The 576,716-nt window shown below is 46.8% G+C and overlaps 1 protein-coding gene and 2 pseudogenes across 1 annotated transcript; 1 reads left to right on the top strand and 2 right to left on the bottom strand.

Annotated features, from left to right (window-relative positions):
• Window positions 1-224,739: 224,739 nt before the first annotated feature.
• On the bottom strand, window positions 224,740-513,867 carry LOC146187378 (uncharacterized; annotated as a pseudogene).
• LOC146187380 (uncharacterized) lies at window positions 263,531-293,904 on the bottom strand (annotated as a pseudogene).
• LOC146187379 (uncharacterized) lies at window positions 335,542-336,327 on the top strand. Its single transcript, XM_084607652.1, has one exon. The coding sequence runs from the start codon at window positions 335,695-335,697 to the stop codon at window positions 336,268-336,270; it is 576 nt and encodes a 191-aa protein (XP_084463778.1). The 5' UTR covers window positions 335,542-335,694; the 3' UTR covers window positions 336,271-336,327.
• Window positions 513,868-576,716: the final 62,849 nt, after the last annotated feature.

Genomic DNA, 576,716 nt, shown 5'->3' with positions numbered 1-576,716 from the left:
TAGTGACATTTGCCAGTCACCCAAACTTCGGTGTAATGTGGCGTGTCTTCAGGGTCTCGAATGTTTGGCAGTGTCGAATAACGTCGGTGACTGAAATCAAGTTGTCTTTGGCAATGAGGAAGTGGTAGACGTCTTCCGCAATGCCCTTGAGCAGGTGGCCTACCCTGTCTTCCTCGGTCATCCGACTGTCGACGGTCTTGCATAATTTCAGCACTGCCTCGATGTACGTGGTGCAAGTCTCGCCTGCTGTCTAGGCTCTCTGCGAAAGTGTCTGCTCAGGCCTGCCTCCTCTTTGCAGTTAGATCGCCAAAACATTCTTTGATAGCTTCCACAAAGCCCTCCCAAGTGGTCAGAGAGTCTTCGTGGTTATCGTACCACATCAAGGTGGTCTGCGTTAGGAAGAATACCACATTCGCTAGTCTCGCCACCAAATCCCAGCGGTTGCAGCGGCTCACACGTTCAAAGTGAGTGAGCCACTGATCAACATCTTGCTAAGCTTTACCGGCAAAAGAAGGAGGCTCTCGAAGCGGTAGCGTCGCATTTGAGGCAGTGGGTGGTACATCACCAGAGTGGGACAGAATACTTCGCGTTGATGTTCGAGACTGCTCAGTTGTCTGCTGTATTCTAAGAGGAATGGGAGGAAGACCAGCGAGGTGACGCCTCCATCAGACACCAGCGGCTGAGGATGCGTCGTGAGGGTATTCTTACCTAGCACCTCCACCAAGTTGTTACGACGGGGGTTTGACGTCGGAGCGCTGCACAGGTATAGGAGGCAGAGAACTCAGCTGGTGAACGGCTGCGAGTCCGGCACGGACACGAGAGTCTCCTCGTCTTTCTCAACTTCCTTTTTCATTTCTTCATCTGTGTGTTTTCCTCTTCTTCAGGTTTGCTACAATATATATATATATATATATATATATATATATATATATATATATATATATATATATATATATATATATATATATATATATATATATATATATATATATATATATATATATATATATATTTATTTATTTATTTATATATATATATTGTAAGATGGGGGTTTATTGATCAGATCAGCAGGACTCGATCAGCAGCGAGTACAGCAATAGCGAACACCGTCAGGTCCAACACGCGCAGCGATCGTGATGCCACTGCCTAGAATGTTGCTCGTGTACTTCTTCCTCTTCAAAATTACCCGCGGAACGAAGAGGAGACATCCTGGCGACTTACGGCGTGAGCAAGACGGCAGGGTTGTAATAGGGTTTAAGGCGCTGGACGTGAACTATCTCGCGTCCGCGCCGGCGGAGATCATAAGACGGCATAAGAGGTTCCACCACATAATTACCGGAGAGGTGCGCTCCAGAACTCTGTATGGGCCATGATATTTAGCAAGAAATTTTGAAGACAATCCAGGAGCATTGGAAGGTATCCACAGCCACACAAGAGCGCCAGACGAGAAGTTCGGTGTCGCGTGTTGGTTGTCATGGTTGGATTTATGGCGGTATTGGGTGTTAGCCGTGAATGCGCGGGCAATTTGTCGACAGTCTTCCGCATGCTGGGCTGCTTGAGACGCAGGAGTATGCTCTGATATGTCTGGCTGATACGGGAGTATGGTGCCGATTGTAGCAGAGGGGTGACGGCCGTAGAGGAGAAAAAAAGGAGAGAATCCAGTAGTAGACTGCGTTACGGTATTGTAAGCGTAAGTGACATACGGTAGGACGAGGTCCCAATTTGAGTGGTTGGAGGAGACGTACATAGAGAGCATGTCGCCAAGGGTACGATTGAAACGCTCAGTGAGGCCATTAGTCTGGGGATGATAGGCGGATGTTGCTCTATGAATAATATTGCACTTGGTGAGCAAGGCTTTCACAACGTCACTCAAGAAAACGCGTCCTCTGTCGCTGAGCAGCTCTCGAGGTGCGCCGTGGCGAAGAACAAATCGCTGCAAAATGAAGGAAGCTACTTCTGACGCTGTGGCAGGTGGAAGTGCGGCGGTTTCTGCATACCTCGTCAGATGATCAACGGCTACAATAGCCGAGCGGTTGCCGGCAGCAGGGTAGGGAAGCGGCCCATACAAATCAATGCCGACGCCGTCGAAAGGGCGTAGTGGGTTGGGTAACAGTAGCAACTCTCCAGCGGAAAGTTGACGAGATAGGTGAGGCATGAGCGAACGTACTTGAGTACGAAGGTGTACATGCCCCGCCAGTAATAACGCAGCAGGAGACGAGTGTATGTCTTGAAGACACCCGAGTGACCGGATTGCGGGTCAGCGTGGAAATAGTCACAGATTTGCGAACGTAGCTGCCGGGGAATAACTAGCAACCACTTGCGGCCATCTGCGCAGTAGTTGCGGCGTCAGAGGAGGTTATCACGAATGACGAAGTGGGAAGCATGGCGGCGGAGAGCACGCGATGCAGAAGCAGCTGTAGGATTGGAGATAAAATCTAGGAGAGAATTTATCCAAGGATCTTGCCGCTGTGCTGACGGCATGTCATTGATGTGAAGCGATGGCGGGGAAACGTCGGAACAGGAAAGGCTCCCGACCTCAGGTGTAAGGGGGCAGCGGGAAAGTGCATCGGCGTCGTGATGCTTGCGGCGGGAGCGGTAAACAACGCGGACATCATATTCCTGAAGGCGAAGAGCCCATCTTGCCAGTCTTCCGGACGGGTCTTTCAGTGAGGAAATCCACCAAAGCGCATGGTGGTCCGTCACTACGTCAAAAGGGCGGCCATAGAGGTAAGGGCGGAATTTAGTAAGAGCCCAAATAATCGCTAAGCACTCTTTTTCAGTGACACAGTAATTGGATTCAGCCTTCGTGAGTGTACGGCTAGCATAGGCGACCACGTATTCAGTATAACCTGATTTGCGCTGAGCGAGCAGAGCGCCGAGACCAATTCCACTGGCGTCCGCGTGGACCTCAGTAGGCGCTGTGGGATCGAAGTGACGTAGGACAGGCGGTGCCGTGAGGATCCGGCGTAAAGTATTGAAGGCGTCGTCGTACGTTGGCGACCACGACGAAAGGTCGGAACTGCCTGACAGAAGATCTGCCAAGGAAGCAGCAATTGAAGCAAAATTTCTAATAAGCGGCGAAAGTAAGAGCACAGCTCGAGGAAGCTACGTAGATCTTTGATGGATGTCGGTTTTGGAAAGGCTGCTGCGGCACGAAGTTTGGCAGGATCTGGAGATACACCTTCTTTGGAGACAACGCCCTATTGCAAAAACCAGTGCCACTGAGTGCCAGCGCCCCAGCGCCATACCTGATTATGGTCCCAGTATGATGCTGGAAACTGGGCGCACTGGGACGCGGCATACTGGGACGCTCCGCACTGGCGGCACTGATCGCCCGGTGAAAAAAAGGCATGGGATAAAAATTAAAAAGTAACGAAACAAGTTAGGTACATAAAACAACAACAAAAAAAAATCACTGCACCAAGCGCGCCTCGAACTCAGCTCCTAGGCACATATCAATCACTAGCCCAGCGCGCTAACTACTCGGCCACGCCGAGTTTTTTTTTTTTTTCTATTTATTGCCGACTTTGACATTTGAAAGTGAAATCAGAAATACAGTGCATAAAACGCGTAAGCCAGGCTTCGGCAGACACGGATTAAATTTCTCTCAGCGACACCAAAACATCAAGCAAGGTAATCCATTCTGGTGGATCAGGAAGTGCTCGGTAACACTGTCTTAGTGAAACGACACTTTCAACAAAATGCTCGCGAACAGGACGCACAACAAAATCAAGATGTTCAAATTGCATCCTCGTTTTCCATACTGAGTGCAGGCCCAGAAGCATAATCAAATTATATGGTATCTCCTGTGATGTTTCTATCGGCAAGAACCTTATTCCATATGGATCGAGTGGTAACTGTTTCTTAAGCGTGCGCTGTAAAACATCCCAGTGAAATATTGGGTCCCAGCAGTCCAGAAAAACATGCTCTATTGTTTCAGGTTTTTTGCATAAAAAACAATTGGTAGTCCAGGGTACGAAGATGCCTTTGCTATGAAGCCATGTCTTAACTGGTAGCGTGTTAGTGTGCAATTTAAAGAAAAAAGTTTGGCTGAAGATATTCCACGCCGAGAACTGGAAGTTTTTGAAACATTTCTGCATTTTATGTCATACCCCACATTTATAAGGTTGGGACTTCATGTTTCGCAGTCTACAGGCCCATTGCTGCCACTCTAACAATTGCAACTTCTTGATCATTTTAGCTTGCTGTCTGCTCTCACGACTTGCAACTAATGTTCTGGGTGCCTGTGCGCGCTATTTTGTGCACTGGAAGCATTTTAACATGTGGAGTTTGACATCGCTGGCAAATTTACCAACGCCGGCTCTTGGGTGGTGCTCTGCTACCGTGGGCGTAATTTTCGCTGAACACGCAGCTTTAGTACAAGCCTTCAAGGAAAAAAGTGCGACCAAGCTTCAATACCGGCAAGCGCCGCAGCGATGACCCTAACCTTATTTGTATGTAAACATTGCGGGAAGCGTTGTGATGACCGAGGGCTCGGCTGCTTGATACGCAGAGTAAGAAGGAGCGCAAAATATCGAGAAACACGCCAAATATTATGTATTACAAGCTCTGTATGTTGTTGCTTTTTCTCTCATGGGCCCATCGCTCGGTAAACTACTCTCTTCCTGGTTTTAGGTTTTCTTTCTGCTGTTTATATTGGGCCGTGGTGCAGGCTACGCTCGCCTGCGATTGAGCCCGCATTGAACATCGCCAGTGTGTCATGAGATCAAGGCGCGGCGGTCGTTGTCTCTCTCGAAACGCTCGAAACGCCCTATGGAAACATGGAAACTCTAGAAAAAAGATACTGCCTTTCTTTTATTAAAAATACGCAACAACTTCGCAGCAAAAAGCGCTTGCTTGAACCATATTTTTAATATGCCCCCCGATGGTCGATTGAAAGTACGCTGTTGTCCGGTTGGCCCCTGACTCCGGCTGACGCCGCAGGCAGCACCGGCTATACTGGGGCACTGGGACCAGTGCGGCTCCAGCGCACATACAGCGCGTCTCCCAGTGCATCGCGGATGCCAGCGACACACCCAGCGTCAAAAGGCTAATCCCAGCGTTTTTCTTCTATCGCATCAGTGCAGCCAGTGTCTTCCCGTTACTACTCCAGTGAATATCGCAGACCTCCAGCGTGCCAAGCAGATCCAGTGCAAAACCAGCGCAAAAATCTTGCTGGTTTCGCACTGGAGACGCCGGTTTTTGCAATAGGGCATGGCCTAGAATGGTGAACTGGCGGGCGGCAAAACGATATTTTTTCAAATTCAGCTGCAGTCCGGCATCAGATAGGCAGGTCAAAACGTGCTTCAGACAGTGGAGGTGTGTGTCAAAGTCAGGAGAAAAGGCAATGTCGTCGAGGTAGCAGAGGCACGTCTTCCACTTTAAGCCACGCAAAATAGTGTCCATCATCCGCTAAAATGTTACCGGAGCATTACAAAGGACAAACGGCATAACTGTAAATTGGTATAAGCCGTCGAGAGTTACAAAGGTAGTTTTGGGGCGATCAGCCGCTTCCAGGGGAACTTGCCAGTAGCCGGAACGTAAATCTAGGGAAGAAAAGAGCTCGGCGCCTTGCTAACAATCGAGAGCGTCGTCGATGCGTGGGAGAGGGTAGACGTCCTTTCGCGTAATCTTATTCAGGCGGCATTAATCCACACAGAAGCAGATAGCACCATCTTACCATCTTTCTTTTTTTACGAGGTCAACAGGTGACGCCCAAGGCCTGCTTGAGGGCTGAATCACGTCATTCTGAATCATTAGGTCGACTTTCTCTTTGATAGGCTGGCGTTCAGTTGCAGACGCACGATAGGGGTGTTGTCGCAGTGGTGCGTGGGTGCCGGTGTCGATGCGATGAGTGGCTGTAGCAGCTTGACCCAAACAACTTTGATAAGAGTCGAAGGAGGAGCGAAATTGATGTAGTAGGTTCAGAAGCTGAGGGCGCTGCGCTGTAGGAAGATCGGCATCGATGGAGCGGAGGAACAAGTCTCTAGAGGGAGGAGCGGGCGCAGGTGAAGGGGGGCTGAGCGCAGTCACGGCATAGTGCGACGCGTCGTCAGGTTCCTGAGAGATCAGAAGAGATGCGATTGGCTGGATACTGCGGATACATTCATCATGGCGCAAAGCAGTAGGGGATTTAAATGGGTTGGAGACCCATAACATGGAAAGGCCAGCCAAAATAGCGAGCACAGCGTAGGGCAATGGAAGACACTTGCGGTGCAGGAAAGTATAGGCTGGTGTGAAGAGAACGGTGTCATCGCTAACAGAGGCACAAGCGACACGAACAAGCACAAAAGAGCAGGAAGGAAGGTCAATATCTTCGGTGACGAGGGCTTTAGCACAGGAATTTTGTGGATCAACGTCTGGTAGGCATCGGGCAAAGTCGAGAATCCCACTTCAGCTCGAGCATGATCGATAATAGCAGCGTGACGCGACAGAAAATCCCAGCCTAAAATAACAGGGTGTGAGCAACTTGGTAGCACGATGAACTCAATGGTATAAAGGCAATTCTGGATAACTATTCGAGCGGTGCACGCTGCTAAGGGCTTGATATGGTGAGCGCTGGCCGTTCGCAGCGAAAGTCCCGCAATTGGCGTCTTCACTTTCTTTAAAGAGCTACATAGTTTTGTGTCCATAACCGAAATCGCAGCACCATGCAGTGTCAAATAGAGCCATTACAGCAACGCCCTCGACTAAAACTTCAATAAATTTGGCCGGCGACAGATGAGGATTTTCAAAAGTTCGACGGAGTCGCAGTTCTCGCCTCAGGAACTGCGGCCTCCAGTTTTCCTCACATGAAGCGTTCTCTCGACGTCGCATCGGAGAGATAGAGCGGCGTCGCGGCGACGGTGAAAGGCGGTCGGTCATGGCTGAGCGGTCTGGGGAGAAATGACGGCTGGCTGGAGGCTCAGTAGGCGCAGAATGCTGAGGCCTCGAAGACCAGTACCCAGAACCATGAGTAGGTAGTGCCGACACTGGGAGACAGTTTCGACAATAACGAGAAATATGTCCAGCCAGTCCGCAAGTATAACAAATTGGGCGGTTATCTGTCGTGCGCCAGGTATTGCGCGGTCTTGGGGCCAGTCGAATAAACTGCGCAGGTCCTCGAGCAGGCCCAGGAGGCGGCTGAACGTAGGCAGTTTGCGGCGGAGCATACGTAGGTGGTGGTCGGGCAGCAACAGCCGCATATGTCAACGGTGCTGCGACAGGCATAGATTGAGGGGCTGGAGGAAGAGATTAAGCTACTTCTTCCTGAATAATCTGGCGCAAACTGGGAGCTAGGTTTGAGGAAGGCTCTTCATGGCAGGACATAAGGGAGAGCTATCGAGCAACTTCTTCCCGAATGAAGCTCTTGATTTGTGGCAGGAGCGCAGAATGTTCAGCTGCATCTGTCAGGCCAGCAAGCGACTCAGAGTGCATGGTGTTCGCCCGAGTTATGGCCCTTCGTTTGCGCAGTTCATCATAACTTTGACAGAGTGTGACCACTTCTGCGACAGTGCGGATATCTCGAGTATTCAGCATCTGAAAGGCATCGTCATCAATGCCTTGCCGAATATACTTAATCTTGTCGGCCTCTGACATCTGTCCGTGCTCGCGCTAGCACAAGTCGACGACGTCCTCTATATAACTTGTGAAAATCTCACCAACCTGCTGAGACCGCGCACGCAAGCGCTGTTCAGCGTGGAGTTTCCTCACGGCCGAACGGCTGAAACATTCAGCGAAGCTAGCTTTGAACACGGACCGTGATGAATGTCCGCTTCATGGTGGCGAAAACATAGATTTGCTACGCCGGTAAGATAGAGTATCACGTCGCTTAACTTCGTTTCCGCGTCCCATTTGTTAGAAGCGCTCACTCACTCATACATGTGAGCCAGTCCTCGACGTCATGGTCGTCAGTGCCGCTGAAGATGGCGGGGTCTCGCTGGCGGAGGGAGCCGAGGCAGATAATAGCCGAACCAACTTGTACGGCTTGGTGGTTAACGTCCTCAGGCATCGCAGGAGGTGGTAATGTGCGGCTTCGGAGTTCCAAGGGCGAGAGGATAGATCTTAACCGGCAGCTCCACCAAATGTAAGATGGGGGTTTATTGATCAGATCAGCTGCACTCGATCAGCAGGACTGGGCAGATCAGCGGCGAGCACAGCAACAGCGAACACCGTCAGGTACAACACGCGCAGCGATCACGATGCCACTGCCTAGAATGTTCCTCGTGTACTTCTTCCTCTTCACAATACATATATATATATATATATATATATATATATATATATATATATATATATATATATATATATATATATATATATATATATATATATATATATATATATATATATATATTGTCAGGCATGCGAACAGAAGACAACAAGGAAGTGCAAAAAGAGGCTTTGCGGAATAGAAGTGGCAGAAGAGGAAACTCACTATATCTTGGTTAGCACAGGTTGGTGCAGTGGCACCGTCGGAACAGGAATCACGCCGAACATAGGACTGTTCGGCTAGCTAACCCTGCTAACTTATTAGGGCACCGCTAAGAGCAGAAGGCGTGAATTGGCTATGTATTGGGAGGCTAGTCCTCTTTTTCTGTTTTCCCCTGCGCATTTGCGCTTTTCACCGTGTTGATAACGCTCGCAGAGAGATTGTAGCTGTAAAATGATGTCTACGCAGTCTCCCGGCCAGGGGCGCTCCCCCTGGTCGGCTTTCATTACGCCTCACGATCTACATCTGGAAGCGTTCCAAAGATCTGGCGTTCCAAACATTCCTGTGGCGCTGGTGCCCAAGGATGGCGGATTTATTAAAATGAATAACCCTGGGACTGTTCGAGCTGCTCTCCAGGCAGCCTCTTCCCTGTATGACTCGATCACTGAAGTGAGGCACTTTGGGCGTGGCGGGATACTGTGCCGATCTCCAGACCTCAATTGCGTGAAGGATCTGCTTAAATGCAATTCATTTGGATCGCTTCAGGTGAGCCGCTTTATCCCTACTCATCTTGTATGCACAAAAGGATTGGTCCGAGGAGTAGACTCTTCTTTAACTCCAGCTGAGACTCTCGACCTTCTTTCGGCGGCTGGTGTGGTAGAGGTGTATCGTTGCAGCCGGGAGGTTAATAATACGCGGGTACCAACAGAGTCGGTGATTGCCACATTTGCGGGAACTTCATGCCCGTCAGAGATAAAAGCATGGCCATTGATCTTCCGTGTGGAGCCTCTTGAATCTAGGCCACTGCAGTGCACTAATTTCTGGCGATATGGTTACAGTGCTCGTGTTTGCTAGTCCTCCGTGCGGTGTTCCAAATGTGGCGATGGTCATCGTCATCATGTTCACAACAAAACGACAAATGCTGCCTTTGCGGTGGAGCCCACGCTGCAAACTCTTTGGAGTGTCCATCTCGAAAGCAGGAGCTGCAAATTCTAGAAGTAATGGATAGAAACGCTGTTCGCGTCGTGACGCTGTAACAGAAGTTAAGGAGCGATTACACGGTTATGCAGGTGTGTCAGCCCGATCGGGCGTGTCTCTGGATTCATCAATCTCAAAGGCGATAATGACTGCAGTGGAAGCATCAATGACTAAAATGGTCGACCGAATAGTTGCTACTGTCACAGAGTGTTTTTCTAACGTTCTGGCAGTTAAGCTAACGCAAGCCCTGCAATCAGGAACAGCCCCTTTCATAGCAAACATGCCCTCTGAAAGCTCTCAACTGCTTGAAAGCACTACTGTTGCTTCGCCTCACAGGGCTGCTCCTCCAGATGACGATGGAAACATTAATGACGCAGAGATGGTGGAGTCAGATGTAAGAATTCTAAAACGGTGTGGGTCTCCCATGTCCAACCATTCTTCTCTGCGGTCCCAACCAAAATCAAAGAAACATCAGCATACATCAAAGCCAAAGGATAATATTTTGGGGCAGGCAGTTGCGGCTGCCCAGATTTCGCAATCATAGGGGCACTAAGAGTTATCCAGTGGAACTGTCGTTCAATTCTAACAGCTTCAACAGATTTAGTTTACATTTCTTCTCAATATAATCCACACATAATTAATTTGCAAGAAACTTGGCTAACAGCCGAAAAGCATTTCTATTTTCAAAATTATCATTCATTCCGACAAGATCGCCAATCAAAAGAAGGAGGTTTAATTATATTTATCTGTACAAAATTCTGTCACAGAGCTAAGATTTCTTTCCAGCTATCTTCTATAGATTGTGAGTTATTGGCCCTAGACTTTGAAATTCCAGGGCACTGCCCGTTTTCCTTAGTGAATGCTTATTTCCCTAGCGGTGTACAAGATACAAAACCTCTAGATCTGCTATTAGGTAATTGTCGAAACTCAGCTCTTCTGGCTGGTGATTTTAATTCGCATCATGTAACATGGGGCTAAAAGACAGTTGTGGCAAGCGTCTTTGGGATTGGATAACAAATATTTTTTCCTGTAGAAATTCGGGTTCGGCCACTTTCATAAGAAAACACAGTCAATCTGTGTTAGATTTAACTTTTACCTCTCCCGGTCTTTTCGTTAATAATTGGTCGACACTTGATTGTGGCACCTCTAGTGACCACATACCGATTGCGTTTGAGTTTATTCGCCCTGTAACTCCAGCGAATTCTCAGTTGGAGTCATTTATCAAGTATAATAACTTTCAGTTAACGTTACGCTCTAATCTTGAATCATTGACTAACACGGATGAAGAACAAAAATCAAAACGCTTATGCTCGGTGATTGAGGATTGCCGTAAGAAGTCTGAGATCTTGGTACGGAGCTCAAAGGGGAATACTTCAGCTGTTTGGGGGAATGCTGATTGCTCCCGAGATTACAGACGTAGAAAGGCGGCATGGAAAAGCTTCTCCAAAACCAGTGCCCGTAAAACTGGCAGGATTACAAGTTCATTGCAGCTACTTTTAAAAGTACAGTTGCAAAAGCGATCGACAAATATGATGCTAAGCATTTTGATTTCCTCTCTAAATCTGGCAATCGAACTGCTCTTTTTGGTTTTTTACGCTTGCAGAAAAAGATTCCGCAAGCACAAAGTCTACATTCCTTTATTTTTGCTCCCCATAAAGCAATAGACACAATTAACACAATTGCCAAAGGACTGGAGAAGCGCTTCTCGTCTGCACTTCCTTCGGGCTCGATATCTGTAATGCCAATGGAACCTGTTAATTATAATCCTCAAATTTCCGTTTCTGAGCTTTCTCCTATAGTTATGAGATTACCAGCCGCTGCTCCCGGTCCTGATAAAGTAACTTAAAAAATATTAAACCTTCTTTTTGACGAGTCACCTGAGACGTTATTAGAGCTAGTAAGTTATTCCATCAAACATGATTGGATACACCCTGAATGGAAACTTGCCAAAATAGTTCCTTTACTTAAGAATAAAGCCGGTGCCTTGTCTATTGATAATATTAGACCAATTGCATTAACATCAAACATTGTAAAATTAATTGAAAGAGTCATACTTATACGTGTGTCGGAATTCATGAATAAAGAAAATATCCTCAGCCCTTGCCAAATTGGTTTCCGTCAAAAGTGTTCCATCCGGATTGCGCATGCTAATCTCGAGAGTCGAGTTCTTTTAGCTCGGCGCCAAAAAATGCACGCTGCATTGATAACGCTAGATATAGCCAAGGCCTATGATAGCGTTGAGCATAGCATTCTATTGAAAAATTAAAATCTCTTCAGTTTCCACATTATTTAGTAGCCTGGATATCTGAATTCCTCCAAAACCGAGAGTTTTACTGTGCATTAAATGGCGTTCATTCTGGCAGATATAAGCAAGCCAGGGGAGTGCCGCAAGGAGCCGTCCTTTCACCAGTCCTCTTCAACATACTACTCAGCTCAATACCAGTTAATCATGACGTTCGCACTTACGTATATGCGGATGATATTGCGTTTTCTGCAACTGCATCCGATATTCAATCCCTTTATCTCCACTTGCAAACGTACATAAACTCTATTGAGAATTGGTTGTGTGGCTTGCGTCTCACATTAAATGTGAACAAAAGCGCAGTCCTCGTATTCAATATAAAAGATTCTGTAAGTCTGTCTGTCATGTATCAGCAGCAAATAATACCACAGGTTAAATCATTATAGTATTCAGGGGTCACTTATGATGGTAATCTTTCATGGCAGCCCCACATTAACCATATTGCTACGAAAGCGGCTCGGGCCGTGGGCATGTTGCGCCGAATTAGTCGTCCCATCTGGGATGCGGAGAGATGTCCTTTTAATGATTTATGTTATGTATGTGCGTCCAATTTTACACTTCGGTTCAGTCTTGTTTTCTGGATCAGCAGCTTATAAAATTCGACCGCTTGTTCTCTTGGAGCGAGAAGCGCTTCGGTTGCGTCTTGGACTTCCAAAATATGTTGCCAACAATGTGCTCTACCTTGAAGCCCCGATTCCACCCTTGATATATAGATTACAAATTCTAACCGTTCACGCGTACTTAAGGATATATGAATCAGAGTTTCACTGATCTATGTCTATTTTTTGCTGTCAACCGACCTCTTTTTTGGTGTCCATTGGCCTAAATTTCACACCCCTCAGGTTGTTACGGTCAAAAATTTGCTGGACCCTCTAAATGTTTCCCTTCCTAGTATTCTACCCATACAAAGCATCGGTTCATCTATTGAAATTGTCTTTGACGACATATTCCCGAATAATGCTAAAAAGTTATCATCCGTTATTCTAAACAGATTATTAGAAGATCCTTTAAGAAGCCTTTCTGCTAGTTTAGTTGTAGCTACTGACGCATCTCAAAGTAATGAAAAGGCGGGTGTGGATATATATTGTCCACATTTAGACTGGTCTTTTTCTGTCCCGCTTCCGGACTTCACCCCAATTTTTGAAGCGGAGTTTCTGGCGGTAATACTCGCTTTACCGAAATTAGATTCCTCTTTTTCTAAAGCGGCTGTAATTTCCGACTCTCTATCCGTGTGTTCATCTCTCTCTTCGTCGGTGGATTCTGCAATAGTAAAAACCTTTGTCTCCCTGATCCCTAAACATTTGAAAATTGTACATATGGTCTGGGTAACAGGCCACAGCATTGTGACTTTAAATGAATATGCTGACAATTTGGCAAAAGAGTCCCTTAAGGACCCCGTACTATCTATCCTTCCCGCGACCGCGTACATCACCGCAGCGAGGTTTCGAAGAAACGTTCTAATAAATATGAAAAATGGACATCTTTTAAGATCTGATGACTACCTGCATCTAAATTATTCTTGGAATAGAAAATTATGTCATTCACGGCAACTTGAGATTTCACTAACAAGGCTGCGATGCCGTATCCCACCTTTACATTTCTATCTTTACAGGTCTGGTTTGGCACTGTCTCCCGTCTGCGCATTTTGCGGTGAACAAGAAACATTAGATCACTTTTTATTGTTTTGCCGCCGCTTTACTACGTTAAGAAAACAGTTGATAGAAAGGCCATTGCAACAGCTTGACCTTAGTTTAGGTAGCCTGGCATTGTTATCATTTGGCTCCACCATCTTTGGGCACAGTCACAGGTCTGTTTTTACCGCCATGCAAAATGTTTTACTGGACTCAAATCGTTTGCCTTGCTAAATATTTAAACATCACTTGTTCTACAATTGTAGTGTCAATCTCCCGTGAGTGTTACCAACTTTCATTTTATATTTCACTTATTTCCCATTTTGTTTCCTTTCCTCTACCCCTCAAATCATTTTTTTATTAATCAAGTATATTAAAAAAAACATAATTGCTACCCAATTCTTGGCCGATCCCCCTCGGTGGGTATGTGCCATAAGTTATTTGGACAGCAACAACAACAACAACAACTAAGTGGCAGAACCACTTTGTAAATAAACCTTAACAGTGTGGTGGAAGGTGCTGCAAAGATCACCACGGATTCTTCTCTACCTCGTTCGAGCCGACGACTCGCTGGGCTCCCCCCTTTGACACCCACAATGATCCAAGACGGCGATGCACAGCAGCCAGGTCCAGCGGCACCCGCGTGGCAGCATTACCGTGATCCGCGTACCTTTTCTGACAAGGCTTGCGAAGACGTAGACGACTGGCTCACCAATTACCAGCGGGTGAGCAAGTACAATCGCTGGGATGCCACTGTAATGCTGGCAAATGTTGTTTTTTTTTCTTGGATTCCACAGCCCTGACATGGTTTGAGAACTATGAAGCATCCTTAACGAGCTGGGATCGTTTTGAAGAGGAGATTCGAAATTGTTTCGGGGATACCACGGCAAAACGGAAATGCGCTGAGCAGGCTTTATTCCAGCGAGCCCAAGGGCCTGGTGAAACATGCACAATATACTTAGAAGAGGTCTTAAAACTCTGCAAAGCGGTGAATTCGAACATGTCTGATGAAGACAGAGTTGGCCACCTCTTAAAGGGCATCGCGGTGGACGTATATAACTTTTTAATTACAAAAGAAAGCTTAGATTCTCCCACGGCCGTCATCAAGCACTGTAGTACGTTCGAAACTTTAAAGCTTCGTCGCATAACCCCGAAATTCGGCCGTCTCCCTAACGTGACCACTGTTGCAAGCGTGGATTCTCACGAGCATTCACATGAGCCTCCGCATTTGGCCGATATGATTCGCCAAATTGTCCGTGATGAGCTCTTCCACCATCAAGATGTAAACCGCAGTGCAATCCCCTGTGATAGCTGCTCCCTGCAAGCTGCTCCCATGCAGCGCTCTTCTTGGCGTTCTACCGCTCCTCCTCCCGTCCGTGACCACCGAAACGACTCATATGGCCCTGCTCCCCTAGCTCGTACCCACTACAGGGCGCCACCTCCTCCGCAACAACCCTAGCGGCTGGACTTTGCTGATCGCTTCGATCCTGTTACTGAGGACTATTATTTGGACCGTGCTCGTGAGCCACCCGTCTATTACCGCTGTGGTATGCTTGGCCACATATCCAGATTCTGCCGCCGCCGAAACCCGGCACCACGCTACCAGCACCAATGGTGGAATCGCCGTTCTACCGTGAGTCCAGACGTCCGTGACCCGACCTATCCCCCTCCTTCGGGCTCCTACCGCTACGTACCACCACGCAACGACTTACCAGTTTCGGATCGTAGCCTGACTCCTCCTGCCCGCCGCTCCCGACAATCGCCTTCTTCCCACCGTTCTTCTCCGCCTCCGGGAAATTAGCGTGTGCGGCCGATGGAGGTGCGGTCGCCATGTCATCGATATTGCCAACTCCTCTACCGGTCGTTATGCTGAAGAACCGCTTGGAAGTATTAGTGGATGGTGTTTGTGTTATGGCCTTAGTGGATACAGGTGTTACAGTTTCCGTGATGAGCTTAGATTTTAAGAACCGTCCCGGCCGCAAATTTATGTTTGGCTGGGATAGAACTGTCATATTTCGAGGTGTCGAGAAATGGACAGATTGAACATTGATATCTTGGGTATCAGCGAGCTCAAGTGGACCGGAATGGGAGAATTTAACTCCGGCGACCATTATGTCTTTTATTGTGGGCACGAATCCAAGAGAAGGAATGGGGTCGCTCTCATAGTAAACAAAAGAATGGGCAAAGCAGTGCTAGGGTACAACCCCAAAAACGACCGAATGATTTCACTTCGGATCCAAGGTCACCCTTTCAACATAACAGTTATCCAAGTCTATGCACCGACCACAGCTGCTGAAGAAGCTGACGTTGAGAGATTTTATGCGGACCTACAATGCCTTTTAGACCGCACCCCATCATCAGACGTCGTTTTTCTCATAGGAGACTGGAATGCTAAGGTCGGGAGTGAAGAAATATCCGGAATTACAGGCAAGTTCGGTCTTGGTGAGCCAAATGAAGCTGGGCAGAGGCTAGTAGAGTTCTGTCAAGAAAACAACCTGACCATAGCGAATACTCATTTTCAACAGCACAAGAGGCGCCTGTACACATGGATTTCACCGAACGGTCTGTACAGGAATCAGATCGATTATATTATTTGCCGGCAGAGATTGAGAAGCGCTATAGAAGCAGTAAAAACAAGGCCTGGGGCCGATTGTGGCACCGATCATCAGCTTCTTGTTGCCAAAATTAAGCTTCGATTGAGGAAAACGCATAAAACTAGAAGGCCTTTCAGGTATGATCTGGATCAGATTCCATTAGAATATGCTGTGGAAGTGAGGAATCGATTTCAAGAATTAGATCTAGAAGACAAAGAGCCCGAAGAGATGTGGACTGATGTTCGTGATATAATACAAGAAGTTGCTACTAAGGTAGTTCCAAAGCAAAAGAAATGTAAAAAAAGCAAACTGGTTATCTGAAGCGGTTTGAAAATAGCTGAGGAAAGGAGGATGGCAAAAGGTATGGGGGAAAGAGAAAGATACAAGGTTCTCAATGCGGATTTTCAGAAAATAGCAAGGAGAGATAAGAATGCCTTCCTGAACATACAGTGTCAAGCAGTTGAGGACAACAGGCAATTAAGGAACACAAGAGCTCTGTATAAGACAATCAAAGATATCAAAGGAAGCTTCTGTGCTAAGCTGGGCGTGATAAAGGACAAACGAGGCAAGGACCTCACTGAAGCCTCAGAGATAAAGAAGAGGTGGCAGGAATATACAGAAGAACTGTACAAGAAGGACCCGGATGTGCAAACCCAACATAGGACGGTTGTGATTACTGATCTCGAGCCGGGCATCCTGAAGAGTGAAGTTTAATGGGCCTTAGCCAGCCTTGCTAAGAACAAAGCTAGCGGAATTGATGGTATTCCAGCCGAGTTGCTTCAAAACCTCAACCACGACGCTGTGAACACACTGCATACATTATGTCAAAAGATTTGGACAACCCTGCAGTGGCCACAGGATTGGAGGAGGTCAGTTTACATCCCCATTCCAAAGAAAGGCAGCGCCAAAGATTGTTCCAACTACCGCACGATCGCGCTTATTTCGCATGCTGGCAAGGTGATGTTAAAAATCCTGCAAGGTAGGCTGCAGCAGTATGTGGATCGGGAGCTTCCGGACGTGCAAGCTGGGTTTCGCAAGGGCAGAGGAACTAGAGACCAAATTGCCAACCTTCGCTGGATCATGGAAAAAGCAAGAGAGTTCCAGAAACCCATTTACTTCTGCTTTATTGATTATGCGAAAGCGTTTGACTGCGTAGATCACAGCAGATTGTGGCAAGCTCTCCAAGAGATGGGAGTTCCAATTCACCTCATCTGTCTCCTCAGGAACCTTTATGAAGGGCAAGAGGCCACAGTCAGAACTGGGCATGGACTTACTGATTGGTTTCCGATTGAGAATGGGGTGAGGCAAGGCTGCATACTGTCGCCCTGCCTATTTAGCCTATATGCAGAGTGCATCATGAGGAAGGCCGGTCTGGACAAGTATTCAGCTGGAGGGATTGTTGGGAAACGTGTCAACAACCTCATATATGCGGATGATACCACTTTAATGGCAGAAAGTGAAGTGGAACTAAAGAGACTTCTGATGCGCGTACAAGAAGAGAGTGAGAAGTTTGGGCTTAAACTGAACATTAAAAAGACGAAGATCATGGCGTCTTGCCCTATCAAGTCCTGGAGCATCAATGGACAAGAAGTGGAAGCTGTGACAGATTTTCTGTTCTTGGGCGCCAAGATTACCTCGGAAGGAGACTGCAGCCATGAAATTAGGAGACGCCTGCTTCTGGGAAAGAGAGCAATGGTTAGCCTTGACCGCCTAGTAAAGAGCAGAGACATTAGTCTGCCAACCAAGATCCGTATAACCTGTGCTATGGTCTTTCCAGTTGTGATGTATGGATGCGAGAGTTGGACTGTGAAAAAGGCTGACCGCCGAAGAATTGACGCGTTTGAATTGTGGTGCTGGCGAAGACTCTTAAGAGTTCCTTGGACTGCCAGAAGATCAAATCAGTCGATATTGTCGACCATAAACCCTGACTGTTCATTGGAGGGTCAAATTCTAAAGTTAAAGCTCAGCTACTTTGGTCATCTGATGAGAAGAGAGGAGTCGCTGGAGAAAGATTTGATGTTGGGAAAGGTTGAGGGTCGCCGGAGAAGGGGTAGGCAGCGAACGCGATGGTTAGATGGCATTCTCGAGGCATTGCAGATGAAGCTATGTGATGTTAAGAAGATAGTGAGAGACCGGAAAGCGTGGCGTGACAAGGTCCGTAGGGTCTCGAAGAGTCGGACACGACTGAACGCCTGAACTGAAGTGAGGGGAAGAATCGTTGCTTCCGCTTGGTATTTGTTATGTAAATGTAGCGATGGCTGGACACGAGTTTAGAACTGAATATACGCTGCTCCGTCGCTATACGCACGACGTTATTCTAGGAGGAGTTGACTTTTTACAGCAGTGTGGCGCAACTCTCGACTTCAACAGTGGCGAGATATCAATAAGCCCCAGCCTTCGATCGGCCCTCATAGAAGAACCGCCGCGGGCGGTCCAAGTGTTTTCTGTCTTCGAGGATACCGTCGTTCCGGCGATCTCCGCCATCTTTGTCCCAGTTGTGTCTTCGGGTGCGGTTCCCAATGTCTTCGACGCTCTGGTGGAACCCGCTTCCCTTTCCGGTGCCAAAAAGAGTGTGTTGGTGCTCCGCAGCTTTGTTCGAGTGAACCAGGACCATGCCACGCTTTGAACTGTCAACCATACCAATGAACCTGCCGTATTGCCGCGTGTTTTGAAACTCGCCGACTTTGAAGAACGCCTTTCTATGCACATCGCCGCGTTCAGTGACGGCGTTGCTCGTTCAACTAGACGTCCCGATCATGCTGATTCCCAGTTTCAGTCTGTGATAAATGAATCGCTACCCACCAACGACCGCCGAATATTGAATGAGGTTCTTATGAAACATGCGGACGTGTTCGACTTTGCTCGAGATCAGCCACCACCAATTCCGCCTTCCCGCACCCATCACATGATCGACACTGAATCTGCACACCCGATTAGACAGACACCATACCGTGCTTCACCTTCAGAACGTAAGATAATTGACGAACAGGTCCGTGATATGATGCAGAGAGGAATCATTCAGGAATCAGCTGGCCCATGGGCCGCCCCTGTGATTCTCGTGAAAAAGAAAGATGGCACCTGGCGATTTTGTGTCGACTATCACCGCCTCAATACTGTCACCAAGAAGGATGTTCGACAGCTCCCGCGTGTTGATGATGCCATTGACAGCCTCCATTCAGCTTCCTACATTTCATCTGTTGATTTACGGTCCGGATAATGGCAGATACCGATGCATCCGAGAGACAAGGAGAAGACGGCATTCGTGTCTTGCGATGGGTTATATGAATTTAACGTGATGCCTTTCGGCATATGCAACGCTCCGGCTACCTTTGAGAGATTTATGGACAGTTTTTTGCTTGGACTGAAGTGGCAAATTTGCATGTGTTACCTAGATGACATAGTCAATTTTGGGAGGACCTTCACCGAGCATAAACGCCGTTTAGCTGTGGTCCTTAACAGCATGGAGAAAGCGAGTCTCGTGCTAAACTCTTAGAAGTTCCGCTTCGGTGAACGCCAGATCGTTGTGCTTGGGTATTTGGTTGACAAAGACGGTGTTAGGCCTGACCCACAGAAGATTGAAGTTGTCAGCTGCGTCAAAGAGCCCAAGTCTGTGAAAGAACTCAGGAACTTCCTGGGACTTTGCTCTTACTTTCGATGCTTCATCCCTAAGTTTGCTGACGTAGCCCCTCACATGCCTCTTGCAGAAAGATATTCCTTTCAAATGGACTCCTGATTGTGATTCTACCTTTCGCTAGCTCGTTTCTTCTTACGTCACGGCCCATACTGCGTCATTTCAGCACGACAGCTCCCACTGAACTCCATACTGACGCAAGTGGCATCGGCGTGGTCGCTGTGCTTATACAACGGCATGACGGAAACCAACACGTCGTCGCTTACGCAAGTCGCACCCTTAGCAAGTCTGAACGCAACTATACCGTAACGGAGCAAGAGTGCCTTGCCGTCGGTTTTGGCGTACAACGGTTTCGCTCGTACCTTTATGGACGTTCCTTTACAGTCATCTCCGATCATCATTCGCTTTGCTGGCTGGTGAATCTATGCGACCCCTGTGGTCGGTTGGCCCGCTGGGCATTACGCCTTCAGGAGTTCAACTTTACAGTGTCGTACAAAAGTGGCCGCCAACACGCTGACGCTGACTGCCTCTCGCGGCTGCCTCTCGCAACTACCCTCTGCGATGACAACTTTAACGACTGTCTTACCGCCATTTCCGTACAATTTTCGGTTCTTGCCACTTTCCAGCGAGAACAACGAAAAGATCAAGACTTGGTATCACTTTTTGAAAAAGCTCGTGATCCGGCATCTGTGAACCCTTTCTGCATTCACGATGGCTTTCTGTATCGAAAAAATTACTCGTCTGGCGGTGCACGGTTTCTGCTAGTCGTTGCGGCTAGCCTCTACTCCTCTGTTCTACACTTCTACACGATGACGTTACAGCTGGGCACTTGGGGTTTGCCAAGACCCTTACGCGCATTAAGGAACGTTTATACTGGCCAAATATGCGTAGAACGACTCAGCGTTACGTGAACTCCTGCGTGCAGTGCCAGCGGTTCAAGCTCCCCACGACTTCTCCGCCGGGGACTCACATCCGGTGACACCACCGACCACACCATATGAGCAAGTGGGTGTTGATCTCATAGGCCCGTTTCCCCGCTCGTCCAAAGGCAATCGCTTGGGTCATCGTGTGCGTTGATTATCTCACGCGTTACTGTAAAACTGCTGCCATCCCTTCCGCAACCGCCGCTGACGTCTCGTTCTTTCTTCTTCACGCTGTCGTCCTCCGTCATGGGCCTCGTTGTGTAATGATCAGTGACCGAGGCCGCCAGTTTACGGCAGATGTTGTGGAGCAGCTTCTGCGCCAATTGCGTCACTCTACGCCGTACCAACCCCAGACAAATGACCTCGTCGAACGTAACAACCGGAAGCTGACGAACATGCTTGCGATGTATGTTGACTCGCGGCACAATAAGTATGATGGCGTGCTTCCTTTCATTACTTACGCCTATAACACCTCGAAGCATGAGACAACTTCATATAGTCCATTTTTCCTCCTCTACGCCCGTCAGCCTCGACGCTCTCTTGGCACCATTTTGCCGTTCTCTCTCGACACCGAGCCGTCTGTTTCGAGCAGTCTCTGCCGCGCTGAAGAGGCTCGTCGGGTCGCCCGATTACGCACTCTGGCCTCGCCGGACCGCACTAAGCAGCGCTACGATCGTCGGCATCAGGATGTCTCCTACCTTTCCGGCTACTTAGTGTGGCTCTGGACAGCTCTCCGCAAGCGTGGTTTGTCCCAGAAGGTGTTGTCGCACTACACAGGCCCGTTTATTGTGCTCAAACGCATCAATGAATTGAACTACGTCGTGTCTCGCCAATGTTCCCAAGGTCGCCCCTCTCGGTAAACACAGGTAGTTCATGTCGCAAGAATGAAGCGCTGCCACTCTCGCTCGGGACTCTGACTGACAGCCCAGGGGCTTCGTCTGCGAAGGGGGATATGTCAGGCATGCGAAACAGAAGAGAACAAGGAAGTGCAAATAGATGCTTTCCTGAATAGAAGTGGTAGAAGAGGAAACTCACTATAATTAGCACATCAGTTTAAGTGGCAGAACCACTTTGTAAATAAACCTTAACGACATATATATATATATATATATATATATATATATATACATATATATATATATATAAATATATATATATATATATTTATATATATATATATTGAGAAAGATCGGTCTCCGATCGAAACGTCGTGTCTAATAAAATGTTTCTTTAAATGAAGCGTACCCTTCGCTCTATTATTTTTAAGCGGCCAAGTACGTTAAATGTTCTCGCATCCTATCATCATCATCATCATCATCATCAGCCTGATTATACCCACTGCAGGGCGAAGGCCTCTCCCATATTTCTCCACTTAACCCGGTTCTGTGCTAGCTGCATCCACTTGACCCCTGCGAACTTCTTAATCTCATCCGCCCACCTAACTTTCTGCCGCCCCCTGCTACGCTTTCCTTCCCTTGGAATCCAGTTTGTTACCCTCAGCGACCATCGGTTATCCTCTTTTCGCCCTACATGTCCTGCCCATGTCCATTTCTTCTTCTTAATTTCCACTAGAATGTCAGTAACTTGAGTTATTTCTCTGACCCACTCTGCACGCTTTCTATCTCTTAATGTTACCCCTACCATTTTTCGTTCCATAGCCCTCTGGGTTGTCCTCAACTTAAGTAGAACTCTCTTGGTTAGCCTCCACGTTTCAGCCCCATAGGTGAGTACAGGCAAGATGCAACTGTTGTATACTTTCCTCTTGAGCGATACCGGTAAGCTGCTAGTCATAATCTGCGAGTGCTTGCCAAATGCGCACCATCCCAATCTTATTCTTCTTGTTATTTCCTTTTCATGGTCCGGATCTGCGGTTACTACCTGTCCCAGGTAGACATATTCGCCTACTACTTCCAGTACTTCGCTACCTAATGTAAACTGCTGTTCCTTCCCGAGGCTGTTGAACATTACCTTAGTCTTCTGCATATTGATTTTCAAGCCTACCTTTCTACTTTTTCTGTCTAGGTCATCAATCATTATTTGCAGTTCATCCCCCGAGTTGCTTAGCAAGGCAATGTCATCAGCAAATCGCAGATTACTGAGGTATTCTCCATCTACCCTTATCCCTAACTGCTCCCATTCCAAGTCTCTGAATACTTCCTCTAAACAAGCTGTGAATAGTACTGGGGAGATTGTGTCTCCTTGCCTAACACCTTTCTTTATGGGAATTTTGTTACTTTCTTTATGCAGAACTATGGTTGCTGTGCAGCCACTATATATATCTTCCAGCACTTTCACGTACGGCTCGTCTACCCCCTGATTTCGCAATGCCTGCATCACCGCCGAGGTTTCAACTGAGTCAAATGCTTTTTCGTAATCAATGAATGCTATGTATAAGGGCTGGTTATATTCCGAGCATTTTTCTATCACCTGGTTGATGGTATGGATATGATCGATAGTAGAGTACCGTTTCCGAAACCCTGCTTGATCCTTTGATTGATTGCAGTCTAAGGTTGTTCTGATTTCGCACCAAGAAAATGCGGGTGGCGTGAAGATTCTGAAGACCCGGAAAGAGGGGGCAAGTAGTTTAGCAAAAAAGGAGATAGCAGGGGAGAAGAAAAGCAAGAGGGGGGGGGTGTAATGGGGGAAAATGAACAGAACACTTTCGGTATGGTCTCAGACGACGGCGCCGGCTGCGTCTCTTCGAGAAGGCAGTTAACTAAATGCAGGTGCACATGGCTAAGGTTATCTTCACAGTGAATCGGTTACTTGAAATGCTTCGATAGGTTAGTGACCCCGAAGGACCGAAAGGATTCCAGGATGTTCATTTATGCCGCAATCCACTGTATTAAATTTATGAATAAAATACGACTCACGTTGTTCACGCTCACGATTAGTTCTGAAGTTGCTTTGTAGTAGAGTAACTTTTAGTTTATTGAATTCATGACCTGTTTGTTTAGTGTGCTTGGATAGGGGAAGGTTAGGTAGTGAATTAGTGTGTGCCTGGTGGTTATTGAATCTTATTCTCAAGGCAATGTGTGTATCGTGTAGATAAGCGATGCGAGCCTGCGTGCAGCATCATCGGCGCATGCTCGCCACTTGTGTGCCCTTTCCCGGAGCCTGCATAAAACGAGCGCTGATAAACGCTGAGGCGGCTTTCGTTTGCTCGGAACTGGTCTCGGCGGTTACTTGGACGACACAACGAACGATACATGGTGTCAGAAGTGGTTGGAAGCCACGGCCACGAAGCTCATTCACGGTAAAGAAGCATGGAACTTGTCATGCCACCGGAGCCGCTGCACTTCATCGGAGAGATCAGTAAGCAATGAAAACTTTTCAAACAAAAGTTTGAATTTTTCTTGGCTGCTTCCGAGCCCAGCAATCAACCTCGAAAGGATGCCGCGAAGGTTGCTTTACTGCTAAGTGTGGCAGGCGACGAAGCACTGGAAATTTACAACTTCACCTTCAGTGACGAAGAGAGCCGGGAAAGTTACGCGACTGTGATCGCCAAGTTCGACACCTACTGCGAAGAGCAGCTAAATGAAGTGCATGAGCGCTACCTGTTTCGGCACCACGTACAAGCTCAAGGTGAGCCCGTAGAACAGTTTGTCAGAGAACTTAGGAAGATGTCTCGCTCCTGCAACTTTGGAACTATGGCAGAGTCGCTCATACGTGACCAGATAGTTTTTGGAACGAATGATGATAAAGTAAGACAAAAGCTGCTGCAGGATAAGAAGTGGACCTTGGCTAAAGCGGAAGAAATATGCAGGGCTGCGGAAATGACTGCCGTTCAAAACGAAATCTGGTCTCGAGAACACAGACAGATTCATGCTGTCAAACGACGGGAGCAGCAGCAGCAGCTGCGTGATGAACAGCCCGCAACGTTCAAGTGCCGCAGGTGTGGGCGTACACATGGTCCGCGAAGCTGTCCTGCTTTTGGCAAAACTTGCAGGAAATGCCAAGGGCAGAACCATTTTGCTGCACGTTGCAAGGTTTATCGAGAAGTTCGGGAAGTCAAGAGCGTCGACGACAGCGATGCTGAATTTGACATCCATGACGTATCTGTCAACAGCGTTGGAAGAGCGCATGACCGTGACTGGATGGTCCAGGCTCAAGTTGCGGACACGACACTAACCTTGAAAGTTGACACGGGATCGCAAGCCAACCTCTTGCCATTCTCAATCTACAAAAAGCTGCAGCCGCGAATACTCCTGACTAGAAGCAACTGTATCCTACGAGCTTACAATGGAGGAGTCATCAAGCACAATGGCGTCATAACTACCACGGTGACTGTCGGAAGAAAGAAGGCCGAGATTTATTTTTTTGTCGTGAAGAGGGAACGACAGGCCATACTTGGACTGCGATCGAGCGAACTACTTGAACTGTTCTCGCGCACCGTAAAGTGCGCGAGAACAGGAGAACGGAGTAAGCAGCAGCGAGGAAGTTGTTCAGCAATTTCGACAGCTTTTTTCGGGGACTGGATGTATTCAGCGACCATACCGCATGGTTCTTCGAGAGGACGCTGTCCCTGTCGTCCAGACAGCCCGCCGGGTGCCCCTTTCTTTGCGTGAGCCTCTGCGCGAAGAACTTGCCCGCATGGTCAAGGCCCGCATTATAGCCAAGCAAGACCAGCCGACAGACTGGGTAAGTCCTGTGGTTTTTGTCAGAAAAAAGGACTGCAAACTAAGATTATGCATGGATCCGAGGAAAATTAACGACAGTCTAAAACGCGAGCACTACGAGATGCCGCGTAGAAAAGATATTGAATCTGAACTAGCTGGAACACGCATTTTTACCCGCCTTGAAGCCAACTCTGGGTTTCACTAAATACCGTTGCATGATGAAACGTCAAGTATATGTACGTTCGCAACTCCCTTCGGCCGTTACCGCTTCTTGAGGCTACCCTTCGGTATAGCCTCCGCCCCAGAAGTGTTTCAAAAAGCTCTTAGTGAAATCTTCGAGACACTGCCTGGAGTGCGAGTGTACGTTGATGACGTCATCGTGTGGGGTGTCACAAGGGAAGAGCACGACGAGAGGTTACGAGCGGTACTAGAAGCGGCACAGAAAGCTGGCTTGAGATTTAATTCACACAAATGCAGCATTGGCGTGCTGGAAATTTTTTTTCTTGGTGACGTTATTGCGGAAGACGGCATACGCCCAAATCCTGCCTTGGTCAGATCTCTGCTAAATATGCCGCCACCGGCGACAAGCAAGTAGTGCAGCGCATGCTCGGTGTTGTAAACTACTTGTCGAAGTTCCTGCCATCAATTACAGAGCGAACGACGTTGCTTCGCGACTTGATAAAGAAGGATCGGGTCTTTGAGTGGACGGAAAACCATGCTAAAGAATGGAAATTGATCTGTGATAGTCTGAGCAAAGATCCTGTGCTGGCGATCTTCGATCCTAAAAGGATCACGAAGATAACATCCGATGCTTCGCAAAATGGAATAGGCTCGGCTCTCTGGCAGCGTTACGAGGGTTTGTGGAAGCCCATTGCTTATGCATCACGGGTTCTAACCGAATCGGAGTGGAGATACTCTCAGATAGAAAAAGAGGCTATGGCTGTCGTCTTCGGGTGCGAAAAGTTTCATCATTTTGTGTACGGACGCAACGTTATCCTCGAGACAGATCACCGTCCTTTAATAGCAATATTTGAAAAGCCGATTGGAGAAATGCCGCCCAGACTGCAGCGATTTTTTATTCGTTTGCTTAGATACCACTACAAGCTCCAATTTGTTCCAGGGAAATGCTTGGTGGTCGCAGACATGCTGTCTCGTGCATCCGTGGAAGACCCAGAGAAAGAAAGCACCGACGACGACATGGAAGTTCATGCTGTAAGTGTTCTTTCATCACTCGTCAGCGAGGCAACGTTGAAGCGTTTGGCAGAAGAAACTAGCAAGGACGATTACTTGAGTCAAGTCATTCATTGTTTGGCAAACAATCGTCCAGTCCAGGGAACACTGAAGCCCTTTGAAAGCGAACTAGTCGTCGTGAGTGGCGTGTTGCTTAAGGGATGCAAGGCTATTATACCGTCAACCATGCGCCCTGAGCTACTTCGAAGAATTCATGAAGGCCACTTGGGGATAAATAAATGCAAATCACGAGCGCGTAAGTTGATGTTTTGGCCTGGTATTAATGCGGACATTGAAGCCCTCATCAAGAGATGCGCAGTGTGTCAGAAGTACGCCTACCGACAACAGAGTGAACCAATTTTGTACCGCCCAGTGCCTGAACATGCCTGGTACCGAGTGGGTGTCGATATTTTTCAGTGGGCTGGAAAATCGTACCTTTGCGTTTTTGATGCGCTATCCAACTTTCCAGAGGTAGAACTGCTATGCAACACAACGACGGCCACAGTTGTGAATAAACTCAGCGCAGTGTTCGCGCGGTATGGATTGCCTATTGAAGTCTGCACGGACATTGGTCCGCCGTTTTCGAGTCACGAGTTTGCATTGTTTGCGAAGAAGTACGATTTCAAACACATAACTTCCAGCCCGCGGTTTCCCCGCTCAAACGGTCTCGCGGAAAAAGGCGTCCAAATTGTAAAGAGAATTTTGAAGAAGACATCTGAGGTGAACGATGACTATTGGCTTGGATTGCTCACTTACAGGAGCAGTCCGCTAGAAGACGGTCAGTCGCCTGGAAAGTTACTTCAGGGTAGACAACATCGGACACCTCTCCCCGACTTCAGCGAAGCTCCAAGCAAATCTGTAAGGAAACATAAACAATGCCGACCCCCAAGACGTAGTCTTCCACCGCTACAGAAAGGACAGGTTGTCAGAGTACGCGGAGACTGTTGGTCTCCGAAAGCCAAGGTTCTTAATGCACAGGCTCCGCCAAGGTCCTACCAGGTTGCCACCGAAGACGGTAGAGTATTGCGACGCAACCGACAGCACCTCATGGCGACGGCTGAGTCTTTCAGCATGTTGCGCAGCGATGACGACATGCCAGATGACAGCCAAGAGAACGGACCCTCCTACCAGGTCCAACCAAACGATGACAACTGGCCCATCACTGCACCCTCCCCACCGACACAAGCACCAAGAAGGTCCCAGCGCGAGAGAAGGCAGCCACAGCGGTTGGGATATGGTGACAACTTTATGCAGGTTCCGTGAGGAAACTTTGAACCTCCAGAACTGTGTTCTGTTGTGTGAACTGAACTGTGAGTGTGATTGTTTTCTGTCACAATTTCAAATTGGTTTAGATTGTTCTTTTTCTGTGCAAGCAAAGGAAGATGTATCGTGTAGGTAAGCGATGCGAGCTTGCGTGCAGCATCATCGGCGCATGCTCGCCACTTGTGTGCCCTTTCCCGGAGCCATTTGTATCGTGTAGATAAGCGATGCGAGCCTGCGTGCAGCATCATCGGCGCAAGCTCGCCACTTGTGTGCCCTTTCCCGAAACCTGTATAAAACGAGCGCTAATAAACGCTGAGGCGGCTTTCGTTTGCTCGGAACTGGTCTCGGTTACTTGGACGACGCAACGAACGATACAGTGTGGGTTTGACCTATGTATTGCATCTGGCAGTGGCCACATTCCAGTAGGTATACAACGTTGCCCGAGTCGCAGTTAAGGTTTTCTTTAATGTCATGTTTGAAAGTTGAATGTGTGCTGTTAGCCTGTTTTGTTCTCTGCATGTGTTTGCACAACTGGCATCGACGTTTTCCACAAGTTAGGCAACCTGCGGCAGGTGGTTTGTTTACTTTAGTGTGAACTACGTAATTTTGTATATTTTGTGACCGTCTGTAGGTTACGCGTGGATAATTTGGGAACATTTTGGAAAGTCGGTCTCTCTGCTCAATATTATTAAAGTGCTTCTTCAAAATTTTATTGATGTTCATAAAGAAAACAACCCAGGTAGACCAATAATTTCCGGCATCGACACACTCATGGAACCCATCTCCGCTTACATAGACTCACTAATCAAACACATACCCCTCACTCACCCGTCCTACATACGCGATACTAGCCACTTTCTCGAAGCGTTAAGAAAAGAAAATTTCCCCGAAGGCGCGCTACTTCCACACGATATTCCACATGATGATGGCATGCAGGCCCTAGTCACAGCCTACGAAAAATACAGCAGCAAAGATTCCCCAAGCCCGAGAGATATCATGACACCCACCAAGTTAGTATTGGAACTAAACTCATTCGAATTTAGTAATAGCTATTACCTCCAAACGAGCGGCACGGCCATGGGAACTAAAATGGCACCAAATTACGCCAATATATTTATGCATCATATCGAGTCAAATGTCCTTTCCTCAAATTCATTTAAACCGGCCTTTTACAAGCGATTCCTTGACTACAGTTTCATGATAGGGACAGACACAGAAGACAACCTAAACCAGTTTATTGCAGCTTTCAACAACGCCTATCCAACTATATTTTTCACACACACCTACTCCGCTCACCAAATTTGGACCTCACGATCCAAGTAGAAAGGGTCACACCACTCACTAGCGTCTACAAAAACCCACTGACAGACAACAATACCTTCATTTTAAGAGCTGCCATCCATGACACTGCAAAACATCTGTCCCCTACTCCCAAGCCCTTAGATTTAAGCGCATTTGCTTATGCCCTGAGGACTTTGCGGAAAACGCCAGCCGTCTGCGGGCGGTCCTTAAGAACCAATACTATCCGGCTCCAATCATTAACGGCGCTATTAATAAGGTTACCAAACTAAGTCGTGAGAATATTGTCCGGAAGCGTCAAACTGCACGTCCCAACCCTTACCCCTCAAACCTGATTCTAACTTTCACAAATAACGCCCCTAACAGCAACAAAAATTTGAAGAAGCACTTTAATAATATTGAGCAGAGTGACCGACTGTCTAAAATGTTCCCGAATCCTCCACGCGTAACCTACAGGCGGTCACAAAATATACAAAATTACGTAGTTCACACTAAAGTAAACAAACCACCTCCCGCAGGTTGCCTAACTTGTGGAAAACGTCCATGCCAGTTGTGCAATCACATGCAGACAACAAAACAGGCTAACAGCACACATTCAACTTTCAAACATGACATTAAAGAAAACCTTAACTGCGACTCGGGCAACGTTGTATACCTACTGGAATGTGGCCACTGCCAGATGCAATACATAGGTGAAACCCACACTCCCTTGAGAATAAGATTCAATAACCACCACGCACACACCAAGTCACTACCTAACCTTCCCCTATCCAAGCACACTAATCAAAGAGGTCATGAATTCAATAAGGTAAAAGTTACTCTACTACAAAGCAACTTCTGAACTAATCGTGAGCGTGATCAACGTGAGTCGTGTTTTATTCATAAATTTAATACAGGGGACTGCGGCATAAATGAACATCCGGGAATCCTTTCGGCCCTTCGGGGTCACTAACCTATCGGAGCATTCCAAGTAACCGATTCACTGTGAAGATAACCCTAGCCCTGTGCACCTGCATTTAGATAAGTACCTTCTCGAAGAGCCACAGCCGGCGCCGTCGTCTGAGACCATACCGAGAGTGTTCTGTTAATTTTCTCTCCATTTAACCCCCCCCCCCCCCTCTTGCTTTTCTTCTCCCCTGCCATCTGCTTTTTTTGCTAATCTACTTGCCCCCTCTTTCCGGGCCTTCAGAATCTTCACGCCCCCCGCATTTTCTTGGTTTGGCTGCCCGCCCGTACTCATGTTTTCTCCTCTCTTTCCTAGCATTCAACAGATCCCCCATAGCCGTCTTTCTTCTCCTCCTCCTCCTTTTTTTTTTAGTAATCCTTCTTTGCTGTGTCTGTACAATTTGCAAACCTTTAAAACTGAAACGCAAGCAATGTAACCACAGTCTTGAAAAAGACCGGACCCCGGTCGAAACGTCGTCGAAGAATAAATGAAGGGTTACTGATCTTCGCTATTTGTATATATATATATATATATATATATATATATATATATATATATATATATATATATATATATATATATATATATATATATATATATTGTAGTGAACTCTGTGAAGATATTATGAAGACGAGGATGTACTAGGCGAGGATATCACAAAGACGAGGAGAAGAACGACGAAGTGTCGCTGCGCTGCTCGAGCTCGCTTGTGGAGGCCTAGACTGGATGTGCTCTTGTGTGGTTCTCTGTGCAACTTGGAGAGGGCTCTTATCCCTGTTAAAGAACAGTAAACACCCCCTTTCAATATATATATATATATATAAATATATATATATATATATATATATATATACATATATATATTTTGTTTTGCATTTTGAATTACAAACTTCTATCATTTAAACCATGGTATATATAATCGTCACGGTACTGACGAGTGAGTCTGGTAACCGGCCATGTCACATGTCAACTGCAACTTGCCTCTGCAAATGCTGTGTGTGTCCTCTCGTTCTCAGTCCCTCGTCTTGTGTGCGCTACAGCTTGGAAGTTGCCAGAGGCATTCTCTAGAGTAACGCACAAATATTATCGAAATGGAACCGTGAATGCTAATGATGGCGCCGTAAACGAATGGAACCAAATGCGAGCGGTCTGTGTTCTCTTTTCACCTCAAGGAATGTCATGATCGTCAAGAGCGTGTCTGCGCCCCTTTACAAGTCACAGCACCCATAGCCTTCCCCTACCTTTCCTTTTGCCTGCTGCATCCACATTCACTCAAGAATTATTTAAATAACATTCGTCTGCTCAACACTCTCCGGCCTACGCTACGGTTATCTTTTGTTGTTGTTTTTTTTTTTGGAATCTAGTAAGCCATTTTAGAGACGAGCGATGGCCTCGCTCGAGAAGTAACTTCTACCATGCCCGTTTATCCTTTTAATTAGATTGCCGATGAACATATTTTGGCTTTTTCCTATTAACCGTGGTGATTTCTTCTCAGCTGGTTAAACTACTCCAAACTGTCTTTCCATTGCTGTGCATGCAGACTACTGCTCAAGTCGAACTCTTTACGTTACTGTGAGTATATTATCTCGCATTTGAGTACTGCTCAGGCATATCAGTTATACACATTTATTTTTATTTTAATTCAATGCTCCTGCGAAATTAGCGCTTATAAAGCAATATTCCGGCAATTATACCTTTAGTTCGTTATCCGGTTGATCACTACTTGTCATACGTAGATGTATTTACTTGGCATTTCCAGCAACTGATTGCACATTGTGAAATGCTCTTTCGAGCCAAGTAGAACTAAAGGAAGAAGATGGTTTACACGGTATGAAGAAGCACTGAAGAAGGGTAAAGGGGGTATGCCTCAGTTCTCAGGTCGAGCCAACGTTTCGACAAGTGGACTTGCCTTCGCCTGGGCAAAGCGACCATCAGTGGCAGGGGTTTAAATACGCTTTTGCTTCCGAAGAAGAAAAGATGGGGAAGGGAAAGTGGGCGAGAAGAAAGTAGGTGAAGGAGAGGATGGGTGAGAAGAAAGTAGGTCATGGAGTGAACAAAAAAAAATTCTTCAGTATGTATTTCTTAGCCTGGAACCAGGGATCCTGTGGCCTGCAGAAGAAGTAAAAGCGGCAGTACCAAAAAAAAAAACTACAATACTTTGGTGCAGATACACCTTATAAAGGGACAGGGTTTACAAAGGGCTCTGATAAGGAATACATCCAGGGGAGACAATTCTTAAAGCTTTCAGCAAATATATGAAGGGGGGGGGGGGGAGAGTACAAACCGCGCAGTGACCCACGACTGACATGCAAGAAATAGAAATAAAGTTAGAGCACGAACTCAAGCAACAAGTGATAAGAAGGAAATGTGTTTGGAGAAACATCTAAAGCTTATGCTATTGCGGAAGGGAATAGAGTGTACATGCGTTGTAAATAAACTGTACAATTACCGCTATATGGAATTGTTTTCCCGAATAGTTATGGTGCAGAGAGAACATGCTTAAGGGATTCTAACGTTTCATTAGATATATTTATTCCTGCTGCTTCTAACGTTCTATGCTTATGAATTAGATATGTCCATTAAGCCTTAATGGCCATCGGTAGACACAGGCAAAACCCTCCCGAGAGCAGTTTCCCAGCATTTCAATCAGAAAGACCATTAGTTCGAAGAAATTAAATTATATATTCTCTAGTCAGGCTTTAAATCTGCAAGTAAATATTCACTGAATGCGCTTCAGGAGTCGCACAATTTTGTCGAAGCACCAGGAAATTATTTTCGGCTGGGCATACCCCAGTGATTATTTTGCGCTTGTGCCAGCGCACAAAGCAAGCATAAGTAACAGCCTTCTTTGTCTTCGTTTCTTGCGAAAGCACGATAGACACGCTGTCAATTTGGTGAGCAAACTTCAGGTTTAACAGAAAGTGCACCTTTAAAGATCTCTCTTTCACTAACATTCATGGCCCTAAAGCACTTCTAAATGTATTTCATAACTCAAGAGGAATTCATATTTCAGGAGCAATTTACATTATTCCCTAGAAAAATCTTGACCTGGATTTAGCAATGATAACGATAGTGCCTCTTCTAGGATATCACCTCAGCTTTGGTTTCGTAAATCCTGAAGAGCATTTCTCCGCCTTTAAGAATATAAAGTGATAGTGTCAGAAGCTTCCATCTGCTCCTTTTCTTACTCGTTCATATTCCCTTAGAAGCTCTTTTTTTTTTCGGCTTAATAAATAAACCCTTAATCTGCTTCTCGCCTGCTCCTACTGACTAGCTTACAACTGTTACGTGACCCCATAGTGGGAAATGCTTCGGCACAGGTCAAACAGCATATCTAAGTTATCTCTAGGCAGGTGCCTGAGTGATCCATGAGGAGAAAATCTTTCTCGGGACCGAGATATCCCGGTAGGATGAAACTTTATTGCCACTCTAAATCTGAAAGCAGCAGTCCTACTTCGAAGCTCCACATTTTACTTCAAAGTAATGGCTTCACACAACCTATCGAGTAAACAGTGCCTGCACATATATGCGAATTTGTCATCAGTGAGTGAGGGCTCTTAAAATAAAGTGCCATTTACTCTGATATTTAGGATCACCAAGATGGGAAAGAGGAACAAGTAAGAAAAACAACAAAGACTCTTGATGCCCAGATAAGTACTGGAGGGCTGCTTGTGGGAGAGCTAAACAGTACAACGTTAAACATTGGGTTCATATGTAATTTTTCATACCGCATGTAACTTGCAGTAGGGGCTTTTTGTCCTTAGCGCTAGTTATCGTGCTGACACTCCTTTTATGTGCTGCACGAGCGCATTAATTCAATAACCAAGGGGTATGACATTGTGGCTGTATGAACCTGCTGCGAACATCTAAATGCGTCGTCAGCGCCACGTGTGCCCGCCTCCGCTCTGTTCGTCATCGCCAAGCTTCACGGCAGCCCCTGCTTGCAGCTTTCCTTTCGTTCTTCTTTTTCTTTGGCTTGGTATAAAAACCCAAGCTACACAATAAACCCAGTACTTTCTGCCCCAGCCATCAGTCTCGTTGGGCTCTAACGGGTTCGCCGCCGCCGACCCGTTGGCAGGCGAACGCCGGCCGCTGGCGTTTGCAAGAGTGGCGACGAGGATTCCCTTAACACAAGGGTCTGTCGATAGTATGCAGGCCTCGGACCTTCCTGCAGCCGGGGGCCACCACCTGCCTGAGTTCGACGACGTGAAAGATAAGTGGCAATCGTACCTCGTCAAAGTTGAAGCCTATTTCGAAGCTAGCCAAGTAACTGACGATGCCAAGAAAAGAGCCTTGCTAGTCGCCGCGCTTGGGTCAAGAACCATTGATATTCTTTGCGGACAAGTCGCCCCACAGAAGCCAAACTCTTTGAGCTATCAGTCAGTAGTAGACGAGTTAAGCAAGTACTACGACCCTATGCCGAACGAGATTTCCGAAAGCTTCAAGTTCTTTCACCGGCAACAGCACGAAGGGGAGTCAGTACAAGATTTTATTGTCGAAATACGACGAATTGCTCAGAACTGCAACTTTGCAACAATGCTCGACAGGATGTTGAGAGACCGCATCGTATGTGGCGTCCGTTCGAAGAACTTGCAAAAACAATTGCTAGCAAAAAAAAGATCTTACCTTAGCTGAAGCGACAGCACTTGCGATAGCATCCGAGCATGCAGAGCTTGATTCGCAGAAGATAAGCCACGAAGAAGCCTCCTCTGACTTGCTAGCATTAAAGATGCCGCGGCGTTAGCGCGCGAAGCGGAACGGCGTGACACACATTCGAACACCGCCGTATCACCCACAAAGCAATGGTTTGGCTGAACGCGCTGTACGAACCATTAAAGATGGACTTAAAAGGTGCTCAGAAGGGGATATAACGAAGGCCCTGGGAAGCATGACAGGTCCACCAGTGCACCTGCAGGTCAAGCCACAAGCACAGCCGAAGTTCTGCAAGGCAAGAAAAGTACCTTACGCTCTACGCGATAAAGTTTCAGAGGAATTGGACAGGCTTGTGGCAGCTGGCATAATATCACCGGTCACTCACGCAGAATGGGCCACACCTATTGTACCAGTTCTCAACAAAGATGGGCGAGTGCGCATATGTGGAGATTTTAAGGTTACGCTGAACTTAGTGTGTGAAATGGAACAGTACCCGCTGCCAGTTATAGATGATATTTTTGCTCAGTTGGGAGGAGGGCAGCGATTCAGCGTATTGGACTTGAGGGATGCCTACAATCAGATTGAGCTAGACGAAGAATCCCGCCAGTTGGCCGTAATCAACACCCACAAAGGGTTGTTTTGTTTCAATCGCTTGCCTTTTGGAATTGCTTCTGCACCGGCCATATTCCAGAGGCGTATCGAAACTGTTATGCAAGGCTTGCCCGGGGTACAAGCATACCTCGAGGACGTTCTGATTGCGGAAAACCACGATGGCGACAGCAATCACCTCAGGGCGGTTCTTCAGCGCTTTCGTGAGCATCGCATCAAGCTGCGTGCTGACAAGTGTCGATTTCACGAGACGTCTGTCACTTATCTCGGTCACCGTATTGATGCGGACGGACTGCATCCGACTGAAAAAGCTGTTGATGCCATCAACTCAGCCCCCTCCCCCCAAAATGTGAGCGAGCTGCGCTCGTTTCTGGGCATGGTAACGTTCTGCAACAAGTTTTTGCCTGACATAGCTACGTTGCTAGCCCCCCTGTACCGGTTGCTCGAAAAGGGTGTTAAGTGGGTGTGGAGTTCTAAGGAAGAAGATGCATTTTCCTTAGCGAAGGAGGCGCTGTCCACGGCCCCGGTGCTCACGCACTTCGACCCGAAACAAGAGCTATTTTTAGAATGCGATGCATCACCCTATGGTGTTGGGGCCACGCTTTCCCATCGCATAGATGGCGAACATCGTCCGATCGGATTTCGCTAGCGCTCGTTAAACGCCGCTGAAAGGAATTATTCTCACATTGAGCGGGAGGCCCTGGCTTTAGTGTTCGGTGTGCAGCGTTTTCGAGACTATCTACTTGGGCGGGAGTTCACGCTCATTACAGACCATAAGCCCTTGTTGGGTCTCCTAAAGCATGACAGGCAAACGTCCGTCATGGCAGCTGCTCGAATACAGAGATGGGCCATTCTGCTTGGCGCATACAAGTATAAGTTACAGTACAAGCCTGGTAAGCACATGTTCGTCGCGGATGCCTTAAGCCGCCTACCGCTACCATCTCAGTAGGTTCCCGAGGATTCGGAGGACGAGGCAGAGTACGTGTTGACCTTGGACGCCTGGGACCAGCCTGCCGTGCCCCTAAAGGAGTTGCAAGTGCTCACGCAAGCAGACGCAGTGCTCTCGAAGGTCTGTAGGTGTGTCTTGGAGGGTTGGCCGAGGCACTTGGTTATGGAAGGGAGGGAGATGGCGGAATACTCGAAAAGGCGACACGAGCTGTCCGTTAGTCAGAACCTGCTCTACTGGGGCCACCGTGTTGTGATTCCGGTAGCAGCCAGAGGAAGATTTTTGAAGTTATTACACGCAGCACACCAAGGGGCTTCTTTCATGAAGACCGTTGCGCGGTCTACTTTCTGGTGGCCCAGTCTCGACACAGATATTAAACGGGTGGCTGCTGGGTGTCAAACCTGCGTTCAAGCGCTTCTAATGCCGCCTACCCACGCACCTGTTAGCTGGCCAGAGACGCAGGAAAGATGGTCGCGGTTGCACATTGATTTTGCGGGACCTATTCAAAACAAGATGATCCTGGTCATCGTAGACTCGCATAGCAAGTGGATTGAGGCCATACCCCTATCCAACGCCACTTCCTGCACCACAGTCAAGGCCCTCCGGACAATTTTCAGTCAGTTTGGTCTACCCCGCACAGTTGTCTCTGACAATGGGACGCCTTTTATCGGTTGGGAATTTGCCCAATTTATGGAGCGGAACGGCGTGACACAGATTCGAACACCGAAGTATCACCCACAAAGCAATGGTTTGGCTGAACGCGCTGTACGAACCATTAAAGATGGACTTAAAAGGTGCTCAGAAGGGGATATAACGAAGGCCCTGGCAAGAATATTGTGCAGCTATAGAAGCACGCCGCTACCCTCAGGGCGCTCGCCATCCGAAATGTTGCTCGGGTACAGATTGCGCACGAGACTAGATATGTGCTTCCCGCCCAGGTGCAAGACAGTCGACCAGGCCCAGTCACGGGAAGACGCCGGCTGGAGCTTTGCCCCAGGAGATCCGGTATACATCCGCAACTATAGCAGCGGTGAGAAATGGACGCCGGGCAAGGTCAAGGAAACCACGGGCTTGCGTGTCGTGAAAGTGGAGACAGACAACGGGGTTGTTCACCGTCACATGGACCAGCTCCGCAGAAGAAGCACCGATGCACCCCTGCTTCAACTCCCCCTGCTTGCCCTGGAGTACCTGCGGATCACTCAGACGTGGAGCTGGAGAGAACGGAGGCTCCCACAGCCATCGACATCGAGGGTCCGGTGCTGCGGCGGTCAACACGTGTCAGGAGGCCCGTAGTAAGATATGGATTCCAAGAAAAGGGGGATGCTGCGAACTGCTAAATGCGTCGTCAGCGCCACGTGTGCCCGCCTCCGCTCTGTTCGTCATCACCAAGCGTCACGGCAGCCTCTGCTTGCAGCTTTCCTTTCGTTCTTCTTTTTCTTTGGCTTGGTATAAAAACCCAAGCCACACAATAAACCCAGTTCTTTCTGCCCCAGCCATCAGTCTCGTTGGGCTCTAACGGGTTCGCCGCCGCCGACCCGTTGGCAGGCGAACGCCGGCCGCTGGCGTTTGCAACAGAACCCAAGTTCGAAATGCATTTAAGGCATCTCCTGAAGACCAGCTTCTTACAAAGAGCACGACTGTGCCGGCAAAGCTCACATTCTCTTTGTCGTTTTCGGCCGCCGGAGCAATAGCTAAAGCTGCATCACCATTCCACCGGTAGAAGAGGTCAGTTATGCATGTGTTAAATGCGAGGGCGACTAGGTAAAACCAAAATTGGCGACCTGCCCTAGAACAAAACGTCTACAATAATGGCGATCACAGCTTAGATTCTTTTGGGAAATTATATTTACTCCAATTTCAAAATCGTGTCAACCAATGGCCAGCGGCGGGTGAAATTATTAACCCCGGTTTCAACTGCTGTTATTACGACAAAAAAAAAGATATGTATCAAAAGCCTATTCAAAAGCCTTCTCTGTGGTATAAGCCTATAAGCGATGGCTACTACTGCTGGGATTAACAGAGTGAAAAGGTAATTTTAATAAAGCATTTCAATGAACAAAGTCTGAAGCTACATTTATGTTGACCAGAGAACCAAAGGTGTTCCGATACTTACCAGTAAAAACACAGAGCGTTGAACAAAGAAATACCATTAGAAACAAAGGGCGAGTTAACGTCATAAATAAAGTTTTAATAGAATCTCACGTAAACAAGTGCCGATTTACTCGTGGAAATCAGTAAAACTTAAGGAGCTCCTGTCCACAACTTCAATATTCGTGCTCCGCAAAAAAGTGATCCTCTAGGTGTCCTGTCTGTGCTCACATTTTCTCATTCAGCGGAGCTTCTGGTGAGTAAAGTGGTGAGGAAACGTACGATGAACTGTCACCAACTAGCCCAACAAAACGTTCTTTCGATTAAAGTGGATTTGTAACATCGTTCCTCATTCGATTAAAACATGTCACGCTCGTAGAATAAAATACGTGCAGACACTATTTTGACGCGAGCTGCCACTTAGTGTAATCATTTAGATCCACCTCTCAAAATCAATTTTGTCGCCCGCATGTTACTTGGAGAAGCTAAATGTGCATCCACGTTTTTCTTTTTCGTTCGTATTGTTTGTCTTATTCAAACTCTACTACATATTGTCTCCTTGTTATTAGAACACGTACCCAGCCCCCCCCCCCCCCCCCACACACACACATGCAGGAGAAAATTTATTTTTTTTCCTTATCTAATTTTTTGACATGATCGTTCTTGTACTTTTGTTCACCGATAGGTCGAATGATTAGCGAATGCGCTCTCCAGAAGCCCAACGAGTGCAAAGAGGAGAACCGAGATAAAGGAATGGATCGCTACTACTATGACAGCATAAAGAGAGCTTGCCTGAAATATGTTTTGTGTGGCGGTGCCGGAGAAGAGGGTAAAGTCAATTCTTTTCCCTCACAAACATCCTGCTTAATGACATGCAGGTAAGTAAATGCCTACGGAATGAGCTCTGATTAAATCCGTCATGTGCATTTTTTTATATTCTTTTTCATCTATAGCTTGACATAACTTTGATTTTGAACATTAGCCTCGTTGCGTATGAGGAACTGATAGTTGTGCTTCGTGCTTATGCACTTCGAATTTTTTGGCAATCTTGAATAGAATTCCGTGTGTTTTTGTAAAAAGAGTGGGTATTTGCAAACATTAACTCAAAGGACGCCCTATAGAAAAATATCCTACCTAAATGAAAGGAGATTGCGGACCAATGGGGCACTCCATAATATTACGTCATTATGATTTTCGATATAACTTAAAGGAACAGGATAGACAAAATTTCAGAAAAAAAATCTATTGTTTACATTTCCGTTATTCCAAACACATATTCTATCCTTTACGTAATCCGGCTGTTCATTTACACGCACGCGTGATATTTACTCCGAAATCTACATTTTTCGAAACCTAGGCGACAACCAGCCATGTCGCCCCTTTGGCACCTGCCTCTCCTTACGTTAAAAAAATCATTTCAGTGCCTATTTAGTTCACGTTTAGCGGTATGGTTGTAACTGGTCCAATCAGAGTGAAAAGCTAGCTAGCATATTTTGTTTAGCTAAACAACTGTATTTAGACGCAGCCGGATTTCTCGCGACTCGCGGTATTTTGCTCGTGTTTCGGCGTCTTTTTTGTGGCCAACTTACATTTTTTATTTTGAAACTGGGTACTTAGCTTTCAAAAAAATATTAAGGCAAAGACCTGGTTAGAAGACGACGCTTCCAAGGCAACCGTCATAAATGAACGACGCCAAATATCCGCAACACAATCCAGCGCAGAACGCCGCGGTCGCCGCGCACGGCTGTATCGAAGATTGCACGCTAGGTGAGGTGCATGGAGACCATGATGGAAAATGTTGGTCGCCGAAAGCTGTTTGTGTAAAGCTTGCGGTGAGGATTTGCAGCTGGTTGAACACAATGCACAACAAGGGGTGGCTGGCACGTTCTCCCAACAATGGGTTAAGGGGCTCTCAGTGCACCGGTTAGCGACATCCAAACGGAAAAACATCGAGTAACGTCGCTCAAGCTGACATTTGAGGTCATTTGGAATTTATTCAGGGTGATTCATAGTCCACTCGTTATGTGAAGCTGACCGACTGCGACAATAGTTCGTGCAGACTGCTACTAAGGTAGGTCCGGATAGCAAATCAGCTAGCACAAAAAAGAAGCATTGATAATGGAGGTTCCTAACAAGCTAGTGGCTATTGAATACTTTTATCAGTATGTATTTCTATAGGCCTTTATTTTATTAAAGCTATTTCCCCCCTTCAAAGGCATTTATCTCAAAATTTTGCTGCATTTAACCCTTTTTTATGACGTTATCGGAGCAAGAGGGATAGTAATTTAGAGCCATTGAGTAAGCACTAAAAAGAGTCTCATCATCATCATCATCATCATCAGCCTGATTATACCCACTGCAGGGCGAAGGCCTCTCCCATATTTCTCCACTTAACCCGGTTCTGTGCCAGCTGCATCCACTTGACCCCTGCGAACTTCTTAATCTCATCCGCCCACCTAACTTTCTGCTTCCCCCTGCTACGCGTTCCTTCCCTTGGAATCCAGTTTGTTACCCTAAGCGACCATCGGTTATCCTCTCTTCGCACTACGTGTCCTGCCCATGCCCATTTCTTCTTCTTAATTTCCACTAGAATGTCAGTAACTTGAGTTATTTCTCTGACCCACTCTGCACGCTTTCTATCTCTTAATGTTACCCCTACCATTTTTCGTTCCATAGCCCTCTGGGCTGTCCTCAACTTAAGTAGAACTCTCTTAGTTAGCCTCCACGTTGCAGCCCCATAGGTGAGTACAGGCAAGATGCAACTGTTGTATACTTTCCTCTTGAGCGATACCGGTAAGCTGCTAGCCACATTCTGCGAGTGCTTGCCAAATGCGCTCCATCCCAATCTTATTCTTCTTGTTATTTCCTTCTCATGGTCCGGATCTGCGGTTACTACCTGTCCTAAGTAGACATACTCGCCTACTACTTCCAGTATTTCACTACCTATTGTAAACTGATGTTCCTTCCCGAGGCTGTTGAACATTACCTTAGTCTTCTGCATATTGATTTTCAAGCCTACCTTTCTACTGTTTCTATCTAGGTCATCAATCATTATTTGCAGTTCATCCCGCGAGTTGCTTAGCAAGGCAATGTCATCAGCAAATCGCAGATTACTTAGATATTCTCCATCTACCCTTATCCATAACTGCTCCCATTCCAAGTCTCTGAATACTTCCTCTAAACAAGCTGTGAATAGTACTGGGGAGATTGTGTCTCCTTGCCTAACACCTTTCTTTATGGGAATTTTGTTGCTTTCTTTGTGTAGAACTATGTTTGCTGTGCAGCCACTATATATATCTTCCAGCACTTTCACGTACGGCTCGTCTACCCCCTGATTTCGCAATGCCTGAATCACCGCCGAGCTTTCAACTGAGTCAAATGCTTTTTCGTAATCAATGAATGCTATGTATAAGGGCTGGTTATATTCCGAGCATTTTTCTATCACCTGATTGATGGTATGGATATGATTGATAGTAGAGTACCGTTTCCGAAACCCTGCTTGATCCTTTGCTTGATTGCAGTCTAAGGTTGTCCTGATTCTATTAGCGATTACCTTAGTAAATACCTTATACGTAACAGACAGTAAGCTGATTGGTCTGTAATTTTTAAGGTCCTTAGAGTCCCCTTTCTTGTGAATGAGGATAATGTTTGCATTCTTCCATGCTTCTGGTACCGTCGATGACACCAGGCACTGCGTATACAGGGTGGCCAGTTTTTCTAGCACGATATCCCCCCCCGTCCTTCAGCAAATCTGTAGTTATCTGATCCTCTCCAGCTGATTTCCCCCTTTTCATAGTTTCTAGTGCTTTCTTGACCTCGTCCTTCGTTAGTGGTGGAACGTCTGACTGTTTTTCCCTACCGCCAATCTCATTACGGTCCTGACTACTTTGGCTACTGTAGAGATCTGTATAGAACTCCTCGGCTACTTCGACTGTCTTGTCCATATTAGTGATGATGTTGCCCGCCTTGTCCCTTATTGCATACATCTGGTTTTTGCCTATGCCCAATTTCTTCTTGACCGCTTTAAGGCTTCCCCCGATCTTTACAGCATGCTCAATTTTCTCCATGTTATACTTCCTTATACCGGCCACCTTGCGCTTATTGATTAGCTTTGATATCTCGACCAATTCGATCTGGTCTGTTGGGTTGGAAGCTTTCATACTCTGCCGTTTCTTAATCAAATCTTTCGTCTCCTTAGACAGCTTACCGATATCCTCTCTAACTATCCTACCGCCTACTTCTACCGCGCACTCAGTAATGATATCTCTGAAATTATTGTTCATTGCCTCTAGGGTAATGTCGCCATCCTCAGTTAGAGCTGAATACCTATTCTTTAGCGAGATCCTGAACTCTTCTGCCCTCCCCCTCACCGCTAATTCGTTGATGGGTTTCTTTCTTACTAATCTAATGCGTTCCTTCTTCAGATTTAGGCTAATTCGGGACCTCACCATCCTGTGGTCACTACATCGAACTTTCCCGATTACCTCTACATCCTGCACAATGGCGGGGGTTGAACACATTATGAAGTCGATTTCATTTTTAGTCTCTCCGTTAGGACTTTTCCATGTCCATTTCCGGTTCTTCCGTTTGCTGAAGAAGGTATTCATGATTCGTAAGTTATTGCGCTCTGCAAACTCAACTAGTAACTCCCCCCGGCTATTCCTAGAACCAATGCCATAGTCACCTACTGCCTTGTCTCCTGCCTGTTTTTTCCCTACCTTGGCTACTGAACCACAAATATACCACAAAAAAGAGTCTACTGAACCACAAATATAAACATTTAGTTTCGATTTACAGTTAATTTACAGCAGATTTTGGCTTTAAAATTTGGCAGTCCTAGTAAAAAAAGCAAACAAAAAATTTGATATCCATGAAACAGGAATCCTGGTTCAGTATCACTACTTCACATGGCTGATTATAATGATACTAAGATCTAACCCCAGCAGGCCATCAGAAAAAGGGTCACAAACATAGGCTAAAATACAGGGGAGGAAGAGGTCCTACCATGTACCATTGATTTCGAACCTATTTTCGAAGGCCACTGTTGAAATTCTGCATACCCTTCGCGCCAGAGAAGTGACACGCGCAGTGTCCTAGAAGGGACAATGTAGGCTGCAGTACGGGGCTTCCTGTAATGCACTTGTGCTCGGCAAAACAAAAAAACAAGACTGTAGCTGTGATGCCTTTCGAACTCGTTGCTGATGCGTTTTTAAGTCCGTATCCCATTACATATGGGAACTGACGATTTGCATAGGCTAGCCTCATAACTGCTGAAGCTGTTTTTGATCGCCATTAGAAATATTCAAGGATTTTGTAAGTGACAATAAAATAAATAAAAACTCTTAAAATTCTCATGATAAGCTCCATAACACCCCGGCCCTCAGTAACCAGTGGCTGCGGAACAACTGACCACGGCGGCGGTCATACCTGTGACGCAGAAGGGGGTGCTAAGAACTTCTGCTCCGCTGGACAGGCCGCCATTGGAAACTGACCCTGGCAACGTTTAACGTTAGAACCCTAGCTAGTGAAGCTAGTTTAGCAGTGCACTTAGAGTAACTAGAGGGTATGAAATGGGATGTCATAGCGCTTAGTGAGGTTAGGAGGCCGAATGAGGCATATACTGTACTGAAGGATGGGCATGTACTGTATTGTCGAGGCTTACCAGAGACGCAACAACTAGGAGTAGGTTTCCTTGACAATAAGTATATAGCGGGTAATTAGATGAATTCTATAGTAGTAATGAGAGGGTGGCAGTCATCGTAATTAGGCTTAATGAGCGGTATAAACTGAAGGTTGTACAGGCATATGCACCTACATGTAGTTATGATGACCAGGCAGTTGAAAGCTTCTACGAAGATGTAAAATCGGCAATGCGAAAAGTAAAGACGCAGTATACTGTACTAATAGGCGACTTCAATGCCAAGGTAGGGAAAGAGCAGGCAGGAGACCAGGCAGTAGATGACTATGGCATTGGTTCTAGGAATAGGAGGGGGGAGTTACTAGTTGAGTTTGCAGAGCGCAATAACTTAAGAATCATGAATACCTGCTTCAACAAACGGAACAACCGAAAATGGACATGGAAACGTCCTAACGGGGAGACTAAAAATTAATTAACTTCATAATGTGTGGAACCCCCGCCATTGTGCAAGGTGTAGAGGTAATCGGGAAAATGCGATGCAGTGACCACAGGATGGCGAGGTCCCGAATTAGCCTAAATCTGAAGAAGGAACACAACAGATTAGTAAGAAAGAAACCCATCAACGAATTAGCGGTGAGGGTGAGGGCAGAAGAATTCAGGATCTCACTACAGAATAGTAATTCAGCTCTAACCGAGGATGGCGACATTACCCTAAAAGCAATGAACAATAATTTCATAGATATCATTACTGAGTGTGCGGTAGAAGTAGGCGGTAGCATAGTTAGAGAGGATAGCGGTAAGCTGTCCAAGGAGACGAAAGATTTGATTAAGAAACGCCAAAGGATGAAAGATTCCAATCCAACAGACCAGATCGAATCGTCCGAGATATCAAAGCTAATCAATAAGCGCAAGGTGGCCGATATAAGAAAGTATACCATGGAGAAAATTGAGCATGCTGTAAAAAACGGGGCAAAACCTTAAAGCGGTAAAGAAGAAATTGAGCATAGGCAAAAACCAGATGCATGCGATAAGGGACAAGGCGGGCAACGTCATCACGATTATGGACAAGATAGTCAAAGTAGCCGAGGAGTTCTATACAGATCTCTACAGTAGCTAAAGTAGACAGCACCGTAACCAGATTAGCGGCAGGGTAAAACAGTCAGACGTTCCACCAGTGACGAAGGACAAGGCCGAGAAGGCATTGGAAACTACAAAAAGGGAGAAATCAGTTGGAGAGGATCAGGTAACTACAGATTTGCTAAAGCACGGGGGGGATATCGTGCTAGAAAAACTGGCCACCCTGTATACGCAGTGCTTGGTGTCATCGACGGTACCGGAACCATGGAAGAATGCAAACGTTATCCTCATTCATAAGGAAGGGGACTCTAAGGACCTTAAAAATTCCAGACCAATCAGCCTAATGTCTGTTACGAGTAAGGTATTTACTAAGATAATCGCTAATAGAATCAGAACAACTTCAGACTGCAATCAAGCAAAGAATCAAGCAGGTTTTGGCAACGGTACTCTACTATCGATCATATCCATAACATCAATCAGGTGATAGAAAAATGCTGGGAATATAACCAGCCCTTATACATAGCATTTATTTATTACGAAAAAGCATTTGACTCAGTTGAAATATCGGCGGTGATGCCGGCATTGCGAAATCATGGGTTAGACGAGCCGTACGTGAAAGTGCTGGAAGATATATATAGTGGCTGCACAGCAACCATAGTTCTGCATAAAGAAAGTAACAAAATTCCCATAAAGAGGTGTTGGGCAAGGAGACACAATCTCCCCAGTGCTATTCACAGCTTGCTTAGAGGAAGTATTCAGAGACTTGTAATGGAAGCAGTTAGGGATAAGGGTAGATGAAGAATACCTCAGTAATTTGCGATTTGCTGATGACATTGACTTGATAAGCAACTCGGGGGATGAATTGCAAATGATGATTGATGACCTAGACAGGAAACGTAGAAAGGTAGGCTTGAAAAGCAATATGCAGAACACTAAGGTAATGTTCAACAGCCTCTGGAAGGAACAGCAGTTTACATTAGGTAGCGAAGTATTGGAAGTAGTAGGCGAATATGTCTTCTTAGGACAGGTAGTAACCGCAGATCCGGACCATGAAAAGGAAATAACAAGAAGAATAGGATTAGGATGGAGCGCATTTGGCAAGCACTCGCAGATTATGACTAGCAGCTTACCGGTATCGCTCAAGGGGAAAGTATACAACAGTTGCATCTTACCTGTACTCGCCTATGGCGCTGAAACGTGGAGGCTAACAAAGAGAGTTCTACTTAAGTTGAGGACAACCCAGAGGGCTATGGAACAAAAAATGGTAGGGGTAACATCAAGAGATAGGAAGCGTGCAGAGTGGGTCAGAGAAATAACTCAAGTTACCGACATTCTAGTGGAAATGAAGAAGAAGAAATGGGCATGGGCAGGACACGTAGTGCGAAGAGAGGATAACCGATGGTCGCTTAGGGTAACAAACTGGATTCCAAGGGAAGGAACGCGTAGCAGGGGGCAGCAGAAAGATAGGTGGGCGGATGAGGTCAAGACGTTCGCAGGGGTCAAGTGGATGCAGCTAGCACAGAACCGGGTTAAGTGGAGAAATATGGGAGAGGCCTTTGCCCTTTAGTGGGTATAGTCAGGCTGATGATGATTATGATGATGATGCTGGACTGCCCTTAAAACTGTGTTTGCTCCCTCACCGATCGAAGGCTTCTGCAATTTGCAACATAATGTTGCAAATGTGCGTTTTAGATAATGCCCGCCTATCATAGTCCCCAAGAGTTTGTAGCTTAGTCAAAGCGGCATCGATTCCGTGGCACCGCGATGAGGTCAGGCTAAAATCACTGGAAACTGCTGATCTTTGTTTTCTTCCACAGGTCGCGTGCCCATTCATCATCATAATCATCAGCCGGGCTATACCCACTGCCAGAAGAAGACCTCTCCCATTTTTCTTCAATTAACCCGGTCTTGTGATGATTACACTCACTTGAACCTGCGAACCTCCTAACCTCACCCACCCAACTAATTTTCTGCCATCCCCTGCTATGTTTTTCCTCCCTGGGAGATCAATTTGTTACCCTTAGAGACTACCGGTTATCCACTCTTCGCACTACAAGCCGTGCAGAGGCTTACATATATCAAGGGTGCTTTTTCCGTATTACCAGGCAAACCTGCAGCGTTCGAAGGAAGCGCGAAGCCGATGTAGAGCCTCGAACACATGAAGGAAAGAGGACGAGTTCCTCGAAAGTTGCGCACTGACGCCACTCTGCAGAAAATAGGCGCGCTCATAAATTGTGAGACCGCGATTCCAGAGCAGGCCGGATGGATCTGATGAGGCTTAGCGCTGACCATAACAGGTGAAAGGAGGAAAACGGCTGGCAAGCGTCAGTCGACGACACAGGCACATGCTTACTGTTCTCCTTCCTCTTCGGACCTACCATGTATTCAAGTCCGTAATATGGACCTTATTGTTTTCCTCAAAAAATAACGCAGTTCTTTCTCTGACATGTCATATAATATTGTGACATATATGCCCTGCATCGCAGGACATAAACGAAGACAACGATCAGAAGGAGTGACACAGAAGACGACAAAGTGGCAGCAACGTTCAGTACTAGAAGGTTAACGCTGCTGTGATTCTGTGCTTTGTGTACTGCGTCATCCTGGACTAACCTTCGGGCACTAACCTTGCCACGTAACAATATCGAAACTGTAGTTTAACGTTATCCCACGTATTAGTGCTGGAACCCTAGACCGTCAGTTTCTTGTGAGCTTTTCATCATTGCGTGTGAGCTGGTGACAGATGGTACCTGCTACCCCTCGGGATGTAAAATCCTCAAAGAAGAAAAAGGTGAAGTAAACGAGAACCATGATTAAGGGTAAGCTTAAAGTGGAGGAGAGAGCGTTGCGTGCACAGTATACGGTCTTGATAAAAGAGGTGGCAACAGCAGTTCAGAGGTGGGATGCCAGCACCGACAGTCACGACTTTGCTCTACCAGATGGAGTGCAACAACGAACTGCTTCGAATCAGCGACTAGCTAGAAGATTCTCTTCCAATGTTCTCGTTCGAATGGGAGTACATCGAGGCCATCCACTACGACGACAGAACGATACATGCCACTGGACAGCTGAAAGCAAGAATAGTTGCAGTTGAGGCCACAGCATTATCGCCTGAAGTGGTCTGCACACAAGCGACACCATAAACACCCCACGAACTGAGATCAAGCTCAAAAGCTGTAACTGGACACTTTTAACGGTTAGCTGTCCAACTGGCAACCATTTTGAGAACGTTGCTGTGCTATCCCGCACAAGTTTCAGTTTCATTTACTATATCTGTGGTGCCATCATCACCAGCACTATTCGCTCTCTTCTCCCGAGAAACGCGTTCACAGTCTGCGTTGCAAAGTCTACCCTGAGCTGCCGTCTGCACCGAATAACTAAAAACTAGCGCTGCGACGATGGACACGAGAGAAGAAAAAGAGAAAAGCATTGAGCGACAGTGGTCAGTTAGCGCTTCACCCTTTTTCTTCTCTCGTGTCCTTATGTCCGCCGTTGCAGCGCTGCTTTTCTTTATTTATCAATATGCACCAAGTCGATCAGTTTTCTGTTCTTTTGCGATTCTGCTTCCGTCTGCGCCGGTTTGTTCCCTACGTCCGGATACCAGGCACCACATAATGGCGACGAGGACTCCAGCTTAGGTTTTCTTCCGAGAGCTGTACTTTTGAAATCTTGTGAGGCGGATCGTTACCGTCACCCCCACTGTTCCTGCCTACGCCTTGCGAATCTTCAGTACCTTGGCAACAGTGGAAGGTCATCTTCCTTAGCTTCTTGCAGGAGGTTGGAAGCGACGAGCTACAGCCCAAGCTTCACAAGCCAATACTTGTGAACTCCCTTGGAGCCGAAGGCCAGCATGCGTACCACAGACAATTAGCACCGCAGATCCATGGGCAAGTATCAAGTGAAGTACTGATGAAGACCTCTTCAATGCTGCTCTCGGACGCTGGATGCTCACTTCGCGACAGCAACAAACGACCTGGTAGAACATTACCGGTTCCGTTAGCGCAAAAAAATGCCCGGCGGGAACTTTCAAGCTTACGTACACGGTCTTCCAGAACTTTCCGCCATGTGCAATTTCGGAAATGCAACTGATAGCACGATCCGTGGCCAACTGTTGAGGGAACAATTTCACAAAAGATACGAATGCGCTTCCTTTACGAGGGATCCTCTCTCACTATTTAACAGGCAGTGGACATTGTAAAGCAGATCGATGAAACAGAAAGGCAATTAGAAGAATTCGCCCTCAGCGCTTTGTGAACCACGTTTGTAAACCAAAAAGGGAATCATTCAACCCCACGCTGGTACCTGCTACAGTAGTGGTTCGGCTTCGAATCTCGCAAATTATTCTGCATGTCCAGGAAAATCTAGGAACTGCCTCAAAAATGGAAAAATTGAACATTTGCAAGCGTCTCTAAGTCAAGGAAAAACTACTAAAAGAAGAGCGCTCTGCCAGAAAGCTGAAAAACCCAACGACACTACAATATTAAATGTCAACAATCAGGGTGGCCCATCGAAAGAAATTTGTGTCACAGTCACAATAGGCCAACCTCAGTTTTCTCTCATTAATAACACTGATGCTACACTTTCTTGCTGAGCGAAGCACATTACCGCAGGTTCTTCTCGGTTGTCTATTCATTGTGCTCGCCTGCTGGCAACCTCCTCAGCTACTCCAGAGAAGAAATAAACATCATCGGATGCTTTTTGGCCGACGTGACTAATGGCGAAGCCATTGCCGGTGTGCATTTCCACATCACAGCCGAAGGCATGGCTCTGCCGGGGCTCGATGCCATACACAACCTGGGCATAAAGATCATAGGCTCAACTTTGACCTGCAGGAGCGTCACGCACGCAAGCGCCTCATCGGCTAGTTCAGTCATTCAGATGTTCAACCTAGATTTTAATGTAATCGTCACCACAGATGCTCCTTAAAAGAGTATGGGTGCTGTGCTTCAGAAACGCGAGTGCGAAGAAATGAACACTGTTGCATTTGCATTGCGAACCTTTACCGCTGAAGAACAACAATATTCCGTGGGTGAACGAGAGGCTTTGGCATGTCTGTTTGTAAGCTAACATTGACATTTCGACCTTTAAGAAAAATATTTGTGTTGCGCACAACCTATCAGGCTTCGACTGCCTTGTCACCTGCGAAGTCCCTACACGGCACGGAATGCCCTCTGGGAGCGAAGTATACTTCACGGCTGTGCTGGAACCAGTTCGCGAGAGGGTCCAAGCTAAGCAGTACACGCATCAGTATATACCGGGTGTCCCAGCTAACTTGAACCAAGGGGTACAAAATAATATATTTGAGGTAGGTCAGTGAAACCAATTGCATACAACTGTCAGACTCCTTGATCACTACAGACAATTTTTTGTTTTGCAATTACTTAATTAGCTAATTATGTTAATATTTCTAATTTATTAAGTATCGACTTTAGACCAAAAATGTGAATTGGAAAGTTGTAGAGCACCTTCAGAAACCTCCATTTCACTAATTGCGACAAAGAAAGTCTCACGTGTATCCTTCCTTCGGGGCTCAGAAGAAAGCCCGCGAAATACAAATAATACCACGTGACTAGCGCATTTGTGCGCCGCGATTGTGGTGCTCTCAGTCGTGGTTTGAGCGAATGAAATTAGCTGCGGCCATGTCTTCTTGGCCCCGTTAAAGCGGCAGGCCGATATGCCTGCGATGGCTTCTTCGCCCGCGTCAGACAGCCGGCCCACGTGACGGTGAATTAGCAGCGAGAGCGGCGAGCCGACACTACCGACATTCTATCAAGGCCTCCTTCTCTCCCATCAGAGAACGTCACGACAAACGGATGAGCGATAAGGTATCAGCCACTAAATATGAGCATACAGGCTTGGGTAAAGGGGCGAGATGACATCATGTGACTCGACTAAAATTAGCGCTGCACCTTCATTTGCCGGTTCTTTATCGCCATCCGCCTGTTGTGATGTAGGCTGCTGCGGTGCGCAGGCCTGGCCAAAATCGCGGTGGCGACGGGCGAGCTTGAGCTCGCTCGAAATATCGCCAACATTTCTGCCTGCCGCTGCAACGGCACCATCGGGTCACGGCCGCCGCTGATTTTGTTCGCTCAAACCACGACTGAGAGCACCACAATCGCGGCGCACTAATGCGCTAGTCACGTGGTATTATTTGTATTTCGCGGGCTTTCTTCTGAGCTCGGAAAAAAAGATACACGTGAGACTTTATCACAATTAATGGAATGGGGGTTTTGAAGGTGCTCTACAACTTTCCAATTCACATTTTTGGTCTAAAGTCGATACTTAATAAATTAGAAAAATTAACATAATTAGCTAATTAAGTAATTGCAAAACAAAAAATTGCCTGTAGTGCGCAAACAGGCTGGCAGTTGTATGCAATTGGTTTCACTGACCTACCTCAAATATATTATTTTGTAACCCTTGGTTCAAGTTAGCTGGGACACCCGGTATATAAGACACGCGTTGCTAGAGCCCAACAGTTTTAAAACGGTGATCTCTTTCGGATAGGAACTCCACTGCTGAAGAAAAGCTGTCGCTTTCAGACACAGGTGCATTTCAAGTAATCAGAAAGATATGCCAGACATATTTACTCCAAAGTGACGGTCACATCTGGAATGCATATAAATTAGCTCACGTACCAGAAAAAATAGCTCTGACTATATGCCGCTTTGGCCACTATCTCCAAACAATAAGCTAACTACATTGAGAGATCGCGCAGAACCGCGCACTATGTGAAACAACGACATCTGAACTGCATTTTACTTCTCCAATGGTAAAAGCAAGTTCAGCTCCTCCACAAAGCAACCACGCAGGACACGCGCTGCGTCGAAATGCAAGAGAACGTCGCCTACCTGACAGACTTCAATCCTGACTTTACTCTTTTAGTTCTGGTGCATACTGTACGTTTGTTTCGTATTTTTCAAAGTAGGAGGTAATGTTTTATCCTGCAGAAATTTAAGTTTCGTTTTCTATACAGCCCATGCTAACATCATCACCACCTTTTCCGCATCTCTCGAACACACACGCTCCCACTGTATATTTCAAATAAACAGTCCATCTATAGCTGCCGCCTCCGCCGGTTCGTTCCCTCTGTCCGTATACCGGATACAACAGTTACCAGAGCGCTTCGCATGAAAAAGGTGATCCATGTTCGTTATTCCATGACGTTGGGGAGAACTTTTGAAACAACAACATGAATTTTAATTCTCCAAACTGCACTCACTATGGACACTGTTCGGAGAGCGTCTCCATGAACTATGCTCCGCACTGCTCCGTAAACACTGAGTGTCTCTTACACTTGAAGGGAGCACGCGTACGAGCGTCTCTCTCTCTCGCCACCCGCCGACCACACAACACAACACTCGCGCACACAGCCGTACCCTGCGGGGAAGAATGGGCGATTCCAGTGTAATACGTCCCTCCCCCGGAGTCAGTGGAATGGCCCAGATGTCGTGCCGTGAAGACCGCGGAGGCGGCACCCGGAATATTCAACAATCCACTTCTAGCTATAACACGGTCACTGCTTTCAAAGCAGCATTGCGTCGGATGCAGGCGCTTATCGAAGCAAAGCGATAAATGCACAGTGGGAGCGGAGGTGATGATGATGATAACAACTTTATTTTTCCACCAGATAAGGAGGCCCCCGATTCCCGCCCCCGGCACGCAGGCCTAAGGGACGAAAGCAGAGACCTCCGCGATCAGAAGCAGGCAAAGAGGTCTTGGCTCTTCGCGGCTTCCTCCGCCAGGCGGACGGCTTGTAGCTGTGGAGCAGGGACCTCGCTCCGCAGCAGGGCTTCCCAGGCTTCTCTAAAATTTATATTTGTTTGAGCTCCTGGGGAGCTAGTACATTCCAAGATTATATTGTCGAGGGTCCCTCTCTCACCACAGTGCTTGCATTTATCGTTTCTCCTATCGTCCATTTGGACATAGTATGCCCAGACGGGGTTTACAAAGCTCCCAGCTTGCAGGCGCCGCCATGCAACTGCCTCTCTATTGTTTAGACTTTTATCCAGTGGTGGCACCAGTCTCCTGCTTAACCTGTAATTTTGAAGAATCTCCGTATAATTTTGCAGACGCTCGCCCATGTTCCGGCAATCGGGTGGCTCCACAGTTGCCCGGAAGTAGAGAGCTCGGGCTAACTCGTGGGCACCTTCGTGGCCAAGAACGAACGTGTGTGCAGGGGTCCAAATTAGTCGTCTAGTCGTGTTTAGTCGTCTACTGACCAGAATTCTTGCCGCTTCCGGCGAGACCCTACCCTTTCCAAAATTCCAAATAGCCGTTTTGCTATCGCTGATTATGAAATTGGCTTGCGTTCCGACGCAAGCGAGCGCTATTGCAACTTCTTCAGCCGTTTCGGCGTTGCGGCTTCTAATGGTTGCGGCTGATACCAGGGCACCTCGGCCGTCGACCACCGAGGCGACCGCCGCCCCCGTTTTTCCACTTGCCGCCTCCACGTACGCAACCGACTTGCTGTTCATCGAATCGAAGCGTCTGATTAGTGCTTCTGCTATCTTCTCCCTCCTATCTGTGTTGAATATGGGATGCATGTTACAAGAGAGGGGGTAATGATTAGATTTTCTCGGCAGTCCTGTAGGATACTTGATTTTTCTCGTAGTCCCCTATCTGTCTGCAGGCCTACCATTTCGAGTATAGTTCTGCCCGTGGTCGTTCGACTTAATCTTTCCAGCTGCGGAACTCTGACAGCCTCCGCTATTTCGTCCCATCTATTGTGCACTCCCATAGAAAGGAGCTTCTCTGTGGATGTGGTAATTGGTAAGTCCAGGGCCTTCTTTATGCACCGTCGAATGAGAGAGTCTAACCTCTTCTTCTCCTCCGACCTGATATTTAAGAACGGCGTGGTATAGCTCACGCGACTTATTACGTAAGCTTGGATGAGTTTATGCAAGCATCTTTCCTTCAGGCCTCATCCTTTAACCGCGATTCTTCTAAATATTCCAACGGCTTGTGTGGCGAATCCCTCTAGCTTTCTGATTGTTCCATCATTATCTCCATTTTCCTAAATGAATAGTCCTAAGATTCTGATTTGATCTACCTTTGAAACTGGTTTTCCTTCTACTTTAATATCAAATTCCCAGCTGCGCTTGCATCGGAGTGACTTTGGGTTATAGACGAATAATTCTGATTTTTGCGGCGAGCATGATAGACCCCTACTGGCAGCGTAGTCTACGACAGTGTCCGCCGCCGCCTGCAGGCGTTCCTCAATGCTCGAATCACTACCCTGGTTAACCCAGAGATTGATGTCAGCGGAGGTGATGCTTTGCATGACATGCCGCCTAGCTTTATGGAATGGCCGGATCGGACGTAATGATGCTTTGAAAGCAGTCGCCGTGTTATAGCTAGAAGTGGATCACCCTGAACATAAGGGTGTCTTGAGAACGGTGCTATCTGGACTCGCCTAGACAGCTATCAAGGAACATCCGGCTGCAGTAACATGCTATAGCAGTTAAGTAGATATAATCCCAAGAAGGCTTGGAGACAAGAGCAAAATTGAGAAGGAATACCTCTCAAGGTTAAATACATTACCAGCTGTTTTGTCAAGTGATGCACGGGGACTCCGTTGCCTACATGACTACGTACAAGCTCACGTTAGTGGATTGAAAGGAATAGAAGTTAACCCCTCACCATTCTCTGCAACGATGACTGAGATAATTTATTCGGCTGTGCCGAGAGTGCTAGTTATCGAATTTGGTCGCCATGACAATTGGGCAGCAAGGAAAATGGCCGAGCTTGAGTCGACCACTGGAGCGCAGTGGTCGATTGCTCTGCTCCAACGATCGAAAAAAATGAGGAAAGGTTTAAAGAGGTACTCAAATTTCTCCTGTTTGAAACATAAAGTAGAGAGATGCGCGGGAGGCGCCAATTTTATGCATGAAAGTCACAAGCCCAAGCGCAGCGCCCAAGACGGCTTGAAAAGCATGTTCGGCAATCCTTCCCAACGGCAGGTTCCGCGGTGCTGGAAGTTAATTTCCCAATTGCCGAAAAATTTTTCTTTGGTCAATCTCAAGAGATTAATATCGAGGGCTGCCTGTCAGCCCTCTCCACCGAAGAAAGAACGAACAGATAGCTAAGTGAAGCCTTTTCCGGTGCAGATAAGTGAGCTCAGTTAGCGGAATAGGGTGAAAAAGACTTCCAACTGAACACATTTGGCTACGCTAACGCAGGCGCTCAAAAATCAGTTTTCGAGCTTCGTCTACAGGGACAATACGACCAAAACACTTGGCGCTGGCCTAACTCGGCTACGCCGGATCTACGTAGTAATAGCTACTTTCCTCTGGGTTCAGCATGTTGTCGAACGTTTTGTTGAGCCTATATTGATTATCCATGGAGATACATCAGTCGTTACACATCATTTTTTTATTTCAGGCATAGGAACAAAGACGGGCAGTGATCAGTATAGTAACACGTGGCCGTAAGATCTCATAAATTGCACATGGTAACCGGTGCCAAGTCCTTTGTGCCAGCCTTTCACACACATTGCTATCGCTCAATGACGCCTACGTCCCACTCATCTGCATCCGCGGGGATGCCACAAAAATGGTATTCTAATACATTTAGAAAACTGTCAAATAAAAGGGAACGCCCTTTTTGTGATGCAATGAACTCTGAACCATCTGTTAAATGGGACAAGTACTTCGAGGGGATTCGCCAATACACTACGTTATTTCGGTCATCCAAACAAACATTTTTAGCAACGATCTCCTAGAGATATTGCGAGCTAACCACAAGACATTTAGAATTTTACTAATACCCAATACAAACAGCTTCTACAATATATCCTTAAAAAAACAAAATGTCACACATGTCCCTCTTTCTGAGTGTTCTGACGCATTAAATTCATACTTCACCTCTACTTTTACTCTCGATCCAGCAGAAAACAGCTTTACTTTACCGCTCAGGAATTTTACTTCAATGCCGCCTGTTACCATTTCATCGAAGGTAATATCAAGACTCATAAATCCCGACTTTTTTACACCTAACTTCATTAGCGACGTATTGGACAAAGTTACAGAACATTACTGTGAAGTTGCAGGTTTGAGTATTCAATCAATATAATTATTACATAATTGAGCCTCAAGAGTCCCCAGGCGGGACATTACATGAGGGGTAGGTGTATGAACGCGGTTAACAATTTATGCTAACCCTTATATCTGATTACAAAGATTGCGTAGCTTCTTCGACAGCAGTCTTGAAGTGAAAATAATCACTGATTAGCGCAAGGCTGCTGAAGCTCCTCTCAGTTTTGAGCTGTGTTTAGAAAAAAAACAACATGTGGACTGAGTAAGGACAGGCAGGATGCGGGATGACGCTGTCAGAAATGGCATGTGCGATGAATTCGGCGTACTATTTGATTGAACTGGCTGTCACAGGGTGAACAATGAAACTGCCCGTGATAAAGGCAGAAACATCAGTTTCGTTTAAGAAAAGCAAGAGAAATAAGTTGTAGATGACATTTTAAGGCCCATATGCCAGAGTTCCGTGAGCAGATTGAAAGGTCGAGTAGCGCAGTTCTGAGCAGACTTCAAGAGATGAAATAAGGTTAGACTGGTACGGTTCAAAGATTGGGCTAGGTTACCATGTGTTCGTAATTTATTAGCATTAAGAGAGAGGGTGCCATGAGCAGGTTAGGAAAAAGGTAGCCTATTGTTCAATTAGATGAATTTATTATGCGGCTAACGTGCTGCGACCATGACAAATCCATGGTAAGGCTAGTGCTAAGGGTTCCAGAACAATAAATAAAGAAATGTTGCTGTCATGATTCTATAAGTAGGCGGAGTATAAAAACCGCCTGCAATTTGCTTCCGCTGACGGCTTCTCACCGTCTCATTCGCATGTTCTTAGATGAGCACCTCAAGGCACTCTTTTTGGCTCCTTGCTCCTTATACGTCAAGAACCGTGTTGAAAAAATGGCAGTGTGAATGATTTCATGGTGTTCTTTCCAGGTGTTCTGGTGTTCATGTGTGTTTGGTTTCAACGTATGCACCTGTTGGGCTTTAGTATCTTACGTCTGGCCTCATGGGACGTGTCCTTCTTAAAGATATTAGAATATTGCCTTTTTTATAAAAGTTGTACAGTTCCAATATGCGCTTCGTCTTGGGTGTCCAGTTTTTTTCTTATCGTTAGGAATTTATCGCGCCAAAGGGAGCATGTACAGCGGATTGGGCCCAGTTCTCGCTCGCTTTGATGAATCAGAATGGCAGTAGGTACTGCTGCAATTTGTGGGGTCCTGCAGCCACTTTTATTGTTTCAAACCGCACGCGCTTTTTCCTGCTTGTATTGGTGTTTGCCCGGACAGCCTGAGTGCTCATGATCGAGCTGGCAGTCGTAGGGGCGGAATGTTATCGGCGGAAAAACGAAGGTAGATACGCACTTAGAAAGCAAAGCTTGTGATTTTTGCCCGGCGGAAGGCCAGCGAGGGGCCTCCAGCGAGCGTCAAGGGCCAGCGGAATGTGCGCGGACGACGGTACGAAGACCAGCGAAGAGAAGACGAAAGCAGTGCCTGCAGGAGTGGCTTAGGCGTATTTGCGTGAGTTGCTCCACGCGAGGGGCAACGTCTCATGTGCCGCCGTTAGCGCGTTGGCCCTACCGCTCGCCATTTCCGTACCGCAGTGTGTTTTGTCTCGCCGCGGTAAGCCCTACTTTATCCCAGGTGTTCTATTGTCGCGCGCCTCAACAGCATGTTTCCAGCGCTGTAGCACCCAATGTTTTTTTCTTTTCATTGAATGCATTTTGTTTATCAGGAATAAATCGGTGTTTTTAAAATAAACTGGGTTTGTCACACGTCTGAGGAGCCCTACGCTCGCGGACCCATTTTCTGAAGGTGAGGCCTTTAAATAAACTCCTTTTTGCTGTGATACCTCTGGTTTGGTTTTCTTTGGTTTATGGGTTTTAACGCCCCAAAGCGACTCAGGCTATGAGAGGCATCGTAATGTAGGGCTCCGGAATTTTCGACTACCTGGGGTTCTTTAACGTGCACTTTGCCTTGAAGACTTTGCCACAAGGCATAAGTTGAGAAAGGGGGAATGGGATGCAGGAGATAGAAAGTTAAAAGAAGGAGTGAAGTCCAGTTGCGCTTATGTATTCGAGAAGGTTGGCAGTATGGCGATTGTCCATTGTCCATTGTCCATTTCTCATAATCACTATCGAGATTCCACCGCAGGCCCACCTTCATGATTATCCGTTGCCTAATGGGAGTCGTTGATGGACACGCCCACAACAAGTGATGCACATCGCAGACGTCAGGTGAAGTGTCACAGTGAGGGCACCTGTCAGTCACTGGTAGATCTTTTTCCCGTCATCGATGTCGAACAGATGGGGTCAGAGCCTCCCCTGCCCGGATCCGGCGCACTGTCACCTCCTCCTGCCAAGTAAGGCTACGGGGGAGAGGGTGCGAACACGGAGGAATGAGAGCGCGTGTTCGCTGGCGCAGAACTTGCGAATCGGAAACGTGGGACAGGAACGGACCTGGGGGAAGAGGGGAAGGTGGTGGATCGCCTGATGTTTTCATATGCGTCATAACATCTGCTTGAATATTACGTGGATCGCGAGCATGGCCGCGAATCCAGTGTATGCGCACAGGAAATGGGTACTTTGAACAGAGCAAATGTATGGACTGTTATTTGGAATGTGCGTCGAGCGGCCTTAAGCTGTTTAAGGGCAGTGATAGAGTCTGTGTAAAGATGAACTGCATTGAATGTAGGAACTGGTGGAAGGGAATATATGGAATTGTAAATTGATTAAAGTTCCAGTGCCAGAGGGGTGCACGTATCTGCGGTATATGTCACGTGAGTGTTGAGATGCGGATGAGAGGGACTATACACAGAAGTAACTTCTCGCTCTGCAGTATGTGATGCATCGGTATATAATACGCACCCTTCAGGCAGATGTGCGGATGATACCGACGGGGAAGCAGTGGGGCGATTGTCCGTGAGCTGGCAGTACGACCATGGAGGTAGTGTCATTAAATGATGTAGTTGTAAAGACTGCTTGCGAGCTCTGTTTGCCATCCGCTGATCAACGAGTTCAGTGAGCGTATTTATCTGGGCATACTCCTGAAGTACTGGTATGGGTGTTAGGCGGGGAAGATATGTTATTGCACGCATAGCCTCATGATTGATGGCCTCAAGGGAGTCCCACTGTCTGCGGGTGAGACGTAGAAACTGTGCCTGGTAGATTATACGCTGCTGGAGGACAGAGCGACAAAGCTGGTGGGCCGTGTGAGCACGCGCGCCGCCAGAGCGCATAGCTATGCGACGAATGAGACCTAGAGTAGCGTGAGTGGTCTTACGGATGGCTGTCGGCCACGGCGTGCCAGTCCCAGAAGAATGAAGAAGAAGGCCAAGAATGCGAACGGTTTATACCTTAGGAATTGGGGTATTATCTATCATAAAATTTATCGTGGGAGCTTTCCGTATGCCAGCTTTATTTCCTATGCGAATGAACCAGGATGTTGTATTCGAAAGAGTTAGGCCCGAAGGAGGGAGGCAAATGTCAATACATCCAGCGCATGCTGGAGGGCCGCCTAATAGACAGACGTATCTGGGTGACAGCACCATAAGGTTATCTCATCGGCATACGCAAGCACGCGCATAGAAGGGATGGCCTCTAGGGCTCGAACAAGTGGAATGAAGGCCACATTAAATAATGTAGGGGTGAGAACGGAGCCCTAGGGCATTCCTCTGTTTGAGGGGAAGTAACCAAAGGGCTTTCCATGGACACGCACACTGAATGTTCTATTTGTTAGAAAGGCGTGGATGGCGAGGAGAAACCTGTGAGGAAGACCAAGAGTGTTTAGGGCGGCAAGCACTGCTGAGTGAAGGATGTTATCATATGCCTATGTTATATCTCTAGCGATCACAGTTCTAACAAGATCACTGTGCGGAGAGTGGTGAAGCACGTCAGCAGCCAAAGTAGCAAGACCGTCCTCCGTTCCTATTTGCGGGCGGAAGCCAATTTGGGATTTTGGATAGTAATCATGGGATTCCAACCACCACGATAAGCGAGTGGCGAGAATGTTTTCGTAAAGCTTGCAGATTGTTGGCGTCAGGGAAATTGGACGAAGGGCCGAGAGTGATACTGGAGGATGACCTGACTTCTGTATTGGAATAACAATAGAATGCTTCCACTCGTCCGGCATTGCACTAGAATGCCACACGTCATTGAATGCATCAAGCAGGGCCTGCAAAGCAGTCCCTTCCAAGTTGCGGAATAAGGAGTTAGGTATGCCGTCGTGCCCGGGAGCAGAGTTAAATTTGAGGCGTTCAATGGAGGTCAGCAGCTCTGCCATGGTTAGGTCAGAAGTAATCGCATCGGGGGGTTCGATAACCTGTAAGCAAGGTGGAGAAGTTGAGGTGGAATCATAGTGGGGAAAAAACTGTCTGACCGCCTGTTTTGCAGATGTGTCCTCATCTGCATTCATCGCAAGACGAATGCTCTCTGTGTAATCAGAAACTTGAGAAGAGCGCTCCATGGCGTGAAACACTCTCCAAAGTTGTCGATTACTCTGCTTGGAGGACAGGCGCTCACACCATGAAGCCCAACGTTGCCTTCCCAGACGCTTTTCATACTGCCTCGCACGCGCGGTAGCCCGGTGCAGAGCGGGGATAGCCGATGGGTCATCGGGGTTACGAGCGGCATAATGATCTGCCTGGCGACGCAGAGCCCAAAGATTCAGGAGGTGGATGTCCGGGTTTGGCTCGTCTTCATTTACAGTGGTGGTAATCGTGTGGGACGCAAGAACAGCAGAGAGAGTGGACAATACTGATGCTGGGGTGAAATCAGATAAGCGATTGTCTGCGCGTACAGAGTCCCATGATGTTATTCGTACGCTACGGCGTATTTTACGTATCCGCGCAGGAGTGACAGAGATAAAGATAGGACTGTGATCACTACCCCAGGTATCTGGTTCAACAGCCCAACGAGGGCTACCAGGGCCTAACCACCAAGTCAAGTCAGGTGAATAAGGCCCACCTCGTGGACGGATAGATGTATCCGGGTGGTTTAAAAGATGAAAAGAATTATCTGAAAAGCTTCCCTGGATGTGTGCACCCCTGGGAGAATCCGATGGGTATAACCCCACGAGGTATGTGCGCCGTTGAAGTTTTCACTGACTAGAATAGAGATACCCGAGTAGGTATAACGCAGAAAACGAACCCATCCAAGATTAGGAGTTGCGGAACCAGGACGGCCATAAAAGGAAACTAGTATAAGTGGCGTGCGTACAGGCTCAACTAGGAGTGCTACCACCTCTTGGCTTGTGTTACACCACCGTGAAAGGTCGATCGGTGTGTGGGGAACTGAAGTGTGAATATAAATTGCAGATTTACCTGGGCTGAGGGAAGAGGTGATACAACGGCGATCAGGAATAGAAGGTGAATGGTAAGCGCAGAATCCTGAAAGGCGAGGAAGGGAGTTATGCTGTTGAAGTAAGAAGGCCCACGCCTTTATCTTTTTGTCGCGAAGACGGATGTTCACTTCAGAGGCCTTATTCGCAAAGCCTCGACAATTCCACTGCACCACCAGAGACAGTGCATTATCCATTGCAAGGCCGAAGAGCTTCTACGATGAGGGAGGTCACCTGCTCCATAAGGGCTAATATTTTATCCCCTGTTGGGGTATTCGGGGCTAACGTGTTGTCTGCACGTGATTGTGGTTCGATACTTATTGGAGGTGATTCATCTAAAATCTTATCACGAGGGGGTGAGAGCGACGCTGTTCTCGGAGCTGGGTGAGTTCGTCTAGACGTTGGCGAGCTTCTGCAATGGCATTGTCTAAAACAGCATCTTCATCTGCAGCATCCACATGTGATTGGTGCACTGGCCGTTTTGATGTACCATTTGATCCACAAGAGTGAGTCGCTTGTGCGTATGAACCATGCTGAGAAGACGTATGATGAGCACGTGGGTCAAGTAAAGAAAGTGCAGGGAAGTCGGTTTCATCACATGTAAGAGCAGCGAAGCGATTACTTGTAGGAATATCTGCTTTTCCAGGCGGCTTGTGCGACTGCCTCGTTCGCTTCTTCTTTGGACAAGCGGGGAAGCGCATGTCTAGGTCCGCCGATTTGTATAGGGCACAAAGCGCTAATGGTTCATTCATGGCGGCCACAGCTGCCGGATTAGGGCAGGTGTTTTGCATGTGCCCTTCTTTATGGCAGTGATAACAAAATATAGGACGAGGTCGGAAGGGCTGTGGTTTGATAATCGTACCATAATAGGTTTGGTACTCAGGCAAAGTCAACGGGCCTTGCAGGGTGAGTAGGTATGAACCCCGGCGCCCCAGAGGCCGTGCTTGCAACACTGCGTTAGTTGAACAGCGAATGTTTGCTCACACCTCCTCAGAAGAACTTGTATCAACATGGTAAACGACGCAGCGGAGGGTGTCAGGGCCAGAGGCGAAATATATTTGCACTGGGACATGCTCATTCGCATCCAGGGGAATTTGAGTAACTGCACACATTTTCTGAGCGTCCACCAATGATGGGAAGTTCACCGTAATGGTGTTCGATGGGCGATGGACGACAAATCCACAGTAGTTAGTAGAACCTAGAACTTGGTCAATTGTGGCTGGGACACACCGGGGAGGGATAGTCGTTATATCAAAGTGCAATGTAGGCTTGATGGTGACGCGGAACGAGTTAGCAGCAAGTGGAAGCGAGGCTCGGCTAACTGGCGGCATCTGTGGTGGTGTCAGGGGCTGACACGCTGTAGTTGGCCTTGGAAGGGAAGACTGAATTGGTGTGACGGGCACAGTTCTTTGAGAGAGGGTTACAGGCACAGAGGCGGCGGAGCAATCCATGGGACAAGCCGAAGTCGTTCCATCCAAAGACCAAGTAGACTGGGGACATGTAGGCGTTGATGATTGTGTGGACGTGGATGCTGCGCCAGGTTGTAACACAGCGGAAATCCGCACAGCAGTCGTCGGCGGAGCAGAATCCATGCAGGCGCGTAGCCCAGCCTCGCTCAGCAACGCCGAGCTAAGCCTAGCCTGCGCCTGAGGGATCCGGGTGGACTTTCTTACTTGAGAAAGGGCCCACTGAGGTGGAAATCGCTCCACAGGGGCGTCTTCGTCATTCGTTCTCACAGAGGGCACTGTCCTACCCACACAAAACAACAGTAAATAGGCGAAACAAGATAAAAACACAGAGCTCTAAGCGGACACGTACAACTCAGGCGCTTCTTCGCATTAGCTGCGGGTGACCGAGCGTTCTTCTTCTTTGCTCTAACGTGCACTTACACCGCACAGCACACGGGCGCCTAGCTTTTCGTCTCGATCGAAAAACAGCCGCCGAGGCGAGAGTGCGATCCCGCGTCGGTACCCTTTTATATATCTAACGTTTCCTGGGCTCAAGCTTCAATGCCATATGTTAGAGAATAATGCTTTAGTTTGCTGCCCCTACATTGTTTTGCAAATGAGAAATGTGCAATACATGTTTAAAGAGACGATGTGAGACAACATTTGGAAGGAGGGGTGGCTTCGATGATTTTTATCGTTTTGTATCGTGGCTATTTTCGAATGCATGCTCTTGCTACGCGTTTTTTTCTCATGCGACGCAGAATGTGAGCCTGTAGAAAAATGCATTACAAATTTCATATAGTGGTCAGTGAAACTGGTACACTTTTATTTCACTTATATCGGGGAATATAAGAGGTATAAAATGTTGCGAACAGACAATGACCGTAATCTACCATCTCGAATTTGCGTATAAAGCACAAAAAGGAGGGGAATATGGTCCCATGAGCCAGACAACGGAAGTTGTCACACATACAATTATTCCTTCTAGTTTAAAGAGATCAGCCGATTGTTTCATTCGTTTCCTTAGCAGCTCGTTTTTTTTTTTAACTCAGACATTTAATTTGACTTTCAGAGGCTTTCCAATCCAGCCGGAAGTGATTGATGCATACAGTAAGTTTCTTCTCAAGCTCTTCTATTGAAATGTGAGAATTTTGTTAATGGCCATTAAATGCAACAGAACACCAGCTGACTGCATTTTTCTAAAGCATGAACAATTCTTATAAAGAAGAGTTTCAGGGCGACTGTTACCATATGATTCAAATATATTGTGTCTTCTCCTTTCAGATAATGGAGATATGATACCATAAAGTCGTACGTGATAGTAACTGCGGAAATACCAGAATCGGGCTCACCTTCACTGGCAAATGGTTCGCAATTCGAGACAAAATATCACCAAATAAAGGAGAGTTTACCTAATCCACGGAACGCCTTACTTGAGGAAATTTCTACAACAGTGGCGGCGGCCAAACAAATATTGTATTACAGTGATTTCAGTATTATCATAAGTTAGTTACAGGAAATAGAGATATTGACTCTCCCCGGGATGCGTTACCAAGAGACAGATCTAAAGCCAATCAAACACAATCCGAACAACAAGTGAAGAAAAAGCAGTTATTTTTGATAGCTTTAATGCCTTAAAGAAATTGCGTAATCAGTAGCCACATTAATCACAACCCGAATTACTATCATTGCCAAATATACGATCCACAGTCTATAAAAGAAACCAATACTGAATCTAGTGGGTGGAACATGGCGAAAAGACGAAACACAAGAACAGACGCACAACAGACGAGCACTGACTCGCAACTAATTTTTTATTAGGAAGAGAGCAGATTCTTATACAAAAAATGTGTCACATGATGCTACAAAGAACGAAACCCTTGACCAGGCAAAATTCAAGAGAGATCTTCTTCCTTCAACAGCCACGTGGAAAACCTTATCAAACAAGACCAAACATACAAGCCCCCTCCTCCCCAAAGGCCCGTTTTACAAATTATAAATGATCACCAAACATTATCCAGAAAAGAGACCTCTTTTTCGATAAGCACCAATGAAGGCTGGCTGACACACTGCGACTGCTTCTTGCTGATGTAATATGCCTCGGTAATTTTTCTCTTAGTTTTGTCCCTATGGCGAAACAAAATCTTTGTTTTTGAAACCAAGGGACGACAACTTTTGTTATTCTGCTTTCCTTCTTTCCCACAAGCCCTACAAGGATCTTTCAAGTGAGAATATCGTGTGTCCGACAGCGAATTGAAGTGTTCACGCAGACGAATATTTATGCACCGAATCGTTTGACCTATGTATACCTTATTGCATGACAGTGGAATTTCGTACACGACTGAATCTAGTTATGAGTATTTGGCTATGATGCTTTACTGACCTTGCGTAATGTCTAGTCACATTATTCATAGCCTGTATCTACGCCATAGCCAAGAATCCAATCGAGAATTCACATAACAAGACAATACTGGGTTCAGTTATGATTTAATTCGTTATAATACTTGCATAATAACGATTCATAGACTTAAGCATTTTTATTTATGAAGCATAATAAATCGATAACGAACTCATTGTCTTAACTGAAACCGCTAACACTCGTCTGTCAAGAAATCGTTACGAACACCAGCTAAATCCTTGCAATTCTACAGTCATCAGCATCATCGTCATCATCATTATCATCAGCCGGACTATACCCACTGCAGGGCGAAGGCCTCTCCCATATTCCTCCAATTAACCCGGTCCTGTGCTAGCTGCATCGACCTCACCCTTGTGATCTTCGTAACCTCATCCGCCCACCTAACTTCTACGCTTTCCGTCCCTTGGAATCCCGTTTGTTACCCTAAGCGATAATTTTCCGCCGTTTATCCTCTCTTCGCACTACATATTTTGCCCTGCCCATTTCTTCTTCATTTCCACTAGAATTTCCATAACTTGAGTTATTTCTCTGACCCACTCTGCACGCTTCCTATCTCTTAACGCTACCAGCACCATTTTCCATAGCCCTTTGCGTTGTCCTAGACCTAAGTAGAACCCTATTTGTTAGCCTTCACGTTTCAGTCCCATATGTGAGTAAGATGTAAGATGCAACTGCTATATACTTTCCTTTTGAGCGGCACCGGTAAGCTGCTCGTCCGTCAGCGAGTTCTTGCCAAACGAACTCCGTCCCAGTCTTATTCTCCTTGTTATTTCCCTTTCATCGTCCGGATCTGTGGTTACTACCTGTCCTACGTAGACATATTTGCCTACTTGGCTACCTAGCGCGAACTGCTGTTCCTTACCGAGGCTGTTAAACGGTAGCTTAGTCTTCTGCATATTGATTTCAAGCTTACCTTTCTGCTTTTGCTGTCAAAGTCCTCAATCATTATTTGCAGTTCACCCCCGGAGTTATATAGCAATGCAGTGATCAGCGAATCGCACATTACTGAGGTATTCTCCCTCTACCCTTATCTCTAACTGCTCCCATTCCAGGCCTCTGAAGTCTTCTTCTAAGCAAGCTTTGAATAGTACTATGGAGATTGTGTCTATTGCCTAACACTTTCCTTATAGGAATCTGTTAATTTTTTTATGCAGGACTATAGGTTTCTGTGCAGCCACTATATATCTTGCCGTACACTATTCGAATCTGTATTTGTTACAGCCGCTAGCACGCGGCCTTATCAGTGTGATTGTAGCGCACAGATCCATTTTGTACTTTTTGTTTCTTCATGCTCATTGTCACGAGACGCAGCTTTGTCAGTTTCTTTGTCGCGAAAGACGCACCGAGACTGTGTCGAAGATTGCGGCCACTCGCGTATATTTCTGCAATGTTCTAAGCTGCGCTAGTTACTGTTTTAGGCTCTATCTAGATGTTTCTGTCCAACCTTCAAGTTGAGCGTTGACAGGTACGACGGGTATTTTTATTTCGAGAGCTGACGAGCACGTTTGCTGTTCTAGCTGAGGCCGATTCGTTGAGTTCTTTTGCGGGCGCAAGTCAGCCCTAATGAAGTGTTGCATTTTAGTGCGACACCAGTGTCTTCGTTTGCGGCTACCGGGCTTGTCAACAATACGTGACATCTGGTGAAGGTGCTGCCCTTGAGATACGGGCTACCTCCTCACGCGAAGACATACATAGTTCCTGTCGCCCTGGGCTACTAACGTACAGGTCACCGAACCAGCCGCCAACTTCAATTGCTCCAGCACAAACACGGTCTGCTGTCGGACCTCGTTCGACCCCGGGAGAAGACTCAGCGTCGATAATAGCTCCGTCTACTGTACGGGTCATAATCCAGCCGCCCCGACCTCATCATCCCATTTTCAGCGGCACCGGAGGAGGATATCCTGAGGACTGGCTAGACTATTACGAACGAGTTATCTCATTCAATAATTAGAATGACGTCTTGAAGCTTCAAAAGCGCATTATTTGCTCTTGATGGACTAGCGCGGATGTGGATGAAAGCCACCAGTCGTAGCTAACGAGGTGGGGTAATTTCACAAAGGAATAGTTGAAACAGTTCGCGAGCGTGGTAAGGAAAGAGGGAGCAGAACTGCTTTTCAGTCCAATGCCAGGCTCTCCAACCATTCCCTCCTCCTTTACGTCTAGGAAATGGGCGCCTCTTCTGCCGCGCTAGCCCAAGCATGACGCGAGACGAGAAAATGGAACTGTTAATGAGAGGTGTGAAGGAATCGCTTTTTACAGACATTGCTCGGAATCCGCCAACAACAGTGGATGAATTCAAAAAACAAGCGTCCTCCATCGAGAGGACTATTGAGGCCCGCACGTGCTAATACGATGGGTCACCTACAATCGGAGACAGCCGGCGAGACCCTATCCGCGAGGTCACTCGGGAAGAACTGCTCGGCTTCTTCAATCATCCCAACAAGCAGAGGAAGCGACACTTGCGGGCGTCATCCGCGAAGAGGTTCAGCGAGCACTGGGCGTTCCTCAATTAGGCAATGACTCCAACGCAGTAGCCCACTAAGATTAACTACGCAACTGCGCTAAGCCACCCTACACTGTCACGAGCCCTCCAAGCGCGCCTCGGCGCGAGCAAGGTCCACCCGAACGCCGCAATTTGGATTCCGCCCGCCAAATTTACGAACTACACTCGAGCGACAGGAAACGCGATGCCTAGAAGACCTCTAACATTCGGCCACTCTGCTTCCATTGTGGTGAGGCTGGACACGTCTTCTGTCACTTTCCATACAGGGGCATCGGGCTGCTTGGTTTCGCCATCGACGCCTCTCCCCCCCATCCTGGCGACCGACCACAGGAAATAGACGACTTCTTGAGGAAAGGAGAGCACGCGTTGACAAGTCGTCTGTCAAACTCCCATCGCCGTTCAGGCTCCGCTTTACGTCGCCGGTCCAGAGCTACGTGCGAGGGACATCCCCAAGACAGCGTAGGAGAAACTAAACACAGCAACGTTTGGAGGTGAGGTTGCTATACGGCGAAATAAAGAAGATGCCCGCCGACGACGACGAGTAACGCCGCTACTGCTATTACGCCGACGCCCCTTATAAAATAGCCCTCGACGATCATGCGCCCAGACTTCAAAGTTACAGCGCCGCCACACACGATGGCAACATCGGTCACAGCACGATCAGACTCCTAGATGACGCTGCCACTCAATCAAGTGACAACGGTGTGCCCCGGACACAACCTCAGCACACGGCGAAGTAGATATCGTAACCCGAAGTCAACATGCAAGACGAGGACACGAAAAAGTAACCTCGCAGTTACTGCCGATGGTCGCATGGTTGCCGTCTTAGTCGCCACCGGAGCCGACTATTGTGTCGTCAGTGGAGCGTTCTCCGCTCAGCTCAAGAAAGTGAAGAACACTTAGATAGCCCGCTAATCCGCACTGCTGGTGGTAACCTTATTACGCCGCCCGTGCGATGCACCGCAAGAGTGACAGTGAATGGGCGCACTTGTCCTATCAGCTTCGTGGTCCTACAGAACTGCTCGATAGACGTTATCCTGAGTATGGAGTTTCTCACTGAGCATCGCGCGATTATCGATGTTCGATCAATGCTCATCAATCTTTCGACGAACAACGTCATACCTATTACGGTGACTTCGACACAATCTATCGCTCTAACCGTCCTCGACGAAGAATTGGCCATGCCGCCGCGATCAAGCGGGCACTTTGTGTAGATAGCGCAGACATCGATGGCTTCGACGAAGGAAACGTCCAGTTTCTCTTGGGACAAGGAATCGCAAGAGGCATGGCAAATTTCCTGGCAGGATAAGTTCAAGTGCTGGGGAATAACTTCGCCGAAGAATACCGGCACCTTATCAAAAGGACGACGATGGCTTTCCTCGACGCGCTAGCAGACACCCGAGATATCTTCGCCTTACTCGACCAGCCCGCACTCAACGCAACCACTCAATAAAATGCGCCCACTTTCGACGTCAACACAGCATTACCCCGGTGCAGACAAGACCAGATTTGCACTCTTTTTAAAAGCTACAGCTAGTGCTTTACGTCAGCGTCGAAGGTGCGACCAACTCCATTGGCAAAGCATCGCACTATAACGGACGGAAACTACCGACCTCTGCGCCAAAGCCCCTACTGGGTATCGTCGAGAGAACGCCAAGCCATCCGCGAGTAAATCGATGAAATGCTTTGTGAAGACGAACCCAGCCGTCAAAGAGCCCGTGGGCTTCTAGCACCAGTCGCTTTGGTGAAGAACAAAGACGCGATACTGCGTTTCTGTGTGAATAATGCCGCTCGAATAGCATAACGAAGGAGGATGTCAACCCTCTCCCTCGTATAGATGACACACTGGACTGGCTCTGCAACACAAGGGACTTCTTGTAGATGGACTTAAAGAGCGGCTAATGGCGAATTGAGGTCGACGAAAGAAACTGCGAAAAGGCCGCTTTCGTCACACCAGACATCGTCTTCGAGTTCAAGATAATGCCATTCAAACTCTGCTCCGTACTCCACGACGTTCCAGCGAGTAAAGGATACAGTACGGCTGGCCTGAAATGATATATTTGTCTGGTGTACTACGACGACGCTGTTGTCTCCTTTTCGACCTTGGAAGAACACCTAAAGAGACTTCGCACAGTGTTCGACGCAATCAAGTCGTCAGGTCAAACACTAAAAGCAGAGAAGTGTCACTTCGATTACGAGGAGCTGTTGTTCCTGGGAAACATCGTGAGCAAGGACGGTGCTCGTCCAGACCCAAACAAAACAGATGTGATCGCGCGGTTTTCCCAGCCAGGTGATAAGAAACCTGTGCGCCGATTCCTTGGACTGTGCGCGCATTACCGACCATTCGTCCGGAACTTTTACACGCTTCGCCAAACCTTAGACGCTGCTTAAAAAGGCAGACGTACCGTTTGAGTGTGAATCACCGCAAGCAGAGGCCTTCGAGGAACTCAAACGCTGATTACAGTCCCCACATGTCCTTGTTCATTTTGATGAAAACGCCAAGACTGAAATTCCTTCATCCCTGTGTGCAGTAGCGTTTCGCCCTAACCGCACCACTGACGCGGCGAAGCTCGTGAGAGACATGAATAACGGCAACCGTTTCTTCTGCATATTGTAAAAGAAGGCTGGGTCGAGACGGCGAGGTCGTGACGGCAAGGACAGTGAAGCCTTGTCTAGCATTTTAAACCGATCACGAACCCAGGCGCGCGCCGGAGCCGGCGCCGCGGGACTATGATGATGGTATGTACAAATGAAAGAAGAAGATCATGGCATGTACAAATGAAAGAAGGTCCACAGAAGGCTCACACAATCTGCCCGGGGGGTCGGAAGCGGCCAGCCTGGCCGCTCCTAATTAATCGATGTACCGCGGCGCACAAGCGGTTTCAAGCAAGAAACATGAACAATTTCAGTTCCACGGTGGCGTCGATCGGCTGGGGGATCAACAGGCGTGACTTTGTAGTTAACTGGAGAAGTTTGGCTGATGATCTCGTAGGGACCAAGGTAGCGGTGGTGGAATTTGTCACTAAGGCCAGGGGTGCACAGTGGTGTATAAAGCAGTACTTCGTCACCGGGACGATAACAGACCACGCGATGCGTAGAATCGTAGCGACTCTTGCGGTCTTCCTGGCACGCTGCTGTGTTGACGCGAGCAAGATGACGGCATCTAGCCACACGAGATAAGAACTGGGTAGGTACTGATGTGGAGTAGTCGGGCGTAGAGAAGAAGGAAGCGTCGAGAATTGTAGCGGGAGGACGGCCATAAACGAGGAAAAATGGAGAATAACCGGTAGTCCGCTGTACTGCTGTTTTATAGGCGAAAGTGACGAATGGTAGAATAGTGTCCCAATTTCGATGATCCGGTGTGATGTACATGTATATCATATGGGATGGAGTGCGATTAAATCGCTCTGTCAGACCGTTAGTCTGGGGATGGTAGCTTGAGGTTGTTTTATGAAGGGCGGATGACGCGTGAAGAACTTCGGCAACGACTGCCGATAAGAAGGCCATCCCGCGGTCACTTAGGAGCACCCGAGGAGCGCCATGACGCAATGCAATTGATCGCAAAAAGAAATTTGCTACTTCTTGAGCGGAACTGTTCGGTACAGGTGCTGTCTCAGCGTAGCGTGTAAGGTGGTCGACAGGTGTTATAATCCAATGGTTACCCCCATCGGAGAGAGGTAGGGGACCATATAAGTCGATGCCGACTACGTCGAATGGCGTTGCGGGACAAGGAACAGGTTGTAGAAGGCCAGCGGGCGAAGACGTCGGCCGTTTGCGACGTTGGCACAGAGGGCAGGATACGACATATTTGGCAACGCAGGAAGATAGGCCAGGCCAAAAGCATCGTTTTTTCACGCGGTCGTAGGTTTTGTCAACACCAAGGTGACCTGCAGTAGCGTCATCGTGGAGAGCCGCCGGTATACGTGGGCGAAGCACACGCCGCACGACTGGGATCCAGCGAGTTCCATCAGGGCAGTACACGAAGCGGAGTAGGATGCCATCTTTGAGCTTAAAATTGCGAAGTTGTCGGCGAAGCCGAGCATTGGGTGGGTCGGAAGCGCCAATAAGGCGGTCGATGATAGGTCGGCAGTGGGCATCGGCTAATTGCTGTGAGCGGAGGGCGTGTTTGTTCTCAGAGCCGTCAAATGAAACTGTTGTGATATACGTCGGGGTAAGAGATGGTCGGCTGTGGTCATAGGTGGAAATGCATTCGGAAGAAAAACAGCAAGCCGATTCCGATAGTGGACAGCGAGAAAGTACGTCGGCGTCTTGGTGTTGGCGACCCGATCTATAAGTGACATCGAAATTGTATTCTTGCAGGCGTAGAATCCAACGGCCAAGTCGGCCTGTCAAATTTTTGAGCTAAGACAACCAGCAAAGAGCATGGTGGTCGGTCACAACTGTGAAATGCCGACCATATAGGTAAGGGCGAAATTTTTGAACAGCCCAGACGACGGCAAGGCACTCCTGCTCGGTAATGGTGTAGTTTTTCTCACCTGGAGTCATAGTCCGACTGGCGAAGGCAATCACTTTCTCGCGCGAAGTTGCATCGCGCTGCAGGAGTACAGCCAGAAGATGGAGACCACTGGCATCAGTGTGCAGGATGGTTGAAGCGCTGTCACTGGAGTGGCCAAGAACCGGGTCTGATGTGAGGGCGTGCTTCAGATTATTAAAAGCGGCTTCGCACTGTTCAGTCCACGCGAAAGGGCTGCGTGCTTTAAGTAGCTTATGAAGTGGAGCAGCAATACTTGCAAAATGCCTTATAAAACGCCGGAAATAAGATGCCAGGCCGAGAAAACTGCGCAATTCTGTAATCCGTTGCGGACGAGCAAAGTTCAAGACCGCGATGATTTTTTTCAGGGTCTGGACGAATGCCGTCATGGCTGCCTAGATGTCCCAATGTTTTAATTTCCTTCTGTGCAAAGTGGCACTTCTTGGTGTTGAGCTGAAGGCCCGCTGAAGCGAGACACGTGAGGACCTCATTCAGGCGCGTTAGAGGGTCCTTAAAAGTTGACGAAAAGATGACAATGTTATCCAAGTAACATAAACAGGTTCTCCATTTTAGGCCACGAAACACAGTATCGATCATTCTTTCAAAGGTCGCTGGTGCGTTACAAAGTCCGAAAGGCATAACATTAAATTCGTAAAGGCCATCGGGAGTTGAGAAAGCAGTTTTTTCTTTATCGTCCTCGGGCATAGGTATTTGCCAATAACCTGAGCGGAGGTCCAAATTCGAGAAATATTCGGCGCCTTGGAGAGAGTCAAGGGCGTCATCAATTCTTGGCATTGGGTATACATCTTTGGGGGTAATTTTGTTGAGTGCCCGGTAATCAACACAAAAGCGTACCGAGCCGTAATTTTTTTTTAACTAACACTACTGGGCAGGACCATGGGCTTGTCGAGGGACGAATAATATTGCGATGGAGCATGTCATTTACATTTTCTTCAATTACTTTTCGTTCAGAGAGGGAAACCCGATAAGGCCGTCGGCGAACGATAGAGTTACCTTCAGTAATGATGCGATGGTGCGCAACACTAGTCCGTCCCAGTGGTGGGGAAGTGGCATCAAAAATGGCTTGGTGGTGTCGAAGCAATGTCAGCAGTTCTTGGCGTTGGTTAGGCGTGAGGTTAGGATTAATAGTCTTTGTGAGAAGAGAAAGAGTCGTCTGGCGAAACACGGCGCTGAGGCAGAGGGGCGGTGAGCACCATCAAGGACAAAGGTTGAACATCCACCATGCAGGGGAGAGAAGTTCCTTTTGGGAGCACGAGGGATTCACGTGAAGTGTTAGTGGCCGCTACTGTCGCTGAGCCGTTGCAGAACTTCACAAGACTAGACGGGAAGGCGATACCGCGTGCAAGATGACGATAAGATGGTGCGATGAGTACGTCCCCGTCAGTGATGTGGTCAGAAACAGCGGTAAGAAGTTTTTCGCACTGAGGAGGTAAAACAGTATTAGCGGCGGCAACGAGGGGATGATGTCTTTCAGAAACTTCAGATGAAACATCGCTGTCTGTCATATGGATAACACGGTCGCCACAAGAAATTAACGCTGAAGCGGTTCACAGAAAATCTCATCCTAAAATCATCAGATGCGCACATGGTGAGAGCACAGCAAACTGCACATGATGGCGGACGCCGTCAATAACAGTTCGTACGGTGCACTTTGCTAAAGGGCGCAAAGGGACCTCATTGGCTCCACGGAGTTCAGGCCCATCATGTGGTGTCGTCACTTTTCGCAAACGGTAGCACAAATCAGCGTGAATGACAGAAATTGCAGCTTCTGTATCAATCAATGCTTCGACCGGTAATCCTTCAGCGAAAACAGAAATCACATTATACGGGCGATTTGGAGGACTTTTGGTTAGTTCGCAGAGTGCAGTTTCACCTCCGGAAACTGCAACGCTTAGTTTTCCGGATGGCGGACAGGGAGAGTTTTTGCGGGTTGGAGAGGGGAAACTGAGCGGCGGTATGGGGATAGGGACCGACGTCGGGATGAATGGGTTACACGAGGCTAAGACGAGGATTCTGGAGGTAGGGATGATCTTCTTGGTGGGCTTGGAATAAACCGGCGTTCATAACATGACGTTGAAGGGATGTCACTTTCAACGGTATCGTAACCACGGCGCTCGTTCTGGAGGCGGCGACGACAGACGAGGGATATATGTCCTCTAATGCCACAGTAATAGCAAATTGGTCGGGAGGGGCGCCAAGGTGCGTAATAGGGTGGTGCAGGTTGAGCCGTCGCTATTGCATTGACGTGATTGTAGGTTGGTGCCGGTCGAGACGGGGGAACTAAAGGAGGGGGGATGCTGCGACGTGCGCGTAAGTCGGTACTGAGCGGGGTGCCGGAGGGCCAGATGTCATAGGTTCGGTGATTGTTGCCAGCTCTTCTTTGATGATGCTGCGGAGACCGGCGTCATTAGATGCTGCGGAAGAGTGATCGCACCCGTGTCGACAGACAGGCTTGAGGGCCTGGAGCTCCTCGCGGATGATGGCTCGAATAAGTGCCCGCAGGTCGAGATCAGCATAGGTCGGGCCAGTAGCGTTGGCGGGCTGCAATCGGGAGGACTGCAGCTGGTCAATGCGTTGGCAGGTCGTAATAATGGAATCAATAGTTGAATGATTCTGAGCAACTAAGATGTTATACGCCGTAGAATTGATTCCTTTGAAGACGTGGTGTACTCGTTCAGGTTCCCTCATGGTGGGACTAATACGCCGGCAGAGTGTAAGTATGGTCTCTATGTAAGACGCATATGACTCATCAGGACCTTGAAGGCGTGAAGCGTGTTTGGTCTTCGCGATCTCAGTCCGAACTGCCGGGTCGGCGAAGTACTGTCGGAACTGCTGTTTGAAGGTGGTCCAGTTAGTTGTGTGGGGCTCGCGGTTGATGAACTAAGTCCTGGCGACCTCAATAAGGTAGAAAGAGATGTTGAGAAATTTCAGAGCATCGTCCCACCGGTTGTAGGCACTGCAGCGTTCGTAGGTGTCCAGCCAGTCATCGACGTCTTCATCGCGACGACCAGCGAACAGCGGTGGGTCGCGCTGTCGTGTGGGCACAGTCGGAGGGGTGGTGCAGCCGAGGTAGAGGGTCCAGCCTGTTCGTGGGTACTGTCGGTAGACATAGCGATGGTGGCAGTTGCTAAACGGCGACCGGAACGTAGCTCCAGCGAAAGGCAGGGCCCAAGGCAGCAAGCGGATCAAATTTCACCTCCACCACTTGTAAAAGAAGGCTAGGTCCTGACGGCGAGGTCGTGACGGCAAGGACAGCGAAGCCTTGTCTAGCGTTTTAATCCGATCACGAACCCAGGCGCACGCCGGAGCCGGCGCCGCGGGACGATGATGATGGTATGTACAAATGAAAGAAGAAGATCATGGCATGTACAAATGAAAGAAGGTCCACAGAAGGCTCACAATATTTCATAGGGAGTTAGAAAGTGCACTAGAGGGGATGTCAGGGTGATAATGCTGATAACCACGCAGAATGCGGAACACAGCAAAGGCCGGAAACATTAGTCAATGAGATCTCTATTTTGTTGTAAACCCGGATAGCAATTCATTAAGTTGTGGTGAAACATTACGAAGTGGGAAACAATATCTGTCTTTAGCAAAATCGCAAATCTGCGTCGTGGTCCTGAAAAAAAAGAGAAAAAATAAAGTTAGAATTTATTGATTTGCGTGTCCTCAGGGCCGTTCGCCTTAGAGGGGAGTTGTTGCAAGCATACAAGGCAGCGCAAAAAGAAATGGAATGAGGTAAGTATTCTCAAAAATGTTAAGTATATATGCCTACATATACAATGTTAGCTATGTCGATGTTGAAACACAGAGACAAAATCAAACTCAACAACAAAACAAAAGGAATGAGAGCAGCAAAATCGAATTGTTGCAGATGTGTCTGCTCGTATTGTATTAGCTATGACGTTCTTGAACAGCTAGCTGTCGTTAGTCGTTACGGTCGGTGCAGGAAGGTAATTCCACTCTTCTGCTGTACGAGGTAAAAACTACTGATAGAAATCATTAGTTCTGAAATATGGACGCCGACTTGACAGGTATAATCTCAGCGAGATGACAGCTGAGGCGGCTGAGAGATAAATTCACTACGCAAATGATGGTGATGAACACTTTTATAGAAACGATCGATGCAAAACTTTTTACGATCTGAAAGTAGGAATGGTACATTTTTGCCTAATGTTACAGAAGATACGCTGGCAGGTCTGTTATGGTTAGAAAAAATAATGTGGCCTGAATCATTTGGAGACAGTTCTGTTGAATGATTTACGTTTCCGTTACCAGTGTCCATTGTTGACGCACCGTATTTCTGTTTCGCAGATTAGCTTTTCATACAACGGCAGTTTGAGGGCTGAAGGCGCTTCAGAGAAATTACCGGGGATATAAGAGAGCATATGATTAGCATGTATAATTATATACGTGACAAAAAGTTTTCAATAAGTAGTACAATAGGTCTACAATAGCAGTTTATAATAAGTAGTAAAGCACTCAAACTGATTGGCGAATATCCTACTTAGGACAAAGTATTACCCGTTGATCTGGACCATCGAATATTTAGGTCTATAAGATTGGGACGGAGCGCATTTGGTAAACACTCACAGATTATGACTAGCAACTTACCGATATCACTAAATTGGAAAGCGAATAACACTTGCATTTTACCAATACTAACCTAGGGAGCTTAAACATGGATGCCAACGAGAAGGGGACTACTTAATTTGAGAACAACGCAGAGCGCTATGTAACGAAACATGGTAGTTGTAACGGTAAGAGATTGAGAGTGTACAGAGCAGGACAGAGAAATAACTCTCGAGTTAATGACATTATTGTGGAAATCAAGAAGCAGTAGGCATGAGCAGGGCATGTAGGGGAAGAGAGGATTAGCGATGGCCGCTTAAGGTACCAATTAATGTGGAATACATCCTAACAGGGAACCAACGCGCAAGGGAGACAAAACGACACGAGGAGAGGCTTGTCTCCCTCGTGCATTTTTTTTTTTTGTCGGGCTGTATTTTCACAATAACATGCACCAACTAGCTGAGATTCAGATCATCCTGTAGGGTAACAAATTGGATTTCGATGGAAGAAAAGCGTAGCAGAGGGCGGCAGAACGTTATGCGGGCGGATGCGATTAAGAAGTTCGCAGGCGTCAAGTGAAAGCATTTAACAGAGGACTGGGTTAATTGGAGGAATATGAAAGAGGCTTTTACTCTGCAGCAGCTATATTTCGGCTGATGGATGATGTGACAAATAGAAACGAAGTGAGAAGTGAGCAATGCGCCCACCAATGTAGGAAATCAACGACTTACAAGGTGACATGACATAAGAAACAAGGAGGAACATTATTGGATGTTTTGGATACACGAAGCGATCTGCATTTGTAAATATTAACTCTGTAGAATGGTGAAAAAATGCGTGTTCAAACTGCATTTTTTATTTTTTACTTTTGTGCATACAAAAAGGGTAAGACAATATTTGGCTTCATTCAAAATGTTTATTCTATTAGCTTGAAGGCCTCGCCTTTAAAAAAACGGGTCTGCAAGCTATGGTCTCGTCCGACGAGTGATAAATCCAGTCTTTTAAAAACACCGGTTTATTCCGGTAAAAGAAAAAAAAAACAAAACAAAGAAACATACGGCGCTACTGCGCTGAGAGCAGACTGTTCATGCGCGCGACAATAGAACGCTAATGGAAAGTGGGAAGAATATCAGAGCTTTACCGCGGCGCAACAAAACACTGCGAAGCGAGTAAAACGAGCAATACGGCCAAAACACTAACGGCGGCACAAGAAACATTGCTCCTCGCATGTCAGCAACTCACACGAATACGCCTATAGGCTGTTCCTGCAGGCACTGCTTCTATCTTCGTGTCGGCGATCTTCTTTCAGTCGTCCGTGCACACCCTGCTGGCCCATGACGCTCGCCGGCTGCCCCACGCCGGCCTCTCTGCCGCAGCTACTCATTACTACCTTCCGCAGAGATGCGTGGTCATGATCTCGCAGTCATTTATCCTGCATTGTTATATCTTTGAGCAGTATATGCTTACTGACGTGAAAAGGACGTGAACGCAGCGCACAATTTTGCGAACATGGATTGATTTCAAATATCTGCTGCTGGCTATATAGGCTGGCTGGTGAGGGGGCTGCAAGGGATGACAGGGACGTCTGTAGATAATCGAGATGTTGATGCTGATGATGATGGGGAACTTTGTGCGTCCGCCTTGAGCGATACGGACCGTCGAAGGCACATGAACCTGACGGCTTCTTTGAGCTTCACTTGCGCACTCCTGTGAAATGACAGAAGGCAGTCAGAAAAACAGTTACATTGCTGCAATCACTAATGCCAAGAGTCCCTCGATGTGCTGTTGATTATACAGGCAGGCTGCACGGGATCCCTATGAAAAGCCTATTTGCGATTTTAATAGGTCCTTTATAAAATAATATGGGAGTATATGTACGAGCCGATATGGGACATGAAGGACCCGCAAATTATCATACAGGGCAGGTGGGAGGAAGTACAGGATATGGAGATAGGTCCTGCGCACTCCCATTTATCATCATCATCATCATTAGCCTGACTATGCCCACTGCAGGGCGAAGGCATCCCCCATATTTCTGCAGTAAACCCGGTTCTGTGATAGCTGCATCAACTTGACCCCTGCGAACTTCTTAACCTCCTCCGCCCACCTAACTTCTACGCTTTCCTTCTTGGAATCCAGTTTGTTACTCTAAGCGACCATCGGGTATCCTCTCGTCACACTACATGTCCTGCCCATGCCCATTTCTTCATCCTAATTTCCGCTAGGATGTCAGTAATTTGAGTTATTTCTCAGACCCACTCTGCACGCTTCCTATCTCTTAATGTTACCCCTACCATTCTTCGTTCCATAGCCCTCTGGGTTGTCCTCAACTTAAGCAGAACCCTCTTGGTTAGCCTCCACGTTTCAGGCCCATAGATGAGTACAGGTAAGAGGCAACTGTTGTATACTTTCCTCTTGAGCGATACCGGTAAGCTGCTAGTCATAATCTGCGAGTGCTTGCCAAGTGCGCTCCATCCCAATCTTATTCTTCTTGTTATTTCCTTTTCATAGTCCGGATATGCGGCTACTACCTGTCCTAAGTAGACATATTCGCCTACTACTACCACTACTTCGCTACCTAATATAAACTGCTGTTCTTTCTTGAGGCTGTTGAACATTCCCTTAGTCTTCTGCACGTTGATTTTCAAGCCTACCTTTCTATTTTTCCTGTCTAAGTCATCAATCATTATTTGCAATTCATCCCCCGAGTTGCTTAGCAGGGCTATGTCATCAGCAAATCGCAGATTACTGAGGTATTCTCCATCTACCCTTATCCCTAGCTGCTTCGCTCCCATTATAAGTCTCTGAATACTTCCTCTAAGCAAGCTGTGAATACTACTGGGGAGATTGTGTCTCCTTGCATAACACCTTTCTTTATGGAAATTTTGTTACTTTCTTTATGCAGAACTATGGTTGCTGTGCAGCCACTATATATATCTTCCAGCACTTTCACGTACGGCTCTTCTACCCCCTGATTTCGCAATGCCTGCTTCACCGCAGAGGTTTCAACTCAGTCAAATGCTTTTTCGTAATCAATGAATGCTATGTATAAGGGCTGGTTATATATTCTGAGCATTTTTCCATCCCCTGGGTGATGGTATGGATATTATCGAGAATAACATACCGTCTCCGAAAACATGCTTGATCCTTTGCTTGATTGCAGTCTAAGGTATTCCTGATTCTATTAGCGATTACCTTAGTAAATACCTTATTCGTAACAGACAGTAAGCTGTTTGGTCTGTAATTTTTAAGGTCCTTAGAGTCCCCTTCCTTATGAATGAGGATAACGTTTGCATTCTTCCATAGTTCCGGCAAGGTCGATGACACCAGGCACTGCGTATACATGCAGGCCGGTTTTTCTAGCCCGATATCCCCTCCGTCTTTCAACAAATCTGTAGTTATCTGATCGTCTCCAGCCGATTTCCCCCTTTTCATAGTTTGTAATGCTTTCTTAACCTCGTCCTTCGTCACTGGTGGAAAGTCTGACTGTTTTTGACTAAAGTCAATCTCATTACGGTCCTGACTACTTTGGCTACTGTAGAGATCTGTATAGAACTCCTCGGCTACTTTGACTATCTTCTTGATATTCGTGATGACGTTACCCGCCTTGTCCCTTATTGCATACATCTGGTTTTTGCCCATGCCCAATTTCTTCTTTACCACTTTAAGGCTTCCCCCGTTCTTTACAGCATGCTCAATTTTATCTATGTTGTACTTCCTTATATCGTCCACCTTGCGCTTATTGATTAGCTTTCATATCTCGGCTAATTCTGTCTGGTCTGTTGGATTAGAAGCTTTCATACTCTGACGTTTCTTAATCAAATCTTTCGTCTCCTTAGACAGCTTACCATTATTCTCTCTAACTATCCTACCGCCTACTTCTACAGAGCACTCAGTAATGATATCTCTGAAATTGTTGTTCATTGATTCTAGGTTAATGTCCTCGTCCTCGCTTAGAGCTGAATATCTATTCTGTAGCGAGATCCTGAACTCTTCTGCCCTCCCCCTCACTGCTAATTCGTTGATGGAATTCTTTCTTACTAATCTGTTGCGTTCCTTCGTCAGATTTAGGCTAATTCGGGGCCTCACCAACCTGTGGTCACTGCATCGCACTTTCCCGATTACCTCTACATCTTGCATAATGGCAGGGGTTGAACAGAGTATGAAGTCAATTTCATTTTTAGTCTCCCCGTTAGAACTTTTTCATGTCCATTTCCGGTTCTTCCGTTTGCTGAAGAAGGTATTTATGATTCCTAAAATATTGAGCTCTGCAAACTCAACTAGTAACTCCCCCCTGCTATTCCTAGAACCAATGCCATAGTCACCTACTGCCTGGTCTCCTGCCTGCTTTTTCCCTACCTTGGCATTGAAGTCACCCATTAGTACAGTATACTGCGTCTTTACTTTTCGCATTGCCGATTCTACATCTTCGTAGAAGCTTTCAACTGCCTGGTCATCATAACTACATGTAGGTGCATAGGCCTGTACAACCTTCCGTTTATACCGCTTATTAAGCCTAATTACGATGCCTGCCACCTTCCCGTTAATACTAAAGAATTCATCTATATTATCCGCTATGTACTTATTGACAAGGAAACCTACTCCTAGTTGTCGCCTGTGCGGTAAGCCTCGATAACACAGTACATGCCCATCCTTCAGTACAATATATGCCTCATTCGACCTCCTAACCTCACTAAGCCCTATGACATCCCATTTCATACCCTCTAGTTCCTCAAACAGCTCTCCAGTTAGAGGCTCCTATAACTCCTACATATTGCATATAGGATACGTTTTAGGAGACAAAGGAGGTTGAATATGTCCTGTCTCACACATGCGGGTCCTAAGTACCAGATTACAAGAGCTAGATGTGCTCCCATATCACCGCATATAGGATATTTTGTACATGTTCCCACACATACGTCCGCAGGCAAATCTTTATATACACGATTTCGTAGCTAAATTAGATGATTAAAAATGACAGTAAAAAAAAAACGATTTTGAGATAGATTCTAGTGGATACCATTAGATGTCCTAGTATAGTATATAGACAAGTCAGCGAATACATTCGTATAATTAATTGTGTATATGCGCGCGCACTACAGTCGTACAAAAATATGCGGCTAATAAACACTGGGAATTTCATGGGGATCGCGTACGTTGCAGTATATCATACTTACGTGCACCGCTCGCTCTCACGCACGCTCGCACTTTGATAATTTCCTTAATTGTCCGATCGATCGAGTGCATCTATACAGACCGTCGACGGCACGTGCCAGCGGTGCAACACCATGTCGCGGGTGGTATGGTATATCTGATGGATCGCCGCGGCGAATTTCTAAGCATGAATCAAACAGCTATAGCGAGCCTGCAATAGTCGGCTTGCGCCACCAGCGACACCCGCGCCACCAACGGAGGCGCCGCCAATCACGTAGGCGCTCCATCGGGCGTCGGCCCCATTCTAGCCCGTCTTTCAACCGTTTAACCGGGCTATGCTAGCAACGTTGCAATCCTCCTAAGCCCGGTTAACACTGCGCAAACATTTGGTCGACTCTGTCTAGCAACAGCGTGTTCGCGTAATTTAAGCTACCCTGTCACACTGCTTCAACACGAACTGTCCGGAAGCACGTCTTTGTCGCCCGGCTACACAGAACTGAAATATCTGCAAGAACGTTTGGCGCACTCTTTGTCACACCGAAGAAATAACTTTGGCGACGCTCCTCTGCTGCCTCGATCTCTAGCGTAGCTGCGGGTGACACGGAAGTCCGGCAAACTGCTGTTTGCGAGTACGAAAACTAATAAACAAACGTTCAATATCACAGTTAATTGCATGCTGGGGTGGTGTCTTGTCGCCGGGATTTTAGCTCGGCCAGCGAACGAGCCAAACACTGCTAGCTGGCACTGTTTGCATTTAGTTTTCGGTGTCCAAATCTGTCACATTGATGTAACACGCCGGCAACACCATGTTTCACAGCTGCTTGTGCAGTTTGAGAAGCTGTTTGGAAACAAGTGTCTTGGGAAACAAGTCCCCGGCTTGACGCGCTGACTTGTGCGCGGACCTATTGTGGATGTTCACAGCTAGTTTCGGCCACGGAAAAGATGCTGCTTGCTGGAAAACCATCGTTTGTTCTGTGCCTTAAAAGCGGACGCTTCTCGCATACTGGAGGGAATATTTTAGGGACTGTCGCGACAGAAATAATTGCGAACCACGCGGCACCTATGGTTTCCGCCTTTTGAATTTCGTATCATCACGATTGTGATAATGTTCCAGCAAAAATAAAGTCGTCTGTTACACATCGTAGACGAACCTAGCTTAATCTTATTACTACTTATGCACAGGAACGGCGAGAAGAAATTTCAATAATTGGGGGGAAAGACTAAATGTTCTTTGAAAATTTTTATTTTAACTCCCTTGAATAGCCTTCCAGTCACGCTATTCCCTCCTTTTTTCCTTTCAACTAAACGTTTTCATCATCATCCTCCAACATTCAAAAAATGCTTAAAACGCCCTCTCAAAACACGAGTACAGTGCCAGCTTGAGGGGCCGCCAAAGACGAAAATAGTAAAAGATGTGTATGTTACCATCAATTTATTTCAACAGGTCAAGAACTTTGAACGAATTAAATGTCACGATTGAAATCGGAGAAAACTATGCGGCGGATACAAATTGTCTATAGTTATTAATATAAGGCCCGATATTTGCTTAGTATAGGTCCAGGATTTGTTTTCGTTTATGCGGTCTATAGAGTCCCAAGCGACTCTGCTATGAGCGCCTTAATGCAGGGCGCCGGGCAATTTCGACCACCTGGGCTACTGTTAACTTGCACTCGTATTGTACAGCATACCAGCGTTTTGCCTCGATGGAAATGCGGCCGCCGCGGCTGGTATTTAATCCGGATTCAGCAGCCGAGCCACTGCGGCGGGGCACATCACGCATTTCATACGCACTGTTTTGCCCATGCTTTGACGCAGCGACAATTCCTCATTTTTAAGAATGGACAGCAAAACATACGCGTTAACAATTCATATTGAATGAGGAGCGCTAAGTGGACATCTCAAAGGCAACAAGTCCAATAGCGGCAAACCCAGGGCGCGTCTTTTATGCGCCCGCGTCAATCAACCGCCATCGCAAAAACAGTTAAAAATCGAGGTAAACGAAATTACAGCCAAAACGTTGGCGGCACCTATCAAACATGTACTGTTTCTCACAACTTGCTTCGAACACACTTACAATTAGTTCGGCCGTCAGTGCGAAATAAACATTTGTTACGCCATGAGGCGTTGCAAACTAGCGCTGAGCTGCGTTGCGCGTTATTTATTTCGGCAAGGCGCAGTCCTAACTGGAATTGATGATCTCCACCTACGAACCTTGAAACGTTTGAAATAGTGGACTGTGACATATAATCGACCGCCTCTTTCAAACTTGTGAGAAACAAAATGTGTTGTCTGATTGACACTATAAGCAATTATCTTCATGCTTAGTTTTTCTTTTTAATTCGGTTGCGTCGATTTTAATTCACAGGCAGCAGTTCACTTTCTTGACTCGTAGCACTGTGATGATCCCATTTTGCATTCTTTTTTTTTTGTACTCAAGCTTGCCATAAGGCATATTATAGAAACTCGTGTAAATAGTTTTGCGTGAGGAACCGGAGGAGGCTCCCGCTCTTAGCGTTGTCGGTGAGCCTTTTAGAAAAGTCATCTTCCCTTGTTGTGGTTAGTCCAACTTCGCGCAGAATCTGTGTCCTTGATGCCCTTGACCCTGCACATGTCCATAGCAGGTTGCGAACATCCACTTCTGCAGCTAGTGTGGAACCCTTCGGGCATGTAGTTGGTCCGATGTCTACTTGAGATTCCCATCGGCACGTTACCAACGGGGTGAGGGCCACCCCAGCTCTTATCCTTCTAAGGAAAACCTCCTCCAATCCCAAGCTATGAGGGAGGGGGAATGAGGGCACGTGTACTTTTCCTTGAATTGGATGCTAAGATGCGAACAGCAGAGCGGGCATCACCATTTTGCATTCGTCTTGTGCAAAAGCTTCAGCGCAGGGCTGTGCAGACTCACGCTTGGCGATAGTTCGCGACTGCTGCTGCCTTCGAAGCATCGGTACCTGTGCTCAATTTTCTCCATCTGAACCTTAGTCATGAGTGATTACACAATTTTGGTTACGCCACCGGGACCTCAACTACACAAGCGAGTGCACCACTAGCAGTTGCCCAATTGGAAACCACTTTCGGGTACAAAAGACGGTCCAAAAAGCACACGCCATGGAACGGCAGCAAAGCAATGCCAGTGCGCGTGAGCCTTCAGACAGCGCGACCTGTTTTGTGAAACTGCATTGCAGGGTGCCCATGTGGACCGGTGAAGGAGGGCACGGATTTCAACTAGATCGCTGCTGCGCGTCTAGGACACATTGCCGGTGGACGCGTATATACATATGCAATGCGGTTGCGACGGACCGTACAACTAGCCCGTCTCACGAGGCTCCCTGCATGGCCTCGCGCCGTTGGATCACCGGCCGCCCTGCAGTGAAGGCAGCGGGCTTCGATCGAGATACACATATCTCAAGCGAGTCGATCGACGCTTTGTTGTCTCGGAACAAACAGGTATTTTTTATTAATATTATTATTTATTATTTTAACATACTGTTGGCCACCTCTTGGCACCGTTACAGGAGTGGATTTATAGACAACAAAGATGAACGTGAACAACACAATAATGCAAAAGGGAACAATCAGGTTTATTTAAAAAAAAAAAAAAACGAGGCATCAGCATTCATATGCGGAAACATCGAGTGAAAAACCGAAAATGGAAGATAGCCAACTCTGGCCTTAAAAGCATGCATTCAGACACTCCTCAAAGTATACCTTAATACAATCATTCACTTGGTACATGATCGAGTGAGAAAAAACATTCGACCATACAGGCTGTGGATGGTCAACAAGTCTGGCTTGATGACAGAACTGATGAGGCTTCAAGCTCCATGAATTTTTCTAATGAATACCGCGCAGTTACAGATTTATGTAATGCGTTCTATTCCTTTACTGCTCGGGGAAAGAAAGAAAAATAATATGTGTTGTTAGCACTCGTAAACTCATGATTGTGACGTGTTTTTCTAGAACGGTTAAAACTAATGTAAGTAGCAGGATCGATGTTGAATGCGTTATGAATTAATTGATACAAAAACTTGAGTCTGAGTGTTACGAGACTTGATAATGCGCCTATGCCTGCGCGGGAAAGCAGCTCCGTGGGAGAGTCAGTGCGCCGGTATCTGTGGTAGATAAAGCGAACCGCTTTTCGTTGAACTGATTCGAGCATGTGTACATCTTTTTGCATACACAGACACCAGACGACGTTTGCATATTCCAAGATTGGACGAATAAGGACCTTATACGCGAGTAACTTGGTATCTAAGGTTGCAAAGTGCAAGGCGCGTTCAAGGAAATATAAACTACTCATGGCTTTTTTGGTAATGTTTTGTACTTGTGGGTTGGAGCTGAGATCATCAGAAATAATTACGCCAAGGTATTTCTTTTCAGTTACTGTTTTAAGAGCGATTTCATAATCTTAAACTCCCGAGTGCAACCAAGTCTCAGTGAGCACACGTTTATCTGGATTCAAGGCGAAAAGCATAGCTTCCAAGTGGTCGATTTTATTTAGGAGGCTGCGTGCGTTTATATTTAACAGGGTTATCGGCGGCTGCGTGTTCTTTTTGATGAATTGCTCACGTTTTCGATTTCTATCCACTTGCTTTTTCTCACTTTTTTCTATTTCAACCATGTCGTAAAGTTACTCATCCCATTCGAAAAGCTGACCATTGATGCTTACTTTATCGTACGTTAAGAAGACCTTCTCCTTTCTGTCGCGGTTTGTCTTTGTTTTGTCCCACTGTTTCTTTCTAATTTCCCTGAGAGAACGTCAGAAATCATCACTGATAGAGCATCCTTTATTCTTTCGTTTTGAGCAGCATTTGAATATCTTCGCCTTATCACGATAGTCCAAAAGTTTGAGAATGACTGGCCTGTTGGTTGTTACTTTTTTTCTTCTCCCAAGGCGATGAATTCTTTTGGATACCTCCGACTTAAATTTGAAGTTTATCTTGAAAGATGCTTTCAGTTACAGCCACACGGAGACTTTCAGCGGATTCATCCACTTGTTCTTCCAGCCCATAGATGATGACGTTCAACCTACGACTTCTATTTTCGAGTTCGTCTATCTTTTTGCCAGAAAGGACACGGTGTGTTCAAGTGCAGCTGTTTTTTCATTGCTATCGGTGACTTATTTCTCAAGCATACCGATCCCTTCCAACTTTTTACCAATTGCATCAAGCTTTTGGTTAGCCGCCGCTCTACCTTTCTTTATTTCCTGGATATCTTTTGCAATAGCTTTTAGTGGTTCTGATACATAATCGGGGCCCGGATGTGGTTCAACGTCACCGCTAAGAAGTAACAGAGTTTGAAAGAGAGCACGCACCGTGTACACAAGATCGAACAAGGGCCGTGGGTACGCAAGCAGGAGCAGACAAATATTGTTACTACGATAACCTTTTCCATAGCGTTTTCTCACCTGTAGAAGGCAGAGAAAAGGGTTGATCTGCATCGTGGCACCGCTGTCGCACCCACTGATTGATGAACCGATGCAGGTTGCATTTATAGCGTGGCAGTATGGCGTCGACCATGATCCTATTTCTGTTTCCGAAGTTGATAGCGTACCTCCCGATGGCACCGAAATGCTGATCTCAAGCAGCTGGGCTATATTATTTTGGTCACCAGTTGTCGATCCGAAGATAGGCGGCAGAAGCTCCAGTTCCAGGGTAGAAGTGTGCACTCTTGGTCCCGCTGGCACAAGCAGCAAACAGAGCGAAACCTGTAAAAGGCAAAGAAAAGGGTTGGTCTGCATCGTGCCACCGCTGCCGCGCCCACATTCTTGCACGAACATCCTCCTGCACGAACCTAAACTCGAGAGTTAAGACATATGGCTTTTAATATATGTATGGCAATAAAAATAATCAATCCTAGTAAATATGCCTGAAATATGCTCATTGTTGTGAAATATAGTTGTTGCCATCGAGCGCCCTAAACATAGTACGACCCTTCTTGCGGAGCTTCGCGGCAGCACGACCGGAACAGGTGTCTGTCTGTACAATTTTCTGGCATCTCATTTTTGCCAAATAAATAGGCGATAAGCTAGTACAACTCCATCGGAAACATCTCAGTTGGGTCGACATTTGAATGCCGTGTGAACAACATTGCTACTACTGCATATTATAACCACTGATGTCAAATAATAGTAGCTTGCGGCAAAAAAAAATACTATTGTCGTGAGTGATGCATCTCGCGAAGCTCTTCAAAATATTCACTTGACTTAAAATTGGAATAAGACTGCTGTAGTTTTCATTTATAGTGCTAATTAGTTTTAGGGCAGCCTGCAGATGCCACGCAATGTTTTTTTTTTTATTATTTACAAATACTGCAACCCATTTAGGCCCAAGCACGAGCGGCACAATAAAAACTAGCCACCGGCGACCTGAAACACATTGCCCAAAGCCCAAAAAACATGTATGCTTATTTGCAAATTTATTTCTTTACTTTTCAATATTCCAAAGGTGCTATCCACCTATGTTACATGTAGTGAAGTCAGTGAATGTCATATACAATATGCACTAGTAACAGGTCTGCAAGTAAATATACTTGGTGATTGAGAAATATGACATCAGAAAAATGTTTTGTTTCATATAAAATTTCAGGTTTTATATTGCGCACAATATACACTGCAAAACATATGTACCCAAAGAAAAATTTCTATTTTGAACAATGTCACGCAATACGGTTAAAACTATGGGCAATGACAACACGTTGGCAGGCACAAAACAACTGGTCTATAGACCTTTGCAACGAGGGCCCTCTGGTAGTCTCTATAATGCTCGCTGGTATGTTGTGCGCGCCTGACGTCAGTACGGTGGAAGCGGCATTGGAACCTGTTCGCAACAGCCCACAGAGGCGGGATTTTGACCTCCTCCACGTCCGATGAAAAAATCTATAGGGTACATTGCTTAAATTGATAAACATTTTATACATGCAGCAATAGTAACGCCCACTTCTGCGTATATAGTGTCATCGTTAAAAAGACACATGCAAACTGTACCCATTCTAGGCAAGCATAAAACTTGCATAAAGATAATGAATACGAGGAGAATGGTAAACGAATAACATAAGCAAAGAAAAATTATTTCCGACCTTTTTTATTCACATGAAAACAACACAATAATATGATGGCTTTTAGTGTCACAAACCCCCGCCATTACGGTCAACAGAGGCGCGGGATCCCCTTCACGGTATACCGCCATACCTCTATCAGGCTTGAGGACACAGCTAAAGGTTATGCTGGTCAACCCGTGAAGTACATGTATTGGTGTGTCATTGAGGAATAAGTTTAAGAAAGTCACTTTTTGTTTACAAACAATGAGATATATATAACCAGTATTCCAAACTGCACTGCATATTAATCAAAATCAAATGCCAGGACAGGAAGTGATAAAAGATTACTCGGTAAATAACAAGAGTAAAAACTGATAATGAACAAACACTGCGATAAAAGGAGACTAAGAAAACAAACCAAGCATTCTAAATAAAGTAAGTAGGGGCAAGAGTTACACAGCGTAAAATACTAAGCCAGATCAAGGTTTAAACAGAGGCAAAATCAATGATAAATTAACCGACATTCTGTGACAAAAAAGTAATTCTCATGGCTTTCTTGTTCCATCGTAGTCGCAGAGTTAATCGGTAGTGGCGGCCTTACAAGATAAAGAGAAACGCTGAGTTGATCGCAGGGTCGGTGAAAAAACAAGACATTTTCTCAGAGCGAGCGGCCGCGAGAGTGGGCCGACAGACCACATCTCACCACAGCGTACTGCCTCGGGCATGCTGAAGTCTGCCTTTTTATGCTCTTGGCTGGTTGCGCTGCGGTCCATCGTCAAGGACGGGCGCTGGCCGATCGCTGCCCCGGAGAATCATATGGAAGCATGCCCGAATGAGCGGAGAGATCCTGTAACTTCCGCTCTATATGTGAGACAGCTTGAGACATACAGGTAACCACAACGCTGGCTATCAGATACAAAACAGAGTAAATAGTAATGTGAGTGTTTACACACTTGATTTTATTTTTTAAATATCCATCATAACAAAAATGCGATTACCGAATGTGAAAGTCCTGAAAGAAGTTGAAAGGGAAAAAAAAGTCTTCCGATAGTATCAATTCGTCTCCGCATCACATATATGCACCTCATGCATGCATCATTACTCTACAATCAGGTGCAAATGTTCTAGTATAGTAAACTATCATCCAGGTCTGTACTAATAGCATGTTGGGTAAAAACAAAATACGAATAAGTCTCCTTGGCAGAAAATTGCAACTTTTCCTTTCCAAGCACTCCATTTCAACAACTAGCAGTCATACAAGAAAATATCCAAGACAAGCGAACAACTTCCCACACTTTTTCATTGTTCAGGCTCGAGGTGGGGCAATATTAAGGATATGTTGAAGATACTGAGGACTCTGGCCAGTATCTTGGACAGCCAATGGTCGAAAGTTAGTGTCTTGATTGGAAAAAGCCACAATTTTGTTGGCCACAGCGAAGCTTTAGTCACTGAAGACAAAGGGAGAAACAAAACCTTCAATTCTTATCGCAGATAGGCAACTGAATCTTTGAAATCCACAAAACGGCTCAGTGCCGTTCAACCCCATTTGAACTGGAGCAGATCTACTGCTCTCTGCTGATGAATGAAATGAAAATACAATGTTTAGCAATGTCAGGAACACTGAGTGCAAGGAAAGAATACATAAAAAAAACATTTAAAAATATGCAGTGGAATTCTCCAACATTGCCTTCAGCCACTATCTCAGAACACATCAAGAAACGTTTCTATGTGATTTATCAATTAAAATTCACCATCTTTGAATTCGAACGCTGCACAGTTCTGTTTGCTGGGTCGATATTTTGTCACTATGAAAAATAGTTCCATGGTAAAAAAAGCCTGAAATGGTCCTGTATATGGACACCACCGAGCAATGGCTCTAGGCAGGCAGCCTCTTGTGGGGAAAGAGAGGGCACTCGTTTTGGCACACCAAATATACATGTACCATTGACATGCCGATAATTTTGTGCATCTAAGTGGCAGAGAAACCTCATGCACATATATTTCACTTTTGTTGGCATGAGCATCACTGTAATCAGCAGGCTGAGTTCCTGTGAAAGAAACTACTCTTTCGAGAATTTGCTTTGGAACACCTTTAGGCGCATTCACAAGCTTTACAATCTGGTCATTGCCAAGCTCGAATGTAAATGCAAAATGCGCCCAAAGAGGGCCACAGTTACGTGCTGCTTGTGCCAAGTGTAAGATATGATGCAAATTGAAGGTGATGCAGCCTTGCCCATAAAGGACAGCAGCACGCCGAACAAATCTTCCGAGAAGTTGTTCTGAACAGAGATTCCATGCAGTGTGAATGCGCACAATACGTGATGCGCTAGCTCAACAGGACCATAATATTGTCTCTACACACGACACAAAACATGGTTTTACGCATTTCATCCAAAATGGATAGTTAGAGACAAAATTATCAAAGAGACAGTACCGAAGAAAGAGATTAAAGTGTCATCAACACTTTTTATTGACGCAATTTCCTTTGCATATATTTCAAGGGTTGTGGTGCAACATAGTATGTCAAAGTTAACAGCTCGAGGTCTGTGTTACAGTCATATAGTTGTTCATAAGAAGTTAATAACAGATAAAAAGCTCTCACCTGCACGATGAGTTTGCTCCAGTGAGAACCTTTCTTGTAGCAAATGAAAATTGCTTCTGAAAGCAGCCCGAAGTGTCGAAGGTACCTCTCAGGGAGAACAAAGCGACAACAAGGAATACACTAAAAGAGGAGTCAGTGTCTCCATTCATGAACCTTCCAATTACACCTCTCCCTAAGATTGCGCAGCAGAACAGTTATGTGATGAGGTGGACGTATCTTCAGTAGGCGCTTTTTAAGGTCCTCGAGCAAGCTTGGACGTCTTGCATATTGCCACCTGGTGTTCTCAGGTGACGCCTGGAAGAAAAGGACGCTGAAGTGGGATTCGAGCGCGGTCGGCGGAGTGCTGCTTGTTGATAAAGCCTCGCCTGCCTTTTGCGTCAAGTGTACACCTGCTGTCCGTGAAATATTTAGGTGTCGGCGCTGAGTAACGATCCCAGTATATGTCCCGCACATCTCCGCATGCCCAGAACTCAACTCCTGTGCAGTAGACACCCCTTTGCACCCTGCTAGCCGGAGGAAGAATCAAGGCCTACCCCCTGAGCACGGGCCGTTGGAGTTCAGCACCGCAGCCGCCCCTCGGCCTGCCATGCAAGCTCTAGGTTACTACACCTTGCAGAACCCACGCGTGCCTCAGGCCTTCCATGGTAGTCAGACTGAAGACATCCAAGACTGGTAGATACTTGGGCTTGTTCGTACATGTCCAAGACTGGCTCATCCAGTTTAAACGGGTCGCCTCAGTTAATCAATGGGAAGACGCCACCAAGCTTAAAAACGTCTTCTACAGCCTGGAAGATGGCGTTCGTACTTGGTACGAAAACCGAGAAGGTGCCCTAACAGCATGGAGGGAGTTCTGTCGACGCATCCTCGAGACGTATACCAGAGCTGATCGGCGAGAACGCGCAGAAAGGGCTCTACAGTCTCGTATACAGATGCCGAATGAGAATGTGACCGCGTATGTGGAGGACTTGCCCCGGGTCTTCCGACGATCCGACCCCGCCATACCCGAAGATAAAAAAGTGCGCCACCTCATGCGCAGCGTTAAAGAACAACTGTTCGCTTGTCTCGTGCGTAGTCCACTGAGCAAGGTCGCCGGGTTTCTGCAGAAGCTGTCTGTGAAGAACCTTTGTGAGAGAAACTGAGGAAAGACGAAGAAGAACAAAACCACGCTTGGAGAAAAGAAGAAATAAGAGGAGAACGTGGAGGGTGGCTTGAGGAGTGTGAGGCACGATGGGAAGAGAACAGGCGAGCAGTGGAGCCGATCGGTTGCCCACGGAGCTCGGAACGGTGCGTGTTTGGCCAGGCCTGACCTGGGGATTCAAACCTGGGGCCTACCTGCCGCGTCCTGTCCTGGTACTCTTGCTGTCCCAGGTGATCGGACCAGGGAGTACTACAGCTTCAGCTCATCGCCGCTCATCGCGGGTAGCCACAGTTCAGGTAGTCACAAAGGCCGCAGTAAGCCCAGCGGAAGGTTAGGCCACTGGACGCGGACCAGTGGAAGAACAGGGCCGTAGGTTGCCGTTCCACGGCCGATGAGTCAGGTCTCCCTGACGTATCTGAGTCCAGCACGGCGCCGAATGCTCGTGCCAGTGAAGAGCTGCCGTTACAGCCGCAGTGATAAGCTGAAGCTGTAGTACTCCCTAGTCCGATCACCTGGGACAGCAAGACAACCAGGGGCAGGCAGGCCCTAGGTCCGGATCTCTGGCTCAGGCCTGGCAGAACACGCACCGCTGCGAGCTCCGTGGACAACCGATCGGCTCCTCTGCTCGCCTGTTCTCTTCCCCTCGAGCCTCGCGCTCCTCGAGCCACCCTCCACGTTCTTCTCTTCTTTCTTCTTTTCTCCAAACGTGGTTTTGTTCTTCTTCTTCATCTTTCCTCAGTTTCTCTCATAAAAGTTCTCGCATAGGCTCTTCACACTGTCACAATAGAGCGGATGCTCCAGCAGCGGTCTACCACCTACATCAGGCCGGTACGCATCGCTTCGATTGCGGAGCCGCTTTCGGCCTTCGGGCCCATGGAGAATCTACGCGACATCATTGGCTCAGTTTTACGCGAAGAGCTCCAGACGCTTTTCGGTGCTCCGCAGCCGATGGTCGGCTCTATAGCTGGCATTGTCCGTGAAGAGCTTCAAGCATTGTGGCCTTCGGTATCGTCTTCTGATCCACCACATTTTCCCACAGAGTACCATCGTCCAAAGTATGCAAATATGTTGCGGCGTCCTGCGCCTACTACGACATCATTACAGCCGCCTAAGCTCACTCTATTCCGCACAAACTGAGCCGTGCTTCGACAGCCGACGAAGGTATGCCTGACCTCCTGCTGTGTTTCTGCGTCCTGAAATGGCGATAAAACCTCTAGACTTAAACTCTATCTCTCTCCACTATGATCCGAACAGTCTTACGTGTTTTCACTTAAATATACAGTCGGCACGAAATAAAGAAGATCAATTAACTGCTCTACTAAACACTTTCAGATTTCAGTTTGACGTCATAATGCTAACCGAAACATGGTTTACATCTGTTTGTGACGTCATGAAGGATGCAGAATATAGCACATTCTTTTTAAACCGAGCGACCAAACGTGGTGGTGGTGTCCTTATGCATGTAAAATAGTCACTTCAATGTGAATTGCTTGAAGAATTTTCTTTTATAACGCCAAGTACAGAGTGCCTTGCTGTGATATGTCAAAAATATCTGTTTGTAGTGATGTATCGTCCTCCTGAGGGCAATGTGTCAAATTTTCTCTCTCTCATCGATAAGATACTAAATTATGTAAACGAAAATAAGCTCGTGCTTATACTCCGAGGTGATCTGAATATTGACCTGTTAAATTTATCTACACTACAACACAATTTTGAAACACTCCTGGACTCGCATGGCTTCAACAACCTAATTAAATCTGCTACACGTGTAACACCAAACAGTAGTACTTTGATAGACCTGTTTATAACCAACCAAGCCATACAAGATACTACTGCCGGCGTTCTCGTCTCACATATCAGTGATCACATGCCAATTTTTTTATTTAGTCGATCGACCCCTAGAAAGAGGGTAAAGAAACCGGACGTTTGCCAGAAAATGCAGAATATAAACGACAACACATTGGAAAAATTTCGCACTATTATCTCGGAAACAAACTGGGATGCCTAATGAAGCATATAATACTTTTTTGTCACTATTTTTAAAGTCTTACCTATCATCATTCATTTTAGTCCCTAAGCAAAAGACTAGCAAATCAAAGAAACCGTGGATAACGAAAGAATGCCTTAAGATGATAAAAAGGAAAGATAAATTGTTCAAAAAGTTCATAACCACACGAGACACAAATGACTGGAAGATTTTTAAACGCCATAGAAACAAAACCAATGCTGTGATACGGAATAAGAAGCGAGAATACCTTTTTAATCTTTTTCAGCCAGAGTACAACTCTAAACCGGATGTTTTGTGGAAAAATATAAACAAGATTTTAAACCGTTCTCTTACAGATCACAGCGTTTCCGAATTAACATTAAATGCCTCTCTGGTATCTGGTGTTGAGTTGGCGGAAGCTTTCAATCATCATTTTGTCAACATAGTTTCGAGTTCACATCATTCTGAGGCAATAAATGGAATTAACAGAAACAGCGATAGTTTGTACTTCGGGCCGACAGATGAGAGTGAGATTCATGCAGAATTCATTTCTATGAATAATAGTACGGTTTGCGATATTGATGACATACAAATCAAGCCGGTTATATACGTTTTAGATTTGATCTTACCGCAGCTTTTGTTTATATATAACTTGGTCCTTTCAACAGGAACCTTTCCTCGGAAAATGCAGGCATCAAAGGTAATAGTGCTGTTTAAAGGAGGCGATAAAAATAACTTGTCAAACTACCGTCCAATATCTATTCTACCAGTTTTTTCTAAGCCTTTAGAAAAATTAATACAAACTAGAATTACTGCATTTGCTGATAAATGTTGTCTTATTACTCCCGCACAATATGGTTTTCGTAAAGGCAGATCTACTGAACTAGCTCTATTAACACAAAAAGAATTCATTCTACGAAGCTTTGAAAACAAAGAGTTAGTCGCTGGTATTTACATTGATTACTGCAAAGCATTTGATCGTTTAAATCATAGGACATTGCTCAAAAAGTTAGAAGTATACGGAATCCGAGGTGTGCCCCTAGACTTAATACGCTCATATCTGGAGCATCGTACACAAAGTGTTAGAATAGGCGAAAATCTTTCTTCCTCAAAGAGTGTTACTATGGGCGTGCCTCAAGGGAGCATCCTGGGGCCCCTCTTATTTAATTTTTATGTCAATGATATTGTAAACATTAGTGCAAGGCCAGAGTATATAATATATGCGGATGACACAACACTCTTATTTCGAAGCAATGACTACAACGAGCTTGTAAATGACATAAATGAATCGTTGAATCATTTGAGCACATGGAGCAAACTTAATTAATTAGAAATAAATGTAACCAAAACAAAAGCAATGTTATTTTCCGTAAGACAGTCATCGTTGCCAATAATGTCTCTAAATAATAGTATAATTTTTGGCCATGCTCCTATTGAAATCGTTGACGAAGTAAAAACACTCGGTGTTTATTTTCACAAAAATATGTGCTGGGATAGGCACGTAAATGAAACAATTTCACGCCTGTCAAAAGTAGTGGGTATATTAGCAAAATTCCATTTCATTCTACCGGCCAAAATTAAGCTTCATATATACAATTCATTGTTCTTGTCTCAACTAAACTACTGTTTCCTTGTATGGGGTAAAACTACACAAACAAATTTAAATCGATTATATGTACTTCAGAAAAAGGCGGTCCGCCATACAGCTGGAGCAGACTACTACACTCATACCATACCGCTTTTCAAGAACTTTAGAATAATGCCAGTGACCCATCTCTATTCATACAACTTAGCCGTTCGCTACAAACAGCACATTGCTACCTCTGAATCTGCAGTACTTTCCATCGCCAATTTAAGAGCACTTGCACGAACATACCCTTCACGTTCTACAGATACTTGGATTGTGCCTTTTGCGAGAACAACATTTGGCCAGCAAATGCTCGCATATCTTTTGCCCTCTCTCTTAAATTATCTTCTCCAAAGTAAAGTTGATATTGAAAAGGTTAATAAGAGAACAATACATTTATTTTTTATGTCACAGATGTAAATATGATTTGCTGTTTTCTTTCATTCTTTTGTATTTTCTGGATTTCATGCTGCAATTATTTTGATGGTATTCATTGGCCCTGTTGATATTTCATGTTGTGCAGTTATATTAAGCTTTTCCGCAGACTTAATTATGTGGAAAAGGAAGATGTTTGTAACTCTTGTTTAAAACTACAATCTGAATTTTGGATGCACCGATATTGTAATTACTAACCCCTCGCTGTTGCCATGTATTGGGGCCCGAGCGCCGTCAAGTGAATTAACGTTCACTTTTTGTCTCGGGTCCCTCATTTGTTTTTGAAATGAAAATAAACTTCAAACTTCAACGACCACCCCAGAGGAAGGTGGACCTGTGGCACGCCCCAAGTCGCCAGCGCCTGTGCTACAATTGCGAGGAACGAGACCATATGTTTATCAGTGCCCCTATGGACAACCTGGGAGTGCACGGATCCCCCATCGACATGCGTCGCCATCCATTAAGCCAACGACCCCGTGAGATTGAGAACTACTTAGCCTAGCAGTGCATGGCTCCAACTTTCCAGCAACAGTCAAGGTCCACGCCCCCATGCCGACCATCGCCGCAGCTGAGATCCTCCTCGATGGCGCAGCGACGATCACCAAGTCCTCGTTAGGAAAACTAAAGACAGCAACCTCCGGAGGCGAGGCCGCTTGCAATTAACATGACGGAGACTTTCAGACAACTAGACCTCTGAGCGACCAAGATTTTGCGGCACCAACGACAGTTCCGACGCTTGAAGATCAATTCTCGCTGGACATACCCGTGGTTATCGACGACTAAGTTAGCGCATTGGTGGACACTGGCGCTGATTTTTCGATTTTAATTGGGAAGCTAGCGGCGCTTGTTAGAAAAGTGATGACTCCATGGTCTGGCACGCAGATTCGCACCGCTGGTGGACGTGTAGTAACTCCGATTGGCCTGTGCACGGCAAGAGTTCGAATTCGCGGATCCACGTTCGTTGTCAGCTGCCTCGTTATACCTAACTGCTCCCGTGACTGTATCCTTGGCATAGATTTTCTCCGAGAGTGTAGAGCTATTATCGACCTCCGGAAGCGTACAGTGACATTTTCGAATGCAAAAGCTGCTTATACTGACACCGATATTCGCCAACGCCGTGCAGCCCTTCGAATTGCCGCCGAGAGCGTTTGGATTCCGCAATACTCTAGTGTTTTTGTGGCTGTTATTTGCGACGCACTGCGTGACGTGCCTGTGGTCGCGGAAAGCAACCAGTCTCTTTTGCTCACCCACGGCATCTGTACAGCGCGCAGCCCCATTCACCTCCCCGACGGCCGGTCTGAGCTCCTGGCGACTAACTTCACCAACGAACCCCGGAATCATTTTCCTGCTGCTGCCATCACATTCGCCGACTCTTTAGCGGATATTTTTGAATGTTTTACTTTTGGAGCAGTTAGCACTTCGCACAAAGCCCTTGACTGTCTTGACATTAGGCCGACCTCTTGGAAACACAGAAGCGTGACATACGTGCCCTACTACTAGAGTACAGTGCTTGTTTCGCGTCCTCATCGAAAGGATGGCAAACGTCTCTTGTTAAGAGCCGAATCATTACTCCTGACGACGCCCGTCCTGTCCGCCAGCAGTCGTACCGTATCTCAACGACGGAAGGTTAAACGATTCAGACAGAGGTTCAGGAGATGCTTTGTGGTGGCGTTATACAACTGCCCAACAGCCCGTGGTCGTCCTCAGTCGTGCTGTTGAAGCAAAAAGGATAGAACCTCGGCTTCTGTGTTGGTTATCGAAAGTTGAACGACATCACAAAAAGACGTCTACCCGCTGCCCCGTATCGACGATTCACTCGACAAGCTTCGTCGCGCCCAGTACGTCTCCTCAATTGACTTGAAGAGCGGATACTGGCAGATTGAGCGGGACCTCGAAAAAACTGCTTTCGTCACCCCAGATGACTGTACGAGTTTGAAGTGCTGCCGTTCGGCCTATGTTCAGCGCCGGCTATTTTTCATCGAATGATGGACACGGTTCTCGCTGGCCTGAGATGGAAGATTTGTTTAGTTTATCTCGACGACGTTGTAGTGTCCTCTGAAACACTTGGCGAACACCTTGAACACCTCCACGCAGTATTAGACACTCTCCGATGAGCTGACCTGACGCTCAAGCCCGAGAAGTGCCACTTCGGCTACAAAGAGTTGACGTTTCTCAGTAATCTCGTGAGCGCCGCTAGCGTGAGGCCAGACCCCGGCAGGACTTCTGCTGTCATCAAATTTCCCGTCCCCGCAACCAAGAGACGTTTTAAACGCTTCATGGGCCTCTGCGCGCACTACCGCCGCTTCAAAGCCGATTTTTTCAAGTTTACCGCCCTCCTGATTCGCCTCACGTGCAATGATACACATACAGTTCGTGTGGGACGCCGAGCAAAAAGAGGCTTTTGCGAAGCTGCGCAGGCGACTGAAAACAACCCCTGTTCCAGCGCACATTCATGAAGACGCTGACAACGAAGTCCACACCGACGCCAGCAATATCGGCCTCGGCGCTGTACTCGTTCAACACTAAGTTGGCGTTGAAAAGGTCATCGCGTTTGAAAGCCGCACGCTCTCCCGCGCTGACACAAATTATTCCACTACGGAAAAGGAATGCCTGCGGTTGTGTGGGCAGTCATGAAATTTAGGCCTCACCTCTATAAGGAACCTGCACTGCCCAGGTGGCGCGATTAAAATTAAACACCAAGCGTCCCCTGGTGCCAAATTAGCAAGCGTATAGTAGGACGGAGCACGCCGCTCGACGGGCCGTGACAGCGCCCATCGGCGGATTGTGAGCTGTCCACTTCGTGCATAATGAGTTTATCGCAGATTTCATGTTCTGAAGACCTTGAAGTTTCCTTTTTAATTGACTTAAAGGTGCAACCTGACCTCTTCAGCTGTCTTCTAACTTGGCTATGAGCCGCGCATCATTGCATTATTGAAGCTATATGTTCAATTTAAGGACATAGTTTTCAGCGCAAAGGCACGCGGCCAAAGGAAAGAAGAAGGAAGACTATATGGACGAACACAGCGCTGACTCACAACTGTTTATTTTTCGACGCACACAAGAGTTATATACAACCAGACGCGCAGGCGCATACCGTGCCAGAGAAAAGATTTCTCTTTTCCTTTTTGTTTATCTTTCATAGCGATTATATCCAGCAGGCGTTTCTTGAATATTATCGAACGCTGTTACAAAGCAAGACGTGGAAGTAAACGCATTCAAAGGAAAGTTTCTGGGCGCTTTACCGTGATTGGATGATGAGCAGAAAGATAGGCTGGAGCTGTGAATAACCGCGTCGGAGGTCGAGCTTGCCATAGAAAAATTGAACCCGCGAAAATCTCCCGGCCCCGACGGGTTAAGCGCGGCGTTCTACAAAGCATATAAACATGAAATAGTGCCGGTACTGACAGCCGTGTACAACGAGTGCTACAAAGTAAATGCATTGCCCCCGTCTTATGACACATCCCACACAGTGTTGATTCCTAAATACAATGAAGCAGATAAGTTACAACAGGTTACAGCATATCGCCCTATCGCACTCACGAATATAGACTACAAAGTTTTTATGAAAATTCTAGCCCGTAGACTACAGTCAGTAATTCAACAGTTAGTTGGACCACACCAGACGTGTGGGATCAAGGGTCGATCCATTGTTTCCAATGTGCATAAAGTGAGGAGTGTGCTTGAGTGCTGTCATCACACAAACAGTTGTGTAGCCATCCTTCAGTTGGATCTGGAGAAAGCATTTGATTGTGTCTCACATGAAATCCTGTTCTGCATACTCGACCATGTGAATGTAGGGTCCGTCATTCGCGAGGGAGTGGCCATGGCGTACCGGAGCTGCACAACAAGTTTGATTGTAAATAAGAGTTTGGGGGGCCCCATAAACGTGCAGCGATCGGTGCGCCAGGGTTGTCCCCTCAGCCATCTGCTATTCTGAATTTACATCGAGACACTGTGTTTAAATATCATAGAAAACGACAAAATTCGTGGCTTCCAATTGCAAGCTGCAGAGGTTAAGCTGCTAGCATATGCGGACGATCTGGCTGTATTCGCAGTGAATCGCGAAGGGTTAATCGAGGCCGTGTCGTCTGTAAAAGAATTCACAAAGGTTTCCTGCAGTAAAGTTAGTTGGTCAAAGTCCCTGGGCTTTGGCACGGAGAATGGCCAACGACGCCCGAGAAGTTCGCAAACATGTCCTGGGTGACAACACCAGTAAAGTACTTGGGAGTCCCTCTAGACAGTTATCGCGATAGCGAATCGTACAGGAGGGCACAGACTCAAGCCATGCGGGAAAAGGTGGAGGGGTGGAAAGGGCAACAATTGTCAGTTTTCGCCAGGGCCACAGTGTGCAATATGGTTTTTATGTCGAAGCTGTGGTACGTGATGCAAGTGTTGCATTGTGCAAGGATGAACGTACAGAGACTGCACCGGATATTTGCCATTTTTGTGTGGGCAGCAGAACGGTAACAATGCAGCCGGACCAGTTTGTATAGGCGGGTGAAGGACGGTGGACTGGGTTTGGGGCATTTATTTCTACGACAGATTGTCACCAGATTTCTTTTGTTCGCGATGTAAAAGATCCATTTTTGCGTACTGTGTGCCAATTAAGGCTCGGAAATGCACTGCCGGACTTTGTTGTCTCGACCGAAAGTGTATCGGGACGCATTTTCGGTTATTTTAGAGAAGTTGTCGCTAGTGTGCGATTCCTGTCTGTTCTATTTTCTTATGAGTATTTATCTGGTGTTAGCAGGAAGAAGCTGTACAAGGATTTGTGTGACGTAGTTCTTCCCATACCAATGTACAGGGCCTTATACAGTGGAGGACCAGGACGCGACGTACTTAAGCGGGTGAAGCAGGTGCCGTCAAATGCAAAAACTTTTTTCTTTAAGTTACACACGGAAACACTGCCAGTAAAGAAGTTATTGGAAGGGAAAAGTTTATTTTTACCTTGGGGTTCGCATTGCTTAATTTTTAAACAGCCAGAAACTATAGACCACGTTTTCCTACATTGTTGGGAAGGGGTATACTTTGGGATATTTTACAAGGGACTTTAAAATAGGAATTTTCATTAGACTCGCATGGTATTAGGTACTTGCCAGTAGAGAATGAGGATCGGGTGTCATTTGACCTTATGCTAATGGCCCTCCACTGTGTTTGGCGCTCGAGAATGGCAGGTACCATTGCGATCCTGACGCACGGCCAGCACGGATATATTTTCAGGAAGGCATTAATAGATATATTAAAATTCAGAATCTTGCTCCTGAAGCTCCCGCGTGGCTCGGAAGATTGGAGCCATTAGTGACCCTAAGAGAATTTTAGCATGACGACGCCACAACCCACCTGGCTGATTGTTGTATTAACGAATGCTCATTGTGCCCTGTAAGTGGTTTTGTGTATTGTGCCGAAGTCAGGCAATAAAGAAAACAAAAATGTCGATGTAGCTCAGTTGGAAGAGCACTGGACGCGACATTCAGAGGTCGTGAGTTCGACTACCACTATCGGCGCGTGTTTTTTTTTTCTTCCGCATCGCATGTAATAATTTTATCCCGACAATCACCATAAGACTAATTCTTGTCAAACACCAACAACAAAATCATAAAACAAATCCCCGACGTTTGATTTCGACTCGTAGACTGTCACCTCCTTAGACTATATATATATATAGCGTAAGTAAACAGACGTACTTGGTTGCTAGAGGTTACATACAAGTGAAAAATTGCTTCATACTGTTTCCAAGTTTATTTGGAGTCGACGTTTCGGCAGGAGCCCTGAAACGTCGACTCCAAATAAACTTGGAAACAGTATGAAGCAATTTTTCGCTTGTATATATATATTGTCACGTAGTGGTGACGAGGTCGACGACACAAATGAAGGGTCGATGATTGCACTAAAGAAACTCTTTATTTGGGCTGACTTGCGCCCACAAAAGAACTAAGCAACTCGGCGGCGGCGATAGAAACAAACGCGCTCGTCGATCGTCGAACAAAGAATGCTCGCCACACTCGTCAACGCTCAATTTAAAGGCTGCACAGAACAATCTAGATAACGTCGCAAACAGCTACCAGCACGGACTGGAACATTGTGGAAAGACACACGAGTGGCCGGAATCTTCGAGACAGATCTCGGTGCATCTTGCGCTACAACGAAACTGACAAAGATGTGACTCGCGACATCGAGCATTAACAAACAAAAATTACGGAACTGATCCGCGATCCAGAATCAGAGTGATAAGCCTGTATGCCGGCGGCTGTTGAAAAACAACACAGTTTCGAAGGTTCCGTGGCAATATATATATATATATATATATATATATATATATATATATATATATATATATATATATATATATATATATATATATATATATATATATATATATATATATATATATATATATTGTAAAAGACATATATCACACGTGAAAAAGAGAAAGAAGAGGAAATCACAGACGTCGCGCGCCGAAGACGACGAAGCTCGAGTTGTGGCTGTGAACGCTGGCCTTCCGTAGCTGCTTCGAAAGATAGATATATCGCTGTGCGAACCATCTAAACCGTTTCATTGCACTTGGTGGAGGTGTCGGCAGTTCCCAACCTCTGTCCGCAGTCGCACCTTGCCCGGCTCTACCATCATGACAGACGCCACGACCCAGTATGGCCCGCTTGTTCCCAACGCTCTCATCTGTTTGGGACCAGTGCGGCAGCGCGACCCACCCATATTCACCGGCACGGAGGACACCAACGTCGAGGACTGGCTAACTTTATACAAGCGTGTCAGTGCTTACAATAAGTGGGATAACAAGGTTAAGCTCACCATCGCCATCTTCTATTTACGTGATGTCGCCAGCTTCTGGTTCCGAAATCACGAAGCCGATATTTCAACCTGGGCAGCACTCAAAACTAGTCTCACGGAGAGTTTCGGCCACCCTGCCGTTCGGAAACTCCGCACCGAACAACGGTTGGGTTCTCGCGTCAAAAAGGAAGGCGAACATTTCACTGGCTACATTGAGAATGTTGCCGACCTGTATAAACGTCTTGATCTATATATGACTGAAGCCCAGAAGATCAAGCATGTACTCAAATGAATTGGACGCATTCCGCATGCTCGCCGCCGAATCGCCCCAAACCGCTTCTGACGTCATTTTTTGTGTCAGAGCTATGACGAAAGTATACAACAGTTGCATCTTGCCTGTACTCACCTATGGGGCTGAAACGTGGAGGCTAACCAAGAGAGTTCTACTTAAGTTGAGGACAACCCAGAGGGCTATGGAACGAAAAATGGTAGGGGTACAACATTAAGAGATAGAAAGCGTGCAGAATGGGTCAGAGAAATAACTCAAGTTACCGACATTCTAGTGGAAATTAAGAAGAAATGGACATGGGCAGGACATGTAGTGCGAAGAGAGGATAACCGATGGTCGCTGAGGGTAACAAACTGGATTCCAAGGGAAGGAATCCAGCAGGGGGCGGCAGAAAGTTAGGTGGGCGGATGAGATTAATAAGTTCGCAGGGGTCAAGTGGACGCAGCTAGCACAGAACCGGGTTAAGTGGAGAAATATGGGAGAGGCCTTCGCCCTGCAGTGGGTATAATCAGGCTGATGATGATGATGATGATTATGATATGACGAGCTTTGCGAACAGCGTCTCATGACGCGCCGTGCCATTTCCTCGGATGAAACACTATCGACACTGGATCCTCCTGTTGCTCCTGAGGATCACCAGGCGCTTCTCCAACAAATAAAACACTTTGTGTGCAGGAAACGGTGGCTGGACAGTTGTCTCTGGTTACCTGAGGGCCCGATTCTTCATCTCTGTCGCCTCCTCTCCAGCTTGTCATCCAGGAACAAGTTGCCGAGATCCTGCCAGATACCAACCCACCCCCTATGGTGGCTGCTCCGCTGGCGTGCGCCGAAATTGCAAGCCACCCACCGCCCGAAACGCCAACGTACGCTCCCTCCCCCAAACCACACCTTCAGTCGCCAGCAGCCCGTGCATCCAGTGCCACCTACACAGCCTGCTTGGCCTCGGTCCTCGCAATCCGAATCCGTGGCGCACACAAGATAACCGCCAGATATGCTATGTCTGCGGTGTAGCTGACCATGTGGTACGGTGGTGCCGTGCGCGTAGATCCCGTTTTTAGGTCTACGGGCGCGCTCCAGCCTACGACGTACCTTTTTCCGAAGCTGAGTCCGTTGTCGTCCGCCTTCGCGTCACTCTTCGACACGTTCCGACTCCTATGCCCACCGGTCGCCATCTCCCCTCCGTTGGTCCCGCTCTCCTATGACCCGCCGATCACCACCCCTTCAGCCGGAAAACTAGGCGCCGCAGCTCCGGAGGCAAGAACTGCGCCCTCAGTACCTGTGTCAAGCCCTGTAAACATTATTGAGGTTTTCGTTGAAGGCGTTGCTGTTGATGCGCTTGTTGACACTGGTGCTGCTGCGTCCTTAATTAGTTGCAAACTGTGCCGCAAACTTAGAAAAGTGACGACGCTGATAATCGTCATTTCATTGCGAACCGCGAGCGACGAAAAGATTCTTAATTATTTTATTTACATGATATTGCAGACCTCTTTGGTCCAAGCAGGATGGGCAAAATCCGTGTTAAGAAGAAATAACAAAGAAAAGGAGAAATTTTTGCGTGTCATGCACAGATACACTTCTACAAATAACCTGGAAGCATGAATTGGTACAGATGGCCATTTTTATTATGTCGCTATCAAGAAAAAAAAACAATAACTTTCTCAGAGGTCAAAAACATTGCAAACAACCGGACAAAAACTCCCTCAGTGGTCAAAAACATTGCCAATGGCTTCCCTGAATTTTTCACAAGTGACAACCTCCCCAGGCAGTACATTCCAGTCCTCGATAGTTCGCGGGAAAAAGGAGAATTTGTTAATGTTGGTTCTGGCGAAATGGAGAGTTAAGCTATAATTGTGTGTGTGTGTGTCTTTCTTTTCGAGTGAGGGATGGTCTGACATAAAGTGTTGCCAATATTCCGAGCTTTCCATGAATTAAGGAGTGTAAAAATTCTAATGTTGCTATCTTTAGTCGGGTACAGAGCTGTTTTATTTTGTTCGTTTCCATCAGGAAAGATGGAGAGTCAGAATTTCGGTATTTGTTATAGATGAAGCGCGCGGCCCGCCTTTGAACTTTTTCTACCAGCGCGATGTCTTTTTTCGTGTGAGGGTATCACACCACGACAGCGTACTCGAGTTTTGGCCGAATAATAGATTCATAAGCTAATTTTTTTACGTTACTTAGTGCACCTTTCAACTTGTGCCTTAAAAAACCCAGATTTTTCATTGCAAATGAAGTTATATGGGAAATGTGATCACTCCATGTTAGCTGGTCGTTAATTATTACGCCTAAATAATTGTATTTATTTACTTTAGTCACATGTATATTATGTATGTATGTATGTATGTATGTATGTATGTATGTATGTATGTATGTATGTATGTATGTATGCATGCATGCATGCATGCATGCATGCATGCATGTATGTATGTATGTATGTATGTATGTATGTATGTATGTATGTATGTATGTATGTATGTACGTATGTATGTATGTATATATATATATATATATATATATATATATATATATATATATATATATATGTGTGTATGTATGTATATGTATGTATGCATGTATATATGTGTACATGTATATACATGCATGTATACATGTACACCCTACATGTATGTCACATGTAGGGTGTAGACAAAGTCCAGAGGCATCTTCTTTCTCGTAATGCGCATAAATACAGTTTTCTCAAGGTTCAGTGACATTCCCAATTGGTTACACCAACACGCAACATCATTTAAAGCTGTATTAAGCAGGGTTTGATCTGAACCAGAGCGAATTTCTTTAAATAGCATACATTCATCAGCAAAAAGAATAATTTTAACATTTGCATCAGTAAAAGAGACCAAAAAGTGTGTCCATGGTACAGGGTGGCTCGCGCCCGTAAAGGAGAAAGAATGGAGAGAATCCAGTAGTGGTCTGTGCCGCGGTGTTATATGCGTAAGTAACAAACGGTAGAACTTGGTCCCAATTGGAATGGTCGGTGTTCACGTACATAGCCAGCATGTCACCGAGAGTGCGGTTGAAACGTTCTGTCAGTCCATTCGTCTGAGGGTAGTACGAGGTAGCGGGGCGGTGTATGATGCGGCATTCTTTCAGGAGAGCCTCAAGAGCGTCTGATAAGAAAACGCGTCCGCGGTCACTGAGCAGTTCGCGAGGGGCACCATGGCGAAGAACCAGGTTTTTCAGAATAAAGGCAGCCACGTCGTGTGCGTAAGCAGAGGGCAGTGATGATGTCTCAGTGTAGCGGGTCAGATGATCCACTGCCACGATAATCCAGTGGTTGCCAGCTGAAGTGGTAGGAAGGGGACCGTATAGATCTATGCCGACACGATCAAACGGACGGGCAGGACAGGGCAACGGCTGCAATGAAGCAGGAGACTTGAGAGGAGTTTTTCGGCGTTTGCAAGACTGGCAAGAGCGGACAAAATGGTGGACAAAGCGGTACATTCCACGCCAGAAGAAGCGTAGACGCAAGCGCGTGTAGGTTTTCAACACTCCGCCGTGGGCGCACTGGGGATCAGTATGGAAAGCAGCACAAATTTCGGCGCGGAGATGACGGGGGATGACTAAAAGCCACTTCCTTCCGTCGTGAAGATAATTGCGGCGATAGAGCAGCCCGTCACGAATTGAAAAATGGTGAGCTTGGCGGGCAAGCGCCCTAGACAAACGACCTGGAGAGTGACTTGAAAGAAAGTCCAGAAGTGTAGATATCCACGGGTCGCGCCGCTGTTCCGTGGCCATGTCGATAGTGGCAAGCGAAGACAAATCGTAGGCGCAGATCTCATCAGACAGCGAAGAGGGAGGCAGCGGTGAGCGCGAAAGAGCGTCCGCGTCAGTATGCTTGAGGTCTGAGCGATATATGACACGAATGTCATACTCTTGGAGGCGAAGAGCCCAGCGAGCAAGGCGGCCGGATGGGTCCTTGGGGGACGCCAGCCAGCACAGAGCGTGATGATCAGTGACCACATAAAATGGTCGGCCGTAGACATACGGACGGAATTTGCCGATGGCCCAAATGATGGCCAAGCATTCTCTTTCCGTAACAGAATAATTTGACTCTGCCTTGGTCAAGGTGCGGCTTGCGTACGCCACCACATAGTCTCGGATACCGGGTTTGCGTTGGGTGAGAACGGCGCCTATCCCAATACCGCTAGCGTCAGTGTGAATCTCAGTTGGCGAATTCGGGTCGAAGTGGCGGAGGATGGGAGGCGAAACCAAAAGACGGCGTAAGGTGTTGAAGGCGTCATCACAAGCAGGTGTCCATGCTGATAGGTCGGAGCTGCCGGAGAGGAGCTGGATGAGAGGAGCAATAATAGAGGCGAAATTTAAGATGAAGCGGCGAAAGTAGGAGCACAGGCCGATGAAACTTCGTAGTTGCTTCAGTGATTTTGGGCGTGGGAATTCGGCAACTGCACGAAGTTTGGTGGGATCGGGAAGAATGCCATCCTTAGAAACGACATGACCTAGAATAGTTAGTCGGCGAGCAACAAAGCGGCACTTCTTCAGATTCAGTTGGAGGCCGGCGGTAGCGAGACAAGTGAGAACGTCCTTCAGTCGGAGCAGGTGGGATTGAAAATCGGTAGAAAAGACTACGATATCATCGAGATAGCAAAGACAGGTTCGCCACTTGAATCCACGAAGCACAGTGTCCATGATGCGTTCAAATGTGGCCGGGGCGTTGCAAAGCCCAAAGGGCATGACGTTGAATTCATATAATCCATCTGGTGTGATGAAGGCAGTTTTAGAGCGGTCAGCGTCATCCATTGGCACCTGCCAGTAGCCAGATCGTAAATCCAACGAGGAGAAAAACTCGGCGCCCTGCAAGCAGTCCAGTGCGTCATCGATGCGTGGCAGAGGATAGACGTCCTTGCGCGTGATCTTGTTGAGCCGGCGGTAGTCGACACAAAACCGGCAGGAGCCATCTTTATTAGGTACCAACACAACTGGAGACGCCCAGGGACTGTGGGATGGCCGAATGACACCACGACGGAGCATGTCGTCCACATGATCAGCAATTACTTGGCGCTCCGAAGCCGACACACGATAGGCGCGCTGGCGCAAAGGTGCGGTTTTGCCGGTGTCGATGGTGTGCTCTACGACAGACGTGCGCCCCAAGTCAGTTTGAGGAAGGTCGAATGAAGAAGCGAAGTTCTGCAAGAGGGCGACAAGTTGATCACGTTGCACAAGTGGAAGATCAGCATCAATAGCATGTTGGAAAACGTCGGAGGGCGTCGAAGCGGTCGCAACATCGTTAGAGCACAGACTAACGTCGAAGGAGGGGGTTGAGTCAGCAAGAGTGGTGATATGACCGGGATCAAGCTCTTCAAGACGTCCAATGCATTCGCCACGGAGCAGGACTGCTGGGCAAGAAAATGGGTTCGAGGCGTAAAGTGCACTCTTGCCGTCTTGAATTTCGAGAACTGCGAACGGAAAAAGGAGGCAGGGATGACGGGAGGCGGCTTCGGAAGGTGTAAAAATCGCAGTCAAAGGAGTTACCCACTCACAAGACAGTGGTACGAGGGCAGCAGAGAACGGAGGAATGTCGGTGTCATGGGCGACGAGAAGTTTTGCAGTGCGGGGAGGGGTATCACAGAATGGGCATCACAGAGTGGGGCGAAGGCAATTTGCGCACGAGCACAGTCAATAACGGCTTGATGAGTCGATAGAAAATCGTATCCGAGGATGATATCATGCGAGCAGTTCGCCAGAACAATAAACTCGATGGGGTACAAGCCGTCTTGAATGAGCACACGGGCTGTGCAAGATGCGGAGGGGTGAATGTGCTGTGATGAGGCGGTGCGGAGCGAAAAGTCGGAAATCGGAGTGGTCACTTTGCGAATTCGACGGCAGAGCGCTTCACTGATGACAGAGACGGCTGCACCGGTATCGACGAGAGCTAGAACTGTGGCACCTTCTACAGAAACTTTGATAACATTAGTGGGACGACACGGAGGACTTGAGGAATTCGAAACAAGCGCAGTTCTTGCCCCCGGAACTGGAGACTGTTAGTTTCCCTCAACGGTGCTGGTAGGACGTCGCAGCATTGGAGAAAGCGATCGGCGCCGAGGAGAATGTGATCGACGAGTGGCATAGGTTTGGCGATCTTGTGAGACAAATTGAGAACCGGGCGGAATCATTTGCGAGCGTGAGTCGGTATCGTACGGGTAAAGTCGAATGTCAGGCTGTGAAGGTTGGAGGCGCTGGCGACGAAGGCGTGCAACATGGCCCAGCCGACCGCAGGCATAGCAAATCGGAAGGTTGTCCGTAGTACGCCAAGGTTTCATAGGATGTGGGCGGAACCTTGAGGGGGGGGCTTGGAACGAAGGCTCAGCATGCGGCGGTGAACGGTAGGCAGGGACCTGCACATAGGAGCCAGACGTGGGCGAAGGTGGTGGCCTAGCCGTTACTCGGGCATACGTGAGAGGTGCCGTCACAGGCGGCAGCACGGGGTTGGACGGCAAGACATCAGCGACATGTTCTTGCACGACACGGCGTATAGTAGGGGCCAAAGATGGAGCCAGTTCAGGAACGAGGCGGCCCGAGTCTTGAAAATGGGGAAGGAGTGAGATTTGGCGTGCGACCTCTTCACGAATAAAATCTTTGATCTGTTGATTCAGCGGGCTCCCTTCAGAAGTTGGCGGACCACCCAGGGCTAATGCGGATACGCCTTCGTCGCACACACTGGAGCGGCGCCTAGAAGCGCGCCGCTTGCGGAGCTCGTCGTAGCTCTGGCAAAGCTTCACGAGTTCACTAACGTTGGTGGGATCTTTCGCTACCAGCATCTGGAAGGCGTCCTCAGAAATACCCTCGAGGATGTAGCGGATTTTGGTCGCTTCCGGCATGGCCGGGTCGACTCGTTTGCAGAGATCAACGACGTCTTCTATGTAGCTGGTAAAGGTCTCATCAGCGCGCTGAACACGATCGTGCAAACGTTATTCGGCACGAAGCTTACGCACTGCCGGGCGGCCGAACACTTCCGCGAAATTCTTTTTAAATGTCGACCAAGATGACAGGTCAGCCTCATGGTTGCGAAACCAGAGGTTCGCCACGTCCGTCAGATAGAATATGACGTTACTGAGCTTGTATGAGTCATCCCACTTGTTGTAGCTGCTTACTCTTTCATACGATGACAGCCAGTCGTCGACATCTTGGTCGGCCGTGCCACTGAAGAGGCAAGGGTCACGCTGGCGCACGACGCCAGAACACATGATCGTGGGTGGAACGGCCGGCAGCGTAGAAGTGGACTCGTCTTGCATGGCGGTTGTAGAGAGTAGTGTACGGCTTCGCAGTTCCAGTTTGGATGTGATCGTACCCAGCACCTCCACCAATTGTAATAAGGCGTTTATTGACGCTCAGATGGAGAGCTGTGAGGAGAGGACCTTGCAACGGCGAGCCCAGCGTACTTCTTCTTTGTCTTCGTCGCACAACGCACTGGTGCATGTCGATGGCTGAAGCGCTGAATATCACAGTACAATATAAATGAAAAACAATAAAGGACCCAACACACTCCCTTGCGGAACACCAGAGGTAACATCAAGTGGGGGGGGGGGACAGAATCCGTCAATCTCCACATACTGTGTTCTCTTTTTTAAGTAAGCAGAAATCCAGTTGATAAGTTGTGCAGGCACTCCAATTGTATTAAACTTCAGAAGTAATTTATTATGCGGAACCTTATCGAAAGCCTCGGATTTATCCAGTATTTCGCTAAAGGTTTGAATGGCTGTAATTAATTGCGTGACAGTTGAAAATTTCTTTCTGAAGCCATGCTGGCATGAACTAAGAGCTGAATTTGAACTTAGAATCTCCGTTATATTATTCCCTACTACATGCTCGATGAGCTTGCAGGAATTGGAAGTTAACGAGATTGGATGGTAGTTCTCCACCAATGAGCGGTCTCCGTTTTTGTGAATAGGTACAACTCTGGCCGTGAGCCAGTCAGGGGGTAATGAAACAGACAACAATGATTCATGAAATATTTTCACAAGGAAATGAGCTAGAGATTCTGCATAACGCCTTAAAAATTGATTGGGTATACCATCAGGGCCAGAAGAACTCTTAGGATCGAGTCTAAGGAGCATCTCCACAACCCCCTCATAAGAGCACAACGCAACATTTTCGCTTGAAGAATCACATAAATTGCTCACATTAAAATTTTCATGACAGTTAGTGGAAAACACAGATTGGAAATAAGAATTAAAATGTACCGCCATTTCTTCTGGAAATGTGATGGCATTGCCATGCACAACTATTTGCTGGATAGGCTCCCTGCGGTCCCGGATGTGGTTCCAAAATTTTCTTGGAGTTTTTTTTTATGAACTGTGGGAGGCTCTCAGTAAAGTAACGCTGCCTGGCAGACCGGATGCTAGCTGATAATTCTTGCTTCAGTGTTTCTAAGGTACCAGATTTTGGAGACTTATTTCTTTTAGGCGCTTAATTTTTCTTTTTAAATGGATAATATGTCGGCTGATCCAAGGATTTATCTTCTTCAAGCGTACCTTTTTGTCTGGGATTAAACTGACAATGCAATGCTGACAGTGTTCCTTAAATTTTGCCCACATTTCTGAAACATGCTTTGCTGAGAACTTTTCGAACGCTAGTTCTAAGTAATCGAGCGTTGACTCATCCCTTGCATTTGAATAGTATTTTATGATTTTGTGTTTGATTGCTTTCTTTTGACGATTTTTCGACAGAGGGAAAGATCCAACAATTATCTTATGGTCAGATATTCCTTCGTGCACTGTAGTGGAGGAATTAGAAAAAGAATTATTTATGAACACGAGGTCTAGAATAGAGCTGGAAGAACCGTGTACCCTAGTTCGTTCCATGACGACCTGTTTTAGATTATGGGCCAACATTATATCACAAAGAACGTCCGAGTCATGTGTGGATCTAAAATTTTCATTGCGCCAATCAATGCCAGAGATATTGAAGTCACCTGCAATGATTATGTTTTTCTTTCCAAACAAATGAAGATGGTCGTGCAGCTTGCGCAGATAACCAGTATCAGAATTCGGAGGCCTATATAATGCGCCTAGACTAAAAGTGTGGTAATGGTAGCAGAAACAGGCCTTCATGGTTTTCAATCTGGTCTAGAAGTGTAGCCAAAATGTTCCGTTTCAGTAATACTGCGACACCTCCCCCACGTGAGCCTCCATTACGTCTGAAAACCGAGTATGAAGGAGGAAAGATGCAGCCATCACTAATATTATGGTGTAACCAGGTCTCAGTTATGACGGCCACCTGCGGACTGTGCTTAAGTAAAGCTATTTCAAGTGCCTCAGTTTTATTAACTATGCTCTGGGCATTTGTATTTAGAATGATGAACTGAGAAGGACGGTGACATTCCGAGGTAATGCGTCAGTCTGAGGCCTCAGAGCCCGGTGGAGGACGTGAATAAAGCTGAATCCGTTCGCTTGTAGCATCATTCCATATGTAAGTCTTATTATCAACTGTCAGTTTGTCCTCTACGAGCTTCACTTTGCGACCATTTTTTCGCTCTGTTTTGATAGATTCTCATAGTAGCTTACGTTTTCTTAAGGTTTCTTTAAAATAGTCATTCGTGATGAAATATTTTTGACACCTTTAATTTGCTCATGTTTGCAAATACAGTTTGCTTCTCTACGTAGTCCTGGCAATAAAGAATTATCGGGCGATCTTTATCGCTCTTTTTTCCAAGCCTGTGCATACGAGCTACAGAGGGTGTTTGCACACCCAACTTTTCCTGAAATATATCGATGAAAACTTTATCTTTGAGGCTTTTTTAATTTTCATTTTCCTCTTCAGGAATTTCATGCACAATCAGATTGGAGCGACGGCTACGGTCTTCGATATCAGTAACCTTCCTCTGTTGCATGCCAAATGACTGGTGGATGGATTTCACATGCTGTTCGATAGGCGTTATCCGGTCTATACTGATTGCGGAATTGGTGACACTCTGTTCAACTCGTTCGAGTCTGGCAGACAAGAGCTAAGGGATATGTTCAGTTTATTTTTGACATTTTTTAGATCGCACAGATCGTTTTGGATTTGAATTTGCGTTTCTTTGATTTTATCGAACATGTCTTGAACGTTGGGACCCGGATTGGTTTCGATGTCTCCACTCAGAAGGAGTTTGCATACGAAAAAGCGCTCATACGCCATGGAAACACAACGCTTTGGGCACGGTAGGACCAATAACATCGGATCGTCACTACGACAAGAATAGCAACCAACCTGCACAAACAAGAGAGGTGGCATGCTCAGAGCCAGGTCCTTGGGCTGTCCGCCGTGCCCAGTGAAGGCGAAGCGGTGAAGCTCTTCCTTTATAGTTGCAGCAGATGGTGACGTCACACCCCAACCAACGTGGTCGGCAGGGGGATAGCTGAGTCTTGGTGCGTCATGTTCACAGGCAGAGAGGATAGTTGATAGCGGCGGCAATGGTTCTCTGCTGCATGCATCGAAGTTTATGCCGGCGAAACCGAAGAACAGGGCCTGTACAAACAAGAGAGGTGGCATGTTCAGACTCAGGTCCTTGCGCGGTCCGCCGTGCCCAGCCACTTGCTGCGTGCACCGTACGGCTCATCATACAAAGTCTCTCCTACGTTATTGAATTCATCGTTCTCGCTCACTCTTATGAAATCATCCTCGGATGGGACGGTTTGTCTAAGCGTCATGCCATCATCGACTGCGCACATGCTCACATTGATTTGTTTGCGCTTTGTGATAGTCTCGTAAACACAATCCCTGCCCCAGCTGCGCCCATTTTCGCTGCCGACGACATCACTGTCCCTGCTTACTCTTGTGTACTTGTGCCTCTGAAATGTGGCGCCATCAATGACGCTACGGTAATGAACACACCGTCCGTTCGTTGTGCTCATCGAAAATATGTGCTGTTCCCGCTAAACATTTCTGGTAGTATTAGCGTCCTGTACGTTGCCAACCCGTTGCCTTTTCCAATGACGTTTTTCGAGGAGAATTTTTGGCACTGTCGATATTATTGACCTCGCCGACGCTTCTAGTGTTATTGCAGACCCTACAGTGCATCACATTGCCGCCTTCACTCCTCCCACTGGAGTCACCGACTCGACCACATCTGATATTTTCGACCGTTCTTCGACGCACCGTTGCCGCCTATCCAATTCGACCAGTCTGTTGCCTTGCTTCAACGATTCAGCGCCTCCGTCGACTCTCACCATACTTCGTTGGGACGTACAACCGCGGTTCGCCATCATATCGACACCGGCCTCCACGCACCACTTCGCCAGCGCCCCTACCGAGTCTCAGCCGCTGAACGCCGCGTCATCGATGACCAAGTGAGTGACATGCTCGAGCGCAGAGGGATCCAGCCTCCTCACAGCCCGTGGGCTTCACCCGTCGTTCTAGTAAAGAAAAAGGACTTCTCCATTCGGTTCTGCGTTGACTACCGTCGGCTCAAAAAGATCACTCGGAAGGACATTTATCCCCTCCCACGCATCGACGACGGCCTTGACTGTTTGCAGGGAGCTGAATACTTTTCTTCGCTGGACCTCCGCTCTGGCTATTGGCAGGTGCCAGTGGCTGAAGCCGAATGCCAGAAAACCGCATTCGTAACTCCGGACGATCTATATGAATTTAATGTCATACCTTTTGGTTTGTGCAGTGCTCCAGACACATTTGAGCGCATGATGGACAACATCCTACGCGGGCTGAAGTGGCACCTACCTGCTACCTAGACGACGTTGTCATCTTCTCCAAGTACTTTTCATCTCATCTTCTTCGCCTCGAGAGTGTTCTCCGATGCCTGAGCGACGCAGGAATGCAGCTAAACCTGAAGCAGTGTCCATTTGGGGCTCGACAGCTAGTGTTACTCGGCCACGTCGTGTCCAAGGACGGAGTCCTGCCGGACCCTGCCAAACTTCGTGCAGTGGCGGACTTTCCCAGGCCCACCTCACTGAGAGAACTGCGCAGCTTTGTAGGTTTTTGCTCGTATTTCCACCGCTTCGTCAGAACTTTTGCCGAAATTATTGCCCCCATGACGAAACCTTCTTGCTGGAAGCCCTGACCTCTCCGCCCGGTCATCTGAATCTGATGAAGCTTTTACTACGCTCTGCCGACTTCTGACATCCCCACCGATACTACGCCACTTCGACCCCTGCGCTCCTACCGAGCTACACACGGACGCCAGCGGCATCGGCATCGGCGCCGTTCTCGCTCAGCCAAACCTGGTTTCCCTGAGTACGTCGTAGCTTACGCCAGTTGGGCCCTGCACAAAGCATACACCAAATATACAGTAACAGAAAAAGAATTTCTAGCGATTGTTTGGGCCATAACGCAGTTTCGTCCTTATTTGCAAGGTCGGCCATTCGATGTCATCACCGATCACCATGCTCTGTGCTGGCTGTCGACCCTCAAAAATCCATTCAGCCGCCTCGCCCGCTGGCCTCTCCTATTTACAAGACTAAAATTCGTGTCCTTTATCGCTCTGGTCGTAAGCACTCCGACGCAGACGCCTTTTCACGCTCCACTGTTACCTCTGACCCTGAACCACATGTCACCGGCCTCACTTCTTTCACTCTTGAAAGCATAGCTATGACATCAGCAGCGCAAAGATCTCCGGATTGTTTCGCTCATGAACGTTCTGGCCAACCAATCACAGTGCCACCTTTTTCGAGCTCTACGACGTCAAGCCCATCAATTTACTATCCGTGACAACATCCTACCGCAGAAACTACCTCCCTGATGGCCGAAAATGGCTACTCGTTATGCCGCGACATCTCCGATCAGTCATTTGCGTGAGCTATCACGATGATCCACAGTGCGCCCATGCTGGATTCCTGAAAACATATACTTGCCTACGTCATCATTACTACTGGCAGGGCTTATATCATTTTATTCGCCAGTACGTCCGCTCTTGTATCAACTGTATCAACTGTCAGCGTCGCAAGAACCCACCACGCCGTCTAGCTCCCCTGCAGCCTCTCCAGTGTTCACATCAGCCATTTGCAAGTGTTGGAATTGCTCTTACGGGCCTCTTCCCTGCTCTTCCGCCGGCAACAGGTGGATCATTGTTGCCGTCGACCACCTCACCAGATATGCTGAAACTGCCGCCTTACAAGCTGCAACTGCTCGTGAAGTCACTGGTTTCATCCCTGAGAACCTTATCCTGCATCACGGTGCGCCACAGGAATTGCTTAGTGACCGTGGTCGCGTATTTTTGTCTGATGTCGTAGAAGCCCTTCTTCAGGCGTGTAGTGTTGTTCATCGTACGACGTTTGCCTACCATCCCCAGACAAATGGAATGGTCGAGCGATTTAATTGGACCCTTGGAGACATGATGGCTATGTATGTTTCATCCACCCACTCAAATTGGGACCGTGTGTTACCATTCATAACCTCCGCCTACAATTCTGATACGCAAACGACTACCGGTTTATCGCCTTATTTCCTCCTGTACGGCCGCGAACCTTCGTGAACAATGGACACGATCCTATCCTACCTTCCCGACGCCTCCGAATTGACACCCATTTCTCAAGCCGCTGCCAATGCCGACAAGTGCCGTCAGATAGCATGTCAAACCACAGCTCGAAATCAGTCCTATCAGAAAAACAACCACGCCGGATCCTGATGTCTGCCGCCTGCTTATCGTCCAGACTCGTTGGTGTGGCTATGGGTTGTCTCTTCTACTTCAGGCCAATTTCCCAGATTTCTGAGTCGATACCAGGGACCCTATTGCTTGCTTAAGCACACTTCTCCGGTTAATTACATTATGGAGCCGCTCAAGCCGTCAACAGATCACCGCCGAAGAGGGCCTGAAATTGTCCACCTTGACCGCCTCAAACCGTACCATCACCCTGCCATCGTGACCTCCACTTAATCCGCTAGGATCGCGTCGTCTGTTCACATGGAAGTATTGTAAGATATGCATGACCGGTAGAAAGGAGTAAGAAGAGAAAATCAGTGACGCCGTGCGCCGAAGACGATAAAGAAGTGAAGACGACAAAGAGGACGAAGCTCGAGTTGTCGCTGTGAACGCTGGCCTTCGTAACTACTGCGTAAGATAAATAGATTGCTGTGTGAACCATCTAAACTGCTTTTTTACAATATATAATGGAGCCTGGAAAACGAGCATCGTAGGCATGCCGACATTTTCAATAGCTGCATATTGGTCCTACATCTATATTTAGCACACCCATTTGTTAGTTCAGGCAGCCTTTTGGTCGAATGCCCATAATGTTACGACATTTGTACCAATTTTTCCTGATCGTCAGCCGGTATTGGTCTAATGCTGTTGTGCTGCTTGGGGACTGCCAACATTTCATATGCGTAAATATAACCTGCAAATATTTTCGCTCATTACGATCATACCACCAACATGCTAGAATACCTTGCAATACAATGATCAACATTACCAGGTTATTTAGCTACACTGCTAGCGACCGTTGGTCAACATTGTCTCCTTAGCCTGCCAACACCTCAGGTATTTTGACACGCACTTGTTGACAACACTGTTCCGTTGGATAAGATATTACTTTTCAGAACGAGACCTTCTTCTAGGATACCTGGTGTTCCAATTTAGCCTTTGTAGCCTACATAAAAAATAAGCAGCCCCGTGAACCTGATCGTGCGCGTAGAGTATGCAACCAGGCATACACAAACTGCAGGTATAATTATCGTCTGCTTTACCTGATAGCGGTTCATGAACATCCAGGCAACATTAGCTACCCGGCGTTGTTATATTATAAAACTAGAGGCAGTCGCATCTCTGGGCTACTCCATTCAGTTGCATTCTCAGTGCACGTGCGGTTTTCGAGACGCACGCCCCGAACGTTACCAGTATATTTATGTGAGTACGCACGCTAGAGAGCGAGAGTGCAAGAAAAACATCTTTAACGCCGTTAGCTTTAGATCTAAACGTTTCTTCCACCTCGCCATTCAAAAGCGAATGGCAATGACTTGTCGTGTATGCCATCGGCACATGGAGTGTCGTGAAACATCTTGTGGCAGCTGAAGCCGTTAAGGCGGCCGTCTTGACAAGCATGAATACAAGAACCGAAACTGAAAATTTAGAGCGGAATCTCTGGAAGCACACGGGCTCTGAAAGGGTTCTACAATTTGTAGGTGTCTAGAAATGTGACCGTCTCCAAGTGTACGAACTAATAAATTAAAAGGCTAAATATTTTATTACTACATCATATTTGAATACGGGGTTGACAGCAGTGTAAAGAAGACGAGCTTGGTGCTCGGGCCGCGTGATCGTCGCCTGTACGCGCATGTCTAGCTGATCGGTGACTGCTGCTACGCCTTCTTTATTTCCTAACTTCAGTTCAGTTCTAGAAATAGACCTAGACCTTACATTTGGTGCCGGTGCCGGTTAGAATCGATTCTTTCGCCCTGCATCTCCGCAGCTATACGTTACCACCTTCTGCGACGCTTCTAAGACGCCAACCACCAAGCCGCACAAGATGGATCGGCCATCATTTCTCCTGGCTTTCTCCGCCAGCGAGACCCCGGCATCTTCATCGGCACTGACGACCATGACGTTGAGGATTGGCTCACATCCTATAAGCAGTTAAGCGCTTATAACAAATGCGACGCGAAAACCAGGAAACCAAACTAAACAACATGATTTTCTATCTCACCGGCATTGCAAATCTATGGTTTCGGAGGTATGAAGCGGACATTCCATCATGGTCTGTGTTCAAAGCCACCATCTCTGATGACTTCAGCTGTCCGGCTGTGACAAAAACTGCGCACTGAACATGCACTTGCATCTGCGGTCTCAGTAGGTTGTCGAAATTTTACCTTATATCTAGGGCGTCGTCGACTAGTGCAAGCGAGTGAACGCACAGATGTCAGAGGCCGACAAGGTCAAGCCCATTCTGCAAAGGATCGATGACGATGGCTGTCAGATGGTGGTAGCGTGAGACCTCCGTACATGTTTTTGCACTATGCCAAAGGTTTGAGGAAATGCGCAAGCAAAGAGCCCTGACTCGCACGAACACCATGCACGTTGTGTCGATTGCTGCCGTGGCAGATGCAGGTGAACATACTGCGCTGCTGCCGCAAATCAAGAGATTCATTTGGGAAGAAGTTGCTCGACAGCTCTAACTTTTCTCCCACATGAAGTGTGTTCATCACGCCTAGCTCTAGTCTGTACTAAAGTCCCTTGATAAAATGAAAGTAGCGACTCTCTGTGAACTTTGCCGCCGCCCCGTACTCCCTCACAGATCCTCCTCTCTCAACCCTCCCATCGGCGCTCTTCTCAACGGTGATTGGCTACGCGGGCCGTCGCCGGGAAAAGCGCGCAAAAGATTCGCTCTTTTTGCTTTCATTTTTAGCCGGTGCCATTTTTTAGGCAGCCGCCGTTGCTAGGAGCGAGCTCCCTATCATTTCGCGCTTGCACTGCGCGCTATTCGCGCTGTTTTAGTGCAGCGCTATGCCGAGTTGCTGCGTATTTAATTGCACAAGCTGTCGTGAAAAAGGGTTCATTCTTTTCGCAATTCCGAGCGCAAAGAAGGACATCATTCTAATAAAAAAGTGGTTCAACAACATCGGCCGCAAGAACTTCACCCCGACGAAGCCTTGTCACCTCTGATACCTCTGCGACGTACTGTGCATTTGTTCCAAGCGACATGAAACTGCTTGCAAGCGCATCACAAAGCTGGCAATCTCACTTAATTCACTGATCATTTTGCGCCGTTATGCGCGTTATTGTTTTGACTTCGTGATTCCGCTCAACGTGCTATATAATAGCGACTGCTGATGCATACAATGCGCATACAATAGCCGCTTTAATTTCTGAACTAAAGGTCTCGCTTTTCAACGCTAACGCGCGCAATGAGGAAGATTGTTAATTGATTAATAGGCTTATGTTGCAGGAGCGTGTACAGCACCCTTCCGCAGAACTCGTCCACAGAGTGTATATATATCCGCACATCAAAATTTTGGCCCCTTAGACCCTCGAAATTAGACCTTGTCCTAATCGAGAGAACATTGGTGTCCACTCTAATTTGAATATCGCGAATTTACTGGTTACGTCCATATTTCGGGGGGCCTCCATCAGAACGTATCCCCAGGAACTCCCTAAATTTGGTGACCAACCCCATTTGCGCATGGCGAATTCAGTGGTTACCTTCAAACCTAGGTGGGCCGTTGCCACAATTTAGCTCTCTGGACCCCCGAAGTTTGACATCGTCCGAATTTGACCAAATTGGTATCCAACCTAATTTGCGTATGGCGAATTGAATGGTGACCTCCAAATCTGGGTGGCATTTTCCCAAAATTAGCTCTCTGGACCCCCGAAATTTGACCTGGTTTGAATTTGACAAAAATTGGTGTCCGACCTATTTGAGTAGGGAGAATTCAGTGGTAATCTCCAAATTTAGGAGGGCCACCCCCGGAATTTGGCCCTCTGAATCCCTCCAAATTTGACCTGGTCCGAGTCTGACCGGAAATCGGTGTCTATAACCAAATTTGAGTATGACCAACTCAGTCTTGACGTCCAGATTTAGGTGGGCCTCCTTAATTATGTGCCTAGTTAACGGGCGTCATGTCCATTTTCGTAGCGTAGAGCAGCCGTCGACCGTGGACCCGAGAGGTCTAGTGTGTCAAAGAAGACAATGCTGTTTGGTCTTCAGTTGTTATAGGAGTATTTTGTACCTGCGTACCCTGTCGCAGTTATCGACACAAGGCATGTACTTCTTCCACATTTTGCCACTAGAAGAGGTGAAAGTGTTCTAGGTCACATTTCTTCAGTCAAAGCAAAAGAAAAAGAAATATTGGTCATATTAAAATTAGGGTTGACACCAACGTGGATGAACTTCCGAAAAGGTCAAGTATCGGTGGTGAACGGGGCCAAGTTTTGGGGTACGGACGACACTACCCTCAAACGACGGGAAATCGGTGCCCTGATCTTGGCTCTCGGTTTCGGCTCGACGTCACTACAAGGCCGCCAACCGCAGGAGCTAGATCCGTTTCATGCTCAACAGAAAAAAGTTCATATTCGATCGTTTTCAAGCAGCCGAGAAAAATCTTAACTACGAAAACAATTAAGCAGCTGCATATGCACTGCGCTGTATCAAACTCAGCCTCAACCTTATTGAAAAATTTTAGGGTGACCATCAAAGCAAATGTTCCAGCCTGTTGCTAGCAACCATCGCATTTCTGAAACTCCGCTCGTTAACAACTGCATACACTTTACTTCCGGTAAATTAGTTTGAGGTGAATCTACATTTAACTGAGCATCGATATGCTGAGAATATTCAGGAATGTTCAAATATATAGTAAATATTATGCTTAATATATTATGACGTGTTGAGACACACGGTATTGAAAAGTCAAAAGGAAGGTGAAGTGTATACAGCAAGCGGTTTTTGTTTATGCCACAACTGCTCGTAATTTGCACTTTCATTGCGCGTACGAGAGGCTTATTTATGTGGCTCGTGGTACAGTGAAGCGAGTCGCATGTCTTACTCGTGTCTTTATTCGATAACAGAGCTATAGAAAAAGCGCGAACTTAAGAGCGCGCGCGCGTGCCAGCCAATAGGCTTCCAAAGCACTGTCGAGCGGCGCTGCTGCTCCTGACAGGGAGCGCCATCTCTGACAGAAAAATAGAAACTGGGAATATGCGCCGCCGCACCACCTAGGCATCCCGTGCAAGTTTTCTCCTTTCGCTCGCTCGCTACTGCGCACGTGAGGACGTCTCGCGCTGCTTTGTCGCGCGGACAGGAAAGCACACACTGGACGCCGACGGCTCAGCTCGCTGCCTTCACGGCGTGCGCCGTGCGCTTTCTCTTTCACGAGCACGCGCCCCCACAGGCGCACCGCGACATGCCACCTGTATTCCGTCTTGATTGGGCAACCTGACGCATATATTCATGAAGGATACTTAATTATAGGCGGGAAACTTTTTATTCACGTCTGCACTGTAGAGCAGACAACAGACGGGGATGAGTAAATATTGATTGTGAATGCGTCCCACGTTAGCAAAAACGTAGGAAGTGCATCTCGAGGCAAGTCTGCTATGTAATTATATGGTAGTATATAATATGTTTGAAAACTGCTAAAGTATCATCAGTACTGTGAAATAAAGTTGCCCGCTCGTTGACCATCGTTTTGGCCTGTAGCATGCGATCTATATACGAATTTTTATTATTATTACGACGTTACCAAATGAAATCTTGCAGTAGAAGAATAAGTACATAGTACGAAGGAGGTTTTTCTTCAAAGACAAGAACGCTAGCAATCTCATAACCACATGCGTGCTCCGTGCGCTTCACGCGACATAACCGGCGCGCTGGCTCGGAAGGCAGATGAAATCCAAGCTTGTACTACATAGTGTTTTATTTCGGTTCTTAATAAATGGTTGTGGCTTCCTTTATGATATTTGGTTTGCACTCACGAACCCTGTGACGCGAAGGGGGTGCTCCGTGCGAGTAATCTCAGTCGAGGCGTAGCTAGGATCCTTTTTGTACGGCACTTCCGACATATCATCGTTATTAGTAATAATAATATTAATAAGAAGAATCGGTTCTCTTATTGGCCAATTTGTGAAAATCTGTAAAAGCGTCTCAGTAAGGCATGTTTTCCAACGCTGCCATCACCCCCGAAAAAAAAAAGGCCTCGTTCCTAGATATTTTCTTGGTTAATCTAAAAATGAAAAGGCAGCTGTACACACTAAGGGCACATTCACACATCATTCTCGATCACAGACGTCGCATCTGTTGATTTGGTTGCTTTCAGAGCACTGAAAAAGCAGGGAGAGAGCACAGAAAATCGCCAAGACTAAACACGCGGGGAGCGAAGAGCAGGATAATCTTCCATCCTCTTCACTTTTTATGCATGGTGTTAAACCCTTGTACTTTTTTTATGCCTCTCCAAGCCGTCTTTGTCAACTGTCAACATTTCTGAGTTTACGAAGAAAGGGGAAATTGGCTCTTTTTGTTTCCACAAAGAACGCAAGACTTCTCAGAACGCTGTCATGCGGTTGGAAAACAGGTCTTGCGGACAGGCTTCCAAAGGAATCTGCAAAGTTTCACACGTTAGCCTCGTCTTTTGGTGCTTCGTCTACTATTGTGGTTTCCCATGACACTATGCTACTTAGTAAATCCGTTTCGCATCAGCGGAAGCGTTTTTGTATCGCCAAATAACCGCCAGGCGCAAAGCGATCGCCGCGCGTGCACAGGAAGCTAGCGGAGCGTCTGCTCCGGCGAAGCCCCATCGTTTCACATTTCGGCACCACGCCAGGAATGCGGCGCTGCCGTCGCGCGGCAAAACTTGAGCTTGGCTTCCCTATTTCCCGGACGGCGAAGGAGCGCTGCCCTAAAAAGCGTGCCGTGTGCAGCGCGCGCAGCCGGCGGGAGAGGATATTAGAGGAGGAAAGCGCCAGAGTTGAGGAGAGTGTCGCTACTTTCAAATTATCGAGGGGCTTTAGTCTGTCCCAGATTATTCAAGAACAGGTAGCTGAAGCTCTTCCTTCAGGCCCTAAACCCATGCCTGTCGCGGCCCCGTTGGTTGACATGCAGGCGTTGCTGCTTGACCATGCATGCTCCGCCCCGACTACTTGCCTACGTTCAGTCTTCGGGCTCTGCTAGAGAACCTGCACTGTTTATTCGACCTCTACACAACTGGCAAACTCCTCACACGACTGACAATCGTCCGATCTGCCTTCTGCTGCTTTCCAGGTGATGTGTGGAACACGCGTCGACGCTTGAGCATCCCTCGTCCATCTTTCAAAGATTCCGACTACAGGAACCAGCACCAGTACTCTCCTCCTGTTCAGACAACCAAAAGCCATCCACCGTCTCCTGAGCACATCGTCGCTTGTCGCTGTTTACCTTCGCCCCGTTGGCGTTTCATTTCTCCGCTGCCACGACGTTCCTCGGCAACTCAACAGGAAGACTAGGTGCCGCATTTCTAGAGGCAAGAACTGCGCGGTTGCCAGACTTTAAAAGGGCTCGGCCATCTGCAGCACAATTAATTGAAGCTTAGGTAGAGGGTGTTTCGGTGATCTGCTTGTCGACACCGGTGTTCGGGCTCTGAGATGGATGCAGTGCTTTGCCGCTCTTTGAGAAAAGTGAAGACGCCCCTGTCTGATAGAATTGCGAGAGCACAGTTCACTCAGCCTTTAGCTGAATGTACTGCTCGAGTACTCATGCAGGACATTTTTTGTACGATCGAACTCATCATTTCGCCATCATGTTCACATGCGATCATCCTTTGCTGGGATTTCCTATCGCTTCACAATGCGGTCAGAGATAGTGCCAGGGCTTAACTAGCGCTCTCCACGCTGCCCAATCTCGTGCCGGACGCTGAGCTTTTTGATGGCTCTGTTTCAGCTAATGTTCTTGTCGCCGACAGTACTAAAGTTCGCGGGTGCTCATCTGTGACTGTGTCTCTCCTGTGATTGTTCGCGCTGAAAGTGTAATCTTCACACCATCCATTTTTTTCACCGCCATTTTCTGTCTTTGCCTTATGCCCTGCTCATCATATCCACCAGTCTCACCTCATTATGGGTCTCAAACCCGTTTTCAAGCCCCTTAAATTTTCACCGAGGCCATTGCGTCAATATCATGCAGCTTTTCAGTTCTGTTATCAACAACGGCAGTACCGGGTGATCACCTGCACTCGACGTGAAGGCGGTCAGCCCACTTACTCCGACACCCGCTACGCTGTTGTTAAAGCTCTTCGCTCTATTGATGCCTCACATGCTTCAGCTCAGCTAAACCAGCTTCTTGCGCTACTTGAAGAGTTCGGTATATCATTCTATTGACACTAACCTGTTTCGGGACGCACGTACTGTCCAACACCCCATTGACACCGGAGCCATGCTCCTATGCGTCAGTGTCCATATCGCGCTTCCGCCACCAAACGCCATGTTATTGAAGAACAGGTGGACAAAATTTTCCAAAGTGATGTTATTCAGCCCTCCAGTTGTCCTTGGGCATAACGGGTAGTTTTGAATCGGTTACAGTCCTATAACAGATCCCGGGAAAAGAGGTTTACCCTCTGGCCCGCATTGATGACACTCTGGACTGCCTCCAAGATGTGGAGCTCTTTCCGTCATTCGATTCCGCTCTGGTTATTGGCAGGTCCCGATGGCAGCTGAAGCTCGGGTCAAAACCGCGTTTGTGATCACAGAAGGCCTTTCTGAGTATAATGTCGTGCCTTTCGGCCTATGGAATGCTCCGGCCATATTCGAGTAAATGATGGACACAGTTCTGTGTGGCCATGTGAAAAACGTGCCTGTGATATTTGGACGATATCGTAATCTCTTCGCGCAATTTGAAAACGCATCTAAGGTGCCTGAAGCACGTTTTACATGCCTTACAAATGCCAATCTGAAGCTGAACTTAAAAAAAATGCAGTTCTGCTGCCTGTCAGCCCACAATTTTCGGTCACGGTAATTGTTTCGGAAGATGGTGTGCGACCTAATTCCGTTGAACTTCGTGCGTGACAGTATCTCAAGCCCTCCTACAATAAGAACTAGGAAGTTTCTTAGCGCTTTGCTGTTATTTTAGGCTGTTAATTCGCAATTTCGCATCAATTGCTGCCCGTTTGACTCCGCTGCTGTGGGGCATTAACGTCCCCACCTATCAGGAGTCTCTAAACAACCTTGAAGTAAAGTGCATGAGCAGTTTGAAACGCGTGTACGCTGTAGGTGCGTTTTAAAAATTAGGAATGGGCAAAGTGTAAGATGAGTGATCAGAATACAGTGCAAATGCCGTGAGGCGACGTTCAAGGAGACAGGGGACGTTATTGGCTCAAATTTGAGGTCCCGACGAATATATGTGCCCACTAATGGGGCACAATCGCTCTCATGACCTGCATGCAGGGCACGGTAGAGCGGAATACCTTTAGGAGCACGCGATTCTTGAAAGACATTGAAAACTACGGGCGAGATTGCAACGAGCTGTGTAATCGACATCGATGTACTTAGGGCGCCAAGGTTTGTTTTTAGCGGCAGAAAAGTGTGCAGCAATCGCATTTACAGAGAAATGTCTCAGCCGCTACCCGAATAATCTTTATGGAGTCGTAATACTAGACAGCCATGATGTTGTGTATTACATTAAAAAATTAGTTGGGTTGCACTTATTCAAGCTAGCTCAATGACATACCAAGTAGTATGTCTAGTGGGAGCATACATGCATCCTAATTTCCTAGTTTAGTTAATGTTTAATGAAAAACAGCATAACAACAGATGTAAAATGAATTAAGAGAAGCACAGTACATTTTTAGTGAGTACTTAAATTTCCTTGTTCCTATCTGTGTTGTTTCTCCTTTGAAATGGATGTCACCCAACTTTCTATCGACTGTAACAGGGTCAAGTAGTGCATGTTCACAATTATTCCAGCGAGATCAGATACAGACTTGAACTTTCAAATATCATGCAGTTCCAGAAATAATGTTACGAAGTTCATATAAAGCCCTCGCTAGCTTCCTTCTTGGAGTGTTTCAAAGACAGGATCAAGATTGCAATGCCGCACAGTGCATAGGATGGAGGGCTCAGCCGCAATATGCGAAATGTACTTTTGCACATTGTAAACAAACAAGCACATAACACCGTGGTGACGTAGCATCTATGCCATAGCCTCCTTCCTGTTTCTTAGGAGTGTGCATGTTGGGATGTGAAGAATTTATGCGAGATGGCAGAACGAGCGATGAAGTCTGCTTCTCTGTTGTGTGCGGGACGTTCATGGTGGAACCAGGAAGCAGAAGAGGGAGTTGAAATATATCTGAATTATGGCATTACCTACTCATCAGGTAAATAAGTGAATGTAATGCAAAGCTAGGAGCTTGATTAAAAAGGGGCCTATACCGGGCTACGGTAGCTTCATGGGAAGGGCTCGGTACACTTTCATGTGGTCTTGTATTTCCTGACGTCACTGACCGCACTTTAGAACAGAACTTCTTTTAGCCACCTTTGTGCATTTGCACGCCATGCCAGGCAGGAAAAGTTTTCATTTCAGCTCTGTTCATTGGGAAAAAGGAAAACAAATTGACGAGATACATAGATGTCACATATTTGCTACATCATCGATGTGCCGCATGTTCACTCGTTCGCAACCTGCAAAAGTACCCTCCCCATAGATGTCACGTATATGCTACATCATCGATGTGCCGCATGTTCACTAGTTCACAACCTGCAAAAGTACCCTCCCCATACATGACCTCACTTGATTAAGGATGTGGTAAAGCTCACAATGCGTCAACAAATATGGCCTTTGCTTGACGAGTCTTTAGAGGCCATGGCTCATGCATACCTTGCACACCGCTCATCTCGGGCGTGGTGTTAAATATTCACAGTTGCTTCAGGTAGCAAAAGGGCAGTTCTTGCTGTTTTATTTTGCAAAAACATTTGAGCAAGTCACTAAGATGCACAAGGACATTTGAATCTGTTGGGATGAAATATAAGTTGCATAGCCTTAATTTGTACCTAACTTGCCATGGTATTGTTTCCTGATGATAGGACGAAACAAAAAAAATCTGCATACGTACTTTGAACTTTGACAGCATGACAGCAGCTTTATTTAGCACAACATTTTACAGCCAACCCATTCTGAGAAGAACATCCACGGCTGCCACATATTAGTTCATAATATTAGCAATCACCTAGCAACAAGAGGTGATGTCATTGCACTTCTTTTTCAGCGACAATCAAAAGATGAAACAAGACAGTCAGTGATTGAGGAACCCCCTCTACAAGGAGCGGAAATTCTTCATGTTCGAGGGTTGCTTGCGGCAGCTTCGTCAGACTTGCGCAATGTGCGGGCAAAAAAGAACTCGTCACTTCAGCATACTAGGAAGCCTTCTTACTGTGAAGGGAACATGCTCACTGCAGCATTCTTTTCTCTAGAAAAGCCAACCACTAGTTGCAGGAAAGACATCAGGAAACGTCCTCCTCGCTGCAGGTATTTTGTTCTCTGGCTGCGGTGTAGATTCAATTTCTTGGTTCCTGCAATCCATCAGGGTGCAAGGCAATACAGAGAGGACATACCACAACTACTAATGGGCATACTTGCTACCTGCCATAAATGAGGTTTGACGATAAGGATGTCTCTCATACAACACAGAAGTCAAAGTATGTATTAGTTTCATAACTAGATGTTGCATCCTTTCATAATAAAAACTTGAAGCTACAATGAAACATATAAAACATATACAATGCAACATATATGCAACAGCAGTGGCATTGCAGTGCAATGCACCTGCTGTGGCACATGTCTCTCTCTTTTGGCTGTGTGTTTAGGTGACCAGCTGCATGCTCTAGTACTGAAGAAATCATTTTTGCAACCTATTTTTTCAGTAAATGTGCTGTGAGAAAAGTGAAAGGCAATGCCACACCTTAAAACTAAAGGGCTCCTCAAATGCTACTTGCGGTAATATTCTAATGCAAGAAATTTATGAGGTAGTCTTTGTAAGTTGTCGATTCAAATTGAAAAGGTTTGTGTGGAGCCTACCCTTTACAAATAAATTTTAAAAAAGTGCTCCTTGCAACACTCGCAACCGACATAGGCAGCACATCCTTACTTTCAAGCCTTGCCAATGATATCAGTTGGACCTCTAATTTACTTACAGTACATCATCTGAGAGATAACTGGCAGCCAGTGCTGCGGTCATGTCTGCCATATCTTCACTGCTTGAACTCCGATTATTCCCAGCTTCCCACAGTATGTGCCCTTTTTTCTTCACTGGTCTGCCCGCACTTCTTCCTCTTCTTCTGGTACATCGCAACTAGTTGCACGAAGGAAATACTTGCACAACTGACTACAGGAATATCACCGTGGCCACAGCACGGCAATAAAGAAAAGCTTCTTCAACCATAGTTAAACAGTTCACTAGCTAGCTTCGCAACCACCATAGTGCAGCCAGCCTTAAAAGAAATCGGTCTTGGAGGTTATTGCTACAGAATGATACATGTAGCCAATAAGTGGCTGTAGAAAATGGTATTGGGGGGTTACACATCAGATAAGCTGTGCTTCTTTGCAAACTGGAAAGCCCTCAAATTTATCTCCTCGGCTGGAACTTGGCCTCCTCGCCTTGAAAGAAAGCTTTATTGCACTTGTTAAACAGAAAAAGGACATTTCGTTGCATAGCAGGTCATTCAGGTGGCACAGGACGTGCCTAGCTTGGACCGAAAGACACATACAAACGCTCGCATACCGATGATAACACAATATGATCAGGTCAATCTGGAAGATTAAAGGTGAGCCAACGAGACTGATCACTCACTTTACTACCACAATACAGACAGCCAGAAATGAAAAAGAGGTTTCAGACAAACACTGCAGAGTTATCTTAAAAAAATATTTTCAGTTTAAAGAAGCTCGTTATATCAGCTCTAAAATACCACTAGAAACATCCCCACAATTCATGACTGAAGGCGCGCCTGAATATATGCAACAGACCCCACCATTCACAATTGCCAGCAAAAGACATCCCCACTACTAGCATGCCACATGTCCAATTAGCTAGGTCTCCTGCACATCATATGAAACCAAGCAGAACTTGGCAAAGCAATCCCTAAAATACATGAGGCACTCCTCAAACCGTGATGCATGCTTCAATTCATGGTGAAAACTGCAGTACTTCTAAAGGAAACTGCACATCAACAATATGCAACGAATGGCACAAGCCTTAAAAAGGATACTGCCACACCTACAAAACAAAGGGGAAGCAGAAACTGATGTCAGAGAACCAGTTCGACGACCAATATCTTGAGTTTAGGTTATTGTAGCCATTTCCAACAGACTTAACGGCATCCGGCTTTGCATGTGCCTGAAGCAAGTCAACAAAGCGGTTCGAAGAATGATACACAATGCCAATGTTTCAAGCAACAAAAGGATCCAGTTCAGTGGTATCATCAGCAGGAACTTTGAAGAAGCTTCCTGGGGCATAACCTTTAGCAGATGCTGTGAACGAAGGCTGAAATGTTTGTGAGAGTACTTCAAGCAAAGCAAAAGCAGGGAAGTGCTCAAGTACTGAGAAGAAACAAGCAATGTTTTAGAAAATGTCACGGCATATAACAAGGATATCGAACAGACCAAAACTGCAGGAAAGGTATAAATATGCTCTATCATGACGAAATAAGAATGAACTACTGTGTATTTGCTGCCAAAATATGCATACAGATGAAAATGACAGAACAAATAGAGATGAGAAAGCCCCAGAAAAGGTCAATGAGCTGCAACGATTTATGGGATTCGCCAACTTTCAGAAAAACTCGTGGCACAGCATGCATCTTAGATAGTCCACTGCTAAAACTGCATCTCCCCCCCCCCCCCCCAAGGAAATTCCCAAGCACACTCAATTCTGATTAGGTGAAGTAATGTGAAAGCCCTGAGAAATATGTCCTGCTGGCTGGTGGATAGGCGTGACATTTCACAAGCAAACCTTAGCCGCACTCGGCCAGATACCGTATGTGCGAGCCATATTTACCCAGGTTAAATGAAGGAGTGGCGCAGATGGAAATTCGTGAGGATGATGTTCGTCGCCCAGCTGAGCAGTTGGAAGTTGATGAAGAAAATGACGTTTACTGCACAGCACGAGGGTGTGTTGTAGACTGTGTTGCTCGCACCGCAGACGGCGAACGCCTCAGCCCACTGAACCGGAGCAGAAGCAAGTGGGGACCACGCCTTGGCATGTAGGCCGCTGGAACCGTCGAAGCCGACAGCCCACACACCCACTTAGATAGTCGAAACGTGACATCCTTCCCTTCTATAAGTGTTTCCTTTTTTCTCTTCTCCTAGCAAATTTTATCATGGTCTCTTCGTAATGCTGTAAATTCTTCTTTTACATTTTTTCTTGGCGGTGCTCAGTTCTATATTGCCACTCTTTTTCCCGTGACGATCCAGCAGGAAGAAGCGACTATGAAAAGAAGTTACAAAGCAGGTCACATGTGGATAGAAAATCGACTGGAAAAACAAGAAACATATTCACTGATCTCAAAAAACCAACAAAACAAGCGAAGCTATCGAATGGTCAGGCCCCAGGCTCTAGAAATTATAAAGAGAACAAGTGAAAAGCATTAACAGTACCCAATGAATGAATTATGAAAGAAGCTTCTCGTTCTATAAAACGCCAGAGGGATAAATACTAGACGAGGTAATGACAAGGTCTCCCTGCCCGACCAAGTGATTCCTTTCAGACAGGTGCTATAGAGAGAAGCAATGGCTACCGTAGCTGGCAGAATTCGTGTACATCCCCTGGTGAAAGGAAAGCGGGATAGTGCACAGTAAATATAGCTGATAACCAAGGAAGAGGAGATTATGTCCAGGCATAACAGCTCGCGTTAGCCGAGGCATCTAAAGTGAGGCTTCCAGAGCATTAGCACTACTCCTCCCATGCACAAACCTCAAAGTGAATGCAATGCTGACATTGAACTTTCATGCTGTGCAGCAAACATTGCCGCCTTTATAGCTCAGGCACGAGAGCACTATGCTATTCCCACAGCCTATCACACCTTGTTGTAACACTGCAACACCCTCTTGCACTGTACACTAAAAATCATTGAGTCCATCAATTTCTAACTGAATGATATTTTCGTGCGCTAGAGTGAACATCACCTTCAAGTGCCATCTGCAGCGCTCCTTCATTAAACCTAGGGAAATACGCCATACGCATACATCCACTTGCTAAAGACCGCTGCAACCGTACCAGACAGTCTGCCGAGACCTTCGAACAATGATAGAGAAGCCAGGCTAGCCCGTTGCGAAAACGTGCTTAGCAAGAGTGCGAAAGAGCCAAGATCGAAGCGGCATCAGCGACTGCAGCCGATGGCTAACGCTCGTGAAATTTGGTTCAAGGACGGTTGAACCTCCACAACTTTTTGAAAATTGCATTACTGCCCCCACACTTTCGAGAACGCAGAACGCTGTGCCAGGTTTACGGCTGCGCAAAGCGTAGAAAGCAGATAAGTCGCTGTGCTATCCTGCGGCTGCCTTGTGTACTCCAGAGTGATGGTCTCTCCAGGCCGGTGTGGCTTTATGGCCATGCCACGTGATGTCAGTGCCCTTTCACGAATTGCGCAAGCGCGGCTTGCGGCATATCCGAGGGGCTCGTAGTCGCATCCCGGCTGAATGGGCGATGCACTGGTCGTCGGCGCCGATGATCAATTCGTCGCAAACCTGGCCGAAGGCGGCTGCGCAAAGCGTAGAACGCAGATACGTCGCTGTGCTATCCTGCTGCTGCCTTATCTGCTCCAGAGTGATCAGCCGCCTCCGGCCAGGTTTACGACGAGTTAGAAGAGTTACGCGGATCAACAAGCAGAGGACAAGTCGCTCGAGCCTTCTTTTTCCCAAATTGGCAAGAAGCTCACCTGCCGGGACACACAGCGCAAGATGAAATTCCGGCGGGAAGATGGGCTATTGTACAGAAGCTACACAGAGAAAACTGGGCAGGTTCTACATCAGCTGGTTGTCCCAAAATGCCACCGCGAAGTGGTATTAAAACCCGCACGCGACAGAATAATGGCCGAGCGATTCGGGCGCTCAAAACACCAAGGACCGGCTATTAGAAGAATTTTTCTGGCCGGGCATCACCGCCGAATTGAAAAGATTTCTTGCTTCATGTGACATGTTCCAGCGAACAATCCCGAGGGGCCGGGTACACCTTGCGCCGCTAGGGAAGATGCCACTAATTGGAACCCCCCCTTCAAAGGAGTGGCCATAGACACCGTTGTTCCAATTCAGCCCCCTTCCAAGGACGGCAGTCAGTATATTCTGACCCTAACGGATTATGCAACCCGATACCCAGACGCCGTAGCGCTGCCGAGCGTGGAAACTGAGAGAGTCACTGAGGCACTGGTAGAAATGTTCTCTCGATTTGTTGTCCCTTACAAAGTTCTAAGCGACCGGGGCAGCAATTTCACTTCCGACTTGATGAAGGAGGTGGCCAGGCTTCTCTCGATACGTCAGCTTCACACGACGTCGTACTACCCGGTGGCGAACGGGATAGTCGAGAAATTAAACGGCATCTGAAATTAATGTTGAAGAGATTGTGCGCCGAAAAGACTAGAGATTGGGACAGCTACCTAGCGCCGTTGCTCTTCGCATACAGGGAAGTGCCGCAAGCAAGTCTCGGTTTTTCACCCTTTGAGTTGCTGTATGGACGACAAGTGAGAGGACCCCTGGCGATTTTGAAGGAGTTATGGACTAACCGCCAGCTCGACGAGAAGGCGAAGACAATGTATCAACATGTGGAATCGTCTAGAAGAAACTAGTAAGCTAGCGCATGAGGAGCTCGCAAAGGCCGGAGCACGCTACGCGAAAATGTACAACCCAAAAACCAAAGGAAGGATGTTCGATTATGGAGATAAGGTCCTGATTGTGCTACCTACCGACAACAACAAGCTACTACTTCAGTGTAAGGGGCCCTTCGAGATCAAGGAAAAGAAAGGTGAGGCAGGCTACGTAATCGAGACAGCAGAAGGGAGAAAGATGTTTCACGCCAACCTGCCTAAAAGATGCGAGGAGCGAGAAAGGCAGCCTAGAGAAAGGGTATGCCACGCGGTCTGCGGCATCACTGAATCGGACAGCGATGGGGCTATTCCTTTTCCGGCTTGTCAGAAGACAGAAGGCGAACAAGACGTGAAGCTTTCTGATAGCTTGATGGTGGATGAATGACAGCAGCGTCGAGGTGTAATTCAGAACACGCTCGCATTTTCTACGACGTTCCGGGAAAGACGAACTGGGCTGAATGTTGGTTAGAGCTCACCCCCAGCATTCCGGTGCCCGTAAAGCAATATCCCCTTCCATTAGCGACGAGATAAGGTGTCGAACTAGAGGTATAGCAGATGGAAAAACTCGCAATAATCGAGAAATTGCAGTCACCTTGCAATTCTCGCCATTTTGGTGAAGAAACCGGACGGCACGAACCGCTTTGCATCGATTTCCGGCGCCTGAACGACGTCTGAGTCGCCGATTCGGAATCCATGCGCAGAGCTGACGGGGTCCTCGCTACAGCCGGAGAGAATAAATACTTCTCTAAGGTGGACTTTGTCCAAGGATATTGGCAAATCCCGTTGACCAAACAGCCCAAGCCCAACACTGCGTTTTCAACAACTGCGGAACTTTTAATATTTTGTTCTGTGCCATTTGGCATAAAGACATCACCGGCAGTATTTTCCAAGTTAATGCAGAGAGTTGTGAAAGGAATTCAGGGCGTGCAGCACTATTATGACGATGTCCTGGTTGCCAGTACTACGTGGGGAGAGCATCTCTCTTCGCTACGACAGCTGTTTGCAAAGATCCAAGCAGCCGGTCTGACAGTGCGACCCAGCAAATGCGAGTTCGGGATGGAGACCTTCGAGTTCCTCGGGCCTCGCATCGGTAGAGGTGAACTGGCGTCACTTGGGAAAACGCTGGGGAAGATTCAGGCGGCACCAACCCCTCCAACAAAGCATCAGATACGAGCATTCCTCGATTTGAGGGGCTATTACCGCGACTTCATTCCAGACTATGCTCGATTAAGCGATCCCCTCACCCAGCTCACGATAAAGGGTGAGAGCAACGTCCTAAAGCGGAGCCCGGTCCACTATGAAGGCTTTGGAACTCAAGCGGCGAATTTCTACCCCTCCCATACTACGACTCCCAGACTTTTCCAAGCAGTTCGTGCTGCACACAGATACCTCTGACACCAGCCTCGGTGCGGTGCTAATGCAGGAGCATTGAGGGATGCTTCACCCAGTGGCTTACGCTAGTAGAAAATTGCTTTCCAGGGAAGCAGCATACAGCACAATCGATGGAGAGTACTTGGCATTGGTTTGGGGGGTTCAGAAGTTTTCCAGCGTCCTGAACAGGGTGCCCTCCCTTGTCCAAACGAACCACCAACCGCTGAGCTACATGGAATGGGCCAAGCAACTAAACAGCAGGGTCCTGCGCTGGAACTTGCTATTCCAAGAGTATCATTTCAGAATCGATCATATAAAGGGCAAGAAAACGTGGGAGCCGATTATCTTAGCAGGTTAGAGATTATTTCCCATGATATTCACTGTATTGACATTCAAATGTTGTATCATACGTGTAGGTTGACTTATGTGCTAGTTTTACATAACGGTCATGTTCATACCGCAAGCTTACTTGTGTATAGTATAGGCCCGTGCGCCACCTTCTGTGTGTCTAGAATATTATGCGATAATATTCCAAAATGGGGGGCCGTATCACAGAATAGGCGGCATCCATTAATTTGCCCATGTTGCATTTATGCACACGCTGAATTGTTCTGTAAACCCGATATGTTCACGGGACCTGTATATGTGACCACCGGTCCGGCGTGCAAGAACGCGTACGTCCACGTTGCCTTGCCTCGAAACAGTACAGCTTTCCCTTTGTTAGCTCCAACTATCTGCATGCTCGAGCAGAAGAGTACGTGCTGCCTGTGTCGTACTTTCCCAACTCAAAGTCATCCCTACTACCTAAAAAGTATAGCGCTTCCTTTATATATCCGTATATTCTTTTTCCCTGGCAATGGGACGCCCAGAAGAACCGAAGTCAGGGCGTACGTGACCGTTGTTTTCGTTGTGCGTTATTTTTTTCAAACCTAAGATAGCGGCCATGCAGTGAAAAGTGTAGTGTGTCTACGTGAGCTTTCCTCTGTGAGTGAACTACTTTGTGCGCTCTAAGTGTGTGTTTTGTTTCGGGCTGCGACCCTGCGCACAAGGCATCGTCGACAAGGGTGTAAAAAGGAGCCGCCGAGGTCCCAAAGTCAGTCCGCCCAGTTGGCTCACGGAGAAGGAAACCCGAGCTGCCGCGTACTCCCGGTGGGTACCTGAGCGCCGCCGCCGGCACCGCATCCTCAGCCAGCAAGCTGCACTGGAAGGACCGTCGCCTTCGAGTGTCGCCCGTCTGCGTCGTGCCAGTGATGGACTGCCGCCGCGTTTTGTGGTATGTGCGAAACTGCTCTGAGAGACAGAGAGAAAAAACTTTATTTGTCAGCGATTGCTATTTGCCTTGGGCTGCATTCAGCTACTCCAGGTGGCCGGCAGTCCAAGTCTGTCACGGCCTCTTGCGCTTCGTGAACAAGCGATAGGATATGAAGCGCTGCTGCTTGAAAATATTACGCATTACAGCAAATGGATCACATTGGATTGGTAAAACGTTTATTTGGGCCTGCAGTAGAACGCGCGCTAGCGCACGCGCGCTCCGGATGGGGCCTACGTCGTTCTCTGGGCACCGGCCGCGCGGTCTGGGTCCACGCTCGTCGTGGCCGGCTCGCTCGTTCCCTACCGGGCCAGCGCCTTGATGCCCTGCTGGTCGTGTCTGGGGAAAAGGGCATCCTGGCGGTTGAGCCGATGCCGAGTGTTTGGACCTTTAAGGCCCCTCGGTGGAGGCAACACACCACTTTGGCCCACGCTTCCCATAGACGGCACCTCCGGGCTGACCCACCCGGGGGAAACCGGCAGTCGCCTTTTCCTATCCTCCCCTTCATCTTTCACGTTCCTATCTTCTATCCTACAACTCTCCTGTCCTCTCTCTCCTTGGTTTCTCCTTACTTCCAGGCGGCGAGGGTTAACCTTGTGTAGCTGACTACCCAGAGTTACGCCATATTAGGTTATAGTTACGGTGTACAGCTGACGTGGACAGGACTTGCCTGCCAATTCCTGCCCCGTCCCCTCGTTAGGCTACATGGTGGGTGGCTGGCGCCGCGGCCGAACATCATACATTATTTATGGCTTTTTCCTCCAAACAAACTAATCACCTTTCCAAAAAATGGCGGACCGATGTATAAGCCCAGTTCTTTTCAGCGAAGCATGAAACTTTCCCTAAATACCATGTGATCCACAGTGAAAGCCCCACCAAACAAGCTCGGCTAATATCCCCTTTTGCAGTATCTAGGTCTCTCACAACCATACTGGGCCCAGGATACAAAGTTAGTAAACTGGCTAGCGGGGATCTCCAGCTTGAGCTGCAAAGCCAACTCCAGCACAGCAACCTTCAGCAACTTGCTACATTTGGGGATATCCCAATAACAGTCAGTGCTTACAGATCCTTGAACACAGTCCAAGGCGTGATATCAGAGAATGACTTCCTGTCACTCACCGAAGAAGAACTGCTAGAAGGTCTTTCCTAGCAAAATGTAATCGGTGTACACAGGATCAAAATCCGGAAGAACAACCAAGAAATACCAACAAAGCACATAGTTCTGACTTTCAACTGTAGGAAACTCCCTGAATCCATTGAAGTCGGTTGCATCAAAGTAGACATCCGGCCCTACATCCCAAACCCTAGACGTTGTTTCAACTGCCAAAGATTCGGTCATGGCTCCCAGAGCTGCCGTGGCCGACAAACATGGGCAAAATGTGCCTCACATGAACATAAATCTGACGAGTGTGAAGCTGCGCCACACTGCGCGAACTGTGCAGGTGAACACGCCGCATACACACGGTCATGTCCTTCTTGGAAGAAGGAAAAGGACATCATTACCATAAAAGTCAAGGAAAACATAACGTTTAAAGAGGCATGACAGCGATATCTTGTTAAACAGGGCACTTTTTTGTTCACAGCCAAACAGAACTATTCCAATGTGGTTGAGCATGGGGGCAGCACACCACAACAGGATTTGGTCTGCGCCGAGGGTAAGCCTCAGGCAGGGCCATCCCTGCCCCAGGCAGAAGCAGCGAAAGCTGCCCTGCCATCGCAGAAACAGGGCACACTGGCCCCAGAGCCAGCAGCCCAAAAGGCTTTTCCCCCCAGAAGGGAAGCCTGCAACCAACACTCCTAACTCTCCCCAAACGTCCAAAGCCCCTGAGGCAATGGACACAACCCCTTCCTCGTCCACGCTGCAGCGGCGGCATAACTCTCTGGAAATAAAACGGAGAGAAAAAACTCGTATAACAGGACCAGAAAAACCTGAAACCTAAATTCAGGTACATTAAAAAAATGGCTTTCCTCATACACTGGAACTGCCGAGGTCTCATAAACAACTACAACGATATAAAAGACGTTTTACATTCATTTTCTCCTGTAGCCCTTTGCCTGCAGGAAACTAACTTAGGACCACACCAAAACATTTTAAAAGGACACGACGTCTTTCGCTGCGACCGAAAAGAAGCGAATAGGGCATCTGGAGGTGTCGCTATAGTAGTGTAGAATGGAGTAGCTACACGTGAAATTAGCCTCAAAACCAAGCTCAAAGCTGTTGCTGTCTCTATCATTCATTATAAATTAATAACTATATGCTCACTGTATCTCTAACCGCACCTAATTGTAACCCTTCATGATCTGGAAGAGCTTTTAGAACAACTGCCAGAACCATATCTCGTTGTTGGAGATTTTAATGCGCACTCCACTTTTTGGAGAAGCGATCATACAGACACTAGAGGTCGTATATTAGAGGATTTTATACTGTGCAATGATGTCTGCCTGCTAAATACAGGAAAGCATACATACTGCTACGCAAGCACGGGGAATATCAGCGTTTTAGATTTATCATTTAGCTCCCCATCAATTTTTACTGATTTTAAATGGGGCGTCTTTGACAAACCTCTAGAAAGTCATCATTTGCCTGTCATTATCAGCCTAACACCCTCACCCTCCATCAGTCTAAACAAACCCAAGCGGTGGAAGCTGCAGCTTGCGAACTGGGCTCTATTCCAGTCTGAAGCCAGCCTGGAAAAGGTCTTTTCCGAAAACCTGAGTGTTGACGAGGTAAATGAAAAATTTACAGCCTGCATCATTGACGCAGCACTTGTAGCTATACCACAGTTTTCAGGAGTGGTACTGAAAAATCGCAAATTGTGGTATTATCAGGAGTGCAGAGGTGCAAAGAAGAAACAAAACAAAGCTTGGGGAACCTTTCGCAGGTACCCTACAAACGAAAACCTTGTAAAATTCAAACAGGCGAAAGCTAGGGCACGGTACATAGTCCCCGTACACAGTCCCCTTTCTAACATCTCCTGGTACCCAAACAAACTTACAGGAACAGGTAGATATTCAAGGCGAGCATTTTTCTGCAATTTCAAGCTCAAGACACTACCCAAAATTTTTCATAACATACAAAAACAAGGCCGAAAAACAAAAACTGCCAACAAGTGGAAGTACAAATGAAGCATATAACAAGTTAATAACACTACAGGAAATAAACACGGTTCTATCTGCCGGCAAGAAGACTGCACCTGGCCCAGATCAAATTCACTATCAGATGCTTGCACATCTTTCTACACCTGCTTTAGAAGCACTTCTGAAATTTATCAACAAAGTATGGGTATCCGGGAGTATTCCTGAGGACTGGAAAAAAGCTGTTATTGTGCCTTTCCTGAAACCAGGAAAGCCACCAACGACCCATGGCAGTTATAGACCCATAGCTCTCACAAGTTGCCTTGCAAAGTCTTTTGAAAGTGTTCTTAATACCAATTAGCCTTTGTCCTTCATTCCCGAGAACTTCTAGGCATACACCAATGTGGGTTCAAAACAGGATGTTCTACCACGGACCATCTAGTCCACCTTGAAAACACTGTTCGTGAAGCATTTATTCACAAACAGCACTGTCTTGCCGTCTTTGATATGGAAAAGGCGTATGACACTACATGGAGATTTGGCATCCTCCGTGACCTAGCAAATTTAGGCATACGTGTTAGGATGTTAAACTGTCTAAAGGACTTCTTGTCAAATCGCTCATTCCGTGTGCGCTTGGGCTCAACCTTTTCAAAGAACGTTGTACAGGAGAATGGCGTACCACAGAGATGCGTCTTAGGCACAACTTTCTTTATAGTAAAAATGAATTCTATAAGCACAGTTATCCCGAAATTCATAATGTATTCAGCCTATGTTGACGATCTACAGATTGCATACACATCCTCTAACGTATCTACATGTGAGAGACAGGTGCAGTTGACCATAAATAAACTAGCAGCATGGGCAGACACAAACGGATTTCAGTTTTCTCCTCACAAAACAGTGGCTGTTCTATTCTCTCTCAAACGAGGCTTACAAACAGATTCTACACTACACCTGAACAAAACGAAATTACCGGTGAAAAACGAACACAAATTTCTAGGCGTAACTTTTGAAAAAAACTCACCTTTTTTCCTCACATAAATGTCCTGAAGAAAAAGGCTTGCAAATATCTAAACATACCAAAAGTTCTATCCCGTAAACACTGGGGCGCTGACAGGACATGCCGTAAACACATTTAGAGACCTGTCGTACGCTCCTCTTTAGACTATGGCTGCATAGTGTATAGGTCAGCTAGACCATCATATTTAAAAAAAAGACCCGGTACATAACACAGGACTTCGACTCTCATGTGGAGCATACCGAACTTCTCCTATATCCAGTCTGCTTGTGGAAACAAATGAACCACCTCTTGAAATCAGAAGAACTTCGCTTACATGTGCCTATATATTTAAAATCAAATCTCTGCCAAAGCATATCTGCTATTCCCTAGTAACTAAATGCCCTTCTAGAGCACTATTCACCAACAAACCCAATGCAATGAGACCACTGCTCCTAAGATTTGAGCAAAAGTGTGAAGAGGTTGGGCTACCGGATTGTTTACCTACTATTGCCAAAAGCCCTAACCCTCTGCCTCCTTGGTATCTGGTCCCTGCAGTTTGCGACCTCTCTCTTACATAGTTCCAAAAAACAATACCACCACAAGTGCACATCATACAAGAATTCCTTCAGCTGAAAGAAAAATACAGTAGCTTCAGGCTTTTACACGGATGGCTCGAAACCAAATCATTCCCTACTGAAAAATCCTGAATAAAATTCGTACAGGAAATCGTATACAGGTTTACTGTACAGGATCTGGGATACAGGATTGGGGGCTATTTCAGCAAATTCCTGTACTGCCTGGGAAGTCCGGAATGAAACCGCGCGGAGCTATGATACCGGAACGGCCTGTATGGTTGATGGCCCTCGTTTCCGGAAAGAAACGCGTCGCTAGAGTGGAAAAAGCATGCGACAATATAAAATAAAACGACCACATTTAAAGTAATAAATAAAATAAAAAATAATACTACCGAATGTGGAATCGAACCTCGGTCCTTAAGGTCTTCAGACAGGCACCTTAACCACTACTCTACGGCAGTTTTTTTTTTCCTTTATTGCATGGAAACACTTCCGTAAAAAGGAACAACTCCACTTAAACATGTCCATGTCTAAAGTTACCGGGCTGCTTAATACGAGCCCGTCATATCCCCAGCCCGACAATGCACAACCATCAGAACATCAAAAGTCTGGGAGACATACACATGCTTCTAGATACGGCATCCAGTTTGGAGGTTCTTCACGTGCAGCATATACACTTCTCACCAAAGCACACTGCTCCCGAAACACGGATTTGGACGATCTTGGTGGCTCTGCATGCCTGTCGATCATGCGGCTTTTCCAAAGGCTGAACAGTCCCATCAACACAAATAGATCGTAAGGCACGACAGAGTTTTTGTCAGGAGGCAAAAATCTAATTGTATAAGGCGGAATTTCAATGTCCTTTTTAAGAGCTCTTTGTAGTATGTCCCAAAAGAACATAGCATCACGGCACAGAATAAAGCAATGATCAATTGTCTCAGGCAAGTTACAGAGACGACAGTTTACCGACCATAAAGAAAATAATAAAAGAAAACCTCAGGAGAAGTATTATTTACACAGATTCCCTAAGTATAGTCACAGCCCTTCACACAAGAAACGCAGTTATACCAATACTGGGAAACATCATACACAGCATAGCAAAACTTACAGATGAAAGACGAAGCATAAAAATTTGCTAGGTACCTAGTCATGTAGGAATCGAAGGTAATGAAAAAGCAGATATGTGCGCTGCCAAAGCTCGAGACAAAAAAATAAAAGAAGTGCAGATACGATCTCAAGACTGCACGAAATTGGTACAAAGTAAACAGATACAAAAATGGCAGTCCACTTGGAACACTGAAACAAATAGCAAACTACACCTCATAAAGCCTGGAATAGAAGAGTGGAAATCGAACACTCACCTTGAACGTTCCAAAGAAGTGGCTCTATGCCGTCTTCGCATAGGACACACATTTAACATATAGCTTCATTTTAACTAAACAAGATAAGCCCCTGTGTGATTCATGCGGACACAAGCTAACAATCACCCACATTTTAATCTCATGCAGACAACTTGAACAACTAAGAAAAAAAACATTTTACGCAGTTTTACAAACAACACATTCCTCTTTATCCAGCGTTGCTTTTAGGTGAAAATGCGCTCGTTGATTTGCCCTGTGTTTTCAGGTTTTTAATAGAAGCAAACGTTCTAAACAGAATGTAAGTTTAAATTACATAAATAAAACACTCTTAACCTTGAAGTTGGCGCATGATAGCCAAAGCTGCTTATGCACCACTAAACCCAACACAGCATTAACAACAACTTGGGGCAAGGTGCTCCGTTCGATCCCTAAGTACGGCGCAGCAAGACCAACTGGAGTTTCGACGTAGTCGCCGCATTGCTGGACTGCCACCGCTTCCAACCATCATGGACCACACCGAGTCTAACCGTGCCAACTGCGTCGCTGCAAGCCAGGGTGGTGACAGGTCTGCCCCCTCCAGCTCTGCTATTCCCTGCCAGCCTTACCAGGAACCACGACCGTTTGCAGGAGAAGAAGGTGAGGACGTTGAGAAGTGGCTACTTCATTATGAACGAGTTAATCGGTACAACTGGTGGGACACTATCACCATGCTCACAATTGTCGTTTTCTTTCTAACTCACACGGCTATGACCTGGTTCGAGAATAACGAAGACAATTTGACAACTTGGGAACGGTTTGCCACCGAGATAAAACAGCGTTTTGGTGACTCTGTACCGAGCAAAAAGCGGGCTGAGCAGATCCTTGCTCGAAGTGCTCAATTGCCGGATGACACTTGTACCACTTGTACAGAAGAGATCCTCAGATTGTGCAAATGTGTGAATTCCAACATGCCCGAAGAAGACAGAGTCGGCCACATTTTGAAGGGCATCGCGGCTGACGTGTACAACTTTTTAATCGCCAAAGACACCCTTGAAACCGTCTCCGATGTTATTAAAAACATACGCGCTTTTCAACATTTCAAAACGCGTCGTATTGCGCCAAAATTAGGGCGGCTGGTCAGCGTGCCTACCGTGGCCAGCATTGATGACCATGCGTAACTAGATCTTCCGTCGACGATCCGGCAAATCGTGCGGGAAGAACTCCTGCCGCTCTGCCCACTTCCGCTGCACGAATCTGCTGAGGTCTCTGTCCAGAGGGTATCCAGACGGCCGGCTTCACCCCCACAATCGATTACAGTGCACCCTTTCGCTCAAGCTCCTGAAGTTGCAGCTTCTATTGACTACCCTCCTATGCATTTCACCAACCGGAATGCGCCGATGCCTGACGCCTCAAGGTATGATGTCGCCTCGAGTGCACATAGATCTTCCATTCGATCTACCAGGATTCCTGAGCAGTATGAGCATTCAGCCAGACCTACGACGCGCCCAGCTGTTTCTTGCTTTTATCCACAACAGTATTTTCTACCTTCCCCGCCGATATGCTACCGCTGCGGCGTCGAAGGTCACATCGCCAGGTACTGCCGCAGTAGGTTCCCACCTCGCTATAACCGTCCGACGCCTCCAACAGTACCCAACAATCGGCAATACAGTCCCATTTTTCAGCAATCAAATACTCAGCGTGTGTATTACCGCAACATCCATAACGAGAATCTCCGCGACCACTCCCCTGCATCTGATAGAAGTGTTACTCCTCCACTCGCCTTCCGTGCGCGTCGTTCTCCATCACCGCGGCGGCGCTCCATGTCGCCTCAGCAGGAAAACTAACCAGCGCGACCAATGGGGGTGAGGCCGCTGGAAATGTCCTGTGCGCCAACATCCCTCCAACTATAATGCTCAAAAACATAATTCGTGTGTTCATTGATGGTGTGTTTACATTAGCTTTGGTGGATACGGGTGCGACTGTTTCTGTGATATGAGTAATCAGTTTAGGCGCTTGTTGGGACGCAAAGTGATGTTTGAATATGACCGTGCTTCAACGTTTTGTGGTGTGAGTGGAGAGGCGTTGCGGCCACTGGGTGTGTGTAGTGCGCAAGTGTCTGTGGGTGGTGCAATTTTTGAAGCCGATTTCGTAGTCTTACCCCACACCTCCACCAAGTTGGTATGGTGAAAAAGCAAAGGGGGTGTTTATTTACAGCGATATGGCAATGGGATCAGGGATAAGGTGAAGCCTACTAGCAATCAGGCACAAACGCTTTCTCCTTTTCTTCTCCAAGGCCAGCACAGTTCTTCCTCGTCAGTGGCGTGACAATATATAACAGTGCTTCTTTCACCCTGAGCCTGTTGGCTAAAGTCCTTTAAATTTAATACTTTCGGAATATGCCCTCGAGCACGTACTACAAAACACACAAAGTCTAAATACGAAGTCCTGAAGAAAACAAAAGCTTACGAATGCATTGGTCACAACACGTGGTTTATCTTTTTCTGTTAGTCTGTTACGAAGCAATATCATTCTTTCTCAATTCCTGCCTTTCGATCTTCTATGGGAATTTCAGTCTGTAAACGGAGCCAGCATTGCCATTATCTGTCGCATGAAAAAACTGCAGTGTCGAAGACCAACACAAATTTCAATGCCTTACAGATTGTTCATGGCCTGTCTATGGATTGCATATCGGAGTGTCTGTAAGGTGCCTTTCCGTCTGTCCATAAATTACCTTGCGGGCTACCGTGAACTTTCATTGAGAGTCCGTCGGCTCTCAAAAACTTCTTCGGAGATGATAATGCGGCGGAACGATGTTGTCCAAGTGGGATGTAACAAAAGGGATTCCCCCACGAGTAAGTGGCAACTTTTGGGCATGTCATTTGGGATTTGGTACAGGTATGACTTCCAAGCAATGGCTACTATAGATATTAGGGCAGGTTAAATATATGTGTCGTACTGTTCTTCACTGAGATAGAGAAGAACGAGCTCAAAGCGATTTTAGCTTCACCAGCGGGTTTGTTCGAAGCTGAGTGTCTTATATTCCTCGAACCTCGATACAAATGAAGCTGACATGGTACTTCAGACTTTGCCGGTACTCAGTTACCTGTGTGGGAACATGTGTATGTTGAACAGAGGAACAATGGACGGTCTTTTTGCGTCAGATATGCGTCAGATAACCAGCTGTTAGCGTCGTTGCTCGAGGTTACTTGGTAGTTTTGAAAGCGTGTAGGGACACTACATTGCGTTTTCCAAGTGCTTTCTGCATATTTTTGAAATCTCTTTATTGTCAGCCTAACTTACAAAGATCCACTGCCAATTTTCACTATTCTTAAGCAATTACTTAGACAGGCCGCTCACGTGCCTTCCGAAAAATACGTCTAGATTTCTTTCCAAATTGCCAGCGATGGCTTCAAGACCAACGGTTTAGTTGATGATCTAGACCAATTACTCTATACAGCCCGTCTTAGCATTCGTCTCTTGCATTGTGAAATTTGACTATTGCGTATAGTTACTGCGAAGGCACGCGATCAGTTTCAAATTTCTTCCTCTGGGCGCATGTAACGTAAAGAAGCTTTTAAACCTCTGCCCACTTCGTGTAGCAAACACATCAGTGAAAAGTTAGGAGACAAATCACTATTTTTGGGAATCAAAATAAAAAATCACTGTGTATATTGTCACGATATTGGCGACTAGGGCTAGATTATCAGAGCCGGTGCAGGTGGAATTACACGGTCCAAGCTTTAGGTACGTCTTACTAGTCCGGAGCCGATTCACTTCGTCCTTTTTCCCCGAGCGCCACTTCAACGTCTTTCGCTCCGAGCGCCCCCTGGCAATATATCCGAGCATCCGAGCAAATAAAAGTGCAGTGTGTCTCTATAGATTTAGGGGCCAGAACAAGGAGACTGTCATAGCAAGAGCAGAAGCCCACATCAAGTCCTTGATTGAAATGTCAGGTTTTGTGATTCCATCGTTGATGCGGGCGCCAACGAACGCCTCCTAGCTTCCTTCACCACCTTATTTCCTGCGTCATTGAATTCGTGTGAAAACTCTTTCTCCGCTTTAAGAGAATGTTTTAGCACAAACACGAGTGCACGCACGTACATGAGCGTACAAACAATCAAACAATGAAAAGAAGTAATGCTGGGTTTCATGGATGATGTTCTGCGATACCACCCTAGTGAAAAATCCCGTATCGCGACAAACGGGTTTGAAACGCTCCTGTATTATCCCGTATAAATTTTATACCGGTATGACCAGGCCCTGTTGGGTTTGCACATCCGGGTGCTTCTTGTACAGTTCTGCGTGTTCTCGCCACCTCTTTTTTATTTCTGACGCTTCAGTGAGGTCCCTTCCTAGTTTGTCCTTTATCACGCCCATCTTTGCACAGAAGCTTCCTTTGACATCTTTGATTGTCTTATACAGAGCTCTTGTGTTCCTCAGTTGGCTGTTTTCCTCAACTGCTTGGCACTGTGTGTTCAGGAAGGCTTTCATATCTCTCCTTGCTATTCTCTGAAAATCCGCATTGAGAACCTTGTATCTTTCTCTTTCACCCATATATTTTCCCATCCTCCTTTCCCCAGCAATTTGCAAGGCCTATTCAGACAACCAATGTGCTTTCTTGCATTTCTTTCTCTTTAGAACTGCCTTTGTAGCAACTTCTTGTATTATATCACGAACATCAGCCCACAAGTCCTCAGGCTCTCGCTCTTCTAGATCTAATTCTTGAAATCAGTTCCTCACTTCCACAGCATATTGTGATGGAATTTGATCTAGATCATGCGTGGAAAGCCTTCTAGGTTTCGGCGTTTTCCTCAAATGAAGCTTAAATGTGGCAACAAGAAGCTGATGATCGGTGCCACATTCGGCCCCAGGCCTTGAGTTTACAGCTTGTATAGCGCTTCTCCATCTCTTCCGGCAGATGATATAATCAATCTGATTCCTGTACACACCATCCGGTGAAGTCCATGTGTACAGGAGCCTCTTGTGCTGCTGAAAATGAGTATTCGCTAGGGCCAGGCTGTTTTCTTGACGAACCTCTACTAGCCTCTGCCCAGCTTCATTTGGCTCGCCAAGACCGAATTTGCCTGTAATTCCGCATATTTGTTCACTGCCCACCTTACCATTCCAGTCTCCTATGAGAAAAAGGATGTCGGATGATGGAGTGCGGTATAAAAGGCATTGCAGGTCCGCATAAAATCTCAACGTCAGCTTCTTCAGCATTAGTGGTTGGTGCATAGAATTCGATAACTGTTGGAAGGGTGACCTTGGATCCGAAGTGAAATCATTCGGTCGTTTTTGGGGCTGTACCCTAGCACTGCTTTGCCTATTCTTCTGTTTACTATGAGAGCGACCCCATTCCTTCTCCTGGATTCGTGCCCACAATAAGAGACATAATGGTCGCCGGAATTGAAATCTCCCATTCCGGTCCACTTGAGCTCACTAATACCCAATCTACCCATGTTCAATCTGTCCGTTTCTCGCTTGACGACATCCAGTTTACCTTTCGTCATAGATCTTACATTCCATGTTGCTATGTGATAAATCTCCTTGCAACATCGCTTTTTCTGGTCGCTTAATTCCCGACACGTCCACAGCTGAGCGTTGTTTTGGCTTTAGCCCAGCCGCTTCATTTGTCCTGGAGCTACTAGGAATCGGCCTTTGTTCCTCCCCAGTAACATGTGGGACGCCTTCCAACCGGGTTATGTTTACTTTTCGCTCCTTTATTTTGGAATAGTTAGGCAGATTTCGAGCAAGACCATCAGTCTCAACTTTATCTAACAGAAATAATGTGTGTCGTTATACGTTTTCCTTGCATTTAGTACGCGCAGGAGGTTCACAAAACGATTTTAGTTTGATACTTCGTACAGTTTGCAACCTCTCGGTTTCTTCTACCGTTTCCGTTCGTGCCGCCAGGTCCATGTTGGTGTAACTTAATTCTCCTCGCACCCTCGGCTTCCTCCTCTTCTCGCATTTCTTACACTTCGCGCTCGCTCACCTGAAGCCTCCTTCGCCCTTTCAATTTTCCTTACTCACCTCCTTTCCTTCGGTCGGCCGGCTTGGTTGCATAATAGTTTTTTCCAAACTGCATAAACTATATGCCGCTATCATCAACCTATGTGACTTTCTGGCTTCAAGATTTGCGTTTTTAATCACAATGAGAGCATTTTTTATTTTACGGTGATCGTATTTCGTGGTTGCATGGAGTGTGAAGTTTCATTTCTATTGTGCTGCTTTTGTTATGGAATTTGCTTTTGCTCTCGAAGAATCGTTTAGCTACGTATTTTTTTTCAATAAGGCTTCCAATAAGGCACAATTGTACACGTGCTAAGTGGGCCGATGTGGTTCAAATCATCCAGTTTTCATTATTTCTCTGGTCATATTTCAACATAAATCTTTGACCGCATTACTTGTTTTTTGTAGTGTCTTCAGTAGTGACGACTAGAATAAATGGATATTTGCTACTGATGCCTCAGCATTCACGTAGAGGTGGACAGCTTGAATTATGTGGCCAAAAAGTGTACCGGATGTTGCTATTACAGATTTTGGTTGTTACCAGACGTTTGCTTTTTTTCTTTTGCTTAAATGTGCATATGACGCAGTTTTAATAGCCTTAACCGCATGTTTACCTGCATTGCTCATTACAGTGCGCATATTGCAAGCAATTTTGCTACTTACTGTTATTAAAAATTTCCACTGCATGAATAAAACGCCATACTTGTACAAGGTTTGAGTCATCTGATGTGACACTCCTTCGACTAAATATATTGAGACTGTTGTATATGAGGTGTTACATGGTTTTCTTGGTTGGTTGGTAAATTCCTATGCAGGTCCCCCTTGGTGTGGTCTTCGTGGAAAAGACCACACTAGATCGGTTACGTACGGACTGAAAAGGAACAGCGGAAATTTTCTAGGGGCATGATGCTGGCAATATTCACCTAACAACTCAGAGGAAAGTCCCTCTACGGCAAGTGAAGCAGCCTGAATAAAGATGCAACATGCAAGGAAGCTCTCGACCCTGTTCGGGTAAATGATATGACCGGTAAGCATGGCACTGTAGCAAATTCAGCAAGTGAGCAGTAAATGGCATCTAAGTGACACTGATTTAATTAATTGCCTCTTCTCTATTTTCAGGTTACACTTGTGGCAATTTGAACACCGCAGTTGTGCACAAAATGAGCAGCCTGTCATCAATGGTTTCATGCAAAATTAAATAAAATGTGCAGTTTTGACTTCAGCGCCAAGTGGTGATCTGAAATTCGAATTACTTTAAAGACTTCTGGGGTAATTCCAGTTTCAGTGGCCATAACATTCTACCACACTAGGGTGCGCACTGGAATCTCTAGGAACATTAGAAACACATCAAACAATACACATTATGATGACATAGCCAATCATGCATTAAGAGTTGAAAAAAAGTTCAAGACAGTGCATCAAAAACACGGTGGCCAACTTTCTTATGAAACTCATCAAGAATGCATCAAGAACATGTATAGAAAAGTTAATGTGCATGATGAGAAATGTAATCAACATTAAATCACAAACTCATTAGGCTTTTTTGTAAGGGCTACCTTCTTGCTTGCACTTTCGCTTTGAAGGTGGCAGATCTTCAGTTGCAGATATGAAGATGCACCGCAAGATCGTACAAGCTGCAGCGACTGTTGCACATGCAAAAGCAAAACACGATGCGTGTATGTACTTGCTAACGCACACATCCACGGCGTCATATCTTCTAGGTATTTGCGAAACAGCGCGTACTCCACATATACAGAAAAGTTGTAACATATATGTATTGTTTCATGCTTATTTAGCGTGAAGGCATGTTCTGACGTGGTCATCCTGGTTGAGCTTCACGATAAATCCGAATTGTGTTGAGAAGCGGAAATACTCTGTCCCGTATCAGTTTCATTTATATGGGTTTGTCCGGTTTTTGCTAAACAGGACACGCCCTGTGCTTTATATGAGCTCAATACCGGACTGGTCCGCCCTGTTTCATATCCATACCACACTGGGAAGTCATGTATAGGATGCATACTGGAAATGGTCTGCCCTATATTAACTCTATACCGGCTGGATCGTCCGGATTGAGATTCATGCCGGACATTACCTGTTCGATACAAACCCGTTTAAGCCTCATACAGCACTGGTCTGCCCTTTTCGTATCCACACCGGACTGAGATGTCATGTAAAAGGTGCATACTGGAAATGGTCTGCCCTGTATTAACGCTATACCGGACTGGACCGTCCGGATTGAGATTCATACGAAACATGACCTGTCCAATATAAACCCGTTTAGGCTTCATACAGGACTGGTCACACCGGTACGAAATTTATACGGGATAATGCAGGACCGGTTCAAACTCGTTTGTCGCGATACGGGATTCTTCACTAGGGTGGTGTGTGGGGGCTTGGATGCCAGGGCACTGGCATCAGCAGCATCTCCTCCAGAGGATATCCGCTGTCACCTGCAGAAAAAAAATTTCTATTTCTCTGCATTTTTTGCCAAGCAGCATTTACCGAGAAGGTGCTCTCCCTCTGAGAGATCCGTGGTTACTCGTTGCCTCAGGGTTGAATATCGCCAGATAAAAGAGTCGTGGGTTGAGCCCGACCTTCATGGGTCAATTTGCTTGGATGTGTGCACATGCATCGCACACCTGTTTCGATACCAAAAGAAGCAAAAGCTTAAAATAACTACCAGTATAATTGCAATGCACCATGAGCTCTGTAGCAACTGTCATAGCCATGATGACCAATCCAAATATTTCAACATTTCTTCATGTTGGGCATTAAAACTTATATGAAAGATTTGATCAAAATACCTAGAAAGCACTTATTCACAGAATAATGCAGACCATAACGGTGTATGCAGAAGGGGGTACAGCCATTTTGCTAAATAGAATGTACCTTAGAATCGATTGGGTTATTAAATTAGGAATAAAGTTACCCAATAAGACATATTATTACAAATAATGTTGCAAAACAAAGTGAATGTATAAGTATGCATGCCATAAACAAAGCTATTTGAACAAAGAAGTACAGCACGGCCCTCACAATTAATCATAGTTTGTAATGATGGTATGTAAGCTGTCACTATTTATATTGCAGAACGGATGGTTAATTTTGAGATACCGAGCTGTGTCAGTGCACTGACAGCTTCCCTTTAACGTGCATAAAATACCAGCGCCCACATGCATTCCGGGTTATATCAATAACATTACTGTGCGGTAAGCAGGAAGTCACACTAATTTTGAGCCGCTTTATGTTCATCATCATTTATTGAGGCTTCAGGTCCCTGAACAAGTTATTACATGAGGGGGAAGGGAAGCACAAAATTATGTTCATGGTCATAAACTGTTATAAAATAAATAATACCAAAAAATGCATGTTAACGTTAGACATTATCAGGTGACCGTAACAAGTGAACAATAAAAAAGGGGATGGGAGGGGGTCATGTGTTGCCACAAATTCGGCCAAATCTTGCATGCGTCAGGTACAATGTAAATAATGCACTTACCACCATTGTATTACGGGCGTAGTACCCTTTTCTTGTCATAAAAGCCTGCGTCTCGTCGGGGCTCAGATTCTTGGGCGACTGATGGCGATCATCGTTCCATCGACGCACCCGACGACCCCGGGGATGCGACCACGTTCTAAAAACTCTGCCTTGGCGCGCGCCTTCTCTTTGGCAGTCGATGAAAACGACACACAGTTTTTCTCCGTGCCGACACGAACGATTGGTTGAGCGATGGCCAAAATCGTTCGGCTCACAGACGACTGCGGGAGCCGTTAGTTGCCTCGCTACCGACTGCTGCCTGGAAGACTCCGGTAGAGAAGAACCGCAGAGCGCAGAGTACTTTCCCCTCTGTTGTGAGCGCGCTTTTACTCGTTGGGGCAAGGTAGGGTTTTAGCTTTTCGCATAGCCGGCGTACAAGCCCCTTCGACAGTCTCAAGTGCCTTCTTAAGACATCATCAGGCATGCGGGAAGGATCGTCTTGTGCGCGCGACCGCCGAAGCCGCCGATCACATTCGCTGAGCACTGCGAACAACAGCGGGACGACGGGGGGGCACGTACGGCATTATTCTCGCGCTGAAGCGAACGCCACTTACCGAGTTCCACACACAGCGGCCGAGCGCGTTCGCTTTCATTTGATTGACATGTCTCGTCACGTCAATCTAGTATGGTGCACTTACCGCATCTAGTATGGTGCACTTACCTCATCTGTTATTCCAGGTTACCCTTATACTGAACGTGGCTGTTGCAGCGCCTGTCACGGTCTTCCCGAGAGCCTGTGCCTTGCCGGCGACAAGCCAACCCGAGTATTGGACGCAAGGGACAAGTTTGACCGTCGATTACTGGAAACTACGCGTACGCACAGCGACTATAAGCGACGACGAAAGGAGATATAACCAGCAGCCAAACGCCGCCCCTGCGGGGCACGACACCGCATCTAGCATGATGCACTTACCTCATCTGCTATTCCAGGTTACCCTTATACTCAAGGTGGCTGTTGCAGTGCCTGTCACGGTCTCCCCGAGAGCCTGTGCCTTGCCGGCGACAAGCCAACCCGAGTATTGGACGCAAGGGACAAGTTTGACCGTCGATCACTACCTGCTCTGGCAACTACGTGTACGCACAGCCACTATCAGCGACGACGAAAGGGGATATAAGCAGCAGCCAAACGTCGCCCCTGCGGGGCACGACACCGCATCTAGTATGGTGCACTTACCTCATCTGTTATTCCAGGTTAGTTACCTAAACGATGGCCGTTGTGTTAGAACCAGCAATCGTTGTTTCTTCGCGGTGCCGTGCCCAGGCGTTTGGTTGGTTTTGATGGGATTGCTTGATAGCAGAGCAGCTCGTTGTATTTGTAACGTCCTTTTGATCCTCTGTGGCGATGTGGATACAAACCCAGGTCCTAACAGCGAAAATGGTGATATACTCAAGCACTGGCGGGCGTCGGTTGATGTCGAGCTGAAGCAACTGTCTGACCGAATTCGCGCGGTTGAAGTAGACCTTGCCGAATCCAAGACAAAGGAAACCACGTCAGAGTATGCGCCCGGCCTTAACACCCTAGGTACCATTGGCACGCAGCTTCGCAAAATTGAGTCGAGATGCGAAGACGCCGAAAACAGGCTAAGGAGAACGAATCTGCTTTTCTTTGGCGTGGCGGACGGTGTGGAAAATCAGTTTCCTCCCCCTTCGCCGCGACCGACCACCACCACCACCCCAACGAGCTTCATGGCAGCGCCGGTTGGGAGGGGTGGTAAATACCTCTCCTTGGGGGAAGGAGACCAGCGATGGGTGCGCCACCAAGACGTCTACGCGGGTTCCCGCGAGAAGACGAGAGAGAGCTTCTGGATCCAGCCGGCAACGAGAGCGGTTGTCTCCAGCCGCCTCTCCCGACAAATGCCGGGGGATAGCGGGCACGGAGTACGCTGTGCACACGGGAGGACCCGTCGTGCACGACCGCCAATCTTCTGGTTCCCAACGGCGAAGCGACCGGTAAATACCGCACGCTCTCGCCGCCTCCCGCGGCAAACGCCGTGGTATGGCTTCGTCCGAAGAATGCGGCGCGCACGGGAGATCCCGTCCGCCATATTCACAGCGCGTTCAAATGTCCGCCGCCGAAATCGCACCCCCATTCCCCAGCCGGTGAGTCAAAAGTCCTTCTTATGTAGCCTTGCCCTTCCAAAGAAAACCTTGTTGATGTATAGCTAGCCGGCATGTTCTGTATTATTTGCAAGTGCAATAAATAGCATTCGAGTATTAACTATGTGTCTTCCCCATCCTTTGTCCCCTTTATTCCCCTCCGCGGGTCGCTAGCGAGGACGCTGCACCTGCGGAGGAGCTGGGCGGAAGACCGTTCCCCCTCATACCCCCACAATGAGGCCCAACGTGGGGCTCTCGTGCAGAAGCACTTGAGTTAGTTACCCCTCCCTAGGAACAAAGGACAATAGTCAGTTCGCGGCCTGGAGTGCCTGCCCGGACATTTAACATTAGGCCTGAACCGACATCACTATGCTAGCAAGGGTAATATGCTTTCTTGATGGCGAGGTGAGAGGAGTTGCAGCAAGAACAAATGGTCGTGCATGTGTGTATGTGTGTGTGTGGAGCATTTTTATTTGTGTGTCTGTGTGTGTGTGTGCGTGTGTGTGTGTGTGCGTGTGTGTGTTGTGTGTGTGTGTGTGTGTGTGTGTGTGTGTGTGTGTGTGTGTGTGTGTGTGTGTGTGTGGTACAGCCACGAGGTCCGTACATGGAGCACGAGACCGAGCCGTCTACGGAGAACAGCACGCCGGAAGCGAGTGAGTGCCTCAGCCGGGACGGTGGCCCTACTTTTCTTGTATATAGTTGTAACTTGTAAATATTTCCTCTTCTGTCTCTTTGGCTCTGGGAGCCAGGGGCTGCAATCGGCTGACTGGTATTGCAGCCGTGATTGCCGGAAAGCACCGGGGCGCTCCGACACCGCTGGACGCGGTGGGCGCCGTTCGCTCAGAAGTTGCCTTTGGATAGCAGCGAGCGAGTAGGGTCACCCTGGGTTCATTGGCGGAGATGCACATCCTCGCGGCGCTGCGTTCTAGCTCTTGTCCTTAGCGCTAGAGCGAATAGGCTTAAGGCTCTTTTTGGGAGCTGCCATGTCGCACGCCGGAGGACAGTCTAACCGTGGCATACAGCATGCGCAAATGCGTTTTGCTTGTTTTATATTAACCTCGCTGTAGCCGAACATCTCGCTGAACTAGAGACAGCTAACTTCGTTCAAATGAACTTGGTATTTTTGGGCTGAGAAGGCGAATCGGGAATTTTGTGGAACAAGATTATTATGCCGGCAAACGAACCGCGGATGCCCGTGCTTCGTTCGGATTAACGGAACGCAGTGCGGTGCTGGATAAAATTGTTTGGCACTCGCATTGGCCCACATTTTACCAAATGGTCATTTTGCTCAATATATTCAACCTTTTTGGAGATCCGGAGGGTTGTGCAGATATCAAGTGAAGCCGCCTGGACCTGCTGCCATTCTTTACGTTCGTGCCTGCTGCCCTGAATCACCGAAGCTCGGAGTCTCACGGAACCAGTCCGGCTTGACGGGAGAGGAGGCCAACCCCTACCTGCCAACAAAGGCGCGCCAGCGGGAACAACACCCTCCCGTCACGCTGGCTTCTGGGACCTGCCGATGGACCGCGGGGGCCCCTTCACCTTGCTGCTCGTCGGATGACACCAACGCTTCGATCGCCCTGCTAAGCCTGGTGTTTACCTCGCGGATGGCGTCCAAGGAGCAGCTCTCGACAACAATAGGTGAACATTTAAGGAGGGGGGGATGTGGAAAACCAGTTTCCTCCCCCTTCGCCGCGATCGATCACCACCACCCCAACGAGCTTCATGGCAGCGCTGGTTGGGAGGGGAGGTAAATACCTCCCCTTGGGGGAAGGAGACCAGCGATGGGTGCGCCACCAAGACGTCTACGCGGGTTCCCGCGAGAAGACGAGAGAGAGCTTCTGGATCCGGCCGGCAACGAGAGTGGTTGTCTCCCGCCCCCTCTCCCGGCAAATGCCGGGGGATAGCGGGCACGGAGTACGCTGCGCACACGGGAGGACCTGTCGTGCACGACCGCCAATCTTCTGGTTCCCAACGGCGAAGCGACCGGTAAATACCGCACGCTCTCGCCGCCTCCCGCGGCAAACGCCGTGGTATGGCTTCGTCCGAAGAATGCGGCGCGCACGGGAGATCCCGGCCGCCATATTCACGGCGCGTTCAAATGTCCGGCGCCGAAATCGCACCCCCATTCCCCAGCCGGTGAGTCAAAAGTCCTTCTTATGTAGCCTTGCCCTTCCAAGGAAAACCTTGTTGATGTATAGCTAGCCGGCATGTTTTGTATTATTTGCAAGTGCAATAAATAGCGTTCGAGTATTAACTATGTGTCTTCCCCATCCTTTGTCCCCTTTGTTCCCCTCCGCGGGTCGCTAGCGAGGACGCTGCACCTGCGGAGGAGCGGGGCGGAAGACCGTTCCCCCTCATACCCCCACAAAGCTCCAGCAAAGCTCCATCAAAGCCCGACAGGAAGACTCGTATTGTCGTGAGATGGTCGCCAGTCTGCGTGAAGAGACGGACCAATCGACACCGCTGGTCGAAGAGCGCCCAGAATCCGCGGAGAACGCGGTAGGCGCAAGCTCTAGTGCAGCTGGTATTGCTGCGAGTGAGCTGGAGAGCTTCCTGTTGGACGCTGATGGAGCTTTGCTGAAATACGTGCCTGGCAAAGAAGACTCAAACGAGTGCTTTAAAGCCGTCATCCCCGGCCAACTGAGGCATGCTGCTTTGCAGCACTATCACGACGCAGACGGTCACGGAAGCGCACCAAAGACATGGAAGAAACTATGTCGGCTCGCTACCTGGCCAGGAATGAAGGCTGATGTATGTAAATACGTACGGACCTGCAACGTCTGCCAAGAAAGGAAGCCTTGAGGTGGAAAACCGCCTGGCCTTGTCCAACCGATCGTGAGCACAAAGCCATGGGAAACTGTGGCGTGCGATCTGATCGGACCGCTGCCGCGCAGCAAAAGAGGGCACAAATTTGTGTTAGTGGTGACATGTCACTTCAGCGGAATCGCTGAACTCTATCCGCTGCGAAACGCCACAACGAAGGAAATCCTGACGAAGCTTTCAGGATTGTTCTGTCGATAGACGGGTTTCCGGAGAGGCTGATCACTGAGAACGCCTCGTATTTCACGGCGAAAGTTTTTCGTGATACGTGTGCCGCCATGGGCGTACGGCAGCAGCGAACGACGTGTTATCATCCGCAGTCAAATGTGACCGAACGCCGCAATCGCGATGTGAAGCCACTACTCGGGGCATACGCCCGGATGCACAACGACTGGGATGAGCACCTCGACGCGATCACCTTTGCACTGCGAACAAGCGCGAATCGCTCCACAGGTTTCACGCCTGACTTCCTTATGTTCGGGAGGGAACTAAATACGCCAACTGACACCATTTTGACCAAAAGGCAGGATGCTTCGTCAGACGAAACGGCAATAGCCGACTATGCGCGGCGCATGCGTGATCGTTTGCAAAAAGCAGTAAGCGAGGCCAGCCAAAATCGCGCTAAAGCAAGGGCTAGCCAGAAGGCTGCCGATGATCGCGCGCATCGGAACGTGGAATTTCAAGTGGGAGACTTCGTTCTAAAGCGTAGCCATGTGCAGAGCGATGCGAGCACGTGGTTCGGAGCTGGTCTTGCGCCTAAATGAATTGGGCCGTTCATAGTTGCTAAGAAGCTCTCGCAGTTGAACCACAGGCTGAAAGATCCGAACACGGGTCGACTCGGCAAGCCGATCCACGTCGGGGAGCTAAAGCAGTACTTCCAACGGGAAGTGGCTGGCAGGGCGGCAGCGCCGATTTCGCGAAGACGCGGGAAAAGGTCAGTGCCCCCACCTACCCCAAAGACTCGCCCATACAACACCGGCTCTAGGCGAAAACGACCTTGACGGGGTGACTGGCCTGACAACAACACATCGACCGCTCAGACGAGCGGTCGAGGAAGCAACCGGTTGTGAGGAAGCGAGCTGGCTACGGGAGGGTCCTATCTCGCAGTACTGTCCGTATGTCCCCTCGTGCCAAACAAAGGGGGGGGGAAGGAAAGGAAAAGCGGATGGCGGCGAAGACGCTACCAAGCTGTTCCCCCCTTTCCATCTGCTGCTGTAGGGACCGGGCCAAAGGGCAGGTAACTATTGGTTAGAGGCGTCAAGGGAAACCAATCGGAATCCCGTATTTGTTTCCCAGAGGGCGCGGCAGGGCGGTTCGAAGTCACTCGGAGCAATTCATTCGGCCGCCACGCCAGTCGGATCCGAAATGCCGTCAGAAACACCACGCCGCTCGGGCCAGGATTTGAGACCGGACGGAGCCCGCCTGGTCAGGGCTGACGGAGAGACCAGCTTGATGCAGCAGTACCGGCATCTCCGTCGGCCACCAGGACGCTGCCGAGAACCAGGGCGCCGGCGGCCACAGCTGCGACTGGGGTCGCAGCAAGAGCAGCAGCAGCGGGGCCTTCGTCGGCTGAGGCCGCAGCAACTGGGCCCGCAGCATCGGGGCCCACGGCCGAAGCAACCGCAGCGGATGCAGCAGTGCGACCCGCGGCCGCAGTGGCCGCAGCAACAGTGGCCGCAGCAGCAGCAGCCCCTGCAACAGGAGCGGCCGCGGTCTCCGCGACGGACTCCAGCGGCGGCGGCTGAAACGTGGCAACGGCAATTCCGGTCCGTGGCCACCTGGACAAGCCAGGAGGGGGCCGAGCCGCCGCGACCATACGTAAGCGTGGCGGCCTGGGCAAACCAACTACAGGTGGCGGCGGACCTCGCCCTGGATCGGGTGCCGCGAGTCTTCCGCGGCCGCACACTCCGGGAAAGCTGGGCGGCGCACCCGACTTCGGGGACGGCCCCCGATCCAGGGGCCGTCTACTGCGGCACGTGCGGCGTGCTGCTGGTGAATGAGGAAGTGCACAGGGCATCGGCTGTCCAGCGGGACTTCGCGGACCGCTGCGAGGCGAGGCAGGAGGCAGAGGCGGTACGAGCCAGGATGGCTCGCGACCCGGAGTTCGCCGCCCTCATACTCCGGGTGGACGTTCCATTTTACCATTTTATTCGTCCCCTCGAACTGAGAAGAAAAAAAAAACAAAAAAATTGAGGGGGAGCCCGGACCAGCAAAAGCTTTGCCAGGCTTAAACCAATTAAAAATAAATAAAAACGAGCAGCAGCTCGAGATAAAAAAAAAACGCTTTTTAAAAGCGATAGAAGGTATTAAAAAAAACAACAAAAAGAACAAACAAACGAGGTCCATGTCGAAAGGTGGTCCACGCTGATTTAAGAAGAATAAAAGGAAAACCCCAGAAGGTAGCATCCAGACCTGCAAATGAAACAAAACCAGAACCAGAAAAGAAGAGAACAGCAGCAAAACCAGAACCCGGAGTCCCTCCCGCCTCGCCTCGAGCCCACGGAGGACCGACTCGTCATCGACGAGGATGGGATGGCCCCGGAAATTGACCTGCTGGGGGGTTTTTAAAGGGAGGCGAGCCCGGACCCCCCCCCCCCCCGGCCCTCTCATCTGGAAGTAGGCGGCAAGGAAGTCGTTGCCAGCCTATCGTCGCCTGAATTCAGGTGACGTTCGGTCTTTAGGGAGGAGGAGTGTAGCGATCGTGGAGAACCACGCATCCCTCCGAAGCGCCGCGCGCTGCGGAGGATGAAGGGGACAAAAGTATTCCTTCTCTTCCGGGGTTGAGTAACCCAAACGGGTTGCTCGATAGTGCCGCGTTTCCCTCTTGCCTCGCCGGGCGCAGGAGCGCACCGCTAGGTGTCGCAGACGCGACGCTCATTGGCCGAAAAAGGACAAAGGGCAAGATGCGCCGAGATCGGCGGGAACCGGCTACCGCCGGAGGGAGACGACAGCGAGCCGCGACAACGGAAGGACGCAAGGTAAATACCTCCCCGCTATACTTCTTTGTTGTCGCCATCTTGCCCTTCGAAGTGTCAGGCCCCATCCAAAAAGATAGGGTCTCCAGCAAGACCTTCACCAGCGTTCTTTTTGGGAAAACCCAATAAACATCTGGTTCCGGGCAAAGTCCTGTTCTGTGTTGTGTCGTACTTCGCATTACCACTTTGCGGCCGTGAGAACGGCTGCCCGTGGTGTGTGATCGCGGGAGCTCGGTGTTTGCGGCCTAGACCTCAGAAGAGGCTCGACGGCTGAAACTTGGTCAACTGCAGAAAGCAAAGTAATTGAGCTTTGCCGCGATAAACTTGGAATAAATCACGAGCCAACACAAATTCAACGAGCACACCGTCTAGGGCAGTTCCACGCTGGCAAATGCCGCCCAATCATCGTTAAATTTACCTTCTTTAAGGATAAATGATAAGAAGTTTCAGGACACCGATTATGCTGTACGTGAGGATTTTTCGTTTCATACACGGCTAGCCAGGAAAAAACTGCTAGATTTCGCGAAGTCCAAAAAAACCGCCTACAAGTTAAGTGTTGATAAACTTCGCATGGGTGATTTAGTCTACATTTATGACACTGATGTTAACCAAGTACCCGAAGTTTCAAGATAGCCACGACGTAAAACCAATTGAGTCATCAATACCCCAGTCCAGCCAACTAGCAATATCATTCCATGTCCGCCGCTCCATTTGTCATTCACCAACATACGTAACCTTTTCCCTAAACGCACTGAACTATGTTCATATCTCGATAATAGCAACTGCGACGTACTGCTTTTAACAGAGACTTGGTTGCGCCCTGACGTTAGTAACGCAGAAGTTCTGCCAGATAGCAATAAATTTCAAATTTACCGTAAAGATAGGACGAACAAAAAATGTGGTGGAGTATTAATCGCAGTTAAAGATAACATTCAGTCTTTTCTTATCGATATCCCTAGTGCAGTAGAAATCGTATGGGTAGCAATACAATCCCGCTTTGGTAACTCTATTTTGGGCGTCTGCTACAGACCTCCGGACAGTCCCCCTAAGTTTTTGCCCGACCTTCATGACAATATCATTGCTATTAGAAATAAGTTTCCTAAGTCTGACATCTTTTTGTTTGGAGATTTTAATTACCCTGACATTGATTGGTGTAACTTATCTTGTAATTCCTCTGCTTCCAATGAATTCGTACAACTTACACTTGACTTTTCTTTTGTCCAGTTGGTAGACCATCCTACACGAGAAGCTAATATTTTAGACCTTATCTTAACTTCTTCTCCGCACAGATCAGGCACATTACTTTTGATGAAGGATTCAGCGATCATAAACTTCTACAGTTATCACTTAATGCTCCTTTTTTTTTCACGTCGCGCTCAACCTAAACAAATCCTAAATTATCACAAGGCTGACTTCAACGCTATAAATCTGGGTCTGGAATGTTTCTCTGAACAGTTTTTTCGCGATTTTTCCTCCCGGTCTGTTAACAAAAACTGGTCTTTGTACAAGGAAAAAATGACAGAACTCGTGCGCAAATACATTCCTCTAATAATTTTTCGGGCTAACGTGTCTAAACCTTGGTTTAACAAATCACTTCGTACATGAAAAAACAAGAAGAAACGCCTTTTTAAATCAGCGAAGCGACTTTGCACGCAGTATTCGAAAACACAATATAAGTTATGTGAAGCATCATACTGTCATGCCGTCCGTAAGGCGAAGCGCAAATTTCTGTCACATTATCTTCAATCGCTCATGAAAAATAATCCAGCCAAATTTTGGAAAACCATCTCCCCCCCATCACGCACGTGTGACAATATTTCATTACTGGATGCAACCGGATGTCCCATTCCTCAGGACAGCTGTGCACCAGTTTTTAATGATTTTTTCACATCTGTTTTCACTAACGAAGACTATTCCAACTTACCTAGCCTACAAGAAACCGATTTCCCTTTCAAAAGTGGAATAGACATCACTATAGAAGGCATTGCTTCTCTAATCAAAAGTCTCAAAATATCTACTTCTTCAGGATTAGACGGAATAAATACCAAAATTCTAAAACACACTGTAGATGCCTCTAGCCTCATCCTCTGTCATACTTTCAAACAGTCATTAGAAACTGGCGAAATTCCGCATGACTGGAAGATTGGTCAAATAATAACCGTGTATAAATCTGGTAACAAACTCTCTGTCAGTAACTAGCGCCCCATATCGCTAACAAGTGTACCATGCAAATTACTAGAACACATCATTGCATCTAACGTTGACTTCCACCTGGAGCAAAACGGTTTCTTCTTCCCACACCAACACGGTTTCAGCAAAGGGTTCTCCTGTGACACACAATTAATAGAATTTACTACTGACCTCTTTAAGAACATGGACGAAAATTGCCAGACTGACCGCATATTCATAGATTTCTCTCGTGCATTTGACCGCGTCGCCCACTGTCGCCTCATAGCTAAATTGTCATTGCTTAATTTAGACAACCTAACACTCTCTTGGATTAGAAACTTTATGTCATTTCGCAAGCAGTTCACTGTTTATAATAACTTTTCATCACCCCTTAGCGACGTCACATCTGGCGTTCCTCAAGGTAGCGTCCTCGGTCCTTTATTATTTTTAATATACATTAATGACCTCCCATCTCACATAAGATCCTCAGTTCGACTGTTCGCTGATGACTGCATAATTTATCGTAAAATCCGTTTTCTCACTGATCATGTCATCCTTCAGCAGGACCTGGAGTACGTAACTTACTGGTGCAGATCATGGCAAATGACACTTAACACGGAAAAATGCAAAATAATGACAGTCAGTCGGAAGCATTCCCTCTCAACCTACGATTATTCACTCAACAGGATTTCACTAACCCGCACATCTTCTTATAAATATCTCGGCGTTCATCTTACCGAAAATCCTTCATGGGCGACGCATATTGAAAATATAACCGCCAAAGCATCGCGCACGCTCGGCTATCTAAAACGAAATCTACATAGCGCACCTATTTCTACTCGCAAGCTCGCATTTATAACTTTCGTTCGTCCTCAACTAGAATATGCATCAGTCATATGGTCACCACATCAAAAGTATCTAATCAAATCCCTAGAAGCTATTCAAAACCGTGCAGCATGTTTTATTTCCCATGATTACAGCCGCCATACCAGCGTGACTAACATCAAGTTGTCCTTATCACTCACAAGTTTACAATCACGTCGGGATATCGCGCTTATCTGCTTGCTACATAATCTAATCTACAGTCACCATGCATCAACAGTGCCACTTACTAGACCGACTTGCACCTCCCACCGCCTGAATAATACTATAAGTTTTCAACGTCTATTCGGCCGAACACATGCATTTAACTTCTCTGCCTTGTCAAGGGCTATAAAGGGTTGGAATGGTCTTCCCGAACGCATCGCTAACATATCTGACCTACTAAAATTCAAAAACAAATTGAGTACCTTTTTGCAGCCAGAATAACTTTTTTATATTGCGTTCACTGTGTACAGGTTCATTTTGTCCAATGCCGCTAACTATTGTATAATGTCATAATCCTCGGTTTATTACTTCCCATGCATGCTGTACTACTTATTTGTAGTTCCAGTCCTGTATTACTGTTAACTTTTGTATTTTAAACTATGTACCATTGTTTCTTTTGATACACTGTAACCCCTACCCCTCACACAATGTTCCTTGTTTGGAACCTGTGAGGTATTTGTATAAATAAATAAATAAATAAATAAATAAAATGAAACCTGTGGTCCTGCCTTTGTGAAATGACGTCACCGCCAGAGGTGGTGACACACGGCCAATGGAGCAAGGCGCCGAGAGAGAAAGCGAACGCGTTCCAAAGCGAACTCTCGTGAATTCGGCCCCAGTACCAGCGCATTCAGACAAAAAAGAAAGACGTTTACCCTCTCACAAGAATTCATGTCCTCGTTGGTGTAATGGGTACGAAGCCCGACTGCCGTGGCCATGGATGCGGGATCAAATCCCGACCGCAGCGGTTACATTTGGATGGAGGCGAAAAGCAAAGCCCCCGTGCGCTGTACAACGTCATTTCACGTTAAAGGACCCCAGGTGGTCTACATTTCTGGACACATCTAGAATGTCGTCTCTTATAGTCGGAGTCACCTTGATATATTAAACCCCATAAACCAAACGAAGACGTCCTCGAGTGCATGCATGGTGCTAGTTGCGATCTTCCACTGACATGCGCTCCTGCCAGTGGCAAACTGGAGTAGGTGAACGGGGATAAACTTTATATTAGCCTTGACTGTATAAATAAAATCAATATTGCACCTGGCTCTGAATAGCCTCTCGTGATTATTATGATACACGCATGGGCGTTGGAATGTAGGCTTCGGATTTGCGTCAGCCATAATTCTGTCTGGCTGCTGGAGTGGCCCAACCTCCGAAATCGTTGAACATAATCCAAAAAATCGTTCAGAGCTATGAGAGTGGCCGTCGCTGAACAATTGACAAATTTGGAACAATGTCTACTGTAAATAGAATGTCGATTGCATAGAATTCTGCTAGAGTAGAGATGTCCGCTGGATCAATAAAGTCGGAGAAATGCTCTGTGGCCATCCCTTTCGCAACGTCCTGAAACTCGTTCCCGAAGTTCTTACTCAAGAATGTCCACAACCGTCGAGCATTCGAACAAGTCCTGTTGCTGCGCAAACTCCTTCCCAAGAAGCAGGCTCTTGTTCCTCTTTGCTATTAAAGTCGTGATCGCATAGTAACTCGCTTTATACCGAGACCATGTTGCGCCGCGGAACAAAGGTCACGTCGGCAATTAATATTTAAGTGGATTTAATGAACCGCCGGCGTCGGATATAGCAGTCGCTTGGCGCGGCGAAAACGTCAGGCATGAAGTTTGCAAATTAAGTATCACTCTGTAATTTTGAGAAGTCCAAGCCGCGTATATTTTCTCACGAACAATGAGAAAGAACAACAATGTCGCCAACGTAAACAAATCCCTCAGTTAAACACTCAGACAGCTTCTGCCTGCACAGTTTGTGAGGTGCTACCCAGCCTTGTGAATCTGAGGCCCAGCCCATTCGATTAAAACTTTCTTATGGTACTTGGCTAAGCCACTGCTCGCAACTGAAATGGTCCGCTCCCATATCGAATGTCGTGATATGTCCGAAGCTGCACACTCAGGTTTGACATTACGTTGCTTCTTACTTATAGGGGCCATTGGTAGGAAGCATGTTGGAGAATGTTCTAGAGTTTCTTCTTTAGCTACCTTTGCTCCGCAGGTGCTGGTTATAGTTTTCCCGACGGTTCGGATAGCGGGAACTCAGTGAGTGGTGTGGCAATTTATACAGGGACATGGACTCGAGGAACGGAGCGGGAAAACGCAATCAAGCGCGACTTGAAGTGTGACACGTCTGAGCAATCCGCGTGCCCCGAAGTGTACTCCTCAATTTAGCGTGGTCGCTCACCACTGCGAGGATACGGTGAACACGGATGGAAGCCAAGAAATGAGGCGCGGCGGTATGGACAGAACCACAACATTTGATCGGCCTCACTACAGACGTAACAAAAGGGCCGGTGGTTACGAGCACGCCAGCCGTCGGACCTTCAAAGTCCTGTCTTCGCTAGAATAGGTAGACGGTGTGGGCTAGGATGAAACTTAGAGTTGTCTGGGAGATTCGTATTCAATATGATCTTTTCTTCGATGTAGCAGAGTGGTTTTCATTCTTGGAGAATCGTACTCGTAAGGCTGCTGAAGCAATGACGCGTACGTCGGCGCTTGGTGGCGGTGGCTGCACAGCAGGCGCAACTGGCTCAGAGGCGACTAGTCTAACTTCCTCTTGAATGACTTCCACGAATCCTAATGCCCACAAATTAGCGACATTCATTGAAGACTGCTGAAAATCCTGAACACATGTCACAGTATTTCGTAGGTGTCATCGAAACGGTAAATCCTTGTCTTTGTACGAAATGGCACACAATACTCCGCGAAAGCTTATACAGCTCGTTCTGCTAAAATACCATCGTCGTACTGGAATTTTATAAGGTGTCAAAAATTACGTGGTCTCTTGAATGTCGTTTAAGAGGAGAATGCCGAAAGCCTACCCTTCATGTCCTATCATTTGACTCTCGTCGTTTGCCTATTATCGGGGTTCGTTCCAGTGATACATATAATTATCATTGATTTACAGGAAAGGAAAGGCATAATATCGGTCCCACTTTCTCCATCAAGTGTGTTTAGACGGTACGCCATAGCTCCTGTAGCTCGGAGCTCCTTCACAAGCGTGTAATTGTGGCATTGCAGATGGCTGCAACACTAGACAAGAAGTAATCTTGTGGCATCTCGCGAAATATGGCAGATCTCGCGCACAGATCTCACGCACAAATCTCGGGCACAACTCTCGCGCGAGAGATTACGTTCCATGAGCCCAGAATGGCTTTTCACCTTAATAAACGTAGGCATGTGATTTCGTATAAAATGACGATACCCTGCGTTAGCCAGAACCGTTATTCACTTAACCAAAATAATAACATAGTTATTGTTGGCGATTAAATAATAAATCAGGAGGCGTTGTAGCAAGTAGGTTTCAATTTGAATCATTCATTATCCTCTCTCCCTTTTAAGCGGCGTCCTATTAGCCAGGGGAACAGCCGCTCAGCGCGGCGCGCCCATCGCGGCGAGGCCGTCAGTATTTCGTCCGTACAGGGCTTGTTCTTTCTGTAACGTGGTCGCTATGGTTTTCTTTTTTTTTTTTTTTTTTGACCAAAATAAAACATACCAGGTGTTGTGTCTTTTGACGGTCACGTTTTGGCTGGGCCGAATGTTGAGCTAAGAACGAGTCCTCCATGCCTAAGTTTGGATCGCCCAGATGTGATGCATGGAGAGTGGACGGCAATATTCGCGCTTGGCTACAGTGTAAAGTCCGAGGAGCGCGATTTTGCGGTTAACGAAGGTGTCCCTTCGTCGACAAAGGCGACACCTGTCTAAGTGGTGCGGTACACATATTGTTCAGTGTGTGCAGTCCGCTGTCCATCAGCGTCCCGAAACGTCGCACAGCCTAGCTTGCCTGAAGGAGGTATCGCGGTCTGCTCTGCGGTTGGGCTTCTGTGGCTGTGTTTACAAGCTGTAAGCAGTTGTCATTAGAGAGGGAATGAAAAAACCGCTAATGTGGTTTGACGAACCTCATCGCGTTTGCAGTCAGTGGAGCTTGAGAATGATTCGACTTCGTACGTTTTTTTTTTTCGCTTTATCCGAGACCACTAAGACGCGCTGTGGTCTCCCCCATCACGACACAGAGTTTTTCGTGTCGACCCAGGTGCTATACAAATTTTGCGTCGTTATCGAAAGTGTTGCGGTCTCCCTGACCGGGAGTCATACGAGTGGTGCAAGACCCGGAACTGTGAGTGCCTACCGTTTCTGGTGCCGGCATTTACACCACTTAGATGACTCGTGGTTTGGGGAGACAGCGACACTTTCGATAACGATGCAAACTGGGAATACGGACCTGGAGCCAGGCACGTGGATCGTGCTCTCAAGTAGCAGTGAGAGGGACAGAGCGAAACACAGTGCTACCATATACTTGTTGTAAATAATCTGCAAATATGAAGCCTGTATACCCAGTACCCGATAAGGGCCTTTTGTCTTTCCTGGAAGACTCCCAGCGGCGCAGTACTTCGGCCAAGAAAGAAGGGAGAACGTCCCGGTCGTACTTGGCAGAGTACGCCTACTCATTACTTTCATAATTGCATTTTAATCTTTCTTCACTCAAAATACCTTACATGTCCCAGCTCCAAGCGTAGAGTAAAATATAATATCAAAGTAATAATATAAAATTCAAACAATGAAAAGTGAAATGCATATCAAATTTTGCAACATTGCAGTCGGCGCGAGTTATGGATCTCCAGCTAATCGAAGATTACCCTACCTCTGTAAACGTTGAGAGCGTTAACCCGTGAGTAGGGAGTTGGCAGGAAACACTTTAATTACTAATATCACGTGCTCAATGAAATGTTATCCTCAGCGCACCGAACACGTATACAGCACATAAAACATTTTCCTCATATATATCATTCTATTGAAATGTGAATTTAATAGTTGGTTGGAACGTCTAGCGCTGGCAGTAATTCGGGCACAGCAGGATCGAATTACCAGCCGCAGGGCACAGCTTCAGCGCGAGCGAGATGGGCGCCGGAGCCAAGCGATGGTGGTTGCGATGCCGCAGTGTTTCTTTTCTTTGTCTTCTTTACACTATACATTACCTTGTAACTCTGTCTCTGATAGTTTGAAATGTTTTTGTGGCTCCCGAATATTTTGGATAACGAATGCTCATCTTGAGTTGCATAAGGAAAACCTTTGCGTCATAAAAACCTAAAGTGCTCCCGTTTAATTAGGCCCTTTTATAATCATTCAAAAGTATTCCCGTAACCTAACTACCGTGATAAAAGAAGCCAAACGTAGGTCCTATCAAGCTGAAGTTGTCAAAAAGGAAATTCAGAAGCAGAAAAATTGGACACTTGTCAAACAGCTCTTAAGCCTCCAGTTGGCAGCCCTAGTACTAACATCAGTTCCGGCAGTGACACCTTCTCTCAGACCGCTGATATTGCTAGCACCTTTAGCTTATACCTTTTTTTAAAACAGCTCTGCACATCGATCCCATTTGCCTCATGCCACGCTTTGTTCTCGTTCCTGCTACCTGCGCTCGATATCTCCTAAAGAAATCTGTCTCGTGCTAATGTCTAAGAAATATTGCAGTCCTGGGTTGGGAAAACGTTCTACCTTGAAGGTTAAACGGGTTGCTGCAGCAGTTGATCATATCCTTGTACATAAAATATTTACTTCATCTAACAGGTGGTAGTATTCTTGATTCACCCCGCCGGGGTGGCGCAGTGGTTACAGCGCTCGACTGCTGTTTCCAAGGATGCGGGATCGAATCCCGGCCTCGTCGGCCGCTTTTCGGTGGAGGCGAAAAGCAAGGCGCCCGTGTGCTGTGCGATGTCAGTGCACGTTGAAGAACCCCAGGTGGTACCCATTTCCGCAGTCCTCGACTACGGCGTCTCTCATAGCCTGAGTCGCTTTGGGACGTTAAAACCCCACAAACCAGTATTCTTGATTCACTGTAGTCAGGTCAATATTACCGCTGTTTAAATAAAGGGACCAAATTGTAGCGAATATGTATGGTCTGATAGCTGTAATTTCATTATTTAGCAAAGTATTTTACTAATTCACGGTAGCAGGCCTAATGAATTATTTCTTAAAATTCAAACATTTTACGACTTGAGACCAAACTATTCTACCAAACTTGCAATAATTGAAATCAGCGATTTCATTCAGTAATAATTACGCACCCGGTTCCCTGGATCAGTTCTTGCCACCAAAGCTTTTAAAGTATTACCATAACATATTTTTCTCAAATTGCAAACTTTAGGAAGTTCTCATACTCTTTTATCTTTAATACGCAGCTACCTCGCTGACAAATTTTAATTTATTTGCTAATACTATTTCGTTCTCAGCCATTATTACCTGTAGCATTCCCCACGAGTGGACATAAATCACTACTTCAATTCCTTACATGTATTAATGACCTTCGGAACTGTTTCACAAATTCAAACTACATGCGTTGTGCTGATGACACGATAATATTTCCCAGCGATATATATATTGTCACGGTATTGGCGACTAGGGCTAGGTTATCAGAGCCGGTGCAGGTGGAATTACACGGTCCAAGCTTTTTGGTACGTTTTTCTAGTCCGGAGCCGGTTCACTTCGTCCTTTTTCTCCGAGCGCCCCCTGGCATTCCTCCCTCCTTAAGCGTGACGCACACGGCACACGTGCACACAGGTGGACAAAAGCAAACGAACAAAAAGAAAAAAGTTTGCAGATGCCGTCTTTCAGTTACCGCGTAAAATACGGCTTCATGCGTAGGACATGAACTGTCTCTGGACGAGGTAGCCGACGGCCTCTCTGCTCTGAGCCATCTGGGAGTACCTCATAGTTAACGTCGCTGAGGCGCCGCAAGACTTTATATGGTCCGAAGTAACGGCAAATCAGCTTTTCTGAGAGGCCACGGCGTCGAACAGGAGTCCGCACCCACACCTGGTCCCCGGTGTTGTAGGAAGCTTGTTTGTGGCAGAGGTGCCGGCGTGAATCCTTGTCCTGTTGCTGGGCGATGTGGACGCGTGCTAGTTGGCGTGCTTGCTCAGCATCTTGGGCAAAGTGTTCGGCGTCGGTAGAAAGCTCGGTATTGTACGCGAATGTCACATATGGTAGGATAGCATCCCAAGTCTTGTGCTGGGCGTCGACATACATCGCCAGCATGTCCGCAATGGTCTTATTAAGCCTTTCCGTCAGCCCGTTGGTCTGCGGACGGTAAGCAGTAGCTTTTCGATGCGCCGTACCGCTGAGATGAAAAACTTCGGCCATCATTTGTGAAGTAAAGGCAGTCCCTCTGTCAGTAATAATACAGGTCGGAGCACCGTGCCGCAGCATGATCTGGTGTACAAAGAAATGGGCAGCTTCAGATGCTGTACCACTAGGTAACGCTTTGGTCTCGGCGTATCGGGTCAGGTTGTCTGTGGCGATGATTATCCAGCGGTTGCCACCGGAGGATCGAGGGAAAGGACCGCGAAAGTCCAAGCCGACTTGATCAAACGGTGCGCGTGGTGGTATTATGGGCACGAGAAGGCCTGCAGGCTTTGATTGCGGAACCTTCCGACGCTGACATTGCAGACAGCTCTTAACATAGTGCTTAACAACAGGGGCAATGTTGGGCCAGTAGAATGTCTTTCGTATTCTAGCAAGTGTGCGAGTATAGCCCAAGTGGCCAGAAGTTGGTTCATCGTGGCACGCGGAAAGGATTTCCTCTCGCAGAGCTGCGGGTACCACGAGGAGGTAGGTTCTCGAATCGGATCTAGAGCTGTGCTTATAGAGTACACCACTTCTCAAGCAGAAAGTTGAGAAGCTCCGAGAAAAGCACTTAGGTATTGTGGCTGGCTGACCTTCTAAATAATCGATCAGGGCTCGTAACTCTGGATCAGCACGCTGCTGATGAGACATATCTGAAGCATCAACAGCTCCAAGAAAACTGCCAGTGTCACCCGTGCGTGGTGAAGCGAGCTCGACGGGCGCACGAGAGAGCGCGTCAGCATCTTCATGCTTATGTCCGGACTTATAGACTATAGTGAGGTCAAACTCCTGTAGGCGAAGGCTCCATCGCGCCAGGCGGCCGCATGGGTCACGCAAGTTGGCCAGCCAACACAAGGAATGGTGGTCAGTGACCACATTAAATGGGCGACCATAAAGGTAGGGGCGAAATTTTGCAGCAGCCCAAATAATGGCGAGGCATTCCTTCTCAGTAGTTGAATAGTGCATCTCGGCGCGGGATAAAGTACGGCTGGCATAGGCGACGACTCGTTCCACACCCTCTTGAAGTTGCACGAGAACCGCCCCAAGGCCAACTTTACTGGCGTCAGTGTGGATTTCTGTCTCACCGTGCTCATCGAAATGGGCTTGAATAGGTGGCGATTGGAGACGGAGACGCAACTTGGCAAAAGCAGCTTCTTGCTCGTGACTCCAAACAAAAGGGGTGTCTGCCCGGGTGAGCCGAGTCAGCGGTTCAGCAAGTTCAGCGAAGTTATTGATAAAACGGCGGTAATAACTGCACAAGCCGAGAAATCTGCGAACAGCTTTCTTGTCACGTGGAATCGGAGATTCTGCAACAGCAGTAAGCTTGTCAGGGTCGGGCTTCACGCCGGCAGCGCTAACGACATGACGGAGGAATTTAAGCTCTTGGTAGCCAAAGTGACATTTCTGTGGCTTAAGTGTCAAGTTAGCGGATCGAAGAGCTTCGATTACTGCCCGCAGGCGCCTAAGATGTTGTGAAAACGATTCTGCGAAGACCACCACGTCATCTAGGTAGACTAGGACACACTGCCATTTAAGCCCGGCGAGGACAGTGTCCATCATCCGCTGAAATGTGGCCGGCGCGGAACAAAGTCCGAAAGGTAGAACTTTAAATTCATAAAGTCCGTCGGGTGTGACATAGGCCGTTTTTCCACGATCTCGCTCATCTACCTCAATCTCCCAGTAGCCACTTCTCAGATCGATTGACGAAAAGTACTTCGCACGCCGAAGGCGGTCGAGAGAGTCGTCAATCCGCGGCAAGGGGTAAACATCCTTCTTGGTTACGGCGTTCAGCTTGCGGTAATCGGCGCAAAAACGTAACGCGCCGGTTTTCTTTTTAACTAAAACGACTGGGGAGGACCATGGGCTATTTGAAGGCTGGATAACATCATCTTCGAGCATTTGTTTAACTTGTGACTTAATAACTTCGCGCTCGGTCGAAAAGACGCGGTAGGGGTGCTGGTGAATTGGGCGCACATAATCGAACGTCATGATCTGGTGCTTGGCAATGGGAGTCTGATGCACTTTTGACGATGATGCAAAACACTCTCTGAATTCGAGTAACAATGAAAACAGCTGTTCACGCTGGCTCACCGATAGCTCTGAGCTAATATTGAGGTTGTCGAGGGATGTGGGCGGTGGCACGGTTTCTGTGGACAAGCACTCGCAGATTTCAGATATGCGTTCCGCGAAAGCTACAGAAGTATTCCGAAAAAGGTGTCGATACTCGTGCGAAAAATTGGTAACAAGTACCTTGGACTGACCACAGTTAAGATGGATCAAACTGCGAGCCACGCAGACTTCCTGCGTCAACAGTAACGAGAGGTTAGTTTCGGCTATTGCATCACCACCGTGAAGTGCATTACATTTGACAATAACGAAGGTGCTGGTTCGGGGTGGCAGCGTGACACTGTCCGCATAAACTCGAAGAACATTGTGTGGTCGCTGTGTACTGCTGAGGGCCACTGCTTTCTCAGTTGAAAACGAGACCTTAAAATCCCGGAGGTCAATAATTGCGCCATATTCGCGAAGAAAATCCACGCCCAGAATTAGTTCACGTGAGCACCTTTTCAGAACGAGGCAGCTTACCACAAACGCCGACTGTTGAATTTGAACCCTGGCCGTGCACATGCCTAGAGGAGTAACCAGATGACCACCCGCAGTGCGAACGTGTGTGCCAGCCCACGGAGTCAAAACCTTCTTGAGAATCGCGGCAAACTGGCTGCTCAAAATAGAATAATCAGCTCCAGTTTCCAACTTGGCGACCATCCAGTATTACTGGTATGTCCAACGACAGCTTCTCGCGAATATCAGGCTTCTGAGTGTTTGAGTGTTCTGCGTCAGTGTACGCGGTATGCTTCACCTGCAATTCGTCGTTGTTGCAGGCGCGTTGTTGCGGTGTCCGTTCCACCAGCAATTCGTCGTCGTTGCGGGTGCGTTGTCGCGTCATCTGTTCCACCGGCAATTCGTCGTTGTTGCGGGTGCATTGTTGCGTCGTCTGTTTCACCGGCAATTCGTCGTTGTTGCGGGTGCATTGTTGCGTCGTCTGTTTCAACGGCAATTCGTCGTTGTTGCGGGTGCGTCGTGGTGGCGTCGTGGTAGCGCTATAATCGGCAACCGCGGACTTTTCCAAGGTCGATTCGTAGAGTTTCCGTGTCCGCGTCGATGGGGGGTCTCCCGCGCAGCGATGTTCAGCGAGCCTACCGCCGAAGGTCGCTGGTTTCAATTTTCCCGCTTGGGGCTGGGCAATCGGCCCTGCGCTGCCCATGAGGACCTCGCAGCAGATGGCGAAGGGCGAGCCCTGGGCGACGGTGATCGAGATTGCCGCAGACGAGACGGAACACCATGGCGCTGGTCATTGAGGAAATCTTCAACGGCTCGGGGCCGTTCGCCGTAGCGAGGCCGCGGAGAATCGGCGGAAAAACCTTCGAGGCCCAGTCGATGGTAGGGACAGCGCCGATAGACATGACCCGGTTCGCCGCAGTGAAAGCATAAAGGCCGTCGGTCAGGGGTACGCCACTCGTCTGCTTTCCGTCTAGACGGTCAAGAATCCGTTACATACTGGATCACGGGGGCCGGCGTTGTTGGTGCAGCTACGTTAGCAGGAATCAGGGTCGGCGACTGGGGTGGAGAGTATTGTAGCACCTCGGCGTATGTGGGACGCTGACACTCAGGTGGCGTAAGAGGAGGAGCAGGGTGAGGTTCACCGCTTGGAAACGGAGGCCGGAGCGCTTGCTGCACTTCGTCGCGGACAACGCTCGCAACGGAAGTAGAAGCTGGTTGATGTGCGCCATACAGCAGTCTGAGTTCGTCGCGCACAATCGAACGTACGAGCTCACGTAGCGCCGATGCGTCCGTGCCATGCGATGGTAACTCGGCAGAGAAGGGGGTGGCGTGGACGGTACGATTCCGTGCCGAAGCTCGCTTCTGAAGCACTTTTTCTATCGTGGATGTTTCCACAAGGAATTCTGAGACAGTTTTCGGTAGGCTGCGCACCAGGCCAGCAAAAAGCTGCTCTTTAACGCCATGCATGAGGTAGCGCAGCTTTTTGTCCTCGGACATTGTATACGGTCTGCCCGCTTGAAGAGGCGTGTCATGTCTTCAATATATGCAACGACGGTTTCGTTAGGCATTTGAACCCGAGATTGGAGAGCGCGTTCGGCCCGTTCGTGGTGATCTGAGCTACCGTAAGCAGCCGCAAGATGACGCTTGAACTCACTCCAGGAAGGCAGCTGGTCTTCATGGTTCTCGAATTATGTCCGAGCGCCATCTTCAAGGCTGAAGTAGACGTTGCGAAGCCGGGCGGCGTCATCCCAGAGGTTGAAGGTAACTATCCTTTCGTAGTGCTGCAACCAGTCGTCGACGTCTTCATAGGTGTCCCCATGAAAGGTCTTTGGAACACGGGGGTTCTGAAACGTCACGTAAGTAGGGGCCGCTCCAGGCATTGCGACGACGTCGTGGCTGCCGGTAGTCATAGCCGACGGGGAAAACTCAGGCGGTAGGCCTCGTTGCCTGCGGCTGGTGCGGTGAACAGGCGTTTCCTCAAAGATATGACCAGCACTCCTGCTTAGCGGAGGGGTACGGGATCTCAGACCTGACCTCCACAAGATTTGTCGCGATATTGGCGACTAGGGCTAGGTTATCAGAGCCGGCAGGTGGAATTACACGTTCCAAGCTTTTTGGTACGTCCTTCTAGTCCGGAGCCGATTCACTCCGTCCTTTTTCTGCGAGCGTCCCCGGCAATATTATATGATTTCATATTGAGATCGAAATTAGGCGAAAAGCATTGTATTTTACTGTAGTTTGAAGGAAATTTATTTCAGAATATTCCTCAGAGAGTAAATTTCATGGTGCTTCATTGTAGTGAGAAAACAGTCATAAATTCACAGATAGAGTCTATTACCCTTGTAATATTTGCGTCATACATAAGCACCTGCCACGAAATCGGCGCACATTTTCATCAAGCCGGCACGGCGCGAGGCCCGCGCGGCGTCGCGTGGAAAGCATGTAGAAAAAAGCCCCCTTTCCCGCGCTGGAGAGCGCGTAGCTTTGTACGCGTTGCCGTCACCCTCTTTCCCATTGCCCGGGGAGGACGGTGGTTCATCGGACTGGAATCAGCCAGAAAATTCCAGCAGCTTCTATGGGATCTGGCCAATGGCGACGCGCGGCTCGACGGGAGGAAGAGAGAGCGCTATAACCAGCGAAGCTAAGTGTGTGTGCGCGCTAGCTTTGACGCGTGTAACAAACAGACACGGCGCGCCCTATTTAAAGAGACCGCGCCGCTTGATGAGTCAGTCAGGCAGTCAGTTCGTCAGTGTTTTGCGACGTGCTCGCCTGTGCTTCGGCTGGACTCCCGGGGATCACCCGCTGCTGGCAAGCCCACGGACCTACAAGGGAGCGGCGCTCGTCTCGTATGGCGGCCACATCGTGACTCTTGAGGCGTCGGACTGGTCAGTGCCCGGTGAACAATTTGGTGTTTGTTTATGTACTCTCTCGTGTTTCATCTGTTGTAAAGCCTCTACGTTATTGGATACCTGTGTAATTGCATGCTTAGCGTTTGTATTCTGTGAACCTCTCGTCTGTTGTATTTCAAGTGATCTTGTGTAACGTATCTTGCTCTACATAAATTGTGTTTTGTTTGTTACTTCTGACTCCGATCCTTACTCTGGTTAGAACCGGCGACAGCTGGGCACCAAACGGCCACCCCCTTCTGTCACTATTAGGTAGTTGAATTCCGGCTGAGCTTGCCACGCAGGTCGAGGGCATCTCCTTCGTGACCGGAACAGCTACCCCCACTCACTCTAAGGGTGTCTGGGAGTGTGCGCACCGTTAAGGGCGCATCGTTAATGATACCCCCTAATTATTAACGGGTGACAATTATTCTGGCGTCCGCGACAGGACGTTTGGTGCACTCAAACTCAGAGGACGGAGAAAGAGTTGGAAGAGTTTACGAAGAGGTCGTAAACAGAGTGGCAGCAGAGCGATAGCTAGAGGTACCGCGCTGAAGCGGTTGTGTAAGGTCCATTGAGAGTGCTATGTGTTAGCATTAGGAACCTAGAGGAAGGTCTTAAAGGAGCAGAGCTGCGAGAATGGGTGGACCGAAAAGAAATGGAGGTTCTAGAAGAAGCTGAGAAAGAAAGAGAAGAACGAGAGAGAGAATGGCTCAGGAAACGAGCATGAAAGAGAGAAAGAATGGCTCAGGAGGCAGACAGAAAAAGAAAAAGAATTCTTAAAAGAGAGAGATATCCTTCTCAAAAAGCTGGCGGAGGTTCGGCGTGTGAAAGGTATTACTGAGCCTCCGGAGGTTACCTTTCCTTATATTAGGAAATACAGTGAAACAACCGATTCGTCGACAGCCACCGGTGCTGTAGAAAATAGCTCCAGCAGCCAGAATGAGGTTGTGGAACAGTCCGTTCCCGCGACAGAAAGTTCAGAAAGGAAATACTTTTCTGGAGCTAAGATTTCTCAAGAAAGTGAGATTGTCCCCTCCAAAATGACAGGTTGCGGCGACGCTGTGAAAGCAGTTATCGAGCCAGAAACCTATTTCGTGATTTCCACGCCTGAAGATGAAGAAGGGCAGAATTGTAGCTCCTTATTAAATTACACCATGGCTGAGTGCACGAGTGACCGGGATGAGTAGTTTTTAAATAGCACTGAGCACGAAAGCTTGGATGAAGGTGACAGTGCAGATCCTAACCTTGAGGATTCAGAAATGGAAGGAAGCGAAGACTGCACTGCAATGAAAGGGTTCAAGAAACATTTTAAGGAACTGGATATAACTGCAAGTGAGGAGGATGAGGCTCCAGTTGCAAATGAGCTCTGCTTCAAGAATGTACGACTGAAGGTCGTAAAGAAAAGAAAGAAAATGAAAAGGATTGAGGGAGAACAAGATTCTCAAAAGGACGCTCCTTTCAGACAACAATGTTCTGACTATGCGGGTAAAACTGGATCAAACGTTCCTCGGCCAAAGGTGCGAATAAAAGCGGAAACGAAAAGAAACAAATCCAAACCTGCCAAGTCAGGCAAAGTCGACAAGGAAATGTCTCATAGAAAAAGAAAGAAGAAGCGGCTGAACGACTGGATGCGCAAGCGCAGGGAGAACCGCCCAGACCGAGAAAGAATCAGACGGCCTGCCCGAAGCGCCGCAAGGCAAGGTAGAGTTAGTTCTGGCCAAGCTTCCGATCGGAAAGCAGAACTCAAGAGTAGAGGGAGGAGCGAGACAAAATCGCGGATGAGAAATATCATTAGAACCAGAAAAAGAGCCAGGACACGCGAAAGAAAGAAAAACCAGTGCTTTGTGAGAATGAAAACTGGCGTATCTGAAAGATGGAGAGGAACTGATACGTTCCAGGGAGGAAGTGCAACACGAGTTTGGAAATATAGGCGAAAGCATGCCTTACGTTGTGCGCTACATATTTGAATAACTTTGTGGTTCTGTGTTGTTGATTCCTACGTGTATCCGACAACAGTGTGGTGCTATGTTTGTGAATTTCATAGCATTGATGTGTGAATTTTGTAATGGGTTATTACAGTTTGTGAAATTTGTGCAATGTGTGTGTTGTGGACATTAGCCCCATGTACTTGTGAGCGCATGCATGTGCGCGCGATGTTCGTGGTTGTGAATATTGTGGGACAATATTCTTTAAGGGAGGGGCAGTGCCAAATCGGCGCACATTTTCATCAAGCCGGCACGGCGCGAGGCCCGCGGCGTCGCGTGGAAAGCATGTAGAAAAAAGCCCCCTTTCCCATGCGGGAGAGCGCGTAGCTTTGTACGCGTTGCCGTCACCCTCTTTCCCATTGCCCGGGGAGGACGGTGGTTCATCGGACTGGAATCAGCCAGAAAATTCCAGCAGCTTCTATGGGACCTGGCCAATGGCGACGCGCGGCTCGACGGGAGGAAGAGAGAGCGCTATAACCAGCGAAGCTAAGTGTGTGTGCGCGCTAGCTTTGACGCGTGTAACAAACAGACGCGGCGCGCCCTATTTAAAGAGACCGCGCCGCTTGATGAGTCAGTCAGGCAGTCAGTTCGTCAGTGTTTTGCGACGTGCTCGCCTGTGCTTCGGCTGGACTCCCGGGGATCACCCGCTGCTGGCAAGCCCACGGACCTACAAGGGAGCGGCGCTCGTCTCGTATGGCGGCCACATCGTGACACTTGAGGCGTCGGACTGCAACAGTGCCCGGTGAACAATTTGGTGTTTGTTTATGTACTCTCTCGTGTTTCATCTCTTGTAAAGCCTCTACGTTATTGGATACCTGTGTAATTGCATGCTTAGCATTTGTATTCTGTGAACCTCTCGTCTGTTGTATTTCAAGTGATCTTGTGTAACGTATCTTGCTCTACATAAATTGTGTTTTGTTTGTTACTTCTGACTCCGATCCTTACTCTGGTTAGAACCGGCGACAGCTGGGCACCAAACGGCCACCCCCTTCTGTCACTATTAGGTAGTTGAATTCCGGCTGAGCTTGCCACGCAGGTCGAGGGCATCTCCTTCGTGACCGGAACAGCTACCCCCACTCACTCTAAGGGTGTCTGGGAGTGTGCGCACCGTTAAGGGCGCATCGTTAATAATACCCCCTAATTATTAACGGGTGACAATTATTCTGGCGTCCGCGACAGGACGTTTGGTGCACTCAAACTCAGAGGACGGAGAAAGAGTTGGAAGAGTTTAGGAAGAGGTCGTAAACAGAGTGGCAGCAGAGCGATAGCTAGAGGTACCGCGCTGAAGCGGTTGTGTAAGGTCCATTGAGAGTGCTATGTGTTAGCATTAGGAACCTAGAGGAAGGTCTTAAAGGAGCAGAGCTGCGAGAATGGGTGGACCGAAAAGAAATGGAGGTTCTAGAAGAAGCTGAGAAAGAAAGAGAAGAACGAGAGAGAGAATGGCTCAGGAAACGAGCATGAAAGAGAGAAAGAATGGCTCAGGAGGCAGACAGAAAAAGAAAAAGAATTCTTAAAAGAGAGAGATATCCTTCTCAAAAAGCTGGCGGAGGTTCGGCGTGTGAAAGGTATTACTGAGCCTCCGGAGGTTACCTTTCCTTATATTAGGAAATACAGTGAAACAACCGATTCGTCGACAGCCACCGGTGCTGTAGAAAATAGCTCCAGCAGCCAGAATGAGGTTGTGGAACAGTCCGTTCCCGCGACAGAAAGTTCAGAAAGGAAATACTTTTCTGGAGCTAAGATTTCTCAAGAAAGTGAGATTGTCCCCTCCAAAATGACAGGTTGCGGCGACGCTGTGAAAGCAGTTATCGAGCCAGAAACCTATTTCGTGATTTCCACGCCTGAAGATGAAGAAGGGCAGAATTGTAGCTCCTTATTAAATTACACCATGGCTGAGTGCACGAGTGACCGGGATGAGTAGTTTTTAAATAGCACTGAGCACGAAAGCTTGGATGAAGGTGACAGTGCAGATCCTAACCTTGAGGATTCAGAAATGGAAGGAAGCGAAGACTGCACTGCAATGAAAGGGTTCAAGAAACATTTTAAGGAACTGGATATAACTGCAAGTGAGGAGGATGAGGCTCCAGTTGCAAATGAGCTCTGCTTCAAGAATGTACGACTGAAGGTCGTAAAGAAAAGAAAGAAAATGAAAAGGATTGAGGGAGAACAAGATTCTCAAAAGGACGCTCCTTTCAGACAACAATGTTCTGACTATGCGGGTAAAACTGGATCAAACGTTCCTCGGCCAAAGGTGCGAATAAAAGCGGAAACGAAAAGAAACAAATCCAAACCTGCCAAGTCAGGCAAAGTCGACAAGGAAATGTCTCATAGAAAAAGAAAGAAGAAGCGGCTGAACGACTGGATGCGCAAGCGCAGGGAGAACCGCCCAGACCGAGAAAGAATCAGACGGCCTGCCCGAAGCGCCGCTAGGCAAGGTAGAGTTAGTTCTGGCCAAGCTTCCGATCGGAAAGCAGAACTCAAGAGTAGAGGGAGGAGCGAGACAAAATCGCGGATGAGAAATATCATTAGAACCAGAAAAAGAGCCAGGACACGCGAAAGAAAGAAAAACCAGTGCTTTGTGAGAATGAAAACTGGCGTATCTGAAAGATGGAGAGGAACTGATACGTTCCAAGGAGGAAGTGCAACACGAGATTGGAAATGTAGGCGAAAGCATGCCTTACGTTGTGCGCTACATATTTGAATAACTTTGTGGTTCTGTGTTGTTGATTCCTACGTGTATCCGACAACAGTGTGGTGCTATGTTTGTGAATTTCATAGCATTGATGTGTGAATTTTGTAATGGGTTATTACAGTTTGTGAAATTTGTGCAATGTGTGTGTTGTGGACATTAGCCCCATGTACTTGTGAGCGCATGTATGTGCGCGCGATGTTCGTGGTTGTGAATATTGTGGGACAATATTCTTTAAGGGAGGGGCAGTGTCAAATCGGCGCACATTTTCATCAAGCCGGCACGGCGCGAGGCCCGCGGCGTCGCGTGGAAAGCATGTAGAAAAAAGCCCCCTTTCCCATGCGGGAGAGCGCGTAGCTTTGTACGCGTTGCCGTCACCCTCTTTCCCATTGCCCGGGGAGGACGGTGGTTCATCGGACTGGAATCAGCCAGAAAATTCCAGCAGCTTCTATGGGACCTGGCCAATGGCGACGCGCGGCTCGACGGGAGGAAGAGAGAGCGCTATAACCAGCGAAGCTAAGTGTGTGTGCGCGCTAGCTTTGACGCGTGTAACAAACAGACGCGGCGCGCCCTATTTAAAGAGACCGCGCCGCTTGATGAGTCAGTCAGGCAGTCAGTTCGTCAGTGTTTTGCGACGTGCTCGCCTGTGCTTCGGCTGGACTCCCGGGGATCACCCGCTGCTGGCAAGCCCACGGACCTACAAGGGAGCGGCGCTCGTCTCGTATGGCGGCCACATCGTGACTCTTGAGGCGTCGGACTGCAACAGTGCCCGGTGAACAATTTGGTGTTTGTTTATGTACTCTCTCGTGTTTCATCTCTTGTAAAGCCTCTACGTTATTGGATACCTGTGTAATTGCATGCTTAGCATTTGTATTCTGTGAACCTCTCGTCTGTTGTATTTCAAGTGATCTTGTGTAACGTCTCTTGCTCTACATAAATTGTGTTTTGTTTGTTACTTCTGACTCCGAACCTTACTCTGGTTTGAACCGGCGACAGCTGGGCACCAAACGGTCACCCCCTTCTGTCACTACTAGGTAGTTGAATTCCGGCTGAGCTTGCCACGCAGGTCGAGGGCATCTCCTTCGAGACCGGAACAGCTACCCCCACCCACTCTAAGGGTGTCTGGGAGTGTGCGCACCGTTAAGGGCGCATCGTTAATAATACCCCCTAATTACTAACGGGTGACAACACCTTTCTCAATGTTCGACTCTAAATAATTTGACACCCATATTGCATATATAGCTTCAAGAATTGCCATAACATTTATGAGAGTACGTCATTATTTCAAGATCTATGTCAATTGCTCCTATTAATATTCTTTAATAATTAGCCTTTTCTCCTATTATCTCGTATTGATATTCATGCTACACTGGACTTTTGTGTCTTTCTCTTTTTCAAAGTAAAACGTCCGCGTAATCAATTTTGGCCCATTTAGATAGACTTATTTACACACATTACCTTAATTTAGCCGAACTAATATATCGGATTCGTAATTCTGAACGCATTCCTAAATATATCCTTTCATTACACCTGTCAAAAATAAACACAATATTTTCAGAGCATGGCAATCGAATTTATCTAAAAACTCGTACGAATTGTGGCGAGTAATTACAATTCTTTTAATTATTACATATAGGTTTTTTCGCCGATCCACATAGAATTTCTGCATTATGCATCAAGCTCATTTCATTTGACACTTCATACCTAATTGCTAGCTATACTAGCTGCGTAATGTTTTACCTTTTATCTCTCTGGATTAGACAGTGTCATATATTAGGCCTTTTAGGGAGGAATTCGGCTGCATGGTTCTGTTGCATTGCACTTTTTAATTAATGTTGATAACCTACACTTCATTATTTGTTACCTTTTGCCATGGGTACTGTGACCTACTGTTTACTCTTATTTGTTTTTTTCTCCATGCACTTGCATGGTGACAATGAACCTTTTTCATAGATTCCTTGCATTTTTTACGATTTTTGTTTTCTCTGCACGCATTTTTGCTGCTGATCATTCGATTCTATTCCACACGCATATCCACCAGGTCGCCTGGCACGTCTTACCTTGGGACCGCCTTGTGAAGAATTTCAATATATGATTCACAAGTACCGCATGAACACAAAATAATTAGTTACATAAAAGGTCAGAAGGACATATGGGGTAGAGTGGGAGGCACCCGCTTTCTCTCTCGTTGTAGCTGATATGGGACATTAGCATCTACTTTTGGGCAGCCCTCGTTAGGCTTTCTAGCGCCGACATGGTCGATATGGGACCCACCATGGATTTGTGTCATAATCATCAGCCTAATTATACCTACTACAAGCAAAGTCTCTCCCTTCTTCCTCCAATTATCCCGGTCCTGTGCTTGCCGCTTCGTTTGACACCAGCAAACTTTTCTGTCGCCCTGTGCTACGTTTCCTTCCCTTGGAATTCAATTTGTTGCTCTTCGGCTTCTACAGGCTTCGCTAGGTACGTGCATTTGGTTCGCAGGTTTTCCGGCTTCTGGTGAACTGCTGCTGTTGCACCTGAAGATTGCAGTTGCCCATACATTACTAAGCGGATTTGTGGACACGACTACTCTTCGTCTACGGTTGCGCAACCACATCTTCTAGTACCTCATCACGTCGATGGACACGCCCTCTGGTTCAACGGAAAATCCAGCTATATAAAGACCCATCTCCACCTTTTCATCGCTTTTTGGCAGCATTTGCGGTTTCTGCAGGCTTCGCTAAGTACGTGCATTTGGTTCGCAGGTTAGTTGAAGTAAACTTTTTTCGGTCTTGCTTGTTTGGTATTGCTGCAGGTGCTTCATGCTGCCTTTTGTACCTTTTGTTTGTTGTCGCAATAGTTTAAAAAGCCGACGAATGCAGAGCTCGTAAGTAGAGTTGAGGAATTGGAGTTGTTACTTAAAGGGAAAATAGATGACGTGGTGGCCGAGATCACCACAAAGGTTTTTTCACAACGGAGAGCTTCTGAAGGTGACGACACTCCTTCTTTGTTCAGCACTGTTCAATTTGCAAATGAATTGGAATCAATGAAGATCAGGGAGGCCGAGCTCATGAATACCAACAAGTTGCTGGCAGAGGAAAATGAAAAGCTCCGCAAAAGGGTTCGTGAACTCGAACAGTATTCTAGGATCAACAATGTGGAGATCAAAGGTGTTCCAGTAACTAAAGGCGAGGATAGCAAGAAAGTGCTTCAAACCGTCGGTGATGTCATTGCTTGTCCTATCAACGCCGCTGACTTTGACATCGTCCATCGCGTTGCCACTAAAAACAAAAATAAAAAACCATCATTGCTCGCTTTGTGTGTCGGGAAACGAAAAATGAATTCGTGCGCAAGGCACGGAAAGCTCGCCCACAAACAGAACAAATTGGCGTCCCTGTTGATTCAACTTGCCCGATTTTTGTAAATGAACACCTTACCTTTGCCAACAAGAAACTGTTTGATAGAGCTAATTTGCTGAAAAAAAGAAAAAAAAAGCAGCATCTCTGGACTGACAACTGTCGAATACTTACGCATGAGACTGACGTGAGTACGGTCTTCCGAATAAGCACAGAAACAGACCTTCAGATCTTCCACTAGTTTATACTCAATCATGGCTTCTGGCGGCGCTGAAAACTTAGACACCCCGCTATCTCCTGATAAGCTTCATTATATCTTGGAAAGTAGTAGTCATTCTCTGATCCATTTCAATGCACACAACCGCAGGAAGAACATTAAATCTATTGATAATTTTATCATCTCACTTCAGCACTCGTTCTCTTTCATTTGTGTTTCGGAGACCTGGCTTTCCACTTCTGATGGCAATCTTTTTGGTTTTACATCTTATCTTCCAGAGTATTGTCATCGCTTGTTTAGCAGCCACGGAGGCACTGAAATTTTTATTTCCCCTGAAATTTCTTACCATCGTAGATGTGATATCGCTCTGAATGTACTGCAATGTGTATCCATTTGGATAGAAGCTAACCATTCTCTCTTTTCCATTGACTCACGAAAGCTGGTACTCGGCTGCATTTACCGCTCACCGTCTTCATCAATGTAGGGTATGCTGTTGGGCTAGTTGGTGGTGGTTATCAAACATTATGGTATCGCAGCGCTTTCAGACAAGCACAAAGGACTAGGGACATACACAACTGCGCTGATCAGCGCAGTTGTGTGTCCCTAGTCCTTTGTCCTTGTCTGAAAGCGCTACGATACCATAATCTCTTCATCAATCCCAGAGTTTTTGTTAGAATTAGACACCACTTTACATAAGCTATCTTTCGAAAACAAAAATGTTTTATTTCTCGGTGATATTAACATTATTATTTTAGATACAGATAACCCTAATGTTGTTTCCTATACCGATTACTTCAGTGGGTTCAGCTACGAATCTATCAATAATGCTCTAACGATGTGTACTTCCGGTGGATCCTGTTCTTTATTCGACCATTCCCTGACAAATATATCAACCTCTCTCCTCTCAGGGGTCATTGAACTTGACATTACTGATCATTTTCCTATTTTCGTTACACACAGTAAGCCATCCCGTCCTCCACGGTCAATTTTCTACACTTCCAGATTCAACAACGAAGACTTTGTTAACGCTATCAGTAACACAGACTGGTCTCCATGCCTCTTGTCCAGCAATTCGGAGGGAGCAATGGAGTGTTTCTGTCACCTTTTTTCCAACTCCATATCTGAGAGTACAACAATACTTAAATGTAAAAAGAATTACAAATTTCCCGATAATCCATGGCTTACAACTAGTTTATTAAGCAGCATGCGTCGAAAAGAAAATCTGTACAGAAAAACGAAGAAACAGCCTTTTAAGGCTTCCTTGAAAGACCGCTACAAAAAATACTCCAATGTTCTGAACAACTTAATTAAACATGCGAAAAGATCTTACTATGAACACGAACTGTGTAAAAACGCTAACGACACTAAAAAGCAATGGGAACTCCTGAGCGAATTCTTCAATTTGCCCTGAGCTAAAAATGCCCCTATTGAAATTAATTTCAATGGTACTGTCTACACTGAGCCATCTGGCATCGCGAATGCTTTCAGTGACTTCTTTTTTGAGCCACATAAGCGACTTCCACTTCCGCCGGAGCCAGATTTAAACGCACTAATCAATCTTTCTTTTTCCTGTCTCCCCTTGTGAAATCGACTTGATTATTAATAGCCTCAAGGACACTACTCCTGTACTTGATAACATATCCTCATGGCACCTGAAACTTGTTGCTAATCTAGTTTCTATACCAATTTGTCATATTATTATTTTCATCTTAAAGAATGGCGTTTTTTCGGCTTGCCTTAAGATAGCGAAAGTCATTCCGGTCTTCAAAAAAGGTGACAGACAAACAATATCTAACTATCGTTCAATATCTATTTTATCATCTCTTAGCAAAGTAATTGAAAAATTAATAGTCAGCCACTTAGACAATTATCTAAATAAATTTAATATTATTACCCCCTGTCAGTTTGGTTTCAGGTCCGGCAGTTCAACTAACTTGGCTCTTATCTCGTTGACTGAATTTATTAGGCATGGCATTGACAATGGCGAATTTGTTGGTTCATCTTTTTTTTAGATTTCACAAAAGCTTTTGATACGATTAACCATTTGATTTTGCTACAGAAACTAGAATGTTATGGCATAGTAGGCCTTGTATCTCTCCTTCTGAAAACCTACTTACAAGATCGTAAACAAATAATTAATATATTGGAACTACCTCTCTAGATAAAACTATTAACAAAGGTGTTACTCAGGGATCTATTTTAGGACCTTTATTGTTCATATTATATATTAACGACCTTCCTACTTCTATTAGTCCAACTCACTGTGTTTTATACGCGGAAGATACTACCGTGTCATTATCTAACATGTTCATTGATAATCTTACTGTTGATTTGAGTACCGTTTTGAGTAAAATATCAAAATGGTGTCTTAATAACCACCTGGTTATTAACCTCACTAAAACAAACTTTTTAATCTTCAAACGTAGCCAGAAAATCCTTCCTTGCACTACTACGTTAACCCTGTGTTCTTACACTATCCCAGCTTCCTATAATACTTGCTTTTTGGGCGTTATTCTTGATTCTGCACTTAAATTCTCAGCCCATATCACTCATCTGAAAAAAATATATATGTTTGGCATCCGAGCTCTCATTAAAGCACGCCCATATTTTCCTTGTTACATTCTCTTATCTCTGTATTATGCTTTCATTCACAGTCGCCTCACTTACGGGATGGTCGTTTGGGGAAATACAACTGCCATTTATCGTCTGCACAGCATATACATAATCAGACCATCCGCATTATCACCTGCAGCACTTTTTTCACTAGCGCTCGTCCCTTATTATATGAACATCATATCTTATCAGTCCACCAGCTCTTTCAGTATCACCTTGTAATCGCGTTCTTTAAGCTATTGAATGGCAGCTTGCATTTCCAGTTTGTTAATCCGTTACTGGTAATGGCAACCCACTCCAGTATTTCCTGCCAAGAAAACCCTATTAGAGACCAAATTGCCAACCTTGGCTGGATCATGGAAAAAGCAAGAGAGTTCCAGAAACCCATTTACTTCTGCTTTATTGATTATGCGAAAGCGTTTGACTGCGTAGATCACAGCAGATTGTGACAAGCTCTCCAAGAGATGGGAGTTCCAATTCACCTCATCTGTCTCCTCAGGAACCTTTATGAAGGGCAAGAGGCCACAGTCAGAACTGGGCATGGTCTTACTGATTGGTTTCCGATTGAGAAAGGGGTGAGGCAAGGCTGCATACTGTCGCCCTGCCTATTTAACCTATATGCAGAGTGCATCATGAGAAAGGCCGGTCTGGACGAGTCTTCAGCTGGAGTGAAGATTGCTGGAAAACGTATCAACAACCTTAGATATGCGGATGATACCACTTTAATGGCAGAAAGTGAAGTGGAACTCAAGAGACTTCTGATGCGCGTACAAGAAGAGAGTGAGAAGTTTGGGCTTAAACTGAACATTAAAAAGACGAAGATCATGGCGTCTTGCCCTATCAAGTCCTGGAGCATCAATGGACAAGAAGTGGAAGCTGTGACAGATTTTCTGTTCTTGGGCGCCAAGATTACCTCGGAAGGAGACTGCAGCCATGAAATTAGGAGACGCCTGCTTCTGGGAAAGAGAGCAATGGTTAGCCTTGACCGCCTAGTAAAGAACAGAGACATTAGTCTGCCAACCAAGATCCGTATAACCCATGCTATGGTCTTTCCAGTTGTGATGTATGGATGCGAGAGTTGGACTGTGAAAAAGGCTGACCGCCGAAGAATTGACGCGTTTGAATTGTGGTGCTGGCGAAGACTCTTAAGAGTTCCTTGGACTGCCAGAAGATCAAATCAGTCGATATTGTCGACCATAAACCCTGACTGCTCATTGGAGGGTCAAATTCTAAAGTTAAAGCTCAGCTACTTTGGTCATCTGATGAGAAGAGAGGAGTCGCTGGAGAAAGATTTGATGTTGGGAAAGGTTGAGGGTCGCCGGAGAAGGGGTAGGCAGCGAACGCGATGGTTAGATGGCATTCTCGAGGCATTGCAGATGAAGCTATGTGATGTTAAGAAGATAGTGAGAGACCGGAAAGCGTGGCGTGACATGGTCCATAGGGTCACGAAGAGTCGGACACGACTGAACGCCTGAACTGAACTGAACTGAATCCGTTACTGCTTTCGAACTATAACTCTACAAGATTTGCAACGAAAACCAATTTACTACTCCCGAAAGTTCGTACTAATTATGGAAAAATGACGACATCTTTTGCAGCCATTTCGTTTTGGAACTCATTGCCTTTAGCACTGAAAACTTATATGTCCTTGCCTACATTTAACAATAACTTGAAGGAATATTTGTTGAATTGCTGATGTTTTGTACTTTTTATGTCTGATACCTCTGTTAGTGCCTTTGTTTTTGTGTAAAACTACGTATTCGTCTAATTCCTGTGTTAGTGCCTTTGTTTTTGTGTAAAAGTTCCGCTTTGCCATGTTTTGTATATTATAACCTTTCGCTAACTTTGCTGTTATTATTTACTTTGTTGTAGTGATCTATCGAGGGTCTCGGTGCAGTCTTATGACTATGGGACCCTCGCCTGTATTTTTATGCCATTTGTAAATATGTTCCATCTAATAAACTTTCACTTTCTTCAAGGAACCATCAGGTATCCTCTTGCCGCACTCCACATCCTGTCAATAACAATTTTTTTTTCTTCTTGATGTGTAGCATTGGTTGGTTGGTTGGTTGGTTTGTGGGGTTTAACGTCCCAAAGCGACTCAGGCTATGAGAGACGCCGTAGTGGAGGACTCCGGAAATTTCGACCATCTGAGATTCTTTAACGTGCACTGACATCGCACAGCACACGGACGTCACTCCGTTTCGCCTCTAACGAAACGCAGCCGCCGAGGCCGGGATTCGATCCCGCTTCCTTGGACACACTAGTCGAGCGCCGAAACCACTGCGCCACCCCGGCGGGGCTGATGTGTAGCATTAGCATAGTTAGAGCTAATACCGGCCAAGTATCCATGGAGACGAAATATTTCATTAAGAAACGCCAAAGTACGAAAGCCTCCACCCCAACAGTCAGGATATAACTGGCAGATATATAAACCTAATTAATAAGCGCTAGGTGGCCGACATAAGGAAGTATAAGAGTGAAAAATTGAGCATACTCTAGAGATCGGTTACATCCTTAAAGCGGTGAAAAAAAAAATAGGCATGGCCAGAAATCAGACTTATGCACAGAGGGACCAAGCGGGCATTGTTATTACTGGTATGGGCAAGATAATGAAGGTAACGGAGTTCTATATGGACCTCTACAACAGCCGGAATATTCAGGACAAAAATTAGATTCGGAGTTTAGTTATGAACCCTGTAGAAGCTATGAAAACTAGAAAATCAGCTGATGAGGATCAGATGACTACCGATTTGTTGAATGACGCAGGGGGTATTGTGCCAGGAAAACTGACCACCCTGTATGCTAAATGCCTGATGACATCTAAGCTGTCGGAATCATAGAAGAACGCTACCTTCCTGTTAATTCGAAGAAAAGGGAAGCTAGGGACTTAAACAATTGTAGACTAATGAGGTTACTATACCTTACGTACAAGGCGTTTACTAATGTAATCGCTAATAAGAACAGGAAAAATTAGACTTCAAGTAGAAAACAATCAAGCCGGTTTTCGCAAAGGGTATACCATCATCGTTCGTATCTATAATATTAACCAGGTGATCGAAAAGTGCTCGGAATATAGCCACCCTTTTTAGATAGCATTCATAAACTACGAAAAAGCATTTGACTCGGTCGAAACATTAGATGCAAGGCAAGCATTGCTACATCGAGGTTTTGGTGAGCCATATGTGAAGGTACTGGAAGCTATAAATAGTAGCCGCACAGAAAGTATTGTTCTGCTTAAAGAAAGTGATAAAATTGCAATTTAGAAAAGTATAAGGCAAGTACACACGATCTCCAAAGCGCTATTTAAAGCTGGCTTAGAGGGTATATTGAAAGATATATAGTGGGAGCAAACAGCTCCATGGTTGATGGAGAATACCTCAATAATCTGCTATTTGCTGATGACATAGCGTTATGTAACTCAGGGGACCGATTGCGGTGGAGGATGTTCGCTTTTTCGCCGTTGAGCAACCTCAGCTCCAAGGGCTGCTGCCTTTAGTTTCCCCTACGGGGGCTAGTGTACAGGGTGACCCACTTCTAGCTATAACAAGGTCACCGCTTTCAAAGCAGCATTGCGTCGGATACAGGCGCTTATCGAAGAAAAGCGATATATGCACAGTGGGACGTGGAGGTGATGCTTCGCATGTCTTGCCGCCTAGCTTTATGGAATGGCCGGGTCGGACGCAATGATGCTTTGAAACACGTGGCCGTGTTATAGCTAGAAGTGGATCACCCTGTACCTCCCATGCACGTAACCGCGGCCCGGCGAAGGAAATCTGGCGTTGTACGGCAATGTGGAACGTGACAGACGTCTTGGCGAAGCGTGCTCTCAACTCTGAAGGAAGTCGTCGAGTTCTTCTGGTTGCTCGCCAGGAACCAGTCGCGGGGCGTCGATGGCGAAACCACGCAGGCCTATACTCCTATAAGGATAGTGATCGAACATGTTTCCAGCCTCACCACAATGAAAGCTTAGTAGTCGGTTGTTAGATGTCCTTCAGGAATCCCATTTCCGGGGGTTGAGGGTCGTTCGTAAACCGGAAGTAGGCTCGCATCTTCAGTGGGCTGTCGTTGCTGTAACAAGAAAATCGGTGCTGTTGACTGCGCCATTGTCAAAGTTGGTTCGAAAAGAGTCGGGCAGCAAACCGGTTGCAGCCCTTGAATTCAGCGGCTGGCAAGCTGACCCACAGGCTGCCGCCAGGGCGACAAGAACGTTGCTGAAGTGTTCGCTTGAAGGGCTAGGCCAGATCTCAAAAGGCAGTACCTCCACCAGACGTCACGGGGTGACGAAGTCGTAGACAACAAAGTCGAGGACTGGCGTAATCGCACTGGAAATCAAATTTTTATTGTTGCACTGAAAAACGCGGCGGCGGTGACTGCAAAAACGTGGTCACTGGGCTTCAAATTATGAATGCTGTCATACCGAACAACGCTCAGTTTAAAGGCGGCGAGGAAACATAGACACAGCCTCAAATGGTGAGTAGCCCAACCTAGAACATTGCAGCAAGATACGTAAGAGGTCAGAATATTCGAGACACGTCTCCGCGCAGGTGGTGTGACAAAGAAACTGATACAGCTGCGTCTCGCAGCAACAAGCACCAGAAAACAGAAAACAGAATAAATCTGCTCGATAGAATCAGAGTGATAAGGCCGCATGCCGGCGGCTGTTAAAACAAATAACAAATCAAGACTCCAATGGTTAGCGGCAATATAGTGCCGGCTCAACAACCATTGTTCTGCGTAATGAAAGTAACAAAATTCCTATAAAGAACGGTGTTAGGCAGAAGACACGATCTCCTCAGTACTATTTACAGCTTTCTTACAGGAAGTATTCAGAGACTTCGAATGAGAGCAGTTAGGAATAATGGTATATTTAGGCTACCTCAGTAATCTGCTATTCGCTGATGACATTGCCTTGCTGCGCATGTAACTCAGGAGATGAACTGCAAACCTAGACAAAAAAAAAGCTGAAAGGTAGGTTGGTGTCAACATGGCCGCCATTACCGTCATGCCGAAGCACGTTTGGGCGCACCCGGTAGCCGTCAGAGACATCCTAACGCAGACGCTGACCGACGTTGAGAGCCTCCACTTGATTTCGAGCGCTGCACCCCAAATAGACACAGCGCCGCTAATGCTGCGCCCCCTGAGGTGAGTACTGTTTGGTCAAGGCCGAAAAGAGGGTAAAACATCAACCCCAATCTTTTTGAAATATAGTTGTGAGAAAAGCAACCTTTGACCTTATTCGACTCACGGAGGTCCACGCATAGTCGAATGGACTTGTCATATTTTTTTTAGAACCACCAGTGGTGTCACCAAGTCAGAAGCGTAGACTCTCTCGATGACTCCGGCAGTCTCGAAACGAAGAGACGCGTCCGTCACTTTCTGGCGGAGCAGTAACGGAGGTCAACGCATCTTGTACGCCGCATGTTCCACGTCCGGTCGCCGAGTCACCTGACGCACGTAGCCTTTTACCAGACTTAAATGCGGTGTGAAAAGATGACTGAATTCTAACGTTGCGTTGTGCGGAACTACAGACGTAGGTGAGATATGTGCACAGGACAGTTTCACCGATGTTTGTGAGTTTCAATGCTTTAATAGCGTCAAGTGCGAGAAGTGATGCACCGCGATCCATGACATAGAGGTTTACCCTAGCCGACTTATCTTAAAACGTGATGGTTGTGGAGAAACATTCCTAATTGTTCAATTGCTCCGAGTAGTTCTGGACGACTAGATGAGATTGAAGCAGCGGATGTGTGGAACGTACGTCAAGTAGTCCCTAATATTCAAGACAGGGGCAACTGTCCTGATGTCGATCATCAAGGAGAGGGTCACAATAATAAATTGGATGGGAAGCCTGATAAGTGACAGGATATTGTCACCGTATTCGGTATTGAGGACAGACAATGTGTTTGTAATGGTACTTTCTTGAGTTTTCAGCTCGAAGACACCTTCCGCCTATTTTCTGATGAACAGCACATTTGGAAGAAATGTTCCTTTTTGAACATTTTTGGCAGTATTTGTGGCGAGCAGGACAACCTTCAAAATTCGCCCAGTGATCCGGCGAGCCACAGCGAAAACAGCAGTCGGGTCAAGCCGACGACGCAGAGGCTCCCGGTTGCCCCCTTTCCTGCCGGGTTTCCGGAATTACGAAGAAGGCCGTCATGATGCACAGAAAATGTGTCATTGCCAAGAAATTATAGCATGGTGCTAGAATGCACGCAGGTAAACGTTGACATTTTAGTTCATGCGTTCGGTTCTGTATTTATTTCTATAAAATCAAACAACTTCACACAAATCATAACTTGTTGGTTGCTTATAACTTTTAAGTTGGAAGAATGAGACGGCTGCTGCAGTGTTGGGATATCTTCAAACGAGTACTTAGCAGCTGTGTGTGGCAAGCGGTCGAAGCTTGGAGCAATACGACGGTGTTTTGCTTGCGCAAACTGCCGGCAAACTGGAACAGTGAGTCAACCGTGCTAAATCCTTTGCAAAGTGGGAGAATAAAAGAGTCGTCTGCGATTGTTTTTATATGTGGTCCAACTTGGCGGACTCGGAAATGGCGCTGTTCATTTTGCGGCATAGGGCTAGAAACGTCTTAAATATACGAAAACTACGGTTCGGTCGATGAATGGGTTCGTGATGCGAGGCTTATTTTAGCTCCGAGCTTGCGCCCGACCACTTTGCCAAACATCCCGGAGGACCTCCTTCCCCTACACTCTAAGGAAAATAGGACTAAACGGGGTATTGAGGCAAGTCCTTTTGGGTCAACTTCGTTTGCCACAACCATTAATCCTTTTGGGGACCAACTGCAAGGGGATAAACACTTAGTCTCCGAAGGATGAACTGCAGGAGAAGAAACAGTTGCTTATTGCAGATGCTCCCCATGATACTAAAATTTGATCCCTGGAAATGGTCCTAAGGAGAGCACATCTGGCAGTATTCGCCAGGAGAAAAAGAGGCCTCAGATAAAAAGTAAAAGCGAAAAAGTAACTAAGCACCTAAAGAACATTTAAAAAAATAAAAAAAAAATCAGACTAGAGGGACAAAAACGCATGCGCTAGGGCGCTTCAAACTCAGTACCTCATACTCAGTAGCTTGCTACGCTAACCACTCGACCACGCCGAGTTCTTTTTTATTTATTGCCGGTCAACAAAGCACATACAGGCATAAAAATCACTAGCCTACCTTCGACTGAAGATGTCATAAAAATTTTTCATTGCGATCAATGCGTCAATCACATTCATCCATCGAGGCTGCTCAGGTTAACTCCAGAGAAATTCTCTGAGAAATGTGATACTGTCTCAATGAAAACGGCGTGACTAAATGCCATCCGCGTTTTCCCAATGCTGTGTAGTCCCAGTACCATAATCATGTCATATGGGACCTCGTCACTTTGTACGGGTAGAAACCGTATGCCGTAAGGATTAATGGGTAGTTCCATAGCATCCTTTATACTATTGTAGTTCTTTTTTTTAGTTTAACTGAAATTCTTTGCACTATTTTATGCGTGTCATGTGATGACTGCGAATATAAGATTGGTACTTCCTGTTTTGAAGTGTACGGGCCGTTGCTGCCGCTCTGACTATTACAACGTCTTGACCATTGGAGCTCACTGCCTGCTCAAACGACTTGCAACTTATGTTTTGGATGCCTATGAGCACCATTTTGGGCACTGCAATCATTTTAATACGTGGAGTTTGACATCGCTGGCAAATTTAAAAGTGCCGGCTCTTCGGTGATGCTTTTGTAGCGTGGACGTAATTTTCGCCTAACACGGAGCTGTAGCACGCACATTCAAGGAAAACATGACGACCAAGCTTCAATACCGGCAAGCGCAGAAGCGATGACACTATTTTGCTGGTAACTAAATCTTATCTGTATGTAAACCATTCGGGAAGCGTTGCGATGCCTGAGGGCTCGGCTGGTTTATACGCCAAGCAAGAAGGAACGCAAAAGCTTGAGAAACACGTAAAATATTATGCGTTACAAGCGCTTTATGTTTTTCGTTTATCTCTCATGGGCCCATCCCTCGGTAAACTACCCTATTTCACATTTTATTTTTTTTTCTTTCTGCTATTTGTAATGGGCCGCCGTGTAGGCTACGCTCGATCGCTAGTGTGTAGACCCTATCGGAAGGCTGCGATTTAGCCAGCGTTGAACATTTTGGCAGTAATCATTGTGTTAGAGTGCCCTCAATATCAGCTGTGAAATTTTTATGTGCAGTGGCCCACATTATGCAATTCCAGTTTTATTTGTACGCTAATCGGCAGTGTGTCATGATATATCAGAGGCACGGCGATCGTGGGATCTCTCCAAACTCTCCAAATGACCTAGCGAAACATGGAAACTCTAGAAAAAAGATAGTGCTTGTTTTCTCTTACAAGTGCACAGCGACTTCGTATCAAGAACCATATTTGCCATATGCGCATTAATTCTTGCCTCCAAGTTTCCGGACTTCCGATTATTTCAAAGCGATACTGGGGCCAGTGTGGCCCCAGCGCACATGCAGCACGTCTCCCAGTGCTTCGCGGATGCCAGCGACACACCCAGCGGCAAAAAGCTAATTCCAGCGCGTAATATGCAATTCCAGTAACACAGTATGCACGTTTTGTCCATCGAGCCAGAAACACATTCTCTGCCCCTGAAACGCGTGACCAGAGATGTGGGAAGGGAGGCCAGGGATCAAGAGAACAGTTCGTCTTCCCGTTCCTCCTCTTTTTAGTCTTTTTAGATCCAGGACTAAAGATTGATCCTCCACATTTGCACATAGGACGCTTCTCATCGCAGTTGCTCCTCTCGCGGAGTAACGGCCCGATTTGAGGACCAAAGTGAACGTTACTCCCCACTTCAGCCAGTTTTTATCTTAGAGCGTAGAGTCTTAGATTGTCTCCGCCCGTCACAAACTAGGCGCGCTCCATACCTGTCAGATAGAAAACGAAGCTCGCAAAGCATGAAGGTCGCGTCCCAATGGCTATGCTTGCTTAGGCGCTCGTACAACGTGCGCCAGTCTTCGACGTCGACATAATCGGTGCTGCAAAAGGTGTGCGGACCACAAGACTGTGCCATGATGACGGTGGGAGCTGGTCGTGCCGCTGTAGAAGATGCCTCGTCGTATGGCATTGTGCAAGCACCATGCTGGCGGCCAGTACAGAGATATAGGTTTGGCTTTCGAAGTACTCGTAGAAATCGTTCACCAAATGTTTGGAGAAAGTACACGGTTGTAACCGCATCAGTTCACAGTGAGGAACACACCCACCGAACGAACAAGCCCAGCTTCAGCGTCGTCTGTCTCGTACCACAAGCACGTCGTGGTTGTCTCGGTACTGTACACCGTAACATTATCATGCAGCACATTTCAGTCCCTAATATTTCAGGGGTACTAAGGGAAACTTTATTAAAATCCAAGCTTGACATGTTTCTTTGAAATCGAATAGATTGTCTTTTTTCGCTGTTTTCGAAATTTGGCTCAATTGGATGCGTTGTTGAGAACGCCCCTAAGGGTCTAGAGCCTTGCTTGTTGCTTGAAATTTAGGAAGTAAAACATAATAAAAGCAAATAGGTTTATTGAGAAGAAGAACGTAATGCGTTTTCGCAGAAAGTAGCATAAATTGACTTTTTTGCAGCACGTCGGTCGCGGAGAAAGGTTTGTGAATTTCTAATGAAACAACTGCGCCAAGAAAAATATTTTATGAAGAATTCTACTGATTAAAAACAATTGACAACAAAATGTTTAGTGCCCACGCAGCAGGGTCCCATACTTGCAGAGTTTAGATATTGAAAGAGTGGCGGTTTTCACCTGTACAAGTATGCAATATTTTTCCGATAACGTTTCTGCGTACTATATTGAAAAACTAAGGTACAGTCCTGTGCCTCTTGTGACATTTTCGCACCATACTCAAAACGTTCACTAAACAAAAATGGTCATGTTCTGAACACACTCATATATCACTTGCGATGGGGGCTCCCGGGCAATGGAATATCACCGCTTCGTTGCAGCCACAACAATTGTATGACTCTCCGAGTGAGTGTCGGGAAGCTTTCCCGTCCGCAATTGGAGAAGGACCTGGCATACGCGCTTCGCCGTTTATTGCATGCGCGGGGTCGCAAGTACCTCCATCAAGATCGGGCTTTAGCGTATAGACCGCCCCTTGTGCTCCTTTAGTTATGTGATGTTAGGAAGATAGTGAGAGACCGGAAAGCGTGGCGTGACATGGTCCATAGGGTCACGAAGAGTAGGACACGACTGAACTGAACTGAACTGTGCTCCTTTATTGGACGAGAGCTTCAGACAAGGACATTGCCTGTTTTGCGCCCTGTGCCAGTACCTTGCGCTGCAATTGTTGGCTTGATCTATGCTACTATATGGAACCAGCAGCCCTCCATATGGGACCATTAAGGCACCATAAGGAACCAGAAGAGTCTCTTCTGGTGCTTTCTGGTACCAGCAACCTCTCATATGGGACCATTAAGGTCTACATCTGGAACCAGCAGCCCTCCATATGACCATTAAGGCACCATATGGAACCAGAAGGGTCTTCTCTGGGGCCATTAAAAACCAGATGATACTAGTAGAAACCAGACGTAATCCCATCAAGGCATTTTCACCGGGCCTGGCGAGGTAATTCTGAAAGCGCATAAGGAAAGAAAAATGAGATGATGCGAGCTGCGCACATTGAACCATGAATTAACATAAACTAACGTAGGCGATCAGAACTATCGCATTATATGTTTGGGTAGTGCCATGAATTAGGACGGTCGACTGCTGTGCCCAAGCCATAGCGGCCGCTTTTCGACGGAAGCGCAAGGAAGGCGCCCGCGTACTACATGTGTGATGTCAGTCGTTGCTGTGCGGCGTTGAACCCCATAAACCAAGCCGGGCTTACAATAAAAAAATAATACAGCACACTTATACGAATGCAGACCACCTGCCTCCCCCCCCCCCTAAAGAAATGCTTGATGTTACAGTGCGTAGATGAAATGAGGGGCTTGTTATGATACAGTAAAAAGAGCCGAAACTGCGAGAATCCAAGGTAAATGTAGGATTCTTTTTATTTTTTTACACTTTTGTGGTTGATATTGACCAGAAGTAGCCCTGTAATGATTTTAGGGAGAAAGATAATTAAATACCAATTAGAAGAAAAATAACACGCGCTACACAGATAAAAACAAATATATCCCCTATTTTTACATTGGACTCGCAAACTATTGGCTCCTTTCATTCGCATTCATGTGCAGAAAAATAAAACTGCCATAACCGGTATGCTATTACGCACAAGTTTCCTTTCTTTTCATAGCATGGCAAACCATCATTGCCAGGAAGCCCGAAAGACCTCAGCACTACACAAGTTTCCACTGGACAGGTAAGCACTGTGATCACGGCATTAATAACACACGTATACATTTACATTTAGGCAGCATATAATACTTTTCAATATGTTGCACAAATATATTGCCAGGGGGCGCTCGGAGCGAAAAACGTTGAAGTGGCGGATCTATTGCTGGATCTATGATGGATCTATTGCTTGAAGGGATATAAACTAGTACAACCATGGTTATGTCTTTATGCTTTCATGCAGTTGTGTTCAACGATCGCTTGGGGCACCTACTGAAAGTGATCCAAATACCACAGATCTTCCTGTAGAGATGAGAATATCTTGGATGGTTCATTTTTTCCAGTGGATAATGTAAGTCTTTTGACATCTGAGTACGTACGTGTTTAATTTTCAACTCAACTGAACAGCTTTGCATTGTATTGCATATGATGGCTCTATTGCCCGAGTTTGTAAGCTATGCAAAATAGTACAACTGTTATGTCTTCATGTTCAACCATACCTTGAGGAACGTTCTGGAAGCAATTCAAATGTTGTAGCTCTTTCTGTGATGGAAAGGCTTTGCCATCAAGGCTGTGATGCAAGGCTTTGGTGTGCACTTGCGCACCAAGAAAAGAAACTCCTAGCACATATATTAACTGGAAAAACATGCGAGATACGACATTCAAAAATAATGAGCTGCTGGATTAGTTCATGAAACAGTGTAGTAGTCTATTACCCTACATTGTGTCTTTTTTCTTTGTGCTGTAATATGCCTCCATATTCAGGCCATTATTCGACTAGGCAGACACTGTGTGGAGCCCTCACACCAAGAAAAACGTAAATAAAATTGAAAGGGTGCAAAAGAAAGGACAAACATTTATCTACAACGCTTACAATAGAAGTGTCGCTGTCACGGACCTCAGAATACGAACTGGACTCGCAACGCCAGAAATGCACCGAAAACTACACCTCTTACAAATGATGTACAATATTATCAACAAACATGTCAGAACCAGTTTTAATACATACATGCAATCTAATGAATACAGAAAAGCGAGGGGAAAGAACAGTAAGACAATTGTATCACCGCAACTTAAAAGCAATGCTTACCGCTTTTCTCTCTTTCCCAGAACTATTGCCAAGTGGAACACCTTACCTTACGAAGTTGTTGATGCGTCATCCGTTGAATATTTTGTAAAGGCCGTGACACGTACCGTCTTTGCCAAAAGTAACCAGGCTGCCTGGATAACTTTTCAGCCGTTTTTGGAGCCCTTGATCTTTTCCAAAGGCAAAAAATGGCCTTTAAAGATAAGAGTGAGAGGATTTCTCTCCGTACAGGTGATTAATAATTTGGCATGTCCTATAAACGCTTAACTAAAGGTCTAAGAAGCAAACCATGCAGCCTGATTCCTTTTGGCAAAGACGGTACCTTATCTTTTAACGATTCTTCCTTTTTTCCACGCTGTCTGGGTGCCTATCGAGCTTTGGATATCCTTTCTGTGCATTTTGTATGTAAACCGTATTTCAGTCGGTGTCTTTCGAACTTTGGATTTCCTTTCTGTGCATTTTGTATGTCAACCGTAAGCTCTGTTTTCCTGGCGTTAAAATGCAACTCGGCACGGTTTCAAGAACTTTGTAACCCCTCCTGCTTTGACTGCCAAGAGGCAGTTCGCAGTATTTACCTAAAAAATAACTTTTGCTGAGATCTTGAAACTCAAGATTTTCTGTGCAAATGTTTTAGATCAATCAGTTATCCACTTTTAGAATATTTTTGCATGTGTGGAGCCGGTTCACAATGTTTGCATTTTGTTATGGACAGTTCAGTTTACACAGCACTTGAATATGAAAGCATGAAAAATTTCAAAACTGTAACCGTCACCATATTTATGAATATCTGTCTGTAGAAAGCATCGCAAGCGCGGCCTTCAGCTACTCGCATGCATCCTGTGGCAACACAGACAACATGGGAGCACCGTTCTGTTGGTAAGTTAATATTGATAAAGCTGCAGTAGTGTTGCGAAAATGGATTAGAGAGAGCTATGTGGTTGATTACATTAAATGTAGATGGGATGATTGCCAACAATCCTAAATATATGAAATTTTTCCAGGTACGCAGGTGTCTATTGTACTGAAATCTCTTGTCAGCTGAAAGGTTCAAACAGAGAAGCCTGCCACCAGAGAGCCAGGGTAGAGGCCAACCAGGGAGCCTGTACAGCTAGGAAAACACACCTAGCTGCAGTGGTACTTGATCCGCTACCACCTGCAGCAGGGCACTTTCAACCTCCTCATGGCTCAACGCCCATCCCGATGGTGGTGGACGACTCTCTGTGCACTGAAGGCAGGAACCTGCTAACTGCAGACGGGGACATCAGTTATGTGCTGCCGTTTGATGCCAGCTTCTGCAGGTAATGGTATTTCCGCTTCACCAGAGTCTCATTATTTAAAACAAAAAGCCCCAGCTACAGACAGCCATGATATTGTGTATTACATTAAAAAAGTAGATAGATTGCACTTATTCAAGCTAGCTCAATGACATACCAGTAGTATGTCTAGTGGGAGCATACAAGCATTCAAAATTTCCTAGTTTAGTTCATCTTTAATGAAAAACATCATAAAACAAGTGTAAAATGAATTAGAAGCATAGTACATTTTTAGTGTGTACTTAAATTTCCTTGTCCCTGTCTGTGTTTTCTCCCTTGAAATAGATGTCACCCAACTTTCTATCTACTGTAACAGGGTCAAGCAGTGCATGTTCACAGTTATTCCAGCAAGGTAAGATGCAGACTTGAACTTTCAAATTTCATGCAGTCCCAGAAATAATGTTACAAAGTTCATCTAAAGCCCTCGCTAGCTTCCTTCTTGAAGTGTTTCAAAGACAGGATCAAGACTGCAATGCCCCGCAGTGCATAGGATGGAGGGCTCGGCCGCAATATCAGAAATGTAGTTTTGCATATTGTAAACAAACAAGCACATAACACCGTGCTGACGTAGCATCTATGCCATATCCTCCTTCCTGGTTCTTAGGAGTGTGCATGTTGGGATGTGAAGAATTGATGCGAGATGGCAGAACGAGCGATGAAGTCTGCTTCTCTGTAGTTTAGAGGGACGTTCATGGCGAGGCCAGGAAGCAGAAGAGGGAGTTGAAATATATCTGAATTATGGCATTACCTACTCATCAGGTAAATAAGTGAATGTAATGCAAAGCTAGGAGCTTGATTAAAAAGGGGCCTATACCGGGCTACGGTAGCTTCATGGGAAGGGCTCGGTACACTTTCATGTGGTCTGGTATTTCCTGATGTCACTGACCGCACGTTAGAACAGAACTTCTTTCAGCCACCTTTGGGCATTTGCAGGCCATACCAGGCAGGAAAATTTTTCATTTAAGCTCTGTTCATTGGGAAGAAGGAAAAACAAATGACGAGATACATGGATGTCACATATATGCTACATCATCGATGTGCCGCATGTTCACTCGTTCGCAACCTGCAAAAGTACCCTCCCCATAGATGTCACATATATGCTACATCATCGATGTGCCGCATGTTCACTCGTTCACAACCTGCAAAAGTACCCTTCCCATAGATGTCACATATATGCTACATCATCGATGTGCCGCATGTTCACTCGTTCACAACCTGCAAAAGAACCCTCCCGATAGATGTCACATATATGCTACATCATCGATGTGCCGCATGTTCACTCGTTCAGAACCTGCAAAAGTACCCTCCCCATACATGACTTCACTTGATTAAGAATGTGGTAATACTCACAATGGGTCAACAAATATGGCCTTGCCTTGATGAGTCTTTAGAGGCCATAGCTCATGCATACCTTGCACACCGCCCATCTTGGGCGTGATGTTAGGATATTCACAGTTGATTCAGGTAGCAAAAGGGCAGTTCTGGATGTTTTATTTTGCAAAAACATTTGAGCAAGTCACTAAGATGCACAAGGATATTTGAATCTGTTGGGATAAAATATAAGTTTCATAGTCCTAACTTGTACCTAATTTGCCATGGTATTTTTCTGTTTCCTGATGATAGAACTAAACAAAAAATCTGCATACCTGCTTTGAACTTTGACACCAGCTTTATTTAGCACAACATTTTACAGCCAAGACATTCTGAGATGAACATCCACGGCTGCCACATATTAGTTCATAATATTACCAATCACATAGCAACAACCGCTGATGTCATTGCACTTCTTTTTTCAGCGACAATCAAGATAAAACAAGCCAGTCAATGATTGAGGAACCCCCTCTACAAGGAGCGGAAATTATTCATGTTCGAGGGTTGCCTGCGGCAGCTTCTTCAGACCTGCGCAATATGCGGGCAAGAAAGAACTCTTCACTTCGGAATCCTAGGAAGCCTTCTTACTGTGAAAGGAACATGCTCACTGCAGCATTCTGTCCTCTAGAAAAGCCAACCACTAGTTGCAGGAAAGACAGCCGGGAACGTCCTCCTGGCTGCAGGCATCTTGTTCTCTGGCTGAGGTGTAGCTTCAATTCTTGGGTTCCTGCAATCCATCAGGGTGCAAGGCTTCACAGAGAGGACATACTACAACTAGTAACGGGCATACTTGCTACCTACCTTAAATGAGGTTTGACGATAAGAACGTCTCTCATACAACACAGAAGTCAAAGTATATGTCATTAGCTCCATAACTAGATGTCGCATCCTTTCATAATAAACACTTGAAGCTACAATGAAACATATACTACATATACAATGCAACATATATGCAACAGCAGTGGCATTGCAATGCAATGAACCTGCTGTAGCACATGTCTCTTGCTTTTGGCTGTGTGTTTAGGTGACCAGCTGCATGCTCTAGTACTGAAGATCTCATTTTTGCAACCTATTTTTTTTTCAGTAAATGTGTTGTGAGAAACGTGAGAGGCAATGCAACACCTTAAAACTGAAGGGCTCCTCAAACGCTACTTGCGGTAATATTCTAATGCAAGAAATTTATGAGGTGGTCTTTGTAAGTTGTCGATTCAAATTGAAAAGGTTTGTGTGGAGCCTACCCTTTACAAATAAATTTTAAAAAGTTCTCCTTGCAACACTCGCAACCGACATAGGCAGCACATCCTTACTTTCAAGCCTTGCCAGTGATATCAGTTGGACCTCTAATTTATTGACAGTACATCATCTGAGAGATAACTGGCAGCCAGTGCTGTGGTCATGTCTGCCTTCTCTTCACTGCTTGAACTCTGATTATTCCCAACTTCCCACAATATGTGCGCCTTTTCTTCACTGGTATGCCCGCACTTCTTCCTCTCCTTCTGGTACATCGCAACTAGTTGCATGAAGGAAATACCTGCACAGCTCACTTCAGGAATATCACTGTGTCCACAGCACGGCCATAAAGAAAAGCTTCTTCAACCATAGATAAACAGCTCACCAGCTAGCTTCACAACCGCCATAGTGCAGCCAGCCTTAAAAGAAATAGGTCTTGGAGGTTATTGCTACAGAATGCTAAATGTAGCCAATAAGTGGCTGTAGAAAATGGTATTGGGGGGTTACACATCAGATAAGCTGTGCTTCTTTGCAAACTGAAAAGCCCTCAAATTTATCTCCTCGGCTGTAACTTGGCCTCCTGGCCTTGAAAGAAAGCTTTATTGCACTTGTTAAACAGAAAAAGGGTATTTCGTTGCATAGCAGGCCATTCAGGTGGCACAGGACGTGCCTAGCTTGGTCTGAAAGACGCATACAAACGCTCGCATACCGATGATAACACAAGATAATCAGGTCGATCTGGAAGCTTAAAGGTGAGCCAACAAGATTGATCACTCACTTTACTACCACAGTACAGACAGCCAGCAATGAAAAATAGGTTTCAGAGAAACACTGCCAGATGTATCCTAAAAAATATTTTCAGTTTAAAGTTATACCAGCTCTAATAATACCACTGGAAACATCCCCACAATTCATGACTGAAGCTGCGCCTGAATATATGCAACAGACCCCATCATTCACAATTGTCAGCAAAACACATCCCCACTACTAGCATGCCACATGTCCAATTAGCTAGGTCTCCTGCACATCATATGAAACCAAGCAGAACTTGGCAAAGCAATCCCTAAAATACATGAGGCACTCTTCAAAACTGTGATGCATGCTTCATTTGATGGCGAAACTTGCAGTACTTCTAAAGGAAACTACACATCAACAATATGCAACGAATTGCACAAGCCCTAAAAATGATACTGCCACACCTACAAAACAAAGGGAAAGCGGAAACTGATGTCACAGAACCAATTCGAAGACCAATATCTTGAGTGTAGGTTATTGTAGCCATTTCCAACAGAAATAACGGCATCCGGCTCTGCATGTGCGTGAGGCAAGCCAACAAAGCCATTCGAAGAATGATACACAATGCCAATGTTTCAAGCAACAACAGGATCCAGTTCGGTGGTATCATCAGCAGGAACTTTGAAGAAGCTTCCTGGGGCATAACTTTTAGCTGATGCTGTGTACAACAAAGGCTGAAATGTTTGTGAGAGTACTTCAAGCAACACAAAAGCTGGGAAGCGCTCAAGTAATGTTTCAGAAAATGTCGCGGCATATAACAAGGATATCGAACAGACCAAAACTGCAGGAAAGGTATTAAATATGCTATATCATGACAAACTAAGAATGAACTAGTGTGTATTTGCTGCCAAAAAATTACGCATGCAGATGAAAATCACAGAACCAATAGAGATGAGAAAGTCCCAAAAAGGTCAATGAGCTGCAAGAATATATGGGATTTGCCAACTTTGAGAAAAACTCGTGGCACAGCTTGCATCCTAGAATGTCCACTGCTAAAACTGCATCTAGCCCCCCCCCCCCCCCCCCCAAAGGAAATTCCCAAGCACACTCAATTCTGTTTAGGTCCAGTAATGTGAAAGCCCAGAGAAATATGTCATGCTGGTTGGTGGACTGGCCCGACATTACACAAGCAAACCTAAGCCGAACTCGGCCAGATACCGTATGTGCAAGCCATATTTACCCTGGGTAAATGAACGAGTGGCGCAGATGGAACTTCGTGAGGATGATGTTCATCGCACAGCTGAGCAGTTGGAACTTGATGAACAAAATGACGTTAACTGCACAGCACGAGGGTGTGTTGTAGACTGTGTTGCCCGCACCGTAGACGGCGAATGCCTCAGCCCACTGAACCGGAGCAGAAGCCAGTGGGGACCACGCCTTGACATGAACGCCGCGGGAACCGTCGAAGCCGACAACCCACATATCCACTTAGCTGGTCGAAAAGTAACATCTTTCCCTTCTATAAGTGTTCCCTTCTTTCTCTTCTCCTAACAAATTTTATCATGGTCTCTTCGTAATGCTCTAAATTCTTATTTTCCATTTTTTTTCGCGGTGCTCTCTTTTATATTGCCTCTCTTTCTCCCGTTACGATCCAGCAGGAAGAAGCGACTATGAAAAGAAGTAACAAAGGATATAACATTTGGATAGAAAAGCGACTGGAAAAACTAGAAACATATTCACTGATCTCAAAACAACACAACAAGCGAAGCTATCGAATGGTCAGGCCCCAGGCTCTAGAAATTATAAAGAGAGCAAGTTAAAAGCGTCAACAGCACCCAATGAATGAATTATGAAAGAAGCTCCTCGTTCTATAAAGCGCCGAAGGGATAAATACTAGACGAGGTAATGACAAGGTCTCCCTGCCCGACCAAGTGATTCCTTCGGAACAGGCACTATAGAGAGAAGCAATGGTTACCGTAGCTGGCAGAATTCGTGTATATTCCCTGGTGAAAGGAAAGCGGGATAGTGCACAGTAAATATAGCTGAGAGCCAAGGAAGAGGAGATTATGTCCAGGCATAGCAGCTGGCGTTAGCCGAGACAGCTAAAGTAAGGCTTCCAGAGCATTAGCACTTCTCCTCCCATGCACAAACCTCAAAGTGAATGCAATGCTGACATTGAACTTTCATGCTGTGCAGCAAACATTGCCGCCTTTATAGCTCAGGCACGAGAGCACTATGCTATTCCCACAGCCTATCACACCTTGTTGTAACAATGCAACACCCTCTTGCACTGTACACTAAAAATCATTGAGTCCATCAATTTCTAACTGAATGATATTTTCGTGCGCTAGAGTGAACATCACCTTCAAGTGCCATCTGCAGCGCTCCTTCATTAAACCTAGGGAAATATGCCATACGCATACACCCACTTGCTAAAGACAGCTGCAACCGTACCAGACAGTCTGCCGGGACCTTCGAACAATGAAAGAGAAGCCAGGCTAGCCCGTTGCCACAAAGTGCTTAGCAAGAGTGCGAAAGAGCCAAGATCGAAGCGGCAGCAGCGACTGCGGCCGATGGCTAACGCTCATGAAATTTGGTTCAAGGACGGTTGAACCTCCATGTAAGGCCGTAGTGAAAAGTGACTCGCACGTGGAGTCGAGCCGGCGGTCGAACCCTCCACGCGCCGAGGCCAAGGAGCGAGCGCTGTTTTTTTTTCCCTTTCCTCCCCTTTTCTCGGGCTGGGCCCGCGGGCGCGATGGAGGCCTGGTTTGTTTCGTCCTTTCGCCCCGAGGCGTCGCCAAGAAGCGAACGACAGACGCATCCAATTATCAGCCGGGAACAACAGGGGCACGTTTCTGCGAACCACTTTACGGCCAGCTCGTCCAGCGATCTCCTGCCGTGGCGCCAAGCATGGGTGCAGGGCAACGCCGTTAATGAAGCTTTTTGCACTGCCACAAGCGCTCACTAAATGTCCTGCAGAAGGCGACAATAGGCGCAACCCTTGCCCCCCCCCCCCCCCCCCCCCCCCCAAGTAGGCAATCAGCTCAGCGGCCTCCCGCTGTGTCGCGAGACATTGGGTCCGAGCGACGGCGACTGTACACTGCTCTGGGACAGTGCCCCCTTTCCTCGAACGGGACGGCTGAGTGGCCTAGCCTCCAGATCCCCCGCGGCGTTTTTTTTTTTTCACAAAGGCGCCAGCTGCAAGGTCGCGTCGCAAACACGCTGAGGAGGAGAGGCAAAGACAGGCGCCGTGTGAGAGGGTTTGGGGACCAGCGAGTGGAGAGAGTGTGTGTTTTGAATGTTGTATTTTTATTTGACGTAATTAAGGACTTGGGTCCGAGATTATTCCCAACCCACTGTGGTTGTGGCATGTTTTTAAATAATTTGATTGGCTGCTTCATTTTCGGGGCGGATCACCTAAGGTGACCGCCCTTGGGTCTTTGTTGATGTCTGGTCATCAAAAAGCGGTCCTCGGACCATGTTTTACAGTCAAAATTGAGGCTCCGTGCTTAGCACGTATTTACAGTCCCTAGGCTTTAACCGAAATGCTCGGTAGAAAAGTAAGGGCTTGTAGAGTGACTTCTCTGTGTTAGAGTCTATCTTGTCTTAAAGGGCCCCTGAAACTCCATTTACGGCCGTATTTTGATGCTACATGTGTTTAGAGGGGGTCTTAGTGAGCATCGAGATAACATTCAAAAAGCTCTGCGTGTTAGCTGTAATTTACAAATAATTTTGGAAAATTGCCGCTCGCAGCCGATTTGGGCGACTCACCACCGTGCGTTTTCAGACGCCCAGCCCATGCGACGTCACTGGGGTTAGCGTTATCATTAGTCATGGCCATATGACGTCACGTGTAATTTTTGCAATTATAGATTTTAAAATTAGCACTATTCTTCCTGAAAGCAGTATTTTATTCGTTAGTTGTTATTGTACATTACAGAAAGGTAAGAATTCTGCGCGCATCTTGATAGAAGCGGAACACTTCCGGCCGAGAGAGATCCGTCTGCTCGCAAAAGCACGTCTTGCCCGGTTGTCAGTCTTGAAATCTCGCGATCCCAACTGCTGCTGCTTTTTTTCTGGTCTGCAATGGACCACCATTGCTGTGTAGTTGGCTGTAAAGCCGAGGTCAGGAAAGATGTTATAATGCGACATCGTGTTCCTACAAAGCAAGGCGTCACGCGTGAAAGCTGGCTCCAACGCGTCGGGCTGTCATCGTCGGACAAGCGCCAGGAGCTCAGAGTTTGTGGCCGCCACTTTTCCCGTGACGCATGCCAGTATAATCCCAGTTTGGCGCAGCAAACTGGCCTCAACGTGAGACGTCAACGCCTCAAGTCCGACGCTTTGCCGACGCAGTTTCTCCCTGGAATGGTAAGTTTTCTGGGTTACGAGTTATTGTGGAAACACGCGTAGCATGGCTCGGAGTCTCGCATGGAAGTGCATGAAGCCTAGCGCAAGTTTTGCAGGCGCAGATTCCTTGCGCAAGTTAAGGCGCTGAAAATGTATGAAAGGGAGCTCTCGCCCTGCGGCGCGCGGATAAGGAAAAAAAAAAGATAAGGCGACCTGCGCACATGAAACCATGAATAAACATACACTAACGTGTGCGTGATCACAACAATCGCAGTACAATTTGCCTGGGTGGTGCAGTGGGTTAGGGTGGTCGACTGCTGTGCCCAAGGCACAGCGGCCGCTTTTCAACGGAAGCGCAAGCAAGGTGCACGCGTACCGGTGCGGACAAAAGTAAACGGAGCACGCTTTTTCTTCATTTTTCACTCGGTGCATATTTGAAACTGGTAGTCTTGGTATGCGTGGACCGGTAGTAGACGCAAGTGCCCTTTCACGGACAAATATTTCCTGATCTCCAGTGAGGAAGGCGTTATTTTAATTTAACTGAAAAAGCCTAGCTGCTCCGTTTACTTACGTCCGCACCTGTACATGTGCTGTGCGATGTCACTCAGTGCTGTGCGGCGCCTCGTCTGAGTCGAATTTGGGGCGTTGAACCCCATAAACCAAGCCTGACTTGTAATAAAAAATACCAGCACACTAATAACAATACAGACCAACTGCATCCCCCCCACCCACCTAAAGATATGCTTATTTTAGAGTGCGTTTAGTCTACTCTTGATCTTTGCCTTTTAACACCTGTATATACATGTCTTTCTCATTTATGAAGCGGAAAATTTAAGGGAAAATTGGCTCGTTATGATGGAATTAATAAAAGGAGCCAACAGTCGAGTCCAAGGTAAATGTAGGTTTTTTTTTAAATACTTTTGAGGTTGATATTGATCAGAATTAGTCATGTAACGATTCTAGGCAGAAAGATAATTAAATACCAAGTGGAAGGAAAAATAACGTGGTATATATAGATAAAAAAAAAAGAAGGTATCCCCTATGACTTTGCACTTGCAGACTGTTGTCTCCTTTCATTCTCATTCATGTGCAGAATAATAAAACTGCCATTAACACAATGTTGATTATGCACAAATTTCCTTTCTTTTCCTAGCATGGCAAACCATCATCGCCAGGGAGCCCGAAAGACCTCAGCACTACACAGGTTTTCTCTGGACAGGTTATTACTGTTACCATGGTATTAATAACAATGTATACATACTTTTATATTTTTATTTATGTATATTTAGGCCACATATATAACTTTGGAATATGTTGCACACATATATGATGGCTGTATAGCTAGAAGCTATATAAACTACCACAACTGTTGCTATGTCATTATGCTTTCATGCAGTTAGTTACGTGTTCACCCATTGCTTCAGGCACCTACCGGAGGTGATCCAAATACCACAGCTCTTCCTGTTGAGGTAAGAATATTTTGGATAGTTCATTTTGTCCAGTGGATGATGCAAGTCTTTTGACATACGTACATGCTTAATTTTCAACTGTACTGAACATCTTTGTATTATATTGCATATGATGGCTCTGTGGCCCGAGTAAGGTATGCAAATTAATGTAATTGTTATGTCTGCCTCCATGCAAAAGATCGATTATCGCTTGAGGCACCTTCTGGAAGCAATTAAAATGTAGCTCTTCCTGTATAGATGAGATTATTTTGGAGTTCAAATAGTTAATTTTGTTTAGTGGATGATGCAAGGCTTTGGTGTGCACTGGCGCACCAAAAAAAGAAACTCGGAGCACATATATTAACTGGATTAACATGGGAGACCCGACGTTCAAAAATAATGAGCTGCTGGATTGGTTCATGGAACAGTTTATTAGTCGACTGTCCTGCACTGTGTCTTTTGTTTGTGCTGCTAACATGCCTCCAAATTTTTCAGGGCTCTTGAAACTCCACAAACTACAGCTTGTCTGTGCAAATTTTTTAGTCATATCAGTTCTCCACTTTCAGAGCATTTGTGTATGTGTAGCAAGTTGACAATGTTTGCATTTTGTTACGGGCAGTTCACTCTATACAGCACCTTAAAATGAAAGCATGAAAAATTTCAAATCTGCAACCATCATTATAATTACGAATATCTGTCTGCAGGAAGCATCACCAGCTGGGTCTTCAACTACTCGCACGCATACTGTGGCAACACAATGTGGGAGTGCCATTCTGTTGGTAAGTCATTATCGATAAAGATGTTGTAGTGTTGTGAAAATGAATTAAAGAGCTATATGACTGATTACTATAAACGTAGATGGGGTCCTTGCGAATAATTTTAAATATATGAAATTTTTCCAGGCACACAGGTGTCTATTGGACTTAAATCTCTAGTCAGCACCAAGGTTCAAAGAGAGAAGCCTGCCACCAGAGAAGTCGGTGGCAGGCTGCTATCACTGGCCAGTTACTGCTATCACTGGCCGCTCGTTAGAACAGAACTTCTTTCATCCACTTTTGTGCACTTGCTGGCTATGGCAGGCAAGAAAATTTGTCATTTAAGCACTGTTCATTAGGCAAAAAAAAAAGAAAACTTGACGAAATACGTCACCTATGTGTCACATATTCACTCATTCAAACCTGCAAATATACCCTCCCTGTGACACAGTTCATTCGAATGATAGCGTTCATAACTCTCATGCATGGCTGGACATGATTACCCTCCCTGTGACACAGTTCATTCGAATGATAGCGTTCATAACTCTCATGCATGGCTGGACATGATTAAGGATGTGGTAATACTCACAATGGGTCAACAAATATTGCCTTGATGAGTCTATAGAGACCATGCACACCACTAATCTCGGACGTGGTGTTAGGATATTCACAGTTGCGTCATGTAGCAAAAGGGCAATTTTTCCTTACATAATATAGTCATGCTGTGCCTGCCTAGTGTACATTAGTGCTGTCTTTAGAGCTACTACGGAGCCATCACATGCACTTTGAAGTTTAATTTTGCACAAATATTTGAACAAGTCACTAAGATGCACAAGGATATTTGATTCTGTTGTGAAAAAACTATAAGTTGCATAGCCCTAAAGTGTACCTAATTTGCCATGGCATTTTTCTGTTCCCTGTTGATAGAAGGAAAAAAAATGCATACCTACTATAAGCTTTGATAGCAGCTTTATATAGCACATTTTACAACCAAGACATTCCGAGATGAACATCCACGGCTGCTACGTATTAGTTCATAATATTAACAATCACATGGCACCAATCGCTGACATCACTGCACTTCTTTTTCAGCGACTATCAAGATGAAACGGCCCAGTCAGCGATTGAGGAACCCCTCTACAAAGAGCGAAAATTCCTTGTGTTCGAGGGTTGCCTGCGGCAGCTTCTTGAGACCTGAACAATGTGTGGCAAACAAGAACCCTTTACTTTAGCATAGCGGGAAGCCTTGTGGCTCTGAAGGGGACATGCTCACTGCAGCATTCTTTCCTCTGGAAAAGCCAACCACTGGTTGAAGGAAAGGCAGCAAGAAATGTCCTCCTGGCTGCAGGCATCTTGTTCTCTGGCTGCGGTATAGCTTCAATTCTTCGGTTCCTGCAATCCATTTGGGTGCAAGGCATCACAGAGAGGACCTACTACAACTACCAACGGGCACACTTGCTACCTGCCAGAAATGAGGTTTGACAATAAGGATATCTCTCATACAACATTCAAGTCAAAGTACATGTCATTAACTCGATAACTAGATGTCGCATCCTTTCATGACAACAACTTGAAGCTACAATGCAACATATAAAACATATAAAATGCAGCATATATGCAACAGCGGAGGCATTGCAGTGCAATGCACCTGCTACTGCACATCTCTGTTGCCTTAGGCTACATGTTTAATAGACCAGCTGCATGCTCTAGTACTGAAGGCATAATTTTTGTAATATTTTTTTGAGTAAATGTGCTGTGAGAAAGTGAAAAGCAATGCAGCATTTGAAACCTGCCCCCCTCATCCTAATATGTTTTAAGGCAACCACATGACTGCAAGTTTGTAGCCTCTAAATTGAACATCTCCTTCTTTGCAGCTTTTTCAGCAAAGGCAATCAGTACTTGCTAGTGAGCTGGTAGGGACAACAACAGACCTGGTAGGGGATGATCGCTGTGACTCGCCAGGCTACAGCGCAAAGTACATGACTTGCAGTGTACTAGCTGTGCAGAATGGAGCCATTTTGCACACTGCACAAGTTCAAGTCGGTGAGGTAATGCGACTCATCCTTTCCGACAACTGAGGTTCCTCCTAACATCACATCCTATCTTACGGCATTTCAACCCTTCTGCTCCAACTTCAGTGCACACGGACGCAAGTGGCATAGGCCTCAGTGCTGTCCTCGTTTAGCGCTATGACGACTGTAAACATGTGATTGCTTACGCCAGTTGGACTCTAAGCAAGACTGAGCACAACTACACCATCATCGAGCAGGAATGTCTCGCGGTTGTTTTCGCCGTGCAACGGTTTCGCTGCTACCTGTACGGAGAGCCTTTCGTAGTAGTAAGCGATCACCATTCCCTATGCTGGCTACTCAATCTCTGTGATCCGTCTAGTCGCCTAGCGCGCTGGGCACTTCACTTGCAAGAATACGACTACAGCATTTCATACAAAAGTGACCGACGGCACGCGGATGGAGACTGCCTCTCCTAGTTGCCACCTGCCACGACGGAATGCGACGCGGACAACTTTGACAATTCCGTCACTGCTTCATCTCAGAGATTTCCAAATACTCATACCTTTTGAACCGAGGAACACACCAATCAGCATCTGGAGTCGCTCTTAGTTTCTGCTCAAGACCCAACCTATGTGATGGCCTGCTATACAAAAAAGTTTACTCTCGTGGCTGCTTGCTCCAGGAAAGTGTCTTGTTTTTTTCATCAAGCACACGACCAACTTGTCGTCCCCACTCCCGCCGCCGCTACCGACCAACTCTGCGATTACGATACCTCATTAGATAAGAAGGCTGTGAGAATCCGTTTTGCTACAGACTGTCGGTTAATTGAATATTCTTTTTGCCTTTGTTTAAACCTTGACCTGGCTTAGTATTTTAAGCTGTGTTTTTGTGTAACTCTCGCCCTTACTTACTATCTCTGGAATACTTGCTTTGTTATTTTATAGTCTTCTTTATCGCAGCGTTTGTTCATTGTCGGATTTTTCTCTTGTCATTTATTGAGTCGTTTTTTATTACTATCATGTCCTGGTGTTTTATTAATTTTTTTATGCAGTGTAATTTGGACTACTACCTATATATGTTCCCATTGTGTGTAAAAAAAGTGACGCATAAATTTATTCCTTGATCACACACCAACACACGCACTTCACTGGTTGACCGGCCTAACTTTTAGCTGTGTTCTCAAACCTCATAGAGGGACGACGGGTAACCGTAATGGGGATCCCGCGCCTCTGTTAATCGTTAAGGCGGGGTTTGTGACAATATAGAACAGACCAAAACTGCAGGAAAGGTATTACATATGCTAAAAATTACAAAAATTGTCAATGAGCTGCAAGGATTCATGGGATTTGCCAACTTTGAGAAAAATTTGTGGCACAACCTGCATACTCTAGTGCAGTGAAAAGAACTGCTCCCTCCCCCCCCCTCCAAAAGAAATTGCACGAGTGCACTCAATTCTGCTTAGGTGCAGTAATGTGAAAGCACTGCGAATTATGTCACACTGCCTAAATTGGTCCGACATTACGCTAGCGAACCTCGGCCGCACTTTCCAGATGGCGTACGTGCATGCCATATTTACCCAGGTTAAATGAAGGAGTGGTGCAGATGGTACTTCATGAAGATCACAATGTTTGCCGCACAGCTGAACAGTATGTTGTAGTTTGAACTTGATGAAGAGAATGATGCTTACTGCACAGCATGAGAGTGTGTTGCAAAGTGCATTGCTCGTACCGTAGACGGGGAATGCCTCAGCTCACATAACCAAAGCAGAAGCCAGTGGAGGCCGCTTGGAACCGTCAAAGCCGACAGCCCACCATCACACACCCACTTAACTGGTCGGAATGCTCTGCCCCAGGACAGGTGACCTCTTCACCTTGGATAAGTGCTCCCTTCTTCTCTCCTTGCAAATTTCATCGTGGTCTTTTTCTGCAAAGCTGTAAATTCTTCAGTTCTGTTCCTTCTATCTGGTGCTCTGTTCTATACTGCCTTTCATTTTCCTTTGACTATCCCGCACAGATGAATAAAATGTAAACACCAACACTGGAAAAAGCGACCATGAAAAGAAGCCACAGAAGAGGAGATAGGAGGATATAAAAGCAACAGTAAAAACTAGAAACACATTCACAGATCTCAAGGAAGCAAGACAACAAGCCAAGCTGTCGACAAAGTTCAGGCCCCAGAAATTGCAAGACGACAAGTTAAAAACATCCTTATCAACAGTGCCAAATGAATGAATTATGAAAGAAGCTCCTCGCTCTATAAAATGTCAGAGGGATAAATATTAGAACAGGCAATGACAGAGTCTCCCAGCCCAACTAAGTGATTCCTGCGGTACAGGCCACAAAATGAGAAGCAGTGGCTACCTTAGCTGGCAGAATTTGTGTACATATATTCACTGTGAAAGGAGAGCGATGTAATGCACAGTTAGATACAGCTGATAATCAAGAAATAGGGGATTATGTCCAGGCATGACAGCTGGTGATAGCCGAGACAGCTAAAATAAGGCTTTTAGAGCATTCGCTCTACTTCTCACGTGCACAAACCTCAAAGTGAATGCAATGTTGACTTTGAACTCTCACGCTGTGCAGCAAACAATGTCATCTTTATAGCTTAGACATAAGAGCACTATGCTATTGCCACAACCTATCACACCTCATAGTAAAACTACAACACCCTCTCGCACTGTACAGTAAACATCGCCTCTATCAATTTCTAATTGCAAGACATTTTCGTGCGCTACAATGATCATCGTCTTAAGGTTTCATCTACTCCTTCTCTTTCATTAAACTTACGGAAATACACCATGCACATACGCCACCTCACTAAAGACGGAGGTTGCAACCGTGCCATACAGCCTGCCGAGACCATTGAACAAAGAGAAGCCAGACTAGCCCATTGCCAAAAAGCTGAGCAAGAGTGCAAGCGAGCCAAGATCGAAGTGGCAGCAGCAACTGTGACTGCGGCCAATGGCTAACGCTCATGAAATTTGGTTCAAGGACGGTTGAACCTGCACAACGTTTTGAAAATAGGCAGTGCTGCCCCTACACTTTGGCAAACACACCTGAAAGGGACCAGCAATTACTGCAGCTTGGAAATAAGAAATGTAACACTCTGCAAGCGTATTAGACTGTAAATAAATTCAAATTAATAATTCAGATCAGCAAATGCAAGAACAAGAGTTGTGGTTTGATCTGTGTTTCACCTGTATTACTCCACTGCTGGAATGGATGTATTCTGCGATCTGTTGTCATCTATTCACGCCTAGGAGTATCAATAAACAAACCTTCAAGCACTCATTTCATTGTGTCAGTATTGAGCACTCACACATTCGGTATCAATCAAAACACAGAATGCTTGTGCTGCCTCGGCACAAGCATTCTGTGTATCGATTTTAGTTTTTTTTTTTTCGATAAAATTACATTCCAAATAAATGAATGTTTATGGTAGATGCTTGGAAGCATGTGCTCAAGCAGACTTGGCGATGCTAAGCATTGTCCTCCATTCTGGATTGTTTTTGGATGTCTACCTTTTTTTTTACTAGGATTTCAATTTTTTTCCCAGGCTTTATTTTTCACTAACTAAGAGTTCTACACCTTTCTTGCTTATATATCTACAAGTTCTGGCACTTTAGAGGAATGAGAAGTCTGTTCTTAAACAGTGCCACAAAACAGACACTTGACGCAGTGCATAACTTGGCGTTCATAAAATAGCATTCTCTATTTTTCCACCTTAAAAATAAACGCACTTCCATGCACCACTCGAAGCAGTGCGCCTGGCACTCGTGATAAAGTTTAGAATACAGCATGCAGTGAAGCGACAATCACCTGATATTAAAGGGGAGGGTGCCTCAATCCCACGTAGCTCGCCGACGGAAATTCACGCCGAATCCGGCAAACGACGCAGGCTGGCAGGACCACCCTGTTGCCTTCGCCCAGCCTGCCCCAAATCCACATGGTAAACAAGCGGTAGGCTATGAAGCGGTGCTGCCTGAAAATACCACGCTTTACAGTAAACGAATCATACACACACAAAAAATTAATAATGCGAATCTGTGACCTGACGCTTCCGCACTACCTACATCTCCGTCTCCATCGATGTTCGCTCCCTCCTCCTCTAGTGCAATGTGCACAGCCCGAAGGACTTCGGGCGTTAGGCACACGCTTTGGAACGCTGGGTGGATCGTAATGCAGCCACCGTCCTGCTGGCACACCACCAGCACCTCCGGCATGCTGCGGCAGCACACATCTTCTTCAGGTGTGGGCATGCTTTCGCAGCGGCCGCAGCGGCACCTGCGCATAAGTAAAATGTGAAAAGGCCGCGAAGCAAACACGAAACGGCATTTCGTGAAATAAGGAAGTTGTAATAACTTATGTGCAGTGGCGCGTGCGCCACGGAACGCACCATGGTAGGCCGTTGTCTCCGTTGCCAGCGGGTTGTTCAGAAGGGCCAGTCGATGGCGTGCTGCTGTCGTCGCTGTCTAGCGGATCACGAAACGGAGTATAATCATATGGATCAAAGTCCAGCTCGGCAGCGGCTTCACGCAGCCTCGCTTCGAGGTCGGGATCCATGCGATCCATGGCGACCGACACGCGAACCGCCGCAAACACGAAGGGGAAGAAATCGGAGCACTACCGGATGTAAACAAACCGAGAGTCGGTGGCGTCACTTCATGACGCATTATGGGCGGGGCGTCGGCCCGGACATTTTATTGTTTTTTTAGCCGGCGCATCGGCGTGTATGAGTTGAGGGCTACAGTGACGGGAGAGGAGGAGCGTCATTATAAATATGGAATATCTGCGCTATTAAAGGTGGTAGCCTAAAATTTTTTTGCTCTTTGCTGACTAGTGAAGGCACGCCGACAGCTCGTGCGCCTTTCTTAAGCACGGCTTCAAGCTTTTCATGGACCCTTTAAGTTGCAGTTGTCTGTGTGACTCTTGTTACTGTAACTGTTTGCCAATGTATAATATTTTGCTTCTGTAAATATATATCTCCTCTTGACCATCATCAGATCATCGTCTACTCTTTCCTCACTACCTGCCGAAGACAGCTACTCATTACTCACGCAGTACGACAGGATTCGGCACCCTACCACAAAGCAGCAAGCAACAAGGCCTCGGGCAGCAGCAGAGCAGCCACAGGACGACTGTGCAAGCTACCTGCCGAGACGACCAGCCAAGGCGTGACTCCCGGGCTGTGTGCTACTACCCGCAGCGACGCTGGTGACGGGTGAGTGGGATTTCTCGCGTCTGGTCGAGGTTGGCTTGGCTTGTGCTAGGGAAAGTGAGGTACTAGGCAGTAAGGACGCCAGATATGATTGGAAGCAAAGCTTACGCATATCCCCTGACGGAGGAAGAGCGTCTGGTAATTCGGCAACTTGAATTGAATTTTTAGCGGAAAAAAACGGGACATTCTGAGGGAAGAAGAGAGATTGATGAAAGCGCTGATGCGTGATCATGCCGGCGGCGGAAAGGCTAAAACTGCGTCCGAAGCAACGGAGCAGCGACAGTTAGACCTTGGCCCCGTGGCAGAAAGCACTAGTGCAGTTGAGGGCTGCCCCTCCCGGTATTCGGCGAATACAGATAGCCTGGACGAGCGAAGCGCTGCTAGCTCAGGGCAGGGAGCGGCGGAAACTGCTAGTGCAGCCCCACAGGCGCAGCTAGAGGAGCTAGCGTTAGGGGGCGAGACGAACTGCCCGAGCAGTGTCGTGGCGCGATTGGAAATGCGCGAAAAAACGGATGAGCCGTTAGCAGGATTGGAGCCCGACGGCAGCGGCGCGGATCCCGCGCATTGAAATTTCGCTTCCGAAGTGCGAGCTGATCAGCCGACGGAGACGGAGAGCGCCCCATGTGGGGATCTACGCGCAACAGGTGTCGAGGCTGAGCTTACGGTGAGGGCGCCCGCTCCATTTGATACAGAGGGCGCAGTAACGGATTCTGGTCAGTTTGATATCTCTGTTCAAGAGAGCGAACACGCTAAACTACAGCACAGTAGTAGCAAGCAGTACGCAGGTGGGCCTCTCAAAATTCGAGTAGGCACGACCGCAGTACGCGGACTCAGAAAGTCGAGGCCGCCGAAGGTAAGGCGCGACGACGTTTCTGTTTTGGGAAGCAGTCTCCCATCGGCGGTCAGTGCAAGGATCTCTAATGCTGGCGTCGCGAGAGGCGGCAAACGATGTGCCGCAGGCGCTAAAGGCCACTGCTACACGACAACGCGGGCGCCGAGGTGCACACGAGATCTATAGTGTTCCGGCGTATAGCAGCAGGCGCGTGCCAAACTCACTTCGCCAGAGCAGGAAACTGCATGGAATAGCCTCGTCATTGGAGCCCCCGTACAAATCTTGCGCAAAGTACAGGTACGAAGAAAGCCTCACTGTCCAATTTTGTATCTGGTTGTTTGGCATAGCCATGCTGGCCTCACCAGGCGTGAGGGTTCCTGCTTACCCAACGGGTGGCGTGCACGGAACTGTTTGACGGCACTAAAAAGTGGTGTAAAGACAGTTGCATGACGGAGCGGGAACTGTGCAGTGGCGTGAGCGTTCCCGCCACCCGCCGTGTTTTGTGATGTGAACGGTGACGCGTGCTACAACTGTGCGCCACGGGTGGGTGCTTTGTGCTGAAACTCGGACTATGGCGAACTCTGCGTAGCCAACACGCGCTCTTGTAGTGCAATATTTTGTTTTTCGTGTGTCTTTACATGTGCCTCATGTATAGCAAATATAGGGCGCACTGCTGTGCGCAATGCAGGATGTGGCGGGCTGTCATGAAGAACTTTCGTGTCTTCAGTGCCGTTGTTTGTATTGGTTTTATTTCCCGACTTCGAGTGTACGGTTTCCCTCAGTGGGGACGGATTTAGGTGCGCTGTAGCCTGGCAAAATGGTCGCCTCGGCGGGAATGTTGCGGCCTGTGTTTTTGTTTTGTGTAAATGAGCGGATTCCAAGCTCATTTACCCTCTTAGGAGGGACGTGTAAGGCCGCAGTGAAAAGCGACTCGCACGTGGAGTCGAGCTGGCGGTCGAACCCCCCACGCGCCTAGGCCAAGGAGCGAGCGCTGTTGTTTTTTTTTCTCCTTTTCTCCCCTTTTCATGGGCGCGGGCTCGCGGGCGCGCGGGAGGCCTAGTTTGCTTCGTCCTTTCGCCCCGAGGCGTCGCCAAGAAGCGAACGACAGACGCATCCAATTATCAGCCGGGAACAACAGTGGCACGCTTCTGCGAACTACTTTACGGCCAGCTCGTCCAGCGATCTCCCGCCGTGGCGCCAAGCATGGGTGCAGGGCAACGCCGTTAATGAAGCTTTTTGCACTGCCACAAGCGCTCACTAAATGTTCTGCAGAAGGCAAGAGGCGCGACCCTTGGCCGCCCCAAGTAGGCAATCAGCCCAGCGGCCTCCCGCTGTGCCGCGAGACATTGGGTCCGAGTGACGGCGACTCTAGACTGCTCTGGGACAGTTGGCCTAGCCTCCAGATCCCCCGCGGCGTTTTTTTTTCACAAAGGCGCCAGCTGCAAGGTCGCATCGCAAACACGCTGAGGAGGGGAGGCAAAGACAGGCGCCGTGTGAGAGGGTTTGGGGACCAGGGAGTGGAGAGAGTGTGTGTTTTGAATGTTGTATTTTTATTTGACGTAATTAAGGACCTGGGTCCGAGATTATTCCCAACCCACCGGGGTTGTGGCATGCTTTTAAATAATTTGATTGGCTGTTTCATTTTCGGGGCGGATCACCTAAGGTGACCGCCCTTGGGTCTTTGTTGATGTCTGGTCATCAAAAAGCGGTTCTCGGACCAAGTTTGACAGTCAAGAGGCTCCGTGCTTAGCACGTATTTACAGTCCCTAGACTTTAACCGAAATGCTCGGTAGAAAAGTAAGGGCTTGTAGAGTGACTTCTCTGTGTGAGAGTCTATTTTGTCTTAAGTTGCAGTTGTCTGTGTGATTCTTGTTACTGTAACTGTTTGCCAATGTATATTATTTTGCTTCTGTAAATATATATCTCCTCCTGACCATCATCAGATCATCGTCTACTGTTTCCTCACTACCTGCCGAAGACAGCTATTCATTACTCTCCACAACTTCTTGAAAATTGCATTACTGCCCCCACACTTTTGAGAACACAGAATGCTGTGCCGGGTTTACGGCTGCACAAAGCATAGAAAGCAGATAAGTCGCAGTGCTATCCTGCGGCTGCCTGGTCTGCTCGAGATTGATGGTCCATCCAGGCCGGAGTGGCTTTATATATGGGCCATGCCATGTGATCTCAGTGTCCTTTCACGAATTGCGCAGGCGCGGCTTGCGGCATATCCGAAGGGCTCGTAGCTGCATGTGTGAAGTACGGCAGTATCCGGCTGATGGGCGATGCACGGGTCGTCGGCGCCGATGATCAATTCGTCGTAAACCTGGCCGGAGGCGGCTGCGCAAAGCGTAGAAAGTAGATACGTCGCTGTGCTATCCTGCGGCTGCCTGGTCTGCTCCAGAGTGATCAGCCGCCTCCGGCCAGGTTTACGACGAGTTAGAAGAGTTACGCGGATCCAAGGCCAAGTCGCTCGAACCTTCTTTTTCCGAAATTGGAAAAAAGCTGACGTGCCGAGAAGCAGAGCGCAAGATGGAATTCCGGCGGGAAGATGGGCTATTATACAGAAGCTACACAGAGAAGATCAGGTAGATGCTGCGTCAGCTGGTTGTCCCAAAATGCCACCGCGATGCGGTATTAAAAACCACACACGACAGAATAATGGCCGAGAAATTCGGGTGCTCAAAACACCAAGGACCGGATATTGGAAGAATTTTTCTGGCCGGGCATCACCGCCGACTTGAAAAGATTTGTTACTTCATGTGACATCTGCCAGCGAACAAACCCAAAGGGCAGGGTACACCGTGCGCCGCTAGGGAAGATGCCACTCATTGGAACCCCCATCAAAAGAGTGGCCATAGACATCGTTGTTCTAATTCAGCCCCTTTCAAGCACGGCAATCAGTATATCCTGACCCTAATTGATTATGCAACCCGATACCCAGAAGCCGTAGCGCTGCCGAGCGTGGAAACTGAGAGAGTCGCTGAGGCACTGGTAGAGATGTTCTCTCGATTTGTTGCCCCCTGACGAAGTTCTAAGCGACTGGGGCACCAATTTCACTTCTGACTTGATGAAGGAGGTGGCCAGGCTTCTCTCGATATGCTAGCTTCACACGACATCGTACCCCCCGATGGCGAACGGGTTAGTCGAGAAATTTAACGGCACCCTGGAATCAATGTTGAAGAGAATGTTCGCCCAAAAGCCTAGATATTGGGACCGCTGCCTAGCGCCGTTGCTCTTCGCATACAGGGAAGTGCCGCAAGCAAGTCTCGGTTTTTCACCCTTTGAGTTGCTGTATGGACGACAAGTGAGAGGACCCCTGGCGATTTTGAAGGAGTTGTGGAGTAACCGCCAGCTCGACGAGGAGGCGAAGACAACGTATCAACATGGTTTCGACCACCGAAATCGTCCTGAAGAAACTTGTAAGCTAGCGCACGAGGAGCTCGCAAAGGCCGGAACACGCTACGCGAAACTGCACAACCGAAACACCAAAGGAAGGATGTTCGGTTATGGAGATAAGGTCTTGGTTTTGCTACCTACCGACACCAACAAGCTACTACTTCAGTGGAAGGGGCCCTTCGAGATCAAAGAAAAGAAAGGTGAGGCAGACTACGTAATCGAGACAGCAGGAGGAAGAAGGATGTTTCACGCCAACCTGCCTAAAAGATGCGAGGAGCGAGAAAGCGAGCCAAGAGAAAGGGTATGTCACGCGGTCTGCGGCATCACTGAATCGGACAGCGATGGGGCTATTCCTATTCCGGCTTGACGTGAAGCTTTCTGATAGCTTGATGGTGGATGAATGACAGCAGCGTCGAGGTTAATTTCAGAACACGCTCGCATTTTCTACGACGTTCCGGGAAAGACGAACTGGGCTGAATGTTGGTTAGAGCTCACCCCCAGCACTCCGGTGCCCGTAAGGCAATATCCCCTTCCATTCGCGACGAGATAAGGTGTCGAAAGAGAAGTACAGCAGATGGAGAAACTCTGAATAATCGAGAAATTGCAGTCCCCTTACAATTATCTAGTCATTTTGGTGAAGAAACCGGACGGCAAGAACCGCTTTGCATCGATTTCCGGCGCCTGAACGACGTCTGAGTCACCGATTCGGAATCCATGCGCAGAGCTGACTCGGTCCTCGCTACAGCCGGAGAGAAGAAATACTTCTCTAAGGTGGACTTCGTCCAAGGATATTGGCAAATTCCGTTGACCAAAGAGCCCAAGCTCAACACTGCGTTTTCAACAACTGCGGAACTCTTCATATTTTGGTCTGTGCCGTTTGGCATAAAGACAGTCCACGGAGTATTTTGCAAGTTGATGCAGAGTGTTGTGGAAGGAATTCCGGGAGTGCAACACTATTATTACAATGTCCAGGTTGCCAGTACTACGTGGGAAGAGCATCTCTCTTCGCTACGACAGCTGTTTGCAAGGATCCAAACAGCCGGTCTGACAGTGCGACCCAGCAAATGCGAGTTCGGGATGGAGAACTTCGAGTTCCTCGTGAATGGCATCGGTAGAGATGAACTGGCGTCACTTGGGAAACGCTGGGGAAGATTCAGGCGGCATCAACTCCTCCAACAAAGCATCAGATACAAGCATTCCTCGATTTGAGTGGCTATTACCGCGACTTCATTCCAGACTATGCTCGAATAAGCGAACCCCTCACCCAGCTCATAATAAAGAATGAGAGCAACGTCGTAAAGTGGAGCCCGGTACACCATGATGAAGCCTTTGAAGAACACAAGCGGCGAGTTTCTACCCTTCCCATACTACGACTCCCAGACTTTTCCAAGCAGTTCGTGCTGCACACAGACGCCTCTGACACCAGCCTCGGCGCGGTGCTAATGCAGGAGCATGGCGGAATGCTTCACCCAGTGGCTTACGCTAGTAGAAAGTTGCTTTCCAGGGAAGCAGCATACAGCACAATCGAGAGAGAGAGTGCTTCACATTGGTTTGGGGGGTTCAGAAGCTTTCCAGCGACCTGAACGGGGTGCCCTCCCTTGTTCAAGCGGACCACCAACCACTGAGCTACATGGAACGGGCCAAGCAACTAAAGAGCAGGGTTCTGCGCTGGAACTTGCTGCTCCAAGAGTATCAGTTCAGAATCGATCATATAAAGGGCAAGAAAAACGTGGGAGCCGATTATCTTAGCAGGTTATCGATTCTTTAGCATAATATTCACTGTATTGACATTCAAATGTTGTATCATACGTGTACGTTGACTTATGTGCTAGTTTTACATAACGGTCAGGTTCGTACCGAAAGCTTACTTGTGTATAGTATAGGTCCATGTGCCGCCTTCTGTGTGTATACAATATTATGCGATAATATTCCGAAAGTTGGGGGCCGTGTCACAGAATAGGTAGCATCCATTAATTTGCCCATGTTGCATTTATACACACGCTGAATTGTTGTTCTGTAAACCCCATATGTTCACGGGACCTGTATATGTGACCATCGGTCGGGCGCGCAAGAACGCGTACGTGCACGTTGCCTTGCCTCGGAACAGTATAGCTTTCCCTGTGTTAGCTCCAACTATCTGCATGCTCGAGCAGAAGAGTACGTGCTGCCTGTGTCGTACTTTCCCAACTCAAAGTCATCCCTACTACCTAAAAAGTATAGCGCTTCCTTTATATATCCGTATATTCTTTTTCCCTAGCAATGGGACCGCCAGAAGAACCGCAGTCAGGACGTACGTGACTTGTTTTCGTTGTGCGTTATTTTTTTCAAACCTAAGATGGGGGGGGGGCGGTGATGCAGTGAAAAGTGTAGTGTGTCTACGTGAGCTTTCCTCTGTGAGTGAACTACTTTGTGCGCTCTAAGTGTGTTTTGTTTCGGACTCCGACCCTGCGCACAAGGCATCGTCGACAAGGGTTTAAAAAGGAGCCGCCGAGATCTCAAAGTCAGTCCGAACAGTTCGCTCCCGGAGAAGGAAACCCGAGCTGCCGCGTACTCCCGGTGGGTACCTGACCGCCACCGCCGGCACCACATCCTCAGACAGCAAGCTTCACTGGAAGGACCGTCGCCTTCGAGTGTCGCCCGTCTGCGTCGTCCCAGTGATGGACTGCCGCCGCGTCTTATGGTCAGTTGTATGTGCGAAACTGCTCTGAGAGGCAGAAAGAAAAAACTTTATTTGTCAGCGATTGGTATTTGCCTTGGGCTGCATTCAGCTGCTCCAGGTGGCCGGCAGTCCAAGTCTGTCAGCGACCTCTTGCGCTTCGTGAACAAGCGGTAGGATATGAAGCGCTATTGCTTGAAAATACTACGCTTTACAGAAAATGGATCACATTGGATTGGTAAGACGGTTATGTGGGCCTGCAGTAGAACTCGCGCTGTCGCGCGTGCGCTCCGGACTGGGCCTACGTCGTCCTCTGGGCACCGGCCGCGCGGCCTGGGTCCCCGCTCGCAGTGGCTGGCTCGCTGGTTCCCTGCCGGGCCAGCGCCTTGATGACCTGCTGGACGGCCCATAGTTGTTCGTCTGATTGTTGCTCCCTACGGCTGATTCCAGTCGCGGCAGGATGCTCCCAGACTTAGCTTCTTCCTGGCACTTGTTGCAATTTTACAGAATGTATGCGAAGCCAGCCGTCTCCGTTCGGCAGACTCTGCATTTGTCTGTCGGGTGCGTCTCGGGATACATTCTGTGCATCAGCGACGGGCTAGGGAGTGAGCCCGTCTGTAGCTATCTGAATAAAACGGCTTGTTCTCGACTGAGCCCCGAGCAAGGGGATGGAAGAGTTCTGCGAGCCAGGCGGAACGCCTTGGTTATTTCGTTGTAGTCGGTCATTCGGTCCTGGGTGCCTAACCACAGCGGCCAGTCGACCAAGGCGCGGTCCGTTAGCGCGCGTGCCTCGGCGTGTGCCGTCTCGTTGTGGTTGGCGTTGCGGTCTGACTCCTCACCCACTTGCTCCGGGAACAACTTGATTCTCACTTGTCTGCTGCCATCGCCGTTCTTGGTTGCCTGCAGTATGCGCACCGCTTCCTTCGCTATCCTGTCTTTGGCGTAATTTCTCACCGCCTGCCTCGAGTCGCATAGCACTGTGTGGCAGTCGCGGTCGGCGATGGCCGGGGCGATGGCCACCTCCTCCGCTTGCTCTGCCTTGGTGCATCTCGTGCTGGCCGTCGTGCGAACGGTGCCGGTCGCGTCGACGACGACCGTAGTGAAGCCGTGTATCTTGGCGTACTCAGCCGCGTCAGCGTAGCGTGCGTGTGTGTCGGCCGCGTGCTGGTCTATCAGCGCATTGGCTCTCGCTGCTCTCCTCCCTTTGTTATACTTCGGGTGCATGTTCTTCGGTACCGAGTCCACTCTGATGTTGCGCCTGATCTCATCGGGGACGGGGAGCTGCGTCTGCTCTATGCCTTGATATCCAATTCCTAGGTTGTCCAGGATTTTCCGGCCGGCCTTGGTCATAGAGAGTCTTTCGAGTTGTGCGGCGCGTTGAGCCTCGGCTATCTCCTCCAGCGTTCGCCCGCTCCTCCTGCAGTGCAATGTGCACAGTGCGAAAGACTTCTGGCATGAGACCAACACCTAGACGTTTACAAGGCCTGCTCACATCTTCCTCTCCCCAGCCGTCTACGTCACGCTAGTTGTCCTTTTCTCCTAACACCGTTGGCGTTTGGACGGTACACCATCGCTCCTGTCGCATGGCGTTCCTTGGCGCGCGTTCAAGTGTGGGATTGCAGATGGCAGGAACGCAAGACAAAATGAGACTTCTGGTTGGTCGCTTCGATTTTGATGGCTGGTGATGTCACTTCTCTGCCGACCAGTCAGGTGCGCCACTCGCCCGGACAGCTTTGTTCGACGACAGTATGAGCCAATGAAGGCTTTTTCCGAACGTTCGCGAAAACAGGTTCGAACGAAAATGTTTGAGCAACTAAATATCAGCTTTTTAGTCTTCGCTGCCTACTCTCTTGGTTAGGTTTGGTGCTGCACAGCTCCGCGTTGACGTTATTTTTGGGTTGCTTTCGCAAGCTCAAGTGTGCTTTCAATCGTGTTCATGCATTTTTGAATGTATCAGTACGTGCAAAATATTGAAGTGTGACCAGCATCACCGGTGCTTGAAACGAGGATATGGCGTTTCGCAGAAGTCTACACTTGACGTGGCGTAACATGGGGTGGTGCTGTGTTCCTGGGTGTCGCGGGAACTATGACACTGGTCCCAAAATGCCTGTTCTCACGTTTCCAAAGGATGCCAGAAGGAATGAAGCGTTGTCCTTGTGCTTGCGTGTGCTTCTTATGTTGTGTGTTGCTACCTGCTCTGCTGCCTTCTTCCAAAAAACTAATCGTTGATTAGAGTCATCCCGCGGAGGTATTTCAAACCCAGCGCGCACTCAATGGTGAGAAACAAGTCTATTCCGTACTCCTCATGTCCCACGTGCTCGACCAGAAGGCCAGGTAGCGCTTAAATAATGTTTGATGTGAAAAGACTGGCTGTCTTAGAGAACTTTGACCAGGGCGCGCACAATGAACAGAAGTATGCAGTAGTATGCTGGACTACTTAATAGCACGCAAATTATGTAGTAGTGTGTCTGTATACCGCCAATAGGTGACTACATATCATTCATACGTTGCTCAAGTTTGTGAACTTCACTTCCAAGAGAAAGACATGAAGAAGCTATCACACTTTGATACAGCAACAAGAAAGACAATGACAGTTGACACTGACAAGTTTCATCTGGTGTCCAATGCCGTACCACCTATTTACCCGAACTGCTCAGCTTACTTGAACCAGTCCCAGCCCCGTAGGGCCATGCCGATGTCAACCACCCAAGCGGTGGCAGGTGAAATGACGGCCTACAAGGTACAAATCCGGCGGCATGCTAGCCGCATAGGCCTTTCATGTCTGCGAGATGTCGCCTTGGAAACCTATAAAAATGGTCCCACACCAGAAATTCTAGTGCGGCATGCAGTGCGTGCCGCAACAAACGTTACTTTGAACAGCTTTTGTAAAATGAAAAACGATCATATTCAAAGTACAGCGCAAAAAAAGATAAAGCTGTGGACAGAAAAAAGATGTTAAGCAAAAAATGAAATTGGCCGCTTCCAACCCTTCCCTTAGATATTGGCGGTGCATGCCTCGGTGGTGCGAAAAAGAAAATATACTCGAGTGTTAGTCAAGCTCCCTTAATAATTACCGAAACGGAAAAAGCCTGCAACAGACGCGCATCTGGGTGTCATTATAACAAGCAGCCACGCCAGATTCAACGCGAACGCAAGGTGGCGGAAAGCAGCATCCGGGGTGCTGGGGGCAACTGGCGTGACGTCACGGCCTCCGTGGAAGGGCCTTAGTCAAGAGGGTGTTGGTCCGAAACGCATCGGAACGCTGGGTGGCCGCCGTCCTGTTTTCGCACCACCACCTCCGGAACGCTGCAGCAGCATACGTTTTCAGGCGTGGTCATGCTTTCGCAGCGGCATCTGCCTATACTTAAAATATGAGAAGTCGCCGAACGGTCTTTTGTGAAATAATAAAGTTGCGATAACTTATATGCGGTAGCGCGCGCGCCACGGAACGCACCATGGTATACGCCGTCGTCTCCGTCGCCACCGGATGATTCAGACGGGCCAGGCGATGACATGCTGCTGCCGTCGCTGTCCTCCAGCGGGTCACGAAAGGGGGAGTACTCGTAGGGATCAAAGACCAACTCGGCGGCAGCTTCGCGAAGCCTCGCTTTGAGCTCGGGAGCCATGCAGACCGTGCCAACCGACGCACGAAACCTAGGTGGTGCACGGAACGCAAACAAAATCGGAGCACCATCGGAAGTAAACAAACCGAGAGTTAGTGGCGTCACTTCGTGACAAACCATGGGCGGGCGTCGTGCTGAACATTTTTTTAGTCCGCCCGTTGCGGCCTGTGTGTTGAGGGGTAGGCCGACGGGAGAGGAGGAGCATCATTTTTAATATGGAATATCTGCGTTGTTAAAGAAGTTAGCCCAAAAATGTTTGCGCTGTGCTGACTAGTGACGGAATACCGATAACTCTTGCGCCTTTCTTAAATTCGGCTCAAGCTTTTCATGGGACCTTTAACTATCACCGTTAAATGCTATAGGGCAATATATTGTACTCTATATAAGCTATTCAACTATATATCACTTGATGTTTTCGCGTAAAGTTGGAATTATTACAAATAACTAATTAACGGCAATTAAAATAAGTGCAATGCAATTATACTCGACGTAAGCTATTCAATGATAGAACACTTCAGGCTATTATACTCAACACAATCTACGCAGCGCATTTATGCACGTGCAGTGGTAAGACGCCCGACTACAGTGCCGGAGTTCCCGGGTTCAAACAACACCGCCTAGACTACTTTCAAACCCGACCGCGGCGGCTGCGTTTCGATGGAGGCGAAACGAAGTAGAGTCCGTGCGCTGTGCGATGTCAGCGCCCGTTAAAGATCCCCAGGTGGTTGACATTACTCCGTAGCCCTCCACTACGGTCCCTCTTTCTCTCTTTCCACTTTCATTCCCACCCTCCTCTCTTTCCTTACGGCGTGGGTCGGGTATCCTCAGAGCAAGTGTGACAGTTACTGCGCCTTTCCCTTCCTGTGAACCAACTAATAAAAGCTTTTCCTTGAAATTTTATGGCATACGATATTAAAGAGTGAAGATATCGAGAGAAGTGCTATGTAGCGTAGGGCTGCAAATTGGACTATAAATTTGGAATGACCTTTCGGCGATGCGTTCTTTGCAAGAAGGCCCGTACGCGGCATGCCTAAATCACTTTTAGGCACGCTGGCTTCACTTTAAACGCACCACTTCCACTCCTATAACTTCTCTAAAGTGAAAAAAAAAAAAAAAAACAGAAATGCGCCATGCTATGTTTTCTTTTTTGTTTTCGCGGTTTCTTTTCGTTTTCGTCCTTCGTTCTCTTCTGTACATTGCGCAACCATGGCGCAACCCGACTCTAGAAGGATCAGCCAATGAGTGTTCCGGCGCTCCATCGCATGACTGTCTCTCGATGCGGTGGACCAATCAGCGCCCGCCGATCGAAGCGCCGTCAGCATGTGCGAGGACGCAAGTATGCGGCCTGCTCTGTCGTCGTCGGCGTCTCTTCGTGGTGGGATGTGTGAGTGACGGGCCTCTATGGATTTTAGACTCCGTGAACGTTGGGTGCTCAGTGACGTTTTGGGATGTGTGCCATGTTCCAGCCCTCGCCCAGTGAACAGAAATCGAGCTTAGACTTACTTGATGCAAAGTTGTTTACGAAAAGTGCGGACTCGCTTCTAGAGGCTTCCAAGGCTACGAGATCAGCGGTGAGTACTTTTCACACCACTCATTTCAGATCGCTTTTATCTCCGGAAAACTTAAGTGGCGATTCTCTATTGGGATCTCTAGTTACATAGTTTTTGTTCTTTAGCCGTGTTGCTGCCGGTAATACGTCTCCCATTGCCACTGGAATACACTTGCCGCTGATGCAATTAGTCGTCGCACAAGTTTGTGTAGGGGTGAGGTGTGGAGTGTCCAGACCGTGGGCACACTTGAATGTGTTGCGCGTTTCGTTCAACCCGCGGATTAGTAACGACCGCAGTTTAAAACCGTTCGCGGCACCGCTGCAAATCGCAGTAAATTCCGGTTTCTGGGAGTCTGTGCTTTCGCGCCTCGTTTTGGGGTGTCTAGTACGTGTCACACCGGGTCGGTTTATTTCGTCACACTCGGTTGAGCCTTCGTGTATTGTGCGTTGTGTATTGCTATGTGTATATCTGGTATAGAAGGCGTGTTATGACAAGCGTATTGTGTAATGGGCTTATAGTGGCCAGGTACACCTTAAAAATGCAGTGAATGGTGCACCTCTCAAAGCGCCTCAAATTGATACGCTTCCGTAAAGATGGAAAATTTCCTTAAATTTTGAACACCCGGCAAAAAAAAAGAAAAAGAAACGGTTTTTGGGTGTTTTTTTCTTTTTTCCAGAAATTTTGGAAAGAATGGAAAACAAATTTCCTTATGCCCATGACACGTTTTATGTAAAGTGTCCGGAGCTCATATGTGAATAGCAGACATGAAATGCTTTCTGCTTTTTCAGGGACAAATGCAGGTTTCAACAGATCGGTTTAACGAACAGATGCCGTCTACAAGCATCACCGCGAAGGCTTCCAGTAACCTGCGCTCTCTAAGTAGGCGCGGCTTTCTGCAATTGTTATGGCATCTAGAACGCAGAATATTGAAACGTCTCTTCTGTGGCTGCTGCATGAACTTGAGCTTTCTCTGCATAAGAAAGCAAGTGAATCAAACGAAAACAAACGCTTTTTCCGCGCACTGTCTACATGGTTATATAAATAATAGTAGATTCGCCGTTGCTTCGGCTATAAGCCCATTTGTCATCATGCCGTACACAGCTAGGGTTGACCTGTTTAAATACTCATTCCTTCCGAAAACCATTGTTGAATTTAATAATCTGAATCCGCACGTCCTTTATAACACCAAATCACCTGAGGTATTCGAAAGAAAACTAGAATTGTGTTTCCTGTAATGTGCCTGCATTTCTTCTGTATTATTTGTTTTCCATTTCCCAACCTGTAACAGTCCGTGATGTCTCACAGTTTTGTAAATAAAAAAAAAAAGACATTCACTATGTGGTGAATGTTCTTCGAAGACATGCGCGGGGACCTGCGGACGGCTTCATCGACTGTGATCAACAAGTGAGCCGGTTGCTGTGAACGTTTAGGTCGTGGTTGTGTTTTTTTTTTATAGAACTTTTTGGCTTCGCCACGTCGCGAGTAGCTGGCGACCAGAGTGCCGAACCGGAATTTTTTCGCCTTCGGTTCGGGTTCACGCCTTTCGGGTTCGGCTCCGGAGGCCCATTACATTCCGGTTCAGGCATAGCTCACACGGGTTCAGAAATAAACAAGAAAAACTTGATTTGTATTTTTTTTTTCAATCCACATTTTTAATGCCGAGTTTTCTTTCCTGTTCTATTATATAAAAAGGCAAGAATATTCATGTAGTAGACCGTATCTTGTCTTTGTCGTCGGATGTGATGGGCTTCTGTTGACTTTACAGACCTCGGAAAACAGTTTATCATGAGTGACCGACGATTAGAGCAGGATAGGGGGAAATTGTTATATTCATTGGCGCGTAACCAACTAAAGATATTGTGCGGCGAAAGGTAAAAGAAAATGCTTTTCAGGTACAAGTATTTCATACGATGTTTAGTTAAAAGCGAAACCTCATCTAGTATATGTACAATACAGGGTTTTGAATATTTGGGGGCTGGGATTTAAAACATTCCTATGCAAAATCTACTACCCCATTCCAGCTGAAATAACGTTCACAAAGTATCAAAATATCGTCTGCGTTATCTGGTAAGTGATTCAACATCGTTACTTGCCTAGATTTTCCGAAATAGAGGAAAAACTGCTCTCGGTGGCGTGCACAATTTTCGCAGAAGAGAGTCGAAACGCTGCTTTGACATGGTGCGTCATCTGTCGGGCAGCGAGGCAAGCGCGCCAACGGCCGGGATGGAGCTTGCCTCGCTGACCGACAGATGACGCACCATGTCAAAATAACTTTTCGACTCTCTTCTGCGAAAATTGTGCACGCCACCGAGAGCAGTTTTTCCTAGATTTCGGAAAATCTAGGCAAGTAACGATGTTGAATCACTTATCAGATAACGTAGACGATATTTTGATACTTTGTGAACGTTATTTCAGCTCGAATGGGGTAGTAGATTTTGCATAGGAATTTTTTAAATCCCAGCCCCCAAATATTCAAGTCCCTGTATTTCGTCCGGCTCCCATTAAATGACTGGAATCAGATCCACGTCGGACGAAGCACACATCCAAGACTAGTGATGAATCTGGCATATGTGTGACTATATTTATATCGCACAACTCGCTCCATGTAGATGAAACGCAAAAGCAAAAGTGCGTTGTGGCCCGAAAGGCGCTGACAAAGGTCTCCTCGGACACTTATTGCGGTGGGAGTCATCATATTTGCCGGAGAACCGGCTTAATACGACCATCGTCTTGTTTCGCGCCATAGTTGCCTGCATAGGCGTGCTATATAATTTCTTCTATAACCACTTTGAAATAGACTTATGATTAGTCGCATACTATACAAGCATGACATGGCATCAAGGCTGCTGGCAAATATTTTGAAGCGAAAAGCTTCACTACGAAGATCGGAGCCGAGATTCGCGTATGTCGCGATCGAGTGACGTCAAAGTGGAGGCCAGCTGCGCTGCCCCCTCGGTCGTTGCCTAGCAACGCTTAGGAGGTGTACGACTCCTCCTCATTAAAAAGAAAAATTGTCTCCATGAGGCAATCGAGCCTCCATCCCTTCGATCCCCAGCGGAGCGCTGTACCACTGTTCTACGCCCCGGGTCGTGAAACGCTAGTTATTTCCTCTTTTCTACCGTGAGGATGGTAGCGGGATTCCGCGAGTGACAGATACTGCGATTGGCACACAATTTGAAAGTACCAAAGACTAAAATAGTTAATCATCACCATCAGCATCATCACGAAATCGTTTTATTTCCACCGAAATGAAACTCCTTTTTAGACCCCCCCGGCACGCAGGCCTCTCAGGAGCCTCGCAAACTAAGTTACATTGCTGCTTCATGGCCTCAGTCGCCAGGCGGATAGCTTGTTGCTGTTAAATGGGGTTCTCGTTCCGCAGCAAGGTCTCCCAAGCTTTTCTATCTTTTACCTTTTGCTCTGCGCCCGGGCTGCGAACACATTCCCAAATTACATGGTCGAGAGTGCTTCTCTCCCCGCATGTTATTACAATGCTGGTCTTTTTCCTATTTAGACATTGTCATGTATACCCAGAAGGGGCTTATATGATATCCCCCTTGTAATCTCCTCCACGAAATTGCCTCCTTGTTTCCGAGGGAACGGTCGGGTGGTGGATAGACCCTCCTGCTCAGCTTATAATGTTCCGTGATCTCGTTGTAAGAAATCAAGCTAGCTTTTATGTCTATGCGAGAGGGCTGCTCTACGGCCGCCCGGTGCTAGAGAGCTCAAGCAAGCTCGTTTGCAGCTTCAATTCCTGCAATAGACTCGTGCGCTGGAATACATATTATATCTATACTACGTTCTTTCAGCCTTGAGTTAAGCCACTCAATTAGGGTGACGTCAAGGATGCCACGTCACCCATCTGTCGTCAGCGATGAGGACCAAAAGGGAACGAATGGGCTCCAACGCCGCCGGGCGGCGCTTCTTGCCTTCCGCGTGACAGATGCTGCGCCTTTCCTTTTCTCTAAACGAATTACAGAACTCCGGTGAACGTATATGGGCTCGGCGTGAAAGTAAAGGAGAGTTTAGCTGATGGCGAACGGCGCAAAAGACTGGAGAAATTAGTTTTGGGGGTTTAACGTCCCAAAGCGACTCAGGCTATGAGAGACGCCGTAGTGGAGGACTCCGGACATTTCGACCACCTGGGGTTCTATACCGTGCACTGACATCGCACAGCACACGGACGCCTTGCTTTATCCTCCACCGAAAAGCGGCCGCCGAGGCCAGGAATCGATCCCGCACCCTTGGGAACAGTAGTCGAACGCCGTGACCACTGCGCCACCCCGGCGGGGTCATCATCATCATCATCAGCTTGATTATACCCACTGACGGGCGAAGGCCTCTCCCATATTTCTCCACTTAACCCGGTTCTGTGCTAGCTGCATCCACTTGACCGCTGTGAACTTCTTAATCTCATCCGCCCACCTAACTTTCTGCCGCCCCCTGCTACACTTTCCTTCTCCTGAAATCCAGTTTGTTACCCTCAGCGACCATCGGTTATCCTCTCTTCGCACTACATGTCCTGCCCATGTCCATTTCTGCTTAATTTCCACTAGAATGTCGGTAACTTGAGTTATTTCTCTGACCCACTCTGCACGCTTTCTATCTCTTAATGTTACCCCCACCATTTTTTGTTCCATAGCCATCTGGGTTGTCCTCAACTTAAGTGGAACTCTCTTGGTTAGCACCCAAGTTTCAGCCCCATAGGTGAGTACAGGCAAGATGCAACTGTTGTATACGTTCCTCTTGAGCGGTACCAGTAAGCTGCTAGTCGTAATCTGCGAGTACTTGCCAAATGCGCTCTATCCCAATCTTATTCTTCTTGTTATTTCCTTTTCATGGTCCGGATCGGCGGTTACTACCTGTCCTAAGTAGACATATTCGCCTACTACTTCCAGTATTTCGCTACCTAATGTAAAGTGCTGTTCCTTCCCGAGGCTGTTGAACATTACCTTAGTCTCTTGAATATTGATTTTCAAGCCTACCTTTCTACTTTTCCTGTCTAGGTCATCAATCATTTGCAATTCATCCCCCGAGTTGCTTAGCAAGGCAATGTCATCAGCGAATCGCACATTACTGAGGTATTCTCCATCTACTCTTATCCCTAACTGCTCCCATTCCAAGTCTCTGAATACTTCCTCTAAACAAGCTGTGAATAGTACTGGTGAGATTGTGTCTCCTTGCCTGACACCTTTCTTTATGAGAATTTTGCTACTTTCTTTATGCAGAACTATGGCTGCTGTGCAGCCACTATATATATCTTCCAGCACTTTCAAGTACGGTTCGTCTACCCCTGATTTCGCAATGCCTGCATCACCGCCGAGGTTTCAACTAAGTCAAATGCTTTTTCGTAATCAATGAATGCTACGTATAAGGGCTGGTTATATTCCGAGCATTTTTCTATCCCCTGATTGATTGTATGGATATGATCGATAGTAGAGTACCGTTTCCGAAACCCTGCTTGATCCTTTGCAAGATTGCAGTCTAAGGTTGTCCTGATTCTCTTAGCGATTACCTTAGTAAATACCTTATACGTAACAGACCGTAAGCTGATTGGCCTGTAATTTTTAAGGTCCTTAGAGTCCCCTCTCTTGTGAATGATGATAATGTTTGCATTCTTCTATGGTTCCGGTACCGTTGATGGCACCAGGCACTGCATTTAGAGGGTGGCCAGTTTTTTTGTTTTCGAAAAGTTTGCCACAAGGCATAAGTTGAGAAAGGTGGAATGTGATGCAGGAGAAAGAATGTTAAAAAAAGAGTGAAGTCCAGTTGCGCTCATGTATTCGAGAAGGTTGGCAGTGTAGCGATTTTTCATTGTCCATTTCTCATAATCGCAATCGCGATTCCACCGCAGGCCCACCTTCATGATTATCCGTTGCCTAATGTGAGTCGTTGATGGACACGTCCACAACCAGTGACGCACATCGCAGAAGTCAGGTGGACTGCCACAGTGAGAGCACCTGTCAGTCACTGGTAGATCTTTTTCCCGCCATCGATGTCGAACAGATGGGGTCAGAGCCGCCCCTGTCCGGATCCGGCGCACTGTTACCTCCTCCTGCCAAGTAAGACTATGGGGGAGAGGGTGCGAACACGGAGGAATCAGAGGAGGAGGAGGAAAAACATTTATTATATAAACTTCCTTTTCTTCCTGAGTGGAGCCCTAAGTCCAGGGCTCCATGTGCCGCCTCAATCCTGCAGGCCCGCCAGAACAGCTGTCGCTGGTCTTACGGGTTGATGCGAATAAAACGGTCTCAGAAAGAATAAATACAAATCAGTCCATAAGCCCATGGGCCACAGCAATCCTCTCGGCCCGCTCGATTAGCCAGTGTTGTTCGGTCAGCTCCATGCGGGACAAGGCATCTCCCCAAGATGAGATGGTTGGGTGAAGTACAGGTGGAATGCCGCCGGGTGGCTTTGGGCAGGCCCAAACAGAATGATATTGTGTAGGTTGGTGTTGTTGGCAGGCGGGGTATTTATCTGGGTAGCGGGTGGGGAAAAACAAATGTTTGTGGTACAAATTTGTATACGTGTGAGTCTGCAGTTGTCGCCTTGGTGAGTGTTGGGTGCGGCGGTGGCAGAATTCTTTGTGTACGGTAATATAGTGTAATGTGGGTGTAAGACTGTAGAACTGTGCTGGCGTCCTCCGTGTCTACTTCGCCCCCCCCCTGCTTCTGTCGACAGCGCCCGGAAGGTTGCTGCTCGGGCGAGCGCGTGCGCGCTCTCGTTGCCAGGAAGGGAGTGACCAGGAGTCCAAACAATTTTAATGGGAAAGGTATCATAGTGTATTGGTGAGAGCACGCGTGAAGCCTCGAAAGATAATGTATTCTTCGCGAAGGCGCGACACGCAGCTTGTCAATCTGTGATTATTGTGTATGTCGGACTGGTGGGATGTTCGTAACATGTGTCCATGTGGTGTATGAACGCGAGTGCTACCGCTATGGCAGTCTCCTCAGCCGTCGTGCTCGAGTTCCTACCACGAACGGAGCCCGTAATCTTAATTGAGCCGTTGGCGTCCGTAACAGCTAGTGCCAGAGCGTCTGTACCCGATGGATATCTCGCCGCGTCGACATATAAAACACTCTGGACACCTTTGTACTGGCGCAGGAGTGCCTTGACTCTAACGGTCCTACGACCAGTGTGGAGCGCGGGGTCCATATTCTTTGGGACTGGCGCGACCCTGATCTTAGCTGCCAGTTTGGGCGAGATGGCATGGTGCCTCTGTTGCAGCGGTGTTGTCGGCTCCGGGTAGACTAGTCTACGGAGTACAGTCCAGCCCACTCTAGTGTCTCGAAGGTGCGTGAGTTGGCCATTCCTTTGGGCTTCTATCAGCTCTTCAGCGGTATTGTGGAGGCCAAGCTGAAGCAGGCGATGCGTCGAGGTGTACGGGGCTGTCTTTACTGCCGATCGTAGAAAGATGTTCAGATGATTGAGTTCAGTTCGATTGAACTTGTGATAAGGGCCGTGAAACGTCATATGGTTGATTAATAGCGCCTGCACGATTCGCATGGTATCCCTTTCCTTGAGCCCCCCACGTTTGTTGGAAATACGGCGGATCAAGTGCGCCACCGGCGTGAATTGCTTCTTCAGCAGCTGTATAGTGTAGGTCGCTCTGCCGTTGCTCTGCAGATACAGGCCCAGTACCCTTATTCGATCCACTCTAGGGATGGGAATTCCTCCGAGATGCAATTCGATTTCCCGGTCGACTACTGGGGTCCTCGCTCGTGCACGTATCACAAGCAGTTCTGATTTCTCAGGCGCGCATGTAAGCCCGCGCTCAGTTGCGTACTGCTGTGTCATCTCAATTGCTTCTTGCAGGCTGTCTCGCATGTGGCCGTCAGAGCCTTTGGTGATCTATAACGTGATGTCGTCAGCATAGAGCACATGATGCAGATCAGGAATTCTTGACAGCAGCGGAGCAAGTCCTGCCATCGCCACGTTGAACAATGTGGGCGACAACACCGAACCCTGTGGGGTGCCTCGACCAGTGAGACGTATCGGTTCAGAGCATACGTGTCCGATACCCAGGCGGAAAGCCCTAACGTAATCATAAGTTCGTTGACTACAATGTGAACTCGCTAGGTCCTCCAAGATGGCATCGTGCGACACGTTGTCAAAGGCCCCCTTCAGGTCTAAGGCCAAGACAGCACAGGCCTGGGTCCTGCCGGGATGATTTATCACTTCCTCTTTGAGCTGAAGGTGAACATCCTGAGTAGAGAGAGATGCGGCCGGAACCCGAAAATGGTGTCAGGGAAGATGTTGGTTTCCAAGTGTGGGTGCAGCCGCCGGAGCACTACATGCTCCATCAGTTTCCCAACACACGACGTCAAGGATATGGGTCGAAGATTCTGGAGGGCGAGCTGCTTGCCTGGTTTCGGAATTAAATTTATGTCAGCATGACGCCATTCCTGCGGGAGTGTACCGGTCTTCCATACGTCATTATAACTGGCCAAGGCAGTTATTGATTCGTCGTCAAGGTTCTGGAGCATCTTATATGCAATACCCTCCGCCCCAGGGGCAGTGCTCCTTCTCAGGCTCGCGAGTACTGCTCGAACCTCTGATTCCGCGATGTCCTCGTCCAGGGGTGAATACTCATTTTGATAAGGGTAGTCTCTATATTGCGGTCTGGGACCCGTCAGTATATAGCGCGCCTCCAGGGTATGCAGCACTGCAGTGCTATCTTTCGCTTCCTTATGAAGGAGTTTGGCAAACGCTTTAGAGGTTTCCTCTTCGGTCATGGATGGGTCGAGAAGGCCTAAGAGGAGTGACCACGTTTTGGCCGTTCCGAGTGTTCTCTGCAGCCTTGTGTAGAGCCTGTGCCAGTTGGAACTCGTGAGCTCTTCCGCATAGCGCTCTGCCGCAATTGCAAGTTCCGCTATACGTTTCCGTAGCTTCCGATTGTGTCGGTGCTTCCGCCATCTTCGGAAAAGTCCTCTTCGAGCTTCCCACAGATGGAGGAAGTGCGGGTCGATCTCATGTGCCTTTTCTGTGGGCTTCACTACGGAGGTAGCGTTCTTTAAATCCATCTGAAGCTGTCTCACCCATTCAGCCATATTTAATGAGAGCGCGTGTTCGCTGGCGCAGAACCTGCGAATCATAAACGTGGTACAGGAGAGGATCTGGGGAAAGAGGGGAAGGTGGTGGATCGCCTGATGTTTTTATGTGCGTCATAGCATCCGCTTGAATATTATGTGGACCGCGAGCATGGCCGCGAATCCAGTGTATGCGCACAGGACATGGGTACTTTGAACAGAGCAAATGTATGGACTGTGTTATTTGGAATGTGCGTCGAACGGCCTTAAGCTGTTTAAGGGCAGTGAGAGAGTCTGTGTAAAGATGAACTGCATTGAATGTAGGACCTGGTGGAAGGGAGTGTACGGCATTGTAAATAGCTTGAAGTTCCAGTGCCAAAGGGGTGCACGTATCCGCGGTATATGTCACATGAGTGTTGAGATTCCGATTAGAGGGACTATACACAGACGTAACTTCTCGTTCTGCAGTATGTGATGCATCGGTATATAATATGCACCCTTCAGGCAGATGTGCGGTTGATACCGACGGGGAAGCAGTGGGGCGATTGTCCGTGAGCTGGCAGTACGACCATGGAGGTAGTGTCATTAAATGATGTAGATCTAAAGACTGTTTGCGAGCTCTGTTTGCCATACGCTGATCAACGAGTTCAGTGAGCGTATTTAGCGGGGCGTACTCCTGAAGTACTGGTGTGGGTGTTAGGTGGAGAAGACAGGTTATTGCACGCATAGCCTCACAATTGATGGCCTCAAGGGAGTCCCACTGTTTGCGGGTGAGACGTTCAAACTGTGCCTGGTAGATTATACGCGGCTGTACGACAGAGCGAACAATTGCTGGCGGACCGTGTGAGCACGCGCGCCGCCAGAGCGCAGAGCTATGCGACGAATGAGACCTAGAGTAGCGCGAGCGGTGTTACGGATGGCTGTCAGCCACGGGGTGCCAGTCCCAGAGGAATGAAGAAGACCAAGAATGCGAACGGTTTGTACCTGAGGAATTGGGGTATTATCTATCATAAAATGTATAGTGGGAGCTTTCCGTAAGCCAATGAAACAGGATTTTGTATGCGAAAGAGTTAGACCCAAAGGAGCGAGGCGAAATGTCAGTACATCCAGCGCATGCTGGAGGGCCGCCTAATAGACAGACGTATCTGGGTGACAGCACCATAAGGTTATCTCATCGGCATACGCAAGCACGCGCATAGAAGGGATGGCCTCTAGGGCTCGAACAAGTGGAATGAAGGCCACATTAAATAATGTAGGGGTGAGAACGGAGCCCTAGGGCATTCCTCTGTTTGAGGGGAAGTAACCAAAGGGCTTTCCATGGACACGCACACTGAATGTTCTATTTGTTAGAAAGGCGTGGATGGCGAGGAGAAACCTGTGAGGAAGACCAAGAGTGTTTAGGGCGGCAAGCACGGCTGAGTGAAGGATGTTATCATATGCCTATGTTATATCTCTAGCGATCACAGTTCTAACAAGATCACTGTGCGGAGAGTGGTGAAGCACGTCAGCAGCCAAAGTAGCAAGACCGTCCTCCGTTCCTATTTGCGGGCGGAAGCCAATTTGGGATTTTGGATAGTAATCATGGGATTCCAACCACCACGATAAGCGAGTGGCGAGAATGTTTTCGTAAAGCTTGCAGATTGTTGGCGTCAGGGAAATTGGACGAAGGGCCGAGAGAGATACTGGAGGACGACCTGACTTCTGTATTGGAATAACAATAGAATGCTTCCACTCGTCCGGCATTACACTAGAATGCCACACGTCATTGAATGCATCAAGCAGGGCCTGCAAAGCAGTCCCTTCCAAGTTGCGGAATAAGGAGTTAGGTATGCCGTCGTGCCCGGGAGCAGAGTTAAATTTGAGGCGTTCAATGGAGGTCAGCAGCTCTGCCATGGTTAGGTCAGAAGTAATCGCATCGGGGGGTTCGGTAACCGGTAAGCAAGGTGGAGAAGTCGAGGTGGAAATACAGTGAGGAAAAAACTGTCTGGCCGCCTGTTTTGCAAATGCGTCTTCATCTACATTCATCGCAAGGCGAATGCTCTCTGTGTAATCAGAAACTTGAGAAGAGGGCTCCATGGCGTGAAACACTCTCCAAAGGTGTCGGTTACTCTGCTTGGAGGACAGGCGCTCGCACCATGAAGCCCAACGTTGCCTTCCTAGACGATTTTCATACCGCCTCGCACGCGCAGTAGCCCGGTGAAGAGCGGGGCATCGGGGTTACGAGCAGCATAATGATCTGCCTGCCGACGCAGAGCCCAAAAATTGAGGAGGTGGATGTCCGGGTTTGGCTCGTCTTCAGCCACAGTAGCGGTAATCGTGTGGAACGCAAGAACAGCAGAGAGAGTAGACAATGCTGATGATGGGTTGAAATCAGATAAGCGATTGTCTGCGCATACAGAGTCCCATGATGTTATTCGTATGCTGCGGCGTATTTTACGTATCCGCGAAGGAGTGAGAGAGATAAAGATAGGACTGTGATCACAACCCCAGGTATCTGGTTCAACAGCCCAACGAGGGCTACCAGGGCTGCCCTGGATGTGTGCACCCCTGGGAGAATCCGATGGGTAACCCCACGATGTATGTGCGCCTTTGAAGTCTCCCCCGACTAGAATAGGGATACCCGAGTGGATAGAACGCAGAAAACGAACCCATCCAAGATTAGGAGATGCGGAACCAGGACGGCCATAAAAGGAAACTAGTGTAAGTGTCGTGCGTACAGGCTTAACTAGGAGTGCTACCACCTCTTGGCGTGTGTTACACCGTCGTGAAAGGTCGATCGGTGTGTGGGGAACTGAAGTGTGAATATAAATTGCAGATTTACCTGGGCTGAGAGAATAGGTGATACAAAGGCGATCAGGAATGGAAGGTGAATGGTAAGCGCAGAATCCTGAAAGGCGAGGAAGTGAGTTATGCCCACGCCTTTAGCTTTTTGTCGCTAAGACGGATGTTCACTTCAGAGGCCTTATTCGCAAAGCCTCGACAATTCCACTGCACCACCAGAGACAGTGCATTATCCATTGCGAGGCTGAAGAGCTTCTACGATGAGGGAGGTCACCTGCTCCATAAGGTATAATATTTTATCCACTGTTGGGGTTTTCGGGGTTAACGTGTTGTCTGCACGTGATTGTGGTTTGATGCTTATTGGAGGTGATTCATCTGAATTCTTATCACGAGGTATTATACTTCTTCGAGAGGGGTGAGAGCGACGCTGTTCTCGGAGCTGGGTGAGTTCGTCTAGATGTTGGCGAGCCTCTGCAATGGCATTGTCTAAAACAGCGTCTTCATCTGCGGCATCCACATGTGATTGGTGCACTGGCTGTTTTGGTGTACCATTTGATCCACGAGGGTGAGTCGCTTGTGCGTATGAACCATGCTGAGAAGACGTATGGTGAGCAGGTGGGTCAAGTAAAGGAAGTGCAGGGAAGTCGGTTTCGTTACATGTAAGAGCAGCGAAGCGATTACTTGTAGGAATATCTGCTTTTCCAGGCGGCTTGCGCAACGGCCTCGTTCGCTTCTTCTTTGGACAAGCGGGGGAGCGCATGTCATGGTCCGCCGATTTGCATAGGGCACAAAGCGCTATTGGTTCATTCATGTCGGCCACAGCTGCCGGATTAGGGTAGGTATTTTGCATGTCTTCTTCTTTATTGCAGTGATAACAAAATATACGACGAGGTCGAAAGAGCTGTGGTTTGATAATCGCACCATAATAGGTTAGGTACTCAGGCAAAGTCAACGGGGCTTGTAGGGTGAGTAGGTATGAACCCTGGCGCCCCAGAGGCCGTGCTTGCAACACCAGCTTTTCTAGCATGATATCCCCCCCCCCCATCCTTCAGCAAATCTGTAGCAAATTTGTAGGTATCTGATCCTCTCCAGCTGATTTCCCACTTCTCATAGTTTCTAGTGCTTTCTTGACCTCGTCCTTCGTCACTGGTGGAACGTCTGTCTGTTTTTCCCTACCGCCATTCTCATTATGGTCCTGACTACTTTGGCTACTGTAGAGATCTGTATAGAACTCCTCGGCTACTTTGACTATCTTTTGCATATTCGTGATGACTTTGCCCGCCTTGTCCCTTATCGCATACATCTGGTTTTTGCCTATGCCCAGTTTCTTCTTTACCGCTTTAGGCTTCCCCCGTTCTTTACAGCATGCTAAATTTTCTCCATGTTATACTTCCTTATATCGGCCACCTTGCGCTTATTGATTAGCTTTGATATCTCGGCCAATTCGATCTGGTCTATTGGATTGGAAGCTTTCGTACTCTGCCGTTTCTTAATCAAATCTTTCGTCTCCTTGGACAGCTTACCGCTATCCTCTCTATTCTACCGCCTACTTCTACCGCAAACTCAGTAATGATATCTATGAAATTATTGTTCATTGCTTGTAGGGTAATGTCGCCATCCTCGGTTAGAGCTGAGTACCTATTCTCTAGCGAGTTCCTGAACTCTTCTGCCCTTCCCCTCACCGCTAATTCGTTGATGGGTTTCTTTCTTACTAATCTGTTGCGTTCCTTCTTCAGATTTATGCTAATTCGGGACCTCACCATCCTGTGGTCACTGCATCGCACTTTCCCGATCACCTCTACATCTTGAATAATGGCCGGGGTTGAACACATTATGAAGTTCGATTTCTTTTTTAGTCTCCCCGTTAGAACTTTTCCATGTCCATTTCCGGTTCTTCCGTTTGCTGAAGAAAGTATTCATGATTCTTAAGTTATTGCGCTCTGCAAACTCAACTAGTAACTGCCCCGTGCTATTCCTAGAACCAATGCCATAGTCACCTACTGCCTGGTCTCCTGCCTGCTTTTTTTCTACCTTGGCGTCCGCTAAGTACGCCTCCATTGTCAGCTGCTGGAGTGTGGCCAGAACTCCGGTCACAACAGCGTGTAAAACAGTGACACAATACGAACAGCGATATTCGCAGATTGAAAAAGAAGCAAGTGCTGTTGTATTTGGCTGTGAGAAGTTAGACAACGTTACGCACGGTCGCCATATATAGCTTGAAAGTGAACATCTGTCGCTGACAGACATCAAAAATGGCCATAGCGGACGCGCTACCGCGATCGCAGCGATTTTTTTAGGACTCCTGAAATATGATTCATATGCACTAACGTTAGTTTTCGACAAACAGAGATGGCAGACAGGCTGTCTAGGTCGATGGTTCCTGCAAACTTCAGCCATTTGAACACAGTAGTCGGGGTTCATGCCACCCGCGTTGTGTACAAACATGTGGCAGAACAGCTGCACAATTTAGGAGTGAGATGGTACCCGATTCCTATGAAGCGGATTATTGTTTTGCGAACAGATGTGCGGTTGAAGATCTTATCAAATCTGTGGCTGCTGAACTTTCAGTAGTTGCTGGAATTGAGCGCGAGCGCCACTACTGGAGTGAACGGCGCTTGTGTCGACTAGGGGAGCAAGTGGGATCACGTGACTCTTCTTACTGCTGCGGAATCTTGATTGAATTTGGGCGATTTAACAGCTAAAAGTCGCTTTGTTTCTATAGTTTTGGTGATAAAGAGTTATAGCCTTGCCCTTTTCGATCTTGCATTGCTACTGAAGCTGCTGAAGTTTACTAAGCTCTTTCCACGGTTCGTTACTGCTCTCTACCCAGACGTAAGCGAGGGAACCCGGCGCAGCTACCATTGCAACCCGAAACATATATAGGCTCGCACAAGCTTCCTTAATCAAGATTATAATGGGTAAAGAACGCAGTGATAATTCACATGATGTGCGCAGCAGACATTTCAGCGAGCAAGACTGCGTACATGGAGTTTGCGCTAAACAGCTCGTTGAGTGACAGAAGGAATGGCGCGCGCGTTTTAATTTGCACTTATCACTTGTGAAGCTTACAATACTTGTGCTTGAAGGATTGAAAAGATGCTGGCTTCTTCATGGAGCAGTACGCTCCCAAAGAAATTAAGGATCGTGCGAAAGCCAGGGTCTCAAATCATTTTAAAAAAGCGCTGTTTATCCGCGAAGATGTGCCAACTCGCCCGAACCATGATTAAATTAACGCTTTGACACGGAAATTATTTAATTGAACTAGAAGGTTCTGCCGCCTCCGGCAGTAGTATGCATGGTGAACGACTGTATCTGAATAAACGAAAGATGGAGCATTGCATACACGTTGTGATGTGCTGATCGAGGGATGCTTAAAAAAAAAAAAGCTACTGTGTGCGGGGAAAACAAATATCCGCTCTACAGAGTGTAAATGGCGGTAAACACTGCGCAAAAATTCGCTGTGTGAAACGCACGTTTTCACACTTGCTATAAAAATTAATCCACGTCATCCCCCCAGTCAAACTTGTCCGCTCTCTAAGTTCAAGGGAGCAGGCGAACGGTGCCGCTTCCGCCGGCGCTATGAGAAGGCGCTCAGAACCTGCCAGCATCCTTCTTAACAGTCCTCTGCTCTTGCAGAGGAATCCTATAGGTGGTATTCAATCTGAACGAGCCATAAAGCACGCTGGGTAATCCGGACTTCTGAGTCGATCGGCGAGACGCGCGTCTGCTGCGCTGTGCTTGAAACTGCATCGACAAGCTCAAATTCGACTCTTCACGTGTTTCATGAGCGCGAATGAAGTCGTAGAAAAGCTCATAATGATCTGCACATATGTTATGACTCTATTTAACGTTTCGTATTTGAAGAAAACGGACGAAAAATTTAAAGTGCAACCATTACAACATGTGTCGTCTGTTCGCGCTGAAGTTTAGCATGCCTCACTCATCATCATCATCATCTTTATTTACACTGTGAGGTACATGTACATGGATTATTAGAATTACAGAAGGAGGTCCCGAAGTAGAAACTGTCCGGTGGACCTCCTGAGCGAAAGGAGCGAACTCATTGGGCGAAAGTGCGTTTTTCGTTGATGTTATCATGCAGTCGCTACATATATCTCTAAAATATACTATACAGCAAGCATTCTTTAGAGGTATACGGCTAGCAGAAGCCGGATAGTTAGACTGCTGGTAGCCGCAGTTTAGTTTAGTCATACGGATGAGCAGACTGTCGTTGAAGTTGTCGCTGCGACGCTGGAGAGCTGAAAGCATGCAAATACCAGGAGGACATAGTGTACTTTTTTTGCAGCCTTTACAAAGCTTTATTGGTTTATGCTGCACTGCCCGAGAGAGTCAGAGCAGCTAGGGTTTCTTGTTTTGCGATGTACTGCAGCGCTGTGTGCAAGCATGGCCGGTTCACCGCGTTTTAGTTTCTCAGCTAAAATTGTGACATGCGATTCTTACCGCTGTGGTGCTATCTTTTAGAAAGTGCTTCGAAACCTTAGAAGCATGCACAGTCTTGGCTATTGACAGCTGGCTCAGCTGATTTTGTTTACATGTGTGCTAGTTTTGTTTTTGTTTTCTGAAAACTGTAGGAGGTATACAATCCCAAAGAATGTATCATGGTTAACATCATCATCATCATCATCAGCCTGATTATACCCACTGCAGGGCGAAGGCCTCTCCCATATTTCTCCACTTAACCCGGTTAACATCATACTGTTAATCAATGAAAACATTAGGAGGATCACAAAAAAGAAATTTCTCTCTCAAGCATATTTCATTTTTCCTTGAGTTGTATTACAAACATGCAACTGCATGATGTATATGAGTTGCTTTTTAGCACTGCTGTATTTATTTTGCATGCATCATACCCCAACATGTATGTAGCCAAGACTATATGGTTACAAACCAACAGTAATACTTGTTGAGGGCCTGGGTCGGTTAGTAACGTAGCTATTACGGCAGTCAGAGAGACATATACCCAGTTGCCGAGGCTGCAGTGCATGCGAAAAAGCCCCACTCATAAACAAAAGTAACTAGCATAGTGTGTGGGACATTTTACGCTATTCAGATACAACTGTGGAAGGTCTCCATGTTTGAAATTCTCATGCTTGATTCCCCAATGCTGATTGCTGCATTATGTCGATCAAAAAAAGGGAAGTACTAAAACAAAATATTTGTTTAATTGGCATCTCTTGAAGTCACCAGGAACTCCAGAATGCGAACCATTATTTTTTCCAATCAAAGCTGGGAAGAGCCTGTAACTATTTTGCTGTTGTGTACTTTGTGCTTGGGGTCTGGTTGGGCAGAAAAAGTAGATTGTGTATACTTTAGATGTTCCCAGTAGGCACATAAACTGTTAATGCATACATACTGAAATGCTGGAATGTATACCTTCTGCACAATAGGAAATGTGTTCAAGGTAAAGCAGTCAAATATGAAAAGCCAGGCATCAAGTCCACTTGCCTTGTGGTTCTTCATAATGAAAACATCAAATGAAAGACATATCAACGCTTAACACCGTTTTGCTACGGGCACCAAGAGAAACAATCTGGCACGAGAAAATAGGCAAAGGTAGAAGTGACTAGTTTTTATTATACATCTATGAAAAAGCAAAGGTTCTTGGAAATGGGAAACCGTTCTCATACTTTGATATCACTTTGTCCAGCAGAACTTTTGCAGCGTGCATATTTTTTTACAGCATGTCATTAATGACCACGAAGCAAGGCTGGGAGTGAGGAATAGTAAATTGTGATAAATTGCCTAGTACAGGCTCTACAAATGAGCTTCAATGGACCTGTGGGCGAGTAATAACAAGCTGTAAGAAAATGCATAGCACAGAAGCCTTGCCTCGGCAAGATTCATACTTCTTACCCTTAGACAGAAAAACTGATAGCTAGGCCAGCCTCTGCTACCTTGCAGATCTTTGCACTTCTTGAGATAGCCAATGGACATCAGCGCCTTGTTTTCCATATGAAGGCCACGCAGCGAATGAAAATAACACATAAACTTTATTTATGCAGCACCTTGCATTTGCATCACAAGATCTTATGTCGATGCATTCATTTGAATTTTGCATGCACACGTTTAGGAGCACCTAGGCCATTATAAAACTGCTTTGCTGATCAGCAAAATTAGGTTTTTTTACCATGCACCTCAGCTGTCAGCTTCTCTACATTATGAAGGATGAAATATAGCTGGACAATGTTAGTGCTGTCCTTAAAGATTTCATGACTTTGACCTAAAGTATTGAAAAATGCTATAATTTTAACCCTTCAAAAGTCTTTAACTGTCTCTCTTTCTACACAAGACAAGAATAAACACCACAGCACAAGCAGGAAACTTCATCTGTCATGGTTGTATTTCTCCGCAATTTCTGCGGGCTCACGCTGATTACTTCGCTGGTGAAAGCATATGTTTCGTTATATGTAGTGAAATCAGCAAGTAATTGCTTATACAACGATGTATACACACCAGTGTATACACAACAATGTGTGTACTACAATGTATAAGTCTTACAAGTGCTAATGGTGACACGTACGCTGCCCTAGTCAGGCAACTAGACCAACCATCGACAGCTGATTGGTAAGCACCCGCCGTGTTTCTAGAAATATTCATTTAGCAGAAGTGGTAGGGGATAAAATTGATCAGTACTTATAATATCATATCACGCTGTACCGACGGAGGCCAAAGACCACAATTTGCAAACCTTTTGAAGTCGTGGAACGACCGCTCGCTGCTACCGTCAACGTGCGAAAACAGCACATAGCCAAAGTCGCCCGAGAGAAAACTTGGTGCTTTTAAACGAGAACAAACAACCTCCTTCACAAAATGTTCTAGCTTTCGCAGCACTATCCAACACTTGCCATTGACAAAAAACTCGAAATAAAGCCTCGTGTTCCATGTGTAGCTCGCCGTCGATGGTCAGCCAGGGAATCGAAACTGCCAACTAGTTTTCGCCGTTCACAACTCGACGGCACTCGGAACATCTTGTATGGCGTTCTAGTTCAGTTGCCGTAGTTGGAAGCCGAGCACAACACCACATTTCCAGCACATTGAGCACAAATATCAAAAGAATAATTGTCGATGCCGCACGCCTGCAAGCAATGCCAGCAGAAACAAAACCACAAAAAACGACCCGGAAGTCAAAATTCACATGACAAATCCTCGCCGTGACGCAACGTCCACCAAAACTCGGACACCACCTATTATCTGTTCAGTGAGTGCTTACTTCTGACTGATTGTAAGGCAGCTTCAGCTTATTTTCGCAATGTTCCAGCCTATGCGCGTCATCGTAGCACCACAGCTCCCCAACGTCGACAACTCTGACTCGGTGAACTGCTTTCATGCAGAATGAGTGGATCGAACACCTCAGAATAAGCTTATACGGCCTGTGGCAATGGAGCCAAAGCTATGGGGGCTTGGCTTCTTAACTGTGTTACTACACCATGTAGTTCCGAGTACCCGGCTTCGGCTGCGGTGTCGGTTTCAGTTCTCCCTTTGCATTGAGAAGATGGCACTTTCCACATGTATGAACGCCCGTTGAGATGGAATATTTGATATAAATGGTGTCTTTTTGTCCGGAACGGTCCTGACGGTTGTTTTCATATGAGAATATCAATTTCGGTAACTTCTTTCTGTAGTTGCACGGAGGGGTTGCTTTTCAACATGCGGGCGCTAACCGCCTCGCGAGATGTCGCTGTTTTCCCGTACGGCGTTTCCGAGCGTTTAAGTAACAAATGCATTCAGATTTGAATTGTACATATTGTAAGGTAACGCGAAGGTCGGACTTGGGGAATCAGGCTTTATTACAGACCTGAAGCCTTGGTCGCACACTGCAGCCAAACACACTCCGCGATGACGATGGGTATCTACAAGAGGGAGCAGGATGAAGATGAAGCAGCACGTTCAGCAGTGTGGAAGATGAAGCGCCACACAGTGCTCACACTATTTCGCCCGCGCAGTTCAAGCGGCCAGCCTGGCCGCAATTAGTCCGCAGGAATGCGCCGAACAAAAGGTTTCATACGTGAAACGTGGACAACTTCAGTGCCACGGTAACGACAGTCCGGAGGAGGGTAAACAGGGGAGACGCGATAGTTGACCGGGGAGGTTTTTGCAAGAACTGTGTAAGGACCAATGTAACGGTGCTGTAACTTGTCACAAAGGCCAGGAGTGCGTAATGGGGTCCAAAGTAACACCTCGTCGCCGGGACGGAACGAAACTTGGCGATGGGTTGCATCATAGCGGTACTTGCGGTCTTCCTGGCTAGCTTCCGTGTTGACGCGAGCAAGCCGGCGTGATTTGGCCACTCGGGAAAGGAACTGGTCAGGAAGAGAGGATGAGGAACTGGCATGTGTAGAAAGAAAAGAGGCGTCAAGAAAGGTAGCGGGAGAACGGCCGTAAACGAGGAAAAACGGGGTGTAACCTGTGGTCCGCTGTACAGCCGTATTGTAGGCGAACGTAACAAAAGGAAGTATTATGTCCCAGTTTCGGTGGTCCTGGTCGACATACATAGACAACATGTCAGAAAGCGTGCGGTGGAACCGCTCAGTCAACCCATTGGTCTGCGGGTGATAGCTGGAGGTCAATTTGTGATGTGTGGTTGAGGCTTCAATAACTTCGGCTACAATCTTCGACAGAAATGTCCGACCACGATCGCTGAGAAGCACTTGAGGGGCCCCATGGCGCAGTACGAGCGATTCCAAAAAGAAGGTCGCGACCTCATGTGCTGAGCCATTAGGCAGGGAAGCGGTCTCAGCGTAGCGTGTTAGGTGGTCGACGGCGGTGACGATCCAGCGATTACCTCGTGCGGACAATGGAAGTGGCCCGTATAAGTCTATGCCAACAACGGCAAAAGGAGTAGCAGGGCAAGGTAGCGGCTGTAGTAGGCCAGCAGGAGGAGATGTGGGCCGTTTGCGGCGCTGACATGGCAGACAAGAGGCGACGTATTTTGCCACACTTGAGGCGAGGCCTGGCCAGAAGTTGAATTGTACATATTGTAAGGTAACGCGAAGGTCGGACTTGGGGAATCAGGCTTTATTACAGACCTGAAGCCTTGGTCGCACACTGCAGCCAAACACACTCCGCGATGACGATGGGTATCTACAAGAGGGAGCAGGATGAAGATGAAGCAGCACGTTCAGCAGTGTGGAAGATGAAGCGCCACACAGTGCTCACAATATTGATTGCAGTATTTATGAGATGCTTAACCTGTGCCTTCTTAAAACGTGGAATGCAGCAGCGTTATCGGATCCCGCTCTCATTGTACCTTACTCTAAAAAATAAATATAAGGCATCCAAGAATGTCTTTATTCGGATTGTTTTTTTTGTCACCTTGTCCCTTAATATATGCACCAAAATGGGAGAGCACGGTCGGGATCGAAGGCCTCTCGGAAGATGCCGTCAGGCATGCAGCAGCAGTGGTTGCTTCATTCAGGGTCCTCCGTCACGCTCATCTCGCTTTCACTTGCCTCACTCGTAGTGTCAGATTCTTAAGTCAGGGAAATTATGTCTTCCAGGTGAACGTCGATGGCGCCATCACGCTCCCAAGCTTCCACCTCAAGACGTTTCACATGTGCATAGTTTCGGGACCAGTTTCCCTTGGTAACACGAGCAATGCCTTCATGAACCAATTTTTCTACAGAAACCAAAGTCAGTGTTATTGGCAGCAACGTTTCCCTTGACTTGACTCCATACCATTTCGATGGGGTTAAACTCGCAATGATATGGGGGAAAGCGAAGAACATCAAGGCCAGCCGCCTTTGCAAAAGTGTCAGCGCGGTAACCATAAGCTGTAACAGCTCGGCCTTCAGCTGGTCAAGTGAAAATGGGGTGCCCTTTTTTTGTTAGCCAGGACTGAATTTCCATTTTCCGCGTCGAGGAACAAGGCACCTTTTCAACTTGCACACTATGATAAGGTGCATTGTCCATTACTATGACACTATGCGGTTCAATGCCGGGAAGAAACTACTCTTTGAACCATGTCTCAAATACCGAGCCATCCATTTCGCTGTGATAGTCAACGGCGCCTTTTTTGGCCCGGAAAGCGAGACACGCTCTGTCGACAAAACTCTTCTCACTGCCTGCGTGCACAATAATTAGGCGACCACCTTTTCCGCCTGGCGCCCGAAGACCAGTAGACAATTCCTGGCGGAAAACATCTCGAGACGCAACTGCTGTGTCTTGCCAGACAAATTGTTTGGTGTCACCAGCATTTACCCAAGTTTCGTCCAGATAGTATATTGGCCTAAAATATAGAAAAATATACATATATATATATATATTGTAACGGGTGTGGCGCCAACGTCCAGGCAATGCCCTGAGCCTAGAAGACTGTCGAAGTCCGAGAGCGGTCCGAGCAGCGGTGTGAGCGCGGTTCCAGGCAACCAACTTCGTCGTCTATGCCAACCAGCAACCACTCCATCGTCTACGCAAACTAGTCACTGATTGTCTCCACTTCGTCGTCGACTATAGCTTGTATCACTGCCCCCCTCCTCTGTAGCATCGACTCGATGCGACGCGGTGCTACTAGGAAGAAGTTAGCGAAAGGGTGCACAAAAGTGTCACAAGGACCCAGCGGCGTTGACGAAACGTTCAGCCATGCACGATCATAATAGGGCTTCAGCCGAACCACGTGCACGACTTCAGGACGCTGTGGCCTTCGGGATGGAGCTGAAGCTGCGGCAACAACGGCGTAGGTGACGTCACTGATACGGCGAAAAATCTCGTAAGGGCCGAAGTATCGGCGTGATAACTTTTCAGATAGGCCGCGACGCTTTTCAGATAGGTTCGCTCAAACCACGACTGAGAGCACCACAATCGCGGCGCACAAATGCGCTAGTCACGTGGTATTATTTGTATTTCGCGCGCTTTCTTCTGAGCCCGGAAAAAAAGATACACGTGAGACTTTCTTTATCGCAGTTAATGGAATGGGGGTTTCTGAAGGTGCTCTACAGCTTTCCAATTCACATGTTTGGTCTAAAGTTGATATTTAAAAAATTAGAGAAATTAACATAATTAGCTAATTAAGTAAATGCAAAACAAAAAATTGCCTGTAGTGCGCAAACAGGCTGGCGGTTGTATGCATTTGGTTTCACTGACCTACCTCAAATACATTATTTTGTAACCCTTGGTTCAAGTTAGCTGGGACACCCGGTATATATATATATATATATATATATATATATATATATAGGGGAAATGAGGTTGCTCGTTGTAACACATGAAGGAAAGAAGCCAACAGTCGGCGAGGCCAAGGAAAGCATTGGGGATTATGTTTTGTCCTTTTTTAATTTTTGCTTGGATAATCACAGACATTAGTAATGTAACCTGCTTAGGAGAAAGATAATTAAACACAAAGTAGAAGAAAAAACAACGTGCCGATGGTGGGGACCGAATCCACGACCTCCGAATATCGCGTCCGGTGCTCTTCCAACTGAGCTACATCAGCCGCTGTCCCCCTGCTGCTTTCTCGGGTATTAATGTTGTCTGTATACGAACCTTGAGAGTGTTCACCAGCGCCACCCTCTACCATAGCGGCGGACGTGAAACGTCCTGCGGTACCGCCAACGTCACGTAGAACGTAATCAAGAGCGAGGGCGAAAGCTGTGCTAGAACCCTCTTATGCTACCTATGGCTTCAAGACTGCGAGAACCGAGACCCCCGTAAGCTACAAGCCGATAAATGAAGGGTAAATGAGGTTGCTCGTTATAACAAACGAAGGAAAGAAGCCAACAGTCGGCGAGGCCAAGGAAAGCATTGGGGATTATGTTTTATGTCTTTTTTTTTATTTTTACTTGGATAATCACAGACATTAGTAATGTAACCTGCTTAGGGGAAAGATAAATAAACACAAAGTAGAAGAAAAAACAACGTGCCGATGGTGGGGACCGAACCCACGACATCCGAATATCGCGTCCGGTGCTCTTCCAACTGAGCTGCATCAGCCGCTGTCCGCCGCTATGGTTGAAGGTGGCGCTGGTGAACACTCTCAAGGTTCGTATAGAGACAACATTAATACCCGAGAGAACGGATCTCTGATTTATTTCTAATGGCGACTGTACCTCTGATTTTAGGCACAAAACCGCATTTCCGAAAATAAGTCCGGGCACCATAATTCCTTTCCAAATACCCCTCAGTACCTCATACCTGTTGCATCCCCACAATGCCCTATGCTTCACTATCCCGGCATTCCTTCTTCCTTTGGCCTTAAGTGATTACTCATGCTTTCCAATGTGCCAATCCTTCGTTTATCAATACTCCCAAATATTTATATTCTGCTACTCTGGGTATTTCATGGCCTTGTATTTTAGAACCCTGATCAGTTGAGCCGTTGAAAATTATCAGACCCGACTTAACTGCGCTAAAGGTGAAGCCTAGAGCGTCCCCTTCGCCTCCGCAATACTTAACTACTGTCTGCAAGTCTTCCAGGCGCTTCGGTTCGCGATTTTAAACGAGAAGGTGGTGGCGTGTAAGTGAAAGTGCGCGTCAGCGCCGGAGAGGAAAAGAGCACGAGCTGGTCCAGTTCAACACCGTTCCGATTGTACACTACAGCTTTAGCTCATATGTCAAGAGCAGCACATAAAATAGCCAGCATCAAGCTTCGTGTATGACCGATGGCGTCCCGTCTACGCTTTGCTTCATCGACCATTTGTCACATTTGTCTGGCGTGTTGACAATTAAATGGTACGTGCGTCAAAAAGGTCTGCCCTCAGCTTCATCACGAAAGTACATAAATTCCCACCGCTTAAGTGCGGCACCGGATGCCACCAGTTACCACAGAGGTGTCCGCGAGCGCTGCGGCCGACGGCACTCCGGTCGTGCGCCCTTTCTGCTCGTCGCTAGTCTGTTTTGCACGAAGCCACCGCGTTTTGGAATCGCCCGCTTCACCGCGCCTCTAGCATAGACGCTTGCATGCTCCTGTCCGCGATTCTTGCGTGCAGCTGTAGAAATCGGTGAAAACCTGCATGCGCTGCTGAACTGCATCTGCCGGGCTGCTTTGCTGATGTTTTGCGTCGTCGATTCTGGCTCGGACGATACGTACACACGAGATGAAACGCGTGCACGTTACGCATTGGCACTCCTAAACGATGTGCGAAAAGAGTTTAAAAAAATGTGAAAACTCTTCGCCATCTTTTTTGTTAATATCAATTCTTAAGATTCGCGGACGAATAATTCGTGCTTACTTGTAATCCATGTCCGAACTTAGTAGCGATCATCAGTCCGTGCTCTCGCCGAGGATACGCACCAGAAGAGGTGCCTCTCGCCGGCCATCATAGTAGCGCTTCTGGCTAAAAACGACGAAGACTATTTGCACGCGTGCAACTGGCACGCTCGTCTGCCAGCATCCATGCAGAGTCGAAGACGGTACCAAAGCTACTGACACCGGAGATTCACTCCGGCAGTTCGAGAGAATAAAGTTTTTGTAGAAAGCTGGGCTAGGCAGGAGTGCAGGCTAATTTGCGCTGAATGGGACTGGGATATCGAGGAAAGTGTTCCGTCGTGGCGGCGCCCACCTGCAGGCAAGCGCCCGCGAACGACCCGAGTCGTTCGAGCTGCTGTCGCACATAATTCCCAGAGGTCAAGAAACTGAAGAAACCTTCGGCCGAGGAAGACACGAGACAAGGTTGAAAGCTATGCAAACGCAGACTGGGCAGGAAAGGCAGAGACCGAGAATCCGTGCGCGACGCTCAGGAAAACAGGCGCGACAACCGAAAGTCTTACAAACGAACGTCATCTGATGACGGTTCATGGACGGAACAGAGTTTCCGAGCTGTTTTTCGTTTTTTTCTGGTGTCTCCGAGTGTTGATATCGTTGAGGTTAACGAAGCTATCAGAAAAATGCTTGATAAGATGGCAAGCACGGGGACGCCAATGGACCCTCCGGTAGTCGCTGTGACTTCTGCAAGCACAACGGCAGGCTGCGGTAACGAGCCTTTACCTGGAGCTAGCACTTGGCCACAGAGCAACGTATACATTACTTAGAATACGAGGACAACGCTCGGGCCACTACACCAGCTAAACGATACACATCAGGCTAGAGATGTGCAACAGGAAGTCGCCACTAACGCTTCTCAACGGATACCCCGGCTGGTCAAACTACCTGGGCCGCCAGTCAACGCACCACCGGCAAAGAAGGTAAGGGCCGCCTCTGATAAGCTAGCTTCTGCTTATCCAACACCAGCCTTGCAGCAATCCTTCAGAGTGCATATCAGACCAACAGTGCAGTTTGATATCACTAATATACCCACCAGAGCTATGCAGAGTATAATAGACGCAGCGCTTGGTACCACAGGATGCCAGGGGTTTGTAAGCCACAGGACATCTAATACTGTCACAGTACATTTAGCCACCAATGAGGATGCACGCAAAATGACCACAGTAACACAGATTCCAATCACGACAGAGGAGTATCTTCCTGTCCAGACGTATTTTGCGTCCGGTCCAAACACTCAGCGATGTGTCGTCTATGACCTAGACCTACGAAATTCCCCGGAGACGGTGGCAAGAGACCTCATATCAGGAACACATACTGTGTTAGCCGCACGTCGTATGGGGAACAGAGGCACTCTTTTCATCACATTACAGGGACCAGACACTCTTTCGGGCAGAGTTTACTACAACGGCCGCATAGTGCGACCAAAAACGTACAAACCTAGACCGGTGCACTGTTACAGGTGCTACAGAGAAGGCCATATGCAGAAATTTTGTCCTTATGAAGTTAACCCTGAATACATAACTGAATCTGGAGAAGCGACACTCAAATGCGGCCTATGCAAATCTGATGATCACGATATCACTTCCTCTCAGTGTCCGACAAAAAAGTGAAAGCTCGAGCTGGCAAGGGCTGACGACATAAACAATGTGCACCGTTAATTGTTAAAAACAGATTTGCAGCTCTGACCGAAGAGCTGTTTGATGACCCGTCAGAAGAAGAAGAGCCTGCTGAGGTGGTTGCACAGAACAGTGCAAATTTTGCTTCTACGCTAAAGAATGGACGACTCACAAAACAGAGCACAGTGGCATTCACTGCTGATGATTCTCCGGACCTTAAAGACTGCACAAGCAAGCAGGATGCAATAGAAAAAGAAATTGCGATGCTCTCAGCACAAATTGCACAGCTGCGACAAAAGAAAGCACGTATAGTCCAACGCCGAAAGGAGAGCTCAGAAAAACAGAAAGAAATGCTTGCAGGCAGTACGACAGCAAGGTTAGTGGATGCTCCGAATTGTAAACCTGCCCATAACACACCTATTTGGAAGGCGGCACTGGACACACTCACGCAACTGACACACCTCATTCAGAGCAGCTTACATCATGGATAGAAGTAGCCGAAACAAGTGGCAACAGATTACACAATGGAACTGCAAGAGGGCTCTCTAATAAAGTTGGGGAAATAAAGACAAAATTATTGTACGGCAAGCTGCATTCATGGGCGTGCTTGATACAGGAGCACAATAGGTTATATTCAATAACAGGATATATAGGGTACCAGTGTCCTTCTATCCCTGATAAACGAGCAAGAGCAGAGGCCGAAACACCAGGAAAAGCTGCCGACTATATTAGGGCCAACATTCCCCAAACGCCACTTGATTTGAGCAAGTGGTGCAACACTCAGCAGGAAGTAGTTGCTGTTCTCACGCGTCCGAACAAAACGCCCCTTATATTAGTGTCCGTGTACGCTCGGCCAAGAAACACAGCACTTAATCTTGGATGAGTTAAGCATATTCGCCATTCATACCCTGGAATTGCGATACTAATCGGTGGAGATTTTAACCCTCCGCACACCGTATGGGGATATGATTATGATTCTAAAAGGGGTGATCAAGTTCATACTGCCTTCACAGAAATGGAATTTACACTGCTAAATCATCCAGGAGTCGCAACCCTACCTGCAACGCTCACCAGACTTGACGTGGTGGAAGGGCCCTGGTGCACCACAATGGCAGGCGGAATTAGATGCGTGGGGTACTGACCGTGTCCCCATTAGAATTGGTCTTAATTTGGGACATATGAAGAAAATTCGAAAGAAAGCTTCTGTTACACATTGGGATGGTTTACGGCAGGATAATCGAACGCATTCAGTTAGCCCGAATACTCTCGTTACCACCCTTCAAACGGTACTCAAGGATCACACGATTACAACTAAAGTGAGTGAAGATCAGCCAACTCCCGACCGGCACCTACTAAAACTTTGGGAACGGGCCGAGATACAGGCTGGTCGCCATCCTGAAGACGTGCAAAGAAAAATTGAGGTAAACAGAGTGATGGCACAGACACGCCGATATGAAAAACAGCTGGCTCATTGGAGATGGGATGAATGGTGCAGTCGTTTGGGGTCAAGAACGACTAACCTCCATGGCATGGAAAAGAGGCGGCAGGTTAAAGATCATGCAGAAAGTATTAGACTCGCATTACAGCTTACACCAGAGGAGTTTGCAGATCAGGCTGCTGCCCTTTTCTTCCCGAACCGCGCACATTATCCGGCGCCTTCACCGACAGTGGATGCGGTTGATAAAACAGGAATAACATTACCATTTTCCAAATTGGAGTTATTGGCTGCTATAGAAGAAGCGAATGGTAAAGCAGCGCCTGGACATGACGGTATTCCTTATGAAGTCTTCAAGAATTTAGAAGGAGCCGCAGTTGACAGCTTGTTGGATTTGGTAAATCAGGTATGGCAAGGAGGAGACATTCCACTCGGTGGTGGTAACAATACCAAAGGCTGGAAAACCTCCCACAACCCTAGAATCGTTACGGTCTATCTCGCTAACACCCACAATTTTCAAGATCTATGAAAATATGATAGCCACCTTCTGCATGGTGGTTGGAAAGTAATAAAAAATACCATGCTCGACAAATTGGGTTCCGAACAAACCTTGGCACAAAAAATGGACTGGCTATGCTCGCTGAAGAGGTTATACACGTGTCACCTTATAGCCACCTAGTGCGCACTGTAGTGGCTACCGACGTGGCGAAGGCATACGACAACGCGTTACATGCCAAGATTCTTAGCAACATGGAATGTATGGGCATTCCCTTGCAGGTCATAATAGCAGTACATAATCTGCTTAAGGACAGGACGTTTTCTATCCGGATAAACGGAAAACAAATTGGCAATTACACCTAAAACAAAGGCGTGCCACAAGGGTCAGTGTTAGCACCTTTATTATTTAATATCGCACTGATCCTATTGGCGTGGAAATTAGCTAAAATACCAGAAGTGCGGTTTTTCATATACGTAGATGATGTCGCGATTTGGTCTGTTCATAAACAACGTAAGAGACAGAATCGGTATCTGCAAGAGGCTTTAAATACCATAGATGAGTACGTCCAAGATGCAGGTCTGGAATGATCCCCTCAAAAGTCCAGTTACTTTCATGTTGTCAACAAGAATGGAAGAAAACCATTAGCAACTCAGAGTCACCCTAAAGATTGGAAATGAGGCATTGGAAGAGGTGGCAGGTTGAGAGTTCTTGGCCTAGAAATTCACAAATCCAGCAAAGGAACACAATGGCTTCATAAGGTGAAAAATGTAGCTGCAACTTCCTTAAACTTGATAAAACGCATTTCGTCTAGAGGAGGAGGAGCTCGAGCGGACATGACAGAACGTATTGTACAATCGGTGTTACAGCCGAGGATACTATACCAGGCCCAATTCCAAAGACTCATGAGGCGGCAGTGGGCGAAATTGGAAACAGTAAATAGAAACGCAGTGCGCACTATCACGGGCTTACAAAACATACCCCTATCCACCTTATCCTCCAAGAGTTTGCACAGATAAGTACGTTGACAGAAGTAATTGAACAACGAGAGGCAACAAGGGATATGAAGCGAAAGAACGTTACGCCCATAGCATCCTTGTACAACGAAGTGGCAGTTCAAACACCACCAATGGCTGACCCCCCTCCGTGGGAATGCACTATTACGACAAACAAGACCACTCGGCTTCGTCGCAAAGAAAAGCTGGCATCTCGACCTCTGGTTGATGCACTTCCAGGTATCTGCATTGCATATACGGACGCATAAATTATAGAAAATGGCGGCAGAACAGCAGCTACTAGTCCAACACACAGCGAACTAAAGGTACATAAAGAATATATTTCAGAATACGCGGACCCGCTTGTGATGGAGCTCTATGCAGTGCGCGATGCTATGGAGGCCATAAATGAAATAGATTCCATAACAGAAGCCCACATCTATACAGACTCCTTAGCAGCCATAAAAGAACAGAAGAAAGTGACGAAGATTCTATGTGTTACCCAGGAAATCCACGCACTCAATAAAAGAACAAAAATAAGCATCCAGATACATTGTACACAAGACGATGCTGAGAACGCTGAGCAGAGAAAAGTTGACCAACTCACACACGAAGTTCCAAACGCTAATGCGCCCCCCACCAGGCTCCCTTTCGATGCCCGCTCCGCTGTTGCCATCTTAGCATCCTCTTTAAGGAAAAATACACGTGCCCTCACTCCCCCGTGTACATTCCCACTCCCTCGTAACTTGACGAGATTGGAGGATGTTTCCCTTAGAAGGATAAGAGCTGGGGCGGCCCTTACCCCGTCGGTAAAATGCCGATGAGAATCGCAAGCAGACATCGGACCAACCACATGCCTGAAGTGTTCCACACCAGCTGCAGAAGTGGATATTCGCCACCTGCTATGGACTTGTGCAGGGAGAAGGGCATCAAGAACACAGATTCTGCGCGAAGTGGGACTAACCACAACAAGGGAAGAGGACTTTTCTAAATGGGTCACCGACAACGCTAAGAGCAGGAGCCTGCTCCGGTTCCTAACGGAAAACCATTTACATGAGTTTCTATAATATGCCTCATGGCAAGTTTGCGTACAAAAAAAAAAGAAAAATGCTTGCGATGAATTGACTTCTCAAGGAGTACCTATCTTTCGACCGAGTTGCTTTTCCTCGTTTAAGGAATTTCATAGTCCCTTTGAGAAGCACGAGAAGCATGTCATGCTGCCCGATGTCGTTCCCCTCCTCAAAGCGAAGACGTGCGCAGCAAGGCGACAGCGTAGGATTGCAATGCAGATGCAGGCGATGTAATCACGCTCACCCCCCGCCCCCATCCCCCATTCGCCCATCCACGTTTGTCATTTACGTTTATGCTTATTATTTCTGCACTGTTAAATCACACACACGTGCCCCAACTGTCTGGAACGCAAATTAGACTGTATGAAAGTGCCACTAGAATGCTGGTGTATAATCAAGAAAGCGGACGGATTGCACACTATGCTGAAGCGAAAGTTCGTATGGACTTTTTCCAGCTCCTTAGCGCATATAAGCTAACTGAAAGTTTGTAGTTCATATTTGGAGTATCTCTCCTCTTAGCTGCTAGGCTTTGCGAAGTAAATGCTGCATCTCCATCCTGCTATTATTGACGTAGTTTCCGAGCGGCCAAACCTCCATAAGCATATCAGACATACGTATATGTCATGGAACTGACCTCGAAAAGGGGAAGCGCTCAGCTACACCATTAAGTACCTAAAAATAAAACCATGTGGACAGCCGGCCAGCTAGAAACAGAAAGCATAAACCAGAGTCGTTCGCGGGCAGACCAGAGCCACTGCTGAGAGAAAGTAGTGTCTTTTCCTAAACACTCTGTGGTACAAATAGTTTCACAACACAAACATTTTTTTAGCAAAAGTAAAGAATCATTACACTGGTGTATACAGACGTTTTTTCACTTTGCTTGTTTCTGCTCTGTATCTGGTATCAAGAGCATACATTTGGCTCTACTTAAAATGGATGTATTTCCCAAACTTAGTCAATGCCAAACAGGAGTCTAAGTTAAGGGCATTAAGTGTTCTTGCACAATAGCAAATTAACATTGCAACATGCCAATGACCCAATGTGGATTATATTAATTTTCGCAGTGTCACAGGTGTATTACTATTGTGGTAAACATCGCTGTTTTGTTGGGTTCAGTTTTGTAAATAATAAATATATATTCCATTATTCATTACTTTTCATCAACTTTTATAGATGAGTAATGAGCAGACATATATCTTGTTTTATTATTTATGGCTAATCAGTAAATTACATATTGTTTACATTCATTAACTTATTTAGAGTAATGATAGCTTACATTCCTTCAGCACACATTATTGACAAGTGATTTCATGCTGAAACTAACATGTGTTCTTAATAAACATAGGTTGCGAAGGGTACCCTGTTCCTCGCTTATAGGATCATCATTTTTGGAAGTCCTAACTACACCGTCATTCATGCTATTGTTGTAATTTGTTGCACTGTATTTTCACAGTTTTATTTGTTCACATCCTGCATATGTCATGCTAAGTTGAGGTGTGCTGATAGTATCTTTTTGTAGATTGTATTCTATCCATGTGGACCACTATTCATGCTTTGTTCCCTTTATACCCTATATGGCTGGCTAAAGTTTTAGCCAAGAGTATTAATAAAACATAAATCAATGTGTTTTTCCCGTATTTAACAGCTGCACTAATCTATCACTGCTACTGGCTGCACTCATACTTGTTCAGTGCAAGCATTTTCCCGGTCTGCCAGCATTTATATACCTAGTAGGTATTCCTCGGAATCCAGTATGCTGTGGGGCACAGGTCGTGGTGCACTGGGTGTGTTTTCCACACGAAAGCATCGTGGGCAGAGCCGGGGAAGGTAGCATCGAAGGTTTGCATCACACCTTTGATTCGAAGGTTTGCATCACACATCTGCAATAAAATGTGCACAAATGCCCTCAGTTATTTTTTATCACTTATTCAGATGTTGGCGCAAACATGCTGAATGATATGAAGTTTTTTTTAAAACTGCACATTATTTACTAGCAGTAGAATGAAGCGTTCATGATTTTGAAAAAGATCTCATGTTACTTGCAGCATGCACATGTTTGGTTTGGTCTGGGGCCCCGCCGAGGTGGTGCATTGGCAAGACGCCCGACTACTGTCCGGAACAGCCGGGTTCGAACCTGACCTTGGCGGCTGCGTTTCGATGGAGGCGAAACGAAGTGGTGTCCATGTGCTGTGCGATGTCAGCGCACATTAAAGGTCCCCAGGTGGCCGAAATTTCCAGAGTCCTCCACTACGGCGTCTCTCATTGCCTCAGTCGCTTTGGGACGTTAAACCCCACAAACCAAACTAAGCATGCACATGTGATCTTTGTCTTTCTTACCATAGGAAATCTTGTGCTACACTGCTGATTTGGTAAGTTGACTTTTTTTACATGGTCACATCAGCATACTCGCTATTAATGGCACATAGTCACCAAATCACACTTGTCTACAGAACTCACTCAGAGCTGTGCAGAGGAAATAAAGTGTCCTTCTAAAGCAGGTAACTTGTAATACCTACTCTCGAGCATACTAAGGCACTTACGAAGTGCAAACATAAGATCTTTGTCCTTACCAAAATAACTGCGATAAGATGTCATTTTGATTGCTTGGCAGGGCGCCACCCGAGTGCTCTAAGCAGTTGTAGTCACGTTTTGATACAGTTCACTTCATGTACCATGCACTACTTCTGCAAAGCATTCGTTGACTACCATGAACAGTAAAATATATCATTACAAAGACACAAACGAAAACATATAGGCCGTATTCCATTAAAGCAGATAAACAGCTATAACAAAAAAAAAAGGTAAGACAGTCTCACACTTACGACTCACAAATTTGAATTCACGGCGTATGCTAAATAAAACCATCGCCGTCAAACCTCATTGTGTAAACATGGAACGATAAATGCACTGCACCACTGCAATAGGGGAACGAAAGGATGTGGAAACGGGATCCCGTTACACAGGCGAAGTGTGACCAATCTATTGCCTTATTTATTGTCCATCTTCAGGGTCACAGGATCAAAAAACGAGAGGGGGGGGGGGATAGCAGACTATCGGTTATAGTGCAGTACAGTACGTTCGTACCTTGCAGACACTCTATGTTTACTTCTCAAAAGTTATTACCTTATAATTATATCTGTATTCCACTGCTGTTGCATATGATAACCCGCTTATTTTAGCACGACTGTTAGTGAGCTGAAATGTACGCGTAAGTAAGGCGATCGTGCGCATCACAGTCACCGAAGACAGCCATTGCATGGTCGACTAGTAACTCTATCCACCTAGACGTTCAGGGCGCAGTACCACTTGCGGCAGAAGTATGCCGGTTTGTTGACCACGTCTATTGGTGCGCTGATGCAAACAAATGTCCCGTCAATGGCATCGGTGCACCCCTCGAACCAGCTGTCCAGCAGCTGGAATCCCTCCCACGATTCTGCACGCTCCTCCTGAGTGTAGGGGAAAAAATTCACTCGTGCCCAGGCAGCTCACGATCGCGTCGGTGACAGCATGAAGGCAGCGACTGACGGGCGACTGACTAACTGCCAGATGTTCATCGCTCGCAATCATTTCCTGAAAGCTGCCTGTGGCGTAAAATCGCAGAGCGCACAGGAAGGACTTGCTGCTCCACGGTCAGTACTGTACTTGTATAAACACGCTGCCTCTGGAGCTCGTCGCGCAGTTTTTAGCACAGCCACCTCACCAAATCCTTAATCAGCCGGTAGTGCCCCCGGAATGTTTCGTCGGGCAAATCAAAGGCGTCATGATGGTGCACGGTAACGTCTCACCGGCTCCATTCCAACCACACACTCGGTACAATACGGCGCGCATACGATATTGTAAACACGTTTCAATTACACCTTCGAACGCTGCGTCTGGCATGCGTCTGTGGCGTCTGCACAACCGCGCAGACCGATGACTTCGCAACGTGCACAAAGAAGGGTATGAGGTAGAATAAAGCCCCTTGATACTTTGAAAGTTACGCCAACGATTGAACTTTGCCGCCGCCGCGCTACCTCCTCGCCTCATCCTCGCCCCTTGCGCGCCCCTTCGCTGAAGGCCGGCTCTCCGCCCGATTTCCTGAGCAACGATTGGTCTTCCTGCCGTTGCCCTTGGAAACCGAAGCGCGTGCGGCGTTTTCCTTGTGTTTTCTTTTTCTTTCGCGCCATTTTTCTCGTAGTCTCGGCGAGCGAATATTCCGCGCTGTGCTTTTATTGCAGCGTGCAAGCTCTATACCGGGCTGTTGCACTTACAAACTGCAGGAAGCGGCCTGAAGATGGTTATGCGGTATTCATGATATCTCAAGGCAAGCGTGACGGCTTGCGCACGAGTCAATGGATTCACAAGATTAGTCGAAAGGCGTTTATTTCTAGAAAGAGTTGTTTGCGACGTAAGGTGCCTTTCTCACTTCCCGTAATAACGCGTCACCTGACGCTGCGTTTTATATTTATGCTTGCTCCTCAGTATTTTTGCGGCGCCAACATGGTCATTGTATAAATAAGGTTGTCCTCTGCAGAATGCTGAATATTCTGCGAGGATCCAAGGCTCCATCATTTAACACGCTTCGACTTCTGTAGAGTCAGAAATAGGGCGCTATAATCTGCTTTTTGCTGTCAGAGATAACTGGAAAATTAGTCTCTCGATTGCATTTGTCGCAATTATGCTAGGATCCCTGGCCTCCTTCACTAAAAATCCAAATTCGGGCTTGTAGAGGAGCTAGCCTTTCCAGCTTGTACTTGTAGTGTGCGTCGGTTACTCGGGAGCAATGAATGCTGGCCCTTAAAAACTCTTTTTGCAAGTAAACCCGAGGTATTGCGGGTAATCTGCACTAGTTAGGTCATACGGAATTTTTGTCAGTTCTTGAATGTGTCTTGCCATGCTTCGACGCACGCGTGGGTTAAAAAGTATGCGTTCCTTTTATCAGGGATACGGCCAATGTGCAGGAGGTGTTCACATGATCACACACGCGTCACTTTAACCATGGCTACTAGGCGTTGGCAGATTACCTTCGCTTTGAAAGCTGGAGCTCTAAAACCGCGATTCCGCGTATTCATTTACTGCGAGAAAAGTTTCCCATCGATGTCAAATCAGCCGGAATCATTGCATCAATTTTCTGTATTTACGAAACTTAAACAATAAATAATGATTATAGGTATGATGTAAAAATAGGGGAACATTTTGCGAGCAACAATTCTTACCACTGTAACATATTACTCATTTCAATTGTATGGAAGATTTTTTTTTCACCTAGAATGAGTGATTAACCCATGGCTTTATTATCTAGCTACATTTCACTGAAGACCAGTTTGAGCAGCCAATATTACACGAACTCGAAAAAAAAACAGGCCAAACGCAGTTCCATCCATTTTCTCTCACCGACCTGTCCTGAATTAAAGGAAGCCTCCTCGACAGAGACATGAACCTCGCGCTGACAGTAGTCAGTTATTTCTGTGGCTTGCTCTTTTCCAACCTCCATTTATGAGAAAACAAGAAAGTATAAGAATTAAAAGTCAATGTATAGTTGTCTCGTCAGATATTATGAGATAATAGAGATATGACTGACAACGTAAGTCAATAAAAATTGAATTATATGAATGGGTCATAGGACGGCATCAGATTAAATAGTGATAGGTAATGATGGTGACTGTTACGGATAATAATAGTAAATTATAGTACTAGGTCCGGATAGTGAAGTGATAGTGTTCGTTGCGGATAGTGACAGTGGCATTAGTGATAGGATAGTGGCATTAGTAGATATAGTGATAGATAGGATAGCGATAGTTAATGAATTTGGCAGTTATATGCTTTCTCATTTCCGTACGTTGAAGACCTATGTGCACCCTGTAATTTTATTATTTGATTCTTGCGTTCAATGAAATCAAGCTCTTTTACACAGCGCATGAGGCCACAGCATGCTTGCCCCAGAACTTCAGTGTGTCGGCAATAGGGCCCACCACTTCTCCCAGTGTACCCTGCTGTCTTTTAACCACAAGCGAAGTCAGTGAGTGGCCGCGTACTCCTCCATCAGCATCATATCAAGACTGCCGTGACAAACTTGTTCCTTGTCTCGAAGCAGCAAGGAACAGCTCAAAATTTGGTTTTATACAAAATTTACTAATTAACGCAGATTGTCGCGGATTGCTAACTAGCACAGTGAGTGCCATTACACTTGGCCTAAGCTTTCCAATGGTATACGGTTCGATGTAGCAGCTAAAATTTAGATTTTATTTGCAATTTACTAAATACCCATTAATTTGGCCCAGTAATTGATCAAAATAATGTACAATTAACCAATAATCCAATCTCATGATTGATCACGTGACATATACTATGCTTAGAGAGATAGCTTGACAGTAGCGAAATAGACTAAGTCCTGCTTTGACCTTCTCTGATCTTTAAGTTCAAAGCACCAGCTGGATCGTTTTCCGAAGTTTTAGCACGGTGACAGATTTCACGTTCTAAAAAAAACAAACACGAAGTCAGAGGCAGTACTAGATTAGGTACGTAAAGTAAAACCTTGTCATGTGACTTAAAAAGTGTCTGTAGCACAGAACTCGCCTGAAAGCTTTGTTTATCAGTATTCCCCGTTCAAACAGTTCTAAGAAGAAACTAATCAATTCATGAAATTTACTTTCGGCATTCTCAATGCTTTTCTCGCACTTTTTCAAAAATTTTGTTCACTCCTGGAGCGCAGACCTGGCTCAAAAGCTCGCGCTTCACTCACTGCTGCGGCCGGCCGGCGGGCGTCAAGGAGAAAACGCGTGTCGTGCGCAGCGCTCGCCGCTACCGCGCGAGGAGAATCGAGGAGGAAAGCGCGGTGCGGAGGAGAGTGTCGCTACTTTCAAATTATCAAGGGACTTTAAGGTAGAAAAGTTTACAGCGCCGTTGTGCGGTCGCAACCTTCTGCCCTCATTCAGACTCTCCACCGTCCTTTATTTCATGCGTGGTCACATTTTGTCGTTTCATTCCATGTAAGAATCAAAGCAAAGAGTTTCTAAAGTTGCATTTTCACTTAAAATAACAAGGTAAGAAACTACGGTGATATAACGGCTGCATAAATCAGCTTAGCTGTAGCCATCATCTCATTACCATAATTGGGGCACCTCGCCGCTCGGCGAAATTATGGCGACCAAACGTCAGCATTTTTGACAATGGCGGCACATCAATTACGTCATGTCGCGTAAAATTGCCCTATTGCAAAAACCAGTGCCACTAGGTCCCAGCGCCCCAGCGCCATACCTGATTATAATCCCAGTATGACGCTGGAAACGGCGCACTGGGATGCGGCATACTGGCACGCTCCGCACGTGCGGCACTGTTTGCCCGGAGAAAAAAAGGCGTGTGATAAAAATTAAAAAGGAAAAAGTAACGAAACACGTTAAGTACATAAAAAGCTCTAAAAAAAAGACTGTACCAAGCGCGCTTCAAACTCGTTCTATAGGCACCTGTTCAGTCACTAGCTAATCGCGCTAACCAGTCGGCCACGCCGAGAACTGGATTTTTTCGAAACATTTCTGCATTCCATGTCATGACCCGCATTTATAATGTTGGGACTTCATGTTTCGTAGTCTACAGGCCCATTGCTGCCGCTCCAACAATTGAAACGTCTTGATCATTGGAGCTTGCGGCCTGCTCTCAAGACTTGCGACTAATGTTCTGGGTGCCTATGCGCGCTATTTTGTGCGCTGGAATCATTTTAAGATGTGGAGTTTGACATCGCTGACACAGTTATCAACGCCGGCTCTTCGGTGGTGGTCTGATACCTTCAGCGTAATTTTCGCTGAACACGGAGCTTTAGTAGAAACCATCAAGGAAAAAAGTACGACCAAGCTTCAATACCGGCAAGCGCAGCAGCGACGACACTATTTTGCGTTTAACTAAACCTTGTTTGTATGTAAACACTTCGGGAAACGTTGCGATCACCGAGGGTTCGGCTGCTTTATACGCAGAGTAAGAAGGAGCGCAAAAGCTTGAGATGCACGCAAAATATTATGCATTACAAACGCTGCATGCTGTTGTTTTTTTTCATGGGCCCATCGCTCGGTAAACTCCAGTTTTAGTTGTGCGTTAATCGTCAGTGTGTCAGGATATATCAGAGGCTCAAACCATCTATCGAAACCAAGAAACTAGAAAAAAGATACCGCCTTTGTTTTCTTACAGGTGCGCAACACCTTCGCAGCAAGAAGCGCGTGCTTGAACCATATTTTTGATATGCGCCCCGATGGTCGATTGCGAGTACGTTGTTGCCGTGTGGACCCCTGAGGGATGATACTCCGGGTGACGCCGCAGGCCTCACCGGCTATACTGGGGCACTGGGATAAGTGGGGTCCCAGTGCACATACAGCGCTTCTCCCTGTGCATCGCGGATGCCAGCGACACACCTAGCGTCAAAAAGCTAATCCCAGCGTTTTTCTCCCATCGTACCGGTGCACCCAGTGTCTTCCCGTTACTGCTCCAGTGAATATCACAGACCTCCAGCGTGTCCACCAGATCCAGTGCAAAACCAGCGCCAAAATCGTACTGGTTTCGCGCTGAGAGACGCTGGCTTTTGCATTAGGGTGACGCAATCAAAATATGCTTGCGTAACACGTGTTTCAGGTGACATAGCTCCTGCCAATCAAATTGTAGCATCCGCTCCTTCCCAGTATACTATTATTCTCATCACGTTGGTTAATCGAGCGTAAGTGTTCTCCAAACCACCATCAGTAACTTTGTTTCCCCTCCAAAATCATTCGTATTTGTCATCCGGGGAACAAGAATTGCTCCGGTTAAAATCAATTTTCACGGCTACGTCATTTTGATGTAACCGCAAAAACTGCTTGCCTCCACTGATGGTTTCGCGCCACAAATTTGAAGCACGTGACTCTTTTTAGAGCCAATCAGAAAGACAATATGGCGCCGCCAGGGGAAGGCGAATTTCGAGGATCGGGCCCCGGATGTTCCGGCGTACCCTCGCTCTTTGCCGCGCATCAATAGATCGAGTGCGCTGGCACGCAGTTTTTTTCCAGTTCGGCCGAAGCTCGCGTGCTCCGTTTTACTTATGGGGCACCTGTACTGCCCATGCCCGAACGACGAGGCGGCGGTAACAAACCAAAGCTGAAAATACGCCTATGTTGCCTAGTCCCGTCTCCGTGCGTTGTGCACCAGCGGTAACAACACGCGTGCGGCGGCGTCGCTCCACCGATCGCCAGGGATCACCCTTTGTGCGGTTACCGCTTTGCATTTACAGCACTTAATGAATCGCAGTAGGGTAGCATAAAGGAAAGAACACTGCGGAAAAGATGACATCGTAGGCGCTATAAACCTGCATTTGTCAAATTTGAGAGCAATAAACAGGATGATGTAATCCAAATTACTTATATTATTTTACTTCTTACACAACTGTACTCACCCCGCTTTAAACGTTGTAGCCGATCGACCGAAGACGCGTCATTGCGTCGTTTGCTAAGCGCTAGCAGACAGCAGATGAAGGAATCTCTCGAACCCCGTGCAGTGACAAAAGAGAGTTTTTCGCGTCCGTGATGCTTGCAATATCTCATTGCGGCATTTAGCGCACTGTGGGTACCGCTTCAAAAATACTTAGCTTGTGTGAAAAATATTTAATGAAATGACTTGAACCAATTTAGCGCATAAACTGATACCCAAATTAGAATAAGCTCCGAACTAGAAACAGCAAATTCCTAGTCAAGATAAACTTTTGGTTTCAGTTTTTAGAGGTCTGCACAATACCATACTTTATCAAACGGAGGCCAGTAGCACTACTGGTCCCTGAAGATGACGTGCTGAAAATCAGTAGTTGCTGCCCAGAACGACCAGCAGAAAACCATTAGGTTGTCTGCTGTGACCAGTACCCTAGGTATTGGTTCCAGTAGCTACTGGTCACTGAAGCAAACCGGTAGGCACCATGCTGGAACCAGTAAGGCCAGTAGAATACCAGTCAGAATTCTTAATCGTTAAAGTAGGAGACCATTAGGCTTCCAGCAGAAATAGTGGAAACCAGTAGATTTCTGTGTGCTTTAAATACAAACCAGGAGATTCCCAGTAACAAATTTCCACCTGGGTATAACTATCTGATTTCACTCACACGCGATAAAATTGCTAGTAGTGATAAGCAGTGCCGCCATAAGTATGAATGAAACTCGCACATGTGTGCGACGCATATGTCTGCCATATCAAGAAAAATCGTTTTGTTGAATTTACATGGAACACTTGCTTTCGCCCAAGAGAGCGCCTTAACCGAGCAAGGTGGGCAGTAGCAGCCCAGCTCTCTTGTACGTGGCAAAGATCTGTTGCCACCCCCAATCTCTTGTGCATGTTCTACTGCTGGCATTCGTTGGCTTCGCTGTCATAAGTCAGACAGCCTCGTAGTAGCGTCTACTCACAAAGCTGAAGAACAAATGAAATTCTTTTCTATGCTTGTTGCCAAACTGCTGGGTGTGATAGTTTAGACGGAAAGAATCGACAGCAATAATTGAGTGAGAAGAAATTAACATATCATGGTCAGTTATTTTATAGCTGATTTCCCTAGCAAAAAATTTTAATAAGAAATCCAATAGCCTATGAGATTATTGAGTTACGTTGATTGGTTTTGTTGGGTTTAACGTCCCAAAGCGACTCGGGCTATGAGAGGCCGCAGAGGACTTCGCAAAGTTCAACCACATGGCTCTTTAACGTGTACTGACATCTCACGGCACACGGGCACCTTGCTTGTCGCCGCCATATAAAAGCGCCCGCCGAGGCCGGGATTCGATCCTGCATAGGCGGAGTAGTCGAGCGCCATAACCACCGCGCCACCCCGGCTGGGATTATTGATTTGGGCATTATAGGTCTGCGAGAGGACAGGTCATCATAGTCGGCCTGGTAGTAGCATGATCATCAAACTGACTATACCCACTGCAGGGTGACGGCCTCCAATATTCGACCAATAACCCCGGTCTTGTGCTAGCTGCATCCACATGCCCTTGCGAACCTATCCGTCCACCTAACTTTCTGCAGCCCCTGCTACGTTTTCTTTCCATTGGAATCCAGCGACCATAATTGTTATCCTTTCCTCACACTACATGTCCTGCCTATGCCCATTTCTTCATTTCAACTAGAATGTAAGTAACATGTTATTTCTCTGACCCACTCTGCGCACTTCCTATCTCGTAATATATATATATATATATATATATATATATATTGTAAAAGAAGGCTAGGTCGAGACAAGGAGGTCGTGACGGCAAGAACAGCGAAACTTTGTCTAGCGTTTTAATCCGATCAGGAACCCAGGCGCGCGCCGGAGCCGGCGCCGCGGGACGATGATGATGGTATGTACAAATGAAAGAAGAAGATCATGCCATGTACAAATGAAAGAAGGTCCACAGAAGGCTCACAATATATTTATATATATATATATACATATATATAGCTCGAAATTCCGACGGAAAGCTTTTTAGTCGCAATGGACGGAACATCCCTGTACACGAATATCCCCCATTCAGACGGCATACGCGCGGCAGTGGATGCATACCTTGAGACGGACCCCTCGGTGAACCTGGATGAGGAAACCCTCTCCACTATTCTTAGATTGGTGCTTAATCACAATAACTTCGAATTTGAGGGAAAACACTACCTTCAGGTTAACGGTACGGCGATGGGAACTAAGGTAGCACCGGCCTATGCCAATATATTCATGGCGGCCCTTGAGAAGCAATTCTTGGACACTCAGTCTCTGAATACCGCTCCTCTATAAACGTTTTCTTGACGATATTTTCCTCATTTGGCCCCACGACGAAGCCAGCCTGTTAACATTTATACAAAATTGCAATTCATTTCACTCATCCATATCTTTCACTCACAGCTTTTCTAAAGCCCTAATTAACTTGTTCGACGTTAGAATACAGAGAAAAGAAAGAGAGAGAGAAAACTTTTAATGAGCATAATAATCAGGAAGAATTCGCAGGAGCTGGGTGGTCGGGGCCCCTAGTCCAGGGCTCCGCTAAAAGCAGATGTCTTGCGGACTAGCTGGATAATCCAGGCTTGCTGGTCCAGGTTGTCGCTGGTCAGGACCGCCTCCCACTGCTCGTGTGTCGGGCATGGCACTAGTAACGTTGGGTCAGGTTTGTCCTGGCATTCCCAAGAGATGTGATAGAGTGTGGGGCTTGCACCGCACCAAGGACAGTAACTCGTGTATTTTGTTGGGCTTAACTTATTTAAAATGTGAAGATTAGGGAATGTGTTTGTATTTTTCTCCAGTCTATAGCGTCCGAGGAAGGAAGTTGTTTGTGTGGTGGTTCTCTTTTCTAACCGTAGGTGTTTCAGCCGGTCGCCGTAGGGTCCTAGGAGAGGGGTGGGGTAGGGATGGGGATCCGCCCGGTTTGTGAGAGCTCGGGTTTGATCGTTCGCTACATCATTTCCTTCTAGGCCTTCGTGTCCAGGTGTCCATGTAATTGTGTGCGTCAGGGAGATGGAACGTAATATTGCACACGCTCTTCTGTGAGGTTTTCCGGCCAGGTAGTCCCTGCAGGCTGGTTGGGAGTCCGTCACTACGTGTGATGACTTCTTTTGGTGGTCTTGTGTTTTTATGGTGACGGCTATTGCCAGTGATTCCGCTTCCGCAGGATCCTTGACATAGATCGAAGCCTGAATAATTGGCCTCTTCTTGTGGTCAACTGCAGCTATTGTGAACTTGCAAGGTTCGCCGTAAGCCCCTATGTCCACGTAGACAACTTCCGCGTCTTTAGACAATTGTTTTTCCAATGATTTGACTCTGGCTTTCCTTCGACCCTTCTGTAACTCACGGTGCATGTGCTTGGGTATCGGGTTCACATAGATGTTGTTTCTTGTGGATGTCGGAATTTGTGATTTGATCTCAGAAGTTCTTAGTGCCTGCCATAGCCCTAGTTTTGACAGGATTTCCCTACCCGCCTGCGTTGTTGTTAGGCGTTGTTTCTGACTCTCTAGAACCGCCTCCTTGAGCTCCTCGACGTTGTTGTGCACTCCGAGCGCCCTAAGACGTTCCGCTGATGTTGGCGGGAGGTTTAGGGCCGTTTTAAAGGCTGCTCTTATGATAGTGTCAATGGCCCTTTTATCAGTGATTCTAATTTTGTGATATGGGAGCCCGTAGGTAATCCTGCTAACGACTAGGCAACGTTCTTAAGACAACCCTATACCGGAAACCTACCGACCGCCAGCAGTACCTACATTTCAAAAGCAGCCACTCACACCACTGTAAAACCAGCATACCCTACTCACAGGCCCATAGATTCCGACACATTTGCTCTGAGCTAGAGGACTTTGACCGCCATGCGGAGCAACTAAAAACAAATCGTCTGCAAAATGAATACCCCCCCCCCCCCCCTTCATTGTTGATGATGCTATTGGGAAAGCTCGAGGCTTAGACAGAAATGAAATAATCAACTTTGAAAAATCACAGCAGAACGACAGGCCAACAAACCTCGTTCTTACACATTCCTCAAACATGCCACGGGTTAATAATATTCTCTCGAAACATTTCAGTATAATCCAGCAAAGCAGTCACTTGTCTTCCATTTTCAAACAGCCACCCAGAGCAGTGTATCGGCGCTCTAGAAACCTAAAGGACATGCTAGTTAAATCTAAAACGACCGCCAATACTGACCCTAACCCCGGATGTAAACCGTGCGGAAAATCACGCTGTAAAGTTTGCAATCATGTGCACGCGACAAATATTGTAAAAGGCTACTTCTCTGATTACACCTTTAAGATCAAAGAATCCTTGAACTGTGATGGTGCCAATGTGGAATACATGCTAAGCTGCGGTGTGTGCGGCATGGAATACGTCGGCCAGACCGAAACACCATTCAGGTTTCGTTTCAATAACCACAAGGCACACGTTCACACACTGCCAAATCTCCTTTTCTCTAAGCACCTGTACCTTCCAAACCACACTTTCGAAAACATTCGGGTAATTCTCCTTCAATCAGGCTTCCAAACAAGTCGACAAAGAGAACAAAGAGAATTGTACTTCATACACAAATTTCACCCTAACCCATGGAATAAATGAAACATTGGGCAACTTTGCCTTTCTGAAAAGCCTACATAACTAATAGACGAGGCCTTTATCTTCATTTGCCCGCTCCTAAGAATTTCCTCCTTCTCACGCAAAACATACTGTTCGTTATTTAGCTTCTTGGCCTCCCCCCTCTGGTCGGTTTTCTATCCCGCAACAAACGTCTTCACTTAGCTCGCGGGAACGACTTGACGCGAATGCCCGGCTGCGGCATCGGGTTTCGGGTTTCGGGAGAGCGCGTCTGGCCGACGGCTTTTTCGTCGCCGCGGCGGCGCGCTGCCCTGGCTCGGATCGCTGGCGCGTCGCGGGGTGGAACAACTCCGTCTAGAACACGTAACTCTTATCCTAACGATTTTTTGAACACCTGCACCACTGGGGAGCGGGCCGTCATGGTATGCATGCTTGCGTTGTCTGTTTTTCACTTTTTTTTTCTCTTTTTTTTATATAATTCTGAACCTTTGCTCAATTTCTGGCTTCCTTCGAGGGAGACTTGTCCTGCTTTTAGTGTCGTCTTCGTGGAAGCACGGCGCGTATTTAACATTCATCAGCTCTCCACTTTCTCTTTTTGCCCCTCCCCCCCCCCCTTTTTTTGTTGTTGTTTCCTTCTCTCTCCGTCTTTGTTGCATTACCAGCCAATAATCAACTGGAGCTTTTCGCCCTTTCTATCTATTCAGTGATGTTTGCTTCTCCAAAGACTGAGAACGAGAATTTCTTCTCCCTCTCCTAACAGTGGCGTAATGTGCGGACTTATTCTCCATTCTCAATTCTACCTTGAAGAAGGACGGTCCACCGTCCGAAACTGTTGGAAGTAAATAGATAATCGGGAAAGTTGTGTGACATCCTGTTTATATATATATATGCCTATGATATGTCTTTAGCCTACTGGTCGGTAGAATGGATGGCTGGATGGAATATAGGAGCGTCCCCTTTGAAACGGGGTGGTGTAGCAGTTGCTATCATTCTCATTTTCCCCTTATATAATATTTATTGTTTTACATTGGCTAACTATACCATTATTCTATTTAATGAATTCATGTTTCTGCTTTGAGGCCACCAATCTTCCAAACAGTTTTTACTAGCTTCCACCGCAGGTTCATTCACCCGGCCACTGGTATCTCTAAACCACAGAGCTTCAGGAAGAGTAACTGCGTCTGCATCGACTTCAGGATGGATACCACTACCACGGCCGCTCAATGGGGGCAAGTGCGCCTCCATTGAGCGGCCGTGCCACTACATTCGAGTATATTATGGTGAATTGTTTCTGCGGAGTTACCACATACTCCACTACTCCACATGTGTCATATTTCTTTTTGTAGCTGCGTGTTCTAAGACACCCTGATCTAGGTTCAAAACGTAGGGCACTGCCTCACGAGTTATCAAAGGAAGCTTCCTTCCTGATCTGCCTTTTCCACTTTCGGTGTAGTTCCACACTCTGTTTCTTTTCCATCGAATTTATCCAATTTTACCTTCTGTGTTTTTCACCTGTTCCTTAACGCTCTTTATTTCTTCGTCCTTATGACCAGCATGCCTACTGTTTAGTTTCCTAGTTCTTTCCTCCATTGTGAGTCAGCGCTTTTTAGGTATAGGTATCTAAATACTTAAGCTGCCCGTCTGTCGCTGTCGAATTTCCTCAGGAGTTGCTTATATAATATTTAACTTGGAGCATCCCGTGCTTCGAAAGATGCCCAGCCCATATTTCCCTGTACCGCCTCATTTGTGGTTTTGCCCTGGGCCCCTAGTGCTAATTGTTCTACGGCTCTCTGATTTATTTGTAATGTTGACTGTTCCTCTGCTTTTAGGCACAAAACAGCATTTCCGAGAGTAAGCCCGGACACCATAATTCCTTTCCAAATACCCCTCAAACCCTCATACCTGTTGTATCTCCACAATGCCTTCGCTTCATTATCCCGGCATTTCTTCGCCCTTTTGCCTTACATGATTGCTCGTGCTTTTCAATGTATGCCAATCCTTCGTTTACCCATACCCCCAGATATATATATTCTGCCACTCTAGATATTTCAGGGACTTGTATTTTAAGACCGTGATCAGCTGAGCCGCTGAAAATCATCAGACCCGACTTAACTGCTCAAACCTGAAGCACTGAGCGTCCCCTTCGTCTCCGCAATACCTAACTATAGAGTTTGCAATTCTTCCTGACTCTCAGCTAGCAGCACAATATTGTCCGCATACATTAAACCGGGAGGCTCTGCTCTACCGCCTTTCCGCCTAATCTATATGACAGGTTATAACCTAGGTTACTTTCTTGTATCCTCCGTTCCATATTTATGAAATAAAGGATGAACAGCAGCGGTGATAGAGGACAACCTTGTCTTAATCCTTTGCATACATTGAAAGCGTCCGTACTTCTTATCCCTTGCCATGTAATTTATACTTTGTTACCCCGGTATATTTTCTGTAATACCTTTATTAACTCATGATCAATACCACCTTCTTTTAATATGTTCCAGAGGAGTTCCCTGTTTACGTTCTGGTACGCCCCGTTTATGTCCAGGAAGGTCATAAACAAAGGTGTATTTTCCACTCTAGATATTTCGATGCATTGGGTAAGCACGAACAGGCTATCATCTAAGCGCCTACCGTTTCTAAAGCCGTTCATAATTTCTCCGAGCATCTTGTTACTTTCTACCCATGCTTGCATCTTTAATTCACCGCCTGCATGGGCAACCTGTATACAACAGATGTAATGGTAATCGACTTGCAGGATTGTATGTGCATCCTTTCTTCTTTACCTTTATAAATCGAATTATTTTACTGTGCCGCCAGCTGTCCGGAATTTCTTTGTTCGTTATGATTGTTTCCAAAGCTTTTAAAAACGTCTCCTTACTTGGACCAAGTTAATTATTCAGCTTGATCGGAATTCCGTCTATTCCTGTAGATGCGTTTTTAGGAATAATTTTTCTGCCTTTTTCGAGTTTAGATTGCTCAGTTCTAAGCTTCTTTGTATTCTATCTCCTGTTGCTTTCTTATTTGCGGAGATTACGCTGTCGTCGCTCTTGAATGACTCGGCTACAACTGATGTAGTTCACTGCATTGTCTCCCTTTAAACAATTTCCCTCGTTGTCTTGAATCTGGTCCTTCCTTTTCTGATTCGTTTGCCTAGCCAGCTTATATATCTTGGTCTGCCTCTAGTGGCATCGTTTATGTGGCATCGTTTATGTCATCCATCCAGCAATCGGTGGACTGCTTTATTTTACTTTGGACGAGGGCCTGAACCTCAAGTTTCTTTTGTCGATATGATTCCCATTTTTGGTCGATTTCCTCCTGAGATGCCTGTGCTTTCTTTGCCACTCGGTGTTATCTTGAAGCTGCCCGTTGTTGTTCTATGGCTTCCCTGATCTCCTTATTTCACCAGCTCCGTGGCTTCCTCTTTCCATTCCTTGGTTTGCTACTTTAACCTCCTTAATGGTGTGCAGCGGTGACGTAGCGGTAGAACATCCGCCTCGCATGCAGGAGGACCGGGGTTGAAATCCCCGTGCCGCGCAATTCTCCACCGGATGAAAAAAAAAAAATCCGCGTGTCGATGGAATTGCATAAACAGGTTTGGGGTGCGACCTGATGCCGGTGAACATCTCCGGCAACGCACTCCCTCCCTGATGCAGTAATTCGCCTCAGCCTCTCATGATACGCTCCACAAAACCCCGGCCCTCAGTCACCAGCGGCTGCGGAACAACTGACCACGGCGGCGGTCAGACCTGTGACGCAGCAGGGGGTGCTAAGAAAGCCTGGTTCCGCTGGAGAGGCCGCCATTGGAAACTGACCCTGGCAACGTTTAACGCTAGAACCCTAGCTAGTGAAGCTAGTTTAGCAGTGCTCTTACAGGAACTAGAGGGCATGAATTGGGATGTCATAGGGCTTACTGAGGTTAGGAGGCCGAATGAGGCATATACTATACTGAAGGATGGGCATGGGGACTAATGGGCGACTTCATTGCCAAGGTAGGGAAAAACAGGCAGGAGACAAGGCAGTAGGTGACTATGGCATTGGTTCTAGGAATAGCAGAGGGGAGTTACTAGTTGAGTTTGCAGAGCGCAATAACTTACGAATCATGAATACCTTCTTCAGCAAACGGAAGAACCGGAATTGGACATGGAAAAGTCCTAACGGAGAGGCTAAAAATGAAATCGACTTCATAATGTGTTCAACCCCCGCAATTATGCAAGATGTAGAATTAATCGGGAAAGTGCGATGCAGTGACCACAGGATGGTGAGGTCCCGAATTAGCCTAAATATGAAGAAGGAACGCAACATATTAGTAAGAAAGAAACCCATCAACGAATTAGCGGTGAGGAGGAGGGCAGAAGAGTTCAGGATCTCGCTACAGAATACAGAATAGGTATTCAGCTCTAACTGAGGAACGCGACATTACCCTAGAGGCAAGGAACAATAATTTCAGATACATTATTACTGAGTGTGCGGTAGAAGTAGGCGGTAGGATAGTTAGAGAGGATACCGGTAAGCTGTCCAAGGAGACGAAAGATTTGATTAAGAAACGCCAGAGGATGAAAGCTTCCACTCCAACAGACCAGATCGAATCGGCCGAGATATCAAAGCTAATCAATAAGCGCAAGGTGGCCGATATAAGGAAGTATAACATGGAGAAAATTGAGCATGCTGTAAAGAACGAGGGAAGCCTTAAAGCAGTAAAGAAGAAATTGGGCATAGGCAAAAACCAGATGTATGCCATAAGGGACAAGGCGGGCAACGTCATCACTAATATGGAAAAGATAGTCAAAGTAGCCGAGGAGTTCTATACAGATCTCAACAGTAGCCAAAGTAGTCAGGACCGTATTGAGATTGCCGGTAGGGAAAAACAGCCAGACGTTCCACCAGTGACGAAGGACGAGGTCCAGAATGCACTAGAAACTATGAAAAGGGGAAAGTCAGCTGGAGAGGATCAGATAACTACAGATTTGCTGAAGGACGGGGGGGTGGATATCGTGCTAGAAAAACTGGCCACCCGGTATACGCAGTGCCTGGTGTCATCGACGGTACCGGAACCATGGAAGATTGAAAACATTATCCTCATTCACAAGAAAGGGGACTCTAAAGACCTTACAAATTACAGACTAATCATCTTATTGTCTGTTACGTATAATGTATTTACTAAGGTAATCGCTAATAGAATCAGGACAACCTTAGACTACAATCAAGCAAAGGATCAAGCAGGGTTTCGGAAACGGTACTCTACTATCGATCACATCCATACCATCAATCAGGTGATAGAAAAATGCTCGGAATATAACCAGCCCTTATACATAGCATTCATTAACTACGAAAAAGCATTTGACTCAGTTGAAACCTCGGCGGTGATGCAGGCATTGCGAACTCAGGGGTAAGTGCTGGAAGATATATATAGTGGCTGCACAGCAACCATAGTTCTGAATAAAGAAAGTAACAAAATTCCCATAAAGAAAGGTGTTAGGCAAGGAGACACAATCTCCCCAGTACTATTCACAGCTTGTTTAGAGGAAGTATTCAGAGACTTGGAATGGGAGCAGTTAGGGATAAGGGTAGATGGAGAATACCTCAGTAATCTGCGATTTGCTGATGACATTGCCTTGCTAAGCAACTCGGGGGAAGAACTGCAAATCATGATTGATGACCTAGACAGGAAAAGTAGAAAGGTAGGCTTGAAAATCAACATGCAGACAGCCTCTGGAAGGAACAGCAGTTTACATTAGGTAGCGAAATACTGGAAGTAGTAGGCGAATATGTCTACTTAGGACAGGTAGTAACCCCAGATCCGAACAACGAAAAGGAAATAACAAGAAGAATAAGATTGGGATGGAGCGCATTTGGCAAGCACTCGCAGATTATGACTAGCAGCTTACCGGTATCGCTCAAGAGGAAAGTGTACAAGAGTTGCATCTTGCCTGTACTCACCTGTGGGGCTGAAAGGTGGAGGCTAACTAAGAGAGTTCTACTTAAGTTGAGGACAACCCAGAGGGCTATGGAACGAAAAATGGTAGGGGTAACATTAAGAGATAGAAAGCGTGCAGAGTGGGTCAGAGAAATAACTCAAGTTTCCGACATTCTAGTAGAAATTAAGAAGAAGAAATGGACATGGACAGGACATGTAGTGCGAAGAGAGGATAACCGATGGTCGCTGAGGGTAACAAACTTGATTCCAAGGGAAGGAAAGCGTAGCAGGGGGCGGCAGAAAGTTAGGTGGGCGGATGAGATTAAGAAGTTCACAGGGGTCAAGTGGATGGAGCTAGAATAGAACCGGGTTTAGTGGAGAAATATGGGAGAGGCCTTCGCCCTGCAGTGGGTGAAATCAGGCTGATGATGATGATGATGATGATGATGAATTTTTCTCCTTATGAGTAGTTTTACCTGTTCATAACCCCAGTCTTCCATGCATGGGACTTTTCTTTATTGCTTCCTCTATGTCTGCTGTTATCTGCGCTATTTGGTCGTCGTTTGGTTTCGCGTTTACCTTTTGCCTACGTTCCATTCTTCTTTTTATCAAGGGCCCCATCTGCCGACTGATAGGCTTATGATCACTTCCCAGGCTAAACTCCGTTCTTTGTCTATTTCCATTTTTGTCGCCTTGCTTTCGACATTAAACCGTAGTCAATGACCTGTTGCGAATTTCCACGTGATTTGTCCCTCGCATTTTGTTTCTCTGTTTACAATAACTAGGTCGTATTGCTCGCAGAAATCTAGCATTAGTTTCTCGATACAATCCATTTATCCATCCAGTTCGTCGATGTGGCCGTACATGTCCCCCAGTAGAATAATATTGGCCCCGTCTTCAATGGGTTATATCGTCATTCAGTCATTCAACGAGATCCTTGTTTTCTTGCCTGCATTAGTGTCCTGTTCCTAAGAAAACTACCCTTAGCCTTGTCCGCCGGCATTTGTTCCTGATACCCAGATATGTTCTTTGCAAGATGATTTTATTCTTTGCCAATTTGTTCCTTGGTGTATCAACCTACCTGCCCTCCACCCTTTTTATTTCCGTTCTCGTTCTGTTGCACCCTTCCCATACGTAGCCTTCTATAAACGGCGAATCTTCTAGATCCCTGTGATGAGTCTCGCATAGAGAGTACACACCTATTTTGTCATCCTTCAACTGCTGTTCTAACTCCAGCCAATTCGTTCTTTTTCTACCTCCTTGCATGTTTATGTAGCTAATCCTAGTGTTAAATCTTTTTTTTTTTGTACTTTTCTTTCTCGATCTCGAGTGCGGACTGCTCGGCGAACACGAACGGCGGCGAGGTGTTGAGGAGGAGCCGTGCTGGGCATGAGAGTATGTCCGAAGAGCATCGATAGAAGCAGCCAGCTGATCGATCTGGGCCTCTAACCGTGAAATGACGGAGGTCTCCGGTGGCGAAGAGAGGGTAGCGACGGAAGGAGAAGTCGCGTCGTGGACTCAATCAGCGAGCTGGGCGAGGCGGTCAAGGGTCAAGTGCCCGCAGCAACCAAGATGAGGCGGGTGGACTGCAGCAAATGGTGAAGGAAGAGCTGCCTCAACAGTTCGCCATTCGAGTCGGCGTTGCTTTCGCCCAGGAGCTGCCGCATGGTAGTGAGTAGCTGGGAGGGGCGGCGGTCTCCAAGGTCTTCGTAGGTGAGCAGCTGCTGGAGGCGTGCACTCTCGGACACCGTGGTGCGGTCCAGAAGGGGCCCTACTTTAGTCGCTGGCACGGGGCATTGCCCAAGGGTCCAGCGATAATGTCTGCCACCTGTTGAGAATGACGAAACCGAGATGCCTCTGAAGTGATGTGGTGCAGATGGAAGATAGCTTCCACTTGGGAGAACCAGATCTGCGGACACTTGGACCAGAATGTTGGTAGGCGGAGCTGGAGAGCTGCGACGTCCCGTTGGCGCAAGTTTGCGTCAGGCGGAAGGTCGCCTGAGGGCGGTAGGTTGGGATCTGTCATTTCTTAGGCCGGACTTACCACTGTAGCGAATTGACAGGGTCACAGCGGAGCCCCACAGCAAGATAACCAGCGTGGCAGGCTTCACATTCTGAACAGCCCGTGCCGTGCGCTCCGAGCAGGCACTGTAGTACATCTTTATTTTTCTCTAACGCGGGCTGGTAAGGCTGATCTCAGCACCTCCGCTTTATAGCATCGGCGGGCGCTATAGCGCCCACTCGTGGCACTGTCTGTGCGTAGCGAGTGCTGCCCCATGGATTTCTGCACAGTGCGTGTAGCCGGGTTAATGCAAAAACGTGTGTGTGCCCGAGTCAGACTAGAGTCAAGCTCAGCAGGGTCTTCTTTCCCCGCTGATTTTGCCAAGCCCGTTCCCTTGGCTGTGGTTTCGCTAGATAAGAGATAGGTACAGTGGGAATCTCGTTAATCCATTCATGTGCGTCACTAATTAGATGACGAGGCATTTGGCAATTTTTTTTCTCAAACTTCAAAACAACAGTAACAATAAGTAAGAGATCTTCACACTCATTCCCGGGGAGTGTTACCCGAACAAGAAACCACATTAGTGGGAAGGTGTGCCCTGAGGAGGAATTGTAGCATATCTGATGTAGGTAGTCATTGTTGAGGTCATGTAGCTGCGGAAGATCCGCATGCTGCCTTGAAGGCAGCGCACGGTGAACAACGTAATGACTTTAGCTCCCAGGCCGAGTTGGACGAGACCTTTCACGCTCTCCTTTGCCCAGCAACCTCGGTATGAGAGGGTTGCTGACATCACAATCACTGGTGTATCCGAGGTTTGACGGTGAAGATCTGCGTTCGAGTATTTAGCAATCTTGTCCTCATTCGCTCTTGAAATTGACTTTCGCACACCGACAACCTGGGCGTCCAGGATTATGGCCTGCCCATCTCTCTTGAGGACAAGGTCGGGGATCTGCTTGCCCTTCGATCTTGTAGTGCTTCTCTTGCTGGATGCTCTAGTCTTTGTCTCGCAGTTTTTCCACCAGCAGTCTCACAAGGACGGCATGCCGCCGTATGCTTACCTGGTTCGTCCTTACACAGCGTTGTTGTATATGAGTCATCGTTACTCCCGCCGTTTACCCGCCCTTTTCTGAATTTTTTTCACGTTGACATCCAGAGCACTGGGCAGAAGTCACATTGCTTCAAGCACCGATCAACGACCATCGCAATGCTTTGATTTACTTAGACATTTGGATTCCCTCGGTCCGTGCCAGTTCTGAGTTGGCTGTTTTCTGCCGGCCAACGCAAGAACCTCGGGCACGAAGCCCCCGGAACAAGCACAGCTGTGGCTTTCCACAGGAAGGTCCCGACGCTGGTCCGGGCTCGGCCGCACCGCTTTTTACGGCAGCGAGACTCGCCCAGTCCCGGTGCAGTGCCATTCCTGCTTCTGGACTCCAGCCCGACCGGCTCAGCCCTCCAAGTCAATCCTTTTCCTAAGGTTTCGGATCCGTTTTGCCTACTTCCCTTACCTACATTTGTCTAGAGACTAGAGGCTGTTCACCTTGGAGACCTGCTGCGGATATCTGTACGGTCCGGCACGAACATCACACTCCCTCACTCGGATTTTCAAGGGCTGACAGGAGCGCACCGGACAGCGCAAGAGCCGCACTGCTCTACGGAGCCACCGTCCCTATCTAGGGGTGAATCCATTCCAGGGACTCGATCTCCTTACAGAGAAAAGAAAACTCTTCCCGGGGCTCCCATCGGCGTCTCCGAGCTGGTTTGCGTTGCCGCACTGGGCCCCGAAGGACTGATCTCCGTAGCCGGGTTCGGGGCTGCTAACCCGATTCCCTTTCGGTGTGCCAGCTGTGCCCGCATTGCACATCCAGGTGCGGAAACTCATTTACATTATACTATGCGCACTTTTGAAATCACTCGCCTATGCATGCGGCATAGCAACAGCTTCATTGTCAGTGCGTTTTCTCAAATGAGCTCATCAGCTATTTCAGCTTTAAACTTTTATCTCTGCCCGGATGATCGCGTTGTCCATTATGCAGAAAGATGATAGTTTTGCAACCAGTGGCAGCAGGAGGCACACATTTACACATAACCTTCAGAGCATCCTATGAAAACTAAATACCTCAAACATTACACTGTAGTGCATAGCACAGCATATTTCTGCATGAAGGATGCATTCAAGGAAGCAGAGCGCACTGATGAAAAGAAGTGAAATGCGCTTTAACAACTTTGGCAGTTATTTCAATGTTGCATTCACAGACAACACTCGCCCAACAACTGTCAACACTCCCAGCACACACTCTCTGTTGTAGCTTGTAAATTAATAATAAAGGCGCCGGTCTCTCACAAAAGTACCCTAGCTGCATGTTTTGCTTCTGCCGTCATCCATGACTAGAGCAACACTTGTCCACACCAAAACATTTCAAACTTAAAAACAAGGGCTTACCTTCACCATACCAATATTTACATCTTCATGAGCAGGCGATAAAAACTACTGTGCGACTGAGCAGCAGACCCTGCGGGCTGCTTCTATAAACGCATATGGATTGCAAATACCTGTACTTCCACACTTATTTTCTTTGACTTGGTGATCTTTGCAAGTGAACGTACCCATATGACACCCCTAAAAAGGGTTCAAAATTTGAATTTTCAATACACACTCGTGCAACAGCACACTTGCGTTTCAGGGAACATTACTGTGACATGCCGATTCTTACTTGGCACATCAATGCTGGCAAGTGGCTTCAGGCTATGTAGGAGAATGCTGTCTTTATATTTGATTCACAGCTGGAATACTTTCGCATCTGAATCATGACCGCTACACATGTTCGATGCACCTACAATATGAAACAAAGTGCGCTGTGACCGAAATACAGGCTTTGTGTGCAACCTTGGAAGGGAATATTCATGTCAAAATCTTGCAAAGCATCATACCTGGGTGTTTTACCGGCACAGTAGGCACAGTGTTCGTTCAACACCCATATTGAGGTGGACTACTAGGTAAGGCTTACTGAATTGACATTCGTATACCTTGTACATCAAAAAATTGCCCCTGCTATATATGGCCAACTGCAATGATTAATAGTATGCCTTGTAGCCTAAGAATCTGCCATGCTTTCATTTTCATCAGTACATGAACAGTGCCGATAAAGGTTGTTTTATAGGGATCGCACTGAGGAGCCCCAGAAATTCTGGTTTAACATGTAGTTTTAAATTTCTCCTACCTTCGATAGTTTACCTCCGGTTCAGTTTAGCTCTGCTTCATTCAGTCTGTTTCCATGACATTTTCCATTACACAACAGTCCATTTTCCGAGTTCCCGCTATCACCCAAAGTGTCAATAGACAGTTTTAGTTTCACGTGCGTACAGAGTTACGTACGCAAGCGTGAGAAGTCTACGTGCGCTGCGCGCATTTCGCCAGGACTACATTTAGTTTCACGTACGTGGTGTACGTGAAGCAAAATGTATGGACCTTTCAGACAAGCCTCGAAAAACTGTGCGTACGTGTTATGCCGCGCCATCTAGTACAGATGAACCAAACTAATTTTGTTTAGTCGAGCTGCCTTGAGCCGAGCCACGCTGCGGCCGTAGCCAAGAGTCGGTCGAATTGGAAATTGCTGTTCTCAACGTCGTTGTTCTACAGTGAACAATTAGCAAGACGCATACCTATATGCGCCCACCGCACAGCGTGTCGCATGCAGTCTTCGAATGGATTGCATTCTCTGACGTCGTGAAGCATATCCAGATCGTCGCTTTTGGAAAAGCGAATTCGCTGGACAACAGAACCAACAGAACTCATGCTTACAACTTCACAACCTTGCCCCTACAACGGATTGACTCCGGTTGGCTGCCGGCTTGCATCTGGCACTCTAGCCACTTCTCGCTCAACTCGCGAGATCGTTGCTATGACGACGACAAACGCTTCTGCGTCAGGCTTAACAGCTGAAAAATCGCCCTTCTATCTATTTAAAAAAAAAGGCTATTTGTCACTTGAAACTTTACGCGAGGGTAAGATTGGTTAAGCATAAAGCGAATACAACAGTTTAGAACACGATATCGCGCCGAGGAATTAGCGGCGAAGCTGTTATTGCTGTGAAGCGGGTGGGTAGGGCGTCGCCATGTTGTAAACTCTACGTACGCCAGCAACGTGAAGACGCCAACGTGAAAATCCGAATCTCACGTGCGTCCGTGAAACACCCGCGGACTCTTCACGTTCTGCGCATGCGCACTGGTCACACGTAGGCGCTTCACGTACGTGAAGCTCCCACGTACGTGAAACTAAAACTGTCTAATATCTCCCTGACCTTGAGCCATCTCATTCGTGGACATGCCTCTAAATGTGGACATTAAATTTCACAGCCCGTAACCAGCGACGTTGTTAATTTCTTCAACACATACCATCTGTACTTCTTCATGTGCTTACAAGCCCCACTGCAGAGCTTTACACATCTCACAGGTGACGCTTGCCCTCATGCTAAAACTACTGCTGTTCCACCCGTTGATATATTCCTTATTTTTTTACATTGCCGTGTACCGAGGCTCGACAGTGAGGTGCAGCCATATTACAATTCCCACTAATCATCCATTGCAATGCCACAATGACAGCGTACAATATCTGCCCTCCTTGCGTTCCTCCTTAAGAATGGCCTCTGCAACACTGACACTGCAGGCACTTTCCTCTACTGCCTGCTGCATAAGTGTGCTCGTCGGCGGTGCGGCTGTCTGCCAAGGTGGTCCTGAAACATTAGGACCCAAACTACATGAGCACTATTGAGACCTTACTGACAGGAGCTACTGTGCTTAGAAATTAAGTAAGTAGTGGTTCTTTTCTCTTCTCTTCTTTGTACGGAGATGTTGTTGCTCCGCTCTTCTTTCTCCATACAAAGTACTGTGCCAATAAGAAAATATTTGAGCGAAGACAGGGGGCTCTTGTTGAGCACTGGTAAATGAGTTTTATATACAGAAGACTATTTACAATGACTATACAACTCAGCGGGATGTCTCACCGGCCGCCCCGTGAACCCACTCCACGGCTACCCGGGAGCACGATCCGCGTTACCGGCTCCGGTCAGGACCAAAATCTCTCTGTCTGCGATGGGGCAGAACATCGCGCGTCCCGCGCTCTCTCACCACGCAAAAAAGAAAACAAAAACACAGAATAATTGTTCTCAAGCCGCGAGCCGGAGGAGTCTCGTGAAAACAGGCAGGTTCACATGTGTTTTCACTCTCTCCCTAAAAGCCCCGGCCTCGGCGCCGTACACAGCCTGGAAACGCGGCGACGAACGCCCACCCGCAACAGATACCGCGACATCCCCTCGAGGCAGGCAATGTGCCGTTACACGTCTCCAGATGTGGCTATCAAATGGGCGCGCAAAGTCCTGGCATTGTCCGCACCGTGCCACGCCGTGGGGCACCGGCCCTATCGAAGAGTGGATGCCTTCGCTAACCGCGAGCGCACCCCTCACAAGCTTAACTCTTAAAGAAAGCCGCGAAGTGCTGACGTCGTTTTCCCGTCCCCCCGCCTCGGACTCGTGGGCGATCGCACTCGGCCACGGAGTATGCTGTGTTCCCGCACTCTGCGACCGAGCGGAAACGCGACCATCACCTGATAAGGGGCACCTCTCGTTCGCTTTGGATAAAGAAAAAAAAAACACGGAAAAGCGCTTTTAACGGTACAACGAGCGCCGTCCGAACAAAAGACCCCGACGCCCTCGCCGCGCCGCGCGTAGAAAAGGGCAAATGAATGGCGCCAACCTTACACCTCCCTCCCAAGGTTCGATAATCACTAAAAGATTCATTGTATTACACAGATAAAAAGGAGGGGCGCCAATGCCGCTTTACGTAACACATTCCCCCACAAATGTATACAAGGTAATACTAAAAAATGACAAACATGCATGCACACCAACAAGGCGACAAGCAAAGCGTGTCCAAACCCATGCAAGAGTTGCAGTTCTCGCACCGCATTTCGCACATTGTTCGCAGGCGCACGGCTGGCAGGTTGATGTCCCGACTCGTGCACTGGTCTCGGTTCGCACGGCACAGTGGCGATGACACGTACTTCGACGTCGCCCTGCTTATTCCCCTAAAGAACGCTCAGGACCTCGAGTCAGTCATTACTCCCAACAATCATTTGGGAGACGCGAGAGTGCGTCTGCATTTCTGCGAATTTTACCCTTGTGATGCTGGATTGTCACATTATAGCGCTGCAGCGCCAAAGCCCAGCGGGTAAGTTTCGCACCCCGGAGTACGCTCCTCGTAAGGTATGGCAGCGGGTTGTGGTCGGACACAACAGTTACCTGGGCACTGAATACCCACGTTTCGAACTTATTTATTGCCCAAATGACCCCGAATGCATCTCTTTCGATTGTGGCCCACCGCATATGCGTCGATGTAAAACGATGGCTTGCGAAGGCGATCGGCTTCTCCGAATCGCTATCGGCAGTCTGCGACACGCAAGAACCTGCAGCCACAGCTGAGGCGTCCGTGTAGAGTACGTATGGCCTCTGCGGGTCAGGGGTACTCAGCGAAACGGCCGCGCAGAGAGCTCGCTTGAGCGCCTCGAAGGCTTTATTGGCTTCTGGTGATTACCGCAATTGGGTCGGTACACTTTTTCCCGTTAACTGCGTTAGCCGGCGAGCTATCTCAGCAAACTTCGGAATGTAGCTACCGTAGTAGCCGCAGACACCCAGCGCGCTCCTAAAATCTTTCTTTGTTTTAGGGACCTGAAGCTTCTCGATCGCTTCCAGCTTCTGAGGGTCTGGGCCGTGTTTGCCTGAGCCTACAATATGTCCGAAATACTGGATTGAGGCCTGAGCTAACTGACACTTCTCTACGTTAGCGCGCAATCCTGCATTCTCCAAAGTAGTGAAAGCCCCGTGCAGATGCCCCACATGTCGCTCTAGCGATGGACGGAACATGGCTATATCATCTAAAAGAGCGCTTGCGTACTCTTCATGCGGAGGAGGAGTAGGAAAAACATTTATTATATAAACTTCTTTTTCTTCCTGAGTGGAGCCCTCAGTCCAGGGCTCCATGTGTCGCCCAATCCTGCAGGCCCGCCAGAACAGCTGTCGCTGGTCTTGCGGGTTGTTGCGAATAAAACGGTCTCAGAAAAAATGAATACAAATCAGTCCATAAGCCCATGGGCCACGGCAATCCTCTTGGCCCGCTCGATTAGCCGGCGCTGTTCGGTCAGCTCCGTGCGGGACAAGTCATCTCCCAAGATGAGTGGGTGGGCTGAGGTACAGGAGGAATGCCGCCGGGTGGCTTTGGGCAGACCCAAACAGAATGATATAGTGTAGGTCGGTGTTGTTGGCAGGTGGGGCATTTATCTGGGTAGCGGGTGGGGTTGAAAAATGTTTTTGGTACCAATTTGTATAGCTGTGAGTCTGCAGTTGTCACCATGCCACAGCTTCGGCCTTCGTGAGTGTTGGGTGCGGCGGTGGTAGAGTTCTTCTTTATGTACGGTAATACAGTGTACTGTCGGTGTAAGACTGTAGAACTGTGCTGGCGTCCTCTGTGTCTACTTCCCCCTCCGCTTCCGTCGACAGCGCCCGGAAGGTTGCTGCTCGGGCGAGCGCGTGCGCACTCTCGTTGCCAGGAAGGGAGGAGTGACCAGGAGTGCAAACAATTTTAACAATAGGAAAGCTATCATAGTTTGTAGGTGAGAGCATGCGTGAAGCCTCCAAATATAATGTATCCTTCGCGAAGGCGCGACACGCAGCTCGTGAATCTGATTATTGTGTATGTCGGACGGTGGGATGTTTGTAACATGCGTCCATGTGGTGTATGAAGGCGAATGCTACCGCTATGGCAGTCTCCTCAGCCGTCGTGCTCCAGTTCCTACCACGAACGGAGCCCGTAATCTTAATTGAACCGTTGGCGTCCGTAACAGCTAGTGCCTTAGCGTCTGTGCCCGATGTATATCTAGCCGCGTCGACATATAAAACAGTTTGGACACCTTTGTACTGGCGCAGGAGTGCCTTGACTCTTGCGGTCCTACGACCAGTGTGGAGTGCGGGGTCCATATTCTTTGGGACTGGCGCGACCCTGATCTTAGCTGCCAGCTTGGGCGAGATGGCACGGTACCTCTGTTGCGGCGGTGTTGTCGGCTCCGGGTAGCCTAGTCTACGGAGAACAGTCCGGCCCACTCTAGTGTCTCGAAGGCGCGTGAGTTGGCCATTCCTTGGGGCTTCTATCAGCTCTTCTGCGGTGTTGTGGAGGCCAAGCTGAAGCAGGCGATGCGTCGAGGTGTACGGGGGAAGTCCGAGGGCTGTCTTTACTGCCGATCGTAGAAAGATTTTCAGATGATTGAGTTCGGTTCGATTGAACTTGTGATAAGGGCCGTGAAACGTCATACGGCTGATTAATAGCGCCTGCACGATTCGCATGGTATCCCTTTCCTTGAGCCCCCTACGTATGTTGGAAATACGGCGGATCAAGTGCGCCACCGGCGCGAATTGCTTCTTCAGCAGCTGTATAGTGTAGGTCGCTCTGCCGTTGCTCTGCAGATACAGGCCCAGTACCCTTAGTCGATCCACTCTAGGGATGGGAATTCCTTCGAGATGCAAGTCGATTTCCCGGTCGACTACTTGGGTCCTCGCTCGTGCACGAATCACAAGCAGTTCTTATTTCTCAGCCGCGCATGTAAGCCCGCGCTCAGTTGCGTACTGCTGTGTCATCTCAATTGCTTCTTGAAGGCTGTCTTGGATGAGGCCGTCAGAGCCTTTGCTCTATGCTGACGTGATGTCGTCAGCATAGAGCGCATGATGCAGATCAGGAATTCTTGACAGCAGCTGAGAAAGTCCTGCCATCGCCACGTTAAATAATGTGGGCGACAACACCGAACCCTGTGGGGTGCCTCGACCAGTGAGACGTATCGGTTCAGAGCGTACGTCTCCGATACCCAGGGTTCGATCCATGAGGAAAGCCCTAACGTAATCATAAGTTCGTTGACCACAATGTGAACTCGCTAGGCCCTCCCAGGTGGCATCGTGCGACACGTTGTCAAAGGCACCATTCAGGTCTAAGGCCAGGACAGCACGGGCTGGGTCCTGCCGGGATGATCTATCACTTCCTCTTTAACCTGAAGGTGAACATCCTGAGTAGTGAGATGCAGCCGGAACCCGAACATGGTGTCAGGGAAGATGTTGGTTTCCAAGTGTGGGTGCAGCCGCCGGAGCACTACATGCTCCATCAGTTCCCCAACACACGACGTCAAGTATATGGGTCGAAGATTCTGGAGGGCGAGCTGCTTGCCTGGTTTCGGAATTAAATTTATGTCAGCATGACGCCATTTTCGCGGGAGTGTACCGGTCTTTCATACGTCATTATAATAACTCCGCATTGTAATAATGCGGAGCCAACACGTTGTTCATATCCCTCTGAAAAGTGGCAGCACCATTTTTTAAGCCGAAGGGCATGACTCTCCATGCAAACTGACTGCAATGCGATACGAAGGCTGTTAAAAGTTGTGGACCCTCGTCTAGTGGCACCCAATAGCCCCGTTTTAGATCGATGAGTGTGATGAACGTCGTGGCTCCCACGCGTAAAATGAGCTCCTGTGGGCATCCCATTGGGTAGGCATCTGTCTCAGTTTCTACATTTAGTGCCCTGTAATCAATGCACACGCGTATCGATCCTTCTTAGGCGCGCATACGATTGGATGCGCGTACGGAATATCACACGGGTATATCAGATTCAAGCTAGTCCAGCAGCTCCTTAATCTGCTTGGCGACTTCAGCTTTCAGAGTCTCAGCAATTCTTTACGGGCGGCTGCGTTTCGGCTTGGCTACTTCCACACGTTTTACGTGATGCGCGCCGACATGCGCAACGCCTGGTTTCGCTACGAATAGCGCTTTGATGGTCGAATACAGCGCGTATTTTAGTGGCCGTCTCTACATCTAGATGTGCTTTCTTTTCCATACCGAGGACTACGCGCGACACTTCGCCTTCGGTTGCACGTGGGGTATATTCCACCTCCCCGAAGTCACTGTCATCATGAAACATGAGGCTTACCGATGCTACCTTGCTCACGTAAGAGCGCATCTTGTTAGCGTGTACCAGCCTCTGGTGACCGTCGCGCATTTGCACGTAGTATGAGTGCTCGCGATACTTCCTAGTTACTGTACACGGTCCCAACTACTTCGAGTACAGTTTCCCTGAACAGTTTTAATCGAAAATCAGCACCGTATTGTCCTCTCGGAAACTCTTCATAGAGGAGTGCTTGTTGTACTGAGAGGCGTAATCTTCTTGTTGAGTCGTGCTCGTCAGCTGTGCGGCGTAGGCTGTAAGTTCAAGCTGTACCTTTAACTTTTTCAGGTAATCAGCGGGCGAGTCTGCGAGTTCTGCCGGCAGCTCAATATCACCTGCCCAACTGTTCTTAAGAACCGCAAGTGGCCCAACCGGGTCCCTACCGTACAGCATCCGGAAGGGCGACACACCGGTTGTGTTGTGGGGCGCCTCTCGATATGCCCACAGTAAAAACTGAATGAACCTGTCCCAGTCCCTGGCATTCCTTTCAATAACGTGAAACAGCATGTTGTGAGCACTGTTCCACCTTTCCACCGATCCGTTACTTTCTGGATGGTGAGGAGTAGAGAACCGCGGAGAACAACCCAATCTTCCGAGAAACTGTCTTGTCAGGGCGGCGGTAAAGTTGGTCCCGCAGTCGGAACATACCACCTCAGGAACGCCTGTGCGGCTAAAGATTGTCAATAAGGCCTCGCAGGTAGCTTTAGCGGACAAAGATATCAGACAAACTACTTCTAGTCAGCGCGTGCGCAGGTCGGTTACGCAGAGGGTCTGATCAGGTGAACGTTTACCTTCTGGAATGGCACTTTCGGTCGCGTGAGTGGTGCTATCGGCACTCGATCGGATTGCCTCCTGTCGGAGCGGACCTGCCAGCTGTGACAGCTGCTGCAGTGACCTTGAAGCTCTTTCTCCATTCCTGGCCAGTGGAAAGAATACTTAATGCGCGCTGTAGTTTTGCGGGCATTAAGGTGGCCTCCAAAGTAAGAATCGTGGGCCAGACTAAGCACGGCGTTGCGGCACGATTCCGGTAGTACCAATTGGTGCACCTGCTCTCCTAGCACGTAGTCTCTGTAATAGAGAAGCCCATCAACTGTAAACCTTCCCGCCTTGCCCCTTTTTGCCTCCTGCCAGGCCTGACGCAAGGAATAGTCGTTCCGCTGTTTATCGCGGAACTTCAGCGCGTCGCTGCTTTGCACCGGCTCAGCTTCACGCGCCTCTCTCCGTACTTCTACAGCTTTTGACTGAGTTGTTACGTTACCAGCAGTGTTTTCCGGCTCTGATCTCTCGGGTGTCCCCGGTTTACCACTTTCACACTCCAGCTTGTTTTGCTCCTCCACTGCTAGCACCCGGACCTCGGTGTTGGCCTGGCATGCGTCGAGCAGTTGCTCCCATGGGTCACCCGATGTTAAGCAGTCGGTGCACTTAAGCTTGTCAGTAAGAGCGCACATTACTGGTGTCTCTTCCACAACATCCTGTATTGGTGTTTTTCACGAATTAAAGCTAGAAGCAGCAGTGCTAACTTAGAACTAACGTTCTCACCGAACGCTGACACCAGCTCTATGCTGCCGTGTGGCGTTATTAGCTCCTCCGGCACACTGCTTTCGCGAATCACGGTGATATCGGTGCCGGTGTCGACAATGGCGTCAATTACCTTGCCGCTGCAATCTAGTTTTACCTCCTTCAAGTTGGTACGCAGAGAGCAGGGGTCATCCATGGCCACTCTTGCTGTTAACCAGTCTTCATTCGCGGACCGTACTGGTTTCTTTTTAGTATCCTCGCGAAGAATTGGACAGTGCGCGTCGTAATGGATCAAGTCTCCGCACTGAAAGCACTCGTGCCGTCGAGCTGCGTTTTGAGCTGCCTTAGGTAAATTGACCTTTCGTGGCTCTTTTGCGCGAGGCTTAGAGATCGCTTGTGCAATTAGCGGTTTCTTCAACTCGTCTTTAGCCGTGCCCTTTTGTTCAACTGGTCTAAGACCACTACTCTTCCTTCGTGCGCTACCCTCTCCCGCAGCCTCTTCGAAGGTCTGCAAAAGGCGAGCTAGCTCGCAAGCCTTAAACCATTTTTCGCCTTCTCGAAGCTTTACGTACGTATTGTCTTCTTCATTTAAGCCAGCCTTCAGTCGGTCAGCAACGAGAAGCTCCATAAGGCTCTCAAAAGATTTAATACCGCGTGCGCCTACGTAAAAGTTCGCGTAGCTGCGCAGACGCGTCGTGAACGGCTTCCACGTCTCACCTGTGCGTTTGGTAGCTGACTGAAATCGTCTTTCTGCAGACAGCCTTAGCTCTGCCAGCACAATTTTCTTCAGCACCTCGTAATCGCGGTGCTGAGCGGGCGTGAGTCGCGTTGACAGGTACTGCACCCTCTCCGCAATAAACGGGAAAACAATCTCTCCCCAAAACCCTTTCGGTTCTCCGTAAGCCTCCTGTGAGCTCTCTATGGATTCGAACCAAATGGGTACTTCTGCACCTATGGGGAATTTTGGAATCGTACTTGCTAACAATTTAGTGTAATTCCTCAATGCCATCCGGCTGCCTTGTGGTTCTCCTTCGCTCGCATCGTCACGTGTGCGCCTCGCGGTGGGACCACGAAGTCAAGAGAGCTCTAGTTTAAGCTCCAAATCTTCGCGTCGCTCTTTCGCCATTTTCAGATTTTAATCTATTTCCTTTTCAGAGAGACGTGTGTGGGACCCATCACTGTTTCCCTCGCCACCCTCGCTATCGACCTCCGCGGTGCCAAGTCGGTCGAGGTCTAGCTCAGGAAACTCATCCGCACTGTTCTCCCCACCTTCGCTGTTTCTGTCTTCAACGTTTCTTGACATTTTGTCCGGGTTCAAGTGAGCAAATCTGGTCTCCATATAAAACCACTGACTCGAGTAAACCTGCGTTGACCCAAAACATAAACAAGAGGACTCACTCGGATGCACCGGTGTGAACGTCAGTCGGTCGGAAGCCGCTCGCCGCCAAGCTCGCCGCTTTTTCGTCGCGATGGTGCTTGCTGCCTTCCGGTTGACTTCTTCTCTGTTGCCCGTGTCTTCTTCGGACCGTGGCTGTGGTTTGACGTTCCTCGCCGATTTTGATGACAGCTACCGGTAACGACCATCCACCACCGAGCGTCCCTAACAACCAACCTCTCGCGGACATAGACGTCAACTGCAATCAGTGCGAAGGCAAGCGCCGGGCTCTGGAGCAACTGCTACTGCATTTTAAACAGTGCTTTGCTTCTTCATCGAAAGTTCGTCAAACACCCTTTAACGCAACACCGGATCATTACTCATAACGACGTTCGCAAATTCTGCCAGCACCCTTACCGCGTTTCTGCTAAAGAACGGGAGGTTCCCTATTGCAAAAACCAGTGCCACTGGGTGCCAGCGCCCCAGCGCCATACCTGATTATGGTCCCAGTATGACGCTGGAAACTGGGCACACTGGGACGCGGCATACTGGTACGCTCCGCACTGGCGGCACTGTTCGCCCGGAGAAAAAAAGGCGTGGGATAAAAATTAAAAAGAAAAAGTAACGAAACAAGTTACGTACATAAAAATACCTACAGAAAGTAAAAAAAAAAATTAGTGAACCATGCGCGCCTCGAACTCGAACTAACCACTCGACCACGCCGAAAACGAACTTTTTGAAACATTTCTACATTTTATGTCATGACCCGCATTTATAAGTTTGGGACTTCATGTTTCGCAGTCTACAGGCCATTTCTGCCGCTCTAACAATTACAACGTCTTGATAATTGGAACTTGCTGCCTGCTATCACGACTTGCGACTAATGTTCTGGGTGCCTATGCGCGCTATTTTGTGCGCTGGAATCATTTTAAAATGCGGAGTTTGTAGTCGCTGGCACAGTTACCAACGCCGGCTCTTAGGTGGTGGTCTGATACCGTGCGACTAAGCTTCAATACCGGCAAGTGCAGCAGCGACGACACTATGTTGCGTGTAACTAAACCTTATTTGTATGTAAATATTTTGGGAAGCGTTGCGATGACTGAGGGCTCAGCTGCTTTGCACGCATAGTCAGAAGTAGCGCAAAAGCTTCAGAAACGCGCAAAATATTGTAACGGTTGAAATGGTTTTAATACAGGTGAACGAAGGCACACGGCTCAGAAAAAACCGGAACAGTCTGCGCGCGCCTCGCTTTTTTTCCCCTTCTACTTCTGCTGCTTCTCAGTGCGCCGCTACGCGGCGTAACAATTCCCCCCGGGCAAACGATTCTCGTCCTCGAGAAAATTAGGTAGATCGAAGATGGCAGCGCTTCATAAGAGCCACGTGAACAGTTTGTGTCTTGCGGGATCGGCGGTTATCCGTCGTGACGTTGGCGATAACGTAATTCACGTCATTCAGTTGGTCCAACACTACGAAGGGGCCATCGTACCTGCAGAAGAACTTTTCATATAATCCTCGCTTGCGAATAGGCGTCCAAAGCCAGGCGTAGTCTCCAGGGTAGTAAGCAACTGCATGATAATGCAGATCGTAGTGTTCTTTCGAGCGGTTTTGAGAAGCCAATGTGCGTAAGCGGGCTATATTATGGGCTTCTTCGGCACGGCATAGTATATGGGAAACAGACGCATCGTCGTTGGGGGAAAATGAGATGGGGTCTAAGAAAACGTGGGGAGTTCTTGCATAGAGTAAATAGAAAGAAGAATAGCCGGTAACTTCATGATTTGCAGTGTTATAAGCGTACGTCACATACGGTAGCACTGAATCCAAGTTGCGATGGTCAAAGGAGACGTACATGGACAGCATGGTTGTCAAGGTGCGGTTGGTGCGCTCGGTGAGACCGTTGGTGTGCGGATGATACGGTGTCGAGTGTCGGTAGTGTGAGCCGCAAATTCGGAGCATTTCTTCCACGACATCAGCAGTGAATTGCCGACCACGATCACTTATAATAACACGGGTTGCGCCGTGGCGAAGAATAACGAAATGCAAAAGAAACGACGAAACATCAGCAGCTTTTGCGGTAGCGAGAGTAGCGGTCGCCGCGTATCTGGTAAGATAGTCAACGCAGACGATAACCCAGCGGCAGCCCTCCAGAGTCTTTGGAAAAGGGCCGAGCAGGTCAATTCCAATTTTTTCAAAAGGTGAGGTAGGTGGCTTAACGGGTTGTAATGGTCCGGCCAGAGTGGTAGAGCGTGCCTTAAGTCGTTGGCATTTTTTACATATCGCAACGTAATGCTTGGTCGTCTTATACATTTGTGGCCAGTAAAAACGCTGGCGAATTCGGTGCAGGGTACGACAGAAGCCCAGATGACCAGACGTAATGTCATGATGCATGGCATGCAAAACTTGTGCACGGAGATTTTTTGGGATGACCAAAAGGAGGGCAGCACCGTCAACTGAGTAGTTCTGCTTTAACAAAACACCATCTTCGATAGTAAACTGCGTTGCGTCTGCTCTTCATTCTGCCTCTTGTATAAGAGGCTGTAGTGGCCGGTCATTGCGTTGTTCTCGCCTAAAGGTCGCCATACTAGGAAACGTCGACGCGATTGAGGCTACACACCCGTCGAAACAGTCTTAAGCGTTAACGGAAGTCAGCAATAGGTGCCGTGACAAGCAGTCTGCATCACTGTGATGTCGTCCACTCTTGTACGCGACACCAAAGTTGTATTCTTGTAGGCGCGATGCCCAGCGTGCCAGACGATCAGACGGATTGCGAAGTCCAATGAGCTAGCATAGCGAACGGTGGTCAGTAACTACGGTTAAGTAGCGTCCATGTAGGTGTGGTCGGAACTTGTACACAGCGAACACAACTGCAAGGCACTCCAATTCGGTAACTGTGTAGTTCTGTTCACATTTTCTCAACGTGCGGCTGGCATTGGAACAACGTGTTCAGCCCCACTATGCAGCTGCACAAGCACCGCCGCAGGACCGACTCCACTGGCTTCAGTGTGAACCTCGGTCAAAGCAGAAGGGTCAAAGTGGCACAGCAGTAGTGCGGAAGTTAGAGAAGACGTGAGCAGGTTGAAAGAGAATTCGCACTGGGGTCCCCACAAATTGCGAATCCTTGTGCAGTAGAGAAGTAAGGGGGTGGGCAAGTTGCGCAAAACCAGCAATGAAGCGACGAAAATAAAAAGAGAGGCCAAGAAAGCTCCGAAGACTTTTCAGGGTGCGTGGAGTTTCGGAGTCGCATACTGTAGCAATGTTCTGCGGATTAAAGTTTGTCGCTCTCCAAAATGGCACTTCTTCGAATTCAAAATGAGGCCCGTTTTGCCAATGCATTCAAGAACTTTATGGAGCCTATCATTGTGCTCTTGGAAGGTCTTTCCAAAAATGATAACATCATCAAGGTAACACATGCACATTTCCTATTTGTGGCCGCGAAGGATAGCGCCCATAAATCGCTCGAACGTCGCGGGAGCGTTGCATAATCCAAAGGGCATTAAAGTTCGTATAAACTATCTGGCGTTACAAAAGCAGTCTTCTCATGGTCGGATGGATGTAGAGGAATTTGCCAATAGCCAGATCGCAAATAAACATAGGGGAAATATGACGCCAAATGCAGACAGTCGATAGCGTCATCAATGCGAGGTAATGGGTGTACGTCTTTCTTTGTTACCGCATTCAAACGGCGGTAGTCTACACAAAATCGCCAGGAATTGTCATTTTTTCGCATCAGGATCACAGGTGTACGTCTTTCTTTGTTACCGCATTCAAACGGCGGTAGTCTACACAAAATCGCCAGGAATTGTCATTTTTTCGCATCAGGATCACAGGTGTGGCCCACGGACTGGAAGATTCTCGGATGATTCCTTTGTGCAGAATTTCGTCCACCTGTTCTTGAATTATCTTGCGTTCTGCCGGGGAGACTAAAGTTTTTTCCGAATAGGGGGTGCGCTTCTTGTGTTTTTTGTACTGTAGCCCAGAGGCTGGGAAATAGCTACGCGATCCAATTGAGGCAAAGTCGAACACTTGGGCATGAGTTGTCAAAATGTCTTCCAAAATACGACGTTCACTAGATGGGAGCGATTTGTTGACCATGCCCTGAAAATCAGAACAATATTCAGACTTGTCTTTCGCGGCTCCTCTACAATCGGAAATAATTCCAAAGGTATGAGTCACATAATTCTCAAATCTCGCGAGTGTCAGACCAGAAGGAAGACGAACAGGCTCATCTGACACGTTCACAGCCCAGAGGTATGCGCGACCCTCCGCCTCCACGACGGAGCGTGGCACCGAAATATATTTTTCGCTCCATTCGAGAGATCTGGCTCAACTATTGAATGTTTACCCATGAAGGATTCAGATGACTTCGCTGGGAAAAACGTCGCCGTCATCGCAGCCAGCAGCACATCTTCCTTCAAGGGGAGAACTCCTTGATGACTCTGAGACATGTTATCTACTAATGCGGGGATAATGTTCGGCTGCAAACAAATTTCACCGGCACTAAAGTCTAAAGTCGCACCACATTCGCGCATAAAGTCAACACCCAAGATAAAGTCATGTGTGGCACGTCTCAATAGCACTCGTCACCTGTCCTATAGCACTTGTCACCAATCACAACTGAAACTGAAAGCACAGGCCAACCGGAACTAAAGTTTCACCCCCGACTCCACAAAACGTAGTGTTTTTGTCCCACACAAAAATACCTTTCTGCCGAAGGCGGTTCTTAAATGAAAGGCTCATAACTGACACAGCGGCACCAGTGTCAACCAAAGCATCCGTTTTAACATTGTCTACAAACACTGATACTTTGTTCTTTAGCATGACGATAGGTAGAGAGAGGTGTGCGTGAAATTGACCGTTCGACGACCTTACTGCCCTCAAAGCCGTAACACACGGGTGGCTGGCGGCTCTGGTAGTTCACTTCAGAATCCCTTGGAGGCCGAGATGAGGCGACAGAAGCGCGCCGAGGAGCACCACGAGGCACTTCATCCGGATGGGCTGGACGCTGCTGGAAATAAGGGTGCGATGTTGGTTGCAGGGTCCGCTCCACGCCGTTGTTGTAAGATGGGTTTGGCCGTTATTTTGTGCAGCCCATGGCATGCGTTGTTCCCAAACGGACCTCGATGTCGGGTGGTAGGGCACATCGAAATTTGTACGTTGCCGCTGAATAACTAGCTCCTCACGTATAATCCTCCTGACCATAGAAGCGATATCTTCAGCCTACGGAATTTTGATACCGGCAACAGTCGCCACATTTGAAAGACGGCCAAATTTGGGCGCTATGCGACTTGCCTTTAACGCCTGAAATGCCCGGAATGGCTTGATGACATCTGCAACTGTGGCAATGGTGTCCCGCGAAATAAGGAAGTTGTACACATCCTCAGCAATCCCCTTGAGAAGGTGCCCTACCTTGTCTTTTTCTGACATCGGCCGATTTACAATGCGACAAAGTTTCAATATTTCTTCGATATAACGTGTGCATGTCTCACCGGGCAGCTAGGCTCTCTGGGAAAACTGATGTTCAGCGCGTTCCTTCTTCGCAAGGGTATCCCAAAGGACTAAGTAATGTCTTCAACAAATCGATCCCAGTTCGTCAGAATTTCTTCGTTGTTATCAAACCCCGTCAGGGCCGTGCCAGCGAGGACGAAGACAACATTGTACAGACGTGCGATCGAATTCCAGCGGTTGTACTTGCTGCGTCTGCCGTAATGTCGGAGCCATTCCTCAACGTCATCTTCGGGCTCACCTTGTAACGTACGCGGCTCTCGTTGATGGGGAAAGGCCGTCGTCTCTTCAGGTCGCCGTTCATGAGTCTGCGTCGTGCGGGTGGTAGCCATTGAAATGTACTGTTGAGGAGAGAAAGGTGGCAAACCTGCTACACGACGGCTGCGACGAGGTACTGGCGGATCTTGAACGTTTTTACCCAGCGCCTAGCACCAAGTGTAACGGATGAAATGATTTTAATACAGGTGACCGGAGGCACACGGCTCAGAGAAACCCGGAACAGTCTGCATGGGCCTCGCTTCCTCCGCTTCTACTTCTGCTGCTTCTCAGTACGCCGCTACGCGGCGTAACAATATTGTTACGCTGGCTAACGTATCAATATTGTTAAGGTTTATTTACAGAGTGATTCTGCATCTTAGCCTGATGTGCTAACCAACAGATGGTGACTTCCTCTTCTTTTTCCTCTATTCCGGAGAGCCTCTTTCTGCACTTCCTTCTCCTCTTCTGTGCGCATGCCTGAGATTTCCTCCGTCGCACACGAAGCCCCTGGGCTGTCAGTCAGTCGCGAGCGAGAGTGGCAGCTCTTAATTCTTGCGACATGAACTACCTATGTTTTCCGAGAGGGGCGACCATGGGAACATTGGCGAGACACGAAGTAATTCAACTCATTGATGCGCTTGAGCACAATAAACGGGCCTGTGTAGTGCGACAACAGCTTCTGGGACAAACAACGCTTGCGGAGAGGTGTCCAGTGCCACAATAAGCGGTAAGGTAGGGGACATCCTGATGCCGACGATCGTAGCGCTGCTTAGAGCGGTCCTGCGAGGCCAGTGTGCGTAATCGGGCGACCCGATGGGCCTCTTCAGCGCGACAGAGGGTGCTCGAAACAGACGGCTCGGTGTAGAGAGAGAACGGCAAAATGGTGTCAAGAGAACGTGTAGGCGGACGGGCGTAGAGAAGAAAAAATGGACTATAATAAGTTGTCTCATGCATCGAGGTGTTATAGGCGTAAGTAATGAAAGGAAGCACGTCATCCCAGTTCTTTTGCCGCGAGTCAACATACATCGCAAGCATGTTCGTCAGTGTCCGGTTTGTACGTTCGACGAGGCCATTTGTCTGGAGATGGTACGGCGTAGAGTGGCGCAACTGGCGAGTACAATAGCGCAGAGGCCGTTCCACAACATCTGCCATAAACTGGCGGCCTCGGTCACTGATAATTACACGAGGAGGCCCATGACGGAGGACGACAGCGTGAAGAAAGAACGAGACGTGAGCGGCGGTGGCGGAAGGGATGACGGCAGTTTGACAGTAACGCGTGAGGTGATCAACGCGCATGATGACCCAGCGATTGCCTTTGGACGAGCGGAGAAACGGGCCTATGAGGTCAACACCAACTTGCTCATATGGGGTGGTCGGTGGTGTCACCGGATATAAGTGGCCCGGCAGAGAAGTCGTGGGGAGCTTGAACCGCTGGCACTGCACGCAGGTGTTCACGTAACGCTGAGTCGTTCGACGCATATTTGGCCAGTAGAAACGTTCGTTAATGCGCGTAAGAGTCCTGGCAAACCCCAAGTACCCACCTGTAACGTCATCGTACATAGAGTGTAGAACAGAGGAGTAGAGGCTAGCCAGAACGACTAGCAGACGAGTAATTTTTTTGATACAGCTAACCATCGCGAATGCAGAAAGGGTTCGCAGATGCCGGATCACGAGCTTATTCAAAACGTGATACCAAGTCTTGATCTTTTCGTTGTTCTCGCTGGAAAGTGGCAAGATCCGGAAAATGTACGGAAACGGCGGCAAGATAGTCGTCAAAGTTGTCATCGCAGAGGGTAGTTGCGAGAGGCAGCCGCGAGAGGCAGTCAGCGTCAGCGTGTTGGCGGCCACTTTTGTACGACACTGTAAAGTTGAACTCCCGAAGGCGTAATGCCCAGCGGGCCAACCGACCGCAGGGGTTGCGTAGATTCACCAGCCAGCAAAGCGAATGATGATCGGTGATGACTATAAAGGAACTTTCATAAAGGTACGAGAGAAACCGCTATACACCAAAAACGACGGCAAGGCACTCTTGCTCCGTCACGGTATAGTTGCGTTCAGACTTGCTAAGGGTGCGACTTGCGTAAGCGACAACGTGTTGGGCTCCGTCATGCCGTTGTATGACCACAGCACCCACGCCGATGCCACTTGCGTCAGTGTGGAGTTCAGTGGGAGCTGTCGGGCTGAAATGACGCAGTATGGGCCGCGAGGTAAGAAGAAACTTGAGCTGGCGAAACGGAGAATCACATTTAGGAGTCCATTTGAAAGGAATATCTTTCTGTAAGAGGCATGTAAGGGGGTAGGCTACGTCAGCAAACGTAGGGATGAAGCGTCGAAAGTAAGAGCAAACTCACAGGAAGCTCCTGAGTTCTTTCACAGACTTGGGCTCTTTGACGCAGCTGACAACTACAATCTTCTGTGGGTCAGGCCTAACACCGTCTTTGTCAACCAAAATGTCCAAGCACAACGATCTGGCGTTCACCGAAGCGGTACTTCTTAGAGTTCAGCACGAGACCCGCTTTTTCCATGCAGTTAAGGACCACAGCTAAAGGGCTGTTATGCTCGGTGAAGGTCCTCCCGAAATTCACTACGTCATCTAGGTAACACATGCAAATTTGCCCCTTCAGTCCACGCAAAAGAGTGTCCATAAATCTTTCAAAGGTAGCCGGAGCGTTGCATAGGCCGAAAGGCGTCACGTTAAGATCATATAACCCATCGGGAGTCACGAATGCCGTCTTCTCCTTGTCTTTCGGATGCATCTGTATCTGCCAGTATCCGGACCGTAAATCAACAGATGAAAAACACCAGGGAGCGGGTAAACATCCTTCTTGGTGACTGTATTGAGGCGGCGATAGTCGACACAAAATCGCCAGGTGCCATCTTTCGTTTTCACAAGAATCATAGGGGCGGCCCACGGGCTAGATGATTCCTGAATGATTTGCATCATATCATGGACCTGTTCGTCAATTATCTTACGTTCTGAAGGTGAAACACGGTATGGTGTCTGTCTAATCGGGTGTGCAGATCCAGTGTCGATGGGTGCGGGAAGGCGGAATCGGTGGTGGCTGATCTTTAGCAAAGTCGAACACGTCCGCATGTTTCGTAAAAACCTCCATTAATATTCGGCGGTCGTTGGTGGGTAGCGACTCATTTATCATGGACTTAAACTGGGAATCAGCATGATCGGGACGTCTAGTTGAACGAGCAACGCCGTCACTGAACGCGGCGCTGTTCATAGAAAGGCGTTCTTCAAAGTCGGCAAGTTTCAAACCACGCGGAGATACGGCAGGTTCATTGGTATGGTTGACAGTCCTAAGCAAGGCACGGCCCTCGTTAACTAGAACAACGCTGCGGCGCACCAACACACTCTTTGGCACCGGAAAGGGAAGCGGGTTCCACCAAAGCGTCGAAGGCATTGGGAACCGCGCCCGAAGACACAACTGGGACGAAAATGGCGGACATCGCCGGAACGACGGTATCCTCGAAGGCAGAAAACACTTGGACCGCCCGCGGCGATACTTCTGTGAGGGCCGATCGAAGGCTGGGGCTTATTGATATCTCGCCACTGTTGAAGTCGAGAGTTGCGCCACACTGCTGTAAAAAGGCAACTCCTAGAATAACGTCATGCGTAGAGCGAGGGAACACCGCTCCATTTACATAACAAATATCAAGCGGAACCAACGATTCTCCCCCAACACCTCGAAATATGGCAGCTCTATCCCAACCAAACATAATTTTGCGGCCGAGACGGTTCTTAAAATCTAAGCTCATCACGGAAACTGTAGCACCCGTATCCACTAAGGCATAACACAAACACCATCCACTAACGCTTCCAAGCGGTTCTTCAGCATAACGACCGGTAGAGGAATTGGCAAATCGATGACCTGGCGGCCGCACCTCCATCGGCCGCACAGGCTAGTTTCCCGGTGGCGGAGAACGGCGGGGAGAAGGCGAACTTCGGGAGCGGCGGGCAGGAGGAGTCAGGCTGCGATCAGAAACTGGTGAGTCGTTGCATGGTGGTACGTAGCGGTAGGAGCCCGAAGGAGGGGTATAGGTCGGGTCACGGAATTCTGGACTCACGGTAGAACGGCGATTTGTCCATTGGCGCTGGTAGCGTGGTGGCGTGTTCCGGCGGCGGCAGAATCTGGATATGTGGCCAAGCATACCACAGCGCTAACAGACGGGTGGTTCACGAGCACGGTCCAAATAATAGCCCTCAGTAACAGGATCGCAGCGATCAGCAAAATCCAACCGCTGGGGTTGTTGCGGAGGAGGTGGCGCACTGTAGTGGGAACGAGCTAGGGAGCAGTGCCATATGAGTGGTTTCGGTGGTCACGGACGGAAGGAGGAGCGGTAGCACACCAAGAAGAGCCCTGGATGGGAGCTGCCATGCAGGGAGCAGCTATAAGAGGGGTTGCACTGCGGTTCACGTCTTGATGGCGGGAGAGCTCATCACGGACATTCTGACGAATCATGTCGGCCAAATGCGGAGGCTCATGTGAATGCTCGTGAGATCCCACGCTTGCAACAGTGGTCGCGTTAGGCAGACGGCCGAATTTCGGGGTTGTGCGACGCAGCTTTAAAGTTTCGAACGTACGGCAGTGCTTGATGATGGCCGCGGGAGAATCTAAGTTTTCTTTTGTAATTAAAAAGTTATATACGTCCACCGCGATGCTCTTTAATAGGTGGCCAACTCTGTCTTTGTCAGACATGCTCGGTCGGATTCACCGCTTTGTAGAGTTTTGGACCTTTTTTATGTACATTGTGCATGTTTCACCGGGCCCTTGGGCTCGCAGGAATAAAGTCTGCTCAGCGCATTTCCGTTTTGCTGTGGTATCCCCGAAACAATTTTGAATCTCCTCTTCAAAACAATCCCAGCTCGTTAGGGACGCTTCGTAGTTCTCTAACCATGTCAGGGCTGTGGAGTCCAAGAAGAAAACAACAGTGGCATCCCAGCGATTGTACTTGCTCACCGCTGGTAATTGGTGAGCTACTCATCCACGTATTCGCCAGCTTTGCCAGAGAAGGTCCGCGGCTCACGGTAATGCTGCCATGCGGGTGCCGCTGGACCTGGCTGCCGTGCGTCGCCGTCTTGGATCATTGTGGTGGTCAAGAAGCCCAGCGAGCCGTCGGCTCGAACGAGGTAGAGAGGAATCTGTGGTGATCGTTGCAGCACCTCCACCACACTGTTAAGGTTTATTTACAGAGTGATTCTGCACCTTAGCCTGATGTGCTAACAGACAGATGGTGAGCTCCCTCTTTTTCCTCTATTCCGGAGAGCCTCTTTTTGCACTTCCTTCTCCTCTTCTGTGCTCATGCCTGACAATATTATGCATTACAAGCGCTTTGTGTTGTTTTTTTCTCTCATGGGCCCATCGCTCGGTAAACTACTCTCTTTCTCGTTTTATTTTTACTTTCTGCTGCTTATACTGGGCCGTGTGCAGGCTACGCTCGCCTGCGATTGAGCCTGCATTGAACATTTTGGCAGTAATCAAGTTTGTTATGCATGGTAGCCCACATTATCAATTCCAGTTTTAGGTTTGGGTTAATCGTCAGTGTGTCATGAGATATCAGAGGCTCGGCGGTCGTGGTCTCTCTCGAAACGCTCGAAACTACCTATCGAAACATGAAAAATGTAGAAAAAAAGATACTGCCTTTGTTTTCTTACAGGTGCGCAACGACTTCGCCGCAAATAGCGGTTGCTTGAACCATATTTTTCATATGCGCCCCGATGGTTCGTTGCGAGTATGCTCTTGCTGTGTTGGTCCCTGAGGGATGCTACTCTGGTTGAAGGCGCAGGCCGCACCGGCTCTACTGTGTCACTGGTCCCAGTGCCACAGTATTAGTGCAACCAGTGTCTTCCCGTTACTACTGCAGTGAATATCGCTGACCTCCAGCGTGCCTAGCAGACTCAGTGCAAAACCAGCGCAAAAACCTTACTGGTTTGGCACTGTAAGACGCTGGGAGACGCTGGTTTTTGCAATAGGGTTGAGCGAAGACAGGGACTCTTGTTCAGCACTGGTAAATGTGTTTTATATAAAAAAGAATGCTTGCAATGACTATATACAACTCAGCGTGATATCAATTTCTGTGGTTAGTATGGCGCCGATTAAAATGGAAAGAGGCAAATGAATGGCGCCAACCTTACAAATTACTTTGAGACATGTATCTGTCCCGAATGTATCAGAATTATTACATTCTGCCAGAGAACATTGTAAGACTGCCCTGCAATGCGAACTTAGGTACTTTCCACAAGGCACGTATTACATATACGGCAATAGATCAATTTAATGACATCAATAAGGGTTTTCACTGCCATAAAAAGTTGTACTTCAGACATCACACATTCCCTACACTGCAATGAATGTTGAATTTGCGCAAGCGTCAATTAGAGGCAAAGAGTGTCCAGTGTTTACAACCTGCGGGCATAAATAACTTAAATTTAATCCCCAAGAAACAAATCTGCAGAGAGCTCTTAAAGCACTAAAGTTAAATTTAAATCGTTTAAATAACAAACACACCCTGTGAATCCTAAAAACATTACCTGTAAACAACCTGTCAGGTGGAGACATCGGTTCTTCACAGCCTACCTTCCATTGGTTTTGTAAAGTGGGTGCTCTGGAGACGCACTTCAATTCGAGAAATCGCAGTTATTTGGCCACAATGAAGGACATTCACAATGGCATGCATCTCTGTTTCATCTAAGTATGACATTATAAGCAATGCTGCATGTAATGTTCACATACACAGAAGCAATGGTTTACACTAAACATTGGGGGTATTTCTTGCCTTTACCTCAGACGAGATGTGTCTGCCATGACTACGACCACACTAGCTACGGCTTTAACCGCCGTTCCGTAAAAGGTCGGCCAACACAGTACATTATATTCTAAGGTTCTACGGAATCCCGTCTAGTCAGTAATCATGGCTTGACGAGGCTCACCGGTCACTGAAACTAGTATTGTTGACTAAAGTGAATGAGAAGAGGCACACTTTGGCTCTAAGACGCGCAATAAAAAAGAGACAAGAATTTTCAACGTGAAGAGAGACATGGAGGTGGTCAATAAGTTAACCTTGTGAGTGAAAAATCTTTATCAAACTCTGCTGGGATGGAGGCCTATCCATAGGAAAGGAAAGGCGAAGTGGGCTCTGTCTGGTCATATTTGGTCGGTCGTACTGGGTTTTCAATGGATCATTCCTTTATAAAGCGAAACCTTAGAACGACTGAAAACTGACCAAAATATGCAATTAAATTTTGTTGGAAATGAAAAGATCTTGCCTCATATGGCAATTCTTTGATCGAGCGCTACAATATCCTGAAAACGAGGGCCTGTAATTTTAATTTTGGACTGAAAGTCGCATGAAAATTAGTGGCGTTGCCTCTTGAGGCGAAAGGCTTTAATTATCATTGTACTATAACCCACGTGATTACATTTTGGGAAAACGTCACTAGTTTTCGCAGGTGCACTGTGTGCCCTAATCTTTGAAGAGCGCTCGCGTTGCTTTTTAACATTCTCCGTCGCGCCCGTCAGCAAATATGAGCCTCATTTCGCGTTGCCTATGATGTGATTTTAGCGTTTGCCGTGAGATGGCATAACAGTGTTCTGAATTTTTTGGATGAAATGATGACAATAGGCCACTAAAATTTCGGTCGGTCATGCGCATGTTCAGCGCCGTAACATCCTTCAGTGTAGTGACTACACAAGTAGCACTAAGTGGGTTACAACGTGGGGGCCCGCGTTGGGCCCGTCAGGGCAGCCCATACGGGCCCCATGTGGGATTTGAAACACGTACCCAGAGGGGCCCCGCGTGAGCTGCCCAATTTTGCCAAATAGGCAGCCCAAATAGGGCTGCCCGCATTCAGCCCAGGTAGACGAATGTGGGCAGCACACAAGAATCATTTTTGGGTTCCACGTTTGTGCAGGCAGTGCCATCCCATTGATGAAGGTTTTAATTTTTAAGTCAATTTATGCCTCCAATACCTGAATTGTACAGGCGCGGGATTTGCAAAAGCCAGTCCGTTTCAAGCTGACTCACGTGCTGCTCTCATGGGTTCAATCTGGCATTTTCGGGGCTTCCCAAGTTCCAATAATCAAGTGTGAAACATTAAGCACTAATTATTTGCTTGTATGCGACACTCAGTAACATGAAAGAACGTTATTCCCAACATTACAATAATATGGGCTTGCCCACATCACACCCAACATGTTGGTCTGAATATTTATTTCGGTGCTATGTGCAGGATAGTAATGCCGCAGGCAACATTTGAAGGTCGTTCAGTACATACTCGTAAAGCGGAACAGTTACTGTTGCATATTTTCTGTCGATACTGCATAATTAACGTAGTTTTAGAGTAAACATAGATAGTCTTTATTCATGGCATGGATATGCTTTGGACAGTTATATGTAATCTCCAGAAGAGGCAATTAGTGGCCGGTATAACAATTTACATAAACAAATTGGTGCCTTAAAGAAAGGGTGGAGACGTTTCAGAGCGGTAAGCCCGCCTAAGGCCAATTTGGGGCCCACTGCGGCCTTTCATGGGCCGCCCCAATTGGGCTGATCCTATTTCTACCGCATTAACTACGAATATATGTTGCATTTTCCCGCAAGTACCCCAAGAAATACCCGTGTGGCCAGTGTGGGGGTGTGCTCGCTTTTCTGCCCCGCCGCAAACCATGCGGGACCTATTCAGCTTTTGCGTGGGCAGCCCCAATCGGAATAGCCCGACTTCTATTTGCTTTAGGCCCACATTTGCATCGCATCTGCCCTAAATTGCCCCGCAAGAGACCGATGCGGGCAGAAACGGGAAGGAGTACTTGCCTGCCCCGCTAACGACCATGCGGGAATTATCTAGGTTTTTGGTGGGCAGCCCAGGAGTTTTCTGCATGAATTACACATTTTCGTCTGACATTCCCTCAAGTACCCCTGAAAGGTGCCATGTAGGCAATGTGCGGGCATACCCGTATTTAGCCCCGCCGCTGCCCATGAGGAACCTATTAGGCTTTTGATTGGGTAGTCCTATTTAGATTAGCCCAGGCATTTCCTACACAAAGCCCAAATTTTATTTGTATCGGCCGTAAAATTTCCCGAGTGGGACCCTTGAGGGCCAGATGTGGGAATATGTATTCTGTTTCCCCTTTCCACGCCTATATGATGCTCAGATGTAAAAAGCAGGGGCAAGTCCAATTTGGGCTTGCCCGCTTGATCCCTAAAGGGGGCCCCCATGGGTGTTATTGTGGTTACCCAAGCCCAACGGACCCATACGGGCCCCAGGTGGGCCACGTAATGTGTGTGCTACTTGGGTAACCTGGCCATGTCCAGTGACCAGTGAACCTTAGGAAAATAATAGTAAACTCGATACAGTGAATTCAAATAGTACAGTACAGTACAGTCAAAAGTGGTTAGAGTAAAGCACGTCTGGCCATGATGATATACTTCCCTCGACCTTGCCACCACATTGATGTCATCACGGGTCCCTGGATGTTCCGTGAAAATTGTATCACACGTCTTGTATTAAGAAAACTTTATTGTATTCTTGTCCCGCCTATTATGTAATATCTGGTTTCAAACTGAAATGCATGAATGAAGAGTTACTAGCAAGGCAATGTCGTCAGCGAATCGCTGGTTGTTGAGGTATTCTCCATCTACCCTTATCCCTAACTGTTCCCATTCCAAGTCTTTGAATACTTCCTCTAAGCAAGCTGTGAACAGTACTGGGGAGATCTGGTCTCCTTGCCTAATACCTTTTTACAGGATTTTTTTTACTTTTTGCAGAACTATGGTTACTTTGCAGCCACTAATAAACCTATATCTTCCAGTCTTTTCACATACGGCTCGTCTGCACCCTGAGTTCTCAACGCTTGCATGACCGCCGAGGTTTCTATTGAGTCAAATGCTTTTTTCGGAATCAATGAATGCTATGTATAAGGGCTGGATATATTCCAAGCATTTTTCTATCACCTGGTTGATGGTATGGCTACGATCAATAGGAGAGTACCCTTTCCGAAAACATGCTTGATTTTCTGTTTGAAATTTAAAATTGCCCTTATTCAGTTCCCGATTGCTCTATTAAATCGCTTCTACGTAATTTATACTAAGTTGATTGGTCTGTAATTATCCGAGTCCTTAGCGTTCTCTTATGAAATAATATAATGTTTGCGTTCTTCCATGTTTCCAGCACTGTCGCTGACACCATTCATTGCGTATGCAGTGTGGCCTGTTTTCCTAGCTAGCACGATATCCCCCCGTCCTTCAACAAATCTGCAGTTACCTGATCCTCTCCAACTGCTGTCCCCGTTTTCATAGGTTCTTAAGCTTTCTAAATCTCGTCCGTTGTCACAGGAAGGAGGTCTGACTGCTTTTCCCTGCTGCCAATCTCATTATTGTCCTGACGTTTTGGCTACTGTATAGATGAGTTTTGAACTCCTCGATTGTTTTGACTATCTTGTCCATATTCGTGATGATATTGCCCGCCTTGTCCGTTTTTCCGTTAGTGCATGCATCTGATTTCTGCCTATACCAATTCTTTCTTCACCACCTTAAGGCTTTCCCCGTTCTTTACAGCATGCTCAATTTTCAAAATGTTATACTTCTTCATATCGACCACTTTACGCTTGTTGATTAGCTTTAAAAGCTCCGCCAGTTCTATGCTATCTGTAGGGTTAAAAGCTTTCTTACTTTGGCGTTTCTTAATCGAATCTTTCGACTATTTCCAAACTTTACCGGTGGCTTCTCTAACTATCCTGCAGCTTTGTTCTACCGAGCACTCAGAATTGATATCGCTGAAATTATAGTTCATTGCCCCTGGGCTAAAGTCGTCATCCTCGCTTAGAGCAGAATATCTATTGTGTAGCCATATATTGAACTCTTCTATCTCCCCCCTCACCGCTAATTTGTTGATGGACTTCAGTCTTACTAGCCTGTTCCACTCCCTCTACAAATCTATACTAATTCCAGACCTTGTTATTCAGTGGTCACGGCATCGCACTGTGAGGTTCTTTTCTTTAACTCTTCTGGCCACCTCATTCTGTGTACACATGGACGGGACGAGAGTAGAACGATCAAGTGGGTCAAAGACTTAACACTAAGTTATCTACAGTCACCAGATAGTTCGTTGGGTGGAGAAGCCGGTGCAGACGCTCCGGGTAAAAGTTCTGCAGGGTCGGTGCAGTGGGGCCTCGGTAAGCCCAGCGGAAGGCTAGGCCATCGGACGGGGCCCAGTAGAGGCAAGAGGCCTCGAGTTGCCTTTCCCCGGCCGATGCGTTAGGCCTCTCCAACGTGCCTGGGCTCAGCACGGCGCCGAACGCTCGTGCCAGTGAAGAGCTGGCGCTGCGGCACTCCCGGACCCGACCACCGTTCCGAGTTTTCGTGGACGACAGGAGAACAGGACAGGATACGGCCGGCAGGCCCCAGGTCTGGATCCCCGGGTCAGGCCTGGCAGAAGACGCACCGCTCCGAGCTCCTTGGACAGCCGATCGGCTCCGCGGCTCGCCTGTTCTCCTCTGCTCGTGCCTCCCACTCCTCGAGCCAACCTCCACGTTTTTCTCTTCTTCTTTCTCCTCCTTCTTTCTTCAAATTATCATATGTTCTTCACAAATATGCCCCCCTTTGAGAAGTTTTTTTTTTTTTCGGGAAACAAAAACTTGGGGCCATGACACTGATGCACTGTTTTGGAGGACCGCTCACCACAACACTGCTGCACACATCACTGCACACACCACAGAGCGACCACACCATTGCTATTGTCTGCTGATAGTCTGAGTCACTCGCGCACATAAAAAGCACCTTCGTACTAATACAAGTAACATTAACACTCAACACTTGTCAGATAAATAAACTCTTAGAAACATACTATGAACAGCACAACGACACCTCCAGAAGACAGCACAGAGATTAACATTGTCTCCCGTATCATTCTCGATTCAACAGTTGACTATTCTGTATCGAGTCTCGGTTCCCCAGTCCACTCTGGGACCAAGGTTCTTCACTGAACGTTGACAACAGAGTTTTCGACTCGACGTTATCAAGAACTACGAAGGATGAAGTTTGTAGGGCATTCACTGGCTGGCACTCTTCGTAGCTTTTTGTGTTAATGGACATGCGTCCTAATAGAGCGTTCCTCAGGTCTCCTTTCGGGATAGTCCTCTGACATGCACCGCACGACCTCACAAACCGCCTAATGTCAGCTTGCACCCCTGGCCAGTAAAAGTCATCAAGCACTCTTGCGGTAGTATTTCTGACACCCTGGCGGCCGACAAGTGCACTCCCATGTGCCTGCAGGAGGACCTGACGGCGCAAAACCTTTGGAACGACCGCTTGTTCAATCGTTTTTCCTGGACAAAGTTGATAAGTCCGGTACAAAATGCCGTCACTTAGATGGAAGGTGTAGGCCGTCTGCCCTTTTCCGTGATAGGTTTTCTTAACCTTGCGACGACACACGTCTAAGCTGGCGTCCTCTTCTTGTTTCTTGCGAAAAACAGACCGAGATAAGTGGAGTATGGTTTGGGTGGCATCCAAACCAGTCCCTGAAACTTTCGCCGCCAGAACCTGAAAAGAAGCACTGTACCCATCATCACTGGCAGGTATGCTTCTCTGACCCGTCAAGACTGTTGCAGCGTCGGCGAATAGACGCTTGCACCCGGAACGTTGCCGATAATTACGTCATATGATGGCGTCGGCAGGCACCTAGCAATAGATTTGCCTGTGAAGTATGGCGACTTGATAATAACCTCCGCCTCAGGCGCTTCGTTGTCAGAATCATCCACTAAACGTAAAGATGCTCGCTCACCGGTATATGCAGCCTCGGGCACCAAAGCCTGACGCACCACGATGCCATTAGAACCAGTGTCGCGCAGCACCGACACTGCTTGTCCGAACACTTCTCCATGCTTCACTGGCATGTTGTTAATCATCTGAGATGGACTAAGGGCCGAACAGTCCCTTCGAACATCTAGGCATGTTCTTCCCAGCTGACGACCAGGGCGGGAATCTCGAGGGGACGTGCAGCAAGCAGACGTCTCCCGGTCACTTGAATTTCCGTATTGACACAACTGGGTTTCATGCCCAGATTTGCGACATAATGTGCAATATGGAAGCTTCGGTTTTGTACGGCAATCCGCCGACCTATGCCCGATCTTTTCACAGATGAAGCATCGAATTTTAGTTTTTGGGTTTGGGGCTGCGTCCTGCGGTTTTGTAAAATTCTGCTCAGCTCTATCTTTAAAAACCGCGAGGTTATTCTGTCGCTGAGCTTCAAGAAAGTGATCAGCGGCCTCAGCAATCTCGTCCACCGTTTTACAATCACATTCTCGCAAGAAGAGAACTAAACGATTGTGACAGATGTTTAAAAACTGCTCAGCCACTATCATGTCCCGAACCACTTCAAACGTGCGACCTATTCCTCGCATCTCAGCCCAGCGGTCAAAAAAACTTCACAGCCTTGTTGTGTACTGGGAAGCTGTCTCACCATCTTGCGGCTTGCTTCCACGAAACTTCTCTCTGTAGCCCTCAGCCGTGAACCGAAACCTCCGAAGTAAGGCAAGTTTCGCTACATCGTAATTGACTGAGTCCTCAAGAGAGAGTCGTCCAAAGACTCAGAGCCTCTCCGCCGAGGAACAGACTCAAAGCCGTGGCCCACTTCTCATTCGGCCAGCCTTGCCAATGGCGACATGTTCAAAACGCTTCAAATACGCGTCCAAATCGTCCCTTTCCTCATTAAACAGTGGATCAATCCATGAGGACTAATGGGGAAAGACGGAGCTGGTACGGTACCGTGCGCAGCGCTTCCAGCACTAGGGTCGCTTTCTCCCAATTCCGCAAGTCGTACTCGTAGCTGCAAATTCTGGTTTTCTTGCTCCAAGCGCTGCTTCGCTCTTTCATGTTCTGTAGCTTTCGCTTCGCGTTCTGCAGCTCTCTTCGCGTTCGGCAGCTTTGTCTTCCCTTGCCCTTTGTAATTCTTTCTCAACCCACTAGCGCAACTCGATTCCCTGGAAACCTATACGTTCCCCTACCGCGAGCAACTCTGGTGCACTCACTTTTCTCCAATCTCTAGCCGCGGGGAAATGCTGCTTGGCCGGCCTGGTCCTGTCGTGAATGCCAAAATTGTGAGGTTCTTTTCTTTAACTCTTCTGGCCACCTTATTCTGTGGCTTATTCAGAGACAGTAATCTAAATAGACGACCAGACTGACCAAGCTAACAACGAATACTGTTATGTACACATGGACGGGACGAGAGTAGAACGATCAAGTGGGTCAACGACAACACTAAGTTATCTACAGTCACCAGATAGTTCGTTGGGTGGAGAAGCCGGTACAGACGCTCCAGGTAGTCAGAGTTCTGCAGGGTCGGTGCAGTAGGGCCTCGGTAAGCCCAGCGGAAGGCTAGGCCATCGGACGGGGCCCAGTAGAGGCAAGAGGCCTCGAGTTGCCTTTCCCCTGCCGATGCGTTAGGCCTCCCCGACGTGCCTGGGCTCAGCACGGCGCCGAACGCTCGTGCCAGTGAAGAGCTGGCGCTGCGGCACTCCCGGACCCGACCACCGTTCCGAGTTTTCGTGGACGACAGGAGAACGGGACAAGATATGGCCGGCAGGCCCTAGGTCTGGATCCCCGGGTCAGGCCTGGCAAAGACGCACCGCTCCGAGCTCCTTGGACAGCCGATCGGCTCCGCGGCTTGCCTGTTCTCCCCTGCTCGTGCCTCCCGCTCCTCGAGCCAACCTCCACGTTTTTCTCTTCTTCTTTCTCCTCCTTCTTTCTTCAAATTATCATATTGCCAGGGGGCGCTCAGAGTGAAAGACGACGTTGAAGTGAATCGGCTCCGGACTCGCAGGACGTATCTAAGCCTTGGACCGCGTGATTCTACCTGTACCGGCTCTGTTAATCTAGCCCCAGTCGCCAACACCGTGACAAATCTGGTGGAGGTCAGGTCTGATGTCCCGTACCCCCACGCTAAGCAGGAGTGCTGGTCATATATTCGAGGAAACGCCCGTTCACCGCACTAGCCGCAGGCAACGAGGCCTACCACCTGAGTTTTCCCCCTCGGCCATGACTACCAGTAGCCACGACGTCGTCGCAATGCCTGGCGCGACCCCCACCTACGTGACGTTGCAAAACCCCCGCGTCCCAAAGACCTTTCACGGGGACACCTATGAAGACGTCGACGACTGGTTGCACCACTACGAAAGGGTAGCTACATTCAACCTCTGGGATGACGCCGCACGGCTTCGAAATGTATATTTCAGCCTCGAGGATGGCGCTCGGACGTGGTTCGAGAACCATGAAGAGCAGCTGTCGTCTTGGAGTGAGTTCAAACGTCATCTTGCGGCAACTTACGGAAGCTCAGATCGCCGCGAACGGGCCGAACGCGCTCTACACACTCGGATCCAAATGCCTAACGAAACTGTAGTGGCGGATATCGAAGACATGACGCGCCTGTTTAAGCGTGCGGATCCTACGATGTCCGAGGACAAAAAGCTGCACTACCTCATGCGTGGCGTCAAAGAGCAGCTTTTCGCTGGCCTGGTGCGCAGCCCGCCGAAAACTGTTGCAGAATTCTTTGCTGAAACATCCACTATAGAGAAAGTGCTTCAGCAGCGAGCTTCGGCACGGGATCCCACCATCCACGCCGCCTCCGTCTCTGCTGAGTTCCTATCGCATAGCATGGACACATCGGCGCTACGGGAGCTCATACGTTCCGTTGTGCGCGACGAACTCCGACTGATGTATGGCACACCTCAACCAGCTCCTTCCTCCATCGCCAGCGTTGTCCGCGACGAGGTGCAGCAAGCGCTCCGGCCTCCATTTCCAATCGGTGAACCTGGCCCTACTCCTCCTCCTACACCACAAGAGTGTCACCGCCCTACATACTCCCAGTTGCTGCAATACTCTCCGCCCTCGTCGCCGTCCCTGATTCCTCCGAACGTAGCTGGGCCGAAAACAGCAGCCCCCGTGATCCAGTACGTCACAGATTCTCGACCGCCTACACGGAAAGCAGACGAGTGGCGTACCCCCGACCGACGGCCGCTATGCTTTCACTGCGGCGAACCGGGTCATGTCTATCGGCGCTGCCCCTACCGTCGACTAGGTCTCGAAGGGTTTTCCGCTGATTCTCCGCGGCCTCGCTACGGCGAAGGGCCTCGAGCCGTTGAAGATTTCGTCAATGATCAGCGCTGGATCGTTCCGTCTCGTCTGCGACCATCTAGATCACCGTCACCCAGGTCTCGCCCGTCGCCATCTGCTACGAGTTCCTCATGGGCAGCGCAGGGCCGCTCGCCTAGTCCCCAGAGGGAATACTGAAACCAGCGACCTTCGGGGGTAGGCTCGCTGGACATCGCGGAGCGGGAGACCCCCCATTGATGCGGACACGGAAAGACTACGCATCGACATTGGAAAAGTCCGCGGTTACCGATCATACCGCCACCTCGACGCCACCACGACGCACCTGCAACCACGACGAATTGCCGGTGGAACCGACGACGAAACGACGCACCCGCAACGACGACGAATTGCAGGTGGAACAAACGACGCAACCACGCACCCGCAACGACGACGAATTGCCGGTGGAACAAACGACGCAACCACGCACCCGCAACGACGACGAATTGCCGGTGGGACACATGACGCAACAAGGCACCCGCAACGACGACGAACTGCCGGTGGAACGGACGCTGCAACAACGCACCTGCAACGACGACGAATTGCAGGTGAAGCAGACCGCGTACACCAACGCAGAGCACTCAAAGACTCAGAAGCCTGACATTCGCGAGCAGATTTCGCTGGACATACCCGTAGTACTGGATGGTCGCCATGTTCGGGCTCTGTTGGATACTGGCGCTGATTATTCTATTTTGAGCAGCCAGTTTGCCGCAGTTCTCAAGAAGGTTTTGACTCCGTGGGCTGGCACAAACGTTCGCACCGCGGGTGGTCATCTGATTACTCCTCTGGGCATGTGCACGGCCAGAGTTCAAATTCAAGAATCAACATTTGTGGTAAGCTGCCTTGTTCTGAAAAGCTGTTCGCGTGACCTGATTCTGGGCGTAGATTACCTTCGTGAATATGGCGCAATTATTGACCTCCGGAATTCTAAGGTCTCGTTTTCTACTTAAAAAGCAGTGGCCCTCAGCGGTGAAAAGCGACCACTCAATGTGCTTCGAGTTTATGAGGACAGTGTCACTCTGCCACCCCGAACCAGCACCTTCGTTAATGTCAAATGCAATGCCCTTAACGATGATGACGCCATAGCCGAAACTAACGTATCGTTACTGTTGACAGAAGGAGTCTGCGTGGCCCGCAGTTTGATACATCTTCACCGTGGTCAGTCCAAGGTACTTGTTACAAATTTTTCGCACGAGTATCGGCACCTTTTTCGTGACACTTCCGTAGCTTTCGCCGAACGCATATCTGATGTCTCCGAGTGCTTGTCCGCAGAAACCGTGCCACCGCCCACATCCCTCGACAATCTCGATGTCAGCTCAGAGCTATCGGTCAGCCAGCGCGACCAGCTGTTTTCATTGTTACTCGAATTCAAAGAGTGTTTTGCATCGTCGTCAAAAGTGAATCAAACTCCCATCGCCAAGCACCAGATCGTGACGTTCGATAATGTGCGCCCAATCCGCCAGCACCCCTACCGCGTCTCTTCGACCGAGCGCGAAGTTATTAGGTCACAAGTTAAGGAAATGCTCGAAGATGAGGTTATCCAGCCTTCCAATAGCCCGTGGTCCTCCCCGGTTGTTCTAGTTAAAAAGAAAGACGGCACGTTACGTTTTTGCGTCGATTACCGCAAACTGAACGCCGTAACCAAGAAGGATGTCTACCCCTTGCCGCGGATTGACGACTCTCTCGACCGCCTTCGGCGTGCAAAGTATTTTTCGTCCATCGATCTAAAAAGCGGCTACTGGCAGATTGAGGTCGATGAGCGAGATCGTGAGAAGACGGCCTTCGTCACACCCGACGGCCTTTACGAATTTAAAGTTCTACCTTTCGGCCTGTGTTCCGCGCCGGCCACATTTCAGCGGATGATGGACACTGTCCTCGCCGGCCTTAAATGGCAGTGTTGTCTAGTCTACCTAGATGACGTGGTGGTCTTCGCAGAATCATTTGCACAACATCTTCAGCGCCTGCGGTCAGTACTCGAGGCCCTTCGATCCGCTAACTTGACACTTAAGCCACAGAAATGCCACTTTGGCTACCGAGAGCTTAAATTTCTCGGCCATGTTGTCAGCGCCGCCGGCGTGAAGCCCGACCCTGACAAGATTGCTGCTGTTGCGGAATTTCCGATTCCACGTGACAAGAAAGCTGTTCGCCGATTTCTCGGCTTGTGCAGTTACTATCGGCGTTTTATCGATAACTTCGCTGATCTCGCTGAACCGCTGACTCAGCTCACCCGGGGAGAAACTCCTTTTGTTTGGACGCACGAACAAGAAGCTGCTTTTGCCGAGCTGCGTCTCCGTCTCCAATCGCCGCCTGTTCTAGCCCATTTCGATGAGCAGGGGGAGACAGAAATACACACCGACGCCAGTAACATTGGCCTTGGGGCGGTTCTCGTGCAACGTCAAGAGGGTGTTGAACGAGTCATCGCCTATGCCAGCCGTACTTTATCCCGCGCCGAGACGAACTATTCAACTACTGAAAAGGAATGCCTCGCCATTATTTGGGCTGCTGCGAAATTTCGCCCCTATCTTTATGGTCGCCCATTTAAAGTTGTCACTGACCACCATTCTTTGTGTTGGCTGGCCAACCTGCGTGACCCATGCGGCCGCCTGGCGCGATGGAGCCTTCGCCTACAGGAGTTCGATCTCACTATCGTTTATAAGTCCGGACATAAGCATGAAGATGCTCACACGCTCTCCCGCGCGCCTGTCGAGCTCGCTCCACCAGACACGGATGACGCTGACAGTTTCCTCGGAGCTGTTGATGCTTCAGATATGTCACATCAGCAGCGTGCAGATCCAGATTTACGAGCACTGATTGATTATTTAGAAGGTCAGCCAGCCACCATACCTAAGTGCTTTTCTCGGAGCCTGTCAACTTTCTGCCTGAGAGGTGGTGTGCTTTATAAGCAGAACTCTAGATCCGAGTCAAGAACCTACCTCCTCGTGGTACCCACAGCTCTGAGAGAGGAAATCCTTTCCGCGTGCCACGATGAACCAACATCTGGCCACTTGGGCTATTCTCGCACACTTGCTAGGATACGACAGACATTCTACTGGCCCAACCTTGCCACTGTTGTTAAGCACTATGTCAAGAGCTGTCGGCAATGTCAGCGTCGGAAGGTTCCGCAATCAAAGCCTGCGGGCCTCCTCATGCCCATAATACCACCACGAGCACCATTTGATCAAGTCGGCATGGACCTTCTCGGTCCTTTCCCTCGGTCCTCTGGTGGCAACCGTTGGATAATCATCGCCACAGACTATCTGACTCGCTATGCCGAGACCAAAGCGTTACCTAGTGGTACAGCGTCTGAAGTTGCCCATTTCTTTGTACACCAGATCATACTACGGCACGGTGCTCCTACCTGTATTATTACTGATAGAGGGACTGCCTTTACTTCAAAAATGATGGCCGAAGTCTTTCATCTCAGTGGTACGGCGCATCGAAAAGCTACTGCTTACCATCCGCAGACCAATGGGCTGACGGAAAGGCTTAATAAGACCATCGCGGATATGCTGGCAATGTACGTCGACGCCCAGCACAAGACTTGGGATGCGATCGTACCATATGTGACGTTCGCATACAATACGGCAGTCCAAGAGACTACACGTTTCACGCCGTTTCGCCTCGTTTACGGCAGGGAGGTTCGGACGATGCTGGACGCAATGCTCCCTTACCAAACAGATACCGAACTTTGTTCTGACGCCGAGCAGTTTGCCCAAGATGCTGAGCAAGCACGCCAACTAGCACGCGTCCACATCACCCAGCAACAGGACAGGGATTCAAGCCGGTACAACCTCCGCCACAGACAAGCTTCCTACAACACCGAGGACCAGGTATGGGTGTGGACTCCTGTTCGACGCCGCGGCCTTTCAGACAAGCTAATTTGCCGCTACTTCGGACCGTATAAAATCGTGCGACGCATCAGTAACGTCAATTACGAGGTGCTCCCGGATGGATCAGAGCACACAGGCCGTCGGCTACCTCGTCCATAGACAGTTCATGTCTTGCGACTGAAGCCGTACTTTGTACGGTGACTGACAAACTACATCTGCAAACTTTTTTTGTTGAGGGGGGGATGTTGCTTTTGTACGCTTGTGTGCACGTGTAACTGTGTGCGTTACGCTTAAGGAGGGAGGAATGCCAGGGGGCGCTCAGAGTGAAAGACGACGTTGAAGTGAATCGGCTCCGGACTCGCAGGACGTATCTAAGCCTTGGACCGCGTGATTCTTCCTGTACCGGCTCTGTTAATCTAGCCCCAGTCGCCAACACCGTGACAATATGTTCTTCACACGCACCTTTATTATTACCTTTGTATTTTGGACAACGGCGGGGTTATAACACAGTACGAAATCAATTTCATTCTTAGTCTCCCCGTTAGGGCTTTTTCATGTCCACTACCGCTTGCTTACGAAGGTATTCATGATTCATAAGTTATTGCGCTTTTCAAACGCAACTATAACTCCCCCTTACTATTCCTAGAACCAGGGCCATAGGTGGTTTGTGGGGTTTCACATCCCAGAGCGACTAAGGCTATAAGAGACGCCGTAGTGGAGGACTCCGGAAATTTCGACCACCTGGGGTTCTTTAACATGTACTGACATCGCAAAGGACACGGACCCCACTCCGCTTCGCTGCCATCGAAACGCAGCCGCCGATGCCAGGATTCGATCCCGCTTCCTTGGGAACTGTAGTCGAGCGCCCTAACCACTGCGCCACCCTGGTGCGGCAGTACCAGTGCCATTCTCATCCATTGCCTGGTCTCCAGCCTGCTTTATCAGTACCTTGGCAATATTATACATATTTGTAGGAGCTTTCATCTGCCTATTCATTATGACTGCATGTAGGTGTGTAGATCTGTACAGCCTTCAGTTTTATACCGCTTATTAAGCTTAATTACAATGTCTGCCACCCTCTCATTAATGTCATAGAGTTCCTCTATATTATCAGCTACAGTGGAATACAACTTAAACGAACGTTATTTAAACGAATTACTCAGTTGCACGAACTTTATTAAATCCCCCACCGAAGCTTCATTGAATGCAATGCAAGCGTCCTTCATTTTAACGAATTTCAGTTATTGCTGATTTCAGATCTACCAAATTTATCCAAGGCATCATCCTGTGAGTCCCCCGTCATACTGAGCGCTTCAGCAAGCACAATTTGCAGTTTTTGTTGCATGCTTTTACGTTGAGAAGCACGTTTCATTCCTGCTGACGAAACGTGATCGTCATTTACCTTTAAACTGAATTATATATCTAAGCAAGCTTGTAGCCATCCGATTCTATACCCAGGTGTGCACGCTTAATTGACCCTACTGTGTTTATTAGCCCTATTAGGTAGGCATTTTAGACCCAAGGAATACACTCGTGCCCGGTAACATGCCCGGTAACCATGATCTGCTCGGAGAAAATGAAGAGTACTACAAAGTTCTTAAGTGTTACAAAAGGTTACTGCCTTCTTCCCTTGCAAATCAGCGTACTGACAAATAAATCGGTAGAAATATCATTTGAACATCCAAATTGTCATGAAGCGAATGCAAACAAGCTTTCACGCACTTATTTCAGTTAAGCGAACTTTACCATTAAGAAACGTTTTCCTAAGGTCTCTTCAAGTTCGTGCAAGCGAAGTTTCACTGTATATCCCTATTGACAAGGAACCCTACCTAGTCATCGTCTCTCCGGTAAACCTCAATAACACAGTACATGTTCGCCCTTCGGTATAGTATATGCCTCATTCAGCCGCCTAGTCTCACTAAGGCCGATCACATCCCACATTGTATGTCGTCTCCTGAACGCCTACACTTGCATTGTGTCTTGAATAAATTTCATTTTCACGCTAGCGGTTTGTGTCACCCTCACTGCGATAGGTTTACTTTTGTAGCTTTTCCTGACCACACACAGCATTTGTCAACTTCTTGAAAAATAGCACGTGGCAACTACCTTGTACTAGGATTACAAGCCACCAACCGATATCATCCCGCACCTGTACAAAGTTCATCTCTATTGCGGTCATCATAATAATAATAATAATAATAATAATAATAATAATAATAATAATAATAATAATAATAATAATAATAATAATAATAATAGTAATAATAATAATAATAATAATAATAATAATAATAATAATAATATTATTATTATTATTATTAAAATTTATTATTTGCTTTTTCCAGTACAAATGCAGGCCTGCCAAAGCCTCCGGAGGCTTGAATGGCAGTGCCCGGCAGTATATCAGCAATGCACCGAGCAGACATGTAAAAACATCAAAAAACGAAAAAAAAAAGGAAACAAGGGCAGAAGAAAATGGAATAAAAAGAACGAACGCAAAAATGTACACACGCCAGATAAGAAAACATAAAACATAAGTAACAAAGCTGTGTACTGGAATTAACAAAGTAATCCTTCAATATCTTTTTCGAATTAGCAGGAAATATTTCTGTCGGTAACTGGTTAAGAACAGAGAATGATTTGTTGCAGTAATATTCGTGCAAGCTGAGTCCATCCCGAAAATTAACGTGTGATGCCATCTACCTGTCTCATCTATCTATCAAAGTGCTATTGCCGTTAACTGAAAAACATAACACGACCCGCCTTAAAATCTTTCTTGACACTTAATGACGCTTTAAAGAGATTCTTTACTGTGGCCACTACACTCGTAGGTGTATAATACAAATCACGACTTCGTCTGGCTTTGCCGCTCTTGCCAGGAGAGGACCTATGTAGTGGAACTCGAGCCAGTGAATTTCCTGGCTGTGACAGCCCTTCATCTCAGCCAGAGCCAAGCGTGGTTAGGGTGTTGCCCTACAGATGTGCAGATATATTGGTTTTAAAATGACACCTATCAGCATGTATTGTATGCTTCCTCTGCACCGCATTATTTAAGTTTTGTGAGTGCATAAATCATAAGGCAAAATTCATACACACCTCACTACCCTCGCTCATGTAGGCTGACCTCCCGAATCGTGCCGAACGGGCCAGCCTCAGAAGTGATAGGACGCGGCCTTTGGCATCATCCAGCCTCCCGCTACCAGTGGGCCTGCGATTCGCACGTAAGAACACACGAAACAATTCTTCATTTACACTCACCTCATCCCCTCATACCGTGTGGTATCCGCACGAGCTCGGTTGACGCACTGTAGCCACGTTTCATCCATATGCATGTTTTCGTCCGGGGACTAGCCGCATTAAGAGCCCTCTATTCCGACCACTGCTGCTGCTTCCCAGCAGCTGTAATTTCTGGGGAAAGATATCCCCCGGAGTTGGCAATCATGGGGTGTCTTTCCATAAAGTTAATCGTTATCTCTTCCTGCTCTTCTGTCAGTCGCCTGCGCGTCAAAGCCTCGCTCATAGGCAACATTTCGGCTGAATCGTCTGCTAAGACATGCAAGACCAAAACACACAATCCTGATTTTTACACTTTATAACCTAGTTTTTTATCTCGTCCACAAAAAGCACCTCGCCTCGCAACTGTGTTTCTATCTTCTTCCAACGTCTGTTTTTAATGAAAAGCATATGCCACGAGTGGCATCAACGCGCTACCGATTTGACTGCTGAGCGATCGCGGTTGAGGGCCGCATGTAGGAATCTTATCCCATCTTAGCTACGGTGTAAGTGCTAGCTAGCTCCGCAGAGGTCCATGCCAAGGGCAGATACGCTTCCAAAAACTCCGCTAGCATCTGCTCTTGAGCAGCGTCATGCGTGGCGTCTTAGAAGCAGCTTTCATTTCGAATAATAACGGCTCATTACATCATTTACCACCCCAATATTTTGGCAGGGAAATTCAGTAAATAACGCGAAATGTACAAATTTGCTTCAGTTTGTGTTTAATCACATCGTTCTTAATTTCTGTAATGCAGCAGGTGTAGGACAAGGGCAAGTTGACGGGTGTGTACATAACGGTTTGGCCTTGTCCGTTACCATGGGTGTGTTCGCTGTCATGGCCTTGTTTGTGCTACACATCCAACCCATAAGAGACTATCATAGGCCGTACAACTTCATTTTACTTCACCGACCGCGCTTCACGCTCGTCTAATATGCCTTACAGAAACAGGTAACCACATATTGACATATTGTACCTGCCACACATTACACTTTGAGCACCTTTGTCCTCAAGCATAAGCGCCGAACGACAACACAAATATGCCTCAGAGGGGCCGGATTACGTAAGTTCAGAAGGTGCCTTTTGTTGATTTTCATGCTGAACGTTCCTTGCAAGCCGATTACTGCAGAACCCTACTCTTCACTGTCTTCAATGTGTCCTTTTGTTTGCTGTTAACGATACCCGCCTAGTACCTGGATTTTAGATGACGCCGAAAAGAAACAAAATATCGCTCAGTTTTGCCACACTACAAATACTGGGCAGTATACCCACGGCTTCAAAAATTACCCGCGTCTTTCTTCCTCTGCTTGTCTTCTCTATTTACTTGTTATCCGCACGAGGCAGCGGAGGTGGCTCAGCTTCAGAGGCAGTAGCAGACCCGCGTATTTTCTTTTCTCTTCTTCATACAGTCGCAACAAAAACAACGTCGGCAACCGGGGTTTTCCGCAATGGGGCTAGTAAAGCTTAGGCTTCAGTAAAGTATAAAGGAACTTTCTTTACCAAAACAAGTCATGTAGGCGGTAATAGTTTGTCGAGTAGAGTTGGTACATCATTTGGGTATGGACTGCATAGTTGGATAGGGCGAACTGAATGACATAAAAGGATGGGTGCTACCTCACATGTCATAGCACCTCTTGTATCATCCCTGTCAGTCTTTCCCAGCGTGTACTGTTCATATCAAATAGGATACTTGCCTCATTAAAATGGTACAATGCCTGTTCATGTTTGTCAATCCAGCGCATAGAGCGCTATCATGTCCAACAGTCACCAACTGTGAACACTCGGTCTGCAAGAACTGCATCACTTAGCACAAGATTATACAAAATCCCAAAGTAATCAGTAAAGAGGTTTTCACTTTTCGGCCACCTCAGCCACTGGAAATGAGTTATCGCACCTTTTGGTGCAGTTCCAAACAAATACTTTGCAGCAAAGTGGTATTTGAATATAGGAATATGTTTGTGATCTGGGTATCAGATTAGGCTCGGTGAAGGAAAATTTCGAAGCAATCGATAATGACTTGATTCTCGAGTGTCATACGGAAAGTCATGGCATAGTTTCTTAAAGTTGTTCATGCCTTGGCTACTGCACTAGCCTAGTCAAGCGTGTGTGCATTGCCGAAAGCCAGCATTCCATGATTCTGGGTGCCGTGGCTTGGATCACCTGAAAGCAGAATTCAAGTATGCAATTTAGTGCATCTGCAAAATAGTTCATTGCAGTACAAGAGTTGCCTTAATTATCGCATTTGATGCCAATTGTGTGCATGCTATCCAAGAAATTTACAACTTAGGTCTCATCCAAACATGAATAGTTTTCCTTCCTTTAGAATCCCCTGAAGTGAACATCCTCCCTGCTTTAGGTATCGTGTAAATATATTCTCCAGATGCATTATTTTCCTAATTTTTTCCATAGACTTTCCCTTTTCGACTTCTTTCTTTTCTCACTGCTTATCAGTGTAAGTTTAATTTTCCTTTCAATGAAAATGCTAAAATTCCTTTGTTGACTTACTGGCGTTTTCAACGGTTTCCATATATTTGACTATATAGGTGAGTAACAGGCAGGCTTTCCAAAACATACATTTTTGAAGCCCTTCCAAATAAATTTAAACTCAATCATATTCCCTCCACAGTGCACTTCTGTGACGCTTACCCGAAATCTGTATTGGAGTTCATAGACAAGCACGCAAAGCGTTAACCTCATCCAAGTCAGAATTGGTTCACGGAAGTCATAACTTTTACGTCGACCTGTGAGGGAATTTGCCTTGCGTACACGCAACATTATTCGCAGCAACCCATGGGTGTGAATACCGGTGTAGAAGTTTTCATACTTGTCTCCTAATGACTGCTACGTCATCGGTAGCGCATTCAGCTGCCTCTTAACATCATGTTTTCTACTACGTACTTCCATGTCGTCTATTAGTAGTCTCTCGATGTAGCAGCCCATCGTTTCTGTGCCTGGGCAACCTGCCTACCTAACATAGAAAAAGTAAAGAAAATTAGAGCGGCTATTTTCGCAAAATAAAAAGACTCGAACCTGATGTGAATTCTCATTTCTAGTAGCTTGTGCGGAAATGTGTTTATTGGAACTTCAGCTGTAGATATGGCATCTCGCAGTTGCTTGAAGCAAATACGACCTAGCGAAGATCATAATTTAAAGTATACGAGAAATGAGAATTACGATGAAAAGCATTCTTAGCATGAATATTTCGCATGAAGTATGCACAAGTGATAACTAATTTTATTCCCAATGCATAAAAGGCCCAGTTTTGCTGTAAAATCTGCTGTTGTCAGTGTCAAATAACAAGAACAACTCTGCCTGCAAGCCGGTAGTAGACGGGTGTGGACGGCCTATGTCATAAATTTACATAAAATACGGGCTGCCATTTTGGGTAGCTATTTTGAAAAACGAATAAAGCCAACATGTGCGTTGGATCCTAAATAAGGTAGGCCATTCAGACGTTTTCACAGAGCTTGGTAAATGCAGTGTTTTATACCTTTGTTATGAGGTCTCGCAGGTAATTGCACAAGCTTTGCTACGGCAGATGCTTTGGTATGTGTATCAAGGAGCAATTCTTATTCTTCATTCGAGCCACGCTTCTTGCCAAACGGAGTGGTGCACCTTCCGAGACCAACCTCAGCTTGTCTGCAATAAACAATATTCGTGACTACAGGCCTTGCTACCTTTACTCAAAAGTCTGCAACATTGACATGCCAGGTATGCACAGCTTTAACATATCGACTAATGTTCACCATAATTTGCCATCCCCGTCATCCACGAAGGGACAGAAACGCAGGTCGCTTCGTGAGAACTACAGTAGTGAGGGCAGGGAAATAGCGTCTCAAAATGCATTATTTTTCATTCCGACATTGGTCTTGCCAAGCTGACGCCCAGGCCTTCCAACGCCTGCATCAATATATTAGCTGCCATAAAACTTCGAGACTACCAGCCCTCAAGCCATTCCTGAAGCGCCTGCAACACCGACAGGCTTGACATGCGCAGCTGGGAGGTTTCGACTACAGTGGTTCGCCATGATTTCCCATCATCTCTGTTTCCAATCATTCGACATAACACACCAATCGCTTCGTGTGCTCGGGAGGGGGAATTAGGAGAATGATTTGAAGCGCCGATTCTTGATTCAGTTGGGTGATTCTCGCCCTGTTTGCACATACCGCAGTGATCTGCTTCTAATGTGACTAAGGCCGTTTTGTGCAGCAGTAGTGCATAATGTATAAACTGAATGAGTGACAAATAGCATGTACAGGGGGGGTCAAAAGTTCCCAGGCCACAGGGTCTGCTTTTGAGCAGTATAGTCAGGCAGCTACGACGGCCCCAAATCTCAAAATACAAGTAGAGGGTAGAAAAAGCATTATTCTAACCTCTGAGATCATTTATAGCTTTATTGGAATCTCACGTGTCAGAATATGATGAGCAGAAGCAAAACCTGTGGCCTTGGAACTTTTGACCCCCCCTGTACGTTAGCGAGGACTCAGAAAGGGAGCCATGTTATACCTTCAAAAGCAGAGCTTAAGTGTCTGCCAATCGTTTGCATCTTAAAACGAATTCAGACTGACTTAATGTTTATAAAGAAACCGTACTGACAGATATTCACCAACCTGGGCAGTATGTTCACCGTGACAAAGCACTACTTCCCTGTCACACATTGGGGGCACCACTTCATACTTCATTGGTTCTTGCATGTCAGCTCCAAACTGTACTGCATTTACTGTAGCTGCAACAGTAGATAGACCAACTTGTTGATTGAAAGAGGCACTCTGTGATGGAAAGCTTGTACTTATATTATCATCGATGCAATCACAACTTAGAAAACCCATCCCTAAAATAATACATCTCAGCATATATAAGTTATAAAAGATTTAGCTACTGGAGAGGTGTGCAAAGTGATTTTATGCCTCTCAAGTAACATTACCTTAAGGCATTCACGGCTATATGCCGACATCAGTTATAGCACGATGTGAGAGTTCTGTATAGCGGGAATTTGCATTTAAGCTTTGCATCAAATTGCATTAAATGTGGCTTCGGCAGTAGGTGTATTAGCTCCCCGTTTCTCTAAGTAGGCACTCTGTCATAAGAGCCTGCATATATAAATATGATCAATGCCATCAGCATCAAACCAAGAGAGAAATTTAGCATAGTGACAGCATGTATCTGAAGTTACGCCATGGAAAGCCATGCGCAGACTGGAGGCGTTATTACGCGCCACACTAAATGCGAAACCAAGCCCAAATTTTCACAATTACCCGCTCACTGTGGTTGCTATTTCTCCTGTGGCATCACATTACAGTGCTTGACGTCTCTTTTCATCTACCTTACGGCTATATGTGCAAACAGGGGGTACCGATAATCAGGGCTTTGCAACAGAAAGCCGCTAAATTAAAAAAAAATTATTGCTGACTTGTGCTGCCCGCGCTTTGAAGTTCTGCATGGAGGTTAGGCAAGGCTATCACTTTGCATAATTTAGAGGGTTTATGGCGTCTCGTTCATTAGTGTGATGCTCGCTCCTGAAAGATTGCAAAATCCAAGGAAAATGGCACAAATTGGAATAATGTAATTGAAGCGTGTAATTTGGAAAGTAGTAACTTCTGCAGTAAACACCATTTCTTTTCTTCCTTTCCTTGTCTCCTTTTGTGGCGTTCTTTAAGCATAGAATAATGCATGTTGCAAAAAAAAGAACACACAGCACTCGACGCTGAGCTCGCCTTTTGAGCACATGACGCGGCGGCATTATAACTTGCGATATGCATGCTTCCCTTGTGAATCCTCGCTTACGATGCCCTGCAGACCTTTTGCTTCTCAATTATCTCACTCCTACTTATTAGCATGCAGCTTTAAACTAAAATATTATCTGATATATTACCACGATGTAGGAGTAAATCCCCACTTTTGCAGAGCTCTACCGTCACGCGTGTGTGGCTTAGAAGTAGCATGATTTAGTAGCCACGTAAAGGTTCTTGTGGGCTTGGTTCCCACCTCTTCCAATTGCTTGTAGTCAGTACTTGTACCATCTGCTTTTTTAATGATGCTGCCTTATTTTCAGATATTTGCTTCGAAGTATGACTTCTTGTAAATACAATGCTGGCTGTGCCTACCAAGCGCATGTGTACGCAGATGATGTTTGGTAGGCTCCAAAAAATACACTCAGTAGGCTGCAAAAAAAACTTACATAGCAATCCAGTTTTGCCAGCCTTGTCACCCACAGAAACTCCCTAGCTGTTGATACGTCTAGCAGCAAGCGCTTCGGAGGTGAGGTAGTCTCGCAAGTGGCGGCAGGATCAGCCTGCTCGGAGTTCTGAGCAATTCCTGGCTCTTGAGCGACTGCTAGAAATAGCTTCAGCCTTTCCTTCGCTTCTCGGCCATTACCCTGTACATCATAATTGCAGTCCCGAACTATTTGGCAAATACGGTTATTTTGAATGATTTTCATTAATCGATTAGCGCAACGTAACAAGTGTAAAACATGAAAAAAAAAACCTGAATGGCACTGAGAGCTCCTGTGATACGTGCAAGTTAGCATCTCTTGTATACCGATGTGATTTACCTGCACTGATCCGTTGTAAAACGTACCACACACACCGGAGGCGCTTGAGCAGCCCACAAGATCAGGTATGCGGCACCCCAGTCCCGTCAGGCGGCCGCCTCCGGTGCCCCTACGAGTGACAAACGTGCGCTTGTTAACATATGGACAGGAAAGTGCGACCGCTGCACTTACTTGTTTGACAGTTGACGAACGCCATGTCGTGCAGAGCGTTGTATATCTTATTTCTCCAGACTTTCTGCCATTGTTTGACAGTCTTGCTGGCAGAGCCTTTGTTCAACGTTTCAGCGATCTCCTGCCAGAGCTGAGCCTAACGCGCCTTCGTGATCTGCTGATTGAGCCTACACGAATGCTTCATCATGTAGTGATGTTTCTCCATTGAACACAATGATCAGTTAACGCTGGTGCATCGAGATGTGCAGGCCAAGGCGACAACCTTTACATGCTGACATGACTATACCGACTAGAGAAATTGCCAAGCTGACAATGTGCTGTCACGGGAAGTCTCCCGCGCAAATTCAAAATAGTTAGCGCCCTGTCGTGAACACAGAATAAAACAACACAAAGCACAATCGAGAGCGTCCTATCAGGAACAGAAAAGAAAACAAACCAATTAGCAAACAACAAAACCTTGTCAAAATAAATTCTATTTCCATATTATAAGCTCTGAGCAACAAATTTAGAGCTTAAAACACATCGAAGTTAGCATATGGCACCTTAACAATAGACGCAATTGAGATGGGACCGCCCAGTCAAGCCGATTGGTTGTTGTCGGCCCCCTCTTTTTCCCCCAGCGTTCTTCTCACACTGCTACACCCCGCCACCAATGCCTAAGTCAAATTGTCTTCACGGCGAAGTGACATCTTTAGTGGATTCGGGCCCAGGATGAAGATTACCCTTCACGTTATCCCGTCGATTCCTGTTCCCTTACATACCATGAGTTGGACCCCTGTGTCTTCTTTATATCCGACTTCTTCCACATCACGAACGAACAGCGCTGGTACCTAGCCCTCAGCTCTGATCCACCGCCTCCGCATAAAAAGCCGTGATTCTTCGCTCGCCATGTTCTTGCTCCATGGAAACAAGCTCTACCGCCGCAACATGCGACCTGATGGCGCTGTGAACTTGCTGGTTGTTCCCCAGCACCTGCGTTCTGCCATTCTCAAACAAAATCATGACAGCGCTACATCTGGTCATCTTGGCCTCTCACGCACATACGACCGCGTGCGCCGGCGTTACTTCTGGTCTGGCCTCGATCGTTCCGCCCAATGTTACGTAGCCGCTTGCGACCTGTCAATGCCGCGCGAAACCCCTCTTTTGCCTCCTGGACACCTGGGACCGATTGCCATCCGGATTAAGCAGTTTTCTCGTGTTGACCTTGATCTCCTAGGGCGTTTCCCGTAGTCTTCGGCAGGGAACAAATGGAATGCGGCGGCCACCGATTATGCCACGCGGTACGAACACTCGCGCCATTCCAACCAGCTGCGTCACTGACATTGCGGACTTCCTTCCACCATGGCGCACCCCGTCAACTACTTACCGACCGTGGCCGCTGCTTTCTTTTCCGAGTTGTTGAAGAATTAATTTGTTCATGCTCCGTTCCTCACAATTTCACCACGGCTTATCAACCTAAGACAAACGGCCTAAAGGAACATATTAACCGCACTCTTGCCGATATGATCGCCGTGTATGTATCCGACAGTAGCATCGACTGGGACATACCCTGCCATTGGTCATCTTCATATACACCTCTTCGCGCACGTCATAATACTGCCGGGTAGTCTTCATTCTATGTTCTCTTTGAAAGAGGCCCCTTACTGCTCTTCGACACTTAGCTTCCCGCAGCTGGCTCCGTCATATATTTATGTGAGCGATACCATCCCCCGAGCCGCTGCCGCCCTATAGACTGCTCGTCTCAAGCTCTATGCCTCCAAAGAAGCTCAAAAAGTCCGCCAGTACGCTCGCCACCATGATGTTCATTATCCTACCGGAGCTCTGGTATTACTCCGACTCTCGTGCCACCGTATGGAATTGTGTGAAAAGATTCTGCCGCACCACTGAGGACCTTATCCTGAATACGCCCAGTGACCGACGTAACCTATGAGAATACACCGCTCGGTCCAAAGTCGCCCTCCGGGACTGTCTTTTCCCCGAGGGGCATAGTTTTCGCTCCCTCACCAGAACAGGAGTTGGCCACTCTGGTGCAGTAATTGGCCGCAACCTCCTATGATAAGCTCCATAAAACCCCGGCCCTCAGTCGCCAGCGGCTGCGGAACAACTGACCACGGCAGCGGTCATACCTGTGACGCAGCAGGGGGCGCTAAGAAAGCCTGGCTCCGCTGGACAGGCCGCCATTGGAAACTGACCCTGCCAACGTTTAATGCTAGAACCCTAGCTAGTGAAGCTAGTTTAGCAGTGCTGTTAGAGGAACTAGAGGGCATGAAATGGGATGTCATAGGGCTTAGTGAGGTTAGGAGGCCGAATGAAGCATATACTGTACTGAATGATGAGCATGTACTGTGTTATCGAGGTTTACCAGAGAGGCGACAACTAGGAGTAGGTTTCCTTGTCAATAAGCATATAGCGGGTAATATAGATGAATTCTATAGTACTAATGAGAGGGTTGCCGGCATCGTAATTAGGCTTAATAAGCGGTATAAACTGAAGGTTGTACAGGCCTATGCACCTACATGTAGTTATGATGACCAGGCAGTTGAAGGCTTCTGTGAAGATGTAGAATCGGCAATGCGAAAAGTAAAGACGCACTATACTGTACTAATGGGCGACTTCATTGCCAAGGTAGGGAAAAAACAGGCAGGAGACAAGGCTAGGTGACTATGGCATTGGATCTAGGAATAGCAGAGGGGAGTTACTAGTTGAGTTTGCAGGGCGCAATAACTTACGAATCATGAATACCTTCTTCAGCAAACGGAAGAACCGGAAATGGACATGGAAAAGTCCTAACGGAGAGGCTAAAAATGAAATCGACTTCATAATGTGTTCAACCCCCGCATTAGGGGATATTCAAAAAGGCGCCCCATCTAGGAGGAAAAACGCGAACTACTGCGTGCCATTTTGTCAGGGGCGTCGTTGGCGGCTCTACTGGTTCCATAGAGCTTCTATTAGCTCTATGATTGGCCCCATGCTGCAATAATTAAGATATAGGGGGAAAAATGACCATGATAGCAACCGCTACCACCCTATTTCAAAGAGAACGCTCTTAGATTCCATCTATCCATCCATCCATGCTTCAGTGGAACGGCAGGAACGGTGGCAGCTTCCTCCATGGGTCGCAGTCACCCTCCCTCCCGCGAACGATGCCCTCCCACTGCTGTGTCCCCTTGTGTACGCAGCGAGGCTACAAGGATGAGTCGGGGAACAAGGTAGGAATTCTTTTTTTTTCTTACCGGTGAGTTCACGCGCCACATTCAAAAAAAGAAACGTCGCCATCCGTTCGTTCAATGCTTTGCCAGTTGTTCGGCGTCGTGTCAACCTCGATTTCTTTTGTTGCCGTCGTGCGTCACCGTGTCAAATATACGCTGTGCATTCGTAGTTTACGTTTACTCGTTTTTGTTCAATACAAGCTGCTGCTTATGCGCGATATTGCATGCCCGCGTGCACACTTGAATGGCACCATCAAGTGTGTGCACGCGGGCACGCGGGTGTGTTCCTGCGCAACGCTTCGCCTTGTTTCTAAAAAATATTCCTACAAGTTAAACTTGTGACAGGGAGAAGTCAGCAGCATTTTTTTTAAGTGAACTGAGTTCGTGTATATCGCGTTTATAGTGATGCTGTTCTCCCGCGAGAAAAACGCCATGCAAGCGAAAACGCTGGCGATTTCTACCGCAGCTTGTGCTCTTTCAGTTGTATTTTAGCTTTCTTCGTCCGTAGTAAGTTTGCGCTACAGTTTCAGGGCATTCTTTTCGCCGTCAGGGCAGTGCAATATTAGAATCCTGTCGTTGTGTGCCCTTTCATCGCTGCTAAACCCTCTTGTACTTATTGTTCAGGTTTCCTACCACGGATTTCCGCGAGATCCTGCTCTCCGCAGAAGATGAATTATTGCCATAAAACGGGATGAAGGCCCTTTATTTCAAGTCACCATGCATACACAGGTATGCTCAAAGCACTTCAAAAGAGATGACTTTATACCAGGAGTGGCAAGTGGCAAAAGAATGCTCAGAGATGAAGTGGTTCCCAGCGTATTCGTGTTCGCGCGCGTAAAAAAAGAAAGAAAAGCTCCAAAAGCACGCACACCTTTGCCGTCAAGAAAGACAAAGCCGCAAGAGCAACAGAGCCCAACACCGCAGGAAGAAATGGAAAGTGAAGTCTGCATTGCAGACGAGCAGCTGCCACCCCAAACACAGCAAAGTTGCCTTGCTGAAGGGCAAGCTTTGATGTCGACACAGGCCGAGGAAATTCATCGACTGAAGCTACAGTGTAGTACTTTAAGGAATGAACTGGCACAAGCTAAAACGGCCGTTTATAAGTTGGTTGGTTGGTGGGGTTTAACGTCCCAAAGCAACTCAGGCTATGAGAGACGCCGTAGTGGAGGACTCCGGAAATTTCGACCACCTGGGGTTCTTTAACGTGCACTGACATCGCACAGCACACGGACGCCTTGCGTTTATAAGTTAGAAGGCGACAACAATGTTTTGCGACGTCAGCTTGAAGCAGAAAAGTCAAGAACTGCTGCCTTCTGCTTGGACCGTATTAAAGAATCGAATGAGGATTTTATGTTTTATACAGGGCTCCCCGATTACGAACACTTTGTCGCATTGCTAAAATATATCCACCCCGACGACAATACTAACTTGCAGTGCAGAAAACCAAAGTACCTGTATAGTCAAGGAAGAAAAAGAAAGTTGGCCAAGGACGACGAGCTCTTTCTAGTTCTGGTCAGACTAAGACTTGGCCTCTTTGAGCAGGACTTGGCTCACAGGTTCACCATCTCGCAAGCAACCGTATCCAGGATATGCACAACATGGATCAGTCTGCTCTATACCAAGTTGAAGAACTTACCTCTGTGGGCACCACGAGAAACTGTGGATGCAACTATGCCTGCTGTGTTCGTCGAAAAGTATCCAGCAACAAGAGTAATTCTGGATGCGACTGAAGTCAAGTGTGCAGTGCCCAGCTCGCTAGCACTGCAGTCAAGCACATATTCTTCGTACAAGTCTGCAAACACGTTCAAAGGACTTGTCGGCATAATGCCAAATGGCCTTCTGTCCTTTGTTTCGGAGCTGTTTACAGGCTCAAATTCTGACAGAGAACTAGTCATTCAGAGTGGCTTTCTAAACCTTCAATTTGACGCAGGAGATGCTGTTATGGCTGATAAAGGTTTCAAGATTGCAGATCTTCTAGAAAAGAAAGGTGTGGGCCTGAACATTCCTCCATTTTTGTGTAACAGGAAGTTTTCTGCAGAAGAAGTGAAAGCAACACAAGAAATTGCATCTCTCAGGATTGATGTTGAGAGAAGAATACAGCGAATTAAGTCCTTCCACATTTTTGACCGCCCTGTTCCTCTCACACTGGCACCATTAATTGATCAGATGTGGACTGTGGTTGCCATACTGACTAATTTTCAGTCAGACCTCATCTCTAAGCAAGAGTCTACTAGAGCAGCATGCTAAGCAGAGTATGAGTGCATGCTCTTGTCAAGCACATACAAAATAGTAGTACACAGTGCAATAAATGAGAGTTAACAAGTGGAATCTCCCCTTGCAGTGTGCTTTAATATGCTATTTTATGTACCATACGCCACTTCTTAACATAAACAAGTTTCATGACGTAAGCACTGAATAGTGCAAGAAGCTATCTATGCAACACAATCACCACTTAAGCGTGTAATTACAAGGCAGGGCACACAAAAAATAGTTCTGTAACAGAAGCATTACATGCTGGGAAAGCTCATTCTAAGTGACGAACAGTAGCATGGACCAGAAACAGTAAAAAAATATCAAAAACAAGCACTTTATGACATGGCCACTGTAAATCTCTTGAACATTTAACGGTTTGCACCATACAGCAGTTGTTTCACATAGATGATAGAGTGCATGGATTTTGGCTCGGGCCACGTCACCTAGCACCATATTATTTTGTGACAGGTGTCACAATTCGTATCGCACTGCTATGTCGTGTAACTATCATTTTAGCTAACTGCACTGTCAGCATTTTGAACCAGTAATGTACAGATCCTGGCTCTTATGTCCAGGTGCCAGGTGAAGTGGCTCCAAGCTCAAAGCCATGGGCATTCCAGCTCACATTTGAATGAACATTGCCAAAAATATACATCTCGCAAGATTTGTTTATAAGACATGTAGTGGGGCTCTTGTAATACTGGAGGAAGCCCTGAAATTTAAGGACGAGAGTTTCCTACACTATGTGATATCTGGAACTTTGGAGATGCAAAGAAGCCACATTGCATGCCTCAAGAGCATAAGTCCAGCAGTTTTTCCCAAAGGCCGTAAATATGACAGACTGATGCTCCTTGCAAACACTGTGAAGCATACTGCTTAGCGATGTAGCTACCCAAATTAAAGAAGCCCAGCAAGACTAACACTGTACTCCTTCGTGTGGGGCGAAACATAACAATGGTTGTGACCTGTTTAGGCTGTGACATTTATTGAAGGGACAGTCGACTGTCGGTAACAGTATAAAAATGTATATGTTCAGGTTCATACAGGAACGGTAAGAAGACTAGAAGGCCAAGGATTAAAATTATATACTGCAGTTAAATAAAACAAAGAAATGTTAACTCAAGTAGAAAAAACAGTGCAAAACAGTACGAAGTAGATAGCACTAAGATAAAAAGCCAAGAACAAAAAAACTGCAGTGACAAGGAATGCAACAATGAACAATGCATACTGAATGATTCGATGGTGAACAATAGAAAATGTGCACAAAACAACATAGTAAGAGTGACGTACATGATTTCTATATGAGATCTATACTTCACGGCAGAAGTACTGCAGCATATCATTGAAAAAAAAATAATCTAGGCGAGGTTTCATTGCTTTCCACTGGGCATAATCAAAGCGCACCCTCTCAATGATTATCCACTCCTGAGAAAAAACGACAAAGTCCCCCCACTCACAGGAGGTCAAAGCCATCTGTCCGGTTAACTGAAAGTAGTACTCATGACCACGTGATAATATAGGCTCACCATTGTCAATAAACTGAACATAAAAGTCAGAAGCCTTCATTGATTCCACATCTGAATCCTTCAACGAGTATGGGCATTTAACATCAAGGACTCCAAAAGTTCCCTCTTCTGGGTCAAACACCAACCTGTCGGGTGATGCCCCCAACCACGGACATGAAGGAGGAACAACAATGCCGCAGTGTTCTACTGTCACATCACGCCCCAGTTTTCTTAGCACTTCCAGATAGCGCTCGACAGCAATGGCCTCATTTTTTTTGCCGTATTGAATGGCTCGCACTCTCGAAAGGTCTTTGGGGTCGAGCAAGTTGCGCAGGCCTTTCTGCGTCCACTCCTTCCTCAGCATCACTTTGCCAAAGGCTGAAGCAGTCAGCCTGTGTCGGCGAGCGTCAATACAAGATTGGCTCTGTGCTTGTCGCGTATTCTTCTCCAGCTCACGGGCGTCTTCAGCCGATATGGATATTTCCTGCAAATAAGTAAGATTTAAAGCTACACTATAAGGGACGAAACTAAAGCGCTGATTGGATTCAATCACGGCATGTTGTTATCTATAGACAGCCAGATACTTCCAGGTTACAACAATTCGGACAAGGAGAGCTATGCTCATTGATTAGTATATGTGAAGAAAAAGAATTCCATAAGCAAATGGCTCACTTGTTTGAATGCCCGTTATTTGAGATGATAGCTGTACAGCCAATGGCATGGTATATAAACCAAGACAGATTAAACAGGTACACATATTGGCTACGGCTGTAAAAGTTCGAGTAACCCTTTGCTTAGCAAGCACCTAGTTCCCGTCATCTACCATAATTAATGTATGGAAAGCTGTAGCATTAAAAGTAAGGAGATAAGTGCTAAGAAAATAATGCTGTTTAACCATAGGATCATGGATACAAAGACCTTGTTAGGCACTAGTGATTTATGCAGCATCTTAGATGGTTTATAGAGTATTAATGTCCTAAAACTACTCTAGAATGAGGTACGCACAGTGAGGAGCTCCAGATATTTCGACCAACATGGGTTCTTTAATGTGCATTGACAGCACACAGTACACAGGCGCCTTGCTTTTTGCATCCATAGACAAGTGGCTGCCACAAATGCGATGTTGTGTAGCGTGCGCTCACATGAAACAACTATTCTGCACAACTGCTCTGCACCTTGTAGCGTGCTGAGCTCCTTAACATTTTGTAGCAGCAATTCAAGATGTAGCAAATAAATGTTGGACTGGTATCATAATTCGTTCTGTGCGCCAGCCTCATAACTACTGACACCTTCAACATGCAGTCCTACACTATGTACCACTGCATACAAACCTATCACAGCTGGAAACGGTGTTTTAGGCATTTATGTGTCACATCCTTCAGCAGTGTCATTGTTTTCTTATTGATATCATCTACAGTCTCGTATTCCGACATACAATCCTGCTTTTTTTTCACATATCTGGCGACACATTGTCTTAAAAAAAAAGGCAATGTCTTCTTCAATGACTTAAGTCACGATGCAGTCAAAATGCTCGAGACAACATCCCTTCATTTCGCAAAATAGCAGAACTTCTTATTATGGTACTGAGATACTTACATCAAATATAGCCTTTTCTGCACTTGAGCATCGTTCTTCAAAGACATGCTCTTCAACATCGACAAAAAGCTCAATGGTCGGAAAAGTGCATGTCTGATTTGTTCCGGGCAGCAGGTTGCCCAGCAAAGTTGCATACCCAGACGGCTGGAGAGACTGGTGGTATGTCGCAGGAGAGCCGGGTGGTGCAAAGCCAGATTTTGTCGGCACTAAAGGTCGCATATTGCTCAGAACGGAAGCAAATGAGGTTTTTCCCAGGGCTCCCAAGGTTTGTCCAAGCTCTTTCACTGAGTTGACAACTTGGCAACTGTCCTCACTTTGGCATTCAGACGTCGAAACTTTCAGTCGCTTGGGCACACTGCATCCACCATCATGCACCCGTCGCCAGTCAATGGTCTGTACACTGGCTGGTTTGAGTCCTGTTTGCCGAGGGCGTCTCCACTGCTGGGGTAGCTCAGTGCAGGGTAGCGCAGGAGGCGCCTCTTTGTAGCCGCCCTTTTGAAGGAAGGTGAGGAGCTGCAGAAGAGCTAGAACATGGCTGCAGACTCCGTTTCCAGCCGGACACTCACAAATGCTGGCAGTTATTTCATCCGTATCTCTCTTTAGTGTGATTGTCACAGGGTAGGGTGCTCCAGTCTTCTTCTGACTTCTGTAGCAGATGCCACGGGCAAGAACAACATCGGGGCTGCAGTAGAAAGTGGACGACGCAAGCAATTTACAGATCAAGCATTACATAAACCATTGTGCAGTTATCAAATGCAGTACAGTTCTCTTGGAATATTATCACAAGTGCTCAGCTGGACATCAACCAACCACCAAAAGAGAGCAAGGGTTCTCTCAAACATTACATGCCATCTTTGCAACTAGGTAAAAAAAAACAACTTGTAGAATGGAATTAAACAAAAACAAAAAAAAAACAGAGGACTGTTGTTTTACCTTCACGGGTGGATTTAACGAACGCGCAGAGTATGTGATGCCGTCAGCAACGCAATACAGGTTGTGGGGCATGAGATATTAAAAGCATAGTGTTTGCCTGTCTAGTTATCGGCCGGCACTCCACCAGTCCGCGGCAAGCGAGTAAGCAGAAAACGAAGGACGCGGCATCATTCGGAAAATGTGAGAGCGTGTACGTCGTATCAGCGTACCCAGGTTATCAAAGATAATGAGTTGGCGCCCCCTGAAAAGCCAAGTATCATCCCCGAAGTTTCAATCTTCATTACGGAACAGTTCAAAGGTATCTGAAGCTAACCAGGTCTTCAAGTTTCACACAGCCTTGCTTTATGGGATGTTTTTGCTTTACAGAAACTATGAAAGAACGATGGGACAGCTCGGAAAGCTTGTCCTGCAACTTTTCGCAAAGGACACTATAGCAAAGGTCCAGTTGTACAATCGAGGATCAAGCACTGTTCGTGAGAGCAAAGCCTTGCGTGCCTATTAAGCTCTAAAGTTGACTTCCATACCGCTGTCAGCGGGGAGCTAAACAGTAGCACAACTCTGAAACTGAAGACGAGCAGCAAGCAGTACGCATTTGCTCTGGATGGCAAACAATCTATTAGTGAAGGTAATGATTTTCAAATGCTTACCTCCGCTCTGGCGTGCACATTGACAGAGAAGAAGGCTCGGCGTACGCCTCAACGGCGAAACTGTATGCCTTCCGCTGCTGCTTGCCGGACGCATCACTGTGCGTGCAAAATGCTGCCAGGGATGCATCGGTTAGCTTCGGAAGCACACTGAGGTCTGGCGACCATTTCAGAACTGACGCTGAAGGCGTATGCTGCATGATGGAAGGCTAAAAGATCTCCCAAGGCGGCACCTGCTGAGCCTTCCACGCACAGCATCCAATGGCAAAAATCCGATCGCGCCCCTTACAACATGGCGGTCGCTACCAGTGTTGCCAGAACACTTAGCATTTTGAATATCCCCTATTATGCAAGATGTAGAATTAATCGGGAAAGTGCGATGCAGTGACCACAGGATGGTGAGGTCCCGAATTAGCCTAAATCTGAAGAAGGAACGCAACAGATTAGTAAGAAAGAAACCCATCAACGAATTAGCGGTGAGGGGGAGGGCAGAAGAGTTCAGGATCTCGCTACAGAATACAGAATAGGTATTCAGCTCTAACTGAGGAACGCGACATTACCCTAGAGGCAAGGAACAATAATTTCAGAGACATTATTACTGAGTGCGCGGTAGAGGTAGTCGGTAGGATAGTTTGAGAGGATCACGGTCAGCTGTCTAAGGAGACGAAAGATTTGATTAAGAAACGCCATACTATGAAAACTTCTAATCCGTCAACCCAGATCGAATTGGCCCAGATATCAAAGCTAATCAATAAGCGCAAGGTGGCCGATATAGGGAAGTATAAAATGGAAAAAATTGAGCATGCTGCAAACAACGGGGGAAGCCTTAATGCGGTAAAGAAGAAATTGGGCATAGGCAAAAACCAGATGTATGCGATAAGGAACAAGGCGGGCAACGTCATCACTAATATGAAAGAGATAGTCAAATTAGCCGAGGAGTTCTATACAGATCTCTACAGTAGCCAAAGTAGTCAGGACCGTAATGAGATTGGCGGTAGGGAAAAACAGTCAGACGTTCCACCAGTGACGAAGGACGAGGTCAAGATAGCACTAGAAACTATGAAAAAGGGGAAATCAGCTGGAGAGGATCAGATAACTACAGATTTGCTGAAGGACGGGGGGGATATCGTGCTAGAAAAACTGGCCACCCGGTATACGCAGTGCCTGGTGTCATCGACGGTACCGGAACCATGGAAGAATGCAAACGTTATCCTCATTCACAAGAAAGGGGACTCGAAGGACCTTAAAAATTACAGACCAATCAGCTTACTGTCTGTTATGTATAAGGTATTTACTAAGGTAATCGCTAATAGAATCAGGACAACCTTACACTGCAATCAAGCAAAGGATCAAGCAGGGTTTCGGAAACGGTACTCTGCTATCGATCATATCCATACCATCAATCAGGTGATAGAAAAATGCTCGGAATATAACCAGCTCTTATACATAGCATTCATTGATTACGAAAAAGCATTTGACTCAGTTGAAACCTCGGCGGTGATGCAGGCATTGCGAAATCAGGGGGTAGACGAACCGTACGTGAATGTGCTGGAAGATATATATAGTGGCTGCACAGCAACCATAGTGCTGCATAAAGAAAGTAACAAAATTCCCATAAAGAAAGGTGTTAGGCAAGGAGACACAATCTCCCCAGTACTATTCACAGCTTGTTTAGAGGAAGTATTCAGAGGCTTGGAATGAGAGCAGTTAGGGATAAGGGTAGATGGAGAATACCTCAGTAACCTGCGATTTGCTGATGACATTGCCTTGCTAAGCAACTCGGGGGATGAACTGCAATTATTGATTGACGACCTAGACAGGAAAAGTAGAAAGGTAGGCTTGAAAATCAATATGCAGAAAACTAAGGTAATGTTCAACAGCCTCGGTGAGGAACAGCAGTTTACATTAGGTAGCGAAATACTGAAAGTAGTGGGCGAATATGTCTACTTAGGACAGGTAGCAAACGCAGATCCGGACCATGAAAAGAAAATAACAAGAAGAATAAGATTGGGATGGGGCGCATTTGGCAAGCACTCGCAGATTATGACTAGCAGCTTACCGGTATCGCTCAAGAGGAAAGTATACAACAGTTGCATCTTGCCTGTACTCACCTATGGGGCTGAAACGTGGAGGCTAACCAAGAGAGTTCTACTTCAGTTGAGGACAACCCTGAGGGCTAATAAACGAAAAATGGTAGGGGTAACATTAAGAGATAGAAAACGTGCGGAGTGGGTCAGAGAAATAACTCAAGTTACCGACATTCTAGCAGAAATTAAGAAGAAGAAATGGACATGGGCAGGACATGTAGTGCGAAGAGAGGATAACCGATGGTCGCTGAGGGTAACAAACTGGATTCCAAGGGAAGGAAAGCGTAGCAGGGGGCGGCAGAAAGTTAAGTAGGCGGATGAGATTAAGAAGTTCGCAGGGGTCAAGTGGATGCAGCTAGCACAGAAGCGGGTTAAGTGGAGAAATATGGGAGAGGGCTTCGCCCTGCAGTGGGTATAATCAGGCTGATGATGATGATGATGATGATAGTTTTACCGGGGAAAGCGCGACCAACGAAATGCTGTGTTTGCAGACAACAACGACCGAGGAATGTGTGAACGATGAAGTGTTGTTCTAGAAGACAACGACGCTGACAGGGTGGATGCTTGATGGCTCTTGAAGTCTATGTGCCGAGTTCCCATGTCTCAAAAACTACTTTCCCGTAACAATTTTTATTGTGTACAAAAGTGCTGCCACCAAAAGCAGTGATGTTGACCACATGAGTAATACCCCTGTGACAATACAAAAAATAATGTAATCCAAATTGTGTCATTGGCATGTAGTAATGTTAATTTACAGTGTGCAAGAACACTTAAAGTCATTAGTTTCGAACTCTCTTTTGGCATCGAATACGTTTAGGAAATGCATCCATTTTATCTTGACTCAAATGTACGCTCTTTACACCATATATATACGCAGCAGAAACAAGCAAAGCGAAAACAATTATGTGCACACCAATGTAATGGTTATTTACTTTTGCTAAAAATATTTACGTTGCTGTGAAACTCTTCGTACCGCAAGTTGGGAAACGTCGTTACTCTGTGTATCAGTATTGACCTTCGCCTGCTCGCCAGTGTCTGGCTTTACGCCCAGTTTCTGGCTTGCCGGCTGCCCACATGGATTTATTTTTAGGTACTCAAGTGCAGCTGAGCGCTTCCAATTTTCGAGGTCAGTTCTCTGATGCATGTGTCGACATCTGCCTTGCATTATTTGTTTCTCAGGGGATTTTATACTTGGATTTCATTTTTGTATTGTTCGAGTACTGCGGCAAAGGCTAATATACTTGCTGACCCCAGTGCTGCAAAGAAAAGTTCTCGCCTTTAAAATGGTACATAGTAACAAATACCTTTTATGTGCCCTTATATCCCTCAATTGCAACCTCTTTTAGGGACTTCCACTGCCATTATTTGCATGTAATATTGTGCAGCATTTAAGGAACCCGAAAAAGATATGCACGGAATTCTGTTCTATTTCAATGGAAAAATGCTTCCAATGCCACAAGTGTACAAAATACTGGCGCAGTACAAAAGTACGCAAGCATTGATGCTGACGAGCACAAAATCACTTAAGAGAATAAAAAGTGATGAGTAATTGCAGGCTAAAGAGATATAAAGTTTGCATGACATAAAATCAACAAAAAAGCACAACAGCTCACCCTTGTTGAGCAAAAGTGGACAGCTCATTTTTCTGTCACTTGCAAGTGATAAAGCCTACCCTCTGCAGCCATGGGTGCTCACGCTTTTCCCAGGGTATCATGCACGCGGCAGACCTGGTACTAAGTTCAATAATGCGCATTCGTCGCTCAGATCTGTTTTATTGCGTAAGCAATACTACGCGAGGTACAAGCCCGTCGCGTAAACCCAGCCGGTAGCCACGTTTGACCTTTAGAGAAGAAGAAAAACGAAAATCCGAAAGAGGAGGAAAAAGAAGAACAAACAGACCGAGAAGCTACGTCGGCTTTGCTTACGCTGCCTACCGGGTTTAACTAAAGCTAAACCCCAGCTAATTTTTTGAACGTGCCATTGGTGTACTGAAGGATCACTTTAAGAGCCTAGAGAGGCACCGAACACTGCACTAAAGTCTTCTATGGCTGCGAAAATACTTGCAGCATGTGCAGTGCTGTACACTGTGTGCATTTAAGCTGAGCGCCGACTCTGTCAGTGACGAGCAGGATGAGCACACACTTCTTTGTGACAATGAGGAGGAAACCACTGTGCTGTACCGGAAAGGCAGGAGGACACATCGTGAGCTCCTGCAGACATTCGTGCATGACCCTCGTCAGCAGGTACCCTGTGAGCTCCAGCAGCCGCCTCATTACTGCATTCTAAACAGTCAGCACTGGCCACGCCACGACCGCCAGCCATGTCACCTCCACCACTCGTGTTACGATGTCCAGCCGTCCATCTAGCGCCAGCAAGTTGTTCAATTAAGGCAGCAACAAAGACGTTGCAGACGTTAATGATTATTGTAGCGTAAAGGGAAATGTTTTTTTCATATATTTGTGTGAGGGCCTGTGTTCATGAAATGTGGTTTTCCAGTCTGTAAACCCGCAGAACACCTCTTGCAGCATTTTTGCTATTTGTCGAGAAAGAAAATCCCGCTCACTTCTAATCTTTGCATTAACTTATGCTTGCCGTGCCTTGTCGTGGCGGAGGGGCTTGCGAAACTCGATGAAGTCGTGAGCACTGCTGTGTAGGGCCACCCAAGATAGACAGGTCACGGCAGAGAGTTCTGACAAAATGTGATTCACTGGAGAAGGTAATGGCAACCCACTCCAGTATTTCCTGCCAAGAAAACCCTATGGCCAGTCACAATACCATTATCGATATGGCGCCGGAAGATGAGCCCCCCAGGTTGGAAGGCGTCCCACGTGTTACTGGGGATGAACAAAGGGCGATTCCTAGTAGCTCCAGGACGAATGAAGCGGCTGGGCTAAAGCCAAAAGGACGCTCAGTTGTGGATGTGTCGGGAAGCGACCGGAAAGTCCGATGTTGCAAGGAGATATATCACATAGCAACATGGAATGTAAGATCTATGACGCAAAGTAAACTGGATGTCGTCAAGCGAGAAATGGACAGATTGAAGATTGATATCTTGGAAATCAGCGAGCTCAAGTGGACCGGAATGGGAGAATTTAACTCCGGCAACCATTGTCTTTTTTTGTGGGCACGAATCCAAGAGAAGGAATGGGGTCGCTCTCATAGTAAACAGAAGAATGGGCAAAGCAGTGCTAGGGTACAACCCCAAAAACGACCGAATGATTTCACTTCGGATCCAAGGTCAGCCTTTCAACATAACAGTTATCTAAGTCTACTCACCGACCACTGCTGCTGAAGAAGCTGACGTTGAGAGATTTTATGCGGACCTACAATGCCTTTTACACCGCACCCCATCATCAGACGTCGTTTTTCTCATAGGAGACTGGAATGCTAAAGTCGGGAGTGAAGAAATATCCGGAATTATAGGCAAGTTCGGTCTTGGCGAGCCAAATGAAGCTGGGCAGAGGCTAGTAGAGTTTTGTCAAGAAAACAACCTGACCATAGCGAATACTCATTTTTAACAGCCCAAGAGGCGCCTGTACACATGGACTTCACCGGACGGTCTGTACAGGAATCAGATCGATTATATTCTTTGCCGGCAGAGATGGAGAAGCGCTATACAAGCAGTAAAAACAAGGCCTGGGGCCGATTGTGGCACCGATCACCAGCTTCTTGTTGCCAAAATTAAGCTTCGATTGAGGAAAACGCAAAATACTAGGAGGACTTTCAGGTATGATCTGGATCAAATTCCATTAGAATATGCTGTGGAAGTGAGGAATTGATTTCAAGAATTAGATCTGGAAGACAGAGAGCCAGAAGAAATGTGGAGTGATGTTCGAAATATAATACAAGAAGTTGCTACAAAGGTAGTTCCAAAGCAAAAGAAATGCAAGAAAGCAACTGGTTATCTGAAGAGGCTTTGCAAATAGCTGGGGAAAGGAGGATGGCAAACGTTATGGGGGAAAGAAAAAGATACAAGGTTCTCAATGCGGATTTTCAGAAAATAGCAAGGAGAGATAAGATTGCCTCCTGAACATACAGTGCCAAACTGCTGAGGACAACAACCAATTAATTAACACAACAGCTCTGTATAAGACAATCAAAGATATCAAAGGAAGCTTCTATGCTAAGCTGGGCATGATAAAGGACAAATAAGGCAAGGACCTCACTGAAGCCTCAGAGATAGAGAAGAGGTGACAGGAATACACAGAAGAACTGTACAAGAAGGACCCGAATGTGCAAACCCAACATAAGACGGTTGTGATTACTGATCTCGAGCCGGGCATCCTAAAGAGTGAAGTTGAATGTGCCTTAGCCAGCCTTGCTAAGAACAAAGCTAGCGGAATTGACGGCATTCCAGCTGAGTTGCTTCAAAACCTCAACCATGACGCTGTTAACATTCTGCATACATTATGTCAGAAGATTTGGACAACCCTGCAGTGGCCACAGGATTGGAGGAGGTCAGTTTATATCCCCATTCCAAAGAAACGCAGTGCCAAAGATTGTTTCAACTACCGCACGATCGCGCTTATTTCGCATGCTAGCAAGGTGATGTTGAAAATCCTCCAAGGTAGGCTGCAGCAGTATGTGGATCGGGAGCTTCCGGACGTGCAAGCTGGGTTTCGCAAGGGCAGAGGAACTAGAGACCAAATTGCTAACCTTCGCTGGATCATGGAAAAAGCAAGAGAGTTCCAGAAACCCATCTACTTCTGCTTTATTGATTATGCGAAAGCGTTTGACTGCGTAGATCACAGCAGATTGTGGCAAGCTCTCCAAGAGATGGGAGTTCCAATTCACCTCGTCTGTCTCCTCAGGAACCTGTATGAAGGGCAAGAGGCCACAGTCAGAACTGGGCATGGTCTTACTGATTGGTTTCCGATCGAGAAAGGAGTGAGGCAAGGCTGCATACTGTCGCCCTGCCTATTTAACCTATATGCAGAGTGCATTATGAGGAAGGCCGGTCTGGACGAGTCTTCAGCTGGAGTGAAGACTGCTGGAAAACGTATCAACAGCCTTAGATATGCGGATGATACCACTTTAATGGCAGAAAGTGAAGTGGAACTCAAGAGTCTTCTGATCCGCGTACAAGAAGAGAGTGAGAAGTTTGGGCTTAAACTGAACATTAAAAAGACAAAGATCATGGCGTCTCGCCTTATCAGGTCCTGGAGCATCAAGGGACAAGAAGTGGAAGCTGTGACAGATTTTCTGTTCTTGGGCTCCAAGATTACCTCGGAAGGAGACTGCAGCCATGAAATTAGGAGACGCCTGCTTCTGGGAAAGAGAGCAATGGTTAGCCTTGACCGCCTAGTAAAGAGCAGAGACATTAGTCTGCCAACCAAGATCCGTATAACTCGTGCTATGGTCTTTCCAGTTGTGATGTATGGATGCGAGAGTTGGACTGTGAAAAAGGCTGACCGCCGAAGAATTGACGCGTTTGAATTGTGGTGCTGACGAAGACTCCTGAGAGTTCCTTGGACTGCCAGAAGATCAAATCAGTCGATATTGTCGACCATAAACCCTGACTGCTCATTGGAGGGTCAAATTTTAAAGTTAAAGCTCAGCTACTTTGGTCATCTGATGAGAAGAGAGAGGTCGCTGGAGAAAGATTTGATCTTGGGAAAGGTTGAGGGTCGCCGGAGAAGGGGTAGGCAGCGAACGCATTGGTTAGATGGCATCCTCGAGGCACTGCAGATGAAGTTATGTGATGTTAGGAAGATAGTGAGAGACCGGAAAGCGTGGCGTGACATGGTAAATAGGGTCATGAAGAGTCGGACACGACTGAACGACTAAACTGAAACTAACAGTGTCAATATTGTGTAGCGATTTCAGTGCACTGCGCTGGTTTAGACTACTTTAGGTGCTGGTGCTGTTGGTGGTGCCTGAGATTCAGATTGTGAGGCTCACAGTTTTGTAGGCCTGTGGTGGTTCTGCCCATCATTTTACTGCCATCAGCAATCCACTCTATTTTCTTCATGAAAAAACGCTTCGTATGCGTGCAAAGTGGTGAATGGTGTTCATTTTTCGTCAGCTTACGTGTTCCTGAACTTCGCATCATTTTCTTCGGCACTTCAAAAGAGTTTTGCTATTGCTGATGCGTGAGATTCAGATTGTGTGACCTTAGTGCTGTTGGCCTGCGGCAGTGAGTCGTGTTTTGGTCATCATTATAGTGCTGTCAACGATCCTCTGAAGGTATTTCCTGACAGACGTTTCGTACGCGTGAAAAGTGCTGAATTGTGCTCATATTCTGTCAGCTTACGTATTCCTGAACTTCGCATCATATTCTTCAGCCATTAAAAGGACATGTTGCCATTGGTGCTTAGAGTATTCAGCTAGTTGGCCCTGCAGAGGGCATCTGTGAAAGCAGATGTTTGCTTGCACTGTGAGACACCACGGACCCCAAGCACCCACGCATAGCTGTGCGTGGCCTCGCCGTGTATAGGAAAAACGGGATTTTCATGGTTGAGCCGACGCTGCGTGTTTGGAGATTTAGGGCCCCATTGGGGGAGGCAACACACCACTCTGATCCCCGTTTCCTATAGACACGGCCTGACCCGGCTGAAGAAAATCGGCAGTCGTTTTTTCCTATCCTCCCCTACATCTTTCACTTTTCTATCATCTTTCTGACAATTTTTCTGTCTTCGCCTCCCTTCGTGAATTTGTTTCCTTACGGCAAGGGTTAACCTTCTGTGCCTAACCTTCTGCGTTTGGCCATATTTAGTTATAATCGGATTGTACGGCTGGCGTCGGCAGGCATTTGTTACAAGCTCCTACCCCGTCCTCTTGTTGGGCTCCTTGTTGGGTTCCCTGACCGAACAACAAAATTAATTTATGGCTATTTCCCTACTCTCCAATGATCGCTCTCGAAAAAGAGGGTGGACCGAGAAAGGAGCTAAATGTTTCCTAAAAATGGCACCAGCATTCCGATTTTCCACGTGATCCACAGCGAAGACAATGAAATGACTGCTATATAGATTCACCAAACCTGGTTACGAAGGCACTAACAAAAGCAATAGGTCGGGGATACAAAGTAAAGAAACTGGCAAACGGCAACTTGCTCCTGAAGTCCTATACAATCTTGAGTACGAGAAAACTTCAGCAGCAACATGGTTTGCAAATTTCCAGATAACTATGACTCAGCACCGATCATTAAACACAGTTCGTGAAGTCATTTGCGATGATGACTTAAAGTACGTAAGTGAAGAACATATCGAAGACCTCATTTTCCTCATATATATATATATATATATATATATATATATATATATATATATATATATATATATATATATATATATATAGAATAAAATATTGAAAGGAAAACAATGAGATACCAACCAGGCACATATTCCTTACATTTTAATCGAGCACTGCAAAATGATGTGGAAGTAGGGTACACGAAAATGGAACTGACGCCATACACACCAAGCCCGCGATGCTGTTTCAAATGTCAGAACTATGGCCGTGACTCACAGACCCGCAGAGGCCAACTTACAAGTGCAAAGTGTACCTCCAATGAGCATCCCTCGTAATAACTTTCAAGTTGAGCACCTCTTATCATGAACTATGAGGACAACCATGCTACTTATTCACGCACATGTCCAACCTGGAAACAGAAGGCTATCCTTACACTCAAAGTGAAAACTTAACTTACAGGCAAGCGCGCAAGAAGCTTGCCTCAAATGAAGATCCAACATAACTTGCTGTGACGCAACAGGGGACGGCATTTCAGCAGTCCTCGGCACCTCCATAGGATACATATAGTGCTCCTCGCGCAGGGCCTTCTGCCCCGCTGTTGCAGGGGCTAGCGCTGCCCCACAACCTTCAAAGAAGGCTGTCCGGACCACGAGGTCAGCCGGCCCTAACGCCTCTCCAATAGCTGCGAGGCATAACCAAAATGTTTGTGTGCGTTCTGAACAGTCGTCGAGCGCGTCCGAATATGTACTGAACACAATAGGCGACAATCGTGCCATGCCATCAATATCCGACAGACGTCGTAGCTCCTTATATCCAACCAAAACAGATAAGGCCTGTATTACTCGGCCAGAAAAGATCTAGTGCCCCTACTTTTCCGATATAAGATGACGTTCCTATTGCAGCAGAATTATAGAGGACGTTAATGTAACTATCAAAATATAAAATATGAATGAGCACTGAACAAGGGTAAAGGGGGTACCCTGAGGTCCCAGGTTGATCCAACGTTTCGACAAGTGGACTTGTCTTCGTCTGGGCCACTTGTCGAAACGTTGACGCTTCTTGCGAACTGAGGCGCAGCCCCTTTACCCTTGTTCAGTGCTATTTCATAGCATGTGAACTATCTTCTTCCTCTCAATCTACCTATAAAGATATAAACGACATTCTTACTTCACTTTCGGCTCTTGCCAAAATGAAACGGGGCACTGTCCCGGGAAGGGATAAGGTCACCGTCAAGCTTTTGACGAACCTGCCCGACTCGGCATACCAGTCCCTCCTCGACTACATCAATGCGATTTGGCGCGGGGACAACCCCCTGCCAAGCGACTGGAAGACGGCTCTGGTAACCTTTATTCCTAAATCAGGGAAACCAATTGACACAGATAACCTCCGTCCCATCTCTCTCACCTCCTGTGTGGGCAAACTAATGGAGACGATGGTGCGGGACCGGCTATCTGAATATCTTGAACAAAAGCGAATTCGCAGGCACCATGTTCGGATTCCGCTCACACAGATCCGCTCAAGATGTCCTCCTGCGACTCAATCGGGAAGTCCTTGACCCACTCGAATGCCCCCATAATGACCGGGTAGTACTCGCCTTAGATCTCAAAGGGGCATTTGATAATGTAACACACGAGATTATACTCACCCACCTAAGCCAGACCGACTGTGGTCTCAACACATTCCAATACATCAAGCAATTTCTCACGGATCATCAATCCTACATTCGCATCCAAGATAATGAGCATGGTCCTTACCTACTCGGCACGCGGGGAACCCCCCAAGGCGCTGTACTTTCCCCGCTGCTCTTCAATTTGGCTATGATGCACCTGCCTGCCCAGCTCGATGATGTCACTGGTGTGCAGCACACCCTGTATGCCGATGACATCACCCTGTGGGCCACGCATGGCAGTATCGGGGACATTGAAACCAGCCTGCAAACAGCGTTGACGATAGTAGACCGCTACGCCCGCGCTGTGGTCTTCAGTGTTCCCCACAAAAATCAGAATTTGTGCACCTCCGCCCCTCGCGAAAGTGCACAACTCAAATCACTCGTTCTTTAGACAGTGGTCCCATACACGAAGCTGACGAGATACGCGTACTCGGACTCTACATACACAAACACAGACGGTCAGACACTACATTGGCCAAACTCCGTAAGGTGGGGGACCAGGTGGGCCGCATGGTCCGCCGGGTTTCAAACAAACGCGGGAGGTTGCGAAGTAAGGGTGCCTTGCGGCTGGCAAACGCTTTCGTGACCAGTCGGATTCTATATTCGACACCTTATCTCCACCTACGGAAACAAGAGGAGGATGCCCTTGAGGTTATGCTTCGCAAAATTGTCAAGCGCGCCTTGGACCTCCCCCTCACTACTTCAAACAGCCGTCTTCTGGCCCTTGGGGTGGTGAATACTTTCTGGGAGCTCCGGGAGGCCCACCTTACAAATCAGTACACGCGTTTGTCGCAAACAGAGTCGGGTCGCCGCCTTCTTGCTCGACTCCATATCCAACACCCCACACTCATGGAAGACAGGTTTCGCACCCCAGAATTGTGGAGACGCGCCCTCTGCGTGCGACCTCTGCCAGCGAATATGTCACACGAAGATCATAATGATCGGCGCCTAGCACGAACGGAAGCCCTAGCCCGACATTATGGCAACAAAACAGGTGTATACTACGTGGACGCCTCCGGCCCTCACCACGGGGGATGGTACACGGCCGCTGTAGTTCACAACAGCAAAACGGTTAATGGTCTCACCTTCAGAGACCACAGTACAACACACGCAGAAGAGGTGGCGATTGCTCTCGCGGCCTTTCATTCCAATTCAAAATACATAATTACCGACTCACGACGAGCCTGTCGGAACGTCAGACAAGGCTGGACTCCCTTACTAGCCTATAAAATTTACTTAAATTGCATACGGGATACGGACCCCGCACACCGCTACCTTATATGGGCCCCTGCTCATCAGGGTTTGGCAGGAAACGAGGCAGCTGACGCAGCCACCCGCGCGCTCTCTCACCGGGCTGTTTTCTCCTCCCTACCCGATCAGGAACCAGATTTTAATCCGGCCTACACCTTCAAAGATATCACGACGTACTATCAAAATTGTCATCGCCTTTACCCGAGCCCATATAAAGCTCTCAAAACGTCCGATGAGCGGCTCCTTCTCCGCCTTTTCACCAATACATTGCTGTGCCCGGCAGCCCTAAAACATTTTGACCCCTCCTTTTGTGGCAGCTGCCCACACTGTGGAGCGGCGTTTTCTGACATCTATCACATGGTGTGGGCCTGCCCCTACAACCCGGCTATTCCCCCCATCCCCAACCCAACCCGGGAGAACTGGGAGGCGGTCCTGCTCGGCTGCCACGACTTGCAGGCCCAACAAGCATTAGTCGGACGCACCCGAGCGGCGGCAACCGTCACTCGACTCCCCAACTAGGGACCGTGAGTCCCCAACTAGGGACCTCCACCTAGTGTTTATAAGGACCGGTCCCTTATGGGCCGATCCAAACATCCTTGTGTAAATAAATGTTCTTACCACCACCACCACCTGTAGCACTGTGTGTTAAGGACAGAAACGTTGGTGTGCAACACACAAAAACTTACTGAAAAAATTTTGTTTTTTGTCGAGACCGAGAGCCAGCCAGCAGGTTCTCGGGTGGTGTTGCCATCATTGTAGAAAATGATGTTCCAGAAAATGGACATAAACTAAACATTCAGTTCAAAGCGGAGAAAGCTACCTTACATTCAAAACAAAAAAAAATATGCTGCATCAATATTGACTCACACCTGACTTTATCCCTTCATCACCTTGAAGGTCTTAATACAACTTCCAGCGCCTTATATAATAGTTGACGATTTTTACGCACCCTCCCGTTTAAAGAAGTGATAAAAGTAATACCGGTGGACAAGTTATAGTATATTTTATTGTATGTTAAAATGCTTGCTATTAAACAGGCAAACCGACCCACTGCTCACTGATCACCGGAACAATGAGTGTTTTAGATTTATCTTTTTCTTCAACCTCGGTATTAACGATTTTAATTAGAACAGAATATTGCCACCTAGCGTTGCCAGGTGGCGCACGGCTCTCCGAAAAAGACGATGACGTCGGACGCATGCTAGCGTTCTGCGGCCACGTTCGCTGACTGTGCTTGACTGTGCTCGCTTGGATCCAGGGATTTGAACCATTCCTCTCCGATGAATGTGTGACTTTCCTTAAAAACTACATGACAGTTGTGTGCCTTTCCTTCAGAATCACCTGACAAATTGGTGAAGGTGCAGGGTGCCGAGAAAGCCCATGCAAGAAACCCCTCCAATCAGCCGTTCTGAGAGCCCTGCACCGATTGACACCCCGTACACGACTTCAGCTGGAGGCTCCAAGGACTCCCTCCGGAGCTTGAACCATCAGAGACCGCCATGACAGCACCGATGTTGCTCCTATGCAAACCGCCGGCGCTACGGCAGCCCACTATACCCGGCAGACCCCGAGGGTTCCGACGTCGTTTCATGGGGATCTTTTCGAGGATGTCGAGGACTGGTTCGTTCACTTCGAACGTGTGGCTGCCTTCAACCAGTGAGACGACGCTGTGAAACTGCGAAATGTGTATTTCAGCCTCGAGGATGGAGCGCGCACCTGGTTTAAAACCACGAGGACGTTTTAACATAATGCGAGAGTTCCGCCCTCGCCGGCTGGAGGACTACACCAGCGTTGATTGCCACGAACCAGCTGAGCGTGCTATCCACTCCCACGCGCAGCTTCCGAACGAAAGCGTACAGATATACGTCGAGGACTTGACGCGCCTCTTCAGATGAGCTGATCCAGCCATGTCCGAGGAAACAAAACTGCGTCCCTTAACGGGTGGAGTTGAAGAGCAGCTCTTCGCGGGCCTCGCGCGCAACCCACCAACGACCGTGGCTGCGTTCTTCACTGAGGCCACAACGATGGAAACGGTTCTTCAACAGCATTCTGCAAATGACCGGGCAGTGCATGCTACTGCCGTCACGACATCATTTCGGTACTCCTGTCGGACACCACCCCTATGAACTCTGTTAACTGATCCGTGCGAATCTGCATGAAGAACTGCAGAAAGTGTGCACCTCTCCATCTCACTCCATCTCGGCTCTTGTCCGCGAGGAGATGGAACATGCATTCCAGTGCCCTCCTCCTGTGACGACACGCCACATTTGTGTGATGCCTACCACCATCCCACCTACGCTGACATTACACGGCGTCCTGCTCCCGCTCCCGTTTCTTCACCGCTCATTCACGCCGCGCCTCTAGCCTCGCTCCCATCAGTGCAGCCGCAGTAGTATTATGATGTTCAGCGAATGCCTTTTCGGAAGGCTGCCATATGGCGCACACCTAACCGGCGGTCACTCTGCTTTAACTGCGGGGAGCCGGGCCATCTTTATCGGGATTGTTTTTACCGACGCCACGGCCTGCAGGGTGTCCGCGTGGGCTCTCCGAGGCTCCTGTCGGTCAGCGCCCTCCGGAAATTGAGAACTTTTTTTGCGGACTAACAACGTACTTCTGCCCATCCGCAGAGAGCCGCGCTCACCGTCACCGAGGCGCTTTTCTCCGACCCCTAACGAGCTGTCGACAGAGGTACGAGGTCGATTCCCTTCCTCGCCGGGAAAACTGAAACCAGCGACCTTTTGGTGCGAGGTCGCTGGGAGGCGTTGTGCTGAAGACCTCCCGTTGCCGCAGTTACGATCCGACCAAGAATTGACGAAGCCCGCACCAGAAATGAATAACCGTGGGTCTTTGGGCATTCCTGTGGTAAGTGCACGGTGTTGTGTGCCAACAAGTGGCACACAACACTTGTATGCATGCTGTGCAAGCATATCACGGGTTGCTAATAATTGTTCTCTCCTAGTAAATACTCCTCATTAGCGTACCGTGAGAGCCATAAATGTCTTTTTTGTAAACTGCAAATGCCTTCCACTAGTGTGATGCATATTTACTGCTCTGCAGTGTGAGAGCCAGTGTTGAATATGAAGCTGCGGCTAGCCGCAGGGCATCTGTCACCGTGTCAGCTAGCATGAATGAGCGAATGGTTGCAGAAACATGTCATCATACTCTCAGATGTTGCACATGCTTTCGTCAGAGAATGTTTGCAGGGTTTAAAATTCATTTGTAGCTTCACTGTTTACATTTAGCCAAACAAGTGGCACACCACACTTGTATGCAAGCTGTGCAAGTATATCACGGGTTGCTAATAATTGTTCTCTCCTGGCAACTACTCCTCATTAGCGCACCGTGAGAGCCATAAATGTCTTGTTTGTAAACTACAAATGCCTTCCACTAGCGTGATGCATATGCTTACTGCTCTGCACTGTGAGAGCCCGTGTTGAATATGAAGCTGCGGCTAGCCGCAGGGCATCAGTCACTGTGACAGCTAGGATGAATGAGCGAATGGGTACACTGCTGTTATTGACTGTGCCCTGCACATAGCAGTATCGACGCCACCAGTTAGCCTTACCCACCAGGTAGCTAGAAAAAGAGGCTCCTCTACACATATGTACACATTTCACTTACCTGCACATTGATTGAGTAGTATCTCTTCCTGTTTCGAAATACTTCCGCGTCGTCTCCGCCTGGGCTCTTGATACGCACGTGTGTGCAGTCCACACAACCCGTCACCCTGGGAAACTGAAATCTTGTAAAAGTCATACATCACTCCATTCATGTTTCCAGCTTCGGGCAACTTTACTAGTGCTGGGTACAAAGTTGCGGCTATCATCGTTGACACTCGCAATACAACCCGGGAAACTGTTGGCTGTGAAACATTGACAAGGTCTCGGGAGACCACTTGAAAAGTCCCCGCTCCTTAGAAACGCAGCTCCACCAGCAGTTGCAATAACGGCGGCACAGGGCAACCATGTCCGTCTGTGTTCTGGTGCAGTGGCAACATAGACAGAAGCTCGAGCACAGCAGTCTTGGAAAAGCGGTACCTTGCCAGGAATTCCTGGTTATTGTACACCTCTATTGGATTCTGCCGATCCCTAGGGTTGCGCCGCAACGCGTACGCAAAACTGTATGCTTCATTCATGGTATCTTCTGAGCGGCGGACAAAATCGACGAACTCGCTGAAGCTGTCATCGTAGTACGCCGCCATGTTGAATTCTGAGCCGTAAGGTGCCTGGGACGGTACCTTATATGGCTCCCTTTACCTGAAATTTAAGTTGGCCTGAAGGAGGCCGCTAAGGGCAAGGCCTGTTTATGAAAGGCGTTAGGGAGCTGAAAAGAGAAGAGCACTAAAGATAAGGGCCAGGTAGGTTTGTGAATACGGGGGTTAGTCATTTTCAACACTCCGGGATCGCCTGACCACAACGGACATCTAACTTCCCCACACTTGAGCTTTTTGTCACACATCTACCCTCTCACACCTTTTACATGTAATTATTTACACCAACCCATTATACAAATTAGCACCAAATTAGCTACCACTAAATGTTTTTTCTCTCTTTTTTATTTGTATTTCATACCTCTCAACTTACTCTCCTAATTCAAGTTGTATCACGTATAGTCCATCCTCTATATCACAGCTGTATTACTCTCTTCAAGTAATTTTTTTCTAAATGTCGTTTCCTTTTTTTGTGCGTGTGTGTGTTTTCATCCCAACTAGTATTTTCTGCTTTGTTTTGTTGTCATTGTAGGGTTTTCCTTGATTTTTTCAATTGTTGTCTCGTTGTCCGGCCCTGACATTCACTGGTAAAGTCAACAACTAATAATGCCGCCACCACCAAAACTGACCCCAAATTACACTCTGTTAAGCAAGAGAGGCGAGAAGACTAAGAGGCCCCAATTGTATACACCAGGGGGAAAGGGGATGGAGGACGAGACACGAGAGTTTCCACGACTTCAGGGCACTCAGGCACAGGCTTCTAAACCATCCTCATCACACAACGCACAAAGGAAACCACCCCACGCAACAGTAGAAGCACATGAAAGCTCTGACGAATCTGATGAGGAACTCACCAGACCAACACGACAATCAGGCACTAATGCACCCAACCAAAGGGCACAGAGAGAGGAGAGAACAGCCTCGCCAACCACACACGAGGAGTTCACAAACTTCCTCATTAAAAGCGATACTAAGTTAAACAAGGCACTGGCCTCGAGCAGAGCCCACGGCCTGGAAAGAAAGCATTTTTCCAAGCTTTTGCTGGTCTTCAACAACATCAAGGCAGCACTGGTCACAGCTTCTCTGAGGAATGCAGAACTCGCAGGGGAGCTAAAGGCCCACGTAGAACAAAAAGCAGCTGCCACACCCCTTCAGACCAGCGAGAGAACCTCGAACAAACAGGAAGGGCCTTCTCCTACCCCCCCCCCCCCCACAAACTCTGATTACCAAATCTAAGACCCCCTCTAGAACCAATGCAAATGCGATCGCCACATTTATTCAGAGGACCTTCGACCCGGCAGAGTTTGGACTCAGTGAGGTGGAGATGAGGATCCCAGCAGACAAGGTGGTGGTTCAGTCCAACAGCTCACAGTGTCTAACCAAGCTCCAGAGGGCAATAGATGAAAACCCAAGAGCGCACGAATTAACCACCCTCACCCCAAATCCCAAGAAGTATATGTTCCAACTGGTGGGACTCCCCAAAGAAATGAAAGGTGAGGAGATCATCCCCCTAATCAAACAAAACAACCAAAGCATCAACCCCGAAGCAGAGATCGCCATTTCAGGCGATTATGTCAACCCTGCCAACAGAAGGGTAGTAACCATCAGAACGGACATTCCAACATATCTCATTCTCAAGGAGAAGAAGTCCGTAACGATAGGTTGGATGACATATCTAGCCTACCTTCACATGAACATCCCACACTGCAAACAATGCGTCACATATGGTCGTGTGGCAAAGCACTGCCAAAGCAACACACGTAAGTGTGCCAATAGTTCCTAACCCCATCACCCAGACGAGTGTCGGTCAGACACGGCGAAATGCAACGTCTGCTATCTGAAAAGGTATTGCACAGTCGACAACTCAGTTGGGTCCAGATTCTGCCACTCTCTACAGCAACTCCAGAGCCAACAGGAAGCACGCTGGCGATAAGCGAATCAGTCTACGCAAAGAGAATGGCAAACCAACAACGAATTTCCCAGGGCACACTCTCCGACAACACTAGCCCATCACACACGCTTCACACACACTCTACAAGACACACACTTAAAATATTACAAGCCAATTTGGCACACTCATCCAAGGCAAATGAACTTCTTCATGTTTTTCAGAAACAACCTTCATGACATATCAATCATCCAAGAACCATACTACCACAACAACAAAATTACATCATTCACATTAAAAGATAAAATTATAGCATCCGATCAGGCCCCTAAAACCGCAATCATAATACACAACAAAAACACCCAAATTTTGCCACTAAAAGTCACTCAAATTTTCATAGCAGCATGCATTACATGGCACCAACAACAGCTTCTAATCATAAATGTATACTCACCTCCAAAAGAAAACATTGAAACTCATACAGCTGAATAAGAACTAATACTGCAACAACACAAAAACACACTTTAATAGCAGGAGATTTCAATGCAAAAAAACTCTATATGGGGGAGTGCGATAGCAGATGAAAGAGGGGATGCAATAATCGAACTCTTAAATGCATCTAATCTGGCTATCTTTGACTCTCTTAATTCCCCTCCAACATTCGAAACAACAAACGGACGCAGCTGGATAGACATTACAGCAACAACACTCAATACACTCTAACACATACATAACTGGTAAGTTCTAGACCACGAAAACGCTAGCGACCATAAATACATTCTGAATGAGGTATACAAAAGTACAAACAACACAAAGACTAACATAAAATGGCACACACAAACTCTTACAACAACTTAAACAAGACCGCTGGCTCAAAGAAACATTAGACACACCCATCACAACGGCAACCCGACTAGAATACGTGATAAACTACTTATACGAAAAAAATCGAAAATCTCAGCAAAAAATTTTGAAAAAATTTAAAAATAGCCATTCACCAAACACGTGGTGGACTACTGAGCTTGAGGTGGAAAGGAAAAGAATCAACGCAGATAGAAGACAATACCAGAGCCCCCCAGCCCCACTAAAAGAACAACACAAAAAACATACATACAATTACTCAAAAATACCAACGGATCATTTCAAGCACAAGAAACAAATCATGGAAAGCGTATTGCAGCCGTATCTCAAATAATCCATTCACACCACCTTACAAAATAGCCTGTAGCAAAATAAAAACCCACATTAACGTCCCGGCAGTCCCGAAACCAAATGGTAAGCTAACAACAACACTAAAAGAATCAGTCGACATCATCCTAAAAACTCTCTTCATGACCCCGTCTACAGTAACTAGTCAATTAGACCACAACACTTTCGAAAATGAACCTAAAACCAGAGCGCCCCTGAGTTAACCAAAAACATCCTCTTCACAGAACAAGAAATCGACACTGTAGTACATGCACTTAACAAACAGCACCAGGCCCAGACAACTTCAGTACATCATTCATCCAAACACTATATTACCATCAGAAACAAGTATTCATAAACATATTCAATGTATGTCTCTATCACATTTCCCATTTCCATGGAAAAAATCGAAAATAATCTTAATTAAAAAAAAAAGAATTCTCCCTTAACCATCCCTCACCAAATCAATTACGACCCATAGCACATATAACTCCATATTCGTCAAAATCCTCGAAACACTCCTTAAAAATCGGATATATTTCTTCCTATATACACACAACTTCTTTTCACCTAACAAATTCGTATTCACTCACACGTCAGCCACTATTGTACTACACTACGCTTCCGCCACACTTTCTCAAATGCATTGGGAATGGCAAGGGCCTCTCCTAAGTTGTTTCCTTCCTCCATGTCGGCTCACTTCGGCAGCGCTCTCAACAGCATTCTCCGCCGTACAGACAGCGCGGTTTTGAGCCAACGGGCAAAACGGACTTACCGCATTGGCGGTTCTAGGTAGGCAAGTGGGCACTTATCGTGAGCTGGACCAACGGGCCTGCTTTCCCGAGCGGGTGTAAAGCGTAGTGTCGACAACTGGCAGTAGCTTGACGAGTAGCTCTGGATCTCTTGAGAATGACTCGTTCGGCGGACCAGACCTGTGATTTCACTAGAAGCGTATCGCAATAGCGGTGGGAAGCCCCTGCCATGGGGCTAGGCTTCGCATACCGGCCAGGATCGCCCAGCCGACTTCGGACGACGTACTGCGTGGAAATCAACCATTCTTCGTGAGCTAGCCTCCCCAACTGGACTACCAGCGGGGTACCGCGTTGGTGGGCCATTGTGGGGATTCTGACGGGGCTCTGACTCCGCTCTGAGAACCGAGGCCACACCGCGAGCTCCGACTACAGCGGTGGCCGTGAAGAACGTCACACCGAGGCAAACATAGGCAGCAGGCGAAGTTGTTTCTTGGGAACGCCCAATGTTCTTCCTCGGTGTCATAGCAGCATCCGCGCGCTACGGCGCGACGTCATTTCTCTCGATGCTGTCCGCTGAGATGAGAGGGGAGGGGGAAGGTGGGGCCGTTCTCTCCCCCCCCCCCGCGCTCTCCGCCACAGCGCCGGAGGAAGGAGGCCAGGAAGGGAAAGATGGGGGCTCCCCGAGAGAAATAGAGGGTGTTCGCCGCGTCGTGCGGGCGAGGTAAATGTTGAATTCCCACATCATCAAAAATGCATCTAATTTGATTCAACGAGATTATGTAACTAAATTTCTAAGTCAGCACAACTGCCCTCAAAACTTCACTCAATTAACAGCAGATATATTAACAAACAGCACCATCTCGTACAACGCGGGGAAAACAACAGTCACACACAGCCTTCCACAAGCTCACCACTAAGCCCACTGCTCTGGAACATCACAATCACTGATCTCCTCAACACTACTTTCCCAAAACACACACAAATCCAAGCATTTGCGGACGACATAACAATCACTGTACATGGACACTCACGTAAACTACTTGATGAACGCTCCGCATCCATCCTAAACACCATTCAGCAATGGGCCTTTTCAAAACAAATACAATTCAGTCCCCATAAAAGCAAATTTCTTTACATTGGCCACAAATATCAATCAAGGCCCCCAAAATTAAATTCTCAAATCAAAACCTAAGCCACAAAACCATTTTAAAGATTCTAGGCATAACTTTCGACTCAAACCTCTCATTCCTCACACACCTAAAGGACACACATGAAAAAGTATCCACAATCATAACAAACATAACAAGATTCGCAGGACACTCATGGGGGATGACACCTAAACACTTACGAGACATCTATATAAGGGCAACAGAAAGGCTAATACTCTACTCCTCCCCAATTTGGTATACACCTGGCTTTGTAATGCTAAGAAAACTTCAATCGATCCAAAGAATCCCCCTCCTTAAAAATAACAAAGGCCTTTGAACATCCCCTAACATCGCTCTCCCAATCGTAACCAACATTCCTCCATTACATCTAACTATCGAAAGGTAGAATACACTGCTCAATACTACTACACAACAAAAGATTATAAAACACAAACGAAGGCACCTTCAACTCAGATAATATTACCACTAAAACCGACATCAGACAAATACACCAAGCCAAATTAACTTCCATAAAATATAGTAAAAAAATTTCAATTGATGCAGGCTTATACATATACATCGACGGCTCGGAGTCCGCAACTGGGACAGGTGCAGCTATATTTATTTTGAGTTCACATGACGAAATATGCGAGGAAAAAAATTAAAATTACCAAATTATTCATCAAACTTTCAAGCCGAAGCCACCGTCATAACCACTCCAGTACGGTACAAACTCTCAGCACAACAAAATCACTATACTGACAGACAGCCTATCCACTGTACATGGACTAAAAAATCCCTGCAACATAAATCCTCTCATAAACAACATTAGAACACTTTACAACCACGCAGCAAACCATAACATAACATTGCACTTTGTAAACGCTCACATTGGGATAATAGGTAACGAACAGGCAGATCAAGCAGCAAAAGCAGCAACAAAACACGGAACAACACTACACATACCTGCAAGAAAACAATACATCAAAACACACCTTCGCAAAGAAGAAATCGACACAACATTGGCAGAAAGAGGGAAAAAATTCCAGCACATGCAAATAGATCAAAAATACATCACAAATCTCACCACACTTTCCTTGGAATTACTACACCACCCAGGCAATCACAGAACATGGACGCCTCCCACACTATCTTAAACGATTTAACCTTATAAACAACAACATGTAAATGCAGGGCTCAGACAGAAAACATTGAATACTATCTCACAGCCTGCCCACTCACAGCAACAGATCGACACCCTATCATACGCAAATTTCCAAAAGACACTACACAAGATAAACCTAAAATCATCAAAAACAAAATACATATAAGGACCTTGAAGAGATCATGAAAAAAATAAACGAAGAGCTAACCCAAACATAGCTATTCCACACCACTTGGTTCCAAGAGATGCTCTGGGATGGAAGGACAACCTTAAGGCCACCAGCCCCCAGTTCCCCCCATTTCCTTGCTTCTGGCATTTTTTATTTCCTCCTTCCCCTTTTCTAAAAGGTCATCTCCAAATTACCGGTATCATACCTAAATTCAATTTTTTTATAACTTTTTTCCCCTCGGTCTTATCTCGGCTCCCTACTCACTTAAGAGATAACAATAAAAGGCAGCAATATTCCTCTCACCCCGACGCCTCCCAACATCTCACCGGAGATGAACTGCAGCGGGCGCACGTCCCTCGCTCTCAATGACCATCCCCACAAATATAACTATCATTAGGTACAACAAACTCACCTCCTAGCCGTCCCGAAAAAGGACAAGGAGAACAGGGAGCTGCAGGCAGAAACAAAGAACTGACCCCTAGGCCCAACAAAACTATAGCAGCAAAATCTAGGGAAGGCCAAACAGCTTCACTCTATCAGGTTCTTGACCTTATACAAATCAGGCCCAGCGCTCAACCGAGGCCTTAACCTTCACACCATCGGATCGAGTTACGCTTGATGGGCCCCGCAAGTGGCGCAGAGACAGTAGTAACTTACCAACATCTGTGCTGCGCACTCACTTAGCGCATGGTATCAGCGCGAGTGGCAGGGGCTAAACTAGTTAGGTCAATCCTGCTGCGCTGTACTGCTATCCGTCGGCCCCTCCCCAACATCTAGGCTTGGCAAGGGCAATGACCATTTCACTGTACCATGTACACTGGGTACCCTACTACAGGATAGCAGACGGGTGAGCTCGCACAATCAACAGCCGGTAAGCCGAGGGTGGTTAGTCGCTCAATGAAGCGGCTCCCGGGCGGAGGCTCGTAACCACGCCCTAGACGTACAAGACCTTCAATTTTGAACATCAAGGCTGGGGGTCCCACCAATCAACCCAAACCCACCTAATAACTCGAAAGAGGAGAGGGTAGAGGAGAGGGGAGAGAGAAACTTTAACCCAGGGGGTGGAGGGGAAGACAAGGGGGATGTCCTGGGGGGGGGGGGGGGGGGGGGGGGGTCGGCGCACGCTCGTCATCTCGGCATCGCACTTGGCGACGGGGGGAAGATAATTAAACCAAAATACCTTCAAGAAGCTCTCCCCAAAGATACGGGAGAGAGGTGGGAGGATAAGAGAAAAATAATAACACTCCCTCAAAAAACTTCTAAAGAAATCTACCAATCCAAATTGAAATCCTTGCCCGGCCCCCTACATATTCCTAAGATACCCCAAGTACGTATATATAAATAATACTACATATTCAATTTTAGCCTCCCTCCTCTCGGTCACGTCTCATCCTTCCACAACCTTTCTTATATAAAAAAAGAAAAAAAACGGGGGGAGGGGAGCCTAGCGGAGGGGAAAGGAAGGCAATACTATTTCTCACTAATTTAGCCACCAACACCGCGCTCAGTTCGCCTCCGGGACGGGCTCCTTCCACCAACCAGTCGTCCCAAGGGGTGGCACGCCGGACCGGGCCTCCTTCGGTGACTGGCCGAGCGCAAGGGGTAGAGGCCGGACCGGGCCTCTGTACTGTGACTGGCCGAGCGCAAGGGGTGGCAGGCCGGACCGGGTCTCCTCCGGTGACTGGCCGAGCGCAAGGGGTGACAGGCCGGACCGGGCCTCCTCTGGTGACTGGCCACGTGCGAGGGGTGGCAGGCCGGACCGGGCCTCCTCCGGTGACTGGCCGCGTGCGAGGGGTGGCAGGCCTGCACGGGCCTCTTCCGGCTGCTGCCTGTTACAATGCGGGCGAAGGAGTGTGGCCAGAACGGACCCTGGTGTTTTGGTCATCTCATAACCCGGCGGCCAGGGAATGGGGCTGCTGGTGGCGTCAGCCTAAGCGACGTAAGAAAGAGGAAAGAAGTCGTCTCCTCTTGCCCAGGCAACCCCGACACCAAAGGTGATTGGCGGCCCCTTGGAGCGTGAAGCACGGCCCCAGGACGTCAACGACCAAACGGTAAGTGGTCTGCCGTCCACTTTCCGCCTCCATGATGCCCGCCCTGATAATGCACTGTTGGTGGCTGTCAAAATAGCGGGGATGGAAGTGCCCGCTCTACTGGACACAGGTTCCACTGTTTCTGTTTTTGGCGATGAGGTCAAGCGAGCATGCGATGCATGACATTTGCAGTTACGAGACGTGACCGCAAAGCTTCGCATGGCATCGCCACAGATAGCGTCGGCAACCTCTGCGGCACGTCTGACAGTTACCGTAAATGGTCGCAAAACAAGGCAGCACTTTCTGCATCTTCGCGGACTCTCATTTCCGGTAATTTTCGGCCGTAACTTCATCTCGAAGGCAGGAATCATTGTTGACCTACATTCAGGCAGCTACCGATACCGCATTACTGCAGAACCACTCTAAGTTCATTACAAACATAACAGAGCGTCACTCAAATCTTCTGGTCGCAGACCCTCCCTCAACCGGAGTGGCAGAAAGTGCAGTTCTCACTGTCCTGCAGTTTTTCACAGGGTCACAAACGGGAAGATCCAGAATCCAGGCGACACTTGAGCCCTTCGCTACCATGTTCACTGAGGCTGCTGGAAAAGCTAACGTGCTGACGCACAGGATTGACACCGTCAGCTCCCGCCCGATCCGTTTCTACCCCAGGCCGTTGAGCGTCCACAAGCGAGGACTCCTGGATGCCGCTCTGGGGTAAATGGTGGCTATTGGTGCAGTAAGACCCTCAAAGAGCCCTTGGGCTTTTCCCGTTGTTCTTGAGCCTAATAAAGACTGCACAGCACGCCTAATTGTCGACTATCGGCGGCCGAACGCAGTAACAGTCAGAAATTCGTACCCTTTTCAGTCAGTTGGGCAGAGGCTAGTAGAGTTTTGTCAAGAAAACAACCTGACCATAGCGAATACTCATTTTCAACCGCACAAGAGGCGCCTGTACACATGGACTTCACCGGACGGTCTGTACAGGAATCAGATCGATTATGTTCTTTGCCGGCAGAGATGGAGAAGCGCTATACAAGCAGTAAAAACAAGGCCTGAGGCCGATTGTGGCACCGATCATCAGCTTCTTGTTGCCAAAATTAAGCTTCGATTGAGGAAAACGCAGAAAACTAGAAGGCCTTTCAGGTATGATCTGGATCAAATTCCATTAGAATATGCTGTGGAAGTGAGGAATTGATTTCAAGAATTAGATGTATAAGACAGACAGCCAGAAGAAATGTGGACTGATGTTCGTGATATAATACAAGAAGTTGCTACAAAGGTAGTTCCAAAGCAAAATAAATGCAAGAAAGCAAACTGGTTATCTGAAGAGGCTTTGCAAATAGCTGAGGAAAGGAGGATGGCAAACGTTATGGGGGAAAGAGAAAGATACAAGGTTCTCACTGCGGATTTTCAGAAAATAGCAAGGAGAGGTAAGAATGCCTTCCTGAACATACAGTGCCAAGCAGCTGAGGACAACAGCCAATTAAGGAACACAACAGCTCTGTATAAGACAATCAAAGATATCAAAGGAAGCTTCTATGCTAAGCTGGGCGTGATAAAGGACAAATAAGGCAAGGACCTCACTAAAACCTCAGAGATAGAGAAGAGGTGGCAGGAATACACAGAAGAACTGTACAAGAAGGACCCGAATGTGCAAACCCAACATAATACGGTTGCGATTACTGATCTCGAGCGGAGTTGATGGCATTCCAGCTGAGCTGCTTTAAAACCTCAACCATGATGCTGTTAACATCCTGCATACATTATGTCAGAAGATTTGAACAACCCTGCAGTGGCCACAGGATTGGAGGAGGTCAGTTTACATCCCCATTCCAAAGAAAGGCAGTGCCAAAGATTGTTCCAACTACCGCACGATCGCGCTTATTTCGCATGCTAGCAAGGTGATGTTGAAAATCCTCCAAGGTAGGCTGCAGCAGTATGTGGATCGGGAGCTTCCAGACGTGCAAGCTGGGTTTCGCAAGGGCAGAGGAACTAGAGGCCAAATTGCCAACCTTCGCTGGATCATGGAAAAAACAAGTTCCAGAAACCCATCTACTTCTGCTTTATTGATTATGCGAAAGCGTGTGACTGCGTAGATCACAGCAGATTGTGGCAAGCTCTCCTGGAGATGAGAGTTTCAATTCACCTCATCTGTCTACTCAGGAACCTGTATGAAGGACAACAGGCCACAGTCAGAACTGGGCATGGTCTTACGGATTTTTTTCCGATTGAGAAAGGAGTGAGGCAATGCTGCATGCTGTCGCCCTGCCTATTAAAACTACATGCACAGTGCACCATGAGGAAGGCCAGTCTGGACGACTCTTCAGCTGGAGTGAAGATTGCTGGAAAACGTATCAACAACCTTAGATATACGGATGATACCACTTTAATGGCAGGAAGTGAAGTGGAACTCAAGCGACTTCTGATGCGCGTACAAGGAGAGGGTGAGAAGTTTGGGCTTAAACTGAACATTAAAAAGACAAAGATCATAACGTCTTGCTGTATCGAGTCCTGGAGCATCAATGGACAAGAAGTGGAAGCTGTGACAGATTTTGTCTTCTTGGGCTCCAAGATTACCTCGAAAGGAGACTGCAGCCATGAAATTAGGAGACGCCTGCTTCTGGGAAAGAGAGCAATGGTTAGCCTTGACCGCCTAGTAAAAAGCAGAAACATTAGTCTGCCAACCAAGGTCCGTATAACTCGTGCTATGGTCTTTCCAGTTGTGATGTATGGATGCGAGAGTTGGACTGTAAAAAAGGCTGACCACCGAAGAATTGACGCGTTTGAATTGTGGTGCTGGAAATGACTATTGAGGGTACTTGGACTGCCAGAAGATCAATGCAGTCGATATTGTCGACCATAAACCCTGACTGCTCATTGAAGGATCAAATTCTAAAGTTAAACTCAGCTACTTTGGTCATCTCATGAGAAGAGAGGTGTCGCTGGAGAAAGATTTGATGTTGGGAAAGGTTGAGGGTCGCCGGAGAAGGGGTAGGCAGCGAATGCGATGGTTAGATGGCATCCTCGAGGCACTGCAGGTGAAGGTATGTGATGTTAGGAAGATAGTGAGAGACCGGAAAGCGTGGCGTGGCATGGTCCATAGGGTCACGAAGAGTCGGACACGATTGAACGACTGAACTGAACTGACTCTGTTATGTATATGTTTGGATCAGCAAAATTCTTCACTACTCTGGATTGTAGCAGGGGCTTCTGCAGATACCGATTAACCAGAGTGACATCGAAAAAACTGCATTCACTTGCCATCGGGTATTATTCGAGTTGGTTCGACTTCCTTTCGGCTTATGCAATTCACCTGCTACCTTTCAGCGCGTGATGGATATAGTGTTAGGAGACGCGAAATTCAACTAAGCAATGGCATACATGGATGATGTCTTGGTGTTTTCAGAAAGCCTAGATGAACATCTGATCCATTTACCCACTGTTTTGCAACGGATGCAGGCCGCAGGCATCACCATTAACCTCCGCAAAGTGCAGTTGGTTTCACGCAGAATCAACCTGCTTGGTTTCATTGTTGAACAGGGCACAGTCCGGCGTGATGAGGACAAACTGCCGGCCATATTGCAGCTGCCATCACCAACAAACGTCAAGAGCCTGCAGCGATTCTTAGGCATGGTCGGTCTCTACCGCCACTTCATCCCAAACTGTGCGGACCTGGCAAGAGCCCTCCATCAGCTTCTCCGGAAAGGCGCCCGTTGGTCCCGGACACGGAGCAGTAATCGTTTCGGGCGCTGCCAACAGCTATCGCCGATACTGCTCGTCTGCGGCTTCCGGACCTAGACCGGCCCTTTACAGTGCAGACTGATGCGAGTGAGTATGGAATATGTGCTCTTGTGCTTAAGGATCACGAATGGAAGCTTTGCCCCTTGGCATTAGCAAGTCGCACTCTCTCATCGCCGGAGAACAACTACACGGTACCAGAGAAAGAGTGCTTGGCAATTGTAAGTAGAGTGCATATTTTGGCAGCGTAAAATTAAAGACAGGACTAAAGGAGAAAGACAAGGGACAAACTTATCAAGACCAACTAGCCCGTCTTTCTACGTTAATTGGCAATTGTATTTGCGCTAAAGAATTTTGACATGTATTTGGATGGGGCTGAGTTTACAATTCAGACCGATCATCAGGCAGTCTTGGTTGTCAAAGCTGCAAAACCCAGCCGGCCGTCAAGCTCGCTGGGCGCTCGCTCTTCAGAAATATAATTACAGGGTGGAGTACAAGAAAGGTACCTTCAACAAGGCAGCCGACGCCTTGTCCCGAGCTCCGTTACCTGCGGCAGGCGAGCAAGCACCGCAAGTCCCGGTGATCGCAGAAGCCGCGGATGCCTGGGGAACGCTGGTTTCCCGTCAACAGCTGCTCGAAGCTCAGCTGAGCGATCCTCAGTGCATCCAAATACGAAAAGGCCTGGACAGCGCCAACCCTGCAGGAAGCACAGCGCCAACCGGCAACTACGACTGCTATCTGGAAGCAGAGGATGGACTTCTGAGATATTTACCCGCTGCCGACACAGATGGTGGCGAGTCCCCATTTCGTGTTGTCGTATCAAAGAGCCTCCGCAAGTTCTTTTTAGAGTATTTCCACGACACACACCTTGCAGGCCACAGCGATGTCAAGAAAACGTATGACAAGTTGGGTTGCATCATGACTTGGCCCCGCATGAGAAAGCATGCTGTGGCATACGTCCGTACTTGCCTTACATGCAAGAGAGCGAAGGCAAGGGGAGGTAAACCACCGGGCATCTTGCAACATGTGGAGAGCCGTTACCTGTGGGAAGTTGTTGCCTGCGCCGTAATGGGCCCTTATCCTAGATCGGTGAAAGGAAATCGCTACTTGCTAGTGGTCACTGATCATTTTTCTAAATTGGTTGAATTATACCCGCTGCGTAAACTGGACTCAACAGTAGTCTGGGATAAACTATTAAACGCATTCACTCGGTTCAGCTTCCCGGCGCAGCTACTCACTGATAATGCGACGTAATTTACGGGCAGGATATTTGATGACAACTGCAAAGCTCTTGGTGTGCAGCACAAAGACTACGTCCTACCATCCTCAGGCCAACATCACAGAGCGGGTCAACAGAAAGCTGAAAAACATGCTCGTGGCTTTCACGGAGCATCACAAAGACTAGGATTTGCGAGGGCAGGAGATGGCTTTCGCCACAAGAACTACAGTAAACCGGTCGACTGGTTTTACGCCGGCGGCTATACTTCTTCGATATACTTCTTGAAAGCTTCGATTTCCCATTGAACATGCCCTTACCCATGACTCTGATATACAGGCTCCCAGTTACTCCAGGTTCACCCAGGATCCCTCCAGTCGTCTCGCTGGAACTCTAAAGTAGGCCAGGGAGACCTTGGACCTCGCCCGCTTGGAGCACTGCGGCCAGTACAACAAGGGCAGGCGTTCTTTGTAGTTCGAGGTTGGGATAAAGTACTCCGCCGCTCGCGCCCGCTAAGTGATGCCGCAAAAGGATTTGCCGCCTCTCTCGCTCCTCGGTGGACCGGTCCTTTTGTAGTAATAAAGCGTCTTTCGCGGCTAGCTTACATACTTCGTCATGTGCAGGGTGGCCGGGAGACCGGACCAGTCAACGTCGCCGACCTGAGAAAGTACTACGAGCGGCCAGAAAGTACGTGAAGGCACTCGGGTCTACAAGATGTGAACCGCCTGGACCATCGTCTGATGAACACCACCAATCCAGCGGATGCCTTCAAACGGGCAGCTCGTCAGCACCAGCATTGTTTTTGTACTCCTCCCAGTGTCCTTGTTTGTTTCGTTCTTTGACATCTCGGGGGGTGTTCCGCCTTGAGAGAGGGGGAGTGCGGGGCTCCGCAGCGCCTTTAGGTGTTTTAAACCGCGCGCGCGTCTTCCTATTTGTATTGTGTTTGCACAGGCAGCGCGAGTGCGCATGAGCAAGCAGATAATCTTGGGGGGAGGGGGGGGGGGGCTAGATTTTAGCAGCGACAGACGAGAGTAGATAAGCGCGTCGGAAGTAAGGCGCGGGGCCTTTATTGCCCCGGCGGAGAGGCCGGCGCGGGGCAGCCGGCGAGCGTCAAGGGCCAGCAGGGTGTGCACGGATGACTGAAAGAAAATTGCCGACACGAAGATGGAAGCAGTACCTACAGGAACAGCCTAGGCGTATTCGTGTGAGTTGCTGTCCCGCGAGGAGCGGGACAGCGGAAATGTTTCTTGTGCCGCCGTTAGCGCTTTGGCCCTATTGCTCGTTTTATTCGGTCCGGAGTGTTTTGTTTCGCCGCGGTAAGGCCCTTACATTCTTCCCGCTTTCCGTTGGTGTTCTATTGTCGCGCGCATGAACAGCCTGTCCTACGCGCAGTAGTGCCTTATGTTTCTTCGTTTTGCTTTTTTGTTTATCCGGAATAAACCCCTGTTTTTAAGAGATTGGATTTGTCACTCGTCAGGCGAGACCATGGCTCGCGAACCCGCTTTTTTGAACTTCAACATACAAGGTGTGCTATCTACTGAAAACTCCGTGCGGTTTGTATCTGATGCAAGCAGTATTTTGAGATGAAGATGCAAGCTATGCTCGCAAAGGAGCCTTGACCATGGAGGATTTCATCCAAATCTCCCACTGCTTGACAAAGATGCAAGCTGCAATAGCCAACACTTCGCAATGTGTCTTCAGCGCACAGTGCCTCGGAACAGCATCCACTGCAGGCTTTTGAGCTATTGTTGTTAATGCGAAAGGATTACTTTGCTATGTTCACAGATTTCTCTCCGCCGACCGCGTCCGCAGGTCGTGCGTCAGCAAAATCATGTCCGCAACAGTGGGACTAACTGAGAAGTGGCAGAGGTTAATGAGTGGTCTCAATCGATAGGGAGTAATGTAATGTTTTGTCCGAAAAAATATTTTGGCAAATAGGTCAATTAGGTAATTATTTAGAGGCAAAAAAATAAAAAAGGCGAAAATGGTCTCATCCCAGGTGGCAGGTCAGTAATCGGCCCATGCTTGGCCATTGTCACTATGGCCGACCAAAACTCACCGTCCCAACCTCGGCTGCCGATTTCGGCCCGAGATTGAGCTTTGCCTAAAAACAGCCGTCGTCGGCTGTTGAGCTTGGGCCGTCCTGATCGGCCAACCCATGGACTTCGGGCCTACCTACCCGACCAACCTGCTGCCGACTTGGCCGGCCTCCAGCCGAGATCGGGCCACACAACGAACTCACCGCATCGCCCTCTTGGCCACTCTCCGGCCAAGGTCTGGCCGCGGTACGCAATCAAAGCATTGCCAACCTGGCAAGGGGACAGCTGATGTCGGACTGTGGTATACTACCAATGCATTGCCGACTTGGCCATCCAACTGCCGAGCTCGGGCAATGGCGCACATCAGTGTGTGGCCAGCTTTACTTCCCCTTACCGTGAAAAACCAAAAATGCTTGGTCATGCACAGCCCTGCAGATTTTGTTTCAGTATTAGTTCAACCAAAAGTGAAATTTTTCGCTCGAAGCTAATGATTCAAATTATTAGCATTGCATACGTTTACATCTTAGATTTTTCCGACAATACAAAGTATTAATGAACAATTACATTAAAATGCTATTATACACTGATAAGGTTTTTTTATCTCAGCGTGCCACCATTTTCTCATAATTGAGCTTCAAACTTAAGTAAGCTTAAGTAAGCTTCAAACTACGCAAGCACATGGAAACACAATCTTAGTTACCATTAAATAGTGTGCAGAGAAAAAATTAAATGGTTTCGGTCTTCGATCGGACCTTAGCTTGTCTTCCGGCTTTCGTCGCTCGTTGCGGCCGCCGTCCCTGTCCAGAGCTCCTATCAGCCATCTTTTGGTGACATTTTCCACGAGCTTCATCGTTGCTGTGTTGCCCGAGGGCACGCTCTCTCCTCACACATTGTGAAAAATACAAAAAACTGTCAGCTTCTCCTATTGTTATTGAGTTTACAACTTTCACCTTGACCTAGCAGGAAATCAGTGTAGTTATCTGGCCTTAGTTTACTGAAAGGTGACATAAAGTGAAAGCCCGATCATTAATTCCAACCTCAATAACTTGAGTGTTCGGATAATTTGAACTGCACTAATTGGTTCGGCCATGCTCTGTAGTGGTTTGTGCAATAAAAACCCGTTAATACGAAAGCGAGGGATAATTCGAACTGCCCGCCTACGCGTTTGGGTGACCTGGCGCCCAGCACATATATATGGCCAAAGAAACGCGCCTGCGATAAGGCGGCTTAGTTAAGAGGCTGTGCACGTCATAATTAAACAAGGACAGAAGATCGAACAGAACGGGACAGAACATAGAACATGACAGCATAGGTGAAGCCTAACTGGTGCCATGACCAGCGCGGCGGCTGGCGGCTACGAAGGGTAGGGGGCGGCCGTGGCGGCAACCACGCTTAATGTCTGTTGAATTCGACCTCAAAGACTTGCAACTGAATGCTCATTAAATCGATCCCCGTTAATTTAGAAAGATGAGTATTTCAGCCGGCGCAGTCCAGACAAAGCCCATGCGGACGGCATGTATACAGGTCTCACCAGTCAGACCACGTTGCTTAGGACCAAAAGCTGGGAAAGTTGGTTGAGACACTTAATAAAGAACAGCGCAAAACGCGAGGACTAAACGATGAAAAGAGTCGTCGTACTACAACAGCACAAAGCAAAAAAAAAAAAAATTAACGAGGACCCATGAAAAGAGTCGTGACGTCGATCATCTTTTCTTCGTTTCGTCCTGCTTTTGCGTTGTTGTATTTAGGCCACGATTGCAAGCAGCGATCATGAAAATAGCACTCCTCTGAAGTACGCGTAACGGCAAGTATGAAGAAACACAAATGGCCTTATTGTCGATAATAGGCCGACAAAGTTTCGATTTCAGTTTTATGAGCCCCGCGTCAGCCTGTGGCAACGGCGGTCATTGGCCACGCATCAGCCAGATAACCGAACGTAGTTGCTCGACTTTTCCTAAGGCGGCATAGCCATCATACCACCGGCTTTTCAGCATCGTTCGCTCCAAAAGGAGTTTGCTGCTATCGCGTTCCAATGGTTTTGTGGCAGCGGACGGCGCCTGCCCTAATCGCGACATGCTAGCGAACGCAATGAGCAGATAGCCTTGTGCAGACTGGCGGGCCGAACAGGTTACCGCCAGCATGCCCCTGGCACTGCTAAGTTCACCTCCCCCCACCCCCCGTCCGCCACGAGAACTAACATGAACAGATAAACACACCATGATATTTTTATCACCGCGCACCACCAGGGCTCTGCCAAGAAATGAGCGGTGGACTAACTCTTAGGGGGCAAACTTGCGGGATGGGTTAATAATAAGAGTAAGTCTATTACGCGAGTAAAAACAGTAAATTTAGCGCTACTGCAAATGGTTCTGGTCGTTTTTTTTTTTTGAGGTCATTTGATAAATCAAACTTTTGCCCGGTCTGGTGAAGATCGAATTAACGAGCTTTTGCTATATATCTTTCCATGATTAACTAAATTGGAGACCTGAATCTTTAGAAAAATAAAAGATAAATATGTTATATGCATTCAAAGTTTATTAGAGCTGAATTAGCAATGTTTTGCTTTTGAGAAAAGAAAAACAGAGACGGGATGCAAAAACAGCAAAGCAATGAATACAGTGACACTCTCTGAAAGGAAATGTATCCAAAATATGAGCACATTTTATGAGCAGAACAACGCATCAAACACCTGCGTACGCGCAGTCCACTATAGCACTGACTGCCGTCATCGATTTGCAACCACTGCTACGTACAAGTTTCATGCTGCTCCTATACTGTTTGCGTCCCCTCTCATTTCCTTTCCCTAATCAACTCAACTCTGTTCATGCCTTCTGTTCCATAACAATCTGTACCCAATTATTTCTGAGCTCATCTAGTGTTTTCTTGACCCATGGGCAGCACGAAATCATAATATATTAAATCACTTTTGTAACTTTCTTTATTTTTCTTGAGAATCAAAGAAAACAATTGTGATATATGTTAAGTCATACCTGGACATAATCTTGGATGCAGTATATCTGTGTAAGCATGTCTTCCTGAGATGATGATTCATGTACTACTGTTTTATATCAAGCACCATGGTAACTAGTTTTTTTTACAAATACTTCAACTACCTCAAATTAGCACAAAGGCTGAGCTGGGAGGGATATGGGACAGGCTTTTGCCCTGCATTGCAGTGTATACAGGCTGATTGCAAAGAATGAGCTCATTCATTGCATTAGAATAACATCAAACTGGTAATGCATAAGCCCACATTAAATAATTGAAGCACACGAATTCCGAAAAATGAGACGTACTATTGTTGATTATGCACTCTTAAATTGACAATGTTAGCTGAAATATTTCCTAGTATCATTGCCCGGATGTTTTCCAGGTTTATAAAGGCAAACTTTTCCCCCCTGGAGCCTTTCCAGCTCAACTCCATTGCTACTGACTTGGACAGTAGACTTCTGAGGAGGACACTAATAATATCGACGACATCAATTCCGCCCAATCTCGAGAAGTATTTCACCTGGATAAAGAAACCAAATTCTAATCAGTGGCTTAGATTTATGAAAGCACAAATATTCATCATTCTAGAATAACATATTGCCCCGTTCCTAGCACCGCGCAGCCACTGTGCTTGGTGCCGCCGCCGACGAAGCAGTTGTTGGCTCGAGAGGCGTGCTGGTGCTGGACACTGCTATCGCAGCTAGAAGCCGACTTTATTCTTGGGTCCTTGTCTACTTATACTTCACGGCTCCCTGTGGCTTGGGTCGTGACAATATTGGATAAGTCAGGCTTGTTGCTGCGGTACTTGTGCAGGTCAATAAACTTCCATACAGAATTTGTCATAGAGCTGCATTTAATTTTTCATTTGTTTTCTTTGATGTCTTAAGATATTAAATAGGGATGATGTAATGGTTTGCAGCAGTAAACTTTGGGTACACAAGCTCGGCTTTAAACATATCATGATACATTGTTAGCAGGTTCAGCCTGCAGCTTCTCTTGCAGATCTTCTATCCACTTGCAGTCGCTGAATCTTTAACTCTTTATATTTGTGCCTCTCTTATCCCATATATATTATTGGCATACAGTCATAAACTAGCAAGTTATGCAGAAGATCACCTGACATAGATATCCATTGATACCCATTTAACTAAGTCGTATACACTTGCCTGCATGGCTTAAGAGTAGTGTGCCGTACCCCTTGCCCAAGGGTTATGAAAAGTTTTATTTCCCTCTCACCCACACATCTGAAAATAAAAGCTTAAGTTGGCATCTCCTGCCTTGTTGGGTGGTGTAATGACATCACACAACCAACTAACCAACCAGTATGCAGCCATGTCAACTTCCAGCTACTACTTGCTTGAGCCGTGCTCATTTTTTTGCTCACGCCCATTCCAGACTTTCTTCAGAATGTTTATAATGCTATCGCGCTAAAATTGCAACACGCATAAATGGCAGCAATCGCAAATTAAGTCTGGTGAACACAACAGAAAGAGAAAAAAAGTCTCCGTTCAAGGCATACAGCAGCTTGAACTTATAAGAGACAAGTTTTAGTTTCTTAATTATGAAATGTGTTACATGATCTCTCTATGAAGTGACGAAGTTAACTAACACAATGTCAGTTTATGAAAAGTGTATGTTAAATCATAAATTCCTTTCTTGAATACAAAATACTGTAGTTCGTTTACACTGTCAGTATTACTTCCATATGCATTTTTTTTCATAGTTTTAGATTGAAAATATCTCCATCTTCTTGCTTACTCACAAGAAACTTTACCATATCGTATTCAAAATAAATGTAATTATACTGGACACTGCATTCAAAGATGGTGCACTTGAACATCATAATTTTTTATGTTTAGATTATTGTCAAAACCGTTTAGCAGATTTCTTTAAATCAAGTATCTTATAATGTTTTACACATACTGGAGCATATTTTAAATTTGGTGAAGTACCATCAATATTTACTGCAGCGTTCAGAGCTGCTGCTCACGCAACTCTTCTGAATAAAAAATGACCGTTACCATGCTCTCTATGTTTTCTTCGCCAAGATAGTCCTCAAATTCGAACAGATCCCTGCTGCTCACTGCTGGCAGCTGCGGACAGTCATCAGGAATTTTGGCACATTTTGAGCTGTTTGCTGTGGTGAGCAGGGTCCGCAGGCTTTTGATTTCATTGAGCAATAGCATTTGATTGTAAAATACTTTTTATTTCAAAGGCTGCAAGAATTGTGATAGCAAGTAGAAATTAGAACAAGGTATTCAAACAACAGAATTGCACAGCTGAAGGCTAGCACATTTTATGGTGATTTATATACTGTGTGGTTCAACAAGTTTCACAATGAGAAGAATATCAGTACTAGTGAATAATTATAGTATGCATTCAATACAAGACTGTACAAACAGAACCTTTATAATATTCATTAATTCATATTGTTGCTAATATTGTTTCATGCAGTCAATGAATGTGACAAAAATAATCCCATCGCATCAGTCACCCTCTTCAAGTTTTGCGCCCACGTGCCCGTACCACTGTTTTCTCTAATTCATTTTTTTGCCGAGTAGCAGCTGACTGGAACGGCCTTCCCCACGATATCGCTGCCATCACCTGCCTTGGAACATTCATGACTGCATTGAACACCTGTACTTCATAAAAGCCCACCCCTTATGTAACACCCCGCAAGGGGTCTTTAAGGAAAATAAAGTGATGTGATGTGATAATTTTCTATATTAAAATGCTTCTCGACTCTACAAATGACTCCTAAACTATCTTAGCTTTTTATAATATGTAGGAGGGTATAATGCAGCCAGTTCAGGAAGAGCTTATACGCCTTTTCATCTTGTGAGGGAGATGTTGAAACACCTCGCTCTCAAGAGCGCAGAAAAACCGGTTACTCTGCGGCTTCCACTGTGCACACACCAAGCACAAAATGCAGTCCAGCGAGCAATTATTAAAAGGTGTAAAGACAGAGTTAAACTTTTCGTAACAGCACTACAGATTCTAAGGCATGTAACTGGGCCAGTATTACTATTAAGCTGTACCAAAGATGTACAGCTCAATAATGCAAAAGCAAAAAGGTATGGAAGTTGTCATATTATACCAATTCATTTTTGTGAGCACTGGTGAATACTACCTACTAACTTGCTTTTGTAAAATATTACAGCAAGACGCACAGGATAATAAAGATGACAACAGTTATGACAGGCTATATTGCCATAAGGAAGAAGTCAGGAACTAAAGGAAAATTTTTATTGCTGATATTGTGTGTCTCACACAATGCTGTGAATGCAAGCTTAACATTATTAGTGTGATTCAGCCTGATTTCAGGTGTTATTCACATGGTGTATGACACTCTCTAATTCACATTTGAGTAAAAAAAGAAATCATTCTAGCTCATGCAAAAAACATTGCAAAAATTGCATTGAGACACTACTTTGAAGCGTAAAGTTGCGCATGCAAATCATATAACGAGAGTCGGTAATAGCCTCTCAGGATAATCTTGCTATGAAACTAGTGATTGAAGTTTAGAATGGTTGATGCATGTTCACATTTTGAAAAGCAAGCTTGTAGCTTTCAGTATTACAGCACTCATACAAACGCATTGGAGGGCCTTGGTTCATAATATCAGCAAGTAGTGCGTGTGGCACCTTAGAAATTATTGTACCTTGTTGGCAAATAATGCTGAACAGATCAGTCTGACAATCAGTTGTGCATTATTTTTATGCTAATTCAAAGAAGAGCCAATCAGTGATAAGTAAGGAAGTCTGAAGATTGAGACGGTACTATAGGGTCGAAGACAAGATGTAGAACCCAGGGGGCTGTGTCATCTTTGTATTAATTATGTTTGCACCCCATTAAATAAGTGCCTGTCATTTAGTCCAGTAGTCACGCTTTATGCTGCTGGCCCTGACAAATCTGTGTACTTTCCTGCATTACCTTAGGTTGCCATGCCTTTATGTGTCCCTGAATAGTTATGATGTTAACCACAACTGACATATGTTTTGAATCACAATACACTTTTCTGGCATTTGTTTATACCGTGGGCAAAAGACTTGTTCACAAACATGATCTCTGAATTTTTCTGAATGCACCATAACCATGCATATATGTACATGAAAACTCATAACAAAAACTTGCATGCAAATGGAGACTCCAAGTTTTTCACCCGACTGCACACATATAGGAGGCGGGCTGTGAATAACAAACAATGCTTAAACATTCCAGGTTGAAAAAGACCTGGTTTCCAGCTGGATTATTGAAATGAAAATCACACCCTTCTAGCTTTAAACCATACATTTTATCAAGAAACCACCAATTCAAGCTGGAATGACATTTAATTGTTCCGAGCTGGATTTCTCAACTAGAAAAGATGCCGTTCCGAAATGCTCTTGCTGTCAAACTTCACCTGGAAATGACCCCAGTAGAATCTTATCCCCTTCCAGCTGAAAAATGACAGTCCAGCTGGGAATTACTACCAGCATGTTTTTCTAGTTGAAATGGAAAATGTGCACTTAAGATTAAGCTGAAACTTCAGTGATATGATGTGCATATTGGAATAGGTAATTAATTTGATGTGCATATTGAAATAGGTAATTAATTTAGAAAATTTCATCTATGGCACTACCACAGGGTGATGAGGTTCTATTGCTGTTGTGTAGGATGCCTGTTGTTTTGATTTCTGTGTAATTCATTTTTGTTTTGTTTGTGTGTGCATTCAGAGACAACTTTTGATTGACTATTGATTTTCATCGTGTTGTTTTGTATTTTCCACTCCTGTTACAGCCCCTTCTGGTGGCTGACAGTATTAATAAATGAAATGAATTTTACAATGGGTTCAGATCTCACAGCACAAGTATATTGTTACGGGGATGCACTTAGTGTAACAGCACTGCGATGGGCTGAACGCGACGCAGAGACTTCAGTAGCCGTGCGGTGTCCACTCTGATAGCGTCGTCCTCTTTCTCCACGCTTTGTCGTGCCCGTGTTCCTCGGTCGTCGTCTTCGTCAGTGAGCACATCACTTTGGTCCCGCGTTTCCAGGTAACAATATAATTAAAGTTTTTTGAAGGAAGCAGGATGCATTACTCCTTAAAAGTTAAATAACAGGTTTATACAAGCTACATGCACTGCTGCTCATTCATTAGTAAAATCTTTACAGCTGAACTGGCAATTCTAGAAAGTTTCTTTCTGTAGTCAACTGCATTCAACCTTTGAATCACATAATTTTTATATGCACGCATTGTGAAAGATTACACCTCAGTTTATTGAACAATGTTACAACGAACACTGATATGATTATTGGATAAAATGTAGAAATTACAAGGTACTCCAGCAATACTTCATTCTAGTTAGAATTAAATTTTCACGGCAAAATGAAAAATGCAGATCTTGGTTCGGTATCAATCAAAGCAGAACTGTGTCTTCTATTTGTGTCATTGGATGTAACAAAACATTTAAGAAAATTTCTAGAACGAACGCATCCTTTGCTTTTTGTGTCCACAGAACTGAAGGATGCGTTTTCTTCTGTTTCTTCCTGTGGGCCTTAAAGCAGTATAGACACAGAATTCGTGGGTTCGTGTTTTATCTTTTGTAATTATGCCTAGGACATTACTGTGCACGGATCACCACGTCATATTCGCCTAAGATTGCAGAAATATTCATAACCCAATTTCTTTTCTCGCCTGTTTCTGTTTCGGTTTCAATAGCCTATCGATGGCTGTGACGTTGAAGTCAGGTTTAGGTCACGTGAGGGGTGAAAATACGGCGATATAATCATTCCTGTGTCATTTGTATTATTCACTGCAATGATAAAGCCAGCCTGCAACAAGAACAGCAATCACCACAACTGAACAACTAACCATTATATCGCTCTTTTCATGCCACGCGTCAAGACTTGATTGTGACGTCACAGCCATCTTTCGACTGCTGAACCCGAAACTGATTATAAAAGAAAATCCAATTATAAATTATTTGGTGGTCGCCGGCGCAAACTACATTTGGATCGATATACAGGAATGGTTTACGCATCATTAACAAGAAAAAAATTACACCAAAATTTGGTGTCTAAAGTCCTTTAAGGGCTCTTAGAATGGAGCAGTCACTGATGCTAATAAAAGTCGGGATACTAGCAGATTGAATGATCGATCCTCCTCGCGCAGGAATTTTTGACCTAGCTCAAACAGAACAAGGGAAAGTGGCAACTGAAAATGACTGAGGGTTTAGGAATACTGAAGTCAAATACCATGCGCCTGATCTGCTCGCGAATTAAAAAAAAGGCTCTTTTTAGAAAAGAGTACTTAATCGCTGGTTTTGTTCCAAGGAGTTATAGTCTGGGCGATTGCTTTGAGCGATTGCCTCTCTTCTGTATTTTCTCTTTATTTTCCCACCCTGCAACAGCCCGTAAGAGCTTACATCATTGTAAATCAATAAATAAAAGCACTCGCCCTACACACTAAATGCGTTTATCAGCATCTGTATCACCCTCTCGACAGATATATTTGAATCGCCCGCATTTGTTTATACTCGCGCCATCTCTCAGTCAACAAGAGAAGCTGACACCGCATGCGTGTATGCAAGGGGTAACGGTGCAGGGGATGCATGGCGGAAGTAGAATGGTGGCGAAGGCTGGGCCAATATGCGGTTCAGCGGTACCGCAGCATAGCCACAGGTCGGGGGGCCAACCACTCAGATTAAGAAATTATATTACAAATTGTACAATATGTACTACAAATTAAAAAGTATCAATCATCATAAAAATAATAGGCATTTTGATAACGTCGATTGTGAATGAGGTAAGGTATTTTATAAATACATTCTTATTTTTTTTTAAATCTTGCAACACTCTTAGTGCCCCACCCCCTTGATGTTGCATCGGTGAGGAGGCGCTGCCAGCGGTAACCATAGCAACGGAGATAACAAAGCTGACGAAGCACGAAACGGTTTCTTATCGCTGTCTGCCACTCGTCTGCTGTGGTGCGGGCCTTAGTGCACCCGGGAAAGCGTAATTTAGTTCGCAAGTCTTAAAATGTACCTTTTGCGAAGATTTCGACGGTCTTGCTTGTCACTGCTTTGTCGCCGTTTGATGAGATTTAATATCCCCTGCAACAGTGTTTTTTTGCTTTCGTCCCCTTCGTGGTGCGGGCAGTTCGAAGTATTTTTGCAGCATTGTATTGCGCTTAGCGTTTTATCGCAAGATGAGCCCGCACAAAGTGAGGAAACGATGCTCTGTGGTACGTTGCGACAGCGTGGACTCAACCGTGTGTGTCTTACCGCTTCCCAGCTGACTGGAGGTTGCACACAGATCTGGAGGTTGCACACAGACTCAATGTATGCTCTAATGCTCCTGTGCTAAGCACGTTTGTTGATGCTAAAGCTGTCTGGACTGGTGCAACCTTGAAATTGCCTTGAAAACTGCTGTATAATTTCTGCCGAAGCATTTAAATGTGAAGAGTGATCCCAGTGCTCTATGCTCCACGTATGTTTTGATGCGCCTACTAATTCATGGCCTTTTTATTTCAACTGCAGCTGTCATAGCTTTGTTTTCTGTGCATGCATGTTTCGTTCTGTGGGAGGTACTTCAAACCTTTTCCATGCCTCGGCTGTGATCATTGAGATGATTAGCCCACTTAAACAGCGCTACTGTTTGTGCTGTCTGCGACATGCATTTTTATTGTTGTGATTTGTTGCTGTTATTTTTTATTGGTTGATGCAATAAACCATGGATATGAAAACCATAATTGTTCACTTAGTACACTCTGTTGTGAACTGGGCACGACTGCCCCGTTGCACCAGTGTTTCTGGACCACACCTTACTGTGCTGAGGGACAAAGTAAATGGCCAAAGTACTTGCATGACTTGCAGCAGTATTTGTATCATGAATTGGCATGCGTGGTCTCTATTTGGAGATATTGCTGCCTTTCAATGTGGCTACCTTTGCCAGCCACTTTCATTGTGCTGGAGTAACTGCTTATAAAAAAGGGCGTAAGCAACAGAAACTCAAGTTCTTTTGCATGGCAAAGCTTGGCGCGCGCTGAAAGGCAACAACCTTCAAAATATGCAGGCGTAAAAAACTTTATAATTCGCGCCAAAGTGAACGTGTGCGTGACGTCATTTGACGTCATGGCCCCCGAACTTTCATTGGTCGCTGGAGCCCATGAGCCGCCATGTTTTGTACGTATGGGCTTCTATGGAGCCTTCGCTACCATAGTACATATACCTTGAGGGATGCAGGGTGACGTGAAAAGCGCAGTTGCTGTATGGTGGCTAGAATAGTTGCTGTATGCGCCCTGGAAAAGCCATAGACTATAGTTCTTGTTCACCGCGGAAGCAGCGGAGGCCGCAATGGAAACAATGATGGCACGACGCGCAGCCTGCGGTTGTGAGTATGCTGTGGCTGGCTATGAACCATTAGGGGCGCCTTCGAAAGCAAGCTTGTAGTGAAGTTTTTAAAGTTACCTGTGCCATTCCAGTGTATGTCATGATGACATGATGAAAAAACAGCGCTACAGACCATGACGAAGATCAAGAAGCAAACCAGTGTATGTGCGGCAATGATCCAACATGTATATAGGCTCAAGCGAAGTGAGTGGGAAGAGGCGGGCTCAAGAACCAAATAAGGGCACAGCTAAGTTGTATTGCTGTTTGCTGACCCTGTTTCCAAAGCTGTCTATTTGAGGGATAAAGTAACAGCACAAAACAGAAAAAACACAAGAAGACCGACGCAGGACAAGCGCTTGTGCTGCGTCGCTCTTACTTGCGTTTTGTCTCAGTTATTCGCCTTTACTTGATGCCTCAAATATTACGTACCATCTAGCCCAAATGAACGTTCTTTTTTACAGTGCTGTCTGATTCATTATGGCACATTCCAAATTGCCCAACTGTCTCTTGTTTTTTCAGGTTGGCCTTTCAAAAGTGAAAGCATGAGAATTCACAGTACTATTCTTGTGGCATCATGTTATAACAAATGGAATGTACATCTTGCCACTTGTGAAATACCCTATTTGCCACTGTGACCTGTAGGGACAGCTTTACTTCTGCACACACTAGCGACCTAATCTCAAGTCCCCCTTTTAACGTCTTCTCAATGCCAATCTTTTTATTGAACAGCTACATGATTAAATTGTGCGACATTAACTCAATCTTCTATATAAAGCACTTGCAGAGAGGCACTGTGACTGAGGTATAAGGTAGAACAAGAATCTCATCGCTGCTTCCCTGACACTTAAAGGGACACTAAAGAGTGAAAGGAAGTGGGTTTGCATCGATAGAATGCTAGTTCCTGATTACAAAAAGACCACTCTTACTGAAAACAGAGCTGTTATAAGGTAGTAAAGAAGAATAACAGAAATACAGGTATCGCCACCACAGCCAAACGGCCGAGGCTCGCAACTACAAATCACGTGACGCGCTAGGGATCCCGGAGGCTGACAAATGCGAATTACGTTGCATGATTGAATGCGGTAGTACGTTTTTTCTCAAACACGATAACATGCATTTATCACACGTAAACGACAGCGAAAAGACAGCAGAAATATAGCCAGACTAATATAAAAATATACTTGGCGGCGCCACAGGTGCCCACTTCAGTTTCGGTTATGTTTCGGCGTGGGTCCGCCTTATCCACTTCGTGCGTAGTTTCGTTTTACCCGCGGCGCCTGAAACACGAGCTCGGAGCAGCGGATGCGCCTAACCTAAGTGCTGATCGAGGATCGTCACTCTGCACGCACCTGCGAAGTATTTTCGTGGACTTTTCAGCAGTTTACATCACGCTCAAGCACTGCGCGCTGCTTAGTGCCCCTATGTGCGACGCTCAAATCCAACGTGCGCGGACGGCAGTACGTCGTAATCTCCTTTTTGAGCGACAAAAATCAGCACCCCCACAGCGTCGTCATCACGTTTTTGATCCGCAACAGTACAACGCCGTTCAGCTGGATGGAAACTGCTGCTACGGCAACAAAAAAGGCTGGGCAATGCGATGTCGTAGGCTGTCCGAACAGCCGCGCCGTGTCACAGCGAGATTGCGGCACTGCCGTTGACGTCGCTTACCATAAGGTGCCAAGAGATGAGCCGCGGCGCTCGGCATGGTTGAATGCGGTACCGCTACGAAAATGCAGAGGCGTTGCACCACTGCACGCAAAGGTGTGTTCTCTACATTTTCGTACAGAAGACTATGCTTACAATCCGTCCGTGAGAGATATCTTCGGAGTTCCCCGGATGCGCCGTCAACTACTCCCAGGTGCAGTTCCCTCCATACAACCAAGAACAAGCGTGCAGCAGCCCTCAGTGGATCGTGGGGACACCAGTTCTGTAAGTACCAGCCTACTTCTTCCGGGAGCATAACAATGCCCTCAAGAAAAATAATGCATGAACGCCAAAACTCCGATGATGCGGTTAATCGGCTAGGTTTCTTCTGCTATAGTAGTCGTCATATTCATGACATTTTTCATGAAGTGCATGTTGAAATAAATATGCCTGAAATGAGACTCGTCTCTTGGATTTTAAGATCCGTAGTGAGAGCTGCAGGAGCAAATTTAAACACATTTATGGCTACTGCTGCTGAGCTGACAGAGTTATCACTGAAATCAGGCGGCTACAATAAGCTTTTTGTTCTGTTAATTTTCTCTGTGCCTTAATTTAGCTTCTCTCAAAGCTCCTTTTATTATCCTTCTTTAGTCATTGAGAGTATAAATTTACCGTTGAAGTACTTCATCACTTATCAGGCTTGTCACATAGCTTACAGCGCTTTTAATTATTGCTCATTTGCCTTCCAGCAGGACACTCTTCACACAACAGGTGATGGAGCTAGCACATCCTCGCAAGGACATAAAGAGGTAAACCATAACACACTCGCCATCCCTGTGTGCCTGTCGAATTGTGCCAAGTTGTCACAATATGCAGTATGCTGCATTTTTACATCTCACCAACTGTGGTTTCCAGGCTAACATTGCCACAATTGATGACGAAGACAGCATAATTTATGAAGAACATGAAGAGGTAAGCTATGAGGCCCCATCATTTATTTGTATGCATTCCTCAAGTCATTCATCCTGCATCACAAAATTGTGCATGCAATGAATGTAGCTAAAGAACCTAATTGCTATTCAATTATGACAGGGCTCATCAACTGGTGCCAAAAGCTTGGTAGTAGAGACTGATGCTCCACAAAGGCCCCGCTGCACCAATTTGCACAACGTAGCTGTGCAGGTTCGTTTGCCCGTCCGGAACGCAGGTAAGTCCAGACATGTATTATTTAGTGCTGCCAGGAGCATTCTGGCTTCTATAGCAAAAGTGAAATTCTTGCCTCTTTGTTTATACTGTAACAAATATCAAACAGACAACTTCCTGTACTGCATTCAGTACCAATGCTTCCCCTATGCTGCCTAGCAGTTCAGTTCAGTTCACTTGTTCAGTCGTGTCCGACTCTTCGTGACCCTATGGACCATGTCACGCCACGCTTTCCGGTCTCTCACTATCTTCCTAACATCACATAACTTCATCTGCAGTGCCTCGAGGATGCCATCTAACCACCGCGTTCGCTGCCTACCCCTTCTCCGGCGACCCTCAACCTTTCCCAACATCAAATCTTTCTCCAGCGACTCCTCTCTTCTCATGAGATGACCAAAGAGCTGAGCCTAGCAGAAAATAATAATGATAAACTTTAATCTCGTTATGTTTACAAACTAGTGCAGGAACACCAAAGCCACAAGTGGGCTTGTAGGGTTTCAATGGGCAGCAACAACAACCCAAGTATGCAGTATACACATTAGGGAATGAAACAAAAGGGACATAAAAAGGTTATATATGGGTGCACTAAATCTTATACACTAGAATATGCAATGACACACTATGCATATAGAGTGGAAGAAAAAAAGAAAAAATGTTGCTCTAAGAAGAGAAAAAAAAATAGTGGTATGTCTCAATGTCTTTAACTGTTTTAATATTGTAACAACTTTCCAATGAGTGTTTTAAAATTACTATTCCTTGGACAAGTTGTTAAATTAAGGGGAGGCTCATGGCTTCATAGACATTCTCCAACTATTACTTGGTAGTTTTATAAAGTACACTCTTGGCATTGTTTCTAAGAATGCTATTTATTCTGCTTTTCTATGTGGCAGTGCAATTAAGAGAACAGCTGATACCATATCGAGAACACCTCCACAATACCTTGGAACGCTAGGTATGCATCAGTAACCAAACAAATCCAATCAAAAATTAAAAAAGAGGGAATAAAGACACAACGTGGTAAATACAAAGAAGGGTAATTTAATATATATGTAGACATGTGCAAGCATCCACGACATGAATACTTTTGAAAAAATTAATACATTATTAAGCAATTCAATTCCTGAAAAAGTATAAATTTCATCACTAGATAATGATTGCAGTAAAGATAAAGTTATGATTACTTCCCACAAGTTATACTGTTATTTTATTTCGCTAGCTTTTATGCACAGACAGAAATACACTGGTGATAACCCTGTATTACTATAGGAGCAAATGAGATTCAAAGTAGGTTGGTAAATTTTTGCCCTGTTTTGCTGGCACAGAGAGAAATGCTTTACCAGTGCACAGCAGTTATTGTTTATCAGCAGCTGTTTATAAAGTAAGCAAAAATATTTGCTATGAAATGTCTGCACTCTCGATTATGAGATAGGTGGTAAGCCCATAAGCTGTGTTAATCGCATTAAGTACTTAGGTGCAACCATATACAATGACCTCAGCTGGAAAGCACACATAAATAACATATGCTGTTCACATGAAAAAGATGAAAAAAAAATTAGCCGCATATTTGACATTTGTCCGCCCGACATTAGAGTATGCAAGCGTCGTGTAGGACCCATTCAAAAAGAAGCAGATAGAGAGAATTGAAAAAAAGAAAAAAAGCAGCGAGGATCATCTCTTATCCCAATATCGTTCAACTGACACAGTAACTAAAATGCTTGAGAAAATTAACCTATCACCACTCTCACAACACAGAAAGATAGCTAGATTAAAATTTCTCTATCTCATTTGCCACAACACATTAAACTTGGACACACAACAGTACATAAAGCAACACATGTCTCGGAACAGTCGGAAGCAGCCATCAAGACCAAATCCAACCCATGTCAGCATGAATAGATACATATAAGTACTTGTTTTTTCCGAGAACAATAGAGGAGTGAAACTCACTGCCCCATAAAATACTAACAGCAAATACTATAATTAAATTTGAATCCAGACTGAATTATCTTTTTTCGGTGGCTCGAAATATGTAACTAACAATTCAATGATGGTGTGTTTACTTTCAAAATGTGCATTTGTTCCCAATTGTAATGTATATATTTTATTTTGTGGCTGTAGGAAGATGACATCCTGAAAAATTTCTCTTTTTTCTTGCTCTGTAGTTGTGCCAATTCTAGCATATTCACGTTGCATTACCTGCTTTAACCCTAGCAGTACCGCTATTCTGCAATTGTTTTGTAACCACCCTATAACAGCCTCAGGCCAACAGTATAAAATAAAAAATTGAAGAACACTGCAGAATCTGCATTGGAGCAATGTGAAAGCAAGGATGCTGCTGTTGGTTGCTTCTAGTTGCGTAATTCACTTCTTGTTTACTTATCTGTCTTTGGTACTTTCAAATTGCGTGCCAATCCCTTCCTATGCCCGTTTCCGGCTCTACTTCTGGTTGCACGACGTCATATCCTTGATGCCACCCTAATTGGCTGATTTAATTAACTGTTTTAGTATTTTATACATTCAAGTGTGGCACCAAGTCATTGGGTAATGAGACCATTTTGCCTTTACTTTTACATTTCTTGCCTCTAATTACCTAATTGACTTATTGGCCTAATTATTTTTTTGGACACAGCATTATGTCACAGTCTATCGATTGACACCGCTCATTAACCTCCACCCCTTCTCAATTACTCACAACTGCTGCGGACCCGATTTCGCTGACGCGGTCTGCGCACAGAAATCTGTGACCATAGCGAAGTAGCGCTTTCGAATTATTAAAAAAAAAAAATAACTTCCCCCAAGCAATGCCCCACATTATGAAATGGGATGTACCCGTGCAGACAAAAATAAAAGAGCACGCTATTTCTTTTTAAAAATTTTCGCGCGTTGCATAATTGAAACTGGCAGCCATGGTATGAGCGAACTGGTAATAAACGCCCACGCACTTTTACTTGGGCAAATATTGTTTTCTTATCTCCAGTGCAGGAGCGATTTTTAATTTGAACGGAAAAGCGTGCTCCGTTTACTTATGTCCGCACTTGTACAGTTTGTAAAAAATACATATATTAAGGAGTTCCAAGTCCATTAAGGAGGTTCTTTGCACATCTTTAGAGTTTGCAATCTCGCAGGGGATGCGATAAGATATTCTCACCCTTCTCCCTCACCCTGTACGTTTTTTCAAGAGCAATGGGGCAAATCCCTAGGGCTGTATATTTTTGACAACAAAGACTGTATTTGATGATGCTCAATGGAAAGGAAAGAATCAGAAGGGTAAATGAAAAGACATCATGCTAACAAAAGTAAATCACATTTGCATATTTGCACAAGTTTGCATTCAGTTCCTGCAGGTGCTTAGGCAGAAAATTAATTTTCAGGTCTGAAAATTAAAGATTTCATTAACGTTGAATGCCTATCCACTCTTTTTTTATCAGACATGAACTACCACACTAACTGATGTGGCATTTGCTGCAGTGATATTACAAAGTGTCTAATGGAGTACTTCGTTTTTCTTGATTTTAGCGGTTCAGGTGAACACTGAACTCAAGGAAAAAAAAGACCAAGCAGTTCAAACTACATTTGTTCAAAAGTTCACTACCTCAACACCAGTGAAACGTCCTCGCCTGGATGAACCACAGTCCAGCCCAATGATGTCACCCGACGTTTCCCCAGTACACGTCCAAAGTGATGACTCTGACATGTATGAACCAAATGATTCTACGTGGACGTCAGACGACACATTGGAAGATGAGTAAGTACAATGGACCGCATGAAGATGAACATACATCACCAAGTTGTGCTTTGAAATTTCTGGCTGAAAATACAACCTGCTGTTTCACTTTTGAAAGGTGTAAAACAACTGATCGACACAAGCACATGCATTCACACTATAAGCGAAGAAGCTAGTGTCAATAAGCTTACATAATAATGATAGTTACGTAGAGTGCTATAAGATCTTTGTGGGAAAGCCGTCATTGTTAACAGTACAAATCATATATTACCCAGTAGCATAAAGGAACAGTTGAACAGTGTACTCCTCTATAAAGCTACAGAATTTACAAAAACCATCTTATTTTACAGGGACAGCGAAAGCAATGGAGATGCTGAAAACAGCAGCTACTATATAGTCGCCCATGCTTGTCTCATGGTGTTGCTGAAAGTCTGCCTGACCTGCTTCCACCGTACCTGCAATGTAACACTGTTCTACCTGGGTACTTGCATTAGTGAAAAGACAGAATGCCCCTACGGACACACACACTCTTGGTCCAGTCAGCCACTTGTTGCAAGGAAGCCAAAAGGAAACATTGACCTTGCCACTGCATTACTTTTTTCTGGCTCAAGTCCTGCAAAATTCCTCAGGATGATGCAGCTAATGAAAGTCAAATCAATCAGTGAACAGACATTCTTTAATTACCAGAAGGCATACCTCTTCCCTGCAGTCAACATGGTAAGTGTGCAACCTGTCCTTTTTCACAATAAGCAACCCTAGTTTACAATGCACAACACAAAGAAAACTCACAAGCCATAAATCCTACAGTGAGCCTGCTTTCAGATATTATCAAATGATTGCGGAAAGCATGGCTACTTTTGGACATGAATATTATTCCAACCAATTTGAAAGTTGCACGCTGCCAACTGCTTAACTTCATCGCATTCAGTGGAATTTCAAGTTAGCGCAAAGACTAATTCCCTACATCTTTATTATATGATAATGCACTCTCCGTATTAGGCCATCAGACATAATGTGTACTACTCTAGATTCACCCATAAGATAATATTTTAATGCAAAAGCTTCTTCGCTGGTAGCCACTGCGGTGTGCCATATTTATAAGAAATAAAGCTGCAAAGGCGATGGCCAAAGTTTTCAAAGGCCGAAGGAGTGAAACTGCTGTCGATAACTGTAACTGGCTTTGAGGGTAAGCTGTATGAAGTGAACGTGCAGACTGCAGGCTCTTCTCTAGATTAGAGCACTGCAGGTGCTCGGGCCAGCCTGAAAGCCTCGGCCCAAAAACTGTTGTTTTGCAGGGCCCGGGCCAGACTCGGGCTTGACATTGCGGGCCTGGCCTGTGCCTAGGCTTGGCCGAATAGCCAATATCTAATATGCATTCAAAATGCCTGTAATCGACATCTTTTAAACGCACATTGTGCATGGTAACTTTAAATAAAATGTCTCCCAAAAAATTTCTTGACCAACTCTTCGGTTCCACGGGTACTATAACTATGCCCTTCTCTGCTGAGAGGAACATTTTGTAAGGTTTTTCACACATCTTGATTTATTGTTATCTACTGATTAGTTGATTTCTCGTGAAACGGATCAGCTCAACCCAGTGCAGCAAGCCAAGCGCAATTTAAGCACTTGATTACTATTTCGAATTGAAATGCCATGTTTTACTCCCATGAAGTGGAGGAAAAAGACGATGAGTCCAACTGAAGCCAATTTCTGCATTCTTCATAGGTCTGGGATGAGCATCAGGAAAAATTGCTGGCATCTCTAGAAGACAGTGAAGTGGAGCTGTGTGGTGATGGACGCTGCGATTCGCCCGGCTACAGTGCGAAATTCCTCACATATTCATTTTTGTGCCCCAGCTTAGGAAAAATATTACATACTGAACAAGTGCAAGTTGGAGAGGCAAGTACACAAACACATTGCTTTAAACAGTGAACAGAAGTCATGACAGTGCTAATAAGCTCTGCACTTTTTAAAGTTCTTGGCAATTTAGTGTAATGTTTTTATTATTTCTTCTTTTTTGTTGGCAGTAGTGTAGTGATGACAGTTGATTTTCTCCGGTTTTCAGACAGATGCAGTGAAAGCGAGTGCCCATGTGGAAAAAGAAGGCCTTATCAGAGGCCTTGCATTTTTTTCGGCCATTGGAATTCAAATTCAGTCATTGATAACTGACAGACACCCGGGAATTAAAAAGCACATGCAGCAGCACCAGTCCATTACTCACTACTTTGATGTTTGGCACGTAGAAAAGGTAGGGAGACATTTTCACCTTATTCAAAATAATATGTTGAGTGGAGCAGACTAAGTTTTGCAAAGCTAACCAACTAATCTCAGTTGGTAAAGGATTACTAGTGCCTTGTAATTGTTAGCAGGAACAGCAAGTGCAGCTACACATAAAGGAAATACCTTGAAACAAGGCTTACTGACAACTCTAGATATATACTTAGGCATTCCAACAGCTTTTTAGTCATGAAGTGCACGAATGCTAAGAGAAAATAAGAAAAGGGATGCAAAGGACTTGAAAAATTATAGACCAATCAGCTTGCTATATGTTACAAACAAGGTATTTACTAAGGCAATTGCTAATTAAATCAGGGCAACCTTACACCTCAATAAGCCAGGCGGTCAAGCAGGTTTTCGGAAAGGACACTTTACATACTATCAACTAGGTAATAGCAGAATGCTCGGAATGTAATCAACCCCTGTAAATAGCATTCATTGATTATGAAAAAAGCATTTAACTTGGTCGAAACCTCCACAGTCATGTAGGCATGCAAAATCAGGTTGTAGATGAACTGTAGGTTAAAACATTGCAAGATATCTATAGTGGCTGCGCAACAATCATAGCTGTGCATAAAGAAAGTAATCAAATTCCCATAAGGAAAGGTGTTAGGCAAGGAGACACAAACCTCCCAGTACTATTCACAGCTTGCTTAGAACAACTATTTCGGGACTTCGAATTGGAGCAGTTAAGGATAAAGGTTGATGCAGCGGTAATATGCGATTCGGTGGGGATATTGCCTTGCTAAGTAACTGAGGAGATGAACTGCAAAGAATGATTGATGACCTAAGCAGGAAAAAAGGAAAGGTAGGCCTGAAAATTAATATGCAGAACACTAAGTTAATGTTCAGCAGCCTCAGGAAGGAACAGCAGTTTACGTTAGGTAGCGAAACAATGGAACTAGTAGGCGATTATGTCTACTTAGGACAGGCAGTAACTGCAGATCTGGACCATGAAAGAGAAATAACCAGGAGAATAAGATTAGGACGAAGAACAATCTGCAAATACTGGCAAATTATGACTAGCAGCTTACCAATGTCTCTCAAGACGAACGTACCTAACAGTTGTATCTTACTGGTACTCACCTATGGGGTTGAAGCATGAAGACTAACATAAAGGGTTCTACTTAAGCTGAAGGCAGTGCAGAAAGCTATGTAATGCAAAATGGCAGGTGTAACGTTAAGAGACGGGAAGCGTGCAGAGTGGGTCAGAGAAAGAACACGAGTTAATGGACATTCTAGTGAAAATCAAGAATGGGCATGGGCACGATATGTAGTGCAAAGAGAAAGATAACCAATGGTAAATAAGAGTAACAAATTGGATTCCAAGGGAAGGAAAGCGTAGTAGGAGGTGGCAGAAAGTTAGGTGGGCAAATGAAATTAAGAAATTCACTGGGGTCAGGTGGATGCAGCTAGCACAGAGCCGGGTTAGTTGGAGTAATATACGAAAGGCCTTCGCCCTGCAGTGGGTATAATCTGGATGGATGATCATGATGATGATGAAGTGATTGCGGTGATGTGAAGGCAAATGAATAGGTAAAGTTTGCAAGGTATTAACAGGCATCTGCTTTTGGACTGAATAAGAAAGTAATCGTGTTAAACAATTTTACTATCATGAGATAGTATACTGCAGCAGTTTTCAGTTTAGGAGGAAACTAAAAACATTAGATAAGCAACAGCTTTCTCCTTGCTCCCACATCTTCTTAACAACTTTCTTTGCTTTTTGAGATAATGATCAAACACTGAACTACACTGAACTAGAACATTTTTTTGCAGCTAGAGTTAGGCAGTTTCGTTTATATTTATGCTGACTGTGCTATGCACGGCTGCCCTCAACAGTGACAGCAAATTGAGATAAAAAACAGGAAAGATTCAGCTCATCAGCCTAATACTGAAAAAACAGTCTAGGAAACTGGGGGAATAATTTCTTTGTTAAAAAGCGGAAACATAACACTTATATAGCACTGTGCCTCAAAGAGCATGCTTCCTCTTGCAGTCATCAAAATAGCTACATACTACTTCACACGACTGTAATCAAGTGTGCCGTGCTCCTTACAAATTGATGTATCTAGCCGCTACCACTTTGAAACATGAGCACTGTCTCTGGTAGGAAAGCTGTGAAATGTGAAGCAGAAGCGACAAACAGATATTTACCCTCCTGTATTTTTGTAGTACACTCAAGTTCCATTTTTTGCCATGTTTGGAGGTTTCCAGCCTATAGTGTTTCCTACTGACTGCATTCTGTAGCAACAAAAACAGCTGAAGCTACCATGTAAATTTTTTTTTTCCAGGCATCACTAAAAAACTGATGACTGCTTCCAAAAAATCTGGTTGCACAGATTTAGAGAAATGGAGGCAACCAAATGTCAACCATTTATACTGGTGTGCATGTGCTTGTGGTGGTGATGGCAAGCTACTGCAGGCAGCATGGCAGAGCATGCTGAATCACATTAGGAACATCCATGAAGGGCACTAACAGCCCTATCCGAGGTGCCTACATGGGCCACTGACCAGCTCTGCATGGCTTTCTGCTGGTAAGTACAACTGTATGGGCTCTTAGTACCAAACCTATTCTGCGAGCAGACATCTACTGCATATAATCGAAACCGTTCAAAGAAAATGTCACTGCTAGCTCTCATCACTCTGCTGGGCATGAATGTTGAATGTTCACTTTTGTTCAGTTTCCTAACAAAAGAAAATCATGTGCAACATTTCTTCCAGAATCCCCTGCATACAAGCAAGTGGAGGCTGTGGTAAATTCACCACTGCTTCTAAAAGACGTTCAAAAGCTTTCACCACGAGCCCAGACGTACGGCCTGGAGTCCTTCCATAATGTGTTGAATGGATTCGCCCCCAAATCTACGGCATTCACATATGAAGGCATGAAGGCTCGGTAAGACTACATATTGTCATTCATATATTATTCATGACGAACCTTTTCTTGCTACCACACTCTGCAGAGCTGAAGAAGCTCGCCAGCTGGCCAGAGTTTGAATTTTATCTTCACAAGAACGTTCTAAGAACCGATATGACATCCAACACCAATAAGTTTCTTATGTTCCTGGTGACTACGTGTGATTGTGGACACCTCTCCGTAAATGTGGTCTTTGTCAAAAACTGCTGTCACACTATACCGGACAGTTTGTTATGTTAGAGCTCATCAGTGATCTGAATTATGTTATAGCATGCATAACTGCGAATGGTCGACGATCACGGCAGTCTCAGGTGGTGCATGTAGCCCGCCTCAAACGATTTCATTCCAGAGGTTCTATGTAACTCGCCCGACGGGCTCCGTCTGCAAGGAGGAAAATATCACGAGCCTTAGCAGAACGTCGACGGAAGAAGAAGAAGAATGGTCGGGTAGAGCGGTGAAGAAAAAGAAGAGCAAGGGCAGAGGGATGTTTGTACGCTTCGCCGCAATCCTGTTTGGACTGATCCCTGTAAATAAACCCCCCCGTGCGTACAAAGCACGTAACAATATGAACAGATGCAGAAAATTATCAGTCATTTTTTAGCTGTGCAATAACTGAAGCAAAATAGATTTGTTGCATCACTGTGATAGTGTGCGATGCGTCTCAATTCATGTTTCTTTACTTTTCTAGTACCCTTCTGGCAGCTCTCCATTTCAACGAAAATGGTGACAGAGACCAGGCCATAACAGCTGTTGGAGCACCGAAGTGGCACATAAAAAGTTCGAAGGCCAGATACGGTGCCACATTTGTCACCCCACAAAAAACGGCAACATTTGGCAAGTTTATTGTGATTTGCATGATCTATTTTGGAGTGGTTTGTATGGTAGGTATAAAATTCATAGGAAGCAAGGCTCACAGGTTCAAAGATTTTAATATACAGAAAACATAGCTTCTCAGTACATCTTGCAAAAAATACACAATACAGTAAAAGCTCGTTAATTCGAACTGCACGGGACCGGGCGAAAAAGTTCGAATGTTCGAATTATCTGATGTCTGAATTATCAATGGCCTTGAAAAAACTGACAAAAACCATTTGAATTATGGTAAGTGTACCATATTTAGTCGCGTAATAACCCACTCGCATAATGAATCCACCCACCCCCCGATTTTCGCCGAAGAACTGAAAAAAAAAAGGCATCGGTTGTTGGCGCGTCCCTTCGTTTTGGTTGTGTTCCACAATGCAACGCATTTCTTAGCAGTGCGCCAAGATGCTGCGCAGCGATACATCATCATGGTGTGTTTACCTTTTGACATTAGATCTAAAATAGAGAAAAATAGAGAGGGGGGGGGGGGGGGGGGAGCGACTTGGCGGGCAGAGTGCCAGCGCTTGACCGGTTGTGCAAGCCTCGTTTCCAGTATGTTCGTTTTACATGCTATGAGTGATTGAGGCGGGCGGCATCCACTGCCACTAAAATCATTGGAACACGCGACAGCAGCAAGCGCCTTTTGATAGATGACTTTCGCAAAAAAAAAAGAAAGGAACTTACAAAGGTTCAACGCTGCTGAACCAAATATTGAGCGAGAGCATTAGCTGCGGGTGACTTAGTGTTCTTCTCTTTTTCTTCTTCTTCAGCCCACATTTAAAGCCCCGCTTTAACCAAGCCGTATGAATGTGCCTTAGTGGCCTATAGGGGTAACGTGAATGCCAGGGTTCTAGCAGGCCGATCCTGACATAACCGTCCCATGTGAAACGAGAGACCGAAGTTGGCAGCTCCTGCCAACTTGGGCAGTTCCTGCCAACAAACACATTAAACTAGACAAAAAAAAATCAATAAATAAAAATATGACAAGCTTAACAGACAAGACGAACACAAATACGAGCTAATAACAGTCAATTCAGTTCAGTCGTTTCCGACTCTTCATGACCCTATGGACCATATCACGCCACGCTTTCCAGTCTCTCACTATCTTCCTAACTTCACATAACTTCATCTGCAGCGCCTCGAGGATGCCATCTAACCATCGCATGTGCTGCCTACCCCTTCTCCGGTGACCCTCAACCTTTCCCAACATTAAATCTTTCTCCAGCGACTCCTCTTTTCTCATCAAATGACCAAAGTGGCTGAGCTTTAACTTTAGAATTTGACCCTCCAATAGCGGTCAGGGTTTATGGTCGACAATATCGGCTGATTTGATCTTCTCGCGGTCCAAGGAACTTTCAAGAGTCTCTGCCAGCACCACAATTCAAACGCGTCAATTCTTCGGCGGTCAGCCTTCTTCACACTCTAACTCTCTCATCCATACATCATAACTGGAAAGATCATAGCATGAGTTATATGGATCTTGGTTGGTAGTCTAATGTCTCTGCTCTTTGCTAGGCGGCCAAGGCTAGCCATGGCTCTCTTTCCCAGAAGCAGACATCTCCTAATTTCATGGCTGCAGTCTCCTTCCGGGGTAAGAGAAAAGCTGTCACAGCTTCCACTTCTTGTCCCTTGATGCTCCAGGACTTGATAGGGCAAGACGCCATGATCTTTGTCTATTTAATGTTCAGTTTAAGCCCAAACTTCTCACTCTCTTCTTGTACGCACATCAGAAGTCTCTTGATTTCCACTTCACTTTCTGCCATTAAAGTGGTATCATCCGCATATCTAAGGTTGTTGATACGTTTTCCAGCAATCTTCACTCTAGCTGAAGACTCGTACAGACCGGCCTTCCTCATGATGTACTCAGTCTCCTATGAGAAAAAGGACGTCTGATGATGGAGTGTAGTCTAAAAGGCATGGCAGGTCAGCATAAAATCTCTCAACGTCAGCTTCAGCCGTAGTGGTTGGTGCATAGACTTGCATAACTGTTATGTTGAAAGGGTGACCTTGGATCCGAAGTGAAATCATTCGGTCGTTTTTGGGGTTGTACTCTAGCACTACTTAGCCCATTCTTCTGTTTACTAACAGTCACCGGACACTAATAAGGTCTATGCGGACGCTCCCGGTTGCATGGGCTCGGAGTGCCTGCCTGGAACACCCGGTGTCCTCGGCGCTTGGCCGGACCAAGTAGTAGTTCAAATTATCCGAAAATCTGAATTACTGAGGTTCCAATTAATGAGCTTTCACTATCATTGCTTTCATACGTAGCAAAGTTGAGCATTTGTTGAACAAAACCCTTTTACCTTGATACTCATTGCAAAGCAAGACTGCATTTGTAGCTTCAGACCCGGAAAGGAGTCTTCTGTTCTGCTCAGCTTCATGTGGCAGAGACAGGCCCCAGTTGGCAGAAACTGTGAAAACAAAAGTGAAAGTCAGTCACTAAAAGATTAACATCTGTCAATTGCAGGGTATGCACAGGATCTGCACACAAAGAGCTGTGTTGCCGGCATCCTAGCTTCAAAGAAGCATTGGAACACACTGAACCAAGAGTGGGACCTGCGTACTCAAAAAGTGTGCAGGACAGACCAACTAAGGCAGATTTGGTAGAAGCCCATAAAAGGCGTTTTGCTAAAACATAAAGTGGCTGCTGTGCTACAAGTAGCTGTGGGAAAAGGGTCAGACATGGACCACAACATCTCAAAGCCATCATCGCTTTCAACTTGACTGTGATCACTGGAGGAAAAAGGCCTCTATTGTTGACCTTAGAATGAAGGCATTTTGAATAATGACTATGCACAATGGCACCTCAAGTAATCGGGCTGAAGTATGAAACGATCTGCACTCAAAGGTACGCTCCTTTCAGAACTAACACAAAGTGGCACCAAAAAGGTAATTATTGGTACGTTTGTGTTAAATTTGGCCTCAATATGGAAACAGTAAATAACATATAGAGGTATGTGCTGCATATAATTATACTCAGGATATGATGTAGATTCTTTTGCGTTGTTTTACTGCACATTTTTTGCTGCTGCTGTTTGAACTCTACAGTGCCTTTTCCAGTGTTTTTGTTGGGACAAATTTATCAACATTGTTTATTGTTATGAAAGAGCATAAGAAATTATTTTTTAACCTCATAGGAATACAAATTATGCATTTCAAGTGTAGTATCCATGCTAGATGCCGCATGCTTATAGGTGCATGCACAGTGGGGGCAGGAAGGCGCCAAGTCTGTCCCGTACCTTTACACTGCCGGAGTGTCAGTTATTCCATACAGGATTTGTTCTTTTTTTTATGATACTGGTGGCCGAGGACCCACGATGTTGCACTATAAGAAATGCTCACTTGTCATCTTTACCTGTAGAAATCCAATGGAGGACTCGAGGAACCATTGTGAGAGTGCGTCGTTGTGTACTTTTCAATTCTGTGTCTATGATGAAGCTTGTTTTAACTTTATGTGCACGCTATTCTTTTTATGGTTCAATTACATCACGTCCAAATAAATGTTGGGTAACAAATGCTCATCTTTGCACTGCGTTATGGCCATAGGGACTTTGCAGGAAAATAAGAGGGGGGGAGGGGGGGAGTTTGCAGCGAAACGTTGCTCCCCCTGATGCAGAACCCTGCGCATACGTACACGCATGCTCCAAGTTAAGCAGCAACATCAATGTAACTCGAATCAAGTAGATGGCAGTTGCTGCATTCATGAGAGGTCAGCAAAGGGAGCTGTGGTATGATCGCTTATTCAGTACCCATTCATGGTGAAGTCACCGCAGTAAAAGTGGGCGCAAGTTCTAGAGCATGCGAAGCAGATAGCACCGTTATGAGAAGTTCGCAGAATTCAGAATGTGAAAATAAGTACCCTTCCATGTCACAAATATGAATAAAGTTGACACGAAAGCAGTACAAGCAGCAACAGGAAATGGTAACACACAAGCATATGCGAACACACCTGTGATCAAGGTACATTGAAAAGCAATGGCAAGATATAGCAAAGTGGCTCATGGGAAAAAGGAAGACAGTTATGATTGTGCGCGCTGAAGGGATTAGCGAAATGAGCGGCAGCATTGTCAATGACTCTGAAAATAACTGGTCCAATAAGGTACACATATTTAGTGGAAGTAAATGTGTTCCAAAAAGATACAGCCAAAAGGAAATATTCATTTCCACGTTCATATTAACAAGGCGCAGAAATGGTCTGTTTAGAGATAGCTTGCTTTTGGGGCAAAACTGATTGCCCAAGTTTAGAACATGTTGGTTGCGCTGGAAGTTATGTTTCTTGGTTTTACCTTTCTGTTCATGTGGTCAACATTTTAACAAAGCTTTCTGCATGGGCAGACAAAGTTTTAAAATATCTGCTTCCCAAAGATAAACCTGGCAGACTTCAGGAAGGTTTACTGTGCTCGGTGTTGAGGTTTGGGTGTAAATTTGTTCCTGAACGCATGAGGAAGCAGGAGTATTGGAAGAGCCATTGGAGGCGATGTCAACTGATCGAATTGCATAGCGCACCGACATCACGGTGGCTTGGCCATTGCAAACAGTAGCATTTACACAACTCTCGAGGTCTCTTTAGGCAACTGTGATGAGCAGGTCTGTGTGCTGCTGTGTCATGGTATGAGGACTTGTGTGGTGCGTGTGCTTTTCTGAGCTCTCTCTATCTCTCTTGTGTGAGTGCGCCTCTCAGTGCTCTTTATAAGATCCCTTGTATAAATGCAATAAAACGTTTTTGTTCTATCTTCTGTTCTTTTGTTCTTCCTCCAAACAAGGAGTGTTCATTCCACATAGAATCAAGGCCTTGGCCTAGTACCTCAAACGCCCCATCAACAGGAATCATAACAATAACAAGGTCGTAACTTTAATAAGGAACTGATTCAGTTGCATTTCAAGCTACAGCAACAACAATGCATAAATTTGTTAAAATGCACCTGCAAATGTCACCTCTGCCAACTCGAGGATGAGATAACAAGCCATGTAAAATTTTCTGCCCTTACCTTTGGCAGTAGAGTATCTAAAGCACACTACAGGAAACTGAATTTGACTTTACTTGCCTCTTAATATTCTGCATACTGGAATCCCGTTGGTGCATCTGTTGGAAATGATGCCCTTATCTTGGCCACCACACAAGCTGGCAAGACGAGACGATTTCTTTTCCCCAGGCGACGCCAAAGCCAACGGACAAACTGGCGGTACGCTGTGTAGCGGTACCTTCTGGGAAACAACAAAAAATGAGCACCAATTGAAGTGTTATAGCATGTGACATAAACAACTTCCCCGTAATCTGGCGCAGCGTAAAACCTTCGGGGCATGGCTATAGGCAGCATCAAACACAGAACCTCACTTGTGGATATCGTCGTTCATGTCTGCCCCCTGTGCACGCAGCTCGAAGTACGCAACGCGGAGTACGGCAGTGTTCAGACACAGAAGACTGAACTCCGGGTGCTCCGTGATGCAGCCTTCGGGATGAGCCGCGACGACACGGTCCATCTCGCGGCAGCACAGACACTCGAGCTCCTTGAAATTGTCGAGGACTTGAAAATGTCCGCAACTGCACCTAAAAACAACAGCCGAGGTATAGTTCATGCAGAAAACAACGCCAAAGGTTATTGACGCAGGCTTTCCCCGTTAAAAAAAAAGACAAAACGTGTTGGGTAAGCTCACGAACAATTATGCTAACCTATCGTACGAACTACATAAAGGAGATCCACCAAGCTGGTAAATGCGTACGGGGTTTATTATCATGAGTCGAAACTGTAAATCAAGACGTTACTTCCGCGCACATTTCGACCACACCAAAGAGGGGCCTTGAAAAACATATTCGGCTTGCTAACGTTGCACTGCGTTCCATGTTGGCTGACACGCAGCTCAGTATGCCCGCTTAGCCAATACACCGATACGCTCGGCTGCATAATCAATGCTACTAGGAATACTGTAGAAGAATTCCAAAATATCTCTACGTACCAGTCCGTACTCATCAGTCGTGACGGAGCTTCGGCGATTACAGCTGCCGCACTGGCACCTTCGCTTGCAGTCGACGCTGGCGCCTCGTCCATCTCGTCTGTTGCTGTATGCTCTTGCTCTTCTTGATATCCCGCTAGCCCAGCCGCCTCAGCCCTCAAAAGCATCGCACGCTCTATAGGGCTGAGGTCGCTGAAGTGCAGGCCAGCGGTGGCCGCCAAAACTTCGTTATTGGGTTCGGGATCCATGGCTGGTGGCTGCTGTTAGCGAAACGCGAAAAGAGGGCTACGGCCGGCGGTAGTTTTCATGCTTTCATTTCGGCGGTGCTAGACTGCACCGCTGCCTGCGCGCCAGCAATCACGGAGTCTCCACCTACGTCATAGGTGGAACCCCGACTACGTAGTTGGAAGCAGCAGTTTGAATTCGACCGGCGGGAACAAGAAAAGACCCCAACTTCTTATCGCAATATCTCAGCTATTATTCGATTTTTTGCTGCCGGATATGCGGCGACAGTGTCACCAAATGCAGTTTATTAGAATTTCATAGCATCTTTGGGTGTCTTTAGTGTCCCTTTAAGGTAAACTCCGGGTTTTTCTTTGACATTTGCATATTCTGGTAGAGCTTTTACTGTAGGCTTTTCTCTGAGTCCTGACCCATTCTACCAGATTTGAAAGCCATGTGATAATTAATTTTTGCACTACTCAATATTAAAGCGTGCCATTTTTACGGGCTCAGATCAGTTGATTTTTGTGGGCAAGACTGCGTCTGGGACATCACAAACATTATACCCACATAACTTCCCACTCAACGCATGAACAAAATTTACCTGAATTCGTTCATATTAGGGATTTTATCATCCGCATCATGATTTTCAGTCTCTATTTCTACTAACACATGCGCAAGTGTTTTTGCAATTCTGTATGCGGTATCATTGATTCGTCAACGCAACTTTGCTTGTAGCGGTCAAACCAGTTTTAGTTTCGGTTCATTGTTTCTTTGTTATTCAACAATTCTACATAGTATTATGAAAAACGATTTTTGTGTTGGAGGCAGATGACACGGAGGACTGTGGTACAGTCAGTAACTAAATATGACGAAAAAGCTATTGAAGTTGCACTTTAAAATAGTCTAGTTTGCTCAGTTACCAACTGTGTAAGCCATCAGAAAAATGGTCTACCATATACTCATAGAATGCCCAACAAACTATAAGGATGCTTCACTGCGTACATTATTATTCCTTAGATATTCCTTTGTGCAGGTAAGAATGCCATCTCTTTCCAGATTTGGGATTGTGGCTATTTTTGAGCATTGCCAACATTTTGAGTGTCTAGCATCCTTGCTAGCAAACTAATGCAAGGGAGATAATCAGGGGCTTTGTTATGAGAGGAGGGAGCCAACAGCCATTGACAAAAAGGAAAACATAGGCGAATTATTATTTTATTAGGGTGAAGTAAGAATGTCTGGAAGATAACTCGAAAGTATAAAAAAACTGCACGCTACTTGCAGGATGTGAACTCGTGAGCTCCAAATTTCACGTTCGGTGCTTTACCTATTGCAGCAAGGCTGAATGGTGGGCCTCTTGGTAAGGCATGCTGAAGGGTATTTTACCAGTCAAATAAGATGCACACAGAAGAGAGGACAATGCAACACAAGGGCTGGTCCCATGTTCTTGCCCTACCTACTGCAGTACAGTGGCGCCTGTCTTCTACTCTCTACTTAAATGCAGCTTTTGTCGAAAGTGTAGGGCCTGGGGAACCTGCTCCTGAACCGTGTAGTGGCACTGATTTAGCATTCAGTGGTGGAACTGTCAACTGGCTTCTTGTAGGAGCTTTTAAAGCAGAAGAAATCGCAGTTTGTAGCAGAAATTGCAAGTTTTGTACCTATAAAAATGGCATTTTGTAGCAAATATTTGAGCTTTTGTAGCAGAAAAACATTTTGTAGCGCAATTTCAAACTTGAGACGCCTGAATAAAGGAAGGCTTGTCTTATTTCTGGAACCCAATTGCTCAGTTGTTTATAATGACCATAGCCATGCAAAAGCAAGCTTCAAGCTCAAATGCAGCCTAAAGTGCTGTTCTTTCCTTAAAAAGCCCCAAATTAAGGAAACAGGACGTTTTGCTAAAAACAAAGCCGTTTTTATTCAGAGGGAACGCATAACGGAGATATGCAACTACACTATAAACGCTGTAGCCTTGGAAAGAAGGTAGCTAGCTGTCTTAATATAAAAACTCTCTATAGAAATTCAAAACTGCCGCTTCGTAAAACTGCAACTTTAAGGCACTATTTGTTTTCTTGCCTTGATGACTCCAGCTTGGAGAGTGCCGCTACAAGCCTTTCCTGTTCATTCTTCAGAAGGGCTTGTCCACTCTCAACGTCTGTAAAAATTTTACACTTACCGCTTTTTGAGAAAAGCAGCTCAGCATTGGTGCTCATATTAATTACCAGCCTGATGTCTTCCTGTACCTTTTTCTGATTCTGACCTCTTTTCTGAGTGTCTTTATCCTGCACATCAGGGTTACATTGAGATGCCTTTTGCCTTCAAGATCCGTTCTGATTGAAGGGAAAGAGGGAAGAATACTTTTGCATGTCCTGGATGGAGAATTTCTTTTATTCGCCTCGAGAGGCATGCTGCTGGCGCTGCCAAGTCAGAAGGCGCGGGGATGTAGAGTGAGCACCGATTCCGGGCAATGGTGATCTTTGCTTTCAGTCTTTTTCTTCCGGTTGTTTGGCGGGTGGCTGGTTAATCAAAGCGACGCAAGAACTCGAAGTCGCGAGTCTGCTTCTTCGCAGCTCACTGCAGGGATTGTGTGTATGCTTTCCTCATTGTAATGAAAATGTCCAAGGGTACTTACTGACCGTATGTGGGGCTGCAAATATATTGAGTACCTGCATATGAGTTAAGCTGTGAAATTATACAAGATGTGCCACATAACCAGATGAACTTAAGGTACACAAGTGGGAAACAGAGTTCAGTGCGCGCGCACAGAAGCAGTCAAATCCTTAGCGCTCCCTCCGCTGCTACTCAGGCCATCGCAATCCATACCTCACTGGTACGAAATAAAAAGGAAGCGAGCGTGCATACTGCTCCAGCTGTGCTTTGCTGAGCGCATGTCGGAACAGTCGCTCATTTGAAATCGTGCCGTCTGCATTGGCCGGCTTTCTCGAACATCCTTTGCACTCACAGCCACGCAGCCCAGGGCAGCTCGAAGCCGTCACGCGCTTGAACGTACTTCAAACCTTCGACGGCCAGCCTGCCAGCCTCTCCTTTCACCTTTTTCGTGCATTGGACTTAGATATATTTTGCAGAACCCTCTCACTCCCTCCAAGTACAAAAAAAAAGACCAGCAGGAGATGCAGAAGTGACGTAGACAAATGTTAATTTTGTGTCACGTGATTGTTCGCCTAGGACTAACGTTGGCCCAAGACCTGCAAAAGTATTCTTCCGCCTTTCACAGTGTTGTCAGCAGATGTCAGTTTTGGTTTCGCAACAATTCGGTGTCGCTGTCGACAGTTAGCGACTTTTGGCACAAGCATGGCACAGAAGTAGGCAAAATATTGATTTTTTAGCAGTATGTAGCAAGATTTCTGATTTGGTGCAGTTTGGTGCAATTAACGCAGCAGTTCCACCACTGAGCATTAGTTCAGGTCATTCCCATTGGACAGGACAGGACAAAAAAATCTTACCATCAAGGGATTCGCAACGCTGGAAATACATCAAAAGCCGCACGAAGTGATCGGAAGCAGACATCTTCGCTTACACTTTTGACAGCCTGTACAACATAAATACCCAAGTGGAAGCTTGAGCAGTCATTGTCGTACTATGGTAGCTGGTAGAGACACAGATATGCGCTTAGGAGGTTCCGGGTTAAAACCCCATTGGCTGCATGTTGTATCTTTTTTTTTTCTTTGCAGTATAGGAGATGTCAGGCTTTTTGCTTCAAGGAACCCCAACAGCCAATAATATGTGCTTAGGAAGCCCCCCCCCCCCCCTTTCTCCCAGAAAAAAAGTATTCGTCCTGTTTGCGTTTGTTTTGTTAACTTTTGTAAGACATTTTGTGGTTTGGTTTCAAGGCTTAATGTCTCAAAGCAACTCAGGTTATGAGCAATGCTGTTGTGGAGGGCTCCGGAAATTTCAACCACCTGGAGTTCTTTAACGTACACTGACATCGCACAGCACACGGGCACTGAGCGGCCGCCCGGGGCAGGATTCGATCCCGCATCCTTGGGCACAGCAGTCGAGCGCCGTAACCACTGCACCACCCCGGCGGGGCAGACTGTTTGCTTTCATGCTTTTCATAGTGTGCTTTTTATCAAATATCCATCTCTCATTATTGACTAGACCTCTAAATTCAAAGCAGAAACGCAGTAAACTAGTCACAAGATCAACTTTCTTCTGCTTTTACATTATTACTTGACATAAGTGAAAAAATCCTATATGCTTTCTTTCTGTTATTGGCTGTTAGCTCTCTTCTTATGTCGCATTCTAGTTCTTATTTGATGAGTAGCATGATAGTTTTTTCCCTAAAGAGTGGCCTCATGAAATGTGGATGATGTGTACAGCTAACGGTAGAATTGTTTATTTAATAAAGAAAGAAGTTTACGGCTTACTGTATTCATGAAGGGGCTGAGCATCATGGAGTCCTATTCCAGTGAGGCTTTCGATAGATGATGTGCCTGCAAAGTTAGAAGCCCATAATAATTATGCCGCTCAAATACTGCAACCAGAAGAATACTAAAATATAACAGTGGCAACCACCTCTCAAATGAGGCCCTCCAGCCAGTGGTATTGAGCAATTGTCATAATGTTCCATTTATTGACATTTGAGGGGGCCCCCTCCTATCGATTTGTGATCTCAGACTAGAGCAAAAACTGTGACATTGTGACAGTCAGCACCGTTAAATGGAGGACCGTCTTTGAGGTGTGTTTGCTACTTAAATCTTTAGTTGTATTCAGGTATCGTCATAATACAAACACTGCTTCAGATATGCTTTTTCAGCATAATCAATTTTACTGGTTCAAAACAAAGTTCAGGAAAAACAGCATAGTGGCAGTTTTTCAAACAGTTGAAGAAAACTCTTAGCATGGCATGTGATTTCAGGAAAATGGATAGCTCTTCGTTTATAGCAACAGCAGCTTGTAGACACCATACATTGTTAGTGGGAGACTCGTTGCACTTTCAGTACTGTGCCTTGCTACGGGAGCAGGGCATCACATAGGGCTGCAACTTTCCACCCTCTCCTGCAATGCTGCTGCGCCCTCTAAGCAGGCCATGAGGGAGGAGAGGCAAACTGGAAGCTGAAAGGGAGGTGAACTCACAGCACTGCATGGCTTGCTTACTGTCCTAGCAAATGTGATGAGAAACTGCAAAAAGGTGCATAATTGTGAATGAGTTTAGTGCACTCTACATTTTTTGTGCACCTTATCTCCAATTACTCATTTTGCACTCCCTATCTCATCACTGATATCAGTGACAAGAGACAAACCTGCGACGAGTCCTTCATTGTGCTGGAGTCCATATCACCACCCATTATTAACAAGGAAGCATGACAGAACATGTCCGATAATATTAGCAAGCATCATATCTGTCAGTGCTTTAAAAGGGTACAGACGCCAAATTTGGGATTCATAATGTTTTCTACAGACATTTCACACACTTCAGAACTAACTGCAGACTTCAGTAGAACTGTTGTCTTCACCAAGTCTCCGAGTGTTTCCCTGCATTTTTCTTTCTAGATCACCTCATTGTGCCCTAGTTTTCAGTATCACAATTAGATTTGTCAAAATTGGTTGATTGTGCAAAAAAGGCATTCTATACTGAGGGCATTATTATTTTAACTTATATTCCTTTCTCAACCAGATAGACCGAGTTAAATGGTTTCTCTTGAAGCTATTGATGACTGCCATGACAAACCTGAAAACTTACCTACATCACTATTATATCAGAAATATAATCTTCTAAAAACAATGCAGGTCCACATATTTCTCTAGTTGAATCATATAAGTCTCAGTAGTTTGTGCCCCATCCTTCCTAGCTGCCCTGCCAAACTCCATCGGGCAAGAAAGAAGCCGACTCCTTAAACCATGAAGTAGGTAATTATAGAAGACAGAACTTACATAGATCCAAGTTATTCTAAATAATCCATCTTTAGATATTAAGTTGCCTCTCTTCATGAGCAAATTAAAAAAAGATACTAAAAAGCAATTAATTATTGCTAATGTAAATGAAATACTTCTTTGTGTGTTAAAAGTGAGTGCACTGCACAGGAAAATTATGACCCCATCAGGCCCTACCGCCTTTTGTCATAGTTATGTCTCTTGAAGAAGATAAAAGCTCAACCTTAACCTTGTAAATGATTTATAAGACATATTGCTGTACATGGCTTACCATGTGGTATTTGCCTACAACTACTAAGAGGAATTATAAATAACTTAGTAGTTGTAGGCAAATACCACATGGTAAACCATGTACAGCAATATGTCTTATAAATCATTTACAAGGTTAAGGTTGAGCTTTTATCTTCTTGAAGAGACGTAACTAAGTTATTTATAATTCTTCTGCGTCTCTCATAGCCTTAGTCGCTTTGGGACGTTAAACCCCACAACACAAACCAAACCATTTATAATTCCTCTAACCTGTTTCCATTTTGGTTTCAACAGCATTCACAGCTGTGATGTAAACTTCCATATAGGTCACATGAGACATTTAAAAAACTATAACATGCGTTAAGGCTTGAAGCTGGGCTAGTTGGTAATTTCTTGTAGGAATCATTTTGTTAGCGGTATAAACAGGATTACAAAGAACACGATACACAAGGTACACCAGCTAGACTGCAACTAGGTTTACTGCACAAATACATGATATATATATATATATATATATATATATATATGGGGGTGAGAACATGTGTGATTGACGAGGCACCTGCGTGTGCTCATTGATATATATATATATATATATATCAATGAGCACACGCAGGTGCCTCGTCAATCACACATGTTCTCACCCCCACCCCACCCTCTTTTTTTGTGGCATGCGATTACGAAGATAAATAATTTCTTTTCTTGCCAATGGAAGAGAAGGGGTACCAGCACACTGTCGCCAGCCTTGTGAATTGAATAGGCTTCAAATAATTTCTCTTTCCTTTTTGTCGGCCCCACACACATTTCGGATGTAGCATCACATACTGGAAAACAATCCTACTATGTTCCGCAGTCACGAAACGAAGAAGCCATGCTGCAGTAAAAAGCACCAAACGAAATTTGTGACCTGTAGAACAGGAGTCATGTATTCAATCCCGCTTGCCTGTGGCAAAGTGTATATTGGCTAGACTGGAAGATGTGTGAATGACCGTGTAAGACAGCACTGTAGGGCTGTTGATTCACTGGCCAGAGGGTCGGAATCGGTGAAGCATTGCAAGAGTTGCAAGGATTGTTTTCCAGTATGTGATGCTACGTCCGTGATGTGTGCGGGTCCAGAAAAAAATAGAGGAATTATTGAAGCCTGTCAAATTGACAAGGCGCGTGACGTGTGTGTTAGTACCCCTTCCCTTGCATTGACAAGAAAAGAAATTATTTATCTTCGTAATCGCATGCTACAAAGAAAACAGGGTGGAGGGGGGGGGGGACAATGTGTGAATGACGAGGCACCTGCGCGAGCTCACTGATTGTCATATATATATGTCATGTATTTGAACCGTAAAAACTAGTTGCAGTCTAGCAGGTGTCCCTTGTGTATCATGGTCTTTGTGTCCGTGTTTATACCGCTAACAAAATGATTCCTACTCTAACATAGTTGCCGCTTCTTCCTCATTGTGGATCTAGCTTTTGAAGAAGGCTGACTTTGGCATTTTATTGAGTCAGAATGAAAAAGTGATAATATTGCAGCTTTTTTAAATCATTGATTGACCTAGATAACTTTGATGCGGTAGCTATTTCTGCATTGTAAAAAAAAAAGCCTTGATATAGGTAAGAGAAGGAAATTCGATTATAAGTCTTTATAAATAGTTTGGCAGTCGTATGGGAATACCGCATGGGGGTATGTGTATAGTATGCATCATTGCAAAAGGGCAAAGCACTAACCAAAAATCTGGCATCTATACTTCTTAAGTACTGTAAGGAGATGTTTGGTCCATTGCCTTTGTAATGCTTTTGCAGTTGGAAATTATTTCGAGCCACTGAAAAATATAATAAAGGCATGATGCCAGTAGCTAGCCTCTTCAAGCACAAATTGTGATCGATTAGTGGTAAGCTTTTCATAGCTTTACATTTTTATAAGGACCATGGTCATGATTACACAAAAAGTATTCTAACCTTGTCTGATTATTTATGCAATATTTGAGTCATTGTATATAGAAAATTGTTACTCGGCACTCTTTTCAAGGTATTACTTATACTGCTTTATAGACACCTCTGTCATAATAAGTCATCGTGCAGTGATATCAACACATCTTGCTTATGATTAGGCATGTGCTTGCGAAACAAGCAGATGGGTATTGACACTCCTCGCAGCTTGACTAGATCTGCCATAAAATATGGAGCCGTTCATATAAAAAGTGCATTCCTATGTCCCTTCAGCATGCCAGGCTCGTTATCTTTTATTGCGATAACAATACTACGCCAAGTTTCGGGCCGTTGCGTCGTCCCGGAAAGGGCCATGTTTGACCTTGAACAGCCGAGAAGAAGAAGAACGCTCGACCACCGGCAGCTAATGCTTTCGCTCCACATTTGGTTCAGCAGCATTGAATTCTCATTTATATGTGGGCTAGTAGCTTACACTCTCGCGTCACGCTCTTAAAGGATGAGCTTAAGTGTCCCCAGTCATGTAGCACTTTACACAGATAGGGCCTGATAGGGGAATAATGTAGCAGGCAAAAGAAGCTCCGCCATTGCTATTGCAATTCAACTACGGTTAAGCAGAGTTAAACCACAACAAAGTTTTTAAAAAGATTTTTCAGACTGAGGTTTCCTTAACTGTTTCCACGTTTCTCGAAAATGTGACTTGGTAAACACAAGATTCAAGTGGCATCAAGACGTGTTGATGCAGTGTATGATAAGGCTAAACAAGCATCCGAATCAAGGCACATTTATGTTGCAGTGAATATGTCACTTTCATCGCAGATGTGATTGCTGAAATGAAAATGTTTTCCAGTTAAGGAGGACAACCCCTTGCAGGGGCGAATTGCAGTTCAAGTGAATATGCAATCGATAAGAAACTTGTTTATTCAATTCCCTAAATTAATGCGCTTATGATTTTACCAGATGAACATCAGAGAGAATCCAGTTTTCTTTTTTGCATAAGGTAGAAAATATTTTTTACAACATCTAGTTCAGGTCGACTGTGGTGCTCTGTGATTCATAGACAGGAAGAAGTATTTCTTACAGGCTTTCTCAAAGCTTACCTGAGAAGCAGGATACACCAGGTGGGGTGCTAGGGTTATGTGATGGAAAATCTAGAAAAGAAACAAAATAAATCGAATGCAGGATACTGGTTAATTCAAGCATATGGCATATGCAGCTTAAGCATACTGACCAGTCAGGAGAACTGCAAGTTATTGAAGACCTCGGCAATATTTTAGACTGCCCGGCGTTCTTTGACATGCTAACAATGCAAAGCATAGTACTTGTCTCTGTATTCACATGTAAGAATTAAGTCTGCTGTGGCTGGCTACGTTCATTACCTGTGTCTCATGCCAAGCAAGACAAAACTTCGATGCAACGATGAGCTGTGGAGGAAGTAGAGGCTGTGTGCTAATTTAAGCATGTCAGAAAAATTTGCTGTTTTGCTAGGTTACCTGCACCTTCCTAGCTGTTGTTGTGACATACTTCTTAGAAGGGTTTGTATTAGTACCACACTATAAGAAGATGGAGCACACGGCTTTCGCTGTTGTGTCTTGTGGACAGTTTACTTTGATGACTGTGTTTTCCTTGAGTGAGCCTATACTGCCTGGTCTTTCTTGTAATGGTTTGGTGAGAGTCGGATCTTACCTTTGAAGCTAGATTGCCGCTGTACCACTTCCCGCTCTTGACTGCACAATGTAATCGAGGGTGGAGAATCTGCAAGCCGAATGAGATACTAGCCATTTATGCATGACACTTTAGGGAGAGAACACCAAAAAAAGTGGCAAGAAAAAAGCTTTACTTTATGTAAAAATTCGTGCTTCTGTATTAAATGTAATGTTATTCTACCGCATTGCACATTGCGACTAATAGCAGAGTTGATCCTAAACATGTAGCATTATCATAATATAATATTTTAACCCTTCTATAGTACAAGCAGGTGTTTTCACTGAAGAACTACTGCCATATGAACCTAGTAACAAGGAAGAATACTGTATACCTACCTTTATTATCTCAGTTTATGTTGATATAAGTCATACTAATAAATTCAATGAGAGTCACTGAAGAGCATCTATAAACACTAATAGAGGCAATATTGCAAGCTTCCTCAATACATATGGGCTCAAATGATGCTACGGCCTTGTACATGCAGGTGTTCAGTTCAGTTCAGTCATTCAGTCGTGTCCGACTCTTCGTGACCCTATAGACCATGTCACGCCACGCTTTCCGGTCTCTCACTATGTTACTAACATCACATAACTTCATCTGCAGCGCCTCGAGGATGCCATCTATCCATCGCATTTGCTGCCTACCTCTTCTCTGGTGACCCTCAACCTTTCCCAACACCAAATCTTACTCCAGCGACTCCTCTCTTCTCATCAGATGACCAAAGTATCTGAGCTTTAACTTTAGAATTTGACCCTCAAATGAGCAGTTGTTACATGCAGGTGTTACTCAAGTTTAAACATTTGATAATTCGCAAGTAGAAGGCTGCAGCTCCTTCGGCAGCACATTTCTATTATCGATTTCAGAAACAGAATTCAACTTTGAATGATTCATCAGTAGTTTATTTTGGAGGCAATATCTGCAATACAAAACAAGAATAATGCATTAAATGTTGCTGTGTCAACTTACCGGCGTGGACAAAAGGAAATGGAGCATGCTTTTTCCTTGTACTACATTTTCAGGCGTAGCATAATTGAAACTGGCAGTCGTGGTATCTGCAAACTGGATGTAGATGCCAGTGCCTTTTCACTTAGACAAACATTGGTTTTTTATCCCCAGTGCAGAAGGCGTGATATTATTTTGAATGGAAAAGCGTACACCATTTACTTACGTCCACACCTTTACTTATAGTCCATGAAGCAGTGATGGAATGCCCCTTAAAGGAGGTTTTCCTGCCAATGTAGTCTGCCAAACTGTTCCGTCATTCCATAGTCACCCCGTTTTTACTTATCAGCCCATTTCTTACGTTCTATCCTCATAGCCTGAGTCACTTTGGGATGGCCATTAAATTCTACAAACCTTAAGCTCTGTCCAGATATAAATATCGTTTTTTTTCCTAAACAGTGCAGTAAGTCACTCCTCAATTATGAACCCTCTTCTTTCTTATTTAAACCTTTCCACTGATCCCGATACCATGGCACGTTTCTCACCCGATCCCTCTACACACTTTCTGGAAAGTTAAATGAAATAAGAAAATGCATGGTTAGTGGCAATTTTGAAACTTAGCCATCTTGCATCTTGAATCACATATCACTCACTATTCACGGAAACGTTTTTAACGGGGTTTGTTATTTTTAGAACCTCACAGGTTCAATTTCACTGGTATACAGATTTCAGGCCTAAGGGTTTAGGTGATGTCACATTTGTTATGTATGCCAGCCTATTTGCATTGTTTTACTGCCTACAGCGATGTCCCGAAGCAGGTAAATAATACTGGACAGTGCACTCACTACATTCCGCTTTGCGCCTTTTTTCTTCATGTCATGAATTGCTTTCCTTGAGGCACCTGCAGCAGTGGGTGTTGAAATTTGCCCTGAAAGAATAAGGCACAACAATGCTATATATTGAATAGGAAAGCCTAAACAACTACTTACCTGACTTGACAGATTTCTCGGTAGAACGATGCATTCCCTTCCAGCTTGCTTGAAGAGGTGAAGCCCTCTGTGGCTTCTCAGAAGCCCCCGTGTTCACTGTAAAAAATGAGGAATCTAATTTGCTGGTTATAACTCTCGTGCATACTACTAGCTGTAAAAAAAAGCAGACAAAACAAAAGGAGGGAACTTGTATGCTCCGCCTTTAAGGTTGTGATGTGACGACAATAATGGCACCCATCTCTTGACTCCCTTTGCGGATCCCTGTTCATGTCCATTCTCTTCTCGTTTATTCAGTAATTGTTTAATAACCTAATGGAGCAAAAGGGGCTGTAGTCAGAAAACCTGGCATCGTCATTGTGAGCAAAAAATCGCATGCATGGCACAGGCAGGTGGAAGCTGGCAGCTGACATGGATGGGCATTGATTCTTCGATAATTTGTGCGACATAAGAGACCACATATAATCAGAAAGTTGGGAGGAGCTGCCAATTTAGGCTGCACATTTGAGATGGGAAGGTGGAATAACAATCAACCTTTTAGGGCTCCTGAATGCCAGGTCAGGCATGCTGCACCTAGGCTACGGAGGCATGTTTATACCCCTTGGTCAAAGTGGGGCCAACTGGTTGTTTCAGTTATATGTCGGGGGTTCGCCTATGCTCTGGTACCCTGCCCTTAAAGGAGGCGCATAAGTGTCCCGCATAAGTTTTTGTGCCTCTAATGTCAAACACATTCTCATTAGTTTACAGTCTTAAGGTACATCGCTGTATGAGAGACCACACGATACAGATTATGTATAGATTCTCATTTTAACATAGCCGCACGAGCGTGCCTGTGTGGCCTAAGGAGAGCATGTCTGACTCGATCCAAAGTTCCTGGAAGATTGCATTCTAATCTCACCATTCCAGCTTAAAGGTGAAGCTCTAGTTGGAAGTACCTGCATGGCCATGTCACCTATCACCTACCACCCGCGAGAGCCATGTCTGTTATTTTTGCTGACAATGACAATGCTAGATTTCTTGAAGATTGGTATTCTTGACACTATTGCCCTAAAAGGTACCCTGCAAAAACAGTCATTTATTCCTTTTGTTTACCTTCATTTTCGCCGTCGATGAGTAAAATTCTTCGTCTTTTCCTATGGACTACATCTTCTTCGGAATCTTCCGATTCAAAGTGCGAGGTAACTAATGCACTAGGCTCCAGGTCTCTCGCTTCCTCGTAAATTCCTGGTTTAAAAAGGAGTGCAGTGCTGCATGCATGCTGCTTGTAACACACAGGGCATGAGAGAATGTGGCAATCATTTTGTGCCCATTTAACAGAAATATGCAGATGCACCAGCACTTTTTGAAACTTCCCTATGGCACAACAGGGGATGACAGTACATGGAATGTGAAGAGGAATAGCAATGCAACTGCAGGTAATGCTTATATTCGCTACGTAAATTAGGGCAGCACCTAAAGAGAACTGATGTTTCATTCTGTGCCATAGGTAAAAATATTAGGCAAAGTAGAGAGTTTTGCAATACAGGTACACTCTACTTTGCAAGGGCTACATCATGCGGCTTTAGTGTTGAAGGCACTGCAAAGAAATGCCGAAGTAAGCACCAATAAAACACAGTAAGGAATTTGTACATGCTGTAAACTACAAGCTTAGCACCATATAACTAAAAGAACGTGTAGCTTCAAAAACCTGCAAGCCCTGAGAAGTGAGGCTCTGAAGATTCAATAGTTACAGCGCTGCCGAGTGTCCGCTATAATTACTTATCTTATGAAACAGCTTCGCTACAGCCATTTAGGTTGTGCCACACAAAACACAAAAGGAGAAGAAACAGAACAACACCAGGAACAGAAAGGAAACAGGCACCTGTCACTATTTTTGTAGGTCTCATAGTTCAGGGTTTTCTACTATGCAGCTGACGTGGTAGATCACCACGTATACAGAAAAAGACAGCTGTGTTTTTTCAACTACTTTGCCTATCCTTTTAGCGAACAAAAAAAATGGTATACTTATCTCGCTTCTGCAGAAAGCAACTAACTTTCAGTACAGCTCCAGGAAAGTGAAGTCTGCACCTCTCGATCTAGTGGTTGTTTCAGCAGTAGGACAAGAAATAAATAACAGGATTGTGGCTGATCACTTATGGAAGACAAGCTGTGCTTGTTTCGTAACAGTTGGAACGTATGCCTTGCTGATAAATTTGCTGCTGTTGGAATGAAGGATAATCATTACTAGTAGAACAAAATGTCACACAGACATTTTGTAGTTAGAGGCAGCCCTGAAAAATTAAATTAAAAAAATTGGGCAATATTTTAGGCTTAATAAATATGAACACGACCAGGGAATGATAGATGTATGTGTTCTGTACACTGTTTGGCGAAGATATAACCAGGACAACATTTACTGTGCCTGTGTGCCATGCTCATGTCTTTTAATCTGGACATAATTGAGAATTAGGGTGCAAGTCAGCAATAACATATTTGCAGTTAGCCAACATTGGGTCTTTTTTTTCCATTTCACCATTAGATATTCTTAGTACTTTTAGCACCATTACTTATTCGTCAGCCCAATTTTTGCTGCTGTTTTATTTATTTACATATAAATAAATACTTTAGTAATTACCAGTGGCTCCATGCTCTGTGATAATTTCAAATTTCATTCAGACATTAGTGCTCAAGGTAGTTATGAAAAAAACTGAAATTACCAGTGGCTCCATGCTCTGTGATCATTTCAAATTTCATTCAGACATTAGTGCTCAAGGTAGTTATGAAAAAAACTGAAATTACCAGTGGCTCCATGCTCTGTGATCATTTCAAATTTCATTCAGACATTAGTGCTCAAGGTAGTTATGAAAAAAATGAATAGATACTATTGTACAAAAAATTTCTGTTTCCCAGTAGTCAGAGTGAGCAGTGACTGTAGCACCTGCACTAGTGGAGCTGATGCACGTGAAAAGAAAATCCCGACATCACATCACATCTCCTAAACCACTGAGGGCACAACATTTAAAAGAGATTTATAAATGTGCATACTTACGTTTGGTTGCCAGGATCCTGGCATCATACTTCTTCCAGTCCTTTTCCACTGGCACAGATTCGATTACCATTTTTGTGATTTCATATTTTGATGCTGAGGGAGGCCAAAAGCACACAGTGCCTGCGCCTTCTTTAAGCACCCAGTTTTCAGGCACGACTGATGTACTGTCTTCAGCGAAAAACTCGATGATGTGATATCTGATGAATAAAGTATCCATCAAGGTGTAATGGACAGCTGGATTGAGGCTAGAGTTTGAAACCTATGGTAAGCATTTTAATGCACTGTAGCAAAAATTACGACAGTCCTTGTTTACTTACAAGGGACAACATGAGGCAGGAAATACTTTTGCTGTTACAGCTATATTCATTTGTCAGTATCTTGTCATCTTCCATGGGCCTCTCTTTTGAAGGCTTTTGCCTTTTGAGGGCTCCTATTTTACCTTTAGCTAACACACCACAGCAGTGAAATAGCTGCATGCCACTGGCTTTTATCTCTTGCTTTTCAAGAAAAGTGTGCCATATCTCACAAAACTTTGTAAATTGCTGCTTTTGCCTTAGGCTGGGTAACGGTGACATACTTTGAAACACCCTGCCTTTAATTCGGGAGTTTTCAGTATGAAGTTCGTTACCAGCACAATCAGTGGCGTGACCAATGTTGTAGACAACAGGCAAGTGACATATCCCAGTTGAAAATATATGCTAATTCCAGTGTTGGTTCTGAGAATGATGCGTTTTTTTACACATTAATGTTAACAGCAGCTACCAATAGCTACTAAGACCAACAGCTGTCGGAACAAGCACCTGCTGGAACCAATAGGTTCCCTGCCTACATTGAAACATAGCCTCTCACCGGTAATAAGGAACTTGTACAGACGTTTTGCTGTCTACCTTTATAAAATATTGCACTTGAGCTCTGAAGTAACGGTTCCTAAATGCTATGTTGGCACCCAAAACAAATTACGGAAGACACCCAGGACGTATGGTAAAATGTTAATTACTCTGCACGACCATGTGGAAGCACAAATTAAGTGTACCTTCAAACCTCACTCAGTAAGCAGCTACTACAAGAGCAACAGCAATGTAATAAAATACAACTTACATCTAGAACTTCACTCACGTTTAAACTGATTTTCTGGGCTCAATTTATATGTGCCCTTTGTTTGGGTGTATATAACTTGAGTGAGGAATATGTAATAAGTCTCCTTGCTTTCATGCTCGATGAAATTCATTGCAGGCATATTTCAAAATATCTAGTTAAAAACGTTAGACATCATAGTTCTCCAAACAATGCAAGAAATTCTTCGAACTGGGCAGCAAGAACTTAGCTGGAACCAATAGATCCCAGTTCATAGCCACCAGGCCCTTAGTTGGAGCCAGCCAGTTTCCTCCAAACCAATTAACCCAACACAAAATTAGCAACCATTTCATATAATACAAAACTAGCAAGGTTCCTGCTGGTAGCATTTGGCCCAGCTTTGCTGCCAGAAACAAGTGGCCCAGCAAATAATTAGCGAAGTTCTTGACCACTTGAAGCTAGCAAATACCAACACAAACCAGCAGATTTCCAGTTAAAAACTTACATCTGGGGAGACATATTTGGCTTAAAAGGAGATAATGTGGGAAAAAAGACATGATTGTTTTTTAATGGCAAAAGCAGCCCTTTGCAGACAATGTCAGAAAAGGGAAACACACTCAGATTTTTGTTCCGAAGCGAAACAACTAAAATGGACAGCAGTGAAGAGCGGCATGGGTGGATATAGAGATCACCTAGAATTTTGCACAATCGTCCAACGATAAGAGTTTCCGATGCAGTGGACAAGAAGTTGGATGCAACAATTTAGTGTCGAGTAGTGTAGTTCCAAAATGACCTGGAAAGCTGGTCCCAGTCCCTGTACGACAAAGCTGGGCCTCTGACACGCTTGGAGGACTGGATTACACCGCAATTATTTACCTCCTCAGGCCTACTACAGGAGACAGGTGATGCCCGCTGCTCGGAGATCCGCCTATATGGCTGTTCCAAAGGCTTGTTCCCTGATCTTATTAGAAACTTCAAATCCTTCGGATGGTTTTCAAAGGGAAAGCAGCTGAATGTGTCGAGAACACCGAGTCTTTCACAATCACTAGCAAGATGTATCAAGCAGCGCACATTGTACACCAGTGACTCTTTCCCATAAATTCCACGACATTTCTGTACAAATCTACGGAGCATTCGGTCAGCAAAGTTGACCCCTTCTGACATAGCTGGGCAGCAAAAAATGACGATGCCTACATGTAGGATTATGAAATGCTCACACATTCGACGCCTCAGAACTTTCTGTAGAACAACAGGCCCTAAATACGGTAAAAACATACGAAGCTCTGTAGCCTTCCACCTTTCAAAAAGATCTAGCAGTCGTGGTTTCCGTGCAAGCTCTGCAGGAATCAAGCATTTACAAGAAACAAGCGACTGTGACACAAGTTTCACTGAAGAGTGCGGCAGGCGGACTGCAATTGTTCCTTTGAGCCAGTAACCGATTAATTTACGGACAACACCCAGGCAAACTACATGCATATAATCAGGTGGGAAATCAATCACCATGGGCAGGCCAAGTGCTGCTAATGGGGAATCACCCTTATGATGTTCTTCTTGCTCAAAGTTCCTAAAGGAATTATCTGTTCTTAAACGGCTATCCATGCTTTGGTAAGTCATGCGGCCAAGGTAGATGCCTTTTGCAGAGCATTTGTCACACCCATAATAACCTGAGAACTGTTTCGTTGCCTTGATGAATGCTTTGGCTGGTGCTTCACACAGAATTGCCCGGACTTCAAAACATTAGTGCTGCATGTTAAAAGTGAAACCATTCGTCACCAGGCACTGCACGTCATCAACAAAGTGCTGTAAGTACTCATCTAGGGAGCTTGGTTTAGATGTTCCATAGAATACTCCAACAGCGAACACATTGTTCTTATGCCTTTGGTGTGGATGATGTACCAAGGCTAGTATAGGCCAGAACTGTTTGTAGCTGCTTTTGAAAAGAGGAAGGCCATCAATGTTGAAAGAAACCTTCAGAGGTTCAAGAAAGTTCTCATTGACCTGCCACACTTTGAATGTGTGCATGAGGCCCTCCTGAAGCCCTAGGTGGACATATTTACCACTGCCCATAGGCACGAATAGAGTTGCATATGGCGTGCTTAAGAGAGTTCTGCTGTCCTTTGGAAAATCTGGAAAGTAGGATTTCCGAATGCTGAGAATTTCGTCCACTGTTCCCCTTTCAACATGGTGCTACACTGCCCAAGCCTGCATCTGATCTCTTATGTTACCATAATTTGATCCGGTGTCCTCTAGATAACATCTTTTAGCATTTCTCTCATCATCATACTCTTCGAAGAGGTCTGCTCTTTTTTGAAAGTTATTGTTACATCCATCTTCCTCTGAATTAGTACGTGGTTCATGGTCATCACGAGGAAAGTTAGTATCACTTGGTTGCTCTTCCACCAAAGTTCGACTGGTTTCATATTCAGCATGTGCAGAATTGATGTTGCATGGCACAAAAATGGCCCTCGGTATGTATGCTACTGCCTCTTCCTGTCTCATGTTGGCAGAGACATCTTCAGAGCAACGAATACTTGCGCTTTTGACAAGCCTCAGCTCACGCCTACGCTTCCCTTTCAAGAGCTTACCCATGACAGATGATTACAATGGATACTTTTTTCCACGACCTTCGATTGTGTGTGCCATGGTACCTGCAAAATCAAGAAAAAAATGTGAATTGCAGCTTCTTGGATGCTTCAGTGTGATCCAAAAGCAAGATTCCGCACTAACCAGCCTGCATAAATTCACCGTAACACTGACTGCTTGCATAGCCCAGCCCGCAATGAAAGATATGAAGCCGTAAAGTTCATTCCATTAGTAGCCAATTATATCATCTGGCTGTGCGGTCCCTTTAATTACTGCATAGAAAATGCTCCAAGAACGTGGGTGACCCAAATTCACCACAAGACCGTGACACCATTGCCCTAATGGTCCCTAAGGCCAGTTGGGGCTCCCTTGGCACAACCTTTTGCCGACATCAACATGATTTTTGCCATTAAGTACTGCATTTTAATCCGGCAAATAAGCCTCAGTGAGGTAATAACGTCTCACTCCTTATTCAGAGGGTCAGAGGGCAGATTCTATTGATTGGCCATGATTATTTTTTTCTCTTTCATAAATGAATGCTCATGCTGCAGCTCGACCAATTACAATTTTTCTGTCTAGCTGACGCCGGGTTTCCCGACGAACGGTACCTTAACTTAACGTTATCGCACTAATAAACCGAGTTCGATTGCGCTTTAAATTCATTATGAAACACTGGACCAGAGGATAAAATGAAAGTAGCGCTATAATAAACGTTAAGCGAAGGCAGTTTATTTCACATGCCAGCTAGTTAATTCTGATGAGATGTAAGACGTTTGCTGCGGTCGTGAGTGAGCGCAACAGAAAAGAGGGGGGGGGGTACTCTAGGCTTTCGAAGAGTACAGATGCTAGCATTACATACGAAGTGGAGGTTTCCGAACGTCTGAAGCTAGCGCTCTTCCACTTTTCTGGATTTTATATTGCTGTGACCTATTTGTGATCTCGTCATCCTTCGGGATGGCGGGCGCACGACCCCTGCGTCCACCCGCCACCATCGAACAGGCTATGGCGTACTCGACGGGTCACCTCGACGTCGCGGACGTGGAGCTTCCAGACTCGGCAAATGACTCCACAGTGACTGAGATGGATTCTGACAACAGCTACACGCCTGTACAGTCGCGCTGCCTGAAAAGGAAGCTGCGCCGAACATCAGTAATGAGTGAGACACCAAAGAAGAATGCTGAAAAGCAAGGGATCTTTTCCGTGGCTTTCGAGCCAACAACGGCAACGGCGAATCTGAATGTGATAAACAGACAGCACCTGACCCAGTTTTTCGACCAGCTGGTTCCCGGTGAAGTTGACGAAGTCAGAGTTAATCACTGGAAGAATGTCCTGACCGTGGACGTCAAATCCCAGGCTACAGTGGACACGTTGAAAGGAAGTGGTGCGCTAGGCAACATACCGGTCCGTTCCTTTCTTGCAGATGGGAAAAAGACTACTGCAGGTGTAATCACCGACGTTTACCCCGAGATAAGTGAAAGAGATCTCTGCACGCTGATCAAATCTACGGCGCGCATTGTGGATGTTCATCGCCGCTCAAAGTGAGTTAAATTAGTCTTTGAAACTGAATCCCTCCCATCCCACGTTAAAGTGGGCTATGTGAGACACCCAGTTCGGATGTATGTTCCAAGACGTGTTCAGTGCCACAAATGCCACAGGATCGGACATGTGAGCGCCGTTTGTGGAAACGAGGTATCCTGCCGTCGATGCGGCCGTACGTATCCTCATGACACATGCCAGACAGAGACTGTCAAGTGTGCGAACTGCTCGGGTGCCCATGAAGCGACGGCTAAGGACTGTCCTAAAATTCGGAACAAAAAACGTATACTAAAAAAGATGGTGAGAGATAACTCGACTCATCAAGAAGCGGCCGCGTCTATTCGTCGTCGCAAGCACCGTTCCCGACGCCAACACAAGGAATCCGAAGGCAAGCCTAGCCAGGATAAGTGAACTTCAGAGTTAACGTCAGCTCAGGTACCACAGCAGATTGAGTTTAATCCCGTTAAGAGTACTCTTGCTCTAATGTCGCAGACAGTGTCACAGGCCAAGGATCAGACAGAAGCTGTTGTATTACCTACCGCCTCCGATGTTGAGTGGCCTGCTCTACCATCAAAGGCCAACGCCAGGCCTCATCCCAGTTTGGTTGCCACACGTACTGAAAATTCCGACAACCCCGACAACCAGCAGGTAAAAGAAATGCTGAAACAGCTGGTTCGTTCAATGCGGGTGCTGCTCTCCAGCATCAACACGCAAACAGCAAAGTTTGCTGTTCAGTTTTTGGACGCATTTGAGCCGCTCTTGGCGGCATTGCAATAATTTACAATGGCGCAACAAACTAACCCCACCTCTGGGACGATGCACTTGCGCCGCAGTGTAGTGATGCAATGGAATGCCCGAGGCCTGCGTGGTCGGCTGAGTGCCTTCCGACAGCGGGTACAGAAGTACCGCTTTCCTGTGATTGCGATCTGTGAGCCCAACATGCTGGCTGCTTTCCGCCTTTCTGGATATGTTCTGCTATGGTCTAGAGAAGCAGACGGAAGAAGCAAAGTGCTGGTATGTGTACGCCAAGACATTGCGCACGTCCGCCATGCTCTGCAGCCCCACAACACGAACCACTACATTTGTTTGACGTTAACCCTGAAAGGACGAGTATGTTCTGTAATTGGCGCTTATATTCCACCGAGGGATGGCTTGGACAAATCATATCTATTTTCAACAATCCAGTGTTGTGCTGTTCCTCGTATTATTGTGGGTGACTTTAATGCTCACCTCCCTCAGTGGACGAGTGCCATAATGATCAATAGAGGATGAAGGCCTCGCCTTCAAAAAACGGGTCCGCGAGCCATGGTCTCGCCCGACGAGTGACAAATCCAGTCTCTTAAAAACACCGGTTTATTCCGGATAAACAAAAAAAGAAAAACATAAGGCGCTACTGCGCTAAGAACAGGCTGTTTACGCGCGCGACAATACAACACCAACGGAAAGCGGGAAGAAAGTCAGGGCCTTACCGCGGCGAAACAAAACACACTGCGGAGCGGATAAAACGAGCAATGGGGCCAAAGCGCTAACGGCGACACAAGAAAGATTGCTCCTCGCGGCACAGCAACTCACAGAAATACGCCTAGGCTGTTCCTGCAGGCACTGCTTTCATCTTCGCGTCGGCGATCTTCTTTCGGTCGTCCGTGCACACCCTGCTGGCCCATGACGTTCGCCGGTTGCCCCGCGCCGGCCTTTCCGCCGGGCGAAAAAGGCCCCGCGCCTTGCTTCTGACGCGCTTATCTACCCTCGTCTGTCGCCGCTAACATCACGCCCCCCAAGGTTATCTGCTTGCTCATGCGCACTCGCGCTGCGCGTGCAAACACAATACAAATAGAAAGACGCGCGCGCGGTTTAGAACACCTAAAGGGGCTGCGGAGTCCCACAAGGAATAGACCTGGCAGACTTTATGCATACGCAAGATCTCGTCAATATAAACGACGGCTCACGGACGTTTCTATGCGGAACAACCTACAGCAGCTGCTTGGATGTGGCGTTTGTTTCCAGAAGCCTCCATCCCTCCGTTTCTTGGTGTAGTGAGGTGGAAACACATGGGAGTGATCACATACCAACGTACATATGCATCAAGTGGTTTGCACCTGCCACTTCACCTCGTGTGCAATACACAGACTGGCCCGCCTTTAGGGCAGCGGTGGAGACTTCCAGCGTGGACCTCCAGTCAGCATCTCAAATAGAGGGACTCATTACTTCCTCTCTCAGTGTGAACACTCGCTATGTTAGTGTGCCAGTGTCAGTGTCCAGCATCGACGTGGAATTCGAGCGGCTTCGCGCGATCCGTCGGCGGGTTGAAAGGTAGTACAGAAGAACGAAATCCGCGCAAAATCTCGCACTTTCTCGCCGAGCTAAACGACCAGTTTTGCGCCACCTGGAGAGGTTAGGACCACAACGTTGGAGACAGTTCTGCTCATCACTGGATCCCCGTAAGCCCCTGTCGCGTATCTGGCATGTTGCGAGAAGCTTGCGCATACCTCCGCGAGAAAGGCACCCTTTTCGTGCCCTGGCCCTTTACCAACGCCCCAATCAAGTTGACGTAGCTGAAGGTTTTTGTAAAATGGTTGCGGGCACAAACCAGGCCCAGTTACCAATTTCAGAGGCTTTTGCACCACCTTCGCCGAATGATCAATACGACGTGCCCTTTACAATAGCTGAATTAGACGCCGCTCTTGCTTCTTGTCGGCATTCATCTGCACCTGGTCCTGACGGGATTACTTATTCAACCTTATCAAACCTAGGCAAAGATGGTAGAACTGCACTACTTAATTATTTCAATGATATATGGGCTTCTAGTACTGTTCCTGAACACTGGAAAATTAGCCGCCTGGTTGCTCTTTTGAAGCCTCGAAAGGCTCCTCTCGAACTTGCCTCATACCGGCCAGTTGCCCTAGCAAGCTGTGTTGGAAAAGTTATGGAGCGCATGGTGCTGTCAAGACTAGGGTGGTATCTAGAGAGTAATGATCTTTATCCGAATATGATGACTGGATTTCGCCGCGGATGCTCTTCCATAGACAGAGTCATCGACCTTGTGGCGACAGTAGAACACGAAAAGCGTCACCGTCGACTAGTAGCTGCTGCATTTTTAGATATAAAGGGAGCTTACGACAACGTCCTCCATGAAGCTATTCTTTTTGGACTTGACGACGTGGGAGTTAGTGGCCGGCTGTACTTGTGGATTGTAAGCTATCTCAGCCGCCGCTCTGTTTACATGACTACGCCTGAAGGAGATACTACCCGCTTTCAGGTCGGTCGTGGAGTTCCACAGGGTTGAGTTCTCAGCCCAACTTTATTTAACGTTGCGCTAATTGGCCTGGTGAGTGAACTACCAACTAACATCCACATAAGTGCATATGCTGACGACATCTGCATCTGGGCCTCTGGTTCGACGCGCCCACAACTACGTGCGAGACTGCAACGAGCTGTGTCATCAACATCGATGTACTTACGGCGTCAAGGTTTATTTTTAGTGGCAGAAAAGTGTGCAGTGATCGCATTTACAGGAAACTGTGTCAGCCGCTACCCGATTACCTTCATGGAATCGTAATACCATACGTCTCCAGGCACAGATACCCGATTACCTTCATGGAATCGTAATACCATACGTCTCCAGGCACAGATTCTTGGCAGTAATTATTGACCACCGACTATCTTGGTCGAAAAATATTGCTATGGTGAAGAAAAGGCTGATTAATTTTTGCCATGTATTTCGTTACATAGCTGGCATGAAATGGGGTCCAACTGAGCGCTCCTTCATACGGATTTACGAGGCTCTGTTTCTTGGCTGCATCTGGTACAGTCTCCCAGTACTCTCTATTATGAGCATTACCTGCTTGCGGACTTTAGAGAGCATGCAAGCGCAGGCACTGAAAATATGCCTTGGACTGCCCAGATGCACCTCTAACAAAGGCACAATTGAAGAGGCACACGCTCACCCAATGCCCATATACATGTCACACGAACCACTTCGTGTATATTTACGAGAAATTACAAGACACCGTTTTTACCCACTCAGCAAGATTCTGGATGAGAGGCCGGACTGCAGTTTTACAAGTGCACTCCGCTGCCATTAGTCGCAAGTACCGACAGGATATGCCCTCCCATAGCGTCCCACCCAACCCCCATGGACGATGGATAAACCTTTGGAGCACCTTCGTGTTCCCGGAATACTAAAAAAATCAATGGTACCAATTAGTGGACTCAAACAGCTTACTCTGGCAAACATCTGGTTAGAATATCCCAATTATATTCACGTATACACCGATGGATCTGTGTCAGCACAGGCATCCGCTGCAGCTGTGGTCATACCAGCTCAGAAAACGACTCTGCATTTCCTTTTTGGACATACCTCTACATCAACGGCTGCCGAACTTGCAGCCGTTAGGGAATCTATTCGCTATATATGTGGGGAACCACCTCAAAAATGGTGTATGTTCACGGACTTGAAGACTGCATTACAAATTTTGGAAAACTTCTTACGCCACACTGCCTATCAGTCCCTGGCACTAAACATCATGGAACTCATCACATCTGCCCAGCTCCAAGGCCACATGATAATGTTTCAATGGATTCCTGCCCACTGCGGCCTCCATGGGAATGAACAGGGCGATGTTGAAGCGAAAAGCGCACTCATCAATGGCTTCCAAACAGCTGTGCCTTTTTCAAGAGCGAATACGACGTGTCTTCTAAAGAGTTGTATGAATATTGCTACAGCAGCTTAATGGGCTCAACCAGACGCCCGACACATCCGTCTAAGAAGGCTCGATCGAATATTTAAAAATATGTTCCGCGTGATATTCCGCGTCATCAGTCATGCTTGATACATAGACTTCGTTTAAACGTGGCTTTCACGCGCAAGTACTTATTAGTTGGACAGCTGGAATCACCGGAATGTTCAACTTGTGGCATCCCAGAGACTGTGGACCATATATTATTGGTGTGCCCAGAGTATGCGAACGAAAGAAATGTGCTAGCTGTTTCCTTGAAGCGATTAGACAACAGGCCTCTGTCGGAGGAACTGCGGCTGGGCGCTTGGCAGAACAAGGGGAAGGGCGTCCAGGCAGTGCGTGCTCTTTGCCGTTATTTGAGCGCCAGCGGACTTGATTCGCGCTTGTAAAGCCAGCTGCTGTGTCTGTATATATATTTCATATGCCTTATCCCACATCGTCACCCATCATGACCTTCTTTCTTCTCTTCTTCCCCTTCCCCAGTGCAGAGTAGCAGGCCAGATCTGAATTATTCGGGCCAACCTCTCTGCCTTTTTCTTTCAATAAATACATCTATCTATCTATCGATCGTGGAACACCGCTGCTGTGCCAGATTCGCACGTGCATCGAGCGCCTGGCGGAGGTCATTGCGGCGCTGAGGGCAGCGAACGCGCCGACGAGCTCGCGAGCGCAGTGCATGAACTCCGTCTCCGTCCCAGCGACGAGTCCCTCGCGCTGGAGACCGCCTCTGGTACCTCCGGACGCAGCGCCCTGACCCGCTCATCGCACGAGATGGTGAGCGCATTCACAGCGTCAAGGGCCGATCGATGGCTCGGCTACAGCGCGCAATAATCCTCAGTGCGCCGATTGGATGCGTGTGGCCTGGGGAACGGCGACGCACCACGGACTCACGACCAGTGACGTGTATGATGGCTGCGGCGCGGTAGAAACCTTCGAGCACCTACTGCATTGCCAGATCATAGGGTGTACTCCCGAACAGCGTTGCGTGCTCCCTAGGGAGCATATGCAGGGACACTAGCGTTGCTGTGCTCCTGTGGCCACCTGGCAGTAGGTGCATCCGCGAGCGGGCACATGTGAGCCTGTATGAATACTTCGAAAAGCGGGCTTTTTTGAGGCATTACAGTATCCCCCTATTTGAACATCCCGCGCTGGCGTCTATCGCTATGGCAACAAAATGACGCGCGTGCACGCTAAGTTGAGCACGCTAACTTGAGACGGAGTGAAGGCACGTGAAGAGTGAGGCGAATGATGCTCTCACTTGTTCCCCTGCTTCGGTGGACGTTGGCCAACATTATAATCTATTCAGTGTAACAAAACTTCAATATCTCCAATAGTGCTCTACTAGCAAACCAAACTAGCGCACTTCAAAACAAAGACACAGGAAGAGAACGACAACACAGCACATTTTCGTTCTCTTCCTGTGTCTTTGTTTTGAAGTGCGCTAGTTTGATTTCCAAGATGAATTACCAACTAGCCCGTTCTTCCACCCTTGCAAGTGTTTTACTACCCGTGTAGCTTGTGTAGGTTAAAAAATGGCCCTAGTACCAGCGCTAACGTCTTCCACTAAAGGCCAGGCTCGCAGGGCGTTTACGTTCTGCCCACATTTACTAGCACCCGCCGATTCTTAACTCAAGGTCACCACAAGTTGACTGCGTGTACATGTACTCTGTAGCAGTTCAAGACAACAGCGCAAATAATAAGCCAGTTGCTGTTCCCTCTGCACGTAATGTCACCCCAGGCGTGAAGGCGATTTAAGTGCCGTTGGCAAAGAGGCCTTCGGGAAAATCATCTGCTCTCGAACGAATTCCTCCCGATTTGCCTGCGTATTTTGAGTACGTTAACCCGACAGGAAATTTTTAATGCGAAAGCTTTATGTCAGGCAGCACAAAAATGAGCGGTTTCAAGACACACCGACTACTCGATCGTGCGAAAGCACGCTCCACTCTCTGGATTTATTGAACTGGGCGCGGTGCGTTTACTTGTATACCAATTTTTGTCCAGTTTGGACGAGGTCAATCTTCCGTTGACCCGTACCAATTTTTAGGGCTTGGTCTGGGCCAGATTACGGTGCGATAATCGAATTGGATGCAGTTCGTTATATCCAGAAATCAATTTTGATCCAATTTGGCCTCTGTCAATTTTCAGGTGGCCCGGTCCAAATTAAGGTTCGATCATCGAATCTGGGCGCGATCCATTGTACCTGAAAACCAATTTTGGTCAAGTAATGACTGCGACATTGCAACTAGCGCCCGGACCAAATTTTGACGGTGACCATCCAACTGGGCGCTTTCTGTAATACCAGTACATTAACTTTGGCCCAATTTGGCCGAGATCAATTTCCAGGTGACCCGGCAAAATTTTGGGGGTGCCCCAGCCCAAATTTAATGCGACCGTATCCATCCAGGCGCGGTCCACCACCAGCACATTTTCATGTCTGGCTAACGGTTATATCGCCGTTATGCAGCTGCGGCACTGTTGCAAGCAACAAAAAAATATTTCCGGGGTAGTTGCCTCCAGATGACTGCATTCGCACTAAAAGCCGGCGTCCACCGCTGATCTCACACGGCAAGGAATTTATACGATATTTTGGAGCAACGCTCGATATAATAAAAATCAACTGCAGTAAAACGGAAAGTCGAGCTTAGTTAATCTCTACAAAAAATTGAGATGGCACTACACCAGTGTACGATCTCAGCCCATGCAAGAGAACACAGGGTCGAATGATGAAACGGAACGCACCATGGCCTATAATGGTCACGGCTGTATAATCATGCAACATTTCTTGGCTCAGCACTTTATAAAATACATACTGCAAGGACTGACTGAATGCAGAGTCCTGAAATTTTGCCTGAGAGGAGACGTGGTTTCACTAACCAACCGTGACTAATTATTCGCATTAAAGAAAAAGTAGAACTATTATGATTTTTCCTTATCGAAAATTGGCAATCATGAATCTGCTTTTCAGTAGAACTATTATGATTTTTCCTTATCGAAAATTGGCAATCATGAATCTGCTTTTCAGTAATAAATATACAAGGTGATGTGGGTAGTTGATGCATACACTCATAATCATGTAAAAGGCACTGACTGAAATCCCTAGAGCATTTTATTCCACAGAAAAGAGTGAATAAACCTTGCTGATTTTAAAATATGCACATAACTACTCTGAGAACCGACACAATGTACGCAAGACGTGACCTCCCAAAAAATATGGTAGAAGTATTTTTGAAGCTGCGAATTTCAAAATATTTTTGTCGGCTAAAAACAAGAACTATATAGAAGGTTGCCAATTGTAAATTAGAGGACAAGAAAATATATTGTCACAGAAGCTAGTGAAACTGGTTCAGCAGGTTTACTAGGACTAAGTAAAAGCACCGGCAAGATCAGGCACGGAACGGACTGGCGGGCGAGCACCGAGAGCGAAGAAGACGAGCGCGTGCCAGTCTCCCGAGCTCGCTACATGGCGGCGCCAGTACGATAACATTGCAGCAATATACAAAGCTTCGAAAACGATAAAAGCATTTTGGAGTCGTCATGACCAAATTGTAATTTTCTGTAATCTAAAGATATACTCTCCAAGGACGTCGCCCTGTACCACGATTTTTTTTGGGGGGGGAAACACTCTCACACCACCTTACTGTACAGCTTAGTGTTCCCGGAGACTGCGACAAGTCATCTTTTACCACCATAGCGTACTCTCCATCTGAGAACGGACCACAAAGGACAACCGAAACTTCCACAAACACTATATACAGCGCGAGATAGACAGAAAAGTCCGGTCTGTTATTAAATTGTATTGGTCTTATTTCTGTGCGTACTTTAAGTTAATCAAATGAGCCACTCATTTCCCTAAACCTGTCTGCTCATTTAGCCGCCAGAACCATGTTTTTTTTTGCCTTTCAGGCTGTATGATGCAATACAAGGATTGAATCAGGCACGAACTAACTAGACAAATCACGCCGCTTACACTCGTTATAGCTGTGCACTAACTTCTGACAGGGCATATATTAAAAGTCGTGACTTAAATAAAAAATAGTTCCAAAACAACTCACATGAAAACGCCTTGAATGATCCGCTCAGTTGCCGTGCTGGCGATCGCAGAAGTGGCTGGATCACAAATGGCAGCTTCGGCGGGAGCAAAAAGCGCGCGAAATGCGCCGCCGTCGTGATACTAGAGTCCCTAGGTGATACCTGATAGGGAAGCGCAGCCGCGGTAGAACAGACCCCCCCTCCCCCCTTCCTGACACCGTCGCACACAAACATAGAAGATGGAGAAAAGAATGGGGAAGAAACATATGGAGGAGGAAAAGCAGCGCGCCTCGAGGACGATGCGGCGCTCGCTCCAATGGCCAGATCAGACGCACTGCGGTGTGAAAGCGGGCTGCCGGCGTTGTTTTCCCACGCCTCGTGGCTGGATAGGACGTATTCGCGCTATCACCGCGCGTACTCGTTGTCGTCCGCAGAGGTTGTCTATCATTTTGTACAAAGCTTGTAACATACACTCACGTTTGTGCTTAGTCGAAGCTCCAAAAAGAACCAATTTGCTCCTGCTCAGGGCGCCTTCGGGGCCCCTAAGTGACCGTAGATCAACTCTTGCAAACACGGACCTTACAGCCAGGTTCCATTGCAACAATCCTTTGATCAGCGCTGCGTCTGTTCCAAGCACGTTCAAAAAATGAAGGCGCCTCTTAAATGTTGCCGATAAGCTGCAGCTAGCTGTTTTTGGATGTTCGGCTTCATTGGTTAGTACCAAGAGGGTGGTGCTTGTAAGCGAGGTCGCATAATATGGGAGTTCACCTGAGAAACACTTCCAACTCACTCTGTAACTGAACCATTTTCTCCAAACTTTCAATGCCACGCGTTGTAGTTAGATCACAAGCAGAGCCTTTCACGTGCCACATGCACAGGTGAAAGCCAAGCATTCTCTACATTTAACTTTTCTCCTCTCCTTTTCTCCGAAAGAAGCACACTTCCGCATCATGACTGCAGAGTTACCAACGTGCATTGATGCCGTACCAACAGAAAATGTTAAGCGCGAAGCGGTTTTTTGTAGCTGCGAGGTGGTGGGTATCTTCAAGCTCTTTTTTTTTAACGCTTTCAGTTGCCTTTTTCATTTTAACCATGTCTGCCTTTTTTAGAAAAAAATTTAAGAGCCGCACGAGCACCTCGGATATTTACTCCCAACTCCCCTTTTAAAGCACCTGGCTTTACTAACAGTTCCCGCCTTCTCCTTTTTTTTTCCCTAGTCAGCGCGTAGTGGTCAGACTTGTCATTCCACACAGCAGCAGACATTCTCTACCTTCGGCGTTTTAAAAGTGTGAGGCGGATGTGTGATTGGTCCGAGGAGCGAAAAAGGCACAGGAGACATACGAACACCACAAAAGACTGCCGACGAGATACTGCAAGCGGTCCGCGCTACCGAAAGGAGAGTGAACTGCACAAACACAAAAAGATGGTTGGTTTGGTTGGTTTGTGGGGTTTAACGTCCCAAAGCAACTCAGGCTATGAGAGACGCCGTAGTGGAGGACTCCGGAAATTTCGACCACCTGGGGTTCTTTAACGTGCACTGACATCGCACAGCACACGGGCGCCTTGCTTTTTGCCTCCATCGAAAAGCGGCCGCCGAGGCCGGGATTCGATCCCGCGTCCTTGGGAACAGTAGTCGAGCGCCGTAACCACTGCGCCACCCCGGCGGGGCACAAACACAAAAAGAGGCGATGCGGCGGTGCGGCCGCCGACGGGTGTCGTCTAGCTCCCGCGCAGGGGTTTGCAATGGGTATCGGGTTAATGTTGGTATTTGCTACGGTACACGCACGTACACAGACCCTGTCCAACGTTGAAATGGCGAGGAGTCTCTGGCATAAACCTTTCAAGCACTCTTCTTCACAATAGAATAACTCGTTCTACTAGAAGATCGCACTTGCCAGTCAGTGGCACTGTTGCGCGATTTTCGCGTCATTAAACAATAATTATTTCGCCCCCCCCCCCGCCCCTTCTTCCCTCTTACTGCCCCCCCCCTTTCTTCTTTTTTTTTTTTTTTACCACCAGTCGGCCTTCGATTTCTGTTTCACTAGATGTTGCGCGCCGCCGCAACCCGATAGGGCCGTGGGCTAGAATTTTAGCTCACTGAGCCGCATTCGAGTACACTATTAGCTGAGCGGCGTCGAAGTGAAATCCAAAATGGTTTTCGATGTGACCACCGCCTTGAGGACAATCTTTGTTCTCACTCAATGCGTTGAAATTGCCCGGAAAAAAGGCCGCGAAATGCTATGTTGCTTCTTAGGCATAGAAAAGCCACTCAACAATATGCCCCATATGCCACCCTGTTTGATCGCCTGTCCGCTCTCTAGGTGCCGCCTGTCATGCTATCTATTATCAGTAGTCTATATATAGAAAATACGGTCATCGCACTACAAGCAGCACCATAGGCGTGCGCAGAGGGGAGGGGGAAAGCAGGGGGGACAGTTCTCCCCCCCCCCCGCCTTTCCCAAGGAAGGCGCAAAGTTCGCCTCCATACCTGCACTCTCCGGACTTGTTTCGTCGTTTTTAAAAGTGCAGAGTTACGGCCATGCACATTGTTTTACTGTACTGGTGGCTGAGGAGTCGGCGTTGCGTTCCAAGCCACCCTTTCCTCTGGAAAGCCGGAGACTCAATTAAAGAACCGTTGTGAAAAGCGCATCATCGAGTAATTTTCGATTCTGCATCCATAGCGAAGCTTGTTTTGTTCCTTAAGCGCAAAATATTGTCTTTGTGTTGCTATTCCATCACATCAAAGTAAATTTTTTATAGTATTTCGCGCCTTCCCGCTGAGTTTTGGCTGTAGGGGCTCGGGGGGGGGGGGGAGGCTGCGGTGAAACTTGGCTCCTCCTAATGTAGAACCCTGCGCACACCTAAGAACAGAACAGATTCGATTGTGTTGGGACCTTGACAGAGGTGCCCTCTATCAACTACTGTACCTCCTGTACGTGGCAGATCTAGCACAGAAGCTGATTCAGTCTGACCTTGGGTTTGATTTAGTACACGACCAGCGGCATCGACGAAAAGCGCCAACTCCCGGCTTTGGCATTTGCGGACGACCTGGTATTGATAGCCGAAAACAGCGAAGACCTGCAATGTTTGCTAGATATCTGCCACACGTACAGAGATCACTTGCCACACTGGGGCCTCGTTTCACCGCCCGAAAATCAAACTTTGTATGACTGGCCGGCGCCAAAGGTGACTTAGCTGAGTCCATCGCTCTGCGGGGAACCTTTCAGCGCAGATACGGAGTATAAATACCTGGGAGCCATTTTCAAGCCCGTTATACCTAGTGCACGGGCAGAGGCACATTAATTTATGTTTTTTTTGGGGGGGTAGCCTCACCATAATATATGTCTGCGAACAAACTAGCCTATATCATAAGTACGCTGTCCGTGTACGCCAGACGGCCCTTCGAGCGCAGTGCATACTTCGCCGCCGATGCTCATGAGGCTATAACCGATTCGTTATGGTCCGAGACTTCTGGAATATTGTCAGTGTTCCTGCCCTCATCTTCGCGAACGCGGTTGTCTGTCTCCCATCAGAGACGAGAGGATGATTAGAGCAGCGCCAGAGAATCGAAGTTGGCCGCACAGCAGCTGGTTGCGACGTGCAATATCCAACGAAGCGATTCAGGGCGATCTCTCCTGGTCATCCTTCGAGGCGCGAGAAGCTCCAAGTAAGCTGGCCTACCGGGACCGCCTCCAGTTCATGGGCCGCAACAGATGGGATCAAAGAGTGTTTGAGCACTTGGAAACTACGTGCATCCACACAAGCTGGGTCAGAGGCCTACCTGGGCTATACTCAATCCACGAGAAGAAAATTGATCTGTTACAAGCGCCAATTCAGGAACATCTCAAGTCCGATGCGCGGCAAGGATATGAAAGGATGGGGTGGCAGGCTGGGTCATCGAGAGAAACAGCGTGTTCAAACAAGCGATGACTTCGAGCTGCCCTCGGCGCTCGCCTAATTGCGTGGGGAGGGAAGAAGGGGGCCTAACTCTCCTGCGAGAAAAGCACATAGCAGCCACGCTTTCCTTTTTTTTTCTATAGTGCGGAAAGGATGAAAGGGGCGGGCAGGCTGGCCGCCGCAGACTGCGTGGTTTCAAACAAGTGACGGCTTGGCGCTGCCTTCTGCACAGCACACAGCAATATGCAGGCTTTCTTTGTTTGTATTATTATTTTTTCGTAGCAGTGAGGCATTGACTGCGATGGTCTGAGCTGCAGCGGATGGACCACTTAAGATTCGACTGCTTATGTGCGCGCGACCTGGGCTCACTTGGCCATTTTTGTACTTGGAGCTAAGCCCCTTACGTGACACAACATCCTGCATAATATCAAAGCTTAATTCCAAACGTGAACGTTTACGCGTCCTTTAGAAGATGCTCTCACTATTGACAGTTCTTTCCCGCCACTGCAAAACTGCACGTGTGTGCGCGCAAATAACGTTTTCATTACAATGAGGGATGGTGATTAATAATTTCATTTACGCCCATCAAGGAATCTTCCTCCCCTTTCAGCAGGATGGAATCCCTTGAGATTTAGCGGTGTCCAGGGACAGATGGATGATTTTATTTTGGACGTCTTTGTTCTGGCTTATCATTAAAGCCTCCCAGGACTCCAAATTCCGGTCTGGTTCGTTGTATCCAGGGCATGTCCACACCATATGCCTGAATTTCTTTACAGTATTTGCACCGCGGGTCCTGTATCGCCGGATGCCATCTGCTTAGTGCGAGTTGGTAGGGAAAAAACAAACGCCTGCAACTTTCTTCATATAACCGCTTGTTTTCTGCTTAGAATTTTGTCTGCTCGAGTCAGTGTCTGTTTTTCTAATCGGTAATGATTGAGAATATAATGATATGTTTTCAGCTTCTCGCTCTGAGGGGCTCTCTGCTCGACGAAACCGCACTGGTATCCCGGTGTGTAAGCCCTCGGGCCAGTGCATGCGCTATCTCGTTTCTTGCCCCGCCGGAATGGTGCAGTGGTAAGACGCTCGACTACTGTGCCGGAGTACCCGGGTTCGAACCCGACCTCGGCGGCTGCGTTTCGATGGAGGCGAAACGAAGAGGCGTCCGTGTACTGTGCGATGTCAGCGCACATTAAAGATCCCCAGGTGGTCGACATTACTCCGTAGCCCTCCACTACGACTCCGTTTCCACTTTCGCTCCCACCTTTATCCCTTCCCTTACGGCGTGGTTGAGGTGCCCACAAAAAACAAGTGAGGCAGTTACCGCGCCTTTCCCTTCTCATAAATCACCAATATATCTCGTTTCCTCGCAGGCCCTCGTGGGTCGGAGTCCCGACGAGGTTAATTAGCTCCACCGGTGGTGATCCGGCAGACATAATCTTAACTGTTTCGGCAGATACCCTGCCTACGTTGTAGTTTCGGACAGCCGATTGGGAACCGGTTACAATAACCCTTACATTCTGTTGAAATAAGGCCAGCGCTATGGCCACCTCCTCAGCCGCTGTTGCGTCCCTCAGTCGAATGCTACAGCACGAGACCCGGTTTCCGTCCTCCCTGGTTGCTAGGGCTACGAAACCCGTTCTGCGTTAGTATTCCGCCGCGTCCGTGTAAACCACGTCCTGTCTGTTTACTAGTTTTTTTCTGTAGAGCTATCGCTCTTTTTCTTTTACCCTCATGGTGTACCGGGTGCATGCTCCTTGGGAGTGGTGGGATTCTTATTTTGTTCCTTATGTTTGTTTTGATATCCTCAGTCAGTTTGAGCCTTGCTCGAGGTTCGAAGCCAGCTTAAGTAATATTTTTAGTCCTGATCGGCTGCGTAGGAGTCGTTGCTGCTACGTTACTCTGGCAGCGTCAATGAACTGGTATAGTGTGTTTGAAATCTTCATGCCTAGAATTTTCTGGGTGGATGTGTACGGAGTGAGGCCCAGGATGATTTTGACACCTTTTCTAATTAGGATTTCAATCTCGTTAACAAACGCACTATCGCGCCTCTCTCTCTTAAAAAAAAAAGAGAGAAAAAAAAAACACGACAATGTGAACGTCCCCAGTGTCTCCTGGAGGAGGCACTGACGTCCCCCATCTGTAACGTGATTGCGCACTCGGTACCTGCATGCTTAGTAAAGCACGTAAGGCCTCTTGTGATATGCTGCTCATACTTTTACCATTCGCAGATGATTGGCTCACGAGTGTTCTTTTGAAAAAAAGAAACAACTAAATAATGCTACCACGCTTGCGATACGCTGTTCATATTTTTAGTGTTCCAGATGCTTGACTGGGCTTAGCATTAGCTTTTTTATTTTGTACCTTGCAAGTTCGAATTTTACTATTTATTTCCCAGTATATGTGCCTCATTCTGTGCACTGGTTCCGGCTCACACCACGGCGCAAGTTAAAGGAAGTGCACTTTGGTTGTGCGCAAAATTTGTGGTTGGCTTCCGAAGTAACAGCACTTTGTGGACGCTGCGGTTGAAACCACTATTCATCCGCCGCGGTGGCTGAGTTTCTTTGGCGCTCTGCTGCGGATCCCGAGGTCGCAGGTATGATTCAGGCGAAGCGCACGAACTGTTTGCTGCTTGGTTTGCTGCTACCAACGTAAGTAAATTTATATCCACATTATTCGTTTTTATGATGCTGATATTCTTTATGGTTACCTGGAGTGCAATCTTTCCTTTCGATCATGGTGCTTTTCTTATCGTAGTGTTTCACGTACAGTTTCAAAGAATCGTTGGCATCCTTATTCTGTGCACACATGAGAGATTCACTACTGCGCCGTGTTTGGTGGTTCTTGTAGTGTTGTCGTCAGTAGCTGCAATTACAATGAGTGAATATCTGCAGGTTATATATCTGCCTTCAAGTAGAAGCCTGCTGTGTGGACTTTGTGGCCTCCATGTGGGATTGAAAGCTACGCTGTAAGTTGTTGTCATGAAATGTTTTTGGTTGCTTTATTTTTCATTTTCTTTTGAAAGTACCGCTTGTAGCTGCACGAATAGCTTTGTCTAGTGCATTTGCCTACCAAACCTACTTCTATTAGTTGCTTATTAGAATGGACATACTGCAGGCAAATTGGGGTGCTGGGTTTTCAATTGCAGTTTTTTAATATGTTGCATTTTAAAAATAATGTTCACTAAGTCCTCATGTTTTTAGTTGCATTATGTGACACTGCTTTGATTAAATGTATTGAATGAGTGGTGCATGCATTTTGCCTTTTTTCCTTAAATATTTATGACTACGATTTGATGGCAGTTATAACAGCTGACTGAGAGAGAAATAACTAGTTTTTAGCACTGTCCCCTTTTTTCAGTGAATAATAAGGGCCTCTGCTATCTTTTTTGTGTGTGTCATGATTATAGCAAAGCAGTGTGATTGCTTATGTACTTTGATTTTGACTTGAAGTGAAGAGAGTCCTTGGGTATTGACATTAATTTGAAGCTGCTCCGGACAGCATGTTTCATAAATAACAGGGCTGATTTCTTAAGAAAAACCATTCATTGACTTTTTTTCTGCCAGTTGTGGGATATAGCTCGCAAGCAATAATATACTGACCAAGTTGCCCTTAATTAACTATGCAGTGCAAGCGACATGAGAAAAGCACCACGGTGTTCTGTTTTTGTTTATCATTAATGCATTCATTCTACCCCGCTGGGGTGGAGTAGTGGTTACAGTTCTCGACTACGGTTCCCAAAGACACGGGATCGAGTCCCAGCTTCGGCGGCCGCTTTTCGTTGGAGGCGAAAAGCAAGGTGCTTGCGTGCTGTGCGAAGTCAGTGCACGTTAACTATCACCAGGTGGTCACTACGGCGTCTCCCATAGTCTGAGTAACTTTGGGACGTTAAACCCCACAAACGAAACCAACCAACCAAATCATTATTGCATTCTGAAGGAGTGAAAATTATTGAACCAATTTTGGCAGACGCGCCTAGGCTTTCTTTGTAAAGCTAACTAGTGTTTTGCTTAATAGCTACGTATTCTACTTTGATAAGTATGAATAACTGGCTTATTTATTTAATGGTAATTGGCCACATATCCTAGGATATGAGCCTTGCATACAGGTGGTGCATTCCATCCTCTAATGTCGCTAGGGAGCTATCTCTGCCTGGTGCTCTTCTTAAATGGAATAAAATGCTAGAGAAATGGGTCTGTGCCCCCATCTGAAACAAAAATACCGTGTGTCATGAAGCTTTTGGGCTAAAGTGGCCATTGCACCTTAAAAGTTGGTCAAGATCATATTTATTGTTTCTTCCTTAGCTTTACGTAGTACCAAACTGTTTGGAGCATCAGAACCTCTGTAATGCTTTTTCATATCCTTTAGTTTCTGCTACCTCTTTTTCATTTCAAAAGTCAGTACATTATTTCAACTCTATTGTTTTTCGAGTGAAGATCTCGGTAACACAAGCCAAAAAAGCTGGTTTTATTTTCAGTGCATTATTTTTATCCTCTCCGTGATGGCATCACAGTGATAAGCAGCTTGCTGTCATGCTAGGGGGCATCATGGGTATGCTGCCTGCTGGCAACTAATGATGCACGCTCATGACGCAGCAAAATCTATGACAAAACTTATATGCCGTCATGCTTCTAGTGCCTTTTTATTGATATTTTCACAATATCTTACTTATTTTCCTTGTTGAAAGTAATAAGAGTTTCATCAGCAAGTGATATGCTGTACTCATGCCTAATGGAATTGGAATTATGGCCCACTTGGCGATTCATAATTAGATGACATAAGTGTGAGAGCAACAAGGGCATAAGAAGTCTGAAAACAGTGAGCGCAAAGATTAAACTGAGGTTTATGAATACAGGTGTAGTGTTCCAATAAGAAAGATCTTTGGCATATATGCTGAAATATTAGATAAAATTAATTTCAGACCTTATGCAAAAAAGCAGCAGCAAAATAAACAAACGATAAATTTTTGTCTATAGAGGCCACTGAAAAATTCTGACATGTTTGTTTCCCGGAAACAAGCATTTTTAAGCCTCAGTCAATTCTCTTTGCCCTTTAATTCTTTCACTAATCTTTGTGTTGCAGAGGCGGAGTAGACAGGGACAAATGCATGGACGAATGTGTAAAGCTTGAAGACAGCATGCTCTCAATGCCTCGAGGAAAAAATTCCGAGCACTTATCACTGCATTAGTGAATCAGGAGGACTATTTTATACCACGGACAGGTTTTGTTGCTCCTTTGAGTGCACGAGGTGCAGATGCCGTCTTCCGGTGGCTTTGAAGACTATATCATATTTCAATTTCCTAGTATTCTCTTTATTTTTTTTGTGTTAGTAAATACATGTTAGCATGTAACAGACTTTTTTTTATTTGATCAATTACATGTTTTAGGAGGCATGCTCACTTGGGCACAAAATCCTTCAAGGGGCTTTTTGCAGTCGTCTTGTTTTGTGGTGCAAATAGACATGCACATTCAAAATTTGTCGAGGTGAAGTGCTGCTCTATTTGCTCCAACTATTCCAAACGGCTTTCCCTGCTCCACCTTGCACCAAAACTGCCAAAAACCAGCTGCCACAATAATATATTATTAGATTTAGTGGAGCATGTTTTTGTTCTGCAGTGGACAGTAGTATTGCATACAAAAATGCAATCATCCAATTCTATTAGGTGAGAAGCGCAGCTGGCCAGTGGCACGCTGTGAGTTGAGTATCTGTGCTATAAGTGCCGCCATAGTCAAAACGATGGCAGCACACCGGTGGTGGAGATATAACACAATTGCATTATTGCTAATACGAATAAAGTTTTTCATAAAATAGAGAAGCATAGAGCATTTTAAGTACTTGTTTGGAAGTAAATTTAAAACGAGTCACAGTTGATTGCAAAAAAAAAACACTGTGCATTGATATAGGACCCCCTTTCAGTTTTTTTAATCACTGGTGGAGAAAGAAAGGAGAACAGCAAGCGAAGCAGATCCCATTAGCTACTGTGAGCCATTAGGAAGCTTGTCCGGCTGCAGAGAACTGCCCTAGTTTTTGTAATGTTTCTGTTGTGAAAATGAGCAGGTACTTTACCATCGAGAATCTTATCAATAAATTATAAGCGTGTCAAGCCTTTGTTAGACAAAATAATTAAGTGTTATGAGGCTGGTGCACCAAGAGTGCCGCCCGCTGGGGTGGCGCAGTGATTACAGCACTCGACTACTGTGCCCAAGGACGTGCGAGCGAATCCCGGCCTCGGCGGCCGATTTTCAGTGGAGGCGAAAAGCAAGGTGCCCATGTGCTGTGCGATGTCAATGCACGTTAAAGAACCCCAGGTGGTCGAAATTTCCGGAGTCCTCCACTACGGCATTTCTCATAGCCTGAGTCTCTTTGGGATGTTAAACTCCACAAACCAAACCAAGCCAGTCATAAAGCACGCAAGCATTCCATTTAATGCTCTTTTACAAATTGTTTCTCAGGTGAGCTGTATTATTTTAAGCATTGTACATGCTTTGGTCATTTGCATTTTCTTGTCAAAGATGCTTGCGTACTCAGCAAAGCATTGAGCGTTAAATGCATAAGGATAAAATTTGTTTCTTTTTGGAGGGGGGGGGGGGGAGGGGGGAATAAAAAATGGCAATTATTAAAGGTGTTTGACCCTTGAAACATGTTCTTGTACATAAAAAAATGCTTAAGTTAAATTGGTTCATAGGGAGGGAAAGGCGCAGTAACTGTCACACTTGCTCTGTGGACACCCGAACCGCGCCGTAAGGGAAGGGAGGAAGGTGGGAATGAAAGTGGAAAGAGAGAAAGAGGAGCCGTAGTGGAGGGCTACGGAGTAATTTCGACCACCTGGGGATCTTTAACGTGCGCTGACATCGCACAGCACACGACGCCTCTTCGTTTCGCCTCCATCGAAACGCAGCCGCCGCGGTCGGGTTCGAACCCGGGAACTCCGGCACAGTAGTCGGGCGTCTTACCACTGCACCACCCCGGCGGTGCTTCAAAACTTGTTTTATTGCCCTGAAGCTGCTCAAGAATTACATTATTACTACTATTTTACTAAATAGCAGCTTGTTTGTGAATCTTGTTTTATGGCATAAATACTGCTTGAAACCACCTTTTTCAATGCAGGCTTTGAATCTTGAATCTTTGAATCTTTGCTTCGCTGGAACTGCTTTTGACCCTTCTATACTGTTGCTGCTCATCATCTCGGCAGCATAGCTTTCCAGCTACATGTGGCTTTCAACAAGAAGGCTTAAGTAGCAGTGCATTCACTGAATCTGGCTTCATACCTTATTCCGGCCTGGCTACTACCACTTTGAAGCAGCACCTGAATCCTGCTTCACCTACACAAGCCTTCACTGCCCTGGGATCGCCTGGGTCATGAAATTGCTATGAATGCAACCTGCGATATCCCTTCTCACACAAGTTAGTTGCTTGCCTCAAATCTGTTGTGTTGGTGTCAGTGTTGTGCCCCTTTTTCCTAATTTCTACTGTCGGTTATCCATGGCTGTCAACTTCATTGCTTCAGTGGCCAGTAAAAAATTTACTTACGAAACAGCCTTCCTTGCTATCTCAGTGTCTTATAACAGCAAAAAAAAAATGACAATAAATTTCAATGATACCTCAGCAGCAGAGCTCACATACAAGAACCTCAATGAGTCAGCACTGCACCAGCAGCAACTGCTATACGGCTGTGGTTAAAAACTTGCTTGTATTGCAGATCACAGTCAAAAGTTACTGATATTGCAGTTATCGCTCAGTGCAGTCTGCAATCATCAAGAAGTACAGTCGATGACCGATTTTTCTGAACTCTAGGAACTTCGAAAATGTCCGAAAATTGGGGTAGTATGAAAACTCAAATTTTCCAGAAAAAAATTACTTTACACAAACTTCCGATTGCCACTATAGTGGAGGAAGTGGTAAGTAGAAGTCCAGCCTGATGCTTGACGGTCTCTCCACGCAACAGACAGTGGGCGGCAAACTAGTGTTTGATGGCTGTGCTGCCATATCGGCACCTCGCATGCGAACATGTTGGCTTAGACAACGTCCAGATGCGAAAGCAAACCTGCCACAATGAGTTCGCTGAACTGCCACTCTTTGAAGGTGCTTCACCTCATAGTACTAAACCGTGCGGTGAAGCATCTCCAAAATGCTGCTGGTGTATTTGCAGCGGTGAGCCCGTACTTCTGGCTTAACATTTGCTGTATGCAATCACATTTTCAACACCCTCTAAGTCTGAATTTATTGATGTTCTACAAAACATGTTATATATGAGCTCGGCTATTGCCAATGGTGCCGCGGTGAATGCAAATGAAATCTAAAAAATCAAAGAATCAATCATGTGTCTGAAATATTGGGAGCTCATATACTCTGGAGCATGGGTACTGCCATGAAAAAGTCCGAACAATCAAGTATTTCTAAAAAGTTAAGCTTGAATTTTAGGTCGTTGACTGTATTCATTTTTGACATACCTTTATCAAAGGGCTTCGCAAGGAAAAAAATTTTGCCATGCTTTTGTGATGCTGGCACAGGGACCCACCATACTGGCATGTTCAGGCAGATCTCGCATTGGATGATGACACTAGTTTTGCTGAAGGTACATGTGAAGCAGGAAATGGATCATGCAAGAGTTACAGTGCTCTATTGACAAATACGTTGAGTAATGTCATTACCAGTCATGATGGCTTGTAAGCAAGTACAAACATTGTGCTGTGTATAGGCATTTTATTGGGGCTGGCAATGAAGATGATGAGGTGGCTAAACTGTTTATGACGTCACCAGAGAATTTTAACATGCCGGTTGCTGTCAGTAGGAGGAAGTTCAGTCTCAATTTCAATTGCATATTTCAGGAAAAAGAATGCCTCTATGGAGCCCAGACTTGAAAATAAAATAAGGCGCATTATTATCTGCCCAAATCCAAAACTGCAATATGTTTGATTATTATGTCATGGCATCTTTAACTGAACTTATGGGGTGTGTGCTTTGGCACCTTGAGTGACACTTTATGCTATGCAGTAGTGAATGCACTTGTAAAATAAGATATCAATGTAAAACGAATCGAACGTTTGAAAAAGCATACAAGAAAGAGCAGTTCCTAAAAACTGATCAATGTCGTAGAAGTAAAAACACATTTAACAACAACAAAGCTGAACAGTTTGTATTGTTAAAGTATCATAAGTCGACACCATCCAAGACAAATTCTTAGACTGTCAAGAATGGCGTTGTACAGTAACCCAGAATGAAATGATGACTTCATGGTGATTGGAAGCAGATTGGTCAGCATGTGTTCACCCCAGCAATTGGCTCACAAATAGGAAACGTTGAAAATAGCAATGCTGCACCGTTAGTGTGCCTTGCAACATATTTGTATGCATTATTGTTTTTGTTTGATGTTTCGCTCTTTGGTATAAAAAATATCTTAATTTTGTTAAATTAGAGCAGGGTTGTATGTTTAAACATAACAGCAATAAAGGTACTATTCTCCAGAAAATCTGGCATTGGCATTCTGAGCAAGAAATCACAGGCACCTCTCTGGGATATGGTAGCAGGCAGCTGATATGTCCAAACACTAATTGGTTGTAGGGTTGTATGATCTCAGGCTACCACGTGACATGGACGCTTTGGCAAGAGCTGCCAACTGTGGCTTCTCATTTTAGATGGGCGGGCGAGAGGAATGAAAACCTCCAATACCCTTCCATTTAGTTAGCCACTATACTCGTAGTCCATGCAGACACATTGATGTGGCTTGGTTAAGCAGAGCTTTTTATTTATTGGATGATCTTTCAGATGACATAGCAGCTTATGACTATGCTAATTTGCAGTGAGATAATAGTGGCAGAAATTAAGGTACTGAATAAATGAGTGGCAAAGTGTATTTACGCGGGCGAGGGTCCACAAGTGGCGTGAGCCACAGGTGAGTAGATATTTGCTTAAAGGTTGCCTCCTTTTTTGTTTATTACAATTTGTACCTTTTAAAACACTCAGTGAGGCTACATACCTGGTCGGCTGTTAGTGCATTCCATGACTACACTCCTAATGGAGTGCACTCCACTTGCATTGTTTGCCTGCACGAAAGTGCACTTTCGAAATGGCACTCCCTATACTCGTGCACTTAAAAGGGGTATAATATTATTATGCTGCAGTCAAGAAACGCAGGAAAGGCAAGGAGATTTTCTTTGTCCTCATGCAGTGAATGGGGTGTGGGTCTCATTCCCTTCCTGAGTAGTCTTGGAGAGCTATGGAAAGTTGTTTAGGGTGAAGCGTGATAAGACTAATGTTGAAATTTGGTTCTTTCTGCAGAGTTCGTTGCCCGGTTTTTCCAAGCTCGCCATTCACTGCATCAACAGACTGAAGCCTGCAAGTCAGCATGGGTATGTAAAGGCGGTTTCTTGGGAGCCAGCTGAGTTGGCAAATGGGTGAAGAGCACGAAAAAATAAAATTGGTTGCATGACTTGAACTGCTTTGGCATATTTGTCTTCTCATTATAGCATATTTTCAACAGTGTACCAACATCACCATCACGGCTCTTTGATACATTGTGCTGTTCCAATCTTCATTATCAACCATATAATTTTTAACAGTAATCCGCCAAGATAGTGATCATAATTTAATATTCCCATCATTGGCCTCAGGTGCCATAGTAAACAATGATGCATGTACGCTTGCTGTATTCAAGTCGCAAATCCCCAGAAGAGCTTTCAGAGAACTGCAATCCATGCGCTATCCCGCTGATTTCTGCTGATCCAAAGTTAAAAAATTTGTCCCTTGATATGTTAAATTTGTTTTTTTGGGCCTCATATTTGCTTGATGCAATTGAGTGCTTGCTGCTACCTTTGAGGCCTCTGATCAATTTAGCTGCAACATATCAACTATTGTTTTATATCATATATTTTAGTGGTGCAGTTCTGCTCTCATTGCTTAATTATGCATGCAGTTAAGCATCTTAAGCGTGAATTTGGCAATGTCTGGCAGGCCTTCAAGGCCAGCTTTACAGTTACCACTTTTTTATGGAATACAGACTTGGGCCTTCAATGCTGGTCGGCTTCTGCCAACCTGGTGTGTGCCCGACTGTGGGCCGGTAATCGGCCAAGCACGTTGGCCGGCTAGGTGGCGTTAAGTCAGGCCTAAGTGCTCGAGCCAAGGACGATGGCCGGCTTCTGCCCAACTTATATCTGGCCGACTGTGGGCCGGAATGTTGCCAAGCACGTTTGGCCGACCAGGTTGGCATTCAGTCGAGCATGCGGGCGTGGGCCGAGGACGCTGGCCGGCTTGTGCCCAACCTAGTACGTGGCCGACTGTGGGCCATCAACCTGCCGAGCACCCTTGGCAATGCTGGTCGGCTGCCGACCTAAAACCAGTGAATGGCCATTGGTCGGCAGTCGGCCAATGCTGCCTGGGAATAGTCAATGGCTTGGCGCCACATTTAGAGTCACGTCAAATAGAGTCACGTTAATATGTCATCATGATCAGCCTGACTATACCCACTGCAGGGCGAAGGCCTCTCCCATATTTCTCCACTTAACCCGGTTCTGTGCTAGCTGATCGTTAATTAAATCATTAAATTGGGGCGACGTCAAGCGACCTGAAGTCGAGCCAAAAAGGGCATAGGAAGGATTGACGCGCAATTTGAAAGTACCAAAGACGAAAATAGTTAATTAAGTACATCAAATAGAGTGACGTAAAGGATGAGACGTCGCGCAACCGGAAGTAGAGCCGCAAAGGATATAGGAAGGGATTGGTGCGCAATGAGAAAGTACCATGGACTAAAATGGGCAAACAAGAAGTCAATTAAGCAACTAGAAGCAGCCTCCATGCTTTCAGATTACTCCAATGTAGGTTCTGCAGTGCTGCTTAATTTTTTCGTCTTTTATACTGGTTATTTCTGCAGAGATGATGAACAATTTAAGATAAACAATAAAAATAATCTATTTGAGGTATCGCGTAAGCTTCTGCGCTGTTGCTATAGCAGTGTTAAAGGACATAAGAAGGCCGGTGAATGATAATGACCAGTGAGCTGGTTAAATATTTTGTTTTCGTTTAACAGTTTACCTTTAACTGTTCTGCTAGTTCACCTTCGGCGACGTGTGTGTTGTGTTTACGCACAGGGGTACCTTGTTTGATGACACATTTTCTTACTTATGTGCTCCTCATCTCCTTAATTTTCAGAACAGATCTGTGTGGAATGCAAGAGCCTTCGAAAATACCTGCTACTAGAAATTCTTTGAGCACTACTGTGCATGTGTCCACTGGAACAGCCCTTGCACGTCGGCTCATGTTGCTTAAAGGGCCGCTGTCCAGGGAAGGACCTTTCAGGCGAAGGAGCCCAGTGTTTTGATCAGGTACCGGAGATAGTCTATGCAAAATGCTACAGTGACACGCGCGCCGCAAAGCAACGAAAATACAAATCAAAGCTCTCTCATGCTCTCCTTCGGGAAGCCAGCTTTCCCGTTTCCTGCGCTGGCCCGTCGAACCACAGTAATGACGTACATCCCGCGAACGACGTCCATTGGCTCGTCTCGCTGTCTGAGGGTGAAGAATCGCTGTCTACCGCTCGCTGCGCGCTTTTCCCTTGAGACGGCCCGACTGAATACAGAGGCGCGCGCTCCCTCGCCTTTTTTTTTCGCGCAGGCGGAGTGCTACGCCCCACCTCCCGCAAACGCGGAGGACAAAGGGGAATTTGTCTCGCGGAGGCTAGACGACCGGGTAGGAGAGTGTAAAACCTTTGCGAGGGAACGGAAGGAGAGAAACACGACAGAATTGGGTTATTGGGGGGGGGGGGCTGTAACTGCGTTATTAGCTACTCTTTTCAAAAACATTTTTGCGGCCTTGGGTTCTGGGGGCGAAGTCAAACAGTCACTGGGGAAGAAAATATTTTCGACCGGAGGATGGACAGTGGGCCTTTAAGCGGACGACAGCGCTCCTTAGAAACAATGCCGCCTTCCTGAAAAAACTTGTTGGATGAAAGGGTTCTGATAAATAAAGTTGTTACAGAAGACCAAAATTACAGCAAAGATAGCCACTCTGTCCGTGAAACAGCGTGAGGCAGCACTTCACATCCTTAGAGCTTCATCACGTAAAAGCAATAAAGATATGAGGTATTCAAATGAGTGGGTGCTTGAATGCCTTATTATGAAGTTGAAGAGTGCAAAGCTCTATGAACATTCATGGAAGGAAAATATCCTGGTGCTGCCAAGTAAGTCAACATTTAGGAAGTACCTGGAGCTCTACAGGACTAGATATGGATTCAGTGACAAAATTTTTGAAGTGTGGTCAAGACAGCCTCCTCACTGGATAATTTTTCATGTCACGGCGGTCCGATAGTGGATGAGATGAAACTATCGGAACACCTTTCCATGACCACTGCAGGTCACGTGGATGGCTTTGTAGACCTTGGCCCCTTCACCTCAGCAAAAGACAAGCATGAAGTCTTTGACCACGGCATGGTCATGTTTATTCCTTTTGTAGGCAAATGAACCTAAATACTTGATCGTTTGCAGCACGAGGAAACGTAGAAGACAGTCTCGTGGCGAAAATTATGGTCGAAGCCGTAATTTTGCAGAAAAGGCTGGACAGCAGGTAATTTCATTACTTCAGATCGAACAACCTGGAATCGATAAAACTGGACCAAAATGGGCATTTCTACATTACTGACCGGCACTAAGTGTAGTGCTGTGCACCCTGTCTGTCGACTCTGCTCGCCAACTTTACGTCCTGTCGGATTTTCCGCATTTGATCAAGTGTTTGCGGAACGGGCTTCTAAAGTCCGACTACCAAGTGCCTGATGGAACGGTAAGTTTGAATAATTGTTTAAAATGAGTATTGTTGTAATAAACGAAGTGGTCAAACTATTCCCAAGGCTCGCTGCAGTGGTTTAAGTTACTAGTTAAGGTCTGGATTGTAAGATTTGCCAACGTGGCTCCAGATCGTTCTGAAGAAGTGGCAGAGCTCCCGGAAGACACCGTGGAAGAAATACTGGTGCGATGACTCAGAAGTTGAGCCAGCGTACGAGTCATGATCTGAGGTGCTTTGCGACGTTAAATCTTGTAAGCCAAATCGAACATTCTCAATATCGGCGCACAAAACATTTCAATAGCATGAACGAACCAGTAAATAAATTTCCTATACATTTAACTCGTACCATAGCTGGCATTACTGCTCCACTGCTTAATTTAAATAAACGTTCTCGAGCAAGACACATATGTAAGAGTAGTGTCGTTATTTGATAAAGAAGTGTGAAAATTCTGAAGGGAAGTCTGTATTTTCCAATGGCTATATAATTATCGTAAAGAGTCAAGCAGGTCGGTTAATGTTATCGAAAACCTTCATGTGAGTAGTCATTCATTGTTCATTCATTAAAATCATGCTAAATGGTGGATACATGTTATTTGCCTCTCTCTGTGTAGTTACCTGAGAACGACTTCATGTGTATCTTATACCCTCTTGGTTTGAATCGTCAAAAAGGGACACAAAGTTAATAAAAAGAAATCCACCAGAGCACCCACTTGCCCAAACTGCCAAGTAAAAGCAATTTTAAGAATTACCCAAATCCATACACCGTAACAGAAGACAACTGCTGTCTACATGCTCACCGTATAATTCCTGAACTAATTTATTTTCAGGTTCTTAGCTGTCGGTGGCACAATACGGTAATTGCAGTTCTGTTTTTGGCGTTTGGACAGCCTGCGGATTCGTTTCGGTTACAATCCCTGGACAAATATACATTCTGGTCCCAACAAAAGCTGAAACGATTACAGGTAATCACGTAATTTCACACACTGGCAAGTGCATTGTTCCCACAATGTACTTGACAAATTTATTCCCTCTTCTTTCTCCGCTTTGGCTCAGAGCGATGGAGGGCCGTTGGTTTGACGCTTCTGTAGGGGTACTAAAGAATTGACCGGGCAACTTTCGCCAATAATATTGCATAAAGGTTGAGACATCACGAAGGTGTTTGCTGCGCTTGCATGTATTCCATAAGAACGGTGGAGTAAAAGTTTGGTGGGTACTCGAGCTTCATCATTAAGGGTATGAGGTGATAGCATTTCACTTACACGGCCATTGTTTGCTCACTTTTTACATTAGTTAATTTTTATCATACACTGATACTTAGCGTTAGACATACTTTCCATTCTTTCGAGTTTGACATCTTGAATGCATCTTTAACTTTTATCAGTTATTGGAAAATTGAGGTGGGAAACACAGTTGAGGTGGGAAACACAAATCAATTATTGGAAAAATTGTCTTATCAATTACACACTTCCCATTTCCCTAATTCACATTAAGATTGACTTTTCATTCAGAGTGCTCCGCCACAATTTAATCCCAATGTTTCCAGCATTTCATTTCGTTAAATTGTCTCACATATTTAGTCAATTCCACAGTTTAAATTTTTATGTTAAAATAACCATGCATTAGCTTTTCATTCTGAGCATTTTGACACCTAGAAAGCCCATTTTTAATATTTTCAGTTTCAATTATTTATCAATCACTCAAATTTTTTTAATTAACATCATCACTCACTCGTATTTCATTCTGAAAATTTTGATACCTTCGGCCACCTTTTTTCAATTTTTCATTTCTTTCATTTCTCAAGAATCAACTGCCATGGTTCCAGTAACCCGTCATTGCCTACCACGCACCAATCAATCATTAGTCACTAGAAACACAAATTGACATGATAGTTTTTTTTTACGAAGCCCCCAATTATTTCCGACACGCTGTTCGGACTACTGTGCTGTCTGCTACACAGGTTAATATCTAGCTTTGACTTGTTTAGCCCTTGCCATTGATCTCTACTCAGTGTTAAATTTTCAGGTGTCCACCCAGCTGTGTAAGCTTCAGGTGCCTCCAGTGGTCGATCAACCGACGCTGAAGAGGTCCCCTCTTCAGCGTGCCTCTGCGTGGCATGTAGTATCAGAAACTGCCTTAGTCAACATATGCAGTGGTGGAGCGTCCTGCGCTGTTCTTTCAAGGAGAAAGAAGAGAACAAGATGAAAATAGACTCGGCTTTATTGAGTTACATAATTTTCTGTCGAAACAATTTGCTCTCTCTCGTTCAGCGTATTATCTGCGTGGCACAGCTGATAGCACTGACTGGCAAGGAACGCTTGTTGATGAAACTTGGAGATCTGAAGACGACAGGAATTCCCCACTCGGTGGCTTGCCCCACACTGGCTGCAACTCAACGCTGTACAGAGGCAGTAGAGCCGACGGTGGATTATCTGCATGCTAGTATTAGGTAATTAGTCAGTCCTCTGCTCATATATTGGTAATGTCATGAACGCATGGCACATTAAAAGTTATCATTTTGTTATTTGATGTGCGTTTGCACCACGTTTGGTTACAGGCATGCTTACGACGTGAGGGACAGACTCTGACACTGACAGTGGGTTGGTTTCTTCTCGCTTGCACAGGTATTGTACTTTTTATATTGGGAGCGTGACAGGATGTTTTTTGTGTAGTGACAAAACGAGTAACGCATCAAATTACGAGTTATCGTTATCAATCTGTGGCAGTGAAAATAGAAGCAAAAAATGTTTTCAGTGATCATATACATTTAGTGCATATTTTGACAACGTAAAATTAAAGACAGGACTAAAGGAGAAAGACAAGAACAAACGCTGAACTTCAACTGATAGTTTAATGGACGTAAGATCAAAATATACAAAAATTGTACAACGTTATCTCTTGAGCGCATGCTCCCAAACCTTCGCCTCTGCATTATCGTACAGATTAGAGCCTCATCACCTATGGCCACGTGTCATTCTCCTCTAATAATTCCAGCTCTTTGGGTGACAGCACAACCGAGCTACTGCCAACACAATTATCACCTTAATTGTGAATCTCAGGGGCCTCAAATATCTCCCTGCTCAACTGCTGCTTGAAGCTGCGCAGCACACGTGTGTCGCTCAACGCAGGGGTGCATGATGGACTGGTAGAGCTAGGGCAGCGGCTGCAGTGCAAGGCTAAATGACTGCTGTTTACAAAGGATCCTACTGCTCTTCGGTGCTCTCGCAATCTGTCGTTTATGCACCTGCCCGTCTGTCCGACGTAGGTTTTTCCACATGACACAGAAATCTTGTATACTACCCCCGTTCTACAGGGGACGAAGCAGGTGTCGTGCTTCTTCGTGCATGCATCAATGCCACTCTTTTGCCCATTCACCTTAGGTCAAAGCCGCGACAACTTTTCAGGAGCAGAGAAGATACCCATACCCGATGATACCCAAAGTGAAACAGTTTTCTTCAAATCCGTTAAGTATTTATTCTTTTGCGTCAGTCGAGCCAATTCAGTTGGCATGTGTTTTCGGAAGCCGAACTGTTGTGGCTTTACAATAGAACACTTGTAACAAAACGCTGGTACCTCATTTTAAATAATTTTTTTCCACACCTTTCGAAATAACCGGCAGTATTGCTATTGGTCGGTAAATTGGTTTGGTGTGGGGGGGTTTACCGTCCCAAAGCGACTATGGCTATAATAGACACCGTAGTGAAGGACTCCGGAACTTTCGACCATCTGGGGTTCTTTAACGTGCACTGACATCGCACTGTACACGGGCGCCTTGATTTACGCCTCCAGGAAAAGCGGCCGCTGAAGCCAGGATTCGATCCCGCGTCTTTGGGAACAGTAGTCGAGCGCCATAACCACTGCGCCACCCCGGCAGGGATTGGTCGGTAAATAGAAAAATTATTTTGTCTCCCGACTTGTACAGCACCGTCAACTTTGCAACCTTCATTTTTGCCGGGAAAACAGCTGTGGATATGCACAGATTATATGCATTAGTTAAATCTGAGGCAAGATGATCGAGAACAAACTTAATAGGTCCTATTTGAAGTCCATCTATATGCCGTGCTTTACTGTTCTTTGGCGATTTAAACACTGAAAAACCTCTTCTGCTGTTAGTGGCTCAAAAAAGGCACCATTTATGTTTTGTGTGTCTAGAAAGTTCAGAGTAGTTTCATCATCAACGCTTTCAACTAAATTGGTAAAGGATGGCAAGTTAAGCAAGATCGAGTTAGTAGCTAGGCCTTACATTTCGGCATCGGCCCTGCCGCAAATAATGACGACCCTCACGGGGTATGAGTCGGAAGGGATGCGCATCGTATCCCTACCGCAGGTGGAAGTGCCAGTTTTCGACAAGGTTACGGAATTCAATATCCATCTCGAGATAGAGGAATGGAACGTATACATAGACCCAGGAAAGAAGAGAACAAGACAAAGCTGGACTAATAACTGGATGTTTATTGAAGGAAAGAAGACAACAAAGACTCGGTCTGAAATGCGCGCGCACAACCCAACCGGTGAAATGGCAGGAAAACGAGAAGACGAAAATTCAGAGTGATGGCCTAACTATCAACTTTTTTAAAAGAGCGAATTCCTTACAATGAAGGCTAACTGATATGCTTCAGCCACACACTTGTCCTCAGCCTTAGCAACGGCCTGAACCAACTCTCGACAGAGTTGTTTACCATTGCTGTAAACTACACCCCTATTACTGAAATCAGGCTTACAAATAGACGGGTCATCCTCCGATTTACACTGCCGGGATTGCACATGTAGCACCAGATTACAATTCGCCTTCCCTCCCAGAGAATTAGAGTGCTCCGTCAGGCACACATTCAGACATCACTGTCTGCCCGTAGTAGCACCGGTCACAATTGAGCGGAATGTGATAAGCCACATTCTTTCTGCAGGTGGTGAACTTTTTCTTATGTGACACTGCACAACGAAAACTATCACGAGCTACACTCTCGAGCCCCTTTCTAACTCTGGCGCAAAAGCCTCCTTTGTTGTTTTTTGCTGTAAATACAACTTCAACGTCGTACCTTGCCGCAAATCTCTTTAGTCGGTGCGAAACGCCATGGAGGTAAGGTATGACAGCCACCTTCTTTCGCCGCGTCGCCACGCCAACCTCAACCAGCTCCGTGTTGCTCTTCCTCGAACGTGTTAAAACACGGTCTGACAGACGAGCGAGATGTACAGTTTGAAAGCCTGCCGCCAAAGACTTCCAAATTTGCTGTGAGAATGCATCCTCAACACGGTGATGGCAAGATTTACGTAATGCGGACTTGATGCACTCGACTGGCAACCCATCCTTTACCAACCTCGAATGGTCCGATTCAAAGCTAAGCAGTGGCTTCCCTGACCTAAGGCTGTAGCCCCAACACACGTGCTCGTCTCCAAAGCACAGGTCCAAATCAAAAAACTGTAAATGTTGATCTTTAGGAAACTCATACGTAAAAGACAGGCCTTGACCATGCTTTTTGAACATTCCTAACACATCTTGCGCCAACCTAACAAAACCATCCTTATCCTAGAAAATTAAGTAGTCATCAACGTAGCAAAACGCTATTATACCGAAGGCATTCAAACCTTTCATTTCATTTCATTTTATTACCTTAAAGGCCCCTAAAAAGGGGTGTTACATAAGGGGTGGCAAGAGTAAAAATACATAATCACAATAACAGGAAAGTGTTGACATTTTCGATGAACTGTGGTCTGCAAGTGATGAAAGCGATGTTATCCGGAAGGCCGTTCCAGTCTGCAGCTGTTCGAGGAAAAAAGGAATTTGTAAACGTTACGGTACGTGAACGTGGACGGGCAACTTGTAGCTGATGGCTGGTGCGATGAGACATGCGTGCGGGGGGGAAGAATATAAGGGGCGATGCGCATAGGGCTGTAAAAACGTTGGAGCGATAAGGTGGACAATCCGGATGCTGTTTTTAAGGAGGAAACGCTGATGGTCATAAGAATAGGATGAATGAATAAAGCGAGCTGCACGATTTTGAATAGATTTGTTGTCACTAATGAGGTAAGATTGTGAGGATTGCGCATGGGCGATGCAAATTCTAGTTTGGACCTGACGAATGATTTGTAGGCTGATAACTTTACGTGTTCGGGAGCATGATGAAGATGGCGTTTTAGGAAACCTAACCTCCTGTTTGCTGACGATAATATGTTAGTAACATGCATACTCCAAGAAAGATCGCTTCAAATTGTTATGTATAAATACTTATATGATGGAACTAGTTGTACGGGAACTTCAAAGATTACGTAAGGGAAAACAAGAGGATTACGGCGACGGTTAATAGACAAAAGAGTACACTTACGTGGGTTCAGTTCCATTAGCCACTCGTTACACCAGTCCTCAACAGCATTAAGATCGTTTTGAAGAGAAGATTGGTCAGCGGTGGTGAGAATAGTAGGATACATTACACAGTCGTCAGCGAACATACGTATATTAGATGTTACGTTTGAGGGCAAATCATTAATGTATATGAGAAAGAGTAGCGGGCCAAGCACAGACCCCTGGGGGACGCCTGACGTTACTAAGAGTGAGTTAGAGTTCACTAATAATGCCAATAATGCAAACACGGGGGCCAGTTGGTTGATCATTCTGTGGAATACTGTGCTACTTGATATACAGAGACAAATGGAAGACGACACACGAATGAAGAGTTCACATTGTTAACGGAGAAAAACTGAGATCGATTAGTCAAGAATTCTTCAATCCACTTTAATATATCGGGGCGTAAACTTAATCGAGAAAGTTTTATCAGTAGGCGTTTATGGGGTACTTTATCAAAAGCTTTAACGAAATATAAAAATATGACATCAGTCTGTAGGTTAGAATCAAGGTTAGCATGCAGGTCATGAACGAATGTAGAAAGTTGGGTCTCGCAGGCGTAGCCTCGGCGAAACCCGTGCTGAGCAGGATGGAAAAAAAATCGTTGGAATCAAGAAACGCCATGATATGGGTATAGATGACATGTTCCCTGATTTTTCAGGCAATACTAGTTAGGTAGATGGGACGGTAATTTAGTGGTGAGTTCTTGTTACCTGATTTGTAGACTGGAACAACCTTGCCATGTTTCTATTCTTTGGGCAGTTGACCTGTGAGGAGTGACTGAGTGAATAACAAGCACATCAGGGATAAACATATATCTTTGGTGTTAATCAGTATTTTTGCACTAATATTGTCAATTCCAGCCGAGGATGAAAGTTTGTTTTCTATTACGGACGAAATTTCTGCTGAAGAAAATGTAAGAGCAGGCATGGTATCCTGGATAATAGCCGGGCTTGGAGGAAATGTCGGATCGGTTTCATTGGTAAATACGGATGAAAAGGCTGTGTTGAACATGTTGGCGCATTCAGTTTCACAGATGGTAGCACCAGATTCGTCGGTGAGGGAAATGGTGCGTGTGTGCTGGGGGTTAATGACTCGCCAGAACCTGCGGGGGTTAGTAATCAACATTTCATGCATATCGGTATTGAAAAAAGGTGCGTTTGGCTTCTCTAATATTTAGTAAATACGTTTTTTCAGCTGCGTGATATTTGTTCCAAGCGCTTAGACTAGCGCGTAACTTGGCCGAGCGGAAAAGACGCTTATTTTTATTTTTAAGACGTTTGAGTGCGTTTTGAACCAAGGGTTTTGAGGGTTAGTTAATATATTTATGCTGGGAATAAACCTATCGACCAAATCTTCAATTTTCCTCTTAAACATGAACCAGTTTTCGTGGACGAATCTTTGATGAAAGTTAAATTGGAAATCAGGTAAAAATGCACGAAGTTCTTTATTTATAGCAATATAGTTCCATTTATCGTAAAGTCGGATTGTTCGCTTACATGTTGCGCGTGAAGATGGTTTAATCGTGAAGCCGGCATGTATGACTTGGTGATCGCTGATACCTGGTAGATAGGTGATAGAACGAGCGTATTCAGGGCTATCCGTTAATATTAGGTCGAAAATGTTAGCGCAGTCATCCGTTACATGGGTTGGTTTGGATATTAGTTGAACGAGATTAAAATTAAGGCAAACGGGCGGTGGCTTCAATGCGGTGTCAACTTTAGACAGAAAAGTGTCGCTGAGCAAAGGAGCGACCTGCGACCCTAGGCATGCCCCTGACGTCTGGGTGTACATGCTACCTTGCCAACAGACAACAATTTTTTGTCTAAAGTTTAGTTGTGTTTGAAGTGCTATGTCCTCGTCCGTGGAGCAGTACGCGCCAAACGACAGGCCCCGCACCCTTCTTCGCGCTTCGCCGGGAGAACTAGCCGCCTGCTTGCGCCCATCGGGACGCCCCCCACGGCAGGCTCCCTCACTCTCCTCTAGTTCTGGGAAGCAAGCCCCATCCCCATCTCCGTTACCTCCGTTCGTCTCCCGGCAGTTCGGCTTACCCCTTTTGCAAAACCCAGTGCCACTGGGTCCCAGCGCCCCAGCGCCATACCTGATTATGGCCCCAGTATGACGCTTGAAACTGGGTGCACTGGGACGCGGAATACTGGCACGCTCCATGCTGGCCGCACTGTTCGCCTGGAGAAAAAGAGGCCTGAGATAAAAATTAAAAAGTAACGAAGCAAGTTAGGTACATTAAAAACCCCTAAAAGAAGAAAAAAAACAGTGACACAGCGCGCTTCGAACTCGGTTACCTGGGCACCTATATTCAATCACTAGCTGTCCACGCTAACCGCTCGACCACGGTGAAACTGGAATGCTTTTAAACATTTCTGCATTTTATGCCATGACGGCATTTATAAGGTTTGGACTTCATGTTTCGCAGTCTATAGGCCACTGCTGCCGCTCTAACAACTAACACTTCTTGATTATCCCAGGTAGCACAAAGTGGGCTATGAAGGGGGGTCCCTGGTGGGTCCGATGTAGACAATGCCGGACAGCCCCGGTGGGCTCGATGTGGGTGCTGCAAGAGGGGCCGACGTAGGCCTGAAGGGGGCTGTCGACAAAGCCCCGATGGGCCCCACTAGGGACTGATGCAGGCAGCCCTTGCGGGGCTGCCCACATTTTTCCTGCATTGCCAAAAGGGCACATCCCGCCAACTCCCCACGATGGTCCTACTTTGGACAGATTCGAGCAGCCGCTGTGGATGAGCATTTATTTTTATTTCGGTTAACCCCTCAGATAATGACATTGGACCGATGCGGGCTCTATGGCGCAAGCCGCACCTGGGCTTGTCCACATTATTCTCATAGGGGTCCGACGTAGGAAATTGATGGGGAGCCCTTGTCCAAGTTTTCTCAATCATATTTTATGCACATAATTAGGTAATTATTTTATGCATGTCTGCCCTTTATAAACAGCCAAACATTAAATTTTACAATAATTCTTAACATTAACCTAGCCTAAATGACTTCGTGTACATCTTGTTCAGGCTATGGAGATGTGTGTTCTAAACAGTAATTTTGTGCTGAGTGTTGTAGGCAATCCACTGCAACCACATTAGGAACAACAGTTAGCAATCAGTATGTATTAGTATTTTTGTATTAGCGCGAGAAGTAAAGCCATGTATTAGCGCGAGAAGTAAAGCCACGTAATATTTCTAACCGACTAAACATGGCAACAACTGTTATACAAATCAACTATGATAGTAATATAGGGCAGCATAAAATACAAATAAAGGTGGGAAAGAATCATTACACAATTGCACTCACGCCTTCTAGCCCCATTGCGGCCGTTGTGGGACCTACAGTGGTTATGTGTCGGCAGCCCCAATTGGGCTGGGTGTTGCTTTTGAACCTAAAGCCCACTTGCTGTTGCACGTGCCTTCAAATTCCTCACAAGGGACCGATTTTGGTATCATGCAGGCCTGCCCGCCTTCCAGCCCTATTAAGGCACATGTGGGATATAAAGCAGTTTTGTGCGGGCGGCCCCAATTGGGCTGGGCGTTGTTTTTGAACCTAGAGCCCACTTGCGGTTGCACGTGCCTTCAAATTTCCCACAAGGGACCAATTTTGGTACCATGCGCGCACGCCCGCCTTCCAGCCCCAGTACAGCCTATGTGGGAGCTAAAGCGGTTTAGCCAAGGCTGCCTCATTTGGGTTTCACGAGGGCTTGCCCAAATTGAGCTCTTATTCATATTTCACCTGCCCTCAAGTAACCTACAAAGGGCCGACTGGGGCAGCATGTGGGCATGACCGTTTTCTTGCCCCACTACGGCCGATGTAGGTCCCAGAAAGATTTTTAGGGGACGGCCTCATTTCGGGTCTATGTGGGCTCTCCCATAAAGAGCTCACATTTAGGTTGGATTGCCCCTAATATCCGACAATGGACCCTTCGGTCTGGATGCAGGAATGTGCTCTGCATTAACCCGAGCAACGCCGCTATGGGACCCATGCAGGAGGAACAGGGGCAAGCCCAAATTGGGCTTGCCCACACTTACCCCATCGGAGACCGCTGCAGGTTTTATGATGGTTGCCCCAGCCCCACTTGCTTTCATCGGACCTACTGGGGCTCCACATTTTGTGCTACCTGGGATTGGAGCTTGCTGGCTGCTCTTACGACTTGCAACTAATGTTCTGGATGCCTATTCGTGCTATTGTTTGCACTAGAATCATTTTAACATGTGGAGTTTGACATCGGGGGCAAATTTACCAACGCAGGCTTCGGTGGTGCGCTGCTACCGTGGGCGTAAGTTTCGCTGAACGCGGAGCTTTAGTACTAACCTTCAAGGAAAAAAGTGCTACCAAGATTCAAGACCGGCAAGCGCAGCAGCGATAACACTATTTGGCGTGTAACTAAACCTTATTTGTATGTACACATTTCGGGAAGCGTTGCGATGACCGAGGGCTCAACTGCTTTATACGCAGAGTAAGAAGGAGCGCAACAGCTTGAGAAACACGCAAAATATTATGCATTACAAGCGCTGCATGTTGTTTTTCATTGCGAAAGCAATACTACTTTCACTTTTCAGCGCTTCGCGTAGCGAGGCGGTAGCTATACCACTGACGTTTAGCGTGACCTTTGGCGCGCCGGCAAGCACACCTGCGCAAAAACAGGGGCCCCAAATCGCGCCGTAAATTCGTGAGGCGGTAGCTACCAAACGCGGCCTAACTCCCGCTCCCTCCGTGAGGGAGCGCTACAGCCAGAGTGACGTCATTCCATGTGCCGCAAAAACACGGTCCAGCTCGCGCCGTCAACTCGCGAGGCGGTAGCTACCAAGCGCGGCCTAACTCCTGCTCCTACCGCAGCTACCGCCGGGGGTGCAACGTTCGATGCTATAGAAGGTGGCCTAGCGGCAGGTGGAACCAACGCAGTCTCAAGGGATGCTTTCATTTCTGCTGGCGTAAAGAATGCCGTTGCAGCCGATGCCGGAGCGGCAGTGGTACATTCTGCCTTAACCTCACCCACAACAAAGTATATCGTTGCAGCAACGGCACTCCTTGCCTCGCTACTAGTTATACATAGAATAATCAGGCAGCACCCCGCAATAAAAATAGTTGAACCATATGCCGTCGCCAGAGTGAATCACTGCATAACCATAAGCATAACCACAAGCACCACAACGAGCTACCCCACCACCTGATCCTAGGCGTAGCCATAGCTATTGTTTTCGCAATTACCAGGCTTACCCGAGCTAAGCCACTGCCAATTGTTTTCTCTCATGGGCCCATCGCTCGGTAAACTACTTTCTTTCTCGTTTTATTTTGTTTTCCGCTGTTTATACCGAGCCGTGGTGCAGGCTACGCTAGCCTGCGATTGAGCCAGCATTGAATAGTTTGGCAGTGATAATTGTGTTAGAGTGCCCTTAAGATCAGCTGTGAAGTTTGTTATGCATGGTAGCCCACATTATCCAATTCCAGTTTTAGTTTTACGTTAATTGTCAGTTTGTCATGAGATATCAGAGGCGCGGCGGTGGTGGTCTCGAAATGCTCGAAACGACCTATAGAAAGATGGAAACTCTAGAAAAACGGTACTGCCTTTGTTTTCTTACAGGTGCGCAACGACTTCGCAGCGAAAAGCGCTTGCTTGAACCATATTTTTCACATGCGCCCCGACGGTCGATGGCGAGTACGCTGTTGCCCTGTTGGCCCCTGAGGGATGCTACTCCGGTCGACGCTGGAGGCCGCAATGGCTATTCTAGGGCAGTGGGACCTGTGCGCCCTCATCGCTTCTCCCAGTGCATCGCGGATGCCAGTGACGCACCCAGAGTCAAAAAGCTAATCCCAGCGTTTTTCTCCCATCGTACCAGTGCAACCAGTGTCTTCCCGTTACTGCTCCAGTGAACATCGCAGACCTCCAGCATGCCCAGCAGATCCAGTGCAAGACTAGCGCGAAAATCTTATTGGTTTCGCACTGGAAGACGCTGTGAAACGCTGGTTTTTGCAATAGGCCTCGGCCGAAGCTGGTCGCACCCTCTTGTCTGGTGAATAAACAAAGGTAACAGTTTAACAGTAGCGCGTACGTCTTTTCTACATCGACGACGCGCAACACGACAGTGGCGCTGAGGATGGGATTAATCCCGCGCTGCGCAACGTCATCGACAAGCCGTGGCTACGCGAGGGTTAATACCAGAATTCAACGGCTCACCATGATCGTCGTGGGTTGGACGCCTAAAGTTCTACTTGAGGCTAACAGCATCACAGACCCAGCCTTGAAGAGGGCGAACCTGCTAACGCTGTGAGGGAAGCAGACTTGCGACACTGTCTGCGCCCTTATTCAGCCAAGCTGACCAGCCGAAGTGCCGTACGAAGACATTGTTTCAGCACTTCAAATGCACTACGACCCGAGGCCATCAGAAGTTTACAGCCGAGCCCGCTTCCAGCGACGAGATCAGCTGGAAGGCGAAACTGTGCACGCCTACGTAGCCGCGCTCAAAAAGCTTGCAGCTGACTGTAATTTTGGGACGTTGACCACAGCCAGGACAGCTACCAGGCAGCATGAAGACGCAGCTTCTAACACTACCATGCTTCTGTTGGACGTCATGTTACGTGACAGATTTGTGTGCAGACTCAGTGACGAGTGACTACAGCAGCGCATGTTCGCTGAGAGGGACCTCACATTTAACAAAGCTTACGACATCGCCGTGCGAGCGGAGTGCGCCGGTCACCAGCAGAGTGAAATGCGTCGGAACACCGAGTTGGTACATCACACAGGCAACCAGATACGCAAATATTCTGTTGTTCAGAAATCGGTGAAGAATACACAACACTGCTGGTGGTGCGACGGCCAACACAACGCCCAGGGATGCCGATTCCAGTCAGCCACGTGTAATTGTTATCACAAGCGAGGGCATATTGAGAAAGCGTGCATTACAAAGTGGAAGTTTGTTAAGATAAAGTCGCATTCAAAGCCTAACCACAGCGTCGAAGCCTCAGAGAATAGGCCGCCATCAGATGTCCAAGGAGCAACATCAGCATCCGCAGTATCATCAGTGTTGTATGATCTTAACGCCGTGAATCTCGGCACGCGACCGAATATTTTTACCGAGCTTGAAGTAAGTCACAAACTGATTAAGTTCGAGGTGGACTCAGGCGCAGCCTGTACCCTGATCAGTGAGGACACGTTCCCAACATCGTGGCCATCAGACCCACCATTCTTGCAACAAGACGACACGCACCTTCGAACGTGGTGCGTGTCGCACCTGTCGTGGTGTGTGTCAACGACACGCACCTGCCACTATTGGGCTCTGCCAACGTGCGAGTTTGTTACAACGGCCAGACCCATATGCTACCTCTTCTTGTTGTGAAGGACTCAGGATCAAGCCTTCTAGGAAGAAACTGATTTTCTCCATTAGGGATGACGTTATGAGGCATACACCAAACGCCGAGCCACACCGTGATTGAACAATTTCAGGAGAAATACGAGAGTATTCTCTGAACAGATTCCAGGAAATAAAGGGTCCCCAGTCACACTGGAGTTGTTAAGCGGCGCGCAACCGAACTTTTTGAAGGCCAGGCTGGTGCCCTTTGCTCTCAGGGCTTCAGTTGAAAGGCAGTTGGACAAACAGGAGCAGCAAGGTGTCATCGAGCCGACACAACATTCACAATGGGCCACACCACTGGTTGTAGTTCGCAATAAGAACGGAACCATACGCCTCTGCGGAGACTACCGGAGCACCGTAAATATTGCGACTAAAGCGTCGTCTTCCCCTCTGCCGGCACCTGGAGAAGTGTTCAGTGTACTACGCGGCGCAAGATTCTTCTGCACTCTAGACCTCACCCAGGCCTATCAACAACTGAAGGTGAGCGAACCGACATCAGAATTACTGACAATAAACACACTGAAAGGCCTTTACAAGGTCAAGAGATTGCCCTTTGGCGTAGCTGCGGCTCCGGCCATATTTCTGAAGTTCATGGAGACAGTACTTCAGGCAATCCCAGGAGTTTGTGTCTACCTGGACGATGTCATAATAAGTGGCGCTTCCACGGAAGAGCATGCAGCACGCCTGGAGCACGTTCTTGAAAGGCTAGCAAACGCAAATTTGCGTTCAAGCAAAGAGAAATGCTGTTTTGCGGTGTCAGAGGTACAATTTCTGGGACATCGAATTGATGTAGAAGGCATCCACCCGACCGAAGACAAAGTGAGAACGATCATCGAAGCACGGGCACCAACAAAAAAACAGGAGCTACAGGCGTTTCTCGGACTCTTAAAGTTCTACGACCGTTTCTTAGAACAAATAGCTACTGTGGCCAACGACTCATACCAGCTGCTGCGGAAAGATGTGAAATTGACATGGTCGCCACGCCATCAGCAAGCATTCGGCGCCCTGAAAAACCTGCTTCGAATGTGTATAGTCCTCATCCACTACGACGAAAAGAGGCGACTGCTTTTGTCATGTGACGCATCTCCGTACGGAGTCGACGCGGTTCTTTCGCAGACTGACGACCAAGGAAGGGAGGCCCCGATTGCTTTTGCCTCACGTACGTTGTCACGAGCGGAGCGCAACTACGTGTAATTGGACGAAGAAGGGCAAGCCATCGTCTATGCGGCGACACAGTTTCACCAGTACACTGCCGGCCGAAAGGTGATATTTATAGCGGATGACCGACCGCTACTGGACATTTTGGGGCCACAAAAGCCCATGCCACCAACATTGTCTCTGCGAATGACACGTTAGTGCATCAAGCTCTCAGCGTACGACTACGAGCTGGTCTACCGCAATGCGACTTAACATCAGAATACCGACGCGCTAAGCCGCCTGCTACTGAACGAAACAGTTGGCGAACCGCCTCCGCTCGGAGACGTTCTTATATTCGAAGCACTGCCAGAACCTCCGCTTACAGCAGGCACAGTTTCAGCATCGACGCAGAAGTGCGAAACTCCCCGCCAAGTTTACATGGCTGTTCAACAAGACAACGTGCACAAACTCAAAGGGGACAACTTCGACGCTTACCGCAGGCGAGGTACAGAGTTGAGCACCCACCGCGACTGCATCCTATTAGGATCCCGAGTTGTGATTCCGAGAGAGCTACGCGCACAAGCTATGTCTCTCATCCACGCTGGACACAGGGGAATTGTTGTCATGAAAATGTGAGCCAGACGTTACGTGTGGTGGCCTAACATTGACCACGACATTGAAACAACAGTCCGAAACTGCAAGCCTTGCCAAAGCAGCCGGAGTAACTCGCCGAAAGCTCCTCTCTCAGAATGGGAAAAGCAACACACACCTTGGCACACCCTGCACATTGATTTTGCAGTCCTAATTGAAGGCTGCACTTTCCTCGTGCCTACACCAAATGGCTTGAGATAAGGGAAATGCGACAGGCGACTTCGGCAGCAGTCATTGACAACCTCCGATCACTGTTCGCAACGTTCGGAATTCCCCGCAAGGTGGTGTCGGACAACGGAACACCGTTTGTGTGGGCGGAGATTCTCAAGTTTTATCGGGACAACGGAATCTCATCAGTCACATTGGCCCCCTAACACCCAGAGACAAAAGAACAAGTCGAACGCTACGAGGCTGAGCGAAAACGTGCCCATGAGAGATCCCAGACAGGGTCGCTGCAGCACCGCCTTGCAAGTTTTCTTTTCAAGCAGCACACGACAGGCCAGACCCCAGCGAAAATGATGTTCGAGCGTGAAATGCGAACGCAGCTCATTTTCCCCGAGCCAGAAACGGAGACGATCCGGGAAGAAAAACCGATTCCGCGCTGCGGGACACTTGTTGAGGGGCAGCGCGTACTCGCCCGCCAGTTTCTGAGAAAACCACGCTGGGAGGAAGCTACTGTTGTGAGATGCATAGGCCTGCGCTCCTGGCTCGTCAGCATACATGGAACAGTGGCACGCTTACACCTCAAACAGCTGCGTGGATTTACGACGTCTTTCGAGATAGGTCGGGCCGCAGCGAGGACATCTGAACCATCCTCCCACATAGTCTGGACATAGTCTGGCATCTCTCCACAGAAGAAAAGACTGCACCCAGGGCAGACCTATAAAGCACAGCGAGAAACATCCAGCATACAAGTGGTTCTTCCCTGTGCGCACAGCGCCAGCGCGTCTTCGCCGACCCCCTGCAAGCTATTAGGCTACTTTTTCAGGGGGAAGGAAGTGTTGTGTTCGAAGTGCTGTGTCCTCGTCCGTGGAGCAGTGCGCGTTAGTGGACAGGCCCCGGTACCCTCTTCGCGCTTCGCCGGGAGAACTCGCCGCCTGCCTGCGCCCAGCGGGGCGCTCCCCACGGCGGGCTCCCTCACCCTTCTTTAGTTCTAGGAAGCAAGCCCCATCCCCATCTTCGGCCTCCGTTCCCTCCTTTTTTCGCCCGGCAGTTCGGTTTACGCCTCGGCCGATGCACACCCTCTTGTCTGGTGAATAAACAAAGTTAACAGTTTAACAGTAGCGCGTACATCTTTTCTACATCGACGACGCGCAGACACAACAAGTTGACACCGCATTGAAGCCATGTTTGGATGCGTTCGGTATAGTAGCGTTTCGCTACGTTGATGAATACTTAATTTTCTTGGATAAGGATGGTTTGGATAGGTTGGCGGAAGAAGTGTTAGGAATGTTCAATTGTGGGTGACATCAAACTGAGCGCAAAGTTCACCATGGGCATGGTTTACTGTCACGCACAAGCCGTGCATGGCATACATTTTGAGAGGTGGACGGTAGACTTTTTGCTTCTGGCTCCACTGTGAACAGAACGTGGACTCGTCGGTGAATGCCACCTGACACCAGTTGTCCGCTCTCCAATCCCGATGCTCTTGTGCAAATAGCAGCCTTTAGGCCTTTCTAGCAGGCGAAAGCAATGGTGTTTGAGCCGCATATCTATTCGTGTCTTGCTTCACGTAGCCGGTTTCGCACAAGCTACCCGCTTGTGTCCAAGCCCACAATGTCATTTATCTGGCCCGCAGTCATAGATTCACAGCAGCTCCAACAACGATTGCCATATCTTACTGTGGTGTTCTTTTTGCAGGATAAACACCTGGGTGCATCTCCAATCCGTCGTTCATCACAGAAGGCCTAAATAATCCTATGTACTGTTGCCCTTCTCACACAATTAGCAATCTTTCTGAGATTTTCCGCGGTACCCAGTGCTACATAAGCCTCCTGGTTTTCCGGGATGCGTGGTGGTATTTGTCTTGCTCCTAGGTAATTAATGAAGAACGTTCCACGGGGCGACTGCAATTTATACGCAACCGCAGCTGCATTATCACCAATGATGCCTTCGTAGTGCATTTTGCGGCTGAGTAAAATCGAGCGACAGGCCTCTAACTATATCAGATTTACACGGCTTCTTTTTTTTGGTGCTCTTTCTTCCTATTGTCGCCGCTGTCACCAGTAGAGGCTGAGGGGACGAACATGACTCGGGTTGCGTCCCGTTAGCTGTAACAGCCTAGCAGACGACGATCGTGGACTGGGCAACCTTGTGCGCGCGAAGTTATCCTCGGTGAATTCGCAGCTCCGCGCCTCGATAAGGCACTAACAAGCAGTTCGGTCGATGCTCTCGCGGTACTATTAAAGAATTGACAGGCTGTACATCCTCCGTACCCACAGCAGTAAAATACTAGCCCTCTGAGATGCAAACGAGTTTACCAGAGACACCACCGCAGGCACCAGCACAGCAGGTGCCCATGCCGCAATATACAAAGAACACCAAACCCAGGACCGCATCACCCGCTTGGAAAACAGTGTCCAAGAGCTCATGGAGAATAAATTGCAAATTATGATCTAGACGACAATGAAAAGCAAGTTAGAATCAGTTATCAAGCCCATGATGGAAAAACTTGAACAAGTTTTAATAAGGATGCAAGCGCATATAATTTAGAATTCACCGCAAAATTCAGGAATTTTGGGACGTTTCTCTAAACAAGGCCAAAAAGCTACACGGAAAAATGGGCACTCGTCGCATAGGCAGCCTTACATTTTATCAAGAACCTTAAGGTGCAACACAGGACAAGACTTATATCTAATCCTCAACATGGTGCCACAACCAAGACCTAAAGTCACCAATCTAAAATGGAACTGCAAGGTACTACAGCATAATAGGGAAACATTACAACAATACATTGACTCTTATGCTCATATGCGCAAATAGCCCTGCAAGACGTGAATAGGGAGGTCAAGATCAAAGAGTACTCAATACATCAAACAAACCCATCGACATGCATCGTGGTCCACAAATCATGCACTGCAATCAATTGTAGACCTTAATCTAGACAGCGATATTGAACTTTTAAAAAATTGCTACCAAAACACAGAAACAGCAAAGGCCCCTATATGCTGAATACATATAGTCGCCCCAAGCAGCTTCGCGTAGCTTTTGACGCGATCTTTGTAAAACTAGTAAGCGATTTTTTCACCCAACAAGCAAGATGCTAGCGCGCTCCTGGATGGATGGATGGATGGATGGATGGATGGAATATAGGAGCGTCCCCTTTGAAACGGGGTGGTAGCATTAGCTGTCATGCTCATTTTTCTCCCTATATCTTAATTATTGATTTAGAATGGTTAACTAAACCATCATTCTATTTATTAAATTTTGTTCCTACATTACTAACATTATGTCACTTCTCTGCTTTTAAACCACCAATCTTCCAGTCGTTTTTTGCTAGTTTCCACCGCCGGTTTATTCACCCGGCCACTGTTATCCCTAATCCCCAGACCTTCAGGAACATTGATTGCGCCTGCACCAACTTCCGGATGGATACCATTACATTCGACTATAATATGGTCAATTGTTTCACTGGTGTTTCCACATACAGCACATGCGTCATCCCCATACTCTCGACACCAGGCGCCATCTGACGGGCGGGCGCGGCGTTAAATGCTTGTTTGTGAGCGAGAGAGAGAGAGAGAGAGAGAAAACTTTTAATGAGCATATAATCAGTAAATATTCGCAGGAGCTGGGTGGTCGGTGCCCCTAGTCCAGGGCTCCGCTGGCAGCAGCTGACTTGCGGACTAGCTGTATAATCCAGGCTTGCTGGTCCAGGTTGTCGCTGGTCAGGGCCGCCTCCCACTGCTCGTGTGTCGGGCAGGGCACTATTAACGTTGGGTCAGGTTTGTCCTGGCATTCCCAAGAGATGTGAAAGAGTGTGGGGCTTGCACCGCACCAAGGACAGTAACTCGTGTATTTTGTTGGGCTTGTCTTATTTAAATTTTGAAGATTAGGGAATGTGTTTGTATTTTTCTCCAGTCTATAGCGTCCGAGGAAGGAAGGTGTTTGTGTGGTGGTGAGAAAATTCTTCTTTCTAACCGTAGGTGTTCCAGCCTGTCGCCGTAGAATCCTAGGAGAGGGGTGAGGTAGGGATGGGGATCCGCCCGGTTTGTAAGAGCTCGGGCTAGATCATTCGCTACCTCATTTCCTTCTAGGCCTTCGTGTCCAGGTGTCCATGTAATTGTGTGCGTCTGGGAGATGGAACGTAATATTGCACACGCTCTTTTGTGAGGTTTTCCGGCCAGGTAGTCCCTGCAGGCTGGTTGGGAGTCCGTCACTACGTGTGATGACTTATTTTGGTTGTCTTGTGTTTTTATGGGGATGGCTATTGCCAGTGATTCCGCTTCCGCAGGATCCTTGGCATAGATCGAAGCCTGAATAATTGGCCTCTTCTTGTGGTCAACTGCAGCTATTGTGAACTTGCCAGGTTCGCCGTAAGCCCCTATGTCCACGTAGACAACTTTCGCGTCTTTAGACATTTGTTTTTCCAATGATTTGACTCTGGCTTTCCTTCGACCCTTCTGTAACTCATGGTTCATGTGCCTGGGTATCGGGTTCACATAGATGTTGTCTCTTGTGAATGTCGGAATTTGTGATTTGATCTCAGAAGTTCTTAGTGCCTGCCATAGCCCTAGTTTTGACAGGATTTTCCTACCCGCCTGCGTTGTTGTTAGGCGTTGTTTCTGACTCTCTAGAACCGCCTCCTTGAGCTCCTCGAAGTGTGTGCACTCCGAGTGCCCAAAGACGTTCCGTTGATGTTGTTGGCGGGAGGTTTAGGGCCGTTTTATAGGCTCCTTTTATGATAGTGTCAATGGCCCTTTTATCAGTGAATCTAATTTCGTGATATGGGAGCCCGTAGGTAATCCTGCTAACGACTAGGGCCTGTACAAGGCGTAGGGTGTCCTCCTCCCTCATCCCTTTCCGGTGGCAGGTCACCCTTCTAATCATTCTGGAAATTTGGTTGACTGTGGTTTTGAGTGTTTTGATTGTATAATCCACTCTCAAATTGCTTTGCAACCACAGCCCCAAAACTCTGATCTTGTTCTTCTCTTGAATTATCTGGTCTCCTAGAGAGAGCTGAATTTCTCCTGGGGACTTGTAATTTCTTCTGTGTAGCCTGATAAGTTCGGATTTTTCTGGGGAGCATTGAAGACCGCTCTCCCCGGCAAATTCCTCGACTAGGTCTATAGCGGCTTGCAGAGCTTCTTTTTGCGCCAAGGATCCCTGAGTAGCCCAGATGGTGATGTCGTCCGCGTATAAAGTGAAGCCAATATCAGTGCGGGTCAACAGTTTTTTTGCTAAATTTATCATTGCTATGTTAAATAGCATTGGAGAGATTATAGAACCCTGCGGTGTACCTTTGTTCGGCATGGGTACTTTTGGTGATCGGATCTCTCCAATTCCTATGGTGGCTGTGCGATCTGAGAGGAAAGCCTTCACGTATTTGAAAATTTTCTCTCCGCAGTTGATATTGTTTAATTCTTGCAATATGGTTTGGTGGCCAATGTTGTCGAATGCTCCTTTGAGATCTAGTGCCAGAATGAAATTTTCGCCTTTTCGGGGTATGGTGTTGATTACCTCTTCCCTAATCCGGAGGAAAGCATCTTGCGTACAGAGTCCCTTGCGGAAGCTCAGCATGCAGGAAGGAAAGATGTTTTCGTCGATGTAATTTTGGAGCCTTAGGTGCACTACTTTTTCATAGAGTTTTCCCAGGCAAGAAGTGAGGGAGATAGGACGGAGACTCTCCACAGCCGGTGGCTTTCCAGCCTTTGGTATGGTGATGATATCTGCGTGTCTCCAAGCTGATGGGACCTGTCCCTTCTCCCACAGTTCTTCGCTGATGTACTTCGTTAGGTCTTGCAGATGTTCGGTGCTTAAGTTCCTAATCATAGCGTAGGTGACTTTGTCTCCTCCGGGGGCAGTGTTTCTTGTAAATGTACGGGCGGCTGAGTAGACCTCCGCCAGTGTTATGGGGGAGTCAAGGGAGGGGTTTGGTTGACCCGCATATGAAGTTTGGCAAGCCGGAGTAGGGTCTCCTATGTATTTCTTGTGAGCGAACATCGCGCTCTACCACCTATGCATGTAGGTGTTTGCAGTGCATCGCTACGTACATTTGTCCCTGTCCCACGGAGTGGTACAGCGATTTGAAGTGCGCTGTATCCTCAACGTAATATACGAGGGTATATTCTACCATGCAAGTTACGAACTGTATATCGCCGCTTATGCGCAGCAGTGGTTCGCTTTTTGTTTATTATTATTTTTTTAAAGGGGGGGGGGGGGGCTGCTCTTCACATGTGAGAAATCAACATGTTTTTATCTCGCTTTTTGATTTTGCGCACAAGAATGTAGATTTTTGGGGTGGTAGTGGTTATTTATTGCATACACAAAAGGAAGGAGAAGATGTTTGCCAGCCCCGGTATCTGCTATCTGATATCTGAAGCACCTGAATAGGGGCGGCGGAAATAAAGGGATATCGAGGAAAAGGTAGCGGAACTCAAAGAGGTGTGCGATAGGGAGAAAGAGAATGGTAGGTAAAAATAAAAGAAATTTATACACTATGGTACAGTATACAGTAGTTTGCTTGAGGCCCACCCGCAAATGTCTTAGGTCACTGAGCACTCGGCACATCGGGCGGGCCTCCGCAATAGCTATGCGTCCAGGCCACTGTTCACAACGCACGCACTTGCACACTGTACAAAACACTGACGGCTGTCGTGGGCGATCGGCCGTTATTGGTCACTGAGCACTCGGAACATCGGGCGGGCCTCTGCAATAGCTCTGCGTCCAGGCCACTGTTCACAACGCACGCACTGGCACACTGTACAAAACATTGACGGCTGTCGTGGGCGATCGGCCGTTATTGTGCGCTAGTTCAGTCACAGCGCGCACTATCTGGCGATGTGAAATAGGCGGGTCATCATATACTCACACAGGCTCCCGTGTGTTCGCTCGCCGACGCGCGCACTGCCCGGTGGCCACAGGAGCATAGCTACGCTGTCCGGGATTACCCCCTGCGCTTTGTAAGCCGCCAGAAACGCACGTCATGGTTCGGCTAGCGCGGCGCAGTGCAGTAGATGATGATCGAGAGTTTCTACCGCACCAAAGCCGTCACACACGTCACTGGTGGCAAGTCCGTGGTGCATCCGTAGTTCCCCAGGCCACACACATCCAATGCGCGGTGCAGCCGTGTCAACGAGCGGCCGTTGACACTGGGAATGCGCTCACCTCTTGAGATGCGTGGGTCGGGGTGCTGCGTCCGGAGGTGGTCGTCGATTACCGCACGCACGTCCTCCAAAACGAGTTGCTCATCGCTAGGAGGGAGTTCATGTGCTGCGGTCGCGAGCTCGTCGACACGTTCGTTGCCCTCTATGCCGCAATGCCCGGGGATTCACTGTGCCCGTATAGCGCAGCCGCGCTCCGCTAAGCGCTCGAGACGCCCGCGAATCTGACATAGCAGCGGAGTTCCCCGGCCGGTGGTTCAAAGGCGGCTGAGGGAAGCGCGGGAGTCACGTATCACGGCACACCTGGGTGGCGGCGGAGTCAGTTCAAGCTGTAGATCCAGGCCTAGGCGTAGGCCCAGCAGCTGTGCCGTGGTGGAAAAACCCAGGAATGACAGGTCTGTGCAGTTGTAGGGCGGGGATGGTAGCCGCCGCTGCAAGCGAGCAACTATCTCTGGCCACGGAGCCGTCGGTGTAAATGAGGAAGTGGTGTTGGAGTTCCTCGTAGATGACGGCTCTGGTCAGCTTCTGCACTGGACAGAGCGGTATGGTGCGTTTCCCAGCGATTCCGACAATCTCTCGCTGAACCTCCGTAGCAGCGGGCCAAGGTGAGAAGTCGTAGCGGGGCGTTGCATTGGTGAGCTGCTCGTACTCGTGCAGCGCCGCTCCCATGCGCGAGTGGCGATGATGTCGCAACCGATGTAGTAGCGGGCCGCCGTCCTCTGCGCGCTGTAGGCGATCGATTTGTCGGAGCGCCTGCCGCGTGGCCTGAAGTTGTAAAGGCCACGCACCTGCCTGGGCCAAAGTAGCTGGACATTGAGAGTTCTGAGGAAGGCCGAGGCAAATGTGGATCGCATTGCGATGCTCGCCCTCCAGCTTCTTCCAGGGTGGTTTTCCTCAGTGTGGTGAGCGGTAGCGCGTAAAGTATTGCCCCCACAGCCGCGGAGTTGTATAGCCGTAACGCAGCTTGCTGGGAGATGCCCTGGCCTCGAGCAGTGAGCCTGTGTATGGCGGCGGTGGTTCTCTTCATCTGCAGGCAGGCCTTGATCGCCGCGGGTCGGAAGGAAAGGCGCTAGTCTATGTCCAACTCCAAGTACCGCACCGAACGTCGCCACGGCAGGAGGGTCGCGTCCAGTGTGAGCGGCGGTGGTCGCTTGCGCGAGCTCGGAACAGAGGCCATTGCGACGAACTTGTCCGCGCTGAGCGAGAGACCTAGTCCGTGCAAACAGTCGCTCACCACCGTCAGAGCTGCCTGCAGTCACGCGCGCACCCGTGCTGTCTCCCCGGCGGTCCCAGGCACTACAGAACAATGTCATCAGCGTATATGAAGATGTACACATGATGCCGGCCGCCTGCAGGCAGGCAGCCCGGCACCACCGACATCGCCACATTGAACAGAAAAGGTGACAGGACAGAGCCCTGCGGCACGCCTAGCCCGGCCGGGCGAGGCGCCGGGAGAGTACCCCCCACGCGAACACGCATAGAGAGTGCCTGGAAAAAGCTCCGAATGTATTGTAGCAATCGTCCGCCCAAGCCAGCCTTCTCAAGCGTCGCGAAAATGGGAGCGCGACAGACGTTATCAAACGCGCTCGACACGTCAAGCAGTAGAAGCAACGCCACCTGCCTCACTGCCTTCGCGTGCTCGAGCGCGCTGACAACATCGGAGGTGGAATCCGCAGTGCACCGCATTCCGCGAAAGCCCGTCTGCCGCTCATCAACCAAATCCGCCGCCGCAGCCAGCTCGTTAGGGCGATGTTAAGCCATGTGTTCCATGAGCTTACTAGCCGCAGATGTTAGCGCCACTTGACGGTATCCCGCGAGCTGGGTTGGTGGGCGTCCTGGCTTGAGGATGGGGCAGACGACTGCCGTGCGCCAGTCCTGCGGGAGGGTCCCGCGTTCCCACTCTAGGTTGATCTGCGGCAGGAGAACCAGCCATTGATCTGCGTCCAGGTTGCGCAGCATCTGATAAGTCACCCCATCCGGCCGTGGCGCCGAGCGACGGTGGCAGCGCTGTAGCGCATTGTTGACTTCCGTCACTATGAAGGGGGCATTACAAGGGCCACCAGGGGTAGGAGCGCTGGCGCTGTCTCCGGGGCTCACAGGCGAAGTGTGACTGCCTGCGTTCGCGGGGCTTTGCGGCGCAAAGCGGTCCGCAAACCGCCTAGCTAGCTCCTCGTAGCTAAGGCCACTCGAGATGGCGAGAGCGGCCAGTGGCTGCGGGTTCGCTTGTGGCGTTGTGATGCGTCGCAAGATGGTAAAGAGCCATCGCGAGCTACAGTCCTCCTCTATCTTCCTGCAGAGCGATGCCCACTGCCGGCGGTAAGGTTTCTTGGAATGCCGCCTCGTTGCTGCGCCCAGCCGATTCTATACTGCCCAGTCAGTTTATCGATCCGTCCGCCGCGCTCGTCGCTCAGCTTTGTCGCGTTTTTGTCTCAGGTCGAGCAGCTTTTGGGACGTTGGTTGCCCTGCCCGAACCTCTACGCGGCTAGTTGCTGCGAACGCGCTGCGGACGAGACTGGAGAAGAGATCCGCGCCGGACGCAGCTGCGGCTTCTACTTCGGTTCGGAAGCGGGTCCAGGTGACAATGGAGTAAGTGCACGTGGCGCGAGCTTTCTTGGAAGTGGGCTCAATAAGGATGGAGATGTGATCAGAGCCCCAGAGTGATGGTGCACGACGCCAGGTCGCCTCGATGCCACTGGAGGCGAACGCAACGTGTACGCAGGAGCCGGGTGTGCCGCGTCGCTGGAAGGTGGGCTCGCCGGTGCTTAGCGGTGTGAGTCCCAGCTGTGTTGCCATGGCGTGGAGGTCGTCTCCTCGCGCGGTGTTTCGGGCACTGACCCCCGCCCAATGATGGGCATTAAAATCTCCGAGGATGATTTGTCGGGAGGCACGACACGAAGAGACTGCACTGAACCACTGGGCGTTCCACTGCACAGCTGGGCGCATGTAAACACTAGCCACAGACGTGTTCACACCACATATGCGGACTGTAACAACACACTCCTGCACATCACTCATCGCCGCCGCCGAGTTAACGAGGACATGTTGGACATCGCGCGGCACATAAACCGCACACTGACATTCCCCCGGTTTGTGCTGCGGATCACTGCACGGCACTGCAGCACAGGTCACCTCCTCACAGGTTGTCGGGGAGTGGTATCCGACGTAGCCGGGCAGCCGCATTTGAGGCTCCCCTTCTTGTGCACGAACGTACGTCTCCTGCAGCGCTACAACCCCAGGAGACTCGTTAGACACTCGTAAGCGCAGCTCTGAATAGCGCGCGGCAAGAGAACTACGTTCCACTGCAGGATGGAAGGAATTCGGGGAGGTTTCCGGCGACTAGCCGTGATGTCGGACATCCTGTAAGGAGGCGCCTACTGCTTCTAAGCAGACGCGCTTGTCGGGAGAGTCCTCCGGGAAATATCGGGCGAGGACGCGAATTGCAGCCATCAGCTGCTCGATCTTTTTGTTTCGCTCGTCCGGAGAGGTGGAGTGGATGTTGCCCGCACCGAAAATGGGTTGTGCGGTGCGAGCTGGGGTCTGGGAGCCCCCGAGGTGCTGCTGGCGTTGCTACTGGCATGCCGCTGGTGACGCCCTGCTGCTGGCGCGGTCCCTGCAACTGGCCCTGGTCCTGTCGGGGCTGCTGGGGCGGGTGCTTGTGCGCGCCGCGGGAGGCCATTTGCGCATAGCTGGGAGCACGCTGGTGCTGCTGGCGACCCGAAGGAATGGTTCCCTCGCGCGAACAACCCGCCGGGAGAGGGGCACTACTGACTCGCGAGGATGGTGGCCACGTGCTTCTCGCTCTGCCACGCGGTCCAGGCTGGATTCGTGGCAGCATGGCGGCCTCCACAGTTTGAGCACCGCGGCTTGGCTCTGGCGCATTCCGCACTTGATTCTGGCCCGCCGCAACGGGCACAACGCTCCATAGCGCGACAGGCTTCGGTTGAATGGGCCAGGCTAGAACACCGAGCACACTGTAGCGGGCGAGGACGACACGGTCGGACCTGCAGGACCCAGCCGTGGATGGATATATGTGGTGGCGGGGCAGTAGCGGCAAACCTGAGCCTCAGGATGCTGCCGTCCAATGCGGCCGCTTTCACTGTCACAGCAGAGTCCACCGCTGCAAGGAGCTGTTCGGCCGTGTGGCGGGTGTCGACACGAAATACCAGTCGCTGCACTCGTTGAGCGGCGCTGGTTCCTTGACCCGCACGGGCAGGCCACGGATGACCGTTGTGGCCAAGAGGGCAATGAAATCGCCCTCGTCGGCCACGTCCACGGCCACTACGTTGCGACGCGCACTGCTAGCACGCCAGGACATGGATGAAGCTCCTCCGCCAGGTCCCAGCCTTGTCTGGCTGCACCTCGAACATCTGGCAGCACCTCGAAACGCCCCCTGTTGACAACCGGACCGTCGAACCAACATCAGCAACCCAATCGTCACCGACAACGTGGAAATCATCGCCTATAAATCAGCGACATCCACGCCCCGCGCACTGTGGGCTCTGCGGCTGTGCCACTGCACACGTCGCTAACACGCTTACCTTCGCAATGCAGGTTAGTAACAAGTATGCCCTTTTCTCTAGAAAAACGAGCAATATTCGCCTGGTACAGTACCGAGCCCGCAGTGCTGCTTTTGACTTGCTATTGAATGTGCAAATGTCATTCGCGCATTATTGTTAATTTCTGGCGACGTGGAAATGAACACGGGACCATCAGATACAGACAATATCTTGGCTGAACTGCAGAAGTTAACCGCGGGTCAATCGCAGCTCATCATTGAAGTACAGGGTCTCAAAAACCAACTAGCATCAACTGATAAAACGTTATCAACCTTAAGTGACCGCATTGCAGACTTAGAAATCAAATGTCAATCCTTCGGCAACATGCAAACAGAACTTGAAAACCTTCAGGTCAACACTACAGAGACCAGCCGCCAGCTTTCCGTGCTCGACTCCCTGCTTGATGACTTCGAGAACCAGTCGAGAAGGAATAACCTGATATTTTATGGCCTCCCGATCCAAATAGATCAGAAACATACGAACAATCAGAAAAGATTATCATAGATCACTGCCTTCAAAATCTAAGCTTGGAATTAGAGCCTAAAAATATTGAGCGCGCTCATCGCCTTGGCCGACATAGCTCAGACCGTCAAAGGCCAGTATTAGTGAAGTTCTCTTCTTTCAAAACCTAGGGAATAATTCTATCCAAAGGCCCAATGCTCAAAAACACCGATTTTAGCATAGGCGAAGACTTCTCTCGTCCTGTCCGAAATGCACGGAAGCAACTTATTGCATTCGCGAAAAACAAAACCGGACCTTTTTCCTTACGATATAAAACTTTGCACATGGGACCAAAGCGCTATGTTTTTGATGAACAGTCTCAAACCGTGAAAGAAGTCTTGTAGGAATCATTTCGCCGTCCGAAAACGCATAATCAGCCAGGAACAAACACTCAAAACAACCTTTCGTTTTCGATAATCTATGCAAATGCTCTAAGATTTCTTCCTAAGCGCGAAGTACTGTCAAGCATTATATCTTGCTCTGGCAGCAACATACTAATCGTAACTGAAACATGGCTCACACATGACGTTGCAGATGGTGAAGTTCTAGACGACATGCCGCACTTCAACCTATATCGAAACGATCGCAAAGGTGCACGAGGAGGAGGCGTTTTTATCTGCATTAACAAACAAATATCATGTTGAACTGTAGCAATCAATTCTAACCTGGAACTAGTATGGCTCAAGTGCAGCACTCCAAACGAAACCGTCCTTCTTGCCGTCTGCTATAGGGCCCCAAGCAGTAAACCGGGATTCGCCGAAAAACTAAACGACGCGCTTGTACAAGTTACTACCAAGCATCCTAACGCGAAAATTCTCCTTTTTGGTGACTTTAACTTTCCGTGCATAGACTGGCAAAATTTAGGGCCACTGATGGCTGGAAACTGAGGAGCAAGAAACTTTGTTGAAGTATACCTCAATTTTAATCTCAGTCAAATGGTCCTTGAACCCACTCGTGTTACTGAAGGGACATCTAACATCCTAGACCTAATCCTAACAAACCACCCTGAGAATCTAACATCACTTACCTACCTGCGCGAAATTAGTGATCATAGAGTTACTCACGCCACTTTCAACTTCTCCCCTACACCCCGCCAAACCTTCAGAAAAACTATTCGTGTTTATGATAAAGGAAAGTATGATGCTTTTAGTAATGAATTACATGCTTTCCTGCCGTCTTTCCAATCTACTTTTCATAGCCGATCTATTGAAGACAACTGGCTAACCTTCAAAAATAAGATAAACGAACTAACTTGCAAGTTCATTCCTTCTACCAGTTTTCGGGCCATTCGCCAAAAACCTTGTTTTACTAAAACTCTCAAAAAATTGGAAAGAAAGAAAAAATGTCTTTATAGGTCAGGAAAAATGCAGTCTAATACAGAAGCATGGCAGCGATATCAAGCAGCCGAGGACACGTACTACACAGCACTCCAGCGCCAAAATAACCTTTTTCGAAACTGACCTACCAAAAATCCTGGTCAGCAACCCTAGAAAGTTTTGGGAAATACTAAACCCACAAGCGACATGTACCATTACCCTTACCAACCCAGCAGATGAAGAGATTAGTGACGCCGACTGTGCCGACGAATTCAATTGCTCTTTCGCTGCTGTTTTCACGACAGAAACTGATTCATCAATGCCCAGCCTACTTTCATCAGTGCTTCCAGCAATGTCACCTGTTACCATCAGTGCGCCTGGCATCTCAATCCTCATTAACAAAATTAAGCTCTCATCATCTGCTGGCGTTGATGATATCAATTTCAAAGTTTTAAACAATACTAAAGACATATCTTCCGTATATCTGTCTCTTTTATTCTCACAGTCTCTTTCAACAGGAACGCTACCGAACGACTGGAAGATGGGGAAGGTCATCCCGGTCCACAAATCAGGTACAAGAGAATCGCCATTAAACTACCGTCCCATCTCTCTAACTAGCCTGCCATGCAAACTCATGGAACATGTCATCTACTCCCATATCATGAACTTTCTAGATTCACACAAATTCTTTCATCCTGCGCAACATGGTTTCCGAAAGGGTTTCTCGTGCGAAACACAACTAGCAATCTTTACTTTCGATCTGCACACTAACCTTGATCGTAACCAGCAAACTGATTTCATTTTCTTAGACTTTGCAAAGGCCTTTTATAAGGTGCCTCACAAACGCTTACTAATGAAACTCTCCGTTCTAAAATTGCATCCCAAAATTCTAAATTGGATTAAAGAGTTTCTTGCTAACCGCTCACAGTTCGTCTATGTTAATAACAAAAGCTCAAACACAATCCCCGTAACATCTGGCGTCCCAGAGGGATCTGTACTCGCTCCTCTCCTGTTTTTAATATATATAAATGACCTACCACTTCATGTACACTGTCAGATAAGAATCTTCGCCGACGACTGCGTAATCTATCGGAAAATTACTAACGTATCTGATCAAGTAGCACTACAGCATGACCTAACCCAAGTGCAAAAATGGTGCAATCGCTGGTTAATGACTTTAAACGCCAAGAAGTGCAAATTGATCTGTTTTACTCGTCAGCATAACCCCCTTATTTTTTCATATGAAGTTGCTAACTCTTCCATAGAACGCGTGGAATCATATAAGTACCTTGGAATCACACTTTGCAGCGACCTTTCTTGGTGTACACACATAACTAACATCATATCATCTACAAACAGATCTTTATGCTTCATAAAACGTCACCTACGTCATGCGCCCCAACAAGTAAAACTTTTGGCATATAAAACACTGATCAGACCAAAGCTTGAGTACGCCAGTCCAATATGGAACCCATCTCAGATATACTTAACAAATGCGCTCGAATCAGTTCAAAACCGCGCCATCCGTTTCGTGCATCACGCATACTCGTATTCCATCAGCGTTTCATCTCTAAAGGAAAATTCCAGTCTTGATAACCTTTTACTCCGTCGCCGCATTGCCAGTCTTTGTTTACTGCACAAAATTCTAAACAGTTCACTAAATCAGGCACCTTACATTGTGCATCGCACCCACATACCTCATCGCGCTTCGCATCCATTCCAGATAACTCGGCCTGTTGCTCGCACCAAAACTTTTTCAGGATCTTTTTTTTCCCGAGCAATTGTGGACTGGAATGCCCTTCCCCACGAAGTCGCCGCCCTCTCATGCCAATCTTCATTTATTGATGCCTTAAAAATTTATTTTCAAACACAATCACCTGTGCTTGTATTTTCTCATGCTTGTAAACCCACCCCTTACGTAATGCCTCCAAGAGAGGCCTTTAAGGAAATAAAGTGAAGTGAAGTTCTCAGGTGAACCCAGTACCCCGGACTGCAGGGCCGAAAAGCACCGTCTTGTGTGGCAGCGCGGTGGGGGCCACCACAGCAGACGCAGCCCTACGGAGGGCCGCCTGAAGGCGCCGCTGGGCCTTGGTTGTCTTGATTGTCCAAGGCACCAGGTTGGTGGGGTCCGCTGCTTCCTGGACACACGCGCTCGGCAGCTGCCGTTTTGTGCTGGTCTCCGCGGTGGAGCAGGTGCTGGAGGCTGCCGGTCGCTCCTGCTGCACCAAAGGCATCGCTTCAGCAGGCTGGATACTGGATATGCCCATGACTGGAGCTGCTTCCACTGGGACTGCAATTCCCCCCGTTGGGGTACCGCGGGAGACGGATCCAGAATCAGGGGGCCGGTGGGCCTCCTTCTTGCCACCTGCTGCCTCTAGACTGTCAATGTTGCTTCGTCTGGGGCTGGGCGAACGCCGCCTCTTGCGCAATACGGAAGTATCCATTGCGGAACCTGTGTCTTCGTCTTGGGACGCCATGGTGTGCACTGAAGTGGGAACTACAGTGTCTGGTAGTGCCTTTCTTGTTTCTGGTGCGCCGCGCGGGACTTGATCGGGGGCGCATACACTGAGCCCGTCCCGCGTGACGATAGCAGACGGGATGTTGGGCGAGCGCAAAGAGCGTAGTGCGTTCTTGGCGGCCTCCGCTGACTGGGTCGCCAGCATCTTCCGTTGTGCTGCGACAAGGAACTGCTGAAGCAGATCGGAACATTCTTCGATCGCCGGGCGGCACGCGCTCAGGGCTCTCCTGGCTGTGATGATTTCAGCCTTGCTTTTGCGAGGCTAAAGCGTTTGACTGCGTAGATCACAGCAGATTGTGGCAAGCTCTCCAAGAGATGGGAGTTCCAATTCACCTCATCTGTCTCCTCAGGAACCTTTATGAAGGGCAAGAGGCCACATGGCCTTACTGATTGGTTTCTGATTGAGAAAGGGGTGAGGCAAGGCTGCATACTGTCGCCCTGCCTATTTAACCTATATGCAGAGTGCATCATGAGGAAGGCCGGTCTGGACGAGTCTTCAGCTGGAGTGAAGATTGCTGGAAAACGTGTCAATAACATTAGATATGCGGATGATACCACTTTAATGGCAGAAAGTGAAGTGGAACTCAAAAGACTTCTGATGCGCGTACAAGAAGAGAGTGAGAAGTTTGGGCTTAAACTGAACATTAAAAAGACAAAGATCATGGCGTCTTGCCCTATCAAGTCCTGGAGCATCAATGGACAAGAAGTGGAAGCTGTGACAGATTTTCTGTTCTTGGGCGCCAAGATTACCTCGGAAGGAGACTGCAGCCATGAAATTAGGAGACGCCTGCTTCTGGGAAAGAGAGCAATGGTTAGCCTTGACCGTCTAGTAAAGAGCAGAGACATTAGTCTACCAACCAAGATCCGTATAACCCGTGCTATGGTCTTTCCAGTTGTGATGTATGGATGCGAGAGTTGGACTGTGAAAAAGGCTGACCGCCGAAGAATTGACGCGTTTGAATTGTGGTGCTGGCGAAGGCTCTTAAGAGTTCCATGGACTGCCAGAAGATCAAATCAGTCGATATTGTCGACCATATACCCTGACTGCTAATTGGAGGGTCAAATTCTAAAGTTAAAGCTCAGCTACTTTGGTCATCTGATGAGAAGAGAGGAGTCGCTAGAGAAAGATTTGATGTTGGGAAAGGTTGAGGGTCGCCGGAGAAGGGGTAGGCAGCGAACGCGATGGTTAGATGGCATTCTCGAGGCATTGCAGATGAAGCTATGTGATGTTAAGAAGATAGTTAGAGACCGGAAAGCGTGGCGTGACATGGTCCATAGGGTCACGAAGAGTCGGACACGACTGAACGCCTGAACTGAACTGAACTTTGCGAGCCCTACCGCGAGACGCCCGGGAAGGCTCCATTGGCGATGCTACAGGTTGGCTTTGAGCGAACTCTTCTCAGCTTTCCGCGAACGCCACGCCGCGCACCCGCGGTAGCTACCCTGCGTCTCCACGGCTGTTAGGCTTAGCACTTGTCCCGCTTTACGAGGAGTCCAACAGGTTCAACGTAGAAAATAGTCACTCACACGCTAGCTGGAGGTTCCTGGCGAGGCCGAGTGCTGAAGGGAGCCCGCTGATCATGTATATCTGATGATTCACTGCTCCAATCCGCCAAAACAGAAGATTTCAACGGAGCACATGCATCATATGTCCGCTCATGACGAAAGCTCTCCGGTGTCCCTCGGTCGAACATGACACGAAACCTAGATTTTTGAACCTAACCTGATTCCATGGCATCAGAGTTAGCCGGACTGACGAGCCTTGCGCTGAAGATTGCTTAGGCGAAACGTGTGTTCGTCTTTGGCTTTCTTTTTTTTTTTAAAGGAATCTAAGTACGACAATGAGGATTCCCAATTGTTATATCCTTATTTCAGAGAAAAATCTCAGTGGAAAACGAATGAGCGCAGTAGCTTTTTTCTGTTAGTCTCTACCTCGGACGCAACACTATTTCATTACGTGTTATCACCTGGCCCAAATGGCTAAGCAGCGGTTTTACACACCAATAGCTTATATATTAAACATACTCGTTTTGTCGTTGCAAAACTTGGGAGAGCTGGCTTCTGTGTAAATATCTGTTCAAGATACAAATAACGAAACGGTGTTGTGCCCTCCTGGGGTTGCTCTGTGACTAGCATTCTTTATTTCTGAGCCCGAAGACAGGTTCGATTACAGAAGTGACGGCTGCGCTTTGATGAAGACGAAGCTTAAGCGCTTGTGTAGCGTGTGTGGCTGTGAGGTTCAAGCTAGCAAGCAAGAATTTTGAGATCTTCTGGGTGTTCGGCGAGCGACATTCAAAGAACAGAGCTTGCGTCCGTTTCGCATTAACCTGGAAGTCCTGAAGGTGTTCGGTGCCTGGTGCTTCTTCGTGGTAAGGCCTTTCCACGTTCAGGGGGGGTTTGGTCAAGTGTTCAGGCTAGCTTTCTAGGATTTGGTAATGTAAAGGTTTCATTACCTTGCGCACAGGCATGTCTTTCACCTTCCCGGGAGGGGGCTCGGCAGATTGGTTCGCCAGCCTGCCGACTGAAAGCTTGCCTCTGGAATCACTTGCTAAATATGGTGTCGATGTGATTCCTGTCGCACTCATACAGATAGGCAATGGAATGCTGAAAATGAAAAATCCGAAAACTTTCCAGAAGCAACTCAAGAGTTTGACGGATCACTACCTTGATATCTCTGAGGTGCGACCTTTCGGGAGACGAGGTATAGTTTGCAAATCTGCAAACATTAATTGTGTGTCAGATCTGCTACGCTGCAGATCTTTTACCTCGATTCCTGTCAAAGCCTTTATTCTTGAACAGCTGGCTCGCACTAAGGGTATTGTGCGTGGAGTAGATCCTGCATCTACTTCTCAAGAAATTTTGGAGGAATTTCAGGACGCAGGAGCTGATGTTCTTTCATTGTATCGCTGCTCTGGCATGGTGGCGGGGTGCGTGTTACAGAGTGAGTTATAACAACTTTTGCCAGTCTCATGTGTCCATCTGGGTTAAAAATTTGGCCAATTGTCTAATGCATTGACTCGCTACGTCCTCGCCCCCTCCAATGTACCAACTGTTGGCGATTTGTACAAAGTGGAAGAGCGTGTAAGTCGGCGACTAGATGCAGGGTGTGTGGGGAAGGACACTCTTCTAATAGCTGTACCGCCGCAAAACCTAGTTGTTGCCTATGTAGTAACGAGCGCTGGGCTGATGTCTCCAGTTGTGAGAAACGTTCTCAGGAGCAGTCGTTACTAAAATTAATTCAAGAGAATCGTTGCTCTCGAGCAGATGCTTATGCCCTTCTTGATGGGAAAAGGCACACCTATGCCAATTGTGTGCGCCCGTCCACTCCAGACTTTGAGGCCACGTTGTCTACCGCAATTGTGACAACGGTTGAAAAAGCCCTTTCTGTCGTGGTTGACCGTATGCTTACCAGCTTTACTGAAGCTTTGTCTGGGATTGTTGGTAGCCAGTCATCTTGCCCACCTCAACCTGTGCTGACTCCAGCATCTATTTCATCTCAAACCTGTGCTGAAAGTTTAAATGCAGCTTCTCCTATAGTGCTGGCTCAAGTGCAGCCTATCGACAGTGTCCCTGTAAGCATTTCTCGCAAACGTGTTTGCTCTAATGATGATGAAATGACATGCCCTACTCAGAAGCGCCGCGCTTCTACCTCACCCTCTAAGCCCTCCATTTCCCAGACCAAAACTAAAAAAGGGCCTAGCAAAAGTTTTACCGTAATCCGGTGCGTTAAAAGAGGCTGTTGCGGCCTCAATTTAGGTAAGTAATCATGGAAGGTGTACAAGTTCTTCAGTGTAATGATCGCTCTATTGTATCTTCACTTATATTATCTTCTCCTTTCAACACATAAGCCAGACATAGTGCTCTCGCAAGAAACTTGGCTCTCCCTCGCAAAGTCGTTTACCTTAAAGAAATTTCGTGTTTTCCGTGCCGATCATGTAAACGGTGGGGGCAGTGGCTTATTAACTTTGATATAGTCAAAATTATGTCACCGGGCAAAAATAACCAAAACAATAATGAATCCTGAGTGTGAGATTTTGGCTGTAGACATCACATTGCCGCAGTGTGGGGCCCGGTCGCAGTCGCTAACGTCTACTGCCCCACGGATGTACGTAGCACAGACTATTTTGACAGATTACTTACAAATTATAATAGGGTTGTTATTGCAGGCGATTTTAACTCGCACCATATTCTTTCGGGTAACTCATGTGGACAACTGTTATGGACGTGGATGTTGGCGAATGCTGAGCACTGCTGCAATTCTCGGGCTATAATCTTCATGGGCGGAAATTCGCGATCTGTCATCGATTTATCCATGCCGGCAGGTGGGATACGTATAGGAGGATGGTCAACAGTAGACAGTGGTACATCGAGTGACCATTTTTCAATAACATTTACCATCATGATGACCCCAACACGAGATAGCACTTTTGACCGTAAACTAGTAAAGAACACCAAATATGCAGCTTCGCTACGCTCCTGCCTCAAATCAAACCTTTGTTCATGTAGGACCGATAAAGCACTACAGGTATTTTCCTCAATTGCGAATGCTACTGTAGATTCCCAGTTCAGTGTGCGGTCTGCAGAAAACAATAAGTCGCCATCCCCATGGTGGAATGACGCGTGTGAGAAAGCCTTCCGCCGTAGGAAAGCAGCATGGAAAAGCCTTTCTTATAACCAGAGCTCAGTAAAAAGGATAAACTACAAATTTTGTTCGGCGTCATTTAAAAGAGCCTTAGCGCAGGCAAAAGACGAGCACAACGAAAATTTAAATAAATTTGTCAAACCCTAAGCACAGGAAGGCTTTGTATCGTTTCATGGAACAAAATAGAAACTCACACATTTCTCAGTCATTACATTCAGTCTCCACAGGAGGCAAAGAATGAGTTGCAACAAATTGCACAAGGGCTAGCATTACGTTTCCAGGAGCAGTGCAGAGTTCCCTTGCACACTCCCATTTCCTGCTCAGACTATGTTGAGGTTGATAGGTCAGAATTCCTATCTGTGATTTCTTCCATGCAAAACTCGGCTCCAGGTTGGGACGGGGTTACAGTAGGTATGCTCAAAATTTTAGCAAATGAATTCACTCAGGATCTCCTGGATCTGGTTAACGAATCATTAGAATCTGCATGGCTGCCACACATCTAGAAATTGGCGAAAATTATATTGCTCTTGAAAGACCCTGGTAAAGGATTTTATGTTGAAAACATTCGGTGGATAGCTTTGACTTCGAATCCAGTAAAATTATTAGAAAAAATTGTGCATGGCCGCCTCTCAAAGCATATTTCAGAGGTTAATGGTTTGAGTTCTTCCCAGATTGGTTTCTGCAATGGATGCTCGATATGGTCTGCATATGTAGATTTAGAGAGCAGGATTCGCCTTGCAATGTGCAACAAGGAGGTATCAGCGTTAGTGGCGCTCGATATTGCTAAGGCCTATGACAGCACTGAACATTCCATTCTACTAAACAAGTTGTCATTATTATGTCCTCCGTTCTACATCTATGCGTGGGTCAGGGAATTTTTGAAAGGACGATAATTCTTTCGCACTGATGGCTCATTAGTCTCAGACACCTATGCACAGACAAGAGGGGTGCCTCAGGGCTCTGTGCTCTCACTACTCCTTTTTAATATATTATTGTGCGATATTCCGGTTCATCCTGATGTCACTGTATATGTATATGCAGATGACCATAGCATTTTTCGCCTCTGCAAAAGATATACAGGACCTCTATCGCTCACTACAGGCTTACCTAAATGCACTTGAGGTCTGGTAGGACAAAATTAAATTGGTTTTAATTGTGTCCAAAAGTAGTGTGCTGTTTTTTAAAACCAAAACTCTCTTATATGTTTTATTAAGCTACCGCTCAGATGTTATATCTCAAGTCGAATCTGTGCGGTATATAGGCATTACGTATGACACTAGTATGAATTGGAGACCTCACATCGAGTCTAATGTTCGGAAAGGTGAGCGTGCCTTTGGTAGGCTCATACGGATAAGTAATAGGAAATTTGGTATGCGTCGAGAAGCTCTTCTACTTTTGTACAAAGCCTATGTGAGACCGATTCTTGAATTTCGCTGTATTCCTTTTTCTGAGTGCCCAAAATATAAGCTGCATCCTTTGCTGCTTTTAGAAAGACGGGCGCTGCGCCTCTCGCCTAGGGCTTCCACAGTCAGTCTCTACCACTGTTCTGTACTTGGAGGCCCGCATTCCGTACCTTAACTCCCGTTTCTGCCTTCTAACTGTTAGATCATTTTTGCGATCATTTGAGGCTACTCCCGGCGTGGCTATACCAATATTTGTGTCAAATCCCGCCCTATTTCTCAGTCACCAGTGGTCAAGAGTCTGCATGCCCCAGGTTGTATTCACGCAGAGCATTTTAACAAAAATTGGTGTGCACCTTGGTTCTACATGTCCTATTGGTTGCTCAACGTCCTTTGTGGATATACATTATGATTCTATATTTCCATCTAATGTGAAGCACTTACCTTAAAGTCTAATATCCAGTCTCCTATGTGATCACCTTGAAATATTTCCTGATCACACTGTAATTGCCACTGATGCGTCCGTGACTGCGCAGAAAGCAGCGATTGGAATTTTTTCAGACTTTCTTTCCTAGAGTTTTTCGGGTCGTGTCCCGTATTACACACCGATATTTCTAGCAGAGTTTATGGCAATTGGGCTAGCACTACTAAATGTTCCCTGCAGTTAATCAAACATAATTTTTCCACCAGACTCTCTTTCTGTTTTGTTGTCACTGGAGTCAGTACGGGATGCTCTGTTGAGCCGCTCACTAAAGTATTTCATACCGGCGTGGGTGAAAGAAATACGCTTCATCTGGGTCCCCGGTAACAGCGGTAACAGCGGTGTTTTCCAGAACGAAACGGCAGATTTGCTGGCTAAATCAGCTCTTGATGCATCTGTTTCATGTACCATCGCTAATATCACCATTTTTGGAATGTCCCGTTTCCAGCTTTATCAATACCTAGCCGTTTCATGCAATGATCCTTTGCTATCTACAACCGAATGCCAGCATTTCATATACTCACGGAAAGTTCGCTCATGTAAATTACGGCAGTATGAGGTAACAATGACTCTCATGAGATGCAGGATTCCTTGCCTAAATCTTTATGTAGATGCGGGATCAGCCCCACAAACCTTTGTGAGGCTTGCGGTGAGATTGAAAATATTGATGACTTCCTTATCTCTTGCCGAAGGTTTTCACATCAGAGAAGTGTGCATTTAGAAACTCCAATTGCACGCTTGGGATTTACGTTGACAGTCTCGCTTCTACTCTCCTTCGGTGCGAGTGTGAAAGGATTTGCGTTGCCTCAAATTTGTCACTACTTACATAACTACATCACAGCTACGGACAGATTTTCTTGCTAATTGTATTCCAAATTTACAAAATTCCAAATTTTTGCTTCGTATTTTTCCTTGATTCAATCTTGTGATCTTAAACGTATGTTTTTGTTTAGTTGTCAATTACTTTAATGCACTAATTCCGTTTGTGTAGGACATTTGGCAGTCCACACTGAACCCTGGCCAATCCCCCTACGTGGGTATGTGCCATATATGAACTCAGAAGAAGATGTCAGCGCATGTTAAAAAAACCTCAAGCAGTCGATAAATTTCCAGAGAACTCCACTACGACATATCTCATAGCTGATGCCACTTATGGGTGCTAAATTTCATACACCATATGAAACCTGTGTTGTATAGCCCCAGCTAGAATTCCTTTGCTGCTGTTTCTTTGGCATCTACGAAAATGTACACGTGCAGGCATAAGTATGCGGAGCACAGTTTTATGTTAAAATTGAAATCACGCCTTCTGCACTGGAGATAAGAAAAAAATATTGTTCAAGCGAAAGTGCACTCACATGGTAGAAGAAAACAACGTGCTCCGTTTATTTTTGTCCGCACTAGTACGTGGATATAAAAAAGTTGTATTATCTTTAACATGCAGGCGCAACAGTTTGATAGGCGCTGTAAAGTTCCAACGATAAAAAGAAATTATCCTAATGCGGCGATGTTCATAAATAAAGCGCAGCAAAATTTGACCAACATTGCCTTGTCAAGTCTGATGAACGCAAATCGATAATTTCTATGTAAATGGCACACACCGCGCGAACAACAGCGCAAGCTAACTGCTGAGGTTCGAAATGGCTGGCAGGAGGGAAGAAGAGCGTATAGGAAGTGGAATTATATGCGAGTCATAAGCAAGAGTAATGTTTGAAAGTGTGCAAAAACACTTTATAATCAGTAAGGGACCGAAACGTAATTATAGGTGGAGCAGTGTGATGAGCAGCATCACAGTTGACGTGAACGTAAAACTAAATCCCTAACATAACAAGTCAATTTTAAATCTACTGCAATGCAAATAATCTTGCTCCAACACAACCGTCCGGGGAAAATATTTTTGGTGATATTCTCTATCGCCTGAAAAATAGCTAAACGCGGCTGTCATGTAGGCGCTGCCGCAGCGATACCGCAACCCCGCAGTCCCCAAGCAAGCACTCGCGCGGCGGTGCGCAACTCGGCAGAAAATTGCCGCGGCTAGGAACGGCTAAAAAATCTAGTCTATAGTCGGCGACTCTGACACTTCTAACCCTTATGGGAATATCCAAGAGATCACGCGAAAAAAAAAAGGAAATTAGCGTCTGTTATTGCTTACATGGCGGACCCATCTCACCCGATGAGAAGAAGTCTTGAATAAGCCCATCGCCTTTGCGGCTTACACGCCATGCAATAGGGCCCGTTGGCGTCAGTACTCAGAGGAAATGATTAGGTGCCCCTACAGCGCGACTCGAAAGCGCGGCGGCATATCTCATCTACTCTGGGATTACCCTGCTTTTTCTACTGAACACTCCGAGATCGAACCCTACCGCCTAAACTACCGTTCACATCTAGGAACTGACGCTAACACACAACCGATATATGCCAATATGGCTCCCTTAGTGGCCTGGTCAGAGCAATGTGATTTCAGTGACGACCTTTGCAAACTTTGAATATTCTCAAAATAACAGCTTGAGGGGCTAGTTGGTGCTGAATAATACCCAGAATTGTGGCGCAACAAACACAAACACATGCGAAGTGTGTTGCGTCTCTTCGCGTGTGTTTGTGTTTGTTGCGCCACATTTCTGGGTATTATACTGAATATTCTGCTTTCTCCCCGTTTCCCCCACCCATGATCATGAGCCTTCCAATGTATTAAAGGACTTTCAACTCAACTCATTGCTGCTGAAAAAACTATATCGCGCGCCCCTCCTCGAACACAACCAGCGTTCCGTTGAATCCATGAAATTTTACCGGCATTCCATAATTCATTTACAGGAAAGGAAAGGCAGCATCTGTAGCTCGCGGAATCTCACTGACGCATCTCGCGGAAACAGCAAGGCTCAGGCTTCAGCATTTCTATCTTGGAGATTCTGGAGAAAAAAGAGACAAAAAGTGCGTAGGGTGGAAGGCTTCGGACGAAGACAAAGTTAGGAGGCTAATCTCCTTAATCTCTTTCAAGCATTTGTTGTAAGTCGTATTGCTTACACTGCTCCATATTTGCTTCTCACGCTCATAGATAAGCACCGCCTGGATTGCCTTATTCGCTGCGGCGCCAAACAGCTCTTGGTCTTCTCCATCCCAACCACAAGCTCCTCACCTTTGGTGTTCCCAACGCGGTTGACGAGCTCATTGAGGCGGCCCTTCTAGCCCAGCGCCAACGCCTCTCACTAACTTCCGCAGGCCGCTCTATCCTTGAAACAACTTCGCGTCGCTCCCCTCCATCCGTCATCCTCGGTGGTCGATCTCCCAGCTGCCATCAGGGCCAACATCAAGACTCTTCCTCTCCCCCGCAACATGCATCCAACTCATCATCAAGATCGCAGAGAAGTTCGGGCCGTGTCACTCAAGAAGCAATATGCTGGCCGACTTGACGTACTTTACACTTTACCATCCTACTCAGACTTTTGAAACACCGGTTGCCACAGATGAGAACATGACTCTTCATGCCTCCTGCTCCGTACGCACTTCGCATCTCACTACAGTGGAGGAAGTAGCTATTGCACTCGCGCTCTCCTCTTCTAAAGCTGAAGTAGTCATGAGTGGCTCACAGTGCGCCATTCTTAATTTTACTCGTGGCCGTATTTCAGTCAAAGTGTTTCGCGTACTCATATCATATCCTCCTAAACACTTGACCCTCCTGATATGGCGTCAAGAGTAATAAGGGAGCACACGAGCTAGCTCGAGGGCTCACTTTCCGAACAGCTTATCATCCCGCCACAAACATGCCCGCCTTGATGAGGAAGGACACCATAATCAATTCAAACTGTCGTCTTTCTCTCTAAGCAATGCTGCCCAGCAATGCTTCAACTCTTTCCAGGTCCGTACCTAGAGTTTACTGACAGAGGCCATCACAAGGCGCCAACTCCAGATGTACACTTTTACCAATCCCAAAAGATTGCATGATATATTCCCTGAACGATATATACCGATCTGTAAACACTGCAATATCACAGCAGACCTCCTTCATATGGTCGGGACTTCTCCGCAACACACGCCCACACCCACACTACATATCTGGGATGCTCGTCTACGCAGCTCTACCCTGGACGGCCAACGAGCGCTCATCGGTCTCGCTCTAAAGGCTGCCAGATTCCAAGGAGCCTTGACCGACCCCTAGATCTGTGCCTTCGGCCCCTTGACTGTTTTAATAAATGTTTACCAACCAAACATTATGACAGTCAAGAGCTATTATTGGAGTGTTTCCTGAAATAATAATTATGAAAAATTAAAAAAGTAATCTGTAACTGTACACACTTGTCTTCCTCGAAATATTAGCCTCAATCTATCGAAAAGTTGAAGCAGCTGATGAGCTGCGCTCTAATTTCCCATTAGAAGGTAACGTAATCATTGTAATTTTGTTTGATGGAGACCAAACGAGAGTGGTCGTGTACTAGCCTGCGAGTTATCTGATTTGCTGACCGTGCTGGTGAGTTGAGTTGGTGGTGCGCTGCACCGGAAAGGTTGTGGCGCCTGGTTCAATTCCCGGACCAGGACGAATTTTCTTTAACTACGAAGTTTTTGAGAAAGTTGTATAGCTTTCCTTTGTAGCCGTATGGCTGTCTTAGGTGAATGTCAATCAGTAATGATGCCCTCATTATCTTTTCTGTCTGGATCGCAGTCAGTTGTTGGGACCCACTTTTCTGTTTCCAATTCTTCAGATCCTAATGTTCTCTGGGGACCAGATAGGGCAAGGATTTTTGTTGCGGAAGCAAGGCTACAGTAGTCGTGGAGCCATTTCGCGTGGTACAGCGTGGGTCAAGCTGTGCATGCGCAAGGAACCACGTGACGTCAGAGGCAGGAGCTGGTGTGTCGGAGCGGCCGTCGCGACCGCGCTCGGCAGCGCGTAGAAGTGACGTCATAACCACAGCCAGCGCCTGCTGCGCCTCACTCTCTCCGTTGATTGTGCGGAGAAGTGGTATGTGTGGTTTATATATAGCTAGGAGTTCGCGTTCAGAATCGACCAATTATGAAGAAGGAGAGACCGGCTGCTGCTCAGAGCGTAGCCTAAGCTATCCTAAGCCCAGTCCAACAGCTGTCGCTTTGGCAACTCAACCAGGTTTAATCGGAGCTAAACCACTGCCAATATTTTTGCTATGACAAGCTGCAGTTTCTGCCAGTGTCAACCTGCCGATTAGAAGTCCAAACACTTGCGATTCTAACTGATCGTTTTGGCCAAGGCTGCAATAGTAGGCATTCGGTTCGTCGACGGAAACAACTCTGCAGTGCAAATCCTTACCGATCGCTTCTGACGTCTGAATCTGCTCGAGGATCACCAACTGGATACTCCCGTCTCTGAATCTAGTGCGCAGCTCAGAGGATGTGGTCTCATTTCAGGATCTTTATGATCGCTTCACTTTCCATACCAATGATTTCGATTAGTTTGAGTCTGCGTACTGCAACTCAGTTGTCCTTCATCGTGCCTTGATGAAGGCCCTTGCACGCGAGCTTGGTATCTTCTACCTTCAAAGTTGAAAGGATAGACGCCTCGGTTTCATTCGGCACCAAATACAACAGGCCGAAGCAGGCATGCAGAGCGGGTCATCAATTTTCTTCGAATCCAAGTGGAGGTTTGGGTAGAAGGACAGCTTATCATTCGCGCAGGCCTCTCTCATCGTCCAAAAAAAAGGCGTAGTTTTTCACTGCATACACATATTCCAGTCAGCGATTGCATTGCAAGACATGTCCCTATATACTTGTCGCTATCCGCTATGAGCTGACTGTAGCTATTCAATTTTAGACTGCACAGTCAAACGTTCCCCGGCCTAAAAACGACGAGAATGCGACTTACTGGGCCCTGTTTTCGGTGCTGCAAGCCGACTCATATTGCCAAAGTATGCTATTCTGCAAATAACTTGATATACAGTCGCTCTTCGCGGAACCATTAACAGTGCTTGGCGACTTTGTTTTGCCAATGGAGCCTAACAGCTCCGCTTACGAGACAAGAAGAAAGCTAAGAACGGTACAGTCAAAGTGAGGCACACTCCAGTAGCCATGACTCTACTTTCACGTCTGCGACTAATACCACCAATGGTTTCTTGTTGATGTCTCTGCCGACAGAATCTGAGTAAGCTGGATGTGGCAGCTCTAAGATCCTGCTATCCTTCTGTCTTGACAAGGGAAGCCAGCGCTTTTTTGTTCGTAGTGATGTGCCGCTTTATTTGGAGCTTCCAGTTCTAAGGATCGAGAAACAACATATTTTCCCCTGGCCGCTCACCCTATTCGACCACCCTCAGCTGTAAAAGCCACCTTGATCCCCAAGAGCCGCCATATGGGTCGAACAATTGCTGTTGCTGGAACTCCCGGAGATATGCTCGATGACAGCTCCTTTTCTAAACACCTGCATCGTTGCTTGATGACAACCCCAAAAATTGCCGCGGCGGATGCCTCTCTGGGAAGCATTGTCATGAAGAATGAGGTTAGCTTTCTGTGCGATGTCAACTTCTACGGGACGGTAGTCATTCAAAGCTTCCCTAACCTCACTCTCAACCTTACTTCCAGCGAAATCCTCTTTTGATGGATGGCATTGGCATTGGGGATGCCCCTAAACTAACAATGTATAACGTCGTATGCCGTTAGGGCGCCGTTTAAAGACGGCGTTCCGAAATTGGACAAGCATGAAGTACCCATCATTCAGGCTCCTGGCATTGACCCGGGGTACGATAACTATGGTCTGGCGGAGGTGCGGCTGCTCACAGAGCGGTTCCGTTTTATCAGCCAACTCCGAACGTGGTCGAGTATGATGGTACCACAAAAGCCTGATGTGATGACGGCAACACAGAACGGGTCAAGGATGACAACTTCCTCTGAAATACACATGTTATGTGCCGCATCACGGCGTCGTGCGTTTAAAAAGTTGTGGAAATTGCATTACCGATGAGGCGCCTCATTTCCCCAAGACCAATACACAGATCGGAAGGCCTGTTGAGCTTCCCGCTCTGCCTCACGTTTGCCTTCCTCGTAATGTTTCGGCCTCGCAAGGGTATACTGGATCGCTTCTGTGATGCGTATCGTCGCTGACGCAAGTACAAGGGCCTTTAGTGCAGCAGCCTATTTCCGCTACAAACTCGTCATGTGGGATGCACCTCTGGATCAGCAAGGGGCGCTACCACGTCTTTAACTTATGGCATGCCTGGTGGCTGCCCGAGTTTATGCTTACTTAGCGCGAGTTCCGTGCCTTACTGCAGCAAGGCCATTCTACAGGTTCGTTCCCAAGATTTTCCTTCAATTGTACTCGCTAGACCGGAGTGCTGGCAACCACTTGTCAGGAATAGAGTAAGACAAATTCAGCAGGTGACAGAAAGTCACCTTTCGGCTCACTGTCGCACAAAGACAAACAGTCGGAACTCAATACGCGTGGGATCACCGACGAGGCGATGGTCGCCTTGGACGTTTGGAGACTTGGCCGTTGTGGTTTAGTTTGGGATCACCTCACTGGCCTCAGCGGGGCACGACCGTAGTTTCCCTCCATGTCCCTGCAGCCGGGACGGACCTCCTCTGCCATGATCACTTCTACACCGGAGTCGTGGCCGACTACAGTCGCCGCTGTCGTTTGCTGCGCGTGACGGCATGGCTCTCCGGTTTCATACGCTAAAGGGTAGTTAGAAAAAACTCGCCAAGTAATTTCTTATCAGGGAAAATTTCGAAAACAAAGCATTACTGGATTCGTCAAGTGCTACACGCGGCCTTCGGTTCGGAAGTAGAGGCTCTGGCGGCCGCATGTAATGTAATGCAGCCATGCCGAATTTTAATCTCGACTAGGCTGGAATACTTTTTGTAAATAACCATCTAGAAATATCAAGCCCCCTACAATCATACCCGAAAACCTCGACCTGGTGAGGCTTCTCAGTCACGTCGCGCATGACAGAATTCGGCACTCAGACTTAGAAGCGATTCAAACAGAAATTCTGGAGCGGTTCTGGGTTCCCAGAGGATGGCAGTCAATGAATAGCGCTCTGGGTACGTGCCTTCTTTGCTACCAGTGGCGAGAAACTCCAGAGCCAGCCATTGCGGCCTCCCTTCCTCGCGACCGTGTAGCCGAAGCGCAGCCAATTGAAATAGTAGGCGTTTACGTATATAAAACCGCATGTATCATCATCCATAAAAATACTACAATCTTCTAGAACTTACATTACAGTGTTTTCATGACACGTCACACAAGTCATAGTTTACGCAAAACGTAACTGCCTCCGAGTTTCTCATGACATTTCGACGCATCATTTCTCGACGTGGAATCCCCGCCATCATCTGCTCCAACAACGCCCTCTCATCACAGCGCCCGTGTATCCCGACGCTCTTTTGCGAGACTTCTACACTGAGCATGACACTGTGAGGAGGTTCAAAGTTAAGTGGGCAACCTTGCGGGGTTGATGGCGGAAGCAGATCATCGGGCTGACCAAGGACAGTGGAAGCATACTCTTGGACACCGGGGTAATTTCCGAGAAGCTGAAGGCAGTGTTGTGCGAGGTAAAAACAAACATCAACAGCCGGCCAATGGCGTACCATATTGGGGAGCCGGACCAGTCGACGTCCCTTACTCTGGCTTATTTCTTAGCGTGCTGCATAGGTCTCGCTGCAGTTGAGTGCATTGGAATCATCAAGAAGAGCAGATCTTCAAAGACGCCCTCATATTGTGCTCAACCGTCTATGATCTAGCTAAAACAAATATTTGCTACTCTTACGCTCCGTCCACCAAGCAGCCTCCTGTGCTCCAACTCTGCCTCACATCAGTAATGCGTCCTCATTCACGATGACCTCATCCCACCATTTTGCTCAAGATTGTCCGCGTCGCTTCACATTGGTAATGCGTCTTCGTGTACGATGACCGCATGTCCGCCATTGTTTGGAAGATAGGCCGCGTCATCGACATGTCACCGGGCAGTGACGGCATAGTCCGATCCGGCCCTCTGTGGTTTTCTAACGGGCAGGGTATTAGGCGTCCTGTTCAGCGGCTGTACTTCCTGGAGGTGGGCCCATAACCAACAGACTTGGGTGGGGGATGGTGTTGAAAATAAAGACAACGCGTCGCTGTCTTCCACAATAGCGCGTGCGCCCAGTGGCTTGGGCAGATGCTTCCTTAAGTCGATTAGGCAAAACAGCTGATTACATTCTTTGGTACCTCCACAGTGAGTGTAACCGACCAAGGATCTGTAAGAGGATCCGCTGACGGCAGCTTTAGACGGATTTAATAAAACCCACTGCATATGCACCTAGTTTTCGCAAATGCATATGTTATAGTAATCTGCACCATTATTTGTATGCGGGACCCGCACGCTTGGAAGCAAAGGCATAAAACTTCTTGTAATTGCAGCATCGGTACATTAGTTCACATGGATTTCTTTTTTCCAAAGAAGGCATTCAAATGTGCTTGTAGGTAAAGTGGCGAGTACAAGGACTAAGGGCTTGCAGCAAAGGATTGAGGAATACTATTGGCCGACGCAGCTCATGAAGAGAACGAGGAGCAATAAATTTTTATTGTCCAACAGATAAAGGTGAGTAGCTCTCACATGCCCGGGTCTCGTCCCGAGAGGTGTTCAGTGTATTCTCCCACCTCGGATGCTGGCCGGGATTTCATGCTCTTCGGAGGCCTCCATGGTCAATCGGACTATTCCTTGCTGGTACCCGGGGTCCTAGTTGCACAGCAGCCTCTTAGGTTTTTCCTATCGATATTTACAGCCTCTCTCTGGGGAGGAGCGTTCGAGAGAGCATGTGGACGAGGTACACGTTTGAGCTGCATTGATAAAATTGATCTGATTCCCAGAATTGTGTTTGGAAAAGTAAAGGGGTTTACATGAAAAGGAAGCCGCTATTCGTTTCTGAATTTCTTCTTTAAACCCTGAGCGGCGCCGTAAGAAAAGGGAGACAAAGAGGATAAAGAAAGCAAAAAGAAGAATCGTTGCAGTAGTGACGGGCTACGGAGTAATTTCGACATCGTAGTCTCTTTAACCTACACTGACATAAGATATTATACGGACGCCTTTCCGTCTTGCCTCCATCGTAACAAGCCAATGTGTCTTCGGTTCGAAGCCAGGCACTCCGACTCAGCAGTCGACTATCAAAACCGCAGAGCCACAGCAGCGGCCCTATTTGAGCGGCATCTATTTTTTCGGGGGGTTTTATGATGGCGACTTTTGCTTCACATAAAGTAAGATTTCGAGTTCTGGTTTTAAGTTATTTTTGTATCAAGTAGTAAAGTTAACTTCTCTAAAGTTTTGCGCTAAAATGCTCTCATGTCAAATTATGTCTGCCAGCGACTTGAGCAGCACTTACACCAAAGGTGTGGCTGGACGATTGAAACATGAAGCCTAGAAATAAGGCAGTGGGTCAGAAAGCTAGTTATTACGAGCAAGCTAATTTATATTATTTGCTGCTCACTCAAACAATAAATTGAATGTGCAGTTTCGAAAATGATAAAGAGATATGTGAAGTCTTTCCCTTACATTATTCTAGATGGTGTCTTGGTTGCGTAGACAATGATCTTTGTTTTTCAGCCATCGTGTCTTATTACACAAAAAATTCACAATGTCAAATATTTATCGCTTCTGCTGTGTAGAATGAAAGGACTTGGTTGTGCTGACTGGAAATGCAGAGTACATAGAAGTAAAAGCAGGCAATGGCTTGGTTTGTTGATAATGCAAGTCACAGAGAAACCTTTGGCTGCTTGCTTTCAGCAATCATGTAGGATCTCTCATGGTGTGACCAAATTATTTTGTTTGCCACACTGCAGTGCTGGCTTGAAAGAAGCACCAGACGCTGTGCGTAAAATTCAATGCCTTTTCAAAGCACTGCGATTACAAAGCACAACAAACGCAACAAATGAATCACTTGTAAACAGTCCAAGCTACCATAGGCACGTTCACACGGCTTCGGCCAGAGAAACTTGGCATATCAGCCAATCGACTTGGTCATATTGATAATCATATCTCCTTTAAGGTATGTCTTCAAGTAGGAATAAACACATGCTAAACTTATTTCACTGAGAACACCTCTTGATACATCACACTGGACCTTCATGGAACCTGATGTCAATTGCAAAGGAAATTAGTGGTGATTTTCTTGCTTGAGCAATCCTAGAGGCATACCTATCACGCGTAGATCACACAATCATTTTTAGCGAGAGCTACATTCGGCTACCAGTCAAGCGACTCGCCGTGGAAGAGCTCTGAAATGTGTGGAATGCGCCGCGGAGGGGAGGAGGTGATGCGGGAGGGGGGGGGGTGGCATCAGTGCTTAGCGGCAGGGCGTACCGTCACGCGGATGCCATGTGCTAACTTGCGCATAACTGCGCATTCGCTACTGTGTGTATAAATGGAGGCGGGATGCGGCGATCGCTGCACAGTTTCGCATCAATTCCGCATCATCGGTACCGCCGCTCCTCAGCGGCGGTACCGATGATGATGATAAGTCTTTATTTACTCCCAAAGAGGGGAAACCAGCCGAACGACTGGTTGCACTGCTTAGAGAAGATCAGCAGGGATCCTTTGGGACTCTGCGGCCTCCAATGCGCGCAAAATGAGCTGGCGCTGTTGGGCGAGCTCGGTGGTACGCAGGAGGGACTCTCACGTATCCACTGTATCTGTATTGTCTGCGTTGTGTCGTGCACGTGTTCGCACCATGTGAATGAATGTGGCCGGTTTTGAGCAGTGTTTGCGTGTAGGTACAATAAGATTTGGGAAACTTTTGCTATATAGCCATGGGTTTGGAAAAGTTCCTGTTTGTATTTGGGCCAATGGACGGCCTCGCGCCGGGATAGTTCCCGGTGTGCAGGGGGGGTAGAGACACCGTTCGAGCCGATAATGCTGAAGGATGTCCGTGTATGTAACAAGGCGTAAATGAGTGCCTTGGGGAGTGTCAGAGGAAGCGGCAGGTTGAGGAGTGTGCTCCGTCCGGTAGCTGAGTTCTCGGGCTAGAGCATGCGCCTGTGCGTTCCCGCTGAGCGCCTCATGGGCTTGGGTCCATATGAGAAGACGAGGTGTAGACGGTAAGGGGAGAGATCGGAGGATAGTCCGCGCTTGTCGGGATATACGACCTGCATCGGAGTTACGAATTGCCTGTTGGGAATCGCTAACGACTACTTTGGTGGAGGGGTCGGTTAGAGCTAACGCGACGGCAACCTCTTCCGCGGTGGTAACAGTTGCGGCGTTGAGGACGCTGCAGACGTTGTGCCAGTTTCCGTGCGGTACCAATGCAACCGCAACCATAGCGGGGCGAAGATGGTGGTGGGAGGCATCTGTGTATGTAACGTCGAGGCGACCATTAAAACGTTTGTGGAGTTGCCGGGCTTGGTCGCCTTTGCGCTCTGTATGATGCTCTGGATGCATACGTTTGGGAAGCGGAGGTATACGAAGACTGAGTCTCTGCTCAGGCGTAAGGTCCGTATACGTAGAAGTCGCCCTCAGGGGTGTGATTCCTTCCTGGCTCATTACGGCACGGCCCGCATGTATCAGCGAGAGGCGTTCATATTGGGAAGTTAGAGTCGCTTCAATCTGCTCGTCAACTGTGTTGGAGATCTCGGGGGTCATCAGTTTGGTAGTGGAAGTGGGCATGGGTAGACCCAATGCTGTCTTGTATGCCTTGCGTAGTGATGCATCCAGTCGCTCCCAATCTGTTCGATTGAGGCGAAGGTAAGGGGCAACGTAGGTAATGCGTGTACAAACGAATGCTTGTACGAGGCGCAAAATGTTGAATTCGCGCATGCCCTTATGCTTGTTGGCGACTCTCTTGAACAGGTGGCTGATCTGGATTACAGATTAATTATTCGCTGAAAAGTAGTGGCGCTCCTCCATTATCTTGTAGATGAAGGCCCAGGATACGGATTCGGTTGGTACGGGGTATGGAGCTGCCCTGTACTTGCAGATTGAAGGATGCCGGAGGTGATCTGGGGTGTGTACCCTAAGTTGGGACAATAATGTATTCAGACTTGGTGGCCGAGCAGGATAGGCCGACTGTGGCCAGGTAGGTACCAACGCGATCGATGGCTGTCTGCAGAGTCTATTCTACCTGGCCTTCACTGCCGTGTGTAATCCACAGAGTGAGGTCGTCAACGTGTAGGTTGTGGTGCAAGTGGGGGATATCTGCCAAAAGATTGGGTAGTCCAAGCAGCGCAATATTGAACAGGAGTGGGGAAAGCCTTGAGGTGTACCCCAGGTTCCAGGACAGATGATGGAAGGATCTCCTGAGCCGGTGTCAAGTTGCACTGTGCGGTTCGTGAGAACGTCGCGTATATATGCATACGTTCGTTGTCCCACCCTTAGGGTCTGGAGCTTCTGCAGAATGGCTTCGTGCCGGACATTGTCAAAGGCCTTCGCGACATGTAGACCAACTATGAGTTTGGTGTCCAAAGTGCTGTGTGTCAGCACCTGACGCTTGAGCAAAAGCATGATGTCTGGGGCCGCAAGGTGTGGTCGAAACCCAAACATCGTATCTGGAAGTAGGGGATGTTCTTCTAGGTAACGAAGAAGACGGGTCTGAATTACATGCTCCAATAGTTTTCCCACGGAGGACGTGAGAGAAATATGGCGGAGGTTCGAGAGAGTAGGTTGTTTTCCCGGCTTGGGGCTGAGCACGAGGTTGGCGCATTTGCACTCTTGCGGGATGGCTCCCCGCTTTCAGCATTTTTGCAGAAAGTCTGTGCGCGCATGAATCGAGGCGTCGTCGATGTTCCGTATCATACGGTTAGATATCTGGTCTGGCCCTTCAGCTGAGTTTTTCTTGAGACGATTGAGCTCAGCTCCTACCTCCGCTAAAGTAATAGGAGCATCTAAACGGACGTTTTACTTCCCCTGATAAGGAGGGAGAGATTTCACCGGTCCTGGGTGGATGTAGGTGTCTACTAGCTCCTCTTTGAAGGCGTTTGAGGTGCCGGGAAATTGGTGGAAGATACGCTGGAGCTACTGGCGAGCTTGGAACTTGCTCCCTTCAGGGTCGCGGGGGTTACGGAGTAGTTTCCAGGTGCTTCTGGTGTTAGGAGCCTTATCCATCTGGTCACATATATTGTGCCAGTTTTGGCGTGTAAGCTCTACGGCATAGTTTTCGATGTTTGTATGGACTCGGGCGAGCCGTCGTCGAAGATTCCGATCCCACTTGCGAGTTTGCATCAGGACCTCCAGCTTGCACTGGCAGTCCCACAGTTGGGCATAATATCTGCCGCAGTTTGGTACGGAGTCTTCCACAGCTACTTCAGCAATGACATCTGCAACTTGTTTGAGGATGTCGGCTGACCAAGCGGTGATGTCTGTGATAGGCTGGGAAGAGCCTTGCTCTTTTCGCTTGGCGCGAAAGCTGTCCCAGTTGACCACTTTAGCTGGTCGCGTACGTTGTCGAGTAGGCTCCTGAATGACAATCTCCAGAACGTTGTGGTCGCTTCCGAATGTTTCCCGAATGCTTCCTGAGTATTGCACCAGGTAGTTGCAATCCCCGGTCCCGTAGGGTGGTCGCTTCCGAATGTTTCCCGATTGCTTCCTGAGTATTGCACCAGGTAGTTGCAATCCCCGGTCCCGTAGGCGAAACCCGGGGATGTGTCCCGCGAGACGCCCGTTCCTCTCCGAGTGGGTTGGGTGATATCCGTTAAGGGGTTCAGATTGAATGTGTGCCAATCGTCCCAAAGCAGTCGGCCTTTAAGCGTGTCGCAGTGGTAGCCGAGCGTTAAAATCACCAAGAATAATTAGAGGTTGCCCTCGCGCTAGCTGCTGTACTCGGAGGAAAAGTGGCCCGAAGACGGCCTTTCTGTAATCGGGGTGGGCTATAAACGTTGAGCTTGAAAAGGCATTGTTTGGTCGCACGAGAGGGTCGGGAGAGAATTTAGAGAAGGATGTGGTCTCGGAAAGTGGAGTCTAGCTCATGTAAGATAACCGTAAGGTTTCATCTAACAAGAGTAGCTACCTTGGAGTTTGCTCTTCCCGATGTGTATGTACGATATCCAGCCAAATTCGCGTGTTTCCCTGCTTCTTGGAGGGCAAAGTTTTCTGGGGGGTCACTCGCGGTAAGGAACTGCTGAAGGATCGCGCTCTTGTTCGTGAACCTCCTGCAGTTGCATTGCCAGATGGTAGTGAGCCGCCGTGATTAGGCTGGGAGAAGTTCGGAGTAGAGATCGTTGCGTGACTTGGCATCTGAACCGGGAGCGGGGTCATGCCTTCACGTTTGCAGAGGGACTCGATTGCCTTACCAAGAGATTCTAGCTGTAGAACAAACTGAGAGCTGAGGGTGCGAAAGGATTTCTCAATATGTTCTTCCAGCGATTGGATACGGCCTTAAAAGAAGACGCCCTGTGTTTCGAGGCGCGCTATATGTGCGTGTATATCTGCCGTTTGCGTATCGCTCGCGGCAAGAGCCTTACATTTGTGGGCAGTGCCAGCTGGTGGAGAAGGAGCGTCTAGGCGTTTCTCGATAGTTTCGACTCTATGCACCAGTTGTGTTACGACGGCAGTGAGTTGTGTTACGACAGCAGCTGCTGCTGCCGCCGCTGCCGCCGCTGCTGCTGCTGCTGCTGCTCGTATCGAGTAGTTGTCACCTTCAGTTGGCCATCCTCTTCCGTTGATTGCCACTAAATTCTTCCATAGGCTCTATCTCAGCGGTTATGCTCCGTCTATTACGCTCGGCAGTCTGGCATCACCTTTCGGAATGTTCTAGCCTCTGTACTTTTGGCAAGAGATTCCTCTCTGTTCGGGCGTCTCCGCTGCTCCCTTTTACGCTCATTCTCTGTCTGTTGTGCTATGCGCCACTTTTTATGCTCTGCCAGCGGATGCGTTTCGATGGAGCCGTAAACGAGAGGCATCCATGTGCTGTGCGATGTCAGTGCCCGGTAAAGATCCCCAGGTCGTCAAACTTACTCTGCAGCCCTCCACTACGGCTCCCTTTTCTCTCTTTAAACTTTCTCTCCCACCTTCCTTTCTTAAACAGCGCGGGTCTGGTGTCCAGACAACAAGTGCGACAGATACTGCGCTTTACCTTTCCTCTGAACAAATTTGTTGTTATTATTGGTATTATTAATTTTTTTTTATTACACTGCATCTTGGCGTCTCCTCTTGCCAAGCCGTTCTTTCCTTCGGGCGTCTCTGCTGCTCTGCATGTTGGCGTCTCGGCAGCGGCGCCTGCTCTGCAGTTGGCGCGGTGCACCAGCTGCGGAGCTCGGACGTCACTTGGCTCCTCGTGCATGCCCAGAACTGTGCTATGCTATTTATGTTGCCGTCCAAAAATATTAGATACAAACATCAAAAACAGCATCATTTACACAGATTCGTGAAGTGTAATCACTGCAATAAACTCCAAAAATGATGTTGAACCACTGATAGGAAGCATTATACACAACATAGTAAATATTACAAGACGAAAACATAAAATTCTGCTGGGTACCCAGTCATGTTGGGATAAGGGGTAATGAACTAGCAAACGTATGCGCTGCACGGGCAAAAAATGTGCAAATAAAACAAATTAACGTGCCACACAGAGATTGTGCGAAGTTAATACGCTGCAAGCTGAGAGCTAAGTGGCAGGGAACTTGGGAAAATGAGCTAAATAACAAGCTTCATAATGTAAAGCCCATATTGGAAGAATGAAAAACATGCCAGCATCAGAAACGATTCATCGAGGTAATTTTATGCCGTTTACGCGTAGGTCACACGCACATCACCCATAATTTCCTGCTAAGGAAAATACACATTTGTGTGTGAAATGTGCGGTGACGAGCTCACAGATAGTCATATTTTACTTTCATTCTCACAACTCGAAGAACACAGAAAAAAATATTTTACTGTATTTGATAACGAACACACCCCATTTCATCCTGCATAGCTTTTAGGAGAACAAGCACTCGTCGATTTTTCTGTAGTTTGCGCATTTCTAAAGAAAGCCAATGTTTTATATCAAATTTAAGTATCACAACCTTAGACATCTGATAGATCATCTAACCTTGTGTCTGGCGCATGATAGCCGCCGTTGCTTATGCGCCATAAAACCCCTTATAACTAACATGCGCAGAACTGCACCCGTTGGAGGTACGCGAAACGGCGAAACTGTGGCCGATGCAGCTCTCAGTCCAAAAGTCCGCCCATATTGTAAATTTGTGAAGCAAGGGTCAGCGCTTCCTGAATGGAGTCGATCCCCACAGATATTCCAAATATTGGTGGGCGAAGTAGAGCTAGAGCATTTATAGTCGATAGAGCCCATCAAATAAAAATCCGCTCTACGGTTTGATCGGCGCGGAACTTCCGCAAACAGGCGTCCGAGCTTAGCGGTGATGTTATCACCTGGCAGGATTATAAGAAAATCGGCATCCGAGCTTAGTGTTGACGACTTCGCCTAATAATAATGATTGATTTACAGGAAATAAAAGGCGCAGTAACTGTCACACTTGTTCTGTGGGCACCTGAACGGCGCAGTAAGAAAAGGGAGTAGGGTGGGAGTGAAAGCGGAAAGAGAGAAAGGGGTGCCGTAGCGGAGGGCTCCGGAGTAATTTCGACCACCTGGGGATCTTCATGCACTGACATCGCACAGCACATGGATGCCACTGCGTTTCGCCCGCATCGAAACGCCGCCGCCGGCAATCTGGATGGAGCCCGGGTACTCCGGCACAGTAGTCGGGCGTCTTACTACTGCACCATCGTGGTTAGGCAAGGCGTTTTCGCCTGGCTGGTAATAGCAGAACCATTTTGAAAAATAAAACTTTATATTATAGAGTGAAAAAGCATTGTATGTATGCATGTTAAGCGCTATCGCTTCGTACCCTTAACGGTGGAGCTTGTGTGTCCATATTTTTTAGTGGTCCACTGATATGTCTCCGAAGTCTAGATATTGTTGGGCTTTTCTTTTTGTGATCCTCCTGTGATCCCGTATCCACCTACAGATTGCAATAAACTTTTACATAACTACTCGTAGTATATTTTGCTAGCATGCGTTATTTAGATTGCAAATAACGATAATGCGGGCAGAGTGGAGCGGAATACTCCGTATGGAGGTGGCTGCTCTTAGGATGACACAAGGAAACAAGCTTGTACATAGATTGGAAATCTGTGCGGTGGTTCTAGGAGCCTTTTCAAAGCTGGCATTTTGTTACTGCAGGTTGAACCTTTGTCTTTGTTTGGCTGTATAGCTCTGGGATGTATTTTTAGCTTTTTATGTATATGTAACATATATAGAGCCGGAACAACCAGTAAAAGATGCGCGCCATCTGGACGCATATTGCGTGTGTATAATGTATCATGGAACACAAGATGCTGGTGGAAGGATCGGGGTTGTTGCGCAGCTGGCCAATAATTTGTTGCGGGGCAGGATCACGACGCTGTTCGGAACCGATATTGATAAATACCGAGATGGACAAAACGTAATCGTCAGCAGTATGGTTGGGCTAATCGGGACGATCTACGAGATTGCGGGACAAGCAGTCAGCGTCTTGGTGCAAGTGGCCGGACGTGCATACCACAGTAAATGCGTACTCTTGTATTCGCAAGGCCCATCGACCTAAGCGGCCAGTGGGGTCCTTAAGCGAAGACAGCCGACTCAAAGCATAATGGTCTGTCACAGCGCAGAAGGAGCGCCCAAACAAAATAGGGCGGCATTTTGTCAGATTGTTCCAACTACCGCACGATTGCGCTTATTTCGCATGCTAGCAAGGTGATGTTAGAAATCCTGCAAGGTAGGCTGCAGCAGTATGTGGATCGGGAGCTTCCGGACGTGCAAGCTGGGTTTCGCAAGGGCAGAGGAACTAGAGACCAAATTGCCAACCTTCGCTGGGTCATGGAAAAAGCAAGAGAGTTCCAGAAACCCATTTACTTCTGCTTTATTGATTATGCGAAAGCGTTTGACTGCGTAGATCACAGCAGATTGTGGCAAGCTCTCCAAGAGATGGGAGTTCCAATTCACCTCATCTGTCTCCTCAGGAACCTTTATGAAGGGCAAGAGGCCACAGTCAGAACTGGGCATGGTCTTACTGATTGGTTTCCGATTGAGAAAGGGGTGAGGCAAGGCTGCATACTGTCGCCCTGCCTATTTAACCTATATGCAGAGTGCATCATGAGGAAGGCCGGTCTGGACGAGTCATCAGCTGGAGTGAAGATTGCTGGAAAACGTATCAACAACCTTAGATATGCGGATGATACCACTTTAATGGCAGAAAGTGAAGTGGAACTCAAGAGACTACTGATGCGCGTACAAGAAGAGAGTGAGAAGTTTGGGCTTAAACTGAACATTAAAAAGACGAAGATCATGGCGTCTTGCCCTATCAAGTCCTGGAGCATCAATGGACAAGAAGTGGAAGCTGTGACAGATTTTCTGTTCTTGGGCGCCAAGATTACCTCGGAAGGAGACTGCAGCCATGAAATTAGGAGACGCCTGCTTCTGGGAAAGAGAGCAATGGTTAGCCTTGACCGCCTAGTAAAGAGCAGAGACATTAGTCTGCCAACCAAGATCCGTATAACCCGTGCTATGGTCTTTCCAGTTGCGATGTATGGATGCGAGAGTTGGACTGTGAAAAAGGCTGACCGCCAAAGAATTGACGCGTTTGAATTGTGGTGCTGGCGAAGACTCTTAAGAGTTCCTTGGACTGCCAGAAGATCAAATCAGTCGATATTGTCGACCATAAACCCTGACTGCTCATTTTAGGGTCAAATTCTAAAGTTAAAGCTCAGCTACTTTGGTCATCTGATGAGAAGAGAGGAGTCGCTGGAGAAAGATTTGATGTTGGGAAAGGTTGAGGGTCGCCGGAGAAGGGGTAGGCAGCGAACGGGATGGTTAGATGGCATTCTCGAGGCATTGCAGATGAAGCTATGTGATGTTAAGAAGATAGTGAGAGACCGGAAAGCGTGGCGTGACATGGTCCATAGGGTCACGAAGAGTCGGTCACGACTGAACGCCTGAACTGAACTGAAACGAGGGCAAGGCATTCTCGCTCTGTAATTGAATAATTACGCTCAGAGGATGAAAGCAGGCGGCTGGCATAAGCAATGAAGCCATGCTGGTACTGGGCAAGGATGGCATCAATACCATGGCCGCTAGCTTCGGTGCGTAGTTCTGTAGGAGCAAAAGGATCGGAGTGCGCCAGAACAGGTGGAGTAGTGCGGGCAGAAATTAGCGTTGTGAAGGCATAGGCTTAGTCACAGCCCCTTGTGAAAGGTACGCTTTTCTGCAGAAGAGAGATAAGCTGACGAGCGATGTCTGAGAAGTTCGAAATGAAGCGGCGGAAGTAGGAGCAAATGCCAAGGAAGCTTCGAACGTCACTTGAGCTACGCTGGGTATAGGAACTCGCGCACGGCTCGAAATTTGTCAGGGTCAGGCTGGACACACCTCGCATCAACCAAATGAACCAGGACCTTGATTTGGCGCCGACCGAAGCTGAATTTCTTGGCATTCAGTTGAAGACCGGCGCGGCGAAAAACGGCCAGGACAGTACAAAGTCTATCCAGGTGGGTTTCGAACGTGGGGGAGAAAATGACAACGTTATTTATGCAAAACAAACATGTTGTTCATTTGAAGTCATGAAGAAGCGAGTAAATCATGCGCTCGAATATCGCAGGAGTTTTAGAGACCAAATGGCATCACCTTGAATTGATAGAGTCCATCACAGGTGACAAATGCGGGTTTCTCGCGATCCCGTTCCTCGACAGCAATTTGCCAGTAGCCTGAACGCATGTCAATGAAAGAAAAATAGCTGCCACCATGCAAGCTACCAAGCACGTTGTCGATTTGCGGGAGAGGATAAACATCTTTCTTTGTTATTTGATTAAGGTGGGTATAGTCGACACAAAATCTCCAACTTTTCTTTTTGACTTTTTGACTAATACGATAGGGGACGCCCAGGGACTGCAGGAAGGCTCAATAATGTTTCGCGCCAGCATCTTGTCAACATGCTGTATAACATGTATAACATGTTCTTTCTGTATAATATGCCGCTCAATGAGGGAGACACGATAAGACCTTCTGTGGATGGGGCTGGCGTCACCCATATTGATGCGATGGGTCACAACGGATTTTTGGCCCAATGGTCGGAAAAAGTTGGAGCGAGCACTTGCTTGGTCACCTGGCAGATCCTCGTCTATTATGCCTGAAAAGAGGTTAGAATGGGTAGTAGCTGATAGATGCTGCTCCAATGGATGCTGAGGCGTTAGGGTGGCAACTTTGCAGTCTGCTAAAGGAAACAGATCAGCAAGTTCGATGCCATGGGGTAAAGCTTGGGTCGAGCGGCCGAAGTTAAGGACGGCAAGTTAGGTGTGTTTAGCAGTCACAGCCACGACGGTATGAGGGAGTATGACGTTGCGACGGAGAACAACATGGGTAATTGGCCAGGAGACGCACGTGCCATCAGGAGCTGTGAGAAACGGTGCGAAATATTAGATTTAGGGCCCTTATGCGCAAAGCCATCAAGGAGGCCTGGGATAATCCTTTGCTGATCGTTGGTGACTTCAACGCCAGACATCAAGAATGGGGCCACGCTATACAGGACATCAAAGGTAGTCAGCTATGGGAGGGTACGCACGAGCTCACCCTCCATACGGATCGCGATCATCCAACGAGGACGGGTAGCAGCGTATGCGCGAACACATCATCCCAGACCTGACATTTTCAAAAAACGTACAGGGTTTAGACTGGCAAAATTCTGAGAAAAGTTTTGCCAGTGACCATTTCATTGTCGTTTCGGTCCTCAAAGAGGCCGTCAATTAAGACGCATAGGGCGCGCCAACCGGCCGTTACGGAATGGGATCAGGGCAACCGCGCAATTATAACGGATTGAGAACATTGAGGAATGGACGGAGGCACTCAAACGCCACTTTGGGGAGGCAACAAGGACGCTGGTAGGAGAAGATGCTCCTGGTATAGTATATAGCCGACTGATCCACATGTGGGACGCTAAACAAAGCATGGAACGCAGGCACAAAAAGCAAAAGTGGAACAATAATCTTTGAAGACGAATCGCGAGGCTTAACAAGGAAATTGAAAGCTACGCGATCAAATTGTGCGAAGAAAACTGGTTCAGCAGATGCGACGAATGGAGAGAGGCATGAATCTCTCCAACAAGTGGGGGCATGCTCCGGTATCTGCTGGACCCAACAAATTCAAAACCTCAATCGGGGATAACATTGAAGGAGACGGCGCGGCCCTTATGAATAAGTTTGTAACACGTACGTTGCAGACAACCATTGTTTCCCCTTCCCGAGCTACGGTGGCACGCCCAACGAGCAAAACCCACAACACAGGCTCGACTCCCAGACTGGTCCAAAATTTAGGAAACATAACACAGCGACATCTATACTCGAGCAAGTCTACCAGTCACGGTCCGAACAATTGGTTTCTAACCTTCGCTCCACAGAAACCAAACTTCAGCTTTCCGAGGTGGTATCAGACGTGGACACCCACCTCCTCCACCTCTGGGAAGCGCGGCATTGCCTTGTCCGCCGGTGGCGCCGACAAAAGTGTAACCGTAAGCGTAAGGCTCGAATTTCTGAGCTCCCCCAGCAGGTGGTCGAGTATGCGACCCAGCACGCAGACGCCAACTGGGTGGATCGTTGCAACACGGCGGCGCGGAAGATGTTCAACAAGAACACCTGGCGGCTCTTCTGTGCTCTTATCGACCCAACGCAGACACACACAGAAACTCAGAAAAATCTACAACGTGCCATACACAGCTTTCAGGGCAACACAACTTAGCTAGCGCACAAGTTGCGGGACCAATACTTGTGCACTACCCAGGACCCCCACGGACTAGCTCACTTTTTATGCAGGTTCGGAGAACGCTGAGCTGGATCAGCCATTCCTGCTCCGCGATCTTCGGGCGGCCCTGCGAAAATAAAACGGAGCGTAGCCCCTGGTCGGGAGAAAATTACAGTCAAATTATTAGCTCTTACCCGGCCAGGCCAACCAGTTTTTATAGGATTACATCAATTCAATTTGGATCGGGGACGCGCCACTCCCCATCGATTAGAAGACTGATCTGATCATATTCATTACAAAAGCTGGCAAGGCCATCAACATGGACAACCTTCACCCCATCTCTCTAACCACGAGTGCGGGCGAACAAATGGAGACGATGGTGCGTGACAGGTTGTCCGAGTTCTCGGAAAATCAACACATCTTCGCAGACTCCATGTTCAGATTTCGCCCGTACAGGTCCGCACAGGACGTTCTGCTACAACTTAATCGGGACGTTCTTTACCCGGTCGAATGCCCCCACAACAACAGGGTCATACTCGCCTTAGACTTGAAAGGAGCCTTCGACAAAGTTCCGCAAGAGGTGATACTCACTCATCTTTCACAAACCGGCTGCGCACGCAACGCGTTCAGATACATTCGGCAATGTTTGACAGATCGCTAATCCTACATTAAAATCCAGGACACCGAGCTTGGCCCGTTATAACTTGGAACCAGAGGAACACCACAGGGTGCAGTGCTGTCTCCTCTCTAACTCAATCTGGCAAAAGATGTCCCTGCCGGCCCTGTTGGGTGCTGTCACTGATGTGCAGCATGCGCTGTATGCCGATGACATCACCCTGTGGGCCACACAAGGTTCCCTTGGAGAATTTAAGGCCAACCTGCAGCAAGCGGCAACCATGGTTGACCACATTATGCTCGCCGCTGCGGCCTTCAATGCTCCCCTCAAGAATTTGAATTTGTACACATACGCCCCTCACTAAAGTGTACGGCCGAAATTGAGCTCTCTTTAGAGACAGGACCAATTCTTCAACGCACCGAAATCCGGGTACCGCGGATCTTCATTCATCAACATAGACGGTCGGACACTACCTTGGAGAAACTCCGTAAGGTGGAGGACAGGTGGACCGCATGGTCCGCAGGGTTTCCAACAAACGTGGGGTGTTGCGGAGCAAATGCGCCTTGCGGCTGGCGCATGCATTCGTGACTATCGAATCCTGCATGCGACTCCGTACTTCGATGCTTGAAAGCGGTACAAAAGCGCTTCTAGAAAATGCGGTGTTGCCTTAGAAACGTGCCGTAGAACGTTATACTGCGGTGTATATCGGTAATTATGAGCATGTTACTTACAGAAGTCGCAGTTACATAGCGAAGTACGTTTCCGCTACATTTCTTCTGCGCTCTGCGCACATGCAAAGCCATCTTGCGGCAAACACAGAAGAACCCCTCCTCGCAATGTGCGGCGCTGCCCCGACACGTGGCGCGCCACTCGCCCCTGACGTTTCGCCGTGTACCCCCACGGGTTGTAGAATCAAGCGTCTTTCCTTTCTTTAGGTGCAATAACGCTATCGCGTTCCACTCTTGAAGGCGAAGCTTACGCGTCCTCCAAATTTTCTTTTCCTTCTTCCTACAACCACAACAACAACAACGCGTGGAGGCGACTACAAATTAATATGTTCATGAATCAGGTCTGGGCGTTTCGCGCGCTACCAGTCCTTAGGGATTGATTTATAGGAAAGGAAAGGCGCGCTAAAAGTCTCACTTGTTTTTTTGTGGACGCCTCAACCGCACCGTAAGGGAAAGGAGGAAGGTGGGAGTGAAAAGGGGACAGAGAGAAAGAGGAGCCATAGTGGACGGCTACAGAGTAATTTCGACCATATGGGGATCTTTAACATGCGTTGACATCGCACAGCACACGGACGCCTCTTCGTTTCGCCTCCATCGAAAAGCAAGTGCCGAGGTAGGGTTCAAACCCGGGCACTCCGGCACAGGAGTCAGGCGTCTTACCACTGAACCACCCGGTGGGGCAGGAAATAAAAGTTGTGCAACCAACCAACCAACCATGCATATACGAAGCTGACCCCGCCGGGCGTCCGATCCAGGCGTCCGTACGTTGGATTTCATTTGCCGCTTCCTCGAATGCCGCACCACACAGAAAGTAGAAGCAGACCCATATGTCGAAGAAGCGTTAGTATAGCAGGCATCCGCGGTATTTGAAATTTATTTACAGATTAGAAAAGACGCAGTATCTGTCACAATTCATCGCGGACACATGTACCACGCTGTAAACGAAAGGAGGAAGGTGGGAGTGAGAGAAGAGAGGGATATAGTGGTGCCTAGTGGAGGGCTACGATCCACCGGGCTAGAATCGCTTTAGCCATTATAGCTCGCCATTGGACCACTATAATGGCCTTCGCCATTACACTGCTCCAAAGTACCCTCTAGATTTTTCACTGCCGATCGCGTTCGTTTCTAACTGGCTGGTGAAAACGAAGTCCTTCGCCACCCTATTTTCAGCAATAAAATATATAAAGTTGGCATGGTGATTAAGCAGTTTCGAACATATTTTGCGAATTTATTTAGAGCAAATGCACTATTTCACGATGTATAACTACGCCTTCGGGATGCAAGCATTGCTAGGGCATGTAAAATGATAAATAGTGATGATAGCAATTATTAACAAATTAATAAAACAATACTCCCTGGTAATTAGGGGAAAATAATAAAAACTAAAAATAATAAGAAAAAAAATGGTTGTGGTTTAGCTGCGTTTAAGCTTAGTGTTAAGCGATAACTCCAGTCGTAACCAGCGGTGTGCCTGCAATATTCGAGACTGACGTCAGCGATGATCTCGCCACGCAACTTCTCACGCGTTTAATACTATTACCTCAGTTGATATTTGACATTTACCAAAGATGGAAACGTACCGAAAGTGCCTGTGACAGGCATTGTGTAACATAGAGGTAATGAGACCCTTACATCTATGTACACTTGTGTGCTCAGCGCACCTAGCCGATGCGGGAAACTAACTGACCTCACAGATTACCATCGTAGAATTAAATCGCAGAGGCTGCATTTTAGCTATCGGTTCCGCATGCATCGCTTCGGTTCGTGCAGGTCTAGGGGTTTGCCAAGTGACAAGTGCATGTAGCTTCTGCCTTAATATTGCCCTACCACTTGGAGTCATGGTGGTGTCTACGTACGTATATCTTTATTGAGATCTTTATGTGATCGGACTCCCAAAGGGAAGCGCGTTTCTGTCCCAGTCGTAATGGTCTGAGGACGAACAGCTCCGAATTGGCTGGCGAGCACAGTAGGCCTGTGCCGTCAAGGTGCTGCTCGATAGCAGTAACAGCCTCTTGGAGCTGCTGCTCAATCGTGGCGTCGGTGCCGCCTGCCGCCCACATGGTAATGTCGTCGGCGTTGATCATATGCCGTACGCCGGTCCCCTCTACTGCCCTCTCTACCCCGATCATGACGAGGTTGAAGAGCAACGGCGAGATAACCGAACGTTGCGGGGTACCCGTGCTGCCGAGCTTATGTTCGGGGAGCGTGAGGTCTCCGGCGTGCAGTAACGACATGCGGTTCGTCAAGACGTCTTGGAGGTAATTGTAGCTCGCTACCCCCATGTTGAGTCTTGATACTTTTGCTAATATGGCTGAGTGTTTGACTTTGTCGAATGCGCTTTGTAAATCAAGCCTCAGAATTACTTTGTTCTCTTGTGTCTTGTCGATTATTTGTTGTTTGAGTCGTAGCATGACGTCTTGTGTGCTGAGTCTACGCCGAAAGCCGATCATCGTATCTGGATATAAGCCTTCTGTTTTCAGGTACTTCTGCCACCGGTTGGCAACCACGTGCTCCAGCACCTTGTCCGCGCCGGAAGTGAGCGAGATGGGACGCAATTTGCTGATGTCCGATGGCTTGCACGGTTTCGGGATCAGGATTGTTCTTGTCGTTTTCCATTGTCGGTGGAGCTTGCCCGAACGCCAGCATTCGTTATAGTAGCGGGCAGGGTCTCAACCAACGCATAGTCGAGGTTGCGTAGCATCTTGTTGGTAATAAGATCGGCGACTGCTGCTGAGCAGCTGTTGAGCTCGTGCAGCGCTACCTGTACATCTAACATCGTAATTTCTCGGACGAGCCATGCGTTGGATAGCCCCACGTATGGCGGGTGGGTTTACGTTCGTGTGTGTGGCAGATACTTGGCTTCCAGGTTCTTGATAAAGATACAGATCTGCCCATAATAAGGTTTCGTTACAAGACATCACAGGACTTCAAAAGTAAGTATGAAATGTATGTGGTCAAATGTACGTTTACGCACTAAATATGAGAATGAGATTCGGTTTTTCGAAGGAATTGTTTCACTAGCCCCGTCCTTGTGGAATACAAAATGGCGGCGCCGTTCATTGCGCTAGCTCTTGCGAGCCGGCAACAAACCCGGACATCATATCTACCGAGAAGCGTTGCTATGCCGGACAAACAGTTCAGACCGCACTTTCGACTCACAAAGGAAACTGTGCGATGGCTACGCGGTACCTCAGTGAAGAACGTGGTGGAGTGCGCGTACATCTGTTGCGATGGAGCGGAAGGTGCTGTGCGCATTGCGGTTTTTCGCGACGAGGAGCTTTCAGTAGTCCGTTGACAGCGAGACAGCAATCAGACTGACGCAGCCTTCCTTGAGTGCCTGCTTTTGACGCGTCAGGGAAGCCTTTGTCCGCGTCGGTGCTGAGAAGAGGTGGGTCTACTTCTCAAGGATACCGGAAACATAATGCAGTGAATGGAGGCTTGCTCCATCAAGGCAGCATCCCCAGCGTCTTGGGGGGCGTGGAGAGCACCCTGTGACGTGCGCACAACACAACACGGATTGCTCGCTATTGCTGCGCCGAATGAACACCGGAAGGCGGACTTCCAGTGTCGCAAAGGCTTTTATTTCATAAACACCATGGCGGTAAGCTGTGTCGTCTTTGTACGCGTTGGTGCCTGTATAACGAACATCTCAGAAACGCACAGGTATGCGACTCTCACATGCGGATTCATGCCATCGATGCGCGACAGCCGGGCACCGCGCATGACGCCTTCGTGTGAACGTATTCCTGGCTGCAGAGGAGATTTGCGGCAGGGCACATCATTGAAGACGCACGTTTTTTGCGGTAAGCGGACGAAATAATGTGCCGCATGATTGATATAAATACTGACCTGCACTTCGCGCATCATTCCCGCAACTATGAAGCCCTCAAAGCCATACACAGACAGCAGTTGGTGTGGTAGCCTCAATCTCACCGCTACCTAAGAACATGCATCCACAACACGATCAGGATAGACGCCAGCACAGAGCCAAGTACTTGGTAACAAAACTGAGCAGAATGCCACCCGAGACGGTTGCCTACACAGACACCGCTTTTGACGATGACGGGGACTCCGTCTCGGTGGTAGTCGACGCGTTCGGAATAGAGCAAGGCAAGCTATATACAAGCGGAATAGACGCCACGGCAGCGGAGGAAGCTGCGATCGCCCTAGTATGCGTTAGTACGGAAGCGAAGGTGATCATCAGTGATAACCAAAAGGCAATAAGGAATTTCTGCAGTTTAAACCGTGCTTTTACACGGTTTAAACTTGGAGTGCAGAAGCGCGCAACCGCAGCCGACGGCACGAGCCGGTCCCCGCCTCTCCTCTGTCGTGACGTAAGCGTATCACGTGGTGTGACGTCACCATACCACGTTGTCCGCACGGCGTGAAACCGCAGCCGACGACGCGAGCCGGTCCCCCGTTGTTGTTGTTGTGGAAACCCTTTATTTCCACCGAGAAGAAGCTCCGTTTCGGACTCCCCGGCACGCAGGCCTAATGGAGCTTTAATCAGGAGCCTCGCGAACTAAGGTGTGGTGAATATGCATTGTTGCTTCACGGCCTCTGCCGCCAGGCGGATGGCTTGCTGCTGCTGAGCGGGGTCCTCGCTTCGCAGCAGGGTCTCTCAGGCGTCTCTATCTATATTTTCTTTAGCTCCTGGGCTGTTGTTACATTCCCAAATAATATGACCTAGAGTGCCCCATCTCCCACATGTTATGCAATGTAGATCCTTTTCCTCTTTTGAAATTGTTGCATATACCCAAAAGGGACTACTATGATTGCCCCCTTGTAGTCTCATCCATGCAATTGCCTCCCCGTTTCCGAGGGAACGGTCTGGCGGCGGATAGACCCTTCTGCTTAGTTTATAGTGCTCCGTAACCTCTTTATACGAGATTAGGCTATCGTTTATATCCATGCAAGAGGGCTGCTCGGCAGCCGCCCGGTGGTTGAGAGCTCGGGCAAACTCGTGAGCAGCCTCATTCCCTGCGATGGATTCATGTGCTGGTATCCATATAATTTCCACGTTGCGCTCAAGCGGCCTCGATTCGAGGACTCGTTTAGCTTCTTCCGATATTCTTCCGTTCCCAAAATTTCTGACCGCATTTTTGCTGAGAGTAACAAACTGGATTCCAAGGGAAGGAAAGCGTAGCAGGGGGCGGCAGAAAGCTAGGTGGGCGGATGAGATTAAGAAGTTCGCAGGGGTCAAGTGGATGCAGCTAGCACAAAACCGGGTTAAGTGGAGAAATATGGGAGAGGCCTTCACCCTGCAGTGGCTATAATCAGGCTGATGATGATGATTTTTGCTATCGCATAGTTACAATTTAGCCTTGGTACCGACACAAGCGAGCGCTACTGCCAATTCCTCCGCCGCGTTGGCGTCTCTCGTGCGGCTTGAAGCCGATACTACAGGTGCTCCTGTTCCCTCGACTACTGCGGATACGGCTGCTCCTTGCCGTCCACATGCAGCATCTACGTAGACCACTTGTTCTGCTGGTTGTTCTCCCATTCTTTTCTCGTAGGCTCTGGCTCTATGCCCGCGCCTCTCTTTGTTATATTCGGGGTGCATATTTTTTGGCATAGGCGGGACGCGTATCCTGGCTCTTATCTCTTCCGGGATATCCACTGTCTTATTCCGGGATATCCACTTTCTTATGAGCAGTTATACTAAGTGGCACGGGCAAAGGCTCTTTATTTTTCTTTACTTTTCATGCCTCAACATAATATATGTCTTATGAGCAGTGCATCCCGGTTGAATGTCTATCCATTCTAGTATTTTTCTTCCTGTCTCAGATTGGCTAAGTCGCTCCAGCTGAGCTATTCTAACTCCCTCACCTAGCTCGGCCCATCTGTTGTGGATACCCATTTTCTCAAGACGTTCCGTTGATGTGGATTTAGGGAGTCCCAGAGCCCTCTTGGCACATTTCCTCAGTATCCTGTCTAGTTTATCTATGTTCTCTTTGTTGATATTTAAGTACGGCGTTGCATAGCAGACTCTGCTTGTTATGTACGCCTGTGATATTCTTAGGAGGCCTCTCTTTTAGGCCTCTCCCTTTTACTGTTATCCTTCTGAATATGCCTTGCACTTGATCCGCATATTTTGCTAATTTCTTTATGGTATTGGTATTGCTGTCTTTATGATTGACAACCATACCCAGGACCCTCATCTCCTCGACCTTCGGCACCTCTAGGCCCTCCACTACCACATTGATGATTATTGGCTTTTTGTCTCTGCTGTTGGTGTTGTACCTAAAGAGCTCCGACTTCTGCGGTGAGCATGCTAGTCCTCTGTCGGCTGCATACTTCACCACGGTGTCTGCAGCTCTCTGCAGGCTCCACTCAATTTCTGCATCACTTCCATTGTTCATCCAGATATTAATATCGTCAGCATACATGCTGGACTTTATTCCAGAGATCTCATTCAGCTTAGCTGGGAGGCCTCTTATTGCTATGTTGAATAAAAATGGAGGTAACACGGCACCTTGAGGGGTTCCTTTCTCTCCTCTGTCGTGACGTCAGCGTATCACGTGGTGTGACGTCACCATACCACTTGGTCCGCACGGCGTGCAACCGCAGCCGACGGCGCGAGCTGGACCCCCGTCTCTCCTCTGTCGTGACGTCAGCATATCACGTGGTGTGACGTCACTATACCACGTGGTCCGCACGGCGTGCAACCGCAGCCGACGGCGCGAGCTGGACCCCCGTCTCTCCTCCATCGTGACGTCAACGTATCACGTGGTGTGATGTAGCATTCCACATTCTTTGCAGAGCGTGTAACCGTCAGGAAGGGCTGTGGTTTGCCTCTAAAACTGATTTATTTAAACTGATTTATTTATAGGAAGGGAAAGGCGCGGTAACTGTCTCACTTGTTTTCTGTGGACACCGCAACCGCGCCGTAAGGGAAGGAAGGAAGATGAGAGTGAAAGTGGAAAGAGAGAAAGAGGAGCCGTAGTGGAGGGCTACGGAGTAATTTCGACCATCTGGGGATCTTTAGCGTGCGCTGACATCGCACAGCACACGGCCGCCTCTTCGTTTCGCCTAAAAAACTGATTTAGTTATAGGAAGGGAAAGGCGCGGTAACTGTCTCACTTGTTTTCTGTGGACACCGCACCGCGCCGTAAGAGAAGGGAGGAAGGTGGGAGTGAAAGCGGAAAGAGAGAAAGAGGATGCGTAGTGGAGCGCTACTGAGTAATTTCGACCACCTGGGGATCTTTAACGTGCGCTGACATCGCACAGCACACCGACGCCTCTTCGTTTCGCCCCCATCGAAACACAGCTGCCGAGGTTGGGTTCGAACCCGGGTGCTCCAGCACAGTAGTCGGGCGTCTTACCACTGCACTACCCCGGCGGGGCCTTCGTTTCGCCTAAAACTGATTTGTTTATAGGAAGGGAAAGGCACGGTAACTGTCTCACTTGATTTCTCTGGACACCGCAACCGCGCAGTAAGGGAAGGGAGGAAGATGGGAGTGAAAGTGGAAAGAGAAAAAGAGGATCCGTAGTGGAGGGCTACGGAGTAATTTCGACCACCTGGGGATCTTTAACGTGCGCTGACATCGCACAGCACACGACGCCTCTTCGTTTCACCTCCATCGAAACGCAGCCGCCGAGGTAGGGTTCGAACCCGGACACTCCGGGCACAGTAGTCGGGCGTCTTACCACTGCACCACCCCGGCGGGGCTTCGTTTCGCCTAGCAGTATGCTTCGCATAAAAGAAGAGGGAGAGAAAGACGCGCGCCGCAACAACAGCCGTAGTCTACCACTGAAGCAGTGGCGGGTGCTATGACGGCCTACAACAGATAAAACGTCGGTGACAGGCTGGCCCACGCTGCAAGCGGCAGTGACCTTACTGTCCAAGCCCCATCAGGGTCAGGACCATGCCACCCTTCACCCCCTCTTTCTCCCCTTTTTCAGTGCCTCTCTACCTATCGAAAACTGCTGTTCGTCGGAGAGAGGAAGGTTCACAAGAAAGGAAAGGCGCAGTATCTGTCACACGTGTTTCTGTGGACACCTGAACCGGGCCGTAAAGAAAGAGAGGAAGATGGGAGTTAAAGTTGATAGCGAGAAAGATTAGCTGTAGTGGAGGGCTGCGTAGTAGTCCAAGAGACAGTTGAACAAATTGTCACGCCACTGACGACGATGAAGGATTGTGATGGTCTGGGAGAAGAAGAGAAAAGAGCGTTGGTGCCTGGGGCTAGTAGGCTTCACCTTATCCCGCTGCCATATGACTGTAAATAAACACCCCTTTGCTATTTCGTCGTAACAACTTGGTGGAAGGTGCTCCGTTCGATCCCTAAGTACAGCGCAGCAAGACCAACTGGAGCTTCAACGTAGTCTCCGCCTTGCTGGACTGCCACCGCTTGACAATCATCATTGACAACACCGAATCTAACCGTGCCAGCCGCGATGCTGCAAGCCAGGCTGGTGACAGGCCTGCATCCTCCAGCTGCATCCCTGCCAGCCTTAGCGGGAACCACGACCATTTGCAGGAGAAGAAAGAAGGTGAGGAAGTTGAGAAGTGGCTACTTCATTATAAAAGAGTTGGTACAACCGGTGGGACCCTATCACCATGCTCACAAATGTCGTTTTCTTTCTAACTCACACGGCTATGGCCTGGTTCGAGAATAACGAGGACAATTGGACAACTTTGGAACGGTTTGCCACCGAGATAACACAGCGTTTTGGTGACTGTGCCGAGCAAAAAGTGGGCTGAGCAGACCCTTGCTCAAAGAGCTCAATTGCCGGATGAAACTTGTATAACTTATACAGCAGAGATCCTCAGATTGTGCAAATGTGTGAATTCCAACATGCCCGAAGAAGACAGAGTCGGCCACATTTTGAAGGGCATGGCGGCTGACGTGTACAACTTTTTAATCGCCAAAGACACCCTTGAAACCGTCTCCGATGTTATTAAATACATCCGCGTTTTTCAAGCTCTCAAGTCGTATAGCGCCAAAATTTGGGCGGCTGGCCAACGTGCCTACCGTGGCCAGCCTTGATCACCACGCCCAACTAGATCTTCCGTCTACGATCCGGCAAATCGTGCGGGAAAAACTCTTGCGGCTCAACCCACTTCCCCTGCTCGAATCTGCTAAGGTCTTTGTCCAGAGGGTATCTAGACGGCCGGCTTCACTACCACAAGCGATTACAGTGCAGCCTTTCCCACAAGCTCCTGAAGTCACAGCTTCTATTGACTATCCTCCTATGCATTTCGCCAACCGGAATGCGTCGATGCCCGACGCCCCAAGGTATGACGTCACCTCAAGTGCACATAGATCTTCCATTCGATCTACCAGGATTCCTGAGCAGTATGAGCATTCAGCCAGACCTACGACGCGCCCAGCTGTTCCCTGCTCTTATCCACAACAGCATTTTCTACCTTCCCCGCCGATATGCTACCGCTGCGGCGTCGAAGGCCACATCGCCAGATACTGCCGCAGTAGGTTCCCACCTCGCTATACCCGTCCGGCGCTTCCAACAGTACCCAACAATCGGCAATACAGTCCCGTTTGTCAACAATCAAATGCTCAGCATTGGTATTACCGCAACATCCATAACCAGAATCTCCGCGGCCACTCCCCTGCCACTGATAGAAGTGTTACTCCACCACCCGCCATCCGTGCACGTCGTTCTCCATCACCGCGACGGCGCTCCATGTCGCCTCAGCATCCTCAGCAGGAAAACTAACCAACGCGACCAATGGGGGTGAGGCCACTGGAATTGTGCTGTGTTCAAACATCCCTCCAACTACGATGCTCAAAAACAAAATTCGTGTGTGCATTGATGGTGTGTGTACATTAGCTTTGGTGGATACGCGTCGTGTCTGTGATGAGTAATCAGTTTAGGCGCTTGTTGGGACGCAAAGTGGTGTTTCAATATGACCATGCTTGAACGTTTTGTGGTGTGAGTGGAGAGGCGTTGCGGCCACTGGGTGTGTCTGTAGTGCGCAAGTGCCTGTGGGTGGTGCAATGTTTCAAGCCGAATTCGTAGTCTTACCCCACTCTACGCATGACAATTTTAGGAATGGACTTCTTGAAGTTTTGTGGTGCTACCGTGGACTGCCGAAGTCAAGAGGTTCATTTTGACGGCTCGCATCTGCCGACTCTTTTTGAAAGTGGCCGTAATGAAGATAATATCATTACACCTCAGCAACATGGATTTGTCGAAAATAGGTCAACTTCCACAGCAGTGTTAACTTTATCACAAGCTATTAATTCTGCCCTGCATCAGAACAAAATAGCTGTTGTTGTTTTTTTAGATATTCAAAAGGCATTTGATACGGTATGTCATCCTATATTGTTGCAGAAGTTGGAAAGTTACGGTTTTGTCGATAACTCGTCCAAATTTTTTCACAGCTATCTATCTAACCGTAAGCAAAGAGTACTTATTAATGATTTTATATCAGATGTGAACGATGTAACCTGTGGTGTGCCACAGGGTTCGGTTTTGGGTCCCATGTTGTTCTCACTTTATCTAAACGATCTCCCGCAAGTGCTACGCTTTTCTCAAGTACTACTGTACGCAGACGACACCGCTCTTGTGGTTACTGGGGAATCTCTTCAGGAAATTCAAACGATCATAATGAATGAGCTGACAATGCTGTCTTCCTGGTTCCTCAACAATCGCTTAACGCTGAACATTGCCAAAACTAAGTATATAATCTTTCACTTAGACACAAGACTATTAACAATACATTTACACTTACTCTAGGTAACTCGTTAATAGAACCAGTTTCTTCTTTTAAATATTTAGGGGTTATATTTGATTGCCATTTACACTGGAAAGAACAAATTAACAACGTATGCAAAAAATTAGCCTTTGGGTGCCACACGCTCATTAAGGCGAGATACTATTTTCCTTACGATATACTACGTTCCCTCTACTTCTCGTTTTTCCATTCACATATCAGTTACTGCTGTGAATCTTGGGGTCTAACATATAAAACATATTTGTCACCTTTACATCGTCTTCAAAAGCGGGCATTGAATGCAATAACAACTAGTAATTTTGATCAATCCAGCAGCAACATTTTTGATGCCAACAATATACTATCGTACCTAACCTTGCGTAACTACAAAGTTGCGCTTGTGATCAACAATATAATTAGCACTAACTCCCCCCTTCCATTAAGCCTATTTGTCCAGCCTTCGCGTAATACTAGGCAGGCATCTAACTGTAATTTTAACCTTCCCAAATGTAGAAATGTGTATGGTGAACGACTGATGGAGTTCAATGGTGTTAAAATATGGAATGAATTGCCGATCGAGGTAAAAGCCGCCAGAAATTTTAAATTGACTTGTAAACTATATTACCAGTCTAATCAAATTCTGCCTGAATTGCTTTCTTAGTGAAATTCCCATATGTAGCCTAGTTTTTGAAACATGCTTTACACTTGTATTTGTTGTTGCGCACATGCAATAGCGTGTGCGCAATAATTTTTGTGAGTGTATCGTGTACTTCGCTTGCACTTTATTGTACTTTGTAACCATATTCTTTCTAATTTTCCTTCTCTTCATTGTAGTACTATTATGCTTATCGAGTTTATTTGGTGCTCATAATTATGTGGGTATATTATTTTACTTGCAGTTTGCTGTATTCTTGCCTATGTACGCAACTGTAGCAGTAATGTTGCGTTAATATCATTATTGTTCCTTTCAATCATTGATCCTCTATGGCTGAACCTGAGAGTAATATTTGTATTTGGACCGGCCACTAGCCTACTGAGCTATCGGTCCAAACAGTGTTTGTACATTTTATTTGGTTTTGTAAATAAAGTTCCTTGAAAAAAAAAAAAAAAAAAAACAGTTTTTAGTATTACCGAAGACACAGTAGTTCCACCTTTGTCTGCCATGTTCGTCCCCGTGTCCGCTCCGCTTCTTGACAAGGTTTCATTTCAGGCCGTGGTGCACCCTATTCACTCAGCATGCCTGAAAAAATGTTATTATCCCTCACTGTATGCTCTCCGTGCATCATGGTAGTGCCTCGTTATGGCCAATCAATCCATCGTCCGAGCCCGCAGTTTTACCAACGGGATTAAAGCTTGCCTCCTGTGGACCCGATGCGCCCCACATCGTTGCTTTGGTCACAGATGCTACGAGTGCCACCGTACCTCGGCCTGCTGATGAAACTTCGATCTTCCGCATGATCAGCGCCGATCTCAGCTCACCTCAACGCCGTACTCTTGTGGATATTCTTCTACCCTTTTCGGCTATGTTTGACTTTTCTCAAACAGATGGATCGACCTCTCACCCTCTAATTAAGTAGTGCAGGATGGTAAAACTGCACTACTTAATTATTTCAATGATATATGGGCTTCTAGTACTGTTCCTGAACACTGGAAAATTAGCCTCCTGGTTGCTCTTTTGAAGCCTGGAAAGCCTCCTCTCGAACTTACCTCATACCGGCCAGTTGCCCTAGCAAGCTGTGTTGGAAAAGTTATGGAGCGCATGGTGCTGGCAAGATTTGAGTGGTATCTAGAGAGTAATGATATTTATCCAAATATGATGACTGGATTTCGCCGCGGACGCTCTTCCACTGACAGCGTCATCGACCTTGTGACGACAGTAGAACACGAAAAGCGTCACCGTCGACTAGTAGCTGCTGCATTTTTAGTAGATATAAAGGGAGCTTACGACAACGTCCTCCATGAAGCTATTCTTGATGGACTTGACGACGTGGGAGTTGGTGGCCGGCTGTACTTGTGGATTGTAAGCTATCTCAGCGGCCGATCTGTTTACATGACTACGCCAGAAGGAGATACTACCCGCTTTCAGGTCGGTCGTGGAGTTCTACAGGGAGGAGTTCTCAGCCCAACTTTATTTAACGTTGCGCTAATTGGCCTGGTGAGTGAACTGCCAACTAACATCCACATAAGTGCATATGCTGACGACATCTGCATCTGGGCCTCTGGTTCGACGCGCCCACAACTACGTGCGAGACTGCAACGAGCTGTGTCATCAACATCGATGTACTTACGGCGTCAAGGTTTATTTTTAGCGGCAGAAAAGTGTGCAGTGATCGCGTTTACGGGAAAATGTGTCAGCCGCTACCCAATTACCCTTCATGGAGTCATAATACCATACGTCTCCAGGCACAGGTTCTTGGAAGTAATTATTGACCACCGACTATCTTGGTCGAAACATATTGCTATGGTGAAGAAAAGGCTAATTAATTTTTGCCATGTACATCGTTACATAGCTGGCATCAAATGGGGTCCAACTGAGCGATCCTTAATACGGCTTTACGAGGCTCTGTTTGTTGGCTACATCCGGTACAGTCTCCCAGTACTCTCTAGTATGAGCATTTCCTGCTTGCGGACTTTAGAGAGCGTGCAAGCGCAGGCACTGAAAATATGCCTTGGACTGCCCAGATGCACCTCTAACAAAGGCACAATTGAAGAGGCACACGCTCGCCCAATGTCCATATACTTGTCACACGAACCACTTCGTGTATATTTACGAGCACTTACAAGACACCGTTTTCACCCACTCAGCAAGATTCTGGATGAGAGGCCGGACTGCAGGTTTACAAGTGCACTCCGCTGCCATCAGTCGCAAGTACCGACAGGATATGCCCTCCCATATCGTCCCACCCAACCACCATGGACGATGGATAAACCTTTGGTGCACATTCGTGTTCCCGGCATACTAAAGAAATCAATGGTACCAATTAGTGGACTCAAACAACTTACTGTGGCACACATCTGGTCAGAATATCCCAATTATATTCACGTATACACCGCTGGATCTGTGTCAGCACAGGCATCCGCTGTAGCTGTGGTCATACCAGCTCAGAACACGACTCTGCATTTCCTTTTGGGACATACCTCTACATCAACCGCTGCCGAACTTGCAGCCATTAGGGAATCTATTCGCTATATATGTGGGGAACCACCTCAAAAATGGTGTATATTCACGGACTTGAAGACTGCATTACAAATTTTGGAAAACTTCTTACGCCACACTGCCTATCAGTCCATGGCACTAAACAATATGAAGCTCATCACATCTGCCCAGCTGCAAGGCCACATGATAATGTTTCAATGGATCCCTGCCCACTGCGGCCTCCATGGGAATGAGCAGGCCGATTTTGAAGCGAAAAGTGCACTCATCAATGGCTTCCAAACAGCTGTGCCTTTTCAAGAGCGGATACGACGTGTCTTCTAAAGTGTTGTATGAATATTGCTACAGCAGCTTACTGGGCTCAACCAGACGCCCGACACATCCGTCTAAGAAGGCTCGATCGAACATTTAAATTTAATGTTCGGCGTGATATTCCGCGTCATCAGGCATGCTTGATACATAGACTTCGTTTAAACATGGCTTTCACGCGCAAGTACTTACATTTATTGGGACAGATAGACTCACCGCAATGTTCAACTTGTGGCATCCCAGAGACTGTGGACCATGTATTATTGGTGTGCCCAGTGTATGCGAACGAAAGAAATGTGCTAGCTTCTTCCTTGAAGCGTTTAGACAAGAGGCCTCTGTCGGAGGAACTGCTGCTGGGCGCTTGGCAGAACAAGGGGAAGGGCGTCCAGGCAGTGCGTGCTCTTTGCCGTTATTTGAGCACCAGCGGACTTGATTCGCGCTTGTAAAGCAAGATGCTGTGTCTGTATATATATTTCATGTGCCTTCTCCCACATCGTCACCCATCATGACCTTCTTTCTTCTCTCCTTCCCCTTCCCCAGTGCAGAGTAGCAGGCCAGATTTGAATTATTCGGGCCAACCTCTCTGCCTTTTCCTTTCAATAAATCCATCTATCTATCTCACACGTTACTGTGAAACCGCCGCTCTTACATCTGCTACGGCGCATCAGGTTTCGCTTTTCTTGGTGCACTCAGTCGCCTTACGACACGGGCCGCCAAGAATTGTCATCACTGATTGGGGCCGACAATTCACAGCTGATGTTATTGAAGAGCTCATGCGTTTATGCTCCGTAACTTTCCCACACTCGACGCCATACCAATCCCAGACGAATGGCTTGACTAAGCGCGTCAACAGAACACTTCTCAACATGCTAGCCATGTATGTGGACGCAGGGCATAAGAACTGGGACACCATACTACCCTTCATCACGTATGCGTTTATTACCGCCACGCATGAGACGACTGGGTACAGTCCATTTTTCTGCTCTATGCCAGACCGCCACGCTACTCCTTGGGTACTATCTTGCCCTTCATAGCCGTGAAGACCCCTGCCTGGCTGAGACCCTCTGTCTCGCCGAAGAAGCTCGGAGAATCGCCCGATTACGGTCTGATGCTTCACAAGAACGTTTTAAAGTGCGATACGATGCCATTCACCGGCGGGTCACGTACTCTGTAGGTCATTTAGTCTGGCTGTGGCGTCCAATTCGGCGCCGTGGACTACATAAAAAACGGTTGGCCCACTATGACGGACCATATGTGGTTGTCAAATTATCAGTGAATTAACTTATTCAATAGCCCGCCTGACAGCATCGAGTCGTCGGTCTGCCGAAACCGAACTATGTCATGTTGCCCGCTTGAAGCCGTGTCAGCCTCGCACGACTCACGAACACGCCCAGAGGGCTTAGGCTTAGTAGGGGGGAAATGTCACGCCACTGACGACGATGAAGGATTGTGATGGTATGGGAGAAGAAGAGGAAAAAGCGTTGGTGCCTGGGGCTAGTAGGCTTCACCTTATCCCACTGCCATATCACTGCAACTAAACGCCCCTTTGCTATTTCATCGTAACAATATATTTAGTCGACTCCATATAAATGTTTTGCCCACTGTTTTTGCGTTCCGTGTCGGTGTCATTAAACATCATTTCAAATTGTTCATGAAAGCGAATCTCAGATTGCTGAGGTATTCGCCATTTAACTTTCTTTTTTAACTCTTCTCAATCGAGGTCTCTGAACAGCGTTGGAAAGATTGTGCCTTCTTGATCAAGGAGGAGGAAAAAAGGAGGGTGGAAGGCAAATATGTTAACCAGAAGAAATTCCGGTTGGCTACCCTGCACTATGGAAGGCGAATGGGGGATTACAGGGGGTAGGTAGAAGAGAAGAACAAAATTGGCAGTGGCTTAGCTTGGTTAAGCCTGGTAATTGCGAAAGCAATAGCTATGGCTACGCTTAGTTTCAGCAGGTGGTGTAGCTGGTTGGGGTGCTTGTGGTAATGCGTATGGTAATGCAGTGATTCACTCTGGCCATGGAATATGGTTTAACTATTGTTTATTGCGGGGTGCTAACTGATTATTTTATGCATAACTAGCAGCGAGGCAAGGAGTGCCGTGGCTGCAGCGATATACTCGGTTGTGGGTGAGGTTAAGGCAGAATGTACAACTGCCGCTCCGGCACCGGCTGCAACGGCATTCTCTACGCCAGCAGAAATGAAAGCATCCCTGGAGACTGCGTTGGTTCCACCTGACGCTAGGCCACCTCCTATAGTATCCAACGTTGCACACCCGCTGGTAGCTGCGGTAGGAGCGGGAGTTAGGCCGCGGTTGGTAGCTACCGCCTCGCGAGTTGACGGCGCAAGTTGGTGGCCCTGTTTTCGCGGCAGATGCCACGACGTTACTCTGGCTGTAGCGCTCCCTCACGGAGGCAGAGGGAATTAGTCCGCGGTTGATTGATTTTATAGGAAGGGAAAGGTGCATTAACTGTCTCACTTGTTTTCTGTGGACACCTCATTTATAGTGAACTAGAATAGGTGTAGTGGGGCGAGGGAAGCGCCGCGCCAGCGGAGCGCGTGAAGCAGGCGCCGCCGAAATCTCGGGCCACCGCGCGGCGGCGCTTCTGCGCCTTTCACTTGGCAGCCTCCTCATACTCCGGACCTCGCTGCGATAGGCGCCGGCTTGTTACACGGGGAGCGCGCTCTGCCTTGGCGTGCTTTTTCAGTGTGTCGTCCTCTGTTATGCTGTTTAACATAGGCGTAATTCCCCAAATCCCATTGTCAGAAGACAATTCAGTGTACCCCGTGACTTTCTCCAGGAAACAGGTAGGGGCCATCCACTGACCGTACGAGAAACGGAACACTTTGTGCGGCAATCTTAGCACGTGCACGCATCTTCGTAGGGTACGCGCGCTGGTTTCAACAAGATCATCGTGGGCATGCCTTTTTCCGTACGTTAATTCATATGCGTCTTATTTCATCTCTGCTGCGCTGTGCAGCCCATGATATTACGAGATGAGCAAACCTCGGCGGAGAGGCTATTGTTTTTCTCCTGGATGTAGGACCGGCTACAGTGGAGTGAAGGATGCTCCGAAGTTATCATTATTCGGGGTTCCTGAAGGCGAAGCAAGGCGCCGCACATGGCAGCACAACTTGCACCGTGCGGACAAGCCCCTGGAAACGACGGATGCCGTGTGTGAGCTGCATTTTGAAGAGAAGTATATATTAAAAGACTATGTGCATATCATCAACGGCATAGAGGTGCGCATACCACGTGGCAAGCCATCTCTTTCACCAGATGCAGAACCAACAATTCTGCCCAACCTTCCCGCGTATCTCTCCGAAAAGCCCTCGCGCGAGAGGCCAGCAAGAAAAAGAACGTCTTCGCAAGTGCCTAGCGACCTGTCGGCCAAGAGGCAATGCACACAAGGGGTTATATCACCGATTACTACGTCCCAAAATGACGAAGCAGCGGAATTGTGAGCCTCGCGAGAGTTATGCGTTTCAGCTAAGCGAAGTCCCTAAACCATCTGAGCTCTGGGCACTGCACAAGTTTTGGAACTACGATGGTGTTGCTTTCGTCCACGGCTCCCTCAACTCTGAAACACACGCTATCAGCATTTCATCAACTATGGAGACAGCCCAAGTACAGTGTTTTGCCGCACGTTTGTTCGCAAGACACTGATTTCTGAAAAGGTTTTAAGCTCACTGAGCGAAGGGGAGCAACTGCTACAAGAGGCAGATTCTCTGCAAATTTGTAAAGGCGTGGGTAGGCCAGAAGAGTTTGTCGGTGTGCCGCTCACAAAAAGACTCAAGCAGCAGATATGGGATGCAGATGGCCTTTTTGTGAGCACCAAATGCAACGGAACTGTACATGACAAAGGTGAGCCCTTGCAACAATGCCCATTTCTTACTGGTGTAGCCAAATTCTTAATGAACAACAGAGTTTTACTGATGCATATGTTAAAATTAGTTAATGAGGTTTAGAACCAATATGGTTTATCAGTTTGTTGATATAAACAAACACAGGTGTCACAATGTCAAGCAGTTATCGCTGTATCTGGAAAAGCCTATTTTTGAAAATTCTGGTTCACCTTCGCTGAAGTAGCCCTTACAGTTCATTGATATGATCTTATTGCATGTGTGGCATATCGCACTATTGCAGCTGCATGCCATTAAAATACAATAGAAGGATCAACATAAAAAAATCAATTGATAGCGGCCGGTGTTGCCAAGCAACGCGTAGAAATATATTTTTCTTTTCAATCTATCTACAGGCTCAACATGCATTCCATGCAAATACCTGCGGAAGGCCCTATTGACACGAAAAAGCCATTTGAAGCGGAGGGTACAAAAGTGCACAGCTGCCACAAAGACCACAAAATTTCGACTTCTGAGCCAGAAAAATCGCTGCATTTCAACCAAGCTTCTTGGCCTAACAGCACGCCTGGAGGAAATGAGGGTCAAGAATGCAGTGATTGAAGAAGATGTGCTTGAAAAAAGCTTCAGTTGCCTTCCACTAAAACAGCAGGCTAGTGTGCGGCAATGTTTTCAAGCAACAAAAAGGTCAAGCAGGAGGGGTATGCGTTACAACCAGGAATGGATCCTAGAGTGCATTCTGATGAAGCTCAAAAGTCCCCGTTTGTACGAACACATACGAAAGCATAATATCCTTGTGCTACCAAGCAAGACTACTATAAAAAATATATGAGGTCATACCGGCCATCGTTTGGCTTTAGTGCGACGACAATGAATATTCTAAAGAAGAAGACATCGAGCATGTCAAATTTCCAACGGCATGGAGGTCTACAAGTTGACGAGATCAAGCTGTCTGAGCACTTCAGCGTGACCTCGTCAGAAGTTCAAGGCTTCATCGACCTTGGTACTTTTACGAAACCACAGGATAAACACCACCCGTGTGATCATGGTATGGTAATTATGTGTGTGCCCCTTGTAGGAAAATGGAGCCAAATTGTCGGTGTCTTCACGACAAACGGAAATGTAAAGGGCGATATTTCATTGAAGATGTTGATCGAAGCTGTTATTATTGTTGAGAACGCCGGACTTTTCGTAGATTACATAACGTGCGATGGGGCGGCCTGGTACCGAAAAATGTGGAGGCTTGCAGGGGTTGGTGCCTCAGCGAAGAGTGTTACGTGCAAAGTGGATCATCCCGTTGACAGAGAGAGGAAGTTGCATTTCGTTTCGGACTTCCCTCTTTTGATTAAGTGCTTACGAAATGGACTCCAGAGGGCTGACTTTATCGCCCCTGAAGAAAAGGTAATTCGGCACACTTGAAACTACGTATCGCTGTTTGTAATTGAGGAAAACTGCAATCTTGTTTTTGCATTTCTCTAGGTTTCAGTGTGGCCTGTTCGAGAAGCATTCCGACGCGACTGCAGCGTGCGTACACTGAAAGTCATGCCTGGGCTCACTGAAGCGCATACAGATCCCAACTTTTTTGAGAAAATGAGGGTTTCGTACGCCTTCCAACTTTTCGGGACAAACGTCCTGAGAGGAATGGCATTTTACAAGAAAGATATTGAAAGGAAATGCGGCTCCATCGAAGCTACGCAAGAATTCTTCACGTGAGATATACTACCCATGAATTACTGATTTGTCAGTCGGCATTAGCCTTGCATACAACGTTTGATTTGTGTTTATTTTTGTCTTCTTTTCAGGAAGATAAACAAACTGATAACGGCCATGACGTCAAGGTTTCCTGCCGAAGCACTCAGGCCAGCATCTCCAACAGCTGCCATTCTTGTGGACATCCTGGACTATCTTTACAAGTGGGAAGCTGGCACCTCTGGAAAGCGAGGCTTTCTAAGCGATTCCACAGCGACTGGACTTAGAGTTACCCTGGCTAGCACGCTATCATTGCTGCAGTACTTGACAGAGGCGCTTCGATTTAAGTACCTAATGACTTCGCGTTTGAGCACAGACCCTGTGGAGCACTTGTTCGAAATAATTCGGCAGTCCAGTGGATGCATTTCCCATCCTTCTCCAGAGCAGTTCCTCATCACAGTGAACTGCCTATCATTTTATAACCTTGCTCGAAGCGTTGACGGGGCCAACGCCACTCCAGAAGCGATAAGGGCCCTCCTGAACGTAAGTGACAAGGAGCAAACTAAAACCCCAACGAGTGTCGATGAGCTTCTTGCTCAAGGTAAACTAGACCAGGCTGAGACTTCTCTCGTTAAGGTGCCGCCTGCAAATGACCAACACTTGCCATTAGTGGTCGAAACGAGTGACTCAATACTTATTTATTATATGGCAGGGTACGTGGCCAGAAAATGTGTTTTGAAACTTAACTGTGCGTCTTGCAAAGACATTCTTCTCGTGGAACCAAATGAGGCAGTAGTGCACCATCTCCCATCCGAGTATACAAAACATTGTGACTGGGGTGGACTTTCATACCCCTCGAAAGATTTGCACTGCTTCGTCGCTGAATTGGAAAATTTATTTACAGAATGCTTCAGCACTGGAGAATTGCACGCCAACAGCATCTCCAACGTGATACCGCTTGTGAGGCAAACATTCATTCATTCTAATGCTGTTGGGTGCAGTGTACACAAGGAAGAGGCATGAAGGTGGTCTCTTTCTATATCCTTACTCGCTTGCACTTTCTCGTCAAAGGACTGAACAGCGAAAATAGCGCAAAGCGGAAAAAAGCTAAACTTGATGAGCTGAGCAAGAGTGTGTAAAATTCGCGGCAGTCAGTTCCACCAATGCTGCTTTGCATTTTCTCGGAAATATTTGCTTATTATTGCAAATAAAGCCATTTTGTATATATTTCCAACACAATCAGACTTCACATGCCTATGGGAGCTACATGCAGTGAACGCACGCCAGCAATACGTCACACAGAACGTTTATGACTTTACAAGAGAGGACTATCTGCCTTTCTTCCATAAATGTCTGATGTAAGATTAAACCTCTTAGAGCCCGAATAATTTCAGGAGCATACCTGCCTGATCACCAGGTACTCGCCAAGCTGCTGCGAGCGAGCGCTTGCTTGCCAGGTGAAGGGAACGGCAGCGCCATCTGTCGGCGTCGGCGCAAACAGCTTCAGCCCGCCGTCTTCCCTCGACCCACTACTCCTATTCTAGTTCACTATACCTCAACCGCGCCGTAAGGTAAGGGAGGAAGGTGGGAGTGAACGTAAAAATAAAGAAAGGGGAGCCGTAGTGGAGGGCTACGGAGTAATTTCGACCACCTGGGGATCTTTAACGTGCGCTGACATCCCACAGCACACGGACGCCTCTTCGTTTCGCCTCCATCGAAACGCAGCCGCGGTTGTTAGCTACCGCCTCAGAAGTTGACGGCGCGAGTTGGGGCCCCTGTTTTTGCGGCAGATGGGATGACGGCGCTCCCTCACGGAGAGAGCGGGAGTTAGGCCGCTTTTGGTAGCAACTGCCTCGCGAGTTGACGGCGCGAGTTGGGGCCCGTTTTTGCGCAGCTGTGCTTGGCGGCGGGCCAAAGGTCACGCTAAAGGTCGATAGTAGCTACCGCCTGGCTACGCGAAAGAATGAAAAGTGATAGCATTGCTTTCGCAATAAACGTCGGTAGATCTCCCCTGATGGGGCTAGTGCAGGTGGGTCACTGCCGCTGGCGGTGGGGGCTAGCCTGGCACCAAATATTTATTTGTTCTAGGCCGTCATTGCATACGCCATCGCTGGTGGTGGACGACGGCTGTGGTTGCGGCGCGCGTCTTTCTTTCCCTCTTCCTTTTCTTCTCTATTTTCTTTTCTGTCTGCATGAAGCAGCGGAGGTGGCTCAGCTACAGAGCCAGTAGCAGGCTCGTGCATTTTGTTTTCCTTCTTCCTACAGCCACATCAACAACGCAATAAAAGTCAGAAAGCCACAGTCTGTCAATGAGGCTGGTCTCTCTTAAACAGCGAAGTGCCAGGCTTTGAGCTCAGTTGACTTTTGTGGCCATGGTCGCATGATCTTCCCTTCGGTTAAGGGATGAGCGTCCAGACGATCGAATGCAGTACGCAGCGTATTTCTTTCAGTTGCCAAACAGAGCACTCACAAAGGAGGTGCTCAATCATTTCGTCAACGCCACATCGTTTACAAGCAGAGCTGTCAGCCATCCCGATCGGGAAGGCGTAGTTGTTTGCAAAAGCAACGCCAAGCCATAGGCAGCAAAGTAACGTTGTTTCACGACGTGTTGTGTGGCAGGAGCAATCCGGGGTCCAATGTCTTGACATGACGGTTGGAGAAATCTCCGGTGTTCCACGCTGAATGTGTCAGCTCCACAGCCAAACAGCAAAGCCCGCTCGCTGCATCGGCTCTCGTTATGGGAATTTGGACTGTAAGTCCGTCGTTGTGGGTAGAACGGGCAGCGTTTTCCGCTTGGTTATTTCCTGCAATGCCACAATGTCCCACCAACCGTTGTTAGATGATTTCGTTACCTCTGGATATTGTGGCGGGGTGCAGCGTGCGAATCTCTGCAATGAGTGGTTCATTTGAACCATGGTGTAATGCCGCTTGCATACCTTATATGCTGCTGTGGAGTCAGTGCGGCTGTGCTCGCACTGTGGGGAGGTGTCTGACACCTACCACATGGTGTGGGCCTGCCAGAAAAACCCCTTTGCCCCCTATCCCCAACCCCACCCGAGAGAACTGGGAGGCGACCCTGTCCGGCTGCTGCACCCTAGAGGCCAAAAAGGTCGTAACGCAGCGCGCCCGAGCTGCGGCAAACGCCAATGGAGTGCCTGTCTAGGCATCCCACCTAGTGTATGTATTATAATAAATGTTTTCACCACCGCCGCCCCGCGTCGTCCGGCATTGGCCGTGAGCGAAAAATCCCAGAAGCATTAATAAATAAAAACGAGTAAGAAAAATCTCCGACCTGAGGAATCGAACGTGGGCCTCCGGGGTGCGAGGCGAGCACGCTAACCACTCCACAACGACAGCTTTTTTTCTTTCTTTATTGCCGACATTGACATTTGAAGGTAAATCAGAAATACAGTGCATAAAACGCATATGCCAGGCTTCGGCAAACACGGATTAAAATTCTCTCAGCGACACCAAAACATGAAGCAAGGTAATCCATTCTGGTGGATCAGGGAGTGCTCGGTAACACTCTTTTTTTTTCTTTATTGCCTGTTTTGAGTTCACATCAATTCAAAAAGGATCCGCAATAATGGTAAAACTCGCAACAACCAGACTTCGGCTGTCACGAAAGGTTTAAAATTTTTTGAGGACAGCCAGTTCATCGAGCACACTGATCCAGTCAGGTGGATTAGAAAGCACCCGATACGTTTCTCTAAGGAGCAGCACACTCTCGATAAAGTTCTCGTGTACAGAACGCGTGTTGACATCTGCATGTTGCACTTGCATCCTTGTTTTCCACAAGCTGTGGAGGCCCAAGACCATGACTAAATCCAAAGGAATACCCTCACTCTCGACTGGAAGGAACTTTATGCCATACGGATCTAACGGAAGGTCTTCCTTTAGTGTTCTCTGGAGAACATCCCAGTGAAAGACTGGGTCCCAGCAATCCAGAAAGACGTGCTCGATTGTCTCTGGTTTTTTGTAAAGGAGACAGTCTGGTGTCCAGGGAACGAATAAGCCTCTTTCATGTAACCAGGTTTTAACAGGTAATGTGTTGGAATGTAGCTTAAAGAAGAACGTTTTAACTGAAGGCCTAACTGGCATCTTTTTCACGCGCTTTAAGACATCCTGTCCCGGGCCTCCACGGTGTGGTGCACGGTAAATCGGCAACGGTGTCGTGACATCCAGAAGATCTTTGTACAGCTTCTTCTTACACACTTTGCTCAAGTATTCCATTGAAAAACGCGCATGCAACATTCTGAAAGACAAGACAACTTCGCGCATGTACCCTTTTAAAGCGCCACTCATATTCTCACCAGAACAGACAACGTATTCTGGAAGCATTTTACACAGTCGTACTTGCATGACCGTCCTCAAGAATTTGTCGTTTTGATCACGAAGGAAAAAAAAACGCGAGACAACCTGTCGCAAAAAGAGATGCACAAGGCCCAAGCCCCCCGCCTTAACAGGAAGAAAGAGGTTGGTTCTGCTGCACTTTTCACATGTTGCTGCCCACATGAAAACGGCAAAGACACGATGAATTTTTTGAATGCTAACACGCGTCGCCGAAAGCACATTCATTACGTGCCATATCTTTGCCACAAGGAAAACATTGCACACATAAGCGCGTGAGAACATTGACAACGGCTTGCCCTGCAATGAATCAGCTTTCTCTCTCGCTCTCTCTGCTTGGCCAGCCCAGAAAGGGGTGGGATCTTGGTACGATTCAAGCGGCACGCCTAAATACTGGGTCGGCGATTTTGACCATTGCAAACGAGAAAAGTATTCAGGCGTAACATCCTCTTAGTGTTACCGAGCACTCCACCACGACAGCTAGCAGGTTTGAAATGGACAAAGGCGCGTCTATTGATTGCGGTGTTGTCTCAGAAATGTCCCCAGAGAAGTGTATTATGGGGTATAATATTAATTATGAGCATGTAAATTATAGAATTACTGAACACGCAGTTAAGCGAGGGGCAAATTACTTTTCCGCTGTACTTCCTCTTCACTTGGCGTGCACGTAGCTCCATCATGCATGTGGCGCACGGAATCAGATAAACAGGGCATGGCCTCCGAGATCTTCATCGCGCCGGCTCGGATTGGCAACTATGTTGCCGACGAACTACGACTGCAACTTGAGGCCCACGCGTTTCGGCAAAGTGGCTGGCAGCGCTTCTACGTCCCGGAAGGATTAATAAATAAAAATGAGTATAGCAAGTTACTCGATAACGCTATCGCTTTCCATTTTTAAAGGCGAAGCTTAAGCGTCCCTAAATTTTTAAATAATAATAATATTAATAGTAATCTTTGTTGAGTATATTTAAAACAATACACAGAGATGGAAGCGCCGAAGCAACAAGGGGGCTTGTGCGGTGACAACCGCCAGGCGCGCGGCAATCTTCGAGCTACAGCAAAGTTCCGTCAGAGGCAAAAAAAAAAATAAAGAAAAAAAAGAAACATTTCGCACTGCACACTATGAAAAATGCACTAATAACATCAGTACTCTAACGCTTGAATAGCAACTCTCAGTGTTTTGCGGGTCGTCTAAGAAAATACATCGTCCTATAGGTCGTTGAAGATAGCTGGAGCATAATAGTGTCTTGCTGCTTTATCGTAGTGAGTGCGCTCTCTCGTCTAAGATAACGAGGCACATGTCCCAGCGGTACCGGTTTCGTATCTATGTGCCTGTATGCACTGCTCCAAAATATTTTAGTACTACAATTTGTTTAAAAAGATTGTTCAAACGAAGGCAAGCCGGCTGTTCTAAATACACTGCTGGGCAAATTCTCCTGTGCCATGTAGAGAACGCTTTTAGCGCTGTTTTTCAAAATTTTATTAACGCAACATTTTCATGTGAAAGAGGAGTTAAAAAAACAACACATACCGTATCTTAAAACATCATACCCCTCAGTCTGGGCGATTAGTTTTCTGATAGGAAAAGGGGTCATAGTTTTCAAATTAAACAACATACATGCAACACTTCTGAGTTTCTTACAAATGTGGGTAAACTGAGTATTCCATGTCATGTCCATGTGCACATCAAGGTACTTAACCGACGGAACACTAGCTATAGGTTCACAACAACATAAAGAGTAATATGAGGGGTGTAAATATATGGAACCAGCATTTTTGTGCGGGTTACGAAAATAGACAAGTCTGGATTTGGCGGTATTTATTTTTATTAACTTTCAGGCAAACCAATCACCAACTTTAATAGCGTCCTCCTGAAGGTTGCCCAGGGCACATGAAAACTAAGGGTTTCTTGATACTAGTAAAGTGTGATCGGCGTAAAGAAATATGATGGATGCTTTCACATGGTCACATATATCATTCACATGTAAGTTGAACAACAAGGGAGCTAAAATAGACTTACCGCGTCACTGCAGATAGGCCCAAACATACTACTTGTAAGCGATTGTGAAGATAGCTTTTAATTAATGACAAAAAGGACCCCTAAATCTATATGAGTACAGTTTATAGTTTAAGAATGGATGATTTACCTTCTACAAAGCTTTATTTTACGTTCAAAAATAGCCCAAATATCACCTCATTGTTCTCCAGGCTCTGGTGCAGTAATTTGGAGAGATTTAATAGTCGCACCTGTGTTACTGGCCCATTGACAAATCCGTACTGATTGACAATCAGTAGGCCAAGTTTAGCAATAAATCAATTCATCACAGAAAGTACGTTTTTCTAATATTTGAGATACGCCGGAAAGAACAAATATAGGGCGGTAGTTGGCAATATCATTCTTTTTCCCACTTTTGTACAGAGGAACAACGCGAGCACTCTTCAATGATTCTGACCATGCACCACTTGTAGTTACGCTGTTTAAAATCTCTAATATTGTAAAGCATCTCAAACTTATTGTTTTTCCAAACGTGAGCAACTTGAAAGCAAATGAAATTTATGCCTGCTATCAATAGAGAACGAAGACCAGGCCGCTTCACCTGATGTAGTAGCGGCATCCTCTCCTCAGACGTGCACCGACACCTCTTCATTGTCTTCATGTCGTACGGAAGGTTTCAGCGTGTTCTCTAGATATGTTTGTTCTATGTCGACGGAAGCGACAGCATAATCGTGAACACCCTCCTGTAAAGGATTTCCTGAGAGTCCGGTACTAGTGGAGTTCTCGTCGTCAGAAGGCGACACCGTTCTTCCTCCGTGCGGTGCTAGCGAGCGCTGGTGAGTAGTCGCCGGACTAGACGTCGTGTGTTCCACGTCTTGGTTGAACGTGTAGATGAGCAGAGCAGCAAATCCCGCCAGAAAGAGCAGCACAATGGCCAGAATCAGTAGAGATGGATGCACACGCCGAGCCTGCGACGCGGACACGACTGTGGCTTGAGTTTTCGTACTTGAATGAACTAGCAACAGATTTTTAGAGGAGTGAATAGCTAGTGGTATACTTGGCTATTTTCTTCAAAGACGCAATTTTCTCTAGCTGTTTAACAGCCATACACTTTTAATAGCTTTGTTTGGTAAATTATTGTCCCTCTGTTAGCGCATGTCATGCTTACTGCACACATACTGGCTGCTGCAACGAATAAAGTTAGGTAGAGTCAGGTTCTGTCAGGATTCGTTTTTTCTCGTGTACTCCCGTGTGTTTTTCCCGTTTTTTCTTGCTTCAGGCAGTAATTTTGCTTTACTAATAATGCGCCATCTAGCTCAACTGTGTTATTTTCAATCAGACCCCATTTTGTAAGATTTATTTTAGAAGCTATTCAACGTTTTACAATAGAAAAATGAAATGAAATTTTAGAAGCCATTGAGCAATATACAATTAGTAAGGAAACACTGGAAGTGGTAGGCGAATATGTCTACTTAGGACAGGTAGGAACTTGAAAAATCCGGTTCATGAAAGGGAAATAACTGGAATGAATAATATTAAGATGGAATGCATTTGGTAATTATTCGCCGATTATGATTAGTGGCTTACCGGTACCGCTCATGAAGAAAGTATAGAACAGTTGCACAGCACCTGTACTCACCTATGGGGTGAAACGTAGAGGCTAACTAAAGGGCTCTACTTAAGGTGAGTACAGCACAGAGTGCTATCGAACAAAAAATGGTAGGTGTGGCGTTAAGAAATGGGCATGAACAGGGCATGTAGTCTGTAGAGTGAATAACTGATGGTAACTAAGGTTCTTTAATTAAATTAAATTCCAAGGGAAGGAAAGCGTAGCAAAGGGCGGCAGAAACTTAGGCGACCGGATGAGGTTAAGAAGTCCGCAGGAGTCAGGTCAATGCAGCTGACGCAGAGCCGTGTTAATTGGAGTAGTAAGTGGATATATTTCTGCTGGTGATGAAGATGATGATAATGGATTCATAATAGAGCAGCCCCAATGCAAACGTTGGACACATCGGCAGAATGGGAGCGAATTAGACAATGAGATGTCATAACAGGTGACGGAAGTGAGCACAGTCTTCTGGTACAAGTTGTGGTAAGAAGACCCCAGAAATAATCAGTGCCAGTTGTCTTAGTCGATCAGGCGTTACCGGGTTGGCATAACTGACAGCTTTTGCTAAGTAATTCACTTTCAGAGGTTTCTAATCTGTCATGGGATAGCCAGCTATAATTTATCGCCATTTAAATTTCTTAAGTGAATAATTATTAATATCTTCATTGATGTTTTTGACAACAAAGTGTATATTGAAATGTTTTGAAAGGTTTTGTGGAGGAGTGAATTAAATGCTTAGACCATGCTACTGATAATGTTCATTTTAAGACGTTTCTCTCGGCTAGTTGGTTCAAAGCAAAATAGTCAGAGACCTGCGCGAAAAAAACGAGGACGAGGAACACGCGAACGAGTTCCTTCGTCCTCAGTTTTTTTTTTTTTTGCGCTGTTCTTTCGCCATTTGTACATTTTACCCGACGATAAATTAAAACTCTGGGTGTAAAAAGCTATATTAGACAGGGATGCGAAACCAGTTGAATAAAACACGTATAATTGAAAAAAAAACGCTTATCACGCATGGATCCAGATAAGAACAAGAGGAAGAAGATGGCTACACAGTATGAAAGAGCACTGAACAATGTTGCATTTCGAAATGCTGTTATAGATTTTATATAAATGTGTGCCTGTACTACTTTTAATTTATTATCTGCTGCTTTTTTGTGTCTTTTTGTGTATGTTATACCCACTCCCCTCTGTAACGCCTAACGGCCCTGAGGGTGAAATAATTAAGTAATAAATAAATAAATGGTAGAGAGGGGAAGCCTCAGTGCCCTGGTCGAGCTCGGCCGGCGCACTGAGGCTTCCACCTCCCCCCCCCCCTCTACCCTTGTTCAGTACTCTTTCATATCTCTCAAGGCTCTTTTATAGAGGCTTTGTGCGGGAGCTTAGGGAGATACCAACAAGCAGCAGCTCGCGTACCTTTTTTTAGATAAGCAGTGCTAGGTTAAGGGCAAGTTGCTTCTGCATGTTTGTTTCAGCGCGCTACAACCTGACATACTAACACGAGCGAAGAACATACAGACTGGAGCGCTAAGGCAGAAGTATTTAATGAAACTACAATATGTGTTTTGTGGGCTTTATATATTTTTAGACATGCTATGGTCACGAGGTATCACGCAGCACGTGCATATCACCGCAGCTCTAGTACTTTATAAAGTTTTCCTTTGCAGGTTTAGTGGAAGTGATGGACGCTGAACCAACACCAACCTACCTGAAAAACTGCACGCGCTTCTACGTATAAGGTCTCTTTAAATCATTTCGCCTTGAAGCCAGACAGTAAACAAATGTACCTAAGTGACACCCATTGGTAGAAGGACTGCGTTTAACTGGTTTTGTTACGTACGTACTGCTAATTTTCATCTGGTAGGTAGTTCTTTATCCGATAACGATAGTAGCTAATTATTCTTTCGTAGTCGATGGCCTCTGAGCTAGGAAAAAATACTGCGCACTAGGACATGTGGCTCTCAAGAGGCCTAAATGAGTTTTACGCGGTTAGGAGTGTCCATATTTTTAAGAGGTTTACGTAACGTTTACTTGGTATATACAGTGTTCAAAGGAAGTACACATACCCCTAGCTTCAGCATTGTGCTGGCATAGCGTAATTTACCATTCGTCTCCATAATACCTAAAACAGAATGCACACGGGCAGTTGAATTTCTCCCTAAACGAGGGCGACTGTGCCCACGTCCCGCACTGAACTTCCGCAGGGCCGCGCAGTTTTCGGTTCTTGGTCTGCGGTGGCCATCCGCAGGCATGGGGACATCCCGGTTAGGAGGCGCGAACAGCGCACGACTCCCGGATTAAGTACAAAACGCATGTTCAGGCCGGAACAGATCACAACATCAGCTCACCCCTGTCCTTTGAGTTCGATGTTTGCTTGCAGGTTCTTCTCTTTGAACGAGCTTGTTTGTTATTGAGAAAGCAATACTACTTTAGGTTTGGAGCCTTCAGCGCAGCGCGGCCGGTAGGCACGTCTTACCGACGTGACACTGTGACATCACACCCCACATGTTACTAGGGTGAGAGCTGGGCTACCAACTCAAGCGGTCGGCAGGAGCTGCCAACTTGGGTCTCTCGGTTCACATGGGCGGTTATGTCAGAATCAGCCTGCTAGGACCCTGGCATTCACGTTACCCCTATAGGCCACTGAGGCACGTTTGTATGGCTTGGTTAAAGGGGGGCTTTATATGTAGGCTGAGGAAGAAGAAAAAGAGAAGAACGCTCGGTCACCCGCAGCTAATGCTTTCGCTCAATATTTGGCTCAGCAGCGTTGAACCCTTGTAATTGTTTTAACTGTACGCGTTTTCGAGAATTCGTGTCTTTATTATTTTCCTCAGCGGCAAAGAAGCGTTGGTGGTCAGAAAAGCCTGTCGTGTGTACTGCGCTCTTCCTGTCGTGCAGCACGCGCTGGTAAGAGTGCCATCATTTTCGGCGACTCCCGCTGCCTGAATGTGTGAATTCAGAAGGGGACGAGTTTGCTTGGTCGATGACGTGAAACTACACCCCAGCTGGAGTCTTCCGTTGAAATATGGTTTTGAAATGGAACCTCTGGATCGCCCGACAGAACTGCTTCGCTGTTGACAAGGGTAATGCTTAATGTCGCCTAGATGTCAGTGTCAAAATTTCGAAAGACAGACAAAGAACAATTTTTTACCATCTGGCTGGAAGTATCTGAGCCCTAATGAATTCATTTATTTTAGAGGTAGAGTGTCTAACCCAAGATTAAGTTCTGGAAAGGATGATGACTGGCTACTCAGTTTTCGCATGACGGGACGATGACAGCGGCAAAACAGGCGAATTTCCTCGAAGTGTTATGCCGGTCAATTCTTTATATTAGTCCACCAAGCCTGGTTCACGTCTGCTGAAGAAACCCCTCAATAAATGAAGGTGGCCCGACGATGAAGCCTTGGCTTCCACCTTTAGACATTGTAGCACCTTTGTATCTGGTAAGTCGCCATCTACTGTAACGTTTGGCACTGTATGGATTCCTACTGATTTATTCAAATGTTCTGGCACATCTTGATGGCTACAGAAAAAATGGCATACCGTTTAACATCGCTAAGCGCCAAATTTTGTGAAGTGCTGCCACTGTTCTGACCTAGAGTCGGTTTATTCTACTGAAACACATGCTTATTACCCATTTTCCTTTTCCCTCTTCGGCCGCGTCTGCACTGCTGCCGATATCGTGGTCGAGCACGACAATACTCTGCCTCACACAGCCCGCACAAGCCCGGTATAGTTACTCTGTGAACCCGAGAAAATGGCCACAAGCTGCTCAGCCACTTCCATCCAGGCTCTGCTGTGGCCAAGGTTTGTCCAAACCCGCATAGCACAGGCGAGCAACCCGGGCGTTTCTTGAGTCATGGCTGGTGTAGAGTTGAGGAAATGCTCTCTGTGTGCTAACCTAGAGTCCGCCGGTGCTAGAGCGAGATTGTTCGTTAGACACAAACGGTGTCTTTTCATAGGCTATTCTCATTCCAGGTGTCTAGAATTGTAAAATTCAAAGAAATGCCACCCGTTCCGTTTATGAGTGAGACTTTGTCGGAAAATGACGACATTTGAAGCATGGTATGAAAGACTGGCATTTCAAAACGAAACAAAAATCTCAAATGGTGAGATGAAACAGCAAAGAAAGAAAAACGAGTTGCCCCAGTGGCCTGAGAGGCGCATGTGTTTGCCTCTGCATGCATTGGCTCGAAACCCAATACCAGCGAAGATGTTTTTATTTCCTCGCCGCTTGCAACGATCAAAGGTGAAATCGGCTTCGGATCCGCACAATACGCCCTTTTCGAGGCTAAGTAAATAATTGCCACTGCAATGCAAAAAACAAAAGGGCACATCGGATGCCAAATGAGCCGAATGTATGACTGCTTCATTAGCCTGGAGTACCTCAGGCGGTCTTTAGTTTTTCTTTAACTTCTGGGATACTAATGAAGTTCGTAAAAAAAAATTCAGGCGTCACCTTGGTTCACCAAAGCGCTTCAAGGCGGAAGCCTTCCCCGCCGCGCTGCTTAGGCACTGACTGTGAGACAGTTCGTGATTGACTAGAATTGTGACAAATACTGCGCATTTTCTTTTTTGTGAATCAATTTTAAACGCCGCTGATGCCTGCTGTGCTACGTCTAATTCTATATATGCTGTGTGGTGCGGCGTTCGAAGAAACGCCAAATGAAAGGCACCGCACGGACGCGCGTTCGGTCAGCTTCGTATATGCGTGAATCTCCTGGTGACGTCATCACCAGTCTAGGCGTCACCATGTGATGGCATTATAGTCAGTCACCTGTCATTTATCGACTATTTAGTCATGACTAATTAGAAGTAGTTAAAGACTTATTATTCATAGTTATAACTGGTTAGTGACTAGTCAGCCATTAGTACTGGTTAGTGAATTAGCCTGGTTTGGTAACGAACTAATTAACTAAGTGAACCGAGACTCACTTTGAGTACTACCAACGAAGCCTATAACTCGCCTATGTACAATCTTTCTCGTTGAAATTCGCGGTCTGTCTTGACACCTCGATTGACCAACTGAAAAGCTGGAAAAGCGGGACATTTTGGTCCACACATTCCTGCTGACTACGATGAGCCATTAAAGGCTTCCGCCTCAATATACGATGGAGAACCCCAGTGTAATATTTAAAGGCAAACAGAACCTTGTAAATGTTTGAATATTTCTTTTCTCAGCGATAGGTCTCATAGAGCGGGAAATGCTGGAATCTTAACACGTGAAGAATGCGTCTGCTGGTATGGCGTAGACAATAAAGAAAAAAAAAACTTGATGGCGCTTTGATCCAACACAGTGGGCAGCGAAGCTGAATTTTGTGCCTCGGCACTGATTTTCAACACAATCGCAACAGGTACTTTTTCTTTTTTTTTTTTGTTTTCAAACGGCTGCTGGCAGGAGACTTTACAGCCACTTCCAAAAATCAAAGAATGATGGTAGTAACGCTCTTGTATTAATAACACGTTTACAGCCTGTTATTTTGTTTCATTTTCTTGAGACACACCTCATACAAAAGGTATCATCTGGGTCAACTAGACGGCTTATACTTTTTCATAAGAATTTGTCTTTTTTTTGTGTCTGACCGCCTAACAATTGTGTGGCACGTTCCTCCAGAGCCCAAATAGACACTGAAGCTAAAAATGATGTGCGCGTACTCGAAAGGCATCTGAATAAGAATAAAAAATCCGAATCGAAAATTGTTACTATAGAGGAAGGAAGAACTAGGAAGTAGCATGACGTCAAGCGGCCGACCTTCGCAAGCCAAGTGCTGCTGAAGCCATTTCCTCCCCCGTTTTCTCGCTCTCCGAGTCAGTCCCTATGTTTTTATGTCGGTATGTTTTAGTGCGCGCGTCTGCCCTGGCTGTGCCCTGGCGCGGGCGCGTGGCGTAGCGCGGCTGTCTTCTGTGGCGAGCATTGGACCGCGCCAATTCTCCGGTGCTGCGCGGCCGCGGGCCCCGCATGGCGCCGATTCGCGCATGAGCGCGCGCACAGTGGTAAGAGATAACAACCCAGGCTAACACGTGGTCTAATCACGTGGGGACCGACTCTCTCCCTTTTCTTTTTTATGACTCTGCCTCATGGGTATTGCCGAGTGCTCCTTGCTTAGTTTTCCTTGCTCCTTGATCGCTAACAACAAAGGAGCTGTCTCTTCTCTGAAGAGGCCACATTGCGACCTTCTCATACTGTGGGCCACATGTTTTTTTTTTTTTTACCAGAGCTGTGTGATATCTTCCCCGCGTGCCGTAGTGAAGGATACTGCTGCATGGGCGTGTAGGCGCCTCACTCACTTTTGCATTGATTATCCAGGTTCACGGTACTTCCTCTTTGCTTTTCGTTTAAGCTCTAATCCCTTACATTTTACTTATAGTATATGACGCACGTCAGGGACATAAATGAGTTGCCACTTCATGTGCAACATAAAATCAATTATTTAAAGTAAAGTTTATCCACGTCTCGGACGAACTCTCCAACGTGACGTGGGGGTCGCGTATCTGACTCAGCATATAACGACCCGTGTTCGATTTTAGTCTGATTTTCCTACCTAAAACAAGCTAGCGCATTACCTGCGCCTACAGTATGATTTCGTAACGACATACAAAACAATGCGCCCACCAGTCAATGCCCAACCAGGTCACATACAAACTACCACCTGTCAAAGCCTAGTAATTGATTCTCTGCTCACAACGCCGACAGCAACAATATTTCATTAACAGCACAACAGGACATATACCGCTATCGCTTGAGCTTCAAATGTTATAGGTATGCACTGAAATGGTAAGGTATGGTCAAGGCAGGGGGCCTACCTTTTTCGCAGGCTCGGGGTTAAATAGATCTTGCAGTTCTTCTTCGTCCTCATCGTAGACCTTGGCCAGCGGCACTTCTTCCAGAGTTCCGGATGGTCTGCGTTGAAATTGTGGCCCTTCCTCCCGAGGTACAGAGGCCCTGTGTTGATATTCTGCCCCGAAATTGGTACCCGAGGGCCTGAATTGAAAGTCGGCACCAAAAGCGATCGCTGTGGATCTGCGTCGAGTGTCAGAGCTAAAAGCGGTCGCACTTGCCCTCCGCTGAATGTCGGCCTCCAAGGTGGTAGCTGTAGGCCTGCGTTGAATATCGGCCTCCAAGGTGGTAGCTGTGGGCCGGCGTTGAATATCGGCCTCCAAGGTGGTAGCTGTGGGCCGGCGTTGAATATCGGCCTCCAAGGTGGTAGCTGTGGGCCTGCGTTCAGTATCGGCGCCAGTCACCACCGCAGCGGTAAACGGAGGACGAGACCTTGCTTTACTCATCATGCAATGCAGGTCTTCCTTCTTCTTTCTGTCAAGCCAATCTTGGGAGCACAGCGCTAGCGCAATTGTATACATTTTCAATGATGATATTCGCGAGATGCAATGACGGCTTCGTCTGTACCCCGTCCCCGTGCCGTCGCCGTGGTATGATCGCCTTGACGTACGAACTTTCACATTTTCATGCCTACGTTATGGCTGAATTCTGCAGTGCGAAGAAAGAAGAAGGTGGTAATCAAGAAGTCGAAATAACAAATCAGACACAGGGACTGCTTGGTAGTTCCTTATAGCAGTACAGTCAGCGTTGGTCATGTATTTTGTAAAGTTCGACCAGCCCAATTCAGGCTCGTGGTTGTCAGTTGCTTGGCAATTAAGGGGATTTTGCAGAGGGGGAAGTGAATTTGATGAGTAAAATGTGCATTTAACGAGTCTTAACGTTATGTAAGAAGAGTGAATTGAACGAAACAAGTTACCATCGAAGGGCGAATGAGATTATTGAAACGTAAACTAAACTGATTCCACATATAAAGAATAATGCTGCGGAATACGCAAAAGGAGAGTGAAAACTTATAAACCAGACAAAAAACAACTTTGAGAATCACGTATCGCTAGCTTGTTCTCACGAAAGTTAGTCAGGAATTTTGTGCTCAAAGTGGAAGTTTTTTTGGGGACAAAAGTGTATTGCCCATGGAACACCAGACCAGATTGTTTTCCAGAATGCACAGTACAATATGGTCCACTGTTCAAGGGAACACCCCTGCGCGTGGCCATCTCGCTCCGCAGAGGGCCAGCTTAAATAGCCGGGGAGAATACGAAACACCAGGGACATGCGCTGTGAGTGCGGAAGGTGGAGTCATCTTGCGTCGTCTGCTACGGCGCTCTCTTGGTGCTTGCCTTGCGGAGGTGAATATCGGAAATGCTAAAGAACTCAATAGAAACTACATATATTGCGTGCTTAAAAACAAACAAAAAAAGGAAACGGACGAATATTTTTTTTACATTATTTCGAGGGAATATTTATGAGACACTGAAGCGTTTGATAAGGAATGTCTCTGCCTATTTTTCGTCATCTTTCTGCTCATATCCTACGCCGGCAAGCTTGTATTGCTGCAGCGGGGCGAGATTAATGCGGGAACTTAAACAGCCGAAAAGCAGGCTTTCCCGGCTTTGTGCTTTGTCACGTTCACACTTGGTCGGTCCTCTTTGCATTTCGTATTCACCGTGCAAATCAAGGTATATGTGGGTCCGTTAAGGTGCGTAATTGCACCTCTCTAGTGAAACGTTACCAATACTGATAACTTCATGGCATGTATCGTGGTGACTGGTGAGTTTTTAGAGATAGCTTATGCAGCGCGTTCCAACGAAAACACGTCGGCGTCGTTGAAGTTAAAGCCCAACTCCAACGACATATCCTAGGCGTCGGCGCTGAGCGTCGGCGCTGTCAGCGCCGTGCCACAGTGGGCGTCACAAGCGGTGCGCATCTGCATGGGACTCAGCGCTGGCGCACTTGGCGCCCACTGCTGACGCTTGTATTCGCGCTGGTGTGTTGTTGCAGTTTTAATATTCACTCAATAATTTCTGCTTTTTAAAGCGTTAAGAGATGTAATTTAGACATAAAACCTAATTACAGTTTACACTTTCTACTTCGGAACAAGTAAACGTATACATGTTCCCCATTTTTCTCGGCTTTTCAATACAGTCTGCAAAGCCATCGACGCAACATCAATTTGTCCCGTTTTCCGCGACCGTAGCTGAGACGAGTCTTTTGAGTTTTGTTCCTCCACGGCTGAGGTCAACCGATGGGCGGCGAAGGGTTTTGCCATCACGGCCACGCGCGACGATGCAAAGCAATGACAAAAAAAAGTAAAAAGAAAAAGCACGCGAAGACTCGGCGCGAGCGAAAATAAAAAATTCAGAGGTCGCGGCCACCCTGTCCTCTCATTGGTATACGACGCCTAGACGTGCGCCAATGAGAGACCTACGCGGGTGAGCAGCTCGGCGCCTGCGTGAACGCTGACGCCGAAATCTAGCACGGACAGATCTCGGCGCTCCGCTCAAGTTTGCTGGCGTCTCGTATCGTGCGCATGCTCAAACCGGTTTCTGCATACGCCAACAGCGCCGACGCTGAGCGCCGACGCCCAGGATATGTCGTTGGAGTTGGGCCTTAATAGTCCGCCCCTTGCGTCGGAAACAACCGAGGGCTGCGTAAAAGAAGAAATCGTATCATAGCAATCTGTTGTTCTAGTGATTGATAAGTGATAATGCGATGCCCACTTAAGGATATTGCAAATGAATAACTAATGAATCATAAAAATAAAAATCGATACTTTGAAAAAGGGGGGATCAGGTTACTAAATGCTAATAATCATCCAATGCTTGATAATGCTAATTGAAAAAATTAGGGGAGTTTAGCTGATCAATTAACCTGAAAAAAATCGGAATGGGAGATTGGTAACAGGGGGTTGAAAGGTGTCAGAACGTTGTTTGATAAGCCAATGCTTGATGATGCGGAAAATTTAGTGCGTAATTTATCATTGAAATAATTGAAACAAAATTAGAAAACGGTGACTTCAAAGGTGCTAAAATGATCAGAATGAAAAGTCTCTGTTTCCTGAAGATAATTAGAAAAATTTAGAGTGTAATTCAACAATTCACAATTGACGAATTGATGTCAAGTTTTTCGTTTTGTGCCCACACGCAGTAGCAGTTTCTGGACTGCAATGTGCTTTTCAAACCTGCGTCATAAAGCCGTCGTTTGATAGTGGTTTTGCAAACGTATTCCGCGGCGATGAACGATGCCAAGGTCTTCTTCATCACTTGGCGCCCTATATCGTGGCTTGCGTGGTTCATTGGGAACATCTTTTTCAGCATTCATGGTCATGCTCTCCAGAGCAGCAGCTTACAAGCAGTGGCAAATTCACTCGCATGGCTGGCATTCTGTGGCACTGCAAGCATGATAGTGTTTTGTGCTTTTAATAAAAAGAAGGACGAGGGGCCATTCCCCACCCCTGGACAAAATAACTTTTTTTCCTCTCTGAACGCAGTGGAATGCCAGCCAGACTCGCAACGACCAGCAACATCTCTTTTGTGCACCTGCGAGTGAGATGGCGCGTGCATACAATGAAAGAGAGGATGCCAGCGGCGCGAACAGCGCGCGTACCAGCCGGGACGTGAGTGGTTCAATGCGCTTCCCCGGCGACGTTCCCGACCAGTAGTTGAGAAATGGCTCTAGAGGAAGGAGGTGGCGCTGGTGTAGTGGGAGCAAACTTCAGGTGTGCTCCAATATGTGCGTACGTTCTGTGTGCGTAATTTCGCAAGAACTGCAGACTTTCCACTACCAATTAAAGATGGCAACAATTGTGCCTGCTCATAACATGAACATGAGCTGAGATTTATTTTGAGAACTAGAAACAAACTGTTTTTGAGACATAATTGCATGCTTCTTACGACACCTCTGCAAGACAGGGCCTAGAATAATAAGCAGAGGAAAATCTCCCAAACAATGTCCCAATAAGCTCCTAAAATACCCCGAAGATGTCCCACCTCGGTATTGTTTGGGACATCCTGAGGAAGTCACTTCTAGTTTCATTTGGGATGTTTTGGGGATCTTTGTGGGACTTCTCCGGACTTCCCTAGGACATCCGAATCTTCCATAATCGCAATCCCTGGGATGTCGCTGGCACGTATGCGTGTTGTCTGGGAGGGTACTAGTGCGTTCTGTGTGCGGTGATTCGGTGAACTGCCCTATTGAAAAAACCTATTTGCGGTTTTAATAGGTCCTGTATGAAATAATATGGGAGTATGCAGGAGCCGAAATGGGGCATAAAGGACCCATAAAGACGCATTCAGGACTAGTAGGAGGACGCGCCAGATATGCATATAGGTCCTGTTACTCCTTTTCAGACTCCTTTATCTCCTGTATATCACATGTGGGATATATATTAGGAGTTATCGGAGTTGTGAATAGGTCCTGTGTACCATGATACAGGAGTTGGATGGGCTCCTTAATCAGGATTTGTTTATGGAAGTTTGAAAAGGCAAAGTTTGATATACGCATGCGGTGTCCCCGCTAAATTCAATCAAGAATTAAAAACAAGAAAGCCTTTTTCAAATTTGAATGAAATGAACATGAAAGTTTGTTTTACATTTCGATTTCTGCATGCGCTGCTGTGAGCGCATGCGGTAATTACAATCAACAATCGCTGCACGTCTTCCGACCTTATGACGCACGTTCATATCTGTAACTGATGACGAGTCTGCAATACGGAAGTGCAGGGAATAAATTCGCCTTTCCACATGAACATAAGTATGTTCGAGCATAACTCAAAACACACGTCGCCGCCTACCGAACCATTCATTGATAGCTGCATATCAACAGCGATGCTTATTTAAGGGTTTGCATTATCAAAGGGAGCGATGGGAAGTAAAATACCGCCGCCGCTGCTCCGCTGGCAGCATGGGAAGTTAAAAGGTCATATATATGACAAGCGGATCCGTACGAGATATCTCTGTAGTAGAAAGAAAAATGCGCTCTAACACGGCGAAAAAATAGCCAGTACGTAACATATTCGCATATTCTTAGGTGTACGTTCAAAACACTGATAAGTTTGAATGATAGATGGTATTGCCTATGTGTATTGATAGAAAAGAAAAAGGTTCAGCATGTTTACAGGGCAATCGTCGAAGGACGACCGCACGTAAGAAAAAGATGCAAAGTGCGAAACAGAAAATCGCAATAGAAAACGACGAATATAAGCATACAAACCATCTGCTGTCGTGGTGTAGTGGTTAGCGTACTGGGCTGGTAAACGGTGTAATCCGTAACATCATGGTTCGATTTCTGGTGAGGCAAGATCTTTTTATTTTTTTTAATTACGTGCATTTTTTTATTTACCTGAACGTCTTTTTAGCCTGCATCCTCATTTTCCCCACAACGAGGGGCGCTGACCACATTCGACAACGCACATAGCCTGCAACTCCTACTACTCCTTTTACTCCTACCACTCCCTCAACTCCCACAACTCCCACAACTCCCATGTCCAATAACCCCATATGAATAGGTACTATATACAGATTTTTTTCAATAGGGTGGCGTCCTGGGAAAATTATGCATGTAAATTCCCCCACTATGTATTTTGTTGCCATTGGAAACAAAGTGTTTTTGTGCATACTGATCATTAGCGAAATTTTGTTCTTGATGATGAAAAACCAAATGCAAAAGAAATGTGCCTGGAAAACGCATCAGAGGTCGCCTCTCCTCCGATGCCTTCGGCGCAGACAGCGCCTCAGGTTGGACCCAGCCCACAAGATCACTTGCCATTTGATAATGAACCCATTCCGTTGAAAAGCAGAAACCGGGAAAGGCGACATTCTGAGCGTTGGGGCTATGATCGCTTTTGATCTAGTAGTGAAGGAAGTGCTGTGTCGGTATCTTGGGTGCGCCACGTGCGTTTGCCGCTATGCGGTAAGATATAATATCCCAATCATGTCTGTTCTGCACATGTGTCAGGCTGCTGGGTATGTATATATGCGTGTGTCATGTGCTGTACTGGGGGGGGGTGAGTTTCTTTCTAGCCGCCAGTATGCAGCGCTGTGAATAAAGCCGGTTCTTAAAGCCTATGCCTACTGATTGTGGATGCAACAATGTGTATAAATAATATTTTTTCAAAAACCATTGATATTATTGAGGACTGAAACTGGCCTATACTTTTTGGTTTCGAACGATCTGCTTCTTTATAAATAGGTGCGACTTTAGCTGCCTTTAGCTTTTCATGATATATTGAGCTCTTTAGAGTGCATGAACAAATGTAATAGGCGGCTGGCTAATAAGTCAATGTTGTCTTTGATTATTTTTATAGGAATCATGTCCAGACCTGAGGCATTGCTTCCTTGCAGTGTGCTCACTATTATAATTTTGTCTAACACAGGATCATTCATTACAAAACTTTTTATAATGGGGCATAACGAACTTCTCGGGTCAGATGTGGAGGTGAGCTACTGCTCTAAGGAAGGCCCGATATTTATAAAGTCGGTGTTAAACGTGCCCACAATATTTTGATCAAATACATCAGGTTGTATATGTTGTTTGGAGCGAAGACAGACGGCATCGTTTACGGCATTCCACATTTTTGCTGTATTATCATTTGCTTGCTGGTTAAGAAAAAAGTAATATTCCTTTTGTCTTCTTCTCAATGTGGATACCGTGTTATTTCTAAGGCGCTTAAATTGAACTAGGTAATAGTCGTTAATTTTATTCTGTTTCTATTTCTTATATCAATACTCTTTTGTTTTTAGGTCATCAAGAATGGATCTCGTCTTCCACGGGCAAAAAGGTTTCTTATGTTTTTTTGCACATATATTTCGAGTAATTTTCTCTAGTATACTCTGAAGAACATTATGAAATTTTCAAATTCGGCGTCAACATTACTGTCATATACCGCAGAAAGGTCTGTTTGCTCTAACAGGCTTTGAAGAAAGCCATGGTTGACTTTTGCGTGTCGTATAGCGTGAATATGACCAACACATTCAGGAACTCTAGTCTGCACGGCAACAAATACGAGGAAGTGGTCAGCTATCGGGTCAGCACACACACTGTCATCTATGTTACAGAGTATATGAACCATCAATGTACTTGTAGTGGCAGTAATCCGATTAGGTTCAGTTATCAAATTATGGAAATGGAAGGATTGCAAAAGGAATGTGTAATCATTTTGTGTTTTTGATGTCATGTAAAAATTAAAGTCATCAACAATAACAATTCTACTTTTTTTGCCATGCGACGCTAGGAGGCAACTCTCTCAGGCTTCAGGTCATGGTCACAGGTGCATGAGTCGTCCGGTCCAGACTTGTACAAGTTATAGAAAACAAGTAACCAGTTGCAATTACAATAACTCCATATGAAATGTATCTGATTACAGCGATCAATTGCAGCCCCAGAAAACTAATAATTACATAACAGTAACCATTTAAATTTGCATAACTTTTCATCAAACTTTATATTACCATAACACAACCTTCTTCAGAGTGCATAAATTCGTGTGGCTTTCTTGAACTTTTCCTTTTTACACGCTGTAAATTTGCAACGGTAGTTATTTTTTAAAGTTGGCTGTCACTGATTTCGCAGCGTTTCATTGTGAAGACATCATCCGCAACACGGAACACTTCTCTACGAATAGGGCAGTGTTATATCGCATGAACACCTTGCACACTCACTCGTGCACTGTTAACATTACTGTCATATAACGCAGAAAAGTCTGCTTGCTCTAGTAGGCTAAGAAGCAAGCCATGGTTTATTTTTGTGTGTCGCTTGGCATGAATACAACCAACACATTCAGGAACTCTAGTTTGCATGACAACAAATTCGGGAAAGTGGTCAGCTATCGGGTCAGAGTATACAACAGCACACACACTGTCATCTATGTTACAGGGCATATGATCGATCAATGTACTTATGGTGGCAGTAATGCGAGTAGGTTCAGCTATCAAATTATGGAAATGAAAGGATTACAAAAGGAACGTGTGATCATTTTGTGTTTTTGATGTCATGTCAACGTTAAAGTCACCAACAATAACCATTCTACTTTTTTGCCATGTGACGCTAGGGCAAGCGATGTTTCAAACTTTTCAGTGAAGCATGTTAAAGTCGCACCTCGGGGCGGTACACCAATCCAAATATTAGGCCATTTAAAAATTTGATAAAGATTGCTTCTATTGCATGCTCACTGACAGACGCTGTAGACAAATCTAAAATGTAATGTTATCTCTGTGGCAGATTTTCTCTTCTTCGGCTCCAAGATCACCTTGGAAGGAGACTGCAGCCATGAAATTAGGAGACACCTGCTTCTGGGAAAGAGAGAAATGGTTAGCCTTGACCGCCTAGTAAAGAGCAGAGACATTAGTCTGCCAACCAAGATCCGTACAATTCGTGCTATGGTCTTTCCAGTTGTGATGTATGGATGGGAGAGTTGGACTGTGAAAAAGACTGACCGCCGAAGAATTGACGCGTTTGAATTGCGGCGCTGACGAAGACTCTTGGGAGTTCCTTGGACTGCCAGAAGATCAAATCAGTCGATATTGTCGACCATAAACCCTGACTGCTCAATGGAGGGTCAAATTCTAAAGTTAAAGCTCAGCTACGTTGGTCATCTGATGAGAAGAGAGGAGTTGCTGGAGAAAGATTTGATGTTGGGAAAGATTGAGGGTCGCCGGAGAAGGGGTAGGCAGCGAACGCGATGGTTAAATGGCATCCTCGAGGCACTGCAGATGAAGTTATGTGATGTTAGGAAGATAGTGAGAGACTGGAAAGCGTGGCGTGACATGGTCCATAGGGTCACGAAGAGTCGGACAGGACTGAACGACTGAACTGAACTGAATGTTATCTCAGACAAATATTGTTTCACCTTCTCCCATTGCGCGTGAATCACGTGGAAGTGAGGAAAAGTTATACCTGGAAATGAAGATAATCTCGTTTTCTCTCAAGCATGTTATGCTCACAGCAATTAGATCAAAAGTACAACTATGTCGTGTGATATACCCAGTCAACTCATGGCAATTTTTACATAGGCTTCTAATATTACAATGTATAATTGAAAGTGATTTCCCATTTGCTACCATGTGGACTATTTGAGAAATACTGCATGTCATTTGTTTCTGAGAGCATGATATTAGTTTGATTTACTTAATCCACTTTCTCTAGGTGTTCTTCCGAGGTAATAGGAAGGACCGATGACTTTTCAACTTTTCTCATTAAGAGTTTTCGTTGATTAACCCAGATGTACTTCCAGCCTTTGTCTTTATTGAGCTTACGGGCTTTATTCATGAAAAGCTTTGTTTTTACACAAAGGAGTTAATTTGCATTTACTGCTTCCTCTCCTTCAAATACAAGGTCCCCAGTATTCAGCCTTTTCTTCCTAGCCGCAGCAACCAACCTGTCTCGGGTAGTCTTGTACAAAACTTCACAATAACATTACGTTTACCTTTGTCCTTCAACCGCACGCAATGCACCACATCAATGTCCTCTTCCAAGACAGAAACACCGAGGTTGAGCGCAACAAACTCGACTGTCTTCGCCAGGTCTTCCCCTTCAACCACCAGATGCCCCCAGATTTAAGCGTTCATTGGTATATACTGTTCAAGCAGCATTGGTGGGAGAAGGATAACTCAACGCATAGCGAACAACTATGGCTGTGAATGGCTGAGTGTAGGTCTTGCAACATACGAGTAAGCAGTTTTTCGGCCATTTAGCCAAGCCGATGTAAACGCACACCCGGGAAAAAGTACTTAATGCAGAGCTATCGCTCGAAGCTACTATGAGTATTTTAGAATTTTATTCATTCCAAAAAGAAAAACGAATATGGCCACTGCGTGTGTACACAATTTCACCCATCATACAAGAGCGGCGAGTAGCTAGGACACTAATAGACTAATATTGTCTCGTGCAATGCAAGCGTCATTTCAAGTTTTCCCCCTTACGCTGAGTGCAAAACAGTTTTGGGTTCTTGATTTTGGACAAATACGCTGGGAATTGCGCCCTTAACACCCTCGGTGAGTCTACGTTTCTTTATCAAGTAATACGTTTTCTTTATGGCTGCCGTAATTATTTAGGAAATGAAATTCATTCTTGATATGCCATACACACGCCCTGTGATTGTGAGTTAGTTCTCGAGCAATGTTCCACTTCCACAGCCCAAACATCTTGGAATCAGATGGCGGCCAAAACAAGGCGACTTTTTCATCTCGTTTGCCGTACAGTGAATTACAGCCAAGGACGATATACTTCATCGCCTACCCTACCATCCGAATACAAAAAAAAGTGCGCAGCATGCGCTCCTCCCACGTCTGTCGAGCTGTGTGCCGCATCGTCTGCGCAGTGGTGATCTCGCTGCGCTTGGTTTGTCGTCTGCATACCTCCGACGACTCATTGTCAAAGGAATACGCAGATGACAAAATAAAAACGATACTGGCTGGTATTGATCCTAGAGATTTATCTTAAAAAAAGAGGTTGGCGTATGCGCAATGACAACGACGATTCCACTAACAGATGACGCGCAAAGCTGCCACTCCGCTCTCCGCCCGCTGTTCGCGACGCTCATGCGGTCGCCTGGATAAAGAGGTTTGAGCATGGTGGGAGCATAGCACGGAGAAAGAGGTTGGTAAAGACGGGACACTCGGCGAAAGCTGGCCCCAGGAAATGACCCGCACCTTGTTGCGCTGCCGCCGATTGATGGATGGCGGCAGCAGCGCAGACGCGCGCGCAGCGGCACTCGCTGCAGCGGTAGCCCGTCGGAGCAGACGACAGAAAGTTGTCGAAGGGGCTGGTTATCTGCGTGTGCCTCGCCTATGCGGTACAGACCGCATATTTTTATCTCTCGTGGGCTGCTACGCGGAACAGTTTGGAACGACGGCAAGGTAAGCAAAGTTTTTGCGTAACTGCGCTGCATTTTGAACAGTTTAGCTCAGCACGCTGGACAAAGTGGCATGTGAAGGCACCAAGGCACGCCGTTGCGCCAACATGGCTTATTTCGCGGCCGGTGCGGCCAGGCCTGACGCGGTTTGCCGAAGGGCTAGTTTTGCTCAGTGCCGCGTTTAACAAGGCAAGCGCAAGGTGAGAAATATTTAATTCTTGTCAAACTGCACGGCATATTTGACAGTTTAGCTCAGCAAGGCGGTCTGCGCTTCACAAAGTCACGTTTAAAGGGCAAGCCAGCATGACGTGCTGGCCGGACGCGGTAAGGCCAGGCCGCGTTGGCCATGCCTGACGCTGTGTTGCGAACGGCTAGTTTTGCGTGGTGTCGCGTTGCATTTAACGAGACAACTTTAAAGTCAGAAATGATTATGCTGCAAGCTTCATTGCTTCAGCTGTTCACTGCTTTTGATGAATATTGAGAAATGCATTTCCAGATAGGTTCGGTTAGCCTGCATTTCCCGACCTGTACGTTGCAGGAGTAGCTTTTGTACCAATTTTACGAATGACAGCTTTCCTGTTCTGGACCATAACTGCTGCTCACCAAGTTTCAGTATGCACCCACGTGCACAAATGTGTGCGCGGTGTAGGGGCCTTACAGTTAATTGCAACCTTCTGCGTCGCGTTCATTCATTTTCCAACAGCGCTGCATGAATCCATGGACTGACGCCGAATCACGTTAGATGCGAAGAGTGAACGGTGTGGCCTACCCCCAACCATCAGGACTCCTCTCGGCCCTGAACAATACAAGTTGCCCTTGCTATGTTAGCCGCGACTCTGACTGTGAAGTTCATGCATAATGCCTGTTTTGTTACATATCATTTGCCGAAATTCAGAAATCGACGTCAAGCTATTTTTGTCTCTAAGTGTTGCTGCTCTCCTTGTGTATTTTTATTCTTCTGTACTGTGCACATCGCCTAATGGGTGCCAAGTTTTTTCAATGCCTCCGTGTAAATCTGTTTCATCTCTTATGTGTTTTATATGCAGCAAAATAAATGTTTATTTCACAAAGCACTTGCCATCTTTTCTGCAATACTATTTTGCAAAGGCTGTGGCGCAATTGCGTTGATGGCCAGTTTAGAGCACTGGGAATCTATTTTTCACGTTGTTATGCATGCTGAAAATAAATACAAACGCTATCAGACCGTGTAAAACCCAAATAAATAATGCGCCGAAATGGCAGGGCGCAGCGCATGCTAGCATTCAAATCGCGCGCCTCTCTGAAGTAGTGGCCGTGAAGTAGATCTGAAGTAGTGGCCGCCAGCCACTTGATGCGTTACAATCAAAGGGGCCGCCGGGCCGTATGAGAGTGTTCGCTCTTTACCAACTCCTGTGAAACAATTAACAATGTTATACTCGAATGTAATGGTATTCATCCGGAAGTCGATGCAGGTGCAGTGACTCTTCCTGGAGATCTTGGGTTTATAGATGCCAGTGGCCGGGTGAATAAACTGGCGGTGGAAGCTAGCAAAAAATGACTGGAAGATTGGTGGCTTAAAAGCAGAAAAGTGACATAATGTTAATAATGTAGAAACAATAATTCAATAAATAGAATGATGGTATAGTTAACCAAAGCATTAATTAAGATATAGGGAGAGGAATGAGCATGATAGCTACTGCTACCACCCCGTTCCAAAGGAGACGCTCCTCTATTCCATCCATCCGTCCATTCTGCATGGAGGATAAAGAGAGGAGAAAAGCTTCACCAAACCCGCGACTGCAATCAAGCAAAGGATCAAGCAGGATTTCGGAAACGGTACTCTACTATCGATCATATCCATACCATCAATCAGGTGATAGAAAAATGCTCGGAATATAACCAGCCCTTATACATAGCATTCATTGATTACGAAAAAGCATTTGACTCAGTTGAAACCTCGGCAGTGATGCAGGCATTGGGAAATCAGGGGGTAGACGAACCGTACATGAAAGTGCTGGAAGATATATATAGTGGCTGCACAGCAACCATAGTTCTGCATAAAGAAAGTAACAAAATTCTCATAAAGAAAGGTGTTAGGCAAGGAGACACAATCTCCCCAGTACTATTCACAGCTTGTTTAGAGGAAGTATTCAAAGACTTGGAATGGGAGCAGTTAGAGATAAAGGTAGATGGAGAATACCTCAGTAATCTGAGATTTGCTGATGACATTGCCTTGCTAAGCAACTCGGTGGATGAACTGCAAAGAATGATTGATGACCTAGACAGGAAAAGCAGAAAGGTAGGCTTGAAAATCAATATGCAGAAGACTTAAGGTAATGTTCAACAGCCTCGGGAAAGAACAGCAGTTTACATTACGTAGCGAAATACTGGAAGTAGTAGGCGAATATGTCTACTTGGGACAGGTAGTAACCGAAGATCCGGACCATGAAAAGGAAATAACAAGAAGAATAAGATTGGGATGGAGCGCATTTGGCAAGTACTCGCAGATTATGACTAGCAGCTTACCGGTATCGCTCAAAAGGAAAATAAACAACAGTTGCATCTTGCCTGTAGTCACCTACGGGACTGAAACGTGGAGGCTAACCAACAAAGTTCTAATTAAGTTGAGGACAACCCAGAGGGCTATGGAACGAAAAATGGTAGGGGTAACATTAAGAGATAGAAAGCGTGCAGAGTGGGTCAGAGAAATAACTCAAGTTACCGACATTCTAGTAGAAATTAAGAAGAAGAAATGGACAAGGGCAGGACAAGTAGTGCGAAGAGCGGACAACCGATGGTCGCTGAGGGTAACAAACTGGATTCTAAGGGAAGGAAAGCGTAGCAGGGGGCGGCAGGAAGTTAGGTGGGCGGATGAGGTTAAGAAGTTCGCAGGGGTCAAGTGGATGCAGCTATCACAGAAAAGGGTTAAGTGAAGAAATATGGGAGAGGCCTCCGCCCTGCAGTGGGTATAATCAGGCTGATGATGATGAAACCCGCGTCGGCGAGTAAAGAGTAGCGGAAAGAGAGAGAGTACAGCACGAAGGTGAGCGCCGGACTCGTGTTCGCCATTCGCGTACCATAATCGGCCTACACCGAATGCATTGTAGCGCGCCAGTGTCGGCGCTCTTGCGTTATTTAACTCCGTGCTTTTAACATAGCTCTGGTTGCCAAGGCAAGTTAGTTGCACCTACAAAGGGGCAAAAATGTTTGGCTTTGTAATCAGGAGCGTAGCGCGAGAGCTAAAGAGAGGAACGGGGGGAAAGCATAAGTGAAGCCAACTGCATCAAGCTTAATGAATAAAGAAGGAATAATCAGACATGGTAATTTGTTTGGTGCAGTATCAAACAGTACCTAATTTCCTTCGTTCAACAAGAAATATAATGCCATTTGCAGGCTCTCGTCTAAAGCAACACCGGTCCACATCACCAAAAAGAATTGCTGCCTACTCACTTCAGCGGAGTCTATAAACAACTCGACACTGGAGGTAATGAGTGACCTGAAGCTTTGTGCCGGTCTTAAAGCCAAGCAAGTGCTTCCCAGAGAAGGCCGGATTTGGCGACTAGAGCGCAACGGAAGCATCAGTATATTCTAGGCGCTGTAACGCGACGAACGACTATGAGTACAGAGCATTTGTAACGATGTCCTGTCGTCTGTTGGTGCCCCCTGATTGTTACACAAGCATTACTAGCTTATGTGAGAGCCGGAGAAGTGCTCAAAATGCGTCGCCGGAAGTTGCCCCTCATGACGTCAGCACCAAGTGTGATCCTCAGTCAATGACTGTAGGAGAGTTGTAAGTGATGGTATAAAAAAATGTGGCATCCGCAATGATTTCGGGGTCATTATGCATGTGAGATCAGTGCTGACTCACGTAAGTCATGGGTCTTGGGACAAAAGTGCTTAGTCATGTCATAGGGGAAAATAGATGCAAAAGGTGTCAGAATAAGAGCCACCAACATGGGCCAACGATAACGCATTCGTATTCTCTCGATGCAGTTTGTGCACTGATATCAAATATTTTAAATCCCTAGAGCGTTACCTCGCGAAGCTCTTTCCACAAAGATATTGCTGGCATACACACGCTACTGATGGCGGAACACGCAGGCACTGTTTTGAAAAAAAAGAAGAACGGCTGGGTCAGCTACAAACCTGGAAGGAAAATGAAAACTACACCCCGAGAGACGTTACCTAAGCAATATCAATGGCTAACATTGTGGACAAGATCCATTAATTCCAGCCCCATAACTTCCGGGCGCTAATTGTGCATCCGTACCGGCAGTGGAGATTAGTGTTAAAATCTTACTAAAAGGAACCAACCGCACACAATGAAGACACGAGATGATGAGACCTGTACGTCAGCGGCTAGCCGAGGCTAGGAGGTTGGCAACGTGCGGGAAGAAACGAAAACAAAAAACGCTGCAGAGGAAGGAAAGGAAGCAAAATTAAGGTAGCTCAATTTCGTTTACTCATTGACAATGCGAAATATTTTATAAATTTTTCACTGTTCAGTCACACAGGTACACAAACGAACAAGGAATCAATTGGCATTAAAATGGTAATTTAAACATGTGATTGAAAACATTAATTACCACTGATCTGCAATAAATAGATTTATGTATTAGTGGAAAAGCGATAGAACAGAAAGAGGAAGACATTCCCCTTTTCTCAACTTATGCCTTGTGGCAAACTTTTCGAAAAAAAAAAAGACATTGAACGCCAGTAGTAAGGAAATTAAGGAGGAAAATGAGCATCGAGTGGCCTCAAAAGAACACCAAAAAGCAAAGAAGGCGCAGCTTTCTGAAGACGACTGAGGCGATAAAAAGGAAATATTAATAAAACCGTAACGAGAAGCGCCTGCAGATTCTCGTTCGGGAATGAATCGTATTGTTTTCTTCGGCCACGACGCAAGTGTCTGCTCTTCTGTGATTTCTGTGCTGAGTACCGGCCAGATGGAATTTGGCTGAAGCCTTGGGGCGATGAAATCGACGCTTCTTTCCGCACAGAGCCAGAAAAGTAGACCACAAGGTGAGCACGTAGATCAAGAAATAAAAGGGCAGAAAACGTCCTCTGTAAACATCTAGGAATATGCTGTGGCACCCGAGTAGAGTCGTCTGCATCACCGTTCCACGGCATTTTTTATCTTCAAGGTATTCTGCAAGAAAATGATAGTCGTCTACAGTCGCTGCTCGATGCGCGGTGCCAGTTTTTGATACCGGCTCAGCCTTTAGCTCGCTGCGCTCTTTGGTGATAAGGGCGTGTGCCGGCATCTCTGCTTTACTTGTCAGGCTAATGCGAATGGACCACGCCACGAACATGCTGCCCTTGGTAGGCATTTAGATAAGACAACGCGGCGGCACCATCAGCAGTAAAGCTATGTCGGGCTTGAATGACACAAAACGGCGTTAAATTTCGAAAAGGATCCAGTGTGCGTTACTCACTGCCTGAAACGGTTTCGTCGTCTGGAAGAACACGGTACTTTGCCTAAGTCTAGAGTTGTGGTCGCATCTGCACCGAACATGGAAATCAGCGCACCGGCTGTGGAAGGTAAGATTTCGTTTAAAGAACGCTTGCAAGCTGGCATGTGAGGTTGTGCTCATAGGAAGTGCGTCTCTAGAGTTTCGATGGTCTGTGGATGAACATATGAAATGCAAACGAGACAAAAAAGTAGTTAAACCGGAGAGGCCTATGTGCATGCGCGGCGGCTCGCGCCGTGTGCTGTACGGATGTGGACACGCTTATCCGTAGCTTTGAAGCCATGCCCAGGGAGGCGGTAGCGGAAAAAAGACATGAACATTTGAAGGAGACATACACAGTGCTAATTTCTACTTCTACAGGTAATTAGCGCTGTGTATGTATTCTTTTTGTGTCCTTGTCTTCTTCGCGCTTCTTTTCTTTCGTATCTTATAGTGAATCAACGCGTCTGATCATCTACCCTTGTGATATATCGCTCGTATGGTTACATGGCAGTGCCTAAGCGCGAAGTTGACTTTTTAAAACTGCTATATTACAGAACTATTTTTCCTATTTGGCTCCAGCGATAGCAGCTGGAGTAAAGCCTGTTGTATGTGCATCGTTATTAGCAAGAAAAACACGGGCTGATGTTCCCGTTGCTCTGCGGAAGAAGGATGAAAATGGGCGTTCTTCATTGTGTCGCTTTTGCACCACTTATTCTATTTATTTATTTTTATTTATTTATACAAGTACCTGCAGCGCCCAGGGGCATTATAGCAAGGGGGGGCAATAACGGAAAAAAATACCTAAAATGAGCATGTTACAATACTGAAAGTATACAGTAAAGCACATTTGTTTAACAATAAAAAGAACAACACTGAAAATGTGAGTGCGAGAAACAGGTTTAAAAGGGTGGAAAGCTACTACGACAAATTGGACGCCAGGAAAGACTGAAAATGTTTACCTGTTTTACATTGTGCTATGCTCTTAGGAAGATTATTCCAAAGTGAATAAGTGTGAGGAAAAAAGGAATTACGGAACACATCAGTTCGACATCGCGTTACAAGAACTTTCAGCTTATGGTCGCGGCGTTCAGAGATAAAATGTGGAGGTAGAATGTACAAGCTCTTGTTTATTCCCGTAAGATCAGAGTATATTTGGTAAAAAAGTTCTAATTTTGCGGTTAGTCTCCGGTGAGCCAATGTTTTCCATCTAAGGTTTTCTTTAATTAATGTGATGCTACTACGGAAGTTATAGTTGCCGGAAACAAACCTGGCAGCGCGGTTTTGGATTCGTTCAAGTTTTTCCACAAGGTAAGAGCTTTGAGGGTCCCATGCCGCACAAGCATACTCGAGTATTGGACGGACGTTAGTTACGTATAGCTGTTCTTTTACTTTTGTGGGGGCTTTATAAAAATTTCGTCTAATGAGATTTAGCGTTCTAGATGACTTTAAGGTTAAATATTCTATGTGTCGGTTCCATGTCAAATTTTCTGAAAAATAGACCCCTAGATACTTGTAATGTTGGACCTTTTCAAGTGGTAGCCCGTCCAAATTATAGAGTGATCTCACGGGAAGACGTTTACGGGAAAATGACACATACTGGCATTTAGCAGTGTTCAAAGACATGCCCCATTTAGTGCACCAACAATGAATTTTGTTCAGATCACTCTGTATACTACTTGCATCAAGATCATTTCGTATATTCCTGTAAATGGCACAATCGTCAGCATATAATCTCACTTTACATTCAAGCCCTTCAACAATATCATTTATAAAGACTAGAAATAGCTTAGGCCCCAAGACAGACCCTTGGGGCACGCCAGAGGTTACGGTGACATTCGTTGAATTAGTACCATTGATTACAACATTTTGAGTTCGCCCAGATAAGTAACCTCTAATCCAGTCTACTACTTCAGGGTGTATACAGAGAGAAGATAATTTATATAACAATAAAGCATGAGGAACGGTATAAAAGGCTTTGCGGAAATCCAAAAAGATGCAGTCTACCTGAAAACCAAGATCAAAATAATAAAAGAAATCATGAGAAAATTCTACCAGTTGAGTCGTGCACGACAAGCCAGGCCCTCTGCACTCTGCGATCCAGACAGATTTTATTGGCCTATGAGAGCGTGCTTTCATGCGCGTTGTAAACCTGACACCGCTGAAGGTCTCGCTCTGTAGAAAATGCAGTGCCTGCGTGTGATTGAGCGTTGAGTGAAAAATGTTGAGCACGCCCCTCGTAAGGGTGGTTGGTAGTGAAATGTGGGACGCTGCTTGGTTGGAGTATTGCGTTGCGTCTAAACTCGCATGACATCGCTGAGCTGGTAAGATTCGGCAACTGGAGCATGCCGTGTGAGATGGCTGAGATAACAATCGATTTCTTCGGAATCGTTGGATCCGAAGATAGGCACGCTACTCCTAGTCGACGCAGGCCCGTTCGTTAGGCTTGGCTAAAGTGGGGACTTTGTATCGATATTCGTGGTCTTTCAAAGTTTGTGGTATCTTAGGAGTGTATGCTCAGAAGTGCTGTGAGAGCGACGGGTTTAGTGATCTGTCGGGGATGCGAAGCGATGATGCGGACTATGCCTACTGAAACAGGCAAAAAGAGCTACTAAAAGTGGGATATGAGATTTACTCTACAGCATATAATGCTGAGCTTATAAGCCAATTAGGAAAAAAGCTAGATGCCCTTCCAGTCCGCTATAGCTTATATTCAAGGTGGCACAGTAGCCTGTAGTGACGCTGCCTCTTTGTCACTCCTCGAGTTGAATGGCGCCTGCTGCGCCCGCCTTTGAACTGAAGCTGAATGCAAGCGAAATCCCTGCGCCGGGATTTCAGCACACATTTAAAAACCTTCATTTGCTCGAGCCTAATATTCTCCTCTCTACAACAATGTGATGTAAGTGCGTGCGTGCGTAATCTAGTAAGCTTACAAAAAGTTCAACTTTTGTCACAAAAAATAACAGCCACCGAAAAAACACCATGGCTCATGAACCACATGTTTATTATACCAACCACTGCGATCTCCTGCGTCGAGCCATGTCGGCTAGTACGCTTTGCACCGAACTGCAAAAAAATAATTGAAAATCCACTCCCGCAAGCACTAAACCCTAGTCTCTTCAGTATTTGGCAAAAAGCGAACTACAGGCTTCAAATTGGATTGTGGTAGTTTCTAAGGGTAGGCTAGTAACAGCTTGTCACATAGGTTCTTATACTTTCTTATTACCAGCAGGCAGCAAACGACACTGCAGTGCATGATAAATCAAGATACTAGTATTCTTGAAAATCTGAGCAGCAAAACCAAGCCGTTTGCAGCTTGCATTTACCAAGAACCTAGCAACGTGTGTCATGACTTGTTACCAGTTTCGCCTCGGTAACTGCAAGCTTCTATTTAGTGTAATAGCCTTAGCTAATCGCTTCAAAAAAATAGGCACCGTATTTTTTTGATCGGAAAGCTACAATTAGTTTTGCTAAAACGAGATTACCAAAACGCCATGGTCAATTAAAATAAATGTTTGTGGATAAAAAGAAATACAAGGAAATTTCATTTTAGTTTATTGTTGTCAAAACAACCGCGGGGAGTCAAGCAAAAAGTGAAATAAGCTTATTGTGTTTAAGCCCCCTTTTCATGTCATGCAATAATGAGACAATTGAACTCTAGCAATATATACCACAGAAGAAAGTAAAAGTGTAAATTGTACAGACTATATTAGGCAAATAAATAACAGTGCAATATCTATTCTTTTTTATCATTCTAAGTATCATACGCTTGATGCAGATAAGAAAAAGGTCTGGATTATTCATGGCGTATTTCATGAGCAACTGAACAATGGGCTAAGCGCACGAATAAGCGTTATAGCTCTGGTTTGTACATATAGGCCCTTATTCTGACATGAAACTTCTCGGAGTTTGCACGGTTTTTCACATGTTGAACATGTTTATCATAATGGCAAGCTAGTGTTACTCTTGTAAGCGTAACATTTCTTTTAAATATTTTTAGCAGCTACCCTCGGAGAAAAGTCGGTGCTGACGTCTTTCGCCTCCTCAAACTCTACGTAAAGAGATCTGGTTTTTCATCATGTGCAGCCAAACCAAGTGAGCACCATTGCCCTACTTAATGCGTATCAAAAGGGTCAACAAGAAGAATGTTTTGTGCGCGGTTTCACCTTAAATAAACTTCCGGTTGAGGCTGCAGAATTTTTCAAAACGGTGCCTGATAAAGTTAGAACACTGTACATGCCATATGAATAAATCTACTTCAAAAAAAAAAAACAAAAAAAACCATCGGCTCCTGAAAAGGGGTCGCACCGAGATGAAAAAGATTGTTCCACAGAAGCGTGAAGCATTTCCCAAGTTTGTTGTGATCAGTTTCAAGACTGACAAATCAGTTGCCAACTTATCTGCATTCGCCATCGCAAAGTCTATAAAAAAAAAAAATGTTGGCAAGAATTACAAGGCTAAAAAACTAAGAAATGGTGACCTCCTAGTCGAAATTGACACCAAACAGCAATGTGCGAAGCTACTGTGAATGGAAGAACTTGGTGAGTTGAGCGTCCAAGTCACTCCACATCGCACCCTAAACCAAACAAAGGGAGTTGTATACGAGTATGAACTGCTGGAGAGCACTGACTGAGAAATTGAGCAAGAGCTAGCTGAACAAGGAGTCATTGCAGCCCACCGAATAACCATCCGGAGAAACAATGCCGAAATCAAAACCAAAAATATAGTTCTAACCTTCAACAGTACAACTCTGCCTGAAACCATCCATGCCGCCTACCTGAATTGTAAAATCCGCCCTTACATCTCTAACCCCAGCCGCTGTTTCCAATGCCAACGCTTCGGTCATAGCTCGCTTGCATGCCCAGGCAGACCAACTTGTGTCACTTGCGGTGAAAGCAAGCACACTGATTACAGATGTGAGCGCACAACCAAGTGCGTGAATTGCAGCGGCACACATGGGCATACTCCAAATCCTGCCTGGTATGAAAAACCGAAACAAAATCACTGTAAAAACCTCTGAATACCTGTCATACTCTGTCGCAAAGAGACGACTCTCTTTTCAACAGAAGGGCACGTACTTTGATGCGGTGACGCGGGGACCAACACCGCCTTCAGTTTGAGTCGACACGCAGGTCGATCTGATCGACCTGGAGCTGACATTCGTGTCTCCACCATGTCCATACTAGCCAGTGGCACAGGCCACGGAGCTAAATCTTTCTCGCAATGATCACGTGATCAGCGCCGGTGGTTCTCAGGTATTGCCTTGAGCAGCAGCCTCCTTGGCGACAAACACCCAGAACAGCTCTGCTGAGCTGGGCCTATCCCCTGAACCTCCTAAGAAGGCGGCTGTTGTTCTTAAAGACTGCCACAGCAGCAGAGACTGGTTAAGCAGTGCCAACAAAAAGGACGCAGGCGAAGGCTACGGGCCATCGCGACCGAGAAGCATCCTCCACGTCTACCGTGGAGAGTATGGATGTTGGCAAGAACCTGCCAGCATCCAAAACTCACATCCTCGGCGTCTCCGCAAAACGCCGGGGCCACAAAAGTGGCAATGGATTCAACTCCTGTTTCGCCACCGCTGCAGAGGCGGCAGATTCATTGGAAAGAAAAGGGAAACCGCGAGTTACCGCTCCTGAAATTAAATAACTTCTCATCACCAGCTTATCAAAAAGGCAAATATAGTATAATGGAACTGTAGAGGTTTACATAAAAATTACACAGACATCAGAGATCTACTCAAAACAATGGCACCAACAGCTCTTTGCCTTCAAGAAACAAACCTTGAGCCACAACACACAAACATCCTCAAAGAATATAACACCTTCCGAGCAGTCCAAGCTAGCAGATTATCAGGAGGCGTCACAGTAATAACACAAAGTGACGTCTCTGTCACAGAAATACCCCTGCAATCGAGCTTTCAAGTTGTAGCTGTAAACATTATAAGCCATAAAACGCTAACCATATGTTCTGTTGTTATACCACCACACCTCACACTTACCACTAATGATCTGGAAAACCTTATTAAACAGTTACCGAAGCTATATGTGATGGTTGAGGACTTTACCGGTCATTCTCCCTTTTGGGGGAGTGAACACACTGACACAAGAGGACAAATTATAGAGTATTTTGTTAGCAAATGATATATGTCTCTAAACACAGGAAAGGCCAGATATCGCTGCCTCAGCTCAGACAAAATGAGCTGTCTCGATCTAGCTTTTTCATCACCATCCATTTTTAACGATTTTAATTGGGATATTTTAGATGATCTTAGGGGGAGTGACCATTTACCTGCCATTTTAAAGTTATCATCAATCATACCCATCATTTCAACAAGGCGACGGTTATGGTAGCTCCACCTAGCGGATTGGGCAGTTTTTAAAACAGATGCAACCTTAGAAGAACAATACGCCGAAGAACTAACTATAGAAGAAATAAATTAATGACTTTCAATCTGCATAATATCAGCAGCTTTAATAGCCATCCCCTAGACACCCGAACATGCACACAAAAAACATAAGGTGTGGTGGACGGAGGAGTGTAAAGCAGCAAAAAAGCAACAGAATAAAGCATGAGGCACTCTCCGTAGGCGTAGGCATCCCACTACAGAGAACCTGATCAAGTTTAGAAAGGCCAGAGCAAAATACATCCGTAGAATCGCAGCAAAATTGTCATGGAAAAAATATACATCCTCCAGTAACAGCCCAATACCGTCTAAGAAGATGTGGGAACAAGTCCAAAAGTTCACTGGACCCCATTTACTTTTCCAATATTGACAGCACCCGGAAAACAAACAAAACTTGAAGATCAGGCAAACATTTTAGGTGAACATTACTCTAACGTTTGGAGCTCTTCAAACTATACACACACATTTGAAATATATAAGGCAGTAGAGGTAAAACAAACTTGCTTTTCATAGAGGCAAAAGTGAAGGTTACAACAAGCAGATTACATTACAAGAATTAAATGCAGTGTTATCGTGTGGTAAAATACATAGCCAAGCCCAGACAACATACACTATGTTATGCTTGCACATCTGTCTGAAGCTGCCGTAGAGGCCCTGTTGAAATGTTTTACTAAAATATGGAAAACTGAAATCATACCGGAGCCATGGAAAAAAGCCATAATTGTACCATTCTCGAAACCCGACAAACCACCTTCAAAACCTGCCAGTTACAGACCAATAGCCCAAACTAGCTGTTTCGCAAAATCTTTTGAAAGCATAATAAATATCCGACTCACTTTTGTATTTCAGTCCCGGCAACTACTAGACATACATCAGTGCGGGTTTAAAAAGTCATCTTCCGCAACTGATCACCTGGTCTGCCTTGAAAACACAGTAAGGGAAGCGTTCATCCACACAAAACATTGTATCGGGGCCTTTGACCTGGAGAAGGCCTGCGATACAACGTGGAGGTTTGGCATCCTGCATGATCTAGCCGAGGTAGGTATCCGCGGCAGAATGCTAAGCTGCTTGAGTGACTTCCTAGCCAAACGTACATTCAAAGTCCGCTTAGGCTCAACTTTTTCAGCTAACTTTGTATAGGAAAACGGCGTTCCCCAGGGCTGTGTCTTAAGCACCATACTATTCATAATTAAGATAAATTCGTTAGCAAAAGTTATCCCAAAGTGTATAATGTATTCCCTTTATTGTGACGATTTTCAAATAGCATACACCTCCGGAAACCTGTTAATCTGCCAGAGACAAATACAAATCACTATAAACAAAATGTCTGCTTGGGTAGACAGACACGGGTTTAAGTTCTCCCCACAAAAAACAGTAGCTGCTTTATTCTCGCTCAGACGAGGATTGCAGAACGACCCTACACTTCACCTAAACTAGAATCCATTACCCGTTCAACATAACGAAAATATTTAGCTGTTCCCTTTGACAAAAAACAAACCTTTCTCCAACACATAAACAACTTAAAGAAAAAAAGCATCCCAAACACTCAATGTTATAAAACTACTGTCAAGAAAACGGGGGGGGGGGGGGGGGGGTCCGATAGGGCGTGCCTTTACATATTTACTGTTCTCTGATATGCTCAACAACATAACAGTTATCCAAGTCTATGCACCAACCACTACTGCTAAAGAAGTTGACGTTGAGAGATTTTATGCGGACCTGCAATGCCTTTTAGACCGCACTCCATCATCAGACGTCGTTTTTCAAATAGGAGACTGGAATGCTAAGGTCGGGAGGGAAGAAATATCCGGAATTACAAGCAAGTTCGGTCTTGGTGAGCCAAATGAAGCTGGGCAGAGGCTAGTAGAGGTTTTAAAGAAAACAACCTGACCCTAGCGAATATTCATTTTTAACAGCAGAAGAGGCGCCTGTACACATGAACTTCACCGGGCGGTCTCTGCAGCAATCATATCGATTATATTCTTTGCCGGCAGAGATAGAGAAGCGCTATACGCGCAGTAAAAACAAGGCCTGGGGCCGATTGTGGCACCGATCATCAGCTTTTTATTGTCAAAATTAAGCTTCAATTGAGGAAAACGCTGAAAACTAAAAGGCCTTTCAGGTATGATCTGGATCAAATTACATCAAAATATGCTGTGGAAGTGAGGAATCGAATTCAAGAATTAGATCTAGAAGACAGAGAGCCTGAAGAGATGTGGACTGATGTTCTTGATATAATACAAGAAGTTTCTAAGGTAGTTCCAAAGCATAAGAAATGCAAGGAAGCAAACTGGTTATCTGAAGAGGCTTTGCAAATAGCTGAGGAAAGGAGGATGGCAAAACTTATGGGGGAAAGAGAAAGATACAAGGTTCTCAATGCGGATTTTCAGAAAATAACAAGGAGAGATAAAAAAGTCTTCCTGAACATACTGTGCCAAGCAGTTGAGGACAACAGCCAATTGAGGAACACAAGAGCTCTGTATAAGACAATCAAAGATATCAAAGGAAGCTTCTGTGCTGAGCTGGGCGTGATAAAGGACAAGCGAGGCAAGGACCTCACTGAAGCCACAGAGATAAAGAAGAGGTGGCAGGAATACACAGAAGAACTGTACAAGGACCCGGATGTGCAAACTCAAGATAAGACGGTTGTGATTACTGATCTCGAGCCAGGCATCCTGAAGAGTGAAGTTGAAGGGGCATTAGACAGCCTTGCTAAGAACAAAGCTAGTGGAATTGATGGCATTCCAGCTGAGTTGCTTCAAAACCTCAACTATGATGACACTATTAACATTCAGTATACATTATGTCAGCAAATTTGGACAACCCTGTAGTAGCCACAGGATTGGAGGAGGTCAGTTTACATCCCCATTCCAAAGAAAGGCAGTGGCAAAGATTGTTCCACCTACCGCACGATCGCGCTTATTTCGCATGCTATCAAGGTGATGTTGAAAATCCTCCAAGGTAGGCTGCAGCAGTATGTGGATCGGGAGCTTCCGGACGTGCAAGCTGGGTTTCGCAAGGGCAGAGGAAAGAGAGACCAAATTGCCAACCTTCACTGGATCATAGAAAAAGCAAGAGAGCTCCAGAAACCCATCTACGTCTGCTTTATGGATTATGCGAAACCGTTTGACTGCGTAGATCATAGCGGATCGTGGCAAGCTCTCCAAGAGATGGGAGTTTCAATTCACCTCATCTGTCTACCCAGGAACCTGTATGAAGGGCAAGAGGCCACAGTCAGTACTGGGCATGGTCTTACGGTTTGGTTTCTGATTGAGAAAGGAGTGAGGCAAGGCTGCCTACTTTCGCCCTGCCTATTTAACCTATATGCAGAGTGCACAAAGAGGAAGGCCAGTTTGGACGAGTCTTCAGCTGGAGTGAAGATTGCTGGAAAACGTATCAACAACCTTAGACATGCGGATGATACCATTTTAATGGCAGAAAGTGAAGTGGAACTCAAGAGACTTCTGATGCGCGTACAAGAAGAGAGAGAAAAACGACAAAGTTCATGTCGTCTTGCCCTATCAAGTCCTGGAGCATCAATGGACAAGAAGTGGTAGCTGTGACAGATTTTCTCTGCTTGGGCTCCAAGATTACCCCGGAAAGAGACTGCAGCCATGTAATTAGGAGACGCCTGCTTTTGGGAAAGAGAGCCATGGTTAGCGTTGACCGCCGAGTAAAGAGCAGAGACATTAGTCTGCCAACCAAGATCCGTATAACTCGTGCTATGGTCTTTCCAGTTGTGTTGTATGGATGCGAGAGTTTGACTGTGAAGAAGGCTGACCGCCGAAGAATTGACGCGTTTGAATTGTGGTGCTGGCGGAGACTCTTGAAAGTTCCTTGGACTGCCAGAAGATCCAATCAGTCAATATTGTCGACCATAAACCCTGACTGCTCATTGGAGGGTCAAATTCTAAAGTTAAAGCTCAGCTACTTTGGTCATCTGATGAGAAGAGAGGAGTCGTCGGAGAAAGATTTGATGTTGGGAAAGGTTGAGGTCGCCGGAGAAGGGGTAGGCAGCGAACGCGATGGTTAGATGGCATCCTCGAGGCGCTGCAGATGAAGTTATGTGATGTTAGGAAGATAGTGAGAGACCGGAAAGCGTGGCGTGACATGGTCCATATGGTCAGGAAGAGTCGGGCACGACTGAACGACTGAACTGAACTGATATGCTCAAAGTTAGACTATGGCTCAATAGTATACGGCTCCGTCAGGCCATGCTACCTAAAGCGGCTAAATCCAGTTCATAATCTTGGTTTTACGATTATCATCCGGTGCTTATAGGACATCTCCACTAGCTAGCCTCTATTTGGAAACTAGTGAACCTAGTTTAAAAGATCGAAGAACTGCACTAAGTTGTTCATACGTCCTCAAAATCCGTTCTGTGCCTAAACACCTCTGTTACTCCACTGTCACTAAGTGCTCTTCCCGAATACTCAACAAGCCTCAAGAAATTAAGCCGCAAGAGTAAACTCTTGCGCTTTGAAGAAAAATGCCGAGACCTGGACGTACTGAATGAAACTAGATCTATTGCACGAAGACACGAACCACTGTCAACGTGGTATACTCTTCCCGCAGTTTTTTTACCTCACGCTAACAGAATTTCGTAAAATGCACACTCCACTTGAGCACATATTGCAAGAATGCTTTGCACTGAAAGAAAAATATACAAATTGCATTGCGTTTTACACAGATGGTTCAGAAACGAGACTATGTTGGAAGTGCAATAGTACAAGATGAAAAAGTAGCTATAACTAGACTACCTGCTTATACATCAGTCTGCACCGAAGAGTGTTACGCTATTCGTACTGCTGTGGAAAAAAACTAGAAATGAAGCACTGACGCTTTGCAGTGACTAATGCAGTCGAACCACTGGTTAGCAATATAATGCACACCATTGTACAGGTAACGTTAAAAAAACATAACACTCTGCTGGGTCCCCAGTCACGTTGGGGTTAAAGGTAATGAGAGAGCAGACTGATGTGCTGCACAAGCAAGCTGCAGAGAAATAAAGCGTGAGAGCACACTCCACAGGGGTAGTATAAAATTGGTGCACAGGAAACTAAGAGCCCGGTGGCAAGCTGATTGGGAAAATGAAGAAAAGAACAAGCTACATTCTGTAAAGCCCTTTTAAGTATAATGGAAATGCTGCCTACATCAGGAACGTTTTATGAGGTTATTTTATGTCGTCTGCGCATAGGACACACACACATAATTCGTAATTTTTTCTTGGCAAATAAAAACAAACCAGTGTGTGAATAGTGCGAAAATGAGCTCACAGTCAATCACACTTTAATTTCATGCCTGCAACCTGAGAACGCATTCAATTTCATTCTTTATTGCATTTAGGCGATCAAGATTCATCGAGTTTTCTCTAGTTTGCACATTTCTTAATAAAGCCAATAATTTAACTCAAATATGAGAACCGTAACTCTAAGTATTTCACATAACTAGTCATCTAACCTTGTGTTTGGCGCAATACAGCCATAGTCGCTGTTGCGCCATAAAACTTCGTATACCTAACAAAATACTTGTAGGAATACACTCTCGCCCACAGCGGACATAACTTGCTGCATAAAGCCTCTAAATATTAGTGTAATTAACAACTTTTCACTAATTAACTTTTTAATTATCGTAGTTATGTGGTTAGTTCCAATGGGCAGTTGATGCCGTAAACGAGACGATGTCAAATCAACTTTTGAGGCGAAGAAAAACTCATTTTCTAGAGCCATGCAGCTCGATGAAATTGGACTGTTTTTTTTTTTTGCACGCAACCGAAACTGGGCGCACGAGGAGCGCCGGATGTGTGGTGCACGCGCAACGTCCGCTGGTGACGTGTCGTAATGAATGCAGCGCCCAATTCTTAAACGCCTGCGGTAATTTCTCTGGCTATGCTCTTGAGCTTGGACCACGTACCGCGTCAGGCGTTATCATCTGCTTCGCAGCTCGGCGCAGGAAAAGGATAATCATCGTCAGCCGCGAGGACATCGGTTCTGAGAGGCCCGACGGGCTGTGTTGCAGTTTTATTTCTGCATTCGCCACTTCTGTTATGGCTGCACGGCGCGCTCGATTTGAATCGTCATCGTGCATTCATTTACTTGTTAGGTTGAGCTTCGAGCTTCCATAATCTTTGCCTATAGACTAACACCGTGTTCACATGCAAAAGGGGCGCACGCGGCTCCGCAGTCGACTAGGGGTAAAAAATAGGGTTAACACCCTTAGGAATACATGGAACCGAAATACTTCAAAGCAGTTCTTTCTTTTCACAGAATATCTATCATGTCGTTATTCGACAGAAAGCAACCATGAACCGCTTAGAACAGATCGTGAAAATATAAAATCTCATTAGCTATGCGAAGTATTTTTGCTACACCGCGAAACGTGGGGGGGGGGGGGGGGGGGGGAGAGTTGCGAGGAGAAACACATGTAAATACAACATACCGCAACTTTTCTCTCGTTTCGCAGAGCACCAGAAGTGGTGGCCGGTCGTTAAACGTTGGCCAGCGCTTTGAAGAAGAGTGTGACAAAGTATGCTGCGTCATTGCGGAAGCACTGCTTTTTTAAAACTCCTCAAAAAATTCATGTTCTGAATCCGGACAACCCCAAAAGGCTCATGCGAATCGCGCAGTTTTGTTCACAGTCTGCTTTGCTACCGCATGGAGCAAATTAGCTTGATAATACTTTTGCTCAAATGGATACATCTTAGACAGAATTACGTTTAAAAAACAAATGTCGAACGCCATACGCCATACGACAATATGGACCGAATGTGAATCGCGCATTGGAGCAGACGACGGCGCAGCCGGCTTTAACTGCTTTAACTGCCGCCTCCAGCTCCGGAGCGTCTGCTAGCGACGGCGCCGGTGGTGCATAGTCGTGTGCAACTGCGCGGTCATTTTATCGTGTTCTGAACAATCCCGTAGATCGTCAGACGTGCAGGGGAATGTATTGTGTGCTGCAGCAATGTCGGACTGCGCAAAAAAGCATGTCGGAATCGGCTAAACAACGCTACAAGGAAAGGCTGTAGATTGGCGGCGTTGTGCACCCGGACCAATATGCTAACCTGAAACTCATTGGGAAGTTCTCTGAACTGACGCGGGCGTTCTGCCACCATTGCGCATGGAAAACAACATTGTAGTGTATTTGTAGAGAGTAGCTTCACTGCAAAGATAGTCCAGGCATACAAGTCCCTGGAGGCCTAAAATTATAATGAATCAGATGGGTGCGCGCAAGGTCATCAACGGGCATATATGCTAGTTAGCTATTTTTTCGTTTACTTTCTTTTTCTCCATGGCATCTAGATGGTTCTCATATATCGTTCTGGGCTTTCTGTGCGGCTTCCTCGTCTTTCTTTTTTTTTCCGTACGGCGCAGGCCATCCAGCGCGTGCACGGACGTCGGAATATAAAGCCTCTCAAAATATTTACTTACGGCTTACCCACAACATTAATGTATCTCGACTCAACTACATATTGTCACGATGTTGGTCACTGGGGCTAGCTTAACTGAGCCGGTACGGGCGAAATTTCACGGTCCAAATTTTAGGTATCTCCTGCAAGTGCGGAGCCGATGCATTTCGCCTTTTCGCTCCGAGCGCCACTTCAACGTCGTTCGCTCCGAGCGCCCCCTGGCATTCCTCCCGCCTTAAGCGTGACGCACATGGCACACGTGCACAGAGATGGATAAAAGCAAACGAAAAAAAAAGTTTGCAGATGCCATTTTTCAGTTACCGCGTAAAATACGGCTTCATGCGTAGGACATGAACTGTCTCTGGACGAGGTAGCCGACGGCCTCTCTGCTCTGGGCCATCTGGGAGCACCTCATAATTAACGTCGCTGAGGCACCGCAAGATTTTATATGGTCCGAAGTAACGGCAAATCAGCTTTTCTGATAGGCCACGGCGTCGAACAGGAGTCCACACCCACACCTGGTACCCGGTGTTGTAGGAAGCTTGTTTGTGGCAGAGGTTGTACCGAAGTGAATCCTTGTCCTGTTGCTGGGCGATATGGACGCGTGCTAGTTGGCGTGCTTGCTCAGCATATTGGGCAAAGTGCCCGACGTCAGTAGAAAGCTCCCTGTTTCGCAAGGGAGCATTGCGTCCA

Source organism: Amblyomma maculatum, chromosome 6, assembly GCF_055883805.1.
Source record: "Amblyomma maculatum isolate TAMU_Amacu chromosome 6, ASM5588380v1, whole genome shotgun sequence".
Lineage (NCBI taxonomy): Eukaryota > Metazoa > Arthropoda > Arachnida > Ixodida > Ixodidae > Amblyomma > Amblyomma maculatum.
Note: the sequence above shows the minus strand (reverse complement) of the source record. Positions and strands in the feature narration are given on the sequence as shown.

Excerpts from the sequence above, each read along its gene's own strand:
- LOC146187379 (XM_084607652.1), top strand. The coding sequence starts at position 335,695 with ATGCCTGCTGTGTTCGTCGAAAAGTATCCAGCAACAAGAGTAATTCTG.